The sequence below is a fragment of the Gavia stellata genome, chromosome 2 (genome assembly GCF_030936135.1).
Source record: "Gavia stellata isolate bGavSte3 chromosome 2, bGavSte3.hap2, whole genome shotgun sequence".
Classification (NCBI taxonomy): Eukaryota; Metazoa; Chordata; class Aves; order Gaviiformes; family Gaviidae; genus Gavia; species Gavia stellata.
Window position 1 is genome coordinate 78,693,326 of NC_082595.1, and position 486,768 is coordinate 79,180,093.

At 40.9% G+C, this 486,768-nt stretch overlaps 5 protein-coding genes across 10 annotated transcripts; 2 read left to right on the forward strand and 3 right to left on the reverse strand.

The window, feature by feature from the left end:
• Positions 1-1,821: 1,821 nt before the first annotated feature.
• EEF1A1 (eukaryotic translation elongation factor 1 alpha 1) lies at positions 1,822-6,438 on the forward strand. 2 transcript variants are annotated; one of them, XM_059829340.1, is made up of 8 exons: positions 1,822-1,856; positions 2,708-2,898; positions 3,797-3,976; positions 4,134-4,430; positions 4,670-4,820; positions 5,028-5,284; positions 5,489-5,723; positions 6,036-6,438. In XM_059829340.1, the coding sequence occupies exons 2-8, from the start codon at positions 2,755-2,757 to the stop codon at positions 6,158-6,160; spliced, it is 1,389 nt and encodes a 462-aa protein (XP_059685323.1). In that variant the 5' UTR covers positions 1,822-1,856; positions 2,708-2,754; the 3' UTR covers positions 6,161-6,438. The 2 variants fall into 2 exon arrangements, with proteins under 2 accessions (XP_059685323.1, XP_059685317.1); XM_059829334.1 differs by having other exon boundaries at positions 1,838-1,861.
• Positions 6,439-16,163: 9,725 nt separating this feature from the next.
• On the reverse strand, positions 16,164-25,969 carry MTO1 (mitochondrial tRNA translation optimization 1). The gene is made up of 12 exons (XM_059830812.1): positions 25,762-25,969; positions 25,359-25,558; positions 24,315-24,432; positions 23,386-23,675; positions 22,042-22,154; positions 21,717-21,907; positions 21,330-21,460; positions 18,862-19,066; positions 18,609-18,780; positions 17,770-17,888; positions 17,124-17,281; positions 16,164-16,944 (listed from the first exon to the last, which is right to left on the reverse strand). The coding sequence occupies exons 1-12, from the start codon at positions 25,967-25,969 to the stop codon at positions 16,717-16,719; spliced, it is 2,133 nt and encodes a 710-aa protein (XP_059686795.1). The 3' UTR covers positions 16,164-16,716.
• A 597-nt stretch (positions 25,970-26,566) lies between these two features.
• CGAS (cyclic GMP-AMP synthase) lies at positions 26,567-32,358 on the forward strand. The gene is made up of 5 exons (XM_059835609.1): positions 26,567-27,121; positions 28,028-28,250; positions 29,044-29,289; positions 30,620-30,722; positions 31,861-32,358. The coding sequence occupies exons 1-5, from the start codon at positions 26,567-26,569 to the stop codon at positions 32,201-32,203; spliced, it is 1,470 nt and encodes a 489-aa protein (XP_059691592.1). The 3' UTR covers positions 32,204-32,358.
• Positions 32,359-34,345: 1,987 nt separating this feature from the next.
• On the reverse strand, positions 34,346-53,432 carry DDX43 (DEAD-box helicase 43). Its single transcript, XM_059835734.1, has 16 exons — positions 53,093-53,432; positions 52,385-52,440; positions 51,875-52,007; positions 50,403-50,510; positions 49,788-49,869; positions 47,167-47,323; positions 46,970-47,088; positions 46,597-46,707; positions 45,042-45,183; positions 42,554-42,654; positions 41,696-41,783; positions 40,259-40,386; positions 39,553-39,662; positions 38,686-38,824; positions 37,899-37,986; positions 34,346-34,453 (listed from the first exon to the last, which is right to left on the reverse strand). The coding sequence occupies exons 1-16, from the start codon at positions 53,430-53,432 to the stop codon at positions 34,346-34,348; spliced, it is 2,010 nt and encodes a 669-aa protein (XP_059691717.1).
• A 6,481-nt stretch (positions 53,433-59,913) lies between these two features.
• On the reverse strand, positions 59,914-362,824 carry KCNQ5 (potassium voltage-gated channel subfamily Q member 5). Of its 5 annotated transcripts, XM_059833290.1 has the most exons (15): positions 362,466-362,821; positions 149,627-149,717; positions 133,978-134,104; positions 109,653-109,828; positions 109,091-109,216; positions 101,383-101,493; positions 99,333-99,428; positions 95,983-96,077; positions 94,472-94,498; positions 91,193-91,249; positions 85,437-85,657; positions 70,397-70,505; positions 62,267-62,398; positions 61,256-61,382; positions 59,914-60,855 (listed from the first exon to the last, which is right to left on the reverse strand). In XM_059833290.1, the coding sequence occupies exons 1-15, from the start codon at positions 362,819-362,821 to the stop codon at positions 59,914-59,916; spliced, it is 2,793 nt and encodes a 930-aa protein (XP_059689273.1). The 5 variants fall into 5 exon arrangements, with proteins under 5 accessions (XP_059689273.1, XP_059689302.1, XP_059689282.1 ...); XM_059833319.1 differs by lacking the exon at positions 91,193-91,249 and having other exon boundaries at positions 362,466-362,824; XM_059833299.1 differs by lacking the exon at positions 94,472-94,498.
• Positions 362,825-486,768: the final 123,944 nt, after the last annotated feature.

Below are 486,768 nucleotides of genomic sequence, written 5' to 3' on the forward strand. Positions count from 1 at the left end.
CTGAAACTGGACTTTTGTGTAAAAGGTATATTCTAAAATCAGCATCTTCTCTAACGTGACATCTCTCAAATCACCTTTTTTTTACAAAATGCACCCTTTTCTTTTTTTTTAATTTTGCATGTGGAAAAATACCAGATACTGTGGGAACACTTCAATTCCGTATCAATTCATGAAATACTAAGTTTACAGCTCATTACTGTAGCGAATTTCATGCTGGGTGTATCTCAGCTAGAGAAACTTGGAGCCAAGTGAAAGTGTAGATGCATGAGGTGTTATTTGTTTTGTTGTTGTTGTTGGTTTTTTGTTGTTTTTGAGCAAGGAGCTATTTCCATGCTTTCAAATGCATTCTGAAGAGCATACCAACAATGAATGGGATTATAGTTGCATATATATAAAAGTAACTGTTTTTAACACAGGCATGTATTTTTCTTCTGAAGAAGAAAACAGAGCACGTAGCTTTGTTTCCTTTGCAGAACATTTTAAAAGAACACAGGTATTTGTTCAGCTTCTCGGCTTAATTTCACTTGAATAGGTATAAGAGATGTTGAATATTTAACGGATTTTCTTACATCATTTAGGAGTGAGTAACCCAGAGAACAATCCACTGGAGTCACGAGGGCTTTTATTTCTGACGTTGTAAGCTCTTTTGTGACCCCTCATTGCCATGATTTCAAAAATAATTTGCTGGGGCTGCCTCTTTTCTTATGTGAAAACACAGTATGGGGGTACTTCTTGCAGTTTGGGTTTCTTACGCAGAAGTCACAAATGCTTAAGTGATTCTCTTTTAATACATTTGCACTTCAGATGCATCTTTGCTTAAGGTGTGTCCGCCTTGATTTCTATTTTTGTGCCAAAGTTTTCTGAGCCGAGTCAACTTTTGTTCTCTAGTGATACAAGAAAGAAAGAAAAAAGCTTGTTTTGTGGGTTGTTTTTTTTTTAAACCAAACGATGCTGTTTCTTATTCTGGTGTCATAAGCTTCCTGAAATTCCTGCTCTCTCCCTCCTTCCCCACCTCTGTTTCTGGGAGACTTGCAACATGAGTTGGGGGGTTGTTGCGTTCCAGAATCTTAAGCCAGTAACAAGTGTGGGCTAGTCAGCGTAACTAGCTGAACATTTCTCATCTCACTGGTCGAGGTCTTCTGTGTCCCTAATAAGAAGCGTAATTAACGTGCCTGGAGCTCTTCCCCAGGGTCCTTCTTCAGCCGCTGCATGCCTCCGGACCGGACCACGATGCAACCTGTGACGCCTTCTGGTCCCCATGGTCGCCAGCTCCGGCGCGAGGCCCGTCCCCTGCAGGAGGGGCCGGGGCAGGCGCTCGCCCTGACCGAGCACTTGGGGCTCCCGCGGAGCCTTCTGGCGCAGCTCCGCCTCACCTCGGAGGAGGGAGCCTACTCCCGTCGGTTCGCCTCCACAGCTTTCGACCCCTGCGCTGGAAGGGGCCACCTCTCCCCTTCCCCCGCTCCCCCAGCGCGGCCCGGCCCGGCCCGGCCCCACGGGCGCTGCTGCCACAGCACACGGCGGGGACGGAGGAGCCCCGGCCCCGCTACCCGCGGGTGACCGCTGCCCGCGCCCCGGGGAAGGCCGCAGGGGGTCCCCGTACAGGCGGGAGAGCGAAAGACCCCGCAGGGGCCGGAGCCGTCCGGTTCCCGACCGCAGAGACGCGCCAGCTCCGCCAGAGGTTGGGGGGGGGTAGCGGGGGCGGGAACCGCCCTTTGCCCGCGCGGCCGCCCGGGCGGGGCGGCGGGGCCGCCGGGAGTGGTGACGTGTCCCTTAGGCCCCGCCCCCGCACAGGGTATATAAGGGGCGTCGTGCACGCCGTCGGTCTTTTTCGCTACGGGTTTGCCGCCGCCTTGCAGGTGAGGTGCGTCCGCGCGGGGCAGGCCGGGGCAGGGCCGGGCCGGGGGCCCGTGCACCCTGGGGGCCCGGCGAGCGCCGAGGTCGGGCGTAGCCGCCACCGCGGAGCGGTGCGCTGGGGGGTGGGAGCCGGGGGGGGGAGGGGCGGGGGGCGCTGGCGGGGGAGCCGGGCAGGCGGGAGAGTGCACGCCGGGGAGATGGCGGCGCATCGTCCCCCTCGATCCCCGCCCCGGGCTGGGGCCCGGAGAGCGGCGTGACCATGCCGGCGTGGGGCACGAGGCGCCCGGCCGCCTGCCGCGCGGGCGGCGGTGTGGCCGTCGCGCCGGAGCGCGCGATGCGTGGCGGGGGGCGGCGGGGCCCGTCGGCCGCCGCCTGGGCTGCGGTGGGGGAGGGGGGACGGGGCACGAGTCAAAAAAATGGCCGCTCGCCTTTCCTGCCTGCCGCAAGCTCCACAAAATGGAGGACGCGGCGGCCCGGGTGGGGTGAGTCACACAAAGGAGCGGGCCGGCCCCGCCCTCCGCGCTCCCCGTCAGCCCCGCCGGGCCCGCCGCGCCGCCGCCCCGCTCCCCGGCCGCCGCGGGTAACTCGAGCCCGGCGGCGGCGCGGGAAGGGGGCGACGCGAGGGGCGCTCGGCGGGGGCCCCCGGTCGGCGCCCGCCCGCTCCGCCCCTCCCCTCCCCCGACGGGGCGGGGCCGGGGCCTCCATCCCGGCCGGGCCTACCCGGGCCGCCCTGCGCGCGGAGCCGCCATCGCCCGCGGCGGCCTGCTGCGCCCTCGGCCGGGTCCCCGCCGGCGGCCCTGGGGAGGGCATCCGCGCTGGAGGCGTAACGGGTGTTTTTCTGGGGAACTTTCAGGTGTCGATTCTCTTTTGCCGAAAGAAAAAACTTAGCTAACATCCGAAATGGGAAAGGAGAAGACCCACATCAACATCGTTGTCATCGGCCACGTCGATTCTGGCAAGTCCACCACCACCGGCCACCTCATCTACAAATGTGGCGGTATCGACAAGAGGACCATCGAGAAGTTCGAGAAGGAAGCTGCTGAGGTGTGTGGGCCTGTGACATCCCGCAAAATTTTGGGGTGCAGGAATGAATAGAGAGATTCAGTTGCAAAACTAGGTTGCAGACTGTTCTGTGGCCACAGGGAGGCAGTTTGGTTGCAGCCGTCCCAGTAGCTGAAAAAGTGCGTAAGTGTTCTGTGGCCACAGGGCGGCAGTTAGGTTGCAGTTGTCCCTGTAGTTGAACGAGTGCTAAAGTGTTGAATCCGCCATTGTTAGTTGGCGAAGCTCAAATTGTGAAGTGTAGGACACGAGGGAAAAGAAAGGTAGGCTGAAGCTGCATCTGCACATTTACGTCTGGAATCATCATTTAAGTGGAGTTCCTAGCTTCAGTTTTTGCATACACGAGGATAAAATTAAAGCAGCTCTGATAAGGTTAACATCTGAAAATGAGAAAGGTGTGGATTTTGATGTTTGAGTCTGTAGAAAGTCCTATTGATCATACTTTTTTTTTTTCTGTGTAATAGCAGCGTAAGGTCTTAATAAGCATGTCACAGAATGAAGCATAGTGAATGTTACGCTGACTGGCAGTCAAAATGTTCATTATCGCAGGGACTGCATTAGTAAGAGAAATTTGTAGAGGACACTTGATAGTAGGGCTTAGGCTCAAGAAAGCTAGTGTAAAGATGTGTTAGTGCAGTTAACAAGCTGTCAAGAGGGCTAAACTGTCAACAGGTTAAATAACAGGAAACAGTTGGCATCTCTCACTAGTATTGCCAAGTGTATCTTGTTGCTTGTTTTGCAAGCAGCAACATTTTTCAGTATTAAATGAGTTACTATTCTTAGATTTTGCTCTGCAGCCAGTGTGTGATCTTTCTGAAGTAAATGCAAATCTGTATTGCTCTTTTTAAACAAGAAAAAAAAACGAGTTTTTTTAAATCCATAGATGGGCAAAGGTTCCTTCAAATATGCCTGGGTCTTGGACAAGCTGAAAGCTGAACGTGAGCGTGGTATTACTATTGATATTTCCCTGTGGAAATTTGAAACAAGCAAATACTACGTCACCATCATTGATGCTCCTGGACACAGAGACTTCATTAAGAACATGATTACTGGAACTTCTCAGGTATGTAAATAGAACTAAGGATTTTGGGAGTTCAGGCAGGTTGTTCCTTGGTTGGTTGGTTGGGGCGGGGGGGGGGTGGTGGTGGTGGTGTGTGTCCGCTAATACCTTGACACATGTGCAAGCGTTATAATGAGGGTTTTTTTCTTTCTTTTCAAAGGCTGATTGTGCTGTCCTGATTGTTGCTGCTGGTGTTGGTGAGTTCGAGGCTGGTATTTCCAAGAACGGGCAGACCCGTGAGCATGCCCTTCTGGCCTACACCCTGGGTGTAAAACAGCTGATTGTTGGTGTCAACAAGATGGATTCCACGGAGCCACCTTACAGCCAGAAGAGATATGAAGAGATTGTCAAAGAAGTCAGCACTTACATCAAGAAAATTGGCTACAACCCAGACACCGTAGCTTTTGTGCCAATTTCTGGTTGGAATGGAGACAACATGTTGGAGCCGAGCTCTAATGTAGGTTTGACATTTGTTTATATTAAGAAGTGAAGCTAGGAGGATTATTGAGATAAATTACACAGTAGTAAAATGCACGTTTTTTAATAGCTACGTTTGGAAGTGCTGAGGTCAAAAATCAAATTCTTAACTCTCCAATAGTATACCGAGATAACGCCAAGATATGCCACTTGGTGTTTTCTAGCCTTGTGCCCTTAAAATTGGCAGACAGTTTATGCCTGGACTTGTTTTTTTTACAGATGCCCTGGTTCAAGGGATGGAAGGTTACTCGAAAGGATGGCAATGCCAGTGGAACCACCCTCCTGGAAGCTTTGGACTGTATCCTGCCACCAACTCGTCCAACTGACAAACCTCTGCGTCTGCCTCTTCAAGATGTCTACAAAATTGGCGGTATGTGTTCTCTATAATGCTTCTCACTTGCCAGCAACAGCTAATGTGTGGGACAGAAATGCAGTTGTTTGCCCGATAGCTGTTTTTTGAAGTGCAAAAATGCAGCATACTTGCCTCAATGCAGCATACTTGACATACTTGAGGCAAGTATATACACTCCACATATATTTGTGGAGCTGAATTACTAACGTTGCTTCTCTTTTGCAGGCATTGGTACTGTACCAGTTGGCCGTGTGGAAACTGGTGTTCTGAAGCCAGGCATGGTGGTTACATTTGCCCCTGTCAATGTTACAACTGAAGTAAAATCTGTTGAGATGCACCACGAAGCCCTGAGTGAAGCTCTGCCTGGTGATAACGTTGGCTTCAATGTTAAGAACGTGTCTGTGAAAGATGTTCGCCGTGGCAACGTTGCTGGTGACAGCAAGAACGATCCTCCAATGGAAGCTGCTGGCTTCACTGCGCAGGTAATTTTTGCAGCCGTTTGAAATACAGCTCTGGATTGTGAAATACTAGAGTTTTGTACTAGTAGGCTAAGTTATAAAGTGACATAGATTTGTGCTCTGAGATGTATTTGCTTGAAGCAAATCACATGAAAGCCCTGGCTTTGGTGGGACACATTAGTGTTCAAAATTAATCCCGGTATCAACTTCGCTTTCTTGGTTTTCTAGGTTATTATCCTGAACCACCCTGGCCAAATTAGTGCTGGTTATGCCCCTGTGCTGGATTGCCATACTGCTCACATTGCGTGCAAATTTGCTGAGCTCAAAGAGAAGATTGATCGTCGTTCTGGCAAGAAGCTGGAGGATGGCCCCAAATTCCTGAAATCTGGAGATGCTGCCATCGTTGATATGATCCCTGGCAAACCCATGTGTGTTGAGAGCTTCTCCGATTATCCTCCTCTGGGTAAGACGTCTCCTAAAAATGTGTTAATCCTGATCTCTGGAAAAGACGCTCCTTGATTTTTAGTATCGGGATGTAGTGTGTTCTGTAAAATGCTATTAAAAGCTGTGACTTCAATAGAAACTTCAAAGTAACCAAAACTTACGAGCACAGGGGTAGTCTCTAGATAATTGTTTCTGTGTCCCAGTCTCATGCAGTTTACTGTACTAGAACGGTTTTTGCCCACTTACCCAAGTTGCATGTTAACTGCTGTGCAGGTAACACTGCGGGTACGTAGCCCTGGACAAAAGTCATGAAACCTGTTTCTGTTTTCAGGTCGTTTTGCTGTGCGTGACATGAGACAGACGGTTGCTGTTGGTGTCATCAAGGCAGTTGACAAGAAGGCTGGTGGAGCTGGCAAGGTCACAAAGTCTGCCCAGAAGGCCCAGAAGGCTAAATGAAAATTCTGTACATCAGCTGCCACCTCAGTCTTAATCAGTGGTGGAAGAACGGTCTCAGAACTGTTTGTCTCAATTGGCCATTTAAGTTTAATAGTAAAAGACTGGTTAATGATTACAATGCATCGTAAAAGCTTCAGAAGGAAAGGAATGTTTGTGGACCATTTGTTTCGTGGCAGTTTAAGTTATTAGTCTTTAAAATCGATAAATTTTTTAAAATGGAGACTTGACCAAAAATCTGTCACAGAATTTGAGACCATTAAAACAAAAGTTCAATGCTGCGTCTCTGTGTTCTTTGGGTTAATGTTACATTTATAGAAAAACCTATATACAGTCCTGGTGGGATCAGAAAGGATGAGTGTTACTTCAGTACGTTCAGAAGTTGCAAAGCAAATAACTCTGATCTGTTGCTCCTGAAGAGTAGAGCAAAATTCAGCTGCAGGTTTAGTGTTAACTGGTCTAAGCCTTAAAAAAATTTACTTCTGTGGTGCTTTCTTCTTTAAAGATGGTTTCTAGATTGTATAGCACAAATACCAGGTAACAGTTACGGTATTTTGGTGCATTCTGTGATGCATTGAGTAAACCAAGAAAACTTTATACTGGGAAGAAGAAAGTGTGTGAACAAAAAGACATTTAACTTTAAAGTAGTATAAGCAAAGAATCAAGTATTGGGTTTCTCATAAGTCTTGTACACAGATTTTTCTAATTGCCAGCAAGAACAGATTTTTTTTTTTTTTCCCCTGGGGAACTGATTAACTGTCGTGTAGCTCTTTCAAGATTAAACACATAATCTAAACATTAAATACATAGTAAGACATTCAATAGCTAAATTTCAAAAATTTTGTTTAGGAGGCTTTGCTGCTTGTCAGGCAACCTGTGAATGACACACCATTATAGCATCTTGCTCAGCTTCTATTTCAAGAACAAAGCTTGAGTGAGAAACGGGTGGGTATTTCCACCAACTTCCAACAGTCAGGTGTTTGTACCCGAGTTTTTGAATTTTGGGTTAAGGATGTTTCTAGGATGTCTGCTTGGAGAACGTACTGGTGTGTTCCCCAGAGTGATGTGATAAATGCAGGCTGCTGTGTTGGCATCAAACGACATGGCCAGGCTGTATACTTGCTGTCTTTTTAACACTGGGCTTGAAGATTTGGATCAAACAGTTGTTTGAAGTGGAATTGTGTAACTAGTCCAGAAGACTACTATTAATTACTAGATAAATAATCCAAGTAAAATGTTTTGGGCTATAAGAAATACCAGCTGTAATAAATGAAGATTCCAGAATATAATTAAAGTTTTGCTTTGAATTGGTAAATGGAGATGAGCAGTTAATGGATAATCAGATCTGGCTTGCATAATGATGCAGCTGTTTTACTAACCTTTAACACGATTTCCCCACAGCATCCCCACATAAGTTCAAAAAGAATTCAGTATTTTTGAAGGATTATTGTTCCGTGATACCAGTATGTTTGTTCTGTCTGTAACAGCTACATTGTCTGGTTTGTTTTCCTTTCCTTCTTCAGCTATGTGCTTGCTCTGCAGGAGCTTGTAACATAATCTGTACTGCTTGGATTTGCTTGGGTAATCCTGAATGCTATTACTTACTTTCATGCTCTTTGCTTTGGTTGGATCTTTTCTGCTCACCTTCTGTGTCTTAACTACAGTAAAACCTTGGTGCATTATACACCGTTTCTGAAGGTATAGATGTACTGAGTACAGTGGAAGCAAGGGCTGGAGCGCTTCAGTCTCTGTAGAACACTCTGGAACTTAGTAAAAGAATGTCATTGTGATTCTTAAATTCTACTTCTAAAGGTTTGTTAGTATCCCCAAGACAACAGAAAGTACCTAACTTTAAAATTGAGGCAGATGCACTGTTGCTATAGTAAAGCTAAAGTAATTTGCCAAATCTTTGCATGCTTTTCAGTTAAACCGCTGACTTTTTTCCAAGAGACTTTGGTCAAACTGGTTCAGCAAAGTGCAGAGTTCTAATTTGGATGAAAAGAAAAATGGTTTTGGCACGAACTGCGTCTTCAGCGCAGCTATGTGTTAAGATTTCTTACACATTCCTGTGTAGGTGCAGGATGTTTGGTTTGGCTGGCCACGGCCTGGATACGCAATAGCCAGTCTGTTTGCAGTTCCTCTGTGGTCTTTGCACGTTGCTGTCCTCAGCTGGGTGTACTTGCTCTAACCAACTGATTCAAATTGAAGCAAAATAAGGTTTGAAGTAGCATTAGGCATTTGAAGTGTCTCTGATGCCAAGTAGCAGAGGCTGAAGGAAGGACAGTGACTAAAGGCAGGCTGTGCAATTTCAAGAAGCCATTTTCTTCTGATCAGCTGTGCATAGATCAGAAAAACTGCAAAGTGTGGCAACCGCAAAAGCTGCTGGAAGATGTTGCGCGTTAAAATTGCCCAGATGATCAGGCACAAGAGTCAGCTTTGTAGTTTGGGGCGGGGAGTGGTGGTGGTTCTGCCTCTGCTAAAGCCTAGAGAACAGACAGTATTGCGGCTAACAAATTTACATTGTAGATGGTAAGAACAAACAGATGCCTGTGAACGCTCTGCCTGCCATACTAGCAATTGCTTTCAAGTATTTAAAACCTCAGTTTTACACAAATTCTGATTTTTTTTTTTTTTTTTAAACTATTGTAGACCAGTTTTGCTTTCTATGCACTAACGCAATGCCATGTCAGTTCTTTTATTAATCTTTGACTACCTGGGGGAATTGTTAGACTTTTGTAAACAAAACTTGGGAATAAAACTGCTTTGGTCAAACTTTTAATAAATGTTCATAGTTGAGAACTGTATTTGTCTTCTGACTGCTTATTTCTTTAAGCAACTTTTATAGCTGTCTCTAACTCTTTCCATACTGTCCTGCAGTGCTGGTGATGTTTATACAGAAGTGTGAAAGCGTACTGCCATGGTGATGTAGCTAGCTGAAGGCAGAAAACTGGCTAGAATATTGACCTTACTTAATCTGTTCCGAGTTTTATTGTTGAAGGTAGCAGTGGGGAGCTAGAAGATTGAAACGTAATTTCCTTTTTAGTTGATGACGCATGCTCTGGGAGTCCCGAGGACCTTCAGTCCACAGAAATACTCCAAAAATGTATGTGACAAGGTATTTGGGCACTCGGATACAACAAAGCCTGGTCTGCATAGGGAAGTGGAGCAGCATGGTCACAGCAGCTGCAGCCAAGTAACTTCTTGCTCAGTTTTGTTACCCTAGGTGAGTATTTTAGGCTGGAATAAAAGGGGCTGTGTCTAGGCCACTGCCTCAAGGTTTATAATTGTATTGCTGATTCGGTCAAGATAAAACCATGTAGAAACAAACTAAACTTTGTACTGTGTGGGGATATCCTTTTCTTTGTTGGTGCTAAATGATTAAATGTCTGTTTAAGAACAGCTCAAGTTTGATCTGGATCATAAGTACAACTCACCTATTTTTAATTTATATTGGTTAAATGTTTATGTAGTGCCTAGAGGGGGCTTGGGGTGCAGAGGAGGGGTGGGAGGAGGCTAAGGGAGGGCTGAGGAGCTCCCTGCCACCCCGGCAGCACCCTGCTGCTGTGTTCTGGGCTCTGCAAAGCACAAGTCCAGACATAAAATACTCATTTTTGCCTGTCCCCCAAGCAGTTGCATGTAGGAGCCTTACTTGCTGTGAAGGGTGGAGGCTGAGCCTTCCTTATTTATTTATTTTTAAAGCCTCTTCCCTTCAGTGCTGGCCAAGCTGGTTAGCTGGTTTTTTTTCCTATCCCCACTGCTGCAAGGCAGCTGTGCCATGGATGGGTGAGCGAGGGAGGGCGCTGGGAAAAGACCCTCTTTGAGGGAGCTGGGATCTTCAAAGGGAGAATGTTCTCTCTCTTTTCAGTGCAAGTTTCTGACAGTATTAACAACTTTTGAGTTCACGAGATTCCAGATCTCTGTTATTTTAAAGTCCTCAAATTCTTCATGTTTTTTGGTTGCACCAAATAGTACTTTCTGTCTGGGAATTTCGTCTTCTGAAATTGCAAATCTTAAACAATAGCCAAATCATAAGCTTAAACCGAGGAATTAACAGAATTAACTGTGACCACGGAAAATAACATTGGGCTGAATTATCATTTCTCCTGCAATGCACCTACGGTGTACCAAGGGGAAGGCTGAAACTGCTTCACTTCAGGAGGAAGAAGAGAGTACCCAGGGTGGAGAAGAGCCAAAGGAAAACCTGGTAGACAGAAAAAACATCTTGGTTTCCAAAACACAGAAGCTGTGGGGTTTTTAGCCTTTTTGGAATCCTCTTTAGTCCCTTCAGATTATTTCTGCACTATAAATTACATCATTGTCTGCTTTTTTTTTAACTAAGATTACTTTCTCTGGCTGCCTATCAATAATTCTTTAATCCTTTATGTTTCAAATATTTACACAACATAATTCAAATCTGCTAGCTTCTCTGCACTGATAAGGTGACAGGTAAACACGTATTTTCCTCAAAAGCTGCTGGGTGAAGTACTGAGGAGATGTGGAGATAGACGGGAGCGCGATTCCCCTAGGCGCAGTCTCCAGCCTGCGGCTGGGGGGACGGTGGGGCAGCAGCGGGGTGCACAAGGGGTGGCTGCCAAGGAGCTGTGCCCGTGCTTAACAGCTCTGAATTTGTGCAGGTTTTTTTGCTTCTTTCTTCATTTAAAAAAAAAAACAACAACAACAAAAAAACCCCCAAAACCTCAAAGGTATCTAAGCTTTAATGGGTGAAACATCCCTGATGGGCCAAATGCATGCTTTCAAGGGTGCTGTAGCAATGGGTTTGCCCTGGTTGGGCTGATGTACTGAGCTCTAGGGCTTCCTCCTGCCTTTTCTGAGCAAGGTAATCCAGTAACCTGGTCGTCCGTCTGCAAGAGCACCTGCTAGCTCAGGTCCCGCACAGACACAACCCGGTGGCTTGTGTTTGTGCATATAGCATATTATGGCATATTAATGCGCTTTTTAATTTTTTTTTTCTTTTATTACATAGCATGGAAATAACCAGAGCCAGCTCACCCCTAATTTGGGGCCCAACCTGCCCAGCCAGCAGCAGCCACCTTTTCCCTTTCAGCCCAGTTAAAGCTGAATTGTTCAACACAAAGGGGAAGAGCCACAGCAGAGGATGTTTCCCCACCCCAGGTCCCTGTCCACAGAACACACGGCAGCCGGGGGGCTGGCGAGGCAGCCGACCCCAAAGCCGCACAGCAAAGCAAAGGCAAGACAACCTTCCCCTCCAGGAGGGGTTTTATTGCAGGTAGGGCTGAAATTTAACAGAAAGTTTCAGGTTCTGCTTATCTGCAGCCACCTGGGGACATCTTAAGCAAAACTCCCTATTTTTTCTTTGGTATGTACACGTGCACATTTTATATATATAACATATATATACACATAAGGTGCCTACTTTCTCTTGTTTTTAATTATTGCAGTTGCCAGACTGCTTAAAGCTCTGCAGTTCCTGTTTTGAAGCTGGATTCTAAGCTAATGCCTTAGTAAATAGCGTGAAAAAAATCCCAAATGACAAATTATTTAGTTATTATTGTTTATTTATTATTTATATATAATACTATCTATATTATTTATTACTATATATTTAGTTATTATTGTTAAATACTTAGTAAACATTTAATTTTATAAGCTGGACTGTGGGTCTGCTAACAGGGGATGGGTATTTTGGAGAAAGAAATGTAGGCTTGTTTGGTGTTAAGAGTTGTCTCTGTGTAAAACAAGCACTTAAATAGCCTTTCCCAGAGAAAAAAAAAAAAAGTGGATGAATTTAAATGTAATTATAGGTTTGCTCCTACTTGACTGTTATTTCTGGTAATAATAACTAGCATTATGTAGTCTGCTGCTAAAGTGCTTTCATGGATGGCAGTACTATAATTCTTTGGAGAAGGAGGGGATGTACATGTGTGCACAGGGACCAGGGGAAAGGAGAGAGCAACCCCGAATGAGAGCAGAGCGGCTCCGCTCTGACGCAGTCACTTCCTTGCGAGGGTAATTCCTGCGACTCATTTCTGGGCACGAATCCCCGTCATTTCCACACTCATGGCACAGCTGAGGAGAACTGAGATCACGGCGTGCAACGTGAACGCTCTACATCTGGTACAGCCGCTTTCCAGCTCGTGCCTAACACCCACCACCCTCGGCTGACCCCGCTGCGGGGCAGCGTCACCAAGCCGGCCGGCAGCCGCCTGGCCAAAGTCCCATCAGGTGCCGTGGGACAAGGACAAAACCTCGCTGAAGCAGCCAGCTCAGCAGTATGGGCCACAGCAGCCTTTCTACTTGTAACGCCCAAAATGCCATATGCTTGTGACACAAGCCACCATCTGGTCGTACACGGCAACTTTCAAGTAAAGCCACAAAAAACTGAAACTGAGGAGACTAGTCACCAGCCTGTTGTCAGCTCCCGGCTCTTCTTGCTGCCCTGCAAGGCACAGACTGAGCTCATTTCCCACCTGGCTCCCTGCCTGCTCTTCAGTTAACCACATCAAGCTCTAAGTCACTTGCAACAAGAACAGCGTGTGCTTATCGGCCCCCAGCGGTGCCTGAAAATGTGCCTCCTGGGGCTTCTGCTGGGAGCTGGAGCTGATGCTAGAAATGAACGCCTTCATCCCTCACTTCATCTGCCTCCCGTCTCCGCTGCAGCATCAGCCTTTGCTGAAGCCTGCTCCTCCCGGGGAGCCGTTTGCAGCCCGCTCGTGGTGGCTCTGCAGACCCACTCCTGCAGCGGGGAGGCACTGACTCTGTAGGGACACAGATGGGGAAGCTGAGGATAAGGGCATGTTCAAGCCTTTGGTTCACAGCTGAGCACCCCAAGGAGACACCACAGGCTGTCAAAATACCTACACTTAAGTCTGCAAAGAGGTGAAGAGGTTGCAGCCTCCAGCTTTGGGGCTAGATGTGCCACTACTGGGCTCCTTGGCACAGCGGTCGAGGCCCAGACACCATGTATGGTGACTACCCGACGGTGACTATGGAGCCAGAAAGCCTCTGATGGGAAGCCACATCTGTCTCCTCCCTCGGAGTTACACATGCAGGGTTAAGCCTACACAGCAGTTTAGAAAGAAAAGAGACAAAAGCATAATTTTGTTTTCCTAAAACAAGCCTGTGGTTAAAACAATAGATCAAAAATCAATCCCTTTTTCTCTGCTCTTTTTGTAACAGCAGTTGCAGAGCAAGTCTGCCATATTCCAGCTGAACGCCCCGGCCACCACTAACTTTCAGCACAAGAGGGGAAAGACACATTTTATTTCTCACTAGCCCCGTGAAGCCATGGCAAGAGAGGGAAACAAACACCTGGAAGGACTCTTGAGCTGCATAGGCCATCATTTGGGGAGAAGCACAGACAGCACCTCCCAGGTGGAAACAGCAGCTCCTGGGAGCCAGCGGATTCCTCCTGCATCCAGGAAATGGGGTCTTGAGATACTTATTGCTGGGTGGAGGAGCACATCCTGGGAGGTGTAGGCATCAAAGCCAATAAACCCCTGAGCATCTAAAATGAACACAAGTGAAGATTGTTACTTACCAAAATGCAAAGGCAATTTTAAATTAGGAGGCAGACCCGTACTTGCAAGGGCCAGCAAAGTGGAGGACTAAGGAGAGACATTTAGCACAGCCACTGCTGCACCATTGCAACCATTCAAGCAGCTCTGAGGCTGTCAAAGATTGGGTGGTGACAGGTTTTAGTGTCTCCTAGAGTAAAATGTCCTCCCATTTTTCTCTTGCTGTCATCTTCCAGGCAGAAATGAAGATGATTAAGAAACTGGGCAGTCCAAGCACCATATAAAATGAAAGCTAGAACAGGGAATAAAGACCCTTGGTACGTGCAACGAGTTAGGCCAACCTCACCACACATCCTACCCTCCCTGCTTGCCTGGTCACAGTAAGGATTACAGGAGGACAAAATGCAATTCATTACAGCACAACCAAGGAAAAGCAAGCAGACTTCCATGTTAAAGGCAGGCTCCTGTAATTCTGCCCTTCCCATCCTGCCAGGCTTAGCGAGACTGCAGGACCTGTGAAGGTCTAAGCTCACTTTGTCTTCGCGTAAAAAGACCAAACCTTGGGCCTTGTAACAATTCCCTGGTGGAGTTAGAATGCAGATGGCACAATGTCTGCATTCTATCTGCCCATGGGGCAGATTATTTAGACTTTCTGTGCTTGATTTTCTTAACAAAACAAATAGAACTCCTTGTAGCTATTTCTTTCATGTTAAGTCTTCTTGAAAAAGAAATGTTCAACAAACACAAGATGTTGTGGCAAACCCTATATACATGAAACTAATACCTGAAGAACAGCCAGTCCTCAAACTTGTGCACATGCCAGGTTTTCCATTTCAGCGAATATGGACATCATTAACCCACACATATGAACAGAGGACACCCTGTCTTAACAAGGAAACTCACCAGTGGCCAAAGACCCGCTTCACACTGAAATACAGAGAACAGTTGTTACAAAAGGTCTGCTGGAAAGCAATGCATCCATGCACTTCTGACTTCAATTTCCCCCAGAGTTAACTAACTCTCTCTTGCCTTTCTAACTCTTAGACCATAGCTGTGCATTATTAAATTGCTAGAAGCAAAAAAAGTGAAAGCCCACTTCTTGTGCTCTTCCTTTGACACCAGCACAGCCCAGCTCAGCAGAATCACCCTTTGATTTACGCTGGTGTGTGTGAGACCAGAACCAAGGCTTTTGTAGCACAGAAGTTTAGCAGAGAAAGCTGAGAAAAAAGTGTTTGGTTTTGTAGCAGGGTGAGGGGCTTGCCTTTCAAGACACACATTATTGGAAGCAAGGTTTTCCTGTCAAATCACTGCTGACAAGAACTAGGAAATGCAGTTTTCAGATTGCACAATCTGCTTAAAAGTGAGAGGATGAACGTGTCAATAGGGCTTCTTCCTTCCTAGTCTGTAAAAACTAGGTCTAAGTTTTTACAGACATCAGTACATCAAAAACAAATAAAATGCAAAGATAATGCAGTGAAGAAAGCATGAAGCTTTCTTGATCAGAAGCTCCACTGCTTTGAAGAGGCAGAGAGCCAAGGGATTCAGGGCTGCTTTGGATTCACATAGCTGGAATTTTGAGAGCACCATACATGCAGCCTAGGTTACACCACAGAAAGCGTAGCTGCTTTCCTTATGCTAAACATAGGGCTTACAAAGTTGAAGTAATTCTTTGAGCTGACAAAGCTGAAAGGAAAATAGGCTACAGACATAAAGGGGCAGATAGATACATGTTAGCTTTTCTGAGCCATTCTGACATGAACTGACCTACAGACCACATGCCTAAAGCTGTTCTGTACAAGCCAATAGCTGGTGATGGAGATGCTTTCAGGCAGGCAGATGATGCCCCAAAGCTGTAAGCTCTGCCTATCCTCCTGCTGCATGATAGGGCCTCTGTCAATGAAAAGGATTTGCTCTGCCTCCTTTCTCTGGACAGGAAAGGAACCGCTCATCCAAAGCAAATAGACAGAGAACTAAGTTCAGGATCATAATTTTGAAATGACAGCTATGTTTAACTCGAACAAAACTTGTCCCCAAGCCTGTTTGCACAGTCAATTCAGAGGATGTTCAGAAACGAGACCAGCATAAGAGACTGCCGCCCAAGTCAGGCAAGGATTCAGTAGGTGCATAGCAACAACTTGAATTTAGTGTTTCTTGATGGCACATGACAAATCGACTGCCCAAATTACATTTCGTTCAGATGCAAGTTATATTACCATCACTTGCACGACCAGTGCTGATGAGAAACCCCTGGTCCTGCTCCCCTGGCCTGCCAAGACACCCACCGCTTGGCCCCCAGCACATCAGTCACCACTCTGCCTGGAGCTGGGGCTCTTGGGGCAGGCTCCAACATGCTCCCCACCTTCCTCAGCTTCCTGGCCTAGGCAGCGAGTCTCACCCCAGCTGCCTTCACCAGCCCTGCAGCGAATCTTGCCCCACCTTACCTGCATGAATTGTGACCCAGGGAATTGCCAGGGCTATACTGAAAGCTAAGTGACAACCAAGTTCTTCAGCAAGTTTCAAAATAAGCTTTATTTATTTTAAAAGAGAAAAAAAAGCCCACGATACAGTGTTTACATCCAATCGGTCTCCTATGTAAGTTTAAATATTCGTGTAGCACACGTCTTCAAGTGTCTCCTATTGGCTGACATCACACTAGAACATCAGACTGTGCGTAGCCACCACACAGCTATAAACACAAGTACTAAAGTCAATGGAGCACACTTTCCAGCTCAAATCCTCTTGTGCTGCCATGGGTTCAGCATGATAACATTTCTCACTCATTTCAGATGAGCAGAACACCATCCTTTCCAAGATGCTTTAGAACAGATTTTGACTACCTGACATCTTCCACGAGTGGAATTTTAAAAGCAATTCCCCTGTCTTTTCATTTGGACTGGCAAAATCACAGGCTGTATTTAGGCTCCTGAGCATTTGTCATCTTTGTTCTACTCAATGACACTGCCACAGGACACAAGTAGACCTGCTTTGGATCCCACCAACATTGGTTTTATCTGTGAGCACAGGTGATCTTGCCACGTTCTCTTGTAGGAGGGGTACACTTCTCTACAAATGTGTTTTAACAAAGGTACTCTCTGACTCCTCTTCAGAAAACTCTGCTGAAATCTGTCTTTGGGAAGTTGCTTTCTCTGAGTACATTTTCTCTGGTAAATACTTGCCAGTCTGAGGCAACGCTTTTACCTTCTCTGTCTTATGGTGATTGGTTTTCACAAATCTTAGCAGATTAATGATAGCAGCTGGTGTAATTCCAGGGATGCGGCTGACTGCACCAATCTGTGTGTGGAAACAGGAACAAGTTAACCAAGAACAAACCTACACACTGGAGCTAGTGAGAAATGAGATCAAAATCTGCGGGTATTCCTTTCCCTCATTCTCCTTAACCCCCATGCCCCTTGGGAAGACAGAGAAGGGTTTTCCTTGCGGCTCAATTTTGCTGTGGCCCAACATCTTACCGTCTGGGGTCGGTTAGAGTCCAGTTTCTCCCGCACCTCTGCTGAGAGTGATGCATCAATGGCAAAGTAATCTAGGTCCTCTGGCAGTCGGAGGGCTTCATCACGACGCACTTCTTCTATTTCCTGCTGTTGATTGACTACACACCACTCGTAAGCAGCTGTGATAGAACATCAGGAAAACAAGATGACCAGATACAGATATTTATGTCAAACAGGTCATTTGCAGGAATTCTTGGAAGCAGAATGAGCAATTCCACTGAGATGGTCAAAAGCTCCTAAGGAAGTTTCAAGCCTTGCAGACTAAAGAGCCTAATTCACATCACTACTTTGGAAGAAGTCATACTCTTTAATTTGTTACAGGAATTAAGATACACAGGTTGGCTTTTTCTGTCGGGAAAGGAAAGGATGGTTTATTTGACAGAGCAGTAAGGAGGAAAAACCCAGGAGTGAACATGAATAACTGATCTCACCCCACAAATGAAACACAGGTGCTTGCACAGGGCTGTGGCCTATGGTAAAAGGTGCATGCTCTGATAACAGTGTTTCATTTCACTAAGCAGCAACATGAAACACGCTGGGATGAATGGGCTGGCTCTCCCCTTACTGAACAAAACCTACAGAGATCCCACTAACTCTTGTACTCTACCTTCTATTTTCAATCTCTCTGCCAGTTCTCTCCATTGAGCAAGCTTTCCCAGGGGCTCTGGGACAGCTCTTGCCAGAACCTCCATGTTGGCTGCCGGATATTGAAGGATGTCAAAGGCACTGTGGAGAACAAGAGTAAGTTTTTTATGGCAGGAAGCAGTCACTTGCATAAGGCAGATTTACAGCTGTTCTCATCTCAAACTTGTAAGTATCTCTGCATAAGCCAGAACAACTGCAGAGCCAAGCTCACCTCCCCACTATCTCCTCTCAGCATACACATGAGCAGTTCAGCTTTTGAAGAGGAGCTCTTTGTGAAAAATGAACAGCCAGATAGAAGGGACAAGGTAAAGGCATCAAGGGGAATCTTTCACACAGACTGAGTCAGCCAGGTCTTAGTCACTGATTTAAAACAATGGAAAAGATAAGGTGAGATAAAGGATGGGTAAGGGAAGCAAGGGCCTTTCTGCACAAGAACAGCTACCATCTGACACTAGCCTAAAATCAATGGCTGCTTTATCAAGCTTTCAGCAAAGTAGCAACCCACTGCAAAACTATTACCGCTTGGTGACACTCTCAATAAGGACAGCAAGAACTGACTGGGCCAGTACTCCCTTACTTTGGGAGCCTATGTCAGCACCAGGAAATGTGGCATAGTAAAAACACCAACATGGCACTTATTCTATAGGTAAACATCAGATGTCTGTCCCCTTAAAGTGATAAAACTGGAATCTTGGAGTACTTGACGGCTTCAGGAAGGACGGACAAATGCTGTGAAACCATTAGCCACATGTACTAAAGCAAGCTTAGGTCAGACCAGAAAGCTTCAGCTGTAACCTTTACCTGACAGGCGACCTTCGACTGCTACTGATGGCAACTTCTGGTATTAACTGGGACCATTTTGATATGCTGAACTGAAGGGATTTTAGTGTTGCAATTCCATCCTCTAAAGCAGCTCTCGTCTTAACTGCTTGTTCATACCGCTGCTGTGACACACACCCAGCTTCTTTAAAACCTGCAGAGACAGATGGCGTATGAGACAAAGGTCTACAACCAGGCAGGGCTGCTCACTGCAAGAGCCACCATAATAAAATACCTCTGTGGGTGAGCCTGGCATCGGCATTGTCAGGCCGGAGGGACATGCGGAACTCCACGCGGCTGGTGAACATCCGGTATGGCTCGCTGGTGCCCAGAGTGGTAAGGTCATCAATCAGGACACCAATGTAGCCTTCGGTGCGACTGACAATGAAAGGGGGCTTGCCATGAACCCGTAGGCAAGCATTGATCCCAGCAATCACACCCTAGGCAGACAGAAAAGAAAAAAAACATTTATCGGTCTCTTTGTGGCTAAAATATCAGCACATCTGCCTCCAAAGACTCATGTGTCAAACTGTACCCTGGAAAATGCAATAGCCTGTGCTAGTATTCTAGGCAGTCTTGTTCTTGCGATACTACGAGTGCTGAAGGGCTTCTTGGCCCCTACTGACATGACTAGAGACAATTCACAGAATCACAGAATCACTACGGTTGGAAAAGACCTGTAAGATCATCAAGTCCAACCTGGAAAAAAAAAAAAAAAAAAGCCAACCACCACACAACAACAACAAGCCACAACACACCAAAAACCAACCCACCCAACACCACAGAGCACCATGTCCATCAAGCTACATGCCACAATGCCACATCCACACGCTCCTTGAATACCTCCAGGGAGGGTGACTCTACCACCTCCCTGGGCAGCCTATTCCAATGTTTCACTACTCTCTCAGTAAAGAAATTTTTCCTAATATCTAGCCTGAACCTCCCCTGGCGCAACTTGAGGCCATTTCCTCTAGTCCTGTCACTAGTCACTTGGGAGAAGAGACCAGCACCCAACTCTCTGCAACCCCCTTTCAGGTAGTTGTAGAGAGCGATAAGGTCTCCCCTCAGCCTCCTCTTCTCCAGGCTAAACAACCCCAGCTCCCTCAGCCGCTCCTCATAAGACTTGTGCTCCAGACCCCTCACCAGCTTCGTCGCCCTTCTCTGGACACGCTCCAGCACCTCAATGTCCTTCTTGTAGTGAGGGGCCCAAAACTGAACACAGGATTCGAGGTGCGGCCTCACCAGCGCCGAGTACAGAGGCATGATCACCTCCCTGCTCCTGCTGGCCACACCATTTCTGATACAGGCCAGGATGCCGTTGGCCTTCTTGGCCACCTGGGCACACTGCTGGCTCATATTCAGCCAGCTGTCGATCAACACCCCCAGATCCTTTTCTGCGGGGCAGCTTTCCAGCCACTCGTCCCCAAGCCTGTAGCGTTGCCTGGGGTTGTAGCGGCCAAAGTGTAGAACCCGGCACTTGGCCTTATTGAACTTCATCCGGTTGGCCTCAGCCCATCGATCCAGCCTGTCCAGATCCCTCTGCAGAGCCCTCCTACCCTCAAGCAGATCAACACTCCCTCCCAACGTGGTGTCATCTGCAAACTTGCTGAGGGAGCACTCTATCCCCTCATCCAGATCATCAATGAAGACATTAAACAAGACCGGTCCCAAAACTGAGCCCTGGGGGACTCCGCTTGTGACCGGCCGCCAGCTGGATTTCACCCCATTCACTACAACTCTCTGGGCTTGGCCATCCAGCCAGTTTTTTACCCAGCGAAGTGTGTACCTGTCTAAACCACGGGCCGCCAGCTTCTCTAGGAGAATACTGTGGGGAACAGTGTCAAAGGCTTTGCTGAAGTCCAGGTAGACAACATCAACAGCCTTTCCCTCATCCACTAGGCGGGTCACCTGGTCATAGAAGGAGATCAGGTTGGTAAAGCAGGACCTGCCTTTCATGAACCCGTGCTGGCTTGGCCTGATCCCTTGCGTATCCTGCACGTGTCCCGTGAGCGCCCTCAAGATAAGCCTCTCCATAACCTTCCCCGGCACCGAGGTCAGGCTGACAGGCCTGTAGTTCCCCGGATCCTCCTTCCGACCCTTCTTGTAGATGGGCGTCACGTTGGCAAGCCTCCAGTCATCCGGGACCTCCCCCGTTAACCAGGACTGTTGATAAATGATGGAGAGCGGCTTGGCAAGCTCCTCCGCCAGCTCCCTCAGCACCCTTGGGTGGATGCCATCAGGCCCCATAGACTTATGAGTGTCCAGGTGGCATAGCAGGTCGTTAACTGCTTCCTCCTGGATCATGGGGAGCCTATTTTGCTCTCCATCCCTGTCATCCAGCTCAGGGAGACGGATACCCTGAGGATACCTGGTGTGGCTGTTAAAGACTGAGGCAAAAAAGGCATTAAGTACCTCAGCCTTTTCCTCATCCTTCGTGACAATTCCCACATGCTTTCAATTGCACAGTCTCCATGTTGAAACATTTGACAGTGCTTCCAATTACTTTTGTTACTGCAATCTCAGTAACAGCAACTGTAGATACTAAAGGTAAAAATACCTGGGCGAGTTTGGAATCGTGGTGAGCAACAAAAGTAAGACCATCTCATTACCACAAAATGGGCCTAGCAAGACTGCACATCAAAGACAAATGCCAAGGCAATATCCCTTTCTAACCGCTGAGTACACACGATCAGATTCACCCACCTGAGCTGCAGCTTCTTCATAGCCTGTAGTGCCATTTATCTGGCCTGCAAAGAAGAGGCGCTGAACAAGACGAGACTCAAGAGAAGCAGTCAGTTGACGGGGGTCTAAAAAATCATATTGCACTCCATAGCCTACAACAAACAAGACAGATCTTATGTGAGGGATTTTGAAGGTCCCTATTTATCAGCAAAGGCAATTAGTGGGGCAGAATGACTTAAGGCTGCTTTTAAATTGTAAATGGAAGTTGATAACCAAGGACAAATCCCTGCATCCAAGAATTAATTTTTTCATATTTCCTTTGTTTTGCTGTGCTCTAAACAAAAGCTGGGGTTTATTAACTGGTAACCAATACGACAAATAGATTTACAACTATTCATCCTCCCTCACCTGGCTGTAACATCTTAGCTTTTTCCAAGCCTGGGACAGATTTGATCACCTGCTCCTGAAGCTCAGGTGGCAGCGTCATCGACATGCCTTGGGGGTAAATGACATTGGACTCCAAGCCTTCGGGCTCCAGCCACACCTGATGTTCTCGGTTTGGGAAGCGCAGAACCTTTGATTCAAGAGAGGGACAGTATCTGCAACAGTAAATAGCCATGAGTGCCACCTGACATGGAGAAAACAGTAACTTTCCAGAAGCAAAGCAGGAGACCCATAGTTTCAGACAGTCAGCCTGTGCCATTGAGAGCCTCGCATGATGCCACATACTTACCGCGGGCCCCTTGTTGTCTCCCTTACATGGTTGTTCAGGTGGAGGTTATCACAGATAATTTGCTGGACTTTCAGGGTAGTGTGAGTCAGGTAACATGACAACTGATCTTCTGGCTGAAAAAGGCCAAAGCTCACTTTAAGTTAATCCAGTCACAACGCCATACTCTTACTGAACAACTCTGTTTGAGGATCTCCAAGGGCTTTTCCATGACAGTTGGCTCTCACTTCCTGGAGAGATGGGTAGTGCTGTCATACCCACTGTACAGACAGAACATGAGAAATCGGAGAGCTTGAGCAACATACCCAAAAGCAGACCAAGAACAGAACAGAACCTGGGAGTCCAGAATTCAAGTTCTATTCTATACACTGTATTCCCAATTACAGGATGGATATTGCTCTTAAAGCAACATATTATATCACAGCATTCAAATTAACCACAGGAATTCAAAGCTCTGACCTAAGAGGAGTAAGTGTTGACCTTGCAGCTAGCAGCCAATTAAAGAGTTTGGTGAAGGAAAAAAAAGAGAAAACTCTCAAACCCCTGCAATTAACATGGAAAATTCAAGGTTTGGAAAAAAAAACCACCACGTAAAGTATTTCACTGATTTTTCTGAAAAAGAGTCAGTAGACTCACATTCAAAATAGTAATAATGATGCACCTCGACTCCTTAAAACCTTTCCTACACATACCAAGGATTTCAAGGGATATTACTGTCACCCCCACCCTGCTTATAATAGGTTACTGCAATTCCTATATGCTCTGCAGCAAATTAACTCCCGATACTTAATTCCCTGCTGTTTAACTACATTATGTAAGAACGCCATCCATTTTCCAAGATTTTCTTTGGAAAAATGAGTTTCTTCTGCTTTTAAGTTACTGTTAACATGCCACCTCTGAGCTCTGTGGATAACTCCATCCTTTCTCTTTCCTAGTCAACACTATTAATGATCTGTAATTTCAACATTTTAATCTTATTGTAGAGCTGGGGTAACAAGCAAGATAACAGGTCTCATACTGGAAGTATTTTGTAAACCACCTGTGTAACCAGCACATGAAGAATACTACTAACGATATCATATTTCACGCAATTCCCACTCTAAAAGTAAAGAAAGTTTAGTTCTCAGGTTGAAAAGTGAGAGGAGAAAGGTACTTGCTTTGAAAAGAAAACAAGCAATTTCTCCCTTTGCATTCAGAGTCCTCAGAAACATAACACCTCCAGTATGAATACATCCCAGCTCCCTTTCCCAGCCATCAACTCCCCGGCTGATTCTGAGCATGACATGCCTGGAACTGCTCCCCACCCGCCCACCTGGCTCTAGGTGCATTTGATGTATGCTAGCCCACCTTGATCCACACAGCCTCGCTGAGAAAGCTGAATGGCACTGGAGGATTGTCAGCTGCACGTTCCTCCAGACCACTGAAGTCAATCGTATCTTTGGCAAGTCGGGGCGGCGTCCCAGTCTTCAGCCTGCCCACAGCAAATCCCAGTTTCTCCAGAGTCTGAGCCAGCCCGATGGCTGGCTGGTCCCCTAGCCGCCCAGCTGGGTGCATCTCCAGTCCGATGAGGACCGTACCCCTCAGAAACGTACCGGTGGTCAGGATAACACTCCCAGCATGTACTGTGCTCCCATCCCCTGAAACAACGGGTTTTCAGAGATGCATATATTTTAGTATCAACAAAGCCCTGGTATTCTGGTGCCTCTGTCTAAAACTAGACTAACAGTGTTCACTGAGGGTTTATCCATCTTTTTTTACTGAAATGCTCATTTTGTTAAATAATAAAAATATTAATTGTAATAACTGCAATAAGCAGCATGTAGTTATTTCCATATTCTTCTTATTCCTAAGCATGTTACCCCTAACACAGAAAACCCACTCCTGTGAAAAATTCCTATCCAGGCCTTTATTTCAGAAAGCTTGTTTACTAGAACAGCAAGGGGTAATAAAGCATGAGTCTGCTAGCAATAGGACACCGCTGCCCCGTAACATCGTTGGCAGCATATGCCATTTACCAAATAAAATCTCAAAACGCAGCATGGAATTCAGTATCACTAGCCTGAAGAAAATCAAACTTATGTAACCTCCCAATAGCCTATCAATCCAGGTGTGTTTTTCATTGTATTACACATGCTAACCTAGTTTAGTTTACACTCGGCCTAAATCACCTCTATTGGCTAATTCAACTTTCTCACTGATGAATCAGAAATGTTTACCCTAAAGGCTGCTCTTAGTGTAGAGTAACCGAAGGTGCTTACTGAGTTACTAGCACGTACCCAGAACGACTCCTGTGACTTGGCATTTCCCAGGATGGTTTGGTTCTGGCTCTGTCAAGAGCAGATCCTCCACAGATGCCTCATGAACTGTCAACAGTGGTGTGTTAAGGATTTCTTTCTGTCATGAAAGGAGTTACTGCAAAAATCTAGGAAGTTACAAGACACATGGGCAGTCCCAAACCCTGCTGATTTCCAAAAACGTGTATCAACCTCTTCCCTTTTCCATTCTTAGCAGGTCACTTGGCAGACACGCAGTTACTGTACTATCCCAATCTATCAAGTAGAACTTTTAATTTACAGATAGAGTTTAAGCTCAAAAGAAACTATTTGGTCATGAAGCCTGAACTGTATATAAAATGCTAAAAAAATTTTTAAACTATGCTAAGCTCCAACAACTTACACTGCATTAAAGTACCAAACAGAAAGGCATCTAGGTTTGATGGGAAAACATTAAAAACCAAAACACACCCCCATCATCCTCTATAGCTTATTCTAATACTTTAGATTTGAGTAATTAATTCTAATACTCCAGCCCACAAACACGCACAGAAAACCCCTGGAAATAAACCCGTGTTTTTAAACTAGCCATCGCTCTTGACTTTCTCTTAAAATACCCCCGCTCCCATTTAACAGTAGCTGCCATTTTTAGCAGACTGTATGTACAGAGAGCCCTACACACGGCTTACGTGTCCTAAAGCAGGGTAGTCTCGGGGCGGCTGCCACCAGCCCTCCCGTTCCCAGGCCGAGGCTCTCTAACCCCTCCGCCCCGGCTGGGGAACGCCGGTGCCGGCTGCCCGCCGGGCGCTGCGGGGCAGCGGAGCCGCTCGCTCCTCCGGGGAGCGCCCACCCAGGCCCACCGCGCCGGCAGCGGCGCAAGGCTGCGGCCTCCCGCCTCGGCAGACGGGCTCCTCAGGCCGAGCGCCTGCGGACGCCGTCCTGCGCCTGCGGAAGCCAAGTCCAACCCCTCAGCCTCCCCGCAGGCGGGGAGGGGCGCTCAGCCCCCGCTGGCAGCCCGCCCCGACGCCGCCCCCCGCCCGCTCTCACCTGCATGTTCTCCTTGTAGCGGCGCCGGTCGATCTGGGCGCGGAGGCCCCACACCGCCGGGCCCTTGCAGCGGTTCAGCACTTTGTAGTGCACGCCGGAGCGGTCGCAGAGACGGCCGCACAGCCCGTCCAGGGCGTCCACCTCTCTCATGAGATGCCCCTTCCCGATGCCGCCGAAGGAGGGGTTGCAGGACATCTCCCCTAGGGAGGGGACACACGGACACCCCTCACCGCCGCCGCCCAGGGCTCCCCAAACCTCCCCGGCTTAGCGCCGCTCCCCACACCGGAAAGACCCGCGGCGCCCGCGGGAAACGGGCCCGGCCCGGCCGGCAGCGGGAGGCCGGGCCAGCGCCCCGCGGTACCTTCCCCCCTCCGCCCGCGGCCGAGCCTGGTCCCGGCGGTACCGATGGTGCCGATCCTGTGCGTGAGCAGCAGCGTGCGGGCCCCGCCGCGGGCAGCCGCCGCCGCCGCCTCCGTCCCCGCATGGCCCCCACCGATCACCACCACTTCGTAGCGCGGTGCCACCGCGCCGGCCTCGCTGCCCGCCCGGCGGTGCGCGGGGCGCGGCGCCGGGGGCAGCGCCAGGCGGCGCCAGCCGCCGCGCAGCAACATGGCAGCCGCGGTCCGCCCGGCAGCGGGCAGCAGCCTCCGGGCGGAACCGGAAGCGGGGGGCGGGCACGCCGCCGCGTCTCGTCTGCTTGGGGGCGGGAGGGGCGGAGCCGTTCGCTCCCGAGGGGCGGGAGCCGCGGCGCAGGGCGTCCCTCCGCGTCCGCCCGCTCCGTGAGGAGCAGCCCCGGCGGGCGGTGCCTCCTGCCGGGGGCCTGGCCCGCCGCTCTGGCGGTAGCGAGCGGCTGGTGAGGCAGGGCGGCCGCGGTGCTCACGTGCCCTCGCCCCGCGGACAGGTGGGGCCGCCCGCGAGCGGGAAAACGCACCCAGGGGATTGGAGGGAGGCGAGCGGCCGCGCCCCTCGAATGGCCCGGCCCGGCCCGGCTGTCGCTGTCGGAACTTTCCCGCGCCCGGGCAGAAGCAGGCAGAGCCGGGCAGCGCAGGAGAGCGCGGGCGGCTCGTCCCCTCCGCCCGGCGAGGGTTTCGTTTCCTCGGCGGAGGCGCGCTGCCTGGAAGAGGAACTCGCCTGAGGCGAGAGGCGGGAAACCCCCTCCCGCGGGGCCGCGCTCGCTGTCCTGCGGGTGCGGAGAGGGAGCGGAGGCCATGGACGGCGCCGGCGGCAGAGGGGAGCGGGGCAGGCGGGCGGCGCGGCCCGCAGCCTCGCGGGGCCGGGGCGCGGCGAGGGGCGCCGCCCGCAGCGCCTCGCGGGGCCGCGGCGCAGGCGACAGCCCGGGCCGCGCAGCGACGCGAGGGGCGCCGCGGAGGGACGGACCCACCGCACAGCGCGGCCGCCCGGCGCGACGCGCCTCCGCCGGCAGCGGCCTGCCGGCGGGCCCGGCAGCGGGCGGCGGAGAGCCGCCCCCCGCTCGTCGCGGCAGGGCAGCGGCCGCCAGAGCCCCCGCGGCGCGGAACCGAGCAGCGGTGCCCGACGGGGCGGTCGCAGCCCCTGTGGTCCCCCGCCGCCCCCCGTCGGCGGCGGGCGCCCTGCGCCTCCGGGAGGTGCTGTCGCGGCTCAGCCTGGGCCGCCAGGACGTGTCCGAGGCGTCGGCGCTGGTGAACCAGGTCGTCTCGCACCTGATCCAGGCCATCCGGAGCACGGACGGCAGCTTCAGCTCCATCGAGCGGCTGGGCGCCGGCAGCTACTACGAACGCGTCAAGGTGGGTGCGGGGGCGCGGCCGTTCCGGTGCCGGCAGCGCCTCTCCCGCCGGTCCGCCCGGGGGTCCGGCGGGAGAGGCGCACCCCGGGCGCCCGCCGGGCTCCGGATTGGGGCGGCAGCGCAGGCGGGGGGAAACGGGCGGTGTCCGCGGCAGCAGGTGGAGCCCCGGAGCCCGCCAAGCGCCGCTCCTGCCGCTTGAGAACGGCTGTAAGGTGGCCCTTCCCGACAAGACTTTAAGGATTACTACGTTAATTAACAATTAATTATAAAATAGCTAACTTACTGGAAAATGAATGTATGTGCGTTTAGTAAGAGACGCTGCCTGAACGGGACTCGCTTTAAAGCCGCAGCAAGCCCCTGCCCTTGCACAGCACGCAGGTAAGCCCAGCGTAAGCGGAGGACGAGTCTGGTATAGCACCGCATGAAAGGCTCTGTGCCAATTTTTAGTTTATTTATAGTTTTTCTAAAAAGCAGGAGAAACAGCAACGCCTTTTTTCTGGTTCCAGCTCAATCTGAAACAAAGTTTAACATGGGGACACTTTATTTTTTAAAAATCAGCTTCAGGCATAGCAATGCATTTTTTTAAACTCACAGCTGATTCCTATGTGCAAAAGGATGACTAAGATCAGCATTTATGCATTACTTAGAACAGCTTAAGAATCTTAATGCTCTCTTAAAAATTAGTAAGTTGGACAGCTGGGAAATAAACTGCGATCAGTAAATTGCTTTTCTCCACTCAAATGCACAGCAATCTTGTAATACAAATCCACAGAAATAAGCTCGTATTTTGCACCAGACATGAAAAGTAGACCAAAGCAGTTGTAGATAAAACCACAACCGGTATAAGAGCCTAAAGAGAATAAAACATGAGTTTGCACATTGGCTCTTGTATTCTCATACTTTGCAGATATCTGAACCAAATGAGTTTGACATCATGCTTGTAATGCCTGTTACAAGACTTCAGCTGGATGAATGCGATGACACTGGAGCCTATTATTATCTAACATTCAAAAGAAATCCAAAAGAAAAGTATTTGCTGAAGTTTTTAGATGAAGATGGAAAATTATCAGCCCTTAAAATGCTTCAAGCGCTAAGAGAAATTATTAAACGAGAAGTAAAAAACATTAAAAGTAAGTACTGAGAGAACAAGCTTCACCTAGGAGTGCTAAAAATCCAATTAAATTGCATATATGCATTGCCCTGTTGTTAGTAAAATGTGGTTTCCACCCTCCTCCCCCGCCCCAGTCAGCTGTCTCTTCTGGACATAGCTGTAACTGTAACCCCTCCTGTCAAGTTTGCTCTTGTGCTAAGAATACAAATACATCAGAGCTAATCATATTATGTGATTAACCTATTGCTCCACTATGCCATCCTCTTTCCACATGAAAATAATGAATATTAAGGGTTCTATTGCATGCTTGGTACTTCGTACATGACCTATACATTTTGAATCTATCTGCCATATACAAAGAACCGTTTGCTGAACTAGTAGCAAAAGGAAGAGCTTTTTTAAACATTACCTAGTATTTTATATCCATCTATATAGAAAACATATTCCCTTTTAGGGTCCTCTTCTTCTCCAAAGCCTTCAGAAACATTGTGGCCAAGTATCTTTAGTCTCACTGTTTTCAACAGTGAAGCAGTTGGAAAACATTACTTTATTTCTGATTCTGTAGATATAGTAAATCAAGTAAACACAGCAGTTCAAGAAGAGTGTTCCTTATTTCATAGAACTCAACAGGCCTTCTTAATGTTTTATTTAAAATCCATATCCTGTAGGATAAAGAGCCAGTGACTGAACCTGGGTATTTCTTTTGATTAATTATAAATTTCCTAAGGTAAAAACCTTAGCATTCTTCAAAAAAAGTTTCTGATATATAAATACATACATATAAAAAAAATAAATTTCTTCTTTGTTACTAGATGTGGAAGTAACTGTGAAAAGGAAAAAGGCTGGAAGCCCTGCAATAACTCTTCAGATCAAAAATCCTCCAGCAGAAATATCAGTGGACATCATCTTGACTTTGGAAGTTCAGCAGAGCTGGCCGCCCAGCACACAGGATGGCCTCAAAATTGAACAGTGGCTGGGAAGAAAAGTCAGGGGAGAGTTCAGAAATAAATCACTTTATTTAGTAGCCAAGGAAAACAAAAAAGAAAAGGTTCTAAGAGGTACCTCAAATACAGACAATAAGTCTAAGTTATGAAATATCTTCTCTACAACTTGATCACTACAAGTGCTGTGAAAAGTGTATCCAGATTCTGTTCAGTATTCTGCCTTTGTGGTGCAGATCTTTATCTTATCCTGGATATATCCAGATCAAAGACAATTGAAATCCCTCTTTAAAACATGAGATTTGTGACGCTGCTTGTCCTGTTCTGAAATCTAAAGACAAAACTGCTCTGCTACTCCTAAGAGCATTATATTACATCTATGAATTCAGGTGCATGAATATGGACCTTTGCTGTGCTAGTGCTGTACTTAACAGCAACATCCACTCCTTCACTTTGTAAGGAAAAAAAGTATATGAAAAGATTTCTAAAAAGGCAGGGAACACCCCTGTAAGTGGACTGTATACACAAGTTATATACTTCTGGAGGAAGTAAACTCTGTACTTTTCTAGCAAGATACATTATTTCTCACTGAACTCTGGTCTAACTACAACTTTTTTTTTTTTTCTCCATATCACTGTCACACCAAGCCTACATTAGTTTGCAGGAACATCCCAACTTGTCATTGCATTACAAGAACTGATTATTTCAGCAAAAAGAGTTCAGGCAATCTGGTATTTTTTTTTTTAATTAGCGTGCCCATCTCAACAATGCCAAATAAGTCATTACTGCTCTACTGGGATATCTCTTCCTGTGAAAATTAAACACAAAGAGTAATTGAACCAAACAGGCAAGGGCAAGTCTTACAAAAATGATTGCTGATGTTTTAAAAATGGGGTTGAGCTATGTTAATCGTCATTTTCAGAAACATTACCAGAAGAACAAAAATGCTTTAGAGTAGTCACCTTACCCAAGACAAACTCACAGGCATATTACTTGCACAAAGAAACTGAAACCAATAGTGAAGGGGTATTTTATTCAGAACTGGAATGGTTAATGCAGTAAGGCTAATAATACAGAACAGAAATTCAAAGGCAGTAGATTTGTATGAGTACTGTAATTCCCCAAATTGTGTTCAACACATGCAGGAAAGTTCAGAATTAAGCTTAAAGTAAATCCAAACATCCTTAAGAATATAATTAAAGCATCCAAAAAATTAACTATGTCCTATATTAATAACATTCTAATTGTCTTTATGTGGAGCACCTGGGGAATTAAGGAAGAGTAACTAATTGTAGTCACTGAATTATGGTGGGGTTTTTTTTGTTAAAGTGCAAAGAAATTGCTGATATTTAAAATTAAGTCAATTATAAAGTCTTTTTTTTTCCTAGTTACAGACACTGATACTTACTGCTGTATAAAAATTTAACAATTTTGTACTCAACTTTAGGAAACACCTGGCGACTCTCTTTCTCACATATTGAGAAGGCCATGATGAACAACCACGGCAGCTCAAAGACATGTTGTGAATCTGATGGACCGAAGTGCTGTAGGTTGGTATTTCATATGAGTATTTTACTTTAAGGCTGTGTGAGCCACGCTAGCACAGTCTAGCACTGTTTCCGATCAAATTCTTAAATGTTAAACTAAGACTAATTACTCATAATAGGGAGCAAGAATAAGGCATCAAGAATTTAGGCATCATTCTTCTACAGCAGTAGAATGTTGCATGTACTCGCTGAACATCTGACTTGCATTTACTCAGCGAGAGGTGGAAACAAATTACATTGCAGGTTTACACTCCAGACTTGCCTTAGAAAGCAAAAAGATATGACTTGTTAAATAATCTTTCCCAAACTCAGTCCTGTTTAGAAGAACCAGCTTAAAAGTCTGATGACTCAGCTTTCTGAGCTTTGGGAATAAAATTACACTTCATACCAAGACAATTTCTAAAATGATGGTGAGATAAGAACTGCTGAATTGGATCAGGATGAATAAATGATTTTTCACTCCCATAAAAACTGGTTTTCCCATTTCTTCAAAGAGAAAGAAGAAAACCCACATGAAGTACAAAACCTCCTTAATGGCAAACCAACTTCTAGTTTACTTACATCTTGTACTGAATCAAGAAAGGCACAAGAGAACTAACGCATAATTCTTTTTGTCTTTGCTTTATGAATATTATCAGACATGCTGTGCCCCTACCTAGCAGTGTATTTAACTATATATACCTCTTCCCCTCTTGGCATGCCTCAGGAAGGTTGTGCCATTTCCTTCAGTGTAAATCCAAGCCAGAAGGGCAGCTTTAATCTTAAGCAGTGCTCCAAGTTCATGTTATACTGGTAGCATCTGCAGCTGGGAGACTACCCTGCAAGCACGCTGCTGACCAATGCTTTGCATTTCTGTGTTGCTGTGGCTACCAGTGAAAGTGGTGCTTGCACAAAACCTATTGCTTAAAGTAGAAATCCTTCATTGCTAGAATTTGACTTCACATACAGTAGTTCAAGGATTATCCAGCCTATTGCTGCACTTATTTTCAGGTTTTATTTAAAACATTATTGAAAAATGTTACCCTATTAAAGCAAGAACATTTTTATTGCTTCCACGAATAATGTGTATTAAAATATCTAAAATACATATTTAGAACTGGCTATGCAGAAGGTACCTAATAAATTCTTATTTGTTTAACAGGAAAGGTTGTCTTAAGCTTCTGAAGTATCTTCTAGAGCAACTTAAAATGAAATACACAAAAGAGTTGGAAAAATTCTGTTCGTATCATGCCAAAACTGCTTTTTTCCACTCATGTGTCATGTGGCCAAATGACACAGACTGGCATTTGGGAGACCTGGATTATTGCTTTCAGAGATATCTGGGGTATTTTCTGGATTGCCTTCAAAAGTCTCAGTTGCCACACTTTTTTATTCCCCAATACAACTTGCTCAGCCTGGAAGATAAAGCGAGCAGAGATTTCCTTTCAAGACAAATAAACTATCAATTGAACAACAGATTCCCAATATTTCAGGAGAGGTATTAAAAACATTGTTTACAGTAGCTATCTGAAAGCAAGTCGTGTAGATTTGCGTATTTAAAACCGGAAGTTCTGCACCTCAGTAACTCAGATACTACAAAAAACACAACGAAATCAAGAACACTAAGAGAAAAATGCCTATTTCAGTCACGCTGCTTAGCTATAACCCTTAAAAGAAATAGGACGTTTGAAGGAAAATTCATCTTCCCTATCCAAGTGTGGATGTCACCTGCAAAATATCTTCAAGATGTACTAAGAACGTATAAAAGATTTTGCAGTAGTTAATCTCCCACATGCAATTTCTACAATTCCAAATATAAAAGGCACCAATGACTGGGTGAAGTGAAAAATGACCATTTTTTAATTTAAAATGAAGATCCACTGCAGAATATCCAAAACACACTCTTGCTTTCAAAAACAAAAAAGTCACTGGAGTTACTTTGCCATAAACCAGAACAACTTCTCCAGATCAACTGAGTGGATGAAGACCTTTTGCAGAAGACAATCACCAGCAACAGTGAACAGAAAAAGAGAATATGGTATCAAAATAATAGGAAGTTCCTGAAGTAACTTATCTTTTCTGAGTCTTCAGAATTGCTTTGGAAGTTAGTCTTTTCCCTGGACTCTGGACGGGAAGCAATCATCATCATCTAATGTGCTACAACAGAGTAAAAATTAATTATGCCAATGAGCATTTGTGTGACAAATCTTGTAGAAAGAAATGTATCTTCAACCCATATCAAGGAGGAAAAGTCTCCACGTGAAAGGTTATCAAAACCAAAACGCAGCATGAATCTGACATTCTCTGTATCAGAATTCAGTTCCATTTTTCTTATCTTGAAGAGTATGTGTGTTAGGAAAACAGAGTAATTATAATATTTCCTATTAGTAAAATTGTGCAGGTAATAAATACACAGCATTTAGGAACTGCTGTGCTCTAAGTAAATACATCTTTTGGTTTTTCTTAAGGAAGCCAGTGGAAGTCCATGTTTTTAGCCTACTTTTTGAAGGCACAGTAACCTACTGGCTTAAATCATGCCCAGATTTCACCTCAATTATGAGCAAATAAAAAAGAGGAAAGGCCAGAAGAACATTTGGAGATGAATTTTATTAAAATATTCTCATTGCACTAGATTCAGTTTATTAGCTTTTCATTTACTCATATCACACACGAGTAAACAAGTTCAGACCAAGTGTCATATGAAGGAATAGCTCCTTCCCCACGAAACTTCCAAAGACTGAAAACACACCCCATTATCATTAGGGTTCTGTGTGAGAGAACCTTACATCCAAACGTAAAATTTGAAATCCACTTTATCTGAAATAAAAGATGACCTTCAAATGTATTTTTTCTTCATGACTTCGTTAACATTGCTCTAGTAAACTGTTTTTCTTCCTTAAGCTAGAAAATTACACCCATGAGAACAAAAGTAGAAGCTGGTTTTCTTCCAGTTAACCATGAACACATACTACTTGTTATGCTCTCCTCAATTAGGAGGAAATGTGGACTTCTCTCAAAAAAAGCTTGAGACACAAGTCTTAACAAAAATTACTTTCAATGTTAAGTTTTAAAATAAAAAGAAAAAAAAAAGGAGAACTTGCTTCAGCAAACGTCAGTTACTGCAAACAGAGCAGTTTTTAAGTAACAAAGTTATCCTTGGAAATACTTCTGCATGCCACTGGCAGGTGTGGCATATCAATGCAAAAATACCGTATTTGGAAGCCACACTGACAAACATTGCTTACATTCACTAATCCAGTTCTCTGAAAATAAAAAGAAAAATTATCTTTTACATTCTTATATATTAATACAGCATTTAACTAGAAAAAAACCCCACCAAAGAAATCCAGAATAGTTGTTTTTAACTAGTAGATAATGGCTTTAGAAGTTATGCACATCACACACACAAAAAAGAATGAAATTAATTTTTGTTAAGTCAAAGTAGTGTCCAAGCGCAAAACTAGATTTATTTCTATATAAAGTGAAGCCAGTTTTCTTTTGTAAGCCACTTTTTAAAAATGCATTTTATTTAAACGGGACAGGTAAAGAAAACAATCAGTTGAGAAAAGAAACTTCTAAATTCAAGCCCATAGATGCTAACACTAACTGTAATCACTTACTTTGTTTCAATAATACCACAGGATTAATTATTTTGAGGGCTTTCTCTGAGGTCTTCGTATATCCTTTTCAATTTCTTTTCTGATTTGAAATTGTTTGTATCTTTCTGCCATTGCAATGAGCTCATTAGGAACTACCTGATAGGAAAGCAGCACAAGAACAAGGTTAGTTTTAAATAAATCTAAATTTTTAGACTCTGCTTTACAAAAATGCTATTGATTTTTGTGTTCCCAAACTTGACTTTGTTACTTATCTGGCTCCTGTCACTTCACAGGTTGTCTTCTCCGTAGGGATGCACAGAGAAATCTTTTTACATAAAATTATACTGCAATATACTGAAAAATAATCAGCACAGTGTTCCTGGATTTTCAATTACATACGTATGCTAGTATGACCATACCTGATGACAACATACAAGCAGCTAATTAAACCACTTATTTCAGATAGAAATTATCTTTCAGTGATAATGAACAGCTGGAAAAAATGTCCAATGCCACTAAAAGGTGATACTATACTATATATATTTGAATGTTACATTATTATGATTGATACTAAGTTCCTTTTGGAAATTTTAAGAGCCTCTGAAGAGAAACTTTGGTACTTAAAGAAAGCATTGCCATAGGAAGGGTTCTCACATGGAAAAAACAAGAGCTAAAAAAGACAAGAAAAGAAGGGCAGGAGAAAGCGGTCAGTTCTCCCACTACTGGGAGGTCACGAGAGCATCTTGCTAAGATGCACAGTGCTTTCTGGCATGTTTGTAATTACATGGAAAAGAAGGTGAATAGCATCATCAGCACACTTTTGTCACCTCAGAGTTACTCACGTTTGTAAGGACTGAGGCCAGATGCAAAGAATTACAGACAGACTTTATTCGGTTGAGTGACACTGATCACTGAATGAAAGTGAAAAAACATATACCATTCTTACAGATCACGGAACAAAGGCAGTGTCCAATCAAGTCTCCCTAAACCAGATCAGGCATAATGCAAACATTGATAATGCAGCCTGTACTGTCAGAAGAGGTTTTAGATCACTAATCTATCAAAACCAGCCTGCTTCAACAACCTGCTACAGCATGTAGGCATGCAGCAGATAGAAGAAACCCAGTCCAAAATCAGTTTCCTGATCAGAGAGCGAAGAGCAAGCTGCTGCGGTGCGTGTGAGCATGGTATTAACATAATTGCTCAGTCTCTGTGGTTTGCCCCTCCGCAAGTGGCACAAACACAGTGCAAACAGTACAGTACAAACAAATTTAAATACTGTTAAGTCTCCTTAGAAATGCCTAGACATGACAATGCCTGAACAGGTGAGGAATGCAGCCAGGTCAAAGGGCCTGCTGGAGCAGGAAGGTATATTCCTCCAGTTCTAACTTCTTTTGTCGGGCTTTTAATTCAGCAATGCTTGCCATTTGCTACCAGCAACTTCTCTTAAACCGGCATGAGCATCAGCTTGCTAGTATATATTATGTGCTGAATTGCTCTTATTGGTAAACAACTGCCCTGGCTGTCAGGAGTCCACAGAACAGGATGCCTACGGAATAGTCTATTCTGCCTAAGTTTAAGACACTGTTTAAAAATAAAGTGAAAAATGATGCCTCTCTCTAGCTGAAAGTTACTACAGACTTGTACCAACAGAAATAGAAGACACAGTTTTCCGTTGAAACACTGGATGATTTTCTTCCTCAGGATCAGATCAGATACTCTCCTACAGCATGAAACAGAATTTATTCCAACTAAAATTGCAACAACTTCTTGCAAGAGTGTTTTTTGAGCAGGCACAGAAAAAGTAGGAAGAAGCCAGGATATGGAACATAAAAAATATGTAAAAAAAATCTCATTGAGGTAATACCCAGCATCTACTGGTTTGTTGAGATTTTTACATGGACAATCTGTGTATCTGCTAAACATATAAGCTAGGTATCATAGTCCAAATGAGGAAACAAGAAAAGGATAAAGATGCCATAATTTGTAATACCAAGAAGAAGAGTGTTACATATAGAGATCAGTGTTTTTCCACCTGATTCCCTAATAAATCTGTCCATGCTTCTTCTTAAGCTTACACACAGACACACACAGAGCTCTCTAAAGATCCCTGCAGCATGATACAGAAGTCTTCCTGTTGTACCTGTTTTTCTTTAGGGAGATTATATGTATATTCAAAATAATGGAAAACATTGGAAAACAAATGCACCTTACTTGGTTTTGAAATTGAAGTATTCTGAACCTTCAGACCATGTTTTCAGTTGCTCTCCTTCCCTTTTACATGATGCTTTAAGACTGAATTAAAGATATTTTCATTGTCATGAGGAAAAAAACCCTGCCTGTATGGACTTTTCCCTTCTATCAGCTATAACTGAAAGTTTGAGAATAATGTTGTGTCTAACAGTTACCCTAGAATGTAAGGATTGAGAGATGCTCTTTTCTTGTTTGAGCTCAGAGACCGATTCCCAGTTGAACTATCACACATTAAAAAAGTTTGGGAACTTCACAGCAGGAGACAAGGCATGGATGGTAACGGCTGACTCAGAATACAGAACATGGCACCTCCAAGTTCTATTAAAGTGGCTTCAAAGTATCATTACTGGTTTTCTCTCTTACATTATCTGAATCAAAAAAACAAACAAAAACCCCCACCCCAAACAAAACCCCAAACCCTGCAACTTTAAGAAATTATTAGGAGACAACTTTTTCTTTTCTCCACCCCCCCACCCCCCCCTTTTCCTCCCTCAAAAGCATCTTATCAGGTTTGGAGTAAGCGGCATAACATTTTTCAAAGAAGAGTTGTAAAACAGAAGATTTACGTGAAGTTCTAACTCCGGGTTTAAAGACTGAATAAGTGTCCACAATAACAACCAGAGGTCCTAGGTAAAAGCATTTTAGTTTGTACTCAAACTCCCATCCCCCCAAATAAAAAAAAAAATTAAAATTTCAACTCAAGTCAGGGCATGAACTGGGGATTTACTATAAATCAGGCAAAGTACTGTTTCTTGTTACAGCAAGAAACAGCAACATAATTGTCTCTGGCTTCTCAGATATGGTAGCAAGGAAAAAATGTTTCTTTAAAATAAAGCAACAAATCACATTCCAGTCCTATTCCCCATACTATTTACAAACATCTGTAAGACAAGATAGCTTGGAGAAGTACATGCAGATACCACAACTGTCAGGTATAATAAATTGATAGATAGTTGAGCTTCTTCTGATATAAATTTTGTTAATATTTACACTGTTAAACAAGAACATTGGTACATGCGTCCAGAAGTGAAATACAAATGGAATAAAATACTATGAAATAAAATAGACCCTATTATTCCTCTGCAGGCCTCTCTCTGCATGTATGTTAGTTACTTTTTCTTTGGACGTGGAAGGCTTTGATTAAAGTTCCCAGTTCTTTTCTGGGACTCATTTGTAAGGTAAAATACAGCTAAGGGTATCCAGCACAAGAGAGACTTAAGTACCCATTTTTTGCCCGAGACACTACAAACACTCACCAAGAAAGGTCTAAGTATGCTTAGACCTTCATAACTGTTTCAGGTGTAACCCAGAACCAATATAAATCTTACCCAGTAAGACGTATTCTTACTTGGTTTGCTCTTTCCAGAATTTCAATCAGCTCAGATGCAACCCTCCAATCATTCTTAGTGACAAGCGTTACTGCCTCCCCAGTACGTCTAAACAAGGAATGAAGTAACTGTTGATCTTCAAAACAACTGCTGCTAGGCTTTTCCTACTGACCTATACAGTAATAAATTGTACTACAGGCAATATTATTGAACTGGTAGATAAAACTGGCTTGAGTATTTACTGTGCACACGACAGAAAGCAACTTTTCATAAAGATCAGTATATGGCAATTAACCTGAAATGGATCAAAGACACAACTAATTTAGACTTTTAGACAATAAACCTAGCATAAAGACAATATATTTAAGCATGAAGAGACATACATTCATATCATAATTAAAATAAACACATACATAAGAAAAATCACACTTGTGCCCACCTGGGAAAGCAGCATTCAAAAGTCCCAACACCAAACCACACCACCAGGATAGGCTGAAAACTTTGAATTTATGTATGTTTTTTCATTCTTAGAATTAGAATTCTTCCTCACATTGAATCAGCTTTCGAACATCCCTCATTCCCATCCACTTCAATGGAGTAACAGTAAAGTGGAAAACTTGTTTGCCCTAAATTTAACAATGAACTAATTTCAAAACATAAAGCAGTGTGTTATTATCTAAAACATACTTTGATAAGACTCTGGAGTCTTCACTCCCCCACTCCACATCATCTGTAGCTCTAGCATTTGACACCTATGCAGTGCATAAAGTAATGACAATATATTACTATTTTCTTGTAAACACTTACCCGGCTCTTCCAGTACGACCTACTCTATGAACATATTCTTCAATGTTGCGAGGGAAGTCAAAGTTAAAAACATGAGTAATATCATGCACATCAAGGCCACGGGACGCTAAGTCAGTAGCTACCAGTATTCTGACTTTGCCTAAAATAAGTACAACAGAGACAGAATGGGAGTTTATGGAATAAACAGAAAATATACCCCAGTCTATTGGTTTTCTAGTGTATAACGCACTTGTTCTTAACACATAAAGGAAAAATATGCTTGTTGCACGTCACACTGAGCTAACTTCAAATACAAGGTGGTAAGTAAGCACTCAAAATGTCATTTTACTATTATTTGTATTTCACAAGTAGAACAGCAGGGTGCAGAACCAAGAAACATTCCTAGCTGATACAAAGAGTCTGTGAAAAGAACAGAAAACTTCAACAACTATATTGTCAGTTGGTGTCATTATCATAAGACTACTTTTTGTTTTATTAGCATGCAGTCACATAATCCCAAAGTATAACCCTACTGCCATAATCAAGAGCAGACCTGTTTCACTGAAAGCACCATCATTTGACACTACATTTACCGTTCTGTAGACTAACAGAATATTGGCTTCTCCACAGTGTTTTAAAAAATAAAATAAGCCTTACTTTAAATTATTTAACTCTTAGACATTCCAAATTTTATTGAAGAGCAATCTCTTTGTTTGCTGGGTTTTTTTGTTTGTCAAATTAAAAAAGTAAAGATATCATTCAGAGCTCTTTGGTATTTTCATTTCTATGGTACTGAAGAGACATGGCACTTACAAATGGACAAAGTTCTGCACATGACAAGCTTTAAAAACCTGGGCTAAACAAACCAGTACTTAGGTACAAACACACCTTTCTTGAAGTCATCTAAAGCCTGTTCTCGATCACACTGTTCCCTGTTACCATGAAGTGACTGTACTGGAATTCCTTGCAGACCAAAGTTGCTTGCCAAGTCATCAGCTCTAGGATGAAATAAAACAAATGGTTCTTAAAAAGAGAGGGGGAAAAAAAAAAAAGTGCAGCATCTAGATTTAGATCCAAAAGATAATAATGTGACAACAAAAGCTAAATGTGTGCCTAAGGACAAAATCCCGCCTAGGTCAGCTGATATTTACAATAAAACAGCATGAAAGCAAGACTATTCCCCACATAAATGTTTGGTTTTATTTATTTATATAGAAGAGAAGTAACAGATGATTTTTGTATTGTTCACTCAAAAGGCTCATGTATAGTACAATGATCACCCCCCCGAACAGGTCTTGTATGCACCAGCTGAATATGAAAGTAAATAGTACATCACACTAAAGTATCCCCAAGAATCTTAACATCTACTTAACTATGTGAAATTGAGATTTACCACCACCACTAATATTAAAAAGGATACAAACTACCAGTTAGTCTGGAGGAATAACAACAGCAAACAAACAAAAATACTACTACTACAAGCACATTGTTGACAAGAGCTGTACACTTGGTAATTATTATGTGAACTAAGAAACTGTCCAGTATTTCTGTTAGAAACAATGAACAGATGTAATACTGAGAAGTGATTACATACGTAAGTTTTTTTCCCACAAAAATGATGACCTTATCTTTTGGCTTCATAGAGTCAATGAAATATTGCATGAAAGCTCTCTTTTCCTCCTCATCGATAACAATAACTCTCTGTTCTACCGTATTTACTGCCTGTTAAACAGCAAAAAGGGATGTTAATTAGAAACAGATTAAGATAGTATTTTTCTGTTAATTCACATATCACGTTATTACAAAACTAGTAATACGATACCATGAAAAACAATTTAAAACCCAAAATATATCAGTTTGGAGTTCAAACAATGCAAATTTATTTGTTTCCTAGTTGCTTTAGGAGAATAGTAAAAATTTATCTCTAAGCAGTTTGCCAAATCATATATTTGCAGAGATTTAGAGGGTACAGATTAGCAGACTAGTGAGGTGAAATAAATATTCCTAATATTAGTGAAAATCAGATTGAAATACTTTAATTTGTGTATATTTTATGTTAATCCAGAGCAAGTTGGAACAATGGCAGTCTTACTTGAAAGGACAAGCTTTTAAAGAAGATTCTGTAATCTGTTTGAAATTATCAGTTCTGTCCAATTCTTCCAACAACAGTTTGTTAATAAAAACTTTACTCCATTATATTTGAAGGTTGCCATAGAGTGTCTAAGGTATACTACGTAACTAGTACAAAAGTCTAGACATTCCCATGGCACTGCATCATAATCTTGTGGCAAGGGCTGAAGAATCAATCAAGTTCACAGAAAGAGTCTCTCTCCACATGGGAGCCCCCCCCGCCCCGAGGTCACTTCTTCAATTAAAAGAAGCTCCTGTAAAAGAGATGAATGCATTAAGACAAGAGAGCTGCAACAGCAGTTTATATCTTTCAAATTCTGATCCTCTCAACTACATCTACATATTAAAGTTTTGGACTTTAAAGACAGTTCTTGCTCTAACACATATGTTCCTGCTCTAGACAAGCGCTCTCCAGGAGTTCAGCAGAGAGCTTCCACTCTCTTTGAGAAAGCAGCAGTTAAGAAACACAGATCCAGATAAGCATCTGTACATATTAGGAAGAACACCTTCAGAAGGAAAAGTAAGGAACAAGAACTTGCGAACAGAAGGAAGGCTGAAAAAACAAAGGTTCAGACAAGAACACGTGGCACTGCTAAGTACAATATTCAAACTTCAATTTGATTGATACTTGCCAGTCATGATGTCTTATATTGAAGATCTAGGGCTTCAAGTTCTTATTACAGAAACATAAGAACGAAGTTCTTTTCTACTTTTTTTTTTTAGATCTTTCTAAACTTTTAGCAGTTTTAAAAGAATAATATGGAGCTGGTTTTTGACAGTTCGGATTGATTTTGAAGTTACATGCATTTACTTACATACAGTTACAAGCAAAGTATTTCCTGGTTTAACTGTAGGTTTTTCTCCAGAAGAAAAAAAAAAAAAAAAGAACAGAACAACTTACTGCTAAGTCAAGAGTGCCAATATATACAATCATAGGATTTTTCAAATAGGATTTCGCTAGGCGACGAACACCATCAGGCCAAGTAGCACTACACAGGAAGTGAGGAGGAAAACACACAAATGAGAATGGAGTGCAAAATCTTCTCCAATTCATTAATTTAATCACATTCTTCTTTCTTTCTTATACACCAGTGAAACACTTGAGTATGCACTAACAGTAGTGAGCTTGTATAACATTTAGAAATAATCTTAAGAAGTTGTTAGTAAACAGCACTCTAAGAGATAACTTTCTAGGTTAAAAGTACAGGCAATAGTTACGGAGCCTCTCTCATGAAGCCAAAAGTGAGTTTAGTAGTTCAATGATACCTAAAAAGCAAGCTTCTAGTCTGTTTATATCTCTAAAACAATAGCTCCAATGCAAAATATGCTAACAAAAATTATTGTTGGGATATTCCATTCTTAAGCTCCTAAAGCTGCATAATTTCAAAATTAATCCACGTAAAGACTAGTGCAGATACTGAACCGAAGGTTAAGGTACACGTTTGGTCCCACATGGAGAAGTGGAAGTTGGCATTTCCAATTGATATGGCAAATTCTAGCACTCCCAGGACACCTTCCTTTTTGGTAAAAACTCAATTGTTTTTATAGTTGATGCAAAACATCCGAAAAGGGGTAAGAAATTAAAATAGTCAAATCACTCATTAGGACTGACTAGACAGAATTAAAAAAACCTGATGCCATTTCCATTTAGGCTAGTAAAAGTCTTAATAAAAACCTGACACATCTGTTTTGAACTTAATTTGCTCAATAACCTTACGTTTACAGTGTTCATGTACTGAGCACTCTTATGTTCACATACCTTGTCATAACAGTTTGTCTGTCAGGCCGCACATCTATGAGGATCTTCATTATCTGAGGTTCAAATCCCATATCCAACATTCTGTCAGCCTCATCTAAAACCTGCTCAGAACAAGGTTAGTTATTTTGTCTAGTTCCTTAGATAAGGGTTTCAACAGGACATTACACAGCAGACCATTTTAATGGTAATAATTCTAATTGCAGAATCCACTCCATAATGTATTGCAAAACCTGTTCAACTTCTATTTCACCTCTTCACTTTCCTTGAAGCTTTTTCATTTAGTAATACATCTGCATGCAGAACAAGAAAATCCACAGCCCCTTTAAGAGTACTTAAAGTCAACGAAGAAGAAACAACAACTGTTTGTTTTAACAATATTTTGGCTGGTACCTAAAATTAAGCACAGAATTAAAAACCCAAAATAATACCAAAACTAACCAAACGTGGGGGGGTACCCCACACAACACACTTTCAGTAAGAAATGTTTAGTAATTTAAAGGGGAAAAAAAAAAATCTCATTTCTACCTTGTTAAGAGATCTCAAACCAGACTAAAATATCAGTTATCAATTTAGTTCCTCATTAGAAGTAGGAAAAAAGCCAGACTGTACATTCTGGCTCACACTAGGACACTGCAGAACTCCCAGAGCCCAAACTTGTTTCATCTGGTAAAAAAGCCAAAAGAGGACAAGTGAGCTGAAGTTCTGCGTACAACTATTTGGAACTGATCTTTTTTCGAAAATACAAGCACACCTGAGACTCTGAAAACATTCACACACAAAGGAAGAAGGCTGCCATCCAAGACTGATTTTTCTCCTTTAATTTTCAAATAGAGTTTTATATAAATCAAAGTTATATGGATCATGCTTTTAAGCATTGACATTTTCTAGTCACTTATGCGGAAACATAAGACTTCGATGATAATCCCTTTCTACTGTCCTGATTTTGCTGTTCCATTCTTTTCAGATTTTTTATTCTATTAAAGGTTTTTAGTACATTATCTATGTAAAACTCTGAAATAATAACAAACCATCAGCTGAGAGACAGACTACAGGAATTCTATTTCTTGATTTAATTCTCTTTGTTTTCAAAGGACTCATGGAGATTTCATTAACTACTTGGATTCTAATAAAATGGCAAGGCTGAAACATCACTAATTTTAAATAAAGAGTTGGTTACTATGCTCCTTTCAGCAGCAGAAACTTTCTAAGCTATTAAGCACACTGGTACTTCGCTGGAAAGGGAGAAAAAAAAGCATGTAAGTATGTGTATTAGATGGATCAGAGTAGTTGCAGTTTACTTTCCTTATTTCTCATAGCTGCTCAATAAAGAATAAAGGCTGTAGTAGATACAAGATAGATACTAGCACTATTTTTTCCAAACACCTCATAGCCAGGTCCTAGTTTATAAGCTAAATGTCCCCCAACTGACATAATCTTAGATTTCGTGTTATCCATACATATTTACTTGTTTGTTAATATTATTTATTTCAGTTCTATTTCTTGGGAAGAAATTCTTACAACACAGTTCTTCATGTGAAAGTTACTTTCTTTCCTCTGTTTTAAATTAGTTATTGGTAAGTTTTACACTATTCTTTTGTATCTGAAGAATAAAAGGACTACTCCAATCTACCTTCTATATCCTACGTATTTTTTTTAGTATACTCTTTCCCCTAAATGATTCCCACTTATTCATGCACAATTCCAATTTCCTTACTTCTGCTTTATGAGCATAAAGTCAAAAGAAAAAAGCACTCTGATTACTGATGAATGAATACCGCTTTACACTGAACACAGCAAAACGTAAAGCAATCTTCAAATGACGTATTGTAAACAATCAAAAGGACACATATAACAGAATTTCCCAGTCTTTCTTCTGAAATCTTGAAAAACAGCAGCCTATCTTGAATAAATGAGTTCCTAAAAATCTGAATAAAGACTGCAACTAACTTGATGCTTCTGTCAGGCAAGACAATGAAATCCCTGCCTCCAATTCACCTCCTCCAATTCACCAGTGTATATTAAAATATAATTAACTCTAACAGTGTTTGGTTTTTTGTTTGTTCGGGTTTTTTTTTTTTTAATAAAACAAACAATTGTATCCCAGTCTCTGACCTCGGAAGTTCTAATAAGAACTTGAGTCACTGGTAACCTTTAAAAGAAAAGGAAAAGACAACTTGGGAAAGGCATTTCATCCATTAATAACTGATCTTGACAAAATGAACTTTAAAACAGCAAACATTACTAATATGAGGTAACAATTTAGCATCTTTAAAACGCTTACTGTGCTAGATGCCTATTTTAATTTTTTCTAGGGAATATTCCACATCCGCAGTGCAATTATGGTAAGTATGAACCATCGCTCCAACATCAATCTCAATGTTAAGATTTATTGTAATTAAGATTTAAGAAGTTTTCATTAAACCTTATGTTCACACTAAGACAAGCATTTCCCAACTGGTGCATTACTCATTCCGTATCAGCTACTTGCCAAGTATGTTATGCTCTTCAAATTTATGAAGTTGTTCATTTGAAGATCATTCAGTCTGCCAGGAGTAGCAATAACAATATCCACACCTTTGGTAACCACGTCTATCTGTCCTTTTCGGTCCCCACCACCATATATGCAAATACTGAAAAATAAAATGTTTTATGGAAGCAGTGTATTAAGGTTCAACTAAAGTCAATCTTTTTCAAATAAATGCCACCACATTGATTCATTTTAAAAAGTATCATCTGGTATTACCAAGAGGAAGGAATACAGCAAGTGTGACTGATAGTACCACAGTAAATAATGGACAACACTGAATGATACTCCCTCAACAGTTCAGCAATAGCTTTTTGCTGAAATTGCAGTGGAAGTAATCATGAAAGGAAGGAAGATAGCTATTGAACTATCAGTATGTTTTGGGTTGTTCTGAAAATATTCACACCAAAAATAGATGAACATATCAAAGGATGCATGATTTTCTAAACAGTACCATCAAAAGTCAGATGTTTTTCTGTAAAAACAATCAATGCACTCGATAAGGTTATTAGGCTCACACACAAACTTAACACGCTCTGTAAAACTCCTTAGCATTTTTGGGAAGGAAGCAGAATGTACACTTCAAGTATTTCATGACTATGAGACTAATTCTGAATGCTACATGAAGTTACCAGAGAGCCCTGAAAGTAAGTTTTGGAGAACAGTAATGTCTGTTTAATAGCTTAAATGAAGACCTACACTCTCAGCAGATTTGTGGATGAAACCAAATTGGGGGAGCAGTTGATACACTAGAGGGCTAGGCTGTTAGCCAGAAGGACCACAAAAGGCTAGAGAAATGGGCTGACAGTAATCCGATGAAGTTTAACAGAAGCAAAAATGGGGATGGAATTACCCCATGGCTGAGGGCCAACGTGCTAAAAGATGGCTTTGCAGAAAAGACTTGGGTAGGCAAGAAACCGAACATTATTCAGCCGTGTAACCCCACAGAAAAAGCCAGCCGTGTACTATGGAGGAGGCAGCCAGCAGGTTGAGAGAACTCATTACGCCCCTTTATTCAGTACTTGTGAAACCATATACCTCAAGCACAATATCCAGTTTTTGTACCCCCCGCCCCTATTACAAGACAGACATATCCATACTGGAGTAAGTCCAGCAGGCAGCTGCCAAGATGGTCAAGAGGATGGAGTGCATGATGTGAGAAGCTGGTAATCAGGCTTGTTCAGCTTGAAGAGGAGACAGCTCAGGGAGATCTTACTGCTGTCTACAGCCACCTAACAGCAAGGTGCCAAGGTGACACAGCCAGACTCTTCTCAGCTGTCCACACAGAAGGACAAGAAGCAACAGACAAAGCAACAAAACAGAGAACTCCAACTATATAAAATAGATTTTCACTGTAAGAGTAGTCAAAACCAGGCATTCTAAAAACTGGGAAAATACAAACTCTGCATTTACTACCTTCCCCTCCCCTCTTAGCAAATGCAATTATTCTAGTAGGTGAATTAAGCCACAAGTGGTAGGAAAAAAAATTACTTAACAAGCAAGTAAGAAATAAGATTACCTTTTAATTCCTTTGTATGTGTACTTTGAACACTCTGCCTCTACTTGAAGTGCCAGTTCTCGAGTGGGAGCAAGGACTAACATTCCTGGCCCTCCACGCTGATCTTTGGATCTGCAATAAGCCATCTTTAGAATATGGGTATATAAGGCTAGGCACAGTCCATCACATCTGATATGAACATTTTTATACTGTTCTAGACTTTCTCAGCACACTGCTACTAACAGAATCTATAGTGACAAGTTCGGTACTTATTCCACCAGGTTTATAATTTTTTTGCAATTTAGGATTCATTATCTTTACTAGAAAACCATCACATGGGGGGTGGGGGGAAGTATCCACAGCTAAACAAGTCAGACGTGTGAGCAGTCCTTACATTGGTTGTGAAGTCAAGTGAATGAATCCAGGCATTAAGTATGCTAATGTCTTCCCGGTACCAGTCTGTGCTATACCAATAAGATCAATTCCTTGGAGTATGATTGGCCATGCCTGGGACTAACATAAAACAACAAATTCTTAAATGTACTTTTCTCTTAAGCTTCAGTTAAAGAGTCATCAAAATTTAAGAAGTACCTGAATTGGTGTAGGTTTCTGAAAACCAACTTTTCTTATATTGTCCATGATATCAGGATAATGCTCAAATACATCCTCAAATTTACAAACAGGATTGGGAATGCAGCGCTTTTCACCTTCTTTTAAGTCATCACAAATTATATTATTATTTTCTTTCCTGTATAGAATTAAAGAAGTGCAATTGATTTAAAGTCTCATTATCTGAAAAAGCAGAGCTAACACAAAAGACTGCCTTTCTGACTGTTTTTTTTTTAAATTCCTGGAACAACAAAAACCAAGTTCAGGCTCTTAAATGAGACTTATAACTATTCTTCTGACTTTTAAGAAAGCCTTACTACAGAAACACTTCTCCTGGAGGCTTCAATTACCATTCTTTCTTAAGAAAGACTAATTTGAAATTCTGTATTGATATTAATATGAACTGCAGTCCTGTCAGATCAGACTTCAATTATACTCTATTACAAATTACATAACTGTGACAAGTTTTTAAACCTAAAACCAACCTGGAACTCAGGAATGGACTAGACTTGGGGTTCAACAAGGCCAAGTGCAAGGTCCTGCATGTGGGCTGGCACAATCCCAAGCACAAATAAAGGCTGGGCAGAGAATGGATTGAGAGCAGCCCTGAGGAGAAGGACTTGGGGGTGTTGGTTGATGAGAAGCTCAACCATTAGCCAGCCATGTGCACACTTGCAGCCCAGAAAGCCAACCATATCCTGGGCTGCATCGAAAGAAGCGTGACCAGCAGGTCGAGGGAGGGGATTCTCCCCCTCTACTCTGCTCTCATGAGACCCCACCTGGAGTACTGTGTCCAGCTCTGGGGCCCCCAACATAAGAAGGACATGGACCTGTTGGAGCGAGTCCAGAGGAGGGCCACAAAGATGATCAGAGGGCTGGAGCACCTCTCCTATGAAGACAGGCTGAGAGCTGGAGTTGTTCAGCCTGGAGAAGAGAAGACTCCAGAGAGACCTTATAGCAGCCTTCCAGTACCTGAAGGGGGCCTACAAGAAAGCTGGAGAGGGACTTTTTACAAGGGCATGTAGTGACAGGACAAGGGGTGATGGCTTTAAACTGAAAGAGGGTAGCATTTAGATTAGACATTGGGAAGAAATTCTTCACCATGACACTGGAACAGGCTGCCCAGAGAAGCTGTGGATGGCCCCTCCCCGGAAGTGTTCAAGACCAGGCTGGATGGGGCTTTGAGCAACCTGGTCTAGTGGAAGCTGTCCCTGCCCATGGCAGGGCGGTTGAAACTAGGTGATCTTTAAGGTCCCTTCCAACCCAAACCATTCTACGATTCTTTGTTAAAATCCTATATTCTGACAAAAGCCTTCCTGAAATATTTTCAGAGCAGCTCCCTGGATGCTCTAGAAAACACAAACAGAACAGTTTAGAAAAAAGAATGTGGTCAGTAAGACAAGCTCCAAAAAAACCCAAACCACCCAAAAACCACCACCCAAAAAAGCAAACAAATGAAACCCAAAACACAACAACGCACACAAAAAGCTACATAAAAACTGAGGTTCTGAGGCTCCCCCCAGTTAAGAGGTATTCATATGCGTAAGTAGTTTATCTTCATTCCAGTCTTGTACTCTTCTGAAGATTCCATTCAGCAAATAGTTTTACTTCAAGCAGGCTGTGGGCTAGGAAAAGAACGGGTACTTCAACTTCTCCTCATGGTTAAAAAATTATTTTTTTTCAATTACTGTCTTCTTTTTGTTAAAGCAAACAGATTGGACGAAAAAGGAAACACATTCCTTTATCACACAAGTGCTATTTCTCAATGCATGTTCTGAGCCTACAGAACAATGTTCTGTTGCTCTTGACTACCTCTAACAATAACACGTACATATACTTTAAGGAAACAGGTGTCAATTTCATGCTTTGCTCACTGTGGCAAGGTTTCTCTGGTGGGCATGCAAGAGAATAAACAGACAGCATGCAAAAAGAAAAGTAATAAAAGGTAACTCTTAAAGAATGTTCACTAACTTCATTAGAACTACTGAAAAGGGTTGAAACTATTACCAGGGCCTGAACAGAATCACTTGAAACAGATGATCTGCTTTTCTTGCAAATTAATGATGTAGACTGCTGGATCAAAATGAATGGATACAGTTAACTGAGGCATGTACTCACCAGGATGTACTTGTAAAGACAAGATAGACAGATAGGAAGACGACAGTAATAGAGGTTGAAATTTGTTTTGAAGATGGTATTTGACTAAAATATATGAGAAAAAAATGGCAGCCAAGAGGTATTCAACATGCAAACAATAATATTTGGAAAGACCTAGAAAACACGAACATGCTGTCTCATGAAATGCAAAGAAACAGCCAAAAGCCAATGAACTGTCTTTATTTTTTTCCCTTCTGAAAGTCAACTAGATCAAATACTTTTAGAGAAGCAGATAATCCCTAAAGTTAATTTTCCAAGCAACTAATAATACCTCATCTGCCAGTTATTGTTTAATTCCTAAGAAAGAGTTCCTAAAGAAGATCTAAGTTGTTACAAGGCCCTAACATTAATGCTTCTGTCTCAGTATTTCATGTCCCACTTTCTGGGCTTTATACCTTAGCAGTTATTTTTGCCAAGCGGATGATTTCCTATGGAAATGATCTTACCGCCACAGTTTCACTTCTTCTTGTGACATAGATGCAGTCCTTGACGATTCTTTATAGAAGTTTTTCTCAATTGAAGGCAAGTCTTAAACAATCAGAAAAAGTAAACTTGAGTCAGTAAGAAATGCTACAGATTCAGGGTAAGTCTGCTAAAGCTTAAGATAGAAATCCCAAAACCCAGACTGTGCCTTGTGCTAGGAGACTAGTCAAAAGTGATGGAAGACTATTATTGTTCATGTAAAAGATGAAGGCTGAGACACTTAAGTATCTGCAAAAGAACCGCTTCCCCACATTTCAAGTTCTAAAGTAATTTCTACTAACCTATATGGTATAATATCTAACAATTCTCAGATTTTTGCTGCAGCCACATACAAAACAGTGTTTTCAAAGGGTGAAGTCAAAATACAAGTTGAATAGTAAGTTTAACTCTTCACACAGCAACTACAGTGTCCTCCATGATCATGCTGAGAAATGCTGACATGGTCATTTCACTACAAATACTTAACGAATTTGGACACTCAGATTCAGTCATCTCAAAGCAAAAATTAAAAAACATTTAAGCATTCAACAGATTTATCATATCAAGACAAGTACCATACAAAAAACATTAGAACTAACCTGCCCATTTCATAGCTTCATATTTAGCTTTGTTTTCTCGAAGAGAGGCCCAGTTAATCACTGATTTCTTTGGGTTATTTTCAGGCTTGATATTGTCCAAGGTTCTTCCTGCAGAGTTAGTACCAAATTGCTGCTGTTTGATGGAATCTGTTGGAGGGTGGGGGAGAACCCCCCCCTCAAAACAAACACCTTATTTTCCTTTTCTATTGTAAGGCCTCTTATGTGATTTTTGAATAGACGTGAAGCATTTAAATAGAAAACTCTTTCCTAGGTCTTAGCCCGAAACATCAGTAAAACCTGTACAAATCCAGTTATGATAAAAAAACAGAAGCATTTCAACATCTTTAGCTACTTAAAGAAAGTAATGACAGGTTCTGAAATGCTGCTCCTCCAGCTATGAATAAGGCTTGTTGCACAGCAGGCTTTTGAAAAGCTCGTGAACCCAGTAGATGATATGCAGACAGAAAGCTTTATTTTTTAACAGCTACAAGACAAAGGTTCACTTCTAAAGCATCCAACATCACCACAATAAGTCTGAGTGTAGTTACACTCTATACCTCTTTTTTGATGAGGTTAACGCTTCTGAGGAAAGAAAGGTTTCACACTGAAGATATAAATTGCAACACAATCATGTGTTAGTGGAAAAGCAGGAAACACGGGGAAAACACAGTCGCACATACTAAGGAAGCGTTAACCATTTCCAGCCTCTTGAATCATACTTGTCCACCTTCTGGGGCACTTCTAAAATCCAAACTCACAACCACTCCATTCCTTATTCTAATGCTGGAATACAACTCTCGGATCCCTTCTTCCTCATCAGTGTCTCAGATGAACAACTATGATGGATGTTGTATGTGCTCCCAACGACTTTTTGCACAGGCAAACAAGACGCATACCAATAACCTAAGCAGCATCTCAACATACAATCATTACTTATATATCCATGTAACAGACAAAGTTAACACAATAAAGCCTAGTAAAGTGAGGCATGATGTGCAACACCAAATCTTAAATGCTAACTTCCCATGAAAGTAGTAAGAAGTCAGCATCATCCATGCTATAATCAGTATGTTTGCTTTACAGCCTACATTTATAAAAGCTTATTGAATTTTAATACTGCACAGATACTACATTAAAACTTAAACTAGAACCAATGTTGTATTTTGGGGGAATCAGACTGACAATGCAAGAAACCAAGTAGTATAACATTCTGCATTCATTAAAATTGTTGAAAACACACAGGAATAGATTTTCACAGAAGTTTGGCAGTTTGAGGGGGGGAAACTGTTCACAGCTGAGAAAGGAGGATGTCTAGATATTTCTGTTTTAAGAAGGTATGCCATTGTCCAAGAACAAGGTGAAAGTTAACTCACTTCGGTAAAATACTAACAATATAAAAACACTCCAGCAAACTACCAAATACATGGAAAGACAATCCACAGTCTTTTTTTTTTCAGAAACACATTTCTTACCTTTCTCAGTCCCACCTCTAATGTAGTTTTGTCCAGATCTTGTAACAGCATCATCAATCAACATCTTGGCTTTATTTTGCACAGCAACGCTGCCAAAAATCTGGACTTCAGCTTCATAGGCTCCCTTTATAACCTATGTTCATAAAACCTTACTGAGTTTTTTAATACTACGAAGACAAACATTATGTAAGAATATATACTGAAAACAGTCCTTGATTTTCTTCTGAATTTGAACTTCTCAGGAAAAGGCCCTTTAATTCCCTATCTAAAAGAAAGGGAAATTAATGCATACTTAAGGAAAAAAAAATCAGTAAGCTTTTCTACTGTCACATACCAGTCAAGTTATACCCTGAATTCCACTTCCTTTTTACCAATTCTTGTAAAAGAGTAGAATTATTACAGCTATTGCAACACTCTTCAAGTTGCTGCAGTAACTCTGGTTTACATGGAAGCAAATTCAAGTATGTTCCAGACAGACTCCAGGCCTGGATGACGCACAGCACATGGTACCTTTATCCTGGAGCCCGAAGAATCCTCAAGTTCTCTTATTTTAGCTCCACCCCGACCTGTTATAAAGATACACTGCAGGCATTACAGAGATTTAGGCCAAACTGTCAAAAACTACACATGTAATTACTGTAATTACTTTGGTTGTGACCAAAACCTAAGATGTTCATATGAGTGCACGCATCCATAAATAAAAGAACTTGCGACAACAAACTGCTGGAAAATGCAGGTAACTTTTTTTGCAATTAACCAAACACAAAGTGCGTGTTGGGGGGCAAGGCACCCCAGTTGAAGAGATGGAGCAGCAAAACCAGCTCAAAAGAGAGCCACCCTTCCTCCATGTGACTAGAGAGGGGCTTCAGCCCACTTACACACTGCTGGCCGTGAGGAACAGACATCAACCCAACCACATTAGGGAGGAAAAGCTTAGCTACCCTGGCGAGTGGGAGAGCTCCACTCGTCAACCAGTACTCTGCAAAAGCATCCTGCCATCCCCAGGTGAGAAAGATGTTAGGGGATCATGAGGGGCTGGGGCCCTTTCACAGCCAGTGAGAAGGAAGCAGCGAGGCACCTCCTTGGGGCCCAGAGGGACAAGCAGGGGCCCACACGAACGAACCTCTCCGCGACCCGGGCCTCTCCTCCTCCCCCATCCATTTACCTCAGCGGGCCAAGCACCCCGGGGGGGGGGGGGGTGTGTGCAGCCGTTATTACCTATGAGAGCCCCAACCAGGGCACTATCGAGGTGGAAGGTGAGGGGGGCCGCAGCACCCCGAGCTTGGCCGGCGGCGGCTCGGGGCAGCCGCTCCCGTGCCGCCTCTCCCAGGCCGCGGGAGTCTGCCGCGCCTCGAGGCTCCCACTCCTGCCCTCCGAGGCTGGCCGCCGCCTCACACCGCCACTCAGCGCTCCTTCGTCCTCCGCCGCCCTCTACGGAGGCGCGGCTCTGCGAAGGGGTCGCCGGCGGCTGCCACAGACTCCCAGCGGCGGCGGCAGAAGATGACAGCCGACCCGGCGCGTCATCATCCTCGTCGCTGCTCGTGTCCCAGTCAGACATGGCGCCTCCTCCATCCGGCTCCGCGGCCCATGTGGCGAGCCTTGACGCGCCTTAGGCTAGGGGTGCGCTGATTGGCCAGGGCGGGCCTCTCTCTCAGCAGTGATTGGCTGGCTCGGCGAGGCCGCGCGGGGGTGGGAGAACCTACGGCCTCTCCTGCCAAGCCCGAGGCTGAGCTCGCGTTCGCGCCGCGTACCGGTGTTGGGGCCGGGCCCGCGCTCAGGCGCGCGCTGCGTGGCCGCTGGGTCCTGAGTCCTGCCTTCTCCTCTCTCCCTTCTCCCCTCTCCTCTGCCGGCCTCGGGGCTGCCCTGGGTGGGCTCCACTCTGGAGGAGGCGGTGTGTCAGGACGGGAGGGGCAAGAACTCGGCCCTGAACGTGTGGGAAGCCCCCGAAGTGGGGGCGGGGGGGCAGGCAGCCTCAGGGGCGGCTGGGGCGTGAGGGTGGCAGTGAGTAATTATGCTCGGTGTCTAGGCTCGTGTCATGCTGATACATTGTGGTATGACTTTAATAGGGAAGTCTTAATATTTAATTTCAGATTAAGCTTTAATGATGCTTTAATGAAGATTTTAATATGACTGAATGTACTAAAGCTGATACAGTATTGGAGACAATCACAGGATGGCTGAGGTTGAAGGGACCTCTGGAGGTCTTCTTGTCCAGCCCCTGCTCAAGCAGCGACACCAAGGGCCGGTTCCCCGGGACCGTGTCCAGGTGCCTTCTCAATGTCTCCCAAGGGTGGAGACTCCACAGCCTCCCTGGGCAACCTGTGCCAGCGCTCCATCACCATCACAGTGAAAAAATAGAAGAGAAACCCTAAGAAAAAGCTAACACCCCCCCTCCCCTTCATTTACACTGAAAATCTGCTAAATGAGGGTTTAAATCCTGCTTTTAGGCACGGTCCTGTACTCCCGTTGTACAGAGCTGAACAGTGAACATGTACGTATGTGTCTATGGTTGCACGTACTGCCTGTGCCTGGCTGTTGTAATCAGGAAAAACTTCACACTGCTGTCTTCTGACCCTTCCCTACTATCTCTATGTACCCATGAAGTAAAGACTGCCTGGTTTTACACAAGAAGAGTGCACATACATGTTTGCCTTTTTCCCTGTCCTGTGGTTTTTTTTAGGCAGAGCCCAGCAGTGTTCACGCAGCCTGTGGGTACAAACAGCTGACACGGAAAATCTGCTTTTCTGGAGACTGCATCTTTAAATTTCAGTATCTAAGATTACGTTCATCAGAGAGGCAGGGGGTCACCCGTGCATGGAAATACCTTGCTCTGATTCTGAAGCTTCCACAGAGGCAGTGACTTCACCGCAAGAACAGGCTCTCTATATTTAATACTTTACACTCAAATACTAAAGTTTATCTTCAGCAGGACTGCAGGAAGAGCAAAGTGGGGAAAGAAGGCTGTAGGTTTGGTGCAGTAGCATTCCAGAGCAACTTTCATGATCCGGTGCAGAGGAAGGGGCTTCACCTAGGCCTCAGGTTGAACTGAGGTAGCGGATGGGCCTTCCCTTAGGAATCTTGCTCCTCGCACAGGCTGCTGATTGCCGATCCTGAATCAATTCCCATTTATCTAACAGGGAAGGTAATAATAACTTCCAAACTCATTTTCACAGAGGTGCTGAAACATCTGAAGTTTAAGTAAACTCTGCTGTAAACAGTTACCAGAAATGGAACATATCGGACTCCTTTGTGCACGTTTTATTCTAGTAAACTACCTTTATGGTGTTTTGGTCCATTTAATAAAAAATTACAAAACTTCAAAAGGAAAACAATGAGCAACTTTAAATTTTTTTCTTGCCTGATATATGCTCACACTATACAATCTTTTATGTTAGGAAAAAACCTCAGTAAGCATGGTACTTTTCAAATCATTTTTATTAACAACAATATGGATTCAACTTTGTCAAGAAGTTACAATTAACATAGTAATGTACTGGCTAATGTCATTGCAGTGTCAGTGGAAGCAGCCTTCATGCTTTCTAAGCCTGTTACAAAACTGTCTTTTTCTCTTTAAAGAAGTAAAAAATACTTCCAATAGCAGGTGATATTGGATGTGTCTGGAATTGTCCTGTGTGTGGCCACAGCTGGATGAATGGCCACATTTGCGTCCAGATGAATGAACAGGAAAATATTACATGCTTCCACTGACGCTGCAGGGGACAATTGTTATTTCAAAAACCAATTAACCTTTTTGGACAGTGACAGCACTTTGTGTGATGTTGTAATCCATTTGAATTAAGTCTATTAACACACTTGAAAAAAAATGTGAAGCAGAAATATCTGGGGCAAATTCTTTTCTGACCTGTATTTCATTCAAACCTAATGAATCCAAAAGGATTGCATGATACATGAGTCAGGATAAAAGTTGGCCCAGAGAGGCAAGTTCATTCCCGGTATAGGTGGGTTCAGTTCCTCTAAGGTCAGTGGAACTGAGCCTGATAATCCCAATGGAGGCTGAACTTCACCCAGTTGGGCAGTAAATTCATTGAAGTCAGTGAAGCCATCCAAGGATGAATTTAGCCTCAGGTGTTTAAACCCTTTTTTCGTTCCTTTGCTGTTATATTTTCTTTTCCTGCTTACTCCTCTTTTCTGATTATTCTCCTTTTCTCTGTGCTTTTTAAAAATGTCCCTTCTCTTCTTCCCTTTTTACATCTATACTTTGTGCGTTATTTTTTACATAGTCAATGTGACATGGGTAAATTCAGCTAAGTATTAGTTTCCTCAGGAAATAACTGGAATATTACCATTTTCACTTTAAACAGATGCCCAACAAAATAAGGATTTGAATCTGAGCTCCCGATTCAAGAAAAATTCTTGAATTCCATAGAATGAATGAATTCCATAGAATTTTTGCTTGAGTAAGGATTGCAGGTCCCAATCCAGAAATACTACTGTACATCAGATGTTCTACTATACATCAGCAAATCAGTACAATTTGACTTATCACAGAAGAGCAAGTGAATTACTCATCACCATACTATAATGAGAGCAGTCACTCTAAGTAGGATTACCTCAAAAACATATGGAACAACTGTGGGCACTGTGAATAAGTGTATGATCTTTGCAATCTTGAACCCTAGGCTAAAACACTATATTCATATTTAAATAAAAAGTATAGATTATATAAGCCAGGAGCAAATACAAATTTTTAAACAAATAATAATCATCAAAACTATTCTTTTCAGTTCTCTCTTCAATCAGGTACAAGAAACATGCTGATCAGAAAACAGTTATTTGGATAAGGCTTAATTCCTGAAGCTCTTACTTAAGTTCAAATTCTGTCTTCAACAATCCTCAAGTGGATTGTAAATCAGAAAAAAAATAGGCCTTTGTCCCTACTCATGAACAATTCTTACTAGCTGTCATGAGCTGGACTTTAATAAGCAGCTCAGGACAAGACTTGCAAAGCCAGACAGGTCCTTCTTTTGTGAAACCAATGAATGACTGTCAGTCATGACACTGTCTTTTAAAGAGAGAGCGTAGAAATATGAAACTCCTCATGAGGAAATATGAGCAAAGCTTATAAAAATCCAAACAAACAGTTCTTCCTCTCCAGAATTTCATATGTACACTACTTGTTCTATTTTCTACCAATATTATGTTAAAAAATTCCTGTATGATAAGACTTGCAGCTACAAAAATAATAATGGTGAGCATAAAAGAAAGAAAATAGGATTTTAAACCATAATTTGAACAGATACGATCTTCTGGATTTATTAGTACTTTGTAAAGACATTAACATTTTCATACATAATTTATAGAACTCATTCTTTTGTGCACAGAATTGTATTAAATAAATTAACTTAAAATTAGAAGGACTCAAGCATGTTATTTAAGGCAAAAATACCAAGTTTCCGTGAGATAAATTATCAGCAAAACCCAAGGCCCTCTTTCTGTGCGGAATCGGTACAGGCAGGGCCGATGCTCAGTTCTCCCATTGACTCCTTCTGGGCTCAATGGGGGTGCAGCCATCTGCTCATGCAGAGGAAGGTGGAAGAGTGGAGTCTAATTCATGATGCCTTGATTTTTCGATCGCGTCGAGGCGGGGAAGGGAGTTTCATTACTGACACACAGTTGCTGTGTGCCTGATCTTTTGCTCCTTAACCGAACCTAAGTGCAGGTTTATGCTTAGGCCAGCAGGAGGCTGTGTATGAAAGGCAAGAAAGGCACCATAAACAGTTAGGAAAAAGAAAGAAAAGCCTAAAAAACCCTTGTAAGTTTTCAAATTTTGGATAGTACTTTAAACGTACAGATCTGTCTGGATAAACTGCAGACATTAAAATAAGTTAGTAGCTAAATGAACTGGGATGTGGGAAAAAGCCTATTTATCCTCGCAAAATTACTGTTGTAATCAGGCTTTAGTATGATCAGCCTGCACGTATAAAAAAAACCAGGAAAGGCTGAATGTGGTAAATTATATGGCAAATCAGTGGTGAGGAAATTGTGCTTCAAGGTGTCTTTCAGGATTTAACAGCTGAAGTTTGCTTCAGCGTAAGCCATGGAACACAGTGTACCATCTGTGGACCCCGTATAATGACACAATATATACACTCTACAGTTTGCATGTACTTTCACATAATAAGGTTATCATGTAACATCCAGGAATACTTCTGTAAAGGAAATATGGAAGCAGAAATTACAATGGTTTCATAGTAAACAGATAAAGTCCTTCACAATACAATCTACAGCATTTAGCCATGGTTAAGACTGGAGTGACATTTTTGATGTACATAGTAAGTTCCCAGCAGGTCTGGGCCTTGAGAAAACACTGCCCTGAGTGAGCTGGCACTGGCACCCCCGTACATTCAGTGTTCCTGCTGCTAGAGGGAAGCTGAGCCCAAGACAGGTTGTCTACAAGCCTGTGGTGCAGGTGGGGTATAAATCTGGGGGGACACAACGTGCAGAAACCTCATTCAGCTGGGAAGAGCGAAAGCCTGTTCAGGCTCCGCAAGGGTTCTTCTGGTGGTGAAGCCTTGCTGGGGATGTGCGGATAGGCACTAACACTGCTCCTGCGTCTCAGCAGAAGTGAAATGTAGGTTAGGATAAGAAAAAAAGAGGATGTATCAAGCAGGAATGCTCGGTCTGATGTAGGCTTTGAATTTGAAAACTCAGGTATTAGGAGGAAGGAAGGAGTCTGGAGGTCCTTTCTTGGAAAGTTCACAGGAAATGACTGCAGTTGGGACACAGTGTTGAGCTATAAGAGTGTGACTGCTTTCCCCTCTCCTCCTCCCCTTTTATTTAAAAAGCAAGCAAACAAACAAAAAACCTCTTGCCTTCAGTTTTTTTTCAGTTAAGGTGGACTTCCCTACTTCTATTTCCATTTCCGATTGCCTACGTGGCTTTTTTTGGGGAATAGCACTCAGTATCTGTGACTGACAGGCTGGATTTAAAAAAAAAAAAAATTGCCTCTTTACCTTCCTTCTTTTATTTTCTGGTATCATTTTCCTTCCTGCCCGTCTAAATCCATTTTTTTTTTTTTTCATTGATGGTGTTGTCTTTCTCTCTTCCCTGTTCTGTTCTCTTTGGTTTTACTCTGTATTTCAGTGCCTCCATTTCCCTCCTTTCCCAGCCTTATGAAGTGCTGTCATGGTATCAGGTTGGGACTGCGAGGAAAATTGCCAATATTTCCACAGAAGGAAATATTGCTTCTACAACAAAGGCAGCACCTGCGTCCTTCCCTCAGCTACTGCTGCCAAAATGTTTCAGATTCACAAGATAGCTCCTTGATGAGACTGGAAGAAGGAGAGATTCCCCTGAATTTTTAGTGCAGTCACCCAGGTTATCCACTTCTGAGGCCAGCCCCAATCCTTAAAATATAAACTTTTTGTAGCAAAATAATGTTCTTGTTGTAAAGAACAATGTGATAGTGGTGAGTCAGGTATTTTTGCCACAGCACTAAATCACCAAAAATTGGATGGATATTAACGTACTGTTTTTCGGAGTTAAAAATAACTGATTACTGATGAGCTAATGTGTGTATCTTGCAACTGGCAGCCATTTCTAATCCCATATTACTGGTTTCCTTGGTACCTTGCTAGCAGCTGTAGATAATCTTTTTGTTGTAAACATAAACTATCATCTAAATCAGGACATTATATATATATATATTCAATTAGTTCAGAAGCAAAGTGCTTTAAACCTTACAATTTTTATTTCTGCCCTGTAGAAACGGCGCTAGGTCTAAATGCTCAAATTTTTTTTTTTGATACATCCTGCAGCATTAGCTTTGTAGGCAACTTGTCATTTAAACCTACTGTACTACATGAAAGGCTGACGTACTGTAGGTGTAAATTTGAATGTTAGCCATCATTTAAACATGCATTTTCATGCAACTAGGAGATATGGGCTTATTCAACTGCTTCTCAGATTCATCCTGATTTTTGTGATTTTATCTTATTAAAAAGGCTTTCAAAAGAGTTCATGCTATGATATGTATGACTAGAGGAATGACCCAGCCAATGAAGAAAGCCCACAAGCTGTTATTTAAGTTTGACGTGGAGCAGATTGAGTGCTTCTGTACCGTCCCCTGGCTTGCAAATGCTTTGAGATGATCTTGATATTCCAGTCCTTAGAGAGTCAGCAGAGAGAGTTGTTTCCACTAATGGGCGCGAGATGGCTTCAGTAGTCTCTGTTCCTGCCTCTGTCTCCAACTCTTCATCAGTTATAAATAATTTTGACTCCCTCCATTTGGAGTATACGTCTTGGCTACCTCTGGAACCACTGGAGTCACTGCCAGCAATCTGTACATTCAGTTCTTCTGTTGATTGTATAAGGTTTTGTACAGATAAAGATTTTCCTAAATCCATTTGCACCACAGGTTTAACTGAGAGCAAAGGTTCCCCTTCTGTATCCAGACTTTTTCTCCATGTGAGATCCTTTGTCGCACTGGGCTGTGCAACTTGTCCATTATCCTTTGATGCAACAAGGCAAGCGGTGACATCAGAAATATTTTCCTGTGTGGTTACAGGAATAATATGAACGGGCTCAGGCCTATTGATATGCTTCATTGATGAGAAAGGTGGTATTTGTAATGTTGTTGGAGTTGCTGGCTTAGTTGCCTGGTTTATTTGGTTTGATGTATTATTAACTGTTGCAGGTCCATCATTTGGCACTTGCGTTGCTTGACTATGCATAGCTGGACTAAAAGCATAGTAAGCCTGAGTGCTAAATTCATTTGGTGTCAGTATAAGCTGTAGGCCACGAGGCAGATTGGCACTAGCTGATCTGGATACACATCCACTAATTTGTGCAGAAGTAGACAAATCTTTGCTGTCTGATGGACTCTGGTAATCAGAAGTCTGCTCACACTCAAAAGCTGGCATTTGAAATGAAGCCAAAGTGAGTGCGGATGCAGATCCTTTTCGCAAAACTTGTTGATAAATATCTAATAGACAGTCCAGTTTTGACTCAATGGATTGTACCTACAGGAGGAGAGGAAAAGGTTAACATTAATGCCAAATGCTAATTTAAAATATTTGGAACCCAAGGAAGGGGAAAATGTGACTGCTGAAGAGAAAAATGGGAGGAGCTTGGTATACGCTATTGACGGTTGAAAAATAATGTCAAAAGCCATGTAGGTTTTTCATAAGCAAGTTGATAAAAGGGAAAAAAACTTAGTAACCTGTGATTTTCCCTTCCTTACTTTTCTGTACATGGAAGACAGTTAAGGTAATACGATTCATATAAATTTTATTTCAACATGTAAATGAAGCAGATATTATAAAAAAATATTTTACCTATTCAGCCTTTGAAACTGGCAATAAAATACACAAATGGCATGAGCAATAGGGCAAGACAAAGCGACACAGATAATCACTCTACCTGTTTCTCCACCTTGACTACACGCCCTAACATACTGAGGTCATCAGTTGTCTCATTCTCTGCAGGATTCTTTTCTCTACTTCTTTTATCTGCTGTGATTTGTCCTTTCCCAAGAATTTGGTCAACACTGTAAGAGAAATCAAAAGCTGTTGTGATTCCTGAAAACGGTGATGATATGGAAGTGCTTGCTAATCTGTACATTAAAAATTAAAATCGTAGTACTTCAGGAAAGCACCTGAGAAAGAAGACAAACTGAATTGCATTAAAAAATTAAGGAAAAAAAGAAGAGTGCTTTTTGAGCATTTGGAGATAAGCTGACAGACAGCTTTGCTTTTCCATTGGCACTAACCGGGGGCCAGAATTTATCCATCATCTGGGAGAGCCAGGGCTAGACTTTCTGAGAGGGTGAGAGAGGAGGTGGCCTTTCCAGCAGCCTGATGTTGGGGGGAAACAGGCGTACCAGGGCCACCCTCAGCTCTCCGGTCCTAACAGCAGCATCAAGTCCTGGGAAGGTTGTCAGTTTGAAGCAGGAATCTCAGGCCCGATGCTGGTAATGATACACATGATGCAATGTCGGGGTTCTTTTTAAAATTATTATTACTGGGAATCTAAAACGTAGTATGATCCCTGATCCTGTACATTGCCAGTAGTTCCAAATTTCTTTTACGTGAAAAGAGAATGTCTGGGATGGGAGAAAGGCAGTTCTCAATGTCGACCTCATCCTTTTGGCAACCTCCTGACTAAATTCCTTATGAATGGACTTTACAGATAAATGATTACCTTTTTTAGTCATTCAGACTTCTGTTTTCTGGGGACAACTTAGATACATGTTTTTTTGTTTGTTTTCACACACAATGTAGTTTGTGGCTCAGCTGTGTTCACAAAAAGAGAGGCTGGGCTGAAGCATGGATGACAATTTGTACCCAAATATAACACAGGAATTTTAAAGGTTACCAGTATTCATTATGCAGTGAATGACATAAGAAGATGCAGAAATTATTCTTCCCTTACCGTGACTGAAGACTTTTAATTCTGCATAACATGTCTAGATGACCTGCTGAATACTGTTCAATGACATCTTTGACATCATATGGACGAAGTGTTTCCTTAAACTTTCTCTTTGCAACATGAAATTTCATAATTCTGTGGGGGACAAGCATTTCACAGATTAATCTTCAACAGTTTTGAAACAATACAATATATTCCACTGACAAAATCTGACAGCTAATTTTTAAAGGGAAGATATTTTTAATACAGTTTGTGCCAGTGAACTTTTCCCTTTACAAAATCGTTTTTATAAATACAAATGTGTAAGTACAAATGCTTTGTAGCTATCCCTTTGAACTGTTATTCCAGAGAGATCAGGTAACACTATTTTAAAGAGTGCAGAGCATGTTTAATTTATTGGTATATACCTATTTGTCTTTTTTATGCTAGGTGCCAGATATGAAAGGTACTGATGTACCTGCTTAACTTAAATCTGGGATTAGTCCCACTGACTTGAATGAGATATCCTATAAGCTACATTTGTGCTTAAGCTACTTCTGTCCTTGTTAAAGGGGAGATTCCTCTAACAAATCGATTACAGAAACATAAATAATAGCATTCTTTTTATGGTGCTCATTTTAAGTTCTTTGCTTTCCATTTTGTAAAAAAATTAAATTTATGCACCCAATTAATTTTTCATCAATTTTTATTTTTAATTAACATTCAGGCTTAAGTATTGGATTTTAATTTGTTTTGCTGACTTAAGATCAAACTTCGCAGACTAAAGAGATGTTTTCATGTTTGTTCCATATTGAAATATATGGGGATTATTGTTTAATTAGCATTGGTGATGTTTTTCCTTGAATGTTACTGCAGAATAGTAAGTATCAGATAACAGTAAATATCCAAAACTGATGAATGGCATATGTTTTTTATGTGAGACTTGCACAAGTTCTTGTGATGCTTATGTGAATAGGTGATGTCCACTAAGTAGCTCTTCTTAGAATGAAAAACTTGATATTAAATTGAAAATTTTAAATAACAGAAATGACAAATTTGGAAAGTAAATAACCATGAGCTGATTTTCCAGGTCAGCTGGTAAATCCTGCAGTTCTCCTTGGTTTACATAAGAACTGTGGAAGAGAGAACCATGGGAGAGCTGGGAGAGAAACTGAGCGATCAGGTGTGTTGGCCATTCTGGTCTGTGTTACAGAGCTTATGAATACCCATTAGGGCCAAACAGCTGATATTTGCTATCTACTGCAATTAAAAAAGCAGACAGTAAATTGGTATCCTATTCCAAATGCCAATATTTCATGCTAATATATTCCCCCTGTGTTTATTACGGTACATATGTAGCAGCTGTAAGACAATAAATGATAATAAAAATGAAAACATGTCTCTCACTCTGTGATAAAAATAGATTAGTGGTGTTTTAGTGGAATTTAGTAAACCCATACTTTTTATAGTTAGGACACACATTATGATAATAGGTATGTAGAGTCAGACTAATGGTGTATAGTGATCCTCTACTGATTCCTGTACCATACATAGATTTTCTTCCAAATAATATCAGCCTTTTTCCACAGTGCTTAGGTTGTTGATATTTCCCATTCTGGTAACCTCCAGTTAAAAATGAGATAGCTTGTCACTGGTATAGAGCTTGAAGTATGATTCTGATTATAAAAATTAAAAATGGAAAAGGCCTGTTAGGAGTAGTCCATCACCTTGATAGTTGAGGACTGATCTCCATGCAGTTTTAAATATGTCAGGTGATGCACTTTCCTCTTTTCCATTGTCAGCCAGTTCTACAGACTAATGGCTTTTGGCGTCTTGTATAATCTGAAGGCCTCTGAAGCTGGGATGCAGATTATTTTTTTTCTTTTAGCTGTCAAATGATGCCAAGATGTTCTGTTCATAATAGTCTGGCAGTGCAGAAAATCTTCTGGAATCTAGTTCTTTATTCAGGTTACAAAGAATAAATGATGTAGCTGACATACAAGAACATATTGTTCTTTTGTTATTATTCTCTCTGTTTCGGTGGTCACAATGTTTTACTTCACGCTCTTGATAAAGTTAAAATATGAAACTCTATTAGAAAAGCAGAGCCAGAGGTTTAATAGCATAATTGAAGACAATTGAATTTACCACAACTGGGTGATTTTACAAAAGAAGAGACAGAAGACTGATTTTTATTAACAGCCATAGAAGCTTCTTAATCAGCGTGCACAAAAGTCTTCATTACTGCTTTGCAGCTTTATCACAGTTTTTTTGGTTATGAAGGCAGTTTGTTCATAATGTTCAGAAGTCAAACAGAGGACTATAAAACACAGCTATATCAGTGAGGTGTAACTGTACTATTTCTGGTTTACTTATTAGCTCATGTGTTGCCATCTTAATTAACTTCAGCAGCGTTTGGAACAGACCCATATTGCTCACTTCTTTTTGCTTTGAATATGTAAAATTTTACAAAAACTGTGCAAAAAAAAAAGAAGGATTATAGAAGACTGTCATTTTAAAAGCCTGAAAGTTAATTAAGAAACAGAAAACCTGAATTCTTTCAGTGATGGAGCCTAGCAACTGCTTTGCAGTTATTAAATTTAGTTGATTCTCCATAGTTATTTACTGTCAATTTTCAAAATTCAATTATCTTTCTATATCTTGAAATAACTATGTAATTGAACTTGACAGGCTTGAACACCCCTCCTGAGAGTTTATTACAACTATATAGAGCATATTCAAAAGTAGTAGTTGAACTGTGAACAAAAAAGCCTTTGAGCTTCCTTCCTTCGTGCTTCTAGAATAGAGAGTTGCCTACTCTGGTGTGTTCCGGTGTGATAAAACCGATGGCTTCAGTTACGTGCGCACGGGTGGATAACCTACCCGTACAAAAAAAGGGAGAGTGAGCACAAAGTGATTCGTACCCCAAGTATCTGAAGCAGCAGCCCTTAACACAAAGATGAGGAACAGAGCAAACAAACGACAGCTCGGTCTGTCTTTTCCAGTTACACCACAAGGAGGCAAGCAAGACTCGTCATCAGCTAAACTGAGTCTCCCCGGGCATTACTGACCTGCTAGTACGGACCGAACAGCAGTAACTGAAAGTAAGGATTAACTCAAAAGAACAAAGCATGTAGTCCCCATGATTTTTTTAAACATTATTTGTATTTTTAAATCATTGTATGCCATGTAGCGAGGTGCTATTTTAAAAGTCAGTTCTAATGTGGTAGATGATACATGGTTGTAAATGTACTCATGTCACAAGCGTGACAATTTTCCGGTGAGAATTAACCATAAAATGCAGCCTATTGCAATGATGCGTCCAGAGGAGAGCAGAATTTTTTTTCATTTTTGTGTTGAATTAGACCAATACATCAAAGTGCTTAGTCTATAGTTAACGTCTAAACCACAGGTCCCACTAATCTTTACATGGCCTGGTAATTTGTAGAAAGTTACAGGTCAAATACCAACTTTTGTCTTATTGACCCCTAGCAGCCAAAAGCAGCATCCACTTCATTTAACTCTTGTCAAATGCAAGATCAGCACTGAGCTAGAATTACAGTGTTTTCTGAATGTGCAGGTTGCATCTCTTTCCTTGCATTTGTTCATTCATGTTGCCCCTTCCAGTATTAAAAGCTATTCTGCTTGTCATTAGTGCACTTTACTGGAACTGTCACCGAGTCCAAACATCTCTAATCCTCCGTGCAGCCCTGTCGTACTCACGTTATTCTGTTAAACCAGTATCTTGTCAGTCTTGTCACTAACTCAGGAAGAAATGGAGCTTCGTTCTACTGGGATTCAGGTAAACTCACGCATGGTTCCTGCCTTAAAGATTAAAAGGCAGGTAGGTTGTTTTGCCCATAGCTAGATGAGGTGCCTGCAGGTTGTTTTCTCACTTACTACATCAGGAAAGCAGGTGCACGCAGATCTAGTTGTGCTGGTTCCTCTGTCTCTCTACTCTTAGCTTGCCAAATAACCCTTCTTCCTGGTAAACTGCAACATGCAGAATAGATCAGGATCCAAGATAGAGAGGCCACCAGACGAAGGTGGCTGAGAGGTGGTTCCACTACGTGTGGGGAGAGTGGGTCAATATTGCCTCCTCTCTCGGGTCTTGACCTGGACTAACCCATCCCCTAGGAGCCAGGGACATTGTTTTCTCCCGAGCACAGTGCTGTCCTAGCCAAAGACACATCTAAGAGCCTTGCCTAGACTCTGAAGACGATCTGTGCAGAAAATATACAATGTGTTGGGATTTAAAAGAAATAGAGGATTCTGAAAAACCACCATTGAACAAATTCATCATGGCTGCTAAACAAACATTTTATAGGTGTAGCAGAAACATTTCAAAGACTGAACATAAATGGTAAATTGTATTTTCCTTCTTTGGGTATTAAATATGTCTGACTATTCAACTATACAGCTTATCAGCTCAAGAATTCTCAAATTTCATTATGCTTAGCTACATTTATTATTATTATTATTTCTTACTAACAACAAATGAAAATATATCTATACAATCACTAGAATTAAACAGAGAAAAGACCTCTTTGATCAGCAAGTTCATCTTCCTGCCATTGCAGTTATTTCCTATTGCATATTTATTTATGCTTCTCAAATCTAATTTTGTATTCCATAAATCATAAAATAATTCCATCATTTCCATTGTGGTCAGTATTACAGAATTTAGTGCCTCTTGCTATGAAAAATGATCAGAGACATCGCAATATATGGAAACAAGGTATCCTCATCTTCTTTTTAGCTTCTTTTATTTACCTTCATCATTGTGAACTAACAGCTGGAAAATGCAATGTTTTTTGTTAGTCTCCAGGAACTCTGAAGGATATTAATGACTTTTTGTTCACGACAAGACTAAGACCAGTTGAGTACTGCTACAAAACCTGCTGGCACAAAGGCTCAGTGTATTGCTAGTAAGAACTGCTTTGTGCACTGCTCTGATCCCAGCTGGAGGCTGCGGAGGAGAAGGACTGATGCTGGCCTGGCCCAAGGCATGCTGTGGAGCATGCCGTGTTTCACCACGCTACCCATCTGTTCCCTACTCACCCAACATTGTGCAAATGCATCGAGCAGCTTTTCCCGACTTTCCCTACTGCCTCACTTGAGCTTTCCTGACAGAGTTTGTAGTAAGGGGGGGGGGTGTGGGGTGGGGTGGAGGGGGCAGCACAAGAGACAGGCTGTGGAAGACTCAGCGTGGGGGGCTTTGAGAGGAGGCTGACACTTGAGGTGTTACCAGACAGGTCTGCCCAGTGGGTCTTCAGTAGGACTGGTTGGGAGTCCTATTTTTGGGAAAGGCCAATGTGTTAAGAACTTTTTCAGGAAATGACTATTTTCTCCATCTCCTGTTTTGACTATTTCAAAATGAAAGTTTGGGGGTGTTGTTTGTTTAAAATCAAAGAGTTGTTTTGAAGAATAAAGTAGTCCTGGGACAAATATAAGTAAGCAAGGTCAAAACTGAAGCAGTACACTTTGAAATTACCAAAATGAAAGATTATAAATAAACCAGTTTTTGTCTTTTGCTATTTCAAAGCTGTCCAACCTGAGAGTAACCAGCATATCCGAGGCTCCTTTCACAGGAAAAAAACCCAGTTCTTTCGGATTCCAAAACTGAGAGGCCCTACCTCTGTAAACCCACAGGCATGAATTAATTTTGCTAATTTCATTTTTTTTCCCAAAACAAAAGGACCATTTGTATCATTGTAAAGCAATTTGTACCCAGCTCTAAGCAGGAAAAAATAATTACTCTCCCTTATTGCAGTTTTTCAAGGTGATGTAGCCAGAATGGATTCAACTGTATGTGCTTAACTTTTGGGTTCTTTTGAAAAGTGCCTCATGAAGCTATTCAAGTACCTTCTCTCTTCATCTGTTCCTGTATACCAGCAAGAAAGGAAAAACAGCGTCCACCCTCCCGCATTGCCTTTGCAATTCAAAGCCGTTGCTAAAAACAAACTTCAAAATGAGGCACAAAGTTTCCATATAGGCAGATGTTATCATCTTGAAATTCTACAGTTACTATACAGTGTCTCAGATCCTTCTTCAGATGCTTGCATAGATCCCAGTGTAGTCAGGTAACAGATACTCTGAATAATCAGAAAGAGGAGTATCAGCTACCTGACAAACTGAATTATCAGTCTTTTGATTTTGAGAGATCAAGGTATAGCATTTAACAAAAGTCTGAAGATCATTGCATATTACTACTTTACAGATCTCAAAGGTATGTTTGTGAAGCAAGGTGTACGTGCTGCTTGCAATCTAGCAAAACACCAACATTTGCAGGGAGAGGTGGGAGAGATTCATGGTTAATTGACAGCAAGTGGAGATGCAGAATTGTTATTCTCAGCCTCAGTGGTGAAATGAGTTGGGTTTTGGTAAGCCAAGTCTGCAGGGAAAAAGTTGGAGGTAATCTAAAAAGTTGACTCTTAAAGTTAAACCGTGCATGTCTGAAACAATGAAACTATTGCATCTTTGCTCTTCTTATTAGAACATTTCTGTGGATGGCACTGTGCAGAATGTTTGCCAGCTACGTCCTTCACATTTGGTTACTTTCCATTTGAGCTGATAATTACCAGAAGAACCAAGAAATAAGCAGGTGATGCATTGAACAATCCAGTGGTGCCTTTGAAAACAAGCTCCATGAATTTAGTATTAAAATATCAAATTGATCTTAAGGAATTTGGACAGTATTAAGAATGAGATGACCATTGGTATCACTTGCCAGTACAGTGGCAAGGTGCACTAGGAGCCAAGAGTTAACCAGTCTGTTTAAAATGCAACATCACAGACAAGGATCTGTGGGCCAACAAATTATGGTGATCATTCCTCATTTGAGCATTTGAAGGAATAGGTTAGCCTCCTAGGTGGGTATCCACTGTGTAGAATGATTTCTGTCTCCTGCTGAAACATTGCTGGCAAGAGATTGTTCTCGGCGGTGACATTTGAGTTGCCAGTTGCAGCGGCTGTGGACATGGACCTGGTATCTGACACGTCCTGTGAGGTCATTTCCAGGCAGGTTGGAAAAATAGTTGGAACAGATGTCTGCAAGTGATCTGTCACGCTGTCTGTGCTAGTAGAAAAGTACTAGAAACAGCCTCACTTGCTATCTGTCTTCATTGGCAATCAGTGGAAAATGGGAAAGAAAATACAAGTAGCCCATAGGTTATCACTGCATGAAATTACTTGATAGAGAGCTTGAGTTCTTTCTTCCCGTAGTGCTGAGAAAACTCAGATGAGAGTGTCCTTGCAGGAAAACATCATCTTTCCATAGAGTTTTGCAGAAAACCCCTGTGGCTGCTGCCTGCCTGCCTGCCTGCCTGCAAGAAGGGTGCCAGGCACTGATGTGACTGTGGTGCAGAGCCAGTGGGGTGATGCCCAGCAATAACCTCGGGTTTGCTGTCAGCAGAGAGGGAATGCCTGAGCTCTCCTTGCTTGTTGACTTACTCTTTATGGTGGGGATTTTGCCCGTCAGAATTTGCACTTCAAAATATTCAGGAAGATGAAGAGCCTTGGCAGTGGCAGGAGGGTGAATGCTAAGTTTAAGCTTTCAGCACAGGCAATTTTATAAGTTTCTGTGCAGTTTGCTACTTTCTTGGAAAATAAGGAGACTATTAGTTTTAAATTATTTGGGTTATATTTAGTTCAATGGATAGTGGCAGGCAAGGCTTTGCACAATTGAATGAATGTAATTATCCTGCTGTTACCAGAGGAAAGTTGCAATAAAAGTCATATGACAGACAGTTTCAGGAATATGGAAATGCAGTAAAAACCTGAACTTTTAAAGGAAATAACTTTTCCAGGCAAGGTGATACACATTCAGTAAAACTACATCAAACTGGATTGCAGTATTTTGGATTACAGGAAATATGATGGAAACCAGCATTCATTACTCTCTTTTCTGAGTCAAATAATGTAAAATTTTTTGACATTGAAAAGCTGATAACAGAACAGATAAAATATTTTGACTTATAAGTAAAATACTGATGAAAAGGAAGCATAAATAAACTGTATTAGCATTAGTTATGTAACAAATATAGCCATGTAATAAGTTCAACTAACTACCATTTTATTAATTGACATGCAGTTTAATTAGTATCTTAATTAAAGAAATCTCAAATATATATTAGTTCAGTATTTTTTACTCACCTGATTGCTCTGATCACAGTTTTAAGAGCAGGGGTGAGATCTTCTACTGACACATCACACTGGCACCCTTTATCATCATAAACATCATCTGTTCCGAGACTGGTGTCAGCTGCAAAATAAAAGAGCGGGCTAAACAAGCAGCATTTAAAAATCTCTTCCTTAGTGTTTTCTAACTGCCTGCACAGCGGTTCTGCAAAAATAAGGACTACAAATCAAATAAGACAGAGCTTCATCAGTTTACAAACTATATGATGCACTTGTCTGTGTCTGCACTTGTGTCATAAAAGGCCTGGGTAGTCCCCAGTGTAAACAGTAGAAGTTAGAAAGGAAGAAAGCCCTGTTATTTTTCAAATAAATTAATAGTTTAGTACCAGTATGTCTATTCCTGATGTCTCACTGTTTTTCATCACATTCTCTGTCTTAAGGGAAAGTGGTGAGCTAACAGATGTCATGGCAGAATCAAAAGATGCTGAAGTTACCTTAAATTGTTATTTTTTTACCACTATGGATCAACCTGACGTTGAAGACAAAGGAGAATATCCATTTCATTTACTAAGGAGGCTGTGGAATGATCCAATGCTTTATCACAAGTGAAAATAAATGAAGTACCTTTTTGCCAGAAATGAACAGAGAATGACATCCATCATGGATCAATTGCCACCTTAAACCTCAGAGGAATATAGATATTGCAGCCTTCCTTTGCAATAAGAGCTTAAGCCAAGTTACTGTATTTATATGCCTGAAAAAATGGATCCTCTACCCTTTCCTAATACTGCCTCTGCAGTTACCATTTGAGAACTAACTAGAAATCTCCAAAGTGCCCAGTGTACCTCAATGCACAAGAAAACAGGGATCGATGCATGACGAAGAATTTTTACAATCTTAAAATGCACTGGAGTGGGAATGGAGCAAAGAGTGCAGGGGCAGTGAATGCCCCTATGTCATCTATGTCTTGAAGGCACATGCATAAAGTCCAAGTGCCCAGGTGAAGAATTTCACTCAAGGGCAGCGTATTTCAACATGTAAGTGGCTCTGCTTCATAAAGAAGAGAGTGTAAAATGAAATAGTGACATGTGAAATAGAGAAAAAAGAATGAGATTCAGTAACCCTCAGTAAGGGAGGAGATTTCTTCCTAGTCCTATGTCCCTACCTACATTCATGCTGTGGTTTAAAACATAGGCTTAGTCATCCAGAAGCACTGCAAGTAAACCATTGCAGGGGCTTCTATTATAAGCAAATTTGAAGCACAATCAGACGCAAATGATTGCAGGACATTTTTTGCAAGTTTCTTTTTCACAAAAACTGTAAATTAAAGATGAAAAATATTCTTGTCAGTCAGAAGTGCCTGGAAATTTCGTGGTACCTTTTAAATCCAATGGGAATGCTATCTTAGAATAAACAGCATTGTACTAGGCTGCATCTTCAGGAACTGGTATTGCTGCATTGTTGTCTTCACAGATTTAATATTTGGCCTTAATTATCTGTTTTGATGACTCTGCCTAGTTCATTACCCTCAAGAATATCTTTTCTTTTTTGACTGTTGCTGAACTGGTACATCCATGAGGAACATCTACTGTAGCTTTGAAGAGCAGGAGGTTTTATCTTTGACAGATCAATTTAATACAGCAAGAAAGATGGTTTATAGCCAAGTTAATAATGTCTTCAAGTACACATTAAACAATTAAATGCAACCTTAAAACATTTTCAGTTTAACACTGTAAGAGTGAAATTTTCATACAAAACTTTGAAATCTCCCCTTCCATGCTATTAATGTAAGTAGTGCAATGTTTTTATTACTGTAAGTTACTGCAATGATGACGAGTGCTTTTTTCTTGCAGTCTTTCACAAGCTTTGCTACTGACTCGGCTTATCTTAGAGGTACAATTTATATGTTTCTCCACCTATCCTGCCTAATTAACATTTGGATCCCTGCCCAAAAATGTAATTAACTAAATTAAACTACGTAATTAGTTTGATAGCTATATACACTACCTAAATCTCTATCTCCAAAGGTGGTAGGTGTTCCACAACACTAACTTTCCCGGTGTCATGTCTGATCAGCCTCTCCTGTTACTTCTCCCAGTGCTGAAATCTCCCAGCTTATTTCTAAGAAGTGCCATGCTAAAACCAGAACTCTTAATACTACTGGTGTTTCCAGTGGCTCTCTAAGGTTTGAATCTACTTGCTTTTGCCGGTGTAGATTAGGAATAATTCTGCTAAGGTCACAAGAACGACAACCATGTAAACCCAGTAAAACAGGAGACTCCAACCTGAAAGTTTAAAATAAACATGTTTCTGAATGGTTGTCTCACTGATACAATTCCTGTGTCGTTTGCCAAGTACAGTGTCATTAATAAAAAGGCTTCCTTAACACAATATATCTGTGCAGAACCATTTTGAGAACAGTGTGGTGCTATTATAGTATTCCATGTTGCTCACATGTGGATATAAAAATCAGCAAAAACTTGAGACAGACACTGGAAAATTGCTATAAATTTAAGCCAGCTTTAAGAAGAGATACTGCTCCTAATAAACCACCTTCTTTTTATCTTTCTAATATTTCCACTGACATGAATTTCCTGCATTATGGCAGGCACTTGGTACCACATGTCAATAAAACTTGTGAAAAGCTATAAACCTTGTTTGATTCATATGGGAAACATTCATGTTTCTTTATAATACTGAGCAGACTTGGGAGAAAGTTTGGGAAATGCATAGTAACAATTTGGAAAAAAATATTTCTGCTTAAAACCCCCCTGAAATCAAAGTTCACATTCTGATGAATTTTTCCAGTGGAAGCTCATGTTGTGTACAACATAGTTACGAGGTGAGATGTACTTGTATTGCTTCTGTCCCTCTGGAGTTCATCCTTGAGGTCGGGGCCGTGTTTGGGCTAGTTTGGCTGCTTCAGCAGCTCCAGCTGTTAAAATCCCTGCCAGTTCCCAGACGGGGGTAAGCTACAGCCTCTGACGAGCCTCTCTCCATGCTGCTGCCTGTTCCCAGAGAGAGCCCTCCTCATCGTTAATGGGGCAGGTAGACGCTCCGGTGCCAGCTCATGACTAGCCCTGCACACATCTGCTTCTTCATCCTTCCCCATACAAAACCACAGAATCAGAATCACAGAATCACTAAGGTTGGAAAAGACCTGTAAGATCATCAAGTCCAACCATCAACTAACACCACCATGCCCATTAAACCATGTCCCACAATGCCTCATCCACACGTTCCTTGAACACCTCCAGGGATGGTGACTCCACCACCTCCTTGGGCAGCCTGTTCCACTGCTTCACCACTCTCTCAGTAAAGAAATTTTTCCTAATATCCAGCCTGAACCTCCCCTGGCGCAACTTGATGCCATTTCCTCTTGTCCTGTCGCTAGTCACTTGGGAGAAGAGACCAACACCCACCTCTCTGCAACCCCCTTTCAGGTAATTGTAGAGAGCGATGAGGTCTCCCCTCAGCCTCCTCTTCTCCAGACTGAACAACCCCAGTTCCCTCAGCCGCTCCTCATCAGACTTGTGCTCCAGACCCCTCACCAGCTTCGTTGCCCTTCTCTGGACACGCTCCGGCACCTCAATGTCCTTCCTGTAGTGAGGGGCCCAAAACTGAACACAGGATTCGAGGTGCGGCCTCACCAGCGCCGAGTACAGGGGCACGATCACCTCCCTAGTCCTGCTGGCCACACTATTTCTGATACAGGCCAGGATGCTGTTGGCCTTCTTGGCCACCTGGGCACACTGATGGCTCATCTTCAGCCGGCTGTCAATCAACACCCCCAGGTCCTTTTCTGCGGGGGAGCTTTCCAGCCACTCATCCCCAAGCCTGTAGCGTTACATGGGGTTGTTGCGACCCAAGTGCAGGACCCGGCACTTGGCCTTGTTGAACCTCATACAATTGGCCTCGGCCCATCTCCCTTCGGCCACATCTCCTGCTGTCCATCAGGGTGGCTGTGCATGGTCCAAGTGGGCTCCACAGGCAACCTTAGGCAGCAGCTGCTTTACATGAATCTGGCCACTCTGCCAGGCCTTCCTAAGGTTAGCACAGGTCCTTCTTCCTCTCCAGGAGCCTCTACCAACAGCTAAACAGGCCTTTCAAGTCTGTTGCTTGGGCAGCTCATGAATCCAGTCTCAACAATGGCCAAAGTGTCTCTTAATACAGATTTAGACATACCCCTGCCAAGTCTCACTAAGAAGGGGTGTCAGCCAGTCGGACAATCCAGGAACAATTCCCCTTTTCTAATACCAGCATCTTCACAATTCAGGATGTCTTTTGATCCTAAACGTCAATCCGGAAAGTGTTTATTTCACAACTGATGAGGCATCCGCCATTATCTTATGATCTTTGACATTATTTACTTTGGGCTAAAGTCTTGTCTTTGCCACTTTTTAATTTCTTCCTCTTTCTTCCTTAAGAGCAGGCATGCACAAGTCATTAAAATTGTTTTGATTATTTCCCTGTTTGTCAGTGTTTATGCATTCTTCATGCAAACTCCAGTCATTTATGATCACCCCGCATGAATGGGCTAAAAATTACACTGTTCTGAAACATCATATGTCACCAACAAAAAATTTACGAGTTTGTAGCTGCATTTCATATGGCTCTGCGCAAAAGTTATGACAAGCCTTGATTTATTATTTCTGTAAATATCATGTGTCCTTTCTTAGAAGTGTTTTCTGTTGTTTAGTAACATGCTTTGGTGTTGGGAAAACTGTGACAATACTCTGATCACCCTCATAGCTCCATGCTTTCAATGTCACTGACATTCAAGTAGTTATGTGCCTGTTGAACTGAATCGAAAAGATTTTGTACTCTTTAATCTGTTGTCTGGGAACTGCCACATGCTAGCAACAACAATCCAGCATTAGTAAGTGTGTGTGTGTGCCAACACCATGAATAGTCAGTCCTATGGAAGTGCTCCTAACATAGTGATCAGTATGGTGATCCCACCATAGACCCTTTGACTTGTTTTTTGGAAGCCTTTGGAAGCGCTTAGATCTTACTCTGACTGCATAGGAGGTAGTTAGGGCTCTTCATGTGGGTGATCTAAATCATTCTGCTGAGGCTGAGTACCCACCTTTTAGACACGGCAAAACCTAAATAGGTGCCTGAAGTTGACAGTCTGCATATGAGTCTCAATTATTCATGTTACAGCACAGTGTTGTGTCAACTTGGTAAAAAAAGCACTGATTTGGAAAAAAAGTCTGATTTATTTTCATTGTAATGCGTGACTTAAGGTGAAAAATGGATGGTGGCCTAATTTTCACAGTTACATCAAGTCATAGTTTATAACTATAATCCAAAATCCAGAGTTCAACTGGGGTATTGAAGTCCAAGCAATTCATAACGCAGCTCCACAGCCTGCTCTCCATCCTGCTCGGCAGCCTCATCCGAGCGCAGAGCTGCCTGGCTGCCCGGGGCAACAATGCAGGGCACCCCAACGTGGCACACTCATCTCCAAACTCATTTTCTGCATGAACGTCAGAAAGAAAATGAGTGGAGAATTAAGGGCATTGTGGCTTAGGTGCACTCTTCACTGGGTAAAAAACTGGCTGGACGGCTGAGCCCAGAGCATCGTGGTGAATGGAGTGAAATCCAGTTGGTGGCCGGTCACAAGCGGAGTCCCCCAGGGCTCAGTTTTGGGGCCAGTCTTGTTTAATATCTTTATCAATGATCTGGATGAGGGGATTGAGTGCACCCTCAGCAAGTTTGCAAACGACACCAAACTGGGTAGATGTGTTGATCTGCTGGAGGGTCGGAAGGCTCTGCAGAGGGATCTGGACAGGCTGGATCGATGGGCTGAGGCCAATTGTATGAGGTTCAACAAGGCCAAGTGCCGGGTCCTGCACTTGGGTCGCAACAACCCCATGTAACGCTACAGGCTTGGGGATGAGTGGCTGGAAAGCTGCCCCGCAGAAAAGGACCTGGGGGTGTTGATTGACAGCCGGCTGAAGATGAGCCATCAGTGTGCCCAGGTGGCCAAGAAGGCCAACAGCATCCTGGTCTGTATCAGAAATAGTGTGGCCAGCAGGAGTAGGGAGGTGATCGTGCCCCTGTACTCGGCGCTGGTGAGGCCGCACCTCGAATCCTGTGTTCAGTTTTGGGCCCCTCACTACAAGAAGGACATTGAGGAGCTGGAGCGTGTCCAGAGAAGGGCGATGAAGCTGGTGAGGGGTCTGGAGCAGAAGTCTGATGAGGAGCGGCTGAGGGAACTGGGTTCAGTCTGGAGAAGAGGAGGCTGAGGGGAGACCTCATCGCTCTCTACAATTACCTGAAAGGGGGTTGCAGAGAGGTGGGTGTTGGTCTCTTCTCCCAAGTGACTAGCAACAGCACAAGAGGAAATGGCCTCAAGTTGCACCAGGGGAGGTTCAGGCTGGATATTAGGAAAAATTTCTTTACTGAGAGAGTGGTGAAGCAGTGGAACAGGCTGCCCAAGGAGGTGGTGGAGTCACCATCCCTGGAGGTGTTCAAGGAACGTGTGGACGTGGCATTGTGGGACCTGGTTTAGTGGGCATGGTGGTGTTGTGTTGATGGTTGGACTTGATGATCTTACAGGTCTTTTCCAACCTTAATGATTCTCTGATTTCTGGGCAAGTAATGTTAGACATAAATACAAAGCTTTTGGAGGACAGATTGTCCCATCACATGACATGTAGCCCTATGGGAGGTGCAGATGCATAGGTCTGCTGCAGCAGGAGTGCCCAGGCTTTAGCGTTAGGCTCCTAACTGCCTTACTCTTAAATGGCTGTTGAGCTCAGGTGACCCCTCTTGTTCAAGAAGCAATGCTGGCTGCTTAATACTCTCATTATTCTGTTCTTTAATCCCCTTTTGAAAGCAATATAGAGCCCCTGTTATGGTGCTGTAGGTAATGCCTAGGATGCCCACAACGTAGCTGCATTTCACTCAGCTTTATGCTGCCTTTGAAGTACCTGTCTTTACCCTGAGCATTTGCTGTGGGAAGTTAGGGATTAAGCCTATATTTTCTAAAAAATGGAGATATCCTGTACCTATTTGATAGTATTTCCATAAATGTCATAATGCACAGAATGTTACACAAAATCTCAGTTATGTTTTTCCCTCAAAAATTATTCTAAGACAAACCTCTTCATGTTTTATGTTCATACAACCCATGCAATTTCCCTTTATCAAAATATCTCAGTTTAGTGCCTTTGTTTAAATTTGTTTCATGAAACTTCTCACCTCTTCACAAGCTCTCATTATTTTCCTGTTTGTTGTACCACAAATAAAAATTTCCTTCACTACCCCTAGAAGTGATTTTCTTTTGAATTCTCCTTTGCTTTAAACCATCAACAAGCTGACTCTCTTTCAGTAAAGAGTTCACAGAAATCATTTTAGTGTGATTGCTTGCTAAGCTCCACAGGAAAAATCAACTCAAAAAAGCAACACTAATTGGGATGGAACTTAATCGCATGCTTAATGATAAGAACACCCAAAGCTCCCCCAAAGAGGGAAAGCCAGCAGCCCATGTTTTTGTGCTTTCCAGAGCAGAGGCCAGAAAAAGGAAGCCCAAGGAAGTGAATCATGTATTTATTTCCTTGATCCCTGAAAAAAAAAAAAAAAAAAGAAAAGGCTTTCTTCTAATCATGAATAAGGATGACAACATTTGAAAACGTTGTTTACAGGGAGCTTTTATGAAATGGTTGCCATTTCCATGCTGGAAAGCAATTTCTCAGGAAAGGAAGGAAACTGGTGCCTCCTGGAAGGAGGAACACTTCTACATGAGCTTGTAGGAGCTCCCTTTCTCTTCTGCATGACTTGAGCATCTACCCTGCAGGCAGTACCTATGTGGAATGCAGTAGTGCCCATGCCTTTCTCCCTTGCCTTTCCCCTGTAAAAGGCGAAGCTTTCCAGATGGGGAAGAGAAGAGGACATCAGAACTGGAATTCGGTGGCTGCAGTGCAGTGTGAAGCAGAATACCATAAAGAATATCCCTAACAACATTTTACATGTGAAAGCATTTCTAAAAAACCTTAGATTCGGCCAAAATGGAAGATAGGATTGGTGGAAAGTTTTTTACATATTCTGATGATAATTATCTAGTCTCCTTTCTCTGTAAGCACAATTTTTTAAGGTCAGAAACCTAATTTATATCAGTTATTATATAATGCAGACAAGTTCCAAATATCTAAAATTCTAGCATTCCATGCTAACAACTCTCAATTACCTTTAGTTATTATTTAACTTCTCAAAAATTTTCTGCACTGGCAATATTTCATGGAACAGCTCCCACTACTTAATTAAAAAGGAGTCCTTTTCATTTTGAGTAATGATATGGAGAACCAGGAAACTTGCTAAAAACAATTAATTATGTGCACAGTAATTGTGCACTTAAAATGGCCGATCTTATTATAAATAGTGGCACTTTAGCCAGCGAGTTTAGATGGCCATATGAGAAGAGTAAGAGAGAGAAGTGGTAGGTGACTCTAAATGTATGATTTTAGTGTATTTTTAGATACACATCTCTGTTATTTTATATACATCGCTTACAAGAAGAGAAAACTGTAAAAGAAATTGCAGATATAGATGATAAGATCTAGAACTGTGGACTAATGTTATGCCTAATTGACTGTCTCTCTGCAAGACCTTGTAGCACATGTCAGTTGATACGATGTCTGATACTCCATAAGGCCTACAGAGGTCCTACACCCTGGGAGATTTCCAGGTCCTGTTGTTTGAAGGAGGTGGTAGCTGTGGGCAAAGGGAGAGAGGAGGACGGCAGCTTTAGATTCAGGTAGCCACAGGAGAGCCCTGCTTTTTAAAAAGCCATGAAGGATTTCCCCAACAACATTTTATAAAAATGAAACCATTTCTCAAATGTTTCAGATTTGGTGCAAGTGGGTTACATGGTTGTTGGGAAGTTTTATGAGTGTCCTCTCAAGATGACTTCTTAACTCATTTTTTTACTCTTCGCTGCAGATGAGGTTATCTGAAATCCATGCAAATCATACTTCTGTGTGGTGGTCTGCTACTGTCCCTCATGGAGCTGAGCTTGCTAATCATTCATCTGTGACCACCGAGTAAGTGCTCAGTCCAGTGAGCAACACTGCACAGCAAGTTCCTCAAGAGTTATCGTAAAGAGAGAGACTAAATTATGGACTTACATGGCCAGGACCTTGGTTGAAATAGACTAAAATAATGCCTCAAAACCAATGGCCTGTACTTACTTACACAAAATGAAAAAATGGCTCAGAGCTCAGATCAGAATGCCAGATCTTCCTAATTGATTACATCGACAAGGGTAATAAATGAGAGGTCTATCACTGGGTTAAACAATCACAAGAAAATACATCTCCTGTCTAGCACCAATTGATATATTGCTAATAAAATGTCATTTAGTCCCATCATATGGGGCTTATACAAATTGAGCAGCTTTTTTTTGACATCATGCACTTCATTTTGAATCAGCAAATTTAAGAAAACCGAGATGTAAAAGCAACCAAACTAATGACCTTTGCCATATCAAGTGAACCTTCTACAAGGTCAAGATATTTGTGCTACTGAAAGGAAAACCTGTCATTTTTGCAATACATTAATCACATGGTGGTAGCTGAGGACATGGGGGCTGAAATGCACAATTGCATTCTTTCCATGGCTCTTATAATATACTCTACCCTGAGGATTTTGTGCAAGTACTCTGTAGGGAATGAAAGGCTAGAGGTCGTGTGAGCGTATAATGTTCAGGGATGGTGCAAGAAATCAAATATTTCCTTAGAGAGTTCTTTTTAATTAATCAAATGAAATATGTTTGTAATATCTCCAGTGCTGAACGCTTTTGATGTTTTATTCAAAAAGCCACACAATGTCTCTAGGTTACAGTAAAGGCACAATAACTCATGCAGAGGATTAGAAGCATGGGACGGTAGAAAACAAGTATAATAGGGCATTTTTGTCCCCACTGAGAATCATAGAATGGTTTGGGTTGGAAAGGACCTTAAAGGTCGTCTAGTTCCAACCCCTCTGCCATGGGCAGGGACACCTTGCACTAGACCAGGTTGCTCAAAGCCCCGTCCAACCTGGCCTTGAACACTTCCAGGGAGGGGGCATCCACAACTTCTCTGGGCAGCCTGTTCCAGTGCCTCAACACCCGCATGGTGAAGAATTTCTTCCTTATGTCTAGTCTAAACCTACCCTCTTTCAGTTTAAAGCCATCGCCCCTTGTCCTGTCACTACATGCCCTTGTAAAAAGTCTCTCTCCAGCTTTCCTGTAGGCCCCCTTCAGGTACTGGAAGGCTGCTATAAGGTCTCCCCGGAGCCTTCTCTTCTCCAGGCTGAACAACTCCAACTCTCTCAGCCTGTCTTCATAGGAGAGGTGCTCCAGCCCTCTGATCATCTTTGTGGCCCTCCTCTGGACTCGCTCCAACAGGTCCATGTCCTTCTTATGTTGGGGGCCCCAGAGCTGGATGCAGTACTCCAGATGGGGTCTCATGAGAGCAGAGTAGAGGGGGAGAATCCCCTCCCTCGACCTGCTGGTCACGCTTCTTTCGATGCAGCCCAGGATATGGTTGGCTTTCTGGGCTGCAAGTGTGCACATGGCTGGCTAATGGTTGAGCTTCTCATCAACCAACACCCCCAAGTCCTTCTCCTCAGGGCTGCTCTCAATCCATTCTCTGCCCAGCCTTTATTTGTGCTTGGGATTGCCCTGACCCACGTGCAGGACCTTGCATCCACAACAAAATATCAGTTCATTACTTCAGCTGTGGTGCTGCAAGATTGGAACATGATTTAAGCAGAAAAGGTTCTGTTCCTTAGAAAACAAGGCAAGCAGAAAAAAAAAAAAAACCAGGACAGGAACACCAGTGTCTGCAAAGGAGAGATTTTGTGAGGTGAGTCTCTGTGGCTGGATCTATGCTACACATGACGAGGCATAAGCACAGCACCTTAAGCAATGGCATGAGATCACCTGTACTATTTCATCACTTGCACCGACTCTGGCACAGGTTTGGCCCCTGCCAGTGGCTATTCTCATGTGCCGGGGACCTTTCCCCCTGGGGAGTGTGGCTGCAGTTTCCCTCTTTTTGGTGCAGGGACACACTCCTGCATGAGGAGGCCTGGATGAGTGGCTCCTGGATTACTTTGTGTACTGGTATGGGGTGGCTGTGTGTACGGCTCCGAGGTCAAGCAGCACCTTGGCCCATGTGACGCGGCATCCTTTCGGGGAAGACTCTTGCACAACCCTATACAATTCTTGTATCCTTTTAAGTGTGTGCTTTGTAAAGCTTCACTGTTTACCATTCTTGATTGATGCAGATTTCCCTTTGATGTGCTTGGTCCTGAGAATTCCCTTTTAGACTGATAACAAGGATTGGAAATACAGCATCCTGGCACCTTTGTTAATTTGTGCAGGGTCTCCACTTCAACAAGAGTTCTGGCAGTTGTGAGCCACATGTCACCAGAGACTGGACATGTATTTAAAATGGGATTATATCAGTCTTGGTTTTCTATTTCACTCCCCTGTGCTGTTGTTAAATGCTCTAGAGAGCATGTGCAGCCATGCCACCGAAGACCTCTCCAGCCATCAAAGCTCTCTCAGGTTTAGATTCCATTTGCAAATGCACGTATGTAGCTGAAATAATTGCTGCCGTTGCCAGGCCCACTTTGGCAATAGCAATAAATGGTTTATAGGCAGTTTCAGAGGACTATTGCTATGCATCAATAAAGCCATTTGTGCAACGGTTTTGGTCATACTGTTCTAAGGCTGCTATGCCAAAATTCTTTTGGGAGATACCTGTGGCCAGCTTAAGTGTTTTGCTTGCTGCCAAGCAACTCTTCTGTGGTTTTAATATGCAGTGGGGGAGTGTTAATAAGCTTTTGTTACTAGCTAGCCTAAGAGGCTACTACATTTTCAATCATGTTAGCCTCTTAGCTGCCTCCATAAGCTCCTGTCTGGATTAGAAACCTCCTTTTACAGGCCAGTTTCTAATTGCTAATGTCTAGTTTTTCCAGCAGTCTGTTTCTGATTCCAACCACGTCCCTTATCAGAACTCACTCAGCCCTGCAAAGTCGCTGTGTTGACTATCTATCTGCCTTAGATCATCCTCATATGCTAACAATTTCTCTTACTTTCTGAACCCTTTAGTTATATATTTGCTTCTTTGCTTTATTTTTACACAGAGTTCAGTGCACCTTACCTTCATAGCGAGGTAGTTCCTCCTCTGCCTGTGCTAATGGAAAATCATTCACAACCCCAAATCCCATACTGTGAAAGAGAAATCAAGCAAATATCTGAGTGTCTTCACTTTTGTAAGGAGAAGTTCATAGTGAGAATTTACTATTTTTTCATTAGATCGCTGATAATAAGTTTTGACACTGGACTGGGTACTCAGTACTATGTTGTCACTGTCCAAGAGGTCTATTGCAAGTGTCATTTCTACTCCCCCCAAACCTGCTACAGAGATGTAAGAATCACCAGAAGGGCCGGCTGTTCAAGTGTATTGTTCTGTGTCCAGACTTTCATCCAGAAAGGGATGGCTTCTAGTCTGGCTTGAAGATCAGCCCACCAAAATAATTAAACCTTTGACCAGAGAATACCTCAAGGAGGAAACTGGAGGACCTGACAACTGAGAGATATTAATAAAATGCTACAAATACTGTCTTTTCATCCAGTGAAAAATGCAAGATGTTCTAAACTAAATACATCATATCCAGATCCTTTTCATTGAGCTGTCAAATGCAGAAAGCATATCAAACTATGAAATTGGTAACACACACACAAAAAAAAAGAAATCACGGTTGGTAGTGTCTGACTTTTCCTGCAGTGGACTGGGTAAGGCAGCAGGGAGCTGTCTCTCAGCAGCGAGCACACCGGACATCTCTCTGATGATACCAGTCCTAGAGGTAGCTGGACGAGGTCCCAGAGTGGAAACTTGGCATTTGCCTAAAAGCTGGAGACAATGGAAGCTGTTCCTTCTGCCACGGATGAGAAATTGGTCGTATCTGTTGGCCCCAGTTCATAAGGGTGGACTAGTAGCTGGAAACCGCTGACCAGGAAACAGGCTGCGCTCGCCGTGAGGACTGGGAAGATCTTTAAGGGTTTATGCACAGCAATGAATGCTCTGTTGTTATTATCTTTTATCCACAGATATACCCAAGGTGCTGTTTATGCCACCTTTTCCGTGAAAGGGAGACAATAAGAGGGAACACGATCTTCTCGTGCAGATCATTGCTATTAATGACAGTACGTTCAGGACAAAATAGAGGACATGCTGAGGAAATGGTTCTGTGACAAACGGGCTGATGAAAACCTAAACGGATGCTTGAGTGAGGTGCAGGCTGCAGAGCTGGAGCAGAAGTGAGCTGCTGATACCCCGGGAGCGTGCTCAACAAATTACTCTCTTCTTAGGTCACTTCCAGGCACAGTGCGAGTTACGGGCATTTAACCTATGAAATCACTTCTGGCGTGGTTTTGGGGAGATACTCCCACTATGTAAGTGATTACGTAGGAAGCCTAAGTTTAGACAGCGTAGCTTCAACCCCACTCTGGTACCTAGAGCATTTCTCACTTCCCATTGTGGAGCAAGTGGCCTTGTCCCAGCTCCACGTCAGCGTGAGACCCAGGCCAGCATCACGCAGCCCCTGTGCCGCAGCTGCTGCGGGGCACGAGCCAGGGCCTGTGCCCCAGGACGGAGTGAGGAGAGGTGAGCAACCTGGATAGCAGCCTGGTGGCTGGTGCACCCCAATAGCTCACTGTAACGCAACCAGATTCGAGATTTGTGCCTCTGAGAGGTCTCTGTAGGGGAGGGCTAGCCTGAAACAATGACCTTAGCAAACACTGTTGGTTTGTCTTGTTTGCCCTCCAGGAAATGTTTATTTACCCAGGCTTTTCCTGAAGACATGTGTTGCGTAGAACGTCCTCAGCTGAGGGATGGGGCATTTCAGTTCAATGGGTATTTTGCAACCTACGTGTTTGTGATAATATGTGCTCTTAAAAAGAAAGCAGACACCAAACTGCCTAATTAGTTTTACCACAAGTGTTGGAGGTAACATGCGTGATTGCCATCGTAGAAAGAGTTTAAAGTTACATCTCTTTACTTGGATCAAATGATTTACGTTGTACCTTTCCCATACAGTCAGGGTCACTGCCTCCTGTTGTAGCCAATCAGTTTGTTTCCCTTATTTTCTACCTGGGAGTCCCACAAGAAAGACCAAAACATTCATAAGTTGGGAAAACGTGACTGGAGAAACCCGAATCCAAATCCACTGGGGCAGCGGTACCCCCAGAGCTGTGTGAGAGCACCTTTCAGTGTAGGACCTGTCCCTTACAGGGTTCGGGCTCATCTGGTGCTCTCGGCTCCTGCCTGTCGGAATGCTGCTCTCACCAGCAGGGTCAGCAAGCCATTTTCACAAAGATCCACTTCTTCACGTGTTAGGAGTCCTTTCTACATCTAAAATACCCTTTAGAAAGCAATACATGAAAGCAGTAATGCTGGTTTTGTTTGCTAAAGCCACCTGCCTTACTGAACCAGATACAATCCTGTAAAACTTAAGGCACCCAGTAGTATATCTCTTGGTGGCAGGTGGTTGCATCCCCGGTGGAGGTAAGAAGGCACTTCCCAGCTCCTCGGCAAGCTTCTCTGCCTGAGGGGGCCAGTGCTGTACAAGCTGTGCTCTTGGCTGGCACGGGCACAGCCAGCACAGCGTTGGCCATGGTGTGTGGCCCACCAGTGAGAGGCAGCAGGTTTGGACAGCAGCTGTGCCCAAACCTGCACCCTGTGGGAGAGGGGCTGCAACGGCAGAGCTGCTGCAGCCAAACCCATGGGATGCATTTAGTCCACCTGCGATTTTCCATAGTCACCCCCTTTTCTACCAGTTGCTCCCTGTGCACCACTGACACAAGATTGCTTATTAAAGAAAAATCCCATTGGCATGCTTTTTGAAGCAGGCTATAGCTTTCTTGTGTCTCTGCCCCCAAATAACAATTCCTTCTGTTTTCCAAAAATGGGTCACATTCACAGTGCAGGTGTGCAAGAGCATGAGCAGGCTGGGAGCAGCGTGCAATGGCAAAGGAGGCATGAAAAACTCCTACCGTCAACCACGGGTTTGGGCTGTGAGCTCTTCAGCCGCAGCGAGGGCCTGAAGCGGGTTCGGTCGTTGAAGCTCCAGCTCTTCTGGACTTTGGTTGGGCTGCCCTCGGTGGCAATGTCGGCACTTGGTGACCGGCGATCTCCAACTGAAGACTGCCTGTTCTTTATACTTTGACCTCGTGGGCTGGCCATCCGGACCCGCTCCTTAAAACTTAGCTTTTGACTGTGAAGAGGAGAAATATATTTTATTTCGTTGTTCTCCCACTCCATTTCTTTTTTCTATTGTATGATAATCAAAAATAATTTCTAAAAATTCTCAGTAATACGAATCTGTTTCTTACACACTTTTATTTTCATTGAATATATTTCAATTGGGAATGAAACTGATTTGATGTAATTGTTTTTTGATAGAGACATTATCAATGGCAGTCTATCTTACAGTACAGAATAACCTTGTAAAGGCAATTAAAATTAACAAATAGAAACAAATTTCACCCAATTGTTACAGATTAACATCTAAGATTTTTTTTTTATTCCTTGACATTTAAATAGGTCTATTTTCATCTTAGTCAGCCCAGCTCAGTGCATTTCTGGCCATCTCTTCAGATAAACAAGAACAAAATGTATTCTATTATTACTGCATGCCATGTAGTGTTGTTTTTTTGTTTTAAGCAGGCAAAAGTATTGTTAGTATATTCATGCTTTTTCAAAATGTGGCACTTCCAACATTTCATATGCATTGTTAGTGGCCACTCATATCCAGAATTCCTTGTTACAGCACTTGCTTGGACAAGATGAAACCAAAATTAACAAAACATCCAAGAAACAGCGTGATGACCATTCAATGGAAATATAATGATATGCTGTGTGCTCACTAAAGTCATTGCTGGAGATTAAGCTGGGAGCTGACTACCTGCAGGTGGTATTGGACACGTGCTTTAGGACAGGTACTAGAGCCCAGCCAAAGCTCATGACTGTGACTGCTGGATCAATGGTGGCCCTGTGGTCTTATAGTTGGCCAATTGTAAGATGATTTTTTTCCCTCCTGTGCTTCTAACCCTCCCCTCCAGTCAGCAAAGTGTGGGATAGGTACTTTTTCTACTTCCCAGTGCTTAGATTACCTTTGCTCATGTTCAAACATACCTGATGAACATCCTGTGGTCATCCTTACTATCTGCCTATGCTTTTTCATTATTTAACACTTTTGCTTTTGTTTGTCTCTTCGTGTAGCAGAAGGCACAAAGGGGAAACAGACAGGAAGTCTGATACCAAGGTTTGGAAGCCTTGTTTTATCTATAAGGTTATGTTCAATCGCCTGTACAAGGGAATGGTCGTCTTGAGCAGTGGTCCTGGTCTTGCCAGGGGAGAGATGATGGGAGCAATGCAGTAGCTGCTCATGGTATGATGTTACCCAGTCTTGCAGTCTTACTGCCCTGGCATAGGCTTTGGGGGTGCTTTTGAAACACCTATAGCAAAGACTGTCTACCTGCAAATTATATTTGTACTTGAAGTTAAAAGACTTTCTAGTACTCTCTAACTCTTTGCATTTAACTTCAGCATGCCCATGAAAGATGTTTTCAACAGAAATTAATTCTGCAGCTAATTAACTAATGCTAACATGGACTATGTGGTTCTTAGATGTTTAACCTACTGCACTCTGAAAATACAGTGTTAATATGTAATTACATGGAATGGAATGTAGTTATAAACTTCTGTGGCTGTGAAATGTTGAGATAATCAGGTATCTTTGTCCATGCACAGCATAGCATGGCATAGCATTTCATTCTGAATACAAACATCACTGAGAGCAGAAAGGATGCAGCTTGTAGCAGGCAAAGCACATGCTGGGAAGCTTATAATGAGATAATTTTCAAGAATGCTAAAAAATGAGCACATCAATAGAAAGATTATTAGATAAATGTATTTCTATATGGCATGTTGAATTACTTGAAAGAATACCTTTACTATAATTTCTGAATGCAATCCCCTTCTTCCCTTGCCCAAAGAAAGCAATTGTTGAAATAAACACAGGATGGTGCTGGAAATGTTACCTATTTCCATTGCAAATTGTTACCCACACCTGCAGTACTGTGTGCTGTTGCATATGCAATACAAAAGACCCACAGAACCTTCTATTTGAAAGAAAACTGAGCACTAAAATTTAATTTTCAATAAAAATTACATTTCAAGACTGAATTACATTTCAGGTCAGGAATCTTTTGCATTGTGCAACTTAATGAAAATATAAGCAGTAAAATATTTATTAACCACATTATTGCATTGTCATACTATGCAACATGAGCAACAGAATCAAAATGGACTCTTACTACAGATATTATTCCTAGGCATGTCTCGCCTGTGCTTTTTTTAACTCCTCTTACGGCTCAAATTGTATTTGCTATTGAAGCATGAAATCAAATTATATTTTTGTTGACAAATCTTAGAATAAAAAAGTTTCTGGACTGCTCTCTTCCTGTTGCACTAATTAAAATAAAAGGAAAATTGATAAAATAGCCATAAAAATGATCAGTATGGATCATATTTTTTATAATCCCATTAACTCCAAAACAAAAATTAAAATAAAAAAATGAAAAAAGCATATGTGTTTTTCTGTCAATTAATTTGTACTAATGAAAGCAATGGCTGCCTTTAAATGATTTGTACACATGGTTATTTCATTTATAAAAGCTGAATGGTACACAATGGCTACTTAACCTGAATATCTTTAGTTCTCCAAATCAAAGCAATGAGGCAATGGTGAAAGGAACAGTAGGCACTTCATCTGTACTAGAGACATTTTTCAAAAATGCAACACTGAGGATGAAAATATTAATTTAAAATGCAGACCTCATACTTAAAAAAAATCTGCTTTGTAGCAATGGCAATGTAATGGCATGCCAAGGGGCCATGCGGAGGATGCTGCATCGTGAAGAGAAACGCAGCCCCTGAAGAAAGCGTGGTTTGGAAACTCTATTTTGCATCTTGAGAGTTTCTCCAAGACACTGGTTATAGCAGTTTTTTGCTTCTTGGATCCCTGTTCCTATTTTGAGACTGGTGTGAAATGTTCCTGAAGTCACTGGGTCCTACTCAGCGTAGACATAAATCACAGGACCTGCAGCAGTGGAGAATTCATGCTTGGGAGAAGAAAGCTGCTGTCCTTGGGAGCCCTGTGCCATGGGGCTCTTCTAGATATGATCAATAACAGATCCTGAAGTAATAACTGAATCAGAGCATTTTGGGGGCATCCTGACTAGGCTTTTTCCCACAGTGAAAGTCCCTTTCCTTATAGGTTATATAGTTCCTGGCTCTTGATTCTCCATTGCAATAGTGGCGGAAAAAGTTTTAGAGATACAGAGTGGAGATAACCTTATGCCCTTTCAAGCATCCTTGGGCATTCTACACTTGAATCAGTGGCCACTGAAGCCTTTAGGGCCCTTTGCTCTGATTTAATGATGGTTGGAGTAGCACTGTCTAGTGCCATGCTAAAAATCCTTCACCACTTGCAGGACCGAGCCTGTTATGTTTTTCTCTCTCCCCCTTTCTCCTCTCTTTTTACAACATATCCAAAGGAAATCCCTTGAATTAATGTAAACCTGTTAGTGGCCATTGGAAATTCACATATCCCTGTAAGTAGTCCCAAACTTTAAGCTGAATGTTGGTCCAAAAGGCAAAAACCATGAGAAAGAATCAGGAAAATTAAATTGCACAAGTTCCTGAATCAGACCTAAGCGATAAGGATCTGAGAGAACCACAGCTGTCTCCAGTCTTCTCTGCATTCCTTTAGATACGTGTCTGTCCATCATTTCTTGTACCTTACACAACTGAGAGTTTATCCCAGTTGGTTTAGTTACATATTTGCTTCCTATTACAATCTTCCCTGGCAACGGTAATCTCCTTGGACCTATTGCTCCTCTATTCTTGTAGGCTGCAAATTGTGGAATGTACTCATATCGATAACGCTGAAGCTTTGAAGCATCTTTTGGTGGAGACCAATTACAACTGGCACCTGTGGGGAAAAAGCAAGTGACTTTTCTCTATTCGTTTGCCTTCTGGAAGGTCAGTTGGAGGATCCTACTTCTTATTCTTCCCATCAGTACATGCATGAGCCGTTCACTTCCGTGGAGTAACAAAGGACTTTCTAGTTCTTCTTTCTTCTTTTTTAAATTCCTGTCTCTTCCACCTTTGATTTATGAAGGAATAGGTGTTTAGAGACACTAGAGGTCACTGTAGCTTCACTGCAGGGGGAACGAAGACTTCTCTGCTGGACTTGGCTTTTCTCTCCCGTGCTCACAGCTCTGTCTGTCTTCCATGGACCATCCTACTACACTTCTTGGTTAACTGAGCATCTCTTTGTATCCCAGTCCCGCTCCCCTATTTCCCTGCGTACCTTCCTGCACTTCTGGTCAAGTTTATCTTCTGCCCTGCTTCAGCCTCACGCCTGCAGCACTACTGCTTGCTACTAGGCACAATTTACAATTTGTTTTTCAGATTTTCTTACTGAGCCGGCTGGTGGAAGCCGGAAGAGGAAGAAATTGAAATGAATCAGAGGTAACTGGAGGGCCTGAGGGTGAGGGGGAATGCTTTGGCTCTCGAGCTGAGGCAGAAGCTAAAACTGACAAAAATTATCCCCCATGACGAACAACAGCAAGCAAACGTACGTGCTAGTTTTCAGCAGTTAACTTCCAATAAATACAGATCTTGATTCTTACCAAGCCTACAGACAACTTTACTGAAATTAAGTTAGGTTGAACAAATGCATATGAAATTCAATGGATAGTACAGCAGGGCCTGAAGTTCAAATGTTCAAGACTTCTCCACCAGTCTCATGCTAGGAGCATGAACCCAAGAAATGTAGTGTTATATCTCATGCCTTCAATGAGTAATAACAAGAATTTCAGGGACATAATGTCTTAAAGTTCAATCGTCAAACAGAAAAACGTAAATGAAGTTCAGGGGTTTTGTGTATTTTTTTCCTTTTTCAAAACAGTTTCCGGATGAAGAGAAACTTTTTTTAATCTCCATTTTCTATCATCAGTTTGTACTTCTATTGTCTTTCAAATTATTTTTAATAAGTAAAAAAGAAAAAGTAATAAGCTTTAGTAATAAATCAAAGGTCTCTTCCCGTAAGCTCCATCCATCTAGGAATTACCATTTTTGGTAAGAGACACAATTTCCACAGAATTCAGCTGAAGCTCATGGTTGATTTCACATGCATTCCTCTACCTTCCAGTACAGGCCACAGGCACAGCTTCCACGGGCCGTGTCCAAGGGGATTCTTCTCAACAACAATTGCACATTTTGACTGTTGGTATTGCCTAGTGTGTTATAGCTTAATATTCCCCACTAATCATTAGATGGAGAACGCAACTGCCGTGGTTATAAAAATCCTCTTGGACTTGGGGAAATGTCTTTACCAAATATTCAACCCCAGTTTTCGATCTCTGCAGGGTAATGCATTCCAAAAGTTCAAGTCTCAGGCAGAGAAGGGGAAACGGGCTTCAGCAAATGGCGGCGTGCTGCACACTGCGATTGTCTGACCAGATGAGATTCCAAGAACTGGTATTATTGCCATTGTCTTAATGTCATTGCAGGCAACAAGCAACGAGGGGAATAACAAGCGCTTAAAAAAAATAATCAGGAAACCTCCTTTGGAGAAGTAAGGAACTTTAAAGCACTAAGGAGGGCAAGTAAATGAATCATGCACCTGATGTTAGTTGGCATTCTCAAACATCATGTGAATAGGCAGGATGCTGAATACCTATGTTTCCGAGGGGTGTACATCCTGAAGAGCTTCTGTTTATTACTACAAAGCTTACTAGGAGTGAGGGGAGATAGAGGACCGTGTTACTAAGCATTCCACTGCTAGGTAAGGGGTTAGGCTTTCCACCTCAAGTTAGATTCGGCATCACTGGCAATTTCTTTTTCATATGGTGCATGCAGAGAGTTTACATTAAATCTATTTTTAGAAACAGATATGATATAGGAGGTGGAGAGAATTCCAGAGTACAATTTACTTGTTTCCCTCAGGACAGGGATGAGTTTTTCCTCCAAGCCCCTATACTAGCAAAACTCCTCCTTATTGCACCAGAGAGAATTGTCTGAATAGGGAATTCATATTCAGGCCCACTAGTTACAACAGTAAATGGGTGACATTCACTCTTTGGAGACACCCAATGCATGTCCTACACACAGCTTAAGACTGCTTATACTCTCAGGATGTTGTAAGATTCATCAGTCTTGATCTAGTTTCCTGCACAGGAAGAATTTCAGCCACATTGTATAATAGAACAGAAATAAATATAATTTGCATTCAGTGTGTGCATTTGTAGATATGGAAAATTTAACATACAGGCTTTTTAAATGACTTGCAGAACTCTAGAACTGATTTCTAGAAATATCTCATTTACAGCGTGGATACACCAGAGAGTTTGTCTACCATTACTTTTGATACATGATTAATTAGAATACTTGTGTATAATATTTTGAGAAATACAACACACATATTTTTCTTGAAATCAGTATGAAGCTACAGCCTCATAAGCACAGGTCTCTCAACTCAAATGCACAGCAACGTTTAGTTACCTAATGAAAGACTGTAGGACTATACATGACAAAATGCAAGAATTCATTTCTGTAAATATAAAAGTAATTTTGGTAGGAAAGAAAATAATTAACTTTTACCTAAAGTAATAAAAGTTTTTCTCCACTGTTATTAGAATGGAGTACAGAGCAAAGAGCATATTCAGAAAGCAATCCAATGCACTACTTGTGCAAACACATCTTCATTTAAAGAGTGAAACAAGAAGCAGCTTACTTAGTTCACATAGCATCCCATGCAAGTCACTCAGCATTGCAGTAAGAAAGAAGTTAAACAGTCGAGGACAATTATCTTGAAGTACATTGCAGCAGTTTGCATTTACCTTTTTACCACAAAAGACCACATACATCCCATGTATTTTAAGTGATACAAACATACAGCAATATATCAGCATAAGAACAATAAACAGCCACAAACAAAACACACCTTTTTTAAAAGGCACTGAGTGGTCTATAGGGTTTTTACAGTAGACCAGGATCTCAGGAGTTGACTAGTTCATTTTTATACCTACACTAATTTGCAGCAGTGCACGTACTAGTTAAGAGTTTCAGAAGGGACAAACATCTTCCATTCACACAGAATCACAGAATCACAGAATCACTAAGGTTGGAAAAGACCTGTAAGATCATCAAGTCCAACCATCAACCAACAAACACCACCATGCCCAGTGAAAATAAAGTGAAAAAATCTGCCTAAATCATTGACTACTTTTAAAACCACAACAGTTATCACTAACATGGAGTGTGTAATATAATTTTGCCAGCTGTTTTTTTTTTTGCATCTAGCTTCTACTCATTGTAAGTAAATTTGTCTCTTTAAGTGCTCGCAGGTACAACTGGGAACAACCTCTTCCCTCTGTACAAATCACTGTTTTGGAGGTACGTACTCATTTACTGCCAACTTCAGTCTCACCTTTAAAAAAGCTGAAGTCAATTTTAAATGTTGCTGTTGAAGGAGTAGGAAATATGCCTGGTGAGTGCAAAAAGTTTTTATCAGGCTACAATAATTTAATGACATCAATATGTTGCTAGCAAGCCTATGGAGGTAACATATATGGAAAGTCACAGAACTGACAGAGCAGGTGAAGTGCTCGTGAGGGACATCTCTGAGCAAATCCAGTCTCCTCAAGTTACCGTGACACTAACTGCAGTTACGTGCACATTGGGGAAAAGGATGGACTTAGGCACCGGCGGAGCAGTCTGGAAAGTGGAATGGGACACAGGTAATCGATGTGAAGATACTACACTCCTGATTGTGTGTGAGGTGCTGCAGTGCCCAGGATCCTCACAGGTGATTGAATAACCCAGAAGAGTTTGTGAACCACAGTACAACTCGAGGGCAGATGTATTTCAGGGTTTGATGTGTCACTGACACTTTTTTCTTGGCTTTTCATCGTTTTCTGCTCAGAGGTAAACTCCTCTATTCTCTGATTGTGCTGATACCGCAGTGCCGGCTGCCGAATGCCTGCCGACTCCCATCCCTAACGAGTTTCGGAGGTAGCGTAATTTCTCTTGTAGCCACCAAGTCCTTTCCTGTCCCTAAGGAATCGAGCTATAAGTACAGCAAAAAGCAGCATTTCCTCTTACTGCCTTAGGACGTGCACCTCCAGGGCTTTATTTAGCCAGCGAGGATAGCCCTGCCAAGGCCTCCCTCTGTGTGCTGTAGGCGGTCGGTTCCCAGCTGGCATCCCGGCTGGGTGGAAACCCCACCTGCCCTCCTGGTCAGTGGCGGTGGGGCTTATTTAAGGAGAGGTGCCAGGCTGCCAGCTCTGCCCGAACAGGGCCACGCAAGAGTGCAAACTGTGCAGCCGGGAGGAGGTGAGCCACTGTGGTGGAGCTTTACCCCCACCTGCCATGTCCCAAAACGCTCCTGAGGAGGGGACGGCAGGAAAAGGTTAGGAAATGTGGAGGCATGGCGCTGAGGGAGCCTTGAGGATGCTCCTGCAGGGCAGCACAGACCCTTGCCGAGGTGACATCCGACCAGCCCCGTCGGGGGGGTCCTCCCCCTGTGACAGAGGGCTGGTGGGCTTGTTCACAAAGCCAAATTCAACTATGTGCCTGTAACTTTCACCGTGATTCCTGGAAACCGCGAGCACTGATTTTATGGCAGAAGCTGGGGGCCGCATCCTTGCCCAGGAGCTGGGTCTGGGGAGGATGCTCTACTCACTACTCTGACACTGTTCAAACTGAGCTCCTCCTCAAAGTTAAAACATGTGGCTAGAAAAGTAAAAAATTGCCTAGTTTTTCCATACAAAAACTGTGACAAAGAAGCAAATTTCAGCAGCGTTAGTCTATCGACATGAGTTTAAAAAATGCAATTTGTGATTATTATCAGTTAACCGTTATGGTTCATTGAACCTACTGTACAGAACCTGAGACATCTAACAGCCATTAAGAAGCAGCGATTTCACAGATAAAAGAAAGAAAAGAAACTACAAACCTGCTAGAAGCTTCCCCTTGTTCTTTTCTTCAGGTCAGGGAGTGGGAGGGAAAAACATACTTGTTATGCAGATATTAATCACATTACTTAGTTACAGATGGTGTTAGATATACGATAAACGTAAATGGATATGTTAATTAGCGTATTACACACACGTTACATTGCAACCACCAAAACATTCAAGCAAGACTCTTAACTACAATGCTTCTGAAAAAGAAACTTTTCAGTTGTTTTAACACATGCATAACATGCTTCGTACATACCACTGCAGACTGAGTTGGCAAAGCACTTAGGCAAAATGCATTGCTGACACATATATAACAGAAAGCTGTAGGCTCTTATTAGATAAAGTTATCTCTGGTAAATAAAATGTTTCATTTTAGGATAGCACAGCAATACGCTTATTTAAAATAACGAGTAGATGCACTTTTGAGGAACAGTTATATTTTAGAATATTTTAGGTGAGATAAAGCTTCATTATTTATGTAATTTTATATCCATCTATTTATACCAATGTTGCCTTCAACCTGTTTGCATATGTCAAAAATCAATATTCCATGTAACTTTTAATCTAAAAGTTCCTTTTAGTTTGGAGCATTTTGGAATTACAGTTATGGTAATGGATTACTTATGGCTCTGTTCTTGTCAACTCTTTGAAATTCAAAGATCAGCTTTGGGTACCCAGCCAAACCTCTTTTTGGCTGAGCTCTTTGGCACACAATTACCTTTTTACTGTCATGTGGATGTTCATCACCCAGCTTTGAGAGAAACCACTAATTCTCTTGCACTGTCTGCAATAACAACAGTTAGGATGCTTATCAGAGCTTTCCCATAAGGCTCTTAGCACTCTCCTTTTTGATCTTTATCGAGCATCTTTTATTTCCTGATTTGTGCCCCATATTGAATCAGTCAACTTACTACCTTCTGGTAAATCTTTTACTGAATTATTGAAGAGTCTTGGGCTGCCAGTGCTCTGTGAATTCTCACCCAAACTAGGACATCAGATATTTCCTGTCTGCCAAACTGTGACATTAGGTCTTTTTAGTCATTTTCCACTGACGATATAATTTGCCCTAAGGAAATACTGAATATACTAGAAGTTACGATGAAAAGGAGCGGATTCCTCAGTGCATTCACCTGCAGAATACCACAAGGCTCTCTTCCCTCACAAAGGTGGATCTGTAGCTATAGCCTTATACAGGGGCACAGGCATAAAAATACCATTAAATCAATTCCTCCTTAGAGGTATTTTGGAACGTGGTGAAATATTAGCCTTCGTATATGAGTGGGGTTTTGGGAAAATGTTTCTAATGCCTGTGCTCAGAGAAATGGCAATGATTTGTATTTGTCCCACTGTCCTAGGCTCCTAGTTAATATTGATATGATTTGTTAGTTGAAATTTTTAATGAGAGGACTTAAGAAGACAAAACAAGACGAAACAGACAAATAGTAATTCTCTATAAGCTTGAACAGACACCGAGAACAGCACCAGCTGCCATATTTGTACCTACTTTGTAGGGCTGCAGGTATGCAAGGCCTTCAAATGAGGCTTCCAGGTAGCAATGGAAACCGATTTCTCATCAGCCGCATAACTACGCCATACACACTACGTGCAGGATATATGGTAAAAAAGAAAAAAACAAGGCAAAAGGGAGCAGGGGATGAAACAAAAAATTGAAAAGCAGATTAGTAACCAATACAAGTCATGGCTTTCTTTTATCATTCATAGCACTGATACATGCCTGAGGGGAGGAAGAATACTTTCATAATATCGCCAGGTGGCTGTCAGGTTTGTTCGGCTGGCGTCGGTAGAATAAAACCGCCAAGAAGCCTGGTATGGGGAAACAATAGAAAAGCACAAAGGAACCAAGAACATGAAGTGACAATGCCACCGCACTGATTACGGAGAGAGGGGATTTTGCTCAGATTGGGATGTGGTCTATGAGGTTGATTAAGGAAATACCAGTAAAAACCTACCAAAACTTTGGGAATCATAGTACACTTTACATGGTAAAGTAAGAGTCACTGGCTTTGTGGAAGCACCAGGAGATATTCAGCACATAAAGGTGCTCAAAAAAGCATCACAGTGATTTATTTGTGACAAGTCCATAGGGGACACCCACCAAACTTGCAGTCTGAGGTAAAGAAAGTGTCATAATACATTTTGTAAATGATAACGAAAACCAGACAAAAAGCATTTAGAAGAAAAGCAAAGTATTCTCTGTGGTTTGAAACACTGTTAAATGTTTAAAAGCATGAAATAAATAATTTCAAAGGTGAGTGACCAAAGCATAGCATTGAAAATGTATTCACTGTTTAGATTTATAACTGCATGTAGATAGTAAGACAGATCCTCGGTTCTACAAACTGGAACAGCTTCCCTGATGTCAGCATAACTATATTAATTTGTACAAGCTGAGTATCTGTGCTTCCTGTATATTGTCAACCATTAAATGTCATCCAGGTATTCTTGTACAGAGTCTAATAGCCTGTGTTTTCCTACTGCATATCTCCCAGAAATACATCTAGTCTTCATCTACAGATGGAGAACCTGTCACTTACTTTGTAAATTGTTCCACTGGTTGATCATTCTCATTGTCAAAAATCTCTGCATTATTTTTAATTTGAAACTCTCTGGTTTTGGCTTATAGCCAGAGATACTTCTTATGTTTCTGTCTGCTGCATTAAATAGTCCTGTAGGTTCCAGTACTTCCTCTCTGGACTTTTATGTTCAAATAATATTCACACTGAATATTTCTTATAAGCTAAAGAAATTGAGAAAAGTATGTCCACATGAAACATTTCAGTTTTCTATAGCAATACCTTAGCTATCTTTAAGTCAGGTTAAGGCTCTAGCAGATGGTATATCTATGGCAACAGAGGAGTTAGCACGGACTAATTCTACAGAGTAACTGATCAGAAAATAGACATTATCCTGATAAACTAGACCACACTGAATTCCATGGTAGTTCATTATCAATATCCACAACAGATAATTTAAAAAAGCCCAGGCACTGTTACAGTATACAGTGATAGGAGGTTCAGACACATCCTGCATTTATGAATATGAAATTTTCTCCATTCCTGGACTAATTTTTTCCAATGTTTTCTTTGCTTTCTCCAATTTACCAGTCTGTTTTATGAACTGTAGATGCTGAGTTGATGTGTAGCATGTTAGTACCAGCATCACAATATACAGTGATAATAGCAGCTTTCTCCTACTTATCACCTTTCTGGTTCTGTACCTAAGGACTATAATAAATCAGCCGGAGTAACATACTGGGAACTTGTATGAAGCTCTTGGCCCTTCCTCCTCACTCTTTCTCCTCTGTGTTTCTCATCCTTGATCAAATCCTTTCCAGAGTCACTAATATTAGGATAGAGTCCTCTTGTAATAGTCTGAATTCATTGTTTCTAGATCAAGTTTTGTATCGGGCATATTAAGCCATTTGGATAAAGTCACCCAGATCATTCTTGGGTTCATTCCCATGTGCCTGGCCTCACCTTTACCATTCTGCCAGGCCTTGTGCCATTGGAAGTATCTCCATCAGCAACTTTATATTAATTTCCAGATCACTGAAAATGCTGAACATGAAAATGAATGTGTAAATGCTGAACAACCTTCATCACTGGCATCCCACCACAAATGTTTTCCTTTCAGAATGGTTTCGCCCATGGAGAGTCACTTCTGAAATCAGTCAGCTAGCTACTCTTAATTTAATTAGTATGCTGTCTTACTAATATTTTGGTTCGACTGTCATACAATAATACAAAGAGCTACATCCAAAACCTAAATCTATTGTGTGTTTCCTCTGGCAATCACACTTGGAAGTAGATTCGAATATATGTGCTAGAAAGTATCCCAGACACTCATTCTACAGTACAATAGTTACAAAAGGAGTGGATTTATATTTATTAATTATTCTAGTAAATATTACATTTCAAATATTTAGTATTTAATAATCATTGAACAGTAATAATGGAAAACGTTTATTAAATTTAAGAATGCTTCAAAGACAGCCTGGCATCTATACTGAATTTATCATGGAACTCTAGTATATTCATGCTCAGCTTCTTTATTTGGATTTATTATTTCAGAGTTTAAAAAACAGCATAAGTGGCAGACATAAAACACTTGGGATCCCAAGAAAATAAACTGGGACACTAGAACTTTTTTTTTCAGTGCATCAAGTAGAGTAAATCTTGGTGCAAAATCATTCTTTAGAGGATTTTCTCATTTTTAACTAGGACTGTAGGTTATGAATAAACTTGTGCAAAACAGCTGTTTAAAAAATATCATGCCACTTTTTTAAAAAAAAATCTTTCTAAATCGTTGATCTGCACCGTCATGTCCATACTGGAGCAGAAACCACCTCACACAATTTCAGACATTTTGGAATTGCTAGCGTCTACGTTTTCAGCTTTTGAATTGACTCTTGGTGAAAGCAATTCTCTGGGCAGGATGTTTTTCATTTTCACCAAGTATATCACTTATTGGAGCCCTCTAAACCCTGTAGTAGATGAAAAGTAGCTTAATATAGGCAAGAGTGCTGTGCTGTCAGTTGGGTTATCTAGGGATCAATTCTATTTTTCTAAGAAGTAATTCGCTAACTGCAGGCATGCAATTGACATCCTTGACTTGGTTTCTTCAGTGTGGATAGAAGAACTTCAAAACTACGCATAGAAATGCTATATACACAATATGGCAACACATGGCAATCACTGAACAAACTTGTTTGATGAAACTAACCAATCTGTTAAACATTATTTCCACAAAACTTTCCAAATTGAAATAATAAAACTTGCTCCAATATGTGCTTTAAATCACCTACTGTTATCTTTTCACAGATTTCATACTTACCTGAATTAGACTGGCAGCTGGATTCCTTCTTTTCTCGAAGTGTTTCTGACGATGCTGTTCCTGCACTTTTAATGCGAATCCTGAGCCAAGGATGCCCTGCAATACAATACACCATTTATCATTATGGAGGTAGTTTTTTCAACAAATACACACAATCAACTACAAAGGTTTTGTGAAGATGTTGTGCCATATGATTGCTTCAGATAACATATTTATGACAGTGTATGACAGTATAAGGTTTAACAACAGGGCCCATTCGCGGTGAGGCAGGAGATTCCTTACTTAAGAGATAACATCTGTGGTGCTACTGATGACCACTCATCCCAACCATTGCTTGGGTTTGTGCTACACTATGTTCCTGCAACTCTTAAGGGCCATGGATATATATCTGTATATAAAACATCAGTCAGGAACATTCACAGGAATTTAAGCCAGAAATGATGAAATGACCAGCTGCCAGATATGCCAGATATATATGGACTTCAAAGTCCATATCTGCAATGCTTGTCATAACTTTTGATTTTAGAAAAGTTAGAAAATGCCTTGCTTAACAGATTAAGACCATTTCTCCTCACTCTTTCCCATCTAAATAGTCCCACTGTTCATTCTATAGGCTATGAAAAAAGCTGACGATGAAACGTCTCCCCTTTTGGCTTTTTTACCTTTGAATAAGTAAGACAAATTTTACTCCTGCTGAACAGACCCAAAGACTGAGAATGTTTCCCTCCTTGGCTTGCAAGGAGTGTAATATTTCTGCTGGATGTGTCTGCATTATCAGGAAGAATATTTCCACTTGATTCTTAGTCAGGATAAAATAATATTAGAAATGAACAAGATTCACAGATATATCTTGTTTTAGAGACAGATTCAACACAAAGGTGTTTGTGAGGAAAATGAGTATCTGCACATAGGTACGACATGAGGAACAAAAGTTCTGGCATCTCTAATATGTAAGGTTTTTCACCTTTTACATATTCATTGTAGTCCTCCTAACACTAACTTTCTTGTTAGTGGTGACTAGGTAACAAAGAGAATTAATTACAGTGGCTGCCATTAAATGTCAAAAAGATTCACAAACAGGTAATGTATTATAATTATAATTATAATTACAATGCATTATAATATGCCAGAGATACTGAAATACTCTCTGTACTTAGAATAAGAAAGAAAGGCAGTACACTGGATGATTCAATGCTGTTGGCAAATGCTGACTTTTAATCTTGGTTTGTCTATATGGTTCAAAGCAAATGTATTATTATAACATCCATATTTTATAGTGATCTATAGATAATGAATCTGAGTATTAAAATACTGATTTTTTGTATATGTGCACAGGATGCAATACAACAATATACAAATGTCACTTATGATTTCGTGCTTACTCAATATCAATTTAAAAAAGAAAGGACATTCACTTACAAAAATGAAAAGTTATTTCTGAAGCTACACTATACTTCAGTCATTAGAGGATTCCCATTTCCATTAAAATCTCTTGAACATTGATAAAAGCAACATAAATAAACTGTCATGTTTATTTACAATAATTCACAGCAAATGATAGTTGCATTTTTACATTCAACATTAACTTTTCATTGATTTAATGCCTTCTATTGCTCTCTGTTGGTAGCCTGAACATGGTCATATAAGACAACCTATTAGAAATATCTCACTTTTTTTTCAATAGAATCTAATTCAGAAAAACATTTCAGCTGATTTTTTTCAAAACTCTGAAAGAAAAGCAGTAATATATGAGCCACAATTCATAACAAAAGAAAGGCATTTCAAGCTTACACAATAGTATGCTGCACAATTTAGGATTATTTCCCAGTTTTGTCCTTCCCAAAGAAACTCCCCAAAACTCAAGCAATGACAGCAACACCAAATCTTTCATTTGGATTTTGGATAGCAGTTCACCAGTGTTGTTAGGGAGCAAAAAGCCTTAACAGTTGTTCTTCATGTAGAGAGCTTCCTTCAGCTTTTTGTATCATAACAGCAGTAGGAGCTATGGTAGTTTCTATTACCTTTTTACAAGTTTTATAAGCATACTCACAGCAGGTAGTGCAAAGAAAGAAATGCCAAGTAGAGCAAATCCTGCAGAAAGCAACCTTCCAAGCCAAGTAAGAGGAGTTTTGTCTCCATAGCCAATGGTTGTCAATGTGATCTAAAAAGAAATGAATGAACATCGTGGTTTACCAGAAGTCACGGAGAGATTACTTGCAGATTATTTACATGGCATGAAGCAGTATTTCCACTAAATAATCCAAGACACATGAAATATATATAGTTGTTTCTAAAAGAGAAACATACATAAATTAATATGGATACATTTTTCTATGAAAACTTAATACCATTTATGACCAAATGCAACTGACATAAATAATAAATGTGAGAAAAATACCTAAATAAGCAATAAATAAGTTTAAAAAATGATAAAACAGAACATCTGGGATCTCAAAGTTGAGGCAAATGAGGGGAAATTATGTGAGCTGGGCAGAAAAAAGTGTTCTTTTCCAGGGATGTAAAGGTGTTTCACCTATCTTCAGCAGGGAAATATAACGGTATCTGTTTGCGTAACTAGACAAATATAAATCACACAGAGATCATAGAGGAAAAATATGGCTGGACTAAAAGGAAGTTGAAGTTCATAGATGAGAGAAAGTCTAAGGAACAGCAAGAAGCAGTTGCATTTTCTACAGTAATGAAGTAGTATTTCATCAGTACAATTTGAAGTGGATCATCTTCTGAAACACAAAAAACACTAATCAAAAGCTGGAAGGAACTTCTTAAAGTTCCTGGTCCTTTCCCCTTCCTTATGACAGGCCCAGGTATACCTACCTCACTCCTGACATGAAGGTCTGAAAACTATACACAGCAGCAGATGCAGAGGTACCTCAGGCTGCTGGACAATGTTAGCTCAGACCCATGTGGGGAGAGGTCAATGAGAAAGAGGAGGGCATCTGTAATCCCTTCATGTGGCGAGTGTAATCAGAGGCTCAGCATACAGATGTTTCAGAAGCTGTGCTGCGGAGGCCAGCACTCCTGCAGATGATGGCAGAGTTTGCTACACGTGGGAGGGCTCTCCACATGCAACTCGTTGACCGCAGGCCACGTAGAAATGCAGCACGTATGCAAATGCCGCTGGGATCATGATGAGTGGTTGTGGTTTACTGAGCATATCTCCAAGGCTTCATGTCTGTGTGTGGCTGAGGGTCTTCCCCAACCCAGGGAAATGTCCTCCATACTACTTCTGGCCTAGGAAGCATGCCAGTCCCACACTTAGAGACTGGACTGGCAGGAGAAAGTCACGTCTCTGCGCTTCCCTCTTGGGGGAGTTTGGACCCACCCCACTGCCCGCACCGGGCAGAGGGAGTAGGTGTGGGCAAAGCGGAGTATTTCCGAAGGCCGGGTGGGAGGCTGCAGCGTGCGTGCTCAGGCAATGGCACACGATGTTAAAGGACAAAGATAGACAACAGTAGGCTGAATGCCAAGGACTCCGGGGCCTGTTATTAGCTGAGAACATGTGCATGGAGAATTATTTTACATCGTGTACCAAATGTGGGCAAGTTCAGGCTTAGCAAATATTCTGGCAGGAATGAATTCTTCAGGAAAATGCCTTCTAGAGACATTATTTTGCTTCCAGCTTCCTCAAAGTTCATCCCTAGGCAAGACGGCCAAAGCAATTCTATTTAATGCGGGGGTCACCACAGGACAAAAGAAGGAAAGTCTTTTGGAAGTAATTAGATTTCAACTATTTAAGGCTCTGTAGATAGTAAACAGTGCTTTTAATTGCTCCCATTGTTGGGAACAAGCTGCGAGTGTAATTTACCCTGAGAAAGCCATAGTGACTAAAAGAGAGTGAGCTGAATTAAGGCTGCAGCTGAAATTTCAAGTGGTTATCAAGTCTCAAGTTTTGTAATGTGAGCCCAGTCGCAGGCACACCACCTTGCATGCTTATCAGGTCTCACTCTCCTTCCTTGCTCCTCCTCACTTCCCTGCCCCGTCCCCTCTTCCCAGCTTTTGCTGGACTCTTTGGAGAACCAATACAACCCAGAAAGGTGGAAAGAATTATCCACATTTCTGCGTGGTTTGTTTCTGCTCTTTCGGTGAGTTGTGTTAGCTCATGGAGGTGCCTAACAAGCTCCAGAGCCTGCATGAGGCCACGTGTGGCTGAGATTGAGCGATAAGGAGGAAGAGAGATGGGAATGCAGCTCCCTCTTTTCTGGCAGAGGTGAGCCGATGCAACCACTCTCTTGGCCTGGCAGAGGGGCTTGGTTTGGTTTTCCTTTGTTTGCTGAAGGAGGTATTCCCAGCTCTTCTCATCAGAGGGCAAGTGCAGAACAGTTTGAGGCTGTTAAGACCCCGAGAGCAATGAAGCACTTGAACAAATGAATCCCCGAATAAAAGTTCCTCAAAATTTGTTTCCAGGCCAGTCATCGTGAAGCAGTTTGAAGTTCTGGAATGAAACCAGTTTCTTGGCTTGTGTCCAGCTCCCTATCTCTGCCAGACACTGGAAAGTATAGAGATATCTCCTGCCTGGGCTGACAAGAAGGAAACAGAAATAAGTGTCATCTGCATATTAATGATACGGCCACCAAACTGTCTTCCGAAGAAGTCAAAGATAAACTTGAACCTTTGGGATCTGACATCTGGGAGCAATCTAAAACTAGGAGCAGTCACACAGGCTGTGTCTCTGGAATTTCTCCAAAGAAAATAATAGGACCATATTAAAGCCTTTCCCCCCATTCTTTTAGGTCCTGAAGACTTGATTTTATCAGTATATGATTAAGAGTATCAGTAGCTTCTTGTTCACTTTGAGCTGTTTTATCTCAGGACGGTCTTTACATGGGTGTATGGGTGTCAGCACCATGCCATATCATCTTACTCAACACTGAACAAATGGATTTGATCTTTGTTTTATATTCCTCTCATCACACAACTAAGAAAATACTTTCCCAGACAACTTCAGGGTCAAGTTCAGGAATAAACCTCAGTATCTTTGTTAGTGCTGCAAGGGAATGACTAAACCACTGTCCAGACCCGGACTGGCATAATCCTGAGGTTGGATTAACTGAACAGGGTGTGGAAAACTACTGGATGTGAGACCACGACAACATGAGAAATTTCCAGACGTCACTGATAATAGTGTAAGAAGCAGACAGAAGTTACAGCTAGCACCATGAGGGAAGGCTGGATCCCACGGGTGGTTAAGGGAGAAGTGACCAAAGTTCAAAGGTGACTGGAGGAAATTATTTGGGACCTTTCGGGGATTACAATCTTGCAAGGACATAGCACCTAGGTGACTGCATCAGCAGTACCATACAAGGCCAAGAGTGACTAGGTAACAGAACCACAAAATCTGTAGCAAACCTGTGAAGGTAATTAGGGACAGGTTGTTTATTTGAGAGGAGACTTGGTCAGAGGAAGCAAAGTGGTGGAAAAGTGCATCAAGATACAGTAAAAGAAATAACAAGGTGTGCAAATCATGTCTTCCTGGGGATACCTGCTGAGCAGCCCTGTGTCTGATCACCACAGCCTAAACCAGGACAATAAACCAAACCTTTTACAGATTATTTGTGTAGGATGCATTTCACCCAACTTGAAAAATAAAATGCTTAGGTTGTTTAGTGTGACCTGGTCACCGCAACATGCACAATGGCAATAGATTCCTCCAGCAGGTAACTCATCCTATCCTAAAATGTAGGACTTGGGCTTGCCTGAAAGCAAATGTCTAGTGCCTCCTGAGATGCCCTAGGGCATCTGAACAGGGACCACCCGCAGGAGAGGCAGCAGACTCTCCATCGGATCTTCCATGGCAATGTATGCCTATGTTCGAGCAACTGAATCACACTCCTACATGGCTAAACAGGCTAGCTGAGTCCTATCTTTTGTACCTGATGCAAAACACTCCATTTTGGTTGCTTCTATAAATGAGGTGTCTGGACAGACCAGCCAAGGCAGGCAGTGTCACCTGGCTAGACTCAAAACTCACAACGAAGATAGAACTTCTATTGTATCTCATTGCTGGAGCTAATAAATATGCTAATAGTAAGTGAGGTAATATAATAATGAATGTGATTATATAACCTAGGTGCCTTCAATTAGATGAGATAGGACCCAGGAGGCTCCCCTCTACCCTAATATTTCTTTCTGATGTCATTTTATGTTCTGTTTAGCAGTACTTACCTTTTGAATCTTTACCTGACATCACTTAGCTGAAAAAAATGCAGTTTGCTCATGCTATCATTACATTAAATGGGAAAAACGTCATCAATATTAACTCATTTGAGCTAGTAATTGTGACAATATTATTCATCGTAAGACATTTTGTTCCCCTACAGGTCGCTGTGGAGTGCCAGAACCATTCTGTATCCAACTGTAACTACTGGATACTACCAGAAGATAATGACTTATTAAGAGGAACTCTGTCAAATGTGTAAGAGAGACAGGAATCTTAATTGCATTACATTTGCAGGTAAAAACTAATTAATGCATAAACTAAATGCTGCTGTAAGCACACACGGTTCTAGCTAACACTAGCAGTTCTCGGAAAACCGTGCATGATTTGGTTTTGAAATACTTAGGTTTTTGAATTGATCTTTTGTTCCCATATATTTTAGTTATTTTATTCAGTTAAGGGAATTTACCTTCTCTACCAAAGCAAATTCTGAACCTGAACTCTTCATATAACACACACTGTTGTGTGCTGCTGTGTTAGGCAGCACTGTGGGGAACCCCAACCACAAGAATATTCGCAATAGTAACATTAGCATGATGTTTAAACTGCAGGTTGCACAGCACAATGTGCAATTGCAAATACAGTGGAGGATTCATATGCAAATTAGGATGCCATATCATGCCTTTCGTTTCAGTGTAAAACTATGGGCTTCAAAAATGGAGTCAGTGAAATGACCATATGGCCCTCAAATAATGAGGGTTATTAATGAATGGGTTACTTGCTTCATGCTGGGTCTGGTCCTGTAAGGGGGGAACAATATAAATGCCTCTAAAAGCTTGAAATTTAAGGTGACTATTTGTGCCTGACTTCAACGCAGTCTTTTCTTGCTTGTACCTCTACCATCACAGAATTCAGTCTGGGATTTGGTAGATACTCTGTGGTTTAAGTTAGAACAACTTTTGCAAATAAACAAATCAATGAAACTAAGCATTGATTTCCCCTAGAATGCCACACAACCTGACCTTTTCAAAATCTGCATGTGGGTTACGCTGGCAGTAAAAACAACCATGACTAAGAAGCACGTTATGCATTTCCCACATACTGTTTTACATATTATACAAAAAATACTATTATTAAAATGGCAAAGATAACAGGTAAGAGGGAACACTGATTTTCAGTAACTTTGTGCACTTAAGCACATTAAAAATTCAAATGTATTCATGTCACACACTGGGGAAAGAAGAAAAGATAAATATACAATATAGATTGTTTTCATGTTTTTTATTATAATTTGTTGTTTTTCCTGCTGATGTCAAGAAAAGACTCCTATTTTCTCAGTTGCACTACTTATCTGACCTATGAGTCATACATTTTCACTTCATAGTGTACAAAATATTTTAAGCACCACTTCATACAATGATTATTTCTTAGCAGGGTTTTTCCTTAAAAAATAGCAGTCAGCAGGTAGTGGAGAAGCAAATTCTAAAATAAAGATCTTGTTCCTGCTGCTCAGGGAGAAGGATCTGGATCTGACATGAGTCTCAGCCGGACATCAGAGTTGAGGTCTGAGTTTTCTGGGACTTTCCTGGTCCTTATGCATGTGTGTCCCCTCAGTATTGCCTGCTGGCAGGTGGGCACAATCTTCTGCTTAGTCCAAACTCCCTGCCTATGCATTTCTAAGTCAAACATGGCTTTGCAGAGAGATAGAGGGTTTTGCCTGGAGAATCGAGCACATTCCCAGACCCACACACTGTCACATCCCACCTATATGGCCTCAGGTGGGTGTCTCACAGGACCACGACCCCACTGCCACCCCCAAAGGGGCAATGGTGTTTGCAGATTGCTGGAGCCAGGGTACCCATCAGTGAGGACACCAGCATACCAAGCCAGATGCCTCACAACTGTGTCAGTACAGGCAAGTCAGAAAGCTTTAAGCCAAATCTGGACCTCAGCTTCTAAAGAGAAGAGAAACTCCTCCTGCATGGGCCAAATTCTACTCTGTTACAGATAGATAAACCAGAAAATAAATTGCAGTGGTGTGACTGAAGGGTAAAACCTTTTCTCATGGCTTTAGCCAACATGAATTTTACACGTGTTTGGATTACAGGATAAAATAATGTATTTTATTAGAGATCTGCGTTGATGTTCTAAAGCAACAAGTTTCAGGAAAAATATTTCTGTGTATTTGTAAATGCACAAGTAAGAGCTACTAGGTCTGGCTTTTCCAGGCTCCCAATTTTGTGCACTGATAACACAGAAATGTAGTCTCTAGGGAAGACACATAACAAATGATTAACCCTTAGATGAAAAAATTTCAAATACACAAACTAGTCCTACTAATAAGATATGACCTTGACCTTTGCTCAAAATGTAAACAAAACTTACTAAAAATATTTTTCAAGGTTTCAAAGCATTTTGGAAAAGGCCTTTGCACAGTCCATCTACGCATGCTCTGAATCTGCAGATACTACTGAGTCCAGATGAAGTGTTGTCAGCAGAAGGTCTGAGGTGAGAAAGCTTCATTTCTGCATCCCTCTGATGAGGAAAGGTGGCAGAAGCTCGTTCAGGTCTCACACTTATTCCACGAAAATTAATGAGTGCTCTAGGTTATATCAGCATTAATGATCTCACAGGCATCATTTCACTACCCAGACACTGTCAGAGCTCATGGTGATTGTTCTACTGCATGAGAAGGAAAAGAAAAGCAGTTTTATACCGCCTGGCAATAGCTCTGCCATAGGCTTTGTTGGGGAAGATTTCCTAAGCCGCATAAGGAACTCCCACACAGTGCAGGAGTCTAGCTCACTATAGGGCATTTTTAAGCAAAAACCCATACACATTATGCCATTAAAAAAATAATCAACATTTCAGACATAGTTTTTCATTGTTCGTTTAAGCCTAGTTTATTTAAACATGTAAGCATTCATTTAATCCTCTTTCTTTCAGAAAAGTAGTCAGGCGTGTACTTCGATCCCACAGATTTCAACAAAGTAAAACCAATTGATTTGATAGTTAAGCATGAGCTCAACTAAATCAAGGCTTTTACACCTGTACAAATAATTGGAGAACACTGCTGAACCTGAATGGGAACATTTATTCTTGCTTTTTGTGCTCAAGGTACAGAGGAAGGAGAAACAACATCATTCTAAGGGCGCTGATGATACTCTTCCCTTCACCACAAAGCTGATGTAAGAATTTTTTCCCTTTTTCTTTCCTGACACGTGTTTCTCTTCCTGCACTGCAGCTTACAGCCTTCTGATTTGGATCAAAGCAGCTCTTTGTGGGACCATATTACAAACCGTATTACTGAAAGGATCTGGGTAAAAAAATAAAATGCTTTCTTCTCTTGAAGGTTCAGTGGTCTGGTTTGCAGCAGAAACACATAAACAGCTGTTCTGCAGGATGGGGTGAAATGAACTATGGATGTGCAAATGAATAGCTGGAGGAGGGAGCTTCTCAAACCAGTTTTCTGCCAGTGAAAACAATTCACCGAACAGCACACTAAGTTAAAATCCACAGTAGGTGAAAATCAAAGCACTCTAGCATACTGGTTAAACAGTGCATATTATTTTTCTATACTTACTGTGCCCCACCAGAGAGCATCTGCATATGTGGAGAATTGGTTATTTGCATCTTTTTCCACCAGATAAACCAGGAAAGATGAAAAGATGAGTACTAAAAATCCTATGTACCAGGCTGTGATTAATTCCTAGATAAAAGAAATCAGAGATCAATATCCATTTGAAAGACTGAACAGAATGGCATTTCAGGGAGGACATAAGGAAAAGATCTATATACTTTTTTGTCATTTGAGCAGTTATAAGTCAAACGCTTCCCTATGGATGCAAATTTTCTCTAAAACTGGACTGAATCTGCTCCTGTAGTTTGGCGCTCCAGCAACTTCACCAATGTATATTGAATTACAACAGCATATCAAGTACAACATTTTCAATGTATTCTAAAAACTGTTAGCATTTAATATGGCCTGATGTATTTGTGCTAATGCCCATTACAATTGATGTGACTTCAGAAAATTTTAGGTATTCTGCTCAAAACCAATAAATTTTTTTTTTTTTTTGGCCTCTTGTTGAATCACATCAAGTGAAGATACCAACCAGACAAAATATGCATCTAGGATTACGTACCTTGCTATGTGCATAAACTACTGAACCTAATAATTTCCAAGTGCCTCCTCTTCGGTCCATGCGCACCATACGAAGGATCTGTAGGAAACGAAGACTTCTCAGTGCTGATGTTGCAAAAATGTTACCCTGAGTTTTTGCAGAAACAACTGCTATTGAAGCGATGAGAACAATGATGTCTGAAAGAAATATATTACAGAAAACATTAATGTCCAAGTACCAATAAGTAACACATACATGTATATGAGCTGAATGGGGGGACAAAAGAGAGACCCCTCCTATGGTGGGTGGGAATCCAAAGCACTGAGATTCCTGTTTGAGTTAGGGATATCAGGTCAGGGCTGGCATCAAAGACTTCCTCGGGAGCCTCCAGGGTGAAAACTGAGGGTAGTAATTTTGAAAACATATGGATAAAAGGAGCAGTATTGAAGGAGCCTCATGTAGGAGCTTTGAAGCCTAATGTAGCAAACTGTACAAATCAGTGGATGGACTAGAATTTTTTCCCTTTGTATCTTTTCCCATAGCAACTTCCCTATGAAAAGGCAAAAAAGAAAACAAAGGTAAGAAAAAAATAGAGCAGCTCCAGTGGTGAGAGTCCAGTGGAACCGGACTTACAAGCACACATACAAATTTCCTATGAGTACAAACACTGTGTGGCTGAGGCATGTAGTTTCTGGACACAACTTCCCTGATGTTCCATTTCCTGGAAAGGAAGAAATACAGTGCTGGGTACTCAGAAGCATTCTTTTAGCTGGCAGCCTGAAAAGTTTGTTGAAGCCCAGCAAGTGTTAGGATTTATTTCTTCAGGTCACAGATTCAAACTGTGAGAGTGAGTTTGTTCTGCATGAACTAATCAGCCAACTGCCCTTTCAGCCAGAACAGCATTTAAAGGGAGATGAGGAGAAGCAGCACAGTGGTGGTACATGGATGCTTTGAGAAGGCATAACGTTCTTTTATGACGATTGGGGCAGACACACTGGTGTGTTGGGATTGGAAAGGAACAGAACAAGTGCTGTCCCAGGAAATTAATGTCCCCATTAATTTCCTGACCTTCTGTTAAAAACTTAAAGAGCCTTTGTAAGAAACACCTGGTTTAAATCTTAGGATTTTGTGGTGTTTGTATGTTTATATGCAAGGATAATCCAAACCCATGTTTGCCAGTGAAGAACATCCTGAAAGCAATTTCTTGTTGACACGAGTTTTGCTTCTTTTGTGTTGGGTATGAACACTCATCTTGTTCCAAGCATAGCTTCTGCAAGTCACGAATGACCCAGTAAGTGAAAAGGCCCCCCCACAGGCGAGCAGCGAGGGAGACTGGCTGTACCTACAAGCAGGAGACTCTTTCCTTAGCCTGCTCCAGTACAGTAGGAAATAGCCTTGGTTCATTCTGCTCAGCCACCAAAGTAACTTGAGGTCCAAATACCCTTGTCTGCAGACATCTTGGGTTTCTCTGAACTCACCTATGGATGGCTTTGCCCTCTTATTACAATACTAAGGGTACAGACAGTCTGTGGTTTAAGGAGTGTCCTGTAAAATTGTGGAAATCCTTGTCACAAGTTACTAAAAGTTTACATGGGTTCAAAGCCAGCAGGATGATCTCATGGGAGAAGATTTAATCCCGGGCTAATTAATACCAAGAGCCTACTTCTAGCTCAGGACGTCTCCAAGTAGCAGGCTGTTGGAGGCTGAGAGGCTCTTATGGAGAAATATTGTTGTATGTTTGCCTTGCTTGTGTAATCTTCCCTGACTGTTCACTGTTGACTTGTGTCACTGTTGGACATAGTGTGTTCGGCTAGGCTGACCTTCTGCCTGCCTTATGCTACTACATTTTAAAATGCCTTTGGCTACTACATAGGTGGATCATAGGTGGCTACTATATAATTGGCTACCAAAAAAGCTGGATTTGCTTCTAGGTATAAATCGAACAAGTTCGGAGATCAGGAAGAGCCAGAAATGGATAAAGTTTCCTAGAGCATCTCTGCACAGTACAAGTCTCAAGAGCACAGCAACCAGATGCAGCAGCTCTGGGTGAGAATTCAGAAATAGGATAACTGACCAGGAAGAGTTAAAGTCATCACAGATTCTAATGGAGATCAGAAAAATAGATGGGGTGGTATTCAGCTCCATGTGAAGACATTTAAATTTAGGTGTCTACATGTGAAGCAGGTGTCTGAACTCTTCATGCAGCACAAGGAAATCACGTCAACTGAGAGAGGTGCAGCTAATCCGCAGGAAGGCTCCTGCTGGCTGCTCAGCTGACTTGCACTCTGGGCTTGATACAAAAAAAGGCTCAATTAGCTGCCCGAATTTATTCGTCCAGTGCCATTTGAGATGCCCTAAGGTATCTGAGACATCCCCTGGGTCCGGCAGCTATGGTCTCAGACCTGGGAAGGCTGTGCCCTTCAGGAGAAGTCGCTGGAGAGCAGGGAATATCATGTAACAGGGGACACCTCTATGTACTCCGCTGAACTAAGCCCTAGATCTCAACTGACTATACTGGAAATGTAGACACGTAGCACACATGTACCCACCTACAAGCAGACTTCTATATTTAGGTGTGTTTATCTGGATCTGAGGCTCACACAGAGTGTGCTGGAAAGCCTTGAGCAATACGGACTGTGTTGAAGAAAGAGTGTCCCTGGTTACTAACATGAAGACAAGGTTAGCTTGGCTTGTCCCATGCTGCTCCAAGCAGAGCATCAATGTAACACCCATTTATAATTAGCGGTGACTGGCTAGCAGCAAATCAGGTATCATCAGAAAAGCAGCGTGCACTCCTGCAAATCATTCTTAGAACTTAAAAAAGAGTAAGGTCACCCAACTATTATGAATTATGCATTTGTTCTGGAAATTATTAAAGTGCTTACTGGGGGTTTTGGTTACCCTCAACCACTCTCAATAGGACAGTTTTTTACAAAAGCCAATGATTTGCCCCTGCCCTTATTTCTGTCCATTCCAGGAGCTCTGACAGCTTTCCTTACAACATAGAGTTTCCTGGAGGTCCCCCACTGCAAAAAATTCAAATTTTGCCAGCACCGCACAGCATCTGCCCTGCACTGCTGGGAACCCTCTGCCCCACTGAGGGTCTCTGGTCCCCTCTGACTGTGAGAGACGAAGAAGCCAACAGTAGCATAGCTCTCTTTTCCCTTTTGTAAAATATTGATCGGAGGGAGTTATCTACTTGTGTATACCCTTCTAGATGGAGGGTAGGGATGGGGAGAGGCAAAGGGAGGAGAGGCTGAGGAAACGGGGGAGCAGAAAATGCACTGGCATGTCTTTAAGAAACAGTTGGAGGAGGGAAGAGAGCCTTCCCAGTCTGCTGGTGTTTTTTCACACCTTGCTCTCTCATCTTCCTCACCTCTTCACAATACACCTCCCCCAAAACCACCCCCACCAACTCCTCAGGCTGGCAATAGGGAAGGAAAGAGTGTGTCCGTTGCCTAGGGCAGCCCTCCCTGGCTGTGTTTCCCTCGGAGGCAGGGAAGGCAGGCCGGCACATTTCAGCGTAGTTTAACTTGCCAGGAACAGGTGTAAGATAAACCCCTCTTGGAATGAAATCAGAGTCCAAAGAAAAGTTTGCATCAGTTGAAAGTCACTTCTGAGTATGTTAAACTTGCTTGGTTTTCTTATCTAAGCAAACCTATACTGGAAAAACTAAAAGTTAAGTACTTTATGATTCTCTCCCTGTTACATTTTCATCCAACATACCTCAGGTGCCATTTGCCCTGTTATATAAGTAAGAGAGCAAAATCTTCTCCTGAACATCCATTCATATTCCACTTGAATTTAGCTAAAATCTCCATGGTATTTCTGTAGTTTAAGAAGGCTTTAACAAACTTCTATCAGTATTTTCCTCTTATACCAATATTTTCCTCTTGTATCAATATTTTTCATTCTTGCCTTTTAGTGGCAAAACTGGGAAATCAGGAAGAAAAAACAAATCCAGAAAGTGGATTATGGGTGAAACCCAACTTTATTGACGTAAATAGCAACATTTTGATTAATTTAACTGGGACTAAGTTTTCGCTCCACATCTTGCTGTAAAGCAACAGGAAAGTTCAGGATGTGAGAGTGAGCAATGGGCAGTATAACTCCAAACTTCTGTGTAATGCCTTATTAGAAGACAAAAATTTCTGAGGCACATTTACTTTTTTGATTTTTTCAAAGCTAATATCTTGTGTATGATCTTTCAAAATTTTAAGCAGCTCCTCAGCTATGAGACTAATTTTATTCACTCTTTAAAAATATCTCTCATATTCCTATCCTTGCGGATAGTGTCCTTCCTGGTTAACTCCAGTGTGAGATTTCAGATCTTCTCAGCAGCTTTTGCAATGTTTGCTTTTGAACACTTAATTTCAAATTAAATTTCAAACAATGAATTCCTCCATTTCAGGTCTTTCACCTAGTACTGCTCAAGAAACCCCTGAGATTACATGAAAGTTTTGTTCATAGTAACTTAGCAAAGGCTTTTTTAGTTGACAGCCACTGTGTTAACAACTGCCCCCTCCCCCTGAAAAATAAAAAAAATTAACCCAGAACTCATGTGTGTTATTGATAGATTACTCTTGTATATCGTCCAATCTCACGAAAATAGTGACATTTAAGTAAAGAGAAGTAACTGAAGCCCAGTAATGCAACAGCCTGAAACTCAGGAATAGTTTCAGCCTAGCTCATGAGAGAGGTACCAGCCTGAGTTCCCCACTTCACAGAGGAAGGGCAATGTTGGGTTGCCTTACCCTGCTCAAGCTCGGTCAGAAACTCTGGGTGACTTGGAAGAACGGTTATCATTTCTAAACTGTAAGCACTTCCAACGGCAATTCTGTGACTGAGAGATTCATAATGATAAAAAAAGGCACACAAATCATGATAATGGACTGTTTTATTTGTGATGACTTTTTCAGTGTAACGTTCCTACCATGAACTTTTTGAACGTTGTGAGATTTTACAGTATTCAAGGGTATCACGCTAATGGGCCCAGTTAAAGATCTTAACTGGAGTAGGTAAAAGGGTGAACACAGAAGCTTTACTTGGATATAGCGAAACATCCCAAAGCCTTGATGTGCCATCAGGACAATCTCTAACATTACAGAAAGAATGTCAGGATGATATTAGGAAATGCAATTCATGATGATCTCTTTCCAGCTCAAAGCTCATGTACATGCTCAAACTAATACATAAAGCTGTATTATCTTTCTCTCTTTCATATTCTTCAAAGTCTTATGTATAAGAAGTTGTTAGAGTTTTTCCTGTTGCCTGCATTTAGTGCTGATATGTTGGAATGTCCTTTCCTTCTAAATAGAAATGACACTTTGAGCCAATTCAGGTTAAATGAATCTTGTGATACTTTTTCTCTGATTTTATCAGAATAGAAAATGAACAATATAGTGTTTGCTATAAATTCACAGAAAATGCTCCCAGTTTACACAACCTTGTTAAGAATATGCAGGAATCACAGAATCATTAAGGCTGGAAAAGACCTGTAAGATCATCAAGTCCAACCATCAACCCAACACCACCATGCCCACTAAACCAGGTCCCACAATGCCACGTCCACACGTTCCTTGAACACCTCCAGCGATGGTGACTCTACCACTTCCCTGGACAGCTTATTCCAGTGTTTCACCACTCTCTCAGTAAAGAAATTTTTCCTAATATCCAATCTAAACCTCCCCTGGAGCATCTTGAGGCTGTTTCCTCTTGTCCTGTCACTCGTCACTTGGGAGAAGAGACCAACACCCACCTCTCTGCAACCGCCTTTCAGGTAATTGTAGAGAGCGATAAGGTCTCCCCTCAGCCTCCTCTTCTCCAGACTGAACAACCCCAGTTCCCTCAGCCGCTCCTCATAAGACTTGTGCTCCAGACCCCTCACCAGCTTCGTCGCCCTTCTCTGGACACGCTCCAGCACCTCCATGTCCTTCTTGTAGTGAGGGGCCCAAAACTGAACACAGGATTCGAGGTGCGGCCTCACCAGTGCCGAGTACAGGGGCACGATCACCTCCCTGCTCCTGCTGGCCACACTATTTCTGATACAGGCCAGGATGCTGTTGGCCTTCTTGGCCACCTGGGCACACTGCTGGCTCATATTCAGCCGGCTGTCAATCGACACCCCCAGGTCCTTTTCTGTGGGGGAGCTTTCCAGCCACTCATCCCCAAGCCTGTAGTGTTGCCTGGGGTTGTTGTGACCCAAGTGCAGGACCCGGCACTTGGCCTTGTTGAACCTCATACAATTGGCCTGGGCCCATCGATCCAGCCTGTCCAGATCCCTCTGCAGAGCCTTCCTACCCTCCAGCAGATCAATGCTCCTGCCCAACTTTGTGTCGTCTGCAAACTTACTGAGGGAGCACTCAATCCCCTCATCCAGATCATCGATAAAGATATTAAAAATACTGGCCCCAAAACTGAGGCCTGGGGGACACCACTTGCGACCGGCCACCAACTGGCTTGCAGGAAACTGCAATGGTTGTCATTTACTGTGTCTGCTCTGGCTACGGAACAGCACAGAGGGGCAATGAGCTAGGACTAGAGTGGGACACACCTGCTCCCAAAACTGCAGGAATAAGCAGAAAATCTCAAGAATGTGGTTTATCTAGCTTGCGGCTATATTAACTCACAAAGCAATTTAACTGGCAACAGTATGACCAAATCTAGGCTACCCTTAGGCTGTCCTTCTAAGGTCTAATTTTGGGCTAGAGTAATTATCTATGACCTAGAGAAAAGACACAGCTTGGAGTGGTAATTTCTTGTGAATAGTTCTCAGGACAGTTCACTGTCCTAAATTTCAGTTATTCCTGAAAAACACAGCACTCTGATTCTGTGGCAGTATAGAGCCACTGGGCTCCATAATTGACTAAGAGCACCAAGCGTGCTTTGACATTGGCTCCATCTGGTTACAACGGCACAGGGTATACATGCGTCTTGCAGCACAGTGAGCAATTATTCTCCCTTGCTAAGGCGTTTAAATAAATTTTAATCTAGATTTACAACAACAACTACATAGAAATAACGAACAACTTTCTATTCTGAATCACAAGGAAGTGTGAGTGGTGGAAGGGAGGGAATGACCAGCATTTTGGTTTTTCTAATATCTCTTCATATATTGGTCCTTCCAGTAGCTTCATCATGTTTATTGCTATTCTCAGAACTCCCTTCAGTTTATCTACAATAATCTCCACAGCTAGCTGGCTGGGGCCAGAGGGTATCATTAATGTAGAAATGTACTTTGAATTTTAATCAGATACTACAGCACAAAGTTAACACAACACAGATTCCAGAGCACTGTATTTGAGCACACCACACTATAGAAACATAATAACAAAAATATATTCAGTGGACTCTATCCTAAACTGCTATAAATTGGCAGTCCAAAGCAGTTTAAGGTATAGCCTGATGATGGACACCTGACTTACTTAAGCCATGCAGCAGTACATGAAAATAGGGTTTCTGTTTTTCAGACTCCTAAAAGAAATGTCTGTGTATACAAACTCGTCTATAGGAACAGCAGTCCTTTTGCACAGCCGACTAACATATTTGGCATTGGTGTACTTTATGGTCCTGTGGGTTAGCTAAAAAAAAAAAAAAAAGAAGAAAAAGACATTCACAGAGTTTAAGGTTTCTGAATACCCTAATAGAGGGGTATTCAGCAAGGAAAATAATTGTATCATTATTCCTTGAGCACTTGTTGAGAAAGGTCATAGAATGGAAAAGGTCATTTCATCAGAACTGACTGCAAAAATGCTTTTAGCTTCAAACAAGGGATTAACCACTTCCCTCTCCCAGTTCAAGAGGGCAAAGAATAAAAATCATGATTAGAGCATGCTGCAACAGTTAATTTGAAAAGAGGCAAATTGTAATGTTTTTACCAGGTGGCAGTTCCTTTGCTCTGCGAATAGTCCCCTTGCTATAAAATCAGTGGGATATTTCACATAGTTATAGCAGCAAAATTTGGTCTAATATGGGCTGAACTTCCAGTGACCTTGCATAAGTATTTACCCCAGAAATCAAGAATTTTCAATATTTTTATCTTTAAAATGTCCAGATTTTTTTTTTTTTTTTGAGGGATTAAACCTGTAATTAAATCTTTGAATAGACAGATGATCAGCATTACTGTATTTAGAAAGATGATGGATGTTATCATATTTTGTAAATTATCCCATTGGAAGAAGCAGAACTATTTATTGATAAAGTACAATTCAGTATGTGCAAGGCTGTCAAAAACTGCAAACTGGATTTTTAGAGACTATTCTGGAGACATACGGTCTTTTGAGGTCACCTGAATTCACCCTCTGAAATACAATACCCTCAAGCATTATTCTCTGCCTATAAAAAAAGCAGTTTAATGTCGTCCATTGAATTATATCACCTGAACATCTCTAGCGTAATTTGGGAGAGGCAGGAAGCTGAGTTCTGCACCTCCCACAGAAAGCTGAGTAGATTTACAGCAATAAGACCTCAATTTTACAGAGAAAGAAAGCCTAAACAATAACATCACAACAAAAAACCCCAAGCAATATGAGATAATCTGAGTTTTGCATATATTAAAAATAATGGTGCTCAGGATCTTGAGTCCTGGCAAAATTTGCTTTCAGCTATGTCTGAGTATAGCTTTTCTTTCTGGTCAAGGATCGGATGTCTCTGCTCAGATGCCAGACAGGTTATGATTAATCATCACCTACTAGTAAAAGTAATTGGCAGGATATCTTCAGGAAATTCTTGGGATAGATGACGCTGTTTGATTTTTGCAGATGTTGTTGTCACTCCAGCCAAAAGGTCTTTGCGTTTTCAAATATATAACACTCTCTGGATGGAAACCATCTTAATTGTCATTACAGGCAAAACAAGTTGGTGATTTTGCTTCCTTTTGTAAATCTTTTTTCAAGGTGCAAAACAACTTGGTATTTTTAGAAATAAGAAAGTGAAATGGTTTTACGTATCAAGATAATTCTCAGAGATAAACACAGATAAGTGTGAAAATTGACTTTTATTGCTGTTGAAAAACAGGAAGATAGGGATGTATGGCAGTGGCATATAGAACTGAAAGAAGTTATACAAAAACTTGTAATACTGTCTAGGCACTGAAGTGGAATTAAAAAAAAATCCAGAGGTTACTGTTTCTACTCTATTGATTTTTTTTTCTTCTAACAATGGAAAATGGCTACATTAGTCACTGACTTCAATTCTAAGGAGTCCACTAAAACTGATCGGTGCATAGAAACTTGGATTCTTCTGACTCATCAATTAAGCAATACTCCAGTGAAGAGATCAAAACAGATGAACCATCTTGAATACTTCTCTCCATCTATAGTTTTCATTTGCAATGTATTGGAATCATCTGAGTAAGCAAAATATTTTAATGTGAAATGAAAGTGACCTTCTGGAAATACAAACATCTTATTTCCAGGATACATGTTAATTTTACATAGCTAAAGTGGGTCTGTTTAGAAAAGCAGCTCACCAACATGTAAAGCTATCTTTTCTGGCAAAGAGAAAATGGTAGGAATTAAAATGGTTTAAGATAAATTAAATTAAAATTTAAAAAATGCATATAAAATAATACATAGTATTATTTACATAATATATAAACCTGATGTAATATGTAATAATGAAATAATATATAATGTAAACCACATATATTTATATTATAAAAGCATCACTGTGTGGTGCTTAGTTGCCAGCTGGCGTTAAACCACAACATAATATAATATAAAATAGGTTATGTTTCATGTATTTTCAGTGCCATGGAAAATAAACTCTGCATTAAACTGCAAGTGTACTTTAGGAGGTCAGTTCAAGGGTTTTATAACTGCGAACACAGAGGATTTGCTACAGCACTGTGTTCTGATGCTGAAACTCCAGATTTGATGAAAGCCCCCAAAGCGCAGTGCTGGGGACAGGGTCCGTTCTGCAAAGCAGCTGTGTGCTAATGGGGCCGTACCCCATGGCGTGTCACTGGTGAGCCAGTCCATGGGAGGGCAGACTACATCGAACCCCAGTGCAGGTGCGAGACATATGGGACGTCACCCTGGCACCTGGAGGGGTCACCGCGCCCCGGCATGGGTCTCAGCCGGGCACGTACCTCAGCTGGGGTGAGAGCGCCCACTTGGATGAGGTTGGCAGTAACTGATGAAACGTGATATGGTGGCAGCTCAGCTTACTGCTCTGTGGCACATCGAACAAGATGAATAAGCATGTAAATCCCTGCCACTGACCCCCAGCACACACACACAGACACTGCAAAACAAGGTGGTTCGGGGGAACATAAACCAAACCTGTCACCTAAAACTGAATTCACGCATGCTTCTGCTAAACAATTTGTTTTTAAGCTGGTCCAATGCTTAGTGTATTTCTTCAGCTTATCCTAATGAAAAATGATTAGCTTAAGATTTTTTGCCTCCATCAGAGACAGGACCTGTATAATAAGTCAAGGAGGAGAACTATCCCATGTTTCCTCTGTCTGTGAATACTGCAAGAAGCACCAGTAAGTCCCTTTCTTCATAGTCACCTTAGTATGCCTTCACTACACCTTGAGTAAAGCTCTTTACTGTACAATGCAATCATATGTTGCCTCCAAACAAAGTAGACCAAAACTGGAAACTAGTCAAAGACACTTGTTAGTAAAGCTGACCAAACACAAGAAATTTGAAATCTGTAGTCAAACAATTTTTGAAACAGAAAACAAGGAATATTTTCAAAAAGTCAATACTGGACATATTTAGACTAAAATTAAATATTCCCTTAGGAAATTCCAGAATGAGGAAGATGGGTCAGATACTTGTTTTGTCATTTTTCAATCAAGGTTTATAATGAGATCCTAATTTCATCCTCAAGAATGGATCAACTGATGTTACTCATTAATATGCCAACATACTAAAAGTATATGTACACTGTTCCTATGTAAAAGTAGCACACTTTCAGGCCATGATGACAAACATATGAAAATAATGTCATTTTACCTTTTGTTGTAGATAGCCAAAATATTCCTCTGTGGGCTGGGAATCGCAATAGCTAAACAAATACTGCATTTTAAATTGTAGTTATGGTTACCGTTTTTGATAAGAATGACCACATTAATGGGAACATTTCACCTGTCTTTGTACTGTTAGCAATTAAAGTTCATGGCCCTGTTGAGTACACTCTCCTTCTATGGACTGAATAAGTCCTCAGCAAACATCTTTATATTATTAACAGCTGGCTCAATAAATCTTAAAAATCTAAGGGCTTCCTGCAAGCTAAGATTAAGTTCAATTGCAAGCCTTTGATGGATTTATACTTTATTAGCATTTTCCGATAATTGATCTTTAACAATATTAATATGCACCTGCCAGAAGGAATAAAGCACTATTTATTCAATAGGAGTTTTATTTGGCTTTAAGACAGGCTGACAGAAACACATTTAAAACCGTATCTTTGACCCAGTGTTCACCAACCCAATTTGTGTCCAGCCAAAGAAACAGACCATCAGTAATACATGCAGATCCTTCCCATAAATCTTCACCTATTCTGCCCAGTAACTTACAAGCCCTGGGAAAACAGGGTTTGCTATTCACTTTACTATGTCTGAGGCTTTTTCCTGGATGATAGTATACCTTAGTGAAAAAGGCTATTGTTGTGGAGAGAAAAAACCTCCAGATTTCTGAAGGGAAAGGCAGCAGGACGGACAGTCAGACACACACACACATCTAATGAATAAAGAGGCTCATTAGGTCAGACTGTAAGAAGACCACGAAGTTATCAGCAAGAAAAAACCAAAATAACTACAGGCATGGCAAGACTTGTGTATGGAGAAAGGGCTGAATAATTTAGGAGCAGTTAGTCAGAAGACAAATATGAGATGGCAGATAGAGGCATGCAAACTAGCAGAAGATAAGGAGGTCTGTTGGATGCCTCCTATTTACCCTTCCTTATAAAAGTGAGATCAAAAGACAGCTTAAATCTGATAAAAAGAAATACAACATGCAATTAACTTGTAAAATTCATTGCCATGGGATATAAAGGAATAACCAGGGAAAAGTAAAGACAAGATTGGATGCTTGTCCCTGAATTGCTGGAATTCGATTATTCAGAGGATCCAAATTCCTGTATGTGTCAGTCACTGATTATCCAATGTCCGAACAAAAACATTGTGTGACTGACTATTTGGGCTACAGGTATTAACACCTTTTTTAGAGGTATCTGGCACTAGTCAGTGTGTAGAAAGACACCAAACGGGGCTCCTACGTGACCCAGCCCAGCCGGGGAAGCAGTGCTATCTCTGTGCTGGGTCCTTGTAACCACACAGGTAGGAATCTATAGGCAGGAGCCTGCACTTCTGTGGCCTTTTCAATCGTACTCTAAAATCTCAGGGAGGGGCAGGCAGGCAGGGTGTCTGGAAGCGTCCGTCTAACGCATTTCCAAGTTGTGCACAAAGTGGAGGCCATGCAGTGGTATGGGAGAGGAAAGGACAAAAAAAGGTGGGAACAGAAAAATCCTGGGTGTGAAGGTGAAAGTGGACAGGCAAAAATTAAGAAGTAATGATGCTGAAAAGAGCAGGAGAGAGAAGATCGCGTCTCTGAGGGAGAGGAAAAGCCTGTTTGCAGGTAGAGAGGGAAGAGACAGTATTAATAGTCTGCTCTCAAATTCATGGGGTGGGGGGAAACAGGAGGTATGCAGTATCTACCTGAGTTATCTAATGCAGGTGTTGAAGGAAGGAACATGGGTCCCTCAGTGTTGACTGAGAGAGATGAATTCCTACCTTAAGTTTTCTGAGCCGTCCTCTGGAGGCATATACCTCTCCCCGCTGCCTATAACCAGAATGTGCATTCCTAACCCATACGACTGTTTTGGATGTCTGCACAGTCAGTGTGAGTGCCTCCTGGGACTCCTCTCTTTCTGGAAATAGAGAGTTTACTCAGACGATACGGAACCAGAGGCTTCCAGCCACTTTTTATCCTCAGCTGCTATCCTACCTGCAATTTGTGAGTGGGTAGTTGAAGAGGGACTGCTGTGCTAGCAAGAAGCTTTATGTGTTTTGGAGACCACCAGTACGAGGCACCTTGCAGCCACCCTTGAGACTTCCCGGTGTGGGAGATGTGAAGAAAGAAATAGAAGCTCTGTTCAGCGCTTGTCCGAGAGGGCAAAAACCGTAACCTGGTAGCACTCTCACAAACCCAACAGGAGGCAATCCCAAAATGAGATCTTAAATACAGTGCCGCGCCACCCTGCGTGACAACCTCTCCACTCTGCCTCGTGACATTTTCATCCGAAACGAAGCAGGCCCCGGCGTGGGGTCTCATGAGCAGGCTGGGCTGGCGAAGGGGAGCACTGGGGCCAAAGGAGCCCTGCCTTCACCCTGGGTGCTCCTTGGGCGGTCGCAGACACATGTGGGGGCACCAGGATGAGGTGACATGAGGGTGGGAGCAAGGGGCTGGAGCTGCCTTTTGGCAGCAGGGATGGCTTAGGCCAGACTCAGATAAGCGTTTACACCATTTTGGAGCTTACATAGGTTGATGTAAGACAGATCTGGTGGACACCTTCCTTAGATCTGTTATTGACAGCAATATCATCTATCAGCGGAAAGGTCAAATCCTCACTTTTGAGAGTTATCACTACAAGCTTAAAGGTAAAAAATGTAATTTTTCTTTAAGAGGAGAATACAGGTTATGGGAGCCCGGTGCTTAAGTGCTAGCGGTAGGAAGGAAAGGGAGGAGATTAAAATGTGCTGAACATGACCAATTTGCCAACTAGAAATATGCAAATATTTCTACTTAGCTGTATTAAACTTGAGATATAAATACCGTAACTCTGTTACACAATGTAACAATGTTGTTACATTGTCAAATCCTTCCTAATTGCTGTACTTAACACAGCAGCTGTAAAAAGGAGGAATAAAAAACTGTAGTTTCTCTCTTGTACACAAGTCTTTTTCTAATGTAGCAGTTGGAGTGTAACCGTTCGAGGCATGATCATAAAAATAGTGATTTCCTGCAATTCCCACTGGACTACTCTGCCCATCAGTCACTTTAGCAGTGCTGGTGGCAACACGTAGTTCTCTGGAGGGATGTAAAAGAATGGAAACATCTGTGGAAACTGAATTTCTTCAAGCTTTGTGATCACTGATAAGCTAGTTGCAAGGCTGGATGAAGACACCTGGCGATCTATTTGTCTATGCTGAACGTAACAGTGGGCAATGCTCGTGTTTTAAACTGTCAGCATTGCTAGTTAACAAAGTAAAGCTGAGCAGATACCAGAAAACTGCATTTGAAGAAAACAACACTATCTCTAAAGCAAATGAAAATGCCTATTTTTCTAAATTACAATACAGCCAAGCAAAATGAAACCACTGTTCTAAATGACTGCACCTACAACCCTTTTCCTGGAGACCTCACTCACACACAGATGACCTGAACAGAAATAATCATAGCATTATAGAACCATAGAATCATAGAATTGTTTGGGTTGGAAGGGACCTTAAAGGTCGTCTAGTTCCAACCCCCCTGCCATGGGCAGGGACACCTTCCACTAGACCAGGTTGCTCAAAGCTCCATCCAACTTGGCCTTCAACACTTCCAGGGTTGGGGCATTAACAAGGTCTCTGGGCAACCTGTTCCAGTGCCTCAACACCCGCATGGTGAAGAATTTCTTCCCAATGTCTAATCTAAATCTACCCTCTTTCAGTTTAAAGCCATCACCCCTTGTCCTATCACTACATGCCCTTGTAAAAAGTCCCTCTCCAGCTTTCCCGTAGGCCCCCTTCAGGTACTGGAAGGCTGCTATGAGGTCTCCCCAGAGCCTTCTCTTCTCCAGGCTGAAAAACCCCAACTCTCTCAGCCTGTCTTCACAGGAGAGGTGCTCCAGTCCTCTGATCATCTTCGTGGCCTCGCTCCAAGAGGTCCATGTCCTTCTCATGTAGGGGGCCCCAGAGCTGGACGCAGTACTCCAGGTGGGGTCTCATGAGAGCAGAGCAGAGGCGCAACCCGCAACCCTCCCTCGACCTGCTGGTCATGCTTCTTTTGATGCAGCCCAGGATATGGTTGGCTTTCTGGGCTGCAAATGCACATTGCCAGCTCATTTTGAGCTTGTCATCAACCAACACCCCCAAGTCCTTCTCCACTGGGCTGCTCTCAATCTGTTCTCTGCCCAGCCTTTATTTGTGCTTGGGATTGCCCCAACCCACATGCAGGACCTTGGACTTGGCCTTGTTGAACTTCATGAGGTTCTCATGGGCCAACCTCTCAAGCCTGTCAAGGTCCCTCTGGATGGCATTCCTTTCCTCCAGCGTGTCGACCACATCACATAGCTTGGTGTCATTGGCAAACTTGCTGAGGGTGCACTCAATCCCACTGTCCATGTCTCTGACAAACATGTTAAACAGCGCTGGTTCCCATACCAACCCCTGAGGAATGCTACTCATCACTGGTGTCCAGTTGGACACCGAGCCGCTGACTGCAACTCTTTGAGTGAGACCATCCAGCCAATTCCTTATCCACTGAGTGGTCCATCTGTCAAATCCATGTCTCTCCGATTTAGAGACAAGGATGTTGTGTGGGACAGTGTCAAATCCTTTGCACAAGTCCAGGTAGGTATTGTCAGTTGCTCTTCCCATATCCGCCAATGCTGTAACCCGTCACAGAAGGCCACCAAATTTGTCAGGCACAATTTGCCCTTAATGAAGCCGTGTTGGCTGTCACGAATAACCTCCTTGTTTTCCATGTGGCTTAGCATAGTTTCCAGGAGGATCTGCTCCATGATCTTGCCAGGCACAGAGGTGAGACTGACTGGCCTGCAGTTTTATATATACATACACACACACACGCACGCGCAAGTTAAATAAACTAGTGTTCATCAAAGATAGCAATAAAGTTGGAAAATTAAACGGGCATAAGATTAATAATTATAAACTAAAAGCACCAAAGAGATAGAAAGACATACAGCAAATTTAAGATAGCAGCATGTTGCCTGCTGTCATATGTTGCAGGGGGAATGTAAAAGGAAAAAGTGATCTGTGCACCAGGATTAGTAATTATTAGTGTAATTTTTACAGAATTAGTGTAATTATTACAGAAAAACTTGAATGCAGTAGTTGCCCACAATACAATACCTAGGGTGATCTACCTGATCACCCTAGAGACTTCACACTAGGAAGCATTTCTTTACTGAGAGGGTGGTCAAACAGTGGAACAGGCTCCCTAGAGAGGTGGTCGATGCCCCAAGCTGTCAGTGTTTAAGAGCCATTTGGACAATGCCCTTAATTGCTTTAACTTTTGGTCAGCCCTGAAGTAGTCAGGCAGTTGGACTAGATGATCGTTGTAGGTCCGTTCCAATGCAAATATTCTATTCTATTCTATTCTATTCTATTCTATTCTATTCTATTCTATTCTATTCTATTCTATTCTATTCTATTATGTTATTTATATCTCACTATGTTTCCCCTATTTGCATAGTGCTTTCAAATCATTCTAGAAAGGTTTCTGTAGTATATGCCAAACCAATAACTTCACTTAGACCTCTTCAAATATCTTCCTTTGGGCCCATAGGGGTGAGGCAGGGACAGCATGAGAGAAAGCATGATTTGATCTACTAACACCGAAAAGGGTAGTTAATCAGGGCTCAAATAGTTAGACTGACAGTTGTCTAATGTACCACACTGAGGCATTAGCATTGAAATTTATGTTAACATGCTGCCAAAGCACCCCTAAGTAAGTATAGGCATGTTAGTAAAATAGAAGACCCGCTGAAACTGGCTTTTGAAATAAATTGGTAGCACAAGCTCAGGATATCACAATCCCATGAAAGGCTGCATATATGCCAAGGACAAAGTAATGGGCAGTTGCAAAAGTCCAAAATAGCAAACACCTAGTCTAATAGGATGCTATTTTGGACCAATATGGAAATATTCCTAAATGATTCAGATTTCTGCCTGAAGAGCATAATTCACTGCTGCAAAAGCAGTCCTCTACAGTCACCGAAGCAGCAATTCCTCTCACAGAGGAGCTACAGGAAAGAGCTGACAATGATCTGAGATGGGAGTTATAAGGAAAGTCACATACCGACGCAGCTGATCTGCAGCACAACATCTGGAAAGAAGCCAAGAAAGCTGAGTATTTCCTTGCATATCAATTAGACTCTGACATGTTATTCACTTACTTTATTAAAAATACAATTTTTTTTTAGAGACCAGGAATGATAAAATTTGAAAACGAAACCAAATATTTTACTGCTTTTGAGACTCCGTATGCTAAGGTAGGCAGATAAGTGAATTTGGCACAATCCTGTCTAGCTCTAACTTCCACACCAGTGCTTACATTAACAATTACTTAATTTTGGATTGTAGAATTTACACATATATATGGAAATTTGAGCAACTACCTTGTCTATAGATATGGTTGGAATTCAGCATAGTAAGGCAGGATATTAACATCTCGAACTGAATAAAGACAGGTAGTGAAAAGAAAGGTATTTCTCTAAGCATCTTCATATACTGGGCATCTCTAGTAGCAACAAGTTTAATGCCAATGTGAGCAAAATTGAACATATCACGTCTAAAACCAGAAAATGTTGACTGCCTCTTGGTCTATCAGTTGTTTACCTCCTTCTTACTGTACATTTCCAAGTCACTCAAACCTTGTGGCTCATAAGCAGCACTTGAAGTTCTATAATATACATTTATAAGATATAATATTTTACAATATATAGTAAATAATAATAATAATAATAATATCATCATAGATGTACACTATATTTTCTGAGATTCAAATATGAGAGATCATCAATCATTTGAAAGACCCCATAAATCATTTACAGAATCTGAGTGGGTATGGACCAAGAACCTCATTATTTCTAAATTATTTGCCTGTGGCACTTGACTTTAGGAGACTTTCCTAACAAAGATGAACTGAATTAGGATTCGCTAAACATTTTAGTGCAGGTACTGAGTAATATCAGTCTTATTTGGAATGGACATAACTAGCTCATGCTTGGGAAAATACCTTCAATAGCCTTCTAAGAAAGTAATTCTAATATCACAAATAAATTGTTTTTTAGTAAAAGGCCTCTGGCTTTTAACAGGCTTTCTATCACAAATTTGTCTTCATTCTCTGATTCTTCACATCCAAGTGCTCTAACCTATTATTTCATCCATTCTGGTGTGGCTCTCTTCTAATTTGTACTGCTGGAATTGTCTATTTACAAATAACTGATTATTCTTTGGATTAACAAAATCAAAGTTTCTCACATTGCAGATGACTACAATTAACACCAGGTAATGGGGTAAATCAGCATCCCTCTCTGGACAAATTAAGAATTATTTATTGATGTTTGGATAGTTTCAATGGGGCTGAGAGATTGTAATTTCCTGCTCCAAATCTCCCAGAGCAAGAATTTAAACGTACTTTATCCAGAAACCAGAAACTGTCTTATTGCCTATTCTGCATGTTTGGGAGAGAGAGTGCTTCTAATTTTGATGATAAAGAGGAAAAGATCCAGATTGAATATAAAATGCCTTTCCTCAGGAAAAGGGAATTGATTTGTTTCCATGAATTACTTTGATTTCAATTAATCGATATTTTTAAATGAAAAATAATTTCATTAGAAATGTTATGCTAGCCTTGTTGACTTCCTTCATCACCAGATATCTCAGCAGATGCACAGAAAACGGATGCAAAAAAAGCTCAGCCCTCAGACCAAAACCTTGAACGCCAAGCTTCATGAAGATGAAATGTGACACTACTCACAGCTGCCCAGCGGTAAAGAAGAAGTTGTTAGACACCTCACACAGGTTGCCCAATTCATGGTAGGCACTCTTCTACTCAAAATAACATGGTAGTGATGCTGGTGTAAGATCAAAAAAACATGCCAATCAACAAATACAGGCTGCTGAATTCTTTAGCACATACCAGAAAGAGATGTCAATGTGAACTGCATCATACCAAACTAGCAGATTTCTTTTGAATAGCAGACACAACTTCTAGAAAGAGAAGACCAGAGCCTGATGTCTCTACTCATAGCAAACAGTACCTTTCTCAGCAGGGAGGGTAGTAGTCGGCAAAAGTAAATGCGAAAGAATAAGGCCCATAGATGATATTGAGAAGACATTATTTTTCCTATGCTTTTCTAAAAACTGTACTGCCAGGATTGTCAAACATGAAGATATGCCAGTAAATATGAGTTTTAAAAACCTACACAATCTGGGATCAATTTAGCCTAAAGAGTGCCTCTGTTCATTGTACATAATTATGGATGCTGAAATTATCTGACGAACTTCCAATTTGCAATCTTAATACTACTATTACTATCAGAGTATTTTCTGGAGTGAAGTGGGCAGCGTGCTCCTGAGATGAGTTCAAGTTAGGCTGGCAACCCCCCAGCACAGAATTTGCTCCTGCTGGCGCTTGGTTTTGCCAGGATTTATAATGAGATGTGATGTGAGATGTGTCTCCTTGGTCAAGCATATACTTAATTACAGACCATCGATGGGTTATTTAGAGTTCAAATTATACTGGAAAGGGGCTGTTTATATTGTTTATCATGAGCAGCAGATTTACTATCTGTCTGTATTTAAACTCTATAATGTGTCTAAATACCAAGGTGACAGACACACAATGTATCATTACATAAGTATATTGAATTAATTCAAATTAAAAGTTCAGCAGATCTTGTAACACACTAGATATGGATTTGTTTATAAAGGTTTGACAAAAGTGCCATATGATGGTTCATTACCACTCTAATTAATGAAAAATAGATCCAGTAATACGTAACAGCCGCTGCTATCAGTTAATGCTCTGAAACGAGGTTTGCCAGCCATGAAGTTCAAGAGCCTGATTACAGATAATGGACTTAAGCTTCCTGTGGGGAATTTGTTCATTCTGCAGCCTCAACAGAATTTGAACTTGTGACATCTCCATCATGCTGTAGCTTGACGAGAGGTAAAATAGAAGCAGCTGTGGGGAAACTGCTAATGGACTAACTGAAATACATGGAATCTTTCACTGGGCTGGACCACCAGGAAGTCTAGTTGCCCTGGAGAAATGTTATATGCTCCCTGGCTGCCTTTACAAGGAGGGGATGTCTTAGCTTCTTCCTGATTAGCAGAAATGTCCTCTTTTATAGCGGGGCTCTTCAGGGAGCACCGCTCCCCCTAAGGTACAGGCAGACACAGATTTTTTTCCCGGGGATTGGAGCCCCTGGCACCCAGAGGCAGCAGTTAGGAGGTGCGGGGTCTTGACTTCTACATGTCTGCACAGTATAACACAGCAACATTGCTCTACAGTGCTAACAGCCAAGCTTCAGACTGATGTGCCAGGGAAATTTAGGATTTGCAGAAGTAAGTACCTCTTTAAGTACATAAAGTTCCTGGGATGGTATGCTGCTATGCCCTTTACGTTATGTACACAAGCTCATACACAACCAGAGAAAATGAGGGATGGCAGGTAACTCCTGACACAGGACAAAATACAAGTCAAGGTTTAATACCACACTATTTTTCCCATTTTCACAGAAATAAACAAGGGTACAAAACTGTCAAATGATTTGACAGATATCGTTACTAACTGGGTAGCACACAGAGCTGACTGACGAACTAATTTTTCAGGGTAGTGACATTGTAGGCACAATAATGTAAGCACAGAGCTTTGGCCCTGAATAATTATTTTCTGGTTATTAGGTTATTAATGGAAAAAAATAAAGGCTGTCTGAATGTGACCCTTAAAGCAATCCTCAAATTTATTATTTCTAGCTCGTAGGCCATTCCCCTATGTGATTCGTGTTTGATCACAAAAATAATCAGAGAACAGATCTACTGGAGATACATAGCAAATTTAATTAATAGTAAACAGGCTAAGTCTTCTAAAATATTACTGTTCCACTGTAACAATAAGCAGAAAGAATAACTCAATGAATGACTAAGTAAATAATTAAACAAACACATGAAAAGTAAAAGGCTGAAACTGGCCATGTGCTTTTAAGGAGACCTCAGCACTGAGTTCACAGAGTTCCCCCTGAAGCCATCCCTTCTCCAGGCTGAACAAGCCCAGGTGCCTCAGCCTCTCCTCACCGGGCAAATGCTCCAGCCCCAATCATCTTGGTGGCCTTCACTGAACTCACTCCAGTTTATTGATGTCTTTCATGTATGGTGTTGGAGGGGTCAAATGGGCTGCAGTGTCTTAGATGTGGACTAATGAGTGCTGAGTTGTGCTGGTTTTGGCTGGGATAGAGTTAATTTTCTTCACAGCAGCTAGTATGGGGCTGTGTTTTGAATTTGTGCTGGAAGCAGTGTTGATAAAACAGGGATGTTTTAGTTACTGCTGAGCAGGGCTTACACAGTGTCAAGGTCTTTTCTGCTTCTCACACCACCCCACCAGCGAGTAGGCTGGGGGTGCACAAGAAGCTGGGAGGGGACACGGCCGGGACAGCTGACCCCAACTGACCAAAGGGATATCCCATACCATATGATGTCATGCTCAGCATATAAACTAGGGGGAAGAAGAAGGAAGGGGGGGATGCCTGGAGTGAAGGCATTTGTCTTCCCAAGTAACCATTACACATGACGGAGCCCTGCTTTCCTGGAGATGGCTGAACACCTGCCTGCTGATGGGAAGTAGTGAAAGAATTCCTTGTTTTGCTTTGCTTGCGTATGCGGCTTTTGCTTTACCTATTAAACTGTCTTTATCTCAACCCATGAGTTTTCTCACTTTTACCCTTCCAATTCTCTCCCCCATCCCATTGCGGGGGTAGTAAGCGAGTGGCTGTGTGGTGCTTAGTTGCCAGCTGAGGTTAAACCACGACATGAGTAAAGGGAGATAATCATGTGTCTTCATCTACTGATAGTGCTTTAGCTAATACAGCCTGTTGGCCTTTGCTGCGTGGGCACACTCTGCCATGACTGCAAAGTCGAGGTGCCAGGCAAGTAGTTACCTTAGGTAGCAAAGATGCAAGAAGACTGCTAAAGGTTCTTCCTCAAAAGTCAAATCTGTAGTGATGCTGAACATCTGAAACTCCCTTCAGGGATGCTAAAGTCCAGAAATGGACAAAAATCAATCAGCAGAAGAAGAGAGACACAGAATAATTAATGGCAAGATATTCAAGGCACTGGTTTAGTTTCCAGCAGCTGTGGTAGTAGCTCTATAGTGTTTTGCAGAACAAAGTTCCCTTTTCATCCAATGAAACAGCGTAGGAAAACATCTACATGCAAAAGACTGTTGGCTAATAATTAGTTCTGCTAGCAAGTGATAGAGTTGCAATGGGGACAGAGAAGATGCTTTTAAGGCTAGAGATCACCTACGTGAACATAGGCGCAACAAGAAGAAAAAAGGAGGAAAAACCACAATCAAGTGAAGTAAACCCCAATACTCACTGAGGCCTGTGCCAGGAGACCTGCCTGAACTATTTCACAAACAGTAGGAGAGTAGCTATGAGCTGTTTTAAAGGAAAGGGGGATAATCTACATCAGTCGCCCCATGAAAACATGCAGAGTTTTGGACAAGGAAGAACCCCTCCATTCACTTTTGCTGGGAATTAACACCTCAGACTGAAGTTAATCACTGGCAGAAAACTCACCAGTTGAATGGAGACAGGAAAAGGAGGAGAAATGAAAGCTGAATTGAACAAATTGTTGGTGTTCCCACACAATGGCCTTTGGGAGAGCAGCATACCACTCTGAGATATCAAATGGTTCTAGTCATTTCAAATTCTTTAAAGATTTATATGTGTCTAGTAAGTTCTAAATGGCTGAATTATGGTAATTTTACTGAATTAACAGTCTGGTGCTTTCTTATGATTGTGTGCTGACAAAACCTGACTACTGCAAAGTTTCAGGTGCGCCACAAAATCTTGGAATAATGGTAAGTCTGGTTAAGGAAAGCAGCCATGTTTGTTGATGCCAGGGAGAGTGAATGTCTGAATTTCTGGCTTTCCCTTGACAGGTGGCTGGTAAAGGCTGGGAAGATTTTTGAATTTTCTTTCCACTTTCCTTTCGGCCAGACATGGCAACCCTGGGGCAAGTGTGTGACTTGGCGCTGGATGGGGTTGGGTAAGGTACCTCCCCACCTCCCCTGCTCCCTGAACAAAACAAGTGCCAATCCCGATACGTCCTCCTCTCCCACAGTGTCGTACAATAGCGTAGATGGGGTGATTCTTTCTGAGGGGGAGACAGTCTGTGATGCCTTTCCACCTACTCCTGCACTTCTTGCTAAAGCCCCTTTCTCCATTGCAGGAATTCCTCAGTGGGAGAAGATGTGGATTTACCAGGGAATGATTCAGAAGGCAAAAGCTTGCTTTACACATTAGCCCTACCTACTGCACCAGTCTGCTATGCCACAGGACACTGCATACATCTTTTTGACCAGGATTGCATTCATCTACATCACAGTACTGTTATTCACTGTTTACACTGAGACCTGTGTGTGTAACCGCTGTAAGTGTGTGACTCTTGTGCTAGCTGCTGTATAGATGCATGGGAAAATATGGTTCCTGCCCCAATCAATCTGTAAGCTAATTTAAGATACAAGCAGATGAAATTAAAGGCTGGAGAGAAGAAGGAGGTTGAGAAAGAAGTTGGGTCATTGATATCCTGAAGTTCCACAGATATCCTGTAGAAAACATTTGCTCCAAACCATTAGAAAAATAAGAAATTATCAGATTAATTTGGTTAGCCATCCTTGATTTCTACCTTTATCAAGAAACTGTTTTCCTGCAGGTTCTTTTTAAAAGTAGGGTTTTGACTGGTTGTGGGCCTATTCACCATTCTCAGAGAGAATTTCTAGGGCAAAGAGGGGGAGGAAGAGTCTCTTGAAATAGTTGTAGAATTATGCTATATCCTATGCCAGAGTCATTGGCAGAGCAGATACCTGGACTGTCATGCAGAGAGCAGCAACACAGGAAGCAGCAATGTTGTCAGAAGACATTTCTAGGTAGGTTTTCAAACCTATTGCAGTGTACACATGTCTGGTCACAGAGGTTAAATAAGGAGAACACAGTGTATGCACATATGCTCATGGTATGTATGCATGTATATACAAGATGTCTAATATTCAAGCCCGTTAAATGCCTACAACTCCTATTATTTTCAAGGAGACTGGCTCTCAGTCCCTCATTCTTCCAATATACTTGCCAGTTGCATGACATACATAGGAAGATGTCTTTTGGAGAACGTAAGAAACATGGGCTGACTGGTATTTAGGGACTGTGTGATTTTATATCTAGAAAAGCCTTGGGCGGATGACAGGTGACACACAGCTATTCTGGATTTACACCTGACTACTGTAAACAGAGTCTGATTCCATTAGTTTTCATTCAGAAGCAAAACAGAAGGGGGAGCTTTTATTTTTATCTTAAAATAAACTAGAACTGGGACACTCACCTATTACACAGAATGGTTTTCTTGCAAAGCGCAGTCTTCCTTGCCATCCTCGGTATCGACAACAGCATCCAGCAGACCAGATACGAATAATAAATTCCAAACCAAAGACAACAATCATGACAAATTCCTAGAAATGGAAAATAAGAAAAACGCCTGTTACAGATAACCAACACTGAAGCATCAGGAAACTCATGACCACTGTGTGTGTCTACCAGTATACCTTGAGCACCTGAAGATCCCAAGCCAAACTTGGGACCCTGTTCCCCAGGTTGGTTGCACATCTACATACAAAACACAATCTCCAGAGCTTCCTGGTGAAGGGTCCAAATCTAACCTGAATAACATTAAATATCTGCTAAGATTGGCTACTAACTATGAAACACTTAAGGACTGAATCATACCCCAAAAATACCGAAGTGAAATAGTCAGTGACTTTGGATATTGAGGATCAGACCATGGGTAATTTAGATAGCTAGTGAAGAATGTATCTTATATATTCACATCCATAAAATTAGTTCTCAGTTTGAAGGCTGAATGTTTTGGTGGATATATTCTCATTGTAGCAATACACAGATGAAGTGACTAAGATAACGCAGAAGCATTTAGGAAATCAATTTGTTCCCAGAAGTAGTTTAAGATACATAGAAATGTAATTACATACAATGGGTATGTAATTGTAAGACAGTAAATGAATGTTCACGCTAGGCATAACTGTCCCCGGACAACTAATGAATGAAAGCATTTAAAAATCATGCCTTGTTTGTCTGGCTTGCTTTTCTTTCACAATAGCATCAATGTGTATTTATGCAATTTTTATTGGAAGAAATTTTTCAGTACAACAGTGAGGTCAGCAGAGTTGCAGCAATAGAGCTTGGAGCACAATTCAGCTCCGTACCTTAAGGAAATCTGAATCCCTATAATATGCAGTGATATAGTACATACACGCTGGTATGGAATTATAAACTTAATTTAGATACTGTTCTGGAATGCCATCATAAAGTTATGGGTTTTGAAATGAAAAAATAAAAATTTGTGTGTTAACCAAAAGAAGGAGAAAAGTACCTGAAGGAGCTTCTCAAGCAGTTCATCAAGAAGAAGAGAATGAAAATTGTGTTTTATTTGGCAGCTGAATGTATTTCCACATCCAGCAGAAGGCTGTTCCTTGTCAGCCAATTAATTTATTATTCCTACAGGATTAGGACTAGTATGGTACTGGTAAGAAAGCACTGCAAATGAATTAAATGGAATATTTGCAAGGGTAGGTTTGATCCAATATTGACTTTTTCCCAATAAAAAGTTTTCATGTTTTTAGACTGTAAGACCCTACAACTCTGCAAGCCAGTAAGGCTGTAAATATCACATATGTCAACTTAGGTATTAATTTACCTGAACAAATGGCAGTATTAATATTGTGTCTTGTAATGGTGCTTTACTAGCTTATGATTTCTGGCAGTACATTGAAACATTGTGAATTTAATTTGCTTTTGCTGTCATAGAACAATTGGAAAACGTAATATTCCTTCCTAAAACATGTCAGCTTATATAACTACATCACACTGAAAGAGTTTTTACAACCTTCTTCAGTGTCTTTGTTTCCAGCTTTGTAAATCCCATATTGAATTCCTAAATCACAAAAGCAGAATGAGAACCCTCTGCTAAAACACAGCTAAAGAAAATGTCACATTTTTTGTTAGAAAAGAACACATGGAAAAGTGAGTGTGATTGGTTAAGGTTTTCTTTTTATTCATTCTACTACAAGAAACTTCAACGTAATTCCATGGACAGTTATTGCACAACTTTAGAAAGGATTATGTGCAAAATTGAAAAAGTTGTCCATATAGTAACAGTAATTCTTAATAGTTGGCTACCATGTAGTACATTTACTTGTAGGAAATACTGTGTAGGCCAAGAATAAAATGGACGAGAAGCCAACTGGAAAAAAGGAAGAATATGTATTTTAGTTCTTTAACTACCACTTGTATAGTGGTAGTTAAATCATGAATTGTCAAATCTGGTTTACACATTGTTAGACGATGTCTCTGAATTTATGGGTGTTGGTGGCAGGCATTTCACATCTGATTCTCCTGATGAAGTTTCTTCTTTGGGACAGGGGTAAGAGATACCGAAGGAGAGGAGGCCAGCCAAGCATGAAACATTCTTTGCTTCCAATAAAATATTTTCCTTGTAAAATCTAATCACATTTCATTTGACTAAAGTTTCTTGTTTCCCTAGAAAACATATTGTGTTTACAGATGCATGAGAAACACCTCCTGCTTTCTAAGTACACCGAAATTGTCACAGACACCTTGCAGGATCTGATCCACACACGCAGGAGCGTGTCCTCTATCATACTCTAGATGCCAGTAGGGCCTCCAATGTAGAACCGGCAAGAACAGAAAGTACTTAATAATTCTGGAAGGACTAGTCTACAGCTTCCGTTAAATTAGTATCACAGAACTCCGAGTCGAAGTTGAAAAGAGGTATATTTTTTTGGTAGTCTACTATTCTGATTCCTGTTAGTGCCATGCAGTTTTGTATTCATCGTCTGTACTACCATTAGCAATTACTATTTGCTATGCTTAGTTATACAAAGACGAAAAAAGTCATTGTGTGCTGAAAGTGTGTGTTTGAGAGTCCCTTGGACTACATGGTGTACTCATGTGTCAGAGGCAGAAATCCTATTTGTCTCTGACACGCAAAGGCATATACATGTACTCCAAAGAGAAACTTCATGGAGATATATCTGTTCTGAGAGAGAAAAAGAGCAAAAGGATGTTTTCTCAAAATTTTTTTTGGAGGGTGGGGTAAAAGTATAAGATTTTTCTTGGAGAAACAATGTGAAATATCTTTATTCTTTCCTTGAGAAAAATAGTTACCATTTCTAGCAATGTTACGAATTTATGCATAGTGATATTGTCTCAAAATTAACTGAAGTTTCTGCTACTTAAGTAAATGTTAACAACAGCCACTGTAGTTACAGTAAGTGAGCTCAAATACAGTAAATATGGCAGTGTGCACTGGAATGCTAGAAGAACTGCTGATTTTAAAAATACTATATGTTATTTTCTTCCACACATACCAAATTTCTGGAGGTTTTAAAATACAGCATAAACTTTAATAACAAAAAAGACATTGAACAAAGTGGAGATGGGGTTTCACAGCTATTTTTGCACTTTCTGAAACAGTGATGTTTCAAAATGATCCTTCTATCCTGGTCGCTCCCGCTTCCTCAAAGAACAACTGATTTTGAAGGGAATACATATCATCATGAAGTTTTATTTAAAGTCTAAAGGAAAAGGATTTTCCTAGAAAATGTGAATGCATTCAAACAGAAACTCTTCACAGTAGTATATATGACAGTTTTGTTGTATTTTGGATTGGTCCAGGTTGAAACCAGACAGAAACAAAGAATCCCATACCACTGTGAAAAAAGTAATGTTTTAGTAATCAGGACACTCAGTCACAATGTAAAGTCAAATCTCTGTCAAGGTTAATGCAGGCCAGGGAATGACATTATTTTTTCCTATGGCTGCTGCACAGTCACAAGGTTCTTGGTTTTCCATGGACAAAAATTGGAAGGATGCATTCCAAACAGGATTAGGGTGTTTTTTGTTTTGTTTTTTTTAAATTTCATTTGGAATAGCTTATTACAAAATTAAGCATAAATCTAGGCTTTTAAATAACTCAGTTTTAGTCCCTTAGCAATTGAAACAGCAAATCAGAACATAATTGGAAAGGCATGTGATGGAAGAAATCATTAGACCTCATATGATTTGTAGGCTTGTAGAAATGGTGCATTCCAAGTACTTCTGTCCTATGTATAATATGATGGAACCTCATTAATTTTGGGTTACTTATGAGATATGAATAGCAACATTTACATCAGAATGGGAAAATCCTGCACTGTTGATAAATCTGGTCTCCTTCAAAATTCAGCAAGGCTGTATTTGAACTGACGAGCAAATTTAGATTTACCGGAAACCTAACCCTTCCCTTCCTAGGTAGAGCAGGGATGTCTTGGCCTTTGTCATTTCTTCCTTTTCCCCTATCTTGTCATCCTTTTCCAATCACAGCTACATCTGGCTCTGCACCACAGTTAGTTACCACAATCTGTAACTTTTTTGGCTATTTGAGCTGACAGTTAGCCCCCCACAGTAACTGATATGGCAGATGCATTGGTGGTTCAGACAGTGTAAAGTCTTTCTTCCTTCTCAAAGCACAGTTCATCCAGACTGGTGAACTTTTCATTCTGAAATGCTTCTGCATACGCAGGTCCAGTTGTTATGGGGAACTATGCATATGCAAGAGAAGCAAGGCTGAAACACATGGGCTTAAAAGATTCAGTTGCTTTTGGCATAAGGAACACAGGTGCCAGTGTGCTCCTGAAGTTTTTTACATCTGCATGTATCTTGGTTGCTCTGCCACTGGAACAACGAGGGTCACAAAAATGGCAGGAAAGGAAAATAAGATGTCATCCAGAGCAAGGTTTCTATTAACAAAAGGTCCTGGAGGACTCTAATGAACAGGGTTGATAATTAAATCAAGCATGCTTTGTACAAATCAGCTATGATGAGCACTTTTTTTCCTTCTTTTTTTTCCTATCTAATTAGGATAGAAGTGATGATTTGTTGAAGTTGTCTACATTAATGTGCTTCTCAGGTAGTTTTTAATGATAAGGATTTTCCTAAGCATAACATTATAACAGCAAAAACCTGTTTTTATCATAGCTTTCTTGTTCATTAATATAACTGCTTATTAAAACTTAAAATAATTTGCTGCTGCTGAAACCAGGTGCTGTGGTTGTAGACCGTCATTTCTGGGAATTAGAGCCATTTTCGAGGTGAGAAAATGACCAAAGTTGGGCACTCTGTGCTGTTCTTCTAGGATGCTCCTGGTTATCTTGCAATGCGTAAATGAGCTGAGATTTGAATATAAGAAATCCGCCCACAAGACAATGGCTCTGCTGTTACTTTAATTATATTTCTTGTATGGAAATTGTGCTGTTAAGTATTCTAAAAGCCAGTGAAGTAGGACAACAGAGCTGCAGATTGATGTAAGGAGCTGCCTGCCTGGAGCTTATAGGAGAACTGGGTCTACAAGTGACATTGTCAGAAGCCCGGGAAATGGACTAGAACAAATCAAATTAATCCCCTGAAATAAGCTTTAATAAGGCCACAAGTGTTTCCCTGCTGAAGACAACATCTCTGCAGTATAGCTGCACTGCAGATGCTCATCTGGTGTAAATCAGCACAGACTCACTACACTAGCACAACAGCAGGAATAGGAGGAGCAATGTCATCTGATACCACTTGGGAAGTGTCCCCTCTTCCCTAAAAACTCATAAACAGGGAAGTCCAGTGTTTCCAAATCAGTTGGAAAAGAGGCAGAATAATCATGTTCTCATCCTTTAATTTACAGCTGACTGGTTTAAGGATGTCACCAGCTGCTAAAATCTTTTTATGGTGACACATGATGAATAGTTGATGCTATTCAAATCACAATGCTCTATTATTCATCGTCAAAGAGAATGAGATTGTTTTCTCATTCAGTTAAAGCAAGAACATAACACCTCAGCTTCTGCATCCCTTTCTCAAGCAAAAAAACCCTCTAGTGATTCAAAGCACCGAGCACCAGAGTTGGAGTCTACACTTTAAACAGATGCTATCGGGATATGAGAGGAAGCACAACACTAGTCTGTCTCAGAGAAACCCATGGATGGTTTGAGCTTTAAATAGTTGTGATGCAGAAGCTGGTGTAGGACTAGGCACACTTCTGTTATACTGGCCAGTTTTCAGATTAGAATCAGCAGATATGAAAATGTGCATACATTATTGTTCAAAATAATAGTATAATTTGAATACACATTTGTATTATTCTTGATTCAGCATTAGAAGGGGAGATCTTTGATCTAAACAGCTAACAAGTGCATATATACACTTAAGGAACTAATGTTTTCATTCTTTCCAACTACAGTTTAACAGTGGGAGAGGCAGCCATAAATCTGAAAACATAACCCAGAATAGACCCTATTAATGGCATATAAATCACAACCAGAGACTTCAGTTCAGCTCCCAGTACAACACACAATAATCATGAAATGAAATTTATGCACCTTTTTATCATTTATCAATTTTATAATGAATGTGATACTTTTATTACACTTGCTTTTCCAAATTATGATTAAGATTTCCCATGTTGATTCTATGTTAATAGAGGATTATTGAGAAATCAGTTCTGTGCCTTTTAAGCTGATACACAGCTACAAGTCTATTGATATAATATTAAAATCTCAGTCATATGCTTAGTTTTAATTAGCCACATGTTATATAGGACTTCTGCTATCCAACTCCCTTTTAGCTTTTTGTGTTTATTACTTGAAATGGCACCTATCAGTCACACTTTTTTATTCGTTTACAACAGAAAAAAGCCCAGAATTTCTATGTCAAATAAAACCAGTTTTGAATCAGATAGTAAAATCCGGCTCCAGAATTAGGTAACTGCCATTTAGGACAGACACCCTTCCGCCTCCCCGGATCAGCAGACCCACTTCACACCACCACCACAGACCGGCCGCTGAGGATCTGCAGATGGCAGAGGAATGAGTGTCACACCGGTGCGCTGGGCAGCTGTGCTCCCGGCCGCTGGCCATCACTGTTACAGTGCATGTGTGGGCAAATGCATCCCAAAACTCCTTTTGTCTTTCAGAATTTGGTGGATGTGGTTCTTCTAGGAAGACCCTGGTGATGACTGAAAACCCTTTTTCAAATTGGGAAAATGGCAATGGGAAATGTTGACTTCACCACCCACCATGTCTATCCTGCTGTTCCCCAGATGCAGCATTACCTTAAACATGTCTCTTTCCAGTCCCTCCCATTTACACTCACTGCTTTGCACCAGATCATTTGGTTATGTGTCAGGTACAACTACAATTCTGAGAGAATTCCTGAAAGAAGACAATAGCCATAAAACTCACACGATAGAATAATTTTCTACTTTCTGAATATTTTTGTATCTTGCTGTGTGCTTGTTCACATTTTCTTTCTCTGTAGTGAGATATCAGCAGTAAATGCTCTCATTTTGGTTTTAAAATTATTTGCATATTGAAAACAATGAAGCTCTGTACAGCTGTACCCAGGCCTTTGCATTTCCTTTGTGATTTCTTCATGCATTTTTCTCTGCTGTAGTCACGTTTCTGATGTCACATGTTACAGGCAGACGTTCAAGCACATGTCTCTGTAGCAGCACAGCTCCCAAATCTTCCTTTTGAAATGTTTGTGAAGAATTTGAAATCTTTTGCTGTGTCCAAAAGAAATGTGGAATGGGTGCCAGAGCCCGTACAGACTGAATCCTTTTATGCTCTGGCGTCCATGTTAATTTTGTATTGATGCAAGGGGTTTGGGCTAATTGTTACAGCTGAACACATGTATGTGAATTAACTGATAACATTTCACATGCCTCATAGCAGAGCAGGACAGGATAGTTATTCTTTTATTGTTTGGTCTTACCATGTTTGGTGTTGTTAAATCCTAAAGACTCCACAAATGATCTTTGCTGTCTTCTTTTTTTTCAGTGATTTCTTCTTGCAGTTTCCCAGTTCACAAAGCTCATTAACAGATCTTCCCAAGGAGTACAACAGTGCATGTTTTGACCACTGGGAGACCTATGGGCATCTGGGATGATATACACTGAAATGTTTCCAGTACCAAACGTATTCAGAAAACAATTTTAAGAAAGCGTTTTCTGACAATTGGCAAATTTTGGCAAACCAGACTTGGAAAGCACTTTACCTGAACTGCCAAAATCCTGCTTATGCATTCAGTTTCTTGAAGGTATTAATTTCTGTCATCTCACCAAATATTTGTGTTACTTGAACAAGTCTTTTGTTACGATATATTTATTCAATTCTTTAGGTTGAGTGAAAACATTGACTTGGTCCCCTCTTTTCAGTCCAATAACTAGACTTTGAGAGCCGGTATAGCAAGTCTTGTGTTTTACAAATTATGCCATTTGCTGAATGTTTTGTAGCTTTTCCTATTATCTTTTTTCAAGCCTTATGGAATTTTGGTCTCTTGGAAAAAGAAAAGGACAAACCCCTTCCACATCCTCTCAAAAACATACATATATCTTTGTGAGACATTCATTTCCTGTGATCATATCTTCATATGGTGCAATCAGCCAATTCCTGTCTGGTTCAGATTTGATACCAACGCTGTCATCCTGTCCATGACATACACCCTTTCCTTAGGCACTCCGTGGAAGCCTATAGGTTTTAAATGACCAGTACTTATTTTGCTAATTCATCTTTGTAGCTCACCCACAGTTCACAGTCCTCAGGACTGGACTTAGTTTCAGGGTGTATTTACTATCACCCACACTTTAAACTCTCTTTGGATTTTTGTGTTATAGGTATGTCTGGTCTGGATCCTTACAGACATTTTTGGTATTTGTCTATATTTTGATACCTATTTGCTTGACTTCACAGTTTTTAAACTGAATCCTGTGAACAGATTTCTTCTCTTACTTGAGGAAAGTTCACATTTTGACTGTAGCAATCTATGTCTTTGCATGCTTTGTCACATCTGTGCAAAGTGACTGAGTGGATTATGGTTTCTGTATGTTACTCAGATGGTGGGTGTTCCCTAGGTTTCCAAACTGCCTTTTTCAGAACTCTTTTCCTTCTGTAATTTAGTGTTTTGTAGACTTTTTCCTTACATACTATTTATAATGATGTACTTTGGGTTTCCTCTGGAGACATATTCTGCATTTCCATTTGGCAAATCAATATTTCCCAGGGTCAGGTCTGAATTTCTGATAGAGAGTTTGGTATCTATCCATTTTTACTGTTGCAATCTAAACTGTTTGTTGCCTGTTTTAAGGAGGTAGCTCTTGCTCTCCATATAACAAGTTTGGATCCTTATCAAACTCTGGCATGAAGGCAATAAAATTCAATAATGCAGAGTCTAGCATAAACTATTACAAATTTACATCTATGGAAAACATTACAGATGACTTGCAAGTGGTTTCCCATGCTACCTTGTTATCACTTAAACTGATAAAACAAGAAGGAAGACATGTCATGGAAGAGCAGTTGTTGTGCAAGGAGTGTTGCTTGTTTGTCCTTAAAGGAGGTCAAGGACAGCTGGTTTGGTTCGTTAGCACAATGTGTTGATTAGCCTAAAAGGAGACATACTTTTCCCTCCTCAAAGAATTATATCCCTATTAATCTGAATTCTGACACCCCATCACTAACATCTAATTGTCCCTATTTTCTACTCTTAATCTCAAAATCCTCATAGACATTCTGAGTTGTCCTAGAGAAAGTGACCCCTTGAATGGCTGGCTAAAAGGCTCTTTTCCAAATAACATGGACAGTCCTTTCCCTCTTGAGAATACGTTCTCCACCTTTAAATGCTAGTCCTCCCTGTGCTGGGAAACAAAGGGAATGAGAAATTGATTGTTCACACTTAGTATCTTCTCTCCGGACTTTCTGCATAGAGCCATACAATGTCATGGACAAGATAAGCCAAGTGGCAGCTCTTATATAGGAACAGATAACAAGAATATAAAAGAGTATAATGTACCTATTTAAAAAAAATCAGCACCGACTTTCTTACTGCAGGTTAGTCATTTTAATGTTAAAATATTTAACACTGCATGTGGGTTTGCTATTTCCATCCGTCTTCATTGCACGGTACCACCCATTTCTCTATATATGCCCTGTTAATTCAGAGGGAATGGAAAATAATTTCATAGATGGCATTTCATCCAGCAGCCATTGACCTGTAGCAACTCCAGTAATCTTAACATTGCACAGCAAATGGAGATGTTGGAGCATACCTGGTTGGTGGTTCTGCCTGCCTGGGAAACGCTCTGGCAGCGACACTGAAACTCTCTCTGGCCTTGTACTGCATTTGCTATTGAATGCCGTAGCACTTGAGGTAACCATTCATAGTTATCCTACCTTCTTTAAGTGATTCAGTTATGAGATTTTTCTTTGCCCTGATTGCAGATCACGTATAATAATGCTGTTTTAGTCATCTTTAGTCATTAAACCTATTTAAGCTTTCCCAGTAGAATAATAATATATTGCATTTTTTAATTACAAGAGAAAAATGATTCCATTCAATGTGTGATTTTTCATTCTTCTCTTTACAAAGGTTATTTCTGCTTAATACAGAAGAATAAAAGAAAAGAAAGGACAAAATGTTACTGACAATGTAATCAAGCCCAGAAACATATCAATAATAGGCTTATGCCAGTATCAAGATGTCTTTATTCTCTGATGTGTTTGAAGTGCATTTTATGATCCTCAGCACTGTTGACAATAGATTTTTCATAGATACCTTTACAGTTTTATGTGTGGTGCCATGTTCCTTTGTTATGAAATAATTTTTATTGTTGCTTTCGTCTCTCTCCATAGCTACAGTGAGTGCTTATTTGTTTGAGAGCTTGACTGGTTGGTTGGTAGTGCCAACGCTTCCTTCTGACACAAGAATTACAGCTTTGGGGACATCTACTGTTATGTTTTTAAATAACATCACCTTTTCATTTACATTTTTGTCTTCTGTCAGACTTCCTCCTAATAATTTTTAGTTTCAGAAAAGTGCAACCAGCACTTACATTTCCAATGGGAAGTCTGCTCTGTTTGCACTCAAAGATTCTCAAGCAGTTGTAATGAGATCTGCTCCAAATTTTTATAACAAGTCAGCTCTGATTTGATGAAATCAGTATACATAATAGGAAAGTATCAATTTAATCAGCAAAGACATGAAATTATTTATTTTGATAAGGTAAGAATATTTTCTTTCAAAGCTAACAGGTAGTTTATTATGACCGGGTTGAATAGTTTTATGTTCATGTTATCACCTTATTATAATATTAGTGTATATGACTCCGGACAAGGCTGAAAACATGAAGGCTTTGACCCTATTAACATTACATTTCCCTCTCTTATTCTGTCTTCGATAACATCAGGCTCGTATGCCTAACAGACATAATTTTTTGGAGATTTCTCTGCAGAAATTTTGAAATTTCAAAGCCTTGCTTTGATTTGGGATGAAAGAAAACATTGAAAATTAGTATTTCCTGAGAAACACTGATTCTGAGTTTTGACAAGCTCTAGTAAACTTGAAAATCACTGATTTTTTAGCTCAGGGATTAGTTCATCTGTTTCCCTCGGGAGAAGATTCAACAAAATTGCAATTAATATGTGGTCTATACCCTACCTTCTTTGTCAGAAATGTATCTAGAATTGAAATCTCTCAAGATCATTCAGTTTTTCCTGTTCTGCATTGCTGGCTGGTCCCACAGAGCCATCCAACCAGTCCTCTGCTCAGATCTGGTGGTCTTTTTATCCAAGCATTGCAAGAGGATTCAAATTCTGGGACAATAAACTGAAAAATGATACTTTTTGAATTAAGCACTATCCATCTCCCTTTTTTAAAGTACACTCTGCCTTGCTTTAAAATTTTGTAGCCGATTTGTATGATTACATCTCTGTGGATGGATTCACTCTCCTAGAGCAGTGACAAATTAAATATGTGGTTGCCTGCTATGGGGCAGCTATACTCTATGTTTTTAAATCAACATTTATCCTCTTTCTATGTTTCTTTTATGGGAAAATGTTAGAAGAGAAAAATCTTCGGAAGATCTTAATTGCTAGGAGCACGTACTAGACTCTCCTTTTGGATTTGTTTAAGTGACCACGGTACATGTAGAAGCTAGCTTCATCTATTGCACACTGTCTGCTTTTATGTCTTTGGGAGCTCTTTCTGCGTGAAGAATGTGTTCTTAGAATACATTTTCAGAGGCCCTTATCCTGCAGAACCGGGTACAGCTTTCTACCCCAGCCTTTATCAGAGAAAAAACTAAAACAGGTTTGACGAAACCAGTCCTGCAGAAAATCACACAAGTTTTGCAATCTCTCCATCTTCATTAAAAATGAAAATTATGAAAAAGATGGAATGCTTTGTCACTTCAAATAAAAATGAGATTCCCTTCCTACAGCCTCAATTTCACTTTAAAGCCAAAAGTTCTGAAGTGCTCAAATACACAAATAATATTTTATGCCACATCAAATGAAACATTTAATCTGATCCAAGACTTTTTTTGGACTTTTTGATTTGCCAAATCTTTGTGGGTCAACTCAAAATATTTTATTTATTTTCTTGAATTGACAGCAAACAAATAGAAGCGAACCAGTTATTTACACAGCTTTAGTTGAAAATGATCTTAAAATATAGAGAGTTTGGTCATGAGAGTGAATGACCTCGAGTTCCAGATATATTTCTTCTTGGCTATCTTCCCCAAAAGATTTGATTTTGCCTTCCCAGCCTAAGTTTTACTTCCCTTGTGTTTATTATTTGATAAAGTGCCAGCAAACGTACTTGTAGGAGATCAGCAATACACCAAAGATTATTTTCTTGCTGTGTTAGTTGGATTCTTAAGCTGCTTGTGGCTTTTTTGATGTTGAAGTAGATTTTATTCTACTGTCTGTCTGGGCTATATCACTGTTACAACTTCAGTGCCAGAAGTTGTGTCCACAGATGAGGCTAAAGCGTAATTATAATTGTAGGTATAAGGAGTTTTATCTGATGCTCTCCCCCTGGTTAGGCTTATTATTTCTGGACAAAAATCTAACCAAATTAATTAATGATGTAACAATCCAACATTGCTGTATGTAACATGCACTTAACTTATCCGCCGGACTTTCATTTTAAGCATAAAATTCAAATATTAAACATGTTGCCCTTGACAGGCCCCTTGATAAGTAGAAGATGCCTAGGAACACAGTAGTACTTGTGCAGATGCCAGAACCGAAGCCCTGGCTGGGTACAGCACGACGCAGCGGGGCAGGTTTGCGTCGCCTCTGGGAGCAGAGCTCAGGCATTTCTGCAGTCCAAATGAGTCCATTAACCTCTGCTGACGCTCAGAAGCCCTCAGCTAATACTGCTTTCCTAAACAATGATTTACTTTGAGCTATCGCACACTCTTGTATTTTTCTGAGAGAGTAGTTAGGATGCAGTGATTAGGAGATATGTTTTCTGCTCCCTTGTAAGGTGAGGCTGAGGGAGATAAATGGAATCAACTGATTGCAGAACAATAATCTTCCCAGCTCCTCTGGCCTTTCTGAGAAGGAGGGAAAGGTTTGCTCACCTCATCTACACTTCCCTCTTTAACCTCCCTGTGTAATTGCGAATAGCTGCAATATGTCAAAAGCCACAGGTGCCAGCGCAGGCAGCAGCTCAGGTATTAAGCTGAAGGAACATTACATTAGCTTTTTAGCCAATTAACATGGCTGTAGGGGGGACCATCTGGAATAAATCTGCAAAGCAAACAGTTCACAGAAACCCAGCAGGCAGCTCTACGGATTGTTGTATTTGTATGGTACTTCATTAGAAAATAAACATGTATCTTCCATCTTGAGCACGAAACAAAACAGTGTTAAACCAGATCTCTGATAGTTAATACAACTGTCTCTACTAAATGGCACATTTGTAAGAATTGTGTGAATCACTGCAAGGAAAAGGTTGCGAAAACTCTAGTGACTGCAGTTATGTGTTGGCACAGCCAAAACAACTGCTCCTGAGTTAATGTAGAAATGTATTTTTCTCTTGGTTTGTGGTTGCAAAAGCCGGCTTTGATAACATTGCTAATATCAGCTAATGATTCAGTATGCAGAGAAGGAACAAATCATGCATCAGCAAACTGGAATAAACCAGTCAGCTTCAGCCTGCTTCTGGAACTTCATACTTTGCTGTGTTTATATTTTTCTCCATTAGAGACCCACAGCAGGAGCCGTAAAATTCGTCATCGCTAGATTTATTCCGGCCAAGGGTTCGCTGAACACACTAGGCTATAGCATAGAAATGTTGGACCGGGCTAGTATTGATGCTTTAAGGATTAACCATCCACCCTCTTCCTCCTTAAGGCCATTTCTGTGTTCAGAGGATGCCATGGGATGTACAGTCAGAACTGTTAAGATGGACAAAGTCCACCTTTGAAGCCGCAGTAGCAGAAAGTGCTGCAGTTTCCCACTGCAGACCACGAGCAGCTCCGCTCCCCTGAGGGACACCTCTACAAGGACTGGTGTATCCGCTAGCGGAGCTCACTGCACCTCTGCCCGGCAGTGGGAGCAAACCCAGGACTTCACGGAGCTCCTCCGCATTCAGGCTCCTGGGCAAGCCATGGCAAAGCACAGGGAATGTGTTTTATCAGCCAGCTGAGGAATCAGCGGTGGGAAGCATACCAACACAATCAACAAATATGTGGCTCATGGGAAATGCATATTTTATGTCAGAACAAATGGCATTTCTACAACCAATTTGCATAAGTATACAGGGAAACAGATTACTTGTCACAAAAGCACCTGCTATTAGAAATAGGGTATTTTCAGACTAATCAGATTTTCCTGTTTTCTATACCATAAAATGTTAGCAATTAGTGTAGTAATTGCAGTAATATAACTAGTTGCAGAACATTCAAACAAACATTTTGCAAAGTGTTGTCCAGATACGTTAATAATGGGACTAGGTATGAGTATAGGATTAAATCTGATCACTTTTAGCTGGTTTAATGCCACCTGATCTTTTCTCAAGAAAAAGGGCTAAATATGGCTAGGAAGCAAAATACCACATTTAGCAAAGCTATCCCTCATTAGCCGTGCTAAGAAACCATCAGATGGAGCAGAGCACCACACTTCTGCACCTAGCCAGCTCTGGACGTTTAGTTCAAGTATCTTGATGCAGTAGCACATTGTGCTGTAGACACAGCATACACCATAATTATGCTTATCGGCCTGCTCACGCCATAATTAATTAGGGAGCTGTTCTGAAGACCAGGGCTTTCGGGTATATACAGTGATGACAATTAAAATGTTGGCATTTGTCAACAGTTACTTCACCCCAGGCACTACCTAACGAACCACAGTCTGCTGTATACATGGAACTGAAATAACCATGGTAACTCGGGGTATATAGTGACATTTTAATGATCACTTCTGCCTATCCTCAGGCGATCACTTGCAGAACTGAATGGCCCATCAAGAAGCAGATGAATAAAGTGGCGTCCATACAATGCATGAAAAATGTTAAGCACTTTTAGGGATTAAAGCCATTTATATCTACCTTGGAAGGGAAAAAGGAGAGATAAACATAATACAAAAGCATGTATTATGAAGAAATAATGAAACTACCATATCCTACTGCAGCAACTGCCACTAAAATGTCAGTATCTACCAATAGCTAGCACAAATTGGTATCTAAGATACCAAAATTATTTCCTATTTTAAGTCTAAGTGCCTCTTACTACATACTGGCTTTATAAATGGCAGCAGAAGTATCAAAGGTCTTTCATGCTCAGTCACTGCCAAACTGCAGTAGAAAAACTATCAGTAATAAACCACAGCAATTCTCAAGCAAAGAAGAGGATCCAATACAGTACTTTATTTAACACTTTCATACAATCTGACCTGTTTTTAAAGAAAAAGATGGTGGAATCCTCTATTTTATTATTTTTTCATCATCCTGATGAAAAGTCTGGTTTCTTAAAGCATTCAGGAGTTATACTATTTTCTCCATGGTCTGGGAGAGGATTTGAGTGTATATAAAAGTATCTGTAAATCTGTCTTGTATTTAGAAGTTTCACTTACCAAAATGAAGAGACAACCAGAGGCAAGTTTTGTGTGTTCAGGAATAGTAGAAAACACGGACAAAATCAAGCAACCAAACACAAGGAGAAAACTGAAAAAGAAAGAATATTAATAATTGTTAATATTTTTCAGAACCCTGATCCAGTCTCTATATTGATCCTACTTCAATAACATTAATAGAAGACTATCAATGAACAGTCTTCATTAATAGAAGGGAATTCAACCCCTACTTAACTTAGTTCATTAAAGGCCTTAGAATAGCCCATTACCAAATCCACATGCTTCTGAGCAGCACTGGTAGAATTAATGGAAACAAACACAAGATTTTCTTGGAGAAATGACCCAATATACACAAATGTTACTTTTGGTATCACAATCCTGTACCTTTATGCAGTCTGGATACTCTTAGTGGCTCTAAAGAAAGATCACCAATGGGAGAGTCCTCTCCCCAGACTGAAAAATCATTTCTCCCACAATTGACCACAGATATCTGCTCTATAAGCTTGTTGAAGAGCTAAGATGCATATTGCACCTAACTGCTATGACTTTGCCAATCTTAAACAACTTCCTTCTGAGCAACAGACTTCATGTATAAACTACCAGAAGCTGAGAGGTAGTTGAGTTATGACATCACTGCCCTAAATGACCAGGCTCCATTCTAGGAACAAACTTAATATTATACAATCCATTGAAGAAGTTAAAACGAAGGAGTGAATCAAGAAAGTCTTACACAAGTCATGCCATTACAATCGGGAAAACGTGACCGCAATTTTGAGCTTGCATGAACTTGCATGCTTCGTGGTACTGACGAGTACATGCAGGCAAAGCAAAGCACCGACATGCTGCTAAATCTCTTTGCAAGGAAGCAGCAAACACTCAGTATTACTGTAGAAATTCTGCCTGCCTGATCCTTACAGCATACAGCACATGTAGTGTGTACAGACATGAGCCTGCACAGCCAGTATTGCTGTGAGACCTATACTGTGGATGATAAGGAACATCCTTTCCTGTTGTACTGCATCGCCAATAATAAGGCCACTGTGCTGGTGAAACCATCTATGAAATGAGTCAGAAGAGAACTTCATTTCACCCACAATACCATGAACTGACTAATCAGCAGCGAGTGAGTGCACGGTGGTGCATGTTCTGTACTTCAAATTCTAGCACTTGAACTGGATTTTGCAAGTAGTAATAATTGATTCTATCAATGTTTTGCTACTTTCCTTCTTAAAAGACTTGTCAGTCATGCTGGGCAATGAGTCAACCAAAAAAGGGCAGGCCTTTGGCTTTTGTCTTAATTGCTAGGACTCTTGTTAGCAGATGCTCTAACCCAACATGAATAGGTATTGCAACTAATGCAGATATATACCTGCAAGAAAGTACAAATGGCTCCTTCCTGATACAAAAGGGACTCAGATGTCTTCCAGGGACAAGGGGAAAAAGCATAGAATTCACTGATTTATGTAGAGGGTGCATATGCTCTTCAATATGATGTTTCCATTAACCAACACAAGAATTCTGAAGACACAGAAAGCAGCTTTTCAGAAAAGTACTGGGGGGCATGGGGAAGTGTTCCTGGTGGCCAAGTTGAACATCACTCAGCAATGTGCTTTTGTGGCAATGAAACCCAACCAAATGCTGAGCTGTACTAGCAAGAATGTATCCAGCAAATTGAGGGAAGTGATTATTTCCCACTGTTCGGCATCTGAGAGACCACATCTAGAATGCTGTGCCCAGTTCGGGGCTTCCCAGCATGGGGGAGAGATGGACAAACTCAAGCAAGCCCAGTGGAGGGGCATCAGGGTGTTCGGGGGCTGCAACTCATGATGTACAGGCAGGGCTGAGCAGAGCTGGGTTTGTCCAGCCTGGACAAAGGGAGGCTGGGACCTCTGACTGCTGCCCTCAGCTATCTAATTCTGGTTATAAAGAAAGCAGAGAGGACACAATTTGCAGGAAAGAAAATTATTATTAACCATAAGGAAAAAAAAAAGTCAAAGTGAAGGTGGTTCAGCACCAGAGCAAGTTGCCCAGCGAGGCTGTGAAATCTCTTTCCTGGGAGATTTCAGAACCTGGCTGGAAAAGGTCCGGGTCTGACTTTGAAGCGAGCTCCGCTTTGAGCAGGAGGATGGACTAGATGACCTGAAGAGGCCTTTTCCAACCTAAATTCTTCTATGGTTCTAACTGCTGGATACAAACATTAATGTCCCCACTTGCGCTTCAGGAGCTAAAATTGCTCGCTCCCTTATAACATATGGACTTTCCATAGTGCTGTAATATAGTAGTGCTGTAATATATCAAGTACATTAGACAAAAATGTAAGTCCATTTCTTCAGAATTTCTAGCAGAAAATCTGATGTGCGATGCGCTAAGACATTGGAGGCACATTTTGAGGGGTATCAAATAACTGCTGGGGAGAAGTTCTACTCTGAAAATCAAATTTGGTAGGAGCTTTCATATAAGGTCTACCAAGAACTGTAAATAAAACAGTGTCCAGGAGGGTAAAGGGTGTCTCTGGCACATACCATTGGCAAGTCTATCTTCCAGACTAAAGAAAGGTAAAGATCAGTATATATATGCTTAAAGGTTTCATAAAAAACTCATTCAAGTGACAAAAATTCACCATGTGAGCAATTTTGCTCCCCTTCCCCCCACTTTCTTTAAAACAGGAAAATCTCCCAGAACATTACTGGTAGTTTCAGCTGCTACAGTCTTCAGATACAACCCCCCTATAATTACATCCTACTGGCATAGGCATAAATGTGGTTTCTTCTCGTTAAGGCTTGCATGGAGGGCAAAATAAAATTAAGAAGTGACTAAGAATTTACGGTAAAAGGATGTAATTTTCTTTTGCTGAATTTCTTCAATTCTGAATCAGTTAAAATGATATTTTCTTGCTTCCTTTGTATTTAGGTATTAAAAATTGCTCTTGTTTAGTTGTATTCCAGTAATACCAACTAAATTGGAGGCCCAGTTGTACTGGGTCTTGTCCAAACACACAATACAAGTTTTCACTTGGAAGAGGTCTCTTGTAGTACAATTATAGAAAACAGACGCAGCAGGAAAAAAGAAAGCTTGTTGTTCCCATATCACAGCTGGAGACCACGGCACAGAAAAGGTAAGGGATTTGCCTAAGGCTACACAGAAGGTCTTTATATGTGAAATAAACCTGAACTTTTTAAGTCCCATCCCAGTGCTGCAGTCACAAAACCATCCTCTACTCACCGACCACTTGCTTTGCCATAGTTCCTCAGGACTGTGATTTAGAGGATCACTGTGGGCAAAGTGTTAATTCATGATAGATGGGAAAAGTGAGTCAGGAGAGGGAACGAGTACAGTTAAGCAGTGTATTAATCAAAAGAAAGGTAAATATTCAGGAAAGCCAGGTGCAGTTTAGATTAGCACCTGGTAGACATAGTTCTGCAGGTTATCCATGAAAACCAGAAACAATCCTCACAGCAATACATAAGAAGTCTTGGAAAGATATTTTTCCAAACCTCTATAACCTTTTGTTCTCAGTTTTTCCAGAAACTCTACAAGGAACGGAGCATTGTTATTAATTATTATTATTACAGAACAAAAGAAAAATGTTTGCATTTATCCACCCACAGACTCAAATCTTGCCCCACTATCCCTCATTCCTCCCTCCAACACTGAACACTTTTTTACTGCCATTCAGCATATTATGTCTAAAATTAGACTGTAAGCACTTTGGGGGAGGGGAGAAACCCAGTCCTATCAGCCTTGCAAAACTAAAAGCATACTTTTAGGTGCTGTAAAACACAACACTAGCAACAAAAGTAAAAGGATTAAGTGTTCTGGAATATTTTCTGTAGTTTATTTACCACTGATGTGCTTTCCTTCAAGTAAACCAATAGTCAGGATTCATTTTTACCTTTTTTAATTTGACCTGTTTACTCCAGCCATGCAAAGAAAGCAGCTCTCTTTTTCCCCAGCAAGAACTGAAGGCATGGGGGATACAGCAACGCCTTTCACCTGGCTGGGCATTAAACAAGGATCTGTCCAGCAAAAATAAATCCCTAAGGTTCAAACACCGCGGTGGTCAAAGTGTATCAGAGGTTGTTCTTTCCTATCATGAACTATTTCTCCAGTGACAGATGAAGTGTAGAGGATTGCATTAAGCCCTGGATAGTCATTTTATAACCATCAATAGGGGAAAAAGTCTTTCTGAATGCCAGGATTTGAACTGTGTGCTATGATACATACTATACAAGAAGAGGCTGCTGTAGGTAGAGAGTAGTACAAAGCAAAACACAAAGCAATTATATTTGGCCTCTAGTGGTTCAATCTGGATCATATATTTGTTCAGGCTGAAAAAAAAAGATGGTCTTTCCTCATGCATTCAGTATCAGACAGTAAAACATATGCTTTAGGCAGTAACTTCCCATAAAATTATTCAAGCACTGCCATAGTCTTGTATTTTATCAAAAGCAGCAACTTCTATTTTGTTTCAGCAGTAATAATTTTGATGCAGATCCTTTCATCTTATTCCCCTGCTTCTGAAAGCATACACTAATTGGAGAAAAGCCAATTTATGAAAGATAATATAACTCAGAAGCTTTGATATTTATTCAATCCGCCCCTCATAAACTTTTCTTACTGGTTAATTAGGAACTACCAATTCTCCATTTATTTAATTTTCAAGAGAATTTTACTATCGTTTGTGATTTAAGGGCTGTTCATATGGAAGAGGATGTTCACCTTAAAGCAATTGTTAAAATATTACTCAGGGAATATCGTAAGCATAAAAAACACACTCAGGGAAGATCTTTAAAAGCTATTTTGCTACATTATTTACTGCTAGAATTAAAATAATCAAAAGTTAAACATCTGCAAACAGTTTTATGACCTCTTCTGTAAATAATAAAAATGTATCACTGTTAAAGTGACATAATTAAGCGCTTAGACCACCAGAGTTATGTTGCAGTATTATTTGAGGTCTGATTTAATCCCCATAAATGCAAGGACATTCAGGATTATGACCAAAACTGTTTGCAAACCATTGGCAGTGCCATTATCCTGGATTTTGTATGGAAGGTAGAAAATGTTTGAAAGCTTTTGCTAACTTTAACTATGACCAAAAAGTAGCTCTTACTTTTCCCACTGGTACAAAGTCAGAACTAATGCAGTTGCTTGCAAACTTACAGAAAGTTGTTTGCGTTCATGAGGTCTGAGTCTACGAAGAAGCTATTAGACCCCCTCCATAAGTAACTCCTTCCCACAGCCAGGAGCAGTGCCCATGTTTTCTTAACAGTGATCATGATCTTACTGGATTGAGTACCCAAGTATCACCTTTAAGTGACTTTTTAATTCTTGAATGCATAAAATCTGTGTGAGGTATTAGATAAATAAATGTGCTGAAGTTTATACTGGATGTATAGCACCAATAGATCCATTACAGGTTTAGGTAAGTGAATACAATACCCAGTAAAAACCCGATAAAGAAACGAAGGAAAGAGACAGTCATTCATGGCACTGTAATACTTTTGCTGGGACTATTAGTTTTGGTGAATAGTTCTCACAAAAAGCACAGACAGACATTTGCTAAGCAGGTTGCCCTGCACGAGGTCCCTACCTCGGCTAGATGCTGTCAGCACTCTCACCCCTCTTGGTGTGTGAGAAAGGGAGACTTCACAGCTTCAGTGTGCCGCGGAGTTGATGGGGACAGATTAAAACAGCCTCTCCTGGGCTAGGAGTTACTGTTATAGAGACAGACGATTTGCAAGGCACTAAATTCCCATAGGGCAGAAAGTATGCCTGCTGTTAGACTGAGAGCTGGTGTACCATGTTGCATCCTGGAGCAGATGTGCATACTCAAGACAGGAAGGCAGCAGAAACCTGACAGCTCCCGTCAGCCTCAGTGTGCTTCCTGGCATCTCTGAGCAGACAGGTCTTGGAGGTGGGTGGAAACATCCTCTCCAATAGGATGCAGAGAAAGAAACGCTGGAGCATTTTCCTAGCTTCAGGAAGAACTGAAAGTGAAAACGTCGGCTGATGCAGGCGTGAGGAGGACATTTACGCAGGTCCTGTGGTATCTCCCTTAAAAAGTAATCTTTTCAACATTTCTATAAAGCAGATAATGCACTGCTGACATGGTGGAAAAGAATACAGTTTAACAGTTTTGATAGTGCAAGCCATGTGGATTAAATTTTCCATCATTTACAGTTTCAATGTGACTTGTTTATGCAAGAAAATGAGATACGACAAAGGTTATTACAATTTGTTAAAAATGTTTGACAAAAGCCTCATGGAGAATAAGAGCTCTCCCATAGAAAAAGCTCATAAATTTCTCCTGTAGGCTTTCTTTAAAATGACTTGCACTTCAACCTTTTCTTCAAGTGGAAGAGTGTAACACTTAAGGGCTTGATACTGTGCTGCCTTCTCCCCAGAAATTACACAACCCTGTCTATGGAGAGATGGAGTATGAAGACCTCATTGTCTTAAAATGTGAAAGTAAACTGGATAGGAAACTTGAAAAACAATTTTTGAGATAAAAAAAGAATTGGAGCAAAACTAGCTTTTTATATATTCTTTCTTTGGATTAATTGTTACCTTTTTCTGAAATATAGAAATTTGAACTGAATTTCATGTCTGAAATTTTCTAAGAACTGAACTTGCTGTTGTTGAAGCAACTTGTTTAGAAAGGTGAGTTTTGTCAGGCTCTGATGAATAAATATTATTCAAGCAACATTTTATTTTTCATTCCTCTATGGGATGTTTGTTCATTCTAAAAATTAGAACAGTTCATCAAGTATGAAAGAGTTTTAGTTTGCAGTGTCAAAAAAAGCGTTGTCAACCTAAATTGACCTTTTCTGTGATATTTTTAAGGAGTCATATTTTTAGCAGTGTCTGCTAAGTGATTGTATTTGGCTTATATTGACAAAGAATGAAAAGGTTATAACAGGACATGTAATCAAAACCAAGCAAATGAAACAGCACAGATACCTATGGGATACCAATCAAAGTGTCATTAAACGCACATTTGATAATCCATTCCATCATAGACAAAAAATAAAACATCAAGGTAAATTTCTCCAGGGATCTATAAAGCAGGCATCATTCTTCCCTGAGCAAGCACATCAGCTTAAAAGAAACAAAACAAAACAAAACAAGAAATGCTTATTCTGACGGGTTTAATGCTCAAAGAGACTTGTGACCTAGATATTTTCTAAAAGGTTTTCATTGGCTTCAACAGGAGACATTTTTGACACAAAAATAAGAATAAAGCATATGTTCTTCCAGATTTTAACTGTTTTAAAGATTGGGAAGCGTAACACTGATTTGCATCCCAGGATCCTTGTTTGCACTTACAGGTGCCTCAAATCTGTAAAAAATGACAAAACCCTTCTTTTATCACACCCAAAGAGCAGGTCTTTTTGTAGACCAAAATTTTCAGATGTGAATGCTTAATTTAGTAAATAAAATTTGTATTTAGACAAGTCTGTAGGTATTTTTGTTTCGCATCAAATAGACCTAAATCCCAAAGACAAGTCTGGTAGCTCACCTAGCAACCTTTGCTTCACCACAGATATTTCCCGAGAAAATTAATTTAAAATACGAATAGAAACTATGTTGTATTTATCACTGAGCTCTGGCTGCAGCATTTATGTAGTTTTTTAGAACATATACAAAATTAAGATAAAAACTTTGTTGTAATGCAATGGAGAAAATTAAAAGAGTTACAGTATGAAGCTGGAGAAATTAAAACCACTGCATAATCTTTTTTGTAAAATCATTTGACCATTGCAGTCTATTTATTCCAACCTTGTCCACAATCTAGGGTAAAGGGAAATACTCAAATAACCTTCTTCTGTAAAAGTGTTTGTTAACACACTGTACTCAGATCTCTTGCTAACCAGAAAAATAATCCTTAATATAGGAAAAGTGTAGATGTGTAAGAAAGAAATGTGTTATGGTAATCCCCAGCATAATCCCCTTCAACATCAGCTTTTCAGGTCTTCAGATTTTAAGATAGAAATACTGCCACTACCACATGTTTGGTTTTTTGAAGTAAGAGAGCAAAATCAAAAGAACAGAAGAATTGTAGGATTGCTGGGTATTTGTTATGTCACAAGTAACATTCTCCTCTTCGCTCAGTGCTGGGAGTGCAGCTGTGGCGCTGGTGAAGCTAAGGCATGATTGATTGTAATGGGGCCAGACATCACTCACCTTCATTATCTAATCATCCATCAGTGGCTAACAGTGCCATGGCTTTGGCAGCTAAAACGAAGTAGAAACCATACCGGGTTGGGAAAAAAAGACTGTCTAACTTAGCCTCTGGAGTTAATCCCACTCAGTGTGACTCAGCTAGACCCCTAGTAAATCACACCGTGCCAGGGAATGGCACTGTTACTCCTGATGGCTCCTGATGGTCTACGCTCACCATTTAATGGTGAGGACTGCCACTAGCATCCTTTTGGCCTGGGTAAAATAACACTTTCCTAGACAACTCCTGAGTATGGTCTGGGAGTTAGCATGTATCTGGATGAAATCTTTTGCTGGACTTGCTAGTACATTTTTTACTATGGACAGGTACTTCTGGATGTCAAGTTATTGTGTTGAAAAAACATTATTGTACTTAAGCCCATACCCAAGCACTATCAAAAGGGCATATTTAAAATACGAGCTGTAATTTATGATCAATGAGAATATTTCAGTATTGTTTTACATCTTAACTGAAGGTAAGGACAGAGGCAAAGTCTACTGAAAATTTAATCATTCAAATTCAGGTGCCTGCTTGGCATATTTTAATAAAATACTTGGGATTAAACTACTTGCAAGATTTGGGATTAAGACGATTAGCCCAACATGACTATGATAGGTTGATACTGTGGGAAGCACCCAAGGATCAGCTGTGCATTTTCACCTAAAATATTCCATCCTATTGAAGAGCTCTGGAACATAAATCAATCTCCTTATTTCTCCTATTTTTCTCCACTAGTATATTATATATTGGATTTTGCTTTGGTTTTTCGTTCAGTTTTCAGTGGTGTATGGTCAGTAACATAGAGAATTAAAGGAGTTCTTCAAGGGAAAGGACCACTCAAATGCAGTCATGCAAATATACTGCTGCAGTACATGAGTAAAAGGAACTCCTTTTCATCATATCCCTCAAGAGGGCCTCTTAGTAACCCTTGGCTACTGCTAGAATTTTTTACTATTCCAGACATGGGAATAAAGTAGTACCCACAACGAACAAAGCAGTACCCACAAATCCTCCAGTAACAGCTTTCCAGACTGCAAAATAACACAGTTAATATGGCAGCAATGTTCACTTTCATGATATACATGAAGAATCTATGGGATACTTGGCTTTGTATGGGGATTCCAGTCTATTTGCTGTCACTAAATGCTATTAAGTCTCACATGTTACCAGAATACTGGATAAGACAATAAACCACACTTTTTTTTTTTCTTTTTTGTAATAGAGAAAGATATTTTAAGTGGAAACATCAGAGTTTTTTTGTGTATTGTATCACACCACTATATCAGCCTGTGATGGCTGTGGGAGAAATGGTACAAAATGATTAAAAATGACAAATACCAGTTAATCTGCTCACTTTCTGATGCCTTCATTCAGCAGGTTGATTAAGACAGGAATGATTTATCACCTTTTTAATATACTGAAATAGAAGAATATTTTTAAACACTCCATTCAGGAGAATGAGGATGAAAGAACAAGTCTATCCTGGACAAAACCATATATTCAGGACAGAATTTCAAAAAATGGTAAGCGTAACACAGTATTTAAAAGTCCAGGCTACCTTATAGCCCCAACACCCCTCACAGCTACCACAGAACTCTAAGCAGCCACAAAAGCCAGGGCTCATTAAACTTAGCAGAATAATGTCATAATGGCATCAAGAATAAATGTTTTTGAAAATTTCTTCAGCGTACCAAGACCTAGGTCTTCTTTCTCTAACTGAATTTACTCCTGTTAGCTAATAGCTGGGCTTTGGTCTTTACTGAAACCTTACAGTTGACTTCAGTGGAAGTATGGCTTTTGTTGGGAATTATGAGCTGACTCATAAATATCACCAGAGCAAAGAGAATCCTGTTAGTTTCCTACAGTTTTCTCCCAGTAGTAAATAAGGATATAAATGGAAACCAGAATATTTTTCCAACATAATGCATTGTTAGTATTAAACTTACTTCTAAGAATCAATCACTGCACTTTAGCTTGAGGGTGTTCAGTTTTATACCGCACCATTAGTCTTGTCTTCCTTAATCTAAATAAGTTCTGTACTTTCTGGAATCTGAAGTGCCCTTTCTTGTTGTTAGGCAGCAGTACTAACAGACCAGGACCTGATGGCAGAAGCACGTGAGACTGCAAAAGAAGAATAATTGCATCTTGAAGGGTTCAAATGACGATGAGAGTTTCCTGGGTTTAATGTATTTATAGCAACACTTATTTCCTCTCTCCATGGGGTTCTATGCTCATCCATATGATATCGACATGAAAGCAGCACAAAGTCTCAAAAATGGGGGGAAGTGGGGTGTTCACCCATTTCCTTGTATGCTTTAAGTTTCTTAGCGTTTAAAAGCAAAGAGCAGATATGCACTTTGTCAAGCACTAGGCCTTGCTGAGGTGGGTACAACAAACAGCTTGTGGTTTTATATCACACACTGCTTTGAGAACAGAACAGAACAGTTCACGCAGTGACCTAAAGCAAGATGTAACACTTTTCAGAATGAGGCTTTATTCTGTCTGAGTCTCTCCAGTCAAAGCCCAGTGATGTGACTCATTTTCCTCTATTTTTCAGGGTCTTTTATCTCATAATCATTGCAATTGGAAAGAGGGCTATATAATTTCTTCCGTGCATCAAACAAGATATTCTGAAGTCCCTACAACGTACCACTGCTAAGCACACCAGCAGTGGCTGCATGCACAGAATCACAGAATCACAGAATCAGTACGGTTGGAAAAGACCTGTAAGATCATCGAGTCCAACCTGGGGGTGGGGGTGGGGGGGGGGGGGTGGGGGGGGAGGGGGGAAACCCACAACACACAACATCAAAAAACCCACAAAAAAAAAAAAACAAAAAACACAACACAACCACAAAACCCACGCCACACAACAACAATAACAAGCCACAACCCACCCAACACCACACAGCACCATGTCCATCAAGCTACATCCCACAATGCCACATCCACACGCTCCTTGAATACCTCCAGGGAGGGTGACTCTACCACCTCCCTGGGCAGCCTATTCCAGTGTTTCACCACTCTCTCAGTGAAGAACTTTTTCCTAATGTCTAGCCTGAACCTCCCCTGTCGCAACTTGAGGCCATTTCCTCTAGTCCTGTCACTAGTCACTTGGGAGAAGAGACCAACACCCACCTCTCTGCAACCCCCTTTCAGGTAGTTGTAGAGAGCGATGAGGTCTCCCCTCAGCCTCCTCTTCTCCAGGCTAAACAACCCCAGCTCGCTCAGCCGCTCCTCATAAGACTTGTGTTCCAGACCCCTCACCAGCTTCGTCGCCCTTCTCTGCACACACTCCAGCACCTCAATGTCCTTCTTGTAGTGAGGGGCCCAAAACTGAACACAGTATTCGAGGTGCGGCCTCACCAGAGCCGAGTACAGAGGCATGATCACCTCCCTGCTCCTGCTGGCCACACCATTTCTGATGCAAGCCAGGATGCCGTTGGCCTTCTTGGCCACCTGGGCACACTGCTGGCTCATATTCAGCCGGGTGTCGATCAACACCCCCAGGTCCTTTTCTGCAGGGGAACTTTCCAGCCACTCATCCCCAAGCCTGTAGCGTTGCCTGGGGTTGTTGTGGCCGAAGTGTAGAACCCGGCACTTGGCCTTATTGAACTTCATCCGGTTGGCCTCAGCCCATCGATCCAGCCTGTCCAGATCCCTCTGCAGAGCCTTCCTACCCTCAAGCAGATCAACACTCCCTCCCAACTTGGTGTCATCTGCAAACTTGCTGAGGGAGCACTCTATCCCCTCATCCAGATCATCAATGAAGATATTAAACAAGACCGGTCCCAAAACCGAGCCCTGGGGGACTCCGCTTGTGACCGGCCGCCAGCTGGATTTCACCCCATTCACCACAACCCTCTGGGCTCGGCCATCCAGCCAGTTTTTTACCCAGCGAAGAGTGTACCTGTCTAAACCACAGGCCGCCAGCTTCTCTAGGAGAATACTGTGGGGAAATGCAGTGGCGTGGAAGGGCAGCATCTTGTGTGCCTGCAGCAGGACCTGCCTCTCCTGGGATGTTTGTGAGGAAGTCGGCTGCTGCTCACATGTCTGGCTTCTGCGTGCCAATGGTATGCTTATACATTGCTTTGGCAACAATAATATTTCTGTTCCGATAATGAGTTATTTTATTACATGCTGAGTTGTAAAGGTTCTGAAACAACTATTGTGCTTATGCAGAATGTTAAATACACAAAGTGATCACTTATTTTTCCATATGGGGAAAAACTTGCCCTTTGTGCTTCTTAAACACATTAAAGCTGCTGCTTGTCTGTTTGAAACAACATATGATGGTGCTTTTACTTTCCAATATTTTATCTTACAGTGGCTTGCACTCTTTGCCAAAATTGTCCTGCTCAGAAATTAGTGTGAAACAAGTTTGTGTTTTTAAGACATATTACAGGCACAGAGATAACTTTATATGGATTCTACTTTAGCATACCAGTTTCCTTTCACAGATGCTTATCCTGTAAGCACTTACTCAAGTGTTCAAGGTCAGATTGGATGAGGCTTTGAGCAACCTGATCAAGTGGAAGACGTCCTTGCCCACAGCAGGCTGGTTGGACTAGATGGTCTTTAAAGGTCCCTGCCACCCCAAACCATTCTATGATTCTATGACCATGTGCATAGTTTAGTAAGAGATGATTGCGAGTATATACTTCCAAACACTGACTGTATGCTTCAAGGTTGGAGAAGAAGCCCTGGAGATGCCTTTGTTAACCACACAGTTAAAGTCAGTTTTCTGGAGCTCCAGTATACAAAGTACTAGCCTTCAGTAGTTGCATGGAACGTCCTGGTGAACAGGATTGCAATTTCCTGCATCCAGGTGACAGGCAGACATGCATCTCTGCTGGAAGGAGGAAAACACCACTCACACCACAAGGAGGTGCAGTTAGTTGGTGTACCTCAACTAAGAACGATTCCTGGCTGTGCGAGTGCCAAGGGAACATCTCTCTGCTGTACCTCTATGACTCCCATCACCAGCACCTTACAGCCTCAGTGTACTCAGTCCAGACAACTCCATCAAGAGACAAAGTAGTGTTGTTTCCCTATATTAGGAATGTGGAGCAGACAGACATGATATTTTGGCCTCTTACAATTCATCGAGATTCACATTAAAAATTAAGACAGGATAGGCACTGTAGGGCTTTTGCAAATTCTGAGTCTATGAGAGTCTAAAAAAGCTTAACTGTCTTCAAAAAGTTGATACAAGTGTACACGAGAAGCTTGTGAGAGTTGAGAATTGGTCCTTCCTAGGCTAGGAGTGACTTAAGCTATGTATGGAACCCGAACAGAGCACTCATAGCCAGGAATTGTTCTTAGCTGAGATACACCAGCTGACTGCACCGCCTTGTAGTGAGAGCAGTGTTTTTCTCCTTCCAGCAGAGATGCATGTCTGCATGTCTCCTAATTGCTCAAGAAACTTGACAAGCAAAAGAGTGGATTCAGGGTGAGCCAAAAATGTTGTATATATTTGTCTGTAAAAACCAAGTTCTGCTAGCTGAACTTTTTTCTTTTCATATATTTTGTGACCTGTTATGAACATTTATTTATGTAAATTTAAAGAATAAATGCTGAGCAGGACTAGGCATCTTGATTTAACCAAAAAGTCGTGCAACAGTATCCATCCAGCCATATGAGAGCGCACAGATGAAAAAGTAACCCAATCAACCAATATACCAAAGCAACAGAGACCGTTTTCAACTTAACAAGATCATTTAGTCAAACCTTCCTATAAGACTGTATGAAATAAATAGTTTTGCAGTATGCCCAGAGCATCACCAAGCTCAGACAATCACAGGCAAATAAATAACCAAGGACCTGTCTGTTAAAACCATCATATTAATCTTCAACAAAACTAAAGTTACGCTGGCTTCTTTTACAAGGGGAATTCATAAAAATCACAGTCTCATGTCAGCTGGAAGGGACCTCCAGCAGTTATCTTGTCCGCCACTCGACTGGGCACGGTCCTGAGCAAGCTGATGTAATTGAACTTGCTTTCAGCAGGTGGTTTGATGGGCTGGGATGACAGGTTGGTCTGCATCCTTGTCCTCCTGGTGCTAATCTCTTATAGCTATCACCTCCTTACCCCAATAACCTCACTTCATACCTTTCGGTTGAAGATCTGTAAACCTAACATTGAAGCACTGAGGTCAGCTATCAAGGTCTCTCAACCTAAAATAGTCTCACAGTTCTCTGTATCCTCATTTTCCAGATTGCTATTCTTGGCACTCTCTTTCCTTTTATTTTGCCTGTTATTTTTCCTGCAACCCAGGCAAGAACAAAGCTAAAATGCTGTTTTTACTATAATGATAGACATGGTTTACTTTGTATACAGCTCGACTTATTTGTTCATACTCCTTTTGGTTTGTCAGTGGGTTTTATTTTATATTACTGAAAATGCAAAAAATCCCACCAAACGTGGGTCACTGAAGTAAAAAACGAGGATGCATGTTAATGCTACATTGATTATATATAAATTATTATCTCTTGCCCAGCACTGAAGGATTTTCCAGCTATTAGCTGGTATTTGCAGATACAAAAGCCCTGAGTAGATGTTTTGAGGGGCAGACATACTCAGGAGTCCCAGTTTGCCTGCGGAGCACTTCTGAGGCTCAAGCCAGTAATTAAATGCCCAGGCACAGATTCAGATGTTCAGTAGTACCGCACTTTCATTTGGAAATGTATTTATCACCTCTTTACCAGCCTGCGTTCTGTCTTTCCACAATGTGTTTCTTCTACCTGTGGCCATGGCGCAGCTGGTCACACGCTGCACCCACCTACCTTATCAGCTGTTTTGGCTTTAGATGAAGAATGGCGATATTGAGGTAATGAGATACCTATAGGATATATTTGAAAGACGAAAAGGCCACTTCAGCCAGTGTGCTGTAACACGCACGTATCCAGGGGTGGCTGTAGTGCTTTTATAAGTACGTAGGTAAACAGAGAGAATTACTTTAAAAAATGAATATTCACATATGTCTTAGAGCTTATGACTGGGAGTGACCATGACATCACTTAGCCAGGTTTCTGAATGGTACTGGCCACCGCCACACTTCAGAAGACTGAGCTTTTCTGTGCCTTCAGGACCTGGGAAGAGCACAGCCCGTTCACAGGGCCCTGCAGCTACAAGCCCCATATAGGGAGGACCACAGGATTGCAACGGGCAGACCATGGCCTGGCTGCTAAGAAAGTCCAAAATACCTTCTGGGTCCCTGACAATTCGAACTGCAGGAAGACTTCTTCTTGACTCCAGGCTGACCCATTTGATCTCCAGTAAGAAGTGAAATGCAGGCATCTAAGAAAGCTTTCTTGGTACTATTTTAGACACCTGCCTTGCATGCATCCAGTGGCCTGTCCCTAGTTGTTGTCACAGCCCTTTGCTTCAGAGGAAAGGGGAGGGTGGGACCAAAAGTATTTGGTTGATTTTCCTTTGTGGACAAAAAGAAAAACTGCAAACCCTCTCGCTTGGTTGCTGTCAATTGAAGCACTTATGCCTGAGTTTCACTTCTAATCATCTTGCTGAGGACATAACAGTATTATCAAAGCTGCTTCTGAAAAATTCAATTTCACAATAGCAGGAAAAAACAAAATGAGAATGTCTTTAGACAGAAAACACTTATAAAGACTGAAGGCAAAATGACAGTTTTGATTTGTTCCCATATTTTCAGTTTTGCTCTTATTACAGCCTGTTCCCTAGAGCCTCAGGAAGCCTTTGGCTGGTTGAATGTGCATCAGCTAACAGCTAAATGAAGCACCTTGAAGTTTCTTTAAATAGTTTGATTTTTCAGAATTTCTAAAAAATGTAAACTTAGTAATGAAAGTGCATGCAAGTCTGCTTTGTCATGGAACAAACATTGCAATGAAGTGCTTTGCCATTCACCGTCCGGACGATCGCAGTGGACCAGACCAAGGCCTATCCAGAACTTGCAGCAGTGGCTGGTAGCGGGTGCCAAGGCAAGTCCCTGCGGAGGTGGTAAGCTGCTTTCTTACCAGCAGGCTGGGGCGCAGGGGCTTCCCGAACGTCAGGCTGTGGACCTGGACAGACTCTGCTGCTATCGGGTTGCCTAATCACAGTTTCGGAGTCCATGTGTATTTTTAGCCTGCATACACAAACCGTGAATGATTTACAAAGTTCACATATGAGCTCTTATGAAGATGTATTTTTCTTTTATTTTGCCTGAACCTACTCCTTAATAATTGTGCCTGTGCCACCTCTATGTGGCATTCTGAGAGGCAGTTAATCACCATTCCTGTTCATCTGCTCTGTTTGCATCTTGACTTCATAAATCCGTATTATACGTGGCTACAGAATAAATATTTTTCAGGAACTAGGGAAGATACAGACAGAAGCGAGCTCTAATTTCCAAATTCTAATCCAATGACCACTGAACCCAGGCCATGTCAGGCCAAGCAGGCTGGCAGTGTTAATGAATGCTGGCATCTGTTTTTCATGACTCACGGTGGGTTGATATGTCTGGAATAATCTCCGTCTGCCAGCTTCCGTAGCTTCATGACCAGATTTGTTGACTGGAGACAGCTTATTCTATGAGGCTGAGCTAGTCCAATGCTTTAACTGCATGTATAGTACTTAATATTTACACTTTGCACCACAGGGACAATAACATATTGTTCTTAGGTAAAGGGACACTACTGTTTCAAAATATATTTGCAACCTGCCTAATAAGAGGATTTGGCTGGGACAATGCAACTCTATTTTAAAATTGCCATTTTTCTTATTATTCCAGTTACTAGGTAAGCCTCAAATCAGATGTATGGAGAAAAATAAGGGCTAAAATGCAATCTTTGCAATGGCATTGCAAAATACCCAAGGGAAAAAATTGGCTAATATACCGTGAAATTTGCCCATGATTTGTAAAATAATGATACAATGTGAGTCTTGCGACACACATGTATAAGAAGTCTTCAGCTCATTAGTCTCTGGAAAAGTCAAACTCCTGGTCTCCCTGCAGTCAGCACAGACTTGTTTTGCATATGAGAAGACTGAAGCTGGACCTTAGGTAATTACTGCACAAACGCAAACAGCTTGCTTTTAAAAAATTCTTCTGTGCATGTTGAATGTATGTGATAGATTTAAACAACATCATAAATGTAAACTGTACTTGAGAAAACTGTAACTGTGCAGCTGGTAGAGTCCATAAAGATAAAAGAAATGTTTCCATAACATTTAATTTCAACTTGACATTTATATAACAAAACCATGGTAAAGCTATGTTTAGCTGAAGTTGTTTGCATATTTTGCATCAGCATCACCAAAGGCTCTCTCCTTCATTTATATAGTTACCACATTTTGGTAACCACATTTATATAGCAGAGGCAACAGCTACCGCAAAAGGAAAACTGAAAACCAGAGAATTTGTAACATTTGGGTAAACAAGCCATCAATTCTGGTGGTGTAACTAATCAACAACTGGATGTGTTCACTTTTGACTGAAGCAATGGCCCTGTTTTCAGTAACGGAGACACACAGGATAGTTCGTACCAAGTTCTTGAACATTTAACTGTGAAAATACCCTAATCAATATGATTTTAGTTTGTCAGACAGAAACACCCTATTTTTCTTCGGTCTCTTTCATCTTAAAAGTGTCAGAGGAAATGGCCAACCTTTTAGGCTCACACAAATTCATCCTTCTGAGTTCATCTCCTTATCAAGCACAAGGTCATAGAAATGTATTTTTTTCAGTCCCATTGGTTTAGTAAGGAAAGAGGCTTAACATAAGCAGATCCCTTCCTGACTGCCATTGCGATACAGAGAGGGTTCATGTCAAGTTTTCCTAGATGCATTACACTCACTCAGAAATGCAGAAACATGAGTTACACATTTGTAGGGTGACATTCCATCCCTGTTGGAATGAATAAGAGTTTTGCTGTTGACATTAATAAAGTTAAGATTTCCTGAAAGGAAATCAGCCCCTTTTTTTGTAACAAATCTGGCGTTTGAGAAACACATGTTCGCAGTGGTAAGCCATAGCAAAGATGGGCCTTTACTGCACTAAAAGGTGTGAAGACACAGCGAGACTGTAGCGTACGTCAGCCTGCCAAGGTCAGCTTTAAACAAGCTAGCTCGAGTTGTGACAAAGTGCAGCCAAAGAAGCACAGAGGTTAGCTCAGGCTAGCTGTCCCATTATTCACCCAGCTTTCCAGACAGGCTGAGTAGTTCATACTTGCGCTGAAGCCTGGCACAATTACACTACTACCATTACCCAGGCTGAAAGCATAGAAACTAGCTCACAAGTGTCCACAAAAGCTCCTGCTGACTTAATCAGAGATTTTTCAGGCGTCACAATACAATTTGCAATACAATATCCAAAATAAATTTCTCAAAGAATCTGTTACAGAAGAATATCGGGTTTATCTTCATCATCACACCTACAAAGAAATTCTTTGTAAGCCTAAGGAAATTTAAGTTTTAAAAAAATACCAGAATGTCTTTAATAAATGCTATGAAAAAGCATGAAAATTTCAATAAAATGGAACTTAGAAAATATTGCGCATCATGAGAAGCAAAGCTTAGGGTTTATACTGAGTATCAATTAGGTTACATGACATCAGTAGACTACCAAAATACGGAGGAGCAATTTCTCACTACTGTTGGTCCTTGCAAGTCTATGAATAGAAATTAATCCAAAAGAAATAAAAGATTATGCAACACACACCTTGATGTTCAATGAGTAAATGTCTCCAGAAGATGCAGAGGACAGTGCTTCAGCAGCACTTCCAAATGTCTTCCTCTTTCCGTTAGCGTCCCTGCTACAGTGCTTTGAATGACATTGCAGGCAGCAATAAATATAGCACACCGCCAACCGGCTTTGTTTATGAAGGGAAACTACTTTCTTAGTACAGCTTCCAGACTCTCTGAGAAACCTCTACTTTTTGCAATAGTAAGTATTTTTGTACATGAGGACCAATGATGCAAGACAAACCTTGAAGTCAAAGAAATGTGTGCATGGAAACAGTGCAGAATCGAGTCTGAAACCAAGAACCAGCTTTCTGTTGTGAGGGCTGTAAAAATGCTAGCACCCTAAGGGAACATTTTCCAAGGGTGTTAAGCTGCAAAAGATGGAAATTTGACTTAGTGAGATTTTTCAGAAGTTCCTCAAATTTTGCACTTTCTACAGTCTTCCTTAAAAATCTAACACAAGTAACATGATAGTAATTTAATTCTTTTTGCCCTCAAAGACATTTAGATGATTTAAAATGTGGTATTATGAAAGATAATATGGTCTGACTACAGTTAAATAAGAATGTTCACTTATATCACACAGTAAATAATGTGTGATATAAGTAGTGATCTATTACTGACACTGGTTAAAACTAAGAGACCTCAACTTCAAAGAAGAATGATTGAATTGAAGTGTACAGCTTAAAATATCTTCCCATTGCTAAAAAATGCATTTGACAGTATTAAATCAAAGAAAAGGAACCAGACTTTAGATGGTAATCTTTTGAAGGCAAGGTGTGGTTCCTTGAGTGTGTCTGGAAAGCGTTCCACATGTAGGTGACATGGTCTTGGATGGAGTATCATGGGCCTGGGTATGGCATTAACAGCCAATCACAATCCTAAAATATTTAAGGACATCAAATCCATGTTTTTTCCAGCTCATTTTCTGTCCTGTAGGCTTCCATCCAAGTTACTAACGCTGTGGGTGAGGGACTATTGGCTTAACTTGCCATACCTGAGTGTCAGCCTGAGAGGAGCTCCCAGTGAGGGGACACTCGATGCTGCTGAGATGGAGGTGGAGTGCAGGAAATAGCACTATGTTTACAGAGCCTCTATGTGGGCTGTTAAAAAAAACAACTCCATTTTTCACTTTAAAAACCTTGACAAATCAAACCCCAGAAAATCTTTAGGCCATTTTCTTGTTAAGACAGCCTTGAAAACAAACGGAAAGAAGCTAAAGATAGCATATTATGTAGGATAGTACTAGTAATAACGAATTATATGGATTATTGGCACAAAATATAAGAGAGGTTAATTTAAAAATACATAAAAAGTAATTCAGTAAATCATTACTAAGCTTCTTTTTACATAATATTGCATAACAGCAACAAAACCCAAAACAACAGTGATTCTGTTCAAGTATTGCAAGTGGTAATATGATTTCACATGTTGCACAAGCTAAGAGTATTTTTGATAGTGAGAGATGAAGGCATGACTTTGGTCTCCAAAACAATAGCAAGATGAGAGTGGAGGGCTCACAAAGGGAAGATTCTACAGATACTCAGCATGAATGTAGTGAGATTCTGCAGTGAAGAACTTTCTGGGAGCATGGATGGGTGCTGATCATAGCTTTGCTTTAGGACATGTGAGTGTAACTGTCTCTTCCTGTCAGGAGGGTCAAGGGAGGCAATGTAAAGATTAGATGACAGTGGAACGCTTGCCAAGGGTCCGCAGCAAAGAGGTCATCCAACAAGATGTAACTGAATCAGAGCAATAAAAGAAATAGAGGGTCAAATCAATATCTTCTACTATTTTGTTCTCTATTGCATATGCATATTTCATTCTTTCATTTTGTTGTAAGAAAATAAAGCTAAGAGAAGTTGACTGTTACAGGGTGATACTCCTCCATATGCAAAGGTCTCAGCTGTTTGGATTGTGTTTCTATGTACTCTTGACATATCTAGTGGATATGTAATGTTGGAATTATGAAGTCCCACAGACTAAGTAACAGCTTTTACTGAACTATGGAATAAAAGCAAAGTAACTTTAAATGACTTGAAAGTTATAAAAGGAAAAAAAGAAAAAAAACATAGAAAGAAAGATGTGGAACAATAGCTTGTTAAAATAACCTAGTCTAATTTTTATAGCTACTCAAGTGCTCAAAACATAGCCAAATTTCCATGATGCTACTGACTTAATTCCTTTGAAGACTTATGCCAACAGACTTCTCATATCTGAACAAAGAAAACAAAAGCGGATCTTTTCCATGAGTTACATACAAATCCTAAGTTAACAGGATCCAGATAAAAAGGTAATAACAACTGACAAGATTAATAAACTATATGAGCACACACACTGCGTTGGCAGCAGGTTTCCATCAGCTTGAATCCTCAGGCTTGCCCTTCACTTTTAAGCTCCATGTAGTTGTATTAAACAGATGTCAGACGCAATTTTACTGCACTAGTGGAGCCAAGCATCCAAGCTATCCTTTGTGCTAAGCCTTTTTGAAAAGATGGTACTTTTTATTAGAACATATTTTGTGGTCCATACTTCTTGTTTTAGATGCAGGTCAACAGAATAGTCACTGGATAAAAATGCTCTCTTCCACTCATCCAGGTGACAGCATGAGCCTTTTAAAAGAAAGGTTCAGGGGTGGTGTGTGAGAAAATGTCTAGAAAAATATATCTGGAAAACCTAAAGAATGTGATGAGATGGGAGTTCAACTACTATAACACACTTCGCCTGCCTGCCTCTGAAAAAAAACACTTAAGATGACGTGGAACAAATGTAATATCTGGCATTTGCTAACCTTGAGAAATTATTCCCAGTGAATTGCTGTCTTTTCCAGGCAGTATAGCAAATGCATAATCAGCACTGCAGATAGAAGATCTAACAACTACTATTTCCTATGAAATCACTCCTTCCAACCATGCACAAATGAGTGTGTGTTGCTGATCCAGCATCTCCCAGTTGCCCCCCTCAACTTCCCAGAAGAATCTCAAACAGCCCCACATGAAACTTGCAAGATTATATGCCGTGGCACTCTCAAATCACCTTCTTCCCCATAAGCTATCTTTTATAGAGGAAAATAAATATTTTAGACATAAATTTAGATTCTCTTTACTTTGCGACAGAAGTGAGAGAAAAAAGCATGCCAGTGGTTATCTGTAGGACAGGTGTACTTTCTCTGTCACTTCAAGAAGACTTCATCCTTTTCTCCGGATGAATGTTTCATGGATTAACGTTCAATTATTTTACCATATTTTTAAAAACACTCTGAACGGTGTGATATAACCAGCACCCAGCCCCATTCACTGTCTTGCATTCTATGCATATATAGCATTTGTAGCAATTTCAGTGATGAAGTACTTATTCTTTGTTTAGCACCCAAAACACAGTCACTACATTTCCTCCCCCTCCCCTGCAAAAGACCCTACCTAAAATGGGGTAGGTAGATGATCTTCTGGTGCCTATATGTAGAAAATTTGATCTAGCAATCCTTTAAACCATGCGCTGCTTAATATCAGTAATTATCCTACCCTCTTATTTAAAAGATGGCAGCTGCTTTGGTTCTGTGCAAGGCCAGAAATGGCCCAGGTGGAGCAGCTCTTGGCTATGCAATAGTTGCTAACATCCTCCACGACCTGGTTTGCTTCCACTCAACCTTATTCATTTACCTGTTCCTGTTCTGGCAGAAAATGATGCTCCCTCTTCCCATTCCAAGAACCTTAGTCACCCAGGGCAGAAATCCCTCCCAGCCCTACTAGGCAAGTTAGGATTTTCCCTCATTCTGAGATGCAAAATAGCTAAATGACAATCACGAACTTTTTGCACATTATCCATAATGCCAAAGCTACAGCAAATGAGAATTCTTTACATCCTTATTCAGCACAACAAAGTTTAAAGTTTTCTCCGGAAAAAAAGAAAGATGGATCCTGCAAAGAGGAGACTCGCTGGTGAGTTGCAGAGTTATTTGCGTGGTGTGAGACTCATAACAATTGTTGGATTAGGGAACCCTCCTGACTGACTTGTTTATTTAGCAATTTGGCATCTCAGAAATTCATGGTATCTCATATATGGTTATTATATTACTGATGCAAACCATAATTTGGTGAGTTCTAAATGTACTTCTTACAATAAAGTATAATACTTCTGCCAAGGAATATATTTTTGCTGCAGAAGAAAGACTCTAATCAATAGGCATCCTGTTCTATGCATGCAAAAATGTAGGAATCACCAATTATTCAGGTAACCGTCACCCTTCATGAGCAGTTGTTTGGCTCTTTATTGACACAAAGTTAAACTATAGCCCAATTCAATTATTTTTAAGTCATATTATTTTAACTGTTTTTTTCTGTTTATGTTTGAAACATGAAGTGGAGGGTTCACCTTTAGGCAACTGTAACAGACATCTGCAGCTTGTTTAGCTGCCTATGGTCCCCTGAAGAACAGGTACTTATAGGATGAGATTTGTTTAACAAGTTTTAGATGCTTAAATTAGGAATTGGGAAATGAACTGTGTTGTGCATAACAGCAATGGCATGTCCCAGCCAAAGTCCATCCGCCCTTTGTGTCTGAAAGCTCTCAGTAACAGCTGTACAGATAAAGGTATAAGAACAGGGGGAGCATGCAGAATATTTCCTTAGTCTCCAGTGCAAGTCACGGACTTCCACCAACAGGCACAGTATTTTTGTATTTAATATCCGTTAATACATATATCTTTAATAAATTTGCTTATTTTCTTTCCCCCTTTCTTTTAAACCCTGTGCCAATGTGAAGCTCTATAGAAAAGCTGGTCCAGCACTCTCTATTGACTGTAAAGACTCTCGACCATTCATATGCAGACATTTTTATTGCAAGCTATATGTCTGACTGTTGTTATTATTATTAATCATGATCTTTCACATTTGATATAGATTTAAAATATTGCTTCTGGCCATTTTGTTAAATCATAAGATTTTTGGCAGGTGGCTCAAACATGACTCAACAGAAGATATACCGTGAATTTTTTTTATCTTTTTTTTAATCTATTCAGATTTCAATTTAGGGCTCTTCTGTGTATGTCAGTAAGAGACAGGTTAGATCCATAATTAAAAATAAACCATCAAGATCTTGAATTATACCATGGAGATCAGAAGATACAGGCATGATTCAGACATCACGGTTAGATGGCAATAAATGCACAGTAAAAAAAATGATGACACCTCAGTTACTGTAAATGTGTCCCAATTTGTTAGACATGCAAGAGTTCTGAGTTCATTCTTGTGCTGAAGGACCCCCATGCGAGTGCCATGCTGAGGGACTGGATATCCTAGGGTTTCTCAAATGGCACTATAGATGCTTATATTTAGATAACTTCCACCCTTAAAGTAGATCTTTGGGTGAGCCAAATTGATCTTCAGGCTAACTGACTATGTATGACCAGGTCTGCACTGTGAGCTGACCCACCTGGATGCAATTCTATTGCTAGTATCATGTAAGGTACCTTAAAGTATGTTCAGCCTCCAGCTACTCTACCAGAAGGCTGAAAGTCTCCTAGAGATCATGAGTCACACCTATCAATGCCACACAGATGTTTAAGATACTTTAGGACATTTCAAATGTCACTAGATACTCAAATTTTAGGTAACTGTATGAAGTGCTTAGTGTGTCTCCAGATGATTACATGCATGTTACTACAGTATCTTAAACTTGAGCTGAATCCCATCCTTCTGATAATGTCAGCGTTTAAACTATCCCTCTGAAATTTGTACTGACTGAAGTACGTACAACATTGAAGAAGTGCATGCCTGAAGTTGCTTCTGATGGATTATAGACATTTTTACTGCAAAAGCATGTTATACTGTGATAAAATTTTTCTCATTAAGGTAATACAGGTAAGCACGCTGTTATAAGTCAAATCAGAATTTTCAGAAGACTGAGAAAAAGACCACAAAAACTAATTCCCTGTGGTAAAGTCACCCCTAGGCCCAACGTAAGTATCACTTATGTGAATACAGCAATAGAATTAAATCCACTGAGGTTGTTTTTATCCTTAGAGAAAAAACAGAATTAGGCCCTGAGAATTAAGGATAAAACCCCAGAGGACTGTATTTCCTTTCCATAATAACCTAATCAAAGCCAAAGAGATTGTGATCCAACTTTTCTAACACAATTAAAAAATTCTCTTAAAACTATCGCAGAAATTAATCTCCTCCTTCCTTCCAGAAAAAAACTGCCAATGTTAAAGAAACATGACACACAAAAAATCTTTATATATTAGATTTTGAACAGATTTCAAGAAAGGAGAACTTCCATCCAGAAGCTAAGTACTCAGGCATAATGCAAAAAATAGCGTAGGTCAAAGCTATTTCACTATTGTAGATGTAGCAGCAGATGTTGGAAACTTGTGTTAGAAATTGTGTGAGCACTGCCTTCGCCTGCCTGCTACTTGCAGTGACATTTAACTGAATACGGCAACCTTTTTCAGCTTTTATTAGAGCTTTTATGCCATCACAAACTGTATACTTCGGTTTAAAATCTAAAAAAGCAGAAAGAGAAGAACGGTTTCATCTTTCAAGTAATTGGATTATGAACTGGCTGACCTAAATTTAGTATCTGTTTGAAACTAGCTCTTTACGTCTCCTTGGATTAAACCCTCCATGAAACTCTGTAAAACAGGAAGAATTCTTCCCAGTCCCATGGGCTTAATATGACAGGCCTCTGTACAAATAGCCAGAGAAGTTCCTTGTGTTGCGAGGAACTTTAAAAATAGGAAGGTCAGTCTGATGGAACCGCAGGGCCAGGTGTGGGACAGCTCCACGGAGGTGAACAAACACGTTTTGGAAAGCACTATTCGTCTCTCATCATCTCCGTAACAGAAAAGCACGTACTTTGTTTCTACCTTTGGAAAAATATTAGAAAAGGCTTCTCACTGCTGGAAACATTTAGAGTTCCTGTTGTAGCTATAGTAGGTGCTCCATAAGGGTCAGATCCATCTTTGAATATGCCCAAGGAAAGATCAATTTCCCTGTGTCTGAAATAAAGCAAGTCAAGAGTGCTCAATGATGTGGGATCACTCACTCCATAGTCCAGTCGAAAATGATCATGCAACAGCTATATAAAACGTTTTTCTATGATCAAAATGCCAACATCCTGTCAACACAAATCCTGGATTTTGTTAAAGAAATATGAGACTGTTTGTAAACAAACTTTTTAGAAAGAAATTAATACTCAGTTGTGCCTTCACAGCATCACATTCTGATGCAACTCATAAATTTAGAAATAAACTAAAGCTTTTTCTGAGGTTTTTTACCCTACACCTTAGGTTTTTGACTCCTCCTTTAATGTTAATTATCCCCAAAGCAATTTCAAAACATTAATAAATGCATTATAATGCAAAAGCACACATGAGGTCAAGTCACTTTTGTGTGAAGCAAGATCTACAAGGTTTAATTTTAGCAGCAGCTTGGCACCACTGGCTTTTATGTTGCCTAGGTGTTTTGATTGCAGAAGTTAACGACATTATATCATTGACATCAAATCCTCTCTGAAACGTTACTGTTTTCTGTTGATTCTTCATATATTTAAATCCTTTGCTTATTTTCACAAGTACATAAATACAGTAAACAATGCCTTGTTAAAACGCAGAACTTAAAAATTACTGCCCCTGTTACATCACACTTGGTTAAAGACAGAGAAGTTTCCAGGTTGCTTGATTATTATTACAAAATTTTTCCTTCATCTGTCATAAAACTTTTCCTGCTGTATCTGACTAAAAAGCTTCCATTTCTCTTTTAACACCAGCTAATGTTATTATTACAATGCTACTTCATGTAAATATTATGAGATCATATTTTCTGGACCACTCCATTTCTCAGACAATTTAACAGGTACTTCCTCTGAAACACGAAGGCCAAAAATAAACAGATTCAAATAAAAAAATGTGAGTACAACATTATTTTTGAGGCCAGGCGGGCAAACACTAGCCTGGAAGAGGAGGAGCGAGGGGAGAGCCAGAGGAGGAAGGAAGGTCTCCGTCTTGCAGCACTCTCTCCTCATGCACTGTAGATTTCTGAGCATGACTAGATTTGCCTTGATATTGTCGCAGTGCACAGCCAGAGGAAACCACCTGCTTCTCAGTGTGTGGAAGGATGGGATATGATGTATCCCACCAGGTAATTTCATACAAGTCTAGCTATTGGGATCTGCTTTCAAAATTTTGGACTTCAAGCTTCCAAACATAAGCTTTCCAGTCAAATACTGTAAGAGAATAATTATATCAGCTACATATAAAATATGCCATCAAAAATATTTTGTTGAACTTTCCTGGGGGGAGAATAATGGATTAGATGACTCTCAGTGTCCCTTTTGACCATATTTTCTGTGATACAATACCATATATGATATATGGCCATATAACATTACCCAAGTACATAGCTGGTTAAAATAATAAGGTAACTGCTGTATTCTTCTTAAAATGTTTCTAGAATCAAAGAAACATCCAGGCATAAACTCTTACAAGAGCTTTTTCAAAAGTTCTTACAAATTTTAAGAAATCCAAATGAACATTTTACTGCCATATTAGGTGTATGCAAATTCTTGATAAGTGGGTCTAGAATTTATAGATAACTGGTAGCTTCAAGAGCTCGGACACCTGAGGCTCTTTTTGCAGTCATTTCTGGGATTTTTGGATGGAAGTAGCCATTCAGGTTGCACACAGGTGTTGTGGTCTGTCATTCAGTTACAACAGGCTCGATGCCTCGGAAATACTGGGTGGATCTCCTGTGTCCCCAGCGCTGGATTCGAGAAATCAGACATGTGCCAAATGTATCTAACTTGCTGTATGCAAGCAGAATAGATGTGCAGCTGCTGAGAAAGTGTGTAGTGTAAGAAACCCTGGACAGAAATATGAGATCATCAGGACTTGATGTGCATCAGGACTTCAAACATGAGCTTGATGTCCATTCAGTTCTGTGTTGTGTTCCTTCATTAGTTTCTTCATCAGAATTTTGCTTTTTTTCCTTTGCTGCTCTCCTTTGCATACTCTTTTCTAAACAGAATGCAAATACTGAGTTCAACCTAAATTCTTCAAAAAAACCCAACATTCAAAAACATTCAAAATTAGACAGATTGAGTTCTTAAAATCCCACATTGCATAAAAAATGTTTAGAAGAAGCAAGCAAATTAGGCAGAGATGAGCTCAAGCATCTCTAAGTGCAAATATAATCAAAATGATTTTGCAAAAGCAAGAGGTGAATAAGAACGGATTTCCTAGAAACTTTCATAAACTCATTTGTCACAGCAAAAGTATCAATCTCAGCGGGATTCTGGCCAGAGATTTCTGACACATTGCAACAGCAAGAAGGCTTGCTTTTTCAGATATTTAGCATTTTCCCAGCACAGTTAGTAGAAGTTCACAGCATACTGAAGCAACTATAAAGTTTTCACTCACATGGCATGAGTCCCAGGGCTCAGGAGCTTTTGGATTTCTTTTTCGGTTTAGATTCCTTTGGTCAGTGTGGTGTGATTTTTAAATTAACAGTCTAAGCACCTTGAAAGAAAAGCATTTATTCATCAGCTCAAATATTTCTCAAAAATGATAAAGAGGATCCCGGCATCCAGTTGAAGTAAGCAAGCAAGTTTATCTGACAACAGCACTCACATCCATTTCTGTCATGCTGTATGTATGCACAAATACGATCAGTAGCAGAGCTGAGATCCATTCAGAAAATGTCCCAATAAACTCATCACAGTATTGTGATTATCAACTGTTATATGTATCAGGTGATCATTAAGCTTATGTCAACAAGATAATTTTAAATTAGCCAGTCAATACAAGCACTAGTCAATAAGATTTACAACCTTTTACATTTATATTTCAAAACTTCTCCTTTAAAAAGTTCCTTGAAAATGAAAGATGAACTATTGCCTCTATACATACTGACTAACGGTTTTTATACACATTGAAAACACATGGTATTCTTTACCATGGTTTGGACTTTTGTAAGCTGATAATTTTCTCAGTATAACAAAATAAGCCAATTTTTTCAAGCCAGCTTTATGTTCCAGCAAAGGAGAAGTCTATTCTTATATTACTCAAGAGAAAACAGGATCTAATCTTCTTTTGTGGAAGCTAGGAAAGAATTCTGAGGTAACTAAAAAATATATTTTGCAGGTTAAAGAACTGGTGTCATATGTAGACAGGTACAAGACAGGTGTTGTAGATATTGGTTGCCTATCTATCTTGTTTCTTTTCCCCAAAAATTCTTCATAGCTGCTGATATAGGGGTCATGTCTTCAGAACCTAGTTCAGCTATTTATTACTTTCTCCTTTTAAATTAAGTACATTTCTCTTACATTTCTTAATTGGTAGAAACTAAGATTCTGAAAATGGTAAATCATGATCAAAAGAGTGATAAGGATGAAGCTTCGTTTCCTTCAGAACTTATTGGCAAAATAAAAAACCAAACCCAAAGAGACGAAGAAGCAAGGTGATGGGAATAGATAAGACAGACTGTAGAGCCCACACTGATTCCAAAAGAAATGTTTTGAGGAAGTTTTCCACGAGGTGTTGAGTTCCACTGTAAGTATTTTAGCTTAATGTGGTGTGTCAGGAAGACTCAAGGCTGGATTACCTTTAATGCCCTGCCTAAATGAAAACTGAAATTAAATCAATGATCGGCACTTTCTCCCTGTCTTGAAAGCATCAGGACTTCTATAGGAGGTTTCATAATGTTTCCAGGATGTGGCCGGTGCAGAACCAAGCTGCTGATATTCACCACAGATAAGAATGGCCAAAACCAAACATGGAGCGGAGACAGGCAAAATATATCTCCATTATCATTATTTTAGAGACTCTAAGTTTTGTTGCAACAGAAATGATCCTAGTAGTTGGATCATGAGAGTAAAACATGCCATAAAACAATAGCTGGAGAGACAGACAAAAGCTATTGAATGAACTGAATATATTTGATGATGATGATGATATTAGCTTCCAAATAACTGAAGTCTGAAGTATGCGGAACTAGAATACTCTTCTAACTTTAAATATTCTCAGGGGAAAACAATAAAGAGAAAGTTTCCATACCATGTTAAGCATTGCCTGTTTAAAGCCCGTGAGTTTCGCAATTTGCTGAGAAATACAAGGTCTTTCTTTTTGAAGGATTTCTCTGCAGATGTACAGTGCAATTTATATGCATGAAGAAGAGGACACAAGTGCATATGGTCACAGGTTTTCCTTTCTACGTGTGCTTGAGGGCCAGTGCAAGCCCATGTGTGGGTACAGTTATTGCTGCAGAGAAGAGTTCAGTTCTGTGCATTTTGCTCCAGTACAGATTCAGCAACATTTCTGCTGCTGAGGTCACCTTTCTGATCTCCCACCAAGATCCATAGTCACTTGCTTTTTGCACCCTCTCAGTGACAGTATCATTATTGTCAGCTTTAGAAACACAGTAGTCAGATCACTCATATCAAGCTCTTGAACTAAACACTTCACTAATAACTCTCCAGTTAAATGACTGCAAAAATTTACATTTGCAATAACATCCTGGAAACCTTTACCAGTGTGTTCATCTATGTTACCTCTTTTTTTCACTTTGTATTTGGAATAGGCATGGAGCCATGCTGGCAGACCACGAACAACCGCAAAGGAAACAAATGACAATCCCAATGAGTAGCTGGGATGCCTCTGACACTCACCCCCATTCAAAGGCTGATGCAGGAGAATGAAGCAGGTCTTTCACCACAACAAACAACATATGTGTCTCAAAGAGGGATTTTCCATTCCCCTGTTCTCATTCCCTGATGTCTCTGGTCATAGAAAAGCCTGATTAATGATCTGTTTCATAGATGTGCTTCAGAATCTGCCTTACCCTACCACACACATGACAGATGTATTATTAAACCTAATGCAGAGACAGGCTGAAACTCATTGCAGGAGTGCAGGGGTGTCAGTGAAGGTTAAGTGACAACAGCAATCCACGAGCTGAGTATAGTGGAAACACCCTGCAAAAGTTTTGTTTCCATAAGATCTCTCTTTTATCTCAGAAGCTGGTTCCACTATTCTCCAGCCTTGTTTATGCTGTGGAAGTTTATTATATAAGGTTTCATTGGTCCCAGCCTTTTATAAGAGCTTAAGGATTCAACTCCCAGATGTATAGATTCATAGCCACAGGCAGGCACAAGGCTATCAGAAGGTCTAAAAATGTTTTTAACTCCGTAATAAGCTTCAGTCCCCCTCTCCCGGGCAGCGATGCTCCATCAGGAGAAGCACAGTCTGCAGATGGTGCCAGCTCTGCTCCGCACCAGGGGATGGAGGGAGGTCAGCGAGGGATGGGGAGGAAAGGAGGAAAGGACAGGGGTGGCTCAGCTGCAGCTGCAGCACAGCACCTGGGTCTGGGGCCACCTGCCCTTCTGGGGTCGGGGCTCTGGCAGCACCCGCTCCTGGTTGCGATGCCACGGTTGCAAGCGGGTGGGTGGCATGGGGGTGAGCACCCCACCTGCGGTGACTCCCGTGCTTGTGACACTTCAGCTGCCTTGCCAGTGTTGGCCATAAGTGCTGGACTTAAATGCTATGTAGAGGAGTGAACTCAAAATAAAAATACCTCAGACAAAAGCCTGGCTAAGCCTGACGCTAGATGATCCCTGCCTGGCGAGGCACGACGGAGGGGCAGTACGCTCTCCAGCACCCTAATCTGGGGCAGAAGTTTGGGTGCATTGCCCAGACACTTGCGCAGACTAGGCTATGACTGCTGAACCTACTTTTGCTAATGCTTTAAACCTGAAAGCAAGTCCAACTGCTAGTATGGATCCATCCTGGGAGGCAGGATGGAAAATGAAAGCCTGCCCCATGGGGCCCCAGGAGCCTAATGAATGGGTGTTATAATACAAGAGGTCCTCTGAGAGCTTCCAGCATGTGGAGAAGGCTAAGGAGAAAGGAAATATTCTGTAATAGGGAGAGAAGCTTTTAAGAAAAAAGCAGTCTTCTGGGATATAATTCTCTGAACCGATATTAGCAGGACCAGGTGGTCCGTATGAACTCTTCAACGCCAAGCCACCATTCAGATGTTATTAACTTTTTGCTGACCTCCTAGCAATCTGTAACTACAGTGCTGGCAATTGCCTTAACCTTCTACTAACACAATCTTACTAAATTATTCAAAAGGCTCTATAAACTTCAGCTTGCTGTAGCATATTTATTTTCTATAATTTATCCTACAAATTTATTGTTTACTGCAGTCAAGAATGAGAGTGACAGGCTGTGTACTGCCAAAATGAAGGGAAGATGCTTAAGCTATACTTATGCTTAAGCAATAATTTTAAACACAGGAGCCACCAACAAAAATGCCAGAGAAGTAATGTAATCTCCATGCTTGAACAGTGCAAAAATCTTTAAAGAAAATATACAGACCTTAACATTTCTTGTAAAAAATGGGACTTTCTTTCTTGCCATTTTGTTTGATTTGACCAAAGACTGAAGCATACAACAGATTCTGGTTTGCTCATGCATTGCAGCTACAAGGAAACCCTCCTGCCAAAATCTGCATAAGAAGAAATACATATGGCAGGGAAGGGCTGTGTTGGAAATGCAGTATTTTTGCTGGTTTTTTAATGGCTTCAGTGAGTACTCAACAAACACGGATCATTTATGAGTATTTCCCACTGTAAATGACTATATACATGAACATATACAGAGTTATATACTTTACACAGCACTCCTGGTGGATATTGGACACAAGTCTTCAAAGGTGAGGAAACAAAAATGCAGAAAAATTAAGTGACATGTCTAAGGGTATATATAGAGAGAGACTATACCAACAACTGACTTCAAATATCCAGCCTTTGAATTCCCATTGCCAGACTACCCCATGTATTTCACTCCTTCCTTTACAGCAAGGGATACAGCGCCAGACTGCTGGCAGAAGTGTGAAGGAGCTTGACCCAAAGGAATAAACAAAGCCAGACCATGGGTTCAACAGTCACTTGGGTAAGGCAAATTGTCGTGGTTTAAGCCCAGCTGGCAACTAAGCACCACACAGCCGCTCGCTCACTCCCCCCCTGCCCCAGCGGGATGGGGGAGAGAATAGGAAAAATAAAAGCGAGAAAGCTCGTGGGTTGAGATAAAAACCATTTAATCAGTGAAATGAAATAAAATAATAGCAATAATGATAATAAAAATTGTAATGAAAACAACAACAAACAAGAAAGGCATGTGATGCAAATGAAAACAATTGCTCACTACCCTCCGACCGATGCCCAGCCCAAGCAGTGGTCCCCCGGCCAGCTTTCCCCCTAGTTTATATGCTGAGCATGACATCATATGGTATGGGATATCCCTTTGGTCAGTTGGGGTCAGCTGTCCCGCCCGGCTGTGTCCCCTCCCAGCTTCTTGTGCAGCCCCAGCCTACTCGCTGGTGGGGTGGTGTGAGAAACAGAAAAGGCCTTGACTCTGTGTAAGCACTGCTCAGCTGTAACTAAAACATCCCTGTGTATCAATACTGGTTTTAGTACAAATCCAAAACACAGCCCCATACTAGCTACTGTGAAGAAAATTAACTCTATCCCAGCCAAAACCAGCACACAAATGTAACCACGTACAGAAAAATAAACAAGCCTGAAGAGATGGGCTAGAAAGCAAGGGATGTGAGCAACATACAAGAATAAGCACTAGAAATGTGCCACACAGAAAATACCTAAACCTAATTTACTCAAAGCTCCTGCAAACAAATAGCTAATCCTGCCTGCCTCGAACACAGAAAATGTGAGCACATACTGTGCGACCATCAGATGGGCCCAGCCCGTTCCGCTGGCTGCGCTACATCAGCACATCCTCGCATCGCACCCCTCTGGACGGGCACACCACGCTGTGCGCCAGTCCAGACAGCAAAGGTCGCAGGGGATGGGGAAGGCACTTGGTTGCTGTCGTCATTAAACCTCAAAGGAATAGAATGAAATGTTCATTAGGCTTTTGGAAGAAAATGCAGGTATAGTGCCGGATTTTAGAGCTGCAGAATAAAGAAAGGAAGGGGCAATTAGCCTTGACTCATAAAACTCCTGACACGGTCTGTGCAACATTTCCTCCTAAAAAGTCTCCTTGTCCTTGTGGGTTTTTTTTCAGATGATATATTAGTGACAAAGTATCTAGATGGCAGCTGAGTGAATACAGGTTTGCCCTTTTTTGCCATTTCTTTCTAAAATAAAAACATAATGAATATGTATGCATGCATCTAGAAGCTATTATTGCCTTTATTATTACTACTAGTACTATGTATTACTACTACTACTACTACTTATTACTACGACTATTGCTACTGCTTTTAACCTAATTGAACTTTGTTTTCACTGACATCACTTTTCTCAAAAGTTAGTATTCTGATTTTCTTTTGTTTGCGGAAAGGGGAAATGGGTGCAGTACTGATAGTGGTTAATGCATCTACCAGTGCTGTTTCACACTCATCGTGTTTCCTGTGATACCAGTCCGGGGTTTATGCCTTTTTTCAGCTAGAAAAATGTGCTGCCTGGTAGATCTCACCACATAAGCCACAACTGTCACCTTCTCTCAGCTCCGTCACTGAAAGCAAAGCAATCCTGGCATAAGATCACAAACTGCACTTAAGCAAAATACATTCTTTGTGCTTCCATTTTCCATGGTTCTGGCCAAGAAAAGGGTTTTGTGAGCCCCTCTTCCCTGCTCTGATTTCATTTTGGTATTCTATTTTTCCTTGTTCCTGCAGTGATACTACTTTAACTCTATTTTCTTACTGCTTTGCCCAACCTCACTCTGGACCATATCTTTCTTCAGTCTTATGTTTGCTGCGCCCTAAATGCCCCTATTAGTTTTCCTACAATAATCGTTGTGTGTACCATTTATACCTACTTACCATCTATAAACTTTTTACATGTTACTTCTTTGTAGTTACAGTGATTTACCATTACGTATTGTCCAGAAGCTTTTAGTAACCTTTCTATTTGTATTCTCTTACAATTTTAGGTAAACTCTCCTGCTTGTCCAGTTTTTAATTTGCATTACAATTGATGAAAAGAATAGTTTGCTTCTGTTTTCTTGTGTCACAGATATCCCGCTTCTAGTATGGTTCCAAGACCCAAGGTTAAAGATCCAAAAAGCGAAGAAAGAGCTGGAGATGTGCTTCTAAGAGCACAGCACCACACTTTTAATTCATACTGAAGAGATAGATTATTTATTTCAATCTGTAAAATAAACCTCAGTGATATGAAAGATTGAATTAATTTATCTCTATACTAGCTATGACTGTATTTTTAAAGTCATCCTCACCATCTTGCATATACTCAGTGGTGATAAGGAAACCCTTTCCCCACCCTTCTGACATCTGGATTATTCTACAGTAGCCCAACCTCGTATCACAGCCACAAGCACTTCACATACCCAGAAGATGTTTTTTAATCTCAAAAGGTCCAATTGCTTGGATTCCCTTTTTAATGGCAGGGAGGACATATTTGCCTATGTTAGGTTAAACTATCTGCCTGTCAATAAATCTCACTGCATGGTTCAAGGAATTTTGGAAGAATACGAGATCTTAATTTCCTTAATCTTCATGTACGAAACGTACTTCAGTAAGTAAGGTTTTTATCATGGCAACATCATTTTCTGATTGAAAGACAGAAACAACCTAAACTTCACCTTCAGTGTAACATCAAGGTAACTTCACTGGCTTTCTGCTTAGTGTATACAATTTGGCTTTCAATTTTTGATTAGTCAATTTATTTTTGTTACTGAGCAAAAAGCTCATATCACTGTCCAAAGTGACAATGAGATTCTGAGAATAGTAATGCTGTGGTGGAATAATGGTTCAAAAAAGAAGAACTAGCGCCAGTTTTCCATCAGCTTTACAACCACTGTAAAACTCAAAGTCAAATGCTGAGAACTGTTACACTTTTTTAAATAGCTTAAGCCAAAAACTTTTAAGAATAGATATCCAAAAATAGCATTGTAGTAAATTTTGTCCAGAGGAGGGCTTTAACAGACTTTCTATTCACTCTTAACTACCAAAGAACATGTGTTATAATTGTTGTCTAACTCTTGAAAAGGAAAAGGCAAAAGTCTAAGCTACCAGCCACCAAAAGTGCAAATAGTATTTTTAGAGGCGCATAATAAAACTAAAGGAGAAAGAATGAAAGCAGCACTGGAAAGCAAGTATGCGTAACTGAGTGATATTTTAACATTTCCTGTCATAAGCAATTTAGATGAGGTTAATTTCTGGGTACGCTGCATATAAGGAACGTATACAACATTAAGCACCATCTGTTGTGTGTGGTGGAAACCACAAGCAGAACGGCAGGCAGTATCTGGGGAAGGGATCAGGTTCCTTTAGGGGAGGCTTCAGCAAACTCTTAAACAGTAACGTCAGGCACTGCTCAAAGACCTCCTTCCCATTCAAGGATCTTAACACGCATTACCAACACTTAGCACATCTCTCAGCCACTAAGGGAAGCAGGTAAACCTACTATTCCCTCTATTAACAGATTGCAAAAATGAACCACAGAATGGCTGTTACGCTTCTTAAGAGTTTATGAAGAGGTGTGATGTGAATTGGCAGAAACCAGGTCAATTCCCTGTCTTGTAGCTAATTTCCTTCTAGATAATACTGTCATAATGACTTCAGTAGCACTAGTAGTTTTTGAAGCCCAGTTGTCAAACTTGAACAGAAAGCAGCCATGTTTCATCTGCCGATGTGTATTCTTTGCTCAAACTGTCCATTTTAGAGCGGGTATTTCAGTAACCGAACAACTGCCCAGCTGCTGTCATGCAGCACCTGGAGGTCTGCAAGCACCAGCACTGAAACTTATCTTGGAAACTACTGAAATATGAAATACCCTCCTAATACTTGAAATTCTTGTAAAACCATGACATTCTTGAATTTCTTTACTGAAATAAAACCCCTTGCAAATTCTCCAAGTGCTCTACCACATGAGCGGTGCCATCAGCATGTGATGGGTATAAATCTATTATCAATGAATTGTAGATTATGTAAAGAACTAATGATTTTGCAGCATCCCATTGCTCGTAGGGAGTTTTTGAAGCTGCTAAAGCAGGTTCAATACAGAAATATTATGCTTCTTTTCAATAAGCAGTCCCATGCTCTACGAGAGCACATCCTCAGAGACATGCTTATACGTTATACATCAAACTGCTAATCAAGGCGCTGATCTCGCACTATGCTCCTTGCTTCCTGTTGAAAGCTAAACTAAACAACAGTGTGTGCTCAGCTGCAGCCTGTTTGGCGGTGTCTTAGACATTTCTCCAGCTTGAAGACCAAATATTTAAGTGAACAACTGCAAGCTGCTGTACAATTAAAAGATAATTATTTTTGAGCTCTTCATACAAGCCTCCCTCTAAGCTGAGAGCTGATGCTAAGCACAGTGACAAAGATCATACAGTACCTAACCAAATATGATAACCTTTATCTCAATCAGGTACTGCACTGTTGTTAGCAAAGAGTGAGGCACATGGTCATTAGCAGACCTAGCGTGTAAACTGATTATCAGCTTTTAAGACTGATTTTCTCCTTTACTTTTTGGAAAAACAGTACTCTCTAAAACGGGAGGAGGTTATTCACACAGGTAATCACCCCTGAGTGCTTGTGTAGTCAAGAGAGAAAGAGAGAGTCTCTGAACTGCTCTCTAAAAAAGCTTATTTTTCTCTTTTCTGTCTATATATGGAGCCAGAGACCAGACTTTGAAGTTTAGGTATCCAAGTTAGATGCCTAAGGTAAGCAAGTGTGAGAACAGCCAACAAATGGGCTTATACAAAATCTTAGAACACAAACCAATCCAAATTTGCTGCCCACCAATCATGATTATCTGAGACAATTCTGGTGTCCCTTAACCCATTCTGCCAGCATAGCAACAGCAAAATATCAAGGTGAAAAAGTGGTATTGCCCAGGGTTTCTCAAACAAGAAATAATGTTTAGAAAGAAAAAAAACATTTGCCTGATCCGTGAATATACTCCAAACCAGTCAGGAGCCCAAAGTTTTAAATATTAAATAGAAAAAAATCCACATTGGTTCACATAAATAGATTTATTTGCATTTCTGGACTTTTAGTGTCTGCTACTCTTATTAGGCAGGCCAACAGTAAAATATTTATTGATTTGGGTGAGATGCATTTGTGTCACACATTTAGAGCTTATGTAGAAAGATACAACCAGGAAAGGCAAGCTACATGTTACTAGAAAAGCACGCCACACTACGCCCTGCTATTCAAAATTAAAGGGACCTTAGTGGGGGCTTTTCAGGCAAAGTGATTTAATGTGTTCTGAATTCATTCTTTCATTTAAATTGACTTAACTTTCCTCAACATGCTTGTGTACACAAAACCATAGAGAAGATGCCTCTTCGAATTTACCAAAAATAAAAATCTGCAATCAATTAACTCATCTTTCATCTTGTCATCACTTAGACAATGTAGTTGAATAGGTCTCTGCAGTGCCTCATTTCTCTGTCCCTCGAGATCTGCCTGCACCAGTATGGTTAGGAAAGTTAAGCTGAATTAACCAAACATACGAAATAAAAATGCATCAGTAAAAATGTATTAATCCCTTAGGTGCAGTCCCTCATTCACAAACAAAGCTGTCTTAATTCCTCACTACTTTAACTCTCAAAAGGAGCATCTAAACAAGGCTTTTGTGCACTTAAACTAATTCACTTTCACTTAACACCTTTACTTAACATCCTCCTGTGACAAAGCAATGCCAGCAAAATCTTTAGCACAAACACTTTCAGGAACAAAAACATCTTTATTGCTGGTAGAGTTTATTTCACTTTGGGAGGAGGCTATTCTCAGAGCAGAACTCTTCTTTTGCTGGGGGAAGTCTCATCTCCATTCAGATGGGTTGATGGTAAATGCTATGAAAAAAACCCCAAACACCTTCCCAATACCAGACAACTGTATTTAAGATTCTTCAAGATAGTTGTGGCTATTCATGAGAACTTCTAAAATAATGTAGGTATATTATTTTCCTGTTTCACTCAAGAACATATGAAAAAAATTTCTAAATTTAATCTTTTCAACAGCAACCTTTTCTGGTTTTGCAATTTATTTTATTTTTATAAATACTTTCAAACAATTTGCTAGTTATTAACTGTTATTGCATTCTAGTGCTCATCACAGTGTTAAACAATGCCTCTACTCAATACTTTTGTGTAACAATTCAAACATTTCTCTTTCTCATAAGTAGATACTTACAGCTTCCTGCAGTAGCTTAGTCTATCATTTAGCTTTTCAGTACAACCAAGCTACGCTGGTTATAGAACTTGGCATTTCAAGTAAAATTATAGCCCTTTGCTACAGTATTTATATTTCTCCCTATAATGTTTCCAGAGGATTTGCTCTAGCCATCACTGTAAAATACAAGTAAAAGCTCAGTCTTTTTGCTGATTTTTGTCGCAAACATTTTCACTGAATTATGTAGGATGCAGAAAGCCAGAAGCAAACTGGAAAGAGAAGAGAAAGTAAAACTAATAGCTGTGATGGCACAGCCCCAGAGCAGAGGGGGAAAGAAGCAGGGATGGAGCAGGCAGAGCCAGAGGCAAACAGGATGGAGAAGGCAGAAGGATGTTCTGTCCAGCTTGCGCCCGGCCGCAGGGCAATCGCTGCCAAGGCACCTTTTGGAAAGTCTGGCTTCCCTGTTCTGGCAGCGGTTGCTTTTCTGAGCATCTTTGTTTTGCTGTTTGTTTTGCATCCCACAGTGTCATCTGCCTCCCTGCCTCTCGCTGTGCCCCAGCCAGCTGTCCCGTGCTCCCTCGCATGCTCGTTGCTCGCTACGGCAGGAGTCACAGACTGTGCAAGAGTCCCTGATCCGCAATTGCCACATGTTTGCTACGGCCTCTTTCCTTTTATTATTCCCTAGCAATCATCTCTTGATAGCTTGCCGTCTCTTTCCCCCTCTTCTCATTTACAAACACAAATATATTCACAGCAGTGCATCCACCAGCCTTATTCTGTCTAAAACTCACTGCTCATTCAGTCTGTAACCATTACACACAATGGCAATTAACAAAAAGTATGCTTAAAAGAGATGTGATGGCACTGAGACCACCAATAGCCCTGACTACCCCTGCCCAACCCCTCTGGGGCTCCCCCTAACCTGCCTACAGCCCAGGACCCCATTTCAGCCCCCCGAGGCCACCAGTCCCTGCCCCAGTGATGCCACAGCACGGCCAGCCTCCAGCTCCACCCCCATCCCTGTAGGCAGTTGGTCCTCTGGGTGGACCCCCCACCACGTATGCTGCAGCTCATCTCCAGCCCTGCCTCTGGCTCCGGATTCTTTAGCTTCCCTTGGCAGACCCTGGCACCAGGCCATCACCTGGTGCTGTCGATGGCCCAGCCTGGTGCTCAGCCCCAGGGGGATGCACCCCACAGGGAGAGCATGTCCTTGTGCAGTCAGACCTTGCTGCTTCCTGGCGGGAGGCAGTTTATTTTACAATAATTTCTTACCAATATGCAACTTTCTACTTGTAAATTGTAAGCATCCAAACCTTTCTTGGCCTCCTTGTCCTATTTAGGATTTCTCTCTAGCTTTGCTATCTTTGTAAGAAAGTTACATCTTAAAGGTATGTGCACACTTCTTCTGTGCTCCATTCTTTCCCATTTTGAGCCCACACCCCCCCAAGAAAGGCCAATACTTTGGTGCTTAAAGGTAACAGATACGAAATGACAAAAATGGCCGGGAAGGAACAAAAATTAAGGAAAAGCGTTACAACCAAGGTATTTTTGGTTTTGCATTTCAGACTTAATGGTTAGAGCTGTTTCCCCTTTTCTCCCAAAACAGCATCTCTCCCAGCATCCCAGTGCACTAACCTGCTTCTTGAATAACTGACGGGGAGGTGGACAGCCCTCTCAGGCACAACTGACCTCTTCTAAGGACAATCTAAGGAGCTGCCCAGAAGCAAAGAGCTGGAGATGTGGTACTTCTCTCAGGCCCCAGTCTTGCTCCTGGAGGGCTGTATGCTCAGCTGGGGGCATAGCAGCACCATGCATCTGTCCTGGTGTCCAGGCAGGTGCTAGCTTAAAGACTGAATGGCCATAGACAGTGTTTTGAAATTGTGAGGCCAGCTATCACGGTCTTTGATGTGACTTTGAAGGGACTTACTCTGCTGAGGTTGTTTCTTGGTCAGAAGTAGGATGACAATGTAATTTGGGGTGCCGAATTTAACTCTTGCAGGGAATGGCTCTTCTCCAAACATTTGCTCCGGTTTAATTTACATTCAAAGGCTAGAAACGTGTCTATCTGAACATCAACAGAGGCTCTATAGAGTGTGCAGCTGGAGGTTAATCTAATAGAGAAGCTGCTCTGGAGAGCTGATAAAAATGAGCCTAACACCCAGCTGGCCAGGGGATATGTCCGTATTTATCAGAAGACAGGATTCGTTACACAGGAGCTCACATAAGTGTATGAAAACCGGTGAGATCATGCCTTGCCTTTGAATTGGTTCAAGTACTCTTACTGTTAGCAAACATGGTTTACATATGTGCATGTTTCAGCCTGCAGAACAAGGAGAGTAATGAATGAATTACCCCTCCAGAATAAGACAACAAAACCCAGGAGAACTCTGACTGTAGAGAGATGAGATGTAAATGAAGTATATAACATAAGCAAAAATAAATATAACTAAGATAAATCAATATATTAATCCATAAGCTAAGACAGAGGTCTATCATTATTTTAGCACACAGTTTTGTTGCTTTTGAATGTATTGCACTGATAGGCTGTTCAGTTTCCTAGACACCGTTATATTTGGCTCTGCAGTTTATTTTGAAAGAACTTGAAACCTCAGCCTATTTTAAAATTAAGTTCATCTGCGACGTTCTTGCAAAGGGTTGCAAACAGTGTCTTCTGACGCCTGTTGCTTGCCCCTGTACTGTGGCCAAGTACGAAAATGAGCCTTTGAGCCACCTACATTCCCCTCTGAATGCAGCGCTTGATTCAAAAACAAAACTCCTATATATTGCTTGCACGATGTGGACATGGCGGTGACCTTTGAAAACATTTAACTGGGTTGTAGTAGGAGCAGAGGCTATAAAATTACATTTCATGAAAATTACTTCAACAGGACAGAACAGTGTGGTATATTCGTGTTCAAGAATATTGTACGAATGAATCAGAAAGTATTGTCAAACAAAGTGGGAGGATCAGCCTCCTGAAAAGTGGAAGTGCTTCTTCAAGAAGAGACTTTGTGTTGTGCAAAATTATGGAAGGGTTAAAAGTATTATAGCTGCTCTTCTCTTGCTATTTATATATAATGAAGCTACTAGAAGTATTACTTGGCACAAATTTATTAACAAGTTCCTTGAAGAGATACTGGAATGTTTACTGGTCTGGAGGGACTTATGTTTTTCCAGTTTGCTATTCCCTTTAAATTGTTTTATTTTCCATTAGCTATAAAATCCTCATGTTTTCACAGTGGTTAAAACAGTAGGGAATATTTTTTCAAAAGAGGTAGCTGTAAATAAGCAGCACTGAATACTTGATTTTCTTACCTTGTCATTCCCCTTGTCTTTCCTCATCAGTCAAAACCTAATTTTCATGACATTTTATACTACTATGAATTTGCTTTCAAGCAAAATTATTTTCAGTGACATTGCACACCTTTCTTTTTCTTCTTTTTTTGCACTTTCACAATAAAATTCCTTTTTCATTTCTTTGGGGGACAAACTCCCAAACCAACTGAGAAAAACTGGAAAGTACTGAAGCACTGTGACTCCTCCTGTACCTGAAATCTTGCACTGCACTATTTTTTCAGTAATATTGTACAGAGACATTACATATATTGTTGAAGCATTATATGCTGCTGAACCTAAGTGTCGGAACATGAAAAAAACTATCTCGTGACATGTATTGTCTGCTCTCCCACATGAAAGGCTGTCCCAATTACAACTACGGTTTGCTTTTAGAAAGCATGTGCCACAGCTTCAACTCTTTCCCTCTTTCCTCCACTCTCTGCCTGCATTCCTTTAACACAAATTCGCACCTCAATGGCTGCCGCAAGGGCTCCCAAGCATGATCATGTTCAGCTTCCACAGAAATAAGTCATTGTAAACTTAGTCAAGGGAGTACAGCAGGAAAGCAGAAGAGGCAATTTATGAAAGGAGAGCAACATTGGGCAAGATTTCCTCCCACATATTTTGATTGATATCTGAACTGCAATCAAATATACACACAGATCATGAAGCATGGTAATGAAAAGAGTAAGTCTGTCTGAAAGCAGTCTATATATAAAAGTTAGAATATTCCATTTGTGACCCCCATGTAACTACAGCTTTCTGATCTCTTCTTGATTTCAAACTCTATTTTACATAAAAAAAAAATCAATCCCTTCTTATAATATACACATTACAATATATAGGTGTTCATTCCTCTTATTGTCGTACCTTGTGGCCAGAAGCTAACTTTCACATGGTGTACTACCCACATTTCTCTACTTACTGACTACCATTAGATGGGAGTTTAATGAAAGAGGCATTTTTCATAGTCAGAGGGTATGAGATGTGTATTTGCTTCTTAGGCATGTTGGACCAAATGCTCAGCTGATGAATTCAAAAGAGCCAAGTCTATGACCTGAAGCTTTCCCACTGCTTTTTTTGATAATAAAAATATTAAGGTCTGTAATTTGAAGCAGAATAAAGCCAAACCTCAACCTAACATGTAGATGGTATGAGTTGCCTGGCATGGTTATGGCAATGCCAACACTTAGAGGATACAGAAAATTCTACTTGGATAAATCACAGAATCACAGAATCAGTACGGTTGGAAAAGACCTGTAAGATCATCAAGTCCAACCTGAAAAAAAAACAAACAAACAAACAAAAAAAAAAACCAACCCAAACACAACACCAAAAAAAACCCACCAAAAAAAAAAAAAAAAAAAAAAACCACCACAAAACCCACGCCACACAACAACAATAACAAGCCACAACCCACCCAACACCACACAGCACCATGTCCATCAAGCTACATCCCACAATGCCACATCCACGCGCTCCTTGAATACCTCCAGGGAGGGTGACTCTACCACCTCCCTGGGCAGCCTATTCCAATGTTTCACCACTCTCTCAGTAAAGAACTTTTTCCTAATGTCTAGCCTGAACCTCCCCTGTCGCAACTTGAGGCCATTTCCTCTAGTCCTGTCACTAGTCACTTGGGAGAAGAGACCAACACCCACCTCTCTGCAACCCCCTTTCAGGTAGTTGTAGAGAGCGATAAGGTCTCCCCTCAGCCTCCTCTTCTCCAGGCTAAACAACCCCAGTTCCCTCAGCCGCTCCTCATAAGACTTGTGTTCCAGACCCCTCACCAGCTTCGTCGCCCTTCTCTGGACACGCTCCAGCACCTCAATGTCCTTCTTGTAGTGAGGGGCCCAAAACTGAACACAGTATTCGAGGTGCGGCCTCACCAGAGCCGAGTACAGAGGCATGATCACCTCCCTGCTCCTGCTGGCCACACCATTTCTGATACAAGCCAGGATGCCGTTGGCCTTCTTGGCCACCTGGGCACACTGCTGGCTCATATTCAGCCGGCTGTCGATCAACACCCCCAGGTCCTTTTCTGCAGGGGAACTTTCCAGCCACTCATCCCCAAGCCTGTAGCGTTGCCTGGGGTTGTTGTGGCCGAAGTGCAGAACCCGGCACTTGGCCTTATTGAACTTCATCCGGTTGGCCTCAGCCCATCGATCCAGCCTGTCCAGATCCCTCTGCAGAGCCTTCCTACCCTCCAGCAGATCAACACTCCCACCCAACTTGGTGTCGTCTGCAAACTTGCTGAGGGAGCACTCTATCCCCTCATCCAGATCATCAATGAAGACATTAAACAAGACCGGTCCCAAAACTGAGCCCTGGGGGACTCCGCTTGTGACCGGCCGCCAGCTGGATTTCACCCCATTCACCACAACTCTCTGGGCTCGGCCATCCAGCCAGTTTTTTACCCAGTGAAGAGTGTACCTGTCTAAACCACGGGCCGCCAGCTTCTCTAGGAGAATACTGTGGGGAACAGTGTCAAAGGCTTTGCTGAAGTCCAGGTAGACAACATCAACAGCCTTCCCCTCATCCACTAGGCGGGTCACCTGGTCATAGAAGGAGATCAGGTTGGTCAAGCAGGACCTGCCTTTCATGAACCCGTGCTGGCTTGGCCTGATCCCTTGGGTATCCTGCATGTGTCCCGTGAGCGCCCTCAAGATGAACCTCTCCATAACCTTCCCCGGCACCGAGGTCAGGCTGACAGGCCTGACCCAAGGTATCCACCTTAGCCAAACTCTTCAGCTTTCTAGAGTGTGTGAATATTTCTGGCTTGTTTTGACACTATTTTTGACCACTAAGGAGAAGCACAGGATTCCAGAGCATAAGTCAAATGAGAGGAGATTGCTTCTCCCATATGTTTCTGAACCTCACAAAATGCAGTCTAGAAGTCAGTTTCAAATCTGAATGAAATTTTGGATTAAATTAATTTCAGCTGATATTCTACTGAAATTTCTACAGAGATCCCTAATCATTAGCTATTTAAGACAAAACAAAAGCCTTATTTAAGTGCTAAGGAGAACTGATTTTAATGTGGAATATGTGATACTGTGCAAGCATAAGTTTCCATTACTCTTGCATACTGCATGCACATATCTTTTTGCTTGGTAGTCAAAAGACAGCTTCTGAAGTCTCAGAGACTTCCCATGCTGGACTTGAAGACTAAGACTAAAGACCAAAACACTTTAAAAACTGCCTAGTATCTCTCAGGGAAGAAGTCGGTTTGATGACTAAAATACCTTTTGGAGATCAAGGGTCTTTGAGGCTTTGTACAATTATAGAAAATCTAGGGCCAAGTTCATCGCTGGGGTAACTCTGTAGGTTCCCGAATTTGATGCAGTTATGTCAGGGATAGATCTGTCCCCTGGTAGCTTGCAGCTAGATGAATGAATATTACTACATGAGAATAAAAAGACATCGTATTATATTCTCTCTCTCTGGGTTTAGGTTAGTTTGCTTTCACATTTATACATTTAGGAACTTCTGAAAAAAACTCTTAATAGTTAAAGGGTAGATTCATTAAGTTTCTCATATATATGCTCAATCCTAGTGAAAATAGCATTAATTAGCAGACATATAATTGTTAAAGCCGATGTCCTGTCGGAAATATGAGGCTGCACAAGGAAGGTAATAGCCTGTATTTTTCAGGTTCATTTAAATGTAATAAGCTAACATTGCTACTCCCATTAAGACCTTTGGAAATGTAATTAAATGCTCAAATGACTACTAACATGATTAAACAAAGAATAGGGAAGGTTATTAACTAAGCTTATTAAAGACATTTCACATTCTGTCCTGCTCGGTAATAAATCATATCGGATTTTTTTAAAGCATATCAGCAGGCAAGCAATTTTACCATTATCCTGTTCAGCAGATTAGTGCTGGAATGCTATTCCCTTTTTAAAAAAAAATACTTCAGTTATATGTGTTGCATAGTTTTCCGGGGGGTCTTTTTTTGCATATCAAGTCTTTATTTCTTTGCTAATGCAGTAGAGGGAGCTCTCTTTAATATGCCTACAATCTAATTAAACAATGTACGTGCTTGTACCTTGAGTTTGGTCTGGTATGCACAGAGGCAAAGAGATTTTGTGGAATACATTTATGTGTAAGTTAAAACATATAGCACTATTACAGTGCTTATTTAATTAAGGCTTTCTTCAGTAACTTGTTATTTTTCCCCAAGGAGGTCTATACTGTCATCAAGTTACCTTCCAAGCTACCTTCCCCACTGAAATCACTTCACTTCTGTTCACTGTTGCTCTGTTTATACATTCACTAATATATAAATACTTATTTATAAGATAGTGTATGCATCCACATACATGTATATGATACATGATAATATGTAATGCATGCATTTATACATATGTATATATGCCATCTATATTATACACATATACATATGTGTGTATGTGTATATATGAATGTTATATGAATTAGCATACAAAACATATTATTATATGTACATATGTGTAAAAATTTTTAGTGCTTTTGTCTTAGATTGCATCACTTTTCAACAATGAATTCTATAGTCTTTTCAGAACACTCTTCTCCAGGATACAAATTTCTGCAGCTACAGCTCAAATTCCTTATCTAAGTTTGTATTTCATTTTAGAAAGATATATACATTTTTGAACACAAAGTGCTGCATATTTTAATCACTATTTACCATATCAGTATGTGTTATCTACAAATACTACCTGCAGAGGGGGGTTTTCCCTTTTTTTTTTTTTTCTTCCAGACAATGGAAAAGTATGAACACTACCTCTGCAGTCTATTCTACCACCACCAGAAACACCTTCATTCAACTATGAGTCTCCATGAACAACTTCCCTTAGAGTTTTATCAGACAAATTGTTCTTGAGCCCTATTATTTCCAATAAAGCACGAATGGACACCCATTATTTTGCCCAGGACTGGAATCAAGAGAACTAACTTATAGTCACATTTGAGTCTTCCCACTGGCACTTTTCAAGCAATGGCACATCAGATTCCTTTCAATTTATCCTGAATTCTAAGAAAATATGAGGAATTACCACCCAAATGGTAGAAACCTAAATCTCCCCTTTGAGGACATGGAGCAAGCCAGCAGGGCCTGTTAATGGAATAGTATTTATGCCTAATAGATGTTGTTTAAAATCTTTGATTCTTTGTCAGATTTTATATAATAGATATGTTTTCCCCTTCCAAATACCTAACAAATATGTATTAAAGACATCTGGGTTTTTTGGCAACATTGGCAATAAATTCCCATCACATAATAGGCCTAAACAACTTTTGAAGAGACTAATAAGAAGCAGCGTTTTAAGTACAATAACAAAATTCCTAAAAGATTTTCACATCGTCAGAATAGCTTTCCTGTATCTTTAACTTCTATCAACAGCCCATACTTTATAACTCTACTAAATGAACAAACAGATGTAGCAATCCATATAAATTGGGTTTTCTTCTAGCATTTTTGAAGAGAGAGATTTAGCAGTTTCGACTACGCAGTAAGACGGACCTAACCGTTAGATATGTGTGAGGTTTTGCAGTGCTTATCTCCACTTTCGGGGCAGCATATTGAAGTCATCCCCTTCCTCACTTTCTAAATAAATTTCATAATAATACAAACCCCAAGATTTTATAGTGCCCACTGAGGTGCACTTGCGTGGAATGATCCCATGTGCCTCCACAAACTACACAGAGTCACTCCACCATGGTGTGTAAGTCATGTGGCACAGACAAGCAAGCAGGTACTTACACGAAAGAAGCAGCACTAAATGGCTGTTCAGAACCAGAAACTGAAATATTTACAGCTGGGGATACCTTGTTGCTCTTGGCCTTCCGTAACACGCACAGGGTTTCTTGCTTTAAAATTCTTGCACCATGCTGGCTTTACTTAACAGGGGCTGTATTGATTGCTGTTACCACTTCCTTTGAAATCTTTGCAGTGCCTCTATCTACAGAGTAGGTGAGAGAAAAAGTGTAGCAAGCTAATGGCAAAGATTCTAGTTACATGCTTGTTTTAAGGAGTGTACTCAGCTCTTCTTTTAATAAAATTCAGGTCTTCACCATTCTCCTAAGTTTTGACCTTGGTGCTGTGTAGTCTGAATTTGACTAAAGGAAATGAAAATTCCTATGTAGGTTGGATCTTGCCAGAAAAACATAAAGTATCTTTGACTTCAGCACTCCATTGATAAAAAATGCTTATTTTGACAACTAAAAATTGTTATAAAATACAAAAAAATCTTATCACACTTCAAAGATTTCAAACAAAGTAGTAATAGCAATTGATATAAAACCTGGCGAGTAAGGCTGGTAACTGCAAGTATTTTAAAAGTACGGGTAACAGACATTTGGGATTCAGGCTATTTCTTAAACTCAGGCTAAATTAGCTGTGGTAGACTTTTAATTATTTTTGTCCATAATTTGTTTTGTGTTCTTATGTTGTATTAAAACCATGCAAAGGTAACTTGATTCATATGATAGTTTTGCTCTATAATATTTCTTTTTCCACAGATAAATCCTTGTTCCGTCTGCTCTTGCCATTAAGAATTCATTATGTTGAGAGGATGTCAGTCTGTACTTACCTCACTATAATCTTGCCAGATCATAGCAGACTGAGGAGAGGATAGCTGGAAGAAATTATTAATACACCTGAGATGATGCTCTTCGTCCATCATCTTCACCTACACATGGGGGGTGTGTAGGTGTCTTGATTAATAACAATGACAGAAGACTGTCTGCAGTGGCATCCTTCATGACTAAACTAAAACAATTTTTGAGAAGTCACCTACTAGGAAGTCTAGGAAACTTGCCTGTATCTATCCCTCTATCTGGTCTGGAAAAAATAAGATAAGGGTCTAAAAGAAAATGCTGTTAGTTGTCAAAGAGCTCTTAGCTGAGCTAGAGGGGAATGACAGTCCTGCCTGTCTGTATTGCTCAACTGTTTCCAGAGGGTGAATCTTCTGTTGCTGCATATTATAGCTCCCATAGAAATCACTGGTAATCTTCAGCTGTTCCAGTTTAACAGAGAGAATTGCACAGACTCATTTAGGAGCTCCAGTTTGACCTAAACAAACAAGAGATGTTTCTGATGATGATGCCCTAAATATCCTATAAGCAGTAGTAGCTAGGCACACAATTATTTCTGAAAGTGCAACTGTCCATTCCTCCACGGAACACTAATGAAGAAAACATTTAAAATTTAGAATATCCATGGACTAACAATATCCTTAGAACTGGAGAAAAAAAACAACAAAGAATGGCTTATCATAAAGAAAATAATAATATAATAAATAGGAAATAGAAGAAAAAAAGGTCTTCAGCTTTCTAGAATGTATGCTTTATGAGCATTTATTATTTGTATTATAGCAGAATTCAGTGGTAAATATTAAAAGAGCCAGGAAAGACTGTATAGTTTGACAAGAAACAACAGCTGAAAAAAAAAAAGGTGGAAAAATGGGATTGGGAAGTAGTGAGTGGGATATGGAGTTGAGCACTAAAATACAGATTTTTTCATATCGATGAAATGACCAATGAGCAATGTAGAGCTCAAGCTTTTGATCCATGCAGATAGGGCTATTGCTTCATACCAGCATTAAGCATCGCCAGTTTGAGGGAATTTGTCTGGCTATAGGGTTATGTGGGCTTCCTTCCTGCCTATGAAAGACAAATACTCTGCACACAAATTTCTACACTTCTCTTTTGAGATTCAGAGCATACAAACACGCTGTGATTATAAGGTCTCATCAAGCTTATACCCTAGAAGATTGTTATTCCATTTTATAGGTACAGAAGTCAGTAACACAGTGACTAAAATTCGCTCTCTGCACGCCCCAGCGCCGATGGCAGCGTGCTTATTGAGACCTGCTAACAAGCAAGCCCTGAGGAATTTATTTACAGCCACAAGTAAAATCTGAAGCTTGTCTCTCAAGGGTCAAGTGGATGCAGAGTTACATTTCTCCTCCACACAACTTTTCTTTTCAATGATAACTTTACTAAAGCTAGGGCAGATCTATTTGCCCAATACCCCTGGGAACTAAAAGGTATATTTTGCCTCTTAAGGTAGGACCTGTATTGCAGTTTCTGATCAGATGTCCCTTGTAAATACAATACAGCCTTGATTTTGAAGTGGAAGCAAGAACTGAAAAACAGATGTGTTCCAAATCTGGGACATTTTTTCCTCTCAATAAACATGACAAATCTCAATTCTTTCTAGTACTCACATATACGTATTTAAATAACTCAATAATGAAAGCCAGGGCTTTGGACAGCAGCTGACCATTCATCTATGACGCTTGGTATCAAGTGAATCCATAAACAGATTTTTTTTTTCTCATTAAATGCTTTTAAATATAGCTCATCATAGAAAAGCACAAATGATTCAAGGACAAAACATCCTCCTCTGCCTATTGTCTCTGCTGACGGATTTGTGTCTCCCCCCAAAACCAAACATATTTCATTTATAGCCTAAGAAATATTTACACCAAGATAAAAATCCCACAAGACTTTTCTTGCTTTTCTTGTTGTACTTTAAAATTATTTTTAAAATTTGTCTTCTGTTTCTGCTTGAAACATACCATTCAGTAGTATCCCACTTCAAGACAAGTTACTTGTGTTAGACTGGAATCTCTTTTTCTCACAGAAAACTGTAAAATCATTGATTAGCAGCTGCTGCATGAGACTGATATTAGGGAATTACTTTCCTTTACATTACAGAAATCAGCCCCCACATAACTCCAGTGTTTCTCCCTGCTCTTTTTCTCCTGAGGTGACTCACCACTGCAACGCCCCATGCCACGCACCTTGGATGGCTTTCGCCACCTAAGCTCTTCTCAGGCTTGCATTAGTCCCAGCCGGTTGACAGCCACCTTTCGTGTTCATTAAAAAAACAGTTAAAAGGTGCAGGAGATGACAGTGAAGAGAAAAATCACAAAGAGATAAACATTTGACAGAAACTCTGACATGGCTCTGATCTGATGCATCCGGTAAGACTCAGGTATAAACCTCATAAATCAGGTGGACCTAGTCAGTAATGTATATAATGAAGGTGTACAAACCCCTGTGTGAAGTTTGTAATTGTCATTTAAAAGAAAGCATTGACAGATTTTCTCCAGTGTTTTGCTACAGACTTGCCTAATAGCCTTGGGCATATCCAATTTTTCTGCTTCCATGTCTTCACCTATCAAGAGGGAATAACAGTGCACATAGTGAGAACGCAGTTATAGACACTCTGAAGCCCTTGGGTAGGAGTTCAGCATTGCTAGACATAATATATATACAAAGTGAGATCTTCCCAAATTACTCAGTCCATAAAGCTTAATTTTATTTTGTCAGCTCCAGACAGGCTGCTCTTTCCCTCTCCTCTCTAAGATATCAGATACACAGAGTCTGTGAATGCGGCTTGTCTCAGTTACCGCTACAGTAAATGTCTGCTGCCAAATTCCAGCCCAGACTCGAAAGCCCAGGTACCCAGTGACCTGGGAGGGCTTGTGAAGTCTATCCCTAAAACTCTTCAGCAAATCTTTATTGCCATCAGGACTTGAAATTAATTAATTAAAGCTACCATGGGTATATTTATATGCGCTAACATCACACCTCCTGGTGCCTGTCCTAGAAGCATGCACAGTCTCCTTTAGATATTGCTTCCCTTTCTCCAATTTTCTAGCATATCCCTTCTCTCTTTGATCTTGAATTGAAGTTTATACCCCAAATGTAGAAAATTTTATACCCAAAAGGTAGAAAAATTTCTCTTAGGCTGCAGCAATGATCTCTGGGGAGTCTGAACAATAATTTCTCGTTTCAAATCAGGTTAGCTCTGAACACAGCATGAGTATTTCTCTCTGATTGGTGTCAAGGTTGCTTCCGGATCATTTTTCCTGTTATTCCAATCTGGAAAAAGGTGTTAAGCACAAAAACTTGTTACCGTGAGCATGAAACCATTTAATTTTTAATGGTTAGAAACTTCTATGAAAAAAATGTTTAGCTCAGTATTTCTCTGCAATGCACAATACTGGTAAAGTGCAATTCACATGCTGGAATATGATTCATACCCTCACAGTTTACCTGGGCAGACTTTGGGTCCTCACAGGTATTTGGTGAGAGATCAGGCACTTGTTCTATCAGCTTAGCAGATGGTGTGCTACCTCTTTCTGGCTAGACAGGACACTAATTTCACTGTAATTGTGGAATAACAAAGTACATCTCCAGATTTTTATTTTCTGGAGCACAGGTTTCTCCCTATAAACACCTTTTCAGAAATACTCCATTGCCTGGTTTTGTTACTTACCTCTATGTTGGGCATAAAATGCTGACAGTTTCTTAGATTAATGTGGAAGATGTAGTTAGAAAGTTAATTCTAATAAACTGTTGCATCGTACTCCCAATATATTCTACTTTCATTTGCCTTCATTTTTTTCAACTTTCCTTGGTGTCTATAAGTACTGAGGAGCTCGCTATCATTTTTCTTTGAGATGCACCGTACATACTTCATGAAACACAACCAGATTCTGTAACTAATCCCTTACCACTTGTCTGTTTCCCAGACTTCTGCTCCAATGCCATGCCTCACAACTTCATGTAGGATAGCCTCTCTAGAGTTCTACAGTTTTCCTACTACATAGGTATACAGGCTTAATGCAGAGAGTTAGGTTGAAGAAGAGGAAAAGGCCAATATCTATGTACCCTGACAGCAGGCGATGCTTCCTTAGCTGACTGCAGCTCTTACTGCTATTTTGTCTGTGTTATATTTGAACACCACTTGCTATCTCTCCCCTGTTCTATCTCTAATTTGTGCCCTCCTGGAAGCTCTGTGGTGCTACAGTCTCACTGGGTCCTCCAAAGGCAGAAAGAAGGTACAGCTGACTCCACACGCATCCCGTTCCCACATGCTTTTCTGGCAGCCTGGAGAGGTGCAGCCCTATTACACAACCTGTTGTTAGCATGCATTCCCATTCTGCAAATACATGCGAACCATTACTCCAACCCTCCATTCATGACCAGCAATATCCACCCACAACAGGAGGTAATGAACAGCATTTTGAAACACCAGTTAGGTCCAGAGAAGTGACTGTAAATGAAAAACTGCACCTTCATCACAAGAGTCCTTGTGAGACCGATCTCCATTTCAAAATTCTTTATCAACAGGATTATTCCTTCTGTGTATTCATACGCATCTGCTGGCCTCGTCAATTTTTTTCAGTATCTGTGCATGGGAAAGGGAACTGGGCTCTATCAGGATGCACACACATCATCAAGAGAATTTATTTATTTTATCTAAGTTCTAGATTACAAATTCTGCCCTCTCTTATATCATGAACTCCCACTAACTTTATTAGTAAGGGTTCAAAGATAATGAGAAGTGATGGCTTTTGGTAATAGAATCCAGCTTGACTTTAGGTTTGTAGGTCATGTGCATAGTGTTGGCAGTTAGCAGTAAACATTCCTTACTTGTAAAAGGAAAAAATGTGATATGGAAATCACTGAGTGATAATAAGCACAGAATTCCACAAGAGTATTTACAGTCATTTTTCAGTCTGGAAATCCACATTAAGCCATTTCCTCCCCTCATCAGCAATTAGGCAGCCTAAGACGGAGCATAAGGTTCTCTTTCCTTTGGTGTACTACTAGACAAAAATGGATTGTCTATTTGGTAAGGAAAGAGAAATTTGATTTCGTACGTCAGAAGCACCACTGAACAGAAAAAAAAACTTATCAGAAAGAACTACAACAAAGAAACACACTAGATGTGCAGTTGTACTGAAATGTATACTAAATACTAATACAACACAACTAATGGAACATAAGGATATGTTATCTTTTTTTACTAGATACTGTAATTTTTTAATTACTTTTTAATGGTTGGACTTGATGATCTTACAGGTCTTTTCCAACCTTAGTGATTCTGTGATTCTGTGATCAGAGAGAGCATAATCAATTTTATAACCCCAAAATGTTTTTATGCGCCTCAAGAGATTAAAAAGATTCCAAGCTCTTGTTTTTAATCCTTCTTTTTCAAATATACCTACATTTGCACTGTACGTGTTCATGTTTCTGGAATATATGCAGTTATTTTTCGTTCAAGACTCCTCAAACTCTTTTCTGAACATTGCTAATAAAGCCTGATGTACTCTGGTATCATCTGGCAGAATGGCTAAAAAAGGATGGCAAAGAAAGACGGAGAAGTCAAAAAGGTCTGTGCAACCAGTCTTGATACAGCTCCCTGACCTCTCCGCTCCCACCTTTGTATCTTTGCTACGATGTCAGCTCTCTGGTTCCCTTTTAAAAATTTATGTTTATCCCTGATCCTGATGTTTTAGAGTTTGTCTAGACTAAACTTTTTTTGGAGAGCAGAGGGTATTTCTACAATCTTTTTTCCTAAATCCGAGCTCAGTTGGAACTCCTCCCCTGTCTTTTCATATTACAATTTGCAGGTGAAGTTCATAGAATCATAGAATAGTTTGGGTTGGAAGGGACCTTTAAAGGTCATCTAGTCCAACCACCCTGCAATGAGCAGGGACATCTTCAACTGGATCAGGTTGCTCAGAGCCCCGTCCAGCCTGACCTGATCTTGAATGTTTCCAGGGACGGGGCATCTACCACCTCTCTGGGCAACCTGTTCCAGTGTTTCACCACCCTCATTGTAAAAAATTTCTTCCTTCTATCTAGTCTGAAGCTACCCTCTTTTAGTTTAAAACCTTTACCCCTTGTCCTATTGCAACAGGCCCTGCTAAAATGTTTGTCCCCATCTTTCTTATAAGCCCCCTTTAAGTATTGAAAGGCTGCAATAAGGTGTCCCCTGAGCCTTCTCTTCTCTGGGCTGAACAACCCCAACTCTCTCAACCTGTCCTCATAAGTTGCCATTTACAGTTTTGTGAAATGGGTTTACCTGCAGAAAAATAAAAGTACTGCCACGTCTTGCACAAAGGGACTTCAGTCACAAAAGGCAGGTACCACTCAAGTTAATGACAGCCGCTGCTTTTCTGGCCAGACAGAAAACACTGGATGAATATTTACGGGCTTTAAAGCAGCTGGTAAAATTCTGGTCAATGGCAAATCTCTAAGTGGAGTTTGGATTTGATCCTTTAAGGAACAGAGGTGCACCATATAAACAACTGCAGCTAACTCCTGTACAGCTTATGAGAAGCATTAATACAGTCAGCTTTCTGCAGACTACACTGTTAACCCTCCTCTCAGCTCTTCAGTTTTGCACATGTAATGCCCTGCAGGCACAAATTCACACTTTTATCTGTTTGTAGCTGTAAAATATAGCCCTGTACCTCATATAAAAGTCTATTAATCCCCAAAGAATTATTTTTAAAACACTTATGCCAGAAAGCATTGCAATACTGTATTCTGGCTTAAGCTTGCAAAGTGAAAAATCACTTACCTAGTTTTGCTTCATTTCTAGTGGCTGTGACTTCCTAACCTGATACCTTCACTCTGTGTTAAGCAGGAAGTTGGGGAGAGGTACATTTCCTCAAGATCCACAAAGATCAATAAGAGTCAATTAAAACTAGTTGTATTCCAACGATCTTTCAGTAAGAAACTAAGAAAAAAATAACTACCAATCTTCGAAGGTGTTAAACATCCTAAAAATCTTAAATTTCTTCTATGAAAAGTCACACAAGATACTATCTAGATACGGTGGTAAACATAATGGAGGTATTGTTCCAACGATCTTTCAGTAAGAAACTAAGAAAAAAATAACTACCAATCTTCGAAGGTGTTAAACATCCTAAAAATCTTAAATTTCTTCTATGAAAAGTCACACAAGATACTATCTAGATACGGTGGTAAACATAATGGAGGTATTGTGGCAGACGTAATAACTGTTGCTTTGAACAATATTTGTAAACAAAGATCCCCAAAATGCTTAAAATGAGAAGTAGCGTTAACACTTAAAAAGACACATTACTTCGCATTCTAAGCAGTACTATAGGATGACTTAGACATATAGTAGCACACAGACTTTCAGCGAGTCTTAGATTCAGTGTCTAATTTTTAAAGCAGAGTTTAGAATAGGTCTCAAGTCACTTAGACAAGTAAATTGTCTAAGCTTATTCCTACTTAAAGTCATCCCAGAAGCAGACAGGCTGAACGCCAAGCACCCAGCAGCAACACTGCATCAGCTAGCGAGTATTTTGTGAAGTTCTCCCTCAAATCAAATTATGGTGACACGCAGTGAAGGTTTAGCCTAAGTGAAACTTGCAGTAAGAAAATCAGGATTTGGAACACTGCCTTTTTTTTCATCTTTAAGTATTAACAGTTTAAAGATCAAGGGCCAGCCTCTGTCCCGTGTTCTATGTGCAGAACTCCCACTGTTGTCAGTGGGAGTTTCACAAACATATCCAGGGCAGAATGTGACCTTGTTATGTACGCAGCCTTTTTGTGTAACATTAAAATTTCAAAATTGGCCATCAATTAGATTTACATCAAGGGTAGTTTTGATAAAATGGCTAATAAGGGACAGAACAGTGTGCTGACCTTCAGGGTGAACACCATCTTTTGTTGGCAAATTGTTCAGTGAATTGAAATTATGAATCCCAACAGACTGTTTATTTCGCCATATAAACTGCTAATACTCTGGTGACTATGAAATCCATATGTTGATTCTGTGAAGAAAGAATAAAAAAATGGAAAAAGGGATTTTGTGTAGATTTTTAAAAAACATCAAGAACATTATATAACCTCACCTGAGACAACAATACAATTAATCAATGTTTAGTACCTTATAACCAACCACTGTTTACCTGCTTTTGCTTGAAAACTGTAAAGCAATAGTTCTGAATGCACAGAAAAGCTAAAAAAGAAGGGGAAAGAAACATACTCCTTCCCTCTTTTTAGGCAAAACTCCCAATCAACAAGTAAATCCAATTCTAAGTAACAACATAAGGTTGGAACCCCAAATTATAAGCACGCTGTGAATTGCACTCCTACAACACCTTTATCCTCAGCAGGCAGACTGTATTCTATTAACATCTATCACTAGTTTGACCAGCTTTTATTCCTGTAGTATTACCATTTCAGCAAATGATTATGTAACGAAAATCTTAAATAACATTCAGAAAGGGGACAGATGACATTTGTTCCAAGGAAAACTTAAAATATTACCAGAATACATCTAATTATAAAGATTAGAAAGCGAAACATGCATAAATGTACATTTGTAAAGCTGAAGTCCCTATGATAAACAGAAATATTATAGTTCTTATTTCCCTTGATAGACCTTGCTTTTTATAGTAATTGTTTAGCATAAATAGTCATAATTTGCAGCAAATACCAATGCAGCAGAATGCTTAAGTACATTATGAGAGTCCTAATATAGCCTAATGGCTTACGTACGCTGCTCTTATCGTTTACACATACCGTGTCCTCTCTTGCGATAGCTTAAACTACATGTCTGAGAGCATCAAAGTGGAAAGGATATACAATGTGATAACTTTATCACAGAAGGTAAGAAAACATGCTGTTCCAGTGGTGCTAGTAGGAAAGGAAGGGAGTAGGGCTCATTCTCTTTTTATCTCAACCAACCTATACCTGCTGAATCACGAGTTCACAGCTGGAAGCAGCAAGAAGTCCCGAAGTGTGGGAACTACCTAGTGCCATAAGAGGCACTGGCGAGAGGAGCACGGGCAGGGGTTTCCTGGGGACCCTCCATTGAAAACCACTGGGTTAGAGCACTGAAGAGTTTCATACCCCTTAGTTTCCTGACAGTGTTGTGAAAAGGCAAACAGAAATGAAAGCCCGTTTCTGTAAGCAGACTCCACTGCTATGTTGTTGATTTTGAAATAACCTCTCAGAAGAGGTAATTCTCTTCAATAATGTAAATACTTTTCAACGGCTGGCAAACAGTGTACTGGAAATCCTCAGTCATGGTATAACTCCTATCTGAGCCAGAATTCGCACGAAGAGTAACTAAGTTGAAAATGTCACTTAATGAAGGCAACAGGATGGTTGTGGAGTAGCTATTTTATGAAAAGGAATGCTTAAATCAACCCCAGATTAGGCTCCATGAACACACTGCAGCGATCCCCAGCTTTCCAGGCACTCAGATAATATGATGCTTTTTTTGACAAGTTGCACAATCTCAGGCATTCAGAACGTGTTAAGAATCAAGGTGTATGGAGCATGATATTTCGGGTCAATGGCACAAGTAGGACATCCTCATAACCGAGCTGTGAAATTCATTCGTTGCATGCTTACTGTCAATCCTCTCTTTTTTAGTTATATGGCAATGGTGTCTGCAATAGCTGGGAAATGGCTCAGGGACACAAGTGAGCCCGCACAGTCCTATATTCTTAAACCAGTGACAATTAGATTTAAGATGTCTGACTTCAGATGCTTTCCCCAGGAATACTCATATTTAGAGAAGAAAAAGCTTCTGTGAAAGGATGAGACCATTCCATTGGTCAGATTATAAGCTAACTACTACCTGACTCAAGTTTAAGAGAAGTATTCTCAATTTCCAGTCAGTCCTTTACTGTCCATTATAATATTTTCACTTTCTTCAGAAGCAATAACACAGCCAGGGCAAGAAGAAAATGATGCAGTAGATGTTAGAATGGCAAGTCATATAGTCCCAAGTTGCACAGCTCATCTTTTCATCCTAACTTTACGCTCAGGTTTATTTATATTAAAGTCAAAACAAATGTGGAATTTGCCAAACTGGCACCAATTTTCCTGAATCAATCACAATATAAACTAGAAATAAAGGATTTATTCAGGTGGTAAACTATGAATTTCATTATCTTTGTCATAGAAAGATAAATGAATAAATCTGGCAATATATTTGGCACAGATTTTTCCTCTTAAAAAAAAAAAAAGTAAAAGGTAAAAATCACTTTATGGACTGTCAGTATAATGCAGAGGGTCATTTTACTTAATGTAAGAACCAGCACCCAGGAGAAAGAAGGGCTTTTGAAAAAGCCCTTCAGCAGATCAACAGAAGAGCCAGCAATGTGCGAAAGGAGACTTGATGATCTTACAGGTCTTTTCCAACCTTAATGATTTTGTGATTCTGTAATTAATCCATAACCTTTTAACAGTGGGATGTGTCCATACTCTGGTCTCTTAAGCGTTGACTACTGTGATATTCTGAGCATGACACAAACACATGTCATAATAAGACAGACAGTAAGGACATGAAGACATGAAGAACCGGTGTATATGCCCACAGAAAGAAGAGAGGTTCATCCAGATTAATGTCTTAATAAAAACAAAGAACATAAAAGCTTGCTGAGCAATAATGACATTGTATTTGGGATGTAATATTTGAGCAAACACGGTTCTCTTTTTTTAACCTAGTAATATAATTCAAGTTATTTGGTTGTGTTTGTGACAATGAGGATTATGCTGAACCCTTGTCAATATGTTCATAGTATTAGCTTGGAAAAGAGGAGGCTGAGGGGAGACCTTATTGCTCTCTACAACTACCTAAAAGGAGGTTGTAGAGAGGTGAGTGCTGGTCTCTTCTCCCAAGTGACAAGTGATAGGACAAGAGGAAATAGCTGCAAGTTGTGTCAGGGGAGGTTTAGATTGGATATTAGGACACATTTCTTCACTGAAAGGGTTGTCAGACATTGGAACACGCAGCTCAGGGAGGTGGATGAGTCACCATCTCTGGAGGTATTTAAAAGACATGTGGATGAGGCGCTTAGGGACATGGTTTAGCAGTGGACTTAGCAGTATTAGGTTTACGGTTGGACTTGATGATCTTAAAGGTCTTTTCCAACCTAAATGATTCTATTCTATGATTCTACAGAAAGCCCAAGTTATTATATTACATCAAATTTTAGAATATACAGCAATTTTTTTGTGAAATTCAGCCTCACTTTCACGTGTGTTTACCCCATTCCCTTATGACTGACTATGCCTTCAGCCAGACTTGGGCACCTCTGCTAATAGTCTGAATGGTCACAGCACAGCTTAGCTCCAGTTTACAAACCACATGTCACGTAGGCATAGCGCCTGCCTTCGGTAGGATGTACTGCCTCTTGGTGAGACCTGTGCACAGCATCTCAGTGATGCAGCCATGTGGCTCACAGACCAGAGCTGCCTTCTGTGCAGCCAGTCTGGAGCATGGGGCAAGAGGAACTAGCATTTGTCAGTAGAAGTCTGCCAACGTGGTGGGATTCAGCACGTGATATAGGGAAAGTGATATTAATGCACATATCCTATACCAAGTGACAAAGCACAGGTAGGGCTAATGTTGCTGCCCACTTTGACAACTAAAGCCTGAGTTCCCTAGCAGTCCTCAGCAGTACCAAGTGATGTTCCAGCTCCAGAAATATCTTGAAAAGCAACATGTGGATAGTTGTTCACTGTAAGACATGACAGTGGAAAATATTCTTGGAGAATACTGAAAGCTATAATCCAACAGATGCATGGAATGAATTTATAAATGTTTCCCAAGATCTCATCTAAGACCAGAACTTGGCCTCCCTGGGTCGCAGGCTTCCACATTCCTAGGATGCCTAGGCATGAGAAGGCCATGACTGCGACAGCTATGTGACCACTACATAGTCCCACTCTTCGAGAATATTTTGGAGATATGACAGGAACAGCCTGGACTTTTAAAATAAGGGATTTGCACTGAGATACTGCATGACCCATCTATGGAGGATAACATTAACTTACTAATATCAAACCACATAAATCACAGAGACAACTAACCACCCCCAATCTACCTTCAGAAGATGAAGATAAAGCAGTTTAAAGAACACAGAAGCAATCCCCTGCAGCCAGGATGTCAAATGGGAGGAGAAAAGTGCTTAAAATACATATCTCAGATCAAACAACTAATACATGATCTGATATTTTTGCTTTTTCAAGTGGCTCTAGATTTATTGAAGCAGATTCTCATCTGAAGTAAATCAACATCCTTCATTAAATCAATTAGCAGTGTTTTCCTGATTCTCATTAGATAGTGATTGGGCTGCTGGAATGCCTGTGGTCAGGAAGTGCTGGGGAAGTCTCAGGAGGACACACGTGGTTGTTAGGAGACCTCCTGCTGCCAGCAACCTCCCCAGGAACAGGCAGAAGCCACCGCTCCAGAAAGAGCAGATTTCCTTACAAAAGGTGCTTATATTTAATGCTTATGGGAGGAAGATGGATTCTAAGAGTTACTCTGTAGTTCTTTGGGGTGGGGAGGAGGTGAAATTAAGTATTAATTGGCCAAATTAACTTTTAGGTTTTGGGGGTTTTATGCTGGCTGACAAAACAAGCCAGCCAAGTAGCAAAGATTAAATAAAGCCTTTTAAATTTGGCTTATCAGCCATGACCGTTGCCAGTAGTACTACTTTGATTCATAGAAGTTGAATAAAACTTTAGAGCTTTACATGACATCAAAATTATCTATGCGGATAGCTTCTCCAGATGCTGAAAAACAGTGCTTGCTTCATAGTGCTCTGCAACACTTCAGAGCAACGTCTTGCACAGGGGTTCAAAGAAATGCTTCTGATGTGTGGTTTTGACTTTCACCTGATTTTGGATTCAGTAGGCACAGCTGCTAACACCTCCAGACTTTAAAACAAACAAAGAAACCAAAGCCAAGACTGGTCTTTGGGATCAACACTTTAGCAGAGGTAGGTGATGTCAAGTAGAAGCAGCAAAAGTGTATGTATTTGTGTTTGTGCTTAACAAAAAAAAGAGACTAGGCCAGAGTTAGAAGAGTACAAATTTTGACTGAAACTAGGCCTGTGATTTCTGAGTCTTTAGCCTACTGACGAATGGCTGGTTAGGTATCATCGTAGTTTCAAAATATTTGTAAAAGATTACAGGATCATTGCCAGTTTGTAGAAGGATATTTAGCAGGTTTGTATCCTTTCCTGGAACCTACATTTTCAATTGCATGGCTTGTTTTTTGCGTTATGCCTCCAGCCAAGCTCTTACAGCTTTCCAAGTATCTGATCATGCAGGTTTATTTGCAGTTTGCAGAAGTAATGAGAAGATAAGCGAATTTGAACTTGGCCCTCCATCACTTAACTTTCAAACAGGCTAAATCCTGAAAGCAAATTCATTCTGGGAACAATGTACTCTCTTCCGGTTCACTGACCATGAAATTCCCATCCTGTCAGGACCAAGATTTGTATTCCTCTTTGCTTTGCAGCACATCTGCTGAACGAGGCCTGCCACTGATACCTCAAACTTTTCTCCCCAGCATTATCAGGCCCATGCTTTTCCTCTTCTCTCATAAAGTACGTTTGGAGATGAGGCTTCATTTAAACACCTTCATGTTTGCCTTATGTACCTTCAGAAGATGTCCTCAATTAACTCCTCTGATGGTAGTCTCATAGCAAAAGTTTTTCTGTTGACCAGGGGCACAATGAGAAGCACAGCTCCTTTGATCTCAATCCCTCAGTAATTGCCTTAATCAGGAGGTAGCAGAACCTTTTCCTTCCAAGGAAAAATTATATTGGCTTGTTTGTACAAAGTGCAACGGCCTTAGCAGAAGAAACAGCTTTCCCAGCACAGTCAGCAGGCTGTTGTCTACGATTCTCGTCAGGGACGTGGAGGAGAAAGGCTCAAGAGACAAGTCAGAAGAAGCTCTTCCAACAAAAGTTTTCAAAACCCCATCTGAGACAAATTTCAATGACAAAAGCAAAGAAGTAATTGAAAGGCTGTCAGCTAGCTTGGTTTCTCGCTCTTCTGAACAACAGAATAACTGTGATGCACTCCTTAACTCAAACTTTCCCCATGTCCTTTCCTTTTTAAAAAAGGTCCTATCAGTTCAGGTAACATGGGCCACACTCCCCTTCTGCTTTAATTTAAAACAGCTCTCAGGGTAAAGGAGCCGCTGCTTCCATGAAAGACCTTCTGCTCTCGCTCTGAACGAAGTGGCCCCTTTGGTTTACACAGCGACTCTCCTGTCTCCAGCTCCATTAACACGACTTGCATGCAACACCTTGAGCAGTTATTACCTTTCCCCACAATTGCCTGTGTAGCTTTCAGCAATTATAGCATAAAAAGAAAAATCAGGGAAATCTTAACTTTCCAGAAATGTGGTGTGTTGCACTCAAGTACATATGAGAACGTAGCTGAAAGGCATCCGAGTGTAGCTCTGTCAGCACAGGTACATGCACTGCAGCAAAGTCCTGGTAGTGTAGACGTCCTGGCCTGTCCCCAGGGAGGTGGCCGATGCCCGGGGCTGGGGCTGCCCCGGTGTCCCCGGCTGCCCTGCTCCCGGCTGGGGCGGTGGGACAGGCCCTGGCTGCCCGGCCCTGCCCTGACAGACCCCTGGGGAGCCCCCCTGCTTATGCCATGCTGTGCTTGGTAAACTGGAACGATGCCTTTGCAAGCTACCTTTATAAACACAACGAAGACTATCACCTTCTTCCTTGCACCACTTTCTACAAATCGAGGAACTCACAGTGCCCCTTGATGTGATGAAAATACACAGTAAGTGCCAAACATACAAAGTATACATTTTCTCCAGCATATTTCTGTGGGTAAGGATTCCAGTTCACAGAACACCAAGGACATATTTTTTTAAAAACAAACTTTCATCCACAATCTCTCTGATTTACAATAATTATAAATAAAAGTGGTCTATTTTGTTGTGCTTTATTTCCCCGTTACAGTTGTCATTTGACAGAATCCAGTTAGTACCTTAATTTTTTTTTTTTTTTTAAAGAGATATAAAGCAGAATGGAGCCATTCTTCCTGTTAATCTGTCTTACCTGTGTGGTATGAACACTTTGGGTCTACTCCTTTAAGAAAATAAAGGAGAAGACAACAATTCTGCCAAGGTTTTTATAGAATGCAGTTTGACTGTTTTCCAATATCATATTTTTCATAAATCATGCATTCCTCTTTCCATATAAAGCAATTAACAAATCTAGGATGCAAAGCTGCTCAGTGAAGCACTATTTCTGGCTAACCAAGCAGAACCTCCTGCCGCCCGCTGCTCTGCCTGCCCTCGCTGTGGTGACCCCAGCACAGGCTGCCCCACCAACCCCCTCCATCCTCCTGCACCTTGGGACGTATTTGCTACTTTGAAGCTTGTAGGACGCTCTTCCTATCTCATTTCCTGGCAGGTTGTAAGCAGACCGAGGTATACTTTGAAAGTCAATGCAAGCCTACAGCATTTATGTAACCCCAAATTAGAGAGTAAATGGAATAAAGGGCGAACAGAAACCATATCATTTAAAAACTATTGAGGAATGAGAAGGAAGTTTTATTACAGAGTGATATAAAGACACCTCATCTTGTCTTCAGGTTATAGCAGGGCGTATGTACCCCTTACGGACTGCAAACACTCAGCTATGGCTTGCTAATGACACAGCTATTTGCTTTCATCACTAAATGCACTGAAAGAAAATAACTGAGATTCTTTTGGTTCCAGCTTTATATTTTTTCCTGTTCTTCAGCTTTTACCTGAAGAAATGGAGAGAGAAGAGCTAGTTACGCTTGTGCTCTGCTGTTCGCTTCGAAGAGCACACATTTTCTTTTCTATGTATGTGCATGAGTGTTAGGAAGCCCAAGTATCATCATAAGATCTTGAAATTATAGCACCCTTTTTCATCATCCACCCCTGTCTCAGTTTTCCATCTCTCTGGGGTACCCAGCCATCACATATATAAGAAGCCAAGTTACGGAAAACTCTGCTCAAGTAGCTCCGTCTCCCAAACAGAAACTAACATGTTAAAAATATAGAGCTACTTCAAGTTCTACTTTAAAATTCTTGAGTTCCTAATAATTTAAACTTTTTAAGAGGTAATGTACTCATACAACTGTATCGTACAGGGAGTGTTACATTGGTTACAACATATGTGTTTATGAAAGTATATATTATTCTGGTAATAAATAAATCCATTAGAATATTACTTTCTCTTTAATAAGAAAATATGGATAATGGCTTAATAGGACTTGAGTTAATTTACCTAAAGCTAGATATATGTTTAATCACAATTCTATGAATTTTCATTTCAGTTTATATGTGTCAACATTTCAGTGCACTTTTTTTTTTTTTTTTTAAAGTTATAACCAGCAGCTACAATGTAAGAAAAAGCTGGTATTCATTCTGCATCTTTCACCTTCTGAAGGGATACAGCTGAACAATAGTTCAGTCTGGAAATCTAGTATGTCTAGGTGACAAGAGTGGGCCTGTAAATGTGCTATACCCATCCAGCAAGATGGCAGCTCCCATAAAAATATACTCCAGGATTCAGAAGCACTTTTTGAAGGATTAAGTTACAAAATGAGCTTCTACTGGTCAAATACTGCTTTTTTTTCTCTTTTTTTTTTCCCTGGAGAAGAGAAAAGATTTATATGTAACCTCTCTGTTATGAAGGATGATGTAGCCAGAGAATGACAGTGGCAGACTGTTACCTTTGCCATGACATTGCTTGTTTCTGCAGTCTAACATGCTTCATACTCTTAAATGAATTGATGTGGGCTCTACAATTTGGTGGGGAATTATATCATCTACATTGCTGTTTACTATCACAGACAGCTGATACTCTATTTGTCCATCTTACAAGACTACCAACTTCATTTTTGCTGACATCAATTAAGAAAGTAGAGAGGTATTTATCTTTTAAAAGTTCTTTTTCTAAATGAACAGGCTGGGGTCTGATCCAGCTCTTGGCTTCAGCTTCAGGATCAACCTTTTCTTGCACAGAAGTTTCTTCACAGATGAATTTCTGCTAAATGGTCTGAACATGACAAGTGGCATTCTGTCTTCTGGCTTCTTATTCATGTGAAAACTGGAAAGAGCTCCTTCCAGCGGGCTTCCAGACACTGTCTTAATGTTTACAAATAAACATATACATACCCATGTTAAAAAAAAAAAAAAAATTCAAAAGGAATTTACTTTTAGGAGATCTCCGATTTTTAGGCAAGAAAAATTTTACTGCATATTTTTAAAACTATGGCTTTCAACCAATTTTATAAAAAAATAATGAAGAGTGGACTTCTCCAAACATCTTTCACAAGAAAAGTGCTCCACTTAAAATGTGGAAAAGTGTTTCACAATGTTGCTAACACTGGTGAATGCTTTTTAAAGTTCCTGCAAGCAGCGTATCTGCTTATCTCCTATTGCTAAATCCCCGGGCAGATGCAGTTTTCCTACAAAGCAGAAGCCAACCTGGAGGATCCTGTTCAAGACAGAGAAGCACTTTACAAGCCAAGCAGACTCCTCAGCTGGTGCGGGTGCTATTCTCACTTCTATTCCCTAAATACAGAGTTACGTTGTTGCATGAAGTTCAAAGCTATACTCTGAATTTCTCATGCACTTCACAGTGCTATTATTTCAAAGTTGTGAAAAACAATGTGTGATAATAGGGAAAAAAAAAAGTACTTGTACAAGTTGTAATATGGAGAAAATGGCAACAGCTGCAACACAGGCTGCCTTGCCAAACTTTACATGCCAGGGTTTGAATAAATTACACTGTAATTGGACAAAAAGGTTGGATATTAACAGGAATGTTACCTAATGCTGCTAACTGGTAATATACATTAAAGAGGTCGAATATGACATTACACAGAACAGTTTAAAAAGTAAACTGACAAATAATATACCTTCATTGAGAATGATCAGAAATGAATGATATTCCCATGATTTCAAGACTTTTGTCTTCTCTTCAAGCCAACTACTGGTTTTAATGGATATTAAGAACACATACAGTGTCACTTGTCAAATAACTATTTAGTCAGAACCATAAAGGGTGTTTTCAGCATCAGCTGATGGACTATTTCGATCAATTCAGACTTACTAAAGACTTGCCTTACCTTAAAGTAAAACAAAACAACAAAAATAAGAATACAAATTGAGTTACGTAAAATTAAAAATACTTTCCCAGTATAGAAGCTTTTCCCCTCCTTGGAAGACTACAGTTCACAGCTTGCAACTGAAGGAAAAATTCAGAACTGCATCCAATTAACACAGCCGTAAGCGTATGTCCGCTCACCAAGGAAATCTGCTGCACCGGGCAACTAGAGAAACCAAGGCCAACACTCTTGAAATAAGGCATGATTACAGGTCAGGTTGCAACTGTGGCTGCTAAGAGACGGACACTACGAAAATAAATATAAGAAGGAAAAAAAAGCAGAATTGGATGTAACATTTACTCTCGGGTACCAATTTCTGTCCAGTGAGAAAATCCAGAGCACCTTCCAGATTACAGTAGTTGTCACAGGGTCTTTAAGAGTTCCAGGAAAACTGCTGCCAGTATGAACATCGGAAAAAAATATACCCCAAATTAATTCATTATCTGACTAGAGCTAAAGTGCCTGTTTCAAATAAAATGTGGACCCCCTGTTCAGAATTGCTTGACACTTGCACTCTGTGGGTAGATCATCAGTTGGTCATGGGTCAGGGATTGCAGACTACCTGGAAGGGGATATTCTAAAATAGGAAGAGGTACAGAATTACCAGTAAATTCAGCAATGGGCACATCTGAAAGAACTGACACACTAGGAACCCCTTTAAAGGCTTCTCTCCCAACTTCTTAGAAGTTGGCTAACACAGGTTAACTGCTAATAAACTGCTCCTACAGCCTTTGCAGAGAAAATCCACTCGGTCCTTCTTCCCAATGGGTATAGATGTGTGAAAAACAGAATATTAGGAGTTATGGTAATAAATGTTCTTGAAAATAAAAATACCCTTAAACAAATTTCTCCCACTGTAGACGCTGCCTAGTATGCAAAGTCTGTCACTCACACACTCAGCCATTCACTGTATAGGAGCTTTTGCTTTTTGACACCAAATGCCAGTTTTCTGATTCTTGCTCTGTCTGAATAAAGTCTTTCAGATATGTTCTATTTCAAACTCTTGATGGCTAACCAGTAGCACCAAGGTTAAATTCATAACAATCTTGATACAGAAATGTGGTTTATTTAAAACGTAAACACATTAAGATCCATTATCTTAAGATATACGGCTAATTTGTGTACTACATTCTCTGGAATTATGGTTTAAAAGACCCATTTTAGCAGATAATCTACAGCATACTTTATTCTCCATAATGGTACTCATGGGAATTTTACATTCCATTCAGTTTTCTATTTTATGCTCATGATTTAAGTACTCATGCTAATAGTACTAATACTTCAGTGGTCTGCAGTAATATGTGCTTGAAAGAGCAAAAAGAACTATTTGCTTTCAATGTTTCAAATTCAGCTAAGCGTTAACATTTCTATGTTTCCTCATTATTAAGAACTTCAGGCAGTTTTGCTGTAGAATTTAGGCAGCTGAGTTGAATACTGTTGGAATATATGATTTTAGATCCAAAGGAAAACCCTCAAGACTTCATCTAATTAATTTGTTTGTAATCCATACAGTTTCCTACTTTAAAATACTTCATTTACTTCCAGAACTGTTGCTGTCTTGTCTGAATGAATTGCTAGTGGTCTCCTGCCTTGACCTGATGACCTCAAGTGATCTGTTCCTTTGATTAAGCCACTCGGTGGAGTACAAGTCACTAGTCTGACAGTACTAGTGGGAAGCAAGACTGGGCTCTGAACCCATGGGATGGTCACAGCAGCTGAGCAACCTACCCTACTGCTGTGAGCAGAACAGCAAGAAATTTGCCCACCTCAAAATTGCTCTTACATTTTGGGAATGCTCAACCAGCCACCTTCCCTCCCTTTTGAGGAACCAGACCTTTGCAATATGATACTTCTCTGTTTTTCCACAGTATTACACCAAAGTAAAAAAGAAACAAAAATGTTCAGTTAAAATCAAATTAAAAAAAAAGTTCTGTTTTATATGGGAGCTGCCAAACTTCAACTGCTGAATCTCATGCTCATATTTGTTTAAAAACTGTGTAAACTTTGGAACACACCAAGGAACTTCATTGCAAATATTACTTTACTCAGATTGAGCCTTCTGATTTGGCATGGCAGTGTCTGTGTACAGATCCTGATTTCATAGACTGTGCAGATTTAATTACTTGACTCTTTAGGAGATGCTTGTTCATTCCCTGGATTGACATTGAGCATCTTGATATGAGCACTAAATATATATAACATCTGAAAGACCATACCGCCCTGATACACTGGTTTTGGCCACAAAGCTGGTCTACGAAGTTCCTTCTTGCTCTTTCCATCCTTTTGTCCCGTGCATGGCAGCGGAACAAAAGAGGCAACACACCATGGTTTGCATATGGGAAAGGGAGTCATTTGGAGTATAGAGATGGTGGCAGGAATGTCCTAGAATAGCTTTTTTGGAGAGGCATGTTCTCTTCAGTTTCATCTGCTTTGAAAACCCAATGACACTACAGATGTGCCTTAAGTAATGCATGGGTTTAAGTAGCTCACTGACAGTGGCAGCAGGAACTTGGTTTCAGAAAGCCCATGGGAGTGAAAGGAAACAAAAGTAGGGTTGGTTTTTTTTTTTAAAGTTTGCACATTTTCTTTTATTGCCACACAGCCCTTCCAGGAAAATTACTTTAAAAGCAATACTGCACTGAACCTTGTAGAGTGTTACAAATGATTTTTTTCTTTTACCTCAGTAACAAAAAAAAAAAATTGTATGGGTACAGATGTCTAACTGTGAAAGGCAAAATTCAGTTCCTTTTCTGGTTCAGTTCACAAAGTGCATTAGCACCTATCTGAAATTAGTTAAATATGTGTCAGTTTGGGCTGAAGCACACTTGTCTTGCAAAGACTACGTTGCAAAAAAGGCCCTGATTACAGAATAAAGAGGTTAATCACCCTTGTAACAATACACAGAATAAGCAGCAACTACACTTAGGTAACTATACTTAGTATCAGGCCTATCCTTAATTGTATGAGCAATTTTTAGTCATTCAGTGTTCTTGACCAATTCAAACTGGTATTGTTACCTCCCATGAGACTGCTCGAAAATGTAATGGGCACTTATTTATTTTTGAAGGCAAAAATAGACTTCAAATTACTGGCTCGGTAAGGTTTTTTATTATTATTTTTAGTTTCACATTTTTAGTGCCAATTCACATGCCTAAATGCTCAAAGCAGAGTCCTGACAGCTCTCACTTCCTCCGCAGTGCAGTACGGTGGGAGACGCATTTCTTCAGAAACAATAAGGTCAATTTGGTTTCTTTTCAGAGCTGCCTAAAGTATAATTTCTGCTAAGATGAACATATGCTTGTGTGCTGGCTGATCTCATGACTGATTTCTAGTTGTTTTGACAGCTGCGGTTGTAGTATGGGCTGCCACTGAAGTCGGTAGAAAAACTTGTCACTAACTTCTGTGGTAGTTGGAGAAGGAGCTTCACAAGCTGCGTTTAAGAGTTCAATAAAAAGTCCTTAGAGGCTTCAGGGAGCTAAAACATTTCTAAACTCTTCTCTTAGAATCATTCAGGTTGGAAAAGACCTTTACGAGCATGTCTTTCCCCCTTATTCTGAACAGATTTGTAATGTTGCAAAGGAGATGCTTCTTTAACCAATGTGTCAACAAAAAAACATCACCAGACCATCATCCCAGCCTTTGAGTTTACTTTAGGTATGGAAATTTGCTCCAAAAGGGGATTTATCACTCCATAATATTTCTATGATATTTGAACACAAGAACAATGCAGACTTAAATGCATTATTAGGGCATCGTTAAGAATAACTTTGTAGCTGATTATTCAATATTAGTGTTTTAAGAATTTTATACTTATAATGCAAAATTATCAATAAATATTTATTAAATTTTGTGTTTAAACAAATAGGTAGTATCAAAACCACAGAAATTTTTAACTGCTCAACCTTTTCCAATACCTTTGGTTTTGCTTCTATGGCTGCGAACACCATATTTTTGAAAGGATGGGGGAAAACATTTAATCAGACAAGTCTGGCACTTCCACCATATTAGCCCAGGACACCTTCAGTTATTTCAATTCCTGCTAGCATGAATTACATGCTCTGCCTCGTTTGTGTCTCTAGTCACTCCCATTACACTAAAAAGTGTCTCTGGGCTTGAACTACCAAGCTTTCAAATTGAACAACTCTTACACTGACGAGCTCAGCTTTCCAGGCCAACAACGTTCAAAGCATGGTGGAATGGTATTACAAGTCATTGTTAGAAAGTCTTATTTTCTCCTCTAGATTAATGGCAAATGTGGTGAAAATCTTACATGACTCTCTTTTTCTGAGTAGGAATAATGAACGTATCATGCTATATGAGAAAGTAAAAAATTATTGTGTTCCAGTCTGATTAAAAGAAACTGAATTGAGTTCTCGTATGTTATCACATGACACAAAAATGAAAAGTTAAAGACTTCTCCACTAAAACCTGATAAGGGGCAGAATAATATATTTCACTACTTCTACTTCAATTTACAGTGACTATTCTGCCATTTGTCCAGACTAATTTTGCTACTGTTGTGCTAAGAGGAAAGTAGATCCATAGCTGGAGAGAAAATAGCTATTTAATTTACACATTCCTCAACACCCCTGGGGTGGAAACATCCATCAAACATATTTCATATAAGAAATATGGGTTGATGTTGATGTGCTTGACTTGGGCTGACTGCATCTGTACCTCCCTGGCACTACCTGGCACCTTGGCGATGTTCTGAGAAAGCACCACCATATTATCACCAAACCTCAAAAAATGAAGCACCAACAAAACAGTTAATTTTAAATCTGATTTTAATTAGTATATGGCTACATATAGCTGAACTATTGAGCAAACTACAGTGGGAAAAGGGCTGTATGTGACAATATCAGTGGGCTTATCCAGATTGGGTACATGCTTATTTTTATAGCAGTTGAATACACAACAGGTACTATATTAATTACAGAGACAATATACTTTGTAAATATTTTGTCTTCCTCAAATAAGAAAGACTTTTTTTTCTAAATTCAGTATTTTCATACTGATACTGCTGAAAGTATAGTGGAAAACACCAGCCACAGACAGCTCAATAAAATTAAATGTATATGATTGCCCCACTTAATATTTAATTAATATAGTAAATAATACTATATTACTATTACATTAGTATTACTATACTAAGTATTTACTTAATATTTACTTACTGTGGTAAACACTAAGTTCAGTTGGACCTACCTTAAATGGCAAGGTTATCTTGTTAATATTTTTGCAAGTGAAGCTGTCTGTACATTTTCTGTATTTCAGATAAAGCACCAAAATGAAACTTATGCAAGAGGGATTATACTATGGGTATTTCTGTCTGTTTTCTAGAAATTAATGAAAAATTGATAAATTTGAATTTTTGAAGAAAAATTTCTTTAGTTATGTGAAACCTACAACTAGAAAGCATTAGTTTACAATCAAGTGGATTTTTTTGTGTAATAAGTGACTCCATAATAAAAATGTGAGAGAGTCAAATTGGAACAGAGGTCATCTAAACACTCTCACTGGAATTTAAACACACTAGTAATGTTTGTTTGCATAATTTTTCAATGATGTCTCAATTGCATATTCGCTTGCAGCCAAAGCACAGATGTGACTGTTTAGTGAGAATACAGTCCTGCTTTAAATCAATGCCTAAGCTGTTCTCTCATAAGAAATACATGTAAGTATTAGAAAGATAACTAATGTCTGTGATGAGGTGCCCAGAACTAAAGTCAATATTCCAATTATTCTCAAGTGTCTGGATCTTCTTGGATTTTTTTTTTAATCTCATCTTCTGAAATAAATTGGCTAAAATACTTTTGTCTGCCTTTTCATGAAAGCTCTACACACTACAAAGCAGTTGTATACATGAACTGCAAAGCTGGTTTTGCTGCAGTCATAATCAACATTTATCTTGTTTACTACCCCAGTGAAAATCCCAACAATAATTGTAATAAATAATAATCCTGATAATCATCTTTGCAGAGCATCAGCTGTATGCAGACTATTCTAATAATATTGAATAATGTACTCTATAAAATTTCACTTTTTAAGCTGTCAGTCAATGAAACATTACAAGTTAGTTAATTAACCACTGCTGAAAATACATACTTTTTGTTCTAGGCTGAGATTTAAAAGGCAAAAGAAAATTCACTTCCAGGACTGCATAAGCTTATATACAAGAATCTACTAAAGGGCAGCTTGTCAAAGATTGTCCATTTACATTTTGAAGAAAAGAAATTAAGATGCAGCATAAAAATGCAAAGGACTTTGTCAATGGGTATGAAGCATTAAAAAGTTGGTTTCTAAAGTAAGGTGCCTTGAATATTTGCTCAGAATTCAAAATCAGTTCTTCATCTCACAGGCAGGTGGCATTAAATGAAGGTAAGAACAAAGCATTGTATTTCCCTTTGGGGTGTTCAATGTGGGATCTAGTCTGTTTTACTCTCTGAACTCTATCAGAAAACTTATTAGATGGGCCTACTAAAATATGTAACATTAAATATTGTGGCTGAGGAAACATGAAAGAATAAACGATTTTCTAAATGCATATGCACTCCTAATTTAGCATTACTTCTTCGGGTATAATTTGATGGGTTTACTGCAGCTGGAAAATTATATAAAGTGAAGTTGGAATCCAATGAAAATACCAAATTCCTGGCTGCCGTTGGACGTCCTCCTTAGAAGCTATCAAGCTGGAATAGCATAGCTGCAGCAGGCTTCGACTGGTATGTTAGTGGAACTTGCAACACAGAAAAAAGAAATCTGATTTTGAACCAATTAACCAAAACGCTTCTGTGAGTTAGGATGGGCAATCTATGACAGGGATGAGTGCTGAGATTTCTGCCTTCTCACCCATTCCCTAGCACTGCCTTTGTGCTCTCTGGAGCAGTACAAAACCAAAATGAATAGCTAAGACAAAACTGATACTTACACTTTTGGCCTTGCTTTGATACAAATTCAGAAGCTGTCAGTCCTGCTGACAGTGTGCTGTACAAATACTAGGCCATATTGTAATAATTTAATATTTACTTAAAGATGGTGAGGCACACCCTGCTTGCGCTGGGAACTGTTATGAGCCCTGGTGTATCCTGTGGGTCTACAAGGACCCAAGCACCATCTGTGTCAACCCCCTTAGTGGAAGGGGCAAGTCATGGAGAGAGAGAGGTGCTTCCTAGGAACATCTCAGCATTGTTGCCTAGAGACTAACATCTTTTACCTTTTATACCCAATACTAGTGGATTTACGGGCTTATCAGAGGAAGTTTTTCTATTGCTTTCAATGTGTTTCAGATCAGTCCTTAATGAGGACAGCATATGCCCCTGAAGACAGCCTACTTTGATGATATTCTTCCATCCTATGCCTCAACCTGTATTATTTGATCCTAGCAATGCACTCAGCCTTGACTTTTCAAAATGCTGGCTTCCCACTGCTAACTGCCAGAGCATGTGAGCACAGGAAAACATTTACAGCCTACAGTAAGCACTGCTGTGCTGTACTTGCTGGTAAGTGTCCAGTATCCATGAAATTATTAACATTACATTGAGACATACAGCCCTATATAACATCTTTTCCCTATAATACGTAGTCTTTGAGGTGCAAAGAAGATAATGATCATTGCATATATGTAACCATAAAACACCTAAACCCAAACTGAATGGATAATTTTTTTCCAAGCTGTAGAGAGGTGAAGTCACCTATGTTACTGCTTCACAGAGGAAATATCCTCTTCTTATGAGAACTAAAAGGTCATACTCTTAGATGTTATTTTAAATATGACCTAGAGAGTCCTCTTTTCTTCATTTTGTGAAGTGTGAAGGCAGCTTGTCAAAATAGGAATGCTGAAAGGATAGAAGTATGAAAGCATGACTCTGAACCTCTACATTCTGATAAAAGTTATATATGTTTGTGGCATCTGCTGAATTATACATTAAAGAAGATATTGGTATTTCTAAGTTGAATGATCTAGAGATGTGGGATTAAGCAGAACCAAATCCATCTGAAAGAAATGAAGTCCCCCACTTAATAAATCATCCTTGTAATGACGTGAGACATAGCAGAGCAAAATACTTGCAACAATAGCAATGACACACAAAAAAAATCTATTTATGTCATTGTGATATCAACTAAGCTGAAGCTTGGTTTTTATTAAGATAGCTATGGTAAAGCTATATTTAGAACTCCAGGAACAATAGTTCCAACGAATTATCTCATTACTGTACGCTAATAGCTACAATTTTTCTGCTTTCTTTGTCCACTAAGATAACTGTACAATATCCACTATGTTCTGAAATGTGTTCCTTTCATGAATCCACATTTTACCTCATGATTTGTCCTTCCATCTAAAAGCATTTCTCAAAATCTTCCTGGATACAAAGGAATATATCTGCAGCTGCTACGAAAACAGCAGCCTTGCTAAACCTGTTTGGGGACAAGGCTGCTCGTTCCCTTTGGACCTCTTCAGAAGAAAAGAACACATGTTGCGCTGCTACGAAGTACTCAGCCTGTTGAATGACACTCAGGAAATTTGCTAACGATAAATGAACAAGGTACATATTTGCACAGCTTATTAGGACTGGTACTACACACAGCTGTGAGCCTATGGAGAGACAGGTACTCCCACTTGTTGTGCAATTCTAATGAAGGCACTAAACAAGTAACGAGCTTCACCACAGCACTGACTTTTCTTAATTACTGTCGACTGGCATGTGAATATTACAGAAACTTTCACCCTCTGTGGAAAGAGCCGCGTTCGTTAAAAGTGGAAATCTTCTTTCTTTCCAAACATACACCCGCTTGCACACGCCAAGTTTAGGTTTCAAAGTCAAATGCTCCCTCTTAGGATATACTGGCGCTAAGGCTCATTGGACTACCACCATTTGGACCCCTTGTGTATATGCATCAGGTTACTGGCATTCATTGCACAGTCGTGTAATCACATTCTCTTTGATTGCTGATGGGATCCCCGGTTTTTCAGCCCAAAGCAGAGACAGTGGTCATATAGCGAACAGCTATTCAGTATTTTGTGTTGTTCTTACCACGTGGCCTGTGTCTGTGTTACAAGAAACACGGGTCTCATTCTAGTTTATCAGTATTATCAACTATCTCTTTTCTGGGCTGCTTATCATGGTGATGTCACAAATATTAATAAAACTATTTTGTAGCATGCTAATAAGGTATGTTAATTCCTGTTTTATGGATAGAACTGAATCACAGGGAGTAAGGTAGGAAATTCTTATTAACTGAACCTTCTTACACTGGCCTGTCAATTATTGTTTCCAATCAACTGGCACAAAGCGAGCCCACAACTTTGTTAAAGCTCCTTGGTGCTACCACAGTAAGAGGCACATCTGGCTCTTACGTCTATACTAGTAAATTAAGCAAGTCCTGGAAAGTTGCTGGCACTAAGGGCAGCTGGCACAGAAAGCTTGCATCCTCACCAGCAAAGCCCTCTCGCCTCCAGCACAGCCCTGGCCGCGTGAAAACTGCCTGCTGGGAATGGTCTCTGGACCACTTTAATGGCAAACCATGCCAGCATGCTGCTGGGAGGGGTGCTGGCTGGGCCACACCAGCTTGGGCCAGGGAAGGTGATAATAGTTTGCCGGCACAGGCGTTTCTGCCCACTGCCCAGGAATGCTCCCAGACATAAAATCAGTATAGGTTTCATCACCAAAATCACCTTCCTGCATTTTTCTTCCTCTTCTTAAAAGCACTGCAGAAGGTAGCTTGCTACATAGAAACCAGATCATTTTGCTTATAATTTTTACTGTTGTTTTTCTTACCCAAATCTATGACAATGAAACACTATGGAACCGAAATATCCATTGTAGAGCATTTCAAGGTAATAATAGTAGATATCAGCTATATTTGTATGGGTTGTCACTCCAACACATTTTATGTTCTGGATAAGAACAATTACTAATGTAAAAATGTAAAATGGATTACTACACTGAGCAGAAGATAAGCCTGAGGCACAAAATACAGATTTATTCATTTTTATCTTCCTTAAAAAAAAAAAAAAAAAAAAAAAAGGGATTGCATATAGTGTTTGCCATTTGTGTAACAGGTACATTTATCACATCGTCAAATTGATGGGCCAAGGGCACGGAATCTTTTAATGCAACATCCAGATAAAAGATTGGAATAGAGTTCAGTCTTCTGGAAAATAACACTTTTTATACACAAGCAAATGTGTGGCCAAAAGGTATGAAAACTGTGCAAATCATTTTTAAGCAAGTATTACTTTTAAAACCAATAACCCCCTCCCCACCCTGGTTCCTAGGTACCTGTGCTCTTGCGAGAAAAGAAAAACATACATTATGTTAATCAAGGTATCTCAAATGGTGTTTAATATTTTCTTTTTATTTCAGTAGCAGTATTTATTTACTTATTTCCCTGCTTAGTTTTAACAGTTGCATCCCTTATTTGGTATTTTCTTCTACCTGAATTCTCAAATTTCTAAGTTTGCAGAATCTATGTTCTCTCATTTGTAGTGCCAAATGACTCATTCATCTAATTTTTTTTTTTTTGCTATTACCCTATTGAAGCTGGTATTTTTATAAAAGGATGCATTTCTTTTTGCTGTGAAAAATATAAATGTTTCTATTCCATAGCTCATTATTTTGGGAACAGCAATTTGTGCCTAGATACTATGTCTGTCTTATTGACTTACTGCTCAGAATAAGGAAGTACCTGAAAAACCGTCTCAAAAGTGAAAACATATTGAAATCATGCATAGAAAAAATCACCATAAACGTCAAAATTAAAATGTCCAAAATGCAGAATTTTAATATCTATTTTCCAGAAGTTAATTTTACACTGTTTTCAAGGTACTCATTCAAATCCTAAATATGTGCATAATAAGAATAATGTTGGTAGGTTTTATTCAGTATCTTTAAACCCTCACATTACAGCTAAAAGTACTCTGCTCTGGATATGCATTTTTGTTTTATTTTAATGTCATCATCCAAATATTCAACAATTCAAATATCACACAAAATAGAGTAAGCCTAACCTAATGGAAGAAAACAAATGAAAAAGAAAAACCTCCTTTGCCTCAGATAACCCAGGTACAGATTCCCCACTGCTTGCATGAGCTTTTTAACTTTAGAAATCCAGCATAATATGATGTTATTAGACAAAAAACACTGTTCTACTCTGTGAAGAAGCACAAAGTCCTATATGAATTGCGATGCATTGGAAAAACAAGGTAATTTTTTTGTGTCATTATAGAAACAACATAAGCAGCACCATTGTAAGCAGCTGCTGAATTAGGTGTATTGGTCCTTCTTGTTCCATTAATTGTCAGGGAGCCAAACCTTCAAAGAGCATCCATGCACATAGAGGTGTTTTTAAGGCTGGTTTTATTACTACAGTAAGGAATTTACTGTATTAAAATCTAAGTCCACATTTATTCTGATTAAAAAATAAAAGATCTCCCTGTTGACTTAGCGTTACTTATACAAGCAGTAATATTCCAGGATCTTACTGTGAAATGACATTAATTATTTAACAAATAAGCTGTACGCTGATGATATATAATATATAAATGTTTATAAATGGTTGATAGAAGTTTCAAGCATGTTGGAGACAGGTGGAGATACTGTTATCCTTAATGGCTTTAAGTACACATCAATCAAAGGCATTACAGAGAGTTACAAATTATTCTTATAAGCAACCTGATGAACTGAACTATATATCTGTAACAAATACAATCAAAACCCAGATATCTCAATTACTGAGTTCATGTAAATGGTTTATATGTTCAACATAATATAATACAAGACTGTAAATTGGTTATAAATGGGGCATGAATAAATTTAGACTTAGAATTACAGGAAGATATTTAAACATCTGAAGAATAGAGTTCTGAAATGGCTGTACAGGGCAAGAAACCTAAATTGTTTTAATATGAGTCTCATAAGCTTATGAAAGGGACTATATGAAATAAATAGGAGAAATTCTGGAGATAAAAAAAGGGTAATGTGAGTCTTGTGTATCCAATTTGTGTCATCAAATTAAAAGGACACTGGACCATAATATCCTTTATTATAATGTTTATTGTATGAATCTCATACTGAGAACCAGCCATAGCTCCCTATGGGATTTAGGAAAGCATTTAGCTGTCTTGGAAAAAATACGGAGTGAGAAGACCAGGAGAAGGGGATGCTCACTTGGAAGCTGAAGATCAGCCATGTAAGACAAGCACTTGTTCTCCTGCCTTCTTCAGCCCTCAGACATGCAGTTGGTGTGTTCAGCTCACTTGATCATACCCAAGTTTCTCTGAAAATTTGGGATCAAGAACAGCTTTTTTCCACAGGTTGGATTACTGGAACAACGTGGCTTGTTTTATTTTGGTTGCTTCCCCTCTCCATTAGTATACCTACAAATATCACCCAGAGATATTGTTTATCAAATGCACAGAAGGGGATTTGGCGATTCCCTCACTCTCTGCAGTGCATTTCTAGAAAGAATATAGAATCCCTTCATGCAGCCATCTCTATTACAGGAATGTACGTATGAGCATTACAGATAAAGGTTAGAGAAGAAAAACTTTAAGCCAAGAATGTGTTAGAGTCCATACAGTCAAGCAATGACACTGTGATAGTAACATATTACCAGTGGAGGTCCCTTTAGTTTTATCATCATATGAATCTGACATAAATTATTTTGGCACCATATTAATCAGTAGGAAGAAGCAGGTTTAATCTTGCACTGGAAAAAAACTTTAAATTAGGGACTGGATTACACCCAACATGAGGTTCTTATTAGTCAGTTTTCTGTACCGACTAAGTAGAAGTACACACTCTGCTAAATTATGTCCAACCACAAATGCTATAAACTCAAATCTGCTTTGAGTAACAGTTACTCACAGGCCAATGAACTTTTGCCCCTGATTAAAACATTCAGAAGATTTGTCTTTTATCTCTACAGGAACTATCGAAACTTTTTTTCTTCTATTGATCCAACTTTATCTACTAAACCAAAGTGTCTGTGTAGTTGATCGTGCCACATATCTTTGAGTTTATGAAGATGTCTTAGCCACTGCTGGGACCCCTTCCTCAGGTGTTCAGATGAAGGCAAGGAGGGTGATGCGCAGGGGTACTGTGCCCCTCATTCGATGCTCCACTTGCTCATCCCCCACTTCCCTAGAAGGCTCATTCCTCTGTTTCCAGTTCCACCCCATCAGAGCACCAAACAGTGACGAAATTACTGGAAATTAATCTTATGCTGACTGGGACTCAGGTCTGCCAAACTACCACACTGAGGCCACCAAAACCAGCCTGCATTTTCTCTAAGGCAGAGTGTGAAAAAGGTATCTATGTAGAGCACATGCATAGGACACTTTTGTGAAAGATGCTGGCATTAACATTACGCTACTGGTTTTAGTATGGGGATTATTAAACTGAACTAGATTTTCACTGGTTGTAAACCTGAGGCCTTCTTGCCCTCTATGTTTCCCACATACATGATACTACCTATTGCTACAACCAAGTAGCAAATCAATTTGCTAGTGAGGAGCAGAACGACATCAAAGGCAAAAACTATTAGAAGATACCTATAGGTGGCAAAAATGCTTTTGCTCTTTTTACTGAATTTCCGAAGAGAAGGCAAAACAGACAAACATTGCCAGAACTGGTGCCTTTCTGCTCTTAACTTATTGAAAGCAGAGAATTTTATAACTTTATCACAGTAGCACATGAGTTTTTCTGAATGCATGTTTTCGCCATAGTCACTACTTCGCCTTTCTCCTTCTAGGAGAATTCTGCAATACATGCTGGGTGCGAGCATCTTTGGCCATGAAAACAGGCTCGTGACATTGCTTGTTTATGCCATCTAAAAGCACCTGAAGGCAGTACCGCAGCATTACATTGCTAGGAAGGGGGATGGACTAAAAAAAGGGACAAGCAAAGCAGAAACATTTCTAACAGTGTTTGCTGTCTTCGTACTGTCACGGACTGTCACCTTCTTGATCCTGGAAAAAAATAGGATGTCAAATTGTTTTTAAGGCCAAATCTTAACGGAAAAAGTAAGCCTACGAGCAGCAAAACTAGTGATGTCCCCACAGCTGTATCCCATAGTTGAAGCTCTCTCTCAGATCTCCTACTCTCCTGTAACACAGTATCCTTCGCTGTACCCTAGCCATGCCTATAGCAGTAAATCAATGGTCCAGAGAAATTCTCCAGCTTTCAAACGAGGTGGCACAGCTTGGATCATGTCAGTAGAGCAAACCCTACCAAGCAAGGTGGCCAAATCCAAACTGCCTATTGGCAATGATCTCTGGCTTGCACTTCCCTGCCCCAGCAGGGCCCAGGGATTGTTTGGGAGAGGGCTCCTTATCATGGCCCTCAGCTATGCCAGGGGCCATTCCTGCAGTCACAGAGCAAAAACCATCTCATACCAGCATCCAGGACCACAGCCTGGCTCTATTTAATTTATTAGGCTAGATGTAACCTCTGTACTTCCAGAGCGCAATAATCCCAGTTCTCCTGCTCTCCCATGTGTTTGCTACATGTCCTTGACTGCTAATGGGATGTACTACTCAGGACCTATTCACTACCACTGGGTGAGCCTAAGTTAAGATCCTGTGTCTCCCTCATGAAGACCATAATAAATGATTTTCGTTGTGAGATGAGGAGGTGTATTTGTGAGACCTGTATGGAGCTGATTACTCCATCCATACTTCTACATATAACATCTGCTTGCATGTCCAGCCATTTATGCAGCTTTAAAAGTCAAAGCTTTATAGCAACTAAAAATATTAATGTTTTGATAATGTGTGCCTGAATGGATGTTATCTGCCTTTTCATTCAGTGAATATCTGTAAAGAATCTATTGTTTGAGAGTTATTTGATATGCAAACTGGCTGTCTTCCTTTTTCCTTTTTTGTGCCCTCTCTGAAAACCTCATGAGGTCCTCAGGGTTTTAGGAAAATTCCTCTTGACCGTGCATCTGTTAGTGACTTCATGCTTTTAAAAATCAGGCCCTATGTAGCTTAGGATTTTAAAGCCTATTTTAAGAAGTGACATTAGCACTCACATCCCATTGCATTTTGGTGAAATCGAGTGTCCAATTTTCAGGAGACTTTAGGTTCATATTGATTCAGAGAAGTATCTAGGAGGGCTTATGAGAGCATCAAAGCACTTGGACTTAGTGTGAATTAGGCACCTAGAGTACTTTATCAATTTTAGACTACAATAAGGATATTATCTGAAACTGTTGGAGCCTTTAGGCTCCAAAGTGCTTACATTGCTTTGAAAACAGAACTAAGGCTGCAGTGATCCTTAGATAATTTTGGAAATGCTGCCCTTTATCCTCTCTCACAGTGTACTTTTCTCTAACACAGATTGGTAGTAAAAGAAAAAAAATACTTTTCATTTCAGACCTCTTTACTGTTGTTTTTTCCCTTGGGCTCAAAAGCAAAATTTCTACTGAAACCTGTGAGGTATCTACTTTGAAATCAACACCAGAAAAAGGCCACAGAACATAATTGAGTTGTGTGGATTTCTAGAGGATGTGTTGAAAACATCTCTATGGAAAAGACGTCAGTGTCTATTCACAGTAATTGCAACAAAACATTATTGCTTCATTATTAAATTCTGCCAACAGACTGTGCGTAATTCCATGTGATTTTTGCACACTAGAGCGGAGTCCTCCAAAGTTTAATCCCTTTTATTTATAATGCTAAGGTGCTTCTCACATGTGGTGGATAATCTATACTAACATAAAGGTGTATTCATTGATACAGGACATTTTTGGTAGCAACTCAGTGACCTGCCTTCATTGCCTATGAGAAGAATATTTGATTACTGTCAGAATGAAGCTTATCTAAAGTAGGAAAATTCTGTGAGTTAGAGATGGTAGTGAAAACCTATGTACATATATAACTGGATAGGTGGGTTTCCTGTAAGACAATCTGTGCAAATTTTTATGTATACGGATCTCTTACCATCTTCAACAGAAGTTACACATGAAGAGAAGCACAGAAGTCATGTAAAGCACTGTAGGACAAAGAGCACGTGGTGCAGAAAATGCCAGTGGAGAGCTCTGGGATGACTTACACCATGGACACGAGGTAAAAGGAGAAAGGAAAAAAGCAAAAAAACTGTAAAAAAAGGCAGACGAAACTGAACTTTGGCTCCTACTGGGATCTGAATTTGCTAGAAATGGATTGCTGCACTGTAGCCACCTTGCTTCACAGCGCTAAGAGAAACAGGAACTGCAGCGCTGAGCGCGTACCCTGCTCTCTGTCATGCTGCCTGCCTGCTTGGTGCCAGCGCAATGCTCCCACCATCCTTCTTGCACATTTTCTCACCGCCGCATCCCATTAGTCCGTCCCCGCATGGACGGCATTGCACAGCCCTGCTGGCCACTGTCCTTCCGCACGCTCCGCGACCGCTGCCATCCCCACCGTGCTGGGAACCGCGCTAACATTTCGTTTGCACTGTCAGAGGTACAGACAGACAGCAGCTGAGAAGAATGGATATTGCCAGTCCGAGAGTGACATTTTATTTAACTGACAAGAAAATGCACAGTGGTGGCTGTGAGCTTTATCGACAATGAGATTTGTGCTGCGTGCTGCCAGCTACGACTATGTTCAAATTTCCTCTTATCCCCGCACGACTGTTGATTGGCAACAGCTCAGACTTAACAAACAGCATAGGGGTGGCACAGCTGTTCCTGAATGTTAAAAGCTATTGCTGCAAAACCTTTGCTTTTGCCCTGTTGGTAGTGATACAAAGTATGTTGTACATGTATACACATGTACGTGTTCTCCATTAGTTTTTACTTATTCATTTATGTATAACAGGTTCACCTTTTCTTTCACTTAAATGAATACCTTTAGTATTTTCTAAGTAAAAAAAAGCATATAAACACCTCACGAAGGCAAGTATCTTTTGTAGCTCTGAAGACAGAGGTAACACTTACTAAGGCTGCCTTATGATCTTAATACAGCAACGTTCATAAGCTCTCTATTAAGGATTATTTTAAAACAAAAGTGGGGAATTACTTTGGGCCCAGATGGCCAGATATATAGAAAGTGCTGGGTAAGTAGGACCAAAAAGCTCCCACAAAACCAAATCAAAAACCAAATCAAAAACCAAATCAAATATTGCGTGTATTATTTCATGATATGCCTGGGGAGCACAAGAAAACCTTGCTTCCCACACTGATGCACGTCCTGCAATCTGTGTGCACCTCTGGAAAACTGGAAAGCGCCACAGCTGTGTAAGCAGAGGGCACAAACGAAGTCAGGCTTGATTAGGACCTGGAGGCATTTCATTTTGCGACCTGCTTCCCGTCAGAGGGCAGCTCTCCCAGCAGGATCCACGCGTTGGGGGTTTCCACCAGCTGCCGTCGGAAGCCCCCATGCTGCCCTCCCTCCTGGGCTGGCTGCCCCCGGCCACACACCATGGGCACAGGGGGAATTAAACCCTTCCCTGGAAGGCAGGGGGACAGTCTCAGAGACCTTGCGTCTTCTGGATGAGTCTGCTGTTTAACATAACAGAGATGCTGTGAACATTTTCAACGTACAGTGTTCTTGCAGTTTACTCCTATTCTCTTCACAGCAAGGATGACAGGATTGTGTTAACACAGCTCTCAGCTGGTCTTTTCAAAACCTCAGTTGGAAGAAAATACCACACATGCCCATGTACACAAAGCTCAGCTCATCCCAAGGCCATTGCCACTGACATCAATGCAGCATATACGGATTAAGCTTGTCCATATCACTTCAAAGTGAATTTAGTCACTTTTTCCACTGGCGGGTTTTTAATAGGGCCTTAATTCTGTATGATTCAGGTTTTTAGATATTTTCTACACGGGGTTTCTCTTGACTCATTAGCTAGTAACCTTTGAAAAACTCAGACAGATGCATTCACTTTCACCGGTTCTAATCCATCAACAATGATCAGTGCCTCATTTAGTATATGATAATCTTCTGTTTTCTATGGCACTGAAAAGGCTAATCATATCAGGAGATCCAGTCTGAGAGGAAAATGGAATTATACTTAAATAATCTCCTAGGGCTTTATTATGTATATCAGCAGTTTAATTAAATCATTTGATTATTTCTTTCTTATCATTTCGGAAGATAAAAATCTTAGTAGGGTAATAAAATTTTTCATTCTTTTGACACTCAGTTGCAATCTGCAAGCAAGCAATTCAATGGCATCATGATAACCTTTCATATTTATATATTGATTTTCTAAAATGAACATATCAAATTCACCTTATTTCTGCTAATGGTACTGCTTACAATTCTATAGTACATATAATTGCCGAATAATTTATTTTTTGTAATTAAAATATCTACAGGTATTTCATATACATATTTTCCACATGCCATGTCAAGTACACTCCTTATATGTACATACTGGCAAATCAAAAATCTTGTTCCTGCATATGTATTTTCTAAAATGTAGATTTTGCTATGTAGTAATGAAATGGGATAAAAGGTCTACCAATTTGTTCACAGAATACCATATATGAATGAATTGTTGCCAATAAATCCTGCATAATACATCAAAGTCTCTTGGACATCAAAAGAAGGAAAGGTCTGTACCTTATTTATGTTTCTAAATCACTTTATAATATTTCGTATGTTATACACTATTTTTATAGACATTGAATAGGACCGTACTTCTAGTTGATACACAGAAGCCAAACTAATGTCTTCTGTGTTCAAAGGCTAAATACAGCTATATACCAGACATCAAATAGTACCGAAGTGATGCAAGAACATGACAATGACTACACAGAGACATACCAAAGGCTCAAACACAGTATCTATCAGTGCCCAATGGAAGAGGCCTAGGCTTTTATACAAGAATAATGAAATGCATTATGTTATTTCCTTAGAGTACTGTCCTGGGCTTAGCCAGACACAGCATCTTTGCAGCTGACAGCCTACGTTCTTAATTCGGTGAATTAGTCCAGTTACTTTTCCAATCCATTTAAACTGTTAGCATCCGCAACAGAGTTCCCTGGCTCAGCTTCACTCTGAGTGAAGAACCACCGCCTCTACTACTGTCAGCTTGCTAGTCCCTGGTTTTATTTCATGTCCCCTACTACCGAGTCTTTTATCCATCTTTGCTATGTCACACCCCACCCTCATACCTTGTCCAGCGTAGAGAGTCCTAGTACACTTTAATATTCCTTAATATGTAAGCTGCCCACAAAACTTTTATCATACTTCTTGACCACCTCTGAATCTTCTCCAGTTTCAGAACATCCTTTTGGAGACTGAGGAAACCAGAACTGTAGACAGCATTCACGACACATATGTCCAGCTGCATAATGCTTTCTCTTTTGTTCTCATCTTCTTTCTAATAATTCCAAACATTACATTTGCCTTTTTTGATCAGTTCTGAACTTTCAGCTCACCTTTTCACAGAACAGTCTACTGTAACTCTGGTGTCTCATTCCTGTGTGGTATTCGTTAGCTAATAGCCCATTGCTCAGTGCCTGAAGGACAGATTGCTTCTTTTTCCCCTGTGCATTGCTTCGCATCTGAATTTCAGTCAGCCAGTCAGCATGGGTTTATGAAAGGCAGGTCCTGCTTGACTAACCTGATCTCCTTCTATGTCAAAGTGACCCACTTAGTGGACGAGGGAAAGGCCGTGGATATAGTCTACCTAGACTTTAGTAAAACCTTTGACACCATTTTCCACAGCATTCTCCTGGAGAAACTGGCTGCTCATGGCTTGGATGGATGCACTCTTCGCTGGGTAAAAAAACGGCTGGATGGCCGGGCCCAAAGAGTTGGTGAATGGAGTTAAATCCAGTTGGCAGGCAGTCACAAGTGGTGTTCCCCAGGGCTCAGTATTGGGGCCGGTCTTGTTTAACACCTTTATCAATGATCTGGTTGAGGGGATCAAGTGCACTCTCAGTAAGTTTGCAGACAACACCAAGTTGGGTGGGTGTGTTGATCTACTTGAGGGTAGGAAGGCTTTTCAGAAGGATTTGGACAGGCTGGATCAATGGGCCAAGGCCAACTGGATGAGGTTCAACAAGGCCAAGTGCCGGGTCCTGCACTTGGGTCACAACCACCCCATGCAACACTACAGGCTTGGGGACGAGTGTCTGGAAAGCTGCCCCGCAGAAAAGGACCTGGGGGTGTTGATCGACAGCCGGCTGAAGATGAGCCAGCAGTGTGCCCAGGTGGCCAAGAAGGCCAACAGCATCCTGGCCTGTATCAGAAATGGTGTGGCCAGCAGCAGCAGGGAGGTGATCGTGCCCCTGTACTCGGCTCTGGTGAGGCCGCACCTCGAATCCTGTGTTCAGTTTTGGGCCCCTCACTACAAGAAGGACATTGAGGTGCTGGAGTGTGTCCAGAGAAGGGCGACGAAGCTGGTGAGGGGTCTGGAACACAAGTCTTATGAGGAGTGACTGAGGGAGCTGGGGCTGTTTAGTCTGGGGAAGAGGAAGCTGAGGGGAGACCTCATCGCTTTCTACAACTACCTGAAAGGGGGTTGTAGAGAGGTGGGTATTGGTTTCTTCTCCCAAGTCGGAAGTGATAGGACAAGAGGAAATGGCCTCAAGTTGCACCAGGGGAGGTTTAGATTGGATATTAAGAAAAATTTCTTCACTGAAAGGGTTGTCAGACATCGGAACAGGCTGCCCAGGGAGGTGGTGGAGTCACCATCCCTGGAGGTATGTGGATGAGGCGCTTAGGTACATGGCTTAGTGGTGGACTTAGCAGTATTAGGTTTACAGATGGACTTGATGATCTTAAAGGTCTTTTCCAACCTAAATGATTCTATGATTCTATGAATCATCTGTCATTCTAACATCTGGTCACTCAGTATCATATGATCCTTCTGCAGTTCTTCACAACAGTTCTTATTCTAAGTAATATGCCATTTAAAATTTCTTTATTCATCCCTTCACAACTGACTTATAAGTATTCTGATCAGCATACACATGTGTGGGATTACACTGGTGATCTACATAGACTGTAAATACTGAAAATACATTTCTGGCTTTTGTTTCCTACCTTTTAATCAGTTGTTTTCTTCTATTGGGGAACTTCCCTTTTATCCCAGGGTAACTTTGTTTAAGAGTCTCTGGTGAAGGATGCTGTCAAAAGCCTTTGATATGATCCAAAGAGATCGCATCAACCAGTTCTCCTTCATCTGTTCATGGAAACCCTCGGAGTGTGCCAGTGGATTACAGAGCAAAATTCTCCTTTGCAAAGTCATGCTGACTCTGCCACAACATATCACATTATTCACATATGCACTAATTTTACTCTTTATTATAGTTTCTTCCAATTTGTTTGTACTAATTGCAGACAACAGGTTTAATCGTCTGTGATATCATGGATCTTCTCTGGAATCCTCTGAAAAATAAGTGTCCTGTAAGTCACTCTCCTATTGTCCAGTACTGGAGTGTTTTTAAGCAAGTGGTCAGAGACCACAGCTCGTAATTCAGAATCCCCTTATCCTTCAGAACATGAGATCAGTCTATGCCATCACCAAGCTATAGAGAGCCTGAACTATTATTTTATCAAATGACGAAAAAATCCCACCAGTGAACCACACAGTCAAAGGCCCCATTTCAGATCTTCCTGCAAGAAGATCTTCAGATCTTCTTCTGCAAGACACACCCCATGCTGGCGCCTACACTGCAAAGCTCCTGGGAGAGTAACCAGCAATGGAAGTCACATATTTTTCCTAGAGCTCGATGCAGTTTCCTTGCAAAGACCAACACTAACATGGCTTCTCACACAAGGTGCCAACAGCCTTTTGTCTGGTTTTTGAATGTCTTCACTTCATCACTCCAGTTCACACTTTCTGTTTTACAAGAAATTATTTCCTTTTCATTCTGCCCTATCTCTACTGTCTTCATTTCCCTTCTAAGCCTTTGGCTGTGTTTTGTGTATATCCACTTAAAATTTCACCTTCTGCTTACCACATACTGTCTTGCTTCTTTACCTAGCCAGTTTCATTCTGCTGTAAATGGTGGTCCAGTATCAATTTTAAAACAAGAGGCCAACTTTTGAAATGTGTAATCAACAGCAAATGACAGAATGTGAAGTCTTCTCATTAGTGCATATATAATTGGATGCATAAGTTGAGTCAATTGTAAACCATCTGTTTCAATGCACAGTTATCTAAATTAAATATGTAGATGTTAGCAGAGACTCACAGTAGGGGATTTCCAAAAGCAAACTTCAGCCCAGGGGTGCTAACCTCCCTATCTCAGTTTCTGTCATCACTGGAGACAGACAGGTTCCTCCACAGGGTCATACAGCGTGGCTCAGTCAGATGAGTTTCCCAGTTTCAAGAAATACAGTAAAAGCTGGCAGCAAATAAAAAAAAAGGGTTTTGAAAGCCAAAAATAACTTGATAATACCCTTTAAGATTTCTTACATACACATGAAAAATTTCTCCCTCTCTCCACTCTCGGTGTCTCAGAGAGTGTCCTAAGTGGAGCTGTCTGGTTCCAAAAATGCCACTAACTGTTGAATGGAAAGCTGATATTCTGTTACAAAATCAAAGAGAAAAGCAGAAGTCAAATACTATGATTCATAAACTTCAAGTAAATGTAATTGCAAAGAAATCATGAAAGAATTTTTCCTTAAAAACTGGTGTAAGTAAGAACCTCTGTTTCCCATTTCATTGCTCACTGAAAACCTTTGAAATAGTAGACCTGTCCTAAACGGAGGACAGATGCAAAAGGAAAATGCTTACCATTATATTTACTTGTTAGTAAAACATTTCTGGAAAAAATAAGACTAACTCGAAGTCCCTCATATTAGGATGTTTAACATGACATACATAGTAAAAAGTAATTCAGTGAAATGGAAAATATGGATAATGATGGCATATTTAAGTACAGTTTTCAAAGTAATCAACACATACAGAAAACAAGTTCCCTTGATTCTCCTGCCTGTCTATCAAATATAGATAAAATTGCACTGTGACATGATTCCTGGAAAATTTCTTGGTCAGAGTTCATTCCAGATGTGTATCTCCTTTCTTTAAGAGAGGAAGAGAAAGGTAGCTATGAAGACAACTTAAAAAACATGGATTAACCACCAGCACCCAAAGGGATAAATAAAAGCAAAGGAAGTACACCTGAGGTATCTGAGCAAGAGCCCAGGTATGTGGACGCTGGGACCTGAATGCACGTTTTTCAACAAAACATACTTTTTGACAGATAAAAATTTTCAAACCAAGTTTTTCCAAACATTCAGGATCTGATAGTTGATTTATTAGGAAGATTTCTCAGTCTCAAAAGCAGAGAAAAGATAGGAGAAAACAAGTATGTGAGTAAAAGGAGGAAGAAAAGAAAGAAAAGGAAGGAGAAAGAAAGTTAGTTAACTCTACTCCAGAACAATTCAGTGATCAAACATTTGCTCAAGAAGATGGAGGGGAACCAGCTCCAAATCTCTGCTCTGACTGCTTCTGTCTCGGGCAAGTATGGTATTAGTATGACTCTCTGTCTCAGTCCTGAAATTGCTCTGCTCTGCCCAAATAACTCAATATTCACCAGACAGGAGAGAGGCTGACTCCACAGCCCACTCGTTAGACATCCCCCCACCCCACGTGCGGGCCACCGCCCGGTCAGACAGGCAGCCACAGACTGGGGCTCTTCCGCACCTTGTGGCCCACCTGGCTAATGCCAGCTAGGGGCTCCTTCCCATCTGTTATGTGGGCATATACACTGTGCCCTAGCTTTTTTCTGCACCTCCATGAGCCTCAGGATTTGTCATTATTAATCTCCTCTCCTGCAGTCCATACCAGCACACACATATACCACCAATCCGCTAAATAAAGAACTCTGAACAAGCAAACTCTGATTCAGGAAAGCATTATATTCTTTGAAAGCAACCACCAAGTAACAATTCCATAAGCCAGCTAATTGCAGGAAGGCCACGTGCCTTTGGCTAAAGTGGTTCATCCATTCACAAATAGGAAGTAATGGGATTCAGTGTAGAAAACCCAGTACTGGAGGAAGATGGGTGCATCCTTTCCTTTTTTCCCCACCTTTGAAAGTAGGAAGGGGGTTAATTGCTAAACAGTGTGATAAGTGCACATTCTCAGAAGATTTTTTTACTCTTGCCAATTTTAATTTTTATCAAAAATTACAAGAAGTAATTACAATGTATCTTTCGAATACTGGTGCTGCTGCCCCAAGACGACTGTAGATAACCTTTGGAGAAGGGAGTAAAAGTGGCTGAAAGGGATGTATGCAACTGCAGTGTGAGCTAGCAAATTACAGAATCCACAGATTTACCAAATTACCTGATTTTGAGATATTAAAATAATCTTTAAAGATCCGGGCCATAAAATTACATAACTTTCAAGTCATAACCTATAGCAATAGGAGAAAACAATTATTCATATCATTTTTCTTTATTTCAATTTTTATTTCCACCTGTAGTATCTTTTTACTGATAAGACTATTAAATAATCCAGAGGGAAGAATCATGGGGAATTCTACCACACTATATTACATCCCCTTGATGATCACTGTTAAAATTAACTTTGAGGCCGACCATTTAGACAGTTTTTAATCCATGCCATGCATGGCTATTGATTATTTAAGAATTTACTCTTTTAACCAACTCACTTACAATCTCTCAAACAAGCTATTAACTCACACAAGCCAAAAGTCTTGTACATCTAATGTAATAACGCTGCTTTTAATTACTGAAATACCAGCCAAATTATAATGCTTCTTAGTCCAACTCTTGCAAATGAGAAAAAGAGTTTTAATGAACAATTACTGGTTCTGCAGATGGAAATTTCTTTTTTTGGCTCAGACTTTGAGTCAGATGCTACAAGTGTTACATGTGACAGGCTGAAGCAGACATGAAACTATTGATTTGAATGACTTCTGACTAGTTTATTGAAAACACTATGAAGGATGTAGAGTTAGCTACAAGATTACTTGTTATTTATTTTTAAAAATAAGAGATGTCTTGCATTATGCTTTGGTTTTCAGTTACAAAAACCTGTTATAAAATACTACAGATCTACACAGTAAATCTAGCATGGACATACCTAACTTAATAAACACAATTATAGGAAATGTATCTTAAAATATGTTTTTATTCTTGTTTAATTAGGAAAAGTTAAACAACTCTAAGAAACTGTTTTATTGTGCATGTTTTTCTTAGGTTATTAGTTTGATTTTGAATTCTGTCCCTGATAATTGAAAATAGCATAGTTAATTCCTTTTATTTGTAATCAGTTTCTAATAAATTGAATTTTGAGCACTGTTGATGCTACATTATTTACTCTAAAAATGGAAATACAGTCTGTAAACTTGATATGTAAAATCTGTATTTTAGGTCAAACTTATCCTTGATTGTTTCTTCCTCTCTGTCTTCTCCATTTCTTTTAATTAGCTTCTCATTAGAAGGAATAGGAACAATAACACAGAGAAACCATTTGCATATTCTTTGTAAATTAAATTAAATTCTTATTCTGATGAGACAGAATGAAAGATTATATACTTACATCTCATCTCCCATTAAGTTTCTATTTAGTTTAGAGAGTTTTTCATTTGCTTGGCAAAGATCAATTGTTAAACTGCACTGGATTTTCACCTACTGACTGTATTGGATCTTAAGTCTTGAAGTATGTGTGCATGTTTAACAGCATTTCAACAAGCAGAGAGGAAATGTCACATCTAGGAAACTGTTTCGTTAGTTTTGTCTAAGCATTTCTCAAATTAATCTTTTCTTCCTGAGTTTTTCCTTCAGGCTACCCTTCAGTACCCTTCAGAACACAGCTGTGGTTAGGGGGAAAGGAAGATGTCTTAAGGCAATTTATATCCTTGGCCATTTCTTTTCCCCAGCTACCTCTCCTCCCATTGTCTATGGGACAAATCCTGCCAGCACAAGTCACGTGGCCAGCTCCTCACCTCTTTTACTAGTTTGGACCTACTCGCCCCATTAACTCCCATCCATAGAAACACAAAAGGTTTTGGCCAGTTTACATGCAGACCTTTGCCCTCTCTTTCTAACTCAAATAGCAGTGCTGTAAGTTTAAGGGTTTTACAGGTCCTCCACGGTGAAACACAAAATCTGCTCCCACATAGCAAATGATAATACCTAATTTCCAGGTCTGGGCCTACTGGAATTTAAACAATCCCATCAGCCTTTTGGAAAAGACTGTCCCTTCCAGTGGTTGGCCAAAGCCTCCCAGATGGGCCGGTTCAGCGGCAGCAGAAGAGGAGCCACCTTCCAAAACATCCCACACTACGAGTAGCAGAAGGAAATTGCATTTCAGCTGTTCTGACTGGCATTGCTTCTCACTACTTCAGCCTGAGAGTCAGAAAGCAAGAAGGAACGGGTGTTCACCTAACCACTCCACTTCCCCACCTTTTTACAGCAGGGCAACTTGTGAAGCTGTATCAGTCATATGAGAGCAACTCTGGGATCACAGCCATACTTGTGACAGGGCTGGCATCACAGAAGGAAGAGTGGGGTTTAAGAAGAAGAAAACAGACAGTATTCTTATTAGTAATTCTTTATTTTAAAGAAAAAGTGCCTATCTGCTCTGTGCAACCAAAGTGCAACGGAGTGGCCGAAATGACACAGCACTGTTGCAAGAAAAGGAAAAACCTACAGGTATCTCTAAATATTTTATCCTATGATCCTAATGCCGTAGCAGATAGATTCAAAACACGTAACAGATAAGGCCACTTCCCAGGAGTTCGGTAAGATGGCAACTTACCTCAAATATTCTTTCCTGTGGTGTCGGTACCTCTCCTGTTACCACTTACACTGGATGCTACAATCCTACCGAGATGTGTTCCACCAGTTCCAAACAGCCTACCTTGATTTACTGTTACAATAATCAGTCCTTGGCTTGGCAGCACTTCAGTGGGAATTGCAGCTGCCTGGTTTCTCAGAATCAAGTCTAACCTGCTCTAAATCAGGCAGCAGCTATCAGTGACTGCTTTTGAAAGAGCGGGCATTTCGCCTTTCTGCATTCATTTACCAATCCCGAAAAAAGACCATGCTTGCGTAGCATAGACCATGATTAATCCATTGATACTGCTACAGCACGGGAAAGAAGTCTGGTTACACTGCCTTTGTACACCCTTTTTTTGCTACATTCATTACAAACACTGTTCTGTGGTCTCTGTTATCAATACTTTTGATAGGAAAAAGTCTTTTTCATGGCAAATAGGGAAACAGAGTAAACCTACAGAACCCATTAGAAATACAGAACACTTGGTGGGATGACAACCTACACCCTAAGCTTTTAATCCTAAAAACAGGCATTCAAAAGACATTTTCTTCCGATTATTCTCTTCATGTCTTTCACTGGTGATCATCTTCCCTAAGAGAAGAGCAACACCATTGCATGATTACACCATAGTAATGAGCCCTGGTGTTATACCAAGGCAGCAATGCTGCGGTGGTACTGCGGTCCCACAAGGCCAGGTGGAGATGGACCAGAAATAAAACTAAAACCATCAGACTTCCTGCCCATTCCTCCTTTTGCTTATTTTGCTGATGTGGAGACCTGCACCATACCGATATTACCAGTTAATTTGTTATTTGACTAGGTAATGCCAAAGCTGCATATCATTTTTAGGTACTTCATGAATCATTTCTGCTGTATATTAAAACATTGCATAGATTCTGCTGGCAAAGTGGAAATACAGAAATCTTGAAAAATTAGAGCTCACCAGAAACCAAATGAGAATCAAATATGTACTTCCTTGTTCATTACTAAATTCTTAATTTTATTCTGGTTGTGGTTTTGATGTTTTCTGCAACTGCTTTGATCTTATATAATGTTAAGCAAGTGTAGAAAGCCCTGCAAGCAGCCAGTCCAACTAATCAATATTGTCAGAGTAAAAAGAAAAATACCCAAAAGCAATAAAGGAAAACTGAAAGGAAATCCACATATTTTCAGGAATATTCCAGCTTTTAAAAGAAGACATTTTTCACTTAAGTCAACTTTGATTTCCAAATGATGAAATGAAATCAGAAATAAAAACAGAATTCAGAGAACTGGCACAAGACTAATCTTGCCATTGATATATTGATACATTTTAAGTTCAGTGGGTTATAACAAAAAATATTTTTTGTTTATATTAGAATCATGTGAAAGATACCTTTACAACTGGTTTTCATCCCAAGAGGAAAATTTGTGTAAGAAATACTGGAAGCATTTATTGCATTTATAAATCCTTCTCTCTAGATAAGAGTTACTCGTTTATACAGTATTCATGGAGTGTGACTACTTGATTTCGTATTTTTATTTTTCTGGCTTCCTTTTTAAAAAATAAACATTATTTCCCAAACCCCACAGCCAAGTGACCAACCTCACCTCACTGTTTTCCAGTGCAAATCCCATTGCTTCTCTGAACAGTTTCTCCAAACTGCACTGAATCTAAACAAACATGCATTTACCTCTTTTTATCTTTAAATCACCATTCAGCTGCTTTTAGTATAGAACCTACCTTGATTCTATCCAGATCAGTCAGTACTTGATAAAAACAGCTCTTTTGGCTAGAGGGATACAAAGTGGAACAATCCAAGTTCATTCTCTTTCAGCCACACACAGCCAGAGCATCTGTTACTTATTTTACAAGTTGCTAATGACAGAGAACAGTTTTCAGCTCCTACTGAAAGTATATAAAATACAACCACACTAGGAAACCCTCAGATAGAAGATACTGGAGCTTTCTTTGCAAACATATGCTGCTGCATTTCCATTCAATATAAAAAAAAGCTTTTTATCGTCTTACTTTTTCTATCCACTGTTCTTATTATATTATTTATGAGTGTCCTTTTATTTTGCGGTAGATTTCTAATATCCTGACATTTTTTGCTTCTCCTTACACTTCATAAAGTTACTTTGAAAGCTAATTCAGGCAAATCAATTTTCTTCCTGTACAAAGTAAACACAGCCACCACTGTTCCTTATTTTTAAAGAACGATGCCTCTAAGGCACCACCTTTACAATATACAAATTTTTAATCCTCTTCCTGAGAACATTTAAGTTTACTGCTACTACAGAAGATAAATTTCAGGCTCACTGCATGGAAGCATAAGTAGACACTAAACCTTGGTTGTGCAGGCTAAAAAAACCACCTTATAAAACCTAAAAATCTTTACATGCAACAGTTTCAGCTCACATTTGCCTAGGGACATAAAGAGAAGACAGCCAACTGCTGCCGACGAAAGAAAAGCGCTAAAATTCTGAAGCCCTACTATATTTAATTGCATTCTCTGCATTTCAAAACCCTTATTTAGATGGGAAATCGTAAATAAAGCTAACATAAAAACAATGGTGATATTCTCTTCACAGGATTTGGTTACGAAAATGAGCTTGGACTAATCCTGCTGTTTTGGTTCAACTTCTGTAAAATATTGGTCAAAATGTGATGCTGGAGGTATGTAGTCATTTAGTATCACACTTATTGACATATAGATGTGTTCTGCTGTTTTGGTTGGCTGTCTTTAAAAAAAAGGAAAATCTTTTTTTAAACTGAAATCTCATTCTCTGGCAAAGAAGAAATATCACTGGTGTTTCTGGAGAAGTCTCTGTCATTGTCTTAGTTATGTTCTAGTGCTAGAACATAGATGATTTAACAAGCTAAGCCTGCTGAAGATGTTCAGAGCCATACAATATGAAAAGGGGTTTGAAAAGGGCTGTTAGAAATGAAAACGATCAATGAGGCAATTGATAGTGCCAAAGTTATTTTCATAAAACACTCACATTTGCCAATAGTTAGCAAAAATTAACAATTTTACCCTTTAAAAAGAAGAATTAACTATATATGATAAAGCACAGTCAATGTTTGCTGTATCTGCTACTTGACATGACTGCATTTATTCAAAGGAAAACAATTTTGATGGTAGGAACAACAATTAACTTATTGTTTCCTTTTTCCCTTTTGATCTGTGGCTCTCTTTATAAAGTTTTCATTTGTTTTTGGTAAATAGAAATGCTACTGAATGATTAAATCAGTTATTAAAATTGGATCCAAGCAGAATCCACCAGAATCTGTATCCTTTATTTAAAAGTTACTCTTTAGAAATATGGAAAACCAGTGAATTTATCTTCATTATAGAGGCCAAGAGTGGTTTTCTCAGAAAACTAATCACTTCATAGCCAACGCTTGGCAGCTGAAGAACTGTGAAAAATTCAAGATTCTGATAGAAGGCCAACAGAATAGGCTGCTGTAGACAGAAAAGTAATTTCCAGGGTTTACTAAAAATCTCAAGGTACAACAGTTTATGCAGTAGTTAACCATTCATAATAGTTAATATTCCTGCCACTAAACAAGAAGATATTGGCAGTGACAATGAACATATAGAAAATGTTTTTTGAAAACATGACTGAAATTTTATCATCACTTATAGCAAGAGCGCCACTGGTTTGGCATATTGCACTGGTAATTTGCAGTAAGAATTGAGACCTTATCTTAGAGCATTATAAATTATATGGAAAAAAGAGCCAAACTGCTGAATATCACAGATGGTAAAGAATAGAAAACATTTTATAAAGCAACTGAGTAACAAAGAAGAATGAAAGCATAAAGAAACATTAGAGATACTAGTAAACAGACAAAAAAGAAGATAGACTTGATTGGCACTGATGGCACACAGTCTTGGACAAAGTGGGAAATAACTGAAGACTTCACATGCTGCTGTTCCACAGCAATGACCAATAGACAATTTGGTGTAACAGTCAACAGCAAACTGAAATCTTTTCAGGCACAAAAAGCAAAAGCTAAGTTTTGGCTACATATTCAAACTCTGAGCAGGGAGATGATCATGATGCGTCTAGATACTAGTGACACATTTACCAGTGAGAGCTAAGGGACTAAAGTTGCTATTTTCCACTTCTCCTACAAGCATGTCTCATGAGGTGTTCACATCCCTAGTTATATGATGAGCCATGGTCAGACAGTAATGGACTGTCACATCCAAAATCAGGCCTCTGCCTACGTGAGGCCATCCTGGTGAACCACCCTAGTGGGTGCAAAAATGCAAACCTGCAAATGCCTGGACCAAAAGCTGGACCTCATTTGTATGTCCCTGATGTCTCCCGCTCTCCTACCACTCAGCCAGAAGGACCCACAGTGGGATCCCAACCTCCTCCTCCACTTCTTACCCCTGACCAACCCACATCTTTAGCCAAAGCCTGCATTGTATGGGGTTCATGTTTACATGTCTGCAAGAGATCCAGTTGGCCTTGGCAGAAACATTCCATGAAACATAAAAACATTCAAGCATTTAATTATATGGATGATCCAGAAACAATGTTTGGCTTCTGCCCTGGCTGATTTAGTTCACTTCTGTAGATGAAGCTTGAAATATGTATTCAGGACCATCTAAGGCTCTCCTACTGTTTGCTAGAAGCCAGGAAAACTGACTTTAAGAGAACTGCACAGCCAAATCAGTTCAAAATGCAGTGCAGATGAGCCTATGACCTTTGAAATCAGCAGAAAACTGAGAAACTAGATTCCTGAAGATTGCCAAGAGAAGACAAGGAAAGCAGAAATAAAAAATACACACAAAAAGAAAATTTCTGAAAATGAAAAATTACTGTTTTGCAGTCATGCTTAAAGTAACAAGCCTCAGACTGAACAGTATGCAGAAAGGTATTTGTAGCAGGGGAATCAGCTAGCCACTCCGCTTCCATTTCCTGATGATAAAATGAGAGCAAACAGTACTATTTACATGTTTCTCACCGATAATTTAAACACTAGACTTGAAAAGCATAGAAGCTGTTTACTACGAACTTATGTATTTCTTGTACTAAAGAGTGTTTGTCAAGAAATACATATTGTTTCTATGCCACCTGAGGAAGAATAAATAGCATGTTCAAAATCCCATGTCAGATGCTGGGCAGCCCCTCTCCAGGATGCATGCTTCTAATCCCACAGGCACCTCCTGCATATGTGTACATAGAAGATGTCATGATCTGATCATTTGCGATTCAGTTCTGCTCTGATTCATTTCCACTCTTCTGAAATCTTGCGAAATGATGTTCTCTGGGTTTACACAGGTTTTTACACTTGGCTAACAACTGTAAAACAACTTTCACTCTGGACTAGTGAAATGAGGTCCATCCAGTGCTTTCTGTAATTGCACACTCAGTGGCTGTTCTTCAGGAAGCACAAGACTAATAAACCCTTTGCTAAAGAAAAAGGGCTAATTGCCACACACCTCAATATGTCAGTTGATAATTTCTACGCACATATACCATAAAAACAGCAGCTAGGTTGAAAGAGTACACAGGAGTGTTCCTCCTAAGTCACTTGAACCAAATTTTCAAATCAGCATTTTTTGACACAAAAAAGAACAATTATTCCCAACAACTTCGGATTTCCTTCTTTTTCTATTTCTTCCTCTCATGCCTTGTCGGTATGAATAATGAAGGGTAAACACCCAGCTGGTTACACATTCAGTGTCAATCTGGCTTTCTCCCAGGAATGGAACATGCTACATTCTGTGTAATATGATGGTGCAAAGTAAGGGAGAAAGAACAAGAAACCCCGACATAAGGATGATTTTCTTTCACTCAGTTGATGACATTTTTAGAATTTTTTCCATTATGTAAAGATAAACAGCTTCAACTTCAGCTGAAAACCTACAGAATGGGTTTCCTTACATTTTAAGTACTCCTCATCCAAAGCCAAGAAAATGTAAGGAGATGATATTAGCTACTAGTAACAAATGTTCACTCAGTCAAGCTCTGTTTACAATAACATTACCTCTAGCAGCTGATACTACACAGCAAACAAAAAATAAACTGTCATGCCAGATTCTTATGGAAATAAATTATGAAATGGAGGTCTGCGGTGTAATCCATTTAACCAGTGTAGAATATGCTGTAATGGTTTGTTATAAAGCTTCAGATAGACCCCAAGCAAACATTGACTGCCTGCGCTGAAGAAGGGAGAGGCATTCTCAGGCTTTTACTGCAGGATGCACTATTTCTCCCAGCCATTCAAAGCTCATTAGCTGTCACGGGAGAGGCAAACAGCAACTGTGACATGAGCCACTAAAAATACCTCTTATTGGCATCTGTTCTGTGGCATTTTGTGTTCATTGGAACCTTCAGTGGATGTGTGAAATTTTCCAGCTGCTTATAATATATAGGACTGAGCCTTAAAAGACTCAGTTACAGAGTTTGTGTTACAGACAAGGGAAGGTTTAGAAGAGGTACAAATAAAAAGGTATCACTACATGCTAGAACACTGTACACTGCTTTACACCGTGCAGAAATTTGCTTGCAAATAACCACGTTTTTGCAAATTATGGTGAAAGGCTATCCAAAAGCTGACTGATTCTACTATTTCCAAAAGTTTGCCAGACAAATACTGTGTTTTCATCCTGTGAGCGCCTGCTTGATTTCTTCTCAGTATATAGCAGATTGGAAGTGACTTCTTATTTTTGCTTGTAAGGATTTTTTTTCAGAATGCCATACGTCATAGCTTCACCTACATTTTTGACTCCCAATAAAGCAAATAAAAAGCTGAGAAAGAGGAACTGGTCTTTTAGGTTTATTAAGTTTAGGCAACAATCTGGAGAAATCAAAATCAGCAAGGAAAAGAGGCAGCAGCCACTGAGCTGGATACTGAGCCAAGACTGCCTACTGTATGGGAGCCCCGCATGCAGTAGTGGGGAGAAAGGCTGCCCTGTGCCGCTGCTCACTTTTGCCACCAACCATCTTCAGCACATTAACTGCCCCAATAGCAGGCAACACAAACTGCAAGGCTTATTCAATGACAAGGTGCTTATATTGCATTCTGTAGCTAATTTCCAAATATGAAAACGTTTTCTGCCTTACTGCTTTGTCTTGTGGTACATGTTTAAAATAAAGACATGTAAAAGAGAAGAAGAATTGTTCCATGTTTCTTTATGATTTCCCATAGAAAAAAAAAAGCCAGTTAAAGGAATCAAGAAGCTAACTTGTAATAACAATTTATTGAAATGCTGTGGGTCTTGTCAGATATCTGAGCTGATATTTGCAGTAGATATAACAACTGTCTGCGGCAGGTGGTTGGCCAAAAACAATAAAAGACATGACGAACACAGAACTACTTGCACTCAGTTAAGGAAGTGTCATATTATCTGGAATTAGTTATACTAAACAATAATAAAGTTGAAGAAGTCTAAATGATCTCAGATGATAGAAAGGGAAAGAGCTCCACCACAACCTGTATTCATTGAAAGAAGCCTCAGTGACTTAGGGAAAATCCACCCACATTATAACTCTTTCCAACTATTTAATGTGCATTCTGAAATGACTATACAATCCAGCTGAGATAAGCAGAAAGCTTCCTGCTTAAAAATTATTGCTCAAGATATTGGTTCACTGTGTCTCCACAGGGAAATTGAATAAAACTTTACTTCCATCAGCAGATCTAGTGAGAAGAGCATTAATCATATCACATTATGGAATACTTTGGCATTACTAAGCAATCATTTTTTTTCTAAGTTGTAAGACAAGACACCATTTCTTGTGAGACAAATAATGAGGAATTACCACTTACACAATGGAAGAGGGCAAGTTCATTCACTGTGATGTTGATCCTTGCTTGGTGGCACTCAATATACTTTCATGATTAATTTCCAGCCACAGGGGTTAGTAAATTCACATCATTGGAGATATGAGTTGGTAAAAAAGCAAAGAGCATAGCTATTTATATGAGTATCAGATGTCTCTTTGAGATTGGATTGCTCATAAGGGTTTTCCATTTCAAGGAGATAATGAGTAAGCAAATAAACTGTAATATGCTAAAGATAATGATGATGAACTTATTTATTTCTCATAGATCCACACTGACAATTCCACTGTATGGCTAAGCACACTTAAATCAGTTCCTCCCAAGAAAATGTTGTTTACTGCAAAGTAATAGTGTATTTGTAAGCCTCTTAGAGTAATGAAGACAAAACTTACTGAGAAAGCAAAAGGATGCATCGAATCAACAAAATCACCTGTTTCTGTGATCTGTAAAAGCACATCAGTAACTCTCAGGAACTTGGATAGTGTAAAATTATATTAAGAGTTAATAGCTCTGGCAACTAGAGGAACTTTCGATGGCCATTACGCAACGTTCAGAACTCAACCAGCCTGACTCCATCATGGACCCTTCTGTGAAGTGAGTTACATCAGAAAAAATGGGATCTGGTTTTGCTCTTTTGAAATATGCAGTATTAGATGGCGACAAACGAAATTTGATTCCAACAGGGCGCAATCAAATGGAGCAGATGCAGCAAGCAAATGGAGTGGGAGAAGAGAATTTGGCACCACAGCTTTTATCCCCAGCCCACCTCTGGCCCCCAGAGCTATGAAGAACACTGCCTGTGAACTCTGAGGAGTGCAGCGTGGCATTTGTGCCTGCCTCCCCGGAACCAACTGTCCCCTTGGTGACAACACTGCAAAGTTAAAAGCGCGCTGCAGGTTGCCAGTCCTGCAACCTGAACTCCTTCCCACTGCTACTGCCGGGAGGCAATCCGCTGCCCAGAGGAGAGGGCTCACGCTGCGCTACGGGGCAGTGGTACTTCGGATATCCGCTGCTGGACAGCTGTACAACACTCGATCCTGCCAGCGCCCGCTCCTGTGGCCAAAAGGAGTGAGGGCTCGTGGCCTGGGATAAAGATGCTGAGCGTGCCTGGACCGTCATACTCCTGGGAGTTTCAGACACCAGCCTGGCTTTCTGCGTGAAGTCATCCTTGTAGACAGGGAACATGGGTGGGAAGTAGATCTGACTGTGGAAATGGATTAGGCCAGAGCTTTACAGACAGTGTCATTGGGACCCACAAGTATCAGGCTGGCAAGGTGTCACCTCAGTGCCAGGCTGCACCTAGCAATATCATTTACAAATACAATGGGGCTCCTAACTGGTATCTACCATAACATTTAGAGAGTACATGCTTTAAAAAATAACAAATACCTTCTTTTTACATTTCTTTTACTTTTTATAAAACAAAAAATATTCTGAAAATCATGCATGAGGTTTCTAAATTAAAAGGTAGACTATGAAGAACAGAGAAAGCAGAGGTGGGGCTGAGGCTAAATCAGGAATTTGGAAGTGAGTGTGCTGAGGAGAGGGAGAGTTAACAAAGCACAGAGGAAGGATAACAATAATAAAATGGCAGAGGACAACAGTGATGAGAGACAAGGAGAAAGGTGGAGAAGACGACAGGTGAGAATTTAGTCATCGGTGAAACAGGCGCAGGGAAGATGACTAGGAGAACTGATAGGAAATTCACACTCTACGTAATACTGCATTGACATGATAAGAAAATTACCTGTGGAAATACCAGCTTTTAATTCACATGCTCTTTGTCTTGTAACTCTATCACAATCCCTCATCAAATTGTCTTATGAATTACAAGCTACAAAACTTCAGTGACTTTAAATACTCTTGCACGGTTTCCAGAGTAAAGTTGGACCCTAATATTGGTACGACCTGAAAAAGTACTCTAGCTTCCAGAACTTGTCACAGATGTGTGACACAGATTATTTGGTCATTGTTCAAGGACAAATCAAGAGTAAGTTATGGCAATCAAACAGTGAATTAAAAAAAAAAAAACACCGAACCCCAAAGCTTGTACCAACTTCCTCTTCATTTATAATAATACAGACCCATATATTTTAATGGCGGTATACCAATGCAACTGAATGTATTTACTTATTCAGTGAGGGATGGTGTGAAAGACCATCAGATCACTGAAAACCAATGCATTATAGAAGTTACAGTATCGTAAGTATCTCAGTATATAGCAAAGGCTAAAGAAGATATAAAGCTGTAAAGGAGGTGCTAAATTGTATTTAATAAAATAAGGGTATGTATATACTCAATTCAAAATGATCCGTCCGATTTTATAATATTAATGTGGAATGACAACCTAATACTCCTCTAGTCGATAGGTTTCCACCTCTAAATATACACTAGGAATCTATTGTGTAGCATATACAAAATTGTAAGGCATAGTATCATTGCAACTGCTTTAATACTCACTTAAAGAATACTCAACCCTTGAAGTCAAGACAAAAATACCATAACTAAAACTAAAAAGACATAAAATAAGAAATAAGACTAACCTTTGGTAACACATGTGAACAGCACAGACAGAATTTGTTACTCTTTAAATATCATAGTTTCTTCAATAAATCCTATCTTTGTACTGAATTTGTAATTGAAATTATGTTCTCAAATGTTTAGCTCCATGTTCTCACCACGCAAAATGAAATTTTGAGCTCCACACATTGTGACTCTAAGTCTAAAAGAGATAAAAACAAACAGAGGGAACATGTAATTCTTCATCTCCCACTTTAAAGTGCACAGCTGGGTGAATACCAATACAAAATGTAGAACGGGAGAATGCCTTGTATTGCAATGCTCTTCTCTGTCCCTCAGATGTCATCTCCATCAAGGATAGCTTATACCTGATGCAGTGCGATCTTTTCATGCAGAGCAGTCATACCACAGTATATTTTGTTATTTAAAAGAAAATAACCAAAAAGTTCTAAATGAAAATAACCTGCCCTTGACTTCATATTGTGAGAGGAAATACATTCTCCTGTCCAGGGCTGGGCATCTTGGAGTGCCAGGAACATACAGCTCTTCTACGTTTTAAAAAACAAGGCACTTACGAATTGCTCTTTAAGTGAACAGAGTCAGTGGGAATTTGATAGCATTTTGCCAGAAGAATGTTTTGCCTGTGGGCTAGAACTGCTATGGGCAGCACAATGTCACTTCAATGAACTCCAGCTTACCAGGGCATGTGTGAATGATTTCTTTATGCAAGGCTCTCACAGCCAACATGCATCTGAAGGAAACACTCTGTTTTGAGAAATTCTAGTCTTAGTCTCCTCCTCACTCCCTTGGTCTATAAAAATAAAAGTTAGCTTAAAAATGTACTAGAGAAATAAAACTGCATCCAAACAAAATTTATTCACTCCCAGGCAGCTATGTTTCCATTTCTAGCTTACTGGCAGAAGATGAATTTGCAACTTAAGGGCAGAGTTTTACAAGTGGGAATGTAGCAAAAGAGGTACTTTTATACAGTACGGATTTCTTTGCTTTGGAAGGAGAACTTTCAGACTGCCATGTGTTGCATATCTGAACCTCATTAATGTTTACTTCACAGTTAGGGATTATTATATTTGTAAAATTCTATTGTTTCTGAAACTGCACGTTTAAAAAATGACTGTACAGCCCAGATACTTTCCTCAAAGAAATGCATTAATTTTATCTGCTCTGAGTGTTAGTCTAGAATATTTGTTAGGCATGTAAAACTATAATTTAGATTCCTTTGTAGAGGTGCAAAAGCTTCTTTATTATCACATCTGAATTATATCAGCATGAATATTTTCTCCCCCCCCCAATTACTCTCTGATATCTGAATTGCTTAAACAGAGCTAATAAGGCCTAAAAAGGTGCAATAAATATGCATGCATATGTGTGTAAATGTAATAAAAAATAATCATTAAGCAGCACTTATGAAAACACAGGAGACAAACAATAGCAATTTAATGTCTCTCAATATGGAATAAAAAAGCTTTTCATCTCCAGGTGTATGGCATTCAGAATAATCTCTTTAAATAACCTTTTAGCAAGCAAGGAGAAAGTGCTGTTGTTTATTCTGAAGCCTATCACAACACAGAACATAAAAACCAAAGAAGCAAAAGATAATTTTTTTTTTCTTTAAATTGGATTTTGATAAAATGAAGAAGGTACTGATGTTTCTTTAAAGATGAAACACATGTTTAGCCGAACTTACATTAAAATCTCTCAACTAATGGTGATATAATGTTCCTGGCATTCTAACAGAGTAACGCCCAGATAATATTTAAAAATGGCAATATAAATTCTTTTCTACTAAATTGGTCTAAGTAGTTCCTGTTCAATGGTATATGCAGTGTAACATTAAAGCATATTGAAAAAATTTTTGTATTGCTATTATTGATCAGTGCAGAACTGTGAATTCATTGCAGTGGCATCTGAGGACCAAATCAGAAGAAAATAAAGGCCATACCTGCACGGTCAAATATACATTTTTGTCCAATCATGCTGTAATATATGAAAATCCGCTATGAGTTTTGAGGATCTAGGAGCTCCTAAAGAATGCATGTTTGGGTCTAACAGGATAACCAACCGCTGGCACAATTAGAAGATGCGGAGATAACGTGGCAGAAAAGCCAATGGGATTTCCCACATGTAGAAAAGAAAATAGTCAGTTAGTTAAACATTTTAAATAATATTTTGGGGTTTGTTTTCTTTTTTATGATCTTAAGAAACAGTTTGACAGAGGATTGGTGTTATACCAATTGGTGGTATTTCTCAAGAATTACTGCTTGTTTTAGGAAAATCATGCTAAGATGCACCAGGGACTTTAAAACTACTCTATGCTTTGTATTTTTTCTAAAGTCACTATACCACAATATAAGCAATACAGTAACAGAGTCTTGTAATTTCTTTTAGTCTTTGGTTGGTAAATTCATGGAAGCAATTCCACTACTTCCACTAGTGTAGCTGAATTCAAGATAAATAATACAAACTGTTACCCACTGAAGGAACAAATAAGACACCTTCCTGTGGAGATTTAGCTAAAATAATATATTACTATTTCCTTCAGATAATGCTTTAGATTTATTGATATAAAGCAGATAATAATATCTACTAATGATTTGCTTTCTTTAGTGGCTGTTGCACATATCAGTTGTTTTCTTTCTCATTTAAACTCCTATATAATTTAATAATAAAAGTACTGAATTCTTATTACAATCTGGATTAATTTTGTACCTCTTAACTGTCTTCTTGACATCATGACTAGCTCTTTTTTTTCTGAGTAGTTTCAAAAGAAAAAAGAGAATCCAAAAGAGGTAAAAATCCAGAAACAAACCAGCTAACTTAGCACAAATGCTGACTCAAGGGAACTCTCCAAGTTCTCCAGACTATTAAGTTATGAGTAATTTCTTCTTATGATGAGTGGAATAATGGTCTTATCCTACAACCATGAACAAAAAATCCACAAGAAAACCACAGGAAATATAGGCAACAGTATTTCCACCTGCAGCCCTCCTACCTTTCATTTTTCTGATTGCATCAAACATGCACATCCCAAGCAGAAACCTTTGGTAAGGCTCAGCAGACAGCAGGGCTTCTGGAAGAGAGGAGGCGGGATTGGGAATCTGGGACCCTTCACTCTAACCTTGATTAGTACGATGCTGCGACGACTTCAAAGGTAGACCTTCTCAAATATATATAATGGGGATAATGTTACCTACTTCCTGGGGCTGCTGTGAGGATTAATGGTCAGGCAACACTTCAAAAATGCTGCACAAGCATTACATATTAACAGATGAGGAGAATCTTTTGGAAGATCAAGAGAATAGGAGTTACTCCTTCAGGACACCCAGTGGAGTCAATGAAAAGATTATTTGTTTATGTTTGGCAAGAGCCATCTAGAACAAAAACGATCACTTCTTGAGTAAAGACAGGAAGATGTGTCCCTCCAAAGGCGCTGGGATTAGGGAACAGTTCATCTAGGGGGGCAGCATCTGAATGCATGTGCAAACCCTCACAGGGATTGCAACCAGGGACTGAAGAGCTACTTCTTTTGTAAAAACAAAATGTGCTTCAGCCCCTTTGGCAGGGAAAAATTCTGTCGAGAGTCAAGAGCCGAAGCCTCCTGGAACGCTGTAGGACACTTTTCTTTGGGACGGGGCCATTCTGGGTCTGTTACACACAGAAAGCGCTTGTTAAATATATAATACAGCCCTGTTTGCCCGACACCTCGGTCTGAAGCCACAGCGACTGATGTGGACAGAAGCTACCTTGAAGCTCAGTAACTCAGTGTATGAACTTGCTGCTCTGTGTTAAGAATTAATTGGCTTCTTGAGCAGGTTTTGTAGCTCATGCAGATATCTACACTGACCAGCAGTCAAATCAGCCAGTTAAACCTACCTTGGTTCTTTATTTACTACACTGGTGTAATTTCTGTAGACACTAGTTTATTACTCATATTTATAGTTAAACTATAACTCCCTGAAAAAAATGCTGACACACATTTTCAACTAAAGTATCAAAAGAGCAGAGAAAACATAGCTGTATTAGTGACGACCAGATAGACAACTACTTATAGCAATTTTATAAACATCAGTGCTATATAATAGGTTTAAAATGCTTGCAAAAATTGATAAAGACTCCCTAAAAATACAAAGGACTGTTGTTAGCATAATTCATCAAACTATGAATATGTATGAACTCCTATTCCACTTAAGGGTATGAAATAGAAAATTTTAAGGACTCAGATTAAAAAACATGTATCTGCTATATATGAAATCACCTTGAATAAAAACACTAACTAAAAATTAAAAGTTCAGTCTAAGGACACACAATAATATATACCAAGATAACAAAGAAAACACTGGATTTTTTTTTGTCTTATGTAATAAGGAGTGTCACTATTCTGCTGCCGTAAATGCTATTCTGTCATTAATATCAAGTCTGCATATGTAGTTTAATTTACTTTTGATTAGATATGCATTGTATGAGTCAGTGCAGATCTTAAAAATCTATTATAAAATTCCACAGTCAGGAGAACAATAGTTAATACAAAGTAGTTGACTCCTGCTGCTGATTGAGTTTGATTAGCATGGATGGCAGCCACACAAGCACAGGAAGAAAATAAAACCCTGCAAAAGAACTCAGGGCTCCGTATGTCAAGGTGCTGGCGTAGGCGTCCTGGTGATGTTTTTCCCCCAACACGTTTCCAAAAAGGAGCAAAACAAAGCCAAACACATACATAATAACAACATTTCTTATTTCCCTCTACACTTTTCAAGAAATGTTGCTTTAGTTTTCCTGGCTTGCTTCGCTGCAGTAGAATGACTGGCATAATGAGAAAGTGTTTTTCAGAGATACTTAACGAGCTTAACTCTACTTGCTTTCTCTTTTATCTAAGATCCTCAACACATTTCCAATGGTATTCTCTGTTAAAAGAGTAAATTGTGTAGTTGTAAACCTACAGGTGTCAGCGAGGAACAGCCAAGGGCTCGCCACAAAGGTCCCTGCCAGAAGTTTTCCAAGGATCGCCCCTGCCACTGGGACTCAAACACATCTAAAGACCATTAGACACCCAGGTGGGACAGTAAGGACCAACTCCTCTGCTTTGAACTGCCAGCTCCTGGAACTAACACTTTGTATTTAGAAGGGTTATTAGTCTCTTCTTCAAATGCTATTTGAAAAATAGCATTTTTATTTGAAAATTCTTTCTCCCCAATAAACACACGCTGCCAGAACAGCTTGCTATCTTTGTTCTTCACTTTTCTTTCTTTCCTTTCTAAAGAACGACATAATTAAGTCATGTTCAGGCACCTTAAGAAAAGCATGTAGTTTACTTGCATGCCACTCTCTGAAATAGGGGTATATGAATGCAGACGATAAAAATAACTTACACCTAATCACATCAGCAATAATCTGTACAAGCAAGCCACAGGAGATTGGCAGCAAATGAGGAAATCTTTGTGGTCATCATGCTGGCCAAGCACTGTAGGAATAAACAACAGCATACTTCTGCTACTGCTATTCCAGTTTCACAAGATGACATGTGTGACCTAGAGCCACTGTCAGAGTTGAAACACTGTAAACCTGTGTGTACATTATTTTACTATCAGCTGTGACATTAACTTAAACACTGAACCGTATTTATTGCTAGACATATAAAAAGGACAGAAAACATGAACAGTAGAAAACTACAATCACTTGCAGTTAGGCCAAGTGCATAGCAACTAAGGGCTCAATTAAGTTGCCTAAACATTGGCACCCATTGCCATTGGAGACATATTAGAATATCTCCAACATCTGCACAGGGCTGGCAGATGACATACAATCAGCAGGAGAACTGCATCCTCCAGAAGCCACAGCTGGTGGCCTAGAGAGAAGACCCGAGAACATCTCAAACAGCATCAGATGCCTGTGGCTAGGCACTGAAATGAACCCTAAAAAGATACCATAGAAAAGTTTTTTATGGGTCTCTCTGTTTAGAGAGGTATGCCTCCACTTAACAGTATTTCAACACTTGATAAAACTGTTGGTATTCTCTATAATAAGTCCAAAGAATAAAACTGAACATTAATCTTAAATGGGGCCTTTGCAAGTATATACTAACTTTTGATAGGACTAGTTAGATGATATATCCACAATAAATTGTCAATTGTTCAAGCAGAACTTGTGAAGAAAGATTTCACTTTAGCTGTTTTTCAGGTAACTGCCAAAATATCAAAGTACCATGTCCATAGCGGTGTGCTGCTCCCTACCTGAGCCCAAAAAATAGTCTGATACCACAGAAGGTATTGTCTTGTCAATGTTTTTTAATTTAACTATGTCTTTTTATTCTGTTAAGTTTCAATAATGAGCAAATTTTCTTTATGTAATTCTGTTTGGAATCCTTGAAATCTTGATTTCCTAAGACTGCAATAGTCACTTTAAGTCTGTTGTCATAGAGACCACAGTAATATCTTCTAGCTTCTTTCAATTCAAATCAGATAATCAAACAATATCCAAAAAGGGTGGCTACAAGAAACACAGTTTATTATGAAATCGCTATAAAAATACAAGATACTAAGGCTTAAAAAAAGACTTTTAAAGTGCTTGCTGTTCTTGATGTCAGGTTTAATTTTACCTAAATTAAACTTGAGAGAGTTCGTTCTTTCTCCAATCTTTCCACACTGGTGCTATAGCTATCCAAATGTAAGTGTATTTCTCTTTGTAAATGAAGGCATTCATGGTGAAAAGGCTAAAGATTTTCTAAGTATACTGCTATTAGTACCTAAATTCCACATGGGGCATTTCCTCTTGGCAGTCCATTGAGACACAGCGAATTGGGCTTGATTTTCCCCAATGGAGAAAACATTCAAAGATTATAATGCAGTCTCTCACATCAGTCAAATGAACCCAAAACCTGGTCCAGATGAAAAGTTTTAAATTTAATTTCATTTTAATTGCAATGCCAGTATCTTGACAGTGTTCAGACAGGGCTCTAATCAAACAGGGAGTATCCCAGCAAAGGAATGGGGTCCTGTCTGCCTTTTCTTTCCCAGGAATAGCAGTTTGCTGCTAGCTTACTCTGTTTCTCTAGTCATTGCTTTGGGGATGTGGATCTAAAGCTTTCTCTTGTCATCCATCTTTTACGATGGAGGAGATCTCTGACCTTTAATCTTTTTCATAACCTCACTGCCCAGGGCACAACTTAGCCCCATGTGGCATGACTGTGGCTAGCCAGAAGTTGGTCACCGCCTTCCCCCAAGGAAATGTTTCTGCTCATCAGTGTCACTCCCACATCTCTCATTTCCGTTCTCCTTTATTAGCCAGATTCCCCAGTCCCACAATTCCTTCTGATGGACTATATTTTTGAAAACTGAGAACAGGAGATTGAAGGAACATGTATTGACTAGAGGATGAGACCACAAATAAACTGCTTTACAATTCCATTGGACTATATGGCAGAGCGGCCAAGTGAAAACATTGCAGCTTTCCTTCAGAAGGTTTCAGAAATTTTTCTTTTTGATGGTAACGCAAAACCTTTCATGGAACGTCAGCATTTTCTGAAAAAAAGACACAAAACCAAAACCAACCCCAAAACTTTCAATCAAAGATGCATTTTTCCGTCAAAAAAAGATTTAGCAGCAAGGGTAGTATTCACTTCAGCTAGTTTTTGTCTATCTTATGGGTAGTCAAATTGTCTAACATTATCCAGGCTCCCTGGAAATACCAGGACACAGATATCTCCTAGTGTTGACTCCTGCAAAAACATATGTTGAAGATACGATCTGACATGAGGAAGTGAGTAGTAGCTGCATTAGACAGATACAAGCTTTCCCCTCATTGCCCTTTGTTCCTTCCTCCGTGCAGCAGCCCACCATCCCTGCAGCCACACAGGTATCGCAGTGATTTCTGCTGCCAGGCTGTGACACAGAGCGAGGAAATCAATGGTCTGGATGAAAAGTGTCGCAGTGGTTCTTATGTTGAAGATTTATCAGTTCTCTTACTGTTTGCAGCCAAACAAAGAGGGCAGCACACTTTTGTAACCTCAAACCAGTCTATGAGCCACTGGATGAACTGGCAACTCTCTTTTGCCACGGACCAGGAGGGAGCTTGACTCAGAGCTGAAACTAAGAAAAAAGCACTTTATCTGAAATGTAACAAGATTCAGAACTGTAAGTAAATTTCTACCTTTCTGTCTCTTGTGTCTTCTTCTGAAGTTGTACAAAATTATTTTAAGATCTTTAAAATGGTACAATGACCTGACAACTCTTAAAATTAATTTCTGATTACTATATATTCCAATATAATGTCATAACACTCAAAAAATATTACTAAGCTAGATATATCTTCCAGTTTCCTCTCTTCTTCTAAAAATAATGCTGGTGATTTAAGTGAAACATTTCAGACACCCCTCCTCAACTGGTTACATTAACTCAAGTTCAGCATGGTTTCAACTGCCCCATGCATGGCATTTTCTGTGGTATGAAGAGAACAGTGTAAGGCCTCTCAGAACAATTGTTGTAATTATTTCCTCAGATCTCTGGCCACATTCCCATTTCAAGCAATTAGCAGCTGCTCCTCTTCATTCTCCTACCTCTACAAGAGCTGCTGAGTTGTCTTGCTTCCAGTTCCTTATGCCAGTAAAAATGGAGAAAGATAGAGAGGGGGAGAGAAACAAGCAGGAAAATGTGAAGGGATCTCCTGTTACAGGTACTGCCTGAGTATTTAAAAGATGAGGGTAAAACATTTAACTGGCAGTACAGACATGGCCACTGGTTTTGTATGACTTCCAAAGGATGACAGCTCCTCTTGACTATGATGCCTCTTCAGTATCTGGCACTCTGATCCTCAAGCATTACTGATGCACATTAGCGATGAGACTACAAGTCTGAGCAAGTACTGGCTCTCATTCTTTTAGGCATATATTGCAGGCTTGTGTTGACTGCAGACATTAGGCTGACTGGAGCTTATGATGAGAATATTTCATATAAAGCTGACTAGGTTTACTTCTGGTTCATCATCCGACTTCCAATTTCTGACTTATTCCTTTGCATGTGATCCTGCCAAGTACAGATTTGTCAGATTATGTTCTTCAGACACCTGTTTTTTCCTAGAAGAGCTGATGACCTCACTGAAAACACTTGCTCCATTATCAGTGCACTGTTGACAACTCTGAGGCTCATTTTGCTTAATTGGCAAACGTTCTCTAAGCAAACCACAACTCACAGGGCCAAATTATCTGCTGCTGAATGCTAATGGCTCATTTGGAGCTAAGGAGTGAGAAAATGCAACCCTGTATTGCCTCTTAATTTTAAAGTAATTGCTCAAAAGAGAAGTTAGGTGCTTGAGGCACTGGAATGCAGGAAAATTGTCTTTTAATTACTGATTGCAACAATTGTCATTGATTGTGATTAAGGATGTGAAACATTTTCCATAAGAAGGCGTCTTGTTTTAATTCCGACAGGGCCACAAGAAGGTATTTCTGTTTTAATTAGAACGAAATAAGACTTTAGCCATGTGAACTGAAACCACATAGCCTAGGAAAATAACATTGCTTTGCTCATGTAAAAAATTCTGAATACCCCTTATGTGAACTACTCAAAACACACATAGTTTAACTCCAGAGAAGAAATACTGAACACTCTTAACATCCTAAAGGCTTGCAACATACTAATTACAGCATTTCCTGAAGAAGGCAATAACACATGAAAGAAACAGGGCGTCCATAAAGGGGCAAATTTTCTTGTCAGTTATAATAGAGAGAATCTATCCAGCACTTACCCATTCTCATGAATGAAACCAATCTGAATTGAAACCTATTTCAATTAAGGGACTTTGATTCAAAAGGGTACTCTGGGTTCACAGGCAGTATATACTGCATTCTTTCAAGTAACGTCTCCTTCACGGCCTTAACTCCCCTATGTTGGTCAGCACGTAAATCTATACCTTAACTTGGGCTATTCTTCTCTGCCATGTAAACATTATTGCAGTAGTGCTTTGTGGAGCAGCCTTGAACAAATGCAGATAACAGATTCTGGGTTGCTGTTAATATTTGTATTAATCTCCCTAGCAGAAGGACATTCTGAGAAACACTTGAAATTTGCAAACTATTGAAAAAGAGTATGACAGGAGATGAGCGTGTGTGGGAGAAAAAAGAAAAATAGGTTCTTGAACCCATAATTGTGACTCCCACACTGTTTCTTTCAACTGTCTGTGGTGATAGTGTTTATAATACCTCATCCCTTCAAGGCCGACACATCCTCAGTGCGGTTAAGTATTAAGCTTTTTTTCTATTGCCACAAAATATTACGCATTTTAGAGAATCTGGCTGTGTTCATAGATTCAGAAAGCAAGCAGTGTATTCAGGGGGAAGTGTGGTGGCAAAAGCAACAAAATGTTCATTTATGCTAACGCAGTGCTTACAGTCCTACAGTAAAGTGGGTGCACATTTGCAGTTATTGTTGTTATAGTATTGATGGCCTAATTGTCAGTGCACTTGTAGAAAAAGCAAACATGCAAGCAAAATTGCACAATTCATCTTGTATGCTAATGGGCAATAGAAATTTGTAATTATTCATTAACATTCAGCTGAAACAGACTGAGGATATTTCCTCTAGTTTTCATCCAGATGATGAACCAATAGTATCAAGCAGTGGATGCTCATCTGACCAGTCCCACTGACCTCCATGAACCTATTCCTGGAATTATTCACATTCCCTACAATGGGGGATGGGATCCACACTCCAGTTTTTGGATCCACAAAATTACAAATCCAGATAAAAAGTACGTAACCACTCAACAATCTTTCAGCCACAAACCAAGATAACTATCATTGTGTCACTATGTGTAAAGTAACTACCAATTAGGAAACTAGCAATGCAAGAATAGTAGTTTAATATAGCCAACCAATACAATCTCCAAAAATAGTACAATACTTGACAAAATGGAGGTGATTCCCCCAGCTCAGATTTTCATATATAGCACATACTTATGACCAATTTAGTATTTGTATCTTAAACTATTTTCCCCTTCCTAAGAAATGAAAATTTTATTAGTGTCAATACTGTATCTGTCTTGAGAGAGAGCCACGTATTATGGCATGCTACTTACGTTCATTCCCTGTAATTTTAAAGTAGCCTTCAGAGATGCTTTGGACCAAGTTCATATCTTCAGTAACTAACTTAATACACAGGTAGTTTATTACTCCTTCAGGAAAACAAATTAACTCCTTTCTGAAGCAATAAATCTCACATGATATATATCTAAAAAAAGAAACAAATCCTGTCAAAGATGCGAATAAAACCAGGATGCGTGCAGGACGGAGTATGGTTTGAGTCACAATTTCATTAATTTATCCTGCCCCACCCCTGTTCAGCAACAGACTATGCCATTTACAGAACTGTTCATTTTATAACTCTTGACAGGTATGTGCAATGAGGACCTCTGTTTTGTCCCATTACTCATTTGAGGAGCATGAAGAAAGGGCTGTTTCTCTCTGACACACATTGACACCGCCCTTCGTCAGCTTCCTTACCAGATACACCTGCTAAACCACAGCTGTGTTGATGTGCACAATGGGCAAACACTGTGGTGCAATAGCAAAAGAGTCGGTGTTGAGGACGTGGTATTTACAACATGGGAATTTGGGGGTTTAACTGCAGCCTGAACCAAGCTTGGTCCTGGGGACTGAAGGCCAGCTCTTAGGGCTGGAGTAGACTAGATGCAAACACCTGGGCCACATCTTTTCAGTTTCTTTCACTCCAGAGAGAACCATTTAAGGTGCTGCAACACTGTTCATGGTGCAAACTAAACAACAGCCAGTGGGGAAAACCAGGACATGGACTTCAAAAGATCTGAACTAAAATGTTAATGTAGACACACCCTGTGACACCCCGGACCATGCTTTGAGTCTGTCAGAAGGGTCACAGCAAAAGCAGATGAGAAGGGTTGTCCCAAATGAGAACAGACTACCAATGGCACCTGCAGGTCTAGGTGAAGCTGCTACATGGTGCTCCAGAAGAGGACCAAGAGGGAGGTCTAGCTCAGGGGCATGCAGCAGGACGGTCTCTATAGCATGGGGGACTGGGCAGGCAGACATCAGAAAGACCTTCTGTGGGTCTGCACAGCTGCCTTCCTGATCCCCTGTGGGAAGGCAAACAGAAGCACTCTCCCTGCTGAGGGGAACAGCCCTCCTAAGAGAAACACGCTTAGCAAAATAAAACCCTCGAGCCTTACCTCTGCAGGCAGGGAAAGGAGTAGTGAGAAAGAAGAAATCTGATTTTCATCTGTCTATGCTCACACTTGCTCTTCATAAAAGCCTTTGACCACCTCTCTGTAACTCAGGAGAGGTCAGCAATGATTGCCTCTCCCCTGGTCACCTGGAAGGCTGAGGGAATGCATTCTCCTGGCAGGGTGTGAATATTACAAGCTGCAGTGGTATTCCCCATCCTCACTACATTGGTCCGTGAGAGCTAACTAAAACTAAACAGATTTTAAACAGAAGGGGGAACACCGGTGTCTTACCTCCAAAATTGCAAAATATCTATTTTTATCCATTTTCTGTTATGCACTAATCAAAATACTATGGAAACCAATTACTGAACCTGGAGTAATTTTGCTATGTCCACAGAATACATAGAATATTAATATGTAACAGATGTAAACATACAGATATAGGGACTATTTAGCCTCTTCCATGGAAGAGGCTGTGTGCCCACAGTTTAACACTTATGGGGACATTGTACTTATTAGAGATATTTCTGTGAGGCACTACTTTCAGGAGCCTGGCACAAAATTTATGACTTTCGCTACCAAGTAGTATTGCATCTGTCTAGTGTCTTTAATTTTACTACTTTCACTCCCAAAATAACCAATATGCAAAATTTATTCAGCATTTTTTAAAATCTGCACATAGCAGAAGGAATGGTGAAGTAAGGAGAAGTGCCTTATATTTTAAAGGGAGGTATTTACATTAAAAGATTAAATGCAACTTGGCTTTAGTCACCTACATGATGTTAGAGAGTGAGATCTTCTGAGTTCTGGACTCAAGTCTTTGCTGAGGAGTGGATGAGCTCCCACAGCAAATGCTGCCAGCTAAGATATGGAGCTGAAAAACTGCCTCACTGCTCTTTCCCCCTCCTTCTCAGAGCACATGTACTGCTGAGTTCAAGGTGCACACATCTGGAGTACCACTCGCTGGTGGCATTCACTCCTGTGCAAATTAACCCTAAAATTTATCCAGCCATCAACAATTCACAGTAAACATCATATTGTACATAGACATTAAGAAATAACCAGAAAAAAGAGCAGTATTTTCAAACTAAGGCACCTGAACTGGGCTCAAGATTTTTGCTCTGCATCACACAGCTGGTGAAAGAGAACGTTAAGACACAATAACTGAAACATGTAATTTGGAAGTCTTGACGGCGTTTTTTGACAGAAGTTGAAAACACAAGAATGGGATGAGTGAGAAGATCTGTTCTGAACCAGGAAGAGACTTGAAAGGGATGAGAAGGTGGAGCAGGGATGTGGAATTTGTTTAAGACAAAGATGAAAAACGCCTGGAGTTTGTATCCTACATGATGTGAGGGACCTTGTGGTACCATTGCAGAACTACTTGGTCTGAACATGGGCTCACACAAAACTGGGATGACAAAGAGCATTGACAAGGGACGAGATAAGAAGAAAAATACTGAACAATTTAACATGAGCCAAAACCTAAACTAATATTTGACTTGTTTTCCAAATAATTTTTTTGCTGAAGAACAGAAGGCGAAAGATAGCATGACTAACAGGAAATTATAAATATATTCAGAAACTACGACATCTGACATGGAAGCAATTGCAAAGCTTGACACCCTTGTCATGGTTAGTACCTTTGCATAACCTTTACAGAACACCGAGAGAAGTGGCACCTGAAATGAATATATGGTTGCATACGACATTTAATAATGCCAGTCATGTTGAGGGAATGGTGGAGTTTTACCTCTCTCTGAAAAGGGAGGAGGGGGAGTCTGAGCTGGAGCAAAAGATTTCAGTATTTTGAAAGTATACAAAACATATCTGTGAAGGCACGTATATGAAGGAAATAAAAGAAGAAGGAAATATATGAAAGCTGGCTGGAATTAGAGAGATGAAAGCAGACTAAATCCAGAGGTTTCTTTTACAGTTTTGAAACTAGCAGTTTCCCAAAGAGAGGAAACGTGTCAGTGCCAATTCAGAAATACCCAACCACCGAGCAAGAGCTAGATATGAGTCCTAAAAGACTACATCCTATTAATAATTTTGACTTTAAGCTGAGGCTATTCAACTGAAATAGCAGAGGAGAAAAAAGGCATATGGGTGGATCAAGAACAGCTAAAAACCATCAGTGTCAGGTTGCTGTGGAAAAAATGTTAAATATGACCTTGGGTTTTAATAGATGAATTATTTCCAGTATAGACGGAGGGATATTAGCAGCACTGTCTGGAAACTACATCCTGTATAACATGTACAGTTTTGGCCGCAGTTCAAGAAAGAGAAGTTAATCTGAAGCAAGAGCAAAGAAGGCCCAATTGAATGATCAGGACATGGAAGTGTATTCAACACAAGATGAAACTGAAAGAGCTTGGCTTGTTCAGCCCAACAAAGCAATAGCTGAAAGCGGATACAATTTTTTTTTTCTCAACGTGCGTGGAGTAATTATGAAGAGATATTTAACCAACAATCAGTGCTATCACATGTTGTACAAACTACCTATGTGTATACATAAACTACCTTTGAAAATTAAAGCTGAATATGAGATTTCTAATCAAAGGTTAGAAACACTCAGTGGGAGTAAAAAGTGAAGAAAACCTAAGCAATTTGGAAGATGGAGTTCATAAACAAGGAAGCTTCCAAAGATCATATGTCATGGTTACCTGTAGGAGCTGGTGATTAGACTCAACAACCCAGAAGTAATACTATATAAATAATGGACTTATACAGGCAGCCAAACCAAAGCAAGACCAGAGGAAAAATCAGTTCTTGTTGACTCCAAATGGAAAATCTGATAGTAGGTTTTTTCCACCCAGTTGATGAAATGAATAATACAATCATAGAATAGTTTGGGTTGGAAGGGACCTTTAAAGGTCATCTAGTCCAACCCCCTGCAATGAGCAGGGACACCTTCAACTAGATCAGGTTGCTCAGAGCCCTGTCCAACCTCACCTTGAATGTTTCCAGGGATGGGGCATCTACCACCTCTCTGGGCAACCTGTTCCAGTGTTTCACCACCCTCATTGTAAAAAATTTCTTCCTTCTATCTAGTCTGAATCTCCCCTCTTTCAGTTTAAAACCGTTACCTCTTGTCCTATTGCAAGAGGCCCTGCTAAAAAGTTTGTCCCCATCTTTCTTATAAGCCCCCTTTAACTATTGAAAGGCTGCAATAAGGTCTCCCTGGAGCCTTCTCTTCTCCAGGCTGAACAACCCCAACTCTCTCAGCCTTTCTTCACAGGAGAGGTGTTCCATCCCTCTGATCATCTTTGTGGCCCTCCTCTGGACTCACTCCAACAGGTCCATGTGTTTCCTGTGCTGAGGGCTCCAGAGCTGGATGCAGGACTCCAGGTGGAGTCCAACAGAGCAAAGTAGAGGGGGAGAATCACCTCCCTTGACCTGCTGGCCACACTTCTTTTGATGCAGCCCAGGATACAGTTGGCTTTCTGGGCAGCAAGCGCACATTGCCAGCTCATGTCCAGCTTTCATCCACCAGTACCCCACAGTCCTTCTCCACAGGGCTGCTCTCAATCCCTTCATCCCCCAGCCTGTATTGATACTGGGGGTTGCCCTGACCCAGGTGTAGGACCTTGCACTTGCCCTTGTTGAACCTCACGAGGTTCATGTGGGTCCACTTCTCGAGCTTGTCCAGGTCCCTCTCATGGTATCTCATCCCTCAGGTGTGTCAACCACACCACTCAGCTTGGTGTCATCTGAAAACTTGCTGAGAGTGCACTTGATCCCACTGTCCATGTAATTGATGAAGACATTAAATAGTACTGCTACCAACATGGACCCCTGAGGGACACCACTTGTCACAGATCTCCAGCTGGATATTGAGCCGTTGACCACTACCCTCTGGATGCGACCATCCAACCAATTCCTCATCCACCGAACAGTCCACTCATCAAATCCATACCTCTCCAAATTAGAGAGAAGGATGTTATGGGGGACCGTGCCAAAGGCCTTACAGAAGTCCAGACAGATGACATCCATAGCTCTTCCCTTGTCCACTGATGTAGTCACTCCATCATAGAAGGCCACTAGGTTGGTGAGGCAGGACTTGCCCTTGGTAGTCAGTACTTACCTTTAGCATGAAATGGGAAAAACCCACAATTTTTTATCCTACTTTCAGTCAATAAAATGATTCATTTTATTCTTGGGTTACCTAATCCCTTTTTAAAAGCCTTTAAAATTTTGTTCGGTTTCAAAACACATTCTTTCAAAATGAAAAGCTAAAACATTTATTTTAGAAACCACTGAAATGGCATGACTCACCTTTTCAAAGGTGTCTGCTCTTTTCAAAGATATTTTGGCCAAATCTATTTGAGGATTCAACATAAATTCATAAATTGTTTCCAAGGGGGCACAATCAGCACCACAAAGGAAATTACAAATAATTTAAGGAAATCCAGTCTTCAAGACTTTAAGTAAGAATTTAGCTGTGGTCAGAATCTTGGACTATTTTTGGAGGATTTAAATATCCCCAAGAGTGCCTCATTTTAATTCACATATAGAATCTTTATTTTTATCTTGACAAGGATAGTGAATTGAACAGTAACTTGTTCAGCCTTAAATAGAGGTTTTTAATATTAAACAAAAACTGTCTGTGATGATAGCCAAAAGAATTAGTTATTATTGGGTCTTCATGTCTAATCACCAGCTGTTGAGAGCTATATTTGATTCATCTGATTGCAGAGTAGCCATCTGCTTTATAGATTCATAAGGTACGTCCACTCACATAATGTGCAAAAATGCTTTTTCTGGTTCACTTTCCAATATAACTTCAACTCAGCTTCTAAAACTGATGTTATACATAATTAAACACTAATAACCCTCCTTCTGTGCCCACAGAAGTAGCTGAAGGATTATGAGCACATGACTATGTGTATGACGAGCTGTGGACTCTCAAGACTTCAGTGAAGTAGGGCATTTAATAAAGGTCTTGAAAATGCCACACAGAGAAGTCAGGGCTGTATTTAGAGAAGTTTACTATCTTTCTTGCTCCTTTCCAACAGAATAATTATTACTTTACATGAGGACTCAGTAAAGAAGAGCGCATGATACAAGCATTTCAGTAATTTCAGCAATCAAAATGTTTATTGGTAAAGAGGGGCTAACTACACTGGAACATTTTCCTTCCTATCAAATTGTATAACAAAATCCCATTCTTAAATAGACTTTAATTAAGTATTTCAAGTAGACTTGGTGTTTTCCAAGTCCAAAGTTAGATGCTGTACAACTATGTCAAGTACTTTATAAATGCCAGATAAACTAAATTAAACACAGACACAGATTTCATCTAATAGCTACAGCTGAATGACCTCTTCAATCCAAAGTGTATTTAAAATAAATGTGGGAGGTTTTTTTCCCTTCTCCCCAGAAAAATAGTTTTCTTACTTCAAAATTGCTTATATTTCAAAATGTGCTTTCTGTGTGTTTATTCCAAAACAAAAAAATTGGGTTTGGGGATAAACTCAAATGGAAAAAAAGTTAAATGAAAAATGCAAGGATTTTTGTAGTAATTTTTCACTCAGTTTTACTGAACTAAGAACTGTTAGTAATTGCAATTACACAAAATTCTACAACTCTGAAGAGGCAGAGTGCCCAAAAATCAAAAAGTGAATATGTTTTTCAGTCACTATTCTTGTGGGTTATTTCTTTTGATATGCATAGTAAAGTAGATGGATTAACAAATAGCCTGTTTTCAAAAGAAAGGCAACTCTGTATTCCTAACAAATATATTGACCTGATTTTATATTTATTTATTTGCTGACATTCCTTTTGCAGAGTAATATAGATGCCAGTTTCAGCTGAGTCGTCCATAAGCATATAATGCTTGTCCATGAAAAAACAGATATGATTTGGCTTCTTTAATGATTATTTTTGAAGATATTCATAAACGAGAACTTTTCATGCCACTCTGTTGAGACTGATGTTTTCGGATAAATGTTAGGAAATATTTACTACGGATATGCACCTTTTATTCTGGACAAAAGTCTGAAAAAACCCAATAACCTTAACATACAATTGTTCTGTTATAATAACACCTGCAATAGCATGGCAATTCCAGAAGATTGAAACAGTCATTATTGAAAAAAAACCCAACACGAAAATAGAAATAGTGTACATAGAAGGTGTTATAACAATGCTAGAAAAGTAACCGAAAAATATGAATAAAGGGAGTTCACCTGATAAAGAAGTAAAGGATAGGATTTTAAAGAAAGTTTGACTTTATCAAAATGCATAATTCTAATTTTTTAACTTAGCAAGAAAAATTGAGGTTTTGAAGCAAAAGCAAGGTACTACAGAGCTCTCCGGCCTGTGCTATATCTGTGTGCCACAGGCCACTGAGTATCGGAGCTTCAGGGTCGGGTACTACCCGGGATCTGCACTGCTGTGTTTTAAACCAGCTGAGGTGGGAGGTGTTTCATGTGTTAACAAATATTTTCCCCGCTACTTTTATCTCAGCAAATTATTGATATGCCCTGCAATGGTCTTTGAAAAGTGAAAGAGCTCAAATATATGCAAGTATATATTTACACATTTTAGACAACAGATGCCTGGATTTCAGCTGGCAAGATCAATCACCGTCCTGGTCGCTTCTTGTAGGAAATGGAAACGCAGCAGAAGTCAATCAGCCAAATAGACATGTTACAAAGGAGCAATCATTGCACTTCTCCTCTCAAGGCTCAAGTCTTGCTACCTTCGCTTTTCACACAATGAGTAAAATGCTAGGATTCCCAATTTTTGCACTGGCCAAGTATTCCTTGAGGAGCAGAGGTCAAGTACATAGCTCTCATTTTGAGATTCATAGATGGGGTACCGCAAAGCAGGGGCACTCGCAGAGTTCCACATTGTAGAAAATGGCATGTTGGGAACAAATGCATGGAAACTGCATCCACACAGACCACAAGTAAGGAACATTTCTCACTAGCAAGGGTGATGAATCGCAGCAAGAAAATAAACGGCAAAAAACCACTTTCAATTTCTTGATGACTTACAAGCTTCAGCACATCTTCCTCAAAGACCGAATGTAAGTTATGTCATTGGCAACATCATGGGCTCACTACAAACTTCAATGGATAGGATTTGATGCCATGTGATGCAGGACTCCTAGAATCACTTTTGCTGCATTAGGCAAATATAGATTTGCTGCTATGTGACTTCCCTGAAAGGTGTGGAGGTTTATGCGTTAGTGAAGTAAACAGGAAAATTTCGGTCACTTCCACCTGCTACCACAGGTACTTTGGTTAAGGACCGTGAGGCTTTCCCCTCATTCCTTGAAGACAACAACCTGGGTCCACAGAATTTTTTATATGTTCTTTATTTAGTTTTAACAACACAATACAGACTTCGTTTGCATGCACACATTTCCCAGATAACTCTTTAAGTGTCTGAGGCTCAGACTTTCTAAACACTGTCTTTCCTTATTATTCCGAAAGCATACACAATTTCACCACCCCCTTGCTCAGTGGCTTGTGAGTCACATATCTCTGCTTAGCGTTGCTGTGCTAGGATTAAACCTGACTCAAGGGTCCTTCCTAAGGGTCAGCACATAGCCAAACTTGTGTTTCAGCATACTATTATAGTTCACTCCTTTCTGTTTTTACATTATTCAGTATAAAATGTTTTGCTGTGTAGTAATTGAGGTTTGCGAGGCCTTAAAGAAAATGAAGCTGCTCTGAAGGTGTTCCTTTGTGCTTGGGACATTTCTCTGTGTGCCCTGTTGCAGATCTCCAGGGGATGCATGTGTCTGAAGGGCCACCTGAAGTGCTGAGGACTGGAAATCCAGTTCCTTCTGGTTTGGGATAAATACTACTTCTCTTTTGCTTCTTTTTAAGTTAGATATTATTTTAAGACCTAATATACAGACTGCTATTTCATTAATGAAAATGATCTGCTTCCTTTTTAGCCCCTTCTCTCCTCCTGACTTTTCTCAGACTTTCTGAACACCATCTTTCCTTGTTATTCCAGCAGTAATAATTTATATATTATTTGTATTATTATTTATTATAATAATTATTTATATTATCTTTGTTGGTGTTAGGTACCGCCTTACAAGGAAGCGTGTGATGCAGATGCCTCACAGACAATCTGGCCTCTGGAGTGGCACCGACAGAGTGAGCTTCCACTCCTTGCGGAGCAGCTCTTGCCTTTGCCCTTATATATATCCAAATGGGTTTTAAAACAGGTCAGAGAGTTCAGATGGGTAACCAAACCATTCTCAAAACCATACATTTTCCATACTCTCTTAGCAGAGAGTCCTTCATCTCAGACGGTTGAATTAAGCAACTGAAATGTCCAAGCAAATTTGTGGCCTGAAAAGAAAAATATCTCTGGGCTGTTGATATTTATTTTTAATAAATCCTGAAAAACTGGGCAAGTTCCAGGGGACTGGAGGTGAGCCAGAGAGAATAGAAAAGCTGACATAGGTAATTAAAGGCTTGTAGGGCTCTTAAGCTCACATACCCCCCTGCCAAATCTGAGTGGGTAACTGATACAGACTTCAATAAATATACTATGGAAATAGGGAAATATGAGTTAGAATGACTTCATTGAAATTACACCTGGAAAAACATACTACATATTACCCTAATAAATTTATGTGCTCAGTTGACAGAAGGAGATATACTGATGTATTAGGATTAGATATATAAGCCTATATGCTACTCTAGTAAGTCACAACAGATTAACTATTAAAAAAATTGTGGTACAACAACCATAGTCACATTAATGAATTAACTGTCAGACTTGCTAACAAATTAGGGTCTAATCAGTCTGATCTCACAGGAACTGGTTGTTGCCCCACTGTTGTTCATTTGTTTCATCAAATGATGTACATGGATATTTAATCATAAATGGATATACACCTTATTTCTGAGGTGGGGTGTGCAGGTGACACATTATTTGCGTTAGAAAGGAGAATAACAATGACAGTTCTTCTGAATCCACCTTTATGTTTTCTGCTGCAAGGCTGGGTGCAACTTGATTGTTTTATTCGCTATTTCAGACAGATGACCTCAGAGAAAGTTAAAAACTCGCTAGTAACTCAAGGTCTGGAAAACACAGGTTATGTCATACATCTTCAGTGGAAGTTCACAATAAACAGCTTATCAAAAGGCAGGTTTAGAGAACTGTAACAAGAAGAATAACCTCTGATACCAGTCAGTTCTTCAGAGAGAAAGGCATAATAAGATCATATGACTGGAAGCTGAAGAGAGAAGAATGAAAACTGGAAATTACGTTAAAGTTCTTTTATTAGGAAGGCTGGAGTAAGATATCACTGAGTAAATGGACAAAGGAAAGTTCTATTTCTATCATGAATTATGGGGCCTAGTAATGATATGGGGCCACAAGTCTATAGCCTGAATTATGAAAGATGTTCATGACCCAGTGTCCAGCCTTAATATCTTTGAAACTATGAAAAGAATGCAAACTCACTTCCAGCTCTGGGGAAAAAAAATTACCGGTGCTTTTTTTGGTGACTCAAATCCTATGAGATCTGCAGAACCTTGCAAATAAGGGGGCAATGTCGGTATATGAAAAGTAAAAGCTATTTCAGCTGTGGTGTCACTTTTACCATCTGAATTGGCATCTTACCCAAACACTGTTTTAAACCACTTCAGATTATCACATCACCTCTCAATCCTTTTGTAGAAGGAAGGGACCACTCTAAAATATTCAACAGTGATTTGTAGATAAAAGTAATTTAACAATTTGGATATCACATTAAGAGTTTTTTGTAGTAAGGGAGAAGGTGGTGGTTTCTTTTTCAAAGCAAGGCTTTTATCCCAAACTGCTTCTGCACCTTATCAGAAGTTCACTACTAAATATTTTGAGGCCCATTATTTCAAACTATCAACGTACTCATCAGTCTTCAAATATAAGAAAGGCATCATTCATAATCCCAAGAATTTATGGTTGGTAGTTTAGTGTTTCCTACAAACAGCCAAGCACTCAAACACTTATCAGTTAGGTAGAAATTAAAATATCTAGCACATTGCAGTGTTTGTATCACACTGATAAAATTCAAACAGTTCTGTAATATACTGATCAAATGGCAGAACCTGCATTTGCAAGAAGTACTGTAGAATAATAACTCCTTAAAAACCCTTGAGAGCCAAGCCTTTAACTGTATTTATATTTAAAGACTCCACACAGACAAACTCCATCCCAGGTTTCCAATTGTCCTTCACAGAACTTTTAAAAGAAAAATTATAAAAGAAGTTCAAGTAAAGAAACACCAGAAACTGGTTTTGCCTCCTCCCTGACCTCAGGTGACAGCACAATATTCTGATCATGAACCCAGAAAGAAAATCCACCCTAAGTTTGTACAGGCTCCAAGATAACATCTGTAAATTGTTTAAGATTATCCTTATGATATTGAGCCCTAATACCAAATTTTCCCTTTTTGTTTTTGACTCAAGTGTCCCAGCAGTTACAGACTCATGCTTTGGGCACTGAGCACTACACAATCCTAAATATAGAAGATATATATGGAAATCTAGAGGTCAGAGAAGTCACATGGGGATATTAGACCAGTTCCTTTACTCTATATAGACAAACTGTTGGGGAAAGAAACACAAAAGGCACATAAAGCAAGGTAAGCAGGCAGACAAAATGGATGCAAATCAGATTTTTTCCATCATTTGTATAGACAGTAAAAATAAACACCTATTCTACTATCTGTTCTCTAGGTATAAATGCACACTCCCCTGCCTATAGCTAAACACCCATGCTAAATAAGCATCAAAGTACTCACAATCAAAAAAGCTGTGTACCCATCCTGCTGAAATCATTATCAACTGCAGATGGTGAAAGAAGTGAAGAATCCACTTTCTGTTATCTTTGATCAACTACCAGAACAATACAGTGATTGAACTTGTGTTACTAAAATTTCTTCTTACTTTTCTAAGAACACAAGCGAAGCATAATTAAGTTCACTCATGTAGCAGGAAATATAAGGCAAAAATCAATGCATATTTAACATAGCAATTTTTCCTAGCTCTCAAGTTCTGCTTTGGCATAGTGCTGATTGGCCTGTTTATGCCATAACTCAACAAGGAAGTTTTCTGCCCCTGTCAAGAAATTAAAGTGGGGCAGCATTTGGTTTTAGCTGAATATAAAAGTAGTTTAGAGTAAATGCTGCAGTATACTTCTACTCAAGGCTATCTCCTGTTGAACAAACAATAGAAACATGACTAAACACTCTTCTGGACAAATAGTCTTCTATCACTTCTTCAATCACTTTTTATTCTAAGTTCAACAGAGAGCAGGCATCTAAGTCTGTTGTCCAACACATGCAACGCTGGAAAACCAAGAGACGAACTTGATCAGAATTAGTGTTATTCTCCAGTTCAGTGCATCTTCTTTGGAGTATTTTTATTTAACGATTCCCTCAGATAAAGATATACCGAGATAAAAGTGTGTTATTACAAATGATGAACGCTGTGGCAAGTGTATAGTGGTGCATTAAATAAACCTAGCTTGACTTTGTCCGTAAGAGAACATGTTCCAGTCCAGATTCATCTAAAACTAATTTCAGTTATCAGGATGCCTGGGCTAGGGTGGCATGGTTGCGCTGCATTCTCTGCTACAGTTGGTAGAGAAAAGGAGAAACCTCCCAAAGAAATTCAGTCCTGCTAAGATCTGAATTGTTTGCTGGAGTTGCCTATTTGTCTTGGTAAGCTACAGACAGAGCTTCGGCAGATGGTCAGTACTCCTAAATTAGCCTTCTTAGTTATGTTCCTAAAATTAGGGGGGATCTAGCTGAGTATCATTGCCGTGTAACACATCCCAGAACAGTCTGACTGATTATTTACTATTATATACATGTATGTGGACAATTATTATTCTTTTCTTCTTACTTTATGTAGAAAACTCCCAAAACAAATTTTCTGATAGGAAATGTGAATGTTGACTGAACTCATTAAAGGTCTCAGCATAATTATTTTTAGAAGAGACATTCTACAGCAACTGCACTAGTGGAAATGTTTCAGCTTAAAGTGGGACTATGTATTTTACCTTTTGCTCATTTGCAACAGTTTGAAAAGATTGCCTGACTCCGCCTAGCTAATTTTCAAGCCAGTTTGATGCTGGCAGCCTCAAGTTCCATTTTTCCCCTCATTTCAGATGTTTTAGGGCTCAGTGTTCTGCTGAATAGAGTACCAGACAGATGAGGAAGATTATGTACTGTTTCCACTTCAGTCTGATTATTTGTGCAGAACATACAAATTTGAAGAACCATGCAAGCGAGCTTTTCAGTGCTTCCCTCTCTATCTGCTAATTTGGTACTAAATCATTTGACTGTTCCTCGATTGCTCCCTGATACCACCAATTTAGACTGTGATTTCATTAAAATAATCATTGCCAGGGTAAATACCGCCTAAATGAGTGTGCAGCTGGTGAAACACAGCAGCTAGAATGCAAGACAGTCTGCTTTAGTTCCACCTCTTTGTACATGCTTATATAAAGAATAATGAATATGTACAATAACCTGCAATACAATAGAACTTGAACATTTTACTTACTGTTTTATAATCCTAATGGAACAATTTCCAGCAAGATGAAAAGAAATCGTTCTGCCTTTCAAGGTTTTCTTCCTCACACATTCTTTGGATCTAAAATGGCGTTATTCATTCTAACCTCAGACAACAAGAGCACAGTAATCCCTTTCACATTTATTGCAGATAGAATATGTATCGACTTGAAAATAATATTCCAAAATGCACTTCTGAACCGTTCAACACACTGCCATGTAGCACTCAGCCAGCAGTTGCCATTGACATTCTATAACCCGCATAAATCAAAATTGGCCCTGGACTCTTCACAGACCCTGCAAAAGGCATTGGTCTCTCTTTTCCTCTCCTTTCTTAGCATTTTGCATCTTTCATCAAATGAGTTCAAATGTTTAAAAGATTTTAATTAATTGGTACAGGAGATTTTTAAAGCATGCATTTTCAAATCTCTTTCTGATATCTTCAGGATGTTAATGGTTCCATTCTTTTGTGTATATGTAATGAGAAAAAGACTAGGTAATGCTTTAACATAGAATAATTCTTGGAGTTATAACAACTAGTGAAATACATAAACAGCTTTAGATATAGCAAAACTGCACTTAAAAGCTAGCAAAACTCTACTTAAAAGGTGGTCACACTAAAGCGCATTACCAAATGCATGAATCTATGAATTAATGCTAGAAGGTGAGTTATACATGGCATTAATCAAAATTAATATCTTATTTACACTGAGATCAGGTTTCATCAAAGGCATAAAGAGTGATTTCTGACAGGACACCCCAAGGATGAGCTCCAGTCTTTAACTATACATCTCATATTTAATTTGCCCAAGCACTAAAATAGCATGACCACTATTTAATTAGGTGCTATATTTCCTGCTCTCTTCAATCCTTGCTTGTCAACCTGTGAGCACTCCTTTGAGAATTTAACTGGTCTGCTAGTTTTCTTTTCTGTATATAAAAAATAAAAACCTTCAGGAAGCTCAAATGCTCAAAGCTAATACAGTGACCTATCTCAGCAGTAAAAGATGAACTACAACATACCCCTCAACAGAGGTAAAGAAAAGAAACAAAAAAGCTGGAAGTGCTAGGTAAGAAGCAAAAGTTTAATTCACCTCTTTTTTAATCTGAGAAAATCAGAATATAGGAAGCAAAGTACAACAAATATGGCACCAATAACAATTTTATACAACCCATCAAATAACAATGACAACTACATTCTTGTTAAACTATTAAATGCTTGCTAAATTATCATTCAACAAGGCAATTACTACAGACTAAACAGAAAGGTTAATTTTCCTTAGGCTCTGTAAATTAGTATAAGGAGTTCCTTCACACGTCCCTGTCTAATAAAAATGTCCCCTTAAAATGAATTTATCCAGAATGGGCAAACATTTCATTCACACATCTTGTCTTGTCATTCATTTGAAAGAACATTTCCTGGGCATACGATTGTCAGATTTGATTATGCAAACAATGGAGACAATTTAAAATATGCACTTTGGAGCATTTCTCAGACATTTCTGCTGAGCAGTGTGGTACCTAAACATCAGTTTATATTAGATATTTCCTAACATAGGGCAAAATATAATCTACTAGAATGGATATGTCAGCTTTGAGACTCTCTATGAAAAAGACAGAGAAGTAGAAGTAAACACTATAGCATAACAAATGCTACTGGAGTGGACTTCAATATCTTATAAGGTAATATATTAGAAGATAAGAACAGAATGAACAAGAATAGAAAACAAGAACACAAGTCCTCTTTTCCACTCCTCCAGCGATACCTAAAAATCACTGGGGAGGTGAAGGCAATCCTTGCAGAGATTGTCCAAGATTCATACAAATGTGTGAAACCCTGACGTAATTTTTAAAATTTATTTGGTTTCTTTATAATATAAATGAAGGCTTTTACATGGAAAACTTCAGATTTATCAACCTATTTCCTCTATAAAGAAGCAGACATTACTTGACAAGTCTAATGCAGTTTCCTACTTTGCCCTCGTCTCTTAAATCCAGTAATACATGCTGTAAGCAAGAAACACAGACATTCATTTGGTTTGGTTTTGTATTGAAGGAATATTTTATTACATAATAGAAGAACTCAGTGTCACACAAAGAGCGTTCTCATACCCAGACATTATAGAACTTCTGAATGTCTGTAAATGAACAACTCATAGATATCTTCTATTATCTAAAAGTGGAAAAAGGGGCTATGTGTATAAAATAAAGACTAAACACCTCAAAAAACTTTGAATTTGTACAAGCAAAGAGGTAGTAGAATATGTATTTTTCTGGTAACTTCAAAGACAAAATTTGACAATCTCTAAACGTTATTTGTTGTAATAAAACATGCTAAGGTTTTATGAGACCAAAGTTTGAAACCGTACGATGAAGAGGCAGCACTGGTTATCTATCAATAATGCTAAAAGTACATTAGTAACTATGGCAAAATCATGTGGGATATTGTGAACAAAGCACAATATGAATTGAAAAGAGAGAATTGAAAGGGCTATGACATTTTATGGTGTAATTAGAAAATTAATGATTCTGTTTGACCCCAGGAGCTTGGGCTTCATTTTGTTTCTGTATCCAAGGAGATTTATCTTTCCAGATTTGGATGCCCTTCATAGTTGACTACATTTCTACTACTCCTGTTTCAAAGTCTTTGTATTTGGACATTATTGTTAGCCTTTATCTCATTGGTGATTAGCCATCAAGCTGACAAGTTTATAGGTGCCATTATTGTCTGGGTCTTTGGTGACTTCTTCTGTTACAGCTTTTCATCTCTTATCTTCAAGTGTTTCTCTGCACACTAGAAAGCAGGTTATTGGAGACAATTTAACAGGTTGAAGTGACCTCGGACTTTCTGTCTCTTTCCGTTTGAGGAATGTAGGTCTTCTGTAAGAATTATGTTGGGCTGTGGGGGAAGTCCCGATACAAGATGTACTACAACATGGAAGGTCCACCCTTGCTGTTTTACAACTTCATCCAAAGATTAACAGAACAGATAGATACATCTAACAGATACATAACCTCAGGAAAATATGTTTATGTCTAGGTAATAATTTTTAATGATGCTATGGGCAGGAGCTAGTTATACAGATTAAAAAAAAGCAATCATAATAAAAAAATGTACAGAATATAGAAAACATGAAGGATGACAAATAGAACCAATAAGCTACCTACAATGTAATGATGGAGCAGTTCAAATAATAATGATCAAGCTTGCTAGAATGCTTTTTGCTTGATCCACTTTGAAGGTGCAGTAAACACGTTTAAAGACTAATGACATTTCAGTTATAATATTGGTGATTTTGGAGAAACTAGGAGGTCAGAACGTGAAAATAAGTAAAAATAAGAAGCAGTGGTAAGTGGCATGAAAAATAGGAAAATTTGGAAATCAGAAACAAACTGAAAAAAATAATGCTAGTGTATCTTGAAAATATTGAGACTAACAACTGCATTTGACTTTTCTGTAGGAAAGTACATAAATTTCTTGAAGATACAAAATTATTCAAGCTAGCAGGACTCATTGTTCTTTTAGATCTGCATCTAAATGAGGCAAAACCACTTGAGTTTTAAAACCTGCAGTTTTACAGTTAAAATCCTTATGTTGCTTGCAGATATCATCATTCTAGCAGCGATGGATAGGATTGGTAACCTAGCATTTAGACGAATAATTTCTATTTCTCTGATTTTTTTTATAGTTTTCTAGTGTCAAAGCTGACTTTTAATGAAGAGTGAGATGCCAGGAATTACACTGGGTAATTGCATGTCCAGCTAGGAAAAGAAATGATTGCAGATGTACAGAATTAGAACTGGCCTCAAATTTGCCAGAGCTGGTCTCTTCCTGATCTCTGTCTTTCACACCAGGACACAGAGATAACAAGTTCAAAAAGCAAAAAAGAGCAACTATGCAGATGCTAAAATGTTATTGTATGCTATATGCAAGTTCCCATAATATATAACATTTCCCAGCTGATGAGGTTGATATCTACATTAAAGATGTTTGCTTTGGAGTTTCTAAAACACAGAAAATTTTTTACCAGGGTCATTACATTCTCCTCTCCTAAAATGCTCATAAGTCACAGAAGGACGGAAGGAGGTTTTAAATGCCCACCTAAAAGTAAACATGCGTGACACACAGAGATAATCCTGATGGTTCATTTGGCTTTCTCTTAAGGGGCAGAGTTTCCTGAGGGCCTGGATCACAAGAAACAAAGCATTCAAATATAACAGAATGCTACTCTTTTTTTTGTCTGCAACTAAGTTGTTCTGCTGTTTCTTCATATGTGAAGAATTATTTTCCTTCACATATATCCAAGTCTAGTGCTTCTAAAGAATCAAGGATGATACCAATTTACTACAGTGACGTAGTCACTTCCACTTCTCACTTCCTTCATAGGTAGCTTTTACTCACGTTTTTAGTCCAACGGCAAAAGCACTTATTTTTAAACTGGGCAAACTTTGAAAGGAAGAAGTCTATTATTGCAGCACTATCTTCATCTTCTCTGAGACCTATCATTATCTTTCTCAGTCTCTGAAACAAGGCAAACCCTTACCGTAATTACTTGCTGATTCCTCACTGGCAACTAAAACAGTAGCATCCAGAACGTGCTGAATTAGCCATTCTAAATTAAAACCTGGAAGAGAAAATAGAAGGATTTTTCTTCCGTACCTGCTTTTCTCAGATATCTGCCCCCTTTGCAAAAGGTTGTGAGAGTTGGACAGAACAAAAGAAAATGGAGAGGAAATAAAAGGTAGGGAAGAGCATGAGAATAGTATAAATTTGTATTTTATGTTGTCTTCAAAAAAATCCAAGTATTGTAAAATCTTAAAGATTGTGCTTGTTGACTGCTGACAAAATATATTAGCTTTGTGAGAAAAAATCCAAACCCAAAACTTGGGAACAAACCTCCACAAAATCATGTTAATATGAACTGAGTGCTCATTATCAGGTGTGAAAAATTAAGGCCCCTACTTACACATTGCACATATACAACACACGCATCATTAGGCTGTGTCTGAAACCAGCCTGACCTGAAAGGATACTGTGCTTACAAGAACTTAAGATCTGGTTTTGGCTTTCCTTTCCAGCCGCAGTAAGTGGCATTTTCAGAAGAGGCACCTGCCTGCTGAGGTTCAAATGGAAAGGGATGATTCATTTCTTGCAGGGTGTAACGCACAACCAGACTGAGTATGTTTGAAGAGAATATGCCCCCTGCCATCCAACAGCCTGGCAGTTAATATACATCCGGAGAAGGTCAAATACTCTTTTCAATGTATCACAAGATGAACAACTGAATCAATCTGTTAAATCATCAGACTGGGGGGCAACCTCTTTTTTAAATACTTAAGAACTTATGTGTCATAGAAAGAAGAAATCACAGCAAAGGAGAAGATATATGAATGAATCCTTTCATTATCCAAAGAGACAGGCCACACTGGAGCTTTATTTTCTAGTGTTTTCCAGTCTTCAGCTCCTGCTGCAGTGCTGCAGAAATATATGGGCTCTGTATGATTAAGTGCATTTACATCCTCTCACCAACTGTAACTGGTCTAGTTAGGCCTCAAAAGCCACAAACAGGAAACAACCATCAGACTCCTCAGAACAAAAAAGAAACATCAGATTTTTTCTTTTTTTCAAAAAGCTGTAGAAACACCACTTTTTCTGGAAGATATTCAACAAGGAAGCAACATCCAAATTCAGCTTTTACTGACTCAAGAGTAATGGTTACTTTTTACCTACTGGTAAAGTCACAAGACAAATTACCATCTGATGCACCTTGAGGCATCCTTATGGAGGTAAGTAAATTAAATAACATGTAGGATTCCTTACTGGGACCTTATAGACTGAGAATAACTTAGAAGCCATGCCAAAATTCAATACTACTCTGCCTAGATGCAGAAACATGTCCAATGCAACCTCTACTTTGCAAATGTACAAATTAAGTAAAGCACCAAACTGAGATTTCACCACAAATGTTTTTCAGACCCTGCTCAAGTCTGTGCCCTCACCCCCTTCCTTCCTTGGACGTGTTTAAAGATACAAATCTCTGCAGGATTCCCTGTCCCTTCCCAATTTTTTAAAAATTCTGCTGTAGGCTGGTTCCACTAATTGCGTATCTATGACCAACAGATGAAGAATAGAGCCACCCCTCAGCCATGGCAGAGAGGTACACCTGAGACCAGAAGCATCTATAGACATCCTGCCTATGGTCTCCTCTCCTATTCACAAGAACACATAACCCAAGGATTGGCAGGGACGTGGTCACTGCCACCTTGGGAAGATGTGAGGACAAGTCTTGGTTTTTTTTCTCTGTCCCCCCGCTGCTTTCTAGGAGCCCCAAGCAGCATTGGTTCAGCCTTGGTGCAGCTGAAGGCTTGTTCTTCTCTCCTGACCTTTACTGAGCCATTGGCAACATCCATTCAAGCAGCAACATGAGCGCTCTTCCACAAGCAAGCCTACATCGCTCTCCATGTTTCTCCAATAGTATTGCTACCCTGAAAAAATAACATCCACCAAATAGGCTGATGTCCAAACAACACAGTGAAGGTTTTTTCACTATGCACAATGTAATGTTTTAGATTTAGGATGGCTGATATTCAGTGGCATTTGTTATTGAAATTGTATGGGTGAACAAGAATTAGATATACTTTTAAAAAAGAATCAACCAAACAATTAAAAGTTATGATAAATAATATCAGATCTTTTTCTCCTTGGCAACATCTGCAGCGAATAGGTTTATTAAAAATGGCAAATTTCATACACGGTTTTAAATGGATATGTAAGTAGTAAGCATTTTTTAACTGTCCTGCCACATTACTAATTTCATTAGTTTGGTTTGTAAAGCACAAATCAAAACAGAGGAAATGTCTGTTTATGCCTAATACTAGCCAACAGTTTGCAGAGATAATTTCAGTAAGTTTGAGAGACTCCAGAATACAACTTAAAAACCATGGGTCTACAACAAGAAAGAAGGCACACTGCCTCAAAAATAGGAGGAAATGCTATTAAAAATTCAGGACACTCATAAAGCAGGAAAATTAGCATTTTTTTTTTTTTTAAATAAACATGTGACATGATGAATTACTGTCAGAATACAGGATATGCAAAGCAAAACCAGAAAATTAATGTGCAGTATCAGATTTTTCTAGTGCTTCAGCTCACAGAGAATATGTGGAAATGACAGCAGAAGGATACCTACAGCAAGCAGAACTTTTCAGATCCACAGAAACAATCTTTGGTGGTGTAACTGAGGGTGATCACAATTGCCCTTATGAACTCCATTTTAATATCGAAGCTATTTGAAATTACATTGAAATATAAAGTAGTGATTACATATGCTGTTTGGAGACTTTTAGGGAGGTATCACAGCCCACATAACCGGAAGCAATTTTAAAGCCAAAATAGTAATTTTGGTGAGGTGGCTTACATTCAAAGAACAAAAAGAAAATGGTACATACTACGAAGAAGCTGTAAGATTTTTAGGAGTATTAACTTCAGTCAAGTTTGCTTCCTTTGATATTCACTACAAACATTTAAAAATTGGGTGTCAGTGACTGGCTGAGCAGCACCTAGAGTAGGTTTTATGTACGTGAGTGAAATATGAGTGGCAGAAAGGCTTGCTTGTTGCCACTGTTAAATTGGATTAGTAACATCATGCCTCTCCCATCTGATCAGCCACACAGTGATTCAGCACAGATCAGTATGAATGTTTCCCCAAAGTGTTTTTAATAGATCCAAAGAGTTAAAAATCAGTTGCAAAAATGCAAACTAATTTGAGTAAATAAGTGTGAGAAAATAACAAGTTATCCACATTAAGTCCACAGATATTAAGAAAAAGCTAAGGTAATAAAATACATGGTTTTTAAAACTCAAGTTCTACTTGTTCTACTTTATTTATAAACCTCTTACACTTTAGATCAATTATGTATTTTTTGTAATATTCTTGCAGATCCACCTGCAGAAGAGACAGGGATGCCTGGGGATCTGCTCTTCCTGCGCTTCCTTGAATTCACTCTGCCAAACAGGGGGGTTTTGACACATCCTCTGCCATAGGAGCACAGAACATTATGTTTTAGCTATGCACAGATTCTGGGGGTAAGCAAATAAATAGAAAGAATTTGTACAAAGGCACTGTGATGCCACTACATTAATATCAATGTCTACTTGTATTTATATTATCACAGCTCAGCAGTATCACTATTGTGCTAACCCCTTACAGGTATGAACTTCAAACTGCTGAATGTCCAAGGCAAAGGGGGTGACAGGAATATTCCGGCATCCTTAATATGCCTACCAAGGCTTACAACATTGAAAGGGCATGAACTTCCCTTCATCCCAGTAGCGCTAAAACTGTTCCCGCACAGTTGGCCAGGCGACTAAAAGAAATTACTGTTGGTCATTAACTTGTTACACATGTACTGGGCTATTCCAACATCAACAGCACGTATTTAAGAAATATTAAATGAGTAAAACAGATCTCAACAGTACAACTAGACTATAAGAAAATCTAACAATCATTTTCTATTCCTTTTAAAATTAAATCAATGGAACAAAACCGAATTACTAACTAAGGGCTGTTTTTGTTGGTTTGGAAAGGGAGACAATGTTTGAAGCGCCATTTTTAAATTTGTTTTATAAGGAAAATGTTTTTTTGAAAGCAGGAAAAAAAAATATCAGAGCAATTACCCAAAAAAGAAAAGAAGGAACAAAGAACACTGTGATCAACCTACTGGGGAATGCTATTTTAACATTTTTTATTGCTTCACATTACAAAGAAACTCGAAGAGAATTGAAGCAACCAAACCAAAAAAACCCAATATGCCATAATAAATGAAGAGACAAGATGACACTGATCATACAGTTTGCCACAGATGGCAAATTGCTGGCATGAAGCAATGGCATAATGTACCCATGCTTAAGCTCTGCTAAAAAGGACCTGGAGGTTACAGTGAATGCCAGGGTGAATATGGGTCAAGAGTGTGCTGCCACTGCAGAGGGCTGCACACTGGGTGACGTTACAAGGAGTGCAGACATCGCAGGGGGAACTTATTATCCCCCTTTACTTGGCACTGCTGAGGCCGCATCGGAAATATGCATCCAGTTTTGGGATCCCAGTTCAAAACAGATGTGGAGGAACCGGGAAGACCCAGCAGAGAGCAACCAAGATGGTCAGGGCCTACACAAGTGACCTGTGGAAAGAGGTTGAGGGTGTTGGGCTTGCTCGGTCTTGCAGAAAGGAGGCTAACGGGTGATCTAATAGCAGCCTGCAGCTACTTGAAGGGAAGTTGTAAAGATGATGAAGCCAAACTCTTCTTCGCGGTGCCAGATGGCGTAATAAGGGACAATGACCGCAAATCGTGGCTTGGAAGTTTCAGGCTGGACACCGTCCCAGGAAGGTAATGCAGCCTGGACAAGGTTGCCCAGAAAGGTGGTGCAACCTCCCCCCGGATATTTCCAAGACCTGGCTAGATGAATTTATGGCTGACATGCTCTAGTGTTGGGGATACCCGTGCTTTGAGTGGGACCTTGGACTGGATGAGCTCCAGAAGTTTCTTCCAGCTAACATTTCTGTGATTCTATGATTTCAGTACTGTTTTACCAAACTACTTCTTTTCTGTATTTTTTTTTTTGTCCTTGAAATTAAAGGCTGTTTCCTTCAGTGTTTTACACCTATTCTGTTATCAGAGAGGCTTTAATGCAAAGAGGTAACTTGCGACTCACAAGCGAAAACTTTGAACTGATGAGGAAACGGTATATTTTTCGTATAATTTGTCTTAGTATATATTAATCAAGGAACTCAACTACTGCATATAAGCCACAAGTTTGATGAATTATGTTCAGACTATGTAAGAAACAGCTTTAAAAGTGAAGACAAGCATTTAAGTTTTATGCAATAGAGACAGAGGAGCCAGTGGAGTGATTCATGGACACGGGGTGAGACTGCCAAATAGACTGGCTGGACAAATCATTGTGTCATCCTTATTTTACATGGATATTGTAAGGGCAGAACTGTATCTGTCAAGCCAAGAGAAAGTGATTTTGCAGTAATCACAATACAAGACAGTGAGGATGCAAATAAGGGATTTACGTCTGTGATGAAAGGGAAAGAGAGGTCTCTTAGAGATCACATAGAGAGGTGACCTGCAAGACTTGTCATGGTCTGGCAGTGAGTTGCTATGGAGAAGACTGAATCAAAGATGCCACTCAGACCATTAGCCAAAATTCTAGTTTATAGAGATAAAGTTTTCTGTATACATCAGGAAAGGAGGTATCGGACAGCATCTGAATGGGAAAAAAATGAATTCAGCTCAAATTTCAGTTAGAGACAAATGGGCAAGAAGAAATGGCAGCAAATAGGTCCTAGATAGGAGAAAGTAGGTCTGGAGCAGATCTGTGAGTCACCAGCACAGAGATGATGACTGAGTCTGTGTTCAAGAAGATCATCCACTGATGTGGCAGCAGCAATAAAAAAAAGACTTGAAAAACAGACACTTTGAGCACCTTCACACAAAACTGCACTAAGGAAAAAGAGACAGAAATCATCAGAAAAACAGATGACTGTGGAGCCAATTAACCCAAGGGAGGTAACAACTACAAGGATACTTCTTGTATTGTCTCAAGTGTCCTACAAAGATCAATGGGAAAAGTAGAAAGCTGGTGGTCAGATTTGACTAAAAAGATGAATTAATCAGAATTCTAGAATTTTAATTCTAAGAATTAGAACCCAAGAAGAATTATTTGTTTTTCCTGGGTGCCTCCTTCCATCCCATTGCTTGTTTCTGGCAGCTTTCTGACTGCCCTCGCATATGCTACATTTAAATTATGGGTATCCAGAAGTGGAACTTGGCACTTAAGAGACAGGAGTTGCATTGGGATCCTGGACTTGGACTTCAAGTTGGCATGGTATGAAAGAGAGATGCAACAAAAACAGCAATAGAGAATAGAAGGGTGTATTTGTCTTTTTTGTTGTGATACCTGACATTAGAACCAGATCTTTGAAGAAGTTCAGACACAAAATGTTGACTAATGCAAGAAAATAACATGAGTGTTCTTACAATGGTTTCCCTTCAACTGAGGCCGGTTGGGGGCACCAAATACTTTTCATTTCTCTGTTACTGTGTTGTGTTTTCTGTCTTTTGGTAACCATGATATTCAAGCCCCCTGAGAAACACAAAAACATACAAGGCAACTGTGTGGGAATATGTTAAGAACTATATTTGAAACTAACTTGCCAGTGAGACTGCAATATTATCCTAGATTAAAAAGCCTGGATGTAATAGGCTTGGTTTTGATCATATTTACACCTGTATAATCAAGAGTGACAGTACTTAAAAGAAAGCCTTTACACCACTGTTACCACTTGTCGCTATATATTACCACAATTACAATACTCAAAAGTGGGTGCTTTCTAGCTTGTTTCTGAACTCTCAGCTATAGGTATTACTTGTATGTGTATGTAAATGAACCTGTGTATGAGAATAGATATTTGCATCACATATAAGAAGTGTCTTGTAAATATATGTAAATGGTCTCTTCATCAGAAGCTAAACTAAAACTCAGCTAAACAAGTTCACACAGGAAAGCAAACATTAGAAATAAAGCAATTATTATTTTTGAACAGATGACACTGACTAGGTGTACAGAAATGCCATTAATAATCCCCTGGTTTATAAAGTCTTTTTTCTCCTCTACAGCAGAGAATTTCTCATGCTCAACATTGTCTAGAGATACTCAAGGCAACAATGGCAAGTACAAAGTAAAATGTATTTACTGCCAACCTAAAATTTAAATCACCACCATTTTCAAATAATAGCATGAATAGCTAGGAACATATAACATTTCCTCTTGTTAGATAAATGGATACATTTCATTGAGAAGAAGATTAATGTGCATTTGAAATAGAATAATAGGTATAAACAGAAATTAAAGTGGTGTATTAAGACACAAGACTCTAAACACAATATTCTTAATCTAATCTCAGAGAATGAATAATTGCTGGACCTTTGCATTCCTCTTAATGAGTCTATTTACACATAATTAAAACTATTCATCCTCCTTCAAGTCTAATATTTCTTGGATGACATATTAGCAACTTAAAGTCTTTGATTTGCAATTTGTTTTTAAGAAAGCCATTGTGCAGGGAAAGAGTAATATTCCTTTCAGTTTTACTGAATATCAGATCTTTTATTTGCAAATTATCTCATGCTAAATATGGAGTGCAGATCATGGATATTTTCTTTTCATTAGTAATCAATAAAAGACATACTGTCATTTTGACTATATATCTTATGGGTTACTAATAAAAAGATGGTAATGTCTGTGATTTGCACTTGCTAAAAGTGGCATACTATCTGCACTTACTATTTATTGTGGTGTATCACTGCATCTCATCTATACAAAGAACAGCATTTCTCTTATGGTACTGACAGGTTAACTATAATTAAACTCACATTTTGTTCCTTTTCTTTGATGGTGTCAGAAATAGCATAAGCTGATATTAATGAAGCCCTCTTTCCTTGCAGGTAGACCAGATGCAAGTTTTTCTTGTATGCCTTAATTTTTTTGTGAGGGGAAAGAGGTGCAGTGGGTTGGTCCCTTTTTCTAAGTGACCACCAGTGCTCACACGCATTACCAACATCACCAGGAGCACTGAACTCTAGCAGAGTCAAAAGAGTAGTCTTTTAGGAAGGGACAAGAGTTACCAAGGAATAAAAACGCTTCAACCTTGTGGGCTGTGCCTACAGTGCTGGAGCTGGTGGACATGGACTGAAGAGCACACAGTGGGATACAGTCTGTGCTAGCAAACAAAACAGACTTAGGCTTATTCTCTGGATATGGGGCCAACCAGCAGAGAAGAAGGAAGGGACTGCCTTGGGGTGTCCCTGATCCACACTTGGGACACCACTAACAACTGTACAGCACGGTTAACACCATGCCCAGTGACCAAGGACACGGACTCGAGCGCTGACATGGGTGCCCCAGCTCTTGAGTTTACTGATGTAAATGCAACTTGAAATCGCAGTGCTGAGTGTCTGCTTCATTTTACATATCAGTCGTTTTGTACAGGATCACTCTGCCAGATGCCCTGAGCACATGTTAGCTGGACTTGATCTTTCTTGAACGTGGGTGGCCAGAACCGCAGAGGATGTTCCTGCAAAAGCCTCAAGATGATCTCATGATTTCCAGTCAACATTTCCCTGTCACATTATGACCACATTTATCTTTTTCACGGACACATTTTGGTGGGACCAGTTATACTGCGACCAGCCAGTATACCCATTTAGAGCTGTTCTCACCATTGTGCGTACACAGCTCACTGCACAATGAAGGAAGAGATGGGGCATTCTTGAAGTGATGGAGAAAAAGGTCTGTTCTCTTCCCCACAGCTTTTTATCTGTATCCTACTTCACCACAAAGTTGTGCTTTAGGCCACTTAGATGTATAAAGCACACTTCCACATACACCTTTCTGACTTCATATGATAAAAAAAACACTGCTTCACTGTTACCCTGTGTAACAATGGAAGAAAAGCAGAATTACTAATAAATAGTGGCTATGAATAAGCATAGTATCACAAGTTCTTTGGGCATTAATAATAAGGAACAGCAGTGAAGCATACTTTAAGAGAACATTTAATTCTACTAAGTGCTTTTCATTAACTGGGAGATGACTGTACATTAAAACTTGCCTAGTTAACCAGCTATGCCGTTACTGAGCTTATCCTCTCCTTTTCCAATAAGAAAATTAATTTTTAAAGAAAGTTTGAAATTAAGAACTAACAAGACAACCTGGTTTTAAAAGTTATATTATATAAAATGCATCTCATCTCTTCAAACATTTCCAAAGGTTCAGAGTACCTGGAAAGTTATCAAGAGAGGATGAAAAGTTCATGACATGAAAACCAGCAACTGTGCTACCACAGAACAGATGGAAACACTTTCAGAGAAGACCAATTACACCTAAAAAATAAATAAAAATTTAACAGAAGAACTCCTGCAACTTTTATTAGTGAAATAAGATTGAAAGAAAAAACGTAGATGTAATGCTAAATTAAGAATTCTAGTTCTAGTCTATTCAATGGCAGAAAAAACATCGTTGGGATAAAAATTCCCAAGACTCTACACTCTGAATTTGCTGCTACACCTAACCAATCTCCATCAGGGATAAACAGTTTGGCAAATTGTTTCACAGTAACTGAGGATGGAGTCCATTCACTGAATATTTTCTTTATCTGTTCCTAACATCAAACAGAAAACATCGATACCGTAAGTATACTACGAAAACATCTTACTCTTGAGATCATTCAGATTTTAAAAATTACAAAACATAATTTTATCAGTCATGATTTCAAATCAGGGAAAAAAGTAACTGTAGATTAATATGCAACCATAATACATGTTTTTCATCAGTAAGAGAAGAAAGTTCAATATTTCAAAAATCAAGAAAGCACAAAAGAGAAAGCTGTGAGAAAGTCAGAAAGCTGCTGACAAAATTGTGAAGGACCTTCCTGCTAGCTAAGATGTACGTCCACACTAAACTTGGTCCTAGGACTTCAGCTCATTTACATCAAAAGTAACATTGTACTGGAAACAGGGCATCCATTGCAGTAGTTTGTTTCTCAGTGTGAGCTGCAAAATAAAATCCATGAAAATGGATAAAACAAGAAGAATTTAGTCCGCCTGAGTTTTGGGTTACTGAGAAACTCCTGTTTGCAGGACGCTAGCCAAGAGTCTAAATCTAGCTTTGATGCATCCTCAAAAGCTGCAGTCTTAGTGAGTGACTACAACGTATACATATCCTTACAGCAAACTGTGGGGGTCTTTACAGAGCAATTATATTTCTTCTGTTACTTATCTGCATGATTCTGCTACTTGTCATGTAAAATTAAGTTAAATATAATAAAATTAAAAAGAAAAATTCTAAAGAAGGAGTGCAGATACACAGCATAAATTGAGAGAGAATGTAATTACAGCTCTTTCTCCTCGAGACTGATGGAGTCCAGACTTCAAAATCTAGTTCATAAACTAATTTCCTTGAAAAATTCAGCTTGAAAAACAAGAAGTGATTCAGATTCATGGTCTGTTTACTACTTTATTGCACATTTATTTATTTTTTTTATTAACTGGAAGGTATTTGGAATTGTAGAACTGCCATTCAAAATACCCAAATTTGTGAAAACACTGTAAAATATTTTACTACACAATGCAAGCAATATGTTCATTTTTTTAATGCAGCAACTGATGATTTAAACTCAGTTAAGGTTAGGAAGATAGTAGACCAAAAGGAATGATACCTGCCTTTAAGCACAAAGATTAATTATTCAAGGGAGAATAAATCACTCGAAAACCAGAAATTAACAGTCACCTCAAGAAGATACAGCTTTCTGTGCTGGATACACCCTTCCAAAAGGCAGACCAATGTAATTAGCAATGCTCTTAAGACCATTTATATATTGCAGAAGCAGTAAAGACAGCAAGTATCTTCAGTAAGATATATTACTACAAGTACAAAGCCATTTATGTGAGGCATCTATGAGGTTAAAGAATTAAGCACAGTACACCTATCTATTTGCAGTTATCTATTTTCCTTTTCACCCTGTAAAGAGGCAGGGCTCAGCATGGGTGGCGACAGCCTCCTCCTGCCAGATGTTCTGTCCACGCCTTTGGAAAGCCAGAAGCACAGAGGCCACGTCTGGATGTTGCATAGCCACAGCAGTTGATCCTGTCAGGGCTTCTTTTCTCATCTCATCCTCTCCCCAAAGTACTACCGCTACTCTCTGAGGCCACTGGGCATTATGCCTCTAACAGAATAACTTAACATATATATATATATATGTAAAAGGAGGCAAAGTTGTCTTCCAAGAATCCCAGCAGAAGACCTCAGAAGGGCACATGCCGTTGGCAGAAGAGGCAGGGTAGGAATTGAGGCACAGCAATGGGGAGGCTCTGAGCAGTGCAGTAACTGCAGTTCACAGGCGAAAGCTGGAAACTTGCTGTCCCTTCTGCAGACGTGCAGGACTGCCCAGGGTCAGAGCAGAGAGCTCCTCAGGTTCCCATGCAGCTCGGAGACACCTTTAAAATCACGATGGGGCTCTTTCTCCCTAGGCTGTGAGTTATGCATACGTATGAAGCATGCCACCTAACAGATACTTGTCTGAAACGTCTCCAGGACAGGATCTGTAAAGAGATGTGTGATGCAAACTCTGCAGCTTGGCATGGATGCTCGGTGCCACTCACAGGGTAAATCTTCTGATGATAAATTCAGCTACTTTCTCATGTGCACTACTAGAGCAGGACAAATGGAGATGAACGAGGACTTCTCTGCTCTCTAATTCAGATGACTGAGAAGAGTTTTGTAGGACAGAAAAAAAGACTTTCCATTTAGACACAGAAAGGGCAAATCCACATAACTGACCAGAGAGGGGACAACTGCCAGAGGATTCAAGCTAAAGTAAAAGCAGCTGCTTACGGTCTGTTGGCAGGTTTTTAGTGGAGCTCTGAAATTAGAGATATAGGTATTACATTTCTAAACATTTCATCTATTTTAATAAAGTATTTACTTAATAATATTTAATTATATTATTATCATAGGAAATCAGCAAACCCCAGTATCATTTCAAAGCAGAATTATTGTTTTCAATACAGAAAGAAAGCTTTAATTTACAAAATGTAACATTAGCTGTGACAATATTTTAGCAAAGTCTTTGCATCAGTTGCTTCTCGTAAGCTCAGGTTACCTGATGGCTTATTTTTTACATCTGTTCTTACAATTTTCTCAAGTTGCGTTAGGTGAAATGCAACTTATTTTTCTAACTCCAATTATTTTTGGTTCTGGAAAACCAATTGTTTAAATTGTTAAACATTGATATTCTTAACAAGCATGCGTTTTTTTTCTTTTTGTTTCTTTTATGCACCTCAAGAATGCCTCAAGAATGTGTTCACAATAACACACATAATCTTTTCAGATGTAGCAGATTTTGAAGCAGCAGAAGTAGAAGTGTGCATCTGAGGGTTAATTTTAGCCGAAGTGTCACAAAACAGCCACTGATCTGCTGCTTTCCAAGGTCCTGCTTTTGATCAGCGCGGTCACTATAAGCTGCACGTTCCTGATTTTGCAAGGAAGGAGGAAGCAAGGAGATACAGAGGAAAAAAACCCAATGTTGGGAGTCTAGCCAAACCGTGGGTGCCAGCAGCATCACCAGGATGCAGCCAAGTGAGAATGAAGAGGTGTCTCCAGTCTCTGGGGAGCCTGAATAGCCTCCTGGAAAGCCAAGATGGTTTTACGCAGCTCAGGCCTGGCCTTCTTATTTCTTTTATCGGATTTACAGCAATGTAACTTCACTGATGCTGTGCTTGTTGGTACAACGCTATTTCTGCTGCAGACTCTGCAACTCCTCAGGTCCCAACAAAGATGCTACGCTCTCTGGCCGGCTGGTGGAGGTGCTGGGATGGGCAATCGTCGCTCAGCCAGGAGAGACACCTTGGGCTGTGACCCCCTGCAACCACAAAAGGGCTCTGACCCTGATGTGAAATCACCTAATTGAGAACATACTAAGCTAGAGAAGAATCACCACTCTTCCTTTTGCGAGGGAAAGGAGATGTAGGAAAGATAGAAGAGAAGAAAATCAGGTAAAGACTATAAGCACGAGAGCTAATGGGGAGAACAAGGCTTCTACCAGAAGAAGTGAACAAGGGAGTGGGGATATTAACCTCACAAAGGTCAGTACCCAAAGAATAGATAAAAACTGCTGTAAAATTGGAAGGTGATAATATTCAGGTACAAGAAACCCACAGGTGGTTTGCACGACATCTGTTTCAGTTGTAATACTGAACAGAGTGGACGGTAAGGAAAACTGTATTTGATATTGGACTTCTCCAGTCCTACTGGTTTAAAAGTAATGACTTCTCATAGACAGACCAGGGAGCAACAGGAATGAACATCAATTGCTACTATTACCTACAATTACCGTTAAACTTGTAATTAATTTAAAATTGCTTACCCCTGGACAAATACCTGGCTATCTGTATATATCTAGCCTACTCCCATTTACATTTTTAAAATACCTCCCCAAACTTGAGGTATTTTCTTCTGAAGAAACATAAGTAATATTTTATCTATTTTCTACCCTAATCCTGAATGTTCAAAATAGTAACACTACGTAATAGTTTGTCCAAAACAAAGTTATCATTTGTGAATTTAGGATAATGTATTTTATGTTGTATTGAGTAGTACTAATTCAAATAAGTTTGGGATGAAGCTATCTAAATATACCATCCAAACGGTAAACTGTTTGAGCTGCTAAATTAGATGTGATGAATGTTTTTAAGTATGATTACCATTTCTCCCAAACTCAAAGCATTTTATGACAAAGCTTTTAATAGCAGTGAAGAATAGGTTTTACAAGTTCCTCTCAATAAGCATGTGCGAGTGAGAGACTCTCAGGGTTTTTCTTCTTGGGGAGATCTTTTTGGAAAAAAATCATAAACATTTCTTCACACTCACAAACAACATTCATCTAAATCAGTATTCCAGTTTAAGAAAACAGGTCATGGGACAGAGAAAAACTGAGAGAATGACTTAACTCATACAAGACAGTAGAACAGTCTGAATACCTTTGTAGATGAATGAGAATAAAATTATTTTTAGAACAAGCCTTTCTGCTGAAAAAATCTAATCTCTCAGGATAGTTCATAGAAAAAACCCACAGAAACAAAAACACTTTTTTTTTAAAAGATTTTGAGTTTCCACTCAATTCCCCCCTTTTCTGTCAAAAGAAACCTAGAAGGAGTGGAGAAAGCCCCCCCTAGGCAATTTATTATATTGAACTGAGAAAGTAGGTACCTGAGTTAGTAACAAAAGTGAATTTAAAGTCTAGAAACACTCTTCAATTCTGTCCTTTCAAAACATTCTGTTAGGAACTTTTCCCAAAATTTGAATTTAAGTGACAATGCAACAGTGGTATCAATAGTTACAAACTGATCTGGCTAACACAGTTCCTTCATGAAAACAGAAGCCTTTATAAACCCAGACAAACCTTCCTTTCTTACTCACTTCACTTTCCAATTAACATTAACTGGACAAACGTTGTATTACCTGGCTACTGGAAAAATTAAAAAGTTTTATCCTTGTACAGTATATGTCTATTTCTAATAGTCCAGATTACAAAAATACACAGATCTTACAAAGATAAAACAATCTTTTCTAAACTGTTTTCAGTTTGAATCAACTGTTTTATGGTCTGTTGGACATATATAAATATGTAAGTCAGTATGCTAATAAAAGCATACATGTAAATCTTTATTTAAAATGTTCCCTCAGCATAGTTTCTACTATTTAGCCTACTAAGTTGCTAAGTTACCAGCACGTATCATTAAGGTTTGGTTCTAGTAAGTTCCCCAGTTTAATGTCTGTCATTAATACAGAATGTAAAACAGGATACCTATTACTGGTTAACAACTGAGCAGAAATTGTATGAAACCTAAGTTGATTCATCTACATTATTTCTAGTGCTATACAAAAGCTTGCGTTAAAGTTTTTGTGAAAATAGGTAACTCGAACTGCTAGGAACTGTAGCTATATAACTAATGATCCCTAAATCCTGCCTTATGATAAGGTAAATACATAATTGAATACAAGCTGATTCAGATAATGAAAGAAATGAGCATTTTCAAGCATTTTTTCTTAAATCACAGTTTACTTAGAAGTTATCTAGGAATTCACACTGTTTTGGTCAAATCTACAAAATTCCTATGCCCTGTCTTTCCTTAGTTACATATAGGATAAATATTTTTCCCTTAAAAGAAGATACACATCTAATGCAAAACCAAGAAATACCTTTACATTATATGTTTGTCCTTATAAATGTAATTAGGATCATGTTACTCTAATGACCTAACACACAGAGCAAGGCACAAGAAACGTAAGAGATGGTTCTCCAGTTATAGTAAACTTCCTCATAACATCCCCTTTACCTGTTCCCACACAGCGATATAAGAACAAGTCATAAAATACACAGATGATGCGAGGGCATCCTCACACACACCTTGATGATTCTGAATTACTTGGGAAGTTCACTTCTATTTGCTTCTGTTTCATATTTATAGTGAGCCCAGTTCAGATACTATGATTACTTAAATCTTGAAATCATCACTGTTACGAATTTCTGAGTAAATGTAGAAAGTGTGTTCAATGAAAACACTCTCTTACAAACTTCTTAATAACAAAAAGTAGTATTTCTAGGAGCGTACAGGATTCCATCTTAAGCCATATTTACCATCGTTCCAAATATTATGGCTAATACCCATACCCAGGGTAGCATGCGCCTAATGCTACTCTAGACAAAGCCTCAAAGCCAAGCCACTTCCCATATAGTGTTATGAGAAAAGATTTCTTAAATGAAAAAAACCAAACCTCAAACTTTTCTCCTTAGAACAATCATCCTTAGTATAATGAAAAACATAATGCCTTCTTTTATTTTAAATTATCTCAATTATTATTCTTTTAAAAAATTACAATCTTCTTAGACAACTGATATGCAGACACTGTAGTGCAACCACTACTGTTAGCCTATAGCAAGTATATTGTAACTAACTGACAAGAAGGTTTCAGCATTTTATTAACAAATTAAACATTGAACAAACCCCATATTTTTAGCTGAGTAATTTAAGATCACTTAAATAAAATCTCCAAGAACAACTTTTACCAAATGAATGGATCAAAATTTCTTATCAATACATTACTTAGAACTTTTTATTTTCTGTTATTAATTCACATGCAATTCAACCATACTCTGTTTTAATAGCTAACAATTGAAACAGTTGGTTTTGTAAATCAAAACCTACATTAAATGCAAAAAATCCAGTCGTTAACCATAATGGAAATAATAAACAAGATCCTTTGTTCCCAGTGTGCATGAGCACTAACCACATAGATCAGACTGAAGAAAAAGCCACCTTTAGCGATTACCTTACCTAACGTAGCTGCAAGCCTGGAACCTTAAACACCACCTCTTCACCTAACACAGTTAATCTCATAAATTAATCTTTGGATTAAGCGTTTGTGTCCTGAACTGGATGCTATGAAGCAGCTAAACATAGCTTAATGTAAGTTCACTTCTAGAAAGCCTACAACGGCATCAACACTTTTCACATTTACAGAGCCCAATATTACTGTCAGATGTGGTCAAATGAAAAATATAAAAGACTAAGTCTCGGTCATCCATGGGCAAACTATCAGGATGGTGGATTACTTGGGTTTTGCTTTTCCCCAGCATGCTCTAGCATTGCACGGTGCAGAGATCCAGCCAGGCCCTCATCTACCTTCTTGTGCTGCTCCAGCACACCACAGAGATCTGCATAGGTGAATGCTGCAAACGTGTTCTGGTACCCTGACTATACTGAAAACATGGTTAACACAAATCAGATTGAAAGGAAAAGTTTCAAAATAGCTTTGAACAGTTTAGATGCCTACAAAAGACTGAAAAATCTGAGTCCCAGTCTTCGAGAACTACATTACCCCTGCAGATGGGAGGAACTGTCTTTATTTTAAAACGCCCTCAGATGCTGGTTTTGTTGACACTACCCTTGTCTGCATCGAGGCAGTTAGCAAGGCTGTGCCTCTGCCCCCGTATCCAAGCTTCCCTTGGTCTTGCCACAGGTTGTGCAAGAGTGTTGGGGTCTCACACTTTCTCAGCTTGGGTAAAAGGCTTGAAATCCACTTGAAATCAGAGCTGCTGGCATCTTCACAAGCCTGGGCCCTGGCCACAACCGTGCACTTTGTTTCACTGCTTTTACAGCTGTGAAAACTGGGATGTAGGCAACCCATCAAGCAAGCTCCCAAGTGTGGCAACTCATGGGAGAAGCCTGGTGGCCACCAGGCAGCCACTCTTCAAGCCACTGCCAATCTGCCCTCCTCGGGGTCTGGCTCATCTCTCTGTGCCCTTCCTCCCCTCCCTCCTCTCCTGACCGGACTGTGCCATGATCCAGACAGTGCCTGGTGGGATGGCCTTTCCTTGAGGTGAGATGGCCAACACGGCCACGTTCAAACAGCAACCCCAAACGGCGAATCAGCGAAGCCAAGGACACGTGGATGTCTAATAGCAAAATATGTTCATGAAGGGGTAGGTATGAAGAAGTGACAAATGAATACAGCTCTGTTTTCAGCGTTTTAGGATCGATACATGACATAATTTAATTTGTTGCATAATCACATACATTACTGAAATGAACTGCAGACAGATGACATCTGAGCGTTCAAATGTCAAACTGAAGTGTAGGAGGGTATCGCGGGTTGATTAACTGATTTTTAAGAATAAAATCTTGCTAGCAAATACATAATAAATGAAGTACATATGTTGAAAATATATTCATTATAACAGAAATATCCTACCAACGCAGGCCATCTGCTTTTGACTGATAGGTTTGGTAAACTGTCAGAATATCATGTAAACTGTTACAAATCTCATTTAATGACTATCTCAAAAACATAGATAGCTCACATTGCTGGCAAGCTTTTAATGAAAATATATATCGAAGAATCAAATATGTGTAAAATCTGAATTTCAATTACTCAAAAAGATAAAGAACAAAGGCTGTAGAAAAACAGCAAGACCTCCACGTATCCCTTCTGAGATGAATCAAAATCCCCCAAATTATCTAAAAGCCATGGTTATCAGTTTCTTAAGAAATATAATTCTTCCATTGATAATTCGTTTAATATTATACAGCATTTAAAATAATCCCATAGAGACCAAAAGCAAACTAAAAAGAGAACACAAGTTCAGCCCCCTATCAATATTTGCAGAAATTCTGTCCAAAAGAGAGGTATTCTCCCGATCCCTTTTCATTATCTGAAAATTTTCATGTTTCCCATTTCCATCTCACTAAATCCCCCAAAATATTACGATGACCTTGTAAGGCCTAGCTGAGGATCCTACTGGTGTCTAACCATACCCTTTCTGGGCTGCTCCTCTACACAAAGACAAACTCATGCACAGTCCTCCGCAGGACTGGGACCACTGATGTGCACGAGATAGCTTCTCCCTTTGTTTTAAAAGTTTGTCCATAAGTTAAAGCCATGTGTTTCTCTGAGGAGAAATAACGTTTTTATTTTGAATGCATGAAACATTTACCAAGAGAACATCTACCAATACCCAGTTGACTTCAGAAATAATCCCTAATCTTCTTGAACATCTACATTTCACTGGCATGAAAATGCTAGACTCTAGAGACTTTTCACTGTGATGGGAGATCATATACAGAAAAAGAAAAAATGCTTTTTCCATTACAGCATGTCAGGTATAATGCATCAGCCTCCAGCCCTTTTCCAGGCAGCTTTCTTCCCTGACAGGCGCCGTTGCTCTGCTCTTTGCTCTCCACCTCACCATGGCCAAGGGCAGGAGTGTGGTACAGCATCTGCCCACATAGGTTCCCTTCATGGAAATGCCTACAAGTACCTTAAAACTGTAAGAATCCAGTTTCTGTAGAAAAGTAAGTGATACAAACTGAACGTCATGTAGTCTCAGTTTTTTCTCTACAAATTTCAGTCTTACACAGTCTGACGTTAGTACTGAATGGTGTGATAACCCCGTACATAGAAGACATGAATGACATACAGTCAATGGAGTCGGTGCAGGCAGCTGTCAGATTCTACAGAATAACTCTGGAAAAACGCAAACTATTACTTATCACATCTAGAAACTCCACGTCTCCTTTCACAGTTCCTTCCCTCTAAGCTCTCTGTGATAGCAAACAATCTTTTGAAGGAGGAGAAGATGCTGCTGCTCCCTCTGAAGCATGCGGTTGCATTTAGTAGACTACCAGAGCCATCCATGGTCTCTCCTCACTCTTCTTTGCATGTACAAATGCTTTACTAAGTTCAGCATTAGATTCTCATATAAATCTGCCTTACTCTGCCACTAAACTACTACCATAACATGAAATTCAACTTTGGTTTTATTTCCCAGGGTAGGGATAGACTCCAGAATCTCCCCGTATGTATTTTATTGATGGTATTTTTACACCCATTTTAAATTGCTTTGCTATCCCAACTGTATGTCGCATTACCCTGTTTTCAGTTTCTACAGATCATATGTTTAGATTTTGAAACACTTTTTTCTTTTTACCAAATTTTATTCAAAAAAAGTTTCTTTTTAGTTACGTGTGTTTTTATTAAAGGGGTAATAATGGCAGCAGAAACTCAGAATACTCTAGCCTTGCTAAATGACTATTTGACAGTTTATGATTTCTCTGTCATTAAAATAGACTTTCTAGCACTGAGTTCATGTTGGAAGAATGTTACCCTAAGGAACAGTCTTTTCTCATAGTATGTAATTTATGTTTACTTAACACACTGTGCATTAAAAGTGGTCAGTTCTGGGAAGAGAAATTCTGATATAACCAACCACTTAAAACAGTGGGAAGTACAGCTACTTCTCATAAAGGAATTCCAGAATACCACTCACTGCATATATTGTCTAGGAAGGGTCTGATTGTTAATGTACCAGTATCTTTACTTTGGTATTGTTACCATAAGATAAAATAATTGTTTGCCGTTACAAATAATAAATGGTTAATAACACATGGGATTCTGGAGGGCCATGCAATAAGCACTGTGCACAAACTAATTAGCAGGACTACCCTTATAACATATATACAGTGAGGATCTGAAAGAATGCTTGAAGCTGAATAAAGTAGTCTTTAAGATTACTTTTCCAGTAATATTTTTATCCAGTAACATGAAGTTTTAAAACCTCTTCTTCTATTCTCCCACAAACAGCTCAACAGAGACTAGCTTCCTCTTCTGCTGGACCTTACAAAATGCCTAGCTAGCAATTATCCAGACCCAGAAATACCCACTACTGATAGCCGATTTAACTCACATTTTAGAAAACAACAGGAAAACTTCCAAAAGTCCAAAGAGGACCTACAGGCCTTGAGAAAATGTTGACATTTGGAGAGGAGATATGCAGCAGCCATTCCATCTCCTCTAATTTTCAGAATGAAAAGATGCCTAGGGGCAGTAAATGGCAGAAATTATTTCTTCTTGAGCAGTTATTTTTGTATACACTGTTTGGTCTCAGTTTTCTATCCTGTGTAAGGCAATCACCATTAAACAGCATCTGAGTGCGCTCTAGACGTGCACACTACAGAACATTACTGCATTTCACATGCTCATTTTAGTATCCCCTGTGGCAGTAGTACCCTGTCAACTCTAATAGTTTTACTACTAACAGCGATATTAATACATATATTTACATTGCTGCATATTTAGGAAACTGTGGCAAAGATCAAAGAAACAGACCTGCCAGAGCGCTGGATTCTGCAAAGTTATTTCACCCCTGCAAGAGCCCCTGGACATCACCATGGGAAAGCCGCCGCTCCCACAGACACCATTTCACCAACACGGAAGCACCGCAACGCAACACGGGAACCGCTGACCCCTCTGGGGCCAGGCATGATATGCGTATGACAAACACAAAGCATTTGGGGCTGGTTTCCTAAATGCTAGAAGTTTTGAGACAGAAGCTCCACGATGCCTGAGGGGTGTGTGGTGCCACCCCCAACTCCTCAGAGCACCCCCAGCCTGCAGGTGCAGAACACACAGACCATTAGAGCTGACACTCCTATTGCAAACTGCTGCAAGTAAATCACATTATTAACCCATATTAATGCAAACATGGTAGAAGAAATAGGAAAGGGATGGTAAAGGAATGCAAAGCAGATACTTTGATACCATATTTTCTTTAACTCTGGTGTTTTCAAATTTATTGTGACAGGTAATAGTTTAAAAATGTCACAGGTATCTCAAAGGACACAACTGCACCAGTCATTTCATAGTGGGTAGCGATCAAGAAAAATGTTTTTAACCAGGAGCACTGTATTTACCACGTATTCAGAGTATGTTCAGTCATTAACATGTGAATGCAATGAAATTATTGCCATTGTATTTTCAAAACAGCCAACAGGGGAGTTAATATTACCCCCAACCCCCCCCCGTATCTGTTTTGCTACAGACACCTAGGCACTCAACTGATTTGTTGCTGTTTGGGGTAGTTTTGTTTTAAAGTTTACAGTGGGATGATTGAGTGTTAAAAAGTGCATTACTTTACCCTCCCTGCAAAGGCCAGACTAATGTTGTTGTGCTGCTTCTTTTACTGAGCTAACATGGTCAGCGTTACCTCGGGTATCTCTGCACAGCAATGTCTAGCTCTACATACATGCATCAGATCTACATTGCAAATTCATTATTAATGCTCTGTACTCAAAAAATTTTGCTAATTAACTGAGCCACCGACTAGCTCATCATTATTATTTCCTACAGCATTTACAGTCGCCTCGGTTTCCCAGAGCATTCAAGAGCGTAAAACCTAATTAATTTGCGGAGACTTGATGGCAGGACAAAGTAACTGCAAGCAATGCAATACTGCTCTTTCTCCCAGATATCCTTGTTACGCTACCAAAGTCTTAGTCAGGAACAAAGATAACACATAGAGAATTGCACAGTACTCTAATAGAAGTTCAGTCACTGAAATATGAGGATTATGCAAATATCTTAATGGCATTACTTACAGAGCTACTGGGGAAGGAAAGATTATTTGGCAGAGAGAATTCAATTTGCTTTGGAGCAGCACAATACTTTAGCCGTATAGCCTTGTTTCCAGCCACGGATTAGAACTTCTTCAGATAACAAATCCTAAAACAATAACAACAATAAATAACCCATGTTTCTTACAGAATATTTGTAATGCCAAGAGTCCAGAAAGATGCAATGATGCCCTCATAGATTGGCAACTGATTCATATGATGCAAAAGTTGCCATGGTAATTCTCAGTACAATTTTATTAAAGCAACAGATAATGTATACGCGTGTTCTGCTGTCACTACAGGCCTAGAAGTCGTCAGAAGTATAGGGCTACACAGCTGGTAAAACACAAGTGTGCACAGAAGTCTCTTTATACAGCAGGTCAGAAATCTGAACTCAGAAGATAATGCTAAATCTTACAGCATTATTTGAATATAATGAATTTAAAATTACACAATAATTTATGAGAGTCTTATCCAGTGGGTTTTATGTAAGCATCTTCCTATTTTGCTCAAAACCAGCAGAGTGTAACTCGCTTTGCCCACCATGTTACTACTACTGCTGGAGCGTGCCACGGAGAGCTGCCTGGGTCTTAGCAGGATAAGCTAAAACTGGGTGCTCAGACCCAGCGGGAGATGGCAGTTTACACTTAGGGTTTGAGGATGACACACACCTGTGTCTGGTGGCACCAAAGCCTTTCAAGTCACCTCCACAGCTCCACCCACCCAGCCCCGCGCCCTGTCCCAGGGGCCCGCACACGGCAGGTGTTCCCACCACTCTGTTGTATATTGTGACCTGGTTTATTGACCAGCCTTTTCGGCTGTCATCTCAGTTTCTGATGCATGCACGTTCAACGACAGCAGGTTTTGCAATCTGTTCTAAACCTATCTCTTTACTTGTCATCTGGTACCTTTTCAGCTGACAAAATATACTACCTGTACAAGCAGTTTTCCACCCAACCTACCAACGGCAAATTGGATGTCATGGTTAACTCTATCATATACTTCAATTTTCCCAAACATGTTGTCAATACCCAGTTTTCAGAACACAAAATTCCCATTATGTGCATTTCCAGAGGCCACCAACACCTTAATGATGGGCCAAACCTCTGGTCCTCAAGACTGTGCCTTTAAGAGACGAGCATAACAGGAGAAGACCCTGAACAGGGAAGCAGGAATTTAAATACTTGGAACAAGGCTTAGAGAAAAAGCAGATTTCCTGCCAGAATTTAAATGCTGAAAGATCGCTATCACATAAGTTGTTAAAATCAACACTAGAAGTCATTTTAATTGCTCGGATGTATAAAGAAATGGAGGATCTCCAACTTTCAGGCCCACAGAAGTCAATGGGAAGCTTTGGGGAATTAAATTATGTCTAAAACTATTCAACTAGCCTAGCTGCTGTACCATTTCATCTACCAGCCTTCTCGGTAGCAAGAGCTGAGTCTTATTTGATCATGCAGCAGGGCTGTGCTTCAGAGAAGGAACATATTTATGAAGGCTTTATGACATCATGTTTATAATCACATCCATGTTAAGAATCACAGGCCGGTTGAGGCTGGATGGCATCTCTGGAGATCATCTAGTCCAACCCACTGCTCAGAGCAGGGTCACCTACAGCAGGTTGCTCAGGGACATGTCCAGTCAGGTTTTGAGTATCTCCAAGGATGGAGACTCCACAACCTCTCTGGGCAACCTGCTCCAGTGTTTGATCACCCTCACAGTAAAGAATGTTTTTTCTTACGTTCTTGTGTTTGAGTGGAATTTAGTGTGCTTCAATTTGTGTCCACTGACTCATGTCCTTTCAAGAATAAAGAGTGTTTCATTGGCATGGTTTGAAAGAGCAGATAAGCATGTAAAAGACAGGACTCCAAAAGATAATTCTGGAGTAATAACTCTTTTTACACACAACTTTGAATAGAATGCTACTTAGGATACTATGTGGAGTACTCTAAACATTTTCATGAAAAAAAGAATGAACCCTGTCAGATAAGAAGAAAAAACAAACTCAGAGATCTTCCTACTCCTAAATTTGGTAGAATTAGTTACTGATCCACCAAACGCTCTTTCAACCACAATTACACTGTGGATTGTCTCTTTGTGCTATTAATAAACAAAATGAGCAAGGAAGGTGCTACCACCTCCCTTCTCCTACAGACTACCCTGGCACTAGATAAAGTTAGTTACCATCATCACTTAAATAATTCAAACTGGAACTTTCTACAGGACTCGCACTTCTGTGAAGACAACTACAAATTCAGAAAGGGCCTTGCCAACTTTAAAGACTAAATTAAATCAATTAAAATTATTTGGGTCATTAAACGGAGGCATGTTTTTAAATTATTGGCTCAAATATCTAAGCCTTCTGATAACAAACACAATGATCCATGAATGCAGTAATAGAGGACCTGGAGAAGAAGCTACCCAAGGTCTCTTTCATCACTACAATAACTCAAAAGTTAAAAGCAAAAAGAATACAGGAAAAAGAACATCACATAAAGGAAATAATGGCTTTACAGTTCTTCTGATGTGTTACAAGTACTCTTTCCCCCCCAACACTATGCAGACTTTTTAGAGTCTTTATTTTGGGGTCACAGTGTACAAGCTGAGATTTGTTTTCAGCTTATGTGTCAGACAGAAAGAAATTACCTAGGGAAAAGAAATATTGCTTATATGTGTGCATATATTATACTATACTCCATAAAGAAATATATATTTACAAATATTTATAGAAATGAGACTGACAAATTTTCTCACTCTAAAGCAAAATGGACATATTTCTTTATCAATATCTTAATAAATTTTAATTCATACATTAAAGAAATTAAGAAAACATTACAGTACCAATTAGCTAATTATAGGTGGTGGGAATGACAGAAGATGGCAAGCTGCAATGTTAGACATGAGGCCACACACATACATGCTGTACTTCCTAGCAATAATATATAGCAACAGCCTTATATTTCAACCGTTAGCAACTTGATATGACAATAAAAAGCACCAAGTAATCTTCTCATTACAATCATACAAAATTAGGGTGAAAAGATAGCACGTGTTTTTCTAAAGAGATTGTATTTTATTATTCATTATGCTCCTGCCAAAGAACACAGAATCAAGGAAATACTTTCATGGTTCCACTTTTGGCACGCTGAATCATAGCTGCCACAGAGAAAATGTAACAGATTTGTGTTCTCAACTGTTTTCCAGAAATTGACGGATAATTGAAAAAAACCCCAAAATTATGATCAGTATTCTTTCTAAGCACCTAAAATGCTCTTGCCACCATGTTATACTAAAACCAAATCACAAAGAGATCAGATTCAGAAATTTCTCTCCATTACAATTACAAACACATACAGACAACCCTTTATATTATTTCTTTTCTCTGCTGTATGTACAGGACAAACTGGGAAAGGTTACTGTTTCTCAAATAAGACTATTAACACACACACAGAGAATTACCATAATAGAATTATTATGAGGCTACCAGCAATTTTTCATCTAAATAAGGCTTCTTAATGCTATGTTTAGCATTTCTGATTTTTGCAACATGCAATTTTCTAAAAGGGAAATGTGAAATTCCAATAACTTACAAAACCATGAGGAAATAGAAATACAGGCAATAAAACATAATTCCAGGGAATCTTTTCCCATGTTAATACACAGTTAACTGTTTTTATAGTAATTTTCAAACATATTTACATATAACATAAAATGACTTTCTGTAAGAGAATGCCATTTATCTATCAAACAATTTAACTGAACTTTTACTTCCATGGCAATTATGCCATACTAGTCTTTGTCTACAAAGACTCCAAGAAATACAGACAAACTCACTAAAAACCCACCTCTCATTCCTAGAAGTGTTTCCTCCCTATTAACTGCGGATAGCAAACCATGACTACCGATAAACAGAAAAAGACATTCCATTACTGAACTTTATAATATTAAAACATTTTTAAAAGCTGCATTATCAAAATGGAAAAAATATGACAAAATGCTTTTATGCATTTTCAGTGCTGAATTTTCAATACTCACTGTTGTGAAATCATCTTTTTCTGTCTTGTATAGCCCATACACATTACTTGTCCTGAGTCTTTTAAATTATTCAGGTTCAAAAAGTTAATCTTCAGTATATATAAAAAAATCTTCATATAACATCCAATAGAAAGCATGTATTAATTACAAGAGAAGGAAAAGTTGATGTGGCTGCCCTGCACTATTTTCAAATGTCTAAGATGTCTGCATAAATAAGTATGAATCACTGATTATTTTAGCATCTCATAGGACAGCTAATAGGAATTAAGTTATTACACTCAGTTATACTCCAGTATAAAAAACCTGAACAGTTCCTTAAAGGAAGCTGCCATCATCACACATGGAATTGTGTTTTATAAAAATCACAACAGGTTTTTTACTTCAAGAAGGCTTCACCAGTCTTTAAAAACAGTGTTCCTTTTCTTGTTGGCCTTGCATCAGCCGAAGCCTGCTCCCCATCTCCCGCTACATGCACACACATATACTGGTAAAAAGGATTGCCAAGCTGGTTTGTCTCATACCTGATGGTAAGAGTTGGGTGCCTGGAAAGAGCACCCTATCCTGTCCTAAAATAAAGACAATAGTTATGATATCTTTGCCTTTCAAGGTGCCTTTTTTCCTCCCTATAGGTTAACATACAACCTTTAGTTACTGAGTCTTGCTGAGTCTAATGTAGATGTCTTCAGTTCAGATACCAAACTTCTGTATGGATACATTGGGGGCACTGAGGTCGGCGATACAAGAGACAAAGGAACATGGTTGGCACAAAAGCAAATGCATATAAACTAGCAACAAAGAAATTCAAGCTTCAAGTTAGACATCTGTTTCTAACCATAAAAATAGCTGGATTTTGGAACATCCTTGTGCAAGGTGTCTGCTAGTTCAACCAGAAGATGCCTTCATTCAGGTACTCATAATGCATGGCCATCGCTAATTGTACAAGAGGACTACATAATCTTAATTGCTACTTTAGGACCTTAAAATCTCTGCAGCAAAAGAGTGTAAAAAATAGAAGTAAAATAGTCCTAGAATTCATGTTTCGTGCACATAGACATTTTTGTATTTACTATTTTAGGAGTTGTTCCTTTCCAAAAAGCTGTTAAGCAGAGTTTATGGAGCTGTATGGTTACTATGAAAGATAGTGTTCACTGAAGTGAAAAAAGGAAGTGAAAAGAATGCAAAATTAGAATTACAAATAACTATCATTTTTTTTTAATATACAGTGAATAAGAAAGCCTACATAGGCACATTACATTGATAATATCAAGAAGATAACAGGCCATTTGGCATCCGATTTCACTAGACATTGACAGCATGTTCAACTTCAATGATTATCTAATATTTCAGTTCATTATAAACCTACTGACAACTGTAAGAAATCAAGGTCCCTCCATGAGATCCACAGACATTTGATATAAATTTACAGCTAGAGGAATTTTCCTTAGATCATTATTCTACAAAGATAAGATCAAAATTAAAACATCAGGAAAATGTTGAACATTTTGACATGTGAAACTGGAGGAGACCCTTTTATATTGAAAGCATTCTATATTTACAGTTGTTTCTAATTAAGATGAAAACTAAGTCAAATTTTCAGTATGCACAAGTATAACCTTAAGAAGGGTTTAAACTGCAGTGACTAAAGCTTTGTCTGTACTGCAAAAACTTGTAAAGGATTCTGAATGATTGCTACAATTTCACTTCAATTCATGAAAACTCCAGAAAACAGACTTTCTACAATTACCACTCTTTTCTAAATTTTGTTTCAGCATCCCAAATAGTATCGTTACTTGGACGAATTAGTTGTAAGGTCCCAAGTGAATTATGAATTCTGACTTACATTTGGTTAGTGTATTTTTTAAGCATAAGTACATAGGTTTAGCTATCAACTCTGGAACTTCCCTGGAAAGCCTGCTGTGCAAAATCATGTAGCAGTTAGAAATGAAAAACAGTCAATCACAGGCTTTGCCTGGTCTCTTCTGGCAGTAACTTCCACAGTGGGGGCTCTGCTTCTGAGGATGGTTTGCACAGGAAACAAGCCAGGAGTCTCTTCTACTATTCTGTGTGGTACGTGGCACAGAATGGTGTGTTTTACTTTTTTTAAAAGGTAGACATTTCCAATCTATCAGATGGTTTTGTAGGTGGAGAATTTTAGCTGTGTTCTGATGAGCACAAACTGCGAGTGAAGTTCACGGAGAAAAACATGTTCATTTGGCCGTTTTCTTGTCCATGAAAAGCACTGCCGGTGTCTTCAGAGCAACCACGGAAATCCACTGGAGCACAGGACAGTTGAGAGTGCTCAAGTATATCCTTAAGTTAATTCTTAGTATATTTTCTAGTTATGCAAAGCTATTTTTCTTATCTGAGGTACAGCAAATGAGTTTCATGGAAATTACACAGTTACTAAAAATAGTACTTACCTGGGCTCAAGTTCCCTGGATCATGTGTTATGCGACACCACCAAGGCAGTGAACATGCTGAAGGCTGGACTGTTACTCCACAACCCGAATAAGTACTCAAAACAAAGCAGAATGTTATATGACCTATAAAAAGCACTAAAAGCACATTTGAAATGAAAAGACTTCTTCCTGCTCCCTTTTTTGACTTCAGGTGGGGGGACTCAGTGCATAGCATTTCACTGAAGTATCACTGACAGTGTTATCTTTAGGTCATGCTTCTCTGGTGTATGGTGTGACTCTTTATTGCCTCCAGAGTGGAAAGAGTTTATAATAATAACAGCTCATGGAAAGTGAAACCAGCAGCTTGTTCACTATCTTGCTGCCAACCTGCAGAAATCTTTCTCCTTACAGAACTATGACGGGCATTGACAGCCTTTGCAGAGAGCATCGAAGAGATCTCCAACGTAAATGTAAGCTCCAGCATAAATGTAGTCTGAGCCATCTTAGTGATTGTGGTCTCCGGTTAGTCAAACAACTGTGTTTGTTTTCTTTAGTAAAATTAGCAGTGCACTGGCTGGGAGAAGAAGAAATGGTTTGTATCTTCAGAACAAATCTGATGAACAAGCTACTGGATCTGCCTGAACACTCCTAACAGCCACAGCAGAAAAGAGATTTATAAGGAACAGTCTTGACTGCTCAGCCCACCGAGTCACTTACAGAGGCCCATACCCAAGTTTTGCTATATTTCTTAGAGCAAAATTGCATGAAACACAGTTTCTGAAAATTGTATCAGTGAATGTAACTGCATATGGTGTAACTCACAGTTACTAAGAAATTATTCTTACTAACTGTAAGAAACCAAAGGCTTACATCTTCTGATATTAAACAATATGGGTGATGTGTTCTCATCTTCTTTTGCTCAAATATGACAACATCATTAGACATCAAGTTCTGATGATATTGTTCAGTATTATCACTGAACTATTTTGAAAGCTTCCTTCTGCCATAATCCCCAAAAGCATCAGCAGCTTTTTTGGGGAACAGAGACTAAGACTGCTTCCACATTTGAATCAAATATCAAAATAGTCAATTCCTTCCATTATACAATATTAGATACTGAGAGGTTTTTCTCCTTCATTTACATGAACTGCGCATGAATTTTGTTGAGAAATTCCAACAGTAACTCCCCCAGCAGCAGCTGAGCCTCTCAGCCTCAAGCTCAAAATACTAAACTTCTTGCAATCTCAGTAACCATCATTCCTCTGTAAAATTGAAAGTAATTACTTCATGTGAAATATTCCGTCTTCTTGCCTCTCACTTCCACAGCTCTATATATTATCCAGGCAGAGGTAAAAGTACGGACACTGTTCAATGGATCAGCAGGACCGAGAGAGCCAAGCGCCTGGCTGCAGAGCAGCGTACATGATCTGTGCACCAGACCATTACTGGCGCAAAAGGCAATAATCCTTTCTGAATTCTGCGTCCCCAATAATCTTGTTTTTTCTCCCTTGATATTTCACATTTATCCAACTTCCTTCTCTGCAATTTAGCTCTTTATTTAGCTCACAAAGTAGGCATTATCCTAAGTAGGTAGAGTATTCATCTTTTGGCGTCAGTGCCAGTTACCCCTGGCAACCAACCTTTGAAGGGAAACCTTATTTTCATCTGGTAACTCAAAATAGGACTAAAGGGTCAACTGCAAAGCAAATGCAAGAAGGCAGCTCTTAAGCCTGAAAAATTTTCAATAAAGGGCCTGCTTTCATTTGCAGAGTTCAAATGTCAAAGAGATATTAGGTTTTTAAAAAAATTATTGTCACGTGACTGGGGGAAAACCCCCTGAAAAGTGACATGCTGGTGATCACTTAAAACACAGATGCAAGAGTGTTGCATTTCAAGAAACACATCCACTTGGAAGAAGCCTCAAGGGTGTATGAGATACATACTGACCTAATTTAAATAAGAAGAAACCACACAGTCTAATTACAAAAGCTAAAAAGAATGACACAGGTTTTAAATCTAGTGTGTTTGAGACACATTGGTATACATCCATACACACACGGTGCATCTCACCCTTGTCCTCAGCTGAGACCTATGTGTGCTATACTTGGTGAGTTTAGACAAAGTAGTCCTGTGTCCAAGCAATATAAACACTGAATTAAAAATGGGTCTTATGGCAAATGAAAACGGTAAAACAATTGATATAGGAGTTATCTGAGACTCAGCCTGTCGACTTGCAGAGCAGTGATGCTTTCTGCAGACACAACATGTGAGTCTCCATAAAGACATGAAAGCAGAATAGACTTTGACTATCTTCTGCCAAGGCTGGGAATGAGACCTTTGCTTGGTTTGGATCATCTGAAGCAAAATCTCCCAGGATCAGGAAAAAAACCACCCTCCTTTGATGACAGTGGGTTTGGTACAATTAAGTTTTGTCATCTGTTATGCACCTGGTGGCCTTGAAAATGTTGCCAAGGCAGAATGAGCCGATAGCACAGTAGGATAGTGGTAGAAACAACTCTACATGATAGCAGCAAACAGCATGAAATTCATCTGACAAAAGACAGATACTGCCTAACATGTCACCTGACCCTTAAAATCAGTCTAGAAAAGCTGATACTTTTAGAAGGCAGTTCATCTCATAGAAACTAGAGGTCTAAAGCAGGCCAGATGAACTGCACCCTAATGCCTCTTTGTCTCCACTGGCTATTAAGGGAGCGTAGGACGACTACGTCCCACCGAGACATCCACAGCCCAGCATAGTTTCTAATGCCGGGGACAGAATGCCCACTCCAAAGCCAGAGTAAGCATGGGTTCACCTCAGGAAACAGAAAGCCTGCTATCTCTTCTGAAATTCTCTTGAAATGTAAATTGAAAGCCCAAACGGATATTATTCTTTTAACTGGCTTACGAGGATCACATAAGTCCATTTCTGACTCTTTATATATGCGACGTGGGAATTTCCAAAGAAGGCAACTCCAGAAACACCATTTACATTCATTCTCACTTTCAGATACTTCAGATACACTTAATCATGGCTAACAATTGACGTTAAACTGCCAGACCCATCATTTTGTCTTGGCTTTGTTTTTGTCAGGAGCAGTTAGATTGAAAGACAGGAACTTCTTATTTATACTTACCAAAAGTACATGGGAAAATATAATATAATTTCAAAATTGCTTTCTCTCAAGGAAATAGCTTTAGTCAGTGAGCAGCACTGCAATTACTGACCAAGCATGCATAGGTCAACATTGCTCAGCAAATATATCAACTGCTATTTTTTATTTTAATTTGCATTTATAAAAATAGAATCAGGACATGCAGTCATTTGTTTCACAAGTATTGGAAGAACGCACATGCGATATTTACCATTTGGACATAACCTGCTTCTACCGAAGTTAATCAACTGGCGTTGATTTAAATGGAAAAAGGATCAGTTCAGTTTTGCAATGCCATCTACTGTGTATTATTGCTTCCATAAGCAAATAATGGAGGACATGTGATGCTTTTATTTTCAGTGCTTGGATTTCTTCCCTCTCAAGTGCATTAGGATAAAATTAGTAAGCTATATTTCTACCCACTTGTGATCAGCAATAAATACTCGCTCTTGTAGCCTAGTGCACTTTTCCCTGGTGAAACCTAATCAACACCCACTTTCAAAAATTCAGATATGGGGATTCACATTTCTTCTTTTTGTGTAGAAAAAGAACAAGGGAAGATGATACAGTGGAGATCGTATGATAACAGACTATAGGTCTTTAGGGTGGGGAAAAATCCTGACTAAAGTGGGGATGTCTGCACAAACATGAAGTGAAAAGAAAACATTTACTACTTCTCATAGCTCAAAAATTAGGGACACAGAATGAAACCATGCAGTGGCATATGCTTTGGGTCTACTGAGCACAACAGAAAGAATTCAATGTCCAGTACAGAAAGCCCTGAAGCCTGCTTTATCAGAAATCGAGGTGGTTACTAGGGGAGGCATCAAGGAGGACCTCAGCTCCTTCACTCTTTCTCTAAGAATCCATTACTGGCCTGTATTGGGAGATTGGAAATTAGGACAGATAAAACCCTAGGCTGATTCCATAAGGCTATTTCATGAAAAGAATGACCAGTGGGTTTTTTACTTAGTATTACAATTTTCTATTGTCGATCGAGAAGAATCTGCTTCTAGAATGCTATCTTTCTAAGCTTTTTTCCTAATGAGAAGTACATTTGTGCTTCTGATTGACCTTCCAGATGACTTTTGGTGAATGCTCCTTTATCTTGTTCCAATTGATTAAACACATCTATGTGATGATAGACAAATCTCACATATATGTGATAGACAAATGTGTGTGATAGATGTATTTCTGTAAATTTGATTACAAATCCTGTATATATATTTTCACACACAGAGAAACTATATATAAATGAAAAGCTATTTACACAGCTTTGTATCAGAAAATTTATTCATTTGCTGACATTTTGCATTTTAAATTATGAAACAGTGAAACAGTGATTTTTTTTTAGTAATTTGTGTCAAACTGCATACAGATAGAAACTAGAATCATAAAATGTAGAAAATAATATTCTAAAAAGAGTTACGTACGTTTATCAGACTTCTGGATTCATACACACAAACACAGTCTCCTCCCTCCCCAAGATTATTAAAATACAGTTTAGGAAAATGATCTACAAATCAAAAGGAAGTCATATTTTCAGCTAAATGAGCTGAAACTCCCGATGATCACATCTTTAAGAAATTTAAGATTAAAAGAGACTTATTGTTTATATATAAAATTTGAAAGAATGCAACTGCATTTCAATTCCAAATTAATCTCTTTAGCTCTTGAACTGAACAAGCTGAAAATACTATTTCTTTATCCACAGAACAGACTAGAGACTACTCCAGAGAGGTTAAGCCAGAAATTTTCACATTTGGTGGTATGTCTAACATGCTGGCTGTAAAATTTGTAACACTTAAACATTTTTGAAATAAAATATAAACAGTATAGCATAGTAAATATTGACTGATATGTCACAATTTTAAACAGGGAGAAAAACTTTACAGAAAAAAACCCACCTTACTTGAATAAAGTAGACAAAACCAATTCAAATTGCTATATACCACAACACACATACACGCATTATATCTACCGCCTGAAAAAGATGGGTGTGTGGTGTGAATCCTGTAGCTTCCCAGCTTTCCAGAATGGTATCGATCAGTATAGTACTTTCTTTTCAACAAGAAAGAAACCACACAATAGTTTCTCTGTAGTCTCTGGTGTCAGAAATAACCTCATTTTTAAACCAGCCCTAAAACAAAAGTGGGCAAATAGGGTCACAACAGCCAAGCACTGTGTGGGACAGCAGCTTCTGTACTTGGTCCTGAGCCACACAAGACCTGGTCAGTCTGAATCTGCCTCACTTTGCATTTCAGCATCTTCTTCTGGCCCCAGCAACAGAGTCGTTTCCTGGAAGAAGACCCCCCTGGTTTCTGACAGTCTTCTATTCCAGTCAAAGCCAAACACACATTCAGGATCAACCACAGAAAAAAGAGTGATCCCTCATGGAACCAAGGCGATATGAAAAGTTTATGAAAATAATACAGTAATGTATTGGTATTATGTTAAGAGACACCAAAGATAAGCCTTAGCCCAATTTGCATGGATGAGTCTGACTCTGTCATCTACTCCTGAAATAGCATTTGGGCAAACTATACTCCCCTTGTACCTCATCAAGTCCATGTTTGTGTGTGGCACTGTATTTTCTCCCATCTGATTTTGTCTTTCTAAGACCATTTTTGCTTAAAAACACCTCATTTCTGCAACCCATAGACTAACATTTTTAAAATTTAAATTATCACAACTGTTAATAATAACCCACTAAATTTTCTGTCCAGAATGGGGAGTCCTCATTCCTGACACGATGTATTATGTCAATTCGGTTGGAAATTCATAAAGGAAGAACAATCCTACAATGCTGTGAAACAATAATGATGGTTGAAGCACTCAGTTTTCAACATGATGCTTCATCCTCATGTAGAACAGTATGTGAACGAAGTTAATTTTTAACCGTGCACAAGCATGATGAGGATTTGCATGTGGCCGCTCACATCTTCAAACCAGAGCACCAGCTCCCCATGTTGACCGAAGATCTCAAAGGTCCTCCTTCTGCCTGCTTCTCTCTAAGTTACAATGCCAAGAAACTATTCGTCTCTTTTGCTCCACAGACTCCAACTATAATCTCACAAAATGTCTTTTTTCCATAAACAAAGCCAAAAATAACTTCTTAGTCATTTGATTGTGAGCAGAATAGCCTTTTATCAAAGCACTGCAACACTGCTGACAGATACGGCAGTAATTATCACCCTCCCCAAATATGTAACCTAGAAGGACATATAGTCCTTATCAGAGCGATAAAAATCCAGCTAAGGGGAACTGTATTGCTTGCTCAATTCTTGACAAATTTTCTAAGTCTGTAGTAAGTCTGTTCTAATACAATTATAACAATTACATTTAGATAATCTGCCTAATAAGACTTAACCAGGAATACCATACGGATACAGGACAAACACTCTCATAACACGTTATGCTAAGAAGTAAGGATTTGGGGGTTATGCTGATTTTTTCACGCCTGTTGGAGGCAGAAGGCCACACTGAACAGACATATCAAATGGCAAATAACCCCACGGCAGCCAAACGCTGGCAGCGGTACCCCCCCCCCCCCAGCACCTGCGGAAAGGGCAACAAATCCCCAGCCTTTTGGGCTACACTTCAGAGCAAAACCGCTTGTAAACATCTCAAAACTATTTAACTGTGACAGCCAGACTTACCTCAAATCTCATGCTGATAACGAAAAGCTGGTTATGTGAGTCTGCCGCGTACGCACAAAGAAACTGCTGTATTTATCAAAGACCTCACGTTCAGTAAGACTGATTCCAAATAAACATAGCTGTCTGCATTGCTGGGAAATGGGAGGAAGCGAAATACTATCATATTTTCTGTTATTACAGGCACATATCACATAGCGCAGCAGGACCTAATTAGAGCTAGTATGACATTAGTATAACATTAATGATTATTAATGCCAATTCGTTTGGACAAAATTGGACGTCTCGCAAGGATTTGATCCATTTATTAATTCCCATTTTTCAGGATGCCTTCCAGAAGCAGAGCAGACAAAGGGCTTTTGTCATTGCAAACGTTAAAAAGGCATGTATATTATATTTTGTTCTGGGTTGGTGCACTTCATTGAAATTATATGTCTCAAGAAGTCAGGCCACAAAACCAGGATGCTCACTGTGAAAGTGGCCCAGAACAAAGGGTGCAAAAGTAGTATTCAGACAGATACTTTACAATTAGAAATTATAAGCTGGAGCTGGGGAGCCATATTTCATACACAGCTTCAGTTTCACTCTCTGATTTCAGTCAGTGACTGTCTCTTGTGGAGTCAACTGGAAAAAAATCTTTTTGGCTCTTTGCTCAAAGACAGTTATTTCCAAGCTGAACAAGAAGAACACCCCAACACTTTCTGTTTCTGGACACGTGGAAAGTGAAAATACCTGGGACAATAAAGGACTAGATTTTTAAAATGAGGCTAAAACAGTAATAGTTTCCCACCTGTCCAATAGCTCTGTAGCAAAACCACTCAGGAAGGATACTGGATGTTAAGCTTGAGTTTCCCAAAGTCAGAGTGAATGTCCTAGCAGTCAGCAGAGGCAACAGTACCATAGAACGATACAATAGTTTGGGTGGGAAGGGACCTTTAAAGGTCATCTAGTCCAACCCCCTGCAATGAGCAGGGACACCTTCAACTAGGTCAGGTTGCTCAGAGCCCCGTCCAGCCTGACCTTGAATGTTTCCAGGGATGGGGCATCTACCACCTCTCTGGGCAACCTGTGCCAGTGTTTCACCAGCCTCATCGTAAAAAATTTCTTCCTTCTATCTAGTCTGAATCTCCCCTCTTTTAGTTTAAAACCATTACCCCCCGTCCTATCACAACAGGCCCTACGAAAAATCATCTGAAGCAGCTCCATATTACACAAAATAACTTAAAAAATTACTGATAAACAGATCAACAGATCTACCCAGGAAGCAGGACATGACAGTTCCCATGAAGGAGAATCATATATACAAAATACAAAGGTGCACAGAAGAGATGGAGAACCTCCTCTAAATGCTTTGTAAACTTGTAGCCTACTTGTAGCCTAAAGTTCACGCCAGGAAACTACAAGGATATAAATGCGACTAACCAGAGACCGCAACCATTCGTCCTTGGTGACTTTCTGAACCTAAACCCAACCACCCTATTTGATGAAACAGCTCATCAAATTTGGGACATACTTGCAAATAGCAATGACTACCAGTCAAAAAAATATCCCCCAAATCTAGTCACTACAAGCCGGTATTTATATGGTTAGGGAGCCCACAAACAATCTTATCCAACTTTGAACTTTAGGAAACATCACAGGTAGCGCGTTTAATAAATATATATGTACACAATGGAAGTATTATATGTAAGACCTGAAAAAAAGGTAAAAGCAAACTAACACATAAAAAGTACATAGAAATTGTAATTACTCCACAGAATTAAAAAATAAATAAAAATCAGCATTTAACCAGCAATAAATATATCTTTAAACCCTTGCTTAAAATATAGGAACAAATTCTGTTCTTTTTGAAAAGTAAAACTTGAAGCATGAAGATAGATGTATAAAACTCACCACTTTCGGTATGTGATCATTATGTATGTATCTCTAGCATGTCCTCTAACTAGAAGTTTTCTTTGTCTATGTGATGGTAGTTCCTCAAAATAAGTAAAATAAAATATTATCATCAACACACAGCCTTTGTTACTGCACTGACTATTGTGTGTTGTGGGGTTTTTTTTCCCTTTCTTTCCCTCTCATTTGAACAAAGAAGGGGGAAAAGAGAAAGAAAAAGTAAGAAAGAATGTATTCTTGCTGCTTGCTTGCAGAGAAATGTGTACCCCAGATCGGACAGTGAACTCAAGAGTTGTTTTGATTTTAATACTTAATTCATTAGTAATGGAAAAACTTCACATCATAGTAAAGGAATAATCTGGTAAATTTTTCAACTTGTAGGACATTGTTTTTGATAATTTGCCAACCAGAGCAGGAGATTTATTACGCAGAGTATGCCAAAATGGCAAAAGGCTTCTCACGCTTTAGGGCCACAATACAATTGTTTTATGGGATTGAATTTACTGATTCTCATGCTTTATGGCCCTATGCTGGCAGGCGGAAGACGCTAAGTCTGCTGTAGGTCCTGTATCACATCTCAACAAGCTGTGCAACTAGCTGGGATGTTTCATTTGGTTCTTTCGGGCCAACACATCACCTTTTCATTGAAAGTATGTCCCAACACTTTTGTCAACCTGATGGCCAGAGGTTCAACATGCACTTATGCTATTGCTATTTTGTTACTTTTCTATGAGAAAAAAAAAAAAAAAAAATTTCTCCTAGAAGGTAGATTAGTTTCACTATCTTTGGATATAGTACCGATGATATATCAATGTTTACTTTTATTCAAAGTTTATTTTTAAAATTCAGATATTTGCTGCAAAATATAAGCATTTGTCATAGAAGACGACAGTAATTTTTATTTTAACTTCAAATTTCTCTTTGTAATTATAAACAGAACAAAACAGAACCCATATCCATTTTTTTGTATTAAAACCCCAACATTTATACATATGTAGTTTCGGTCTAATTTGTTGGTCATAACATTCATTGAATGGAAGGAAAAATTCCAGTTCTAAAAATATTTGATATAACATCTAATGATATTGGGAAAATACACATTTTGTAGTTTGTTAGTGGGATATGACACTATGAGTAAGAAATAGTTCTGACACTGACAGGAAAAAAACCCAAAAAATAACTTGGTAGATAAGCATAGGAATATACTTACAGTGACATATCTCTATTCTCACTTTTAAGTTAACAAGAGCATAGTTATTTTTCCTAGTGCTTGTACAGTAGTCCCTCACACCCCTTTTTTCAGTTAAGAAAAAAATGTACCTGCTCAGATACAGCAAACGAACATGAAGCCTAGACTGTTCGCATGGTTACTCTGAGACATCCTAATATATAAAGTAATTTACAGTTAATTTTCATTTCTGTTTTAAAAATTATTAATTTGTTTACAAAGTTACAATTCTTTACTACTGCATGTTTAGGTGCTAATACATCTGTAATTTAGTGGCTACTGTTTTTCCAAGTAATTTAGTTTTAATGGTCTCTGCACAGTGGAAAATGTGGTATCGTAAGGATTTCCAGAGCAGTTCCAAGCAACATTCAGCAAAATGTTTTGTCTTGATAAATTGGACAACCCAGCCATAGCATACCACCTTCCAAATATGTGGCTTCCCAGATGAATTACACATGCATTTTACTCCAGTGCTTTAGCTAAAGGCTGGTTTGTTTATTTATTCTGGAGACACTTCCTTATGCTATTGTAGTTAAGTACTTGCCAGCAATTTTATTTTTAGACTGTGCACTTTGGTGGTAAAAAAGGAGAAATAGCAATATTTGACACTGAAATCTTGATTTGTATTGTTTAAAAATGGTATGTATCTTTTCTGAAAACATCTACCCCTCAAACACATTTAAAAGCTTGAAGATGTGCAATAAAAGGATGCAACACCCAGGTCATATTTCATGTGTGCATAAGAAAGAAATACAATTTACGTGTGTAAACAGGAGTTGCTAAAAGATTTTCGTAACATTCCCAGCGGCATGCAGAACTGTTTATTTATAATAATGTTTGTGTGCTCCAGCTCGGCAACTGATGCAAAGCAATACAAATTTTTACAAACACTGTTAACCTCAAATTTTACAAGTATGCTAGTGTTCTGGCAGTTCAAGTACGTTATTGAAAATGTGAGCCGACTGCAAGCGTCACATTTCTTTGGGGTGGTTTTGTTCAAGATATTCTTGGCTAATTTTAACACAGGATCTTAATTTTGGCATGCTTAAAATTTATGGTGTGCATGTCTTAATAGGGGTCAAAGGTTTTAGGGAACTATTGTTGTGTAAAAACTAGCCATAGAGATAGGGAACGATGTTAATGCCTGTTATACAGGAGTTATGTTTCTGTGTGATCAGCAGCAACAAGAAGTGAGAAGAACCCTAACAGGTGCCTTTGGAGGAGGAAAGTTTCCCAAGTGTGCCTCTGGGTACCAGTTTAACCCAGCTGATTTCTCTGGACAATGTCTAAGTTCACTCACTTATCCACAATGGGCCTGTTTAAATATTCATTTAGGAAGCACCTTTCTGAAGGTCAAGGGAAGAAAAAAACCACAAAATAAAAGAAGGACTGATGTGAAAGGTACGGGGAAATAAGATTCAAGTCAGCAGGCAACTGGAAAGGAGGTAATTAGAATTAATTCTTACCCATTAACTACCCAATACACTGCAAACAGTCACAAGTGACCCAAATCGCTCCCAACTCTGCAGTCTCATCCTCTCCTTTTGGCAAGAGTAAATGGCAAACTGAGGAAAAGGATGAAAGCAGAGATGTATTAAAGCAAATGAACAGGCTTCCCTCTCCCTCAGCAATGTAAGGATGAGGACAAACGTAATTCACCACACCTTATATCTTTATTTTATGCATGCTAGCAAGCAAGGCAGCAGGGAGAGAACTGGGTCATCACCTTGTTCAGAAGCAGACGGCTTTCCTCACATCACCTGTGTAACCAAGTAGACCCCCAGAATCATCTTAGAGAAAATTTAATATTAATAAAATTTAAGATGTGCCTTTTCCAAAACTCCATACACTTATGTGACATGAACTAGCGTATTCTCTTTAGCAATTACTAATACTGCCCCTGGATCTGTCACCAAATCAGTGCTTCCCCACAGCACCACAGATCCCCCTGCCCAGCGAAAGAGGCAGCAAGGCCCCTTCTGCCAGGGCCAAAGCGGTTAATCCTCAGCCTCTAGCCAGGTCAGGTCAGAAGAAGCCTCCTTATTGCTGTCACCCTGCCCTGGTGGCAAACAGAAATCAATCAGCTTGAGCAGGGTCAGCTGGACTGGACGGAAACAGCCACGCGAGCCTGGAAGCATCCAGGTTTTGCTAGGGAGAACAAAACCTTACTCAGTCTAATTCCTGTAAGTAAAGAGAAAAGCCAATTTATCTTAATTAGGGCACGGTCTAATTTAGATGGGAACTAAGTATGCGCAATGTATGCTCATTGTTTTTAAATTATTTGTTTAAATCATTGAATGATTGAAATGATTTTGTTACATTAATTTGTTTCAAGAGGGCCAGTATCGTGCGTCACACATACCCAGGGGAGGAAAGGCAGAGGTTCAAAATCCAATTAAATACATCAACCCAAACCCTGCTACAGACTCAAGGTTTGAAGGAAATGCAACATCTCACCCTAAGAAACGCGAAGGAAAAAGCTCTCGTGCCAGAGGAAGTGCAGGAAAGGGAAAGAAATCCAGCCAACCTCATAACACCACTGCACTATTAATTAATTAAGAAACCGAGCCAAGGTAGACATGTGCAAATGCCATTGGCATCGCCTTTACCCTAACACAACATCAAGGTCCGTGGCCAGGTTAGCCCCTTTTTCTTTGGTTATCTCATGATGGATCAAAAACAACATTAGCTTTGGTAATTAATTTTAGTGAGAGTACTCCAGGCATGAACATCACTTCACAGCTATGTCCTAGCTGCGAAGCAAATGTCTAGAGACAAGGCGTTCACGAGCTCCAGGCTATGGAAAGGCAGGAAGACCTTCTCAAAAGGGGTGGGGGAAGAGACACCTTGCTCGTATATCCTGTTTGGCTCCTTTCCCCACAAGCCCTGATGCAGATGTCCAAGCCCTGCCAAGCACCTGCTCCTCCGCTGAAGCTGGCATCCAGCCACCCCGGCAAACACCAGGGACAAGCCTGGGGCTCACTCCCAGCTCCCTGTGCCCCTCACGGCCCCAGAAAGCCCTCTTTGGCCCCGGCCAGCACATCCCGGAGTCACTAACCTGGCAGAATCGACCTGCGACTTTCTAACCTGCTTTTCAAAGGCTCCCAATGTCCCCAAATGCCAGCAGATATTCACAGGGTCCGTCCCAAAGGCCAGACCCATCTACAACTGCAAACCTCTGCTCTAAAGCAACTCTGACAGCTTCTTTCCTGGTTACTTGTTTTCATTTATTTCTGATAGCTAAATGTAAACAAAAGCATCTGTGTTTCCTTGTCTTTCCTTTTTTGTTTTTTGTTTTTTTTTTTAAAGTATGCTGGAACGTTTTAATTGATGTTTTTCAAACTAATTCAGGTGAAAGGAAACGCGGTTAGGAAAAAATCTCAGCTAACACAGCCACATCTGAAAAATATGACTGAAAACACATCCTGGAGACATGGATGAGAAACATCAGGCAAATCTGAGATCAGGCAATGGTACCAGCTTGACAAACAGTTAGAAAAGAGAAAGAGCATTCATTGCCCTTAAGTTTATGCTGCATTACAACGGAGCCATATGTACAACAATGAACATATGAATTCATCATTTCTGAATACAGAAACAGACAGTGAAGTGTTCAGGACTGTTCGCACATTCTCACAACTCACAGGCATCTCCAGTCCTGAGAGCATTTATGTCTCCCCCTGCTCCATATATCTCTGCTAAAATGACAGAATGAAAATAAGTAGCTCCAAAGGAAAACACATAAAGTTTAAAGTGACATTAAGCATCAATCTCATAGGTTTGCCACATCATATATATAAGAAGTCTTTTCTTCCAAATGAAATCTCAGCCCACTCAGCTTTTCCCAAGTTTTTCCCAGTGCATTACACAGGAAGCCTAAGCTTTCAAGCCACTTTTCCTAAGCTTTCAACTTATTACCCATATCTCAGCAAAGCTTTCCAAGTGGCACTGCAATTGCAGATGTTCTGTGAGAGCATGACATCAAAGATTTACCTTTCGTTTAACTATCGTATTTATCTCGTTTTCAATATAACTTCACTTTTAAGAACCCCAGCCTGTTTACCTTCACTGAACCACCAAATACTAACCTTCTTCCTAAAAATAATTCCCACGAACTCTGAGAAATCTGCAGTAAGCCAAAAATGCAGAATAAATATGTATATTCATCAATAAAGAAGACCAAGATGAACATGCACCACAGGAAATCACAGTTCTTGAAGCAAACTTGAGTAAGCTGAAAAACTCCTCAAAGCCTCAGACTGCAAACGATTAAAGCTCAGTTTTGCACAGCCAAACTCACAGCAGCGTCCTTACTCCCACATTATTCTCTGATTTGGGTAGAACTTCTTGTATGAGCTGGGGACTACAACATTTGAGTCATTAGCAGTAAAAAGCCTTTTCTAACAAAGTATTTAATACAGATTACAGAGTGAAAAAACCATAATGTAGCTCAAGTATTAATAATAAATTGAAACAACTTAGCATGACCCTTTCATTCATTTTTTTTTTTTCTACACCAGCAAACATATCCCAACTCTGACAATTATACTGTATTTTGAATAGTATTTCTGTGCCAGTTCTTAGTATTAGGTACGATTTTTCAAACCAGGTGTGGACTGCTGTTGAAATAAAACCTTCTCCATGTGATTGTAGGATGCAATGCCCAAAGTTTGCTTTGCAAATCAATACGTTAAACAACATCCTCAGTTCTCACCGGTCCTCCCATTAAGTCTTTTAGGCTCCAGATGCAAACTATTAGAAACATGAGAGTACAGATGGTTAAATCTCTCTGCAAGTCGCAGGCAGTAATGTGTTGACTTCAACTCATCAATCCCAAATGAAAATGCCAGACAAGTGCCACATGTCCTTGTCTCCAGTGTCAAGTTTATATTTTTTTCTTGTTTTGAAATGTCATCCTCAAAATGCTTGAAGTCTGTACATATCTTCTGGCTACCTACCGCTCATTGCCTGTCATTTAGGAAGATGTGGTACAGCACAACTTTGCCATGAGTCCTGTTTCCACAACTCTTCTTGCAAGTTTCACTTGCAAATAAAGGCAGCGCTTACTCTCCAGCTGCAGAGCTGACCCAGAACTTACATGTCAGCATTTGGTTCTGGTTTATTTTTAAATATCAAAAGTGGAAAAGAGCAGTGGAAGAATGAAGAGTTTAATTAGGTCCTAACTCGGCATACATGCAACAAGTATAGAAGGGCAACTTCACCAAAAGCCCAAAGGACCCAAAAAATACACTCCAGCCATCTCCTCAGCTGTTTCAGGAGTTCTCCTGTGGGTCTCCATGGAGAACAGTTAGTTTGGCAAGCTCTGCACGCTCACCAGGTGAAAGCTGGGCCCACAAGATATAGGGGCAAGAAAGGTGTTTAACTACAGGAGAGGGAAAACAGCACTGGGAGCTGCCAAGGAGGAGAGAGGGAGCCATCAGTCGTAGAGCCGGGCCCTGGCACCTCTCGCATTTGGGACAGAAACTGCAAGTTACCAGTCTTGCTGGAAACGTTAGAGACAGCTTGCTATTGACACTGAGACTGAATTACTGCTGTGATGACCTGGGGACTGCTGCTTAACAGGGGAAATTCAGGTCTATTTTGAGGCTGCCATGGTGTTCAGAGTGCGTTCAAGAAATGCAAAAACATGTGTTTGAAGACCATGTATCAGGACTGAGAGACCATCCTGGTCAGAAGGTGTGTAGGACTGTTTCGTCTAAACTTCATGTATGTAAGTAAGCAGAAACAAAACAAGAAAAGTCCATTTGCAGAAAATGAACTGCAACACAGTTCTTTTAAGACATTGCGTCTAAGTATTATTTCCATAGTTGCAAATGTTATATTTTATTGCTCCTTAAGAAACTGTACTGTACTTTATCAAACAATCGCTGTAAGGTTTCATAACATGTAACACCTTCTTTTCCCAATACCCCAGAAAAAAATGTCATTCTGCCCTTTGTTTTAGCAGAAACATAAGGCAAGGTCTAGGACAACGAGAAGTACAAGACAGGTATAAACCCTATTACAAAATGTCTACTAGCTGAAAAAATGAGTACAAAACACAGAAGAAACCTGAACTAAAATTTGCTTTCGGATACAAAACTAGTAGGCATATTTCTGTGAGTTCAGAGATGTTTCTGTCCTTCAGAATTTTTTTCTTCAAGTTTTGAAATTATCTGCTAAACTAGAATACCCCGTGACTTTCTGTGGTGAGAACCCAGTCTATTTTCTCTTCTAATCAGGTCACCAGTCTCATAAGACACCTTCAGCATGGCAAGTTGATAATATGAACTAGGAATTTACTTCCTTGCATCTTTTTCCTGACCATTCAGAAGATCTTACCATGTAAAAATAGTTAATATTTCCTAAATGCTAGCTTGTAAAACAAGGAACAAGTTTTTGTGTGGGCTTAGACGCAACTAAAGAAAGATTTCACGAAGGCTGCGCTATGGCAAGTGCTACAAATCCACCCCAAAAATACAGAAAAAGAAGCTGATGCATGTGCAGCCCCAGACACAAACACAGAGTAAGACTTAAGTGATGAGATAAACATGAACAACAAAAGAAAATCAGACTGTCTGGATTCCTAGACCAGAGATGTATCCTGATTTTGTTTCCATGCCGTAGAACATACCAGGCAGGAAAGCTTCCACGCCAAGAAGCAAGGTAAACTGACACAGCAGGATACAGGGACAGGCTACAGTTTCACACTTCTGGTTACTTACAGTTTATCATAAGAACATGGAGGTAATAGTCTTTTAATTTTATTAATTCACGTTTGTAGCTTATATAGTATATACAGCTTTTGAGAAGAGATCACCTCTAAAGCTATCAGTACAGTACCAGACCTCTCAATTTGAAAATGTCCAGCTCCAATGATACACAAAACCATAATCTGTTACTTTTGTACTCCTCACAGATTTACACGTTGCCTTGTCATGATACAGCTCTCAGTTCAGTCTTTAATGGCAAAATCTTTCCAACACAACTTGTTAAGCTACAGAAATAGACATTTTGTATAGCTCTCATCCAAGAGGAATGAAAAGACAAAATGATTATGCTGAACACCTAACATTTAAACCTGACCCCATACATGTTAAAAAGTCACAGCATCAATGAACCATTCACCCTTAAAATATTTGGAAGATTATCTATAGATCCAGAAACTCCTTTGCTGTGATTTGCACCCACTTAAATTCATTTCCTTTGTTTTACACTGACCCAGAACTAAGTCAAGGGTAGAAAGCCCATTTCCCTATAGGAAATGATACTGGTGGCATTGGCTACTGGTGGAAAGGTAATTGACATTAACTAAAAGTGATTTAACAAGCGTCTAACTTTCTTTAAAAAAAAAGGTATAAAATCCAATCACAGTTTTCAAAGGAACAAGGAGATTGCTTCATACTCTACAATCACCTCTTAAAAATGCAGAGAACATGTAGATATTCTACATCAACAGTGTCAAGAATCCTCATCAAAATTTGAATTAATGTTTTTTGTTTGTTTAACCTAATCTTCCACCAATGAAAGAATAAATATCTTAATAATTTGGCTATGATGATTTCTTTTTGTAAATGTAATCAAGCTGAAAAGAGTACAAAGATGAGGAAAACATATTTTTTCACCATCACATTGATGGCACAGGAAACAAGGGCAACAAAGTTTTCAATTAAAAAATATCTATCTTTAGGAACATTATATTAGCCTCACTGTGTATTACTATTGAAAGGTGTTTTCTAAAGCAAGATAGTTTTCTAACCTTACAATCTGTATTCATTATTGCAAGTATTTATGTGACAGGTAACACTAATTTTTCATTAACGTCAGTTTATAAATTCTACTGTAATTTGAACGTGTTCTTTCATAGTCTTAATCACCCCAGCATTCAAAAAACCTTTTATATAATTCAGCCCTGCTATTTCTTCCCAGGACATGAAATGTGTGTGCACTGTCATTTGTTATCTTTTATTATGTATGGCCTTTGTATGGAACTACATGATTTTCCATAATGTGAAAACTGGTGATCTGTATACAACTTAGATGATGCGAACGTGCCAATTTTCTGGATGTTCCTCATAACTACGTTGCAAATACTGGGAAATTCTGGTTTTGCTTTACATGGCCTTGACTCACTTTTCCTGTTCAGACTTGTATGCATGATCTGCTAGAACAAAAGGGGAATAAATACCTTGTCTCAGAGAGGACAACTAAAATTGAGTTTAGCTGTGCTGGCACACCTAGACTACTCTTTGAATGTACAGTGACAGCTTTTAGTAGTTCATATCTTTATCCTGGAAATACTCAGAAAGCCCAATCATTGGATGCTACCTTGACAATTTGCTGACAAGGTGCACAGAGTGGGCTAAGCAACAGACCTAAAGGCTGAAGCCAAGAGCTTCAAGGTGTAGGAAGGCCAAGCTGAGCACAGGCGTACCCACTGCAGCCGGGCCACTGCGGCCAATGACTGCTCTCTGCATGGATGACACATGCAGCTCCAATTTTTCTTATCTGAATGCCCTAGCACGCCATATTTAATCAATGGCAGCTTCCTTATTTTGAAAAGAAGTTGTTTCAGTAATATTGATGAAACACAAAACACAGGAAGGTCTGTTTTTAAATCATTTGCAAATTCGTGTCATTCGGTTATTCAGAATAGAGTATCAAGTTCAAATTTAGCAGATATTAAACAAATTAGCAGGAGGTACTTCAAAGCTCTTGTTTTGTTTTTTGAGACAGGGTTCAAGGCTGCTGAACAAATGTGCTGCCAGAGGTACAGGACTGGTGGCCCCGCTCGCAGTATCGCTAACGTCTCCCTTACATCAACAGTCACTGCTTCCAATTATTGCTAAACACCATTATACTTAATGAGCTACAGAGAAGTGCTAAACCCAATCACGCAGCATAAATGAGCTGAGGGAGGAGGACAATCAGTCGCCCTGGTCTTTGACAGCAACTGGCTGTTTTCTTGGCGATGGACTGGCTGAGTTTGCCTGACCTTTATGCTGTTCTCTAGCAACACGCTCTGCCCACTTTGCTCATCATCAGGCAGTAGTTAAGTTCTGCTGCTGTCTTTCCAAGAACATAAAGGGACTGTTAAGCGTGTTGTAACTCATAGCAGGTACCCATTTTAACGCAAGTCTTTAAGCCCACTTTGTGCAAGGAGGAGCCCTCTGCTCCAGTGTCCTCAGACCGGGGCTCACATCAGCTTTTCCTCAGTGGGGGCTCTTTCATGGTGCTTCGAAAAACTTGCTGCCAGTCATCAAAATGATGCTAAAAGTATGGAGCTCTCACTGTAACCCCAGGGTAACTTCTTCATATCAAGTTAAATGGCCACCTTCAATTTCTTCCCTGGTATTATTCCTGCAGCAGATGCCTGGGATTCAGCGGACACCCACAAAACCCATATAGTGGGTCACTTATCAGCCATGTGAAGCTTATAAAAGCTGGCATCACTGGCACAGATGGCACTAAATGACATACAACACACCCAAGCGCTGCCTACTGATGCTAAGATACCCTGAAAATAAGGTGGAAAGAAAAAGATGAGAGTCATTATGAGGAAAAATAAATGCCCTTGATGAATATAAGAAAGGGAAGAAAACAGGGAGGCACCAACACGATAGAGGCACACCTACAGAAAAAATGTCATGGGTATAAAAATCCAGGGTTGCAAATATGAATGAGTGTTGAAAAAATGGATATAGTCACTGTGGTTCCTGTTGAGAAGCATAAAACTCAACACACGGCTTTCTGAGCAAGGAAACAGCTACGGTGGTTTTGGCACAAGACTTATACAAAATGCTTCAAAAGAGAAAATGTGGCTAGAATACACGAAAATTTACCCTAGGACAAAAAGTAGACCATACTCAAAAAGGCCTCAAATGTTACTGAGGTGAACTGAATTTACTGTCTTCAGTAAATAACATTATCATGAAATGAACCCAGTTAGGAGAGGTAGCAGGAAGAGATCCCACCAGCAAGGAAGGAAGGTGAGGTGTATCATGCTGCACCATGAAATGCAGATCAGCACTTTCTGTTGATAAAGGAGTGAAATAAAACCAAGCCAAAGCACCCCGCACAACATCACTCTGCCTCAGCACAGCTATTTGCTAGTTGTCAGTGTACAATTTTATCTGAATCCAGAATGTCTACTAACAGCACACATCTGCTGCCTCAAATATCTATGGTCCTGGTACTTGATATTCAACTGCTATAATTGCAACAAACATCAGGTTTTTAATCAAACTGACCTTCTTTTCCTTATTGTTTTTCGACTTTCGGCATGCTTGGAGCTTCGAGCCAGATCCGTAATCTCGGTTCAAACCATCGTTAAATGGTTTCAGCCATTACCTAGTAAAGACTCACAGTCCATCTCAACTCCTGGAGTTCTGTTGACTATTCTGAAATAAAATCTTTGATCAAGTTTGCCAAAGGACCAGAACAGCCAAGAGAAATAAAACTGAAAGTCTGTCATATATTCAATGTGAGCATATCTTGCTTATTGCAAAATACAGTGTGTCACGAAGCACAGTTTTTCCTCTGACATCACCTAACATTACTTTTTATTAATATATATATATGAATTATTAACTGGGACTATGACTTTCTTTGAATGGATCTTTTTGCATCTGACTGGGATCTGTGCCCCAAAGATACATGAATTATATCCAAGCACTGTGCAACAGTGTATATTTTCTTCTATTTACAATTTTTAAATCATAATCCCCACAGATGAACATGCCATAAACTAGACTCTCTAAACAGTGTTTTTGGTTCTGGTATACACTTTTCAGATATTAAAAACATAAGGATTGCAAGTATTTCAGCATATACAGTAGTTCAAAAATTTAGTTCAAATAGCAGTATTCTCCTAATGTCTGATTTACCTTGAGGTGCTTGAGAGCAAATGGTATCTTCTATCTATAGCATTAATTGTCATAGATTAAAATCTGGACATCAGTTCTTCCCCAGGCTCCCACAGCAATTATCCTTCGACAAATGAGTGAAAATTGCAAGAGTTTCACCTTAAAGAAGTTCATTTTCAGTCCTCTCACTGGAGTTTGGGTTCGGGTCCCTCATCACTCTGGCCCATTGCGACACCGATGAATCTCAGATAGCTCTCCAGAGATGAGAACGACTTACTTTCATCTTTTACGGTGTACAAACTATCAACTTGGCTCCTTCAAAGGTGTCTTGCTGCCATAGAGGCTCCAAGGGAACCAACAGAGAACAATGTCCCGCCTCAAAGCACCACCAAACCCCTTCCTCAATAATCTGCGTGTTGGGGCAACAAGCTTGTGAAAAACCTACTAGAAAGGTCCTCCACACAGCATACCTCCCAGCTCGGTAATGCACAGAAACTCATACACTAACTGCACTTTGTCTTTCATTTTCAACATGCATTGCAACTCAAATAGAATCACTGGTTTAAAATTTCTCATCACGTCCCTCTCTACAACACAACGAGAATGGAGTAGTTCTGTCCATATTGTCTACACAAGGAACCTGAACACACAAATACAACTTATTCTAACAAAATCAGGCATACCCATAAGATTGTATTTTGGCATGTTAAGATAGGAATTCTCTTCTCCATCTGGTTTTCCAGTTTGCTTAAATTCCAGTTTTTTATTCCAAGAAGAAAAACCCCATGAATTCTAAGAAATAATTAATGGCTGCTCCACAATTCCTTGTATTTGTTTTCAGCTTAAATTGCTTTAGAAGTCCGCAAACATTAAATAATCCCTGGAAACTTCTAGAGGTAGAAGAATATAAAATGTTAACTGACAATATAAATTATATTGACATATGTTTACAGTATTTAAAATATTTTAAAATAAATGGGCAAAATGCTCATTTTCTACTTTACAGATGTAGATAGAAATGAATTGCATTCTTTTACAATATATTTTTAATGACTTTTCTTATCACATTTCATCAAGATAACCATTTTTATACATCACCTCTTGTACTTTATGTCTTTAGGAAGAACCATTATTAGTCGCATTTTTGCTGGCACAAAACCAGCGTTTACTCTCTAACTTGTGGAAAAGTGGCTTCATACCCATTTCTAATTTCAGAGTGGAACTGATTATGACTGGGTTATGAACCCATATCCTACAGAGAGCCAATAAAAACATAAATAGGAAAAAAGTTTTTATAAAGAACTTTATAATAATATTTTTAATAGGATTCTGTTGGCATTTTGCAATTTTGCTAGAATGTTTACAACTCTACAAATCTTAGAAACCTAAAAGGGACACAGACTTTAACTTCTTGCACATTTACTGCTGGTAAAAATATATGGTGTTTACTTAAGTTTTTCAGAAACTGTTCTTGTCCTTCAAAAGCCATCAGTATCTAGCAAATAATTCTTGATTAAACAATGGATGCTCTGACATTAATTTATTTTCTTTAGTATCTCTAAAATACTACTAACCGGCTTGTTAAAATGCCTATATTCTCTTATAAAAATGACAAGGGAAGTATATGTAGAATAAAAAGGAATGCTAGGCATTTGTTCTTAGTTGCTTGTTTTTCTTCTTCATTTCAGACAGGCAATGCCGTTCTTTCTTTAGTGGGGAGAAAAAACCCACAAAACCCCAACAAAAACAGTACAAGCATCCTCTTTCCAAGAGCCTCCTTTCCATCCAAGCCTTTCAATGACCTTTTCTTGAAGAAAATGGCATTTCAGCTTTCATATAACTTCAGTTCTTAAACTCTCTGCCTAGAGCTTTTAGCCGTTCCTGCCAACTAGTGACAAATAAAATGGATTGTTTTGTGATGTAGACACATGCCCAGAAACAGGTACCATGCAATTCCTTTGACACAGACAACATTTAGCCATTGAATAGGTGACATTCAAACAAGGAACCCTGAAGGGGGACGTGCCTTATCATGTTGCCAATTTCCACAGCATTCAGCACATGTAGATGCAATGGCATTCAAACGCACAGGGTGGGATACAGCTGCTTTTTGAACTTCAGGTATGTAAATTATGCCAACCAAGTCTGACATTTACATTACCTGCCAAGTTTAGAATTGAATTAGTTTACATACATAGACATTGTGTATGTTCACATACACTCAATGTCTCCACTTCTGCTAATCAGCTAGACCTCGTACCTAATATCAAGTATGTTGTTTCTAATGCATTTGGTCATTCTGGATTATTGATGTGTGCCTTTTATTTCAGACCAGTAATTTTAATCCAATCCATTGTTTTTATATGTATTTTTGTAACGCTGTCTCTAGTTTTGTACACCCAAACCGTGAGTTTAGTTTTCAATCTGCTGGAGCTAAAGCTGGGAAAAAATCCCTAAAAACCGCAAGAGAAAAAGTATTTCTCAGTTACAGTTATAAATCAGCAACAGAAAGTTTAAAATCATCATTCTCCTGAAAGCCATGACATGAAAAACAAAGGCACTTTGGTTGAAAACTTCTTTGCCATCAATATGTGATTTTCTTTGCCACCAACATTGTGAATGGCACCATAATAATTAATAAAAATGTCTACAGCCTTGATGAAAATTTAATCGAGAGATATGACTACATGTTATTCTGCTGAAGCAGGATATTGCATTTTCTGTGCAGTGTAAATCAGCAAAGTCACTCTAAACCACTTGGTATTAAAACGTGCTGATTTGAAACTAAAATAATTTACTCCCAAACCAAGTTATTCAGCAGAGTTCAAACACTAACAACTAAACTGTTGTTCTGCAGAACAGTTACGCAAGGGAAAGTCACCATTCAAGACTAATAAAGCCTCATTTTCCAAAGCAATAAGAAGAAGATACTATTCAATAACAAAAAAGTAGGATGCTTATGCTTTTGCTGTGAAAGGCAAAGGGGTAGAGAAGAAAAACGTGCAAGTGTTCTTTTACTTTTACTGTACAAAATACTGAGTATATTTAGTTTTTTTTCTGTTTTGCACAGAGTCTCAAGTATTTATCCAATCTAATTTAATGTACTTCCCACAGTAGGGTTGCATCAGCTCCCTAAGGAGTAAGAGCATTTCTGGAAGCTTTTGAAGGTACAAAGCCCTTCTCCCCTACGGCTCCTCCATCCACCCCATACATCTGGCCTGGTGCAAGCGGCACCCTGTACTCTGCTTTCTTGGCAGCCCCTCTCTGTTTATTCACTTCTTGCAGCTCAGCGGGCCCCCAGTTTATTTAGAGAGTTTTCTTTGGATTACACTTCTAAATGCTGGCAACTATGCAGAAAGCACTATCATTGCTTAATGTCAACATCTCTCCGGGCTGGTAAAAGAAAAAGGGTGTGATTTCTCATTTTCATATTCATCACCTTTTTTGTCCACAGGTATTAAGCAACAGGCGTGGGGGTACCTAACATTTATCTTTCCAGGAAAACTCTCATTCAACAGGAATGCCATTCTTGTTCATAGTGGAAAGACCTTAGGTGAAACTTAAGTGACAAGCCAATTTTAATACGTTGTGATTTGCATTTTATTTAGGTTAACCTTCGAGACCGAGGACTCATCTTTTCCTTGCAAAGCACAATGCATGTTTACGGCACAAGACAATCGGTGTTACTATTAACAGTCATTTCAGTCAGTCATCCCTGGACAAACTAAGCTTATTCTCAAAAAAATGCCATGTAGTCTTGAACTGTTAGTGACGCTTCTGGGAATACAGTCAGTTTAGTCCTCTTCAGTAGCAGATAGGCTAGCAGTGGGATTGCAGCCGGATTGTTACAGAAACAAGAATTCTGCATGCTCGTGTGGTGTGCATGCTCATCCGCTCCAGCCTCCCCTCAACGCAAAATGACTTTTGAACACAGTAGCTGATTTCACAGAATCATAGAATCATTAAGGTTGGAAAAGACCTGTAAGATCATCAAGTCCAACCATCAACCCAACACCACCATGCCCACTAAACCATGTCCCACAATGCCACGTCCATACATTCCTTGAACACCTCCAGGGATGGTGACTCCACCACCTCCCTGGGCAGCCTGTTCCACTGCTTCACCACTCTCTCAGTAAAGAAATTTTTCCTAATATCCAGTGTAAACCTCCCCTGGTGCAACTTGAGGCCATTTCCTCTTGTCCTATCACTTGTCACTTGGGAGAAGAGACCAACAGCCACCCCTCTGCAACCTCCTTTCAGGTAATTGTAGAGACCGATAAGGTCTCCTCTGAGCTTCCTCTTCTGCAGACTGAACAACACCAGTTCCCTCAGCCGCTCCTCATCAGACTTGTGCTCCAGACCCCTCACCAGCTTCGTCGCCCTTCTCTGGACATGCTCCAGCACCTCAGTGTCCTTCTTGTAGTGAGGGGCCCACAACTGAACACAGCATTCGAGGTGCGGCATCACCAGCGCCGAGTACAGGGGCACGATCACCTCCCTACTCCTGCTGGCCACACTATTTCTGATACAGGCCAGGATGCTGTTGGCCTTCTTGGCCACCTGGGCACACTGCTGGCTCATCTTCAGCCGGCTGTCAATCAACACCCCCAGGTCCTTTTCTGCAGGGCAGCTTTCCAGCCACTCGTCCCCAAGCCTGTAGCGTTGCATGGGGTTGTTGTGACCCAAGTGCAGAACCCGGCACTTGGCCTTATTAAACCTCATACAATTGGCCTCGGCCCATCGATCCAGCCTGTCCAGATCCCTCTGCAGAGCCTTCCTACCCTCAAGCAGATCAACACTCCTGCCCAACTTGGTGTCATCTGCACACTTACTGAGGGTGCACTCAATCCCCTCATCCAGATCATCGATAAAAATATTAAACAAGACCGGTCCCAACACTGAGCCCTGGGGGACACCACTTGTGACCGGCCACCAACTGGATTTCACTCCATTCACCACAACTCTCTGGGCTCGGCCATCCAGCCAGTTTTTTACCCAGCCAAGAGTGCACCTGTCTGAGCCAAGATTCGCCAGCTTCTCCAGGAGAATACTATGGGAGACAGTGTCGAAGGCTTTACTGAAGTCCAGGCAGACAACATCCGCAGCCTTCCCCTCATCCCCTCGGCGGGTCACCTGGTCATAGAAGGAGATCAGGTTGGTCAAGCAGGACCTGCCCCTCATGAACCCGTGCTGGCTGGGCCTCATCCCTTGGCTGTCCTGCACGTGCAATGTGAGTGCCCTCAGGATGATCCCCTCCATAATCTTGCCCAGCACCGAGGTCAGGCTGACAGGCCTGTAGTTCCCCGGATCCTCCTTCCGGCCCTTCTTGTCGATGGGAGTCACGTTGGCAAGTCTCCAGTCATCTGGGACCTCCCCCGTTAACCAGGACTGTTGATAAATGATGGAGAATGGCTTGGCAAGCTCCTCCGCCAGCTCCCTCAGTGCTCTTGGGTGGATGCCATCAGGCCCCACAAACTTGTGAGAGTCCAGGTGGCATAGCAGGTGGTTAACTGCTTCCTCCTGGGTCATGGGGAGTTTATTTTGCTCTCCATCCTTGTCTTCCAGCTCAGGGAGCTGAATACCCTGAGGATACCTGGTGTGGCTGTTAAAGACTGAGGCAAAGAAGGCATTAAGTACCTCAGCTTTTCCCTCATCCTTGGTGACAATGTTCCCCCCTGCATGCAATGAAGGATGGAGATTCTCTTTGGCTCTCTTGTTGTTAATATATTTGTAAAAACATTTTTTGTTATCCCTTACGACCATGGCCAGATTGAGCTCTAGCTGGGCTTTTGCCTTCCTAATTCCCTCTCTGCATGACCTAACGAGATCCTTGTACTCTTCTGCAGTTGCCTGCCCCTTCTTCCAAAGGTGATAAACTCTCCTGTTTTTCCTGAGTACCAGCAAAAGCTCCCCGTTCAGCCAGGCTGGTTGTCTTCCCCGCCGGCTCTTCTTATAGCACATGGGGACTGCCTGCTCCTGCACCTTTAAGATTTCCTTCTTGAAGAACATCCAGCCTTCCTGGACCCCTTTGCCCTTCAGGACCATCTCCCAAGGGACCCTCTCAACCAGTGTCCTGAACAAGCCGAAGTCTGCCCTCTGGAAGTCCATTGTAGTGGTTTTGCTGACCCCCTCCTTACTTCACCAAGAATTGAGAACTCTATCATTTCATGGTCGCTAAGCCCAAGACGGCCTCTGACCATCACTTCTCCTACCAGTCTTTCTCTGTTCATAAACCGCAGGTCAAGCAGAGCACCTGCCCTGGTAGGCTCACTCACCAGCTATGTCAGGAAGTTATCTTCCACACACTCCAGGAACCTCCAGGACTGTTTCCTCTCGTTGAAGTCCCCCACAAGAACAAGGGCTTGCAATTGTGAGACTTCTGCCAGTTGCTTGTAGAACACTTCGTCAGCTTCTTCATCCTGGTTGGGTGGTCTATAACAGACACCCAGCAGTATATCTGCCTTGTTTGCCTTCCCCCTCATCCGTACCCATAAGCACTCGAGCTTGTCACCACAATCATTGAGCTCTATACAATCAAAACACTCCCTAACATACAGAGCCAATCCAAGTCCTCTCCTTCCTTGCCTGTCCCTTCTGAAGAGCTTATAGCCATCTGTTGCAGCACTGCAATCATGTGAATCGTCCCACCATGTTTCTGTGATGGTGACTACATCATAGCTGTCCTGCTGCACAATGGCTTCCAGCTCCTCCTGTTTGCTGCCCATGCTGCGTGCACTGCAGTAGATGCTCTTGAGCTGGGCTATCGATTTCGCCCCCAACATCGGCACGCCACCCCTAGGCTCATCTCTAGGCAGCCTCGTTTCATCCCCTTCCCCCTTCGAATCTAGTTTAAAGCCCTCTCGATGAGGCTCGCCAACTCATAAGCGAGAATCCTTTTCCCCCTTGGGGATAGTTGAACTCCATCTCCTGCCAGCAGGCCTGGTGCTGTGTAAACCGCCCCATGGTCAAAAAAACCAATCAGACTTGACAGAGGGGGGAATTCACAAAAATGTTTCTTTCTTACATATTTAATGAAAATAAGTGACCTGGCAGAGGAAAGAAACTATGTGCAAATCCTGTGCCAAAGAAAAGGTGCAGCATGTGACACAGCTCTCACTGCACATCAGAAAGGCACAGGAAAGAAACCTGCAACATGCCACAGCGGAAGAAAAAGCGTCAGACTGAGCTCTGATCATCTTAAGGCACCAAAACAGGAAATAAATACAGAAATGTAATTCCAGTTTTTATTAATTCTGGTGGTTTTGGTGCTACCTGTTAATTAAAATCACACTCATTCTCCACTCACCCAGCATCTCTTGCATGTTTTTAATTGCTAACTTTATATGCAAGGAATGGGACTTGGAGAAAAGAGTAATCAATATTGTCTTGGAATCAGTCAATAAACATGAGGCAAGTTGTGTGGCTGCCAAACACCTTTGCAAAACGCATGGTGATAACTGCTTTTCAGTTGCAGTAAAAGTCGCAGCAGAAATACCTGTTTGCTGATGAGCGGGCTCCCCGCGATGCCCACGTCCTGCCAAGCCCAGCAACAGGGTTTGCTCTGCATTTGCCTGGCACTTCCAGGAACGTTGAGGGCCTCAACAACTCTGAATTTCAATACGTTCTGCATGCCTTGCATGTTACAAAAATTAACCTGCACAGTCCACATGGTAGCCCAAAACCATCAATGGTGTAGAGAGTGGGGATCATTAGGAGCAACAAGGGAAGAATCATGCTACAGGGTATCAACTACCTTTTTTATTCTCACCCTGAAACTTTGGGTAGCAGGTTATCAAGGAGCTCCAAGCCACTCCGTAGTGAACGTTCCCCACAGATCAAACACAGACACTATGGAAATGGTCTGGGTCAGTCTGTTTCCAGCATGTTGCATATTTTCATTTGAATCAAAACATTTAGACGTTAATTAAAACTACAAAATATTCAAGATCTGGATTAGACATAAACATTCTCACAGAAATAAAAAAAAAATCTCCAAATATTTTTCAATTCTGAATTTAATAAGGAGAAATATTAAGTGCAGAATCTTCCGTAAATTATTTAATTTTTGAAAAGTACACAGGAATGTGGTAGGATCTCCGAATGCCCAGCTACCAAACTCAAGGATGTCTCTGCTCAGTGGGCTTCCCTTCAACTTGCCTACAGAGGTCCACTAAGAAAATACAGATGGAAGATGGCAAGCGCAGGGAGCTGAGGAGGCAGGCAGATAGCAGGACAGACTGGTGGGCAGGCATGCAAAGCAAAGCGGTATGGAGAGTCGTCAGCCATCTGCCTCTCGCACCTAGAACTGCAGCACTATCAACAGGTTCCTGCGGCACTTCCTTGTGGTTCTCCTCTAGAAACAACTACTAACGGAGATTAGTGAGGTTAGGACTAACAGAAGTTGCCAAACAAACATATTATTTTCCCAGAACTCAATGCTTGAATGATGCTTGATTGGTATTTCATAACATAACATAAAAAACCCCTACAGCTTTTAGGTTATTTTCCTGATCCAAGAAATCCGCACTACTGTTACAGCAGCACCTGGCAGAAAAACATAAGTGCATTTAAGGGCACATTTTCCTATGAATTTTTTTTATATCAAGCGCATAGCCTCAAAAAGCTCCTTCATGCTTAAAAATGTGACTACTTTAAATGAATCATAAAAGTTAGTGGTTGTTGCACTGGCTTCTCAAGCTGTTATTTTATGCCTTAAGCCAAATTTAAAAGAAGCAACACCAGAGTGTAACATCAACTTGTCTTCACTTACCGGCTTGCTTCATTTGCATTCTCTCAACAAGGAGTTGTGAAACGTTAAACAACCTGAAGAATATTTCTAACTCGTAACAGCAACTTTGCTTTGAATTATCCTCTGATTAGTCACATAACAAAAAGGCTTCTTTATCTTAAAAGTATTTCAGGCACAGATAAAAATAAACAGGTTAAAAAAACTACATCATACTACTAAACACAAAAATACTACTACACTCATTACTTATCAGTCCAAACATTTCGTACATTCATATAAAGTCCACAAATGCTGCATTTGGTATCTGAACTGCTCGCTTTGATTAGAGGTCTTTAAAAAAAACATATCAAGGTAGAAAAATTATAATTAAATATACATGGAGAAATACATATGAAGAGAGTCACTCACCTTTTTTTAATGTGTGCTAGGGGACACAATACACTTCTAAAATATTGTTTAGATATACGAGGCTTCAGGTAAAAGTAAGCAAATAATATACGGGTTGCCCAGAGAGATGGTAGATTCCCATCCCTGGAAACATTCAAGGTCAAGTTGGACGGGGCTCTGAGCAACCTGATCCAGTTGAAGATGTCTCTGCTCATTGCAGGGGGGTTGGACTAGATGACCTTTAAGGGTCCCTTCCAAGGGACCCAAACTATTCTATGATGCTATGATTCTATATGGAAGACTAACATCTCATTTTAGTTGGATCCTTCTGGGACGTCTGCATCTCTAGTGGGATGAAAGGTGGAGCCTGGAGCAGCTAGCATGACGATGCTGCAGCTGTCTCATTAAAGGTTTGCAAATATTGATCATTCTACAGTATAGAGCTATGTTTGCAGCAACGAGGGATAAGACCTGGGCCCTTGATAACAGTAAAGGCAAAAGCGAGTCTCTTTGGTGCTTGTGCAGTGCAAGCCTGGTTACGGGCTGCAGCCAGCTGGGATGCTGGTTATTAAGCTCTGCCGCAGGGCACTGGTGCACAGTCCTTGGCTCCCTTACAGCAGAAGCCCTGGAAAACACTAAGATGCAAGCTGAAAGTATTACCAAGAACAGAGAAGTCTAAGTCTAAAAAAAGGTGAAATACGTGCTTACACACATAACTCCTACGGATTTAAAGCAAAGCGCCCCCGCTCACCACGTTTCAGAAACCAGCCCAAACAGACTCATCAACCTTTTCACATAATTTTGCAGTTCTGGAGGAGTAGAAGTAGGTACTAACTTATGTATAAAAGCTCTAAGTCCATTGTACGGGCGCATGTTAAGGTGGGTCTGCCATTTGTTGGAATTGATTTGCTTGGTGGTACTTCTGTTATGCATTTAGCATGAAGAATAAACCAGCATATACATTAAGTAATAGTTAAATATGCTCCCATTGCACTGGCGCACCTATCCAGTGTATGGCTGCTAGGTCAAAAGAAAGAAACAACATCATAGAAAGGAAGGGAAAGGTTAAAACACAGAATAAATGCCAAAGTTTCAAAAGCTATGCAGCAAGGGATAAATGCTCATTCACATCTATACTATTTTTTAAAAATTACTGTGCATGGGTTTTAGAAGGGTATCTTTATAAAAATTATTTCCTCCCTTTTTAAAAATAAACCAAAATTGCCACAGCAATTTCCCAAAATTTCAGCTGTGGCTTTATATTTCTACTCTTTGCTTCTCCAATGTAACTTCATTTTTCCTCTCTTGGTAATTCAAGATGTTGTCCATGCTATTTACCGGAATTTTAGGGAATGCATTTACCATTATTATCTACTTAGCTGGATTATAAAAAGTGTTTTAAATAAAAGAAACTGAATAATCTAGTCTTAACTATTTAATACAATTTTGCAATGTGTACATTTTAAATGGAGTATTTTTAATCTTAAGGTAAGGTTTCACAGAAAAAAAATTCACATGCAACGGATTTTTAGTAGGGGAAATAAACAAGACTCAAAAGACCATATATTTAAAAAATAAATAAATGAAGATACACAACAGGGAAAAAGCCTAACTAACCATAAATATAAAAAAATAGTGATCCAAACCTAGTATTCACACCACTACAGACTTCAAGACTGACTACCCAGATTTGAAGTAACTATCACAACTACAGCAGACCACCAGCCTAACAGCACCAAAAAGCACGCCAGCTTTCCCACGCAGCCACACGTTGGTAGACATTTATTGGTACCTCCCAGAGAAAACCATGCTGTCTCTCAGCCAAGGGTAGAATGAAGCAGATAAAACAATGGCAGACCTCAAAAGGTAAAACTAAAGAAAGACTAAAAGTAGATTCTGGGCTCCTTTAAAATAGTGCGTAACAAATGGAATTTTTTCCCTATTGCTTTAAATTCTACCTGGTTCTCTTAGGAGGCAATATTTTCAGTACATGGAGGTGTGCAATTTTGTGCCATAAGTATTGATATATTTCTTGTATTTCAAGGAAACCGATATTATATACTGCTGTACTTAATTGCTCCCAGGTGTGTCTCAATTGCTACCCATAAGGATTTTACTCCATTATTTACACACAAGCAATTAGGCACGTAATCATGTTTGATGCAGTTAACACTTATCTGTTCAATAGAATCTTAGCCTTCAAATATACAGAAACATTTCTCAGATAATTTTCCTTTTTCAGTAAGACAATTATAGTTGAACTGCTTCCTTCTCCTAGTGACAGATTCAAACCCAATTGTTAGGAGCCAAAAATTATCAGCAGTGAATAATTCCTGTGTTCCCTGGAATATAAACTGCTGGTTTCAGCCCTGTTTTCAATCAGCACTATGCACCCAACTGCAGTACCACTAATTAGGCACTTCTTAGCAGGCTGGTCATGCAAACCAGGCTACACAAGCTACAGAAACAAAACTCACTTTCAACAGCAATGCCCCAGGACAGGGCTATAGAAAACAGAAATTTGTGGAATTTAATGACAATGCTGGTTCTATATAGCCAGTCTGAGGTTATACAGGACACCTACATTTCCAGGAATGTGCATCTGGCATATTTCATATGTATCAAAGTTATAATTATTAAAAGAAAAAAAAAAGCAGAAAGAAAAAAGAAAAAAAAAAAAAAGCAGAATCTCATCTTTGCCAAGAGACTCATCAGAACAATACAATCATAATTCACAGATAAATGGCATTATTTTTTTCCAAACAATTTTTAAACCATCCCTTGTATTTCTGCATTTTCTGTGCCTGGAAAGTTGCACAAAACGTGTTGCTTCAGGGCTGCACCTAATTACACTGGGCATACAGCAATAGGTGTATCTGACTCAGAATTTCTGCATGCTTTGCCAACCAATCAAACCATAAGAAATGCAAGCTATGGTTAAATTAAGCAATAACACACCGCAAGCTGCAAGTTGCAACGTATCAGCATACACCACGCTGCAAGGAAGAAGATCACAACAGGAAACAGTTTCAAAGTAGTAGTTGTCCCCGGTACTGCCGAGAGTATCATCACAACTGTGACTTTACGCAATTTGAGTCAGAGGACCAACTATTCTAAACTGAATGTTACGGAACAGGATTAAACACAAAATGAGGATAAGTACACTAAAGCAGTGATATTTTTGATTGCCAACTGTTATCTACCACCTTTTTAAACCTTTAAAAATGCAAGTTTTTTCACTTGACAATCATCCCTTTCTGTAGACAGACTCTTCCAGCCAGATTTAATTCCTTTAATGTCTCTGACAAACATGGAACTGGTACAAAACCAGACTTAACTAGCAACTCATGCTGAGACTTTGTCATTAACCTTAAGCTAAAAAGATAAGCTCTAGTGCTGTACTTGGAAGTGGTCCAGAACAGGTGGGCAATTGATCAGATGAGCCCAAAAAACCCATGTTTGTCCAGGTCTCTTCACTCTGGAACATCTCTATGATGAAGGGTGCAGTTGAGCTGTTTTAGTTTACTCTTTCTTTTTCACAGTGCTATGCAAGTAAATTATGTAAATCAACTGGACCAAATCTGGTCCCAGACTTCAAAAGAAAATGTATTTCATCATGAGAATGTTAGGATATTTGTTTTCTTGCCCCAAGGTTGACATTAATAATTAGCAACTTACACAAAGTTGCTAGACAAAGCACGAAACAAAATAGTAGATTAATCCTCACATATTTTCTGCCTAAATTTCATGGAAGTTAAAAATTAATCATGACAGTAAGAGAATGGGGCTGAGAACTAAAATGCACTTACAGTCATTGATAACCACTGCCTACATAGACAAAGATGACAGCAATTACAGAATCATGGAATCATAGAATCATTTAGGTTGGAAAAGACCTTTAAGATCATCAAGTCCAACCGTTAACCTAACACTGCCAAGTCCACCACTAAGCCATGTCCCTAAGCGCCTCATCCACATGTCTTTTAAATACCTCCAGGGATGGTGACTCCACCATCTCCCTGGGCAGCCTGTTCCAATGCCTGACAACCCTTTCAGTGAAGAAATTTTTCCTAATATCCAGTCTAAACCTCCCCTGGCGCAACCTGAGGCCATTTCCTCTTGTCCTGTCACTTGTCACCTGGGAGATGAGACCAGCACCCACCTCTCTACAACCCCCTTTCAGGTAGTTGTAGAGAGCAATAAGGTCTCCCCTCAGCCTCCTCTTCTCCAGACTGAACAACCCCAGCTCTCTCAGCCGCTCCTCATAAGACTTGTGCTCCAGACCCTTCACCAGCTTCATTGCCCTATTAGAACAGAACAGAAGAGAATAGTAGAGACTATTTCAGTTGGAAGGGACAGAGGAGAGGAGAGGAGAGGAGAGGAGAGGAGAGGAGAGGAGAGGAGAGGAGAGGAGAGGAGAGGAGAGGAGAGGAGAGGAGAGGAGAGGAGAGGAGAGGAGAGGAGAGGAGAGGAGAGGAGAGGAGAGGAGAGGAGAGGAGAGGAGAGGAGAGGAGAGGAGAGGAGAGGAGAGGAGAGGAGAGGAGAGGAGAAGGATAGAATAGAATAGAATAGAATAGAATAGAATAGAATAGAATAGAATAGAATAGAATATTTCAGTTGGAAGGGACCTATTAGAATAGAATAGAATAGAATATTTCATTTGGAAGGGACCTACAACGATCATCTAGTCCAACTGCCAGGGAAGGAGAAACCATTAAAGGAGAAATCAGTAAGTGATCCATGCCAATACCGAGAACTTTCCATTGATAGCTGCTTTTCCACAGAACCATTATAACCTCACTAATCCAGTCATTTGACTAACTTGTAAGATCATTTTCTAAATGGGAAGTGATAAGTTTTGAGTTTGAGTTGCAAGGAATTCTTTTAGTTGATAGCTGTATCAAGGAATGTGGCAATAAATTCCAAGCAATGTGGCAACTTAACATCAACTGCATTATATGAATACATGGGGTTTTTTAGATTGATAATATAAAGAACAGTCTTAATCTATATTCATTATGAAGCAAACTCTGCTATTAAACACTGCTTTGCACAAAGGCTGCAAACATAATATACAATCAGCTATCAAACTAAAATATGTTTAAGAGCTATTTGAACAACTGAAGTATCTCCTATTGATTTTAGATTAGGAACATATCCAGATTTCCATGCCTGCAAGAGAACAATATTTTTCAGAAATTAATAAAACTGTATGTAGCAAAATACGTTATTTTGTACCATATCATTTTCCAAACTCTATGGCTACTTTTGCAGTATTTTAATGACCACTTTTCAAGGAAAAGTATTTTGCCACTTACAGTCTCTGTTATTCATTGTAAATGGTTAAAGCAAAGATCTAAAACCATTGTCTACAGCATATTGTGATCCATTGCAGCTGCAGGTGATTTACCATATAACATACCACAGTTCACGCAGCACAAGCGATCACTCGTGATGCTGCACAAGACAGCAATGACAGTGCTGACAGAAACCTGAAGTAGAGTTTTCTTTAAATTACACAGCACTCTCAGAAAATACAAGAATACGAAGATAAAGCATCCTATTACTTCACTGGTATTTTGCTTGAGTAAGAGTTTCTGGATTGAGGCTGGAATTAATGGTTAGTAAACAGCTTCAGGATTTGGCCTGCCATCTGTACCTGCTAAAGACTTCTCTATCCAAAAGTACTAGTGTTTGATTCAACAAAAGATACATCATGTTCTCTGCTTTTATTAACAGGGACAGCAATGTATGTCAGCATTTTCATATATATATATATCTGTAAATATCTACATGCTTGAATGCATCAAAGAGTTTTCTGAAAGCCCAAAACAGTGTGAGCTGAATGTCACATTGGTGCTGAAATTTCAAAGGAAATAAACCACTGTGATAAAAGCTATGCTCTTTTCACCCCTCAGCAATGTCCACGGGATCCTCTTACAAGGGTGACCATTAACAAGCCCTTAGGTTCCAGTTCCATGGTCCTCTGAGGGAGGACTTGAGTTAATCAGAGAGCACAGGGGTAGGAAAAGATCATTAGTCCCTTAGGAAACCAACTGGGCACAACCAAAAGAAGAAAAAATTGACTGGCAGAGTAGCTAAAAAGCCACTCAAAGGGAAGTCTAATGTCTTTATTTTGAGTGGCTTTTTAGAAAACACCTGAAATCTGCTAAGAAGAAAAAGAAGCTTTTCTTCACCCTTCCACTGGAAAAAAGAATCTAGAAACACTTCAATTCAGACTCAAAAGCTTGCCATGACTGTCCACATAAAAAAAAGGAATAACCGTGCTTTTCCAGTGCTGTGTTGGTTTTTTTTTTTCCCCCCTCTCAGGATAAAAGAGCTGACAATCTTATTTGCTTTGTCTTTGGGGAAGACAAAGGTGTCAACATGAGGAAGGGTGAGGTTTCAGGAACGTGTGGGTTCTCTTTGGTTTGCTATGGCTGTGTGAACAGAAAGAACATACATTTCTAGCTTTCCCAGCACGTTCTCTGAGGCACTGCAAAGGCACACACAAAAGACTACCAGAAGACTTCAGAGCGTGTGTGTGTGTGTGTAACAAATTCTAGGGTCTATTTTAATGAACACAATGTACTGAATGATCCAATGTAGAACCGAAACAGCAGACACAGTGGACTCAGCCTACCTAGACACAATATATTTCAATTTTAAACACCTGTCATCTAGAGGTTAGATGGTAAGATAGAAAATCTATTTAAGACTTTTAGTTGCAAAGATCTGAATTGCTGTTCCATCCTAGGTCACAAACAAAATATTCTTTATTACTTCTGGTTTTGAAGAACTTGTGCAAAATTTATACAAGGCGTTAGAAGTTGGGTAGAATGTCCCAAAAGACACAGTGATCATATCACAGTGATATGATTAGTTGAAATTAATTAAACTAGCTCAAGAGCATTACATCCATCCTCATTCCATACTACAGACTGCAAAAGTATGCTGATGCAGAAGACTGTTTTGAGAGAAGCAGCTTCATAAAAACATACCTTAAACCGAACAAACTACTCCAATTCATGTCTACCTTTCTCAAAGTTTGTCAAGCCCTAGGATATTGACAACAACCTGTTTCAAAGAACCTGTGAGACTGATATCAATCTATTCTCCCAGGGCATCCCATTGACTGTTTTCCCCGTGTTCTTACTAGTCTTTATCAGCCACTTAGTATCTGCTGGTTTTTTAGCTCCCAGCCTCAGAAAAAGTTGTAAGACTAGGTGTATCTTTACCACCATTAATTCATCTGCATCCTGGTATCCCTGCCACATGCTGGGAAGCTGCATTGCCATTCTGCTTCTTCTTCCACCAGTCATCCATTTCTCTAACTTAGTATCTTCAGACAAAGCCAAATAATGCAGGAAGAAAGCTCTCATTAACCACGTGATATGTAACATTCATAAAATCATCACACAGTGAAATTCCCAGCTAATGTAACAGCTCAGTATCTGCCAAAGTAAGTCTCACATTCAAAAAGCAACTGGAAAAAAAATACACCACAGTTTTAGTTACAGGTTTACTGAAGTTGAGTTTAGCTGCAGCAAGTTCGAAATGCACCCATGTTAGTCTTCTGCTGTCAGTAGTTTACTGTTGAATGAACAGCATTGCTATCACATGCTGCTGGGGTTGTCAGACCCAGCAAAAAGGAAGTTTCATTTGTTCTTTTTTGCCACTTAATGAATCATGCAAAGTTGACTTTCTGTTTTCATTACTCAGTTATAAATGTAATTTAAAAAAATTAACTAGCCAGATGCTTTTTACAACTATTGAGAAATAACTTTCTCCCCGGGCTGAGGGGCAGGGGTTATACAGTCACAGGGATGAGCACTCAGAACATACTGATGAGTCCAGACAGAGGGAGGTTGCAAGGACTGAAATACTAAGAGTTTGACTGAGTGTGAGCTGTGGCGACAGATAGGTCATACCTTTGAGATATTAGGTAGACAGAAATCACATTAGGAATGACAAAGGTCCATCTCAACAATGATGCCTGGCTTACCATCCTGAATAAAAGATGCTGACACTATTGTCTGTGGTAATTTAGAAAGAAGTAGGGGGAGAATTGACACTCTTGCCTACGATGCTGACCAATGCCATTGTGTTGCCTTTCCATACTATTCTAAGAGAAAAGACACAAAAGATTTTTCACTGTTTGCAAAGCATCTAAGACACTGACAGATAGCTAGCTAGGTAACTAGCACACCCAAGAACAAAACTGATACAAATACTTGGTATTACTTAATCATGAAGTTGCATCTCCTGCATTTGTTACATGAAGAAGTTTGCGGATTAGTGAATGACAATCTGCAGAGCTGTGGCTGGGTGTGCCATCATTTTCACAAGGTATTCTGACAATTTTCTAACAGTATTTCTAACAGGTATTGCTAACAATTTTCCAGTATTCTGCATTAATCATTGCTTTTAATAAAACTAAAAATGTTAATGATTTTTTTAGAACATGTAACCAGCAATTCCCAGGGCTAAATTGCAAGATACCAGTTTTATCCTCCTGCCAGAAAGCAGTATGAACTGTATGTGTAGTGATTTGTTGCCGTCACCTGCACACCCTCTAGAGGTAGGCAAGGCAGCCCTCAGTTTGAAATTAATCCATAGATCCATACTTGGAACAGCATAACCTGCCAACATCACGTATCCACATGTATCCATGTATCCACATCACGTTTAAAGACGAGGCTGAAAGAACTCTGTTGCCATTGCAACATACTTTATACAACAGATATCCTCTGTGTTCATAAGACACGGTTCTGTGATACATGCCGGACTGTGATAAAGGTAAACACTGGTTCATTGCAGGATGCTAAATGTAGGTACTGGGAGATGAGTAGACCTCCCTAATATACCTATCCCATTCCCAAAATCAAAGTACAGTTCAGACCTCTTGACTGACTCGTCTCTAAATTATTTCAAAATCTTTACAACTGTTCACATTTTCATCCAGGATCGTTTTCATTTTAGTCTTATTTCACAAAGATTTGCTTCTTTTGCATTCAAGACAGAGAAGCACCTGATTTTGCCAGGGATTAATAAACCTGAAAAACATAATCAAAATTTCATAAAATCGTATTTCTTAAATATTGAGCACTCTGCTAGGTAATTTTACCTTCCAGATACAGATCATATCTGAAATGTCACTATCTGTGCTGTCTTTAATATATCCAAGTTTTCAGTCACTATCCATTATATTATTTATGATTAACTCCTAAAACTGGTGATAAAAGTAAGCCAAAAAGAATGCCATGACCTTTCATTGCAGTGAGGTAATTTACAGATATGGGCAGATGAAAAAATAGGGGAAAGCAAAATCATACAAAGGATTTTTCCAAGTAAATACTTCTCTTCTGACACTTACTGGTGTGATATCGCACTTCAGTTTGGTACAGCTACTTCAGCTCCAGCCTTCCCATTAATGAAGAGCAGCAATAACAACATTTAATCTAATATTATCATATTTTTAGATGTCTTTGATATTTTATGGATATCATTAACTCAGCTATGGTTTCGAGAAGAAATTCCCTGGACAGGAATAAAACTGACTGAATTCCTTCCTGCAGAAAAAGTCCCTGAGGACTGCATTTCTCACCGAGCTAAAGGGTATTCAGAAGTACTAGAATTTCAGATGCACCTCCTCAGGTTTTCCTCCAAGTCTAAGTGTAGGCTTGCTGGAGGTCAGAGATTGGGCTGCACTGTGCTGACCCAGCTTCAACTCCTTCCCATCAAACGACCCACAAGAGCAGCTAAAAAGTGACCAAAGCTCCATCAGAGAAAGGACCCAGATAGGAATAAACCAGCTGAGGCTCAACCTCAGCAAGGAGAGAGAGGAGGGTGCAGATGGCACAGCGATTGTTACCCCCCGACAAGTTCAGCCGACAAGAACCATTGCCAAGATCAGCCGCAGCCTAGAGGAGATTTTATCTTCTACAGCCCGCTGGGCAGCTTTATCTTGCACATATGGATCGTGCTGCTATTCACCATACCAACAGAAAAAACAGAAAAACACTGAAAGCTATGACTTTAAATCTAAAGGGAAACCTGGTCATTGCTGGACTTGAATAAAAAGTCAGCAGATTCTTCTTCACTTTAGCTACCAGAACACGTGCACGCACACCCCCAACCCTCAAATACACAAATATTTACCAAAGGAAAAGCGATCAGGTAGTGAATAAAATTTTCATGTTGTAGTAAAAACATTACTGATTATTTCCTCAGGTCAGCACACAGGGTCAGGACCTCAATAGAAGAAAAATATAAAGACCAATACCATGTTTTATTTATATATAAATCCGATAAATTGATTCACACTGGTACTTCAGCTTTCTCTCTACAGAAAGCAGATAATAAAAGGGGGAAAATGTTAATTCAAAACATATTATTAATATAAGACAACCACATTTCTAACCTTAAGGTAATATTCAGTGTCAGTCAAGTACCGTTACAGTCAGTAGATATTCATAAATTCTCCCTCACCTCAATGATTTTGTTCCCACCTAGATAATGTCTCCTGCCTCTGCTATTCCACAAGCGCTCTCACCATAACTCTCCCTACGTAGAATCTACAAACAGCAAAATCTCATGTGGAGTGCCCGCACATACATAATGTAGTAGCTTTGAAGATTTCAGGATAGGCCTTCATACCTCCATACAAGAATTTCTCAAGTATAAATTCAGAAGCTTTATAAACATGTCTCTAATTCAAATGGGTTTTCACCATCATCCCTGATTGAAAGATAGAGCTTTTATCAATGCTCAGTTTGATGATTTCAACTAACTACTATGTAAGTGCCTAAAACTATTAATAATACCACTAAAAAGTATGTCTACAAGCATTTTCAGGATGAAAATCAAAATTCCTTCCAAAGAGCATTCATAATTCAGGATCACCACCTGCCTCATCACTGCCTACAATAACTTCTTAAACAGATTATTTGCGGAAGCCAAATCACGAGTTTAGTCAGCAGTCAGTGCGACCTTTGAGGAAGGCTAACTTATTTCCAGACAGTATCTCCAACCACTAAATGAAATCTATTGTTTCTAAGCTTAAGGGGATAGAAATATGTCTGTTTGAACGAACTGTTCTATTATATAAAAATTTACAACACCCACAGACGTTAGCAAAGCTGTTCCTCATTTATTTTAAATTCTGCTTCATCTTCAGTCTACAGATGCAGTTGGGACATCTTCTCAAAGACAGAAACCTCCACAGATTAAATGACTAGCAATTGAATAAACCACTTGAGAGCATGCGCACTTACTGCAACTAACTATATACTGCACAGGAAATGTACTAGAACCTCCTCAAAAAAAACCACCTTTGATTAATATTTCTAGTAAAAACAAGTACGTGGGGCCAAAGGCATGAGAAGTTCTGCCTCCCAACTGCACTTCAGAAGGGTCTAAGAAAAACCCTTCAACTGCCAGCACAGGCTCTTCTTTCCTCCCCATTGCACAGATACCTGCAAGTAGCTCATTCCCTCATACACACACTGCTTTACATTTCCTGCCACCTATACACCTCCTTTTGCAGAGAGCAGCAAAGAGCAAGACTGCGTTCCTTCCTGTGGCAATGGTTCATCTGATGAGTGTGAAAAAACCCGACTCTACAGGAAAATATCAACTGCACAGAGACAAGAACAGAAAGAGAGATTTCTTTCCTCCTAACGATTTGGGAGACTACTTCTAACCTCAGTCAGCACAACTTTCTTGGATGTCAGAGTTTTTCAAGCTGATGAGTTCACTGTAAGATTTCCTGGCGACACGGCAATGCCCCTTCTGCGGTGCTGAGCCACCTGAAGGGAAGAGGACCTCACCTGCTCGCCAGCCCCAGCTGCAGTGCGGACACCCCTCCAGCCTCACCACGCCAGCTTCGACTGCACCATTACCTGTCATTCTCCAAAGAGGTGGCAGTTTTGCCATTGAAAAGATACAGTTACTGATGCAGGCTTGTTTCCTGGGGAGACTGACCTACATTTCCAAGCTCACTGCCAAGGATGAGTGACCCTCCACCCCCACCACTTAACAGAAGCACATCCAAAACAATATTTCATCTTAATTTTCCCACAAAAGGCCCTCTCAAGTATGTCAGGATCCTTACGCTTATTTAGAAAGGCCCCAGCAGTAACTTTTAAGTGCATTCCTGCCACGAGAGCCTGGAAGAGGAAGATTCGTGCATTTGCTTCTAATGGGTAATTCTCAGATACCATGGTTATGGATGAGCTTAGGCCGTACAAAGCAATTAAATTTAATGCCCAAGGAGAAGTTAGATGCTATTTCTGACTGAATGACCTCAAAAGGGTGTGTGCAGATGCTCCAATCTACGACACTAGTGAACTAGGGAGGCATCTGAATGTGTTTAGTAGCAGTTTTTTCTTCTCAAAGCAGAAAGATTTTACTCTCTTGGTTTGGTCATATTTGACTCCTGGCACCAGTTTGTTGCTACCATATGATATCGGGTTTGACTACAATAAAATAATTAAAACTCTACAGAAATCTTGAAAGGTGTAATATGTTTGCTTTGTTGAACTAGGGAGTCTCAAAGCAAGAAGGAAGCCAAGGCAAACAGGAATATATTGCTTAAATCAAGAAGTGGGCAGGTACAGAACTTCCTTTCTTCATTATTTCTAATCAGTTTAAGAGCATGATTCATTTGTTAAACTTCATTCTACACAAGTGGGGAGAAAAAGTGAATTACCCATTGAATGCACAATAGAATAATGAAAGGAAGTTGCAGCTACTCCATGCCTTTGAAAATCATTCACTCTTCAAGAAAATGCTTACATACATATTTATGTCCATCTCTGTTAAGCAAAATACACACATTGATGTTAGAAGATTTTCTTGGGTGAAGGCCAAACAGAGAAATTCAGATAGGTCTAGCTGGAGGACTGTGTCCATCTCTGAATCACTGGATCAGACTGTACATATTAAGAACTAATCACACAGCCTTTCAAGTAGAAGACACTGCTGGAGACTACACTTCAGTGCCCAAAGTGATGAACATTTTGCTGAGCTTCCTGTAACACAATTACACTGCAACTCAGACAGCCAGCACAAGATAAATCTAATGCTCAACAGAAAATTGAAAATATTTCTTGATTAAGTGCAGCTGACCTGTAGTAGGGCCTTTGAACTTTTAATTAATATCTTCAAAGGAAGTTTACTTTGCACATGAGCATAGCAACTGCTTAATTTTGCAATTGATAAACTGTACAACTGATGAATTTTCTACCTTAACTGACCTGCAGTGGCAATCCCTTGGGTAATCTACATCTGCTCTCTTACAGGAAATCTGTAAACCAAACTTTAAAAAAACATCTTTCAGAGAAAACAAGAAAGGAGAAAAAAATACAAGTTTCCCCAAACTCAGTATCGTTTATATAGCACATACTTAGAAGTGAATGCCAATACACCAGCATTAATTAAAAAGCACCAAGAATGCATGCTCTGTTGTGTTAATGGTTTGCAAAGGGAAAAAGCAACATTTACTTTAAGAATAAACATCTGCATCATTAGGAACTATGCAGCAAATAATGTCTATTATGTATACATGTTAAAGATTTTTCATTAGATAGTATTATTTATGCTTTCTACTCCACCTGTGCAGAAGACCTGGGCACAGAAGACTCACTTTTGCTGCAATTAAAATCAGTGGCAAATTTCATTAATTTTCATCAGACATTTATAGTAATGGAAGTATGAACCATATAAAAATATTAAACACTTGGCAATTAAGTTTTACCTTTGAATTATTAAGAAACAACTACCTTACAGCAGTGAGCTTTATTTGCAATGTCAGGAGTTTACATTGTCTAGGAATAAAAGCTTTTCCTTCTATATATTTTATCCATAAAAAGATTAATAAAGTTACAAACCATGTGCTTTTCCTTTCCACTGAAGCTCTTATGAAAAAATTCACTGCATTTTTATGAGTATTGGTAAATATAGTAATGATGTTTATTCTTGTGAATAGGGAAATCACTACTAATGACTGAATGATCATTGGTATTCCATTTGGTTGATGCTAGAAATTATTTGCAATTATTGCAAAAATATTAGTTCAATTGTACTTTCATCCAATTCAGGAAATTTAATTAAGCTACAAACAACAACAATAAAACACGGTGCATAGCTATTAAAAATATAGTCAGATTTGGAGCATGGAAAGAACATCAAGTGTGTGTAGGTATCATGACTTTTATTTTTGCTTTTAAAAGTGAAATACCACAGAAGCTTAAAAAAGTTTTGAAAAAGAAAAAAAGGGCTTCTAGCTCATTAAGCTATCGTCTAGCTCCTACCCTGAAAATCTGTCACACAAATACTGTCTCACAGGCAATTAAAATCTTTCTAAAATCTTTCTTCATCCTCTAAAACAACTACTCCTTTGAAACAGCACATATTTAATGCCACATTACTTATTCATAGATTGCCCAACCCCTAGACAACATTTATAATTTCAGGCAACATCTTTCACCATATGAGGCCACAGAAAGTTCACCAAGAGTCCCCACATCATGCAAGACACTCAGTAAGAAAGACAAGAAATGTCACGCCCAAGACTGGCACACAAAGAAAAACAGATCTAAGGTAGGACTCTCACCTCCAAATATAATGCTAATTGTATTATTTTGCATGAGGGGAAAAATTACAGCAAAAAGATAAAGAAAGCTCTTAGCTCACTTCTTGCTCAAAGATGGGGAAGAGATGGAGAAGACCCTGCTTGCAAAGGTTGTACATTTATTTAAAAATTGGAAACCCAAACACTTATCTAAGATACTATCCACCTTCCTAACCACATACACAATTCCTAATCCCATTTGAGAAATAAACTTAATGCTAAATAGAATATAGTCCATGTGCATCAACTTTCACCAGTCCAGGTCTTGGTGACTCTCAAAAAAAGCCTTTTGTTCTCTTCTTTCTAGGACATTGAAGATCAGGTTTGATTTTTACGGCACATTAATTGTTTCCCCTGGATCACTACTCTTGAGTCAGAAAGTAAGGCCAGTACAAATGAGAAAACTTAGTAGACGAAGCCTGAAAAAATAAAACGTGAAAGAGTATTTTACTAAGGTAAGTATACATCACATGATAAACATCCCTGATACTTATCTACTGAAAATCCTGAGGTGGGCAATAGCTCTCCAACAAAAACCAAATGAAAAAGAGAAGCTAGATGTTATTTATTGCCCGTGGCAGGGTTCCAGGAGAGGACTGCTGTCCATGAACAACACCAGGAAAGAGGAGGAATGAAGCGTTGTTGACCATTTTATCTTCTCTGCCAATCACAGAGAAAGTGCAAGCAGTTTTAAATATTGTTGTATCTCCACCTCTCTTGTCAGTGTATAGTGATTGAGACAGCACAAGAAAATACAGGACGTGAACATAACAACCTATGAAGTCCAATTAAGAGAAAAGCAGAGCTTTGCATCTGGTGCAGAATAATTCCATGCATCCATACATGCTGGGAACCCACTGCTTGGGTGGCAGGCCCACCAGAAAGAGCCTTGGCATTCCTGTGGACACAGCAGGTAGAGTAAAAGCCAACAGCATGTCCTCATCAGAAATAAGGCAAGCAGCATACAACTACGTTAGAGGAGTGGGGCCAGCAGTTATTTTTCTCCTCTACTCAATGTGGCCTCACACTATGGCACCCAGTCGGGTTCCCCCCAGCTGGACAGGGATGTGCAGAAGCTGGAAGACACGCAGGAGAGCAACAAAGATAGTCAGGGGCCTCGAGCTTGTATCTTACATAGAGAAGTTGAGGGAGCTGAGATTGTTCAGTCTGGCAAGAGGGTCATCTAACAGGTGACCTAGTAACAGCCAACAGCTACTTGAAGGGAAATTACAAGGATAAAGAAGACAAATTCTTGCTAGGGCCAGATGATACATAAAGGGGCAATGACCATCAACTGCAACTTGGGAGGTTCAGGTTGGCTCTCCCGTCCTTCCCTCCCCATGCCAAAACCCCTCTTTTTTCAACAGGTGGGTGTTGCAGACCTGCAGGTTACCCAGCAAGGTGGTGGGACCTCCACCCAGTCAAGTTTAAAATCTGTCTAGACAAAGCCCGGCTGACACGACTGGGAAGAGTCTATCTTCCAGCTGGATTTGGCAACTTCCAAAGGTCCCTTCCAAATAACATTTAAATGAGAAATATGCACACATATAGAATCACAGACTGCCTCAGATGTGGCAAACCGCTGCAGATTTATTCTGAAGTGCGTCTAAATGTCCACCATCATTCATTGTCACTCCCTGAAAGAAAATGCCTACTAAAGTTTAGGTGTTACAGTTAAAGAGTTCTAAATTTTTACCTCCTTAGTACCTAATAAGATTTGCTTTGCCACATCATTTATGTTGTCAACCCTATTATTTGTTATTTGTAAATATCATGCTGTTATTTGTTTTTTAAAGCATATAAAAATACATTATTATTCTAACAACATCAGACCCTGACTCTGAAATGGTGCTTGAAAATATGAAAGCCATAGATCTACCCACAGAGCACCTGGAACTAGTTCATTAGATGCCTTGAGATGGGTAAAATCAAGAGAGAAAATAATTTCTCCTACTTTCTGATAGTAGGAGAAAAAGCAAGAATTTAGGCTGTTGCACATTATTGTTTTTTTAATCAGAATGTGGAACCTCCCTAATTATACAAATGGCACAGTATGATGCACCGCTGTTAGCTCACATGCAAAGATGCTGCTGTTCAATAGCCATCTGATCATTAGTAAGCTCTGTCCTTTCCAGCAGATCTGGAAAACTAAAATGGCTAGTTAAATCTTTGCTGACATCATTACATTTTTTTCAGAAATTGTTTTTTAAGCCTTTTCCCATCAATAACGCAAAGGACAAGAAGAACATCACACAGGCTCTTGAATTCATCTAGCATAGTATCTTCTGTCTCCAGCGATGGCCAACAGAGGATGCCCGTGGAAACCTATCCGTACAGGTCATGCAATGTGATACTGTCCTTGTGCATGCATCCAGCCCTCCAATTTGTGATTCAGAAGCTTCCAGAGCAAAAGGTGGTGGCTTTGTAAAGAGAAGAACATCCCCACAACAAGCGTTAAAGTCTTTTGCATGGAATATATTACAAAGAAGTCAGTAAGAAACGGAAACTTTATTATTCCTGAAATAAATCCAACATATTAAATTAGGAAACTTATGCAACTAATTATATCCTACCACTATAAACAGTATCAAAGAGCAGTATTTTTTTCTGAACATCTCATGCCATCTCTTTTTCAGAACGTCAGTTAAGAATAAAAATAATACAAAATCCTTACAACAACTGAAGATGAAACCCAGAGTTAAAATTGCAACAAATCTGGAACTCCCCTTTGATCATTCTAAGGCAACATCTATACATTTTTATCAAACCAAACAACCCAAAATAATCTAAATAAACAGCAACAACAGAAAGAAATCCTATGACATCCCAAGACAATGCTTTTGAAAAGTTACAATATCACAGCATTTTAATGTAGGCGCGCATGCGTTAAATATACACATTCTCCATGTGTAGGTGATGTGGTGTGGCATAAATATTTTACTAGCAGGAGTTTAACGTACTGACTCATTAGTCACAAATGGTATGAATGTTCTTTTCTGATTTTGTAAGAGTTCATATTTTCAGTGTTCCTGAATGATTACGAACAGAAGACTGTGGTAGCTGAAAAGCAGTTTTCCAAAAACCTGCAGGAAAGATCTTAGATTTTTAACTAGGGCTTCCATGTAAAGAGCTACTGAGGTGCACAACAAGGAGCCAAGAAACATGTAATTTATGGCTCTACTCCCCAGCACAACTATACTGAAGTCAAAGGCCTTTGCTCAAGAGTAAATCCTTCCTCTAGTAGCGGAAGTTTGCAGAACAGCTGTCTTTTCCAGCATTTGGAAAGTTTGTATTTACAAATAAACTAACCAACTGAGTTCTGAATGTAGGTCACAACACTCGTTCCTCAAGTGGTTGGTCTATTTTTCTCTTGTTTGAAAGGGCAAAAAGAAAAAAGAAGAGTGAACTGTACATAATTCTCAGCTCTAACGTGTTTTTCCCTATGGAAATGGGAAATGAAAATATCACCGTAGGGATGTTTTCTTATTTGTAACTGATTCCCCAGTTCCTATTTCAAAAACAAACAGGCAAACCTAAACAAACTTCTAGATCGAAGACTTTAAACGGAAACTCTGAAATCACCCTAGTGTTACTTCAACCTGCATATCAGTGTGAGCTTCATTTCAGGAGACCAATGATCTAGACAAAAGGTCTCACCCCAGATAGCCCATTCCTGTAACAGAAATAGTACAGAGCTATAACAGGCTCCACTGCAGTCAAGAATAGCTTATCAGAGGTAGGAGCAGACATCTCATCCACATACTTAGTAATGTCTTTGCAACTCCAAGCTACTTGTCTCAAGACTTTTTTTCCAAATAGTTGGTGTTTTGTTTTGTTTTTTAATTCTGTAAGAAAGTATGTTTTCCAAGATGCAATTGTATTTGATCAGGTGGCTGGAGAAAATGGAGCCTGAAACACCAAAAATATTATCTGAATATCTGGCAGTCATTGTATCAGAATTAAATAAATACATTAAAATAGTTTATATACTGGCAACGAAGATGGCTGTCAAATTGAAATCCAATGGAACTTCAAATGCACCTTAAACACTGTAGCAGTGACAGATCCTTCAAGGTAGTATTATCACTAGGTGCCTTTATATTACAGTAATGTTTCAAGCTCTTTCACACAGATCTGCTCAGATAAAAGATATAATGTTGGCATTTACAGCTGCCAAAATTGCCATTTGCAATTAAAAATTAAAATTGGCACTCTTTCTATGCAGGCAATTATCTAAACGCAGCTGGCAATCTTCCTTGTTTACAGTGCTGCTGTGTCATGACTTCACTCTGTTTGGAAATTTACTTTTTTTTTTTTTTTTTGAGGTTTCAACTTGTCAACCTTATTTCCAACTTGAACTTTACTTGTTTTAATGGTTTTTACCATGATCTCAAAAAGAAAGGTCCAAAACTACAATATATGGTTTTTGTGTGGCAACTTCAGGCACTGCAGTAAGATAATTCCCAGTAAATACCTCGGTGATTCTCACAACGTTAATTTGCATCCATCTACGCCGCAGGATAACACCTGTAAGAACCCAAACAGCAAACTGTACCAAATAAATGCCCTCCAAGAAGAAAGTTCAAGCTGTAAGAGTTGATTTGCACAGTAAAACAGAGAGAACGAGCAGATCTTCTAAGCGGACAAAAATCCTTTTACTGAATAAAGCGTAACATTAAGTATGTTTCTACTCCTTGTTATCTATGGCAATTTTGATCTACTAAATATATCTGTCCATGAAATACCTTATTAAGCAGACTGCCATGCTTTTGGCGAACTATTTTTTCACTGATAAAAACTTTTATTAAACTAGGATTTGGGGATTCCCCTGCTGCTGGGAGAGGAGCACTCTTTATGCTATCAAACAGCTTTTAGGGAACAGTTGCTTTTTTACTGAAGCTGCTCTAACCGCTAGCTTGATTCCGGCAACTCTCATGGAAATACAGTTACCTACAGTGTATCAATGCAAGTTTCTGATTTATTTATGATCTATTTTCTGTAGTCCAACATAGAAATACCTTGTATTATATCCCCAACACGGTAACGCCTACATCATCCTTCCTCTGTAATTTATCGCGTTTTCATGCAGGACCCCGATCCAGTGCAACGACTGCTGGCCAGACCGTACTGCACGTCTTGCTCAGCCATCCAAAAAAAGGCTTTTGAGTCGGGCCTTTCCCCCGACTACTACCAAAACCCGTAAAAACAGGGGCTCGCTAATGAGCTAAGGAACACCACTGACCCTGGGGATACTTGAGGCAGTTACAGTCTCGGGTCCCCCTGACACAGCTCTCCCAGGCCGGCCTCCGTAAGTAAAGCGGCACAAGTTTCCCGGCGCGGTGACAGTACCGCTCTCCACAGAGCGATGCGACGGGACGTGTATTTTAGTCACCGGCTCTTTCAGAACGAGGGCGACAGGAGGAGTCACTCGCTAGAAGAAAAAGCGCAGAAATGGCAGACAGCGGAGGGAGCGGGCTGGCAGCGCAGAGGCTGGTCCCCGCGCCCGTCCTCGGGGGTGGCCCCGGCGCTGCGAGCGGCAGGTGGGCGCAGCCGGGTCGCAGCATCCCGCCGCGCCGTGCGCCCGAGGCGAGCACACGCGTGGGAAGGCGGCGCGGCCCACGCCGCCACCCGCACTCCCTGCTGGGCGGGAACCACGCGCGCTCGGAAGACACGCGGGAGGAAGACAGGCGCCGGGAGGCTCCGCGGCGCTAACTTTTCAAACCGCGCAGCGCTCGGTCTCCGCGAAGCGAAACGGACGCCGCGGGTACCGCCGGCGAATCCACCGCGCCCCGCAGCCGCGGGGAGGGGCCCGGGAGCGGCCGGCACCCCTCGCCCCGTCTAACCTCAGGGCCACCGAGGCGGCCGCTGCGGGAGCGCTGCGCAGCCCGCCGCGCAAGCCGGCGGCCTCAAGCGCCCGGCAGACACGCGAGCATGTGCTCCCCGCCGTACTCCCCTCCGGCTCTTCCTGCCCGGGTGAACCGAGCCTCCCCCCCGTCACCTCCCACCGAGGGCTGCGCGGATTTTCCGTCGCCCGCGGAGCGCCGCGCCGCAGGTGGCAGCGGCTCCCCCGCCTCCGCTGATGCCTCGCGGGCACTTTCGGCGTGACTCGCGGTGGACTTGCCCTCCCCGTGGACCAGCCGCCGGCCGCGCAGCGATGCTCGGGGAGGGGAGAGGGAGGAGGGAAGGTGCGCGCCGCGCGGCGCGGCTTGGCGCGGCTCTGGCCGGGGGCAGGTGCGGGCGGCGGCCCGGGGTACGGACGGGAGGGGACGGGACGGGAGGAGAGGGGAGCGGGTGGGTACTCACACGAAGGCGTGGTAGACGAAGGCCCAGCCGCGGGGCCGCTCCAGCACGTTGTACAGGTAGTTCTGCAGCCGGCGGTACTTGGCGTTCCTGCGGCAGCTCGGCCCGCTGCTGTACGACAGCGGCTTCCCCAGCAGGCTCATGCGGGCGCCGTGCTTCCCGCGGCGGCCCTCTCGCAGCCCGGCGGGGGCGGCCGCGCCGCCGGTGCCCAGGAGCAGCAGGCCGTCGCCGCGGGCCGCCGCGCTCGCCAGCGCCCTGCCCCGGCCCGACTCCACATCCTTCATGCCCGCCGCCGCGCCGCTCTTCACCCAGAGCCCCGCGGAGCCGCCCTCCTCCCCGCCGCCGTGGTTGCGGGGCATGGCATCACCCCGGGCGCCGGGGCGAGCGCCGGGGCCGCGGCGGAGCAGGGCGCGGGCGGCGGCGGCCAGGCACCCCGCGGCGGCGGGCCGCAGGAGGCAGCGGGGGCCGAGGGTCTCCGGGCGGCGCCCGCGGGGCGCGGGGGCGCGGGCCACTTTGGGCGCCCGGCGCGGCGGGCCGGGCTGCGGCAGCTTCGCGGGGGCCCCGGCGAGGGAGCGGGCGCCCCCCCGGGCGCGCTCTCCTCCCGGGCGGCGGCGCCTCGCCGCCGGCCCCCGCAGCGCCGCCCGGCGTGGCTCCGCGGCCCGGGACGGGGCGGCGGGAGGGCAGCTCCGCGCAGTTCCGGCGGAGAGGCCGCGGGGGCGAGGGCTCCGGGCCGCGGCTCGGCGGTGCCTTTCGCCGCCCGCTCCCGCTCTGCGTCGCGCGGCACTTGGCCCGGCCGGGCCGGGCAAGCTGTTGCTCTCCCTCCCAGCGGCGGAGAAAAGTCGGCGAGAAAGGCGGGCCGGCGGGGGCAGACAGGGGCCGCGCTGCCGGGCGCCTCCGCGTCCCGGGGCGCAAGCGGCAAAGGCAGCGGCGGTGGGTGCCCGCGGCGGGGCGGGCGGCAAGCGGCTGACGGGACGCGGCGCCCGCGGGCTACGCGCGCTCCCGCGAAATGTCCATTTAAGTCCGAGAAAGTAACAAAACTGCCCTAAGTCGCGGCGGCGGCGCGGGGGAGGCTCGGCCGGCGGCGGGACCCCGCTGCAGGCGGGGAGCGCGGCCGGCCCGGGCGGGGCAGCGCAGGCGAGCCGGCGGGTGTCCCCCCGAGGGGGCGGCGCAGCCCGGCACGCCGCTCCGGCGCTTCCGCCGTGCCCCGGCCCCCCGCCGCGGCGAGAGAGCAAATCCCAGCGGCGGCGGGGGCTGCCCTCCCCGCGGGCCCCCCCCCGGGCCCCGACAGCTCCGGCCCCGGCGCGCTGCGGCCGGAGCGCAGCGGTGCCGCCGCTCGGTGCCCGAGCTGCTCCGAGAAAACAAAGCTCCCCCTGCCGAGAGCGGGCCTTTAACTCCCCGCCGCATCAAGGTGAGCTTGCGGAAAAAAAAAAAAAAAAAAAAAAAAATCCACCCCACCACGCCGCAGGCGCGGCCGCTCCGCGCCTCCCCGCCCGGAGCCGGCGGCAGCCGCGCCGGCTTTGGCCGCTGTTTATTGCCCGTGCTCGGCGGGCCTCCCCCCGGTCACCCCCCAGCCCGCCCCGCGGCTGCCTGCTGCGGGCAGCCGCCGCCCGTGCCGCTCCCCGGGGCTCGGCAGCGCCGGCCGCCCCCCGGGGGACCCCGCGGGAGCCCCGCGCTGCCCGGGGGAGGGGGCGAGCCGCCGCCCGGGCACTTCAGCACCGACTTCATGAAAAATAGCTGCGTGTCACTGGTTTTGCAGCCTGAGCACCGCAATGTGAAAATGTGGCGCTAATTCGTGAAGGGTTAATGAAAAGTGGTAATGTGGACGCCAATGTTATGCGAAAATCAATAGAGGCATTCAGAAATTCAATTAAATTTCGGGTTTTTTTCATAGTACCGGCTAGTTAGAGGCCAGGCTCTCCAGCCTTTGATTAACACACCGTCTCCAACTTCCAGAAAAGAAGAAGGAAGCAGTGAAGTAGATGTCATTTTCTGGCTGTGGACATTAACTTGTGCCTCTACTAAAGCAACATGGAAACATCAACCGTACGAATTTACTGGTACAGCATCTCCAGAGCCGTTCAGTCAGTTGTCTTTCAATAAAGAGCTTAATCTTCTTCCTTTCTTCACTGCACTTCCTCCTCCACTGCAGGCAGCTTCAAACAGGGACTTTTTAACATGTGAACTGCAGTGGCCACTCACGCTGGTGACAAGGGATGGCAGAAACAGCACACATGTCAAAACAGATGTTAGGTAGTTGATACAAGTATCCACAGCAACCCCATTAATATTTAAGCTTTCCAGTGGCACATATCTACTACTCTTTCTTTGAATTGTAAATTGAGTTAGTGAATCCTTCATTTACTACCTGTTTGCATTTCCCTGGCTTGATATGCAAGTGTTTATACTCTTTAGTTTTCTCACCCCTATGTACTCGTTTACAGCCGAAGATGTATATAGCATGCCTTTCACATCAGCTGGGTCTCTGGCACCACGCTTAGATTTATACTCTACTGGCCTTAGTCACTTGAGTAAAATATTTGAGGGTTGGTACTCAAGTTCCAGAAAGCTAAACTGGGCCATTCAACTGGGAGCATATGGTCCGGCCCGCTCAGTAAGGCCCCCGTCCCGCAAGTGCTCACACGTGAGCTTCGTTTAATTGCCATGGGTAGGCAATGGCACAGCTTGCAGCGGCAGAACTACGCACATGCATCACTGTTGATAGGACTGAGGCTTTAAACTGGGGATTTGGACAATAAACTATGACAATTACTGAACTCCTGTTCCTGATGTACTTTTTGTGATCCACTAAGAAATATTGTTATAATTCTGTGCCCTCTAGTGGCGCTTAAAATCATCTATTAATTTAAATAATAGTAAGGAAAGCAGTCTGTGAGCACAAGTAGTATGGGCCAATATTGAAATGTAGCCATAGGTGCCAGGACAGCTAGAAGCAAACAAAAGTAATGCTCTTAGTGATGAAATAAGTATTTTATTTTTACAGTGTGTAAACAAAATATTTTCCCATTATTATCTTTTATTAAATAATGCTTTAAAAAGTATGCCTTATGAGAAGAGATTGATGGTAATTAATCTAATCCCTACTTGTTAATATGTCAGATAACCAGGGCATGATACGCTGGTTGAATGCTGAGAAGATCATAGGCAGAGGGACTGTGCTATGTAAAAAAGCTAGTCCTCCTCTAAGTATTTATTGCAAAATAGGGGTCTACATTTATACTGCAAAAAATTCCCCTGATGTTTTGGCTTCAGACTATATAATACCTACAGAGATGAGTTGTGTGAAATTCTAGCGTGTCCGCATGGCCCAAGGTCGCCCTGGGTTCAGGTGTCAGTAAGAGGATCTGCTTGACGAAATCTCCAAGGCAAGAACATCCCAAGGAATCTTGACTTCTGGAGGCTGCAGGCACTGTGTATCCCACCTGCAGGCGGGACAAGGAAAATGGCACACTAAAGTGCAGCTGGGGAGTTGCCATTACTGTGCTCTATGGCAAATGCCAACAACATATTCTTCCAAAATTGTAAATCACGGGTTTTAAGATTGTGTTGCATTATTCCAAATGTAGACATCAAATGTTTTATATCCTGGCTTGTGGCAGGATCAGCTGATACATATAATCTTTTCTGATCAGAAACAAAATGTTACATATGTTTGGGTTTTTCAGGGTTTTCTTTCCAATGTGTTACTTGTGATACATTGTCTAAAATCAGTGTTTCTGGGTTCCATTTTAATAAAAGAGAGGAAATAATTTAAACAGCAGTGATATTCCCTTATTCCCTTATTTATAAAAAAATGTGGTTTTGCAACAGCACATAAACTCCTTTTCTAAGACATTTACTAATGCGATTTTGGGGTTAGCCACACTTGAAGTTAAAGCAGGCCTTCACAAGGACTAATTTGAAGATAAATAACAGGAATACTGAGATGCACTGGTGTAGTCATGACACAGGGTAGATATTAATAGAAGAAGAACCTTGTTACAGGGCAGAACAAGAGGGAAACAAAGAAGACCGGCTGGGTTAGAGGGCAGTGGCCAGAGTTCAGGATGTCTGGTTCACTGCCTCACTCTGTGCTGCCAGGCCAGGTAGGGGCTGGAGCCTGCCCACGTCAGGCATGTAGTTGCCTCAAGTCACAGACAGATGCTTCCCGAGCTGCTGAAAACCAGTCGTGTACCTATATGCAGCTTTTAGTATTTACGTGGATTTGAAAAATCCCTCTGTCTTTGTGCCTCTATTAGGTATCTGTCACAGGGGGTGGTAGCAATTATTTAATAAAGAGCGGGTTTGTTAGCACAAAGTCATGGAACAGTGTAAGACGCTCAAATACTGCGAAGGGGGAATGGTACAAATCACGTACGTACAGTGGCTGTTTTAAACAGAAAAGCAGCCAGAGTGCAAGCTGGAGGGCCTTCGTAGCAACGCTTTGCAAAGGTCAGTTTACTGTGGTATCATGTTTTGGGTTCATTTGAGTTGCTTGTTAATAACCCTTTTTGTGTTATATAACACTGTGAGGTATCATGTACGCTCTAGTTTTGCATCTCTTCGTAAGATTTTTAGCTTTCTGCCTAATTGTATGGAGGAGGGGATACACATAGCTATTCTTGGTGACAAGCACACAAGAGTCAGGAATAAGTTTTCAAAGCACTCAGGTGTTAGGAACAATTAATTTGCTATGTGTTCCTGTTGAGTGGCCTGTAATACATGGTATGCATATCCAGGAAATCCCAAAGTGAACATCACTATTGCATAATAAATCATTAGCAGAATGTCAGATGAGGTGAACAGCATGTTAGGATGCATATTACAAGCTGTCTAGTCAGTACATGTAACATGCTAGCAGCTGTAGCAGGGGTCTGATGTGAATATTCAAAATGTTGGAATATTATATAAATTACATTAATATTTCAAGATGTTGAAATATTGTCCTGCAAGCTTTTTTCACATAAATGAAAGAAGCAAGACTGTCAGTAGCATGAGGAATTCAGGCACTGAACACAGCAGAAAGGAATGTCCAACCTTCCTGGTGCCTTCTTCATGAGATCCCTTAACCTTGAACTCAAGGGAGTACCTTCAAAAGTAATTTAGTTTTGATGTCCCTTTTATGTGTTGACCTTGCTGTTAGACTGCTATGAGGTTGCTAACTCTGAGGAAGACCTGTCTCCACAAAGAGCTGTCCTGAGACCATACTTTCGTTCCAAGCAGATCATGGCCAGCCCTGATAATCGCTCTGGGTTACTACCAGCACGGGCTAAATTTTAATCAGAGTACACGACGTGAATGGCTCACTCGTGGTACCTGTGCTTCCTTGGCTGGAGGTATACTAGAAACACTTATGCCTGGTTATTACATCTGTAAAAACCAGGGCCAGTTCCCAAACTGTTTCTGGCAGGCCCCTTCCTCTGCCAGGAGCTGTTTGCTCCTGCCCAGCTAGAGGAATGGTTTGGCCTCCTCTCTTTGCCTGGTCCAGCTCAACAGCAGAAATTCCTGGCCTTGCTTCTGTGCTGTCTGGCTGTCCTAGCAAAATGTTCTTTTTGATTCCTGACATCTAGTATTTCCTCTCACTCATCAGATATTCATCCCTGATAAGAGAATTAATTGATTCCATTCATTCCTACTTAACTAAATATCTAAACATCACTCTCCGTTAATAAGGCGCGCCTCTCTGTAAAGTCATTGCCAGACCCCAACACCCTCTCTCCTAAACAGCTCTTCTGTTCATGTCTTTCACTTTCTCTTTCATTTTCTGCGTTTATTTTTTACTATTTTGTGGTGCTTTTCTTCCTTCTCTCCTAAGCCTCCTCCCTCTGTGATTGAACTATCTGGACTATCTTGTTTTGTCTGGTGACAAAACAAGACCATATGTCTTGAATAGTGCCAGCTCTGCCACAGGTGCTGGGCCTGCTCCATAGACCATTCCCACTCTCTAATCTAGTGAAACCAAAGCATTTGACCATTTAAAAAACCCCAACCAAACAAAAAAAAAAAGACATGAGTCTATACTGAGAACTGCAGAGCAGTTTACCATACAGGAGCTAGGAATATAATATAAACAGAATAGCATATGAAATATTTTTTCAGATAGAAAGGTTTCCTTTCTCAAAATATTTAGATTTTCAAAATCGTATTCCCCAAAATACCTAGAAGTTTTGGAGAAAACATGCCAACCAAAAATGTTAATGTTTAATGCAGTCTTTCATAGCCAAATGCAGTTTCTAAATAAGAAAAGAGATCCTTGAGATCCTTGGGATATTGTCTTCAAAATTTTTTGTTATCAAGGAGAAGAGTGCAATCTGGCTAGCTTGCAAGTTGGCAGTTCCTTTGAGCAGACATGGTAACAACTCACAGCAGACTTGAAGAAACCCGTGAAGGTCAGAATATGGCTACCTAGGAATTCAGCAAGAGGACATTCTTTTTTCAGGTTTCCAGTGTAGGAGACAAGTAAGGATATTTTTTTGTTTGGATTTGTTTCTGGTTCCTTTGGGTATGGAGGAAATATCCTGTGAAACCTCAGCTTGATCCCTAGAGTTAATGAAATTCCTTTAAGACACAGCAATATATAGTCTTAGTTTATGCATTAGATCATCTACAGATGTACGTGAAAGAAGCTGGTGGCTGGTATTTTGACGTATCTCATTATGAGCTTTTCCTTGAGACTACAGTGACCTTCATTATCTGACAGACATGACTTCTGGCCATCTCCTCTTTCCCCTTCTCTGCACATCTCTTCCACTTGTATTATAGCAAAATAGGGGTCTACATTTATATATTCCTATTCAACTATGGCCTAATCTTTGAAGCATTGAAATTTTTCACAGTAATATTTCTGAATCACCTAAAATTTTTCTTCTGAAAACACCTAGAAGCCCGTCGGTCTTCACTTGAGTCAACTGGAACATAATTTGCATTTATGCTGTTTGTTTCCACAGACTAACTTGTAGATACAGATGTGCTCACCTTTGCTCTCTCTGGCCCAAATAAAGTTAAGGAAGTCTATGCAGAGTAGCATGGAGAGAGCCAACCACTTCAGGTGCTCTTACCTCAGGTGCTTCTACTTCAGAAATGCTGAACAGCTCTAGGTGTTGCTCCTGGGCAGCAGAGCCATGCTGAGGCTGGAGGGAGCACTCTGACCACTGACCACAGGGACAGGTTGTCAGCATCACTAATCTCTCCTATGGGACAAAAGAGGCGATACCCTCTGCATGTTTCTGGCCCATTTAAAAGGTTCCTTGTCTGTTGCCCTGGCTTCTGTGACCCTCATATGGAGGTGCCTATACGCTTCATGCATTATTGAGAAGGTCTAGACCTAACATAGGAGTCTGGTTTCTGCTCTTGGAAGTAGGACTTAAAATTTTAAGGGCTAAAGCACATTTTCCTGGCATCTAAAGTCTCTGTTGAGATCTAGGAGTGATTTAGTATTCTCAAAAGATCATCAGCTGTTCATCTTGCATACAAATGCTCTTGTGTCTTAGACTTTATTCATAGCATAAATACAGGACTCAAAACTGAGTGACTGTAATTCATTGTAACTGGAGTAACATTCTTTCTAAATTAGGTGGTTAATCACCAACCTAATACATTTTGCAGGTACATTTAAAAATAAAAAACAATTTACTGCCATTTTTCATTAAAAAAATAAAAATATTTGGCCTTTTAGATGTGTCTGTTCAAATAATTTGACAGCATCTATGATCCTCAAAGAATTTGAATAAGATGTGCCCTCTGAGTTACCCACGTGACATAACGAGAACTTACTCATAAGCTAGAGGCACCACAGAAAGCTGAAATAGATATGAACTCTGACAGCATGCGCTTCCATTAGTGTATCAGAGGACAACTAGTTGTTGGAAATCTTTTGCAGGAATTGTATGCTTGGGGCTCCTCCTTCCTGCTACTGCATTCCTGTTGACTTCAGTGAGATCTATTCCTGTCATTAGGTAAACCGTAAAGGCAGAGGCAAAGTGTCTAAGGTCAGTAGGGCCCTCAAGAGCTCCTGTTAGACGAATAATGAGATTCAGTCAGAGCTGTTGGAATCATAACACATCAGAAAGGAGTTCCTTAGGCTTCTACAGGCATGGTTAGGCACTTGACTTACCCATGTTCTTAAGGCCTATCCTAAAGCATGCACTTCAAAAATCTCCATCAGGAGAAAGATGAAAACCAAGAAGGCAAAGGTTAAGAGGAATATAGGTGATCTAGTGAGGCTGTGAGACAACAACAATAACGAGACAAACTACAACAACAGGTAAGCAGGAATCTTAAACATGGGGAATAAGATGATAGTAGAGAACAGAGCTTTTTCCCACACAGCTTGAAGGGGTGGTCTAACAGCTGTATTCCCAGAGAAAGGGTGGAGGTAGTAATTTCATTTCAAAAGAGGAATAAAATAAAAACTGTGTTGTATCTAAAGCTAGCTTGTTTTATGTCTCCACATACATCATTGTCTGCGAGGGAATGTATGAGCCAGAACTGATTTTTAATATCCTTGTAGGATAGGGGAGAGGATGATTAAATACCATAGGCCAGATTTACTAGAGGAGTATATAGATGAGAAGCAAGATGTACAAATACAGATATAAGGCAAAACCCACAACCTTTTACCATGATGGTGGTCAGACACTGGCACAGGTGCCCATATAGGTTGTGAAATCTCTGTCCTTGGAGTTTTTCAAAGCTTAGAAGGCCTCAAGCAACCTGACATAACTTTGACGAGAGCCATGTGTTGGGCAGGTTGGAGTAGATGACCTCTAGAAGTTCCTTCCAACCTAAATTATTCCATGAGTCTAGATGACCTAGGGCAATGAATAGTTTATGACCTACCCTGTGAAATAAAAACCCATTGATAAGTTTGACCTGGTCAATACTGTAAGGACACATAAGCATCTGTCACTGCTGATATCCTGCCCCCGCTGCAAAATCACAAACCTTATGTGCAGGGGGCAGAGGGTTGAAAGGATAGCGGTGGTTTCTGCCTTTGATGTAATAGCTCCTCTGATTGCTTCTCTAAAAAGGGGATGGGAAAATGAGCAACGAGAGACATCGTAGCACAGTCCCATGTGAGTATAACTGCAAGGAACAGCACAGGACCAGGTGCCTGCCCTGTCTCCACCATGGGTCCCGCCACTCTGCAGCCCATTGACTTCCCCTTCCTTTCTCCAGCCTTCTCTGCCATAGCAAACATCTTTCTTTTTCTCATCTCTTTCTTTCCCTGCGGGATGGTTTGAACTTGGCTAAATTTTTACAGCAAGACTTTTCAGTGTCAAGAGATTATGGGTGATTAGTTGCAAACCTTATTTTCCCCAAATAAAAAGGCAGCATTTCAAAATTTTTCTGTTTTAAAAGGGAGTAGTTATTTTAGTTGCCCTACATAACGGACCATTTTAAGAAAGTGTTGAGTGCTCCTGGCTTGAAAATCATGTTTCTCTTAGCATTTCCCTACTAGGATATTGAAATCGCTAGTCCTTTTTGAAAATCTTGATCAGACTTTGCCTCTGGTTAATAGGACATTCACATTAAAACCATTTAGGCTGTTTAATTTAAGCAGGGGTCAAATTCTGCCTCTGTTTTGTTATTCTGCAGGGAGGTTCATTGGTTCCAACTAATGAGAAGAAGAAAATAACCGGCTCAAGTTGATGATACCATAAATGCTTGGAATGAAAATTAAACATTATTATTAGCAACTTTCAGCAGGGTTTAAAGTGTTGAAATTTAACCTTGCCATGTGGATCCCTATCACTTAACTTTAATGAGTAACCAGTAGCAGGAGAGTTTCCTATATCGTGTGTGCAGTAGCTGCTGAAGGGAGATAATCTATATCTGGTCTATAGAAGCAGCTATCCTATCACTGCAATAAAGACAGAAACGAGAAATTTAAGCCATTATCTTCCAAACGGTGCACTATAAAGCTATGGTTCTAAAGTTATTTTTATAGTGTAAAGATCAGGTACTGGAAGCAAAACTCTTACCTATTTCAAAAAGAAATTTTTGCTTGGGTGATAATGATGGGTGATAAATAAAAGCAACAAACTACCTTCATAACTCAGTTGAAAACGGTTATCACTATGATTCCACCTTTCTTATGTTAGATCTTGATAGCAAACCTATTTTTTTTTCTCAAAATGTTTCACTGGAGCAGAAGTGAGAAATAGTTGAAAGCTTAGAGATGAGTGTTTTGGAACGTTTTGGAGAGCATGCTGTCTGGGGCCATAAACACACGATTCAGTTGTAACTTAAAATATCTGATTGAAGTTGTTCTTTCCATTCACTGTCTCTTTCCATATTTAAATCCATACAGATAAGGATACCTCTCTGTTACCAGAGTGAATCTGTACACTTGAGTAGCGTAACAGTGGAGGCAGTTTCCTGCTGAAACAAATGAGCCCCAGATAGTAACAAACATTTTCTTGTTTACATCTGCTCAACTGATGAGAATTACTGACTTTATGTTCTAAAGAGGGGAGCATTTGCAATGCTGATGATAATTTCAGAAGATCAATGTTGCTTTAGATCCCAAGTAATATTGATTAGGCTCTTATTCCCCGTTACAAAAACAAAGAGGTTTTCTTTCTTTAATACAGTATATGACAATCTCTTTCATACATTGCCTTTGGCTGATGAGCCCTATTAAAGGCATTTTGGTTTCATGCACCGCATTAGTTAGGAGTAATAATTTCCACCATGTAACCTTACCTCCTCTTGCATAATTATTTGCTGCCCACTGAGCCGGTACGTTCTCTTCCTAAAGCACACCTCTCAAACCAAACAATATGTTTTGTAAAAGGGAAGGATTTACAGAAAAACGCACGTTGTGGACATGCCCTATGATCACAGGGCCACTAAACACCATTTCTTCTCGCTGAAGACCTGCTAACCGGCTGGTTTAGGAGGCTGGAGCTGGTAGACTGAGCAGCTGCGGGGGAACGGAGAGATAACCGGCGGCCCTAAATTTATCTTTATGTGACACCGTCCTTAGGGCTGTGATGCTGCTGGTGAACACCTGCATCGACGTGCGGGGATGACCGCGCAGTCCTCCGCATCCTCCGCACCGCCCGGCCCCGGCGGTCCCCCGGTCCCCCGGCGGCCGCCCCCCCGGGGGCGGCCGCCGGGGGACCGGGGGACCGCCGGGGGCCGGGACCGTCAGTAGCTCGGTGCCCTCAGCAGGTGGCAGTGGCGGCCCGTGGCGGGGCGGGGTGCGGGGAGCCCCCCCAGCGCCCGCCCGCCGGGAGGCGGCCGTCCCGCGGGGCTCCGTCCGGCGGGCCCGGGGGAGCGGCATCGCAGGCGGATGGCAGGACCTGTCCTTCTGCACACCCTCCCTCGCCCCCTCACGCAGTGTGGCTCTTTTAAGAAATGTTAAGTAATTCCTCAAAGGAATTTCGAAGAAAAATTAATGCAATCAGGAAAAAAAGAAAACCACAAACAAGCCCACCCACAAAAAACTCCACAACGCCCCAAAAAACCAAATCAAAAGTATTGCTCCCCTATCCGTGCAGTCCATTCACCATCACGGCTGTGATTGGACTTGTGTGTAAATGATGGTGAAAACATCGTGTTGAAAAACACATCTTTTTGTTAAGTTTGGTCAAAGTGAATTTAATGCTGTTATGATTAAATACTTCTGTGACTGCTTACACAATGGTTTATAAGCGTTGCCATTCTTGAGCTATTCCCTGAAGGGAACGGATACGTAAAGAAGTATCCATATAAAAGTATGTTGAAACAATTAAATTTCAGACAGGGCGATCCCTCTTTATTTGAATTTCCAAAATATTAATCATGCGAACGTGTTGAGTTTATACAGCCAGCCATGGTAAATGGTGTCTGTGTTTGTTTTCTATTTCTTTTAGAGGTATTTTATGTTTCTGTAATATCATCTTGTATTATATCTTTAGTGTTTTAAAATAGCCTTAAGTTAAATATATCTCTTTCTTTAATGACTACCACAAGTGATTACATATTAAGAGGATTAGGGTTTGCAGGAACAATTGTTGAATGGAGTTTGTTTAATTAGTACTCATCTAAAGAAGGGTAGTTGAGATGCTGATCCAGACTCTGTTCCCCGTTGTGTCTGTGCTAACTTCGGTGGAATGACATCAGTAATGAATACTGCTCGTTATTTTTGGTTATTTTAGGTTTTTGTATAGCACATGTGGTTCTCTAGTTAAAAGAGAATAAGGCAAGAGTAACAGAGTATTGTATTTTGTATGTTGTATTTATTTGCTAGTACCTGTTTATAAATCATGAAAATACGTATTTTATATATTTGGCTCACTTGCATATATTGTCTGACAGATTTTCTGTTTATTTTCAGAAGCTGTGTATCCACTATTTAAAACTCCAGCAATTTGGTGAAGTAATGTGCTGGCTAGTCAATGATTTCAAGTGGGACTCAAATTTTTTAAAAGAAATGCTAGGTCTTGTGATTTGGGGCTTTGGGCAACTAGGAAATAATACATTTGCTATGGAGGAAAGAGCATGCTTATCTTTATCGACAAGAGCTTCAGAAGCCTGTCTCTGGAGCCCAGAGAGGCATATTGATTGACAGTTCCTCTCCACCTGCCCACTGATGATGATTCATATGGAGACAGAAGAGGAAGTAAGCGGGAAGCCGAGAGAGGAAGGAGGTGCAGGTTGGGCACTTCTGTGCGTCCCCCGGAGGTTCTGCGTGTTCTATCAGGGGAGACCTGCCGCGCGGTGATTTCCATGGCTGCACTGCTCTGTTTACCTCCTGTAGCATTCAATAACACCTAACTTTTCTGTATTGTTCTAATTGCTTCCCATTGGAGAACATTCCCAGGCTTTTGCTTTTTTGAAGCCACGTTCTATCCCCGGCTCTAAGTCTTTTCAAAGTGATTACTGCAATGTTTTTTTCATTAAAATGCATGCTCCGATGAAAGAGGCTGGTACAAAGGCAGCAGAGTAGTGGAAGCCTGATTGGTGTTAGGCTGTGGAAACACAAAATCCTACTCATTTTCCATGCTATGCTTATCAGCTGTCAGACTATTGCACTAGATCAGATTCTTGCAGTTACTTAAAATGAAATCTGCAGCTTACAGATTTCTTGAAACGCACGTAACTGCAGGTAAACAAATTATTTTAAATTATGAAGTTAATATTTACATGCAGTCCTCTTTTTCCCACTGGAAGAGTATAAAGAAGACTATCCTAATCTGTTTATTGCTATTTTAAATGTAGCCTTACCTTATGAACATATACCAGTAGCATATAGGAAATACGCTCCTCCTAGATTTTGACTTTCCATTTTGCCTGTAACTGTGGGTACCTGTATTACTTACCCCAATCACCAGAAGCATGCATCTGCTTCGGGAGCAACAATACAAAGATCGAGCAATTCCACAGGTCTGGAACACTTTGTCTCCCTGAGGATCATGGCTTTTGTGACTCATTTTGGTGAATTGTTACAGAGCTCTGAAATGCTTAATAACACATCTAACATTCTTTTTTTGACATAAAACAAATATTCCCTTATTACTTCTGTGGTTGCTACAAGTGGTGGCTCTACCACACTGTAAGACCTTCAAATTTGTTTTCTTCTTGCTTTACATCCTGAAAAGTTCTACTACTTCCTTGCCAAGTGGTATTTGAATAGCAATTGTTTTTTGAAGTTAAATAGAGAACTTCATGCCAATTATTGATCCCTAAATTGTCCTTCTGCAGAAGAATGAAGCCCCCAAAAGCTTCCACTTCCTACTCTTAACTTTGCCCATTTGTTCAGAGGGCACAAACTCTAAGGAGACAGAAAGGCAAAGATCACACCTTCAGAAAATATCTGGAAGGGAGCTTAACTAGAAGTGTCCTACCAAGTTCCCCGATTTTCAGTAAGTGTGTTACTTAAAGGGGTTCAGCATCTACCATGTTGCCATTGAGTACATTCAGCTTTCTGCCCACTTTGTTCCAGACAACTTCAAGTCAGTAAAGTTGCGATTTGCCACTCTCTTCAGACATGATGTTCCTTCTTAGAGGCGTGCAGAATGGGACTTGGGTAAGCAATTTTACTATGACATGAGAGCATCAGGTTTATGGCAGGATCAATAGAGATGTCTGCCTGAGAAAAGATTTCTCTGCAGTATTTTTAAGAACAATTTAGGGTGTAGGTTTTACAAAATTTTAATAAACAAGGGAAAGGTTTATACTGATATTAAATATTTTATCTACAGGGGTTGTTGTAAACCTTCTGTAGTTTTTTATCAGAAAAGCATTTGTCTGAGCTAGTTATTCAGCATGCAGAGGAATGGAGTCTTTGGGATTTTTGTTTCTGCTTCTTTAAAAACTCTTTATTTTAAGTTCTTTAATTAATTGCTCAGTTGGGACTTATGCAGGCATTGGAGGAAAGACCCCCAAAATGCACACCTCCCCTTTTCTAAGCTAGCTGGGGGACAGAACATGAAAGCAATTCAGATCTTGGCCAGAGCTGTATTAGTATCTCAACTTTCAGGTTTAAGTACTTTTATGAAATGAGGTAAGAGGGAGAATTAATTCTTGATTTGGAAAAAGGGAAGATCTCATTAGAAAGCATCGGAAGGAAGATTGTTTTCTAATTTAACTGCTGCTGATTTATCTTGGATGTGTTGTGTATGTAGGACACTACAGCAAATCCATTAGTTTGCCAGGAGCTTGGTGTTCTCCCACCAGCGCAGCCGTCAGTCTCCCCGAGCAGATTTGAGGAAATTACATGGCATGTCTATGCCTCAGTTTCCCAAATGTAGAATTGGAGTAAAATTTGTTACTTCAGATGGTGTTATAATGATATCTCCCTCAATTTTTGGAAGGCTGCTGCAATCATCCTTAAGATGGTTTAAAAGCCCATGGTTAAATACATCTACTCTTCCTTCATATTCAAAACCAATATAGTTTGCTTATTTCTTCAGTCATCTACCACAGATGGAGAGGACTGTTCCTACAGTCAGGATAACTCTGACACAAGCGGATGTTGCTTAGTCAGTGAGATGTTTTGTACATTTGTTGTTGTGTAAAATACATCTATTTTAATGCATGACTAAGAGTAAAAAATTTGTTGCCACAGGGTAAATCAATTAAATGTTCTTATTCTTATAACAAGTATGCATTTCTAATGGAACATTTTGTAGCATGTTGTTATATTGCGCTACAGTACTAACAAACATGTTATTATGCACAACCAATCAAAATCTGACTCGGTTACCCTGCAGATAATTTTAAAATGCCTTAAAAATTTTAATCATGAAGCACTCGAGCACCACTTCAAAAAAACAAAAACACCTGAATTGAAGCATACAAGTGGAAATAGCAAGAAGACAAGGGGTGGATTAAACCCATATTGACACCAAGTTATGCTGCTGTTTTATTGGGAAACATTACAGTATGAGGTACAATCTTCTGAGTGGTATCACTTGAGTGATATTCCTCTCCTCCACAGGATGTTGATATTCCCTTCCCGTCTCCATCAAAGTAATTTATCTACTTATTGACTAGTTTAATATAATATTTCAAAGCCTGCAAGCACCTTGTTGATATGTCAACAAACCAAGTTTCCTCCACTGCTTTGCTCTCTGTCCCTTTTCCCTGTCCCCATCAGTCACCTGGCAAGATGGCTTAAGCCACGTGGCTGCAGCTCTAAGAGGCAGGGGGATTCACCAGTCGTGCTGCTTTGGGGAGGTAGGATAAAATCCCCACGTAGATTACACAGGGTGTCAAGGGATGCTGTAGAATGTGCCTCTGGCTCAGGGTCAGGCTCTTGGGTTTTGGTGAGCAGCTGGCCCTGCTAGTTTGCTGTGCCACGGATGCTCAGAAACTTCCTTCTGCTTTGGCTGCCTTAAGTTATATATTGAATACGAATTCCGATGAACATCAAGGGAATGTTAACTTTCAACAAGTCAGCAGGAACTATTGGTTATGCAACACCTTTGGCCATTCAGCCAGCTGAGAATATGGACCTGGGGACTCGTTTCTGGCCATAGTTCGTTGGCAGGGTACTGGGATACAAGGTTACTATTATTATGGAGATATTACTGAGCCATTGCTTTTGTTCCAAACCTGAAAGCACAGTTCATGTATAGTGTAACATAAAGTATGTAGCACCTATATCTTAAAATACCTTGTTTCATGTTCTTTTTTCCAGTGACTTGGTATTCTTTACTAAAAGTCTGTAGTTACATCTATGAGAAATGGGCTGATTTAGAGTTTTTTGAGCACAAACCTGTCAATCCAATGGGATATTTCTCCAGCTTTTAATCTCTGGAGATCTAGCTCTAAATGTAGTCCCTATAACCACCTGTACTGCAGTTTGTTTGTATTGCTCTGGTAGAACTGCATAGTATTAAAAAATAAAAGCCAAACGTGGAATGAGTTGTATGTAGACACAGTTTGTAGCCTCTCCCCACATTTGCTCCAGTAAGGCTTGAAGTTAGAGAAAGATCACTGAAAATCAGAATTCAACTACATTTACAGCATCATGTGGGAAATCTTTCCAATATCTGAGTGTTATCATTATAATACAGCAGGACTACTATAAACAGCAAGTCATATAAAAGTTTTTAGTTGGTTATCCTGATAGTCTTCACTACAGTACTATAAACTTCTTTCAAAGTGGAATTTAACTGCACCACCCAAGCGGTACGAATTCCACTCACAAAAAAAAAAAAAAAAAAAGGAAAAATATAGACATTTCACTTACTCTGTAGATTTTTTATTGTGTTTTATAAAGGTTGCCTAAATTATTGATGCAAGAGCTTATGTGCATGTATTATTATATTATAAATACTGTCAGAACTGTGTTTACTTAGCTAGGTTATTGGGAAAAATAGTGAAAGGAAAGAAATTGGCCATACACTTCATAATGAACAGAAACCAAGGAAAACATAGAGATTATCTCGATTTGTTTATATATTTGGTTTTACATAACACATTTTAAATCATTCTTTTGTTCCCACTGGTAAGCTGATACTCAGTCTGAGGGTAAACTATTCCGGGGACAGAACTGGGGAGACTCGCATTGCAAACCAGCACTGTGCAAGCCTCTATTTATCCCACCTCCCAGTCTTCAGGGATTTTCAATAGGTCCTGAATATCTGCTTCTTCTCTGTAGACAGAAGGGCACAGAGGCTTGCACCACCATGGCTCGCTTTTGGAAACCCTGCAGTGGGTGCTGACATGCTCAGCACATCAGCAACTTCTATTTCCGCTGACCAGGAGCTTCATTTGGGCAGGCAGAGTTACCAGAGCCATTCTCTTTCCTGTGAGAAATGACCCAGTGGTAGCATTGTCTGTCACTCATCACCTCCAAAAGCCCTGCCATGGTCCTACCTTGACATGTATTCCCCTCCCCTTGCCCATTCACCGTGAATGCAAGCAGCTACTGCAGTGAGAGGGACAGCATGGGCTGTCAACTTTTTAAGAGCTGGGAAACATGCAAGCCTGCTTCTCATTTTTAGATGCTGCACATAGGACTAACCATTGCTGGCTGTAGGCATAGGTCTAGAAGGGCAAAACCACACCATCAAGCAGAACATCTGCACCTTGCTTGTCTCATATCGTTGACCACGGTCAGTGCTGGACTGTGCTGATTCGGAAGTGCTTCCACAGAAGGATCCCTGAAAAGGTTCAGGATGGGGACGCCAAGTGCATTCCCCAACCACACTGTAGGCAATCGTGATGGTAAAAAACTTAAAACTGTGCTTCGAGCTGCTCTGTCACTGACTCTGTCTTACTCCTCTTTGCTGTCCTGTGGGAGGGGCAAGGTAGCAGGTCATGCCAGCAGCTGAGCAGGCAGCTATTCATCGCCCTTCCTCCTGGCTGGCATCAGACCTTGTCTGGGCAGTACAAGGCCCACGTAATCAGCTCAAGCCAGCTGCAAAACAAGACCAGGCTTGGTGGCAGCTTGGACCACAACCTGCCATTACCATGGCCAAGGAGCCAGGGGACCTGCATCTCTTTGGGAAGTCTGGTCCCTGATGAATCCACTGTGCCACCTCTGAAAAATGTAATCTTGCCATCCCAAAGCTTAAGACATTTGTTTATTTTGCCTCCATTTTTAGAATGACATCCTTAAATTTCACCTATTTATGTTTCCATTTCTTTGCTGTCTCAAGGGCAACTTGGGGAAGAACCATGGAGAACCACTCTGAGATAGCTTAGCCTCATTTTGCATAAGCCAAGGACCACTGCATGGTTTGCAGGAAATCTTGAAAGGGAAAAGCAAGGCTTGAACCTTTCTCAGGTTTCAAAGGGTTAATTTTCCTTTTCTCCAAAAGAACATCTCCATCATACGAGGGTGGATGCTGGTTGTTTGAAGAAAATACTCAGAAGATGTGGTTCCTCTGTCTCAGCTCTACTCTTCAAAAATTTGCAAAATGGAATCACCAGAGAGAAGTGCTTGTCTCTGAATTTCCAATTAACGCCCCAGAAGTGCTTGGATAGCTGCTTCTCTTAAAGCTTTCATGTTTGTTCACACTTCCAGGGTAGGCATCAGTGTAGAGAGTTATTATAGGCCATTTTACTTGTAACTCTGGTAACATGTCTGTTCCATAACTTAAAGCAAAGCTAGAACTATATGGAGAATGAAAATCCTTCCAGAACTTCGAGTTTTCTAGAGACATTTTTATCACAGTTCAAGAAAACTTCAATATTAAAGTGTTCTGCAATATGAAAAATATCTAGTTTCAGATGGATAAATTCTTTCCAATTTAGATTTTTTACACATCTCACATATGTCTGTATGAAACACAAAAATCAAAGTAAAAAGCCATTTCAAAAAGGAAAGTATAAGACTTTCGTTTAAAGATGTCAAAATGAGCTATTTTGACATTGCCAGAGCCTTTCATCCTGGTTTTTCCCCACATAAATGAAATTCCAGTAAAAAAGACAAGACTTCACAAAGCATTTAAGGAGAGCTACACTATTTTAATGAAAACATGTTCTGCTAGTGTTTTGATTATCAACTGTAATCAAAATAATAGAAGGTTTTGTTTTTGTTAAAATAAAAAAACCCCAAGACTCTTAGGTAATAATAAGATGCAGCAACACTCAGTTAACTGGCATAGAGTATATAATAGCATCTGCTTCAGAATTTAGTTCTCAAACAGTCATTTATCTTATCCATCAGTCACTGATTTTCCACGTACAAAAGATAAATCCTCTTGACATTCTACAGCTCTGGTAGGTAGCAAACAAATGTGAGTCTGAACTTTTAAAGAAAGTTTTTAATAAGAAAAATTTTCTACTGCTGAGATTAGATACTTCACTATATATTTTTTTTTCAGTTGATTTTACTGGAATTTTGCAATCTATTTATAGTAACACCTGTAGCTTATTCCACTGAATTTGATGGAACTATGAGAGTTGCCTGCATATTTGAAGGACAGGAATTTTAATGATTGAAGGACTTCAGTGCATTTGCTCTAGCAGGCAATTATCCTTCATGAAAACTGTTTTCCAGTTAGAATTCAAAACAACTCCCTGGTAATAGCCACCTTCTTGTACAGTGGTTTAGAAACACAACTAATTGTCAAACTTGGCATCATGCTATATTAAGTAAGTAATCTGCTTTATCTTATTAGGTCTGTTACCATACCCAATTTTCAAATTTGATTTGGAAATATGAAGGACATGAAGATCAGCTACAGGACCCACTTGCCCAATTGTGAAAATAAACAACAGAAAAAAAGTCTGTTTTCCCATGCCATGAAACATCTCATTGAATACATGACACCTCTCTGATGTAATTGATATTAAACAGCACATTAGACTACTAGAATTACAGGGTTCTCACTGCATCAAAACATATCTTAATGATTAGTCTTATTATGTAGGCTTTTTTCCATATATTAATTTTCTTATCAGTGAAAAACAAAATGAAAAAATACACCAGTGCTCAAAAGCCAACTTCTCGAAACTCCTGTTAATAAGGAGAGGCAGATATTAATACAATTTCTTCAGATGGTAAAAATGTTCTTCAAATTGAAGCCTAGTTCATCCCATACAGTTAAACAAACAAAAAGGGGTTCAACTCTAAAGCAGATATTTCTGGAAAAAAGTCAAACTAGTCATCTATTGAAAGGTTAATAAAAAGTAGGAAAGATATTTAAACCTTTTTCTGCCAATTCCAGTGGTTTTTCTGCTTTTAATGGGTACTAAGTGAGCAGGTTTTAAAGGGCACAGAAGAAATATCAGGATAGTTTCTTCTACATCATATGTGATCTTCATGACTATTGAATCTAATAAAATGTTCACTCTCACCGAGGTGTGAGCTACAAGCAAGACTAAATTAGAAGTAAAAGAGTACTCCATTAAAAATGTCCTGAGATCATCTCCAAGTTAGGCCAAAATATAAAAACTCCACCTAAGTTCTTATGTGAAAATCTAAGATGTGGAATAACAAGTTAAGACGAGGGCAACACTGTAATTTGTTTCTTAGGCTTCCCTGTTAATCTTCCTGCATATAAAATATTAATTTCCAATATTTTCTCATACTTCTACTGATCTTTTTTCTGCAGCAGTGATGGCAAACTTTGTTGGGTCTAATGCCAAACTTATTTAAAAAAGCAGTGTAACTTTCTGTCAGTGACCCATCCAAATCCCTGCTGATGCCAAATCTGGCACCAGTTGTCCACAGCTTTTCCGCACTAAACAACTACTGAACTCTGAAAATACTCAAATATTAGCGAAAGATGTGTTTATCCACTGCGATGCCACTTCTACTTCCTAAATATCCATGTCTTTCCCCAAACACCCCAGCTGACTTGCTGGTGATCACCCCTTCCATCCCATGGCAGAAAAGCGCTGCCGCCGAGCACGGAGGATGGGAGGCTGTGGGCAGGGCTCCCTGCCGGCACCACCTCTGAGTCAGTGGAAACTGTAGATACCTCTTATTTCCAAGCACGGAAGAAAGGAGATGCTTTTACAGAAGCCCATCCTCCTCCTCCCCCCTTCTTCTCCTTTTCTCCTATTTTGATCTCTAGAAAGAAGGCATCTCATTGCTGAGGAGCCCGGGCTGGTGACCCAGGAGTGGCTGCATACGTGGATATACGCCCTGCTTTGATTGGGACAGGGGAAATTCAATGGTGTGGACTTGCTCATGTTGGATCCTGACTGCCATCCACATCATGCTGGAGGTGGGGGAGGACCTGGCTTGGGACATGACTGTGCATCAGGAGTTGGCAGCCGTGTTTTCCCTTTCCTTCTGCAGAAGCACAGAGGGAAGGCAAGAAGGCGTTGTGTCATCTGAGAGCGCCTCTGTGTCATCTCCGGCTGGGAACAATGTCCTTTGCCTGCTGCCAGTGTGCTGAAAACCAGCCCTAGGGATAAAGATTGCAGGAGAGGTAATCTATTGGCAGCATGGCCCCAGTCAGGCCTTTGGTGAAATAGCTCTGAGGGCAAAGGCAGTTCCCTAAACTCTTCTGTCCACGTGGACTGTCTCTGTTCTTTCCAGAGCTGACGCTGACTGGGGGGTCCTGAGAAGCACCGTGAGCCTCCCAGGTTTTTTTGCAGAGAATGACAACAATTTAACGAAGAAGTGCAAATAGATGCATAACTGGAAAGAGGTGAGGGGCACAAGAGAGTGAACGCGCAGGTCTGTGCGTGACCTGCCACCACCTTGCAGATATAACGCAACCTCCACTTAGCAATTAGCTGGGGAAGGCTGCCCCTCTCCAGCTTCTGCTTAGTGGTTTGTGCCTGTTACTGTGCACAGGAGGGAATCAGCCACCTGCCTGGTACTGGTGGCATCCTGCAGGTGCCTTGCCTGGGGACAGCATCTATCTACAAAACACAGTAGAAAAATGTCAGTTTGGGATGCATCACTCACCTTTTTAAATCATTGAACAATAATCAGCAGTGATTCAGAGGCTGGTTTTGACATTTTTCTGGAATTATGTAACAACTTTCGTAGCTTATATATATCGCAGATATGTTATATACATTATTTATTATAATTTAGTGGACATACACTTTATTATATATAATGTATGCACACATACACATTAGTACTCATGTTAAAAATTTTTACAGCCTTTTTATTTAAAAAGGATGGAGAGTATAATCAAATGTCAGACCCTGAAAAACCCACATGATGAGGTAATGCTACGTAATCCATGATCTCTGTTCTGTGGCAGGTGACTTTGAGGGGCTGCCAGAGGAATCTCGTGACATTGAATAAAGCTGACTGTGCACTTTAAGAGTTTCCTTCCTAGGGAGGGAGTTCAGTTTGGATTTTGAATTGCTTACTTGGAGTGCAGAGACTCCAACACACAATATTTCTGTTGCTGTTGCTCTTCTGATTTCTCTTGCTCCCCATTTTGCTTTGCAAATCTTTTGTTTAGCATTGATAGCAGGGCTTACTAACAGACATCCCCTGTGGACTCAGCCCGCTTGCACATCAACCCAGGGAGCTGGCTAGCAGACGAAGGCTAGCAGCCAGGTTGAAGCTGACTTTTCATCCAAGCTTTTCATGCTTCTCTTGAATTAGCTCCAGCTGCCAGGCTAGCTCTGAATCGGGATGCAGAGAGTCCCAACCTGAAGACCAGGCAGAAGAGGGCCCCCTTACCTACTTGCATCCCCAACCAACTCTTTTATTGATCTCTTTTCTGCTGAGAGGCCACCACCAGTTGGGTGTAGCTCCTTCTTCCAGATAGAAGCCTGTGCAAATGTCTTGGGCATCCTCCTGCCCTTGCTGCAGGGCCAGGACCCCAGCATTCTCACCTCTTATGGAAAAAAACCTGCATGCTGGATTTATGTTTTTCTTTTCAACCAAGCAAGTATCTGGAATGCATTACTCCAGTCTGTAATTTATATTTAAACCTTTTTTTTAATGGATACTCAGAAAATATTAGATGTTGGTCTTCAGCAGCTTAATCACACAATGCATTCTACTGCTTTCCCCTGAGCTCTGAACGTCCACTTGTTAGAGCTTATTTGTGCTATGACAATTTTCTATTTTTTTACATCAAGAAGGTATAGCTTCAGTAATTAATGACTAGATTGTGGTAGTCTTCGTTTATGATGAGTAAGTCCTTACCCCATGGACTGTTTCAATATTTTTAGAATAAAGAAATTCCCGATATGGAAATTCTTCATTCTCCTGAAATGAACAGCAAAATACCCATCTATTTCAAGAGGTGGGAGCAAAATATCAATCTATTTCAGCTTACAAAAGTGTACGATATTCTGGTGCTAAGATATAAGAAGATATTTCATGCTAAAATATTTAAAGTGTATGATTACCTAAATCATATCCTGGTGACTTCTTATGAAGGAGAACTAAAATTTTACTAAAAGCAGAAAATTGAGACTCACTGTAAGACATAGCTTGATATATATTTTTTTGAGTGGGATGTGTCCTTTCTCTAAAGAAATTATGTCTAGTGCTTGCCAGAGATTCCCTCCAGCTCTCATGGCAGCAAAAATGTCAGCTACTAAAAAGGCGCCCACATCAGCAGAAGTGGGGTACATTGCAGGATCCATGACACACACAGCTTCACAGCTTTGTAGCGGGATGACTACAGTAGGCTGAGGAATCTAACCTTGCAGTATTTACTGGGTACAGCATGATATAGAGGACCTTTTTTCCTTCCCCGCCCCTCCCTCTTCTTTGAAGGCATTTAGAAATAAGCTAGTGGTAGGAATATGTTTTGGGGCTTTTTGCTTATACAAATTATATTTTTACAGCTGTTCCATAGAAAGTAATAACATGATCAAAGTGGTTTCAAAATAAACCTACAATGCCTGCTCTGAAGGAAAAAGATTTACCTAAGGAAGGTGTTTAAAGTGTCCTCTGGATATTACCACTATACAACCTATAGCAGTTTTCTGTAGGGGTAGCAGAGGGTTCCCCTCTTCTGTGTTTGAGGAGAAGTTATCAACCTTTATAGGTTTTTTTAAAATAATTTTTTGGTGGGAATGGTTTGAGTCTAACTCAAAAAGAGAGGTTGATATAAGTCTTTTAAAATGTAATTGAGTGCTGTTAAAAAAAAAAAAAAGGAGAATGATATGACAGATCTTTTAGAAGCCATAAAGAGGAGATCATAATCTTCAGAGATTTATATTCAAGTATTTTCATCAAAATACTCTGCTGCTAGGTAAAAAAAAAGTCTACAGCTAAAGCTGTTTCACCAGAATTACTTGCTTGTATTCCACTAAGAAACTCACCACAAATTAAATTGATAGAAACTGATGTACGTGTTTCTTCTCCCAGGAGAAAGTTTGTAGCTCAGTAATGTATTAAATTTAGAGTGTTCAGAGTGTTTTTCCTGACCTAGGTGATATAGGTCTTTTCATAGAGTGGAATTGCAGATGAACTGGCTGGCAGTTTCATCCTAACATTGACAAAGGGAAATCTCAGTGTTTAGATGTTTTGCTGCCACTAAAAAACCTGAAGTAGGTAATCATCCCAATAGGGTTATGATATTTATTTCTGCAGCCTCTTTAGAAAGTAGATGTTCGGTTATTGCTCAACACATAGTATTTGTATTGTACCCCGACCACCAGGTACAATAAACAATCAGAATTTCTATTTATTATTGAGCTTTGTTGTTTCTCCTCATACCTGTACACCTAGGTACACTGTTTTCAGTAACTCTGAAAATTACTCTGAAAGACATCATATGGTACCCTCAACAATACAGAGGGGAGCTGACATAAAGCTGGCCTCACAATGTAAATAAATTTCAACTATCCCCAAACACCAGCAACTTAAGGAGCTGATTTCTCCCACCAGTGATAGTGGACTGTCCAAACTGCTTATTAAAAAAGAGTCTAAAACCGGTCTCAATTTGTTCTTATAAGTTTGGGAGGAAACTTGCTTCGGAAGTTTTTCAACAGAATGTTAATATTTCTCTTTCGTCTTTGGCTGCAACTTTCCGTTCTCCTGCCTTACTCTTCATACACGATCATCCCGTGCTTCTTTCATCTACCTCCAAATATTATCATCTGGCAAAAATCCCCAACCGAATAAAGGTCACAACACAGTCACATATCAATGAGATTTTTGGGAAGGATGCTAGATAAATCATTGCCTTTGCAGATCAGGTTGCACTGTCAGAACCTCTTGACTTCTCCAACATCAGTTGCAGGGGTGGCAGCGGACGCTGACTGCCATGCCTTACGGGCAGCCACAGGGAAGGGACTTCAGCTCTGCCAAGGCCAGTGGTTTCGGCTATTCAGCCCACGTACATTTACATGCCCAGCACCAACAGGTCTCACCTAAGCAATGCCGTGAAGGAACCTCTTTCCTACAACTCCCTCCCTTTTCCTGTATGAAGTGAGTCTCACTCTTGGTGCTTTAAGGCAAAAAGCCATTAAGTTCTGACTCTTTGCAAATAATTATGTTAGCTGGGATTCAATGTTAGGGGGCCATTCATACCTTTTCAGAAGATAAATCCACAATGCAAAAAAGGCAAGGCAAACGCCTTTCAGAGTTTGTTCTGCCGCATAAATTTCTGCTGAAAAACATCTTTCTATTGCTAATGTGGTGATAACTTGACATTCATGTAACATGTTGCATATTGAATAGATGTGGGTGATTTTTAAAAGTGGTTTTCAAGATTCTTCTGGAAAAAAAAAGGAAGCTGTTAGAAATTATTTAGTCTGTTCACTTTCCTTAAGGCATTTGCTATGGAAATAGGAGAAATTGTTTAGTTTTTTTTGAATGAGAATATGTTGTTGAGACATTATCTTTATTGTATTAGTCATAATTATATCCTTAAAACACATATCTGAGCTATATCTAGTCAGATAAGGCATTGGCTTGTAACACCTAAGATGTGGACATATTTTAGGGCCTCCAAGTAGTTAATATGGTTCTGACCCTAGCTATTCCCCATTTTAAGACAGAAGAATGTGTAACCAAAAAGTCCAGATGTGATGCCAACAATTTCATAACCATTTAGGTATAGAGCAGATACCTTAAATTAAGATTTGTGGGACCTTCACTGAGCCCTCCCATCCTCTACCAGTTTTTTTCGATTGTGCCAAAATTCAAGCTTCAGTGAATAGTGTTATTTGAAATTTTAATCTTTGATATGTTTTGCCTGGCTAGCATACATATCTTGGCAGTTCTAGGTATCCCAGTCCTACAACCTCCCTGCACTAGCTAGCATGATTTGTTACCTAAAAAGTAATAGCAGGACAGTATTTTTGATCACAAAACTAAATTGAAAGAAGATTTGTGCAGGGAGTCTGGGCTTTTTTCACTAAAGACTTAGAGAGGTTTCAGCTTTACAGAGGAAGGATGGATGCTTCATGGTCCACCTATTCTGTCCAAGTGTGCTTGAGAATGTGCATACTCTCAGAGGGGTAGAGGGTCACAGATCCAACTCAGGCCCTTGGGTCAATCTGTGCATGTTGGTTACTCCCCACTCTGCTCTCACTCGGCATCTTGAAAAGCAAAATGTTCCTGTGGTGGGTCTGTGCATGCCCCACAATATTTCCACCTCCTGCCTCTGGCACGTGCCCATGCTCAGCTCTCGGTAGCCCCACATGAACCCTGTAATCGTGCCAAGGGCACAGCTGCGTCCGCTGCACACCGGCACAGTCTATTTAGCATGTGCAGCAGCAAGGCATTGCCTGTTAGCACTGCCCTGGCACTTCTGCCATCGTCGTCACCGCATGCCTGCTGCATGCTGCTGTGTCAGCTGGTAAGGCATCTGCCTTCCTGGAGGTGCTGGTGCTCCCCCAGCTCTGCTTCCCAGGGACAGTGCTGCTGCTGAGCTGCAGAAGCAGTGTGGGAACCTGTGATGGCCGGCACCAAGAAGGACATGAAGCCTGCAAGGGTCATACTCTGCCATGGGACCTTGCATGATGGGCTGTGGGTGCAAAGCTTTTGTATGCCTCTGGCTAATTTTACAGCCCACCTGCCACCCAGCGTGTGCATGCCTGTGAAAATCCATTTTCTTTGAAAAGAGGGCAATTGTGCAATGCCTTTGACACACCTCTGGCTGGGGAGTGATTTCTTGTCACCCCAGCGTGACATATGAGCTGCATTGCATACTCTTTATGAAAGTTAAAAATAAAGGTGGAGTGACATGCGGGGTCAGATAGCGTGCCTCCACCTGCCAGTTTGAATTGAAATGCAAGCTTGGCACCTAGCTCACATGTAAACACCTATATTTAGCTACCTAACTTCAGGTGCCTTAATCCCACCTCTGTGGGGTGGGAATCAGTTACCGGAACATAGACATTTAGTGCCGTTTCAAGGGCCATAGACTTGAAATGCCCTAGGACATTTGAGACATCTGAGCCACCTGGTATCTCAAATTACATTAGTTGCTTATATTTAGGTATCATTCTCTGTCTCCAGCCCAAAGTCTGAGAAATGAGGGGCACAAATCCTTTCTTGTCCATCCCGCCAGTCTCTCAGGCAAACTGCAGTCTCTTTGAGTTCATCACAAGTTTAAATTAAAGCACATGCATAAAAACTAAGAGGGATCACAGTTACTGAAAAGAACTGTAAAGATGGAGAGAATTAGCACACAGCATCAAGAAAACCTTAAGTTTCATTTTTAGGGGTGAGAAAAGACAAAATTCTGATACAGAATAATGCCTTTGGGGATAAAGAACTTTTATGACTTAAAATAAAAGTTTCGACAAGATCACAATGACAAATACACTAGGGAAGAAATTTATATTAAAGTCATAAATAAGACTCTCTAACTGCTAGAAGTGACAGAAAAGAAAAAGCTGCAACTGCAAGGCTTTATAGTCAGCGTAGTTTTCTGTACTTGGGGAATGTAGAATATTTTCAGTGTAAACAAAGAAAAATGGATTTAAATTCTGGGAAAAAGAATTCTTGGTGAGCTACAATTCTCAAAATTATACATGAAAAAGGTAGCTTAAAAATATCATCCATACATAAAAATATCGATCCATACAAGATACCTCACTTGTTTAAAATCATGCTAAGTGTGCCTCACGCAGAGGTCTAGTGGGGTGGGTTTAAGAAGATGGCATTAGCGTTCGGCACTTTGGGGCAGAGGGCTTCCAGGAACCTGTGATCTCTAATCCAGGATAAGACAGCAGATGAACAGTGGTTTTGAGGCTCTAAATTGTAAACTCATTTGTAAACTCCTTCGTGATTGCAGTTCATGGACTCCTTCCCTAGACGAAAAGAATAAATTCTGCATGAAACAGTAGTTTTGTCTAAATGCAAAGTGCCAGATTCACAAGTGGTGTCAGCTGGCCCAGCTCCACTGCATGCAAGAGCGTTGCACGTAACCAGCCAACATGTGCACTCAGAAATGTTGGAAAGGGAGAATGTCTCACCCTCCGCTCTTTGCAGTAATTTGTATGGCTGTAATTTTAGATGTTTTCAGAGAAGACCATGCCCTTTGTAAAGGAGTAAAATCATTCCACAGAAGATGAAAATAGACAAAATAGTCAATCAAACCTCAAAAGTGCATTGTGCCAAGATGCTGCCCAAAGCTGCAATTAGAGCTAAAGGGTTTTTTTTTAAACAGGCAGATGTTCAAACTATAATAAATCGACCGGAGGCCATAGCAGCACACAATCAGCCACTAACTTTGTACCTGTGATATAGAAGAGTGGCTGATGTATGAAACAGAAACAGTTAATTTCCAAGGGAGTTATGCAGAGAAAATCAAACCCTCTCTAACTGTGGGCAGATCCAGCTCAGGCAGCCATACTAGCGCGTAGGACACAGTGTCTGGGAGCCATCTGTGCCCAGGGCTCCCAGCTGGCACTGCCTACGGCGCAGCCCTCTGCACGGTCCCAGCCCTTGCGGCAGTCCTGCGGTGCAGCGACAGCCCCAGACCTGCACGTGCCAGGGGGGGCTTTGGCCTGAGGGACCTTGGAGGACATTGGTGGGTGCTGTAATCGCTGAACATCGCTGCTGAGGAAGCTGGGATGGTGCTTGCAGACCATGAAATTCACAGTGGTAAAGGGTGTCAGGCTGCAAAGTTCTTATTTCGTGGTTAGACTTATGGTTGGAAGGTTTTTCTCTACTAATAGGTGGTGTGGAGAGGTAGAATAGCTCCTGCTTCTCATGTTGTTCAATGCCTGTTTTTCTGCAAAAGCCAGAGGAGGATTTTGGTCGCAGTATGGGAGCAGTGTTTGTGGGTCAGCATGGGAGAACCAACCTACAATTGAGCACTCCTCTGAAGAAACACTCCCAGCCTGAAGAGAAGGAGTTGTTTTACTGAGGGTATGAAAAAGCACCAATAAAAAATAAATATGAATGTCTTTAGGGTAAGAACTGAAGCATATAGTTTGCCCAGAGAAGCTGTGGATGCCCCATCATTGGATGTTTTCAAGGTCACACTGGATGGAGTTTTGAGCAACCTGATCTAGTGAAAGATGTCCCTGCCCATGGCAGGGGGGTTGGACTAGATGATCTTTAAAGGTCCCTTCCAACACAAACCATTCTATGACTCCATATTTCAAGTCAGCATGCTTAGCCTGCTTAGCCCCAGTGATGCTGGGTGATGGAAATTATATGACCAGCCTTCAGAGGCAGGACCTGGTTCATATTCTCTTCTAAGATGCTAAGGCAGAGGAGCGGGTCATTCGGGTCAGAATTGGAGAAGAAACTATATTCTTTTCCTGTTCTGGGAACATACTTTTTCAACAACATCATTTGGTAGCTCAAAATTTAATTTTATTTCCATTTTGCTGCATTAGACAAGGAAGTTTATTGAAAGATCATTTTTAAGGGACAGTACAAAGAGGCAGCAGATTCCTGTCAATGCTTAAATAGCTAAGAGACTAAAACAATTTCTACTAAAAATCAGCCTTTTCTTTATACATGTGTTTCTTCATAGATGTCAGAGTCTGGGGGCTGAAATTACTCATGTTTTGAACTTTCTGAAAGTGACAATTTTAGGAAAGTCTGAGCAATAGTAACTGAAAAAGTCAGGAAAGCTGAATTTTTTTACAGTCAGTGCAGTGTAGTTCATTTCACACATTGTATTATACAAACAATAATGTAGCGATTGATTTTGCATAATTTCACCTTGACTTTGTCCTCTGCTATTTCTTATCTTGTCTGTGTCTCCACATGAAGGTGAAACTTAGGAGAAACAGGTTTCAACACACTAAGAAATAAAAAGAAGTGAAAAAGATTGAACAAAGGCTGACAGCTGAATGTATGTGGCACTAACCAAATCACACAATAAATGATAAGTTTGGATTTAGATGCAAGACAAAACAACTCAAGACTGTTGTGGAGTTCCCAAAATTAACCTTTGGACAAAGCCATTAGATTTTCTCAAAGAGAGGAGCCTACCTGCCCAGAATGACATGCATTAGGAGTTGACACCTAAGCGCAGCAAGACATGCAGAAAGAGTGACCCAGGATAGAAAAGTATATGAGAGCTCAAACTAAAATGCCACAAGGAAATAGCACAAAAAGTTGCATACCCTTTGCCAAACAGCACTGCCAATGCCCAGCGTATGGAAAAAGATACAAAACTTTGGACGCACACTTCTGTAGTGCATACACACAGGAGGAACAACAAACGCCACCATATTGCTAGCTCAAACAAACCTCTTAGGGCAATGATGCAGCAGATGACAAATGGACAGTCAGCCTGAGAGCTAATGGGACATATTACAAGTAACACAGTCAGAGGAGCAGAAGCCAAAGTGGTGCCAAAAGCAAACTTGTTTGATCTGAGGGAAAAAACCAGCAACAACCTCATGGACAGAAGAAAACAGACTGCCATAATCCAATGCTTATAATCAGGGAAGCATCACAGAGCTCAGTGTTGGTGTCCCTCGTGTGCCTTGGGGCAAGGACCCGTGAGCCAGGGAAGCCCCTGATGGGTGGCAGCCCAGCCCAATGCACACACCCAAGCATGGCGCCCTTAGGGTCTGGCTTCCCCTGCGCGGAAGGCTCTTGCCCATCGGGCCTTTTGCTGCTGGGCATCACTGCCCTTCCCCAGGAACGGCCTGTTCTGCTTCCCACTGAGCTCTCTCTCTGGCCAGCCATGGGCTGTGGCTTCTTGGATTCACTGCCCATCTCCTCTTGTCATGGGCTGCTCTCCCCCTGCAACTCTGCAGCCCTCTGAGCAACTGCCCTTTCACCATGCCTTTGCAGCAGATTTTCTCATTGCTTCTCTGGTCTAAACTTCGTGTACCTGTGTGTGTGCAAAAGCAAAAGGAAGGGTATGGTAGTAATATCTTTTCGCTAATTTTTTCCAGGTTTTTCCCATATAAGGTGTTTACACTCCATTTTACAGAGTATGGAAAAGACGTTCGCTGTAATAGCACTAAGGGAAAAGACCACATTAGAAATGTGGCAGAACCCTTGGTTTCATCCAGCAGATGCATTCGCTGGAGATGGCAGGGGAGCCAGCTGTGTCAAACATGTTCCAAGGCTATATTCAGAGGAAAAAGAAGTTCACACCTATGTTCTATGTACTACACTTGAAAAATCCCAGTGATTTCACAAAACCCCCTAAGTCTGGGGCAAGAAGATAGGGAAGCAGGCTCTTTGCCTCAGAACCGAACAGCAACGAGGACAACCAACAAATGTCCAGGCACATGCAATTCAGTACAGAAAAAGGATCATTTGGATGTCAACTCCAAGAAGCTAAACAGTCACACTAAAACGGAACATTTTCTATTACCTAGAAAGAAGAAGAATATTTAGAGAAATGGTAAATACAAGTGATTTTTCCTGTGCTTAATGAACCAGGAGACTGTAGTAAATTGGCACCCCAACAAAGACAAAATCCTCATTATGGCCCTTAAAAAAAGGAAGAGATTAAAGGAGTTGATGAGATTTCAGTCATGAGTTGCTATGATGATAAATGCAAACAAAGTTTGTTCACTGATGGCTCTAAGAAAAGTATTGCACAATGGTGCGGTGAAAACTTAAAAACCCCAATAGAATAATCATCACAGGAATGAACAAAACTCAAGCTTTCAATAAACTGAAATAAAGAATGTGGCTTTGGTCTCAGTCCATGGGTGAAAAATATTTCATGTTTTTATTTATGGGAGGCCACTATTAGCTGACACTGACCATAAACCACTTGTTGACAGTGCCAAAAGGGGCCTGGCAAACCGTTCTGCTGCTGCTAAGAATAGAGCTTGTTTTTTCAGCTACAAACGTATGATTTGCAAATTGAACATCAAGTGGGGAAAGAATTAGTGGTTGCAGATGCACTCAGAGCATTTTGACAGTGCAATGGAGCTAAGTCAAGAGGTATGTTATGTACTGTGAAGCTGATTAAAAATGTGGTCTGGTTTCAGGTGAAAATAAGGACTATTATTCCTGGCACTATTGTTAGGAACAAGACCCTACAAAAAAAAAGCCCTGGAGAACCAGTACAGTGTATTCCTAGACCCCATTGTAAAGGAAGGCTTTCAGTACTGTTGAGATTTTATTTGAAAGCACCAAGATAATGACTGCCAAGCTATTATAGAAGAAAAATGCTTCAAAGGGTAGGTATAATGATGATTTACAGAATCAAAAAACTAAGAGTAGGACAAGACTTTAATGTTGACCTAAAAAGAACAATTGTTTTCATTAAGGCTTTTTGGCTTACAAAAAGTACAAAGAATATATATAGCAAGTCATCTGAAAGAGCCAATGCTTGTGGCCTAGGAAGAATTGGTCCTTTAAGGAATTGCAGGTAGAGATTTTTTTACATTATATATATTTGTTTATGATGAGGTGCTTTCTTATAGTTTTTCTGCCTTCCCTGAGTTTACAGTACTAGACAGTAACCATGCTTAAACAAACGATCATATAAATTTATTTTTGTCGAATATACTATTCCTGGTGTGACTACAGCATGCTTTTCAGTAGGCATGAGTTTGCAGTGAAATTTCAATTTAAAAATATAATTAACTAGCTCCAATTACCTCTAGCCTAAGTAGCTGGAATAAGTTAGTGACAAAAATATAGTACCTACCTAAAAAGATACTGAGATTGACATGCATCTGCATTTAATACTCTTCAGTTAAAGTAAGAATATCACTAAGGAAGTATAGGACTTTTTTTTTTGCCTGCAGAAAACTGAAACAAGATACCTTCACTGCTATACACTGATATCAGGCATGGGAATTTTTGGAAACAAGCAAAAAAAACCAATATAAAATTTCATATGGCTTGGAATGCAATTCCTTCAAATGACATTGCAATAGCATTGGGGTAGCAAGAACTAGCTCTATCTTTTGATGAGATGGTTACTCAGGACGGGTAAATATGATAAAGAAACAGATAAAGCACCTCAATTGACCACCAACAGAATGACCACATGTTATCTACTGTGGAGAAGGTGGCTGCAGGTGGGTCACAAATACCACAGGATGAGATAGCTGAACAAAAGCACAGCAAAGCCAGAAAGAGTGAATGTACCACTGCCTAACAAAACCGGGGTATTGCTGTGGGAGAGCCGTAGGTCTAGCAAAACTGTAAATTGCAGATAATTTTTAATGTAAAACACATGGAGAAAAGTAACTCTAACTAGACATAGTGACTGAAAGGCTCTAAATCAGTTATTACATCTCAGGAAATGGATGGTGGAAGCGTTGTGGATCATTCTAGGAAGATGTCTGCTCACTACTTAAAACAAAACATTACAAATCATTAGAAAAGGGAAAGAATCAAAGAAAATATAAGAGAAAAGAAAAAATATGATGCTACTGTCTGACAACATCTTGAGCATTATATATGGTCCTGTCCTCCCAGCCCATGGACATGTCTAACAGAATAAGGACAGTGGAAGGTGACAGAGGAAGGTGGCAAGGATCACAGAATCACAGAATGCCCAAGGTTGGAAAAGACCTGTAAGATCATCAAGTCCAACCATCAATCAAAAAACACCACCATGCCCATTAAACCATACCCCACAATGCCTCGTCCATACGTTCCTTGAACACCTCCAGAGAGGGTGACTCAACCACTTCCCTGGGCAGCCTGTTCCAATGCTTCACCACTCTCTCAGTAAAGAAATTTTTCCTAATATCCAGTCTGAACCTCCCCTGGTGTAACTTGAGGCCATTTCCTCTTGTCCTGTCACTCGTCACTTGGGAGAAGAGACCAACACCCACCTCTCTGCAACCCCCTTTCAGGTAATTATAGAGAGCGATAAGGTCTCCCCTCAGCCTCCTCTTCTCCAGACTGAACAACCCCAGTTCCCTCAGCCACTCCTCATAAGACTTGTGTTCCAGACCCCTCACCAGCTTCGTTGCCCTTCTCTGGACACGCTCCAGCACCTCAATGTCCTTCTTGTAGTGAGGGGCCTGAAACTGAACACAGTATTCGAGGTGTGGCCTCACCAGTGCTGAGTACAGGGCAACGACTGCTTTGTAAGTAGATAGATTAGCATTCTTTAGCACAGAAAAAGATTCCTTAGGTGAATATTGTATGCATGAAATCATTAGCACCATGGAAAACATGAAGAGGGAGTGATTATTCACTAGTCACAACACAGGAATAAAGAAATTAATCTAAGCAGCAACTTTAAAGCAAACAGATGTAGCAAAAACTCTAAGTGTTGTGGAACGTTTGCTGCAGGACATTAGGGAATCCAGAAAGATAAAGTGGTTCAAATCTACTTTGATAAATGCATGGCTGAAAAGACCATTGAGAACCATTAAAGACATAGGTAAAAACACTGCCAACTGCCAGGCTGCAGGAAGCTGGGGCAGCAAAGGTACAGCAAGGGAAGCATGACCTTATAGTACCCTTGTCTCACCATCTATCACTGAGATCACAGACGGGACTATAGACTGTGTATACACCTTCCTTTGGCCTCACCATAACTCCACACAGGTCCTGAGTAGTGGTCGTGTCCAGGACCTACACTTTAGAATATATGGAGAAAACTCCACAAAATCCGTGAAGACCCAAAAGATCATAAGCAAGAGGTTTCTGAGAACATTTTAAGGGCAAACAGAAAGAAAGAGCTGTAATGAAAGCTAGGTCCACCCATTTTGTTGTCTGTAGAGTTTATTGAAATGTCAGATTCAGAGAGAAAAAAGTCATAGAATCACAGAATCACAGACCATTTGAGGCTGGATGGCACCTCTGGAGATGATCTAGTCCCTGCTCACAGCAGGGTCAGCTACAGGCGGTTGCCTGGGACTGTGTCCAGTTGGGTTTTGAATATCTCCACAGATGGAGACCTTGCAATCTCTCTAGACAACCTGTGTCAGTGCTTGATAACCCTCACAGTAAAGTATTTTTTTCTTATGTTGAAATGGAATTTCCCTTATTTCCTTTTGTGCCCATTTCGTCTTGTCCTGTCACTGAATACCACTAAGAGTCTGGCTCCATCTTTACTCCCTCCCATCAGGTATTTATACACATTGGTTAGATCCCCCTGATCCTGAGAAAAAAGAGCAAGGCAAGGAGCAGGATCGCAACGCTGGCCTTCAGGAGAGCAGGCTTTTTCCTGTTCAGGAATATTCTTTGAAGAATGCCATGGGATACAGTCCTAGAGAGAAGAAGAGTCTAGGAAACCTGGTCAGTTCTAAAGCATCCACCTCCTTCAAGCTTGAGACTGGTCCTTCTCCACATGTAGATAGTCAAGAAAAGGTGGCAAGAGGACTGCACAGGTGAACAAGGAGCTCCTGACAAATCTGAGACATAAAAGGGAAGTGTACATAAGGGGAAGCAGGGACAGGTCACACTGGAGGAATATAGAGAGAGATGCTATTTGAGTGAGCAGGGATGGGGTTAGCAAAGCCAAAATCCACATGGAGTTGAATCTGGACAGGGATGTAAAGGACAACAAAAAGGGCTTCTTCAGGTACAACAGCAGCAAAAGGAAGACAAGTGAAAATGTGGGCCCACTGCTGAATGGGGTAGGTGGCCTGGTGACAAAGGACATGGAGAAGGCTGAAGTACTCAATGACACTTGCCGTCTGTCTTTAGTGGTAAGAACCGCCTTCAGGTATCCCACACTCATGAGATAAGTGGGAAATTCTGGAGCAATGGAGACTTAACTGTGGTGGAGGATGATCACACTGGACATGCACAAGTCCATGGGGCCTGACAGGATGTGCCCATGAGTGCTGAAGGAGCTGGCTGGTGTCGTTGTAAGGCCACTCTAGAAAGAGACCTTTGAAAGGTCATGGTGATCAGGAGAGGTTCCTGAGGACTGGATGAAAGCAAATGCTACTCTTGTCTTCAAGAAGGGCAAGAAGGAGGATCTCAGGAACTACAGGTCTGTCAGGCTCAGCTTGACCCTGGGATGCTGGAGCAACTAATCCTGGAAATCATATCTAAGCATCAAGGGCAAGACAGTGATTGGGAGCAGTCAGCATGAATTTATGAAGGGGAAATCATTCCTGACCAACTTGACAGCCCGCTATGATGAGACGACTGGCTCAGTGGATGAAGGGAGAGCAGTGGATATTGCTTATCTTGCCTCTGGTAAGGCTTTTGACACTACCTTTCGTAACAGCCTCATAGACAAACTGAGGAAGTATATATTAGATAGGTGGACAGTGAGGTAAATCAAAAAACCGGCTGAAGCACTGGGCTGAAAATGTTATGATTTGTCTGTGGCATAAAGCCCAGCTGGATGGCCCGTCACTAGTGATGCACCCCAGGGGTCAATACGGAGGCCAGTGTTGATTAACGTCTTCATTAATGATCTGGACAATGGAGCAGTGTACATCCTCAGCAAGTTTGCAGATGATACAAAACTTGGAGGAGTGGCAAATGGGTGTGTCACCATTCAGAAGGACCTTGGCAGGCTGGAAAAAAGGGCCAGTGGTTATCTCATGAAGTTCAGCAAAGGGAACTGCCAAGCCCTGCCCCTGGGGAGGAATAACCCCATGTGCCAGTGGGGATATACCTCCATGCTGGGGGCCAGCAGGTTGGAAAACAGTTTGGCAGAAAGGGCACTGGGGGTCTTGGTGGACACCAAGTTGAACGTGAGCCAGCAATGCACCTTTGCAGCAAAGAAGGCCAAAACCATCGTGGGCTGCATGGTGGGGAGCATTGCCATCAGGTTGAGGGAGGTGATCCTTCCCCTCTACTCAGCTCTGGTGAGACACATCCAGAGTGGTGGATTGAAGTCTGGGCTTCCCTGTGCAACAGACACAAGGACATATTGGAGCAAGTCCAGCAAAAGGCCACAAAGATGACAAAGGGATTGAGACACCCTTGAGGAGAGGCTGAGAGAGCTGGGGCTGTCCAGCCTGGAGAAGTCCAGGGTTGCCATCCTGCTCCTTGCCTTGCTCTTTTTTCTCAGGATCCTGAATTTCACCATCTTATGCTGCCAGCTCAGAGGCTTCATGGACACAGCACCCAGCCTCTCTTCTGCACTGACCCCCTTCTGGAGCTGCAGATCTGCAGATGGGGCTGGAGTCACCAGCTTCCAGCCTTCACCATCACAGCAGTCTCCATTTCCCAGTGCCACAAGCATGGACTCTGCCTCCCCCTCCATCGATGCAGCTGGGGATTCAAGCTCTGGTACCTGCAGGGTTTTGGAGAAGCTCCACTCAATCTCTTGTTAGCCATCTCTGATGCTGCACAGGCTGTGGACCCCCCCTGCAGCTCCCTCAGTTGGTAGCATGGGCCATCCCCAGCACCCGTGTGCTGCAGGCGAGGAGCACGTCTAAGCTGGGCCCCTGGTGAGAGGCTTCTGGTGTCTCCACAGCCCCCAGCCGCAGAGCTGCAACCACCCTTAGGAGCTCACTCTGGTTCGAGGTCTCTGATGTGCCAGGGGTAGATGGTCCTGGGGAGCTGGGGACCATGCCCTGCCACACGTAACCACCACTGCAGAGACTGCAGATGCTGTTCTGAGCAGAGATGCTGGCCCTCTCTGTGTGATGTCCTCCAAAACCTTCTGTGTCTGGGAGCAGACTAGCCAAATCAGAAAACTGTCACTTCTTTTTAGTTTTGCACTGGACTTGTAAGCAGAGTATCAACTTTTGGCAGTTTTCCTTCCCAGGAGATGTATGAGCTGCACTCTGTCCTCCAAAACAGCTGGAAACGTAATTAAGTCAAGAAGTTTGTCCCTGTGTAGACTCTCACAGACTAACAGGAAGGCTCAAGTCCCTTCCATTCTCTTTCTAGAGCATCATAATCTCCTTAAGGTTCACAAGTATCCATCTCTTTATTTGGAAGAGCACAAGGCCTCAGGACTCTGTAAATTTCTCTCAGCTCTCTGTTTAACCAGGTTCTCAGGTGTTTCAGTTTAGACATACGAAATATATGGTTGCCCTAGAACTTTCTTATTCTGTGCTTCAGTTTAGTAGTTGTAAAATAAGCATAATACACCTTCAGGACACCTGGTATTTGAAATTATGAAATTGTGAAAACAAATCATGTAACTTGACAATACAGCTTTGTTCAGTCTGAGCTATTCCACATAAATGGGTCAATTTCTAATTTAAAAATGTTTTTCAGGGACATTTTTCTTTGTTTTCTAAATCAGAAATTAAAAATACAAGACTATTCTATGTAATTTCCTGTAATACAAATTCCAATTCCCCTACAAGCCTCACAGTCAATACTATTAGAAACCTGTGAGGGAATTAATGATAATGAGAAAAACCTTCTTAGAGGGTTAATTTTAAGAGTGTGCTGTAAACAAGGAATGAGACCACATACTGAACAATGCAGAATAAAAATTTAATGAGTTGCTACCCTTTAAGTAAGATGCCATCCATCCTTTTCAGTAAATGAGGATGAAATCTTGAGAAAGAAGTAGCATTTGTTCAGGAAATCAGAGACTTTATCATAGCACCATTCCATGTGCATATGCACGAGGAAACTAAAATAAAGTTGAGGAGGAAACTTTAATTAAGTTTCCTAAAGTTAATTAAAGAGAATCTTAAGGGGGTCCTGCAAGCAGCTTTCTAGGACATATGATGAGGTCATCAAGAAGACAGAGACAGGCAGGTTGAGAGAGAACGAACCTAAATTGCAACAAGAAAGGCTCAGATTGCATGGAAAGAGAAACTTTTACATTGTGAGGACAGCCCAGCAGCAGAGGAGGTTTCCTGGGGACTGCACTTTTTTCAGGACCCATCTGGATAAAACCATGAGCAACGTGGTCTGACCCCCTAGCTGACCCTGCTTTGAACAGGAGGTTGAACTAGTAACCTCCTGGGGTCTCTTCCCACCTGGATTATCCTATAATTCTATGAATTTGCTTTTTTCTTCCATTAGACTGCTTGACTTTGTAACCTTATTATTCTTGATGCATCGTATTTATGCATTGTCATGGAAAGCTTGCAAAGGTAGCTATTTGTGCTTTCTCCTGTAGCTAAACTGCTTTCAGTGCAAAACCTTCACAAACCAAAGGCCATCTGAAATAAATTGATCACTCTGATTTCTGAGTTCTTGTTTCAGATCCTGCATGGCGATTTCAAATAAATGTTCATACTGATCCCTGCAACTATGGATTGCTGGGTAATGGCTCTTTCTACTGAGGTTTCCAAAGATGTCATATAGCGCTACCAAAATTGATTATTTCATTTCCAGCCTCTGCCTTTAAATATGAATGTGCAACTAACTGAGCTAACTGGAGGAAATTAGGACCAGGCCAATTATTGCTTCAGCCTTTTGTTTTTATATATGTATGTAAATTTTGGATGGTCCAGTGATCTTAAAACATGAGACATCTTAACACAACCCTCCCCTGACCCCGTGGCGGGGTAGCATACTCTAGCTTCACTAACAGTGAAAGGGCTAAAAGGATCAGGGAAAACAGATTACTCTAGAGGATACTTTTGCTTATGGGAGAAGAAAATCCATCATCTCCCCTTTCCTTTTTTTATTGTGTGAGAGACTTTGGTGGGGAAGGAGGGGTCAAGACCGGGGTGTTTCCCACTGAATATGAGCTTGGAGACATTTATAAAGACCATCTGGGGAGACTTTACTCCCTCTCAGCACTAGCTGGGTAGATTTTTTTTCTAGTGAATAATAACTGGTAAAACTAGGATTTCAATCCACCTGAATTTAAATAACAAATTCAGTCCAGCTGTCTTGAAAGGTTTTAAGTGGGTTGGTTTGTTTGCTTTAAGAACCAGACACACAAAACAGGAATAAAAGAAAAAGGAATAATGTTCCGCAGTCTCACAAGGGCTCAAGAACCAGAGCTTTTCAGGATTTTTCAGGAATATGCAGGATACTAGAGATGCAAATTAAGTTCCATTTTCTGCTTGAGGGAACTGAAACCTGCCCTCTTACCTTCCTGGTGTAAACCAAGCAAACAAGTTGCCCTTACTCACACTCTGTCATATAAAGAATATATATACCCTTTTTCTAATGGAAGGTAAGAATATCAACAGGGATTACAGACAAAGCTCAACCTAGAGTTGTCCTACCAGGCTGGAGAGTGGGGTGCTCTGCAAGGATATGGGGAATGTAGGAGAGGAGAGAATTCAGCCGGTCATAGCTTGGGTGAGAAAACTGATCCCTGAACCTATAGCTAAAAGGCATGAAATTGCCACATCATATTTTATGAAGCTAACGCTGGATTTCTTTGGCTTTTCTTTCGAATACCTTAATGGTTTTGTTTGTGCCAAATGGGAACATTCTGTGTCAGAACATCTTTTTTTTGTTCTTGCCAAAATAAGAACTTAGAATTTGGTTGGTGCCAATGACATTTTTATTTCTCATTTCCTGTTTTACAGCAGAACTAAAAAAAAATAAATCAGTAATTAATATAGAGCTCTGTTGCAGGTTTGCAGGGGTTATTTGGTTTAGCATTGGAGCTAGGGAGCTCCTTCCAACCCTGGAATAAATAGGCACAGCTCCTGTTGGCTTTAAAGTTTATCCTGGTAACTATCCAGGGCTGTGTTTGAGCCATGGAATAGAAAATAAATGTAACTGAAGAGGAGTTAATAAAATTTTTAGACACCCATTAAATAATGCACTTTTAATGCTCCAGACACAATAATCCCAGTGCTTCTAAAATTAACAAGGGTTCTTTTTGTCCTTGCCTGACTTGCAGTGTAGTCCTATCTCATATTACTGATAAACCCTGGAAATACAGGGACTGTTCCTTCTGCATGTATCCTTCACAGCTCAGTTCTAAGGATACATGCTGTACCTTGTGCTGTGTCAGGATCTACTGTGCTTCCTTCTCATCTATTAATTCCTTTCAGTCTTTAATGCGCAAGATCCTCTCCTATTGCCATGGGGATAGCCATTCCGCCAGAAAACTGTTTATTTCATTTCAGACACTTACATGGTAATAGTAGGCTCAGGTTCTTTCCAGTTTTTACTCCTGGTGAGGATAAAAACAAATCCTTCATTTTAAAATATGCTTTGATTTCCAAGTTGCCTGTTTGATTTTGTTTGCTTGCACCAGCATCTAGCAATGATTCTTGGAAAAAATTATCTTTCTTTTTCAGTACCATAAATCTGAAAAAGAAAGATATATTCTTCCTTTTCCACTTTGACTCTTTTCAGATGTGTACTAGATTTAAAAAGTCTCTTCAGACCTCCATTGCTACCAGACGTGATCCCTTGCCAGCCCAGTCAGACTCACTGTGAAATAAGGTTTCCTGTCATATTAAGGTACAGCTGTCATCTTAACCCTCAGTGCTGTAAACAAGCAGTTGCTGGCAGTGGATCATAAACAGAACTATATTCTATGTACCTCAATTTTCCACATGTCTGGCCAAGAAAGGTATCTCTCCATGACATCATTCCATCTCATCCATTTCCCTGTCTCCTCAGCCTTACAACGCTTTTATCCTCCTGTTTATTTCTTCTGCACCCACTTCCCTTTCGTCCCCTGGAATAATTTCTCTGTGCCATTTTGGTTACTGTATGTAGCCCAGTGGTGACTCATGGAAATGCCTGTAGACTCCTCGCCTATTTATGCTACCAGCCATATCCTGTTATTTGTCTGTCTCTCAACTATTCTTGTAACTAGACACTTTCTGCTTGACTTTACAAATGTTGCTTTTCTTGCTTAGGGTTTTCATTCTTGAACATGCAGACCCAGTACTGCTTCAGTGCTTTTCCTGTCTCTAATTTTCCATGCTCTGCTGACAAAAAAACCCTACCTCTTTGGCAGCTTTGCGGACTGCATCCATCCACCTTCTTACTTCTGCAGTAGAAACTGAATTGGCCTCTCCTTACATCGACCTTGAGTTTGCTTCAGGGAGCCCAACCCTGGCGGAGGCCAAAGGACTGCCCCTTTAACCCTAGTCCCACACTCACAGTATGATGACTTCAGTGCAGCCTGCAAGTGGGTTTTCTTTACCTGTACATCTTGCCTACCAAAGAAATTAAAATATTACCCACTTACCTATGTTTACAACTGAGTGATTTTGTTCCTCCCTCTGTAAAGAAATGACAGAAGTAAAGGAGACAAGAATGAAAAGATAGAGGAAGAGAAGACAAAGGATCTTTTCTTTTGTATTTTCTTCTCCCATAACATTTCCTATTTCTTTTTCTTGACACACCTTAACTAGAATATCAGTTGTGCAGATCCAAGGGGAAAAAAAGCATGTATTCTGCACTCTGCTCTCTTTGAGGATACTGAGACTGCCATTAGAGATGGCATCCATAGGACAAAAGGCCCTTATGCTGTGTCTCAGTAACATCTTTGTTAGCATTTTTGCTACTAATATTTTAAAATTATAAATCATATTAGGATCTAGTATCATTTTTTTCTTATTCTATTAGTCTTAGCAGATATTTTTTTCTTGTGTTGTCATCTGTGCTTTTCAAAGTACGACAGACTTCTCTTCCTTGTGATGTGATTTTCTTCAGTCTCGAGGTTAACATACCACTGCACAAAGACTTCTGAATTTAAAATAACAAAAAGAGTTTCTAACCCCTTCCTATAGTTACTGTGCTTGTCAGTCTTGGAGCAGGGCTCCAAAGAAACAAGGAGCTTTATACTTCCTTCCCTCAGAATCCAGCTTCAAAACCTGTGTGCTCTGGTAAGGACTTCAGCATCAGGTGGATTTTAGAGCACAACCAATACTCACAGTTGCTGGAGCCTTCCCTTCCAGCCCTTCTGCAGAGACAATCCCACTAAAATACACCTTTGTAAAAAAGAAATGCTGTGCTCAAGGGTCACTTGCAGCTTTAGGCTCTGAGAGCAAAGGTGCCTGAAAGAAAAACATGTATTTATGGGTGGAACATATGTCACTAGCAGCAAAACGGGAATGTTCAAAGAAATCTTAGAGTTTCAGTATTAACTATCCAGCTATCATTGAGTCTCATTGGCAAATAAAGAATCTAAGATCTTCTCATCTGTAATTTTTAAACTGTCAGTCACAATCACTTTAATGCTCAAGAACTCCTTTCCTACAAGCCCACTGTTTGCTAATGCTCCGATCTAAAGACAAAGAAAGCTGTTAGTCTCATTCAAAAATATCCTAGGCTGACAGTTTCCATAATTTTCCCCATGGGAATTATAATAATCTCAAAATATATACTAGTGAAAATTTAGATAGTAAGAAGACATGGAAGACACATCCATTTTGGCTGGATAGACATTATTGTCATGCATTGATGAAAGTTTTATTTTTCAGCAGCAAGACTGCAGCGTTCTTGTTACAAAACTGAAAGATCAAAAGTATTTCTGATGCAAAGCTCAGTGACTTTGAAGTTGGATGCCACTAGGCTTTGCATAAACTTTTCAGGAGTTTCTTAATGTCTTAGAATCCAAAATCTCATTTTCTAAAGTGACTTTTGACTTTTTGGGCAGGACTCACATAGTCTTATTCCTGCCTAAGCTGCTATTTAGGTAAAGTGCTGTACCCAAATGTCAGTCTGTGGATTTTGGAAGGTGGTAAAAATGGATTTGAGCCCACAAAAACTAAGCAATACCTAGAACTTAGGCCACCTACTTCTAACATTTCCATGTGTTCAATGATTTACAGTAGTCTCCTAGACAGGCAGCACCACTCTTGCTCTTAAAAGCCATGATCAGTTAGATTCTATTATTTATGCTTGTAACTCTTCCCTAGCAGGTGGATATAATGGCCATTTTCTGAACTCTCCTTCACAATCCTGTGAGGAAAAAGCAAAATGCAAGTATCTGTGGACACAAACTACACTGGCATTGGTCTTTGAAGAAATTATATGCAAGTCCTTGTCTAAAACTGCCATTCATGAATACTTGTTCTGGCTGGATTCAGCACTTGAGATACCAAAAAACATCAGTGCCAAGTTTCTTATTGCTTCTTCATAACAAGCTCAAACCAAGTAATAAACATAATGCAGGAAATACCTCTCAAATGTCCACCATTTGCTCCAAAAAGTAAGGAGAGATATGTGAATCTTATTCTGCTCTTGTTTACTTAACTGGTTGTAGGGTTAGGCCTGGAAGCACAGTCTTTTTTTTTCTTTTCTCTTTTTGTCCTAATTGCATATGACAGTCTGTTGATAGAGAAAAAGCGCAGAAATGGATCCTGGTCAAATTGTCATCGATAGTGCCCTGAACTGGTGCTGCTGAAAGACACCATTTGCTACAACTGCAAGGCTCTGTAAATCCCAGGATGTTAGACTGGTTTTATTTTAAATGAAAAAAAAAAAAAATCAGTAAAGTAGGACAGCAACAGTAAACTTCTACTTGTCAGAGACACCTTCTGTCCAGTTAATAAATGATGCTCTCTCTCGGAAAACCTTAGTTGTTCGTTTTAAAGACCAGCAAGACACTTCGGCTGCCTAAAGACTTAACTCCTTTCCCTAGTCTGCATACAGCATAGGAAAGTCTTGGACTATTCTGCTACTGATTTTGCACTTCAGACACCAAAACACAGTATTGATCTCTGCCAGTTTGATAGCAGAATGTGTGCAGGGAATAGGGGAAACAGCCTGCAAACAAACAAACAAACAAAAATCCTTAAGAAAAAATGCACTTTCTTGTAAACTGAGAAAACCATCCTTAGCTAAGTCCCAACATGAAGCACGCAGCAAAAAAAGAAGAATAAATAAATCATATGCTTTCTGAGTTGCAAAAAGAAAACTGTTCACTTAAATAGGGGAAATATGAGTACCAGGATGCATACTGCCTTTTTAAAATATCTGTGTCTGATTATGGACTCCAGCTCTCAAAACGGTATGGTCTGATGGGGGGGATACCCCCTCCCTGCTTCAGGGCCGAGCCTGAGTGAGGGCTGGTCCCTCCGCAGCAGCCTGTGGCTCAGCCTCCCTGCCCAGGCAGCCATTTGCTCTCCACAAAGTGAGTGCTAATTTATAAGCACCAGGGACAATTAGGGAGTTTGGATTCAAGCACAGTCCTGAATCCCAAGCTAACATATAAATCTAGACTGAAGGTACAGGTCAAACTTAAAGCCTGAAGGTATGGATCTAAATTATTGCAGGCTCATGAGAGGCACTACTGAAAACTACCATTCCAGTAATACAAAATATTACCACCTACTACCATTTGTATAAGAACAAATTACTTTTTCATATGCCACCGCAAAGGATGTTGTACACTTTCACTGCAAATGCCTCACAGATCTAGTTAAAGACCAAAAACTTGCACACCTATGTTTACAATAATGAATATAAAGTGAGGAAAGGCCAAATAGGAGCTTTCCATAAACACAGCTTAACCAGTGCAAGCAAAAACAAAAAAAAAAAAAAGAAAAAAGAAAAAAAGACCTGGTTAATAGGAATATATGCTCACGCACAAAAGGACAGTTAAATGAATTGGCAGAACTGACCTTTTTTACATGACTTTATCATGGCAACCACTAGTTTTAAAATGTATGTCTTTGCCATTGCATCAGTGGATACTTACAAACATGCCTGAGAAATCTGGAAAATTCCTTGCAAACATGCCTGAAAAATCCAGAAAATTACTTGCAGAACTAAGGCAAAAAACAAGCATGCAAACATAGTAAAACTTTATTTCCTTCCAGTGATAATTGAACTGTTTGAAGCCTCAGGCTGGCCTTTTAGCATCACTGGTTCAATCCTAACATTTAAAATAGAAGCAGATTGGTGCAAACCAATAGTTGTGATCCTGTTGTGATGTTCATCATCTGCTGTCTGGCAGTGGAAATGCATCAAGCACATGGTTGTGCCCATGTGCCATTCTCTGGAAGCTGGCTGTCAGGGTAGACTTTAGAAAAGTGCATATAAGAGGCAGCACCTACTGGCTGCAAGGTGTCTGGAGGGCCTTCTGTTGCTATATCCTTGCAAAGTGTCTCACGTTGGAGTAAGGTGAAACATATCTTGAAGGGGACTGTATTCTGCATTTATACACAGACATGCAATACAGCCTGTGATGTCTCTTTGGTATGGGATGATTACCTGTTAGCAGGCTATTCACACAGGTATCACTGCAGTTCTGCAGAGGTAGGGAATATTGCTTTTCAGTGAGAGTATGTTGAGAGTTATGCTTAGGAACAGGATTCACTTCTTCCTTACTTTTGCATTTTATTCACATTCTGAATTTAAGTCACAGCTCTTAAAAAGATTGCAACTGACTTTCCACACTCTTTGTTACAATAGTAACTGGTTTTGCACGAAAAAAATCTTTTTTGTGCCTAGAAACTTAATTTTTTTTCAGTTGCAATTAAAACAGACTGCAGGCCTTGAAGAGCAATCACCCACTTTCTCCATCAATAGATGCACAAGACAGGGTCCACCAACCCTTTTTCTCTCTCTTCATTCTGGCCTTCCTGCCCCATCTTGCAATAAGAGCTGGTTGCTCTCAGGCTCCACTAATATCCCCGAAATGCCCACAGGTGAGGTAGCAACATGACTGGTCCAACACTAGACCAGCATTTGATTTTGTTGACCTGTAAGAGATTTATCAGTGCAGAAATGTTCCTAATTGGATATAAGCTTTTCGGGCAATCTTGCCTACAACCTTCCATGTTGGTCATGAAAGACACAGAGAGATGAAAACTTCTCAAGCAGGTAAGGGGACTGATTTTCTGGAGTCAACCCTTTTCCCTCGCAAACAGCACAGTGTTCATAAAGTGAGGACCCTGCCTCCATCTCTTAGCTGGAGATTTTCACCATCCCTATTCAAAACACCTCATTTCATACATTAGTTACAGGCAAGCAGTATGATAGAGAAGAAATGCTCTTGCTCCTCGGTGGCACAGAGAACAGAAAACATGATTTTCACAGAATCACAGAATCACTACGGTTGGAAAAGACCTGTAAGATCATCAAGTCCGACCATCAACCCAACACCACCATGCCCATTAAACCATGTCCCACAATGCCATGTCCATACGTTCCTTGAACACCTCCAGGGATGGTGAATCCACCACTTCCCTGGGCAGCCTGTCCCAATGCTTCACCACTCTCTCAGTTTCCCTAATATCCAACCTAAACCTCCCCTGGCACAACTTGAGACCATTTCCTCTTGTCCTGCCACTTGTCACTTGGGAGAAGAGGCCAACACCCACCTCTCTGCAACCCCCTTTCAGGTAATTGTAGAGGGTGATAAGGTCTCCCCTCAGCCTCCTCTTCTCCAGACAGAACAACCCCAGTTCCCTCAGCCACTCCTCATAAGACTTGTGCTCCAGACCCCTCACCAGCTTTGTCGCCTTCTCTGGACCCGCTCCAGCACCTCAATGTCCTTCTTGTAGTGAGGGGCCCAAAACTGAACACAGTATTCAAGGTGCGGATTTTAACCAAGGAAAGACTACCAGTAAGGTAGTCCCTTCACTAGCACATGTGAAGAAGGGGGAATTCAATCTCAGCAGACCTTCTTCTTCCCCAGAGTTTACTGTTATTCATTTGACAGCAGCCTGAATCATTTGCATAGGCTTATGAAGGTTTTCCTCTCTGAATATGCTTTAATAGTTGCCAAACATTTTACTCTCCTGAGTAGTCTGCTCTAACTGCTTCTCTCCTGAGGTACAATGACACAGCTTCTCAACCGGGAATTTGTGAGTGTCCTGCCTTTCCACTGTGCTTCAGGGGTCTGGAAGAATCAAAGTGTTCCTGGTATGTAGCCCCAGCAAGCTACAGAAGACGTGGGAAATCACATCAACTAATGGTTGGTTCACAGAACCACAGAATCACTGATTGGTTGAGGTTAGAAGGGACGTCTGGAGATCATTTTGTCCAACCCCCCTGCTCAAGCAGGCTCACGTAGATCTGGCTGCCCAGGACCACATCCATATGGCTTTTGAGTATCTCCAAGGAGGAAGACTCCACAACCTCTCTGAGCAACCTGTGCCAGTGCTCAGTGACCTCCACAGTAAAAAAGTGTTTCCTGATGTTCAGACAGAGCCTCCTGTACTTCATTTTGTGCCCATTGCCTTTTGTCCTGTCACTGGGCACCACACAAAAGAGCCTGGCTCCATCTTCTTTGTACCCTTTCTTCAGGTATTTATACACATTGATGGAACAGGCTGCCCAGGGAACTGGTGGAGTCACCATCACTGGAGGTGTTCAAGGAACGTGTGGACATGGCATTTTGGGACATGGTTTAATGGGCATGGTGGTGGTGGTTGATGGTTGGACTTGATGATCTTACAGGTCTTTTCCAAATGTAGTGATTCTGTGATTCTGTGATGAGATGCTGCCTGAACCTTCTCTTCTCCAGGCTAAACAGTCCCAGCTCTCTCAGCCCTTCCTCATAGGAGACATACTCCAGTTCCTTAACCATTTTAGTGGCTTTTTGCTGCCACGTATTCAACTTGGTGTCCACCAGGACCCCCAGGCCCTTTTCTGCAAAGCTGCTTTCCAGCCAGTTGATCCGCAGCACGTGCATGGGGTTGTTCCTTCCCAGCTGCAGGACTTGGCACTTTCCTTTTTTGAACTGTATGAGGTTCCTGTCTGCCAATTTCTCCAGCCTGTCCATGTCCCTCTGGATGGCAGCATGACCCACTGTGGTACCAGCCACTCCTCACAGTTTTGCGTCATCTGAAAACTTGCTAAGGGTACACTCTACCCTATCACCTAGATAATTAATGAAGATGCTGGATAGGATTGCACCCAGTATTGATCCCTGGGGTACACCGCTAGTGACTGACCTCCAACTAGACTTTGTACCGCTGATCAGTACCCTTTTGGCTGTTCAGCCGATTTCAGTCCACCTCACTGTTTGCTCATCGGGCCCATAATCCATCAGCTTCTTTATGAGGATGCTATGGGAGTTGGTGTTGAAAACCTTCCTGAAGGTAAGATAGACAATATCGACTGGTCTTCCCTCATCCACCAAGCAAGCCATCTCTTGTTCCCAGCATTAGTTGTGCAGGGGTTGAGATAAGGCTGACTGGCCTGTAGTTCCCTGGGTCCTCCTTCTTGTCCTTCTTGAAGATAGGAGTGACATTTACATTCCTCCAGTCCTCAGGCACCTCTCCCAGTCACCACAATGATGCAAAGGTTATCAACAGTGACCTCGTAACGACATCATCCAGCTCCCTCAGCACTTGTGGGTGCATCCCATCAAGGCCCATAGACTTATCTATGTTATCAGTTTGCTAAAGTATTCCCTGACCTGATCCTCCTCAGCCAAGGGCACATCTTCCTTGCTTTACCCTGGTCTTCAGGGCCTGGCATTTCTGAAGGCTGGTCTTACCAGTAAAGACTGAGGCGAAGAAGGCATTGAGTACCTCAGTCTTCTCCATGTCCTGTGTCACCAGGGCCACTGCCCCTTTCAGTAGCAGGCCTACATTTTCCCTACTCTTCCTTTTGTCACCTATTTACTACTTCTTTTTTTTTCTTCTTTTACTTGTAAGCCCTTCTGTTGCCTTTGACATCCCTTGCCAGATTCCACTCCGTTGGGCTTTGGCTTTCCTAACCCCATCCCTGCATGCTCAGACAGTGTTTCTATATTCCTCCTGGGTTCACTTTCCCGGCTTCAACCTTCTTTATGCTTCCTTTTTGTGTTTGAATTTTGCCAGGAGCTCCTTGTTCATCCATGTAGGCCTCCTGACGTGTTTGCCTGTCTTTCTGCCTGTTAGGATGGACTGTCCTTGAGCTTGGAGGTGGTGACCCTTGAATATCAACTGGCTTTCTTGGACTTCTCTTCCCTCCAGGACCTTATCCCATGGGACTCTTTCAAGCATATCCCTGAAGAGGCCAAAGTCTGCTCTCCTGAAGTCCAGGCTTGTGATCTTGCTTTTTGCCCTGCTCCCTTCTCTCAGGATCCTCAACTCCACCATCTCATGGTCACTGCAGCCAAGGCTGCCTTTGACCTTCACATGCCAAATACATCCTTCCTTTTTTGTGAGGATGAGGTCCAGCAGAGCACCTCTCCTTGTTGGCTCCTCTACCACTTGTGTTCAGGTTGATCTATCTGAAGCAGTTTTATATGCCTACAATGCAGATACCTACATCTACACTAAGAACCCAAGGGCCATTTTATAGTTAGAGGAAATAAAGAGGAACTTTTGGGATGTGATTCATCCAATCTGTTTTAAACCTCTACTTTATGCTGAACTGAACCCCAGTTAAAAGTGCCTAATTACCTCCATCAACTATAAACAGTGCAGAGGGTATCTATCTCACAAGTAGACAACTATATTTGGTCCTATGGTTCCTATCCCCAAAGATTCTTCCTGTCTATGTGTTCATTCCACTTTCTTGAAGATTAAGTGAGTTTTCATCTTCCAAAATTATTTTTATTCTCTGTTGAAACCAGCAAATGCCCTTATATCCTCCCATTTGCCATTTAGATTTGCATAGGAAATAGATAAGACTAAAAAGCAGAAGAGTATCCAAGATGTGTCATAAATTCATGTCCCTCTAATGAGGAACTGCACATCAGAATAAGGACATGCCATTAACATGAAATCACATACACCAGATTTCACTTTATCGGTAATCAGCTGTTCTGATACACATAGCAAAATTAGCTCTAAATCCTCTACATGAAATGCCTAAGTCATATAATAATTGTATGCATATATGCACATATAAACATCAGTATCAGTATGTACTGATACATATCAGTATGACACACACACATAACAATATACATACACACATAATTATGAAAATGAAATAATTTTTAAAATTATATTTTGTGCTAAACAAAAAAAAAAAGTGCCATTTCTTTTTCTGTTTGGAGGCGATAGACTCTGAAAGCCCAATGTCACTGCACATACACATCTGTCCCCATTTCTTGCAGTCACTGTACAATGATGGCAGATTTTTTACATACTTCTAGTCACCACTATTGCATCGTAAAGCTGAGTCTGATGAGTCTCAAGCACAATCTAGGCAGTGGTGTATGGTGGATCTGCAGAGAGCTTATATCAAAGATTAAATCCGCTAAATACTTGGATAGGTGATTTAGAGATAATTCTGGTGGGCTGAGCAACAAGTCTCTGTTGCATTGCACAGTGGGTCCACCCTCAACCAGGGCAGGGACTTTGCTGGATCTTGGCACTGCCCAGAACTCCTGCATTTGCCCTCAGCACAAAGATGTAAGAAGGGAGAGGACCAGTGCATGCGTAAGCCTAGCTCTGCTATGAGGATGCATATCTGGACTAGGGATTGCAAAAATCCTGCTGGATCTGCCAGTTTGGATGGGTTTTGAGAAGTCTACTCCAGGATGAGGTATTCTTTTCTTCAGAAGGTTTACTCTGTTCCCCACCCTTCATGACTCTGCTGGGTTATTTCAGTAACCCTCTACATCCTGATTTCCAACACTGTTCCTCTCTTGTCCCTTGTAAGCGTGCACTGGGCGTTAGGCCAGTACTGATTTTGTTTCCGGTTTTGAAGATCAGAAACAGTGCTTGGTGGAAGAGTTGAGACTTCTGGCAATTCATTGCCTGCCACTCACTCTCCAAATAAAAGAGAGAGCAGGGTCCCTCAGAGATGTTTCAGGCCCTGGGTGAAATTGCTTTAGGCTTCTCACACTTCTCAACAGCTCTGACAGAATCTTATCAGAAGTCCTCTGGGCAGAGAATTGCTGTGATTACAGGTGGCTTTAATATGACAAAATTGTCAAAACATTGTAACATGTAGTTGTTACGTGCCACCAACCTATATGCTTAATGTTTCTCCACCACATTATATTATCTTCTTCTTAGTTCTAACTGGCATCTGCTGTAAATTTGCTCTTCTTCCATTAAAGGAAATTCTTGGAAGCTGTGTGCACCTGAATTATCCTGGTGTAATTCTACATTTGATTATCTCCCATGAAACCAAAAGTGAGCTTAGTCCCATCTGCTTAGGCTAGTCATCATTACTGTATTTCACCTCTTCTGTGCAGATATTTTTATTGTGTTCCTCTTAGCATGAGAAAGGATTCTGTAGAATTCATTAGGTTATTGTCCTTGACTGTGCAAAGGGCAATGCAGGAACGCAAGGAGATGATTAGGAGTTTGAAAGAGATGACTTTTCACCAGAAAAAGCAGGTCCCGCCTAAGAATTACAACTACACTTAAACAGCTAAATACTTTTATAAATTTGGTTCTTGGTAATTCTGGCACAACATGTGCTTCTTTTCTCCAAAGTCAACAGGAGCTTTTATCTATGTCTTAAAAAATCCTTGTTATGCCCACAAAGGAACAAATATTAAAGAATCTAAGAAAATATTGCTTAATTCCAGTGGGGAAAAATGTATCTCTGTGGCAACTTAGGGAGAAGAGCAAAGCCGTCTTTTTAGGACTCCTGATTCTCTGAGATGATAGGACCTGATGCACTGCGGCTTCTAACAATGGATGAGGATAGGCTACAGGCTGACAGTTTACAGAGGGAAAGATTTATCAACTGCAGTTAACCTCTCTCAAGCTTTCCCAGGTACGACAGGAAACACTGAACCAAGTCAAAAAGAGAACACAGCAGATGTAAGAAACAAAGAGAAACAACAGGTCGCTACCAGGCTGCCTCTCCTTGGGGAGCCTCTGGTATCTAGCTGGATATCCCTGCAAAAAGCAAAAAAACCCTGCTCTATTCTAGCTAGTTCCCACAAAGATGTTACTCTCTCCTCTTAACTGCTATTTTTTTAAACTAAGATCCTGTTGCAGAAGCAGCGAGGCTGGTTCAGCCCCAAATAGTTCATTAATTCTTCCTTTACCTTTGATAGCCTCTTGCTCTATTTAAGGTAAGTAACACATATGTTCATTTCAGGGTCTGCATTAGGTTTCTCATTAAGTGTTCACCTTGGTTTGAAGCTCGATAACTGATCACATTGGTCTTTTTTCAGTACCAGAATACAGAAAACGGTATCCTTGCCCTTCTGCCCTCCCGCAGCTGAATAACAAAACAGCTGCGGCCGTGTTAGTTATGGGCGCAGTGTGATGCTCTCTGCCACAGGCTACTTTTTCACTCCAGGTCTTTCAAAGCTTTATAACGTTTTCTCAAGATACCGATGTGCTTGGTATCAGGGACCATCTCTTTGTTCACTTTCTGCACAGCATTTGGCTGATGGGCACCCCATCCAGCACCAGCTCTCACAGGTTTTATAGTGATGCTGTAATAACAACAACTGTAGTTAACACTAAATGCCACCCAGTCGCTGAGTTTGCTGTAACTGAATTTACAGTGATGTTGTATAATTTCTGTCTTGGAGACTGTCAAGAAAACAGGTTGCTTAGCAGGAATGATTAGGAAATATGTCAACCTTTCTTAAATAGTCAAGGCTAACTTTCAGGTTCCTTAGTTGCCCGAAGTTACCTGAAACACACAGCAGGAACATTTCTTTCCCTCCTTAGAACTGGTGTCGGGCATTATCACGGGGAAGTCCTGATTGACATATTCCACCAGCAACCTAACCACAAACACCTTCAACCTTCAGTACCTTCTCTCTTCTGTAGTCCTAAGACCTGTAAGCATTTTCAAAATACTAAGGACCACAGAAAACTGAGAGCTATCAGACCCTATACACCATGTCCAGTCTTAAAAAAAATCAGAATTAATTTTCTTTCTGAATGCTGTAAAAGGAAACATCAAAACTAGTGCCAAAACAATACAAATATTTCCTACAGAAATATGTTCAAAATTCAAAGTTTTAGTATTAACATCCAGATTAAATTATTTGAAAATTTGGGATAGTGGAATGTGACAGGACCCAGCCAGCACTTTCAAATGGATTTACTTTTCACTATGGTAACTTCCCAGAAAGATCAAAAGGCTTCTAAACTCAAAAAGACAGGTCTTATTAGGATATAAATACTTCATAAATAGAGACACACTCAAAGTGACTGGGTGAGATGGAACAGAAGTAAAAGGGTTTATAAACAAATCTCTCCCTGCCATTGTACCCTCGCTTTCTGGAGCGGTTTTGGCCAACTCTAAAGCTTTCTGCTCGGGATCATACTGTGCCCGTTCCTCTCAGCTCCCCAGGATGCCTTTCCTCCCACCTCCGCCGATGCTGGCCATGTGCCAGCTGCCCGTTCCCCCTGTAGCCCCGGAGCGAAGGGTTTCCTGCTCGAGGTGGTGCCTCTCCAGCTCCTCTACTGGCTTCTCCACAGCCACCTCTGGGTCTGTGGGCTATGGGCAGGAGCTGACCCCACTCCCCTGGCAGGTCCTAGCTGCCTTCACCCTCTCCTCTGCAGCCAGCCAGTGTGCTGATGGAGAGCAAACTAACACAATGTGCCACCAGGACCCACCCGGAGGTGTTAATGTATACAGAACACCAAGGTGACAAATCTACTTTGCACGTCTCCCAGCCTCCTGGCCTGATGCCAGCTGAGATCTGAAATTGCTTGTACCGCATGTACGATCATTTAGGATACTGCTTCTGAAATTATTTTTGGCAGAGGGGTGCGGAAGGTGAAGGAGCAGTGTTTGAAAGAAGAAAGAATCCTTCGCTTGAAGGGGTTAGTTTTGGCTATGAGGATTTCTTACTATAAAACATATCTCTGTCGCACCCTATCCAAAAAACTCCCCCTCAATTATTCCAGATAATTTTAGGAATAAATAACTGAAATACTCTCCAGCAGTACCCAGCAAACAGAAAGCTTGGTTGTGCTTGCACTTTTGCTCTCTACTTCCATGATCTCGGCAGCTGGGTGTGAAACGTGGCACTTGAGAGCACAGCGTGGCTCCGCAAGACCCCGGCAGGACCCCGAGCAAAGCAGGAGCAACTGCCCGTCTGCAGGGGTAACACAGGCAATGCTGGCAGGTCTCTAACAAATCAGCTGAGCAAAATTCAATATAATGTTCAGATTAGAAGCATTCTCCAGCACACATAGCTGGTTCCCCTTGTACCCAGCAGCTATGTACTGCGAGGTGCCTGCGCAGCCAGGACATGGGCAGGCAGGACTGGCGCTGCCTCTGCCTTCTCCTCCTCTGGCCCTATGCTTCTCTCCGCTCGGCAGCTCAGCTTTAACATCAGTGCCAGCTCCTGCTCACATCGCCTGCAGTATTTGGTAGAGCCCATAGACTGAGATTCCTGGCAGGTCAAAGGATATGGGTTTGCTTGCTCTCGGGTTACTAGGAGACCTACTATTTCCCAGCTATAGTTTCTCACATAGAAGGGGATTACTACTTCCACATTTCAAAAAGAAAAGAGACTTTTTTTGCTTTTTGCCAGGGATCAGGTCTGGTCAGGGGGCAGTGAGCACTCGTACGGTGTCAGACGCTCTGGGAGATGAAGCTACAGACTGTTCCTGGTCTTGTACCCGGGTAGCGTTTGGGTGGGAACTACCTGCCCAGGCACTACCGGAGTAGGCATACCCACACCTGCAAATCTGGGCATCAGGGAAAGTCTCAGGACACAAATGGAAACAAACACGGAGGTTAACTACTCCCCAGACAAAGCTGCTGATACACAAGTATTTTTCGCACTACAAGTTTGAATTTGTGAGTCTAAAGGCTACCTAAATCTTGTTTCAAGCTCCTAGGAGAAAAAGCAAAGGAAAAAAGAATGGGTTTAGATTTCCAGTGACCCCAATGAGCAGGGCAGCAAGCCCAAAAGGACCAGTTCAGTAAGACACTTGGCTCCTGTTTAACCTTCTTGGGAGAATAGTTCCTCTGAAATAGAAACTACTCAAGTGTTCAGAATTGGCCATGTCCTTGTTTATTCCACTGAACAGTGCACAGCAATAGATTAGCTGGAAGGGAAGGAAGAGATTCTTTATACCACATCTTGTTATTGCAAACTGAAAGGAAACAATTTCTGCATCCCAAATTTGATCTGCACATTTCATTTAGTATTTATCTTGAGGATATTTTTATATTAAACTGTTCACATAAATCTTTTTGTCCTGGATTTTTCACATATTGTTCACCTTTGGGATTGTACCTTTTCACTGCTTATTTGATAACCAGTACTTTATCAAATTCTGCTGCACTTATTACCTAGGGTTTTTTACAGACAGCACACAGTAAGCTTGGCACTTAGCTACATAAAGTTAATTGTTAACCTGGATGTCTGGTACTGACCGAATATCTTTTCTCTTAGACAGGAAGATGTGGCAGAATGGACATATTCTGATTTCATTGCAGACATTAATTAGAGAACAAGACTAATTGCAGCTGTAAGCAAGAGTACCTCAACATTTTTTTATTTGTTAATTAGAAAAAAAATATTTGTCTTTCAAAAAAGGCCTATAATATTCATTAAGTTGGGTGTTTTGGAGCTGTAGAACTTTCTAAGTCATCGTTTTTAGCATAAAAGATTTTCCATTCCCACTGGCAAAATTACCTGACAATGAACCACAAATACCTTGTTTGTAATAATATTTTTTTGAGATCCTAAATCTGACTTCCAAGCTTTGTCATTCATAAATTCTTCCAAGCCTACTTTGCTGTATTTTGTATTCAACAGTGCAAAGGGAGTTTTGCAACAGTGATCCACTTTTGCTCTGCAAATTCACACCTCCAAGAAAGGACAACTAGTGTGAGCTGGATAGCTTTTTGTCCTGTCTTTTCATTACCTGTCTTTTGAATTCTGATTCCTTTTCTTCACATATTCAGTTATGGAAAATTTTCTTGCAGGTTTCCTTTCTGTAAGTTTCTTTTACAAGAAAAGGTCAGATTTCTCCTCTTGGCACTACACGGTATGGCTTTGTTCTGTTTGGTACTTTATGATGACGTTAACAATGCGTGCTGATAACTCTGCATTTCAACAATTCACTCCAAGAGAAACAGACTGGTACCTGAGTAATACCAGTGAAATAAAAAATTAAAGTTAAGCTCTTAAACTTGTGCCCAAATGTAAGTTTTGGCATGATTTTCACAGGCCTGAGATGCCCTGACTGAAAAAGTTTACTCAACACTTTTGGGAGAGAAAGGGACAGAGAGCAGCTCACACCACTGAAAGAACCTACTACACTGTCATTGTCTTGAATGTCCATATTTGCCTTGGCATCTGGCAGAAAAACTAAGAACTGCCATTAAAGTAATCAGTTCCTTGAAAAAAATTGAAAGATATGGAAAATCCTGAACTTTACCTGAACACTTCAACTTAACCCAAAGCCTGGGAGACAAAAGTGACAAATTTTAACATTATGATTAGAAAACCCATAGGATGAAGGACACTTCTGGACTGTGTGACTGTGCCATATTTAAAATCTTTCACTGTTAATGGTCTGAAACATAAGGTCATAAACTGCATTTATGGTGGAGAAAGGGAAAGAGGAATATAAAGTCTCTTTCATATTTACTCTTGAATAAGTTTGTTCTCTCTGCCAACTTTTCTGATGCAGGGAGAAAACCTGAAAGAGAAGCAAGTAGCTGAAAATATCTTACTGATCCGGGGCTGACTGTAGCACCAAGCTTTCTATCACCAAACCTCAGAAGTCTGTACCTTTACAGACTTTGCAGACCTTTATAAAGTTCAGGCCATTCATCTGACACTGGACAAACCTCCCAAACTGTTTTGGTGCTGTCAGCACCCCCATAGGTAATAGAGCTCTCATTTGTTTGCTTTTTATCCTCACAGAACGAGTCAGTTTGAGAACTACAAACATGGTTCATTGCCTTTGTCCCAGACAGACACACATGGGAAATGTACACTTCAAGCTCCCAAGGATCCAAATATAGGTGACTTGGATCCCCCAAAACAACATATCCCTGCATGTTCTTTACCTCCTTGCGTTATTATAAGCGCATCATTAGTTGAAAACTGCTATATGTCAAAGACTTTGGAAGTAAATTATGGTAAGACCTTTCAATCAGAACTGGTTATTTAAGCCTGAGATATGAGTGTGAACTGTGTTTCATATTCCCTCCTTCCAGACAGCTTTTCAAGAACAAAATGAATTTGGATTACATAGAAATCTTTCTGGCACCATTGTTTTTTGCACAGATTAAAGATTTGTTAAAATGCATTCTTTCCATCCCTACGTGATTATGTGTATGTTGGCCAACATTTTTACACGTGGAGTCCTCAGGCTGAACATTTTTAAATATCTTTTAAGTACTAAACGCGTGCTCTGACTTTCAGATATGCTGAGCAACTGATCTCACAAATCCAAAAAATCCCAATGTCTTTTTCCCCATAAGTAACTAAATACCAGTAATTAACTGTAAGAGAGCAGAATTCAGTACAGGCATATTTTCTTCTGAAATTTCCAGCTTCACAGTAGATGGTTACCTTGTGTGTCTCCGTTAAACAGCTCTTCTAGACTGGACAGTATTGAAATGGGTAAGCCAAATTTTGTTGAACAGAGCTGTACAAAATCAATCTGCTATGGAGAAGAATATACAGCCAAAACACAATTATATTGGTTTAGGGAATTGAGTGATGTGGCTCAAGTTCAGCAACACTTTGGAAAACACACAGCAAGAAAGACACAGTTACAGTGAATTTCATGATTCATCGAAAGAATATATGGTACAATGGTGACCTTTAAAACTGGTGAAAACCCAATAGCCTCATTTAACTTTCTCGTGCTGTTTGCAGACAGCACAAAGAGAAAGCAAAGGTCCTAAGTGCTCTGGTCTTTAACTGGTTTTAAGAATATATATGGTAACATGTACACTCATTTTTAAATGGTGGAGGAACTTTAATCTGTGAGGGAAGTAGGGTTTGGAGGTCTTGTTTAATATCTTTATCGACGATCTGGATGAGGGGATCAAGTGCTCCCTCAGCAAGTTTGCAGATGACACCAAGTTGGGTCGGAGTGTTGATCTGCTGGAGGGTAGGAAGGCTCTGCAGAGGGATCTGGACAGGCTGGATCGATGGGCTGAGGCCAATTGTATGAGGTTCAACAAGGCCAAGTGCCGGGTCCTACGCTCGGGTCACAACAACCCCATGCAACACTACAGGTTTCGGGACGAGTGGCTGGAAAGCTGCCCCGCAGAAAAGGACCTGGGGGTGTTGATTGACAGCCGGCTGAAGATGAGCCAGCAGTGTGCCCAGGTGGCCAAGAAGGCCAACGGCATCCTGGCCTGTATCAGAAATGGTGTGGTCAGCAGGAGCAGGGAGGTGATCGTGCCCCTGTACTCGGCGCTGGTGAGGCCGCACCTCGAATCCTGTGTTCAGTTTTGGGCCCCTCACTACAAGAAGGACATGGAGGTGCTGGAGCGTGTCCAGAGAAGGGCGACGAAGCTGGTGAGGGGTCTGGAGCACAAGTCTGATGAGGAGCGGCTGAGGGAACTGGGGTTGTTCAGTGTGGAGAAGAGGAGGCTGAGGGGAGACCTTATCGCTCTCTACAATTACCTGAAAGGGGGTTGCAGAGAGGTGGGTGTTGGTCTCTTCTCCCAAATGACAAGTGACAGGACAAGAAGAAATGGCCTCAAGTTGCCCCAGGGGAGGTTCAGACTGGATATTAGGAAAAATGTCTTTACTGAGAGAGTGGTGAGAGACTGGAATAAGCTGCCCAGGGAAGTGGTGGAAGCACCATTCCTGGAGGTATTCAAGGAACGTATGGACGAGGCATTGTGGGACCTGGTTTAGTGGGCATGGTGGTGTTGGGTTGATGGTTGGACTTGATGATCTTACAGGTCTTTTCCAACCGTAGTGATTCTGTGATTCTGTGATTCAACAAGTTTACATCTTCTTATTGTTAACACTTACTATTCCAAGTAGCTTACAGCCAAAGACCCTAGATTTTACATACTTGGCAGATAAGCAAACAAAAAAGAAATCCATATAATTTGTTTTCTCTAACTCTCTCATTGTCTTAGCTCAACATCTGTCCTTTCAGTCATGAGGTCCTAAGAACAGGGACCTCTAACACATCATCAAAGAAATTATGTTAAAAATCTAACAAATCTAAGCCGTCTGAACCTATTGGAAAGATTCTTATTATTGCAAAAAGCTTTGGATTCATTACTCAACCTTCCAAAAAGCAGTATCTTTTTGAAGCTCCAACTGTTTTTTATAGCCATTAAATATAAAAAGTAACATTCCCCGCCACCCCCCACCCCTTATACTCAAAGACTTAGACACTGTGATCAGCAGAAGTTTGGAAGCTGACTCTCGCACAGTTCTTGTTCTCCGCACATCCCCAATGTACTCCTTGTCCCTCTGTCCTTTGTCCCAGCTTCATCCTCTCATATCTCCAGTATCTCCCACATATGCTCCCCTTATCCCAGTGCTCCTATATTTATTTGCATATTCCCTCAAGCACTTTCTAGCTATCTACTTTGCAAGGACTTTCTATCTACTTTGCAAGTCACATAATTTCCAAAAGGGTAAAGGGCAGCATGATCTGTGACTGGCTTGAAAGTACATGCTTTTGACTGCCAGCCAGGAGGCCAAACACAGAGGCTAAGTGTTGAGTTCACTCAGCAGCCTTTACATCAAATGGAACAGCAACAGGGACCATTCTTCACTAACCACTGACCGGTTTCTATAAAATCTGTAGGAATTTAATACCTTCCAGACATCTAGCTTTCTGTGAGATCTTACTGGCCAGTGAATTAGGAAGGTCATCTGTAATTCAGAACTCCTCTGGCATCAGTATCTCCTCACTGTGGGATCCAGGCCATTGTATACAGGAGAGAAGGCACCCTTCTGACCCTCCTGAGATTTGTTACTCTATTCTATGCTTTGCTTTTCCACTTTGCTGTCCCACCCAGTACTCTGCTCTGCTGTACTCTAGTGCAGTGATGGGATTCTTTCTCAAGCTCACTCTGTGGTATAACTCATAAATACTACCTCTCTCTGTTTCCCTTTCTATATCATGGGAGAAAATGGGATGTGGCTTAAAACCAAAAGAATATAAACCACATGGAATTAAAAATAGTGGACTACTTCACAGTGTGGGGAGCAAAACTGAGTCTGGAGACAGGTACCTAGCACCTGGTGTGAAGTAAAGTTTATGGTAGATTTAGGTCCACTAGAGAAATCCACCATTCTTGAGATGGCCTTATAAGTATTTCATAATTGATGAAGATAATCAAGCCAAATGCCACCACAGAAAAAAATATTATCCAGAACTTCAAGCTCATTCCTGCACAACCACCTCTGTGTAAGTCAAAGATGCTACTTATATGCGTGCGTTTGCTAGCACACAAGGTGTTAGAAGGATCAAAAGCCTTTTTCATAGAGAATTAATGCACAATAGAGCAGAAGTCTGTTGCAATCCACACCCTCGTGAGAAGCTAAAATATTAAGCTTTAATTTCCCCATTAAGACTTTGTCAACTGGAATAACTTAGTCTTTTAAGATAAAGAGTGTTTGAATTGATATCTTTAATGGATGTTGTAAAAATGTGCAAGATTTTTCAAAAACATTAATGCCTGCACAGACGTGGAGACAATTTTGAAGGACTTTTAAAACATAACAAAACATGAAACCGCTAAAGCAAGAATGGGAATGTTTTAATTAAGTCCAAACTAAGAGAAATCTGTGTATTTCCCTTGTTTGCTCATCATCTTCTCTAACTGTTACGTGTGAAAAAACCATCCCATTAGACTCCACAGGCCTGGAGAGCGTGGTGATGACTCTGGTTTCAGTGAACTGGCTTTCTCCATCTTCTCCAGTGTTGTGCTGGAGCTAGCAATTTCTGACTTTTTTGAATTAGTTCTTGCTAGTTTTGGGGTTTGTTTGGTTGGTTTATTTTTAAGTTGCATAGAAAAGTTCTAGAAATCTTTTTTTTAATAAAAGTCACTAGTTTCTTCTGGAGGCCAATAGTGCAATATTCCAGCAGAAGATATTTTTCATGGAACGGCAGTTTCAGAGGTTGCGAGGGGCAGTGCTGCAGGCTCTGCTAGGCGTGGGGAGACACGCTATGTGACCCAGAGGCAGGCAGGAAGGAAGGAAGGCTAAAACGACAGTTTCATGGGGCCCTGCCAGGTGGAAACAGGATTTTGCAGCCATTGCAGATATGCTTGTAGGTGAGGGCAACAGAGGTGCCCCCCTCCCACCGCATCCTCACCCAGGGCAGCCCAGGACGTGGCGCTGCAGGCCTGACGTTGCAGCACCAGGACCTCCTCAAGGAGGGCCCATAGGGCACAGGGGGCTGGACCCTCAGTCCCTGGGCCGGTGGGCACCTGCGGGTGCTTCCTATAGGCACGGTCACCTCATGCACCCACCTCTGTCCAGATGTTTCCAGACGGAGGATTGAGGACGCCATAGATCACCTTCCCTGAGGAGGTTATGGGCTGTGTTTCCATAGCGACCACAGACCTTCTCCGCAGCCTTCCCCAGTGCTGCCAGCAGCTCCCCTGCAGTTGCCATAACAGCCCCGCGCAACAGCGTCAACGCTTTTATTGAAGTTCGTCACAGACGTTGCGAAGACATAAACCCGCAGCACTTCCATCACACGTGCTGCCTGGGGAGCACTGGAGGAGACAAAATCCCACCAAAAAAAGGATGGTGGCGAGATCTAAATGCTCCAAAACCAAATAAAGTTTGATCTGCACGCTCACCACCATGTGCAGGAGCCAGCAAGTGCCACAGCTCTTACTGGAAAACATTAATGAAATGAGGAGATGGGAAGAAAAGCAAGGAGTATGATTAACGGGGTAGCATTTCAGACACCTCTGAAAACAGTTTTGGGGACCTGCTGCTGCAACTGAAGCGACGTGTGGACCCAGCATCAAAGCTCTGGGTCAGGGAAGCAGAGAGGAGCTGCGTCTCTCCCAGCTGCCCCATTCCTCAGGTGTCCTCCGGCAAATCCGAGCACTTCAGCTGTAGAATGAGGATAGCAACAAACAGAGTAATACAAGACACAGGTAACAACGTTTGTGGTAAGTTCAGAAAATAGCAGCCATACATACCAGCTCATACAGTGACCCCATTTATCCTACCACCAGTGCTAATGTCTCAGGAACTCTATTGTATACCGTAATATTAATACAAATAGAGTCAACAGTGATCTTTTACATAGAGCATGTTTTACATACATGGACAGTGCATTTCCTTGGCTCTTTTTAAACAGTCCACCTATTATCATGAACAAGAACAGTGCTTTTCTTCAAGAAGATGTCTTACACTTGCTCACATTAATCTCAAGTGTCCTTCCCATATGCTTAATCACTTGCCTATCTGCTGGCTAAGTGGCATGGGTATGGGATATCTTCTACCTAAAGCTTAACAATATAAGTGGGAAAATAAGTTAACTACTATGACATTTAGCTAGTAAAATATTTGCCTTATTTCGCCCTGAAAAGACAAAGACCTGAAACCACATGCCACGTGCCTGCAGGGCCAGGCATGATGTGCACCTGGCTCAGCCACCTCTACCTTTCCCGACACAGGAACTCTGCACGACCCACAGGGATGTGGCTACACACTCTCACGTCTGACAAGCTGGGACAGGGCTCTCCAGCTGCCAGAGGGATGCTTATGGGAGCATGACTACCACATCAATTTTTAAACTTAAGAAGAAAAGTTTTTTCTGCATCTCTTCTCTCCTTCTTCTTTTTACAGCTGTCTCAAACTCCTGTTTCTGGTCACTACCACCCCTCCTCAACTATGACCACCATTTTCCTCTTCACCTATATATTTCCTTCCCTTCGGCATAAGCCCATATTTCATATTAATTTAATATTAATTTCATATCCAACATAATTTGCTTAATCACCCTTGGTATTCATCTCATTCCTGCACTGACCTTCTTCTCATATATTCATCCACTCATTCACATCTGTGAAGTTAAATCACAAGGCCATCTCCTGGCCACCAACACTCACTTTTTACATTTTCAGACAAGAACTACTGTGCTTTCTTTCATGCTGATCTCTTTCCCCCATGCTCAGGAAATCTTCCCTAAATTCCCCAAATGCCTACAAAAATTTGAAGAAGTTTATGTTCCCGATGCTGTTTACTAATACCTGCTTGTTTTTTCCATGTATTTCTCATCCATCTTTCTCTGGTTTATGCTTGAGCTGCACTTTTTTGGAGGTGGGCAGTCCCTTTTGGCTCTGTATTTGAACATTGTCTGTCATGACTAGGTTCTGATAATGATACTCTGAGAGCTTCACCAACACAAACAGTAAATTGATTTTCTATTAAAATAAAAGCCATGGAAATTTAGCTTTAGCAGGGATTGAAAGCCTGATATTTAACTCTAATGTGTCTCTTGGGACAATCTAGTTTATACAGTGCATAGTGAGACAGCAAGGCCTTGAAATGGGCCTACTACCCTGCTGAATGGAGGAACAATTAGATGGCCTTGGAGCTAGTGGAGGAAGAACTGCTACCCAGGACCATTAGCACTTCATAGAAACACAGAGCAGCTGAGATTGGTCAGGACCTCTGGCGATTGTCTAGTCTGCCCACCATGCTCAGAGCAGGGTCAACCACAGCAGGTTGCTCAGGGTGTTGTCCAGTCAGGTTTTGAATATCTCCAAGGATGGAGACTCCACAACTTCTCTGGGCAACCTGCTCCAGTATTCAGTCACCTTCACAATAAGAACTGCTCCCAAATTAATTATCGTAGAGCTCTAGGCTAGCACCTGCTCAGGCAGCATGTTGATAGTGTGCGGAAGAGCAAAGAGAGAACAAGGACAGGCATTTCGCCTCTGAGGTCCTGAACCCAACTGTGCTTTTAGCTCATAACCAGCTCCTTTGGGGGAGACTTCTCACACTTTCTCTAGAGAAGGTGAAATCTCAAAACCTTTTAACACTACTGAGCTGGCCCAGTGCAACTGCCCCAACAGTCCCATGCATGCACCAATTTCCCCCTCAAGCTCCAACAGCATCAGTGATGTGTATGGGCTATCTGCTACTTATGACAAACTTGAAACAGAGCATTACCACAGATAACAAAGCAGGGCATTGCTGATGCCAGACACATCAGCTCAACAGCCATGTGAGGCTCCAGCAAAAGAATCAAGACAGAGTCACAGTCTAAGTAAGAAAACCTATCCATGAAGGAGCTGGGTGTGTAACAACCCCATGTAACGCTACAGGCTTGGGGACCAGTGGCTGGAAAGCTGCCCCGCAGAAAAGGACCTGGGGGTGCTGGTCGGCAGCCGGCTGAAGATGAGCCAGCAGTGTGCCCAGGTGGCCAAGAAGGCCAATAGCATCCTGGCCTGTATCAGAAACAGTGTGGCCAGCAGGAGTAGGGAGGGGATCGTGCCCCTGTACTCGGCGCTGGTGAGGCCGCACCTCGAATGCTGTGTTCAGTTTTGGGCCCCTCACTACACGACATTGAGGTGCTGGAGCATGTCCAGAGAAGGGCAACGAAGCTGATGAGGGGTCTGGAGCACAAGTCTTATGAGGAGCGGCTGAGGGAACTGGGGTTGTTCAGTCTGGAGAAGAGGAGGCTGAGGGGAGACCTTATCGCTCTCTACAACTACCTGAAAGGGGGTTGCAGAGAGGTGGGTGTTGGTCTCTTCTCCCAAGTGACTAGCGACAGGACAAGAGGAAATGGCCTCAAGTTGCCCCAGGGGAGATTCAGACTGGATATTAGGAAAAATGTCTTTACTGAGAGAGTGGTGAGAGACTGGAATAAGCTGCCCAGGGAAGTGGTGGAGTCACCCTCCCTGGAGGTGTTCAAGCAATGTGTGGACGAGGCATTGTGGGACATGGTTTAATGGGCATGGTGGTGTTTGTTGGTTGATGGTTGGACTTGATGATCTTACAGGTCTTTTCCAACCGTAGTGATTCTGTGATTCTCTGATTCTTTAATGCAAGCTTCCCTGGCTATTCAAGAGAGCTGATTTTCTTTAGACTGTTCAGTGACATTTCTCCTCATTGAGGCGTATATTTATGTGACAAATTTCACAAAATATTTGTCAAAATTTTGATATAAAAAATCTTTTATCAGAGAAAGAAGAAAACCAGAAACTTTCCTCTCTTCTTCCCAACACCCGCCTACGCACAAACATTCCCAAGCTAAAACATTTTTGGGTTTGAGGTTTTCCTTTTAGACAGTGATTAATTATAGAATATTTTGGCCCAACACGGGCGAGCACTTCTGAACTCTGTTTTTGGTTGAAAACTTTTTCCATCATGTAGAAGTTGCAGTTTCAAACTCAAAAAGTCCAAACAGCGTAAGATACCATAAATCACAGCCTAGGACAAGTATCCCTCTGTTTCAAAATCCCTTTAAAAAAATACTGATCTTAAATTTTCATGCTTTTCATTATTTAACTGCTATACCCCGGTATTGTCAATGTATAAAATTTGAATTTAAAAAGATGCATTTGGCACTATGTATCTGAGTACTGCTAACAGGGCACATTTTAAAGAGAACTGATCATAGTTTTCAAATAGTGTCCTTTTGAAAAAAATAAAATAAATTCATTGACTACACAGTCATCCTCTCTTTGTTTTGTATTCCTGTTGGGATTTCATATTGAATAGAAGCCAAGCAGTATGAATTGCGTTAGTTGGTGTCAGTGTGATCATTTCACTCAAGCCTGAATATTCTTATCTCATAGAAAAAAATATAATGAAATGAAGCATGTGTAAACTTTCTCTAGCAGTAGATGAGCTCTCTGTGGATGTACTTTTATGGTTCAATTCACACAGAGGGGCGTTTATGTGATAAAGGAGAAGGTTTCTTGCTAGCCTGGGCAATCATGTTAAGTTGTTTTCCTGAGATCTCTAAAGTTTCATAAAGAAAACAGATTGTGAATTTTAGATTCTAAATCACGTCTATCAGCCGTAGGCTTGCACTTTCGCCACTGACTACTCTGCTGACTCATTGGCTGACTCATTCAATGAGTTTCATGTTGTTCAATATTAATTTGGCTTAGGGAGAAGCATGCCATTGAGCATTTGCCATCTTAACACACTCTCAACTTTGATTTGTAGCTAATAACAAAGAACAAAGTTGGGCCAGAATGGGGAAATCCAGCATTTGCTGCCCAAAACTTTGATCCTGTCAATGAAAGTCATGCACTGGGGCAGGCACGTGGCCAGTCCCAGGAGTACTAGCTGTGAAATACAATGGCTCTGGGTGTTGTAGCTTAGTCTCAGTCCAAGTTGCTACTAGTTACAAAGTTCTACCATGAAGTGAGACTTATAAAAATGATGCTGAAACCTTTCCAGTGGCTACACTTTAGACACTTTAAATATTTAACATAAAGTGATGTTTTGAACATTTATGAATAGAATTATAAGTGGATGCTTCCCTGGATGGAACTTGATTTTCCATTTTTTTAATGCTAATATATAAACAAATAGAATTTGGGATTATACCAAAGACAACAGCTCAACCCTTCACTGGTTATGTGCTTCATATTAAAGCTTTCTGAAATTCTTACTTTAGAAAGCACACCCAGTGAAAATAGACAAAAGTTATTTCAACAAATAGTACTGTTTGAACAGATTCTTATCACAGAAGGATGGTCATCTAATAACATTTTTTTAAGATCCCAAGTCAAGACAGAATACTGTTACATTATTTACACTGCTGCAACTTTAACCTTCCTTCACCCCAACCTCAGCTATAAAAGACATCCAAAGACAACACAAGCAGCATCCTCCCTCTAATTAAATTAGAGCTGGCCAAGACAGAGCTCAAACGTTTTTCTCAAAACATAGGCAGGGTTTCAGGTTGGTTATGTTTCTGCCCCTGATTTTTGTCAGTTTCACATCCATAATTTTTTGGGTGTGGGGGAATACATAAGTATTTAGAGACTTGCTGTCATCTGGCCTTGTTTGCTCATGTACTCAAGGGAGGAAGAAACAGCAACCCACAATGGAGGTGACTGCTCAGATGACACAAGAGGTTGGAAACTATTAAGGCTAACCCATAACCTCAGAGGCATTCCTACCATCCCATGTCCCAGGGACACCAAGATCCACTACCCTGTGTACAGTAGGTATGAAAAATGGTAATATTTAATTTGAAATTGCTACCACTTGGGCTGACAAGGAATTCTGGGCTCCAATGTCAGACAGTTTCCTTGGCTTTGAGGTAACACATCATACATGCTCCTGGGAAGGGGGATCTACCAATTACCAGTTATGAAGAGAAGTAATCTAACTGCCACAATCCTATTTCTAGATGCTAGGGCAGCTCAGGAATAAGCCAGGTAACAAACTGCTCCTTGTCATAGCTGAGGCATATATAGAAGTACAACCCACAGTGACTCTGATCCTCTACTGTGATAAACTCCCTATGGCATTTCGGCACTGAAAGGTTGGATGGCGACCGAATTAGGAGGTTTCAGAACTCTAGTTTGGGATTTGAACAGCAACACTCTGCCTAAATCCCTTGTTCAAAGACCACGTCCTTCTGAATGGTTCAGATGCCCTTTATATAATATAGGCTAAAACTTTCACTCATGACCATGAATCATGTTCCTCCTTTTCTGGTTGCTTGCTTGAGACCCCAAAGGTATGACATAGGAGTTGGAGAGAGGACATTAAGTCTATGAGAAATCAGCCTCAAGTATCTCATGGTAAGGCACTGAAACCTAGTGGGCACTTCTGGGAGTCTGGGTCATCTTCCTCAGTGGTAGTGGAGCACTCTAGTGATGAAAGCACAGCAAAGTGCACAAAGAATTTAATAGTTTGTGCTTAGTGGAGAAATTGGAAGACGGGTTATAAAATTTAGAGTTTGGAGTTAATAGAAACACAGCGTATTCCAGTACAACAATCACTATCTATCATTGCTGCTTGAATAATGCTGGGTCTGGAGAAGAAGAAAGAATTTGTGTTCGTGCAATTGGACTTTCATAATCATGTGCCCAGAGAAGTCAAAATAGGATTGTACATACTTCATTCTTCTGTTTCTTCCCTTTTCATTGTTTTTACTGAAGAATCTTGTATTTTAGATAAATGTAGTTATACACATAAAAGAAGGCAACCTCCCTGCAGATGCTTAAAACTATGCATGGAGCTGCACATACAAGAAGCAAAAACAGAACTGAGGGAAGGTCCATAGATAGATTAATAGAAACTGAACAGCTGGGGTCAGCCTCCTACAATGCTACAGACGTTGTTTATGTGCCTTAATTCTCCTTGAAAACTGGTAAAATATGACTTCCTTACCTCCTGAGAGTCTTCAGGAAGAAGAACAATATACCCAGACACTACTGTAATGAGGCCATCTAAAGGATATATAAATAAAAAAAAACATCTGCTGCCTTCTTTAACAGCCTTTCCTCTTTTCCCTATCTCCTAGGCAGCAAACTAGGTTGTTTCAGAGGCAAAGATTATTCAGCTTTATTCTAGTGTATGCAGAACTTTCGTCACATTTTGTCTAATCAAAGATTTTATCTTTGTATCATAAGCCACACCTGGTTCCTGTGTAAGAAAAGCAGAATTTCTGGCAAAGTCTGTTGTCAAGCTTTGCGAATATTTGGCTCCAAATGAGTACTCCTTTCCCACCTAGTCTGCACACACTCATAGTCTACCTGGCTTCTGCATGGCTGTAAGGTAACAGAGGAGGGAGAGAAAATCAGGTCAAGAGTTGTTTTTCCCTCTGCTCCCATTGCCAGAGGCACAGTTCAGTCTGACTTCTAGTTCACTTGCAAGGCTTTTACATAAAGCTCCACAGAGCTGTGCTGGTAGACACTGTCTTCAGTTAATGCAGTAGATTCCCTTTATTTATTCAGTAACCTTTCTTCCACTTTACAATAAAAGTCCCTGGTACAATAAAAGGTTTGGGAAAAGGTCTATGAGTCCAAGTCCAGAGGTCAGTAGGAGAATTAGGGTGCCGGACAGCTTCACGAGCCTTTAACAAAATTTCCTTGGGAATTTAGATCTTCTTGCGCTGGGACTCATGTGAAACAGCTTTTAAGTTCCACTACTGTCAGATACATTTGTAGTGCGGTGTGAGCTGTTATACGGTGCCACTGTGCTTTTTAGTTTCTCAACATTTCTCAACTTTTTAAGTAGTGGACTTTGCCAGCTTAATACCATTTTTAACACTGGTTTTTGGTAGTGAGTGCATATTCCTATGAATATCAGTAATGACCTGAACTGAAGAAACAGCAAATTCAAAATAGAAGCTCTCTCACGTGGAATTGTATCAATACTTAGGAAGGTCTTCACCAGGGCTGGAAATTTTGGATCCACCATGCAGAGATCAGCCACTTGAGCTGCACAAGAATGCAATGGAGTAACAGCTAGCAGCATAAACTTGTTACTTACTCAGAAAACCAGCTCCAGTAGGGACAGAGGTATACTAGTATAGAAATTTGTTCACAGGGAATAGGAAGACTTAGGAATCACAGATTATATTCCTCTGGAAGTCAGCATGAACTAGTGAACATGATTTTCCTGACTCTTTTTCATCAGCTTCATTTTTTCGCACCTTTGGCTTCATCCCATGCTCATTCTCTTTTGCCAGCCAGTGTATAGCTCCTCCTGCCCATCTCAGTATTTTTCTCCAGGAATATGAAGTGGTACAATCAGCTTCATGTAATAATACATCTAATTAACAAAATGCTAACAGTATCTTTAATAAAAGTAGCTGATGAATGTTTTATCTCTAATAGCATGCATTCAAATACCATAGACATAATTATGCCAGCCTTTTTATGTAGGGTAAAAAAGACATATGTCAACTTCACCTAAAAGGTTGTAAGCGACTTTGATTTCTGTCTTCTGACATTTCCACAGTGGTTTCTGCTTTACGCACTTTCAGGTCTAAGCCCTAAAAGACTTTGCTCTCCTTTCTGCATTGTTCTGTGGAATGGCAACTTTTAAAGCCCTGACTAGACAGAGGTCTTTTTCTTATAACAGACAAATAGAATGCTAATTTCTAGTTTCATGAACCTTGGTACTCTCTCTTGATTAAATCTCTTGTAGCGTACAAAACTGTTTTTTAAACATGAAAAACATGCCATTAGCAAAGCTTGTCTTGCTGATATTTTTATCTCCTATATTCTGTGTCATGCTTTGAAGTCTAATGAGGCAAGCCACTCTGCACTCCTTAGGTAGCAGTGCAGAACAAAGGATTTGAAGTGTTCAGTTGCTTCCCTTGCTTGGGAATTAGCTTCTTTTTTGCTAGGAAGTTGTTAGTTTTAGAATTTTGCAGACCATTGTGCTCATTTCATTATGTTCATACTTAAGAATTCCATGGAAAAGCACACAAAAAGATAGGAAACACTGCTGCAACTAATAGCAAAAGTAAAAAAATAAAATTCTAAAAAATAAAATTCTAAAATTCTAAAAATCTTAGGCAGCCCTCAATGTAAATCACTCTAAATCCATGTCTCCAGATTTGCTTTTCCAATAATTAATCATATTCAGATTACATCATTATTCATTATAAGAAGCCATACTTGGAAATCTTGGAAATATAGCTTGGTTTACATGATCACCATCTATAATGCTTATAAAACTACAAGGTATACCATGCCACACAAGAACCACCGGGTTTTTGAGGCGAGGAGGAGGAAACTGCCAGACATGTTTGGAGAAGGCAAATCTCTTGCTGGGTCTGCTATTCACGCTATTATTAAATGGGCTATAGGTAGTCTTTTAAAGAAACTGGGGATATGGATGTCACTGAACAAACTATAACTTACTGATATTGTATATCACAGAGGAACATTTTTGTAACCCCAAAAGAAGTCTGAGGAATTTAACATGAACAGACTGAGAAGGGACAATTAGTTAGTGGGCTGTCTAGGCAGATCTGAAGTACTGAAGGCACTTGGCTCCAGCTAAAGCCATCTGGAATATTTCCATTTGTACTCAAATCTTAACTAGAAAGAAATGTCAGAGGGGGTAGGTAGAGTCATATAAAACTTAGGGAGCCATCTGGAAGCCCTATGAAATGTCTGAAGCCCCAGTTTTTGCAGCTAGGACATGCCAGAAGAATGTAGGTGACAGGTACAGAAAATAGCTGAAAAGGAATGTCGTTGTTAAGTACAAATAAAAAATACATTGTTAAATTTATGATATTTGCAACTTCTGTCCAAAACTGTCTTTAAAAGCTTGATGTTAAGTCTTGCTAATTATGTCTTTACTTGTTTTTTCCACAGACCCATTCTGGTGCTGGGAACAAGATGAATCTGGATGGAGTCAGCAAACACGGGGTATGGCAACAACAGGGATAACCAGGAAAAGATGGTGCATACAGGGCTCAGTTGTCCTGTGTGTAGCAATGGACATTCTACCCATCCTGGGGTTGGGCAGCCAGGTAAGAGCTCCAGGAAAGGCAGTGCTCTTCCTGTGAGGAGTTCAGCAGAGGTGCAGCCCATGGCTCCTGTGCATTAGCACTGCCACAGCCCCTTGCAGCATTGCCCTGCTGTAAAGATGTGATGTTGGCAGGGCTGTGCTGTACAAAATGCTGTGGCCCTCCCTGACCTGCAGAGCTGAAACTGCAGTAGAAAAGCCATGAAAAACGTCTGGATTGTGGGGTTTGTGCTGTGTGGTGGCTACACATTATCAGGTGGGGAATGTAGATTCAGACCAGAGCAAAGCAAGGGCAGAAGGTTTCTTTTGCTAGCTTCTCTTTTCATTCCTCCCACATATGCACTGCTGCACTATCATCTACAGATTTAAAGGAGTTTTAACAACTCCTGAAGAGCTGAATAGGATTAAGCTCTCTTCACTCATATCGCCTTGAGAACTTAGTGTCTGAAGAAAACAATCAAAAAATGCAATTGCTTATCAACTATAGGGAGCTGACACAATGTTTCCCTAAATTGGACCTACCTTTACTGGCTTCTGGAGGGACAACATTATAAGTGATTTCCAAAGCTTTTCAGTGGAACATGGGTATTCTGCCATTTATACACAAATGAATAAAACATACTCCAAAACTTAGTATGTACAAACTCCAGGTGGACTGGCCATATTTTGCATCTTTCCCAGACACAGAGAGCAGCCCAGATCCTTTTCAACCTAGGAAGTACAAAGCCCTGAAAGTACCACACTCTGAAAAACTTTGTCCATACTGAAGGATGCCAAGCACATCGGTAACACATGCATATGTACAGTCACCATCCAACAATTTGGGAACAGAACACATGGCTGCTCTAAGACCAAGTGATGTAAACTCCCTTTGCTGCAACAAAATTTCTTGTCTAAATTAGCACGGCAAAGGCCCTGTGCCCAGATGGCCTAAACAAGGTGTGGTGTGGACTTCCCTCCATGCACCGAATTCTAAACTTGCTAAACGTGGCATCCTGCCAAGGGAAGCTGAGTCTCAAAGTGACCCAGCTTCACCTCTGGCTGGTCAGCTACCTCCCATCTAAAGCTGACCGGGGACTAATGGCAGGGGAAGAGAGAAAGTAAGTGTGCATGTTTATAAAGTCTCTCCCCACCTCCCTTGCTCAAAAAAGTGTCATCATCCCAATCCTTTAGAGCACAGCTTTATTGTCCAGACAGAGAGCTCACAAACAAATGCCAAAACAAAGCTATTTCTTGGGCCAAAATGACTTAGGTCTATTGTCTGCAACCTCAAGCCGGTGTAGCTACATTGACAGGGCAGAGATCTGATTTTGCTAAACGAACCTACCCATACTTTAATTTCACTGCTAGTCAGGTTCCTGTTTCAGCTCACTGCCATAAATCATTGCTCTTGAACAAATATCCAAGGCAAAGAGAAAAACAGGCCTTATCCACTTCAGGTCTTAGCGTCATAGGCTTTGAGAGCCTGGTATATCAGCCAGTGTTGAGCTTGGGCCTCGCTCAGAAAACAATTGAACTTTTGTCCTCCCCCTGGGAATGTACATAGCAGGGTGGGTGTGCTTAGCAGCACCTTAAAGGACTGGGCTGATCTCTGGATGTAACACGATATAAAGAAAAATGAAGAACAGTGATAGAAACACTCTGTGCTCAAAGTAGGATAGCACGCCACACCCCAGTAGAAAAACACAGAAATGCGTGTTCAGAATATCCGTGGGAATGCAATGAGACCAATTGCGATTTTGCTGATGCTGCGGGCAGGCCAAATCTAGCAAGCTGCCTCTGGAACCACTGCCATCAGCAGCTGCCAAATATTGCCAGCCATCTCATTAACAGCAATCTGCATCTGCCAGTGAGAGAAGCTGCTAGAGTGAGCTACAACTGCTGAACTGTGAGCTTGTTGAGGACTAGTGGGCACTTAGGAAGGAGAGACACTGCCTTCATGTCCAGTGGAGCCTCTCCACTCCCCTCGAGGTCAGAAGCAAAGAGCTGGATTTACACTCCTCATTTTCTTTCCCTTTTCTTCTTCTCCCATAAACACTACAGATAGCTCCAGTTTGGATTCGAACAATTTTTCCCATGCAGGAAAGACATAAAAAAAATATCGTATCTCAAAATATCCCCCAAAAGAAAACAAAACCCATGCAGTAACCAAAGCAAAGTTCTAACTCTGAGAAGGAAAACTGGCAGGAGCTCTGTGAAACCAGCTAGCAGCTACTCCAGGCTGTCTCTCCTGCTGCAATTTTACACAGAAGGTGCTCAGATAGCATGGATGGGATGGAGGAGGCAGAAAGAAAAGACCCAAGGTGACAAAACAAATAGACAGAGCAGAAACTTAGCTGTTTCAGGTCAACTAATACAGATATCGATCATTTAAATTGCTGCATTGAGATTAATGATAGACAAAATACTTACTCAGCGGTTTCTGATCATCTTTCAAAAGCAAGTGATTTTAAGTGCTGCACAAAAGACAGATCCTGGCCTGAGAAATTTTCAGTCTTGCTCGACAGGATGTCTAAATAACAAGTATCATTTGCTATTTGTAGTAGTGCAGCACATAGCCACACAGCTCCACTAGTCAGGAACTGAAACCCCACTGTGTTAAGGACTATACAAATAGGTGGAAATGCCGGGCTCTACTCAGAGAAGTGAAGCAGATGGAAAACAGACAGATATAGGGAAAACAAAAAAATTATGAGCAAATACTGCTGGCAGAGGTCCCATGATCACAATTTACACTTCAGATAGGCTTTTGTAGGCCTTCCTACAAAGAGAGATTGCATCAGGAGCCTAAAAGACTCAACATTGCCTCATTGCAGGTGATTTTAGAGAGCTCCACCAAACATGAGGGCCAGGATGGAGAAGATAGAATCATAAAATGGTTTGGGTTGGAATGGACCTTAAAGATCATCTAGTTCCAACACCCCTCCCAGGGGCTGGGACGCCTTCCACCCACTAGACCAGGTTGTTCAAAGCTCCATCCAACCTGGCCTTCAACACTTCCAGGGTTGGGGCATCCACAACTTCTCTGGGCAGCCTGTTCCAGTGCCTCACCACCCTCATGGTGAAGAATTTCTTCCCAATGTCTAATCTAAATCTACCCTCTTTCAGTTTAAAGCCATCACCCCTTGTCCTGTCACTACATGCCCTTGTAAAAAGTCCCTCTCCAGCTTTCCCGTAGGCCCCCTTCAGGTACTGGAAGGCTGCTGTAAGGTCTCCCCGGAGCCTTCTATTCTTCACGCTGAACAACCCTAGCTCTTTCAGCCTGTCTTCATAGGAGAGGTGCTCCAGCCCTCTGATCATCTTTGTGGCCCTCCTCTGGACTCAGTCCAACAGGTCCATGTCCTTCTTATGTTGGGGGCCCCAGAGCTGGACGCAGTACTCCAGGTGGGGGTCTCATGAGAGCAGAGTAGAGGGGGAGAATCCCCTCCCTTGACCTGCTGGTCACACTTCTTTTGATGCAGCCCAGAATACGGGCACATTGCCGGCTCATGTGGAGGTTCTCATCCATCTCAACCATCATACAAGCTGATATTTGAAAATTTTAGAAGGGGGAATCTGAAGAAGCCAGTTAGTGGTGGCAACTTGCTTTCAATGTTAGAAGACAGGGAAGACGCAGAGTAATGATAGGGTATGAAGCACATAAATCTGAGGGCAAGTCTCAAACATTGGATGCAGCAGAGACAGGGGGAGTCTCTGAGCAACTGTGGGTTGCAATTGTAAAGATGTTGCAATGATTAAATAAGACAAAAGGCCTTGAATCAAAGAGTAAGAAAAGCTAAATAATTTCATGTAAGGTTAGATATTTTTGAAATAACCCAAGGTTGTAAAGCATAACAGAAATGTCCCCGTTGTATGAATATAAATATTCCTTTTACAATTTTTCTTATATGAATGTTCCTGTGGAAGGAAAATTAATAAAATGAGTAGCAATTCACATAGTGAACTGCAGTCTGAGGTTCCACCATCACCCTGCTTTCAGTTTGGAAGGAGACAAATGGCTTTTGGGTGCCTTTGGAGTAGAAATAGTTATTTCCCCAGAGTAGTTTCCAGATACCAAAGGAAAACCTGATTCCCTGTAAAATCGAACTTCAAATGTCCCACTTTACATTAAAGGACTGGCAATCTTATGCAGCACTAAAAAGTCATAGGGTGTGGCTTAGGGCCACAAATTATGTTTACTAAAGTACCCCAGAGGAACACACCACTGTGCAGAGTGGTCATGAACTGCTGATGCGACTAGTGCTCCACAAGCATCTGATTGTGAGGGAAGAATTACATTATGACCTCGATGATGAAGCCAAGGTAGTAATTTCATTTCCGACTGCTAAGCAGTATTCAAAAAAGCTACAGTATGAAAAAAAAGAGCATCTCACTCTGTATTTTCATCCCCTATTAGAGAAGGTGAAGGTTTTTTAATGTTGCTTGGGATTCAAAGACTTTCACAATGTGGGTTGCGGACTGTGAAAATGGAACTGGAAAATAGCTTTGGGATTTCCAGTTACAGCCCTGTAATGGTTAGAGGTGTCCTGAAGGTTGGGACAAGCAGCAGCTGCTGAGCTGGCACGTCGCTCCTGCCACCCACAGAGAAGCGTTAGCATAAGCGCTGAAAGCAGCCTTTAAGTGGTCTGCCTGGTAGAGGAGAGCTGCCAAGGGATATATATTTTGGGACCTTGGTAGTGACTCTTTCATGATGTGCCACTTGTGGATGATATACAGAGCAGTATACAGTTCATCTATTTGGTGAAAATATTAACTGTAGACCTTACTTGTTTGATTCAGTCCTCTTGCGATGTGCGAGGCCAGGCCCTGCAAGTAGGGCTGGGAGTTGTCTGAAGAGCAGAGGAAAAGCTTTTACAGTCTCACAGTACGTGTTGAGGTCTGCGGCACCATTCTGGTTCAGTTGTCCACCTCCTACACAAGAGGCTGCTGATGTAGATTTCCAAGGACATCTGCAAAATGAAAGCAATTCAATGGTGAAGAGGTAGATATGGCAGCCTAAAGTTTCTAGCCTCAGCCATTGCAACAGCTTTAGTAGAAAAGGCTTAAAAGCTTAATCTCACTGCAAAATAAGGATAACAGTGCTTATTTCTCAAGAGTATTTACCAAATGCAAGTCTGGACAGGAATGGAAAATAAAGACTAAGTACTGCATTAATAATGATTAAGCCTAATGTTAATCCTGCTTAAATTTCCACATCAGCGTAAATTCTGACTTGAAGCTCCATTGCTTCCTGGGTTTTAACCATCTGGTTTTCTTACCTTTTACCTTGACTTTTATTACACCCTTCATTATAGAGCCTAGATTTAATGTATCTTAAGCAGCTGTATCTTTTATTTTTCTATTTATTCAGCAAAATTTTTAGTGATTACAGTGATATTCTGTGGGGATAAAAATCATTAGGGTCCATTGAAGATCTTCAGCCAGTAGTTGAATCTGAAGATTTCTGGCAACTTTTTAAGCGGCTTTGGGTATCAGGTTGAGTCTGAGGCAGAAACAGAATTAGACCTTGACGTCAAACTTCCCACAAAAGAGAAATCTCTGTAGGGTAAAGAACTTAGCACTTTAAGCTGGAAAGTTTTAATAAGAATGATACTAATCGATATTCATTGAATTGCTTGTGTTGTAGGAGGGCAGGTGAATGATAGACAAGAAGTGTTGAGGTATTATTTTCCCTCCTGCCTTACTTGGCAAGGCTTTTTTCATTATGGTGCTGCTTCTCTCCTTGCAAATACAACGATGTCTTCATCATAGATTAGTCATAAGGGGAGAAATAAAATTAGAGTAGAGTATGCCAGCACACCTGAAATAGCAAAGCAATATAGGGGGAAAAAAACCAAATATCAACTGAGTGTGTGCTTTATGATCTAGGGATACTTCGAGGATCTCGAGGTAAAATACTGAGTTCGATTTCTCTGCATATAACTGCAGCATGCAATTCATCCATATTTTTAACAGGGATCTTTAGTTGTATGGGAATTAGGGTACACTCCTTTTTAAGGAAAGAACAACCTGAGCCCAAAGGGTTTCTCTGGGAATGAGCTCTCAGAGGGGCCCCCAGCTCTCCTGCAGAGATCAGACAGGGATACTTCAAAGGCTTTTCCCCTGTAGCTGAGTGGCTGAGTGAGGGCCTCACTGCATAACTCTGCTCATTACTGTGAAAACAAACATAGAAGGACTGCCTGCACCACAGTCCAGGCCCCCACAACTGTGAGCTCTTCCATGCACTGATCAACCTACATTTTAAGAAGTTGTGTTCTCTTCTACAGTCATGAGTTTTTCCCATGTTTACGGCAACACTCCCATCAGAGTTAAAAACAGCCTTTCCCACATACAAATGTATAGGAGTCAACAAAAGTATAGCATGAGCCAAAGGCTTCCCAACAGCCTGGCTGCATTGCTCCCTCTGAAGGGAACCTTTCAGCCCCTAGAGAAGTTACCTCCAACCCATGATCTGCTGAGACCATGTTAATATACAAGATCTTCTGAAGTTGCTCATGTTTATTTAAAATTGAGGCAGAGCTCTGTGTTTCATGTGTGGGGTATTACAGAGTGCTACCTGTTTGCTGCTCCCCCCTGGGCACCTAGACTGCTCTAGGGATCTCCAGAGGATGAAGAGCATCCTGCCAGAGCATCTTGTCTGCATGGCTTTCATCTCTCCAGTGATGAAGGACAGCCTCAGCTCACCATGCTAGGAAGCATGCTCAGCTCTTCTGGAAAACCTGTCACTGCAGAAAAGAAGGGAAATGCTCACACAGTCTCCCAGCAAAAAAAGAAAAGAGGTGTTACCTTGGGAGAGAGAGCCTGGATCAGCCTGCCGAGCCCAAGGGTCTCCTCCAGTGTGACCCAGAAAATGTAAATGGACCAGAACTTTGTGATTATTTTGCATCTTCCCTAAGGGAAGAAGGTGAGATCATAATACTACAGATTAGGCCATTAATTCCTGTCCATAGCACCAACTGCATTTGTGGTGTGTGTGAAGGACATGACATTTAGAAGAGCATCTTTTATCTGGATGAACTTCATTTGGAACGAGCCAACAAAGTTTATCAGAGAGTTTGTTGCACGAAGCAATGTGTAAGGATTTGTGTGTTTGCACCCTGGAGCCTGGGCAATTCCACTATCTGCCCTCTCTCATTCTTCATGCCAAAATAATGGTTTCCTGGACCCAGCAGAGACAGGTAGTTTCTCTCTATCAGCCTGCTTATTTCTTTAAGTTGCTGAGGATTTGTGTAACCGATGATTAACTCTTGCATTACCACAGCCGTGCATCTAGTCTTTTAAGTGAACTGGTTCCTTTGCTATCTGATAGTAATGCACCAGTTACTAATATTTTTTAAGAGGTTATGCCTAAACCAAGAATCTAAACTTGTGATTCAGCAGGAGGTTGGGTCTTAGGGAACTTACCCTGAGCATCCTCCACCTGGCTAGCCCCGTGCCTTCCTTCCCCTTCGTCTTTTTCCATCTCTCCAAGGAGTCACTTGTCACTAACCTTCTCTCACAGCCTGTCCTCCGCTCCTGCTTGCCTTTCCCTCTACCTTCACTCATTATATCTTGCAGATTTACATGAGGAGACACAGTATCTGAAAACTTATTTTACACATAAAGGGATGAGAGCCAGAATTATGAAAATCCAATATATTAGTCTGAGACGTTAATGATGAAAGACCAGCTATCATTGGCAAAACCCCAAAACTAATCCAGCTGCCCACTGAAGCATGAACAAATGCAGGCCAAATGCCTCCAAAACCACTAAGAACTATTAATTCACCCCAACACAAGCTCCAAAGTGCTTCCTCTGAGTGGGGCAAGGAAAGGCATCTCCATCTTCCAGGGAAGTGAACCAGCCTCCCTTACTGCATCCTAAGCAGGAGCCAGACTCTGGTGCTATCAAAGCCAGCAGGAATTCTGCCATTCATTTCCCCAGCGAAGTCCTGGATTCGATCCCATTTTCCTGGCAACAGATTTTTAAAAGAACTATTCACACCTGAATCTCTTTGACCCTGAGGTTCAGGATGGAAAATCAGAGTTTCATATATTTGATTAACACCTTGAAAACAATTTCTCTTCTCTTTTGTGGCTTCTTGAATCACATCTACCCTGCTGCACCAGATTCCATAGGAATAATATTTCGGTATTAGACTGCAGCAACACTCCCTTTCACTTCACCTACTTTTTACAGAATATCATATGACACAAGTTACAGATGTGATGGCCAGACAGTGAGTTATGTGTGATGGGTTAGTCTGTTGCTGGCAGCAAGGAATGTTATGTTGCATAAGCAACATATGGGGGAGTAAAACACAAATGGGGGAGTAAGGACAGCTTTGTCCAGTCTTGCCTTTTCTCATTCATTTTATATCAGTTTTAGACTTCAGCATTTTTCTTTTTAGCACTTCTCTTGCTTTATTCATGGATGATACCTGGTTTGCACCAGCAGTTAGTTCTGTAAAACAGCAACTAATTGCCTGAATTACTCTTGAGATATCAGAGGTCAGAAGAGGCTTGTAGGATAACTCAAGAGTCCAGTAGGATAATTCAAAGGGAAGGGTAAGTCAAAGAGGGGAACAAATACAAGAAACCCTCTTGAGCCTCAGTAACCTGAATGGTGGTAAAGGACATGAATCTCTCCAGAGCCACAGACTGAACTACAACTTTTGAGGACTTTACTGTCCCTTCATAGGACATTTTAGTGTTTGCGGGACAGGGTGTGGAATGGATTAATTAAGTCACACTTTTACTGCAGCTTCAGGAAAGAAGCATATGTAATATTCACGTTGGAAGGGCATACATACCCCAACGGTGTGCCTGGTAGATCCATTTAGAAATAGTTTTAGAACGAGAAACTCCCTGTTGGAGAAAGTGTTTGTCATCCACAGAACCCAAGGCATGACACAGACTGAAAATATGTTCTTCTCACTTTATACAAGGAGAAACAGAGACAAGAGATGTTGCATGAGGCTCTCCAGGGCGGAGCCAGGGAGACTGGCAGGGAGCCTAGCACCCCAGTCCAGACTCCCACCGCCCTTGGGCAGCTGGACCCTCACCAGGAAATCCCAGCACTGGCAGTATCATGTGCTGTCCAGGCTAGATGAACCACCCTGGCCCTGGTAATGCACGTTTCATCTCAGTGAAAGCAAGAACTTGTTAATCTAAATGCATTGCAAAATAAAAAAAAAACAAACAACCCTATATAAACATATCCTTGTTATCCATCTGTGTGAATGACAGTAGGCATATGCTGTATGAATTAACACATTCTTCGCTCTTCGCTTCTGCAAAGTAAATTCTTTATTTCAGATGCTACTTGTTCTGTCATTTATTATGACCTAGGGTCTTTCCTTAAAATTTTGGCAACTGAACTGTTATAGCAACTGTCTTGCTATACATAGTTCAATTTCATTAAGACTTACCAACAGAAATGCAATTTCTCTCTCTCTCTCACCGAAGCATACTCCACCACCCCTGCAGCACAGGCTTCATTCCCCCACTTAGGGGATTTCTTTTTTCCTTAAATTGCTTACACACTTTATTTCCCTCATATCATTAAAACTCCTTACTGCAGATTTTTTCAGCCAAGTTTATACAAGCTGCCTCATAGTGTAGAAATATTAGCTATATTTTATTCACTGCATTTGCATTGTATATGGGATTTTTCTTTTTTTTTTATTTTTAGTATTGAATTAATTTGGAAAACTTAACTTAACCATTTCTTTGGTTCCTTGCTTGTTTGGCTTCTACCACAAAACATATCATCTTATTCCTTATATGCTTTTTTTAAGAAGATATTACTGGGTTTCATTCTAGTACTGCTGTGTCCCTAAAATGTTTTAAAGCAGTACTGTGCTAGCTCAGCTCTATTAGAAATAAAGGTCAGAGCACTCTGCTTCAGAAGAGCCAGTAAGCAAGCACAGACACTACAGAGGAGAGCTGTAAGAATGATCAGAGGACCAGAAAACATGATCTTTGAGAAAGGCTGAATGAAAAGAAGTTGTTCAGTGTACAGAGAAAGAGGCTGAGGGAACAAGACAGTATTCAGGCATGTTGAAAAAAAAATGTTTCAGAGGAAGGGAAAAAAAGATTTTCTGTGTCTGCATACAGCAGTGAAGGCAAGAATGGGTGGGCTTAATTGCAAAAAGGGAATTCAGACTGGACATAAGAAGAAAATTCTAATGAGAAACCCTATAATATAGTCACGCACTGGCTTTATTACCAGACAAGCCCCGGGAGATCTGCTACTGGACACCTTTAAAACCAAATATTTTTAGCAAATATCTGTGAGTCACAATAGAAATGCAGTTGATCCTTCCCCAAAGTAGGGGTGAGTGATCTTTTGAGATCCTTCTGAATCCCTTTTTCTGTGATTCAGTCTTCTGTCACATAACTAAAAACACACTGTGGAACATCACTGCTTATGGTGAAAACTGAGAAGGCAAATTAAGTTTAAAGTTCGATCCCTGCTACAAAGAGACAGTAAAGCAAGAAAATACCAGCATCAACAGACAGTATACTAACTCTATAAATCTTAATTACTTGAATCAGGAGTGAATGATTTAAAAAAATAAAAACATACAGTACTGTCTATTACTCAGTTGTTAAAAGGGATTTCAAAACTAAAACATGCAGCTTAACCACATTTTATATTAAATTTAACAAAACTAAAATGGAATAATTTATTTTACTCACTGCAAGGTAATGTGACATGTGCCTTGCGAAGTTGGCGTTATGCAAAAAAATGGGTCAAGCTAACAGTATCATCAAATGCACTTACAGAGGCAGTTGTATAAGGACAAGACAGTGCCCAATTTTATCCCTTTGTATATTCATTTCAATAAAGACTGTCAGTTATACATCTGACAAGGCCAGGGGGTGTTCCTTTTCAGAGGGCAGAGTGTGGGAGATATGTGATGCACACAAGGGCTTTGTGACCCCCACTACCCTGCAGCAGCCCTGCCTTCATTAATGCCACATGAGGCTTCAAGGCTCTTTTTCTGCACCATATTGGAAAAGTGAAGGCCTGGACTAAGTTAATAAAAAGCTATGGAATTTAACTTCCCTAACTTTTAAAAACGTTGGTGTCTTAATGGAAAACTATTACCAAAATGACGCTGAAGATTTCAATATTTTGGAACTGAGCCTGCCCAGCATACAAATAATCAGCCTTCTTTTTTTTGCTTCTGGGCATTAAACTGATTGCAGATTCAATCTGTGATCCGAGAACTAGTTTTCTTCTGTAAGATAGTAAGCACCAAGATGACAAGTTTTGTCCATCCAGGTCTGGTGACAGCTTTCAGAGCTGTAGACAACTGAAAACTAGGACCTGCGTAGTTTCTTATTTACATGAGCAGGCTCTGGAATCACATAAGTCTGAACAAAATGAATAGGTTTTACATAAATAGATTTCTTTTTAAGATACCAATGAAGAAACAGACTCTACTTTGTTTTTTTCTTAGCCATGTTAATTTGGCAGCTATAGCAGGAGGAGCTTGTTTTTGTCACTAAAATAAGATCCAACCAAACTCTTACAGGGAGCACATTACAGATAAAAGCAATTTCACAGTCACTTTTCAGACTAAAATGGCAGTTGAGATGGAAACATACACATTATGTTACTAGTAAGAGAAAGCTGGAAGAGAAGTGAGAGAGGTTTCAGAAGAACGTTCGTTAAAGAAAGAGAAGGAAACTCTAGGTTTCCCTAATGGCAAAAAGAAAAGCAACCATCATTTATTTAGAAGTTATATAAAATAACGGTACAAGAAAAAGGAAAGAAGGTAGAGCATTATTTTAAGTTGCAATCAAGTGGCGAAATGGAGGACATAGGACAGAGGCAGGGCAGCAACTGGCTCACAAGCTTGTGGCCATGATCAGCCAAAGCAGCTGAGGACCCAAAACAGACCCGTGGCCACAGGTCTACAGACAAAGCCACTCACAGCAGCCAGAGACCAGGCGAATTTTCCTTCCTAAGTCCTATGTGAGCCTGCAATATTATGACAAAACCAACTAGATTTCTTAAGATAGTCGTGGAAGTTCCTAACGTTGCAGGCACTTTCAGAAAAATCATTTTAGCCAAGTTCCCTGGCTATGTTTCAGACTTCCTCTGGGTTTCGGGTCCTCTGGGAGCTGGAAGAGGAATATGGCGTCCCTCACTAAATTACACTCACGCATCCTCTCTGCTTCTTCGCTTGCAAGGGGATGAAAGGTGCCTTTCAGCCTTGCCACAACCCTAAACACCCAACCCTCAACAGTCCTCCTGCAAAGCAGCCAAACAGGCACCAGTTTTCTTACACATGCAAAACTGAAACAGAGTTCAGGCAGAAATAAGCACAGTACATCAGAAAGACTCATTTGTTAGCACTTGATTAGACATCCTAGTATGTCATTTCATTAGCTTTTGGAGACTGGAAATATAGGAGAAAATTGGTAAAGGAAGAACAAGAGAAAATGCCACTATTGACTGCTTCCCTGTAGACTTGTCAGAAGAGCAACACATAAAAGGTGATACCTGTCTTAAAATGGAACGTTTCCATCGTGCAGCAGTTGTACAAGGTTTTATCGTTCTTCTTTCTGCTACATCAGGCCAGGCTCAGAGAATAATACTCCGTGGGAGTGTGCATCGAATGGACTTAGTTGGGAGTTGCCTGACTTCTCTTCCCAGGGGTCTGGGAACAGAGCACAGCAGCACAGCTCCAGTGTACAACATCCGACAGCCTGTGGAGACCCCAAGACAGGTATCTAAATCCCAGATGTAGTTCAGCTAAGTAGTCATACTTCTGAGAGTCAGAGCAAGAAGGGTCCTCTGCAGAAGGGTACAGAATAAGCCCGGGTGAAGAAATGTCCTATAAATACTCTGGATTTCTACTCTGCTTTTAATTATTTTATCTAACTTTATCTCTTCTTTTGCATGAAAAGAGTTTATGATAATTAGGAAATACCTTGTTCCTTGAAAATTTTTTTTAATTTGAATGAATCTGATTTCCAAATGCACATTGATTTTGTTGAGTATGTTTGGCCAAAATGAGGGAAGAAGTCCAAAGAAAAGAAAAAACTACTGTTCCCTTTCTTTAAGACTTTCATCTGGACTTGGGAAATCTGTTTCAATCCCTCTTACAGCCTCCTCTGGAATAAATTGCATGTAGGATAGTTTACAGTAGGAGGTTCATTTCAATATCAGCTGGTCATCAGGCTTCCAATTTGTATAAAACATTTACTATTGACCAGAGCAGGGACTGGTAGCCAGGCCTCCCCAGAGGTTGGGTCATCACCTGCTGATTAGCTCTCTGGCCAACCACAGATGCAGGTGTTTCCCATTTCCTGTAAAATGGGACCATTTTGGCAGAATCATAGAATCATTTAGGTTGGAAAAGACTTTTAAGATCATCAAGTCCAACCGTTAACCTAACACTGCCAAGTCCACCACTAAACCATGTCCCTAAGCACCTCATCCACACGTCTTTTAAATACCTCCAGAGATGGTGACTCAACCACTTCCCTGGGCAACCTGTTCCAATGCCTGACAACCCTTTCAGTGTAATATCCAACCTAAACCTCCCCGGGTGCAACTTGAGGCCATTTCCTCTTGTCCTATCACTTGTCACTTGGGAGAAGAGATCAACACCCACCTCTCTACAACCTCCTTTCAGGTAGTTGTAGAGAGCAATAATGTCTCCCCTCAGCCTCCTCTTCTCCAGGCTAAACAACCCCAGGTCCCTCAATGACTCCTCATAAGACTTGTGCTCCAGACCCTTCAACAGGTTCGTTGTTCTTCTTTGGACATGCTCCAGCACTTCAATGTCTCTCTTGTAGTGAGGGGCCCACACTGAACATGGTATTCAAGGTGTGGCCTCACCAGCGCCAAGTACAAAGGTACAATCACCTCCCTACTCCTGCTGGCCACACTGTTTCTGATACAGGCCAGGATGCCGTTGGCCTTCTTGGCCACCTGGGCACACTGCTGGCTCATCTTCAGCCAGCTGTCAATCAACACCCCCAGGTCCTTTTCTGCGGGGGAGCTTTCCAGCCACTCATCCCCAAGCCTGTAGCGTTGCATGGGGTTGTTGTGACCCAAGTGTAGGACTCAGCACTTGGCCTTGTTGAACCTCATACAATTGGCCTCGGCCCATTGATCCAGCCTATCCAGATCCCTCTGAAGAGTATTCCTACCCTCAAGCAGATCAAGCCCCCAGCCCAACTTGGTGTCTGTAGTTCCCTGGATCCTCCTTCTGGCCCTTCGTGTAGATGGGCATCACATTTGCTAACCTTCAGTCAACTGGCACCTCCCCGGTTAGCCAGGACTGCTGATAAATGATAGAAAGTGGCTTGGTGAACACTTCTGCCAGCTCCCTCAGTACCCTTGGGTGGATCCCATTTGGTCCCATAGACCTGTGCGTGTCTAAGTGGTGTAGCAGGTCGCTAACCATTTCCCCTTGGATTGTGGGGGCTTCATTCTGCTCTCCGTCCCTATCTTCCAGCACAGGGGGTTGGGTGCCCAGAAAACAACTGGTCTTACTATTAAAGACTGAGGCAAAAAAAGCATTATGTACCTCAGCCTTTTCCTCATCCTTTGTCACTATGTTTCCCAGTAAAGGATGAAGATTCTCCTTAGCCCTCCTTTTGTTGCTAATGTATTTGTAGAAATATTTTTTATTGTCTTTTACAGCAGTAGCCAGGTTAAGTTCTAGTTGGGCTTTGGCCCTTCTAATTTTCTCCCTGCATAACCTCACGACATCCTCGTAGTCCTCCTGAGTGGTCTGCCCCTTCTTCCAAAGGTCATAAAGTCTCCTTTTTTTCCTGAGTTCCTTCCAAAGCTCTCTCTTCAGCCAGGCCAGCCTTCTTCCCTGACGGCTCGTCTTCCGGCACATGCAGGTGGCCTGCCTCTGCTCCTTTAAGACTTCCTTCTTGAAGAATGTCCAGCCTTCCTGGACTCTTTTGCCTTTCAGAACTGCCTCCCAAGGGACTCTGTCAACCAGGCTCCTAAACAGGCTAAAGTCAGCCCTCTGAAAGTCCAAGGTGGCAGTTCTGCTGAACACCCTCCTTGCTTTTCCAAGAATGGAAAACTGTCATTTTGTGATCGCTATGCCCAAGACAGCCTCCAACTGTCCAACTTCGAACCAAAGAGAGACTCCATAGCATACAGGTTACTGGGATGATCCTGCTGGGAGGACAAAGATCCACTTCAAGTCTCTCTCTCTAATCGGGAAGGATAAGGGTGAAGTTATCTCCCAGGTTACCAGCATGTCCTGGCCCTACAGATATCAGCCATAAAGCCACCTTTTGAAGCTTCTTTGAAACTATTTGCTAAATTTCTGCTGCTCCCAAACTGTCAGTTGTTTAGGGTATGTTTTATTTTTCAAATCTTCTAGCTTAACACCCATCAGCCCCACAAGCTGACGTTGCTGCATGGGAGCTCATATATATAGTTTTTCTGATGATTAAAACCATCTACTGCAGTACAGCATGAAAGTACAGCTTTCAGGTCCTGTGTTAATGCCGACTTTTATTTTCAATGTTTTTTTCTCCCTCCTTAGGATCTACAGCTTTTATCTTCTGGACAGAGTAACCTATCATTTTTGTTACTCTACTTTCTACTAAAATTTTAGGGAAAGTCACTGCATATAAATATTGGTATATACTGTATGTGTTTTTTTTAAGGCTATGCACAGCATCAGCCTCAAAGTGGCTTTGCTGACAAAGTGTAAATCAATAATAATCTCCACCTTTTTCCAATTTTCTTTTTCAGATTGTCTTAGGGCTCATCTGCTTCATCTTCTGTCCTGCGGCACCCTATTTCTGCTCCACCTACTGATCCCTAAATATTTCTTCTTCCTCTGGCAGTCCTTCTGCCCTCTGGCATTAAGTACAAAGGTACTGGGGATGCTGTGGGGAACCAGCTGTGAAACACCCCTTTAGGTTTACTGATGTGACAGTATGGGCTCACCATGACACTGAATGCCGGCATGGAAGAGAGGACTGTCTTCTTGCCTGCATGTTATCTAGAGGTGCAAAGCTGCCCCTATAAGCTTTCTGGCATTTTTCCTGGTATCAAGGCAGCAGGCACTTCCCTGTAGACCCCCAGGGGAGGCTACGTCGGGGTGAGCTCTGGCTGAGGAGCGCTGTAAGCAGGAGCAGCTCTTCGACCACCACCATGGGACCTGCTGGGCACCAGGTGGGATGGTGAGGATCAGAGGGACAGAAGGTCCCAGGACTCACCCTCTCACAGTTAAACTGGCCACCGGCTTCTGCTGCTCATGCTTTGCTTTCACTGAAGGAAAAATCTACAATATTAAATGAGCCAGAAAATAATGGAGCTATTCCGTATCTCATTTCCCTATACGTGTTTGTATTTCAGAGCTACAGCAGGATCTTACTAATGCCAGCATCGCTTAGGGAGCCATGCTCAGTTCTGTTGCCTTGTGCTCATCCTTGGCTTTTTGGAAATGCTTTGTACATAAATGCTTTATACATTATAACTTTATAACTTATATCTGCACTGTGATAAATACTTCCTTCCCTTTAAGCCTGGCCTGGGCCTCAGCTGTGTGGATTCTTTTATGCTGTAACCAGAAAGTATGCTTTCCTGTGCTTACCTCCGAGATTTCATCAGCACAGCACCATCTTTGTCATTAACATCACTCTTTAAATATATTTAGAATTTCATTTCCTTTGTGGTCCATGTTCCCAGTGTGACATGCCATCATGGAAAAAGGCAAATGCTCTGCTAAAATCTTGGTGTTTTATATAGCACATTTCCTAACCTAGTTGTTCTTTATGCCATAGATACTTTGATGTACCTATTTTGTGACAATGTTCTTACCCTCATATGCCTACAAATCAGATAGATACATTTGCACTGGTACGATTCCTAACACTGAAATGGGATGTGGCTCACAAAGCTTATTTTTTTGCAGATTGGAATTTGAGATTTCTGTCCCCCTCAAAGGGGTAGAGTGCTTGATGGGTAACAGAAATATGACATTGGGTCCACAAGGTATTCAGCCAATTCCTTCAGAGAGCCAGGCTGTACTCGACCTGCAATCACTGTATATAATTTATCTAAAATTTAGGTTATCTTGCCATTATTTAATATTCATAATATTGAATTTATATAAATACATACCTACATAAAGACACTGTTGGCCACTTACTGCAAATCAGCAAGCTTCATCAGTCCAAATCAAGATCCTAAACACAAGCCCAAAAAGGCAAAGAGGAATTTGTTTGGGGGACCTTTGATCTGAGTCCCAGTCGCAACAAGAAAGAGAATAACCCAGTTAGCTAATTCACATTTTAAGATAATTGCTGAAGAGTTCAAAGCTGCACGAGGAGCAAACCTCCCCTGTGCCAGTGGAACTACAGGAAGGTAAGCTGCCTGCATGCTACCTGCATGTTTTTTGTAAGAGAACAGTTTGCTGCGGGTTACTATGACTCTGGCTGGCATCACACCCGGCAAATGTGGGGTGTTTCAGAAAGTCAGCTGGAAGGAGCAGTGTCAGGGGTGAGCCAGTTCTGCAGGACAAAACACTGCTTCATTCCCAGCCTGATGCCCTTTACCCTGCACACACAGACCTGCTCTCAGCCTCGCCTCAGTCCAGAGGATTGTCACTGAAAGGACTCTTACGAGGCATCCTGCTGCTTGTATAAGTGTTGGTTTGTTTGTTTGCCTTCTGTAAAGGAATCCTACTGTCCCTAACTAGATTTGATTTTGTTCCAAAGCTATAAATTCAATTATCCAGTAGCGTTATCCAGCTGACAACCATCAGAAGGGAAACACTGAGTATATTTTCCGAATGAGAAGTAGAAGTAGATTTACTATTTCTTCACCCTGCAGTATTTTTTCTCAGATGTTTGTTGCAGCATGGGAGGGATTTAGCTGACCATTGCACAGGCTGGCCTTCCTACCTCTATGTTGCTGATTTGTCATCTCGTCTTCCTCTAACAAGCTGCTTAGTGGAAATGAAATGTGGGCTTCTTTTAAGATAGTGATATTTTTTTCATATTAGCTTTCCAGACCCTACCTTTTGGTCACTTTCTGGATAGGCAGTTGGAAAAAGTATACTGTCAAACATAGAAGACTGTTAACTGCGATAACAGAAGAAAGCTAAGCCATGGACTTCAGGCCTGTGAACAACACTGATTTCAGTAGAATTGTCTCAAAGAAATACTCAGCTCTTGATAACAATATTTGCTATGAAAGCCAGATTTGGGAACAACTGAGATAATACAATTAATCTGTACTATAACGCAAGAACAATCATAAAACATGTATTTTAGATTCAGTTTTGTTAAACTAGTATTTCTTTGCACTTTTCTCTCATGATAGAGCATCTAGTCAAATGCTGTTGAAGAAAAGAGGAAACCTGGTGGAGAACAGATAAATGAGTGAAGGAGGTGAAAAAGGTATAAACACAATAAAAAAATCGTAAATACAAATCCCTACCTAGCAGACTAGGTAAAAGCTATATTTTTTATTATCCTCATCAGACATTCAATCTTATGCCCAGATTTCTCTTATAAGGTAACAGTAAAATCTCTGGTCTACATCATACTTTGGCTTTATGCTTCTTTGTGCTCTGTGTTTTTGCAGGGCCCCAGACCTTGCCAAGAGATAGATGTAGCTGTCAAAGACATCAATCACTTCCAACCTCACAAGGAGTCAGCCTCACTAAGTATTTTAGGTATCACTTTTCTCATGTTGCAAGGCTCATTGATGGTCGTAAGAGATTTTAAAACACCCATGGACTATCAATGAGAACCTAGCATCTGTATGCCTTTTTATAAGGGCCTTCTAAATGATTTGGACCTTTCATATAAGAGCCGGGTCTAAATATCTTAAAAAATCTGCACCATTTCTGCTTGTGTCCAGATCATCTGCAATGGTAAAATGGAGAGCACCAGTTACACAGTCCCACCTCCTTCTTTTTGGGGGACTGAAGGAGGCCCAGGCTGGGAGTCTTAATCTCCATTCTCATGTCATGCAAAGCAGTGTAGCCTGGGGCTTCTACTTTTAGGTTTTTTTTTTTCACTGAAATTCAGATTAGAGAAAAAAATCAGTTTCTTTTCGAAAAGCAGTAACTGGAAAATGTAGGTAAAAACATGTTTTCTGCAACATTTTGGCAAAAATATAAAGCAAAAAATTTTCAGAACCTACATTCTGAGGGAGGAAAAAAACCCCCCACAAACAACAAATTTCAGCTCACCTGTTTTTGCAACCTGTGCACAGACAGTGTTTAACATTCAGACCCTTCCAGAAACCCTCAGAGCATTTACTCTGGTTCAGGCTAGCTCCTGCTTAAATTTTTTTTGGCTTAAAACAAAAACAAATTGACAAATAAGATCCCTTCACCCTCATAGACAAGCCAGCTGCCAAAATAACTATTTTCCCTTCCACAGACAAGCCTAGCAGCTTGCAGACTTAACATGGTGGCCACCAAGCAGTGACACTGGTTGGTGAGGTGACGGGAGCAGCCATAAAGGCGGCCTGGTTAGAAGGGGAAAATTACTTAACAGAAGAAAATATCTGCTGGAAAAATACTGACAGAGGAAATGCCTGCCAGCCTGGGAACTGAGAGCCTGGGAACCAGGTCTGTGAACCAGAAGTATCCTTGGGAAGCACGCAGCTGGCATCTTTGAAGTACAGCTGGGTACCTAGAAACCAGAGACATCCAGAGATACCATCGATAACTGCAAAACCAAGGGACTGTACCAGCAACTTATCATCTGAAAAGGTGAAAAATAGTCTGGAAAAAAGGGGAGAACATCCTGAGAAAGTATGAATCGGTAGCTGCCATTGGCTGTTCTAACTGCAAGAAGAGGAAAACAGTCTGGGAAAATAAAAGTTGGTCTGAAAGAACAGAAAACATCATCATCTATTGGCTGCCCCAGGTGAAAACCAGAGATTAACAGCATCTATTGGCTGCTCAAAGTGGTGGTGTCCTATGCCCTCTTATGTCTCTGTGCTATAAAAATGACTTATTTTTTATCCAAAACGGAGCTGCTCTCTTTCTGAGAACCTCCTGTGCTGCATGTACTTTTCATTCCTTAAACAGGTTAAATTCTCCACACAAACTTTCTGTGAGATCTTGGACCGTCACTGGGGATGCTTGGCTGACTCCAGCCTCCGTGACGCAGAACATCTCTGAAGTGAGACTCTCTTTGTTACGTTATTGGTCCCCTTTGGGCCCCCTTCTGGGATCGGTTTGGTTTGTCATCCCACTTTTGGGATGGTTTGGCCTCCTCTGAGATCTGCCTAATTTTCTTAGTACTGATATTGTATATTCATATAAGTAATCTATCGTAAGTACATCTGCTGTTATATTGTTGATAAGTTGCTTCACTAATGATAACTTTGTAGTAACCTGTAACAGTATATACCTACTTGGTTGTTACTATAACACTGATGGTTGCTGTAGTTGATTGTTGCTATACTATTGATAGCTGCTATACTATTGATTGTTACTATTATTGATTGCTGCCATACTATTAATTGCTCATAGTAATTTGTAAGAGCTTGAGATATATATATTCCCTTTATTATTTATAGGTATACTTGCTAGTGGTGATTTTAGTGGTATTTGTGGTAATCTGTAATGAAGCAGAGAAATTTAGAGGATAAAGCCTCCGTGTTCTTGTGTATTACAGAATCCTACAAACTCACAGTCGTGATCTCTACACACCTGCAGGCTGGGCAGCCCTGCAGGTCATGACACAGGAGGAGAAAAGGCAATTCCCCAAAAGAGCTCTGAGCCAGATGAGTGGAAGCACTTGCGAGGTCAGCATCAGCGGTGTCTCAGCACCAGCATGCGTGGCCAAGAGGTGAGCTAGGTGAGCTGAGAAGCAAATGTGGAAAGTGGGACCACACATACAATGGGAGAAACTATGAGCAAATTAAAATCAGTCAAAAATCTGAAGTATTTCTGCATTTGTGAAATACCTAAGCTTATTTAATTTTACGGGAAAAGCTTTGGGAAATGGCAACCTGAAAAAGCTGGGACCAGGAAAATTGGTGAATGCTGATGGGGAAAGATGGCTGGACTTGGTGTCCTACTCCGCTACATATGTGCATTTCATGAAAGGAAAAGATAATTATCTCCATTCAGATTTAACTCTCCTTTTGCTTCTCTTACACCACTTCAGGTACAAAACCAATTTATTTACAATGTCAATTTGCTTGTAGTTCTCAAACCCAGTTTTACAGCTTGACTGGTAGTTGTTTATATAGGCAGTTGCTAGGGAATAGAAAATGAATTGTCTTCGTCTCAGCATGTGAAAAATCAAAAGTCTGCTACCTTGCTGCTGCCTTTGAAGGTCTATAGCAAAGACAAGAATAGGAGATAGGAGAGAATGAGCTTTAGGGCATCCAAGCAAGAGCATTGCTATGAACTGATGGAGATAAGATTCTTTCACTGTCCTCCGCTTTGCAGCAAAGAAAAAAAAAACAAGTTTTAACTAGAGCTGCTCAGAAAGGGGCTTTGTTTGTCCTGAATGCACTTTTTATCTTTTTAAGGAAAAATCTGAACCTGAAACTTTGACAACTGACTGTACCAAAGGTGCCCATATGGCTCAAAGGTGTTGCTGCAGAGGGGCTCTCCACTGTGTGCTCCTGGGGCCAGGCTCTTCCCCCATACACTCTCTCTCCTTTGCAGAGATGCCAGAGCAGCACAATTGCCGGAGTGCATTTCGGGAGATACCGTCATCCGGAGGCGTGGTGTGGAGAGCAGAGGCGTGAGACAGCCAAACAGTGACTCCCACAAGCCATTTGCAACAGTGCCAAATAAAGTTTTTCCACACATCTGGCCAAAATGTTCTGGCTTTTACCATCCAGTCTTTAGAGGGAAGAGAAAAAAATATAAATTTTCTATCAAAAGCAAATGCTGTTTTGTGAAAAGAAAACTCAAAATTTAACTTCAAAAGAGTTTTGATAGAGATTTTCTAAACCAGCGGTCTGGTAGAATGGAAGGTGCAGAGATGGATGCTCACATGAGCAGCGTCCCCTCCTGCTCTGGCAGCTAAGGGAGGGTGGATTGGAGGTCCTTGGAAATCCCCCCAGCTCCACAGTGTAACTCGTGGGGGCCCAGTCCCCTTTGCTTTGGAGGCCATGCAGCTCTCACAGGGCCCAGCTTGCTGAAGAGCCTCTGCAAAGAAATGAAAGGACCCCTTTTGGTATCTGAGAGCTGGAGAGCTAAGGGGGACCCTGCTGGTCAGGGTTTTCTTCCTGAAAAATGAAATGTTGGCATTCAAACCATTTATTCTCATCTTTCCTGTGTGTTTTCTTTCTTTTTGTGGTTCCCATTCAGCAGCAATATTCTGCTCGCTGCAATTTATGGATAAACTTGCCCTCGCTAAGAAGGAAACCTCTGCAGCAGGGATATATGCCCATGTTGGTCGTTTTATTGCTTTTCCAGTGTGCACCGCTTGCAAAAACTGTGGCTGCTCAGCATTTTTTTTTTCCGCTTTAATATCTGCAAGATCTTGGTCTTGTCCTCTCTCTTTCATGTGCATTAACTTGAGAAACAAGCAGGCACTGTTTCTTAAATCCAGATAAAAAGGATACATAATAATTACCAGCTGTGTGTCTTCCTGAGGTGGTCCCCCCACCATGCTCTCCTTATGTAATAAAACTAACTGTGAGCAAGATCTGATTATGATTATCAGCTGGCCTCCATATTTGTTCATAATGGCCAATAAAATCTCAATAAAAAAAATAAAATTGTGATTTTTTTTTTCTTTGTTTATTTTGTGGAAGTAACTTAGAAGGTGTGTGTGCATACAAGGCCCCTCGGTACCTGCCTCTGTGCCCATGTAACCATCCAGGTGCTTCTCATGCACCCATACTGCAAAATCTCAGCATTGAATCTCCTTCAGAGACAATTTTTAGCGGCCAAACAGCCTCTCCTCATGGTCATTCCACAGGCAGGTTTTGAACCCTCCTGCTCAAGGCAATACTTCAACTTTCTGATTTTTTTCTTAAATGTTTGATAAAGGAAGATTGAGCTCCTTCTGTAAGTTTCCTAGGTATCATGTAAAATATAATTTTCTTGACTTTTTTTCCCTGAATTCTGAAACTTAATAAACAACAATACTTAGAAAAAGAAAACAGTATCTAATGTGGTACTGCATAGTGTGCATTCAGGCTGAAAGGGAAAAAGGGAAATAATTTGTCACAAAGAAATTCTGCAAAGGAAAGTACTCCTAAAAACCCATTTTTGTGCTAAAGGAACATTAAACAACTCTAAAAAGATTAAAAACAACATATGGTATTTTTCCCTCCCCCCCAATACTAGGACAACCAAACACGTAATTCAGCTTTTTATGATCTGGCATCAGTGGGTGCCAGTTATCATTGTTCAGTTGCCATCACACCGCTCCTTAACAGATTGCAGTATAGCTATAATTAATTAGGGGGAGAGCTCGCTGCTGGCACTGCTGCTCCAGGTCTCCAGTTCTCCCGGGGAGCGTGTGGTCACTCCCCAATGGGGAGCATGCAGCTGGCAAAGACCAGCAGGCTCTCCAGGATCCTTAACCCAGATTTTTCCAGAAATTCATTCCATTTACCAACATATAATGACCAGACCTGAGCACTGAGAAAGGTGCGAGACAAGCCTTTGAGTACAGGAGGCAGCTAGAAGTGGAGAGCTTAACAAAATACAAGAGCTCACTAAATATGTTAGCTGTCACCTAAATGCACAGCTAAGATGATAGAAAAGATCAGAGATCTTGCTGGAGCTACCATCCTGAAGCCATCCTGCTCCTCCCTGGGACAATCCAGCAGCTCTCAGTGTCAGATCTATAGGCCTTGAGGGGCACCCGACACTAAGCACCAGCATACCTGCGGCTTCGAGGCTGCTGAGCTTCCATCGTCTGTCTATGCGATAAATCTCATTCAAGGAAGCTAAAAATAGAATAAGATTATTTCTCCATTTGCTTGGACCAGAGAGGGGGAGGGCTGTGCTGGGGAATGGGAGAAGCAGTCCTGTGTACGTGTCTGCAAAGCCAAGGAGGTATGTCCTCCCACACTGGTTCTTATTAAGCTGCATCTCAGTGAAGAAGCTGGTGAACCCTACTTTAATCCCAGTGAAGCTTTTTAGCTTCTGCTGACTTATATTATCAGGGAAAGTATATCTTTTACAGACTACCAAGGATTTAAACATTTGTGTATGATGAAGCTAAAGAATTAAAGTCAATTGTCAGAGTATGCAGACCGTATACTCCCTTATAATGCTGGTCTTAAAGTGGCGAAGGCTTACACAGTTGCAATGAATTTTTATTTAATAACTCCCTCTGATTATGCATTTACACAACAGGAAATGCAGAATACATGTAATATTTCAATTAGAAAAAAGACGTTTCCTGTCATTGTTGGCTCTTCTATTATACCTTTTTTCCTCATTCATACTGAATGAAGAGTTAGATCACCATCGCATTTTTAATATGCTGTCCTCTGAAGTTTCCAGTGACAGATTTAAAAAGAATACCTACAATACAATGACAGTCCAAATGACATGCAGTGAGCTACAGTGTTTTTCCTACTAGTAAAACATTAGCTGCTACATATTATACTTTTACTAATTTGCCCTTGTACTTCTGTGTTAGTCTTTTCATGCATCTCTTTCAAAAGTCCTGCAAAGCAGGAAAAGACTATTATCCTTGCAGATCCCGAACAAGGATTATTTAACTTGATTAAAGCTATACAATGAGTCAAACCAGAATTAGAAAGAAGATCCAAGAACCAACACCTATAATCCACTGTTCCTACAGTCTTTTTTCCCCTCAGTTCAGGGGATCTTTTCATTCTTGTATTTTCCATTCAGAGGACTGCTTTTTTGCAGTGCTGCTTTCATGTTTTTCAAGAAAATTGAGCCAAATTGCAAACAATTCCAGAAAAAAGTAATACACATGGGAGTCAAACTAGAAATTATAAAAGGGGTCCTCTTTATCCAGGTGCATAAATCTTTATGGAGCTTCTTAGCCTGACACTACCGTCTTTTACTGGGAAATGTTTAAAGTTAAAGACAAGAAAAAAAAGAACTATAAATCATAGAAGGATGTAACAGGATTATTCACTGTAATATTGGAGATGTTTCTGGCAAAACATACTTTATAATGTACTTTCTAATGGATGTTGTATTCTTAAAATTAAATAAACCAGTATAACTTAAATAACATTCATTTTGCAATGAGGAAAATGGCAGCTGAATTAAAAAAAGATAAATACCATCTAAGTTCCAAGGTGATGACTTACAAATCTCTAATTCTTATCATTTTGAAAATACTTATGATTTTTAGATCTGGCGACAGCAGGGTTTTTTTTGCAAGAGACTTTGGGGCCCCTACTGTTGTTTTTCTGGGTGCTACAGCCCACTGCCGGGCAGATTAAAAGGTGTAGGAGAGGCTAGACGAGCACAGCCCAAGGATACAGAAGAGCACAAAGGGAAATGTAGGGTCTTTCATAAGTAGTACAGAGATTTGAAAGTCTTGCAGAATATTAACTATTTCCTTTAAAATTATTTTAAATTACGTGTTGTTTATGACAGAGCTTGTCAGTCCAGCCAGCTGCAACCCAGAGTAGCCAGGCATGTGCGGCTGTTGCGGCTGAGGTCCAGCTGGGGCCAGGGCAGGGCAGACGTCACCCCTTTGGCCTCCCTCTTCACCGATGACTGTTCCTGCAGGAAGAGAAAAAGAGTTTCTCAATCACACAGAAGCGGGAGCTGAAGGAGGAAGGAAGCCACAAACATGACTGCAGCTGCAGCTCCCCTGGGCTCAGGAGACCAGTGGGGACCCAGATGGGTTTTGGGACCTGCCTCCAGTGAAACAACAGGGACCCCAGGAGAGGAGGGACATAGCCCCCGGCCTTCACCACAGAGGCTGCAACTTCACACCAAGATGCCAGCGTGACAGCCACCAGGGGTGCTGGGTGGCACCTACCCCCCCTCTTCCCCCAGCTCCCCACTGCCTCGTAATTGCAGTAATCAAACATACAAGTGTCACCCACGAAATGCCACTTTGGAACGACCTTTGTGCCTCTGGAGGTTTTACATAATCCCCTGTGACTTCTTTGGGCACAGGTAGCTATTGAGCATTGGGGCAAATGTAGTGATTAATTACTCAGATTTGCTGCTATGCAGAATTTCTTTAATATCCTTTTTGTTTTCTTTTAACCTTAACTTTATCTTTTGAACACCAAACACTGCATCCTTTCAATCAAAACACTAATAAGCTTCTTGGAGTGGCTCGCTGGTTTGCAAAGCCGCTGCACCTACCTTCCTAACCTCCCCCTGGCCTCAAGATTTGCTCCTGATTCTTTGGGAAAGGACAGCTTCTGAACTGAAACAGAAGCCAAATATATAGAGATCTGAAGTACTATATATTTTTTAATATGAATGTCAGAATAGCAACTTTTAACGTTAATGTATTTTTAAAAAAATGTTATGATTCAGAAGTGAAATTTCTTGTCCTCCTGTCTTAGAGAGGCTGAGAGTTCAGGCTGGGGTGGGTATCTGGGTAGACAATGAGAGAATTTAGGATTGCGCAAATTGTATTTTTCGAGAAAAAAACAACTATACAACCCTTCTACACAGGGCTAGAAAACCCATATCATCCCAGCTATCCTTTGCAGACATTGGCTGATGCGGGGTCGGGGTGACAGCACCCAGAGGAAGGCAAGATACCACTGATGTATCAGATGTATCAACTACTGTCAGAGAAAATTGCCATGTTAGATGGCCTGGAGGCAGCACAGACAGTTGTGGCTATGAACCTGAGATCTATGATATTATCTAATTATTTTTTCACAGAATCTGAAGGAGGGACATTCAGTCCTTTTGCCTGGACTTTATAAACACCTCCTTTTTAAGTACAGTATGAAAGCGCTCAGCAGCACACACCTCTAAGAAACACCTGAAACCTCATCATCACAGCCCTCTGTGATACGGGATGAAAGCATAGCTGGCTCTAACTGCATTTTTAAAAATGTGGTTAAGAAAATTAATTGTGCAAATTCTTTGCCAAGTGATTAATATTAAAGAAGAGAAATCTCGATTACTAATCAAAAGGGAAGCATGTTCTTAATAAGAGAACATTTGGACCAAAACAAAATGTCATTTTCTGATCAGCTGCATCCTCAGCTTGATGTGCCTCCTACTCTCTCACAAGATCAGCATCAGCTACTGAGCTCCAGAGTGAAATCAGGTCTATAGCTTGGTGGCTTTTTCACAGGGTGCTGGTGGCATCGGGGAGTTACAGCATGGTGGTAGGAACAGCCAGCCCACATGGAGAGTGCAGGCACAGTGGGGAGGCAGGAGCCCGAGTTTTGGAGGGACCTGAGGGGTGATGCACCCTTTGGGGTGCATGATGAGACTAGCAACTTTGGAAGAAAAAAAAAGTTGGTGAATAGAAGTGAAATGAATACTCATAGGCAATGTACAAGACTATTTTTCAAAGGGTTTACTCCCCAGGGCCAAAGGTGTTCGTTTCCATCCCAGGGAAAGCCATCAAGGTTCACGAGCCTAAAGCAGCTCTGGGCTTCACTAGCACCCCTCTGTGCCCGAGGTATCTGGTTCCCTTCAAGTTGTACCATAAGGTTTTATGACCAGTAGGAAAAGCTACGCTGAAGAACAAATGTTAGGCCAGATAAGGCATCTGCATTGACCTATATATTTACAAACTACATGTCTAAACTCTACAACTAACATCCTGTATATATATGACAAGGATTTGAAAAACTTTCATTAGAACTTGATCAAAGAGGTTTTCTTTAAAATATAACCCTCACCTGCACGAAGTGTTATTGCCTGAAAAAAGATTTCTGATAGCTCCAAGCAACAGAAAAGTGAGGCTTATGAAAACAACTGTTTCATAATCAAAATTACAGTAAGTGATAAGACAGTGTATTCTCTAGCGTGGAAACTAAGAAGCTGTTTTCATACAAAGATACTTGGCTTACTAAGTTAACTGAGAAGGTCACAGTGAAGCAGGATGATGCTCCCAAGAAACAAAACCCCAACAGTCTTCCTCATTATTATACCTGTATTCCACACAGTGAGTAAGCACCTAGATGTTGTTACAAATATATATTAGATTAGCTGTAATTATTTCTTTGCAACTGTGTGTTCTCCCCGGCCTTTTCTCTCTCTTGTTTTCGATTCAGATGCTAAACTGAAAGAGGCAGCAGCAGTATTCTGGCTGGTCTGGGACATGGGTCTGGGACATGGGATCTGGGTCACCCTGGGTCAGCTCTTCAAAGGCAAAGGTGGAAAGGCGTTTCTTCAGGACCTTATCTACCCGTGCCTTGTCGGGCATCTTTGCTGGTTTACAGCAGGCACCTCACCTGCAGCTCACCACAGGCAGAAAGAGTTCACAGAGCTGCTAAAATGAAGGAAGGGTCTTGCTAAGCCCCTGCAGCCCCTCTTACCCTCCTTCCATGCATCTGAAATATTCAATGCTTCCTCCTACATTTTGGAAGAGAATAGCCCAAACCACAAACTCGGGACCATTTGGATCTCAAATTTGATTCCGACTTATCTCCTTTTACCAACATCTGTTTTAATCTTTAATGAGGCAAACTGTACCTTAGTGTGTGATTTGGAAGAGAACCAAGAAAAACAGGGTTTTGATTTTCAGTTCATTTAAACACCAGACAGTCAAGAAACATCATCCTTCCAGCTAATTGAAGTCAGACTGCAGGTTGCTGCTAATCTGGGACTAGGAGTTGCGTGCCGTATTGTGGCCCTGTGTCGCCAATACGCAGATGCGCTGAAGAGCAGCCACACTGAAATGGAGGGTCATGAGCAAAACAGACAGTAAGAATAACACAGTAAAACAAACAGGAAAAGAAAAATCACTGAGGTACTAGTGCCAGGATAACACTAATGGAAACTTTCTCTAGCCAAAGCCTTAAGTACCTTGCAAACCACTTTTTGAAATCAAATTGCAATACAGAGAGTCTGGAGCTTTTGGACTTTGTGTTTGATTGGAAGGGCACGTCTCCATGCTGCTGCAGGAGTGGCTTCAATTATTTCTAGAAGCACCTGAGCTACCTTTACATGAGCTGCCACAGAGACCAGCAGCAGACCTGCCACAGCAACAAGAAACTTAGTGTGAGTTCATTTACCCATCCAAAACCCAAAGCAACTGCTGTGTAAACACATCCCAAGCTCAAACAGTTAGGGTGACATACTCTCCTCTTTCGAACTTTGATTGTGTTAAACACATTAGGCTCTTATTTTAAAAAATCTTGGTTTTATTTCCTGCTCAGTGGTTGCCACGGTACTGTGACAATCAAAAGAAAGAAGATATTTCATTACGATAATTAATGCAATGAGCCTGATGAATTCATCATGATTGCTGTAAATGTCATTCCCTGGGCACACAGTTTGTTCTCACCTTGTTTTTACCTTTCTTCCTCTTTTTTTTTTTTTTTTTTTAATGCTGATATCAGCACCCTTGGTAAGGATAAATTGAAAGGTTACCATTGTTTAGAAGCACACTGGTGAGCAGGTCAAATAGCTGTGGTAGGGCTGATGAGTCCCTGGGGAACCTTTAACACCAGAAGGATAATTTTAAATTGGAATCTGAGATGACTATGGCCTGGCTGAAGATCAAACAGGGTGGAACCAATAATACCTTATTTTTAGAAAAAGAAAATATGTGAACATAACATTCAGGGCTCACTGATATCTATGTGGCCAGAATCTATAAAGTACAAAAGAGAATCTGGATTTGTTGGAATGGACAGGCGAAGACATTAGCTGTGCATTCAAAGAGAAGCTAACCAAGACAGAGATTAAACATTAATAATGTTTGTGTTGTGGTGAAAGGTAAATATTCTGGAGAAGGACTCAGCAGGGGGGACAGGGAAGGCTGCTCAGGGACTGTGGTCCTTCTAGGCTGTACTGGTTTTTGTAGCTATGCTACTCAGAAGGTACTGTTTAGCCTACAGATAAATTTATAATGCTGTGACACGTTCATCTCAGTCTGAAAGCACAGAGGACCCTTTAATTCTATAAACAGTACTCTTTGCTTCTATTTGTTTCTTCCTTTCTTTCTTTCTTTCTTTCTGGCCACAGTTGCTGCTGCCTCCATTTCTCTTTGGGTTATTGCTGGCATTAATGTCTCCAGGGATTTCTACTGCAAAGCACAAACCTACTGACTCCTGCCTCGATGGCAACGTGACAGACATTTGAAGAAATATATAGACATGTAGATGCAAAATGATAGAATTTAAGTATATTTTACTCACTTAAATCTCTTTAGCCAGCTTGACCTGCTATGCCTTGCCACTAACACCAGATTAATCACTTTTCAATTCCTTGGGAAAGAAAGGCCAAGAATCATTTAATTGTAATTGTCTCTTTAAATATAATATAATATATATTATATTTTACAAGAAACTGTATCTATGGTCTTCCACGGAAACAAAACCAAAAACAACACCATGCATTGCATGAGAGTATTGCCAGAAAGACAGTTGCAGAAGTTATGATGTCCTCGGTCCAGCAAAGAATGGCTGTCAGAAGAATCTCCAGCTCCAGCTGCTGCTGCTTTCCAGCCTCTGCTCTCCCCCTAAGGACAAGAAGAGGGGTGGGAGGACGAATGCTCCTCATGCCTTGCCTGGGAGCCATATGGAGAGTTTCTGGTGGGAAGCTGGTTGGCAGCAAGGAAAGTTTATGGATCAACTATGTAAGCCAGCAGAGAAGATGCTGGGTAAGTCTAAAAATGTCTGGGCAAAATATGCGAGCCAGAGTACATATATGCAGAAGAAAGAATGCAGGGCAGCGGGTGGATAAACAGTAGAAGAATGAAGTAGCTGCATAAACATTACTGGAAAACTTCAGACTGGTACAGAAAGGGCTGTGAGGCCACTTAGAGACTTGAGGGCTTCTATATGTGTACCAGGGTCTCAGCTGCCATTACCGTCACCGAGATCTAGGGAGCAGTTCAACAGGTCACTCACTGATGGGCAACTGAAATGCCCTTATTGTCTGAGCTGGCTTCTCCAGCTGCTCTTCCAGAAAGGCAAGGGTCATATCTGCTGGCCTCTTACCAATGTTTGGGCTACCCTAGGGCTTTTCAAATGGTTTGAGATGCCTGGTATAGGCAACTGAATTAAGCTCTTAATCAGCAGAGAGGTGGAGAACAAGGCATGGTTCAGGTTGCCTTTGGTATGCAGCTGGGGCTCAGTCAAGTCGGCTAAACGGAGGCATCTATGTTATGTTGTTTTAGGCACTATGGGATATCCCATGTGGCCGTTCATAAATCCCGCGTCAGATCTGTCAGCCCTGTGCAGCTCCTGGGTGTCCGTGGTGCCCCTGGTGTCTCAAACTACATAGGCATCTGGATTTCATCCCCCACAGCTGGTGAGCTTTAGGCTCCGCTGACTGCCATAACCTGCCCTCTCTGTTACACTCAGAGCTTAAAGACCTATAGATACATAGACATTCAACTTCAGGTTATTCATTCTTGAACTGAATAGCATCCCGAGTGTTTACCTAACCAGATGCATATGCTGAAGATTCCTTAGAGCTGCTCATATCCACTCAAGAGAAAAGAGAGTTTTATCAAATTTTATGAACAGTTTGAGGAAGATTATATTGGCTGGATTGGATAGGGTTTTGTCTTGAAACATTTCTTGCCAGCAAGAAACCTATGTTAAAAAAAGCAGTAACAACTGAAACTGTAGCAGACCCTATAGCTTTCTCAGCCCCAAGACATCAGAGGGTTTATTTCAAATATTTGTCAAAGAAGTCTAGCAAAGGAGAAATATAGCTTAAAAAAAAAAAGTATTCGTTATTGTTTTTATTATTTGAGAAGCTGTCTGGAAAATTTCACCAAATTAAACTGGAAACTAAATAGTATGCAATTTTCAGTACCTTTTCTCAGTTCTTGGAGCAGTTCTAATTATTCCTTCAGATACAGCTCCTAGGGACCAAAACCTATTGCCTGTGCACAAAATCAGGCAAACACAGACCCAATCTCTAAAAATTTACAACCTGACTAAAATCCTAATCCAGCAAACCATTTACTCACTTGCTTTACAGTAAGTGTTTAAAATGCTAGAGGCTCTTAAAATCATGCTTCAACAGATGAGCTGTGTGAATATAAAATATGCTTGTTGCTTTCTGATTTTTGCCAGAATTTCCATAACTTGTATAGACACAGAGCTCGGGAACACAAAAGCTGAAATTCTAAGCAGTCTTTTTATACATACACACATACATAATCCCTGTCTCTCTATGTGTGTGTGTGTGTAGTATATGTATAGATCTGTGTATAAATATGTATACATGTACGTATGTATATCTAATTACAAAGCTTGCACAAATGCTGGGACTTTTAGTCACTTCTGTGAACTGGAAAGGTCACTCAAGCTGTATGAATTCAGGGAATTTGCTCTGGGGAGAGAGTCTGGAAGTGTCAGCCCATATAGCTGTCCAAATATGGGAAAATAATTCCAGAATATTATTTTAATAGGGATGAGCCTGAACAGCAAACCATAGAGCCAAACCATCCCAAGTGTAGTGGAGCTTGAAACCGAGTTATAAATTAATTTCTTCATAGAGAAACAGTCATCCATCTTCTAGAAGGACAGTCAGGAGTGTCCAGTCATAATACTGGGTAGGAGCCATCTCTGTTTTTCACCCCCAATAAGGTCATTCGTTAAAATAACTGCCAGCACTGTGCTACATGCTGCTCTTTTGCATTGCTCTTACTGACTCAGAAGGCTACAGGGGTCAGATGAGTGGACCAGTAGCTGAACTCTCATCTGGATGACCCTTCATCCACTGCTCCCATGTCAATGTGTGCATGAGTTTTTCTCAATGTGTGATGATTCTTTCAAGTCCTCAGTGAAATTTAGACCAGTTTCACAGGACTTCAGATCAAATCACAGATCTCTGCCTTTTCTGTCAGGGACTTTTGGCTACGTTTGACCGGTTTGATGATGTTTGTAGAACACATTAGTGAACCATGATTCCAGGAGCCTCCGCTCACCCATCCCTACCCAACACAAGCTGTATGGCCCTGAGGGGGAGGAGAAAGGAGGGAAATATGCCACCACCTTGGGAAAAGGACTGCAAATGTAGGAAGGCTAGGAAAAGCTCTTCAATGGTCTGAGGGAGTGCAGAAGGAGCAAGTGAGGGCAGTACTCTATGGAGGCACCCAGCTCCTTAACAATGCCAGCTGAAGCCTTTTAGCACTGGCTGATGTAGGAAGGGGTACTCAGCCTGTGGTTTACCTTTACTTGACATTTAATGCCCCAGGGCTGTTACCTGCTGAGGGATAACCAGGGTAGTTGTAACATGTGCTTACTTACAAGGCACTGAATACAGTAGGGTGAACTCCTTTAAGGAATCTTTGTTCTATTTTCTTTCTGTATTTCATTTCCAATTCCTCAAGATGCAGTGGTTGCCCTTGGCAACATTCTCCAGACTCTTCCCAAAATTTATGAAGACAAAATGGCACATCTGAGGACAAGCCAGCTTGGTCATTAAATAAACATTCCCTTTCCATTCAGTGGCAGCTTCAGGGCTACAGAATGTCTTTTGCCTAGGTAGTTTCCTGAGATTACTGTCCTTTATTACCAAACCTACTGGGTCTTGCAGCAGAAACCTAACAAGCCCCACTCTTGTAGCACAACCCATCTCTTAGCACATCCTGGGACATGCACAGTCCTGCTACTCAGAGAACAAGAAATTCTTCATCGAAGTATTTGATGAAATGATCCTCTTTGAACTTCAAAGATATCCATTTAAAGAAAAAAGGATCCACAAAAATATTCTTAATTATCTTTTTAGTTCCAGACTAGTTTGAAATCTATTACCACAGACTTCAAAAAAGATTTTAAATGGATAGCAACTCTATAGCTGCCTTCAGAGAAATTTTTATCTAACATTCCTGAGCGGATGACCCACAATTGCATAATATTGTTTGTGGCCCACAAGCAACCTAATAAAAATAGAACACTAAAATAGGCAAAAAATTCCACAATGAGAAAAAAATAGTGAGAAAGATGAAGAACAAAATTCAATAATTATAAAAAATAAATCCTTAACTCCATCTGCACAGTATTTAATTAAGGCAAAGAGAGAAAATCAAACCCTTCAGACACCAATATTTTCAGGCAATTGACGTATCTTGGCACTAGCATAGCCACATTACAATGAAATAGAGTACCTAAGTCTGTAAAACCTTGGCTGTAAAAGTAGATTTTCCAGAGGATGTATGGATATAGGAGAAAACAAACATGATTTGCTTATAGGCTGAAGTGCACATTAGGCAGAGATATATGCAAAATATGTCACAGAGGTCAGAAATTATTCACTGAAATGTAAGTTGCTGAAGAGAAAATCAGTTGAGAAAGCAATGCGGTAGAGAAGTGATTTGAATGAAGAATCGGCCAGTTCAAGTTAACAAGGGGTTAACTCCTGCTTTAAGTAATTTTTTTAAAAGAAATTTTACAAACAGTGTTGGCTTGAAAAAAGGCACACACTCACAGTGCCAGTAACAGACATTCGTACTTGTCAAGAAGGAAATGGAAACTTTCTTAGTAAAAGATGTATAGTGATGAAGTTAATTTTCAGAATTTTGACCTTGATATGTTAAGATTAAAGCGTATTGTTGTAGCACCATCATCGTTTAGTCCTTGCTGACGATACGGTACGTCTTCACTCTTTCGATTTCGCAGTTTATTACAATTTTTAACGCTTTTGTTTTAAGAGGGATCCAAGTGTTTTTGCAGGAGAGCAGGCAAGGTTGAATTTGCAAGACAGATCAGCTTGCCAAAGCCTTTACCAACCTGCCTGCTCAGTGCTTGACCAACCAGAGAGGGATTAAACAAGAATCTATAAATCATTCTGGCCCTAATTTCTTAATACTTCAGGTGGAGATTGATAATTTAGAATTAGTTGACTACAAAACAGCTGTCATTTGACTACATGTAGTTAAATGAATACCCTAAATTTTACTACAAAGAAAGACTATTTTCTCAGCACCATACCTGAACCACTTTAAATTCCATATTGCCAGTTTAAAGCTGACAAAGAAGCAAGAGCGTAAATATTATGCAAAGAAAGGCTGAACTCCAGGAAAATTTAGGGTGAGGTTTCCAAAAGCACTTCCCCATCACCCAACGAATGTTACCAGTTCTCCAGGAAGAGTGACATTGAGTATTTCTGAACCCTCAGAGAAGTCCTCCTTGCCCCGGGCGGGCTGTGTCCTATGAGGTTTCACGGCGGTGCCCTCCACAGTGATGGACATGGCAGAGCTTGGTTGCCTTCCTTGGTGTCGTGAAGAGTTTATGCTGGTTAAGTCATGTAGCCCGGCTGTGGGTAAACCACACTGGCCCAGACTGGCGCATGGGCTGCTTTGCTCTTTGCTAATTGACTCTCCGCGCTGCTGCAGCTACATTGTGCAGGCATGCTTCAAACCAGGAGCGCAGCTGCCCAGAGCCGGTCTCGGTCTGCTGCCCAGCCAAGAGGACACTTGGCTTCTGCTCCCAGCGCGTCCCAGCAGAGCAGGCAGCATGGCCACAGATCCAGAGGAAAAAGGCCCACAGTTCTTTGCTTCATCTGGGACCCCACAGGAGTGTACCCCAGCCTCTCGCCACGCTTCCCACCTGCAGAACGTGCCCTGCCTCCTCCAGCACCTAGTGTGCTCACCCAGGATAAAGTATCAGGTTCACGACAACATTTGAACTTGAGCTGCTGACCCAAGTTAAAACTGAAAAACCTGCTTTTCACAGCTCTTTGAAATCAGGTTAGTGAACCTAGATTAAGAAGCTATCTTTTTTCCTATACTAGTAAATGCATATTCTCAAAGGTGCTTTCTCCCTTTGTCAGCTTGTTTTGGTGTTGTGGTCTTGCCCAGGCTCTCATGTACTTAACACCAGCCTGTTCTTTTTCCACTCAAAAGCAAATGAGCAAGGCCATTTCTGTGCAAGCTAAGCACTAAGTGTATGTTTGTGTGAGATGTTTTAATAACAGCAGCCCTGGAATGTAAAGATAACACACCCGGCTCTATTTACAGAAGAGGCTGAGGATGTAGCATACATTTACATATCATTATTGTAATAAGGAAGAGTAACTTTCCATGTCTCCAAGCGCTTCTCTTGCTTCTGGAAGCCGTGAAGAAGGCACACAGCAAACAGGGAGTCTGTCAGGAAAGAGGATCAGGTGTAAAGGACATACAGAAGGCAGGATATGACCAAAAACCCAGGGGTAGCCATAAAAAAGCTTATTTAAAATTACCTCTGTAATTGTAACAGTTCCACTTGTTGGTACATTATGTTCCTAGCAGAAACGTTGTTATGAAATTAAGGCGAACACGTTACGTTATTCCTGTTGATCATCCTTATGTTTATTCATACACTGTAGGGTAATTTACTTAAATGTTAACTTCTGGAGTTTCTCACTGTAAGGGAATCGGATATAAGGAAAAAAAGCAATATTAGTCCAGGCCTGGCTGTAGATACCCCCCCACAATCCAAAATAATTTAAATTAAGCACAAAGCAATATCCTTTGAAAGGCTGTTCTTGCTGGAGAGGGAGACGGGCAGTAACATGAGCTCTGCTTCTCAGATGGAAGCCACTGGGAAGCAAGGGGAGCACAGAGCTGGTCTAAGGCAGGAACATCAGCTGGGGGCCTGATTACTGGGTACTGCCAGCATGGGGGGTGGTGGCAGCAGGGCCTCTGTGTGGTCAGAAGATAAGTCCCTTGCAGTGGCCTGGGGCACCTTGCTCTTGTGAAAGAGTCCAATAAAACATTTTAATTATCTCTGTGAGTATCAGGCTGCTTTAAAAGTTACTTGCTGTACACAGTGTAAATCTTGTCATTTTGAGGATGCAGAGGTGTTTGCCAGATGACAAGTGTTCAGGGAGAAGAAAAAAAAAGACGACAGCAAGCCAACGGCAACACAAAAGAAGCAAAATCTAACATCCCTCCCATCAAAATAAAGTGAGTTACTTTGCCTAGGTAAAGGTTAGCTCTGTGTCCTCTAGAAGGGAAGACTAATGCTTGCCTCACAATAAAGTAAAGAGAACATTGCAGCCTGTTTGAGTGACTGATTAACTATTCAAATTTAAAAATGACTGAGCATTCGATGGATGCTAAAATGTGACCCATTCTGAATGCGCTTGGATTACTAGGCATACTGACTGTGTTTGCTCAGAGAATAAGTTCTTGCAGTCTGAAGTTAAGGTAATGACACTACTTGACTTTTTTCTTCATTTTAACTTTCTAATTTAATTGGCAATTTGTGTAACACAGCTAAATCCTTATAAAAGCCCAACAGCAACAACCCATATGTCCTGACTGACTGCTGGCTTTATAGTGACTGGTTGCTGTTTTAAAAAGATGCTGAAGAATGTATAGGCTGTGGATAAGAGACATCCAAGTAACAAGAACTGACTTATGTCCGTAATTGGTCTTACTTATTCATGCAAAGATTGGCGATATTGCAGGAGGAAATGCTGGAAGGTCTGGTCTCACTCAAGCTCTCCGTGTCAAAGTTAACGATGTCGAGCTCCAAGAACACCTTAACAGCAAACCCTAATCGCAAATACGTACTTCTTCTGCCAGGTCCCAATAGCAATCACAAGGGAGGAGATTGAGTTCAGTCTCTCTGAGGGCCCTTTTCCAAGAGTTTTCTGGACTGAAACCTCCCCAGCTCCACTGGCAGAGGGCTCCTTCACAGCCCCTGGGAACAAGGACACTAAAGGAGCAGACAGAAAAGGCTCACGACAGCCCTAACCATATCTACAGGCTACAAAACATGCAAAACGCAGCTGGCGTGTCAGGGCGGTGATCAGCAGCTCAGTTCAAAGTATTAGTTATTGAGCCTGGTGAGGTCTGGGAGGCTTAGTCACGCAGCAGCTTAGTCAGCTCTGCATCGCTTCATCCTGTCCCAGACCCAGAGGGATTAGGATCACTATGCGGGAAAATTCGGAGCAAAGCCTGACCATCAGCCAGCCTGTGGGACAGTCTCCTCTTGCTGAAAGTTTCAGCCATATTTATTCCCTCACCTGCATGCCCCATCCAGCACCTAGGTGGTAAGGGTCACTTGGGTAAGAGACACAGCTCCAGGCCCATTTTCCACACAACCACTGAGCATAAACAGCTAAAAATGGAAAATTTTCGATTAAAACAAGAACACAGCATGTGGCATGGTAAGTGAGCCACGCTAACATTTGTCCAAGCATTCTGTCTTGTGACTGACAAGGACCTTTATTGTATAGAAAGGAGTTTCTCTATAAACAGTCTCCGTTCCTCTTGGAAAGGATACCATAACTTTCCAAATACTGCTACACCTGCTTCCCCAAAAAGTCAATCCCTGGCCATGGGTGTGTTGGCTGTTTCAAAATGGCTGCTGTGGCATAAATTCACATCTTTCCACAGCCATACAAATTATTAATTGAGTAGCTTATTAAGCTTAAAACAGGATCCAGAGTAATTCGGAGAGCGTGAGCTTGCTTTGATACACAGAATGTAGCTGTGTGTTGATTGATTGATGTTTTGCTACAAGCCTTTGTTTTTCAAAGGGTACGAATCTGTTTCTGCAAATGCAGTGGAGGGGGATTAGCTCTGAATTCCACCACCGAGGCGCATTTTATTTTCCAGCCCTTTCACGCAGTAACAAATGGGACCTGTCACTATTGCGTAAGTTACATTTCTCTCTCTGCTCTGACGTATGTAAATGCCTAATCCCATATGTAAAAGCAGTGGTACACAGTAGGCAAAAACCTTCTTTAGAGATGCGTTGTGGAAGGCTTGGATTACAGCCTGGTATGAACATTTAATAACAGCAGCAGTGTTCCCAAATTCCTTTTTCAGAGTTTGAACAACCAGTAAAAGGTGCTTTAAACTCACACTGAAAATTGATACAATTTGTTTGTTGATATAGTTACCATCATCTGCAGTTGTATAATTTATTATCGCCTACCGCTGCTGGGGATAATAAAAGAGTGAGTGGGTTTTGTGATGTGAGTAAAACATGAGCACAAAATCTCCACTGGAAATACTGAGTCACTTAATAAACATGTAGACCACAAATTCATTGTACATTATTCATTGTGCAGGTTACAGATGGGCCTGAAACAGAGGAGTCTGCTTATGTTCGTGTGCACATCTGCCGGCGCACACAGGCTTGAGCGAGGAGGAAGGGTGTCCAGCCCTGGATGTCACTTCAGCTCCTCTCCAAAGACAGAGGCCAGAGAGAAAGTTTGGATGCAAAGGACTGTATTGCAGCTGCCTCCAGGCCTGGCAGCTGCAGTTTTATAGGTTTTGGCTGATCTCCAATGTGAATGTTGTTAAAGACATCGTTGAAGGAATAGCGATCAGGGGTGTCTGTATTGTTATAAACAGTGGATAAGAGATACGAGTTATCACAGCTTCTTTTTGACTCTGGTGTCTACCTCCGGTGCAGCAGTGGCAGTTGGCTGGACCCATGTAGCCTGGTCTCCTGGTAGAAAGTAGGCAGGGGCAGAGTCCAGATACGTCTGCAGGATGGTTTGTCTTAGTCGTGCAGATATGCCAGCCTGACAGGAGCTGATCAATTGGCTGGTGGGATCCTCATCTGACCCTCAGTTCTGAGGGACCAATTCTGCCCTGAAGGTAGAGCCTGAGCAGTGCTCAGCAGAAAGGAAAAGCAAGATCCACATCTTCTCCCTGCTGGAAGCCTGTACAGCTCCGCAGTCAGGCCAGAGCTTACAACTGGTGACTTTGGCATTTATTTTAGACCGCTGGGAGGAGAGAAGCACCTGCAGAGAGAAATGCAAGGTATGTGAGTGCTCTGGTGGTGCACAGCAGCAGGGAACAGGGACCAGCTGGCCTCAGAAGTAGCTCTGGAAGCAGGTCCTGCCTCAGAGCTTTAGCCAGAGGAATAAGGGCAGCCGCCTTCTCACCTGGTGCACTTGGTAACCCAAAACAAGCAGCACAACCTGCCTTTTCAAGGCTGGAAACTTGCTCACCTGCTTGGGGCGGGGGGGAAACCCAAACCTTTGAAGATTACGTGTAGCTGTGGCAACTGGTGACACCTGTCATAACATGAATAAACTACTAAGAGTTTACATTTGCCATTTGAAGTGCATTTTGTAGGTGAAATACAGGGAAATTGGTATTCAGTGTAAGCCCAAATGCTAATCCTGCACGTGTTTTGGGGTGGGGGAGGGAATAGGAGGAATTGTCGGAGATCTGTTCTAACCGAGTAAACCCCACCGCTTTGCTCATTTTTTCAGCCATGGACCACTCTAAGTAGTGACTCCCCTAAGATAAGTAACCACTTGCAGATTTAGCCATCATGGCAGAGCTGACAGACATCAGTGTAACTCCCCCAGACTGAAGCATTTATTTGCTTTCTCACATTTTTGCTGCTGTATTTAAAAAGGACCATTATTGATGATTTCCAGAAAAAGCTCTACAATCGCATTTTTCTTCATTGCATAAGCCCTTACATGTATCTCAATCATTAAACACATTTCATCAGTCTCTTTTTTTTTTTTGCAAATGGCCATGCAGTGCTGCAGTTCAAATCTCTAGAAAGGCTGTAATTTCCTTGGATCGTCATAACTCTGTTGTAATAAAATGGGAAAAATGCTTAATGTCAGCCTTAGTACTATTCTTTGCAGACAGTCGTGGTTTGACATTCAGACGAACGCTCACCCAGCTTACAAACACAAGGGCATTCAAGCTCAGGTGCCGAGGTGTGGCCATGCATTGCATCTACAATCCCCGTCCTCAGTTGTCAGGGTGCCTACAAAATGCCAGTCAAAAAGATAGGACCACCATCTTACCTAGAAATCACATTACAGGCATTCATATTTTCAGTGCATTTTACACTCTTCCCCAGCTCTTGAAAAGCCACTCTACTCATTTGCAGTTGACAACACATCTATCCAAATTCAATCTTACAGCAGTTTCCTAGGTAACTAGTGCTTTGGCACAGAAAACCTCTACACGGCAGAGTGAGCCAAAACACCCGTTAGCATTTCCACTTCTTTTCTATCCTTTTGAAACATGCAAAGATACAAAAAACCACCACAGAAGCATTAAAAAAAACAACAAAACCAAACCAACTAACAACCAGAAAGCCAATGGCAAGGTATGTTCAGCTGCTCTGTTTAACTTTCAACCAGGAAATTCTGCATCCGTCAAAAATTAGCTTAGATCCGGAGACAAGACCAATCTAAGGTCTGAAACTGTTTCTCAAGGGTTGGACCTCTTTGGGTTATCTTCATAGATCCCAAAGACCTTTCTAGGCTCTGAGTCATGCCTGTAGTGTGGACAGATATTTATGAATCATGCCAGGAGCTAATGATTTGAGTCTCTGCTCTCCCAGCCCCTCTTACCGTAGCCAAGTTCCAGTGGGGCCTTACAAGGGCTGCAGGGCGAGGACCATTATCTCCAGCCTATTAGTAGACTTCTGAGGAGGCGTTTCCTCAGATTGCCTTGTAACACCATCCGGTTCAATAGTCTCCCTTTCCTCTCCCATTTCTTGGCTGCAGAGCTGTGACCAGTATTGCAGGATCGCGCCAGCCCTCATCTCTAGTGCTCTGCACGTGGCTGCAGCTCAGTTACCAAAGGTTCCTTGATCTGCCTCAAGAGAGAGAGAGACTTTGCAGTCCCCACTGTGGGACTGGTGTCCAGAGGACTCTGGTGGAGGAACGGCAACAAGGGAAAGGGCAGAGAGTCTCCTGGGTTTGCTCTGGTTGCCTCGCTGTAGGTCAGCAAGCGCAGCTGGTTCAGAAGCGTAGTTGTGGTTGTGGCAGCTGTGGTGAGGCAGAATGCATTTCCTTGTTTTGCGTGCGAGAAAAAAGCAAATTCTTGCCCTTGCCTAATATCCACATGCGGTGCATTTAGGCACTGGAAAAAAAGCCACAGCCTGAAGCCAGGATCATATTAGAAGAGATTGGGCTGCAAAGCTACACTGACAGCCCTTCCTAGCGTTAGCATGCACACACACACACACAGAGCTGATCCCTACAAGAAGGTAATTAAGGCCAGGGGGAAACCTGGGAGTGGCTGGCATAAAATGCCCTAAAGGGGACGAGTGGGCTCAGGAATGTGCATCTGAAGGGCTTGGTCCGCTGTCAACTTCTGTGAACAAGTCCTGCTGAATCTTGCTTGCATACCCAGGTGAAGCCAACTCTGCAGGCCTTTGCCAGCCCTGTTCACGAGGAAGTGAGAGGGCTTCACAACTGGAGGCTGTATCTTGCAGGCAAGGCCCTCCCTTCTCTGCCTGCAATTGTGCTAGTTTGCTGAAGGGCAGCATGTGCGCATCGGACTGGAGCATAGTTCAAAAGAAGTAAGTGTTGCTTGCAGCTGTCCTCACTTCAGAGCATGTTATAGCAGGTTAAAGGCTGCTGTGAGCTATGCCAACCACCAACTCGAGAAGCTTTTCTGGCAGCCAAGCATTGCCAGGACATAAGGATACACTAGTCATGTCCCCTGGAACAGTGTCATCTTCAAGAGCTTGGGGGAAAATGCCGGGGACACCTTCTGTTGACCTCCTGTGTCTTGCACAGGAGAGGAAAGCTTCAAAAAGCTGGAAATGCATGGTTAAATTTAGGAAGTTTTGTGCTATGACGTAGTGTGAAGCTGCCACAGAGTGCAGCTGCCCTGCCACGCTAGCTAATTTGAGAACTGGTATTTTTTACAATTGCAGACTTTTATGCTAGCGATCTTCCAAAGCACTTTATATCAAGTGAGCACTTCCCTCATTGCCATCTAGCAGAACTCTAACTCTGTTGCTGAAGTGCAGCTGTCACTAGCAGAGGCTGCAAAGCTTGCTGTCCCCTGCTGACCCTCAGATTTACACCAAGGTGAGCGTCATTATTCTGGTTGTACTCCCCTTTTAGATTCCCAACAGCTCGGTTAGAGTCCTAAACAAGAGGCATGTGTTAGCCCCCCATGATTTGGGTAGAGAAGCTCTAGCACTGACCTCAGGGCTCAGCCCTTGCACGTACACGCTGTCCATCAGCCTGTAGCTGGGCTGTGAGATTCTCCATGCCAGGTCAGCCTGAGCCCAAATCCCAGCAAACTTTAGTTTTACTCTTTGAGGATGTTGGTGAGTTGAAGGCATAAATACTTTAATCCACCCATTTGGCCATTTAAATGCCACAACAGCTATACAAGGATACACGAAACAGTCCTGTGCAGTTCCCTGCTTCAGTTCCTTCATGACATCAAATGTTTTTTTATGGCTCAGGTATCAAATTAGACCTTGCTCCCTCAAATCCAGCCTGATTTCTTGACTGAGCAAGACCTTTCCTTTTATGCCCTTGTCGGCTGACCGTCCTCAGATAGTGGCTAGATAAGCAGTACCTGAGTTATCATACCATTTTTGTTGTCAGCAGTAATATCTTCTTCTTCTTCCTTAAGCAGGTTATCATGAAAGTTTAATAATCCTCCAGCACAAGCTTTCATTGGTCGCAAGAAATTCTCCTGATGTATCTGACTTGCAGCTTAATATGAAAGTAAGAAAGGTGTAGTGAGGGGACAGCACAGTCCAATAGAAGTAATACTCAGAAAACAACATAAGGCTTGTCACTTAAACACACAGTAGCCTGAGATTAATTTTCAGAGCAGCCACTGCAAATAATGCAGGAATGGGGAGACCTTATTGCTCTCTACAATTACCTGAAAGGGGGCTGCAGAGAGGTGGGTGTTGGTCTCTTGTCCCAAGTGACTAGCGACAGGACAAGAGGAAACGGCCTCAAGTTGCGCCAGGGGAGGTTCAGGCTGGATATTACGAAAAATTTCTATACTGAGGGAGTGGTGAGACACTGGAATAAGCTGCCCAGGGAGGTGGTAGAGTCACCATCACTGGAGGTGTTCAAGGAACGTGTGGACGAGGCATTGTGGGACATGGTTTAGTGGGCATGGTGGTGTTGGGTTGATGGTTGGACTTGGTGATCTTACAGGCCTTTTCCAACCTTAGTGATTCTGTGAAATGTGCTTTTTTAACCCTGCTTAGTGGAACTGCATTGATTTGAGTGAGTTCATAATCACTACTGAATCAGAGAAAAGGGTAGGTTGTTAAATATAAGAATTATTTCTTTTTGTGTTTTATGAATTCTCCTTCAAAACTTTTGACTGTTCTGAGAGCTCTTACGTGAAAACGGAAGACGAGCACAGCCAGTGATCACACACCCGGTTTCACTGCATTTGCAGGTATAGATCCAAAACTTGCAAAAAACACTGCAACTTTTTTCTTCTCATATACAAGCGCCTAATGAAGCAGACGCCTGTTTTGCCACAGAGATCTTTGCGACCCACGGCTCCCAGGCAGGCAGCAGCGCTGCCTGCCGCAAACTCCGCTGCCGTGCCCCGCCGGCCTCCTCGGCCTCAGCGGACAGGCCGGGCACACGGGGCGGGCAGGGTACTCTGACGACCGCGTGAAGGAGCAGCCAGGCGGGCCTGAAACTTAGATTTAGCCCGAGAGCCGGGAGGAGCTGGGAGCTGGGCGAAGCCGAGCCCGGCCGGGCGGGAAACCGCTGAGGGGCGAGAGGGCCGCCCCCGCCAACGGCCCGCCGACCCGCTGCAGGGCGGCCCGCGGTACTGAGGCGCCCTCTGGCGGCGGCAGGGGGAGAGACGGGGCGGGGCGGGGCGCCGGCCGGCCGTGAGGTACCGCCGGCCCCGTGTGGCACCGGCGGCCTCCCGCCCGTCCGCGGGGTGCTCGCTCCCCTGAATAACGTATTTTAAAGCTTTTTTTTTTCCTTTTCCGCTGTTTGCAAGCAGCGGGGCGCTTTCCACTAAATAAATGTCCCCAACTAGCTTTATTTCTCTACATAAGTAGCACTATTTGCGAGGGTTGGCTGACTAGCAATCGCCCACAGCGGCAGGTTTTCCCCCTCGCTGCCCCTCAGCCACCCCCGGCACCATCACGCTGGGCCAGGCGCCGTCCAGGGCCACCTCAACTGCCACACAGCCCAGAGCCGCGCCCCGTGGCTGCTTTTCTGAAGTGGGCGGCTTTCCAGAAAAATGCCAGCTTTGGGTCTCATTTGCTAGAGCATATGCGTTACGACAATAAAAAGTGAGGCTCATCTACAGGCCAGGCAACGTCCTCTTGTCGTGGATGCGGCTGGATGTGCCGCCGCTGGCTGTCACCTCCGCCTCCCTAAGGAGAAAATGAGGCTCTGTGCTTTGCGCAGCTGGAATTGCTGTCTGGCCTCCCGCTTTGTTTGGGGCCTCTTGTCACCAAAAGAGCCTCGACGGGCTGTGTATCAGTCACCTTTTGTCACAAAAGCACTTTGGGTTTGGCATCATTGAAATCAGTGCCGAAATTCCCACATTCTTCGGCGCAGATGAAGCAAACCCAGAGTCCGTAAAAAATGCACGGTGTGCATGAGATAGGCAAGTCCAGGGGAGGGGGGGGGGAATAGTGGTCTTAAACCACCACTTACAAATTGAAGAGCAGCCCCAGAGAGGTGAGGTATTCAACAACCCTCCTCTGCTTTCCTCCGTTCACTCTCACTCGCTGAAGAAATGTAAATGTTTTCAAATCCAACAGGTATTCTCTGGAGACAGCAGATACAGCTCTGAGCTGGTATCAGGCAAATATGTGATGGGAGAACAAGGCTAAGATTAGTGCTGGGGGGAGATACCGGCCTAAAGAACAAAGGGAGAAGGAGGTTAAGCCCTGAAGAGTGGCTTATTGCCATGGCAACATATCTCCTCCTCCTCTTTTATATTTTGGGATTTGGTTTAGGGAATATTTGAATAGCATAACAGAAATCTAACAAAGAAGACCGCATGTATAGCAGAGCTGAAGGATTATGTAGATAGCACAGCAGTAACTTCTGGTGTGGCTGTAATTTAATTCCATTTCAAGCTCTCCAGAAAAAGAAAACCCAACAGGTTTCTTCCCTCTGTCTTTTCATGCACACGATGAATGAAAAAGGCCTGAGGGTTAGGGTTTTTTTGTGGTTTAACATGAATGGTTTAGGAATGCTGGTCTTTTCCACCAACAGGCTTGGGAATCAAGTGCTGGCAGCACCGGAGCAGAGCAACTGAGAGCTGAGTCCAGGCACCAGACCACACTAAATTTTGTTTCACAGTTTGCAGGAGCAATGACCAGGGAAAGGGCGAGAGGAGAGAATCAGCATTTCTTACGTTTTCTGGGAGAGCAGATGCTGTACTTCAGCTGTCTCCCAAATCTTAGGGTCTTTTTCCTACCAGGTAAGAAGAAGCAAAAGAGGTCAACAAGCCACTCTTAAGCTGTCTGTGAGAAGCTTGTTGATACTCCCTTTTCCCAGCAATTACAGCCTTTATGCACCTTTTGAGACTAGGTACAGAGCAACTCAAAGATTATTTGTGCCATTAACTTACTTTTCCTCTCCTGGTTAACTCCTAGAGAGTCACCTGTCAGAAAGGAAAACAGCGCATCGTACCTTTTTGACAAGCCCTGCTGCCACCAGACAGTCTGTTTCCAATACTGAAGTAATGAAGTTGGGCCAAATCCTTTGACCCTTCAGGAAGAAATGCACTGCCATCCGTGAAGCTTTAAGGAGTTGGCCACTCTTCTTCTTTTTGGAGCTTTCAGTCAAAAAGACAGGAACTACGCAGTTATGCCTCAAGTTTTTTCCTGGGTATCCCTCTTTTATCCCCCCAGGTGAACAGAGGTGCCATTTCCTTCCCTTCCCTCCTCCCCCTCTGTGCTCCCCAAGCTCTGGCCCTGCCCTCCATGGGGACTTGTTTCTGACTTATTGGTTCACCCATCACAGAGCACCGAACTTCTTTACCATCCTAGCCAATACCTCACGAGGGCTGATGCAAGATCCCTCTTCCACAACGTAGTTTTTTGAGCTTAAAATTGAATATGCCCTTTACATCCCCTTAAAGATAAGCTTACATTCAATGCACGTGTCAGACCATCTCTGAAAGGAAAAACGTGGGCAAGCTGTACATAGAAACTGCTCCATTAGAAAAAGCTGACTCATGCTCAAGCTCTGTAGCATTGGCTGCTAACAGCCATCCAGTCCTTCTAATCTGTAGTAGGAGAGGGACATCTGGGGACTCGTTCCAAATCCAGACTAATGTTGTCTGTCTGGTCAGGGACAGCTGCACTCTCAGGCCTTCAAAATCATAAGACAGTCTTCCACGTGGTTTTGAAGCATTGCTTCTTTATTGTAATTGTCATTATTTTCTTTTGGGTTGCCTGTTCATTCCTGAGCACTCAAGGGTTGCTCACTTAGCCTCAGACTCTGTCACTCTGGAAGAAACGCAGCCCTTTCTGTTACTGGAGGGTGAAGTTCTTGGGCTCTCTCTTGGTTCCTTTTGCTGCAGCTTTAACAAAGAGCAGCTCAAGGATAATGCTGCTGCCGGCTTCTATTTGCTTAGTAACTAAATATTTAGAAAACATTTCCCTCCTGGACATCTCTCACCCTCTGCATTACTGAAAATAATAATTGATCTTTTTTGTTCTTACATGCTACTGTATGTCCACACTGTGTGGATGCTGTTGCTGCAGTATGCAAACACAGTTATCAAAACTGTTTTCTTTTTTTCTTAGTATATACTGTAGCATTTAATTGAAGTTCTGTTTTACAATATTTGCTGGATTTGCAAATCTTAATTTTTTGGGTTAAATTGTATGACAAGATTTCTTAAAGTATCTAGGACTGTCTTACTGACCCTTGTATGAGCTTGTTCTAAATGGGATTCTTCCGTCTTCTATAATTAGTGCTGTAGCATGTACATGGGCAGCTTCATTCTGTGGAGACCTGCTGTCATGAAACAGCCTACGCAAGTCAGACCAGACAACAGGGACTAAAGACAAAGTGGTGGTACTGGAAATGCAGTGGTGATAGTGCTGCTGTACTTCCTAGAGAGTATGAGACTGGAACATGAGACATCTTCTCTGTGAAAGACTCTTCGTATTGGATTGGTATAAACTGAAGAAAATAGCAGTGTCCTGCCTAGGTGTGTGGCTCAGGAATTTTTATTTGGCTGTAGCTGAAAAGTAGTGACAAGATTCAGTGTGGAAGATATTGCTTCCTGATACTTATCAGTGTAAAAAAGACTTTGGGAGCCAGAACAAGAAGATGGGATCATCTTACATCATTTCAGTCTCTGAGGACCTCACAACTGCTTTTTCCACATTTATGTTCTGCTCTTTCCGTATCTATGCAATGTCTCTGAAATGGGGAATTACACCGATTTTATTCATCACAAAATCCAGGTGCAGAGACTGACACCTAGGTTCTCAAAGTCACTCAGAAGCCTACGTCCCACTGATATAAATGAGAAGGAAATGTGAAAAAGGACTAAATCTTCACCTAAATGAATTGTTGTAGACACAGTGAAAATCCACGCAGATGGTGATATCACACAGCCTTTCATTATGAACCCAGTGCTTTATCCAGTGGGCCACTGCTGATTTGTAACTGCATTTTAGCAGGGCTCTGAAATTGTAGACATGCTAAAGGCAATCAGAATGAATAATTCGGAGTTGTCCAAGGAGCATGATAATAACGAACTGCTGCTCATCTCTTTCTGAAGGTAATTTATCAGAGGCCACCCATGGGATTCTGTGAAACCCTTAGGTGACTTGCTTCTAGCTGCCAGCAGCTGAAACCTCCAAAAGACTCAACTCTCAAGGATGCCTTTCTTGTACTAGCTGAGACATAAATACAGCTGTATAATATTTGCCTTACCTGAATTGCTGCATTGATACACTGTCTACAGATTCTGTCAACTTTTTACCCTTTCCCTCAGTTACTACCAGCGTTGAGTGTTAGACACTGACTCAACAAGGCAGAACGTCTAAGGTTTTATGTCCTGATGCACAACTGTGACTTCAAATCGTACCAACAACTAGAAAGTACCTAACCAAGGGGCATTTCGTTAGACACCAGGCTGTGCATTCAGGAGCTGAATCATGATCATCAGCTAGACTCTAGGAGTGAAGGCAGCTTCCCCTCCTATCTCTGGCACCTCAGGCAGGATGAATTTGGATCACAAAACTTGGAAGAACATTTGATCTATGTGACATGCCTGCCACACACAACCTCTTTCATAACAATGGTATTTAACTACCAGCGTACATGGTCATCCATGCAGAAACTGAGAAAATACATACATGACCCGTGCATTTTCTTTTTCTCCTGGAAAGAAGTGGACGGGCTGGGAGTGAGGTATTAATTGAGACTCGTTACTCTTGATAGATGTTAGCAGAGTTCTTAATCACTCAAGATGGCCAGAATACTCATTACCTGAGTTGAGAAACCACATCCTTCAACAACAACCTGCTTTCTTGCAGATCACTTTCTTCTACGTTTGCAGAATTATAGTAGGGTAATAATGGGGTGAGCATTTGAGGCTTGAAAGAAAGAGCCCCATTGCTGTCTGCCATAACTTTCTTCAATTAAGGCAAAAGAAGAGTATGAGGCCCATAATCCTTTTTCCTAGAGTTAAATGGACTGTGGACAGTAGAGTAGTGACTACATGGGAGCAGCAAACAGCTGACTTCATAGAGGACAAGTCACAGGCAATAAGTAAAATCTCGGAGTACGCAGAATAGCCACTGAAGATCCACTCTGAAATTTTCTCCTGTGTATAGCATATCATATCTGGGCTGAACTCAACTTTTGGGTCTGTCTGTTAGTGAAAACAGGAAATGAAAGTGCACGTATAATTTCTCTGGGAATTACAAAGGAAGGAGATTATGAAGCTCTGGTTTGTCCTACCCTCTCACAGCAGTTCTGATGTCTCTCTAACACAAAGGTCAAGGCCAAAAGCGTTTTCTCTGCCCACAAAGAGGGACACTAAATTTGCATTTCAATACAAAATCTAGAGCATTTACTCATCATGAGGAAAATAACTGTCTGATTATATGACAGGGATTACAAGTTTAGTATCTTTGCTCTTCCCCTACATATGCCATATAAGGCAGCACTGCATTCTCAAGGGAAAACCAGGAAGGAACTAAACCTGATATATGTGTATTATAATCCCAACACTCAGCATTGAGCTTTGAAAAGACAACAGTCCCTGTGAAACGAGACCAGCACACAACTTACCGGTCCTAGCACAGCCTACTACTTCGGTCCTGAAGTCTTGGCATATGTGATCCCTGTTCATCAGAAACAGCATAAATTAAATCGTTCAGTGTGTTCTTTTGCTGCCATATTTTCTGTGCTCTAGCGGGGGATCAGAAATGCTAAACTTTATTTATTGCTCAGGATCAGAAAGGAAAAGATATCCTAGTATTGGACACGATATTCAAAGCCATAAGATTTATGAAATTGAGGGCTCTTTGCAACAATATGACAAATTCTATATTTAAACAGATCACTCCCACCACACAGAAGCAGAAATGTAACATACCTTTTGTTCAGAGATTTACCATGTTTAATTATTCAATTTTTCAGTAGCTTAACCATGGATTCAGATAAATAAAGTAATAAACAAAAGTGTTCAAAGTGAGCAATATTGTCTTTATGTTATTTTTAAATTGTGATCAGGTATCTGTGGGACATGGAAAACTAAAAATCAAACAAAGTACATAATCTTTGCTTCTCTAATAAAATTAAGTGCCAAATTCTGCTCTCAGGTGAATTTCTATAAAGCATTGTCCATAAGAGTATTACAACACAAGGAAATATTTCTGGGTTTAAAAAGTGCAAAAGATCAGGAGTTGTTCTCACATCTTAAAGGCTCAGCACACACCAAATGGAGAGCTGGTGTCTGGCTTTAACACATACCACCCCACTGACCGGGTGCAAGCAGATGCAGCATCACTCAACTCAAATAGGCTGATTTGATTTCATCAAATTTTAATTTGTAATTTGGTTTTTTGACTTCAATTTGCCTGCTTCAATGAATGAGAGCACAATTTGGCTGCTTTCTTGATGAAAAGGAAGCCAACCAAACACGACTTTCACCAGGCCTCAGTTTTTGGCCCCAGATTTCAACATACACTATTACAGCGATCAAAAGAACCATAGAAATTACTTATCATTTTACTGTTCCTTAACACATTTCACACAGTCCTGCAGCGAGCAGAATCACAGATGAACCTCAGAACATACAGAGAGCACGACTACTACACTGGACATGAAAAGGAAATTTTATTAAACATGTTTACATAACATGAGTTGGAAGTTCATTTAAAAGCACAGGGGAGTGTTAAGACAAGTGGTCAAAATAGAAAGATACTATCGAATTATAACTAGTTGGTTTTTGGCCACTAAGACAGAACAGGATCTAGTAGTAGTGCACCAATGCTTGAGTTCTTCCTGCTCAGCAGGTCGAGCAGTAACCAATCTGCGCCCTATGGAAAGATGGGCAGAGTAATTCCCACGTGTTGAGTAATAATAATAAATAGTTCACTTGGTGCAGGCAGTATGTCTATGAATTAAAACCTAGTGTGTACACAGTTTCTACATGTGTTACAGCCCCACAGTAGGAATCTACACCAAAATAGTTATTAGAAGGAATTTGGTCCATACTACATCACGTTTCCATAGGGTAAAAAATAAAGTCCATCTATAGACATTTAGCACCAGACTCACAGACCTAGCCTGGCTAAAACCTGCAAAATGTCTATAAGAAAAATGGATGGCTTAGATTTCTTGGTTACTTCAGTATAGTAATTACGAGCAAACTGTACAAGTACATGCAACATACAAGCTGTCCTATGTGGAACTAACATACATTATTAAATAACCTTTTTCATCTCTTTTTACAAAACGTGCATGCAGCTTTGAACAGTTCCAAGTCATGCTGCTCTATTTGTGTGATCACAAAATTGAATGGCCTGTAAAAGGAGGGGAAACATCTCAATGCACCTGCAGGAATCTGCAGTTGTTCTCACATTTACAGAATATCACAAGGGATTTCAAGGCCAAGAAGAACTCAAATGAATAAAAAGCAAATTGAAATTTGACTTTTTTTTTTTCTCCAAAAAGTAAGATATCTTGCGTTAAAAAATCAAGCCTTGTGCTTGCATCAATCTCAAAGAAATGTAAACTAAAATTTGATAAAAACATTAGTAAGTGCAGAATATTTCAACTGGAATTTCCAGTGAAACACTGAACAACTCATACCATGCTTTATCCAGAGCAGACAGGTGTGTCTGAAGCGACACACATCAGAGAAGCCTGGGTACAGCTGAAAGTGTCATATGCTCAATCCATTCCTGGTCAACATTTTGG

Excerpts from the sequence above, each read along its gene's own strand:
- DDX43 (XM_059835734.1), bottom strand. The coding sequence starts at position 53,432 with ATGTCTGACTGGGACACGAGCAGCGACGAGGATGATGACGCGCCGGGT. Across the intron at positions 50,511-51,874 it reads TAGAGGTGGGACTGAGAAAG|GAAGAACCTTGGACAATATC; the intron begins GTAAGAAATGTG and ends CTAACTCTGCAG. Across the intron at positions 47,324-49,787 it reads GAAGAAGTGAAACTGTGGCG|GAAAGAAAATAATAATATAA; the intron begins GTAAGATCATTT and ends AATTCTATACAG.
- KCNQ5 (XM_059833290.1), bottom strand. The coding sequence starts at position 362,821 with ATGCCCCGCAACCACGGCGGCGGGGAGGAGGGCGGCTCCGCGGGGCTC. Across the intron at positions 149,718-362,465 it reads TTCGTCTACCACGCCTTCGT|TTTTCTCCTTGTGTTTGGTT; the intron begins GTGAGTACCCAC and ends TTTCTTTTTCAG. Across the intron at positions 85,658-91,192 it reads TACACCCCTCGGAAACATAG|TCAAAAGCTAAGTTTTAAGG; the intron begins GTATTCAGCATC and ends TCCTCTTCACAG.
- EEF1A1 (XM_059829340.1), top strand. The coding sequence starts at position 2,755 with ATGGGAAAGGAGAAGACCCACATCAACATCGTTGTCATCGGCCACGTC. Across the intron at positions 4,431-4,669 it reads TGTTGGAGCCGAGCTCTAAT|ATGCCCTGGTTCAAGGGATG; the intron begins GTAGGTTTGACA and ends TTTTTTTTACAG. Across the intron at positions 5,285-5,488 it reads CTGCTGGCTTCACTGCGCAG|GTTATTATCCTGAACCACCC; the intron begins GTAATTTTTGCA and ends TTGGTTTTCTAG.
- CGAS (XM_059835609.1), top strand. The coding sequence starts at position 26,567 with ATGGACGGCGCCGGCGGCAGAGGGGAGCGGGGCAGGCGGGCGGCGCGG. Across the intron at positions 27,122-28,027 it reads GCTACTACGAACGCGTCAAG|ATATCTGAACCAAATGAGTT; the intron begins GTGGGTGCGGGG and ends CATACTTTGCAG. Across the intron at positions 29,290-30,619 it reads AAAAGAAAAGGTTCTAAGAG|GAAACACCTGGCGACTCTCT; the intron begins GTACCTCAAATA and ends ACTCAACTTTAG.
- MTO1 (XM_059830812.1), bottom strand. The coding sequence starts at position 25,969 with ATGTTGCTGCGCGGCGGCTGGCGCCGCCTGGCGCTGCCCCCGGCGCCG. Across the intron at positions 23,676-24,314 it reads AGTCACAGGAGTCGTTCTGG|GGGATGGGAGCACAGTACAT; the intron begins GTACGTGCTAGT and ends CCGTTGTTTCAG. Across the intron at positions 17,889-18,608 it reads AGTCGAAGGTCGCCTGTCAG|TGCCTTTGACATCCTTCAAT; the intron begins GTAAAGGTTACA and ends TGTTCTCCACAG.